General features: G+C 45.1%; 11 protein-coding genes and 1 long non-coding RNA gene across 36 annotated transcripts; 5 read left to right on the forward strand and 7 right to left on the reverse strand.

Moving 5' to 3' along the window:
* Window positions 1–31,184: 31,184 nt before the first annotated feature.
* On the reverse strand, window positions 31,185–42,335 carry AIPL1 (aryl hydrocarbon receptor interacting protein like 1). Its single transcript, XM_037809474.1, has 7 exons — window positions 42,328–42,335; window positions 41,731–41,848; window positions 40,785–40,964; window positions 34,701–34,889; window positions 33,562–33,738; window positions 33,286–33,427; window positions 31,185–32,111 (listed from the first exon to the last, which is right to left on the reverse strand). The coding sequence occupies exons 2-7, from the start codon at window positions 41,824–41,826 to the stop codon at window positions 31,909–31,911; spliced, it is 987 nt and encodes a 328-aa protein (XP_037665402.1). The 5' UTR covers window positions 41,827–41,848; window positions 42,328–42,335; the 3' UTR covers window positions 31,185–31,908.
* Window positions 42,336–47,687: 5,352 nt separating this feature from the next.
* LOC119514854 (protein PIMREG-like) lies at window positions 47,688–51,112 on the forward strand. Its single transcript, XM_037810564.1, has 4 exons — window positions 47,688–47,981; window positions 49,527–49,819; window positions 50,412–50,504; window positions 51,076–51,112. Exons 1-4 carry the CDS (start codon window positions 47,688–47,690, stop codon window positions 51,110–51,112), a joined length of 717 nt encoding a protein of 238 aa, XP_037666492.1.
* Window positions 51,113–52,128: 1,016 nt separating this feature from the next.
* PITPNM3 (PITPNM family member 3) lies at window positions 52,129–181,767 on the reverse strand. Of its 3 annotated transcripts, XM_037809585.1 has the most exons (21): window positions 181,710–181,767; window positions 178,998–179,416; window positions 146,756–146,851; window positions 136,351–136,458; window positions 108,699–108,746; window positions 90,641–90,717; window positions 89,966–90,201; window positions 86,082–86,271; window positions 85,592–85,714; window positions 84,970–85,154; window positions 82,309–82,481; window positions 80,919–81,089; window positions 79,534–79,728; window positions 78,726–78,874; window positions 76,959–77,075; window positions 67,789–67,905; window positions 67,179–67,327; window positions 66,763–66,912; window positions 63,310–63,493; window positions 59,721–59,849; window positions 52,129–56,283 (listed from the first exon to the last, which is right to left on the reverse strand). In XM_037809585.1, exons 2-21 carry the CDS (start codon window positions 179,098–179,100, stop codon window positions 55,978–55,980), a joined length of 3,006 nt encoding a protein of 1,001 aa, XP_037665513.1. In that variant the 5' UTR covers window positions 179,101–179,416; window positions 181,710–181,767; the 3' UTR covers window positions 52,129–55,977. The 3 variants fall into 3 exon arrangements, with proteins under 3 accessions (XP_037665513.1, XP_037665514.1, XP_037665515.1); XM_037809586.1 differs by lacking the exons at window positions 178,998–179,416; window positions 181,710–181,767 and adding an exon at window positions 165,042–165,144; XM_037809587.1 differs by lacking the exons at window positions 146,756–146,851; window positions 178,998–179,416; window positions 181,710–181,767 and adding an exon at window positions 165,042–165,118.
* Window positions 181,768–190,282: 8,515 nt separating this feature from the next.
* KIAA0753 (KIAA0753 ortholog) lies at window positions 190,283–263,715 on the reverse strand. Of its 12 annotated transcripts, none has more exons than XM_037809588.1 (19): window positions 263,597–263,714; window positions 258,382–258,545; window positions 251,638–252,244; window positions 249,160–249,266; window positions 247,899–247,961; window positions 247,272–247,487; window positions 241,725–241,935; window positions 229,173–229,405; window positions 227,719–227,885; window positions 226,120–226,239; window positions 223,652–223,741; window positions 223,291–223,380; window positions 217,928–218,006; window positions 216,805–216,888; window positions 209,810–209,995; window positions 208,357–208,438; window positions 204,105–204,240; window positions 203,407–203,631; window positions 190,283–191,790 (listed from the first exon to the last, which is right to left on the reverse strand). In XM_037809588.1, the coding sequence occupies exons 2-19, from the start codon at window positions 258,475–258,477 to the stop codon at window positions 191,673–191,675; spliced, it is 2,910 nt and encodes a 969-aa protein (XP_037665516.1). In that variant the 5' UTR covers window positions 258,478–258,545; window positions 263,597–263,714; the 3' UTR covers window positions 190,283–191,672. The 12 variants fall into 12 exon arrangements, with proteins under 12 accessions (XP_037665516.1, XP_037665517.1, XP_037665518.1 ...); XM_037809589.1 differs by lacking the exon at window positions 263,597–263,714 and adding an exon at window positions 259,218–259,736; XM_037809590.1 differs by lacking the exon at window positions 247,899–247,961.
* A 91-nt stretch (window positions 263,716–263,806) lies between these two features.
* On the forward strand, window positions 263,807–266,189 carry TXNDC17 (thioredoxin domain containing 17). Of its 2 annotated transcripts, none has more exons than XM_037809604.1 (4): window positions 263,807–264,128; window positions 264,753–264,834; window positions 265,231–265,306; window positions 265,958–266,189. In XM_037809604.1, exons 1-4 carry the CDS (start codon window positions 263,837–263,839, stop codon window positions 266,024–266,026), a joined length of 519 nt encoding a protein of 172 aa, XP_037665532.1. In that variant the 5' UTR covers window positions 263,807–263,836; the 3' UTR covers window positions 266,027–266,189. The 2 variants fall into 2 exon arrangements, with proteins under 2 accessions (XP_037665532.1, XP_037665531.1); XM_037809603.1 differs by having other exon boundaries at window positions 263,842–264,203.
* Window positions 266,190–267,110: 921 nt separating this feature from the next.
* Window positions 267,111–272,772, reverse strand: MED31 (mediator complex subunit 31). Its single transcript, XM_037809605.1, has 4 exons — window positions 272,629–272,772; window positions 271,692–271,769; window positions 271,299–271,395; window positions 267,111–267,552 (listed from the first exon to the last, which is right to left on the reverse strand). Exons 1-4 carry the CDS (start codon window positions 272,654–272,656, stop codon window positions 267,360–267,362), a joined length of 396 nt encoding a protein of 131 aa, XP_037665533.1. The 5' UTR covers window positions 272,657–272,772; the 3' UTR covers window positions 267,111–267,359.
* Window positions 272,773–272,865: 93 nt separating this feature from the next.
* Window positions 272,866–381,475, forward strand: C18H17orf100 (chromosome 18 C17orf100 homolog). Of its 3 annotated transcripts, none has more exons than XM_037809606.1 (3): window positions 272,866–273,843; window positions 302,687–302,799; window positions 379,851–381,475. In XM_037809606.1, the coding sequence occupies exon 1, from the start codon at window positions 273,160–273,162 to the stop codon at window positions 273,535–273,537; it is 378 nt and encodes a 125-aa protein (XP_037665534.1). In that variant the 5' UTR covers window positions 272,866–273,159; the 3' UTR covers window positions 273,538–273,843; window positions 302,687–302,799; window positions 379,851–381,475. The 3 variants fall into 3 exon arrangements, with proteins under 3 accessions (XP_037665534.1, XP_037665536.1, XP_037665535.1); XM_037809608.1 differs by lacking the exon at window positions 379,851–381,475 and adding an exon at window positions 344,381–344,564; XM_037809607.1 differs by lacking the exon at window positions 379,851–381,475 and adding an exon at window positions 307,930–308,504.
* SLC13A5 (solute carrier family 13 member 5) lies at window positions 319,349–343,243 on the reverse strand. Of its 2 annotated transcripts, XM_037809601.1 has the most exons (13): window positions 343,166–343,243; window positions 342,662–342,780; window positions 340,598–340,726; window positions 340,180–340,316; window positions 338,300–338,487; window positions 336,638–336,806; window positions 334,809–334,931; window positions 329,109–329,324; window positions 328,123–328,223; window positions 327,141–327,259; window positions 324,985–325,146; window positions 321,900–322,037; window positions 319,349–320,836 (listed from the first exon to the last, which is right to left on the reverse strand). In XM_037809601.1, exons 2-13 carry the CDS (start codon window positions 342,761–342,763, stop codon window positions 320,705–320,707), a joined length of 1,716 nt encoding a protein of 571 aa, XP_037665529.1. In that variant the 5' UTR covers window positions 342,764–342,780; window positions 343,166–343,243; the 3' UTR covers window positions 319,349–320,704. The 2 variants fall into 2 exon arrangements, with proteins under 2 accessions (XP_037665529.1, XP_037665530.1); XM_037809602.1 differs by lacking the exons at window positions 340,180–340,316; window positions 343,166–343,243 and having other exon boundaries at window positions 342,662–342,793.
* Window positions 381,476–387,122: 5,647 nt separating the features above from the next.
* LOC119513462 (F-box only protein 39) lies at window positions 387,123–405,993 on the forward strand. 3 transcript variants are annotated; one of them, XM_037808678.1, is made up of 9 exons: window positions 387,123–387,222; window positions 389,803–389,938; window positions 390,549–390,605; window positions 390,962–391,157; window positions 392,334–392,419; window positions 394,931–395,245; window positions 401,571–402,668; window positions 403,671–403,847; window positions 404,178–405,993. In XM_037808678.1, the coding sequence occupies exons 1-9, from the start codon at window positions 387,191–387,193 to the stop codon at window positions 404,304–404,306; spliced, it is 2,226 nt and encodes a 741-aa protein (XP_037664606.1). In that variant the 5' UTR covers window positions 387,123–387,190; the 3' UTR covers window positions 404,307–405,993. The 3 variants fall into 3 exon arrangements, with proteins under 3 accessions (XP_037664606.1, XP_037664608.1, XP_037664607.1); XM_037808680.1 differs by lacking the exons at window positions 401,571–402,668; window positions 403,671–403,847; window positions 404,178–405,993 and adding exons at window positions 397,490–397,562; window positions 397,717–397,888 and having other exon boundaries at window positions 387,124–387,222; XM_037808679.1 differs by lacking the exons at window positions 387,123–387,222; window positions 389,803–389,938; window positions 390,549–390,605; ... (1 more) ...; window positions 392,334–392,419; window positions 394,931–395,245 and adding an exon at window positions 397,569–398,903.
* A 1,007-nt stretch (window positions 405,994–407,000) lies between these two features.
* On the reverse strand, window positions 407,001–470,350 carry TEKT1 (tektin 1). Of its 5 annotated transcripts, none has more exons than XM_037808681.1 (9): window positions 469,861–470,344; window positions 468,362–468,568; window positions 464,924–465,089; window positions 461,646–461,774; window positions 460,923–461,066; window positions 455,309–455,531; window positions 424,524–424,720; window positions 407,714–407,791; window positions 407,004–407,448 (listed from the first exon to the last, which is right to left on the reverse strand). In XM_037808681.1, the coding sequence occupies exons 2-9, from the start codon at window positions 468,549–468,551 to the stop codon at window positions 407,304–407,306; spliced, it is 1,272 nt and encodes a 423-aa protein (XP_037664609.1). In that variant the 5' UTR covers window positions 468,552–468,568; window positions 469,861–470,344; the 3' UTR covers window positions 407,004–407,303. The 5 variants fall into 5 exon arrangements, with proteins under 5 accessions (XP_037664613.1, XP_037664609.1, XP_037664611.1 ...); XM_037808683.1 differs by having other exon boundaries at window positions 407,005–407,376; window positions 469,861–470,338; XM_037808684.1 differs by having other exon boundaries at window positions 407,157–407,169; window positions 469,861–470,331.
* Window positions 470,351–473,471: 3,121 nt separating this feature from the next.
* On the forward strand, window positions 473,472–479,400 carry LOC119514072. Its single transcript, XR_005212745.1, has 3 exons — window positions 473,472–473,608; window positions 474,454–474,518; window positions 477,286–479,400. It is a non-coding gene; the product is annotated as an uncharacterized LOC119514072 (long non-coding RNA).
* Window positions 479,401–492,990: 13,590 nt separating this feature from the next.
* SMTNL2 (smoothelin like 2) lies at window positions 492,991–513,000 on the reverse strand. 2 transcript variants are annotated; one of them, XM_037810258.1, is made up of 8 exons: window positions 512,509–513,000; window positions 504,850–504,937; window positions 504,128–504,370; window positions 503,493–503,568; window positions 502,279–502,458; window positions 501,038–501,155; window positions 500,507–500,658; window positions 492,991–493,944 (listed from the first exon to the last, which is right to left on the reverse strand). In XM_037810258.1, the coding sequence occupies exons 1-8, from the start codon at window positions 512,899–512,901 to the stop codon at window positions 493,818–493,820; spliced, it is 1,377 nt and encodes a 458-aa protein (XP_037666186.1). In that variant the 5' UTR covers window positions 512,902–513,000; the 3' UTR covers window positions 492,991–493,817. The 2 variants fall into 2 exon arrangements, 1 of the variants encoding a protein (XP_037666186.1); XR_005212830.1 differs by lacking the exons at window positions 492,991–493,944; window positions 500,507–500,658 and having other exon boundaries at window positions 501,062–501,155; window positions 501,674–502,458.
* Window positions 513,001–544,143: the final 31,143 nt, after the last annotated feature.

Here is a 544,143-nt window from a genome sequence, read left to right on the forward strand (position 1 = left end):
TAAATTCTTGTTTGATCTGTATAAGCAGAAGAATTCTAGGTCAAGTGAACAAAAGTCTACCTTGAATTACAAAAACAGAGTCATGGTCCCTTAATCAATTCCCAAACTTGAGACAGCTTACAGACCCAGATCCCCTTGAAAGAGGCGAAGGCCAGGTACCCTAGGGGAAGGACCCTATTACACTGCAAAAAATATATACTGTTAATCTTCCTCCTAGCCTTCCCCAACAGGACTTATGGCCTTTTACCAGGGTAACTGTGCATTGGGGAAAAGGAAATGATAAGATATATCAGGGATTATTAGACACTGGTTCAGAAGCGACATTAATTCCAGGAGAATGAAAACATCTTTCTCGTCCAACAGTCAGATCAGGGCTTATGAAGAACAGGTGATCAATGGAGTTTTAGTTCTGATTCATCTCATAGTGCACACAGTGGGTCTCTAGACACATTCTGTGGTTATTTCCCCATTCCAGAATATAATTGGAACAGACATACTCAGCAAAACTGGCAGAATCCTCACACTGGTTCCCTGACTTGGAGTGAAGGCCATTATTGTAGAAAAGGCCAAGTGGAATCCACTAGAACTGCTTCTGCCTAGCAAAATAGTAAACAAGAAGTGTAAGAAAGGAATAAGTTTCGTTTTCACATAGAGACAGCATGGAATAAGGGAAATGGAGGCAAAACCAGTCTAAACAAGCCCCAGACAAAGAGAAGAGAGAATCTGCCTGATGTAAAGAGACATGAGGTAGTATCAGAGGCGGGAACTCACAGCAAAAAAATAAAAATTTGGGGGGGGCATTGGCTAATCAGTTCAAAATCTCAATAATGAGCTAGTTGGCTCTCTGGGATTGGCTGTACAAATTAAAATCTCAAAAGATGAATTAGTTAGTGTTCTCGGATAGGCTGTAACCTCTGTAGTACCCAGTCAATGGGGAAACAGGGGAGGGACTTGCGAATTAGGAGTAGGAGATTTAAACATCGCCATTCTCTTCCTCTGGCGCGCCAGCCTTCCATGTGTTTGGCTGGACGCCCTATCTTGCAAGATTGTAAATAAATTCTTTTCTCCTCCAGAACCGAGAGAGCGTTTATTCCCTTACAGGTACCACTTTATTTCCGACAACTTGGGGGCTCGTCCGGGATCCAAAGCTTCGGAGGGGGACCCCCAAGGTGGACAAAGGGAAGGCGCGCCCCGCTGATTGAGCGGTCTCGGACTCCGCCATTGGGGGCCCATCTCCGGCAGCTAAAGGGCCCGAGACCAGATGCTTGGATCTGCCGGTTGTGGATGAGAAAAGGGGGAAAAGAAAAGGCCTGCCTCTGGTTAACCAGGCAACTCCGTGCACGGACCAAGGTAAGGAAAGAAATATTATATTACCTTGGTGGTTAAAGCATTCTGAAAGTCTGGGGCTGATCCTGAGGGAAAGATGCCCAAACAAGACTCAGAATGGGGACATTCTGATGAGCCTAGAGCTGATCCTAAGGGAAAGATGCTCAGGCAAGACTCAGAATGGGGAATAGAGGCAGTCAGCCGGCCGGGAATAAAGGGAAGGGGGTACCTTTAGGGTCCCCGGGGAACATTCCTCTAAATAATCCATTGGGAAACATGTTAAAACATTGGGCTAAAAGTAATTGGACCAAGGGAAAGGGTAAAAGAAAATGATCAAATATTATTGTTATGTTTAGACAAAAAAAAAAAGGCATTTTGCTGCCAAATATATTCTGGCCAAAATATAAGGCAGATAAGAGTTGGCTTTGTGCTGACCTCGTGTGTCATGTTAATAAAAATAAATCTTTTTCCAAGGCAGAATTGAACTGTGCCATGTGGTGGCTGCAGGGAAAAAAGAAACTAAAACCTGGGATAAGAATTCCCCCACCTTATGGTTTCCCCTCCCCCACTGGGGCGGGAACCATTAAAGCCTGAGGTTTTGGTGGAAGCAGTCTATGCCCCCAGGCAATTGGAGAGCCAGTTAATGCTGACTGCTCCAGTAATTACAACCCACCAAAAGTTAAAAAAAAAAATGGAGAGATTTCCAAAAGTTTCTGTTTCTAAAGGCTCTTAAAGAAAGGAAGCTAAGAATCATTAATAAAAAAGCCTAGCAAGGCTAGCTGAATAACAATTAACTTGATTCTTAAAATCTGGTTTATGTAAATATCCCTTTCTTCGGAGAAGAAAGGGAAATGGGAAAGAGGGCGGCTATGAGAGAAAGAGAGAGACTGCATCCACCTAAAATAAAATTGGCTGTACCCATATCCCCAAAGAACGATGAAAGTTGAGGTCTGAAGTCAAGTGGTCTCAGGCTGGGAGAGTGGAGTGGCCCACATGCATGAAAAGGGTGAGTTTGCCCTGGGGGTTGAGGGTGGGCCTTCCGCCTCAATGCTCTAGAAAAGTTTTGCCGCCTCAGGACCCAGAGGGTGGAGCACATTCCCAGGGGAATGGGAAAAGCCTGGCCGCCACCCCACTGTTCAGAGAAGGTAGAGCCTTTACCCCGAAGAGGCAGAGTCTGGGTGGCACCCCGATGTTTAAGAAGGGTGGGGCCAAAAAGGTAATCTCCCCAACATCACCCCAGACTTTGAAAAGAAAAGGGCTGCCACAAAAGCCTCTAAAAAGGGTTGGACTCCCACTCCCTCAAGCCCCAAGAATACAATGTCATTCTGTTAATAACTCAGACTTTAAAAGGTCAGCTATATAAAGGAATTTTAGCCTAATATTCAGAGAAGATCCAAAAATCGATGAATGGCTGAATAAGCCATTAGAGGAAATATTCAGAGAGTCAACAAGCCAGGGAGGAAACAGACAAAAGTGAGATAGAGAAGTAATTGGAGCAGTTTAAAAAAAAAAAAAAAAAGGAGGAAGGAAATTTGTAGCATGGGGTTTGTGTGATTCTCTATTCATATACTTATGTGGGGCTAAACAGGTATTAATAAATACATTTACATATTTTAGTGTGCTGTGTAATTAAGTCTAAGGCATGTGGAAGCTACATTTAAAGTCCCTTAATGTGTGTATCAGGGTATACAGAAAGTTATATGCACATTTTTTAGGACTGTATTTTGATGCATTCTGAGAGTTAAAACTTCATGAATCTAATGGGAGTTTAAGTTGTATGTTTACACAGGAATGTGGGATAGTTGTATTTGTATGTAATAAAAGCATGTATATAATTACGTAGGAGTCTTTCAAACTGTTAAAGTTTGTCAGTGTGTAATTTAAAACTTGGCAAAAATTTCCTGTGTACTCATCTATAGTAAACTGAAGCTATTTCTTTGTGTCTTTATAGCGTATACTAGTTTGTGTGTACTCTAAAGCTGGGCAATTGTGTGCAGTTTCACAATAGTGTGAAAAATGAAAAAAAGTGAGAAAAACTGTGTATAAGTTTTCTATGTATGTGTAACAGTAGTGTATTGGCTATGCATGCTTGTAAATGGGAATGTATGTCTGTTTCATATGGTTATGAGTGTGTATATAAGTTATATGTGTCTGTATTCCAGATATATGAGACTGTGTATTCTTGTAAAAAGCAGAATAATTTTTCTGATATATTTTGGGCAAAAGCAAAAGGTCCATACTCAAAGTGCAAGTAAATGTTCCTATAAAAGGTTCACTAAAGCTGAATTAAACAAACTTAGAACAGTGAATGGTTCATATCTCTTCCCAGGTCTCCATTTGGTAATGCCAGGTTGCTATCTTAACATTAAGTCTAATAGGAATAAAGACACCACATATATTGTCAAATACTACACACCAAGGCTTGTCCTCCTCTCCCTGGAGAGTGGGTTTTTACTCATCTAACAGCAAAACTTGTGTGTATGTTCAGGGTATGCATATATGTGAATCACGTATATTCAAGCATCACTAAACTAGGTGTACTAAAAACTGAATTTTAAGTTAGCATTTAAGAGTGGTAAGCCTTTTTATGTTCATTAATCTTAGGTTATTGTAAATTATTGTTGTCCTTTAGTCTAATTGTTCTAGCCTGAAATGTTGGTAAGTTCTTGCTGCTCTTCATGCACATGACTTCAGGAGTGTCTGTACCTAAAGCAGGTATTAGCAGTTTTACACTAGGGAAGTCATTAGAGGGGTGCAAGCCATGTGTAATTTAGTACTTAGGCAATTACAAGGTGTAGGCCTTTGGTTTTTGGTTTGCCTTTCCCCAGGAGGACTGGAGAGCTCCCCTCCCTAGACACAAAGGATCTTTTTCTTAAGAATTATATACTGGCCTTGTCTTCTACTTTATCATCTCTCAGGCACCATGGACTGCTGGCTCAGACCCCGCCTCTTGAATTTGCTGCCCATTGACATCAGCCTGGCAGCTTGGTTCTGATCCAGTCGTGGAAAGAATCCAAACTTCAACCGATCTGGGAAGGACCCTATCAAGTCTTGCTGACAACTGAGACGGCAGTCCGAATGGCAGAAAGAGGCTGGACTCATTACACACAAGTGAAGGGACCAGTGCCTGAACCAGACGATAAGTATCCAGCAACTCAACCTGAATCCTGGAAAGTGACTCCTACCTCAGATCCCCTAAGGATCACTTTAAATAGGCAACAGTTAAAGGAACATATTAGAAGGGAGAAAGGGCTGGATTAAACCCTATGTTTGCATTGTGCTCTGTGTATAGCTTAATGATGAAATTGCTTATGCTGATCATAATGTTCTATATACAAGGAGTAACAGGTTCTGCTAAGCTGGTTATAAGTGTAGTCAAAGGCTTAAAGTCTCAAACTGTACAATTTGATGTTTGTCAAGTAATGAGCTGTAAAAATCTAAAACATCAGCAACAACTGAGGGAGGAATATAAGCATTTATGTAAGCAGACTGTTCAAATAGAAAGCAAGATTGTTGGGGGGCGAACATTTGAGAGTATAACTTACGAGACACCTAACCCCTGTTATTCTTGGAACACTGCTTGGTGGACCACACAGTATGAGGGATGGGTCTTACCCAGGTTGGAGGAAAAACCATTAAGGGAAACTTGGCTGGAATTTAACTCTCCAGTACAAATTGACCCCAAGGTCATTAGAATACTTAAGACCAAAGACTTAAAGCAAACCACAGAAATAGAAACAGGTTATGGAAATACAAATGCCTGGGTAGAATGGGGCAAACATACCATCCAGAGTCTAAACAGAAGTGACTGTTATGCTTGTACAACCAAACAACCCACTGTTCAGATTATGCCCTTCCCCTTGGGGATGAAAAAGCATGAAAGGGAGTTTAAATGTATAACACTCCTCTTTCAAAATGCTACTCCTGGTGAAAGTTGTAGTACGTTGTCCTCCCTTTTCCCTCCAGTCCAGGAGGGAAGTGTCAAAGCCATACCAGCGTCTCACCTTGGTCCCGGAAACCACTCTGCCTGTCTCTCCAGATGGGAAGAAGGGCTCCAGGATCTTGGTACCATGGCTTTGTGTACGGTGTGGAATGTGAGCAAGGATAGTACTGGCAACTTCTCCAGCCTAACTATACCCCGAGCAGACCTCTGGTGGTACTGTGGGAAGGGCATCCTCTGGCCAACACTACCTGAAAGGTGGGGAGGAACCTGTGCTCTGGTTCAGTTGGCTATCTCATTTACCCTGGCATTTGAAAGTAATAAAGTACCAACCCAAGGCAAAGGAGAAAAGAAAAATGTACAAAGTGTACCTAGTTCCTTCAATAAAAAAATGTTTGTAGATAGTATAGGGGTTCCCCAGAAAGTTCCTAATGAGTTTAAAGCTAAAAATCAATTAGCTGCAAAATTTAAATCGTCCTTATTCTGGTGGGTCACCATCAATAAAAATGTCAATCATCAGCTAAAATTTATCAACTATACCAGGAATGTCATTAAAGAAATAGCAGAACAGTTAGATGCCACTAGCCGAACGGCATGGGAAAACAGAATGGCCCTAGACATGATGCTAGCTGAAAAAGGAGGCGTCTGTGCTATAGTTGGGGGAAATTGTCGCACATTCATCCCCAATAATACCGCACCTAATGGAACTATCACCAAAGCCCTACAAGGCTTAACAGCCTTATTTCACAAACTAGAAAAGAATTCTAGCATTAACAACCCACTCATAGAATGGTTGGAAAATTGGTTTGAGAAATGGAAAGGAATTGCAACATCTATTTTAATTTTCCTTATCATTCCAGCCAAAATGTTTATAACAGCTGGGTGCTACATAATCCCATGTGCTCAAAGGCTAGTTCAAAAAGCCATCAAAACCACTAGAATCAAAAATAAGAAAGATCCCTATGATGAGGAATGTAAAAAAGCCCTTAGCAAATTTGAGAATCTAAAATGTGAAAACTAAAAGTGTTTAAAAAAAAAAAGAGGAGGGAATCTGTAAGAAAGGAATAAGTTTCGTTTTCACATAGAGACAGCATGGAATAAGGGAAATGGAGGCAAAACCAGTCTAAACAAGCCCCAGACAAAGAGAAGAGAGAATCTGCCTGATGTAAAGAGACATGAGGTAGTATCAGAGGCGGGAACTCACAGCAAAAGAATAAAAATTTGGGGGGGGCATTGGCTAATCAGTTCAAAATCTCAATAATGAGCTAGTTGGCTCTCTGGGATTGGCTGTACAAATTAAAATCTCAAAAGATGAATTAGTTAGTGTTCTCGGATAGGCTGTAACCTCTGTAGTACCCAGTCAATGGGGAAACAGGGGAGGGACTTGCGAATTAGGAGTAGGAGATTTAAACATCGCCATTCTCTTCCTCTGGCGCGCCAGCCTTCCATGTGTTTGGCTGGACGCCCTATCTTGCAAGATTGTAAATAAATTCTTTTCTCCTCCAGAACCGAGAGAGCGTTTATTCCCTTACAGGTACCACTTTATTTCCGACAGAAGCAATATAGGATTTCTAGAGGAATTGTAGAGATTAATGTCACTCATAAGGACTTGAAGGATGCAGGGGTGATGGTTCCCACCACATCCCCACTCAACTCTCCTATTTGGCCTGTGCAGAAAACAGATGGGATTTGGAGGATGATAGTGGATTATTGTAAGCTTAACCATGTGGTGACTCCAATTGCATCTGTTTTTCAAGATGTGGTATCATTGCTTGAGAAAATCAACACATACCTGGTATCTGGTATGCAGCTACTGATCTGGCAAATACTTTTTTCTCAATAGCTGTTAGTAAGGACCACCAGAAACAGTTTCCACTCAGCTGACAAGTCCAGCAGTATACCTTCACCATTCTACCTCAGTGGTATATCAATTCTCCAGCCTTATGTCATAATATTGTCTGCAGGGCTATTGATAATTTCTCCCTCCCAGATTACATCACACTGGTCCATTATATTTATGATATGTTGATTGGACCTAGTAAGCAAGAAGTAGCAACCCTCTAGATTTATTGGTAAAGTATTTGTGTGTCAGAGGATGGGAGATAAATCCAACAAAAATACAGGGGCCTTCCACCTTAGTAAAATTTCTAGGTGTCCAGTGATGTGGGGCATGTCAAGATATCCCTTCTAAGGTGAAGGATAAGCTGCAGCATCTGGCCCCTCCTACTACCATAAAAGAAGCACAATGCCTATTTGTCTTCTTTGGATTTTGGAGACAACATATTCCTCCTTTGGGTGTGTTGCTCTGACCCATTTACCAAGTGACCAGAAAAGCTTCTAGTTTTGAGTGGGGATAAGAACAAGATGAGGCTCTGTGACAGGTCCAGACTGCTGTACAAGCTGCTCTCCCACTTAGACCATACAATCCAGCTGATCCAATAGTGCTGGAAGTGTCAATGGCAAATAGAGACGCAGTTTGGAGGCTTTGGTGGGCTGCTATAGGAGAATCACAGTGCAGGCCCTTAGGATTTTGGAGTAAAGCCTTGCCATCCTCTGCAGATAAATACTCTCCATTTGAGAAACAGCTTTTAGCCTGTTATTGGACCTTAGGAGAGACAGAAAGCTTAACCATGGGCCATCAAGTTACCATGAGACCTAAGTTACCTATCATGAGCTGGGTGTTGTCTTGACCTGCCAAGCCATAAAGTTAGGCATGCACAGCACACTCTATCATAAAATGGAAATGGTATATATGAAATAGAGCTTGAGAAAGTCCTGAAGTCACAAGTAAGTTATGTGAGGAAGTGGCCCAAATGCCCATGGCCTCCACTCCTTCCACATTACCTTTTCTTTCCCAGCCCACAGCTATGGCCTCTTGGGGAGTTTGTTACAATCAGTTGACTGAGGAAGAGAAAACTCAGTCCTGGTTTACAGATAGTTCTGCATGACATGCAGGCATCACCTGAAAGTGCAGCTACAGCACTGCAGCCCCTATCTGGGATGTCCCTGAACAACAGTAGTGAGAGGAAATCCTCCCAGTGGGCAGAACTTCAAGCAGTGCACCTGGTTGTTCATTTTGCTTGGAAGGAGAGCTGGCCAGAGGTGCATTTGTATATTGATTCATGGGCTGCTACTAATGGTTTGGCTGGATAGTCAGGGACTTGGAAGGAACATGATTGGAAAATTAGTGACAAAGAAGTCTTGGGAAGAGGTATGTGGATAGACCTTTCTGAGTGGGCAAAAAACATGAAGATATTTGTGTCCCATGTGAATGCTCACCAGAGGGTGACTTCAGCAGAGGAAGATTTTAATAATGAAGTGAATAAGATGACCCGCTCAGTGGATACCAGTCAGCCTTTTTCCCCAGCCACTCCTGTCTTTGTCCAATGGGCTCATGAACAAAGTGGTCATGGTGGTAAGGATGGAGGTTATGCATGGGCTCAACAACATGGACTATCACTCATCAAGGCCAACCTGGCCACAGCCACTGCTGAGTGCCCAGTCTACCAGTAGCAGAGGCCCACACTCAGTCCCCAATATGGCACCATTCCCCAAGGTGATCAGCCTGCTACCTGGTGGCAGGTTGATTGCATTGGGCCCCTTCCATCATGGAAGGGGCAGCAATTTGTTCCCACTGGAATAGACACATACTCTGGATATGGGTTTGCCTTCCCTGTATGCAATGTTTCTGCCAAAATTACCATCCATGGACTTATGGAATGCCTTATCCACCATTATGGTATTCCACATAGAATTGCTTCTGACAAAGGAACCCACTTAACAGCAAATGAAGTGAGGGAATGGGCACATGCCCATGGAATTCTCTGGTCTTACAATGTTCCCCATCATCCAGAGGCAGATGGGTTAATAGAACAGTGGAATGGCCTGTTGAAGTCTCAATTACAGTGCCAATTAGGTGGCAATACCTTGCAGGGCTGGGGCAGTGTTCTCTAGGAGGCTGTGTATGCTTTGAATCAGCATCCACTCTATGGCGCTGTTTCTCCCATAGCCAGGATTCATGGATCCAGAAGTCAAGGGGTGGAAATATGAGAGGCACCACTCACTATCACTCCTAGTGATTGCAAGCTGTCCCTGCAAGCTTAAGCTCTGATGGTTTACAGGTCTTATTTCCAAAAGGAGGAGTGCTTCTACCATGAGACACAACAGTAATTCCATCAAACTGTAAGTTAAGACTACCACCTGGCCACTTTGAGCTTCTCATGCCTCTGAATCAACAGGCAAGGAAGAGGATTACTGTACTGGCTGGGGTGATTGATCCTGACCTCAAGAGGAAATAGCACTACAACTACACAATGGAGGTAAAGAAGGGTTTTCCTGGAATACAGGAGATCCCCTAGGGTGTCTCTTAGTACTACCACGCCCTGTAATTAAAGTCAATGGAAAACTGTAACAACCCAATCCATGCAGGACTACCAATAGCCAAGAAACTTCAGGAATGAAAGTTTGGGTCACCCCACCAATCAAAGAACCATTGCCAGTTGAAGTGCTTTCTGAGGGTAAAGGGAACACAGAATGGGTAGTGGGAGAAGGTAGTGACAATATGAACTTTAACCATGTGCCCAATTACAGAAATGAGGACTATGATGGGATGAATATTGCCTCCTTGTTTTGTTATGAGTATGTTTGTATTCATCTGTAAAGCAAATATCTTTGTTTTCTTCTATATGTTATCCACTTATCATATCACATAATCTGCATTGTTCATTTCACAGTATTTAAATTAAAGGAAATCAAGTTTTAGGTCAATGTCACCCAAGGACTTGCACCCTACTCTGGAGAGATTTAGTGCATTTCTGGTTGTACACAGGACAGCTGAGTATTGTTAGGCAAAATATACATCTGTTACTGTTCTCTACTTAGAGATAAAGTATGGTTTAAGGTGATGTGTATAACTGCCAAGTTGACAAGGGGTGGACTGTGGTGGCTAGGTTCATGTGTCAACTTGGCCAGGTGATGGTATCCAGGTGTCAAGAAAGCACTGGCATAACATTACTGCAAGGACAATTGTGGCTGGTTAATAAACCAGAAGGCTGACTTATTAAATCATCAGTCAATTGACTACACTTGTTACTGATTACATCAACAAAGGGCATGTCTTCTGTAATGAGAGAGCTCAATCAGCTGGATTTAATCCAATCAGTTGAAGACTTTTAAGGCAGAGAGAGAGAGAGGACCTTCACTTCTTCTCCAGCTAGCCAGCAAAACATTTCCTAAAGAGGTCATCAGACAGCTTCATTGGAGTTGCTAGTTCACTGCCTGCCCTACAGAATTTGGACTCGTGCATCCTACCCTATGGAATTTGTACCCATGCATCCCCACACTTGCATGAGGCACCTTTATAAAATCTTATATTTATAGATATCTCTTGTTGGTTCTGTTTCTCTAGAGAACCCTAACTAATACACCATGTCTGCTTTGTAGCTATTGAGTACACAGGGTCTAGCCAGGGCCTGCCACAAGCTACATAAATATTCTTTCATTCACTCATTTTGTCATATAACAGAATATTGCACAACAGTGTAAAAATTTAACTAGCTTGGATGAATCTCATAGATGGAATCAACCTCATGGATGAATCTCAAAGATGTTATGCCAGATGAAAGAAGCCAAACATCAGAGACACTATTCTGTATGATTACATTTATATGACGTTCAAGAACAAATTAATCTACAATGCTTAGGGTCAAAGTAAATGGGCATGTATACTTTTTCTGGAACTGCACTGTCCACTATGATAGCTGCTGGCCATGTGCCCACTGAGCACCTGAAGTGTGGTTAGTCCAAATTGAGTTGTTCTATAAACATAAAATACATTTCAAAGACTTGTACAAAAAACAGAATGTAAAATAGCTTATTAATAATTTTTAAATTTATTACATGATGAGATGATAGATTGGATTAAAATATATTATCAAAATTAATTTGTTAATGTGGCTACTAGAAAATTTAACATGGCATTTGTGGCTTGCATTCTATTTCTTTTGGACAGCACTGCCTCTATTCTACTGACCTGACAAACCGTCTGCACTACTATCAAAGGATCTCATACACTTGGCACAGGGAGGGATCGGACATTGTCCAGAATGAACCCCTACCTTTTCCAATGACAAAGCAAGGGCTGGGAAGGGAGTAGCCTCACCCTGAGTCAGAGTTAGAGAAGATGTGTGGCCAAGCCCAGGCCCTGCCCAGCATGTGTTGCCCCGCTATGGCAGGAGACACCTCGAGGACAGGCTTGTCTCTGTCCTCGTGGAGCTGGGAGCACAGCATAACACAGAGCAAGGATCCACCAAACAAAACACAATGTATCCATTGTGTACACCCACTTCCTTCCAAAAATGATATGCAGTTGCTAAAGCATTTTTCCCTAACACACATGCCTCTGCCTGAATAACAGAAAGTGCAGAAAGTGCATTTACAGTCATGTGCTGAATGCAGCTGCATAAAGAAGCCTGTCACTGTATTTCTCACATCACCCAACTCTGTGCCTCGGAATTATCTGGAGTGGTTAATATACACTTTCCTGGATCTCACCCCAAACCTACTGAACTGAAGTTTCTGGCAGTGGTGCCCAGAAATTTGCACTTTCAGAAAATTCCTCAGGGGGTGACATCATCAACATGGTGACATAAACAGAGATTCAACAAAAAAAGGACAGTTCTGAATTGTTCAAACTTTGGAGAAGGATATCGACTAGAGAAAGACCCTGCAAATGACAAACTGAAGAAAGAGAAGAAATATCAGGTAAGAATCTTCCATCCCAGACCAGCCAGTCCTCTCCCTTCCCCCTAACTCAGTCTCAGTGTAAGAAAGACATAGAATCAGCAGATGGGACCCCTCTCACCATGGACAAAGTCTATAAAATCTCTCACAACAGTGAGACACACCCCCACTGTTTGAAGACCCAGGGGACTGGCTGGGACATTTCAAGGCCCAGATTAGTGAGAGACAAAGAGTCTGAGAAAACATGGACAGAGACTGCATTTCCAGCCCTGGGTCTGAAAGCCCTTCCCTCACTCTTGAGGAAAGCAGCTGCTGGCAGCTGTTTCCTTGCCTTGGAGGTAGCTGGAGTACTGGATCAGCTGAGAGAGTACTTTGCCACAAGTAGAACCCCACATCTAGCCTGATTGTAGCCAGCAAAGTGAGGGCATAAGAATCCTGCAATTTCAGCCCACCTTTGTAGACTCAGCCTGAGTGTGGGGGGCAAAGCAGATTCTGAGGATGATTAAGTTATCAAACAGCACCATCTTCTGGAAAGTCCAGAAGATGCAGGGAAGTAAAACAAAAAGATTCTCCAGACCCTTTCTACGGGGTGTGTAGACCAGAACAGGAGCTGGTCTACACACCCTGTATGGAAACCCAGCCTTGTTTTGGCTGAGAAACACAGAAGACCCAACTGTTAAAGCAGGGAAAACAGAGCACCACTGGAAGCCAGCAGATTTGTATTACTATGCACAGTGAACTTGCTGGGGTGTCCAATACCTACCTCCCATCCCTGTGGCAGGCCACAGTGGGTGTCTGATTTTGGGGGGAAGACTGGGGGACAGAGCCAATCTGACAACCAGGGAGAGAAACAAAGAAAAGATAGAGATCAAAGACAACGAACAAGAAAACCTTAGGAAACTCAATCTTGGGGCTTGCTCTTACGAAGCTTGTTACTGCAAAGGAGAGGCTAAGCCTACCTATAATTGTGCCTAAGAGTCACCCTCAGAGAACCTCTTTTGTTGCTCAGATGTGGTCTGTCTCTCTCTAAGCCCACTTGGCAAGTAAACCCACTGCCCCCTGCTCACACACACAAACAGGACATGACTGCCAGGAGTGTAAATCTCCCTGGCAATGTGGGACATGGACTCCCAGGGATGAGCCTGGACCTGCATCATGGGATTGAGAAAAACCTCTCTACTAAAAGGGGGAAGCAAAATCAAACAAAATAAAGTTTCAATGGCTGAGAGATTTCAAATGGAGGTGAGACATCACTCTGAAGAGTATTCTTATATGCTATATAGATATCCCTTTTTAGTCTTTAGTGTACTGGAATTGCTAGAAGGAAATACCTGAAACTGTCAAATTGCAACCCAGTAACCTTGATTCTTGAAGATGATTGTATAACTATGTAGCTTACATGGTGTGACTTGTAATTGCAAAAACCTTGTGACTCACACTTGATTTATCCAATGTATGGGCAAATGAGTAGAAAAATGGGGACAAAAAGTAAATGAATAATAGGAGGAGGAGGGGTATAGGATGTTTTGGGTGTTCCTTTTTATTTTGTTTTTATTCTCATTTTTATTTGTAGTTTTGGAGTAATGAAAATGTTCAAAAATTGATTGTGGAGATGAATAAACAACTATATGATGATGCTGTGAACAACTGTTGTACACTTTGGATAATTGTATGGTATGTGAATATATTTCAATAAAATTGCATTTTAAAAAAAAGAAACTCCCCAAGTAATTCCATGTCCAGCGCCTTCTCGCTCGGTCCCACGCGTCCTGTCCTCGGCCGGCAAGGAGAACAGAGGGAAAGAGGGAGAGACACAGACAAACTGACACTTGAGGCACACAATGGCAGTGAATGCAAGCCTTTTACTGGAGCCAGGAAGAAAACTTTCTCTGTTACATATTCCACACGAGGCCCTACACCCCGTGGGAGAACAACCTCTATGCGGCCGTCAGGCACGGCTCCCTGTGGGCTGTCTCCCCGAGGCTAGCCCGGGCAATTTCTTATATACAATAGTTACAGCCAATGTGCTGGCACTACGTAAGCGTGTACAATAGGCTAGCAGCAACCGCTGCCTCATGCGTCATATGCGGAAGCAGGATACAGGCGCCATCTTGGCTCAAACGATGGGCGGGGGCTACTCTAGAGCAGGTCGCGGCGTGTCCACCAGGCCCCAACCCGGAAAGCGGCTCCCCACATCTCCCCCTTTTTTATATATTTCAACCCAGTGTCTCCATTGATGAGTGTACTCCCGTGGGCTTGAGTGACCCACTACATGTTTTGGTGCTTTGGGGAGTCTGGACTAGGTCCCTGCCATTTTACGGCGGAACCTCTGGCACCGACCAGAATGCTTACCTCATATAGAGACCGGAGAGCCCGTGAGCTGGAAACAACGTGACTCTCCCTACAGTACTTCGCCTCGTAACTGGGGAAAGACGGTTGGGGCAGGAGAGTGGCAACCAGTGTCAAAGGCGTCACTAGGCGTCTCTGTGCAATGGCCAGAGCCCAGTCTGGCCACAACTGGGACTCCGCCTAAGAGACTCGCCTGAGACAAAAATTAAGACTGCTGGAGCTATATGTTATATCCGGGATACGGCCATGGACTTTGCCGCGAACCTGGCCCCAGAGCGCCCCACCCCGAGTGGCCGGGACGGGGATCGATCAGTATAGAAGCTGCTGTCAAAAGTACTACAGGTTGAAGACATAGCCATCATAGTGGTAACGCGCAGTTGCTGCTGTGCTTGAAACAAGCGTTCTAACAGGCATTTGACGATTACTAAACCCACCAACAACCCTATAGCGAGGAAAACCCAAGTGGTCAGATTGGGCCATGAAAACCAGGAGGTAACTCGGTTCCACAGGTCAGTTACCAAACTGGCAAGGTTGAACTTAATGGGGGTCAACTTAACGGTTCCAATCTTGTCCAGGCTGACGTCCACCTGCTGGGTAAGATTGGCAAAAGTTGGCAGATAAGTATTTTTAAGCCAGTCAGAGACTTTGTGGGTGTTAGTAGTTACATTGGCCCTGACCGGAGTGACGCAAAGTCTGAAAAGGATCCATCGGGTGTCACACAGTTGCACAACTGTTTTCCAGAGCCCATCTATCTCTTGTCCAAGTTCCTGTATTTCACTTTGCATTTTCTGGATCGCTTGCGAATTCAACTCTAACATTAGATTGTGGGCGTGCAACGCGTCCCGGGTGGCATTGGCTAAAGTGTTGACTGTTTCCATCGTCAGGGCGATCTGCTCCGTTGTCCAGGCTTGAAGCACCGCATTCCCCACTGCTGGGACGAACACTGAAGCGACGATGCCGCCGAGGTTCCACAGCCAGCTTTTGACACTTCTTGGTTTCCTGTTAAGGGAGGGATTAAAAGGCCCAGAAAACGGAAAGTTTTCCGTTGACACAACCTGGGTAACAGGGCCTACCCAATCAGTGGTATTGACCGGGACCCAAACATAGCTGGGACGGTAGGTTAGGATGGCGTAGGGAGGGAATCCGTTCCAGCATTCAGACAAGGTACAGGGGACGCTGGAACAGTTGAAGGTAGGCTCTGTAGAGAGTAGAAAGGCGAAGGGAGGGAGCACACAAACCTGCCTGTGCAAAGGGAAGGAACAATTTTTATCCGCATATGTTCCCTCTGCACCCGAAAAAGAACAATTGGGAGAGTTACCCGTCGCGTCGGTTGACGTGTTGGTAAGGGTACCATTCAATAGCATGAAATAGCGCAGGTCCAGACATGCCCCCAGGGGGTTGCAGGCCAAATGCTGAGCGAAGGTTTGGATACGGGAGGCTATGGGGTCAATTAGCGGTTCTCGACATTGGTTTACGGTACCCCACGCCGATGCCTCAGTATAGTTTCGGATCTTGCTTATTGCTGTGAAATTACGTATGTGAGGGCGCACGGACCAGAGCCACCAGTCCTCACTTAAGAGGAACGGGTGTCTCACGGGCATACAGCTGTGCCAAGAGAAATCCTCCAGGGTGGCTTTCCTGTGCAGGTCATGCGCGCAAGGAGGGAGAGAAGGCTGCGGGACATCAGGATCTCGAGAGCAGTTAAGGACTGTTGGTCTAAACCCAAAAAACTTGAGGCATCTTTTCGTCTCATTTTTGTTAAGCAACCCCTCACAGTCCTGTTGATAGCCAGCCGAGGTATTAAGAAATTCTAGCAAGACTCCAAAAGTCACCCGAGTGCAATGGGTATCACAGGCAGTACTTGTGCTGTTTGCGCAGGAACAATTAGCTATAGAGCGATTAGCAAATGAAAGGATCAGCGTATCATCGGTTAGAGGAAAGGTCTCGTTGAAGGTTATGGAGGAAGCATTGGCAGGCAAAGGTAGATGATGGAGGCTAAGAGTTAAATTAGGAGTGAAGAACTGAGGAGAGGCGGGAGACCCCGCAGAAAAGGGAGCTAGCGTCGGGGGATGGTGCCAGAGGCCCCAGAGGAACTGATCTTCTCCCTGAACCACTGCAACACTGTTGAGAAAGAGAAAACAAATCAGGAGGGTATTTATAGGGGAATAGGGGTTGGGATCACCGGTCCTCCCCCTGGACGACGGGGAGGCGGTCAGGATCATTCTCATCATCTTGTTGGTCATCTTGCTGATCGTCACCAGCGTTGAAGGTTGGGTCTCTTGTGTCATCTTGGGGTTTTCCCAATTGGTCAGGCTGCAGCTTCTCAGCGCTCTCGGGCGTTGATACGGTTCTCACCAATCTCTCCGGAACCCACACCGGTTGACGTCCTGGTTCCTGTGGGAAGACACAAACAGAGCCTCTGGCCCAGCTGAGCACAGGGTCAGGGCCTTGCCACTGTCCTGACAGGACATCCTTCCATCGGACTAGACCTCTATGTGGAGGACTCGGGGTGGTGTGTTGAAGGGCAGGTGTCATGCCCTGCGAATTTTCATTTAAGAAATTATACGTGAATAAGGCTACAGACAGTTGAGCCCTTGGGGATAGGCCGTGACCTATCCCCTCTTTCTGTTTGTTGAGCAAGTCTTTCAGAGACCTGTGTGCTCTTTCAATGATACCTTGTCCTTGAGGGTTGTAAGGGATTCCGTGCTTCAATTGTACTCCCATATTATCACAAAATTTTTGGAAAGTTTTACTGGTATAAGCAGGTCCATTATCTGTCTTTAACATTTTTGGCTTGCCCCACGCTGCCCAAGTGGCAAGGCAGTGTGCAATGACTTGGTGGACTTTCTCCCCTGTCTCAGCAGAGGCAAATAATATTTGAGAACATGTGTCTACTGACACATGCAGGTATTTGACTTTTCCGTACTCTGAATGATGAGTGACATCCATTTGCCAAATGTCTCCTGGGACGAGACCTCTAGGGTTAACTCCCACAGATGGGATATGCTGTTGAGTAACACAATTTCCACAAGCTCGGACTATGTCTCTAGCGGCCGCTCGCGGTATACCAAACCGCTTAGCCAGGGTACCTGCATTGATATGAAATTTGGCGTGGAACTCTCGGGCTTGCTGATATGGTGTCAGCACGGGGAAGATGTGTGGCTGCCGAGTGGCCACATCTACTATATGATTTCCTTGGGCCACGGGACCAGGTAGGCCTGTATGGGCCCTAATGTGAGTTGTGTAAAAAGGATGTTGCCTAGTACGAATCGTCTTTTGCAGCTCGAGAAAGAATGTGCTTACAGTGGAGGAGCATTTTATAATGCCCACAGTTTCTAGGATCTGTAGAGAATTTACGACATAAAGGGAATCAGAGACAATATTCAGGGGGCCAGGAAACTCTCTCAGGACTGTAATAGTAACCTGCAATTCAACCCACTGCGGTTTTTGTGGTTGAAAAAACACTGTTTTGGGAGTGTCCCCTTCCACACAATACGCCCCTGTACCGGAGCTGGAGCCATCCGTGTACACGGTGAGGGCGTTCGCTAGTGGCCTAGACGAAGTCACTTTGGGAAAGATTACCGGATGTTGGGTGACAAACTGTAAGAGGGGGTCTTTGGGATATTGGTTATTAATACATCCCGAAAAGGTGCATCGGAGAACAGCCCACTGATCTATGCATCCGGTAAGCACCTCAATTTGTGGGAGAGAGTAGGGTACTCTAAGGTTTTTTGGTGGTTGGCCAAGGTGTTGGATGGCCTTCTTGATGGCCTCCAGGGCCAGATCTGCAACTGCGGTAGGGTAATGCTCTAAAATCTTTTTTGGAGAAACTCTGGGGTGGATCCAGAGTAATGGCCCCTGTTGCCACAGCACCGCCGTGGGCTGTGACACCGTCGGCAGCAGGCAAGCTTCGAAAGGCTTATCAGGGTTTATTCTTTTTAATGTGGCACTACTGAGTGCCTGTTCTACTTGGCATAGTGCTTGTCTCGCTTCAGGGGTGAAGGACCGGGGCGAAGCTAAGTCCGGATCCCCTTTAAGCAAGTCAAACAAGGGTCTTAATTCGGCATTGGGTAACTTCAGGTATGGGCGAATCCAATTTATGTCTCCCATGAGCTTTTGTAGGTCATTGAGGGTGTTCAGGTTATCTAACCTGAGAGACACCTTTTGGGGGGAGACTTGAGTAGACGTAAGTTTCGCCCCCAGGAAGGTGACAATCTCGGTCATCTGGATCTTCTCCGGGGCTATTTCGAGATTGACCTCTCTAAGTGTAAGAACCAAATGTGATAGTGCAGCGTTAAGGAGATCTGGGCTTTCATGAGTCAGCAAGATATCATCCATGTAGTGAAGGATCCTTACTTTGGGGAATTGCTGCCGGGTATCGGCCAACTGTGCAGCGACATACAACTGACACATGGTAGGGCTATTGGTCATGCCCTGGGGCAGGACTGTCCACTCAAAGCGGTGACAGGGCCCCTCTTGGTTTAGAGAGGGCACAGTAAAAGCAAATTTTTGGGTATCCTCTGTGTGAAGTGGGATAGAGAAGAAACAGTCTTTGATATCTAAGATGATAACAGGCCAACGCTCTGGCAGGGCCGAAAGGAGGGGCAACCCCATCTGAACGGGCCCCAAAGGCTCCATGCAATTATTGATGGCTCTTAAATCGTGCAGCAGCCTCCACTTGTCTGATTTTTTCTTTATAACAAAAATAGGGGTGTTCCAAGGTGATGTGGAGGGAATGAGGTGGCCCTCTCTTAGCTGATCTGACACCAGAGTGTGTAATGCAGAGAGCTTTTCCCGTGATAAGGGCCACTGAGGCACCCAAACCGGAGATTTGGTCTTCCATTTTAGCTTTATGGGTGTGGGTGGGAACATTCCCTCAGTGGCCCCCAGGAAAAACCCAGGCCTTGCTTGGCAATGTTGGAGGTAGCTTGTATGGGCTCTACACGTCCCTGTAACGAGGCTCCCAAGCCTTTGCCAGGGACATATCCCATTCCTTTTAACAATCGCTTAGAGGTTGGGGAACAACCACTGGTCAAGGTAACGTCCATCTGGGTAAGAATGTCTCTTCCCCACAGGGAAACAGGCAGGGCCAATACATATGGCTGAAAACTACCTTGGTGTCCTTCTTCGTCTGCCCAATGAAGGGCAGCGGCACTCAGCATGGGTGCCGAAACCTGGCCTATTCCTCTGATGGTATCTTCCGCCTTGCACGTCGGCCAGGTGGAGGGCCAGTCCTGTTGTCTTATAATTGACCGATCGGCCCCGGTATCTAGCAAGCCTAGGAAAGATCTGCCTTGTACCTTGATAGTTAGCATGGGTCGAGACTCCAGAGACATATGGAGGCCCTCAAAAACTTCTCCTGAAGACCCAAATCCCTTATCTCCTCTCTGTCTGGGTCTACTCTGAAAGAGTGTGTGCAAGCTGGGTAGGAGCAAGAGCTGTGCCAGCTTGTCACCTTTTGCAATGACCAGCGTACCTTGCTGAGATTGTACCATAATCTGGACGTAACCTGTGAAATCTGAATCCACAACCCCTGGTATGACACTTAGTCCTTTCAGGGCTGTGGATGCTCTCCCAATTATGAGCCCAACAGTCTTTGCTGGCAAGGGCCCTTTAAAGGAGGTCCCTACCAACTGGACACCCATGGAGGGGGTCAGTACGAGTCTGGAGGTGGCACAGAGGTCCAGTCCCGCTGACCCAGGGGATGCGCGAATTTGGGCGGACTTCGTGTCGCCGGATGGCATGCAGGGGGGCCCACCGAAAGGGTGGACCCCCCCTGCCCGTTTTTTGGGTCCTGTTCAGGACGGCCAGAAAGGCGCACACCTTGCGCATCGAAGGCTGACCTACAGTCTTCTGCGCGATGAGGTCCCTTGTGGCAACGGCCACATAGCCTGGTTGCTGCATATGGTCTACCAAACTGTGGAGTGGCAGGTGGTTGACCTTTATTGGGACAGTTCCTCTTAATATGTCCCAGCTGGCCACAATGAAAACATCCTCTGGGCTTCATTTCTAGTTCTTTAGATTTCTTTGCAGACACTTGTAAGGAGTTGGCTAGCATGGCAGCTAGACCTGCATTAGTTAACGGGCTGCCAGCATCTCTGCAAAGCCGAACCCAGTCCGTCAGCTGTTTTCCTCTGTTTTGTGCTAAAATAACTTTACATTCTTTATTACACTGTTCAAATATCATTTGTTTAACTACAGTCTCTGCCACCCCTGGATCTGAGAAAATTCTCTCGGCTGCAGTCTGCATTTTGGCTACAAAGTCCACAAAAGGTTCTGTGGGGCCCTGATGAATATTACTGAGCGAGGCTTGAGCCTCTCCCTCACCTGTCAGCTTTTTCCAAGCTCCCACGAAACAACGGAAGATTTGGGCATAGACCTCTTGAGGGAACCGCGTTTGATTTTGGGCATGGGCTCCCCTTCCTAACAGCATGTCTGTATTCCACGCGCCATGTCTTCCCGCTGTGTTCTTAGCCGCTTGTTCCTCAGCTAACTCCTCAAACCACGCTTTCCAATCTATAAATCGGCCTGGTGGCAAACAAGCACGGGCTAACTGAACGATATCTGCGGGCGTATGATTTAGGGCGGAGAGGTTTTCAACCATGTTCAGTGTATAAGGGGCATTGGGGCCGTACTGATGGACGGCCTGCCTTAGCTCCTTCAAAAGTTTGTAATCATATGCTTCATATTGATTGTTGCCTTGGTGGTTAATAATAACCGGGTACATTTCCGGGGATGGTTCTGGCTTAAGTGGTTGGTACCCACCTAGTATACCGAAAGGCCTAAAGGTGAGAGAGGGGACCCATTTCCAGAAATGCCTCCGTCCACATTCTGAGGATATGGGGTCTAGGGGGCCTGAGTATTCAGGTGGGGGATACGGCTGTGAACGCCCCTCCCCTGGCCCGCCTGCAAGGGGTTCCGGGTCCCGCAAAGGCGGGCCATCGTGATTATCGGATTCGGGCACTAGTGGGAGCTCTCGGTAAGGGCCTTTGGCGGAACCGCTCAACCAGCCCACCGGAAGCCGCGGCGTTTTTTGTGACGCGGCGACAGGCGCCGGCGGGGCGGAAGGCCGCGTGGGTGGGGCGGGAGGCTCCTCCCAATCAATTAATGGAGGCGCTTCCGCTCCCTCACCGTCACCGCTATCCGATTCTGAGGCAGAGGTGTCCGAGCTACCACCACTCAACTCTGGCTGCTTGCCTTTATGGGAGCCGACCGCAGATGACACCGACTGGGTTTCTTGGAGAGCGTGCCGTACCTCTTGCAAGGCGGAGGACGGACTTAGGCCTGTAGCCGACTCCAGTTCAAGGACCGCGCGGACGGTCTCCCATATAGGGACTAGAATTGGATCCAGACAGACGCCCGTCTGACGCGCCCGGTCTATATCGTGACCAAGCTTCAGCCAAGAGGGCAGACTGAGGCTGCCGGTGGAGGGAAACCAAGGGGCAAAAGTTTCAACATCATCGAGAAACCTCTGTAGGGAGCTTTTCTTAACTGAAATACCCCTCTGCTTCAGGAGGGTTTTTAAAGGAGCCAACAAAGGTGAACTTCCAGACTGCCCCATGCTTGCAGTCGGCACTGTACTTTAACCACTCGGAGAGCTCTTCCGAGTCCCCGGGACCGCCTGAGAACCCACGGGCCCTGACTCTCACGTAAAAGAAACACTCACCTTCTCGCGCTGATCAGGCGCGGGAAGTCCGCTGCAATGAAAAAGGAGCGAGGCGAAAGGTATGTGTGTTTCCCCGTACGGGCCACCACTTGTCCAGCGCCTTCTCGCTCGGTCCCACGCGTCCTGTCCTCGGCCGGCAAGGAGAACAGAGGGAAAGAGGGAGAGACACAGACAAACTGACACTTGAGGCACACAATGGCAGTGAATGCAAGCCTTTTACTGGAGCCAGGAAGAAAACTTTCTCTGTTACATATTCCACACGAGGCCCTACACCCCGTGGGAGAACAACCTCTATGCGGCCGTCAGGCACGGCTCCCTGTGGGCTGTCTCCCCGAGGCTAGCCCGGGCAATTTCTTATATACAATAGTTACAGCCAATGTGCTGGCACTACGTAAGCGTGTACAATAGGCTAGCAGCAACCGCTGCCTCATGCGTCATATGCGGAAGCAGGATACAGGCGCCATCTTGGCTCAAACGATGGGCGGGGGCTACTCTAGAGCAGGTCGCGGCGTGTCCACCAGGCCCCAACCCGGAAAGCGGCTCCCCACAATTCCAAAACCCTAAAAATTGAGACCTAATCCCCTGACAGATTCAGACCTCAGTCCTAGAGGAAAGAAGATGCTCATGAAAAAGAAGAGATGTGAGCAAACAAGATGATCCCAAAGTCATGTGTTGTAAGAGATGAAGGGGTTAGAGAGCAAGGGAGAAGGTCTGGGAAGGTGTGAAGCTTAGGGGTTGTCCTCAATCCAGGTTTAAGTGGAACATCTTAAATTGGCTACATTGGGGGCAGACCAACATCCCCAACTCCCATTTCATCAAAGACAGGCCACCCTGACATCCAAGGCCAAAGATGACCATTTCCCCCTTCCTGACTTCAACCATCCCAAGAAACACCAGTGATCTCTAAGCTCAGACCTCCATCCCTGGCCTCTCACCTGGACTAAGTCCCTTGGACACAAACACCCATTGCTCAGCCTGCGGACAGCCCTGCTCCTCCCCCACCCATCCCCGTGGCAACCATAGGAGCTGATACAGTCCTGCCCCACAGCTGGGCAATGTGGGCATCTGAGTCCAGGGGTGGGCATCTGCACCAAGGTGGGGCAGTTAGAGTTCTTTTTCGCAGAATTTGGACTTGGTACCAGTCTCTGACTGGTGCCTGGATTTTAACATGCCAACCTAGAGTCTGTCTGTGGCCATGTTTGGCCATACAATGTAAGGGGTAGAGGATCCTGGGCTGCAGCAAACGAGAACAACAAAGCAGAGACCTGGGAGTCAAAGAGATGGGAGTGGGGAGAGTCGTGGGGGCATACAAGCCCCTGTTAATATGGAAATTTTTAAATTTGTAAATTTCCGTGTAAAATTTCCTTATCATCAATTCTTCTTCAAGCCAAAGCCAGTTTACATTGTGTTTCTGTCATTCGCTGCCCAAAAAGTCCTGTTCAATGAATCCACCTCTGCCTGATGTGCCCCAGGCATCTTACCCCCAGCTTGTCCAGAAACAAGCACATCCCTTCCCTAAGCCCACTTCTCCTCCCTGTCCCAGGGATTCTCCTCACTACATCCTCCCACCCCAGCCAGAAATCTGGGCTCCTCCCTCTCCCTCTGCCCTTCCCATGTCCAGTCACTTGCAAGGCCTATTCTGCTTCCTCCTAAAGTTCTCATGGGTCTGTCCACATCTCTTCATTCTCAGACCACGATCAGGCCACCACCCTTTCTTACAACCCCTTTCTCACCAGGCTCCCATCTTGTCTCCCTTCCACCCACAATCCATCCTACAGCCACAATGACCTCTCCATCATGTAGATCTCACCATGTCTCTACCCTGTGTAAAATCCTTCCATGGCCCCTTCTGCCCTAGGGTCAAGGCCAATCATCTTAGTCCAGTATTTGTGGACTTCTGCGGGGTCAGAAGTCACCAACCTGCCCTGCCTTATCCCACATTGCACCTCCAGCCCCGGACTCCCTGGGCTGCCTGCCAGGCCAACCCCCACAGGCAGTCTCACCCCTCATGGTAACCCCTGATTGGGGTAGGCAGGGTAATTGCCCCCAAGGGACTGTGCCAGTGTGATCAGGTAGGGAGGGATCTCAAGATGGAGAGATTATCCTCAACTATCTGGGTGGGCCCTGAGTCCTTATAAGGGAAGGAGAGAGGACAGGGTCAGAGGTGGAGATGTGAAGATGCTGCACTACCAGCTTTGAGGTGAGGAAACACATTCTCCCCTGGAGCCCCCAGGAAGACTACAGCCCTGCCAGCATCTTGATTTTGCCAAATAAGATCCATTTTGGTCTTTTGACCTCCAGAATTCCAAAAGAATAAATCTGTGTCATTTTAAGCCACTAAATTTGTGGTGCTGTTTTACAGCACCAATAGAAAATGAATATACTAGCATTCACCCCACCATCCCCATGGTCCTCACACCACCCTGGGGAACATGTTTCTCAAACTTCCACAGGCATCCCAATCCCTGGAGGGCTTGTGAAGACGCAGACTGCTGACTCCATATATTCAGGGTACAGTCTGAGAATCTGCATTTCTAGCAAGTTTCCAGGTGATGCTGAGGCTGCTTATCAGGACACACCAGAGGATGATGGCCAGAAGAGAGCAAGACACCTGTACCCATTCACCAGACCCAGGAGCCTTGGAAACTGGCCCGAGTTCACACAGTTACTAAGTGATGGGGTGAGAATGGAAACCACATCGTCCCATGCATGACTCCTCAACCAGAAGTGCCTTTATCTCTTTTTTCTGTCTATACAGACCCTTCTCACCCTCCAGGATGGCTCGTGTGTCACCACATTCCTGATGCTTTCCTGGACTCACCCAGGAAGTGTCTGTCTCTCTCTCCCCTGTGCTCTTACAGCATGAAGCTTGTGCCTTAGTTTTGGAGTCATAGTCTGTCTGCATAGGGTGGTAGTGAACTGGACATGTGTCTGGTCCCATCCAACCCTCCCTTGGGGTGGGGGGTGCAGTTAGTTACAACATTCTTATGGCTTCAACAGAAAACATGACATTATTAGGATACATGCCATCTCATATGGGGAATTGGATATTAAAAATCCTCTCTTCTCTTCTCTCTGTGCCTTTCTTCCTCTGTGTCTCTCTCATTTATATCTACACAATCTACTTCTCTCTGCACATCTCACTCATCTCTCATTACAACTGGTTTTCCCTATTTCTCAGATCACAAGGGAGAAAATATGGCTGGCACCACCCCCAGTTCACATTGCTTACACATTACTACCTGGATGGAGAAGAGCTAGCTCTGTCTCTTTCTCTGGGTGTGTCTCTCTCCTGATTCCTCAGGAAGGAGCTACCAGCCCTGACTCAGGTCTTGTCCCACCCCTGCACTAACCTGCTCAGCCAGAGCATCATCCCCTCTCTTCCTGCCTACGGAAAGGCTGGGGAGGTGAAAACAAGAGACAGCCCTGGCTGGGAGCTCGGGACCGCCAACCTATCAGTGAGAAAACTAGCAACCCAGAGGCCTCATCAGAAATATAGGAGAAGAACAGAATACAGGCAGATGATTAAAAAAAGAGGAGAAAACCTGTAATGCCACCAGAGTAGAGAAATAATCAGTGAGGCAGAAAGAAAATGCAGTGATGGAAATAGAGCCTCAAATTGTGAGTGGATTGACAGAGAAAACACTGGGCTAAGAGCCAACAGATTTCACCCCAGCCCCGGTTCTGCCAGTGACTCACGCCTACGACCTTGGGCATGTCCCTTCTCCTCCCTGGGCCTCAGTTTCTCCATCTGCAAAAGAAGCTGTTGGACTAGACAATTCCTTGAGGTGCTTGCATGTATAAGAATGTAGACATGATTTTCAGGAAGTAACAGATCCATTCAACCCATAATTCCAAGGCCCATGTATGGATGGGGCATTGTTCTAGCTACCAGGGATATGGCAGTGAACAAAACACAAAACTCTCTGCCCTCCAGGTATTGTCACACTCAGTAAAAGCTGCCAACCTCGAGACTGCTGAGGACAAACAAATGTTCCACTACATCTTCAAGTGATATTTTTATTGGTGGCAGGAGGAAAGGCGAGATTCTTTGTTCATCAAATTCTTGCGCTAATGAGAATACCTAAATTAGTGGAGCAATTGTAATTAGGTCAGGAACTCTGCAGACTCAAAACCACCATAAAAAGAACAGGGGGGTTACCTGAACTTTCCATGAAGACCACGATGGGGGAAGGGGTGGGAAAGAGGCCTGAGCAGCGAGCCACCCCCTCCCAAACAGCAGACACTTGGAGGTGTCCAAGGTGGTTCCACGCACGTGAACACTTCAGTCGGGGTGTGTGCCAGTTTGGATATATGTTCCCCATAAAAAAACCATGTTCTTTAATGCAATCTTGTGGGGGCAGATGTATTAGTGTTGATTAGGTTGGAATCCTTTGATTGAGTGTTTCCATGGAGATATGACCCACCCAACTGTAGGTGATAGTTTGATTGGATTATTTCCATGGAGATGTGAACCATGCCCATTCAGGGTGGATCTCGATTTAATTACTGGAGTACTTTAAAAGAGAGCCACACAGGCCCAGACATTTGCTGATGCTAATGCTTAGACATGCCTGGAATTGTGGACCACTGATTTTAGCTGCAGCCAACAGAGACATTTTGAAGAAGGTCATTGAAAGTAGACGTTTGCTAGTCCAGAGTTTGCCTGGGAGAAACTAAGAGAATACCTAGACGTCTAGAGAGAAACGTCCTGGGAGAAGGCCATTTTGAAATGCAACCTGGGAGCAAGCAGATGCCAGTCACGTGCCTTCCCAGCTAACAGAGGTTTTCCACACGCCATCAGTGTTCTTCAGTGAAGGCACCCTACTGTTGATGCCTTTGTTTGGACATTTTCATGGTCTTCAGACTATAAACTTTATAACCAAATAAACTTCCTTTATAAAAGCCAATCATTTCTGGTGTTTTGCAAAATGGCAGCATTAGCAAACTGGAATAGGGTGAAATTCGAGGCTGAGTCTTGGGGTACATACCTGGCAAGCCCAGGTGGGGAGAGTGGACACAAGCCACCCAGGTGTTGGCTATCATGGCCAAGTTTGCAGGGCTGCATTGTCATCATGCTCCTTGGCCTTTGTGGAGTCACTATTGGGGGGAAATCTAGGTGGCCCACCACTCCCATGTTGTCCCCATCCTACACCACTGTCGGGCTCCAAAGGGGCAATGCCCTTGCAGGAAATTGAGAAATGTCGAGTTCTGCTGTGCTTAGCATGGGGGGCCTTTCACTGTGATACTTACTGAGCGTTAGAGATGCTGTGATCAGATCATGAGCTTTGGATCCAGCCCACCTGGGCTCACGCAGCCATGTGGCCTGGGCGAGCCTTCCTGAGCCGAGCCTCCTCTGCCAAGCACAGCTGATACCCACCCTCGGGTGAAGAGACGACCCTCAAAGTGGGGCCTTGGGGACTAACCAGAGCTAATGCCAAGCCTCCCACTGCATCCATGCTGTTGAACATTGAACCATCTGCCAAATTTAATCTGGCCCTCATGGGCAGAGAAGGGCCTCACCTTTTGACAAGTATGTGCTGTCCTCCTTTACCTTGTTTTTAACCCCAGGATCCTCACCAAATCCCCAAAACCTGTGAATATGTTACCTTATAAGCAAAAGGGAATTTGTACAGATGATCAAGCTAAGGATCTTGAGATGGGGAGAGTATTCTAGATTATCCAGGTGGGCCCAATGTAGTCACAAGGAGCCATAGAAGAGGGAGGCAGGTAGGTTGGAGACACAGAAGGAGAAGTGACAACGGAAGGTGAGGAACAGAGAGACCAGAAGATTCTATGCAGCTGGCTTGGGAGACAGTAGATGAGGCCACAAGCCAAGGGAGGCAGGCGGCCTCGGAAGCTGAAAGAGGGAAGGGACGGAATCTCCCCTAGAGCCTCCAGAAGGAACATGGTCCTGCTGACCCACTTCAGGATTTTGACCTCCCGAACTATAAGAGGATAAATTTGAATTGTTTGAAACCACTAAGTTTGTAATAATTTGTCCCAGCAGCAACAGGAAACTGATACATGGCACAGTACCCAAGGGGCTGCATCTGGCCCCCCCAGCCTCCTTGGACTCTTCCAAATTACTCCCTGGTCACAGGGTCCCTGTCAACTCCAACAAGGACAAAGATCAAAAGGATGGCTCGCACCTGGGGCCAATGCTGCAGGTAACCAGGAATAATTCCCAGAGGACACTGAAAATCCTGCAGGATTTTTCACAGGCTGAAGCCACAGGCATTAAGCAGCTTAACGCCCTCCAGCTGCTCCCAACTAAAGGCTCCCACCATGCCACTGGTCTCTCCCTAATAAGAGCTGTTAGGTTTTTCCCCTTCCTCCCTCCCTCCCTCCCTTCCTCCCTTCTTTCCTTCCTCAGACCCCTGTATTAACGGTCTGATGGTGGAGGCAGAACAGTTTGGGACCAAAAGCAAAAAGCCCAAGCCCAGGGTCTGGAAACCTGGGTTGCCCCAGCTTTGAAGTGAACCAACACAGTTGCTGCCCCACTGTGACCCTCCGTTTCCCCATCTGTACAAGGGTTGTCTCTGAAGACCTAGTCTGATGGCAGCCTGAGCACCCTCCTTCCCTGCCCCAGCCCGCCTGCCCTGGTGGGCAGAAGGAAGGAGTGGTCAGGGCTCACGGTGTCTGGCGCGCAGGAGTGTTCTCCAAGGGCCAGTGCTCAGACCACCAGCAGCTTGCTCTCTGCTGCCACCTACCAGCCACTCAAAAAACAAAGGCTTACAGCTAAATCCCTTGGAAAAGGTTGAAAGGGCCCACAGGGGATGCCCCCTGCAACCCTTTGCATAGGTCTGCCCAGACCTGGACAGCCAGGACCCCCGCTTGGGACTGGTTCTCAGGGCCCAGGAGGAAACCAGTGCAGGGACCAGAGCCCTAAAGGGGGAGGCTGCCTGCTCTGGGACTCAGGGTCAGTCACCCCCATCTCTGCACTAGTACAACGGTGTGTGAGATGCAGTGGCTTCTGAAAGGTGGTTCTGTTGTCCTATTCTTTGCCTTCGGATGACAGCAACAGTAGGATGGGGGCCCTGATTCTCTGTCTCTCCGTCTTCACTCTCCCTCTCTCAGACGCACACACACACCCCAGTTCACACATGAGAAGCACATAAACAGGTAAAAGTGTGCTTGGCATGGCAGCTCTAAGGACTGTGCAAGACCATGATGGAGAAGTTGCAGAAACCTGAGGATCTGTCAAAACACATTACTCTTCGTGTCCACCATAAAAAAGACAGGCAATTAGAAATACTGGGGGCAGCTGTGACCAGGGGAAAGCTAGACAAGAAAGTCCTGGTCCAAAATGTGGTTTCACTAACAAATTGCAACCCAGGACCCTTGAATCTTGAAGACAATTCTATAACAATGTAGCTTATGAGGGGTGAGAATGTGATTGGGAAAGCCATGTGGATCACACTCCCCTTTGTCCAATGTATGGATGGATGAATAGAAAAACAGGGGGAAAAAAAAAAAGGCACCCAGTGTTCTTTTTTACTTTAATTGTTCTGTTTCACTTTAATTTTTATTCTTATTACTTTTGTGTGTGTGGTAATGAAAAGGTTCAAAAATTGATTTTGGTGATGGACACACAACTGTATGATGGTACTGTGAACAATCAATTGTACACTATGTTTGACTGCATGGTATGTGAATATATCTCAATAAAATTGAATTATAAGAAAAAAAGGAACTTTAGGAAGAGAAGCTAGAAGACCTGAAACTATTTCATGTATAATAAATAGGACTTGATTTAGCAATTGTTTCTAAACAGTTGCATTTAGCAATGAAAATTAATATAAATAAGACATAAAGAAACATTTCTTGACAGCAGGAGTGATTTATACAGGGATGTCATGAAAATTCTATTTTGAAGGGTTTTTTAAACATAAAACAAGCCATACTTTTCCTGGCTGGTTTGGTTCCATGGGGCCACACTAGTTATTCTTTTGAAAGCCCTACAATTCTGTTATATAAAATTAAATTTATGCCTGCCAAAGAGCACACAAAATTCTACCTAGATTTGTAGGGTAGGCCCCAGATGAGTAACGAGATTTACAAATCAGAACTTCGCCAGGGTCTTTTTAAAACAGAGATTCATGCTGCCCAGATCACACTGGCCTATATGAGAAACAAAGGTTTTGTTTTTCACTGGTTATTTAAAAAAAAAAAAAAAAAAAAAAAAAGTGGTTTCATTGTAAACAACTGGATGGCAGGTAAAAAGGGATCCTTTTGGCCTTTTAACAGAGATGTTCTTAACGATTGCTCCAGCTTGCAGGTGGGAGGGGTGTCTCCTGTTGTTTCGGTTCAAGGCCCCTCAAGTACTGCTGATGCCCAGGCATGTCCCATTACCGCTCCATGGATGTCCTGGCCCCACCCCTTTTTCCTTGGGTGTGCAAACATCCTGGGGCTTTGGGACAGGATAAAGCCAGAGGACCGAGTAAGGTCTTGGGACATATTCAGGTCTTGGTTCCACTAGGGGTCAGCAGGCTGTGTGGAATACAGGGATATCCTCACTGTTCCCAGGAAAAGGGAGCCGGGAGGATGCTGCATACAAAAAAAATGGACAGGACAAGAAAGGCTGGGGTGTCTTGTTGGGCCCTTTATCTTCCAAGCCACACTTGAGCCTCTGGCTGCCCAGGTGTACCTTCCAGGCCTGTCCCCCAGGGCCGGGGGAAGGACCCCTTGCTCTCTCCCAGCCCTGCTCCACCTTCTCCAGCTCAGGGGAATCTTGCGAGACATAAGTCTTGCCTTCTAGTTCCCTTCCTTTGACGTCCTCTAAAACCTCCTTCTCTTTCCTGGTCCTTTCACAACATGCCTGGATGGCCCATTTGACAGGGAGGCTGAATCAACCAGAAATTAGCTTCCCTTTCCTCCAAGACAGGGGTGGGGGCTTAAACTTCTTACCTCCTAGTGCAGCAAAGGGTGGGAAGAAGGGAAGGAAAATAAATAAAACACTCCAGCATTAAACTATACACTTCAGGATTATCTTCATTCTGGTGGCCCAGGGGTCATGAAATTGGAACCAGCAGAAAAGAAATGCAATCACAGCCTTGCACAGCCCTGCAGGGACACATCTTCACATGGCCACAATCATGTAAATGCTGTTTATTGATTTTCACATTTTAAAGCTGAGGGACAAAGCACAGAGGACTTAATTTTGGTTACAGAACAGAGCAGGGGTGTTAACAACTAGATGATGGAAAGGCAAAGGTTCAGAGGACTGAAGTCGGGGGGGAAAGGGTGGGAAGGAAAGTGCAGAGAAGCTTCAGAGCACTGCCCGTCTCTTACATGGACAGCAGCCAAGACACCCCCTAAAGTCAGTGGGATTCCAGAGTTCTAGGCAGAGCTATAAAGTTACAAAAATAACCAAGCCAAGACCCAAAAATAATCTAAAATTGGAAGGAGGGGGCAGAAGGGGTGAGGAAATGTCAAAGCATTAAATCCTCATTTTTCATTTAAGGGAGTCAAGACATGGAGTAAAACTGATGCATGGAGAAACAGTGATTTAAACATATTATTTGGAGACAGAAAACTACCAGAAGAATTCACAAGAGTCAATGGAAACAGCTACCTCCGGGCTAAGGAATGGGATTGAACATGGGAACTACCCTTTCAGTTATAAGCCCTACATTCTCTACCCTGTTGATTTTTTCATCATGGATTTTAGCAAATAATTTAAGACTTCGGAAAATGACACCAAAATCCTGGTCAGTTAAACCAGAAATGGCCAGGCCATCTCCTGCGCCCGAGGCAGCTGGACATGAGGGACGTGGAGGGGTGGGGAGGGAGTGGATAACGGAGGTGGAGCATTGAGGTCAGCGCTGGGGGTCACCTGCTTGCGTGGACAGGGGAGGTTGGGGGGTCTCTGGCCGCCCCCGCACTAGCCCAGCATGTTCCGGCAGAGCAGCCGCTCCTCCTCGCGCTTCTCCTCCATGCGGCTCTCCAGCAGCATCAGCTCCCTGCGCACCGCCTTCCGCATGGAGGGCTCCAGCTCCAGCACCTTCTGCAAGTCGGCCTTGGCCTCCGCCTCGTTCCACACCTCAGCGTGAGCAAGCGCCCGCACGTAGTAGGCCTTGGCGATGCCTATGGGGGGGGGGGGGGGATGGGACTGCACCCAGTGCCTCCGCCACCCAGCCAGGACCTAGCTTCCAGAGCAATAATCCTGGAGGGCAGAGATTCCTTAACCTCTCTGGACCTCCCGTGCCTCAGTTTCCATGACTGCCGATTGGTGATGAAGATGTTAATAATGTACCTACTCTCCTCCCTTCTACGGATCCTTCCAAGGCCCTATAACTAATTTTATATATATAATTTTGTATTAATTTCCCTACAGAAGCTCCCCAAATCCTATAAACCTTCAGGCTCTATCCCCATAGCTATTGCATTTGGTGATAGTGAGGATTAAACAAGATAATAAATTCACACCCCTTTGTGCCAGCACCTAGTAAGTGCTTGATATTTGTTGACTTGTTCAAATACCATCTTTACAAATATCACCATGTATACTTACCACATATTCACTTCTTTTTTTCTACATTGATTTCTCTGCCTTTTAAAATATATATAAGATAAGATTTGCCATTTTAACCATTTTTAAGTGTACAGTTTAGTGGCATTAATACATTCACAATGTCATGCTACCATGACGACCATACATTACTAAGACATTTTCATCACCCAAAAGACAAGCTCTGTAGGCAGTAGTTCCCCGTTCCCTCCTCCCCCAGCCCCTGGTAACCTCTGATCTTCTTTCTGTCTATAAATTTGCCTATTCTAGAAACCTCAGGTAAGTGGAATCATACGATATTTGTCCTTTTGTGTCTGGCCTATTTCACTCAGCGTAATGCCACCAAGGTTAATCCAGGTTGTAGCAGGTGTCAGAACTTCATTCCTTTTATGGCTGAATAATATTCCATTGCATACAGACGATATTCTGTTTTTCCATCCATCTGTCAGTGGACACTTGGTTTGTTTCCACTTTTTGGCTACTGTGAATATTGCTGCTACAAACACTGGTGTACAGATATCTGTTTGTGTCCCTATTTTCAGTTCTTTGGGGTGGTGATTCCCCCCTTTTAAAAAATCTGCTTACTAATCGACAAAATCACAAGTTTGGTGAGCTACTTATATATTTGTCCTGATAGACATCAAAATAGAACAGGTCCTGAAATAAGCATGGCCATTGCTACCCAGGAGGCAGGTACAGGCCTGGGAAACCCTGCTAGGGTCTGGGGCTGCCCTGCCCTGCGGCACCCACCTGGGTGGTGCCGGAGGATGTCGCTGGTGTGCTCCAGCACCAGGTAGGGCTCCTCCCTCTTCAGCAGACACTGACAGTAGTTGAGGATCAGGGTGTTGGTCATCTTTTCCAGCTTCAGCCACTGCACCTCCCAGGGCTTCTCCTGCCCAGTGGCGAAAGGTGAGCTCGGGTGGCTGCCTGATTCCCCGCATCCCGGCTGCAGGGCTGACCACCCCCACCCCACTCCCAGCCCCCCAGGCAGCTCCACGTCCCACACCCAGGCAGGCAGCCTCCAACCTTGGTCTGCAGGTTCCTGAGACAAACGATGGCCTCCTGGTACTTGGTGGAAGCCTCCTCGTAGCGGCCCAGCTTGAAGAGCCGGTTTCCTTCTCCATGGAGGATGGGCACCGCCTGCATCTTCTCGTCATTGCTCAGGTTCCAGGTCTCCCTCTGGTACTCGCTCGGAGCCTCGACCTGACCCAGGGGCTGCAGGTCAGGGAGGCAGGGACCCCAGGTGCCTGCACCCCCACCGGGACAGCGCCTTTCACCGCAGGGACCAGAGAAAGTGAACCCCAGCACATCTCACTGAGGTCAGCTCTCCATTTGCCACAGTGAGCTTCAGCCCACAGCATCATGCTTGCTGGGAACGAAGCAGCAAGGCCCTGGGGCCTGCCCTAAATCAGTGCTTTTGATCACATCAGAAAGGGCACCCTCATCTCTCAAGACACTTTACTTCCAGTATTCAGAAACGGGTCATGAATACTCATCTTGTTAGAACAAGACGCTTGATCGCCATCTGCTGGAAAACTGTCATTATGAAAATACAGACATGTGATATCTACAGTGTGAATCATCCCCTTTACAGTTGATGCCTTTGTGCAGTGCACAGACTGTACAACTTTTCATGCAGGCCCATAAAGGCCCTCTGTTGACACTGTTCTCTTAATTATTTTTATACACCAAGTAACTATCAAGTTGAGCCTCAACCTTGGCCATAAGCTGAGTCCTGATCTGGGCTTGACCCCGGCCCCAGCTGTCTCCCACCACCTTTCAGATGTGTGTGATCACTTGCTTTGGGGTCTGGATAATGGGGTGTCGATATTTCCATGCAGCTTACCCCACTGTTGAAGAACCAGATCTGATATGACAAACCACATGGGCCAGAGACAAGGATATAATTCTAAACTTTTGAAAACAAAAACACAAGTAAATGACAATAGAAGTAAAATACCTCCAAAAGGAAAATGAATTGGATTTCTAAAAATTGGCCCCAAATGGACTTGTCCCTGGGAAAAGGCAGAGAACATTCTATGTCAAGCTCCAGTTCTCCTGTGGTTTAGAAATACTTTCTTGATCTCTAAAGAGAACCCGGGCAGTGTTGGTCCCTTGCTGATGCTGGTCCCTGTACCCAGGCCCCAGGCCCCCCAGGGTCACACCTGCAGCAGCTCGATCGTGAACATCAATGGCTGTGGCTCCTTCTGCAGCTCATCCAGGTCCTCGTAGCCCAGTGTGTGGTAGGCGAACATGTTGGCCAACCCGCACGTGTGCACATGCCATGCTGTGGGGTCCTTACCCTCAGCCATCTGCCGCAGGCTCCGGGACAGGATGGGGTAGACCCCTGTGTGCTATGGGGAGACACAGACAGACAGCATCTGGGCTGCCCTCTCAGGGCTCACGGGTGACAAAGGAACCCCCTCTGGGACCCCTGACAGCAGGGGATCCTGCGGCTCCACTGCATCTGCCCCATGGCTGTTTTTTCTTACTACCACCAGTGACTCACAAATAATAGCTGCCACTAATTGTATGCTGGGCAAAGCACCCTGCATCTATTAACTCCTTACATCCCTGCACAACCCAACAAGGAAGCCACTACTATGATCCACATTTTACAGATGAGGAAACTGAAGACCAGAGAGGTTGAGTAACCTGCTCAAGGTCACACAGCTATGAAATGGCAAAGCCAGGATTCAAACCTGGCTCCAGAAGCTGTGCTCTTAGCCACAATGCCATGCTGCCTGCCACTTGCTGGCCCTTGTGGTCCATGAGAACACATCTCTCAAGGGGACTCAGAGCTCCAAGAAGGGAGCAGTGTGAAGCAGGGCTCTGGGCTCCGAGGGGTTTGGGTGGGCATCCTGACTGTGCTCTGATTAGCTATGAGCCCAATCCATTCACCTCTCTGAGCTCTGATCCCCTCACTTGCACCTGTCTGCTGTAGGGCTGTCAAAAGGATGAAATGAGATGGTGCAGACCCAGCCAGGTCCATCATGACCTCACCTGGCACTGGGAGCTGGATTACAACCCTTAGCGTGGAGGAGGGTCCACCCTGGGCCTTGGTCTCCACACCTGAGAGCTGGGAAGCCCCCCAGGATGGTCTCAGGGAGCCCCTTGCCTTTGGCTTGGTTCCACAACTGCCCTTCTCAGGATCATGCATGATTGTGGGAAAGGGACCTTTTGATGAGGCTACTTCAGTTAAGATGTGGTATACCTCAGTCAGGATGGGTCTTAATCCTATTACTGGAGTCCTTATAAGAAATGGGTTTAGATTGGCCTCAAAGTCCCAGGGACAGGAGGAAAGGTCACCACCCCCTCACCCCCACCAGCCAGGATTAGCCAAGGGAGCCCATCTGTTTGGCGAGAGAGCTGACCAGATGGCAGCTGAGCCCTGTCTGGATTGATGCTGGACTACGGAAGGGAAAAGGCCCCAGGATCAGCTTGCTGCAGGGAGGGGGCTCCCCTGGGCCCTGGCACAGCAGCCCCAGCTCTGTGCACCCCAGCAAATTAATAGCGAGCTGAGAACCTCAGGCTCCTTCCCACCAGACACTTAACCCCTGGCACTAGCAGGGCCCCTGGTCAGCACAGGATGGGCTGTGGGATGCTGTCAAGAGGGAGGACAAAAGCCTGGAGAAGGAACAGTCTTGCAGCACCTCAGAGGGAGGAAGATGAGTGTAACTCCCAGCTCCAAGCCTGCTCTTAAGGCCTAGCTTGCTGAGCTGCAGGCCACCAGGGGCAACATGGTCACCTGGGGCCTCTGAGGAGCTAGACTCCAGCCTTGGGGATCACTCAGTCCAATGGGGTTCCAACTGTGGCAGAGGAAGCCCAAGACCACTGCCCTCTCTGGAGCTTCAAGGCCAGAGCATGGCTCTCTCTGAGGGGCTCCGGCGTGCTGTAGGCCATGGTCAGCTAACCGATGGTTATGTTTGTCCCTCACATTGAGATTGTGATTTTGTTTTCCAATTAGTTGCTGATATTTAAACACTGGGAGAGTTCACATACTAATGCAGACTTCTGGTTTGTCTTGAAAACTCCGAAGACCCAGCCACACTAGACCTGCCTCATCACATGGCCACCATCAGTTGGAGCTGAGTAGCAGCCATCCACTTTGGGTGAGTAGGAGCTCTCGGTTCCCCAGGTCTCCTGGCCCCTTGTGGAATTGGAGTTTGCAACCCCTGGCCTCACAAGACTGAGTACCTGCGAAAATCACAAATACAGACCAAGCTCCTTCCTGGAAGGATAGGGAGGAAGGCATTTCAGGGCAGAAGCTCTCAGAGCCCCTGACTGACCCAGCCATTTTGGTTTAAGGGAGGAGGAGGGAGGGAGGAAGCCTGAGGATACCTAACCTTCAAGGAAACAAGGGACTGCCCAGGCAGAGGACTCTGCATGGGGTAACAAGTAGCAACTGCTGGGGTGGGGGGACAGCAGGGGGAGACAGGCCCTCCTAAGTCCAGCATCAAATACAGATAATCATCCCACTGATTACTTAGGTTCTTGAATGGAAAGATGTCCCACAGAGGAGAAGGGGCTAACTAAATCAAACATGCCAAGCCTGTTCACATTTCCTAGGTTTTGCACATGCTATTCCCTTTGCCTGGATGCCACTCCTCTCCTCCTTCTTGGCCTGGTGAACTCCTATTCATCCTTCTATACCCAACTCAGTGCCATCTCCTTGAAGAAGTCCCCCATAATGCCCTAAAGCAGTTGGTTGGCCCTATTTTGTGGCCTCAAGGCACTCTGTCCTCTTTATTTATGTCATGACACTAGCTGCCCTGTATTATGTTTGTTTACTTGTCTGCTTCTCCTCCAAAACTTAAGCTCCTTGAGGGCTGAGGTCTTTGCCTATTTAATTCCAAATACCTGGTACAGGCCCAATCAGATGCACAGCAAATGTTTCCCAATTAGATGGATGGACAGTGTGGTGGTTTGAAGCTGTATGTACCCCAGAAAAACATGTTCTTAAATTTAATCCATTCCTGTGGGTGTGAACCCATTGTAAGTAGGACCTTTTGATGAGGTCACTTCAGTTAAGGTGTGGCCTACCTCAATCAGGATGGGTCTTTATCCTATTACTGGAGTCTTTTATAAGAGAATGAAATTCAGACACAGAGAGGGAAAGCCACAGGAAGTAAGAAACTGAAATTCAGTGGAACCCGGAAGAGAAGGGAGAAACCAGGAGACATCACCATGTGTGCCTTGCCATGTGACAAGCTAAGGACCAAGAATCACCAGCAGCCAGCCCCAGAATGCCACAGGCTTTGGAGAGAAAGCATTGCCTTGATAAGGCCTTGATTTGGACTTTTTCAAAGTGTGAATGAATAAGTTCCATTGTTTAACCCAACCCATTTCATGGTATTTGCTTGAGCAGCCTAGGAAACTAAAATGGACGGACGGACAGATGGATGGATGGATGGATGGATGGATAGATAAATAGAGAGAGAGATGCTTAGTGATAGGAGATTAAATTATGAATGAATACTGGATGAAGGCAGGGAGGGATGAATGGAAGTCTGGGTAGGTGGGTGTGTAGGTGGGTAAATGGCTCTAGAAGATGTACACACATGCACACAATCGTTGCAGGCCTGAGAGGAAGAGATGTGGGGGCTTCGGGGAAAACCACCTGCCCCTAGGTATAAAAGTCCCAGCCTGTGAGGTGGGCAGTGTGCTCGTGTGACTACTGATATGGTCAAAAGAACACAGATACCACAGGAAACAAAGAGCTATGTCCACATTACACAAGCAACAGCTTGTGGTTTTGCAAACAACAAATCAACCAACCAATCAAGAGTGTATTGACAGCCTTCTATGCACTCACCTCTCCTGTGTTAGCAAATCTGCATTCTATGGAGAAGGGGTCTTGTTGACATCCAAATCTTATCTAGCATAAGGACTAAACTACAGGTATAGACGGATATAAAAGTACAAGAACTCCTCATTGTAGGCAAAGTCAATATATATAATTTTAAATGAACCGAAGAGAAGAAGAGAAGCCGATTTTCTGAAACCTTGACTTTATAACAATGAAACATTTTTTAAAGATTAAAAACACCAAAATGAAGACTAACACCAGAACTGTTATGAAGAAAAGTGCTTCAACCATCATCTGTTAAGGCAATGAAGAAACAGATAATGTGTAGGAGGGCATCACCTACTGGTGGAGGACAGTATTGCAGCCTGACTGTTGAGACACCCTGATTAAAGAGGGAGGCTGGGAGTCCACCCGATTCCACCCCGTCAATTGTTTCACCCAATTTTACATTCGTTCTCTGAGACTTAAGTTTCCTTATTATTAAAATGAGGGAGTTGGTCTTTATTCTAGCCTAAAATAATAGCTCCCATTTTCAATTGCCCTGTACTGTGATTTGCCCAAATATACTTCATGACATGTAATCCCCACAGCAGCTCCTTAATATAAGGTTTTGTTCATTTATTGATGAGGATACAGAGGGCCAGAGGGGAAAATGAACCACCTGAGAGTCACACGGCTGATAAATAACAGAGCAGAGTTCAGATCCAGATCTAGCTCTCTAAATGATCTTTCAAAAGTCAGTGACCCCTGATGAAATAATGAATCCTAGGCATCCTCCATTGGTGGCTGCTAAAACCATTAGGTTAAAGTTGAAAGGGAGCTTTGTAGTGGATGGATCAGGCTGTCAACCTCTGAACCCACCAATCAATCTCAACATCACAATAAGAGAGACAAGCAGAAATCTCCCTCTCCCTACCCCCCACCCAGTGGAAAGCACAAGCACCATCCATGATATATTTCTGTAAAAACAAGAAAAGACGAAGAACCTGAATTTTATCAAGCCTCTCTAGACCAAACTTCCAATTTAGATGATATTTGGGGAATCTTTATTCCACATTAGACAAAGCAATAAGCAAAAGCAGAATGTGGGAACTTCTATAGGACAAATGACCCCACTTCTTCAGCAAATCCATGTCAAGACAAAAAAAAAAAGAGGGAGGAGAACTCTCAGGAAAAAAAGAGACTTGACAGACATATCAACAAAGTGCTATGCATGGACTTTTTTTGGCTCCTGATTTGGACAAACCAACCACAAAGAATAAATTAGGAGCCAACAAGAGAAAGTTGAACAGTGTGGATAATAGATGGCATTAAAAATTATTAAGGTTTTATAATGATATTATAGGTAGGTTTCTAAAATATCCTGACACTCAGAGATACAGACTTTAGTATTTACAGATGAAATGACATGATGTCTAGAATCTGCTTTAACCATGTGGGATGGGAAGGGAAGTGGCTGGGGGTGGGGGGCTAGATGATGCAGGACTGGCCCTAGGTTGATGGTGGCTTGAGTTGGGCGATGAGTACTGGGGTATGGTGGCTAGGAGTTATGTACCCCTGAAAAACATATTCTTAATCCATTCCTGTGGGTGTGAACATATTATAAATAGACCTATTGATGAGGTTACTTCAGTTGTGGCTCAATTGAATCAGGATGGGTCTTAATCCTATTCCTGGATTCCTTATAGAGAGGCCACAGAGATAAACACCATGGGGGACAGCCAAAAGCCAGAAGTCAATGGAACACAGAAAAGAAAGGAAAAGATGCTGCCATATGCATTGCCATGTAGCAGAAAAGCCAAGGAACCCCAAAGATTGCCAGCCAGCCAGAAGATACAGACCCCAGGAGGAAGCAAGCCTTCTAGCCTCTGAAACTGTAAGCCAATAAATTCCTGCTGTTTAAGCCAACCAATTTGTATATTTATTTTAGCAGCTAGGAAACTAAAACATTGGATGTTCATTATACTTTTTGTCTACTTTTGTATATGTTTGAACTTTTCCAAAATAAAATGTTTGTCTAAAGGTCAGCGAGTTTTGCCATTTCTATCTGAGTCACAGAACAAGGGATGTGGAATAATAGGAAAAAAATTTTGCAGTGTCAGTAGAGGTGTGAGGAGGGCAGAAAAGTGACTAATGTACAAAAGTCTCCAGGATCTATTACACGGTGCAAAAAAAGATGGTGAGATGGGCAGGCCCCCTCCTAACAGGCATGGCCATGCCCCCAGGTGCCACCAGCCAGCCATGGCACCAATTGCCATTTGAGAGGCTGTTCTTTCAAGCGAGCCCATCTTCATATTTACAATGGCAAGGAATGGGGGTGCAGGGTTTGCCTTGACCCCCAGCTTTCCTGAACCACAGCGGCCCTGCAGAGTCCAGGATGGGGGGGGTGGGGCGGGTGGTGGTGCTGGGGCTGGTAGATTCAGGGGAAGGGCTGACTTACGATGGTGTCACACCAGAACTCGGCCACCTCGTTGACCCGCATGGACGTCAGCAGGATTTCCCAAACCTCAAGCTTGAACATATTCCCAATGATGATGTGCATGGGCTGGCCCACCCGCTTGCTGTCGTCGATCACCGTCAGCTCCTCGTTGCATTTTGTGGTACGGAAATGGAAGGTCACCTGGTCAACAAGAGAGGGCACCTTTGTCTAGACATACCCCCTAAGGTCCAGCAGAAACCCCTCCTCCCACCTCACTGTCCTCAGGGGTCAGCTCACCCAACCCTGATTAGATGCCTCAGACCCCCAGAGCATCCTCACCCTGCTTGGACTCCTCCAGGGACAAAGAACTCACACCTTCCAAAGGATCCCATGCCCACTTTCAACAGCTCTGAGTGTCAGGAAGTCCTTCCTTAAATAAGTCCTAGTTTTGAGGACACAGGCACAGCTACTCCACCAGTCCGGAGAAATCCACCAGGGATTGGTGAACAAACACCAGGACCCCTGAGGACCCTTCCTCCCAACTCAGCATTTGAGGCTCCAGAAAATTCCCAGAGGCCCCTCCCCTCATGAGACACTAAAGTTTAATATGCAAAGGACCCAAACTGCTGGGTGAAAGGGCACAACACAGAGCTCTGCAGATGCCCAGGTTGGTAAGTTCAGAAATGATCTGCCTGGCTGCTTTTTGATCAAGTTGAGAGGCTGTTTGAGGTGCCATGTGGCATGATTGCTATGGGTAAGGCTGCCATCCATGGGCACCCTATCCATCCCTGGGGGAGCCCTATCTTGTCTGGAGGAGCTCCATCCAGTCTGGGAGAGCCCCATCTGGGCTGGGGGATCTTATCCAGTCTGGAGGAGTCCTGTCTTATCTAGATGTCCAATCTGGGGGAGCCCCATTGCAATCTGGGGAAGCCCTGGTAATTCTCCCTCAGAGCATGGCCCCACTTACTCGGGATCCGGTGATGAAGGCCGGGAGCTCCCCTGTGCCCCCGTGCAGGATGGTCTTCTTGACCCCTTCCACGTTCAGGAGGAGAGCGGCAGCCATGGTTCCCAAGCCTAGCCCCAGGCTGAGATAATCCCACACAAAGGCGCTTAGGCGGCTGGGACAAGTGGGGATTTGCCCTGCCGGAAGGGGTGCGGATGAGGGGGTTGGGACTGGGGAGCTGTGCACCTCCTGGCCCCTGGGCCGCCCATCGGGACCATTAAGGGCAGCCTGGCCTCCTGCCCCATTCATCCCCTACAGGTAATATGCTTTGGTTTTGTCCCACCCTAAGAAGAAAAGAGGTCAGCGTGGACTTTCTTTAAAAAGCAAGGGGAAAGGCAGCTTGTCATCGTGAAGTCCAAATTCTTCAGCAGAAGAGCTAAGGAGACGATTAAGGGTGTGGAGGGACCCTGTGGCCAGGTGGCTTGAAGCCACATGGAGGGAGGTTCACTCAATTCTGACAAATGCTGGGATCCCTGTGGCCTCAGCACAGGGTCTCTGGTAGCACCTGCTCATCCCTCCCTGTGCAGCCAGGAGTGAGCCTCAGCAGCGTCAGGAACCCACCTGGATGGTTCTAGGGGTAAGAGTGGGGTGTTGTGCTCCCCTGCCAACTCTCCTTGGTGAAACGATGGCAGACGTAGCTCCAGAACTCAACTCGGAGGCCTTAGCCAGTGACTTAACTTCAAGCTTCTTTTCATTTGTAAAATGGGAATGAGACCTGTTGATAATACATACTTCCTAGTTGAAAAAAAAAAGTGAGGGGAAAGGGGACGGAGCAGAGGGTTACTGAAGGAGGGAAGGACCTGCCTGATCCTGGGAGCAGACCCAGATCCCACACTCGTCATCCTTTTGGACCCTGGCCCAGGACCCTGCTGCCTTCCCTCTTTCCCTGTTTCCTCCTACCCCCTCCCCAAGATCTGTGACAGGGAGGTGGGAGGGAAAAGGTTTCTGGTTTGGGAAAGTTGAGGAGCCTCCCCCAGCCACCCCTGCCTCTCCTACAAGACCTGGCTGAGGGGCAGTGGAGCTGTCCCTTTCCCTTCAGGGGGCCCTTAATCCTGGGCCTGGGACCCAAGCAGCCATTATTCTCCTGTAATCAGGACCCTCTCTCCCAGCTAAAAGTGAAACGTCCTGTGAAGACATGGTGTTTGGCGCCACCTTGTGGCGGACACAAGTTCCTCTGCTCCACTCCTCACCATGCCCAGAGAGGATTCTGAGCACCACAAAACCATTGCCCCTTTCTTCTGATCTGTTACAGAAAGAAGGCACACCGGGCCCTGCCATGGGGGAGAAGCAACGACCTTGGGCTAGAAGCCAGATACACCTGAGTTCAAAGGCTGTCCCCACTTTTTTTTACTGATTCCATGGCCTTGGCTGCCTCCCGTCCTCTCTAACTCTGTTTTCCCATTTATGAGAGAGGAAAATCTACTTCTTCCGCCGTCCCTCTCCAGCAGGTTGCAAGCCTCCCTGGGGCTGTGGGGGGGACCCCAAAACCCAGCCCCCTGAAAGTGTTGACTATCTTGAGGAGCCATTGTCATAGAGGAGGTGAAGCCAGGGCTAATTGGTTCAGCCAAACCAAGCCTCCTCCAGGAAGCCCTCCCTGAGTACTCAGACCCCCACCAGCCCAGTCTCCATGTCTGTGAGGGCAGGGCACAAGGCGGGAAGGGGGAGACCCTTCCCTCCTCTGTTCCCGCCTTTCTTCAGCCACACAGCAACCTAGAGGAATCTGCATCCATAGGAGGTAGCATGGATACATAGATAGTAAAACTACAAATTAAAATGAGTCATTACCTAAAAAGTTCCGATGGGGTTACTTTGGGCAAGGGGTTGAGACATACAGCAGGGATGGGGTGGGGGCTGCTTCTGAGGTCTGGCAATGTTCTATTTCTTGACCTGGGTGTTTGCTTTATAAGTATTCATTATACTTTGCTTTGTTTTATAAATTTTTCTGAGTGATATCATTTACAATAGAAGGAAAAAGTCTGATCACGTCTCCTACTGCTTAAAATTCTCCCACTGCTAATGAATTGCTTCCCATGGTAGAAGGGTCAAAGGGCACATACAGATCGCAGAGATATTTACCAAATGGAACCATAGGTCTGGCCCCTGGTTGGCTGGGGAGCAGCAAGGGGGGAGAGGATGTTGAAGCTGATGCAGGGGTTTCAGGCTTGATTGCTTACTAAGGGAGATGAATGAGGGTCCCCTGCTGGGTTGTACCCAGGCTCAGGCCACAACCTCCAGCCTGACCCCCACCCCCACCCCAGCATCTCCTTGGCTCCCAAACCAGTCTCCTCACAGATCTTATTAACAACCCACTCCTCTCTTAGAATTTAGCAAAGGTTTTCCACTGCTCTCAGGATAAATCCCAAACTTCTTCTGTGGTATACACAGCACTATAGACTCATCCTCTGCCTCTTGCTGCCGCATCCCAAGCCTTCAGCCCTGCCCTCACTGTTCTGCTCAGCCAGGCTCAGCTTCCCTGGGTCCCAGAATTTGGCAGGTCTCTGGACTCCCAACGCTGGACTTTGCAAATCCCTCTGTCTGAAACCCTCTCCCACCTGGCTTTGTTCCCCTTACCCCTCAGTGAGTACACCATATGCTCAGGGAAGCCTGCCCTGAATCCCCTCAGGTGAGGTTCCCTTACAACCTCTCATTGCCCCTACCATTTTTCATTCGTGGCATTTTGCATGACTGTAGTTGTTTACAATAACGTGTTTAACATCTGCCTCTTCCTTCACACTGGCTGTCCCATGGGGTCCAGGAAACTGGTGAAAGTTTTGCTGACTTGAAGGGGCCCCCAGGGGCAGGCAGGGTTGGAGATTCTACTTCTCTATCTCCCTTCCCATCAGAGGCAATGGTGAAGTTGAACCCCAGAAAAGCCTCCACTGTGAACAACTGGCTGTTTTTACCTCCTTACAAGAAGGAGCAGGAGCCTCAATGCCTACCTCTCACAAAGGAACTGCTTCTGTCAGCACATCCTCCTACCCACCCACCCCACCCACCCCCCGCTCCACGACTCCACTCAAGGCAATAGGGAAAGCCTTCTCATTCAGAAGAAAGGCTCCTTCCCCCTTCTCCAGTTTCCATGGAGATTGTTCTTCCTTCACCTGGCCTGCCAGCTGGCATGCTGAGTGAGGGAACGTGGCGGAGAGCTCTGGGCAGGATGCATGCCTCACACGGGTTCACTCATTTTGGATATTTAATGAGGCTGGTAAGCTAAGGTTAAGAATACAAGTTTCGGAATCAGACAATCCTGGGTATAAGTTCCAGCTCCCACAGGTGCTGGCTGGTCATACAGTCTTGGGCAAGACACTTTATCTGTCTGAATCTCACTATTCTCATCTGTAAAATTGGTAGGTTTCAAAAGAATGTACACTATTATTATTGAGGTCTATGCATGCAGTAGGCACCGGGGAGAGAATTGTAATAGAACAATCCAATCTGAGAGATTTTTTTTCTAAGTGTTACACCTCCATTGAGTCCTCACCACACTTTCATCTTAGTTTTCCTAGAGAGGACTGTTTCTTTCCCCTCTCCTATTCCACTGGTAAATGAAATGAATTAAATTCCCTAATTACAAATTCAACTGGCATAAAGAGGTTGGGAGCAGACATCTCTGACTCTTGGTAAACAAGTCAACTGAGGGGAGCAGCATGAAGAGGCAAACTAGAGTAGTGTTTCTCAAACCACAGATCATGATCCGCCAGTGGGCCATTGAAAAAATAAATTTAGTGAGCTGTAACCATCATTTATTTAATGAGCTAGAAAATAAAATATCAGAGCACATCACACATGATAAAGGATCATTTCATGCAGCTTTTTTTCCTATTCTACATGTGCACGTGTGCTGGGTTTCTCACCATGGGTGTTTGCCCCCTTGAACGTGCCCTTCCCTGTCCTAGGGACACCCCTGCCCCATGTCCCCCTAACACAAACACAAATACATTCTTTGCCTCAACTTTATATGAATTAACTTTTGTGTGATTCTTTTATCAATTGATTACTGGTTATTTGATTGATTAATGTCCACCTCCCCCACACACACTAGATTTTTGGCTACATCTTTTCTGTGGACCTTTGTAGCCCCAGTTCTAGCACAGCACAGTGTTGCTCATACCACAGGTGCCCTGTAGGTATTCTTTGGAAAGATGAGACAGACGGAGCATGGGGGAAGAGAAGGATGGCTAGGGGAGACCACGGCCACTTCAGTTGGGACGTGTTGGTTTAAGGTGCCTGGAGTGCCTGGGCTGGGGTGGGGGGTCAGGTATCCTGGAGGTGGTTGGTTGGACCCCAGGGGGGTCCAGGCCAGAGGTGGCCGTGTGAGGGGCTGAACAGAGGCAGTGTGGAGCACTGGTCAATCTCATAGACTCTGGTCCCAGACTGCCTGCGTTTTAATCCTTGGATCTGCCACATGTTGGCTCAGTGAAACACAGACCCAGCCTAACCTCTCTGTAAGTGTCTTATCAAGTTAAATAGATTGTAAAGAGGCAAAGATGACATAAAGGAAGCCAAGGGGGTAGATGGTGACTGCTGTGTTGAGATAATGTGAAAGCAGGAGATGAGGCAGGGAAAAGCTGTTTAAACAGATTTTTTAGCTTGTTTGGATGCTAATGGGCAGGGGCTTCAAGGCACTGCAGAGAGGGGAGAGTCAGCGGGGCAAGGCTGGAGGGGTGTATACTGGCAGGAAGAGGGGAGGGGAGTAATCGGAAGGCAGGGAGCTCCACTCTAGGTCCGTCCCCAACCCCAGGTTTTTCCAGAGTGCGGGTGGAGAGTCTGGAGAACACAGAGGGGCAGTGCCTTGTCTCAGTAAGGAAGAGGGTCTTGAGGAAAATATGAGGCAAAAAAAACCCGGGCTCTGAACCCTCAGGCCCTGGTTTTTTACTGACACACCACTGAGCTAGCAAGAAAAGAAAGCCAGACTTCTTGGGCGGGGTGGGAGGGGTCCCTAGTTGACTGGGGTTGGCAGAAGCTACCGGCTGAAGGGCCTGGAACTCGAGGTGTCCAGACCCTGGGTCTTTTCCGTGTTCGGAATCACCTCCACCCCGCCACTCCCCGCCCCACTTAGACCAGCATGAATCCCTGAACTCCTTGCAGCCCAGGGAGGGAGCCCCGGGCGTCAGAGAGCCTGGGGTGAAGAGTCCAGGAGGTGGCGCGGGGGCCCAGCCGGCCAAGGGAGGCGGTTCTGGCCGCGCAGGGTGCAGGAAGGACAGAAACAAAGCTGCGAGAACCCGGCAAGGGGGCAAGCCTGGGCGGGGTCCGGAGGGATGAAAGGGGCCGACAGGGCCAATCCGAGAGCCGAGCTCGCGACCGCAAGAGGAGGGGACCAATCGGGTGCCCGGCAGGGCCGCGGAGGCTGCCAATGAGCGGTGAGGACGGCGCTCGGGGCGGCTCCGCGCGGAGTTTCGAATCCGCGGGCGTGGGAGGGGGCCGCTGGGCGCGGCGGCAGGGCGGCGCTGCGAGCGCTAGGGTGAGTGCGCTTCGGTCCCGTGCCGGGCTTCTGCTCACAGAGCCGGGGTGGTGGAGCGTCCAGCTGGGGCAGGCCCGGCCTGTGGGGCCTCTGGATATTGCAAGCGTCCAGAAGAAATGGGGGGCGTCGGTCCGCCGGCCGGGGTTTGGGCTGGAGTGCGGCTGAGGCAGAGCGCGGGATGGACGCTGGGGTGAAAGCGCAGCCCGTTGAGAAACTTGAACAGAGGGGTTGCAGGAAATGCTCACCATCCTGGCTCAGCTTCTTCCCTCTTCTGGGTCTTGCTGGCCCCTCTTCCAAGAAGCATCTTCCTTCCCGCACCCACCCCATGGGCCTCCTTCCCGCACCCACCCCGTGGGCCTCCATTCCGTCTCTTCCCCTGTGCCCAGGGTCCCTGTGGAGCATGGGGGTGTGGGTTGCCTTGTCGACTTGAGCTTTAACCTCCCCAGACTCCGGCGGGCAGATGGCCTCTCGGTGGCAGAGCCTGGGGGCCTCCAGGCGCGGGAGATCGCTCCAGGACCAGAAGCAGCTCAGGGAGAGCAAGGTCCTGCAGCCTGCGGCCAACCATCTGGAGACCTCCTCCGGGGCCCTGGGCTCCCTGTGCAGGCGGTTCCAAAGGAGGCTGCCCCTGAGGGCCGTCAGCCTTAACCTCGGACCGGGCCCCTCCTGGAAACGCCTGGAAACCCCAGAGCCAGGGCAGCAGGGCCTGCAGGCTGCCGCTCGCTCAGCCGGGAATGCCTTGGGTGCTGTGTCCCAGGTAATGCAAACAGTGCTGACCATCCCTTAATAGGAGGGCTTCCTTAGTGCTCCCTCAGGGAACGCACAAGAATAGAGATTGCTTGAAGACAGGAGCTCAGATCTGTTCATTGCTTTATCCCCAGCATTCCAAATAGATCTTGGCACATAGTAGGTGTTCAACAAATAGTTGAATGAGTGAATGAACAGTGTCATGGAAGAGACAAATCCTCACAATACAGAGTGAAAAGAGCTGTAATGAGGAATGGCAAGGAAGTGGCTGTGGGAGCTAAAGGTGGGGGGGACAACAAATAGGCTTAGCCAGTGAAGGTTTCCCAGAGGAGGCATCTCCAAGGAGTTCCTCAGGCAAAGGAGAAGCATATTTAAGGCAGGCAAAGTAGCATGTCAGCAAGATGCTAACAAAAGCAGGCAATAATTTAGCCTGGGTATGGCCAGAGGACAGAGCAAGGTGGGCACAGAGAGAGGTATGGTGTGCCAAGAACAACTGGGAGACTGGAGAGTTGTAAGCAGGGCAGGAATCTGATGCAATTTATTAGAAACTGTTCTTTAGCTACTTGATAGGAAAGGGATCAGGGGCAGATCCTGAGGGTCCTAGGGGCCTGGACTTACAGAAGACTGAACAACCTCAAGAGCTTCTCAGAGGGTGTATTTGAGGGGATCTGGTGTCAGATGAAATTGTTTGGGCAGGAAGATATTGACTGTGTTGGGTATGAGGTGCCCAAGTGACTTCCAAGCAGACATGTCTTCAAACCTGAAGCTGGAGACATCACCTAGTAGGGACAGAAGCCACGAGAGTGAGGAGACCTCCAAGGAGAGGAGCGGGATCCCCTTGGTGCCTGGTAGGGAATCCTGAAAACACAGGGAGAAGGAAGCTGTGGTGTCTGAGCCAACTGTTAGCCTTTGTCTGGAAGAGCCCTTTGGTCCTTCTGCCTCCTCCAGGGATCAGAGAAATGAAATGAGTTCACCTGCCCAAAGTTGTATGACTCACCAATTTCAAGGTTTTGTTCTAATCTCTAGACTCTGGGCAGTTCTGCCAATGAGAAGCCCCCAGCCGTCACATGCTGCCCCCAAGCAGGTGTGAGTGATCTTGAATGCCAGTGCTGAGAGTTAGGGATTGAGCCTGTGGGTAATGAGCCATGGAAGGGCCCTGGGCACCCAGGTGTCATGGTCAGAACTGCCCTTTAGAAGGATCTCTCTGTGGACCAATGTGACTAATGGATTAGAGTGAGTGAGAACAGGGGCAGGAGGACAGGAGGACAAACCCGTCTCCTGGTGTCAGGGTCCAGGGCCTGCTCTTCTCTGGCCTGTCCCTTGGATCTCAAAAGAGGGTTTGGACTTAGACAAATGGAGGCTCTTAAGAGTCAGCAAGTCTCCTGCTCTCAGCCGGGTCCCTACAGCAGGGTCATTACACAGAGCGTCATCCTTATTCCTCACCCTGAGACTAAAAGCAGCCTGGTGGGCTAGGGGTTGGAGAAATGGCCTGGAGACCTTAGAGAAGCTCCCCCTTGGTGTTGTCTGTGCTCACCTTTCCGTATATCTGTCACAGAGAATCCAAGAGTCCTGCCAAAGTGGTACCAACTGGCTGGTGGAAACCCAGATGAAAGCCAAGAGGAAGAGAGGGGTACAGAAGGGCAGTAGCCCCCCACCCAGCAGCCGGAGCCAGAAGAGCACCCAGCTGTCTGGAGCTGCCCCTGCCCGCTCAGGCCTGGGCCCCTGGCAGAGGAAGATTCACGGCCTCTCTGCCCAGATGAACCCACGTGCCCACCCACCATGGCGGTCGAGGAGGGAGGCTGCCTTCCACAGCCCCTACTCCTTGACAGAGCCCCTGTGCTCTCCCAGGTAAGTGGGACAGCCCCTGCCCTGGGCTAGTGGGCTCCAAGTCTAGGCACGATTCTTCCAACTTGGCCCACAAAAGACTGACTGGACCCAAGGGGTTTCTGGGCACCTCCTGTGTCCATCCCAGAAACCAGGGTACCTGGAACTGAGCCATATCCATGTTCTGGCCCAGCTCTGCCCCCACTACTGGGGGACTTGGGGAAGCCCTTAGAGCCTCAGTCCCTATCTGTAAGAGAAAGAGGTGAGCTTAGCTCTAGCTGGACCACACTCACCCCAGTCTCCAAGGGGCCCCAGTGCAAGTTTTCAGCCACTGGAGGGATTTACCCTAGGCTGAAGCTCAGTCTGCAAGTAGGGAACAGCAGAGGTCACAAGCCTCACCAGCCCACGACCTTGACCTTCGGGGCTTTGAGCTCCCTGTTCTCTGCCAGGTGCTCCAAATTACTCAGGTGTTACTTCTAGAGTGTTGGTCTGGGGTGAGCATTCCCAGCCTCCACCATTCATCTCCTGGCCCTCAACCAGGCCCCAGTGCTGGGTTGAGAGGGGCTCCTGTGACAGGTTTCCAACAAGTCACTGGTGTGCTTTTCCTTTTGTTCAGCGAGTCTGACAGTGAACTAGACTCTGTGGGGGCAGGAATGCAGCATCTCCAGAGGCTGTCCCATGAGTTGGATGAGGTCATTGTGGCTGAAGAGAGGTGAGCTGGCAGCCCACACTTCAAAGCAAGAAATGGCCAAGAGGGTCCCCCTTAGCCAAACCCTCTTTTCAGGCAGGCTTCTGGTTCTGGCTCAGACCCACTGTGTGACCCTGGCCAGTTTCTATCTCTCTCTGAGCCTCAGTATCTTCATCCACAATATGAAAGGAGATGAAAGACCTAGATTGGGATGGTGGTTAAGGACCCATCCTGAATGCGTGTGGTCCTCTGGCCATGTTTGTCCACAACCTGTCCATGTGGCCGGGTACCTGGTTCCAGAAAGACCTGCCCTTCTTCCAGCTCTCTCCACGGCTGTTCCATGCCCTGCCTGCCCACAGAACTTGGGAAAGCTGCATGGTTGCCATGGAGTTCCTGGTCTCTCTGTTCAGAGCTCTGACCCTGGGACAGGACCAAGCCCCTGACTTGGGCCTGTTTCCTCTGCTGTGTAATGACCATGATGGCCTCTTGAGGAGGGCTCTGCCAGCTCGGTTGGGTGGGTTGTATTCCCAGGTCTGGTCTGTGTTTCTGACACCCAGTGGGACTGATCCCTCCCCTTCCCCTTCTCCATCTCTAATGGCAACCCAACCATTTCTCTCATCTGTGACTGAAGACCATGCCCTCAGGTAATGCCCTTGCACAGGCATCTTTCTCAAAGTCATCTTCCTCCTCGTGCTTGAGCATGTAGGTGTATGTGGAGACATGTTCTGAAAAAACCCACAGAGCTGGTGAGCACAGCCGAGCAGGAAGAATGCAAGTCTTACTACCTGCTTGGAGCCAGAGTTGCTAACCTTTCTGACCCCATTACCTCCCAGCCCACAGTTTGTGGGGATGACTATGATGTCCCCATGTTCCCCACTTTGAGCACAGTGAGGGGCACCAAGGGAGCTTTGTCTTGCAGGAAATGAGCCATATCTGACAACCGCAACTTCTAACCCGGATGTCCTGGATGAAGCCCCCCAGAGTCAACAGGACCCCCTGGACTGCTGCTAACAAAGACCAGAGCAGAGGCTGCTCTGGGCCTATCCGTGACCACAACTGGGCCCATCTGTGAGCACCCCCCGCAGCCTGAGAGTGACTCGTGGGCATCGTGGAGAGGTGGCAAGATGGTTCATCCTGCTCCTGAGCCTTGTGGTGGCCTCATCTGCAACATGAAGCATAGGCACTAGAAGACTTTTGGGAGCTCTGAGCTGTGTCCCCAGGAGGGGGTCTGTGGGAGTCACCCTCATATTCACTCATCCCCCAGTGTTTCCCATACCAAGGCTCTTGGGAACCCAGTTCCCATCCCTGCTTCCCCTACCAGAGCCCAGGAAGATGGGACAGGAGAGACTTCCGCGTTTATAGGGACCTATTTCTATGCTCAGCACAGGGCACTGTGGTGTGTGGGGAGAGCGTGGCACTGTTCAGGAGCAGTTTCTGCCCTTTGTAAGTTATTTAAGAAGTCTGCTTTGTCACTTTAGTTGAAAGACACCAGCATGACTTTCCTGGAGAATGCTTTTTCATAATAAAGACCATCTTTCTGTATCTGATGCCTCTTCCCTTCCATCCCACCCCCCAGGCCTGAGCTGGGAGAACACGAGTAGCAGGAAAGGTTTCTCAGCTTAGTTCAGACCAAAGTACATTTTAAAGGCAAATCAGGTTTTTTATTTAAGTGACAATGCTTGAGAGTTAAAAACCAGCTCACATCAAAATCAAGACCAGTTGTAAAAATCTTTTAACTACATAGTGTTTTGTTTTGTTTTTTTGTCTTGTTAGAAATCTGATATTTTACATTTTCTTTTCTAACGGATTTTGTACAAGGCATCCATAAGGAATAGAATAAACCTTTTTCGCCACAGAACCAGCCTACCACAGACGATACTGAGTTACACGCTTAGGAACGGTCAGACCACAGACAAGGCCGGGCTGGCTGCTACCACCAATTAAACAAATACAAAAGGACAGCAGAGTCCGAGGGTGGGGGTCCCGGGAGCAAGCTGCCCTCCTCTGCCCTGCCCCTCCTTGGTGTCACCTGCATCTCTTTATCCCAAAGAGGGTGAAGTCAAACTGACTTTCCTCCCAACTGCCCTGCTTGTTTCTCAGCAAGAACAGAGCCTGGACCAGGCCTCACTGCTTGGATTTAAGAAAGTTTTCCCAAGCTCCAGAAGGCAAGGAAAAGAAGGGATATTTCTTTTGGCTGAGCCAAAGATAATAGGTTTCTAGAGCACTTGGCACCCAAACCCCCAGGATCCGGCGGGAAAGTTGGTTGCTTAAGGCGGGGTCAGCTGCAGAGGCTCAGCCTGCTTTAGTAGTCCTCTCCTGCACCTTAGCTGGATGGGCTACTGTTGATGGAAAACCAGTGCCACCTCTGGACCGATTTCTATCTGCCTCAGGGTCTGGCTTCCAGGTGAAAATTGGTGCCTCTCTTTGCCTGCAGGTCACTTCCTGGGCATGGGCCTGTGGACTCCAGAGAAACCATTCAGTCCAGCCTCCCCTCTGAAAGTCCATGCCCAGAAGGCTCTGGATTACTGAGGTTCAAACAGATTTGTTTTCTGAGGCTCATTACCCAGAGGGGGCAAGTCATCCAAATGCATGAAAGGAGTCTATGTGGGTTTTTTGTTTTTTGTTTTTTGTTTTTGATATTTTGCAGAGCCTAAGGGAGAAGTCGGGCTCTTTAGAAAAATGCTGTGGTGCCAGAGGAGCAGGCCCTGGCTAAGAACACACCCTGAACCCCCAACAGGGCAAACGGTGAGAGGGAGGCAGCCTGCCAGAGCAGGGAGAACAAACATGCCACACAAGAAACAAGGAGCTTTGGTCAGGCGGGAAGCTGTTTTCCAGCTGCTGGAGAGCAGGCACACCAGGAGCTGGAAGGATTCTCTAGAAAAACAGTCGGATTGGGGTTCACAGAACTACTCAGGGAGAGGCAATAGCACCCCCTCCAGAGAACAACACGACTTGCTTCTTTTTTCTCCAACTTAACTGGACAACAAAACTGAACAAACCACTAGGATAGAAAGTGCATATTGGTTACATAGTTGCCATGAAAGCAGTACAGATACGTAAGTTGTCTGAGTTTCATTACTATACAGAAACGCACACACACATTCCCACACACCAGCTACAGCTCTGAGGGGGTTGTGTTCACAACGGCTCACTGGCCACCATCAGCATCTCCAATGTGGAATTGTCAGAGCCACAAATGGGGGCCCTGGCAAGGAAGGGGTGGTGGCCCTCCTGCCATGTCCTGCATCCCAGCTCCCACCCCCCGGAACCACGGAACCCTGCTCACTCGACTCCAAATTCTTCAGACACAGGCACAATCACTTGCTCCCCTCCTGGGGTTCTCAGGGGAGTGGAAGTTTAACTGGGGACAAAGTATCTCACGTCCATCATCATTTGAGAGTACTACATCAGCGGCTTCTGCCAAAAGGAGATGCTGGAACTTCAGAGAATCAGATTAAGTCTGCCCAAATTCAACACAGAGTATATCTGGAAGGCAGGGAGGATTAGGGTTGAGGTGGCTATGCCATACGAGCTGGTGCCTTATGGAGCACCAAGAACTATGACACATTAAAGAGGGGGTGGGCACGTGCAAGCCACCAGGAGGCAGAACCAGAGAGAAAGGCTGGGGCTGACAGCGCCCCTCCTAAGCAAACCCACCAGCAGCTCTGGGCTCAGATCTAGGATGTGGTGCTGGAAGTGGAGCAGAATTGCTGGCAGACAGCTTGGGCAAATGTGACAGGAGCTGGCAGACTACAAAAGACACATTTCTAGTGGTGAGAGCAGGGTTGGGGCTGGGAGCCCAGACCCCTCCAGGCCCAACAGGGCACCCACAACCAGCAGCCGGTGCCACAGAGGACGTTGGCTGCATGGGAGCTGCAAGAGGTAGACATTGAGCAGAAGCAACACTGAGCTAACACAGGTGCCTCCTGTGAGTACAGACATCTGGGCCCCGGAGTGCCCAGCTCCCGACAGGGTGCCCTGGCTGGCAGAGCTGGGGCAAGCCTCAATGAGAGCCCACGGGGGCTCTAAGGCAACCCTGAGCAGCTCCACATGGCAGGATATGGGCCTGGGCCAGGGAGCAGGGGAGAGATGCAGAGGCCACCAGGGGCTCAGCAGCAGAAAGGCCAGGGCAGGCCTCGAGGGACCTAGGAGAGCAGGGCCTAGCAGACCTCAGGGGACAACCCAGGAGGAGGTCAATGGCACAAACCAAGCTGAGTGACAGGAGGAAGGGAAGAGAATACAATAATTTGAGCCAAAATATCATGAACCCTCAGAACCCCAGGGTCTCGGCTCTATGCCTTCCAGGGGCCGTACAGGAGAAGTCATTTTGAGCCGAGCTGGGAGGGGGGGCCATATCATTACACTTTGGGGGTGTCTCAGTACCCTTTGGGGGTGTTTCTGTTTCTGGGACACCCAGTTCAGACATCAGTGCCAGGCACACCCACTATCCCACTGTCAACTCTCCAGGGAGGAAGTATCCCTTTAAGGTGGTGGGACAACAGCACCTCCCTCCTGGCCCACCCAAGACTCCTCTCTCAGGCTGTGTCAAAAATGTGGATCACTGGACACCCCAAGGGACCCTGAGGCCTGAAGAGCCTCAGGGGGCAGAAGTGCAAGACAGTGGGGTCTAGGAATCAAAAATCTCCCACCCATTTCAGCTGGGGAAGCCCCTCCAGTTACAGAAGGAGGGGCAGGCCTAAGAGAGTGAGCAATGGCTGGAAGCTCACAGCCAGCCCAGCTGGGCCACAGCCCCAGCTGCAGCCTCCCAGGGAGGGCACCAGGCAAGACTCCAGGAAGAGTCTGTCCTCGGGGGCCATGGGGAGATGGTGAGGACACTGAGGGCAAGAAGGGCAGACAGTGGACAGCAGGACAGTCCATCAGCACCAGGGGCCCCAGGGCCGTGGACAGAGACATGTGACCACGAGGAGGCACCCCAGGGGTGTCCTCTCACTCCCAGAAAGTGGTCACTTTGCTATAAGAGAGCCAGACCCACACTGGTATCCCAGAATGCCACAAGGAGGGTGGGCACAAATGCCACTCGCCCCTCACACAAGACAGCCCAGAAGCTGTGCCTGCAAACGGCTGCTGATCATGGATCTGGAGGCTTCTCCTTTCAGGGCCTGCCTTGGCATCCCTGCTGCAGCCTCTGGAACTCAAAGACGGTCGACCTTGCCCAAACACCGCAGTTCTGGGCAGGCCTTTCCCCCAGGATTCTCCAACACTCAGCCCTGACCTGGCCTTGCTGTCATAGGCATGGGGGAGGCAGCAGAGGCTGCACTGAGACCCTCAGATCTCGTCCCCAGGCAGCCCAGGGAGAACCCCAAGGCTGGGCAGGGTGCCCCCCACCCCTCTGGTCGGATACTGCTGGACAGACACGGGAGGGAAAAAGCAGGAAAACGCCTGCGTCGGGGAGAAGGCAGCTCCTCCCCGTTCCCGCAGACAGCCCCCTCAAGGCAGCCTGGTGCGCCCCCCCGACCTGAATACGCCTCGCCTCTCAGGGCACCGACTCGAACTTGGGGGGCCCCCGCACCCAGCTGAGCGCCGACAGGGGCCGCTCGTGGTCCTTGTCGGACTCGGGCTGGCTCTGCGCTCGCTCGGGCTTGGGGTTGGCGGCGGGCGGGTCGGGCTGCTGCACCGACAGGGTCCTGCGCAGGTGGCTGCGCTTCCGCAGGAACTCGGGCTGCGCGTGCAGGCCGAAGCTGCCCTTGCGCAGGATCAGGCGCGGGTTGTTCTTCTTCGGGCGCGAGCGGTGGCTGGCCTCCAGCGCCGCCAGGTGCGCGGCGTAGCCTTCGCTCAGGAACTGCGGAGGGGACAGGCGTCAGGCCGCTGGGGCGGGAGCGCGCTCCCTGGTCCTGCCCGCCCCCCCCCGCAGCGGCGCCGTTTCCCAGGAACCCGCCCCCTCCGGACGCCTCCAGCCTCGGCCGTGAAGCTCTGGGAAGCAAAGAGGTCATCACGGTTCCAGCCTCCCCACCCTGCTTTAGACAACAGTGTGACTTCTGTCTGCCCCTTCGGTTTCACCAGAGCTCTCTTTGATTCCTGATGGTGGTGAAGCCCAGCTGCTCCCCACCTTTGTCACTCTCTGCGAATCCCAAAATGTGTAAAAACAAAAAATCCTATCCTCGGGCACCTCTGCGGTTTTGCTGCCCTTCTCACCAGCCCGGCCGCTGTGTTCTCAGAACCTTGCTGCTCAACGTGTGGCCAATGGGCCAGCAGCATCAGCTAACTTTGTCAGCATCTCAGGCCTTGTGAATTCGCATATGCATTTAAATAACGTCCTGAGGGGACCCCAGTGCACATCCGAGTTTGAGAAGTAGACTGGAGACTACAGTAAATCAAATTCTCCCAAAATCACCCACTTCACTGAAGATTTCTTTCACTCACTTCCTTAGTTGAGACCCAACTCCTGCTATCCCCGCCTGTGAGAAGCTCCTCTAGACCATTGCTTCGCCCTCCCTCTCCTTCGCCCTCCCTCCCCTTGGAGGCCCGTGTTTTCGGTCATCCCACTCTTTCTCTGCCTTCCTGGTACCTCTCAACCTCCAGGTCATTCTCCTTCAGCCTTGGACAATTTGGCATTTGCCTCATGAATCTCTTCTCTACCCCAAATCCTGTCACCATCCCATGTGATGCCAACATCCACCAGGTGACCCCACAGCACCCCAACTTCTCACTTCCTTGACACCTCCAAGGTAACTTTTACCTCTGCTCCACTTCTTTCTTTACCTTTTCCATATGGAACTGTCCCACCTTGGAGATCTTCCAGCAAGACACATCACTCCCTGGCTGCAGCCTCCTTCCTTTCCAGCTGTCTTCCTCTCACTCTGTGTCCACCCTTGGCCACCTGCCCCTCCTCCCTCAGCCAGCCACCCTGGGACATGGCTTCAGACACTGTCTCAGCAGTGCCCTGAGACACTCCCTCTCCCTGACCAACAAAATCCCAACCTCAGATCCAACGATCCCCTTCCTCTAGGCTACACCTGGGCCTCTGAGCTCTTTTGAAAACACATACTGCACACACACCAGCAGATGATCCTTTCTAGATCTCCACAAAGTCGTCGTGTCTGGCCTGGGCTGGACCTCCAAGCCATGCCCTTCTGACCATGGCAGCTACTTCTAACCTTTACTCTCTTGAGTCTCCCACCTGTCATCCCTCCCTATTCTCAGTGGATTTTGTCACTTCTGACTTCACAGAGGGCCTAGAGGAGACCCTCTCTGCTTCCCACCACCAGACCCCAATACCTGCCTGGCCCTGTGGTATGCACACTATCTTCCTCTGAGAGCCCCTCCCCTACTCTGTCCAACAGGAACTGGGACTCCATTCCCATGTCCAGAACCTCCTGGCTAGTCCAGGCCTGCACACAGGCCTGGAGACAGGCAACCAGCCATGGCAGCCCTCGTGGCCTAGGAGAGGGCTTCGCTCTCCTGAGGGGGTGAGATCTGTGCCCCAGGTACCTGGGCAACTGCTCCTTACCTGAAGAGAGCACCTGTCTGAGAAGAAAGCCAACCCAGAGACAAGCAGAGCCCCCAGAGAAGGAGACAAAGAGACCTGACACTACAGTGGGGGCCCCTGAATTCAGGAATGACAGAAGCCATGCCACCTCTTGGTCTTCTCAAGAGAGGAGTTGATAAATTCCCTTTGATGTCTGGGCCGGTGTACTTTGGCTTTCCATTACTAGCAACTGAAGGATTCCTGAGAAATGCAGCAGCCACTACTTCACTGCCCCTTGCCCCCATTTCCCTCCTCAATCCACTTCAAACTGGCTCTGGCCCCAGCTCACTGAAATTTCTCGTCAAGGTCACCAATGATTTCCTTGTTACTGAGTCAACAGACAATTTTAGTCCTTACCTGCTGCATCTCAACTCCCCTGCAGCATCTGAACTCGACCACCCCCTCCTTCTTCAGAACCACTCCTCTCTTGGGGTCCAGGCCACTGCCCACTCCTGCTCTTCTTCCAGGACAGAGGTGGAGCCTGGACTCCAGAATCACACAGCTGTGTGACCTTGGGCAAGTCACTGACCCTGTCTGTGACTTTGTTTCCTCATATGGTAGAAGGGGATGGCAGAACCTACCTCACAGGGTGGTTCTGAGAATGTAGTGAATAAATATGATGCACTTGGAAGAGTGATTATTATACTACTGTTATCCCTGGGGACTGCTGTTCCGATGCCTCCATGCTAGGTGCTCTTTCACTTCTCCCTCTTCACACTCCCCCGGGGGGCCATATTCAGCTCCCAAGGCTTCCTGCAGCCCCCAAATACTGACGCTGCCACTGAGCTGCAGATCCACACATCCTGCCGTCTTCTGACCCTTCACCTGCACATCCCTCCCTGGCACCTCCCACTCTATGTGCCCCAAACAGAGCTCATCATTTCCTCCCCAACCTGCTTCCCAATTCCAGTGATGGTGCCACCTACCCGGGCGCCCAAGCCAGAAACGGGGCTGCCATCCTTGGCTTTCCCTCTCCGTCAACCCACACATCTGACCCTTCACCAAATCCAATCCTTTCTACCTCAGAAATTCCTCTCAGACCCACCCCCCACCCCGAATCTCCTCCACGCCCACTGCTGCCTTTCCGTTCCTTCTGATTCACCTTCCACCAGCAGCCGGAGGGGTCTTTCTGAATCACAGACCTAGTCTGGTCACCCCCGTCACTCACTTCACCTGCCTAAAGGACTGAGTCCAAACTTCACAAGGAACACAAGGCCATCCCGCTGCACCACCCCTCCAGCATCCACCCCACTCCCTCCCCACGTCACACCCAGTCAAGCTGAGTCACTGACAGTTCCCAGAATCTTCTTGTTCTCTGACCTTTGCTTTTGCTGCCGACTTTGTCACAAATGCTCCTCCCAGCCCTTTCTGAATGACTCTTTTGTATCCCGAAAACTGACCTTGCCCCCAAGTCTGATTTAGCTGCTCCTCTCAGGGATCCTGCAAGTCTCTGCCCTCTCAGGCATCGTGGCTCTTGCCTCACTGTGCTGTCAACATCTGAAATTTCTCCCATCTCCCTCACTAGACTGGCAGCCACCACACTGGACTTCACTGGGGAATGCTCCCCTGCATGCAACACAGGGCCTCACCTGGGGCAGGGGCCCAATAGCAGGGCTTGATGAAGGAAGGACAGAAGGGAGGGAGGGAGGGAGGGAGAAGGAAGGAATAAATAATTGAATGAGCACATGAACAGCCTACTGCTCCCCACTCTCCTGCCCCCCTCCCCACCCCCAAGTCGGGTCTCTACCCACCTGGCACTGGTTTTGGTACTTCTTGGTGGGCCGGCCCACAATGAAGATCTGGGAGGGTGGCAGGCCTAGCACGCTGTAGACAGAGATGTCCTTTGTGGAGCCATAGGCTGCACTGATTTTGATGAAGCACTGAAAGGCAGGGCAGCTCATGGAGAGAGGTGGAGGTCACCCAACCTCTCCCAGAAAGGCTTCCTAGACCACCCCCAGGGAGCCCCTGCTTGGGGACCGTTTATCTGCACTCTGACACTCCACCCAGACTGCATCAGGAACCAATTCCAGGGATGGCCTCCCCACCCCTGCCCAGCACCCCAAGGCCGGGCCAGGAAGCCAGTTCTGTCTGGCCCCCAACCCAGTGCCAACTGCCTGGCACAGACTGTAGTTTACCAGGTAGCAGCTTCCTGAAGCAGAGCTGGTCTGATCTCCTCCCCCAGAAGCCCCATCCCAGTTCGGAGAGCTGCCCAGGATCCAAACTTGTTCCAGTGTCACTTCCAGATCATCAATCCACCCCCCCCTGGCACAAAACCACCTCCTCTGTTGAGCTCACCATCAGCTGCCCCTCACTTTTTCCCTCCCATCAATGTCATCTTCTTTTCTGCCAATGACCTGCCCCAAATTCACTGGAGGCTTTTGATCCCAGGTCACAGCTTTCCTTCCTCCTGAGTCCCAGGACCACTGGGGTGGCTTGCTGTCCGTGTGGATAACCCTGCCACTACCTCATTCTGTTGGCTTCTTACCTTCTTTAATGTCAGAAACCATCACCTCCAGGGCTGAGCAACAACTGTCCCTCTCCAAACTCTGAATCCCCATATTCCCTCTCTGACCCTCCCTTCTTGCCTTCCAGGTCTCCTCCCCACCCCACCCCCACTCCAGCTGCTCTTCTCAACACCTGCATTTGCTGCCCCAGCCCCTCCTGCTTCCCCCCTGCCCCATCCTGCCTGGGAATCCTGGGGCCTTGCTGTGTTCTCAGGCCCCCACCTTGGACTTTCTGGCCCTTCATCCTCCTGCCTTCTGGCCAAAGCTCAGCTCTGGGATTTGTCCACTATTTGCCCTCTCCATTTATATACCCTGGCTACTGAGAGCTGTTGGAGAAACTCACAGAACCATGAGGCTCTTGCCCTACCTCTTCTGTCTGTTGCCCCCCAAAAAGTTCTCTGATTTTACCTCCTGCCTTGAGCCCCTACCCACTCCTGCAGGTGACTCTGTCAAGCCATGGTGAGGGCTTCCCTGTGCTCTTCCTCAGACTGCTGCCCCTCATCCCATGCCTTGGTTTATTCCCAACCAGCCTTTGGTCTCCAGGGAAGTAACAGTCCCTCTGATCCCATTCTTTCCTACCTCCTCATTCGCCCCAGCCCACTCCTCTAACTTCAACCTGACCTCTTAGGGACTCTGCCTCCCACCTTCACAACCCCTCCAAGCTGAGTCCCACCTTCCCCGCTCCTCACCCTCCAAGGTCATCGGCCCCCTCCTGCTCTGCCGCTGCTCCTCTTCTGGCTCCTTTTCCTGTTCCCAGGGGCCCAGCTCAGTCTCTTCTCCCCCTTCACCTTCTCCCAACCCTCCCGTGGCTTCCTTACCCACTCTTGCTCTGGCTCCCATCTCCACCTGCAGCCCAGACCTCACCCCTGAGCCCCAGGCTGGGGCTCACGTGGCTCATGTCCTGTGGCCATGTCAGTCTTGACATGTCCATGACTGAACTCATCTCCTCTAGTCTGGTCCTCCTCCTGTGTCTCCATCTCATTTCATTCATTCATTCTAGTAGCATTTATTGAATGCCTACTGTGTGCCATCACTATCCTGCCCTAAATGCTGGAGACATTGGTGAGCAAAACAGACACCGCCTTAGCCTCTGTGGAACCCATGCGCAAGTCAGTAGCACCTGGATCCTTCCGAGTCACTGACAATGGACATCTGAGATGCCCTCACTCCCTACATCACTGGGTGCTGACTATTCTATCTCCTCATTAGCTCCCCCGTCCATGCCTTTCTCTTCACCCCCTTTGCCACCACCTGGATTTTGGTCTGCCTGTCTCTCTTCTGGGCAACAGCCTCCTAACTGGTCTCCCTGCCTCCATCCTGCCAATCTCTTCTCCACACAGCAGCCAGAGGGAGCTTTATAAAACTCAGTTCAACACTGCCACTCCCCTGCTTTAAACTCTTCTATGGCTCCGCACTGCCCTCAGGAGAGAATGGATGGACTTGGCCTGATTTCCAAAGTGTTCAAGGCCTGCCGAGAATGGGTCCCTGATGACCTCTGGGGCCTCAGCTCCCACTTCTCCTGGGTCAGACCCTGCACATCATTCCATCCTGGATGCCTGCAGCTCTGAGAATGTGACAGGCTCTTTCCTTCCTCTGTGCCTTTCCACATGCTGTTTCTTTATGATGACAAACTCAAACTCATGCGCCAAGACTGGGCTCAGAAGTTGCCACCTCCTGGAAGCCTTCTCTGGTTTCCCCAGGCAAATCTAAGTCCTTTCTCTTCTGTTCACCAGGAGGGCCTTTTTTCAGTAATAGTAAAGATCACCCAATAGGAAATTGTCATTTTATATGTGTTTCTTCCTCTAGATCAGGGGTCAGCAAACATTTGCTGTAAAGGGCAAGACAGTAAATATTTTAGGGTTTGCAGGTCATAGGGTCTGTGTCCCAACTTCTCAGCTCTGCTTTTGTGACACAAAAGCAGCCAGAGATGATATATAAACAAATGAGTGTGGCTATGCTCCAGTAAAACTTTATTTATGAACACCAAATTTGAATTTTATATAATTTTTGCAGGTCAAGACATATTTTTCTTTTGATTTTTTCCCCAACCACTTAAAAGTGTAACAACCATTCTTAGCTCACAGGCCATGCAAAAATGGGATGCAGGCCAGATTTAGCTTGGGGGCCATAGCCCTACTACCCCCAGCTCTAGATCAGGGGTTCTCAGAATTTTGTATGCATCAGAATCCCTAGAGAGCTTGCTGAAACACAGATTGCTGGGCTCCCTCCCCAGAGCTTGCCAATCGGCAAGTCTGGAGTGGGGCCAGAGAATTTGCCTTTCTGAGGAGTTCTAGGTGCTGCTGCTGCTGGTCTGGGGACCACACTTTGAGGACCCCTGACCTAGACCGGAAGCATGCCCTGTGTTCTGTTTGTCTCAGGCAGTCCAAACACCAGGCAAGGGTGGGGAACACAATAGGTATTTAATAAGTGATGACTGAATAACCAAATGGAAGGACAAAAGCTCGGTCTTTAGAGTCAGAAAACTGACATTTTGGGCAATTCATGGGGCCTGGGTGAGCCTCACCTTTGTCATCCGTCAAGGGGAATAATACCTGCTTCACGGGACTGTTAAAAGGACCGAGTGAGATCGCGTGAATGTGCTTTGCAAACTGGCCATCCCCAAGCACAATCAGACGTCGTGGGAGAAATTAATGGGCCCGCCCCCCACCCAGCCCAGGGGTTGAGGCGGGTAAGAGAAAAGAGAGGCGGCCTTAAATGGCCTTAAAGGTTCGCAGGTCCAGGCCCCTCCCTCCTCTCGCCTGGCACTGGCCTGCCGCAGAGGCCCCGCCCCTGCCTGGGTGTGGCCGGGACCCCGCCTCCAGGCTCCCGCTCTCACCTCCTGCACCAGGTTGCGGAGGAAGATGGCCTTCTGCCGCAGCGGGTCGTGCACCAGCCCATCCGAGAAGAAGATCATGCCCTGTGGGAAGTTGTGCTGGGAGAGCCACGACACCACCCGCTGCTTCTGCATGTCCGGCCGCCCCGTGATGTAGAGGATCATGTAGCCCAGGTCCTGCCAGTGCCTGGCGAGACGGCATCGTAGGGTCCAGCTGGGCCGCCCCAGCCATCCACTGCCCAGCAGCCTGCCCCGCCCGCTGCCCTCCTTGAGAAGCCAGAGGGGCTGTCCCGAGGAACGTCAGGGAGAACAAGGGAACCCACCCCCACACACTCCCACCCCACCCCTGCCAACTAATCGGAGCTCCGGGTTCAGCCCTGTGCGCCCCAGACATCAATCTCTCCTGGGTAGCCCAGGGGCAACTCGAGCGCACGACCAAAGTATCCTCCCCAACTCCTGCGCCCTCTGTTCGTGTTGCCTTCTCAGTGATGTCCCACCATCACTCACGGAGCCAGAGTGGCACCCCTTTCCCTCTGTCTCCCTCCCCCCTCCTTGGATTAGTGAGTTTTCTATTCTTCCAGATAAAGCTCATTACTCCAGCCTTCTCACTTTAACCCCACTTCTTTTCCTTAGCTGGGGCCCTATTTCTTGCCTGGGCCCCTACAAGAGCCTCCTCTTTCTCTCCAGTTCCAGCATAACCTGGGCTCTGCCCAGGATCTCAGTTTCCTCATGGGGGAGGAACTGATCCCAAGCATGCTTGGCAGGTGCAGTCCATTTGGTGGGCTTCATTATTAGCCTCAGTACTATATCCATGGTGATTTTCTACATCACAAATTCAACTCAACTACTTCTTTACCTAAAACTGTCCCTGGCCCACCAATGCCCTAAGGTCCTCAAGTCCTCTCTGTGGCCCCTGCGGCCTCCCACACTCTGCCCTTGCATGTCTCCCCAATTCATCTCCCCTCACGCCCAGACACACCATAATGCAGCCACTCAGAGCTGCTTTGGTGCCCCTGGACAAGCCATGTGCTCTTCTGCTGCAGTCTTTTCCCCTAAGCAGCCTGAATGTCTCCTTCTCCTTCTACTCACATGCCCCTCTCCTTCAAGGCCGGGACAGAAGCCCCCTCCCCCAGGAAGTATTCCTGGCTTCTCAGGCAGAATCAAACTCTCCTTTCTCTGCACTCCCCATTGAGTTCACCTGCAATCCTGGCTGCTAAGGTGCCAGATGAGCCCAGACCTATTTGGGGCTTTAGCAGCACTAACCACCAGCTGATTATCATAAACTGGTGGTTTCCAAACCTGGATGATGATCTGAGAGACTGAGTTGGGGGGGGAGGGGCAGATTGTAAAAAGGCACAGGTCTAGGAGTTACCCCAAGAGATTCTGGTTAGCTCCAAGGTGGGGACCCAATGATGCATTTATAAAAAGAGCCTGTGTTGATTAGCAGGGTTTGGAGGTACCACGGTTAGTTAGCCCCAGGAGACCACATGAAGCACCAGATGGAGCCCCAGAGAGAAAGGACCAAAACCTTCCATTCACACTGTGGGAGGGAGAGGCTGACTAGGGAGGGGCTTGGAGAAGATGCTGTCATGGGAATAAACTTGGGGGAGGTTGACCCCTGAGATGAAAGGGAGCTAGTGCAGTGCCTGTTCAACAGAGCCAGGGGCAGCTTAAGGTCAGTGGTCTCCTGGGAGCCTATGAGCCAGACCAGACTTCCCTCCCCAAAGCAATCACTGCCACTAGGGTGAGGCAGGGCAGTCCCCATGATGGTGTCGCCGCCCCCCATGCCCCAACCCACAGGAACTCCCAGTGCCCTGATCTCTAATCACTTGGAGTCCTGGATTACAGTTTTCCATGCTCCTGACTTGTTTTCCCTGCTGGGCTGTGAGTGTCCTCCAACCAGGAGCTCTGTCTGAATCAGTGCCCAGCACAGAGCCCTGCCCAGAATAGGCCTCTGGAAAGAGCCGATGGATTCATGGATAGATGGAGGGACGGAGACTAAAGGGCTAGGACTTTCGACCCTTAGCAATACAATAGCAGTGCAACAGCCCTGGGAGACTGAATATCCAGCCCCCTCATTTACCTTCCAAAATCCAGCCGCTCTGAACTTGACCTGCCTGCCCCTCCCCCCCCACACACACACACATGCTCTTTTCTTCCTGGTCCCCCTGTCCTTGTCACTAAGCATCCTCCTTTTTGGCCTAGCAAAATCAGTTTTTAATTTTCTTCTTTTGCCTTTTTTGTATTTTACTAATCTTTGTACAAGGCAGGCATATACTACTTTTTTGTAAGAAAAAATATATACACCTATTTTTCATTTAAAAAAATAATTCTTCCCATCTTTTGGCGGGGGGGGGGGGCTATCTCAAATGCCTCCTCTCCCAGGAAGCCTGCCCTGCTTTCTCCAATCAGCATTAGTTCTCTGCTCTGGCTTCCATTCAGATTGCTCACATCTCCCAATCAGCACTGTGCCTTAGCTAGTCTGAAAAGATGGTCCCTCAATGAACCCCAAGTATTCACATCTTATGTGATCCCCTACCCCTGAAACTGGGCTCATCCTGTGACCTCCCCATAAATAAGAGAATGCAACAGAATGACACTGTGTGACTCCCAGGCATTGCAGTTCCACTGGGTCTCTTGGGACCAGAGGAAGCCAGTTCCCATCTAGGAAGCCAGCTCCCACAGGACTACCCTGAGGCCACCATGCTGGGAGAAGGCCCACACTAGCCATGTGAGAGGCCGTGTTGGGGGAGAAGACCCCAGCCGAGACTAAAAACATTGAGTTAAGAAGCCATCTTAGTGGTGGTAAACATTGTGAATGTAATTGAATTGTATACTTGAAAATGGTTTCAATGGGAATTTTGTTACCACAATGGAAAAAACAAAACAAAACAAACAAACAAACAAGAACAAGGAGCCATCTAGGACATCCAGCCCAATGGAGCCTCCAGATGACCCCTGCCCTGGAGTCCATCTGTCCGCAGTTGCTCAAGAGACCCTCAGTAAGAACCTCCCAGAAAAACCCAGGCAATCCACAGAACCATGAGATAGAACAATAAATTATTACTTTAAGCCACTAAGTTTTGGTTATGTCTGTTGTGCAACTATAAATAACCAGAACACAAATGACTTTATCCTGATAAGATCAGAGTGTGAGGGACCATGCCTGATTCACCACACAGAAAGCATATGCTCAGAAAAGCGTTAAAATGGATGGATGGATGGATGGATGGACAGATGGACGAATGAAGGAACAGAGATCCAGAAAGAAGAGTGGTTTTTCTAAAGACCCTCAGTAAATGACTATTGGAGGTGAAGCCTGGACGTTCCCACTCCCAGCCCTGGAGACCAGTGGAATTCCTAGAGGAAACCAGAAAATTTACTGCCCATTTCCCCCAGGGTTGTTGGCTCCAGCTTCCCAGGGAGACATGTCTCTGGCAGGGAGGTAGCACTCACCGGACAACATCCACTGCACCCGGCCGAACCTTGGGGTCACTGCCCATGATAGACACGCTGGCCGCGAAGGACCCATCAATGCTGAACACGACACACTCCATGCCCCGGGGCAGCACCGTGAGGTAGCTCATCGCACAGGTCTGGTCGCCCCTGAAAGGACCTGCCTGTGGTCATTCATGCAGTCGGACCCAGGTGTCAGCCTGTGGCTGGAGCTCAGTCTGGGGCCAGGGTCCGAGAGAATCTGGGTGGCATCTCCTGATGCCTCCACTGCTGTCCTCATCCATCTTCCTCCCTCCCAGCAGTCAGGGATGGGAGCCCCAAAGAGAGAGCCCAGAGGACCCTGCCTTCTGGATGGGCCTGGCTGGAAGGGCCATGGAATTGGGAGGCACTTGCATGAGAATGTCCGTGGGTCTCACCTGACGACCATCTTCACAGGGTAGACGCCAACTCCCAGGCGCCGGGGCCGTGGCACACTATATGTGATTCGGCCACTGCTGTTGGTGATCTCCGTGTCCAGGTGCACCCAGCGGCCTGAGGATGGCTCAGCCATCACCAGGATGTCCACCTGTGGGCAGTGGAGTGGGGCAAGGGACACGCTGAAGGCAGAGGGGCTGCAGGTTTGGCAGAGGGGCTGAGCTGGGAAGCTCTGTGCCCGGGCTTGGGTTCCTGCCTAATGCTATTTTCTGGCTCTGGGCTTCTGCCTTTCCTTTTACCCTCCTCACATCTCCCCACCCCAATATCATATCATTCCCCTGAGGGAAGCCCTTCAGTGACTTCCCAAAGCTAAACTCTGGGTAGTGTGGTCTGTGATGCCTTCCAAAGCCCCTCCCACCTCCCATCCTCCCTCTAACCAGGCTGGCTTCTTAGTCCTCACTTACTCCATACTTGCCTCCCTGACCTCCCCTGCTCTGGGCTCCCACCACCGCTGCATAACACAATGGACCCCCACCCATGGGACACATGGTACCTTGAGGCACCTGGCATAAGTGGAGCTGGCTGAGGAGGGGATGCCCCAGCCCTCCATACCTTCTCTCCAGTCAGAGCAACCATGTCGAGAGGTCCATACATGAACCGCCCCACCAGGACCTGGGGGCCGTCTTCGGCAGCAATCACATCGTTGGCCCGGTGGTTAGCAGTGACATTCTGGGAGGACAACAAGAACTGGCTCAGCCTTTGCAAGCCAGGCTTGTCTTTGCTTACCATTTGATTGTTCTTGGGTTTGGCTGGAGACATACAGCCTGACTCAATCAAATTGGCCTACTAACTTCTGCTGAGTTTCAGAGATGTGTTCCCACAGAACCCATGAGAAAATGGAATGTGAGACCCCTAATGTTGTCTTCAGGGAGAACCAGGGTTTCTCTAGATGTGTGTTCTCAGCTTTTGGTTCCTTCACATGGACCCTGAGGAAACAACCAGTCCTCAACCAGTCATCCTTCCAGTTTCCTAGGCTGGAAACTTGCCAGTCACCTTTAGTTCTTCCTTCTTTATCCCTGCTCACATCTAAAAGTCATTTGCCATATGTCTTTTTTTTTTAATGGAAAATTCCAAACACATACAAAAGTAGAAAGAACTATATAACAAAGCCTCTTGTAACCACCAGTTTCACCACTTGTAAAGTCATGGCCATTCTGGTTTTGTCTCTACCCCACCTCATCCCACTGCCCACTTCCAAATGTTGTGGAGCAATCCTGGACATCATCTTATCTGTAACTACTGTAACGTTCCCATACTTTGTCACTTCTGGCTTCAATTCCTTCCACAGCTCAAATGCCTGTGTTGGCCTGACCGCCCACCACTCCCAGCCTGCCCTTCAGACCCTTCCTTTCCATCATCACCCACATCAGTGTCTCTCCCTGCAGCTGCATTACCTCTTGCCCTGATTCTGCTAATAGCTTCCAGTTGGAGCTCCTGATTCAAAAACAGTTCCCATGACAGATAAAAGCACAAGTCTGTTTAAACCCTTCCAGGTTCCACTGGCCTTGGGATAACATCCACACCCTAAGCTCAGCATTCAAAATCTTGCCTAGGCCCCTGCTTCAGTCTTACCTCCTGCTACTCCCCTTCAATCCCCCTGGCTCCTTTCATCTCTGCAGTGGCCTCCATGCCTCTGCTCACACTGGGTCCCCAACTCAATATGCCTTCCCAGGTTCTCTGCCCACATATTCCAGACCATCCAATATGACCTGACTCAACTTCCATCTCTTACAAGAAGCACTCCTTGGACTCCCCAAAGATGTGGTCTTTACCACCTCTCAATTCCCACAGCATTTTAGTTCAATTCCACAAACATTTATAGACGCCTCATTGGTACAAGTCCCTATCTTGGGCTTTGGGGATGCAGAAATGAACCAGTCATGGGCCCTTCTCTGGACATACTCAGACAAGTGGGAAACGCAGTGGAGAGGGAACAGTTGATTCATGGGAATAAGCACATGAAAAGATGTTCAACATGACTAGTCATCAGAGAAATGCAAATTAAAACCACAACAAAGAACAGAACCCAGGAGAGATAGGAGAGGACCATATGATGAGCGTCACGGATACAAGCCAAGGAACCCCAAGGATTTCAGACAGCCAGCACTAGGATGTTGCAGACTTTGGGGAGAAAGCATTGCCTTGCTGATGCCTCGATTTTGGACCTCTCCTAACCTCAAAATTGCCATTTCAAATTGTATATTACAAGTACTCTCTGACTTCTGGTCAACCAAGATGGCAGAGTAAGATGCTCCAGGGTGCCATTCTCCCACAGAATCTAAAACTGGCAAAAAAAATACTGGTAAGAGCCATCTTCCTCAAAACTCCAGAAAATAGTTAAAGTGTTGCAATAACTGGGTGAGTGACAAATCAAGAAAATGCAGCTTTAAAAATGATAGGAGGGGAATTTCTAAGATGGCAGCATAGAGAGGAGTGGAAGCTAAGTAGTCCCCCTGGAACAACTAAAAAAAACCAGAAACAACTAGTAAAATAATCTAGAATAACTGCAGGGGGAGTAACGTGACCGTCCACTCATAATACACTAACCTGAATTGGGAGGAATGCCCGAAATCACAGCATAAAATCTGTAAGTAAAAACTGCGGATCCAAATCAGGAGACCCCTCCCCTACAGCCCAAGCTACAAAGCCTCGTGGTGCCAGAGAGAAGCTTTCTCCCAGCAAGTGAATATAGCTCAGCTGAGCTCCAACTGGGGTTTTAATTAGCGAGTGTGAACTGCTCACTACGAGGTACAAATCCCCAACAAGTAGACAGAGGCTTTGGGTGACGACTGACCTTGGAGAGCTGGAGGGTCGCCTTGGACTAGCTCTGAAGGGGACTCACTATTCCTTTTTCAACTCAGTGGAGAAAGCCCCAGCCATTTTCAGTTCCCAGTTCTGTGACCCAGGACAAGGGTATAGCACAGGCAGAGAGAGACCATTGAAATGCTAATGACCTCCCCCTAAGGTGTCTATCTTCTCTAAGAGGAAAGGGGTGGGGCCCAGCTCTACTACCTGCCTTTCATTCAGAACTTACATCAGTCAAGAATTATAGGCTAATCTTTGCATCAGGCAGAGAGTGCCCCTGCATGGCCTGGCAGCCCGGGGCTTCCCTTGAGGGACGACGCGCACTAGTGACGTAGCACAGCCTTCCCTAGGCAGAGGTCCTGGAAGATCACAGCTGAGAAGGGGGGCCCACTCGGAAAACCCAGAGACGCTACATCAATGCCAGTGGTTTGTGGGTCAGCGACAGAGAAAATCTGGAGCAAAACTGAAATGAAGGCTTAGACTCTTGGAACAGCCTTGAATCTCTGGGAACACCTGGGAGGTTGGAATATTAAAGCTGCCCTGCCTCCCTGACCACCCAGACACATGCCCCACGTTCAGGGCAGACAGCTCCAACAACAAACCCAAACTGAGTTCACCAACTGAACCCCACAAAAATCATTTCCCCACACACCACAGAGACAGAGTTGGGGAGAACTGACTTAAGGGGTATAGGTGACTCGCAGACGCCATCTGCTGGTTAGTTGGAGAAAGTGTACACCACCAACTTACATTTCTGAAAAATTAGATTGGTATTTTTTTTACAACTTGAAAGAACCCTATCAAGCAAAGCAAATGCCAAGAGGCCAAAAACAACAGAAAATCTTAATGCATATGATAAAACCAGACGATATGGAGAACCCTACCCCAAACACCCAAATCAAAATATCAGACAAGACACAGTACTTGGCACAATTAATCAAACAATTACAATCAAGGAATGAAAACATGGCACAGGATATGAAAGACATGAAGAAGACCATGGAACAGGATAAAAGGGACATAAAGAAGACCCTAGAAGAGCATAAAGAAGAAATTGCAAGATTAAATAAAAAAAAATAGGTCTTATGGAAATAAAAGAAATTGTTGGTTAAATTTAAAAGACTCTGGATACTCATAATACAAGATTAGAGGAAGTTGAACAATGACTCAGTGTCCTAGAGGTCCACAGAACAGAAAACGAAAGAACAAAACAAAGAATGGAGAAAAAAATCGAAAAGGATCTCAAGGATACGACAGATAAAATAAAATGTCCAAATGTAAGACTCATTGGTGTCCCAGAAGGGAAAGAGAAGGATAAAGGTCTAGAAAGAGTATTCAAAGAAATAGTTGGGGAAAACTTCCCACGCCTTCTACACAATATAAATACACAAAGCATAAATGCCCAGCGAACTACAAATAGAATAAATCCAAATAAACCCACTCCAAAACATATTCTGATCAGATTCTCAAATACTGAAGAGAAGGAGCAAGTTCTGAAAGCAGCAAGAGAAAAGCAATTCACCACATACAAAGGAAACAACATAAGACTAAGTTGTGACTACTCAGTGGCCACCATGGAGGCGAGAAGGCAGTGGCATGACATATTTAAAATTCTGAGAGAGAAAAATTTCCAACCAAGAATACTTTATCCAGCAAAACTCTCCTTCAAATTTGAGGGAGAGCTTAAATTTTTCACAGACAAACAAATGCTGAGAGAGTTTGCCAATAAAAGACCTGCCCTACTTTAGATACTAAAGGGAGCCCTACTGACAGAGAAACAAAGAAAGGAGAAAAAGATACAGAGAATTTTAACAGACATATATAGAACCTTACATCCCCAATCACCAGGACACTCATTTTTCTCTAGGGATCACGGATCTTTCTCCAGAATGGACCATATGCTGGGACATAAAACAAGCCTCAATAAAATTAAAAAAAAAACAAACAAGCAATTGAACATATTCAAAGCACAATCTCTGACCACAATGGAATACAAATAGAAGTCAATAATTTTTAAATTGTAACTCCACTATTTACTTCCTACATGATATAAAATACACAAACTCTAATGACAAATCAGTGGTTTTGAACTCAATGTAAAATGTGTAATTTTTGACAAGAACTATATAAAGGTGGGGGAATGGAGGAGTATAGGTACATAGTTTATGTGTCCTATTGAAATTAAGTTGGTATCAAAGAAAAACAAGATTGTTATGGATTTAAAAGTTTAATTTTAAGCCCCACAGTAAACACAAAGAAATTATCAGAGAATATGACCATAGAGATGAAAAGTAGAGTATGGGTTAAGAGAAATGGGGGAAGGGGCAATGGGGAGTTAAGAAATGAGTGTAGGGTTGCTGTTTGAGGTGAAGGGAAATTTCTAGTAATGGATGCTGGGAAGGTGATCGCATTACATAATCCCACTAATGGAATGCTAGGGAGGGGGTGGAATGGGAAGATTTAGGCTGTATATATGTTTCCACAATTGAGGAAAATAAAAAAAGACAGTCTAAATAGATGACAATTGAATGCCAAGGATGACCCTGGATGGGATCTGAGGATGAAGGACAGGAGGCTCAAAGGGACACAGCTGAGACATAAGGAAAAGGAAATATAGAATGTAAGCTTTGTATCATTGTTGAATCTCTTCTTAGCTGCACTTATTGGAATTGCATAAAAGAATGTTATTGTTCATGGGAATTGTATATGTGAATTATAGTGTTTGTTCAAGGATGTGTGCAGCTAGCACTCATATGTTCAGAAGACAGAGCAATAGATGATGGATGATAGGGAGGGAGGGAGGGAAAGAAATAGCAGTGTGACAACATGTTAAAAGTTAGTGGAGCGGGGTATCGGGGGAGGGGGGTCAGCGAATGCTGGAGTTCTGTGTATGGGGGTTGTATTGTTTTTGCGACTATTCCCATAACTTTGAATTTATTTCAAAATAAAATTTTAAAAAATGATAGGAGAAGCTCAGAGTATCCTTGTTAGCCCTACCCCTACCCCCTCCCTGGCACAGTGTGGAGCCATCCTGCATTCCCATTATGGGTCCCTGGCCCTGTACTGGAGGGGGCAGAATAATCTCTATGTGCATACTGGGATGCCTGCATATCAGTGCCAATCTAGTGGGTGACAGCATGAAAGACTAAAGCAGGAAACATGACTCTGGCTCACCCTTCCAGTACTTGCCCTGCAGGCAGAAGCAGCTTGTGGACAGGTAAAGCAGTATAAGAAACAATTTGATCAAAGCAGCCTGGGGCATAGGATTACCAGCTTTAAAACATAAAATAAAGCACCTGGGAGTGGGGTGGGGGTAGGGGGGTTTATTACATAGGGAGTAGTGGGGACATTCTGATTCCTGTAAGTGTGGAAATTCTTAAGGCCACAAATGAGCATATCCCAGGACAAGATGCAGGCTCAGAAAACTCAGAAAGGATCCTGCGTGTCACTTTTGCCTTGGGCTTCGTAGAAGGGCTAAATTCTGAAGGAGAGCACCAGCCAACAAACAGCCAATTTGCAAAGACTATGAAGCTGTTTTTTGCATTGATATGTTTCTTTTTGTTAACTCCTGATACTCAAGGAAATAGCTGGATACAAACAGAAGGAATAGACAGCTCAGGTACAAAATGTACAGTGTGCAAAAAAAAAAGATTACAAGAAAAGGAACAGGAAGTAATGGCCCATCCAAAAGAACAAGATAAAAGTCCAGAAAACCTCAACAAAGAAGACATGACTTTGGACATACCAGATAAAATGACTTTTTTAAAAATGATCTTCATTATATCCAAGGAGATAAAGAAAAACACAGAGAAAGAACTAAAGGATATCAGGAAAACAATTCATGAACACTATGAGACTCTCAAGAGACAGAAACTATAAAAAAAAAAAAAAAAAAGCCAAACAAAAATACTGGATTTGACAACCACAATCACAGATATGAAAAATTCCCTAAAGGATTTCAACAGCAAATTGCAGCTAGCAGAAGAAAGAATCAGCAGATTCGAAGAGAAGAAAATTGCAATGATTCAGGCTAAAAGGCAGAACGAAAAAAGAATGAAAAAACTGAACAGAGCCTAAGAGACCACTGGGACACCATCAGGCATGTCAGTATCTGCATTATGGGAGTCCCAGAAGGAGAAGAAAGAAAGGGGCAGAAGGAATATTCAAAGAAATAATGATAGAAAACTTCCCAAATGTAACTAAGGACATGACTATGCACATTCAAGAAGTCCAATGAACCACAAACAGGATAAACTAGAAGAGAACCATAACCAGACACATATTAGTCAAACTACTGAATGGCAAGGACAGAGGCAACATGTTATGTACAAGGGTGCCTAATATGATTGTGTCAATTTCTCATCAGAAAACATGGAGGCAAGAAGGCAATGGGATAAAATATTTAAAGTGCTGACAGAAAACCATTACCAACCAAGAATCTTATATCAGTCAAAACCATCTTTCAAAAATGAGGGAGAGATAAAGACATTACCAGATCAACAAAAGCTGAGGGAGTTCATCACAACTATACCTGCCTTACAAGCAGTGCTAAGGAAATTCTTCAGACTGAAAGGAAAAGATATTAGATAGTGGATCAAAGAAGCATAAAGAAAATAAAAACCTCCAGTAAAGGTAACCATAGGTAATTATGAATGCCAGTACTATAGTATTGTATTTTTTGGTATGCAACTCCACTTTTTACTTCTTATATGACCTACAGAGTTTACAGAGTTTCTATTTGGGGTGGTGGAAAATCCTGGGTAATGGATGATGGTGATGATAGCACAATATTGTAAATATAATTAACATACTGAATTACATATTTGAATATGGTTAAATGGGGAAATTTTAGTTTGTAAACATTTTACTAGAATAAAAATTCAAAATAAACCATAGGACTGTGCAACACAGTGAACTCTAAAGTAAACTATGGACTATAGTTAATAGTATAATTATAATAACATTGTTTCATCAGTTGTAACAATGGTACCACAATAATGCAAACTGTTAACAATAGGGAAAACTGTGTGCATGTGTTGGGGAGGGGGTATATAAGAACGCTGTATTTTAGGCATGCTTTTTCTGTAAACCTATGACAAATAAAATAAAAATAAAAATAAAATGACAGTGAGGTACCACTTCACAGCCTCTAGGATGGCTAGAATCAAAAGTTGGGCAATCCTAAGTGTTGGCGAGGATGTGGCAATATTGGAATCTTCATACAGCTGGTGGGAATGTAAAATAATGCAGCTGCTTTGGGAAAGAGTCTGAGAGTTGCTCAAATGATTAAACATAGTTACCATATGACCCAGAAATTCCACTCCTCAATATATACCCAAGAGAAATGAAATCATATGTGTATACAAAAACTGATACATGAACATTTATTATGGAATTATTTATTCATAATAGGAAAAATGAAATGTCCATCTACTGATGAATGGATCAATAAAATGGAATCCAAACAATGGAATAGTATTCAGCTATAAAAAGAAATAAACCATGTACTGAGACATGCTATAACATGGATGAACCTAGAAAACACTAAACTAAGTGAAAGAACCCAGTACAAAAAAAAAAAAAAAACAAATATTGTGTGATTCCATTTTTATGAAGTGTTCAGAATAGGCAAATCTATAGAGGCAGGAATTAGATTAGCAGCTGCTTAGGGCTCACGGGAAGGGCAATAGATAAAGGGTACAGGGTTTTGTTTTGTTTTGTTCTTTTTTTAATCTTTGAAGCACATTTTTGACTTGGATCTAAATGCAGTGGAGTAAGCTTTTTGATATCCCAGGGCATAAAACAGTAAATTCACACAATGTGGAAACAAAGGCAAAACTAATGATTCACAATTTGCTAATGTGATACATATATAACCAAAACATTTTCAGTCAGTGTAGAAATTATGCACACACCAACATTATGCATAAATGTACTGTGCAAACTGTATATTTTAATGATAAATGCATACATATATAAGCAGAATTTAATAATGAATATTATAAGCCATACTGAGTACTAAACTTTGAAAATGTTCGCTACTGCTACTGTCAGGATTTCTTTTTGAGGTGATGAAAATGTTCTACAATTGACTGTGGTGATGGCTGCACATATCTAAATATGCACTAAAATCCATTGAATTGTACACTTTAAATGGGTGAACTGTATGATACGAAAATTATATCTCAAAAAAGCTGTTTTAAAAAAGAGTTTATTCATGGAGCACTGATCTCCCTTTGCCTTTCTGGACAGTTCTTGAGGTCCAAATCGGATTTCCCCATCAGGCTGGGGCTACCTGCCACAGCAGTGGCTGAGTCAGTACATCCCATGCTCCATTCCCTAGTAGAGGACCTGGGACATGGTAGGTACCAATGATTGTTTTCCAAGTAAATAAAATAATGTATACATACCAAACTCCTATTCATCCTTCAGTACCCTACACAAAAGTACCTCTTCTTCAGGGAAACCCTGCCCAACCTGCCCTGACCATCCTTCTTTCCATCATCATCTTAATCTTTGCCTCCCTGATTCATGGCCAAAATCATACCAGGACATACTTGATGGTAAGTCAGACCATGAGCCCCATGGTCCTGCTCAGGACTCCTTCTGATTCATGTCCATGTCTACAGAGGCCTGACACTTAGCAATCGCTTCATAGATGGGCATCTTCTCACCACACCCTGTGCCCCAGCCCCCACTCTCAGGGTTCCTGTGGAGCCAGGCCATGGGGGATCAACTCACCCACCTTGCACAGCCACCTTGCTGCAGTGCCATGAGCCTCACCTGAGCAGAAGTCCTAGCAGATGGGGGCCTCCAAGGGGTAAATCAAAGCCCTGATCTGCCATGGGGATGTCCCAACCTGCAGGGCAGCCCCACTCCCCCTTAGACCACGGTATCTGACCCCAGCACGTACATACCCGCAGCTTGACCTGCGTCCTCTTACGAAGCCACTTCTCCCGGGGGTTCTCCGGACTCAGCGCAGCAGGATCCAAGCCAGTGCTCTCCTTGACACTCACACTCTCATAGCGCATCACCTGACAAAGCCGAACAGGGCACCAGTCAGGCCCTCTTGAACCTCTTCCTCCCTCCCAGGGTCAGGGCCGACCAGCTCAGAGCCTGCCAGATGCTGCCTCCGGGCCTCCCCACCTCCTTGCCTGGAACCCTCAGGAGGCTGGGGCCCCAGAACCGATCTCCCTGACCTCCTGTCCTGGCAGCTGGGGTTGGAGCCCTCCTCCCGAATGGCCTCTGCTAGAGCCTACATGGCTTCCTGGGAGCAGCCTCTGGACTTAGCAGCTGCCTGTGTCTGTGCCCATCTCTGCCGTCCCTCCTATTAGGACAGATGACCCACCTGTGGCAGCTCCCTCCTAAGACCAACTGGAGTCCTGGATCCCAGTCCCTCTCGCCCACCCCAGGGCACCGCTCCCACAACTCTCCCCTCTCAATCCTGCATCATGGATTAGTCCCTCTACCAGATCATTCTCTGTTGCACCCAAATATAGTGTCATATTGCCCGTCTTAAAAAAAAAAAATTCTCTCCCTAGACGCCCTGGTGCCCCGCCAATCACGTTCATCCTCTCCTTCACCCGCTCCACTCAGGCAGTGTCCCCATTGCTCCATGGAAACCCTGCTTGCCAAGGTCCCATGACCTCCATCCTGCCAAGCTCATAGGCCCACTCCTGCCTGCCCTCTCGGTTCTCCTCCGACTCGAGTCAGTCCCCTTTGGCGGTTCCTCCCTAGAGAGCCCCAGGACACATCCGGCAACTTCACCCATATGAACTCCCTGGCTATCGTCCCTGCTGCCACCCAGGCTCTGGTGACCCCACATTTTCACTCTGACTCTGAAACCTTCCCCGAGTTCCAGACTCACACACTCACCTTCCTACCAGGATATAATAGGATGTCACGCTGGACTCCCACTCCCCCACCCCACCTTGCTCTTCCACAAGCTGCCCCATCCTGGGAAACGACACCACCAGTTTCTCAAGCAATCATAGGCTTTGTTGGACTCCCCTGTTCCTCACCCTCTAGATGTCAGCAAGTCCTGTCACCATAACTCAAATCTAGCTGCTTCTCGGCACCTCCACCACCACCAGCATCCTGGGCCAAGAGGTCATCTGTAAGTTAGGCTCCCACTCTCACCTCATAACGGGCCTCACACTTTCTCTCTTGCAGGGGAAGGGGTGGGTTCTACTAAAAATACAAGTCAGTTGACACCTGTCCTGTGCTCAAAACCCTACAACAGCTTCTCATTGAATCCTTTTTAAAATCAAACTCCAAACCTTGACCACCGAGGCTGTACCTGATCCAACCCTTCTCCTCCCCTCCCCCACCCTCCCTAGCCTCCCCCTTTGCCACTGGCCTTTCTGCTACACTTTCCATTTTACAGATGAGGAGACCGGGACCTAGTGGGGAGCTGCTGCCCCAGTCTCCTAGTTGAAACATTCTCCTATGGAGTTTCTATCTGATTTTCCAGAAAGAACCATCCAATCACCCACACGGCAGCCAGTGTTCTTTATAAAGCACATTGTCTGACCAGGTCACCACCCTCTTGTTTAAATGCTCAAATGCCCTCCCGCTGCTCCCAGGATAGAGACCAAAATGCTCGGGAGGGCCTGCCAGAGAAGCCTCTCCTCCAGGCGTGGAAGGATGGGATCCCCCAGAGGGTGCCCTGCCGACAACTGTACCTGTCTCAGGATGAAGGCGACCACGTCCGTGGACTCCCAGTAGCTGGCATGGAAGAGGTGGGGCAGGGCTGCAGTGGGGAAGGCTGTGAGGACATCAGGGCAGTGCAGGGCATAGTCGATCCGCTTGGCACCCCACCACTTGGCTGTGACTGCAGGTCCGAGACAGAGGTGAGGACCACGTGGCCTGCCCGGGGCCTTCCCCAAGAGGCAGCGTGGGACCCCTGGGGAACTGACCCAGTGGTGGGTGCCAGAGAACCCTGCTCTCAATGAGCTCTGGGGAGCGAGCTGCTCCTCCCCCCACCTTCCCACAACCCATCAGCCCCTCCTGTAAGATGCATGCTCCAAACTGGTCCCCAGAATAAGGGACGGGACCCACGGAGATGCCTACAGTCTCATCCCAGGGCTGCTGGGCAGCAGTGATTCCCAGTGGGGAAAACTGAATGTCAGGGTTAGGATTTTGTCCAAGGTCAGAGCTTAGTGAAAGCCTGGGTTGGAGGCCAGGGCTCTCTTTGAGGTCAGAGCTCAGTCTGGGGCCAGGCTCAGGGGTCAGGGCCTTCCCTGTCCAGGGCTAGAGTTCAGGATTCTGTCCAGAGTCAGAGGTCAGAGTTTGCTCTGGGCCAGGGTGAGGACTGGTCTGAGCCAGGTCTCCCCCTGCAGACCAATAGCTCCCTACAGGCAAGCTCGCCCCCCAGGATTCCCTTCACCCTCCTCCCCAGCCGGGGCTCTGCCCTCAGCAGCACTGGGTGGAACAGCAACCACCGGGAAGGCCCCCTCCCTCCGTGCAGGGCCCCAAAAGAGCCTCACTCACTGCGGGAGGCACCCACAGGTGCCAGGCTGTCCGAGGACCCGGAGCTCTCGCTGTGGGAGCTGCCCTCACTCAGCCTCCGCCCAGGCTGCTGGGTCCTCGGGGCACGGGGGGGTGAGGCGGGGGCATCCAGAAGGGGTGGGCTGCCCCAGGAGCTGCCCTCCAGGAAGAGAGAGCTGTTGGTGTGCAGGGCATCCGCTGGAAGGTGAATTTCAAGGTCAGGGCTGAGTATGTCTCAAAGTGCCACCTGAGCTGTGCCAGCCCGGGGCTGGGCAGGAAGCTGGGTGCTCAAGGAGGGGCAAGCTGGCCCTGCACACTCACCCACCCAGGCCTGAAGGGGCTCCTGTGAGTTGTGAGCTGGGGTTCCAACCATCACCGCCACCCTTCAGTAGAGCTGCTCAGGGAGCCTTCGGGAGACTGGCCCCGGAAAGCACCAGATTAGGTCACAGGGGTGATACATGACCAGGCCCTCATTTGTCCAACTCCTCACATGAGCCTGGAAGTGGCTGGACTCTCCAGCCCAGGAACTGGCTGGGAGGGAGGGGGGGATGTCCCCCTGACCAAAGAGGGATGCATTTTGGGATAGGAGAAGGAGGTTTTTAGAGCCCCTTCTACCTTTCAAAAGGACTTTGGAAATTAAGTCTCCATTAAAAGGACAGGAGGTGGTTTTTAATCCTGCAAGAGCACATACACAGCCCCTCATTCACTTGACCCAAACCTCTGAGTACAGAGCCAAGGTTCTGCTTTCCAAGCCCTGACTGCCCCTCACAGGCCCCCCTTGACTACACCCCACTCCATGCCTGCTCACCCCTACTTGAGCCCCAAAGGCCACTAGCCCTTCCTCAAACCCACCTGCCTTTGCTCCTTCCATTCCCTCCACTTAGAAGACGCCCCTTACCCCCATCCTCCAGCTCTTCTCCATTGGTCCAAGTGCATCTCCCCTGTCCAGGCCTTGGTCACAGGCCACCTCCTCTATGAAGCCCACCAAGATGAAACACTCCCTGCCCTGCCCCTCAGTAGTCCAGGCTGGGACTTGGGAATAGCACTCGGTATGGACCTCTGGAAGTACAATCAGGTCTGACAGCTTGAGTGAACGTTATGCTGGCCCTTGCCAAATGAGCTTAGCCAGGAGCTTGTTGGGGGCAGAACCTGGGTTTCTGAGCCCCCAGTTGCCTTTTGCAGTGCAGGTGGACTGCTCTGAGGCAGGTGAGACAGCCGTTTTCCTGTTCTTCTCTTTCCCAAGAACACATGGCCCTGCTCAGTCGAGTCCACTCACTCCATGAGCCTACAGCCTGGAGGGTCTGGATTGGGGAGGGTGGCCCTGGAGTCCCCCTGGCTGGGGCCCACCCTCCTGAACAGCACACTTTCTCTCACCCCTGAGAGCCTACCGAGGAGGAGGGACTGTCCGTCACCCAGTGGGAACCTCTGGTAGCGCGGCACGCTGACAGGCGGCACCAGGTGGAACTTGGGCTCCAGCAGCGGCTCAAGTCTTGAGGCGGAAGGGTCTGCACAGTGGAAGAAACTGTACACCTGGCTGCAGGCAGGGCGCACCTGGAAACCTGGGGGTGGGGGTGGGGAGTAGGAAGGATAAACAAAGGAAGCCCCTTTATAGTACATCCTGCCCCCTTGGCCCTGGAAGCCTTCCTGGGGTGCAGCTCTGAGCAGCCTCTTTCCCTGCTCAAGAACCTCCCATGGCTCCCTGCTTCCAATAGGATCAAAGTCATTATGATCAGTGTGGTATTCGAGGCCTTGCCAGTCTGCCTCATGGAGGAGCATCTCTACAGGCACCCAGCACTGCGGCCACGGTGGACGTCTGCAATTCTCGTCAGGCTTGCTGATTTCCTCGCTCAGTGCCTTTGCTCAAGCTGCCCCTCCGAGTAGGCCCTCCCCCCTTGATTTCCCATGTTCAAACTCCTATAAATGCTTCCAACTTTTGCTTCATTCAGTCAGGATCAGTTACCCCTTCCTGACCTCCCACCCCACCCCCAGCACCTCTGGACAATCCAATCCGCAGGGAAAGTTGGGGGTTTGAGAGCGGGCTGAACACTTCCCTTATCTACCAGCAGGTGTCCCCACTGAGGCCCTCGGGGCTCAGCTCTGCCTTATCAGCCAGCCTCCCTGTCCTAGGTCTGGGGCCTGGACCGCCGGGCTTCGGAGAGCCTTCAGGTTAGAGGGCCATTAAGGGCAGCGGTGAGGCCAAGGCCAAGGGGTATGTGGGTTCTGCTTCCCTTCCCCCATTTCCCTTTCTATCTGTTCCATATTGTAGGCTGTCGTTAAACTTTGGCTAAAAAGAAAGTTAGACCACTGATCACTGAGATCAACGGTGCCCTCCAGCCTGCTGATGGTGCACGCTTGGACCCTCAGGTCACTGCTAAACTACCTGCTGGTGTAAAGCACCTCGCGTGTATTTTAGAGGGATGGGAGAAGGCATTCGAAGCTGCAGGTACTGCACGTGGGCTTGGGTCTACACTGGGTCTGCCTGGGTACTGGGAAGGAAGCGGGGATGTGATGGGGTGAATGGCTTCTCTTTCCACAGGGAATGATGACCTGACAATGGGGCCACAGGTCAGCCAGGGACAGGTGACAGGGGCAGTGAAATCAAGTACTGTCTCACCTCTGTCCCCTTTCAGAATCTTCTCTCTCTTTCCTTTCCCTCCTCCCTCCTTTCCCCTCTCTCTTATCCTCTCTCCATCTACCATAGCTCTGTGGCCTTCCCTGTCTCTGCCCCCCACCCTCAGCTCCCCCAGTTTTGAGGTCCAGACATCCAGCCACACCCACCGTCCAGCCCAGGCAGCACCGTCCTCCGCATGGCCAGGACCAGACCCAGGGGCGAGCCGAAGAGGAAGAAGTCGGACACATCGAAGTCAAAGCGCCCCAGGCTGACTTCGGGGAGCTGGGGTCCCCCAGCCACGGGGAGCTCAGCCTCGTCCTTCAGCACATTCGAGTGGATGCTGCAGACAGGAGGGAAGGACAGGGCATCTGGGAATGCTCACTTTGCAGAACAGCCTGAAGTCGGAGCTGGGACAGGGCTGAGAACCACACAGGCAAGAGAACTTGCTGGACACCACTGACACGAGCTGGTGACAATTGCAGCATTGGCCACCAAGGCCTGGCCAACACTGGGCTAACACAGAGGTCAGCAAGCTTCTTCTGTAAAGGGCCAGATAGCAAATATTTCAGACTTTGCAGACTGTACGGTCTCTGCTACATCCCCTTAACCCTGCCATTGTAGCATGAAAGCAGCCAAAGACAATGGTTGAATCACTGAGGTGGCTGGGTTTCAATAAAACTTTATGCAATAAAAACAAGGCTGTTGGCAGGATTTAGCCCTCAGGAGGTAGTTTGCCTGCCCCTGGATGAAGGAGAGGGTCCCACACACCTAAGCATCCTACCCCATCATGCTGGTTTGGGGAGACCCACCCTGCAAATTCCTGTGCTGTCTACGAGAGAAGCCTGGCCAATGCCCAGGCCACCTGGGTAATGCCAGGTCTGCCAGGATCAGGGCTTTAGTGGTAACTCATGATCCAGGTGACAGACACACAGACACAGATGCAAACTGCTTGGTCCTCCCCTCCAGCCCACAGACAAAGCAGAGCTTGAGAGAGAAACACAAGATGTGCCCAGAAATCCAAACATTCTCATTCCAGGCACTCCCCGCCCCCAAAAGAGTCTGAGTACATATTCGACCATGGACCTGGGATGGACCGATGAACTTCAGGAGGAGACACAGGGCCCTCCAGAACCTTCCAGCCACTGTTGAGACACAGCTCAGGATTTAAAACACCATAGTGGGATTGCAAGACATATGAATGAACTGAATGCACATTCAACTGAAATACTAGAGTCAGAGGAGAAAGAGAATTGTAGAGAAAATTTAAATGGAGTGGACAAAACTCCCACCTGCTTTCTGCCATCACCCCCTCTTGAGCACACCCTCTGGGGTCAGCAAGAGTCCGGAACTGTGAATGCTCAGTTCCCACATGCCCTCAGGCATCTCATGATATGAGCATCTCACAGCAAAGAGATAATCTGGTGTTTAACAATACATATTTCATGTACAGCGTGGTCCCCAAATACACGCCAACTACTTAATTGCCAAAGAAACAGCCATCTGTCCCTACCCCAGAGGGAAAGCTGGCTGGGTTGGACCAGTTGCTGAAGGCCTCCAACTTCTTTTCAATCCCCAAATTTGGGGCTTTCCTAAAGGATTTTTCAAAGATGAACCAGAAATGTTGAAAATTTTCACCTTGCAACCCTGACTTGAATGTAGCTGCTTTTCTAAAGGATAACATCGGTACGGCTTTAAATATGCAAAGATTTAAATCTGCAGAGCCTGTGACCCAGAAATTCCTCCTCCAGGAATCCCTCTGAGTGAAATAACCCTCATATACACAAAAATATCAATACACAAAGATGTTCACTGTGGTGCTATTTATAATAGCGAAGAAGTGGAAAAAGCCAAAGTGTCCAATTTCTGGAATTGACGAAGTGAGCTGCTGTCCATTCACTTAATAGAATATTATAGAGCCATTAAGGATATTACCAATATTCATCAATTTTTAATTATCTGGGGAAAAGATCATAATGTAAGCATTTTGTTTGTTGTTGTTGTTGTTGCTTTTAAGCGAAACTATATGCAAAGCATGTGAAAGGAAATACTCCAAACTATTAATGGTGGTTCCCTCTGGGTGGTGAAATATATTTTCCAAAGGTTGTGATGACCTCATACTACTGCTTGGGTAAGAAAGAAGGAGGGAGAAAGGGGAGAGGGAGCTGAGAGGAGAGGGAAGAAGGAAGGAGGTATTCCTTCCAATTTAGGTCCATGTTCAAAACCCATTTTTATCCTGAACTAATGTTCAGGTAATTCATGTAGAAAGTTCAAGGGTGGACAGGTCTGTGGGGGGCCTGCCTAGCCTAGGAATAAAAGAGAATCATGCTGAAAGCACTACACTGAGCATTGGGAGACCATAATTCTGACCCCAGCTCTTCAGTTCCTGGCTGTGGGACCCTGGGAAAGTTCCTGACCTCCTTGGGCCTCTGCTTTCTCATCTGAGAAATAAGAACACACACATGGGGTAGCTCACAAAACACACCCTCATCTGTAATTCCACTAGATTCTTAAAAAACCATCCAGTGAGGTGGACTGGGCAGTTCTTGCCCTTTTGCAGAAGATGAAGCTGGGCTTAGAGAGGTAAAACAGCTGGTTCCCCATCCCTCTGCAAGTTGGGGGAGAGCAGGGAGCAGGTGCAGGTGGGCCTGGGGTGGGGCCAGTGGGAAGTGGACTTGATCCCAGCATTTCAATACTTGGATATGGGCTCCTGTGAAAGGGCCTGAGAATTATGACTGGTCACGGGTCTCCCAGGCAACTGTGAGTCCCAGGTCCCCTGTGCCATGGCCGCTTTCCTGGTAGGAAGGTGGAGGACAGGGAGGGGGCGTTACCTCGACAGGAAGGCATGATGCTGGGTGATGGCCTCGCAGTCATAGGTGGAGGAGTCACTCTGTTTCCGTGGCAACAGCCTCTTGGGCTCCTCATCCTCCAACACGCTGGAGATGTCTATGTTGCTTTTGCTGAGACGCTTGCTGCTGGCCAGACTGCAATCTTCCTCCACCACGAGAGGGGTGTCCTTCGGGACAAGCAGAAGAGGGCAGGAGACACAGCTGTCACCAGAGACCCCAGGACTCGGCCTCCCCACCACCACCCAGGCCTCCCACTGAGAAAACAGGCACAAATAGGCCCCCTTCTCCTAAGATGTGAAAGGCCAGACATCTTCCAAAAGGAACGTGGAATCATGGTGGGACCCAGGGCCCAACACTGTCTCCTGCATCCACGGGGCTCCTGAGAGCTGTCTGGGGAGCCAGACCTCAGCGAGCCTTCTCGGGGTCTCAGTTTCCTCGCCTGTCAAAATCTCTCTGCTCTGACAGGATCAGGACAGAATTCTTTGTAACATGAATATCCCAGAGCCAGTGTGAAGCCCAACACTGCCTTCCCTGGGAAAGGCCCCTGTTCCCCTGTGCTGGGGGAGGACAGACCCCCACCCCACCCCGCCATCTGGCCCCCCACCTGGGTGCTGCTGATGCTTCCCTTCCGGCTGCTGCTGCCAGGGCTGTCACCCGAGGGACCCGCGCTGTAGCAGATGGCATCGAAGGCCAGGAGGCCCCCCACACAGTCCCCGATGAGACACACCTGGAGGAGGCATAGCTGGGCTGCTGGCCTACCCACCGCGGACCCCCACATCAGCCACCCAGCCCGAGCAGGGCGCAGTTTCCCAGGAAGGAGCTGAGAGAGCCCGGAGGTGGGGAGGGGTGCTCATCCCAGGGCCAGGGTTTAGCCCAGAGCCAGGACAGCCTGGGGAGTGGGATGAGGCTCAAACTCAGAATTCAGATGGTGGGCCTCAGTTTTCCCATCTGTAAAATGAGGACAAACTCGAAGATCTCCAAAGCCTCCTTCCATCTCAGATACTAGGATTCGGAACAAACAGGTCTGGATCCTTCCAGCAGATCTCAACCCTAAAAGGGGCCAAGGCAGGGGAGGTGAGGGCGGGCTGTCCTACCTGCCCACTGAAGCCAATCCCATCCGGAGACTTGAGGAACTCTCCATAGACCTGGTTGGTACGCTCAATGACGGTGGTGACAGCATCCTGGTACTGCGGGGAGGAGATGGCCAACAGGGGCAGGGCAGCTAGAGGGACGTGGTCCTGGCTGTTGCTGAGGCAGCCCTCGTCATGGCTGTAGGGGTTCAGGCTGTAGACAGGGGGTCCAAGGTAAGCCCAGCCAGGAGCAGGCAGGTAGGCGGGTTTGGGACTGAGGACTGGACAGAAGAGAGCAGAAGCTGGCCAGGAACTGGACCCTCCACTCCAGGGAGTCCCCGGGAGGATCCAGGCAAGAGCCAGACGAGACAAAGCACTGGCAGGGGGTGGGAGGGCAGCCCATGGTAGACAGGAGACAGCAGTGCTCCCTGCCCTCTTCTGCTTGGCCCCACAGGACACTCTGATTGTGTGCAGGGAGCCACCTGGGGAGCCACCTGGTGTGCATCAGGGTGGGGATGTATCATCAAGGCAGACTTCCTAGAGGAGGTAAAATTTGAACTAGGCTTCAAGGAAGGTTTGGGAGAAGCTAAGAAAGGAGAAGAGAGGGATTGCAGGGCATGGGGGTCAGTACTGCTGGGTGATGGGCACGTAGCTGCATGCACATTATTGTGTGTCCTTTTTTCTGGGGAGAGGAGCCAGGGCATTCATCGGCTTTGAGAAAAGTCTGAGACCACAAAAAGGACTAAGAGAGCCTTCCCTGCAGCATCCCCATGACCAGCAGGTTGTCCAGCCCTTGCATGGTGCCCCCTTCCTCCCCCACCTCCCCACCAGCAAGTTCCTCCCTCTCTGGGCAGCTCCCACCCATCTTAGGCCACCTCCCTGGGGCCTGCTTCTGTCCTCTGGGGCATCCTTCCCAGAGCCTGCCCTTCTCCCATAGCTCAGGCTCAGGCTGACCAAGAGCCCCTGGCGAATCCCACTGGGAACACGACAGAAACTAGGGCAGGTGACAGAACTCAGGGCACCCTCAGCAGGTAGCGGAGTCCTCACAGTGTGCAAGGACATCCCCGCCAGCCATTCCTCATCTCCAAAGAACACAAATGAGAGGAAACAGGCTTCGATTGCAGCCGGAGAGATTTTAATTAGCTGAGGAGGAGCTTCCTCCCAGCAGTGATTACCAGATGATTGATGGCCCTGGAAGGAGCTGCCTGGGGGAGAGGTCCCCTCAAGTGGCCGGCCATCCGTCTTTGTGGAAGGCTGGGTGACCCGGCCCTCGAGGTCAGATGTCCAGAGGATAGGGGTGGGGTGTGCTGAGATTGATTACGAACGAGCAAATGAACTCTCTAACTGTTAGCATGTAAAGGAAATAAGACCGCCGATACGAGCTCGATGGTTCCCCAAACCCGCTGCCCAGTGCAAGCTGTGAGCCACCGTCAAAGATGCAGATTCCTGGGCTCCGTCAGGGTGCAGCATGGTAAACAAGAATCCTACCAGGAGTTTGGACAATGGGCCAAGTTGGGAAACTACTGACCTAACCTCCTTCCTTCCTTCCAACTCTGAATGAGATCTGCCCTGGATATGTCCCAGGAATACAGATAAGTCAGAGAGGGCATCTGCTCTTGGTCCACGGTGGGGAAGAAACATTCCTTCCTTTCCCAAACAGAAAGGTCCAGTGAGTTCCAGAGAAGGGAAGGGACCTTCCTGCTCACCATCCCCATGATCTCCTTTCCCAGCTGGAAGCCCCCAGGGCAGGGAGACCACCTTGCTGGGACCCGGGATGGGGGTGGCTCAGCTGAGCCCCAACTCAAGGCCACATCTGACCGAGTACCAGCTCCCATTCCCTTGCGGGCTTGGGAACTCCCCCACATCCCGGCACTATGCTGGGGCTCCCTTTCTACCCTCCCCTAACTCCACAAGGCTATGCCCGGGGCTTGTCTCAAGGCTCTACCAAGCAGATGGGAGGGGGGCAGTGTGGGGCAGGAGGGGTATCCCCTGCCTCTCTCTCACCCAGAACTGCAGAATGTTCCCAGGGTTCCAGCTTCCAGTCCCAGCAATTTGTCAAATATTCCATTAAATATGGCCCTGCACTTATAATTGTGCCTAAGAGTCACCCCCAGAGAACCTCTTTTGTTGCACAGATGTGGCCTCTCTCTCTAAGCCAACTCTGCAGGTGGACTTGCTGCCCTCCCCACTACATGACACATGACTCCCAGGGGTGTGAATCTCCCTGGCAACATGGAACATAACTCTGAGGGATGAGCCTGGACCTGGCATCATGGGATTGAGAAAGCCTCCTTGACCAAAAAGGGGAAGAGAAATGAAACAGAGTCAAGTCTCAGTGGCTGAGAGATTTTAAATAGAGCCGAGAGGTCATTCTGGAGGTTATTCTTATACATTATATAGATATCCCTTTTTAGGTTTTAGTGTATTAGAATAGCTAGAAGGAAATACCTGAAACTGTTGAACGCAATGCAGTAGCCTGGATTCTTGAAGACGATTGTATAACTAAATAGCTTATACGGTATGAGCATGTGACTGTGAAAAACTTATAGCTCACACTCCCTTTATCCAGCATATGGACAGATAAGTAGAAAAATGGGAACAAAAGGTAAGTCAACAGTGGGGGGGGGGGTAGGGGATGTTTTCGGTGTCCTTCTTTACTTTTATTTTTACTTTAATTCTTTTTTTTTTTGAGTAATGATAATTTTCAAAAATCGATTTGGTGATGAATACACAACCATGTGATACTGTGAACGACTGACTTTACTTTCAATTATTGTAGGTTATGTGAATATATCTCAATAAAATTGCATTATAAAAAAATATGAACCTGCAGGTGCTTGGGGCCTTGTCCACACATATTATTTGTAAGCCACCAGGGTTCTCACTTGGCTGCAGGCTCCCAACTCCTGGACTCGGTCAGCTGGGCAGACGCCAGGCCTGGGGGGCAGCCGGAGCCCTCAGGTTCTGGAAAGTGTGTGGGATATCCCACAGGTCCTCAGGTCTTTCGGTTTATCCCCCACAGATACTGGAAAGGTTGGATGAAGAACCAAGGCCCACGGGGAGGCAGGACCTGCCTGAGTGAGCCCATGGTGAGTGTTGCCTCGATCCCGAGTGACCAGGGTCTCTACTTCTGGTGGCTCCACCTTTTCCCACCTTCCCCACCTCCAGCCAGTTTCTCTGCTGGGAGCCAGAATGTACCTCTCCCCAGCCCACTGGGAAGGCCCTCCTCACCTAAGAGGTCAATGATGCCCATCACAGCTGGCATATGCAGGCGCTGTGCGAGTTGCTTCACATTCACTGTCTCACCAAATCCTCATACCAACTCTTTGATGTAGTTATTATTATCATGCTCCCCATTTTACAGATGAGGAACCAGAGACAGTGAGAGGCTAAGTGACTTCCCCAAGGTCACACAGCCGGAATTCAAATCCAGGCTGACTTGTGAGCTCATGCACCTATCCAGGCTATGCTGCTCTCAAAGCACACCCAAAAATCACCTCCTCCAGGAAGTCTGCCCTGACCTACATGTAGAATTGCACATTTCCTCTGAGTGTCAGCACATGTTCCTACTGGACTGTAAGTGTGTGGGCCCTGGAGGAAGCCTGCCTGGTTTCCACCCTGGCTCCGCTTCATTGGCTAATCTGGGGGAAGCTGCTCAACCTCTCAACACCTCAGTTTCTTCATCTGGGCCTGTGGAGCCCAGGAAGAGACTGAGCCATCTTGAGGACCCTGGAACCACCCAGCTCCAGGCAGGGCGTATGTGCTTATAGATTCAATCTCACTGGATCTCACTGACCCCTTCCCACCGGACGAGCTCATGATCAACCAAGGGTTCCCAGGGCCACAGCAGCCCCTCCACTTAATCCCCCATCCCCAGCCACAGACCAACCCAGCAGAAATTGACTCACTGAGAGACGAGGGAGAAAGCCTCAGAGCAGATGGCAGGACAGGGGACGAACTTGATGAGGATGTGGCCCAGTGCAGCGGGGAAATGGGCACGAGTGACCTTCTCCAGCACGGAGCTAAAGGTGTGGATGTCGGCCACCTTGCACGATGGGTCCCCCGAGCCTGTGTCCAAGATGTTCCCCCCGTGCAGCACAAGCAGGAGGACGTGCGTCTTGCAGGAGCGCTGCGGACAGCCTTCCTGAGAGGGCAATCGGGGAGAGAGGATGGGCAGCAGGGATATGGGGGAAGAGACCCAGAGAAGCAGACATGTAGAGCATACGGGGGAAGAGACCCAGAGAAGCAGATGTGTGGGGCACCATGGCTGCAGACAGGGCTCTGGGCCCAATCTGCCTCCACTTCACTGTGGGGGAGCCCTCCAGCCCCCATGCATTCAGTGTGAGGGGCACAGTGTGCCAGGAGAGCAAGCCCCTCAATGTTAGGGATGGAAAGGTCATGAGAGACCCTTTGGTTCATACGGGAGTCTGAAGTCCAGAGAAGGACAGGAACCTGCCCAGGGTCACACAGCAAGTCAAATGAAGAGCTGCAGTGAAAACGAGGAAGACTGCCAGCCTAGGGTTCTTCCTAAAATCCCAATCGTAGAGGGTGTCCCCACTGACACCCTCAGAAATCCAACCCACCTCACTGTCATCGTGAATCTCGATGCTTCCCTGGGCTGGGAACCTCTGTCTTCTCAAGGAAACCCGATACAGTTCTCCTGTGGAGAGAGCAGAAGGAGAACTGAGCATCTCCAGGCTTGCCTGCAATGACTGGACATTGCCTGGGTCCCAGCTGGCCATGTGGCACAGGTGAGGCCTCAGCTTAAAGGTGAGCTGAAATTAAAGAGTCTGTCTGGAGCTAGCAAGAGTCACTCCATCCTGTCCCCTGCCTCGGAAATCAGCACAACACAAAGCTCTTTCTCTTCCTAATGAAATGGAGGCAAGTGGAGTTAGGTTCTTACTGATACGAAGGCAAAGAAGGGGGTGCCCTAGAAAGGCACTGTACTGCCTTTTTTCACCACCAAAAGCAATAATAAGAGTAGCACCCGATGACCTCCACTCTCAGTTAAGGATGGTAATTTGGGCCAACCCTCCCTCTGAAAACAACTAAAGGAGCAGGATAAAATATTTTTTTAAATATCCATTTGATCTCAAAGGATATTATCAAGAAAGTGAAAAGATAACCTGGAGAATGGAAGAAAATATTTGGAATCCATATACCTGATAAGGATTTAACATCCAGAATACAGAGAACTTCTACAATTCAACAACAAAAAGACAAACACCCAATTAAAAAATGGGCAAAGGACTTGAGTAGACATTTCTCCAAAGAAGATATGTCAAATGACCAATAAGCACATATAAAGATGCTCGACATCATTAGCCATTAGGGAAATGCAAATCAAAACCACAATGATCATTTCACATCTGCTAGAATGGCCTCTGTTAAACAAACAGGAAACTACAAGTGTTGGAGAGGATGTGGAGAAATAGGAACACTTATTCACTGCTGGTGGGAAAGCAAAATCGTATAGCCACTGTGGAAGATGGTTTGGCGATTCCTCAGGAAGCTAAATGTAGAACTGCCATATGATCTGGCAATCTCACTACTCAATATATACCCAGAAGAACTGAAAGCAGGGACACGAACAGATGTTTGCACACTGTTCATAGCAGCATTATTCACAATTACCAAAAGATGGAAATAAACCAAAATGTCCACCAACCAATGAATGGATAAACAAAATATGGTATTTACATATGATGGAATATTATTCAACAGTAAGAAGGAATGAAGTCCTGAAGTACACAACAACATGGATGAACCTTGAGGACACTATGTTGAGTGAAATAAGCCAGACACAAAAGGACAAATATTGTATGATCTCAGTAATATGAACTAATTCTAATATGTAAACTCATAGAGATAAAATCTAGAATATAGGTTACCATGAGATAGAATGAGGCTAGAGAACTGGGAGTGGTTGCTTGATATGTGCAGAATTTTTAATTAGGTTGAAATTAAATGTTAAATGGATAGTGGTGATGGTAGCACATTATGATGAGCATAATTAGTAGCACTGAATTATGTGAGCGATTGTGGTTGAAAGAAGTTTAGCATAATTAATAGCACTGAATTATTTGTGCAACTGTGGTTGGAAGAGGAAGTTTAGAGTCATGTATGTTACTAGAAGGTTAAAACATGGGACTGTATAACACAGTGAACCCTGCAGTGGACAATGACTGTGATTTACTGTACAAATACAAAAAAGTTATTTCATGAACTAGAACAAACATATGTCACTATTATAAGGAGTTAATAATAGAGTGGTATATGGTTAAAAAATGCACCTATTACAAATTATGGTTAATAGTAATATTTTAATATTCTTTCATCAACAGTAAGAAATGTACCACACCAATGCCAGGGGTCAATAATGGGGGTGGGGGTGGGGATAAGGGGTATGAAATGTTTTGGGATTTCTTTTAATCTTTTCTTCTTTTTTTGAGTAATAAAAATCTTCTAAAATCAATTGTGGTGATGAATGTACAACTATGTGATGTATACTTTGAATGGAGTGTATGGTGTGTGAATATATCTCAATAAAACTGCATTTTTTTAAAAAAAACAATGAGATACCACTTCATACCCACTAGGATGACTATTATTTTAAAAATGGAAAATAAGTGCTAGGGAGATGTGGAGAAACAGGAACCTTCATACATTGCTGGTGGGAATGTAAAATGGTGCAGCTGCTGTGGAAGACAGTTTGGCAGTTCCTCAAAAAAGTTAAACCTAGAAATACCATATGACCTGGCAATCCCACTCTTTATACCCCAAAGAACCAAAATGTCCAAAATGTGGTATATCCATACAAGGGGATGTTATTCGGCCATAAAAGGGAATGAAGTTCTGATTCATGCTACAACACAGATGAACTTTGAAAACATTATGCTAAGAGAAATAAGTCAGATGCAAAAGGACACATATTGCATGATTTCATTTATATGAAGTATCTGGAATAAAAAAGTTCACAGAGACAGAAAGAAGAGAGGTTAGCAGGGACTGGTGGGGAAAGGGGAATGGAGTTTTTGCTTAAAGCGTTTCTGTTCTGGGTGACAAAGAAGTTTTTAATAATGGAAGGTGTTGATGGTAGTACAACATTATAAGTTTAATGCCATTGAATTGTACACTTAACAGATGGTTAAAATGGCCAACTTCATGTTTATATACATATATATATAACCACAGTAAAAAAAAAAAACAATGAATATATCTGAAGTCGTCAGAGATCTAGCAAGGCAATGAAGAATTATGGGACCACAATCAAGGGGAAGGTGGGCCCTCAGAGATGGTCATCATCCATGAGCTTCTGCTGTGAAGCCGTTCACTGCCAGAAATGCCCCCTTGCTTCTCTCAGCTTCCTGGGGCCAAGCATCCTCCTCCAGGAAGCGCTGCTTGGCACCCAGCCCTTCTCGAGCCCTCGTACCTCTAACACAGGGGTTGGTAAACCATGGCAAGGGACCAAGTATGGCCTGCTGCCTGTTGTAAATAAAGTTTTATTGGAACAGCAAAGTTAAGTAGTTACCAGAACGCCTAAGATATTGATCATCTGGCCCTTTACAGAAAAGTTTGTTGACCCTTGATCTAACACCTACCTAAATGGAAATCCTATTGTCACCACACTGGGCTCCCAGGCAGGGCAAGACCTTAAAAACATCAGACCACTCCCCAAATGATGCCTGCCACCCTGAGGAATCCTTCCTTCCATCACACTGTCCTTGCCTCCTCGCCTTCCTCCACCATGAGACAAGTACTTCTTCCTCTGGGTGACTGAACCACACAGCTCAACTGGGAACCACTTGTTTGCCTTCAACCAGGGGAATTAGTATCTCTTAAAGGAGCCCATTCTGGAAAAGGATAGCCCTTTCCTTCTTCACACTTTTCCCACCCCCTGCCGTGAGCCTACTGAGCCCTACTAGGAGTCCCTCCCATCTGGGGAGGGGTCCTTCCCAGGGGCTTTGTGGGTGACCCTACAGGTGCCAGGTACATCCAGAAGCCCTTGCCAGCCTGTGTCAGAGACATTCTCCCCTCCCCAGGGGAGGGTGCATCTGCAAAGAATTCCAACTGAGAAGCTTTGCTCAACAGGGAAGTGCATTTCTGAAATATTCTGTCCCCACAGACACAGCTCTGGTCTAAGGGTAACTGCTTTATGAGCTCCGAGCTGCTGCCCACACAGACAGGAAATCGTTTCCTAAGTGACGGAGGGATTGGGCTTTTATGAGGAGGAGCAAGAACTTGTTCTGAGCCCTGGTTCCTTCCCTGCCTTATTTCCAACTTCCTGTAGACCTTGTCCTGGGCTTGGCTAGATATTCAGGGGCAGAAGGCAGAGGAGCCTGAGCCCTGCCGTCAGGACAGGATGATAATAAAAGATGACAGGAAAGGCTCAATTTTTTTGAGCACTTATTACGCCCAGGCAATAAGTCCTTTATTCTTATTATCTCTTCTAGTCGTGGCACTTAGGGTTTAAATTCTCTTGATATTAGCCGCATTTTACAGACCAAGGCTCAAATCACCAGGCCATTTGCCCCAGGCCTCACACCGTAGAAGAAAGGATGGCAGCGTTGGCCGGTGAAGGCAGCCAGGGTGACCCGCGCGCGCGCTCATAATCACAGCCACGACGCCAGCCACTCCACCGAGGACGGGGCTCGACAACGCGCGGGCCCATCCTCTCCACCCGCCTCACTTCCCAGAGAGGTGGATGGGTCTGTGGGAGAAGAAACGGAAGCATCGATGGCTAAGTGGCACCTGGAAGATGAAAGTCCAGATGTGCCCCGCGAGCTCTCTTTCCACGGCCTGTGAAACAATATTCCAGCAGGGAAAGCGTGTGTGGGAGGACAGCGGCGGGACCTTCCCGGGGATGCTGAGGCCGTGCTCCCTGCAGCTGTGGCTTCCCGCGCGGCTCTGAGGAAGGCGTCCACGAGGAGCTCAGAATGCGGGCAGGGCCTAGGCAGGGGGCGGGGCCTGTGAGACCCATCCCCGCTGGGTTTCGGGAGGGCGTGGTTGGAGGCGGGGATTTTGGAGCCAGAATGCCTGAGTTCAAACCTTGGCTCTTTCTAGCTGTGGGACCTACACCTCAGTTTCCTCATTTGGAGTATGAGCATAATAATAGCCACCTCACAGGGCTGTCTTCTGGATAAATGAGTTACTATATATAAAGAGCTCAGTACAGGACTTGGAACATAGTGAGTGCTATTTAAGTGTTAGATGCTATTCTGCTGCCTTTATTATTATTATTACCTGGGGTGCATGGGAGGGGGGCACAGAGCCGGGGACCACAGCTGACAAGATGGGGAGGAGGCCAGTGGGGACACTGCTGCCTCCACACTCGCCTGCCCTGCTGCCCAGTCCCTCCCTTAGCCCTGGATGGCTCCTGGGCCTTGCTGGGCTGGGTGCCTGCTTGCAGTGTGATTATAGGATTAAATGCTGTGATTGCCACAAATTACCATAGCGAGGCTATAAATAAGTTGCAGGGAAGACATGAGGTCCCTGCCGTCTCCTGGGCACCATGCCCTCCATTAGGTGGGGGCTGGGTCCTGCTCCCTCACTGATTGCACAGACCTAGGAGCACCCACATCCTAATCTGCCTATAGTCGGCTCCCTTGGGGCCAAATGTGGGGCTCTGGGCTTTGCATTGGTGGGCAGGTGCTGCATCCTGAATCCAAATGATGCTGAGGTAGTTCCTGGCTCCATGGGGATGGGAGCCACAGGCCAGAAACTGGACAAGGCTGTCCTTGGCATCCCTCACTCTCCCCCAGCAAAGGGAAGTCTCACCTCCCAGGCTATTTGGTGATGGAGGATCGCTTCCTTTTGTCCATCCACAAAAGCCAGAAATGCTTTGCTCTGGGAGAGCAAATGGGGAGACCTAGCCTGCCCTCAAGATTCTGGGCACCAGGGAGGTAACTGACAGAAGCAGAGTAAGCCCACATGAAGGCATGTCTCCAGTCATAGTGGAGGCCTCTGTAAACAAGCGGAAAGGCAGCCTAGAAGCCGCCTCACCCACAAGGGCTGTGCTCTTATAAAAACCAGAGACGTTCCCACCACAGTTACTGAGGCCACTGGCTCTGACTCACCCACAAGACATAACTCTTTCATTCCTCCATGCCTTTGCTCATGCTGAGCCTTCTGCCTGGAACACCCTTCCTCCCTTTACTGACTGGCAAACTCCTACTTGTCCTTCAAAACTCTGTCGAATGTCACCCTCTCTGGAAAGACTCCCCAGATCTACCCAGGCAGAAAAGGTTATTCCCTTCTCAGCATGCTGAGCTGGGCCTGGCTTACTGCTGTGGGTTACTTGTCTATTTCCCCCTTGAGAGCAGGGCTGGGGTTTATCAGTTTTCACGGCCTAGCAATAAGTTTTGTGAAAACTTATCATCAATGAAGACCCTGGGGTGCACATGGCATGTGAGACATCTCTAAGCATGAGGTCCCCAGGAGAAATCAGGTTCAGAGAAGTATCATCCACTGGGAAACACATTTCTTGAAAGTTCCCAGGGGTACTGGCATCTGGGCATCTACAGGAGTTCTAGAATAGGCTGGCATTGGCTTCATGGCCTGTGCTTTATGGCTCCACCCCAGAGGCTTCCCCAGAGCCTCTGGTGACAAGAGCTTCTGAATGGAGGTCCTGGGTGGTGGGAGCCACATGCAAGGGGCCCCAGAATCACGTCGTCAAGCTGTCTGTTTCCTCTCACTTCCTTTTTGTTTGCAAGGCCTTATTCAGGCTGGGTTCCTGCCATGCCCAGATTTGGGGTAAGGTGAGCCCATAGCTGATTTTGTGACAATATTTTTGTCTGAGGCAATCCAGCTATCACAGCATCCACTTGCAGTACCCCTGCCAGCCTCAACACTGACTTTAGAGACCAGTGGCCCTCCCAGCTCCCCACGACTCCTCCTGCCAGCTAAAGAATGGAGGCTATTTTTGCTTAATCACAGCCTTGGAAAGGCACAAATTGTGATGATTCCTTTTAATTCCTGATGCACCATGCTGCTCTTGAAACAAAAGCCAAGGTCATCGCCCACACACTCAAGGCCCAAGCAAAGCCGCACCCCAGCTTGGCTGAAGAACCCAACACTCTCCATCTGTCTTGCCACCAGTTGCTGGAACACTTCAGTGGAAGATGCTGGGAGTGTCCCTGGCTAAAGCTGACCATGCCATTTCCCCTCCATGCTACCAGCGCCTGGCAGTCACTTCCACCTCCATTATCACCCCAGGGTCAACTGAGCAGAGCTGGGCCTAGCTTGAGACCATTTGGCATGTCCTACAAAGTATCCACAGAGTATCGAATCCTCTGTAAGCACAGAGGAAGGAGTACACAAAGGCATAAACATATCAAGTTTTCTTGGATGAATCCAATGTCTTTGTTATGGCTTGTTCTGGTGTGGGATGGGGGAGATAAATATGGAAGAACTAAAGCCTCATTCAGCAATGAGCAGGGAGCTCAGACCACGGCCCCAAGCCCCCCAAGTAAACCCACATGGAAGATGACACTCACATAGGAGGAGACAGGCTGTGGAAAGAGTTATGAGTGAGAAGTGAATACCCTAGTCAGAGGATGGCCTTGGACACCCTCTCATCAGTGTTGCCAAGGCAGGCAGTTGGCTTCCATTCCCTCTTTAGAGATCCCTGAGATTCTGTGAGTCCAAGCATGAGGAGATGGGTGCCCTGTGTGAGTTCAAGTCTCCATGTCCAGCAGAATTAGACCCTAGGACTCTGAAGGGAACTGTAAGCCTAATGGCTGAGTTGCTTTGAGAGTCTATGGAGAAAGTAAGAGAAACAAAGAAACTAAAGGTGGCAAATGTCAACTGGATTTTCAAGGTTGATGCCAACCAGGGAGCTTGCTGTTAATTCCCAGGCAAATCCTTGTACAAATTAACAAGCAAATGCTTTGAGAGCATTTAGACAAGGAAGCAGTGGCCCCTAGAGCTCTGATAGGTTCACTGGGAACATATCTTGCCAATCTTCCCTCATTGGCTTGTGGAGCAGGGTCACTAGCCTGGGTGCTCAAGGGAATACAAAGGGCAGAGGACATCTGGGCAGGAGGGAGACACCAGCAGGACAACAAACCGTCAAGGAAACCCACAGCTCTCATGACGGCAGCTCTAAGACTGTGGGTTAGTGAAGTGGAAGGCAGCACAAGAAGGCTCCATGCCCTGGCCCAGCGGCTGAGCACATGGAAGGTGTAGTTAACAGATTTCTGGCTGACCCACAACCGGAAGTAGGACCAATCACCACGAGCCAGATGGGGATGGAACAGCATGAAACAGAGGAGACAACGAGCCCTCATGTGGTGGTTTTAAACCTTATTTTATTAAACAATGAGATCTTTTTAGCCAGTGAAATTTTCCTTAGAAGACCAATCTGCAAAACAGACAAAAGCAGACTAGCTCTTGCTGAAGCAGGTTGAGGGGCAGGTTGGGGGATTCAGATCCTCACTTTTCTACTACACCCTCAAAGCCTAAGGCCTTCATTGGGCACAATTTTAAAGCCACTGAATTTGGTCACCAGCCAGGCTCCATGCCACCCTGCTTTGCATGTGTCCTAGCCTCCAGCTTTGTGAAAAACAATTGGGTACGGGAAGGTGGGGAGGGCAGGGTACTAGAAGGAAACACACAAAAATGGTTGCTGTGGTTTTCTCTGGATGGTGGGACAATGGATGATTGTGTTTTTTTACTTTCTATTTTTCTCTGTTTTTCATTTTTTTCTAAGTAAGCCCATATTTCTTTTAGTTTAAAAATAATTATCAATTTATCTGTAGAATAGGCAGTACAAGCATGTGCCATGCTTACAATGGAAACATTTTTAAATAAAGCACAATCTGCTATTTTAGATGTACTCCATCCTCCTGCCCTCTGGGACCTGGCAGGCTAATGAAGGAGAGCAAAAGGAGAAGAAAAGCTTGCGGAAGGAAAGAATAAATACAAAACAGGATATGAGGGAATTAAGGTCCTGTATTTGGGTAAGAAACCAACTGGACACCATTTGCCAATTCCTTCTCTGTTGGCCTGGGTCAGGGCTGAAAACACTGAGATGAATCATATACAACACATGCCTTCAAGGATCTCTCAACCCACCAGGGTCATGTGAGCAACACCAAGCCACATGACTGAGAACCAGGTCATATGACCAATCCAGTCATGTGACCAAAGACTGCAAACAGCCTGAGTCCTGGTAATAGGCTTCCAAAGGCAGCACTGAGGCTCTGTGGCTGCTTCAACCAGCAGGGCCCATAGACCAGAATGAAGAGGAAACTCTCCTGCCCTGTCCCCTGAAGCTTAGGCCACTTTGAGGGCAAGCCTGGAGCCTGATGAGCAGGCATGAAGGCTGCAGAGAGTGGCTTAGGAGGCTGGAGGAGAGAGCTCAAGGGGACATGGTTGCCGCCTGCAGATCACTGCTGAGCAGAGTTTGGGTCACGGGAACTGACGACAGAACCAGGACTGATGACATTAGGGGCAGTTGCTGGAGAGTTGGTTCCAAGTTTCAGCACAACTTAGGAAATGTTTACAAGAATTCAAGAAGGACCTGTGCTGACCTGGAGGCAGGGAGTTCTTCTCCACTGAGGTTATACAAGCAAGTTATGTAACTGGTCACTTAGCAGGGATGCTGGGGAGGGACTTTTCATCCAGGGTTGGGAGGATCTGGAGGCCAAGGTCCCTCCTGCCACTCTTTACCCCTACCAGTGGCAGAATCCAGGCACATCAGCCTGGATATATCTAGCTATTGAGGCCAGCATTATGTTTTCAGTTCTCCGAGGGGCTGATGAGCCTCTCACAGAGACGCTAGCCCAGGCTGAGCCCTGAACCTCAGGGCTGGGCCCCAGACTTGCCTCTTAAAAACAGGTGTTGGCCACCAGGAGGCGAGTGAGCCCAGAAGTAGCTCCATGAAGTTCCTGCCCTTGGGGGAACCCCACACAGATCAGGAGTGTCTCCATCTTGAATCAGGCCCAGCAAAGGTTCCAGATATAAAACCTCAACAAAGCCCTCCTGCCACTCGCTACATGGTGATGCTAGAAGGAGTTAGCCTCTGCTATCTTGGTGAAACTTCTATAATAAACATAGCCCTCCTAAGATTTGTTTTGAGTTTCTAGCCCTCACACAATGTCTCAAGTAATCTTCCATTAATCCTAAGAGGTCAGGGGTGCTCTCCCCCTGTCACAGATGAGAAAACTGAAGCTTGGGAGGATTAAGTGATTTATCTCAGGATGTAAGTGTGGGGTGGGAATTTGAACCTCAGTCACCAGGCCAGGGCTCTTTCATCCTCCTGAAGCATCATCCCACAAAGGAGAGGAGAAAGAAAATGGAGGTCTCCTCACTCTTTCAAATGCCCCCACACCACAGCCCAGCACCCTCAGAGAAATCCCTGGAGGAAGAAGAGCAGAGAGGCTGTGACCGGGAGCAAAAGGATAAAGTAGATACAGATCCCAGCTCGCTTGGCTCCTACCCCTTAGAGACCCCCTCTAGGGTCCGCCCAGGCCCTGCCTGGAAGGGGTGCCCTCCAGGTCTCTGGGCAGTCAGCACACACACAAAGTTACACAATAGCTGGCTGCAACCCACACACTCCCGCATCCCAATCCCTTCAAAATGCATGTGGGTTCCACAGAAGGAACTGGAAATGTGCTCTTAAACACCTGAAAAGATGCTCAACTTTAGGACCCTGAAGAAGACAAATATTCATGAAATTTACCACAAACACCTTTTTTTTACCTCTCAGCTTGGCAATGAGTAAAAAGTCTAATAAACAGATACTTAGGTAGGGTATGGGAAAACAGGTCCTTTCTGTTCATTCCTGGTGGGAGTGAAAACCAATCTCTGTGGAGGGCAATTTGGCAATCTTTCAAAGTACAAAATGCACATGCCCTTTGACCCAGCAGTTCTAATTCCACATGCAAAAATGACACTGCTGCATCGCAAGACAGGAAGTAGTCCATCAGTGGGGGACTAGTTAAATCATATCACAGTAAAATGTGCACTTTTTTGACAAAGAACAATGTGCCTCTCAATGTATTGAGACAGGAATTTAATGATATATTAATATCTGAGGAAAGCAAGGTATGGAATGGAATGCACCATATGCACCCATTTGTGTGGGCTCTTATATAGAGATATATAGATATTTACGGTATGTTCATATATGCAGAAAATATCTCTGGAACGATATTCAGGAAACTAGTACTAATTGTTGCTTCAGGGGAGAAGGACTGGGTGAGCTGGGAGGCAGGGAAGGAAGAGATTCCCGTTTCCCTTTTGTTCCTTTTGAATTTTATACAATGTACATGTATTACCTATTCAAAAGAGAGTTTAAAAAAAAGGAATTTTTAGAAATGCATGTAGCAGGGTAGTTTTTTGAGAAACGAATCTGTATTTTCACCCTGCTCTGGCTTCTTTGCCTCTGGGAAAGCTTTGAGGAAAGGTCTGTGGCAGAGCTGCCAGCTTTTATTTCCAAAACCCCTTTTGTTCCCAGGAGAAAAGGACTGGAGGAGACAGAAGTCCGCGGGCTGAAAAGACATCTCCGCTCCACCCTCTCGGCTGAGGGGCTGAGAGAGGCCTGTGAGGGCTTCCCTCACAACTCCAGTCTCCTTGCTCCGGGAAGAAGGAGAACAACTTCAGAGCTGCAGGCCAGGATAAAAGAGACGGCCAGGCTGGGACCTGTGGCCCCCAGCGCTCACAGTGTGGATGGAGAGCTCCCTGCACTTGATGCACACACATCATATCCACCGAGGTGTCAGGGAAGACACCTGGGGACTTTGGGATGACACAGGGGAATGAGGAAAGGAGAAGGCCCCGGAAGCTCGGAGGGGTCTCTCTCACCCCCACAGCCAGATGGGTCTTCAAAGTCAAAATTAAGTTGGCTTATAGAAAAATAAATAAATAAGTGCTCCTCTTTCACATGTAAGTCAGGGGACTGTGCCGTAGGTTCTCCATTTGCCCCTCCGGATCCACTCCCTATTCTGGAGGCCCCGCTCTGGGCCCCAGGGGCTGAGGGTCCCTCGCCCTCTGGCTCTTGGTTAGGTCTGGCCAGTGGGAGGCACCAACAGGAGAACCTGGGAGAGGGAGGCCGCCTCCCTGCTGGGTCACCCGAGTTTGTCCCTCTAAGGAAGGCCCCAGCTGCCTACAGGGGTGGGAAGGACCTCAGGGCCCTGCGCTTCCTTGGTGTCCTTAAAACCTCATTCACTTGTAAATAAAGGCCTTTTATTTAACTCTCCTTGGATTAAGGTTTGTGGGTGCCTTCCTTTTCTTGCTGGGACCCTGACGGAATCATGGACTGGATTCTAATTGCTCTGTGCAAACCTTATTGCATCAACCCACCCCATCCTTTTCCTTGGCTTCCCACATCCTAACCAGAGCCCTGTGTGGTCTGTCCCACCCCCTACCCCTGCCACGTTTCCAGTCCCACCTGCCACCACTCGCCCCTCCTTCTCTGAGTTCAGCTACATTGGCCTTTTCAACAATTTCCAGACATACCACTTTCTCACTACAGGGACTGTGCACAGTTTGCTGTGCCTGTTCCCCCCAACCATGGCCTCTTTGCCTAGATATTTCCTACCCAGAAACTCCACTGTCCCTTCCTCCCCGAGGCCTTCCACTCTTAACCTCCTCACCCCCAAAAGCACCATGCACTGCTCTTTTCTGAGACAGATTCAATACTCTTAGTTTTGTGGCTATTTGAGTACTGTCTTCTGCTCCCCCAGCCCTCAGACCATTTTATCCCCAGAGCCTATGAAGGTGCTGGGGTGTAAAAGATGCTCATTAAATATTTGTTAAATAAATGGATGAATGAATGATTTGTTCCCATTTTGCACTCCTGTAAGTGGCAGAAGCTATACACATCCCCAGCAAAGCGCAGACACTATGCAGATAGACTCACACATGTACACATAGACACACACTGATCCTGCATGTAAATGAATGCACAAATGCATTGGCATACATGCTAACACACTCACACAAACACATGGGCACACATGCACATGAATAGGCCATGCCGAACATAGCCATACACACACACATGCAAGAAAAGTGCTCCCAAGGCGGACGTCTGCCACCCTGAGCTCATTAAAGTTGGCTAAATATAGCCCGTCTGCAGCTGTGCTCAGCAAGCTGCCCACACAGGCCAGGAAAAGACACCAGTTACCAGGCAGAGGAGTGGGGAGGCCAGCCATGGGCAAGGGGCTTCATGAGCCATGCTTGTGCACAGACTCCTCTTGGGGAGGCCATGGGGCCGAGGGTGTGCAGGAAGGGGGCCCCTTGATGGATGTCCTGGGCGTTCAGCTGCTCCTTCTGGTTGCTGACCCTGGGCAGCAAGATGTGAGGTCAAGCCGCATCCCCACAATGAGAGGAAGATGCTGATCCATCCACATCGCCTCTCTCTGTCCCTTTGGAACAACCATGCAGTTTTGTTTGAGAGACAGTTAATGGGGTCAGGATTCATTCTGCATCAAGCGCAGTCCAGGACCAGGGTTGAGACTCAATCTGGGGCTGGATTCAGCACCAGGGCTTGGCTGGTGGCAAGGTAGAGGTTCAGTGTGGGAAAGATCAAGGGTTAGTATGGAACCAGGATTGGGGTTCACTCTGGACCATTACTGGGGTCTTGGTCTGGGGATGAGCGCAGGTTTGTCTCTGTGGGCAGCTCACTCTGCAGTTCTAGAGTTCCTCTGAGCACCCACTGTAATGAGTGGGCATGGCCATGGGCAGACCCTCCCACAGCTGAGGACAGCTACCTGCTGCTCCCCACATCTTATGCCAGTCACTGTCCTGAAAGCCACTTGACAAGCAGCATGTTTGAGCCACATGGTCCGCTCACGGTTATAACCCAGACAGGGGTCAGACTCAGAGGCCATAATAGATAAATCTTCCTTCCAGGGAATCTGCCCCCTGCATGGAGACAGATCTCCAACTCACAAACCCTTTTCTGCATTGGGCACATCCTGGATCCTAAGGTTTAGTGGGGCTGGTTATTGAGGGGGTACTTGTATGATGTAAGCAACAGTGGGGCACCTCCCTGGGAACCTGGGGTGACTGTAGGAGGGAGAATCTGCAGGGGAAAGGTTGCTGAGACAAGGCATGGGCCTGAGCTCTGGAGATTAAGGGATGAAAAGAGCTAGTTTGAGCCCCTCCCTTGGAAAGTTTATTTACTCCCCCTGAGTCTTCATTTTCTCACTGTGAAATGGGTGTGATGCCTGTAGCCCACCCAGCTCCCGGGTTGTCATGAACATCAGAGAGGACAATGGCATGGACAGCACCCTGTACATCATGGAACTACTGAGAGGGGCAGGAGAGGGGACGGAGAGGGTGAGGCAGCCACGGGTCTCCTGGGAGGGCTCCAGACCCCCTCCCAGGAGCTGCACCTGCATCTGGACAGAGGGGCATGGGCAGAGGAAGGGAGTAACTGCCCCAAATTAACCAATAGCTCTTCCTCAGTCTTTTCTATGATGATGGTAGGTCACAGCAGTAAGGGGTGGGCCTGACCCAGGCTTTGGGGAATGGAGCAGGGAGAGTAGAGGCCAAGAGTGCTGGGAGCCCAAGTCCCTTCTGCCGTCTTAGGTGGAGGAGACCAGTTCCGTCCTGTCCTCTCCTCTATGATTAATGGGCTGCTCAGGCTCCCCAGTTAGTCCATGGGAACAGAGCTCCATGCACCTCCCAGAAGTGTGGAAGGGAAGGGAGATAGCTGATGAGAATGAGGCAAGTTTCATCCTTCATTGGAGGGAATTTGTGGGAGACTAATTGGAGGTGATCAGGACCAGACTGGCCTACTGAGAAGGTGGCTCAGGCCCTCTGGAGGAAGGACTGGAGTGTGAGAGCTGGAGGCAGGGAGACCAGTGAGGAAGAGCAGGCAAAGGTCCAGGAGAGAGAAGATGGTGGCTCCAACCAGAGAACGGACAGGGCGTGGACAGACATGCATGCGTCCAAGAGCTCTGCTGGAGGGCCCCAGAAGGTGATGGAGAGGGAGAGGACTAGACGGATCCTCAGGTTTCTGGCTTGGGTTTGTGGAAAACAATACCGTTCACTTTGGACAGAAGAACAGGAGTGATGTTCAACAGGCAGATGGTAAGTTCCCTGGAGTCCCTGCACCCTGGACCACGTTACAATGCAGTAAACTTCTAAGAGTGCTTACTGTGTAGATGGAGCAGAGCGAACAAGACAGAAACAGGAGAGATGCAGACAAAGGAAACCAGGAGACCAAGAGGCAGAAACAGAAGATCGGAGACCGATCTTCTCTAGAAGGACTATTTGCACAGCGCATGATGGGGGACTGAGCTGCAGAGAGGAGCCAGGGCTGCACAGCAAGCCAGAGGCAGGGGCTCCAGTCTCCTGCCTCCCAGTCCAAGTTCCCTTGTCTCCACTACCCCCAACCCCACCCCACCCCACCCCCTGCCAGGCCTCCCTAGGCTTCCTCAAGTCTGATTCCAAAATTGATCTTCATTATTCACAGATTCCATATTTGTGAATTTGTCTAGTCGCTAAAATTTATTTATAACCCAAAATCAATGCTCGCAGCACTTTTGCGGTCATCTGTGAACATGCACAGAACAGCAAAAATTTGAGTCACCGATGTACACATTCCCAGCGGAGGTCCAACAAGGCCACGCTCTGCCCTCTTGTTTCAGCTCTCACACTGTAAACAAGTGCTTTTTCATGGGATGTTTAGTGCCATGTTCTTTGCATTTTTTGTGCTTTTTGTGGGTGAAGTCACTATTTAAAATGCCCCCAAGCAAAGTGCTGAAGTGCTGTCCAGTGTTCCTAAGCTCAGGAAGGTCGCGATGCGCTTCAGACGTGAGTCATGGTGCTGGTGGCCATGAATTCAGGTTTGACAAATCAACAGTTCATATTAAATAAGGTGTCTCTAAACAGAAACACATAAAACAAGGCTATGTATTGATCAGTTGACAAAACTGTTGTGACCAGAGACTCACAGGACCAGGAACCTCACCCTGTGTTTCCCCAGGGGCAATCATTTACTAATTCAGTGTTCTCAGTGACTTTATAGAATAGAATTACAATGAATAACAAGAATTCACTGTAACAAGCACAAGCCAGTGGTGGCAGGCAGGCCATCTGTCCAACTGCAGGAGGAAGACTGGGTCTGTCTGGCAGCCACACATGAGGGAGGATCCCAGGACCTCCACCCTCACCCCAAGGCCACTGCAGACAAGACCTTGCACCCTCCTGCCTGCAAGTGAGCTGAGAGGCCGGTGCCAGCCGCAGCCCCACTCACCGCCTGAGAAGCCCAGGGCTCTCTGGCCAGCTCAGGAGGGCTCTCTGGAGACTCAGACTCATGGGGAACAAGTATGAGAAAATAACCAAGGCAGCCACAGGACCAGCAAAGGGTCTAAAAGACTGGGCTTCCTGCAATGACAAGATGTATCCCTCACATCTGCTCCAGGTGTTCCAGTTGCCAAGCCTCATCCAAACCGCCAGTAATAAAGGGGGCCCACCTGTGCCAGCTGCAGAGCTTGGCGCCATGCACAGTTTGTCCCTGAGACCCTCAGCAACCCTGGGAAGTGAACATCGTGGTTGTCTTTCCTCAACTGAGCAAACCAAGGCTCAGAGACATTCGGTAACTTGTCTGAAGTGTCACGGCTAGTAAATGAAGAAGCTGGGCTTTGGACCAGGTCTGCACACTTTTTCAGCCCAGATGCTTTAGCAGCAGTACCACCCCACAACTTGGTTTTAATGACTTTTCAAAAACTAAGAGGAAATATTAAATAAGATACTGTTTACAGCCATGCACTGTAAGTGGGAAACACATTATAAATATAAGGCATTGCTTTTATTGTTTTTTATTAGTATTCAGGGTCACGGATTTTTATCTTGCCTGTTTCAGATTAAATCTAAACAAAGCACTATCAATTATTATCATCATTTCATAAAAGAAAAAAATATTTTCAATGCCAGAAGATGTAGGTAAGACATAACTGTGGGATAAAAAGAAGTCGTCTCAATTGAATACATTCAACTTTATGGAAAAAACACATTACAGCACTGTTTTCCTCTTTGTGGAAAATGTTAGGCTTCCACTCGGGAGCCACTGGCCTAGATGAACTCTGTGCTTCCATTTCAGCTCCAACATTCTTCTGAGCACCTTCTATTATTCTTTACCAAATAAGAATCCGCTTAAGAAGCAGAATTTGATGACAGCCTTCAGCAACATAATTCTGACTAAGATCTATAGCCAACAAATTAAAAAAAAAAGAGAGACTATGCCCCTACTTAGGCACAATTTTTCCAGCCGGGTTCAGAAGGCACCAAATCTCATCAATTCAACTGGTCTGTGGGAAGCCAAGCTGTGGTTTGGCACTGTGGCGACAAGCCCCACATCACTGTGTGCTTCACGCAGAGGCTGCTGCTGTGGTTTCCTCTTCCTGAGGCCCAGAAAGAATGATCTGGGCTCTTTTCCTCTCTCAGGTTCCTGAGGAATGTGGAGACATCCTCCTGGCACCAAGCCCAGTTGCTCCCAGCCTACAAGGGCTGAGGAAGGAAAACTGGCCCCTCTCTGTCCTGCCCCACCTGTTGCCTGTGGCCTCCTGGCCCGAGCCTTGGGGGTGCTCCTTACAGAGGCACTCCTGCCTACCTGCCCCCAAGAGGCTTTGTCTATGAATTGCCCCCGAAAGTTAGATGCCTGAAAGCTTTCTGGAAGGCCTGTACACCCACCCACTCAGGGTTGGCCCCTGGGCCGGTAAAGGCTGGTGTCACAGGTGCCCTGCACTCAGGACAGCATCTGAGGAATGGAAGAGCCTGGAGCAAGGCCTCAGGCTTGAGCCTGGGGAGGTGATGGGCAGGGTGGGCTGAGGCCCCCAAAGCTGCAGCCACAGCTCCAAATAGCACAAGAAAGAAGTATAGAAATACATAAAATGTAATCCATGGTTTTCTCTTAGGGATAGGATTATAAGGGATCCCCAAATGCACAGGTAGACTCTCCTCTCCAACCCCTGGCTCTTGCGAAACTCAACACCACCAACAGCAAGCTGATTCAGCTCAGACTCTGCCCACCAAGATGTCTTGAGGTTACTAAGTCAGCAAACTGACATATCTTTACCAGGTCTCTTAGGTCCAATCCTGTGCTCATTCCCCTGAGAAAACCCAGGCAGAAGAAAACGTGGAGAATATGATGCAAAGGACAGCAAGGACTTGGGAAGCCCTGGGCTCTGCAGAAGCAGCCTCTTTACAAAAACGTTTGGCAAAGCCTCAAACAGGTGCCTCTGACCTCATTCACCAGGGTCACCACCACCATCCATGATTCCCTGGTGTTGTGTCACCCAAAGGAGACTGTCTCAAAGGCACACGAGGTCTTGCTCCCCATCCCTGTCCTTCTCTCTTTCTCTTCCCACTTGCAAATGACACCCATGAGGCTTTCCATGGGCCCATCTGTTCTGGAGGGCTCACCTTCCCCCCTCACCAGCCCCAGGTCTCTCACTCGGGTCTGAAACCAGGGCTGCCAAGTCTGGGGGATCCAAGAACCCAAGGAGCTCAGTGACACGGCAGAGAGGGGCCCAAACCCAGGCAAGTGACCCCTAGACCCTTGGATCCCGCCTACAGGCAAGGTGGTGGTGATCTGAATGGACACAGGAGGGGATTCAGGTCCAGGGAGCTCTGGCCCATCCCCAGGGAAGCAAAGACTCTCAGGGGACGACGGGCTTCACTCACGCTGCTTCTCCTGGAGGATGCTGGATGTGCAGGGTGCAGTCCCTTCTCCTGCAGAAAAAGAAAAGAAACATGAGCACAGATTCCCCACATCACTGTTGACTAAATACCCCATTTCCTAGGGAGGCTACTTGTGGCTGCCTCTTCCTCTCTTTTTGAGCTGCCCCCTCCCTGGAGCTGGGGGTGGGCAGAGCTATTTCCCACCTCTTCGTGCCTTCCCGCCTCTGCCCTACACAGCTCTTGGTTCTTTCTGCAAAGCCAAGCATGGAGCCATGATGTCAGTGCCTGGGGAAGAGGGCCTGGCTCCTCCTCCTCCAACCTTTCACCTCTGTCTTCCTCTCTATACACGTTTCTCTGTGCACTGCTCTTCTCTACACACGTTCTCTGTCCACATTGTCCATCAGCGTTGAACGTCGGGTCCACGTAGATGGATGCCAAGTCTCCATCTCCAGCCCACACCTCTCCTAAGTTCTTGACCTGCTTATCCCACTGCCTCCTGGGCACCTCCTCTGGTTATTTCACGGCTCCCTCCCCTCACTGAGGCCACAGTGAAGGTCCAGCACTGCTCCTCTTCCTGCATCCCCTGCCTCCATGGAAGGCACCTGGGGTCAACCATGACTCTTTACCCTCCCTCATTCGCGTATTCAACCAGTCAAAAAGTACTGTGGAGTCCACCTCCTTATTCCCTCCCTCTCCATGTAAATCAGGCTCCACGGTGGCGGGGATTTCTGTGTTGTTCCTGGTGTGGCCCCGGGCCTTGAACAATGCTCCTCAGTCAATATGTGTTGAATGAATAAACAAAACTCTGCCCCCCACTGCCAAATACAGAACTCCTCCTATCGCATCCCATCTCATGGAACCATTGCTTCTTTCTTTTTTAATGAAAAACACTTTTTTTCTATATTATGAAAGTAATACAAGCTCCTTACTGAAAATTTGGAAAGCACTAAGAAGTATAAGAAGGAAAAAAAGATCCCTTATAATCCCATCACTGAGAGAAAACCATGGATAACATTTTATGTATTTCTATACTCATTTTTTTTAAATCAAAGTAGCCTTTTGAGAGCCAGGGCTATGCCATTTATCGCATTATTCCCCATATCTAGCTCAATGGCTGGCTCATCAGAGGCATGTGTAAATGATAAAGAAGCACAGAATATACTTTCTGCACTTCATGTTGAAGGATAAAAAGTTCCCCAATAAAGTTACAAAACCTCCATAAACATCATTCCAATGCATATATAATATTCTATTGGGATAATATATCATGGTTTGCTTTACAATTATCCTGCTGGTGGACAGTTCCAAAATTTCACGATTATAATTACTACTGCAGTGAACATCCTTTTGGTCAAAGCTCTCTCTACTCTTTCCATAAGGATAATTTCCTTATAAACACCTATAGGAGAATTCTGGGTCGTAAGTCAGGAAACTTGTTAAGGATCCCGACGTTTATTGCCTGATGGCTTTGCAGCAAGATTGTACCTTCTAACTTACATACCATGCCCATCTGCTGCAGAAGGAAGCCCTTGTCTCAACAAATCCTCAATTCCACAGCATCTTCGTTGATCTGTCTGATTTCTCTGCCTCCCACATTGCCAGATTAATCTTTCAAAAGCTAGCTCTGTCCAGGCTACTCTTGCTTCAAACCCTCCATCAGCTCCTCGTCACCAAATTCTGAGTCTGACAGACAAAAGCATCTCCATAAAGTAGACTCTGCCTAACTCTCCAGCCTTTTCCAACCACCTTCTGTGTGCCAGTTTGGATGTATTATGTTCTCCCAAAATGCCTTGTTCTTTGATACAATCTTGTGGGGGCAGACTACTAGTGTTGATTATGTTGGAACCTTCAGATTGAGTGTTTCTACGGAGATGTGACCCACCCAACTGTGAGTGACATCTTTGATTAGGATGTGACCTCTTGATTGAATGTTTCCATGGAAATGGGGCCATACCCATTCAGAGTGGGTCTTGATTAGTTCACTGGAGTCCTATAAAAAGAGCTGCAACTTACAGAGACATTTTGAAGATGACCGTTGAAAGCAGAGTTTTGCTGATGCTTTGGAGGTACTAGCCCAGAGTTTGCCCTGAGAAGCTGACACAGAGACATTTTGGAGAAAGCCATTTTGAAAAACAACCTGGGAGCAAGCAGATGCCAGTGATGTGCCTTCCCAGCTAACAGAGGTTTTCTGGATGCCAAGGGCCTTTCTCCAGTGAAGGTACCCTATCACAGATACCTTACCTTGGACACTTTATGGCCTTAAGACTGTAACTGTGTAACCAAATAAACCCCCTTTATAAAAGCCAATCCATTTCTGGTGTTTTGCAAAATGGCAGCATTAGCAAACTGGAACATCCTGCCTCCCCTCCATCAAATCACTTTTTCTGAATCCACCCTGCACAGCCCAACTCCATACCTTCACCCACATCAGTAAAAACGTTTCTGCCTGGAGCACCTGAAGGCTTTTCCACCTCTTTTGTCAAAATGTGTTGTATCTATCCCCTGGGCTGAGTTGAGAACCAAGACCAGGTCACCTCTTCGATGAAGCCCTCCCTTGTTCCTGACGCCTCAATTCTCAGGACCCGCCCCTCTGTCTGAACCATCGAGAGTCAGCTTGGGGTCCCAAGGCCAGCACAGGGCCAGACTCAGCAAAGGCCAGTTTCCTTCCCTCTCAAACTCCTTTCTTGAGTTCACTCACACCCATCATTTCCCTCCCCAACCTGACCAAAAGCCCAAACCTAAACCCCAAAGGAGCTGGAGAAAGTCCCCCTGGCCCCCACAATGAGGCAGGAATCAGAGAATTGGGGTCCCCAGTCCTCAGCTCACCAAACCCCAGTCTCCTGAAAGCCAGTCAGTCGCTGGTTCTGTCGGAGCCCCCAACGATCTGCAGCCAGGGAGACACAGGACCTCGGCATCAGGACCCCAAGCTCTGCTGGCTCTTCTGCTCCGTAGGTTTTGGGACCAGTTACACCCCCACCTGTCTCAGCCTTGATTTTCCTCATCTGTCCAACGGGAAGTTGCACTCAATCATGCTGAAGGCTTCCTCCAGCTCTCCCTTTTCTGCTCCCAGAGCTGGGTGCCCTGGGCCTGAGGGATGGCAAGAGTGTGGCCAGGCTGGGGGACTGGGGATGTGGGGTAAGCAAGGTAGAGGCCAAATTTCCAGCCTAAAAGCTCAAGGCAGAAGCCAGATCATGCTGCCTAGGAGCAACCATGTTTTCTTCACTTAAGTGTGCTGGCAGAGCCTACCAGATATGGGGCGTGACTCCCTGAGGAATGTGTCAGCAGCTTCCCCAGGAGACGTGATGAAGGGCTCCAAGGCACAGAGAGAAGCCACCTCCAGGCCTCTCCTCCCATGTGAAACTGCCTTGGTCCCTTCCCTGCAGAACTTATGGGCAGCTCCAGCTTAGGAAACTCTACCACCTCCTCTGCCAGCAACCCAGGGCTGAAAGGCAACTCCTTTCCAAACCAGGTGCCTACCTCTCCTGTGAAGCCTCTCCAGATGCTCCCCAGAATCCAGCACACTGCTTCCTGCAGCGTTCTGCCTGCCAGGGCTGCCTTCACAGCTCACGTCACCTGAAAGCTGGTCTGTCTCCCTTCTCCACGGGATCGGGGACCCTTAGAGTACAGGGCCCACCAGCTGCCAGAATCCCATCTTCCCTTCCCACCACCTGCTGCTCCAACCCAGGGCAGACAGGCAGCCTCCAAGGGCATCTCCATCACCACACCAGAATGCACTGGGTAACTGGAAACAGCCAAGTACGAGGCTTGCTCCCACAGACTTACCTACTGAATGCTCTGTGACACTGCCAGCCCAGGACAAGGATGGCCACTGCCACACCCTACCCAAGACACCATGGGCCATGCATGCGTGACCCCAACCTTCCCTGTGCCCAGGTCCCTGCTGCGGGTGGGGGTTGGGGGGCAGCAGCTGTCACTGGGTGGGGACAGGGAGGAGGAAGCTGGGCAGGGCCCGGGGAGCCAGAGGCAGGGAAGAGGGCCCCAAGAACTTGTCCCGGGAAGCAGAGAGATGGTGGGAGGCAGGCCCACTCATCAGTGGAATCTCCAAGCCTCCAGCAAATGCTCCATTGTCCCACCTGACTTCACTTACAAATCACAAAATCGAAATTAGGATTATTTCGTACTATGAGAATTAAATCCCAAACCTGGGCCCTTTGGAATAAGGGCTCATGCATCTGCACTGGCTGCATGCCCTGACTACAGCACAAATGCCTCTGGCATTCATGGGCACCTGCCATGCTCCAGATGCAGGGGGGAAGGGGAGAGGAGTCTAGCAAGGGACAAGCCAGCACCCATTCATCGTCTCCATGTTCTCATGCCAGGCTGATACCAGCTACTACCTAGGCAGGGTCTGGTGTGCAGGAGACTCCCATTTATGCTGATGAGATGATAATTCCATTCAATGCTTTCATTACCAGAAAGTTAATCTGACTTTGAGCACGGGCAGGATTTTTTTTTAATTGAACAGGTGGATGATTTTTTAATTATTAGAGAAGTCGTAGGTTGACAGAAAAAACATGCATAAAATAGAGTTCCCATATGCTACCCTGTTATTAACACCTTGCATTTGAGTGGTACATTTGTTACAATTCATGAAAGAACATTTTTATAATCATAGTCCACGTTTTACAAAAAGCTTCACTGTTTCTGGACAGGATTTCAATAGGCAGTAATGTCTGAAGGGGAAGTGGGGCCAGGGCATGGGGGGTGGAGGGCCAGGGTGGGCAGGAGCACTGAGGTGGGGAGAGGCCAGAAGGCACATGTCATTGAAGTGTCAGTGTAGAGGGTGAATGTGGGGGAGGAGAAGGAAAACTGGGGAGCCCTCAGAGCCAACCCCATGAGTATGGACTTCAATGTATAAATGGTAAAGGCTGTTCCTGGACATGCAGAGTGCTTCCCAGTCTGCCTAGTGCTTTCCTACCACTACATCACTGAAATCTCACACCTGTGAGGGAAAGATATCAGACCCCTTTGCAGGTGAGGCGACAGAGGCTCAGAAGGATAAAGTCACTTCCCCAATATTTAGATCGGGTCCCTGACACCCCATTTCCGATGAGGGCTCCTCCCACCACCTCAGCCCTGCCTCTTATTGGGGGAGCTTTCTAGAGTAGGGCTTTCCTGGGATGGCTCAGGCACTGTGAGCAGTGCATCCTGAAGTCGGAAGCCCAGGATGCAGTGATGGCTGTTGATAAGTCAGGGGGTGAGGGACAAAGGCCAGCCTAGGCTGCGAGTGAGAGAGGGGAGGGAGAAAGGGATGTTTGTGAGGGGGGCGGAGGGGAGGTGATCAGAGGCTTGGGGACCAGTCAGTGTTTCCCCTCAGGCTCAGTCTCTTCAGTATCCAAGAACCTGCTGGTGAAGCCACTGGCCTGGAGAAGAATGAGCTTGAAGACAAGGTGAGTGGGGAACCGAGAGAGCAGGAAGCCCCTCTATTGCGCAGCCTAGGCCAGCTGCATCTTCCCTCGTGGCAAAGCAGCCAGAGAAGGGAGGCATCTGCTGCAAATACCAGCTTCCTGATTAGCAGACTCCCAGAAGGAGGGCGATTAAGCAACTGTGAAGCTGGCTTAGCCACTGCCTAAATGAGACCCCACTTGGCCTGGAGCTTCCCGGGCCCCTGGGTCCCGACAGCCTTGCCTCATCTGGAGTTTTCAAGTGCATAAGCTGCCAGAAACTCCCTGCAAATAGGGCTAGCTGAACAGAGAGGACTGGGAAGCAGGCAGTCAGGGCTTCATCCTCTCCTAGGCTCCAGCCCTGCTAATCCTGCCAGGCCCAAGCTCACAGTCCCGGGAGTCTGAGCCATATCATCTTCTCCAAGAAGGTACCTGCTAATGGCTTCCTGGGTGAGTTCATATTTCTTCTTCCCAATCTCCTTCCAACAAACCGGGAGCTCCTCCCCACCCCCATCCCCACCTCCCACCCCCACCCACGCACACCGCCAAGAACAAGGGAAGCAAAATTTGTAGCCAGGAACAGAAGCACTTTCAATAAACACCCAAAATAGGAGAGTCTTCCTGTCTCTAAGGAGAGGCCCGAGTTGCTTCTGGGGAAGCAAATCAAACAGACTGACCCTGGGGGAGAAGGAATTGGGAATTCTTCTTACAGGACAGGAAGTGTCTGGGCAGATCCCATTGAGGGAGGATCGAAGCAGCTGAAGCAAAGGATGTCCACTGGGGTGGTCCTGGTAACTCAGCTCGCCAAGCATGGCAGAGAAGGAGAAACCCACAGCCCCCTCCCTGCTCAGGGTGTTCCCCAGACACTCCTGAGCTACTGCTGAGTGGCAGTTTCAAGCAGGTTCTAAAAAACGGCTCCTAGCTCTCCTGCTTAAACCACCCCATGGATGCCCAGGACTCTCTGGAAAAGTCCCCAACTCCTCAACCCGGCATTCGAGGCCTTCCTCTGCTGTTTCTGCCTTCCTCCACCTGCCTCTTCTCTGAGATGACCCCGCCTCTCTTCACCACACCCCAGACCACCACCTTACACCCCCAGCCCAATATCTCACTCGCCAAGCTTTGTTAAGGATGAACTTTGCTTGTTTCCCCAAATTTCCCTGCCTTCCCATGCCTCTCTCCAGGTCTCTGCAGCTGCTGTTCCCTGTGCTGTGCCATCCTCGTTGCCTGTCCAGACCCCAGAAAATCTTCCTTAGTTCCTCATGTCTCTTTGGTCCCTTTCTACTTTGTTCTCATTTCTGAGTCCATTTCTGAGTCATCTGTTGTCTCCAGCATTGACCAGCACAGGGTATCAGTGCAAGTGTGCTGAGTGCACACGTGAGCAAGGGAACACCTGGGTGCATGATGAGCCCCAACTGTTTTGAGTTTAGAAAGAGGGGTAAAGCACACACCGAGAAAGGTACAGATTTAGGCAGACTGGTCAGTGCTGCAGGTGAGGGACCAACAAAGCTGGGGGGGGGGGGGGCAGGTAAGGTAAGGCCTAGAAGTCAGGAATGTCAGAACCAGAGATAACCGTGGGATCCTCAGACTTGGCAATGATGTGATAGTCCCCTTTATAATGTTCCTCATGGTAGCTATTCCAGGACCATTTGATTCCTGCAGTGATGGGGAACTCACTAATCCTGGACAATTATAATTGTTAGAACAAAGACTGGAATCAAATTGTAGATGGTCTTACATGCCAGGGTGGGGAATTTATACTTCATTCAACAGGCAGTTAAGAATAATTGCCAATTCCCAAGCCAGGCCAAAGGATAAAGGTTGAAACTGATTGTGTTTTAAAACTTCAACTTTCATATGAGACCAAGGGAATAGATATCTATTTGGTACAGGATCTAAATTTTCTAAACGGTACAACTCTACAGTCGATTTGTTCAAACACCACAATTGCATGGAACTTTGAATAGGAAATGAGATACAGTAGGTTAGTATAGGCTGGAGTGAAATAGTGACACATCCTAGAGTAATTTGGGCAGATAATAAAAAATATATTTACAGCCTCCCACTCCCCAGCCCCGAGGATCTGGGGGAAGGTGCGGATGTGTTGGACATCCTCACCTGGACTGGTGTTGATGTTGTCACAAACATTGGGACTGGCAGTTTGATATGCTGAGCCCCCAAGCATGGGACTTGCCCTTATGAAGCTCATTACCACAAAGGAGAGTCTAAAGTTGTATGTAATGGTGCCTAAGAGTCTCCCCCTGAGTACCTCTTTGTTGCTCAGATATGGCCCTCTCTCTCTCTAACTGAGCCATCTCGACAGGTGAACTCACTGCCCTCCCCCCTACGTGGGACCCGACTCCCAGGGGTGTAAATCTCCCTGGCAACGCAGAGTATGACTCCCGGGGATGAATGTGGACCCAGCATCGTGGGACTGAGAGTATCTTCTTGACCAAAAGGGGGATGCAAAATGAGACAAAATAGTTTCAGTGGCTGAGAGATTCCAAATGGAGTCAAGAGGTCACTCTGGTGGACATTCTTATGCACTATATAGATAACACCTCTTAGGCTTTAATGTATTGGAATAGCTAGAAGTAAATACCTGAAACTACCAAACTCCAACCCAGCAGTCTGGGCTCCTGAAGACAATTATATAATAATGTAGATTACAAGGGGTGACAGTGTGATTGTGAAGACCTTGTGGATCACACCCCCTTTATCTAGTGTATGGATGAGTGGAGGAATGGGGATAAAAACTAAAGGACAAATGGGGTGGGATGGGGGGATGATTTGGGTGTTCTTTTTTCACTTTTATTTTTTATTCTTGTTCTGGTTCTTTCTGATGTAAGGAAAATGTTCAGAGATAGATTGTGGTGATGAACGCATAACTATGTTATCATACTGTGACAGTGGATTGTATATCATGGATGATTGTATGGTGTGTGAATGTATTTCAATAAAACTGAATTTAATTAAAAAAAAAAAAGAATAATTGCCAATTCCATAGCAGAATATTACCAGATTTATATTTTAGTAGCATCATGCTAGGATTGAATACAGATGGTAAACTGACAGCATCATCTAGTTTTTTTTCCTCCTGCCCCAAAGCCCTAGGAAATAACACAAATATATTTATATAAATTAATCTTTAGTAGTGTTGTAAAATATGAAGGTGTGTCCTTCATAGCAGACCATGTATGAGAGGCATCCTTGAAAAGTAGAAGGCAGAGAGATCTGATTGATGGAGGCAGAAATGGCTACATAATTTGTAGGCCCCAGTGGAAAATGAAAAGGCAGGCCCTTTGTTCAAAAATTATTAAGAATTTCAAGATGACAATGGCGAGCATTAAAGTAAGTGCGTTATACTTCTAAGTAATATGCCACATTAATAGAATAGAGGACAAAACCATGTTATCTCAATCAACACAAAATTCAACACTCTTTAATGATAAAAACACTAAGCAAACTAGGAATACAGGGAATTTCCTCAACCCTATAAAGGGCTTTACAGAAAACCCACAGTTAACATCTTACTGAATGATGACAAACTGAAAACGTTCCCCATAAGATCAGGAAAAAGACAAAGATACCCTCTCTTACCCCCTCTATTAAGTATTGTACTGGAGGGTCTAAAAAAGGAAATTATACAATAAAGAGAAGTAAAAGTTATCCAGATTAAAAAGGAAGAACTACTACTATCTCTATTTGCAGATGACATGATCTAGTATATAAAAAATGCTAAGGAATAACTTTAAAAACCTACTAGAACTAATAAAAGAGTTCACAGCAGGGTTACAGGATATAAGAGCAATATACAAAGATCCATTGCATTTCTATAGGCTTGCAATGAACAATCTGAAAATTAAATTAAGAAAACAATTCAGTTACAATAGCATCAAAAAGAATAAAATACGAATAAATTTAACAAAATATATTCAAGGCTTGTATACTGAAACTATAAAACATCATTGAAAGAAATTAAATAAGACCTAAATAAATGTAAAGACATCCCATGTTCATGGATTGAAGATTTGCTATTGTTAAGATGGGAATGCTCCTAAAATTGATCTACAGATTCAACAAAAGCACTATCAAAATCCCAGCTGGCATTTTTTGCAGAAATTGACAAGTTGTCCTTAAAATTTATTGGGAAACGCAAGGAACCCACAATAATCAAAACAATCTTGCAAAAGAAGACCAAAGCTGGTAGACTCCCACTTCCTGATTTCAAAACTTACCATATATAATAATACTGTGTGGTAGGTACTGGCATAAGGATATAGATAGATAAAGATATAGATATAGATATAGATATAGATATAGATATAGATATAGATATAGATATAGATACAGATAGAATATTGTCTAGATATGGATATAGGGAGATGGGGACAGAGAGAGACAGAGAGAGAATAGAATTGAGAGTACAGAAATAAGCCCATACCTCTGTGGTTAACTGATTTTCAACAAGAGTGTGAAGACAATTCAATGGAGGAAAGAATACTCTTTTCAATAAATAATGCTGGGACAAATGGATATCTACATGCAGAAAAATGAAGTTGAAACTCTGTTTTACACCATATAAAAAACCAACTGAAAGCAGATCAAAGACCTAAAAGAAACCGTTAAAACTATAAAATTCTTAGAAGAAAACATAGGGGAAAATCTTTGTGACCTGGGATTAGGCAATGGTTTCTTAGCTATGGCACCTAAAGCACAAGCAATAAAAGAAAATATAGATAAATTGGACTTCATCAAAATTTTAAAATTTTGTTCTTCAAAAGACATCATCAAGAGAGTAAAAAGACAATCCACAAAATGAGAGAAAATATTTGGAAATCATATATATGATAAGAACCTAATGTCCAGTATATATAATGAGGGAGATCCAAGATGGCAGATTAGGAGAGATACAGCAAAATTCTCCTCCACGTAAAACACTAAATAGAAGACAGAAAGTGCTCAAGAATAGTGGTTCCAGGGTCTCACTGGCTGGACAGGAACTTATATATCCATAGTGATTTAGCACTTGGAGAAACTGAGAGATTGCATTTGGAGTTGCATAAGTGTTGGATCCAGAGAGCCACTGGGGAAACAGCAGCTGGTGGAAGCTGCAGTTGATTGCAGTAGGGAGTGCCTTCCACACCCCAGGCACCTGCCTCAGTATCTGGCATGTGTGATAGCCCTTTGCTCACTCACAGCTAAAAGCCTCCAAGCCAGGGATGAGCCACTGCAGCAGGTGGATGATCGTGGATGTAGGTAGTTTCCATTCCCAGTGCCACCATCTTTGCAGCAGGTTGGAAGACACCCCTTTGTAGCACCGCAGTGGATTGCTTCCTTAAGTGAATTTGGGATTCAGCTGGCTTCTGACGGTGCATACTCCTCTTCTGCAGAAGCCCACAGAGTGCACAGCCTAGAGGCAGGGAGCTGCACAGAAGTGCCAGGAACCCTACACCAAGCCCAGGGACTTAGGGGCCCATGGCAGAGAGGGACTGTGGGGAATCTGACCTGAAGGGTTAGACGTGTGCTGCAGCCCAAATGTATTCCAGCTGCAGCCCCAGGAATGGCTGGGAGTACTGAGTCTTCAAGCCCTATTCCCTGCCAAACTGCACAGGACACACCCCCAACCCACAGAGCTGGTGATTCCCACTGCACACAGAAAATTGGTGCACTGATTGGACATCCACATGGTTTGAACCCCACTCGCTGCATAAATGAAGTTGGGGAGAATTGGATTGAGGGTAAGAGGTGTCTTGGCGTACCATCTGCTGGTAGGTCAGGGAAAGTGCACTGCACCAAGCTGTAGCTCAGTCAAATTATAGGTAACTGTTTAAATAAGCCTGCATATCCTAAAAGAACCCTATCAATATAAGCAAATGCCAAGAGGCCAAAACAACAAAAATTATAAAGCACACGAAGAAACCAGAAGATATGGATAACCCAAACACCCAAATTAAAAAAACAGAGGAGACACAGAACTTGGAGAAATTAATCAAAGAAATAATCACAAAAACCAATACCATGGCTCAGGATATAAAGGACATCAAGAAGACCTAGAAGAGCATAAAGAAGAATTTACAAAAGTAAATAAAAAATAGAGGATGTTATGGAAATAAAAGAAACTTGATCAAATTAAAAAGATTCTTGATACACATAGCACCAGATTAGAGGAAGCAGAGGAACAAATAGGCGAACTTGAAGAAAGTATGTTGGAAAGTGAAAGCACTAAAGAATGAATTGTGAAAAAAACAAAAAATTTGAAAAGGATCTCAGGGATATGATGGACAACATGAAGCACACAAATATAAGAGTCATTGGTGTTCCAGAAGGGGAAGAGAAGGGTAAAGGACTAGGAAGAGTATTCAAAAACATTGTTTGGGAGAACTTCCCAAACCTTCTAAATGATGTAAATATGCAAATCATAGATGCCCAACAAACTCCAAACAAAACAAATCCAAATAAACCCACTCCAAGACATATTCTAATCATATTGTCAAATGCTGAAGAGAAGGAGCAAGTTCTGAAAGCAGCAAGGAAGAAGCAATTCACCACATACAAGGGAAACAACATAAGACTAAGTAGTGACTACTCAGCGGCCACCATGGAGGCAAGAAGGCAGTGGTATGATATATTTAAAATTCTGAAAGAGAAAAATTGCCAACCAAGAATTCTTTATCCAGCAAAGCTCTCCTTCAAATTTGAGGGAAGTCTTAAAATCTTCACAGACAAACAAATGCTGAGAGAATTTGCTAACAAGAGACCTGCCCTATGAGAAATACTAAAGGGAGCCCTACCGGCTGAGAAAAAAAGAAAGGAGAGAGAGGTCTAGAGAAGGGCACAGAACTAAAGAGTTTTTGTAAGGGTACATTACAGAAAATAAAGAGAGAAAAGGAAAAAATACATCTGACAAATAAAACCAAAGGATATGATGGCTGATTCAAGAACTACCTTCACAGTAATAACATTGACTGTGAATGTGTTAAACTCCCCAATTAAAAGATATAGCTTGGCAGAATGGATTAAAAAAGATGAACCATAAATATGTTGCTACAAGAGACTCATCTTAGACACAGGGACACAAAGAAATTGAAAATGAAAGGATAGAAAAAATATTCCATGCAAGCTACCACCAAAAGAAAGCAGGACTAGCAATATTAATTTCAGATAAAATAGATTTTAAATGCAAGGATGTCACAAGAGACAAAGAAGGACACTATACTAATAAAAGGGAGAATTCAACAAGAAGAAATAACAATCATAAATGTCTATGCACCAAATCAAGGTGCTCCAAAGTACATGAGACAAACACTGGCAAAGTGAAGGAAGCAATAGATGTTTTCACAATAATTGTGGGAGACTTCAATACATCACCCTCTCCTATAGGTAGATCAACCAAACAGAGGACTAATAAGGAAATTGAAAACCTAAACAATGTGATAAATGAATTCAACTTAACAGACATATATGTAACATTACATCCCAAATCACCAGGATACACATGCTTCTCTAGTGCCCACAAAACTTTCTCCAGAATAGATCATACACATGCTGAGCCATAAAACAAGCCTCAATCAATTTAAAAAGATTGAAATTATTCAAAAGCACATTGTCTGATCACAATGGACTACAACTAGAATTCAATAACCATCAAAGATTTAGAACATTCACAAATATCTGGAGGTTAAACAACACACTCCTAAACAATCAGTGGGTTAAAGAAGAAATAGCAAGAGAAATTGCTAAATATCTGGAGACAAATGAAAATGAGAGCACAGCATATCAAAACTTACAGGATGCAGCAAAGGTGGTATTGAGGGGGAAATTTATAGCTCTAAATGCATACATTAAAAAGGAAGAAAGAGCTAAAACCAAAGTACTAATGGTACAACTGAAGAAGCTAGGAAATGAACATCAAACTAATACTAAACCAAGCAGAAGAAAAGAAATAAAAAGGATTAAAGCAGAAATAAATTACATAAAGAACCAAAAAAAAAAATAGAGAATAAATAAAATCAAAAGTTTGTTCTTCAAGAAGATCAACAAGCCCTTAGCTAGACTGACAAAATCAAAGGAGAGGAGACCCAAATAAACAAGATAATAAATGAGAAAGGGGACATTACTGCAGATCCCGAAGAAATTTCAAAAATCATAAGTGGATGCTATGAACAACTGTATGCCAACAAACTAGATAATGTAGAGGAAATGGACAACTTACTGGAAACACATGAACAACCTAGAATGTCCAGAAAAGAAATAAAAAACCTCAACAAACCAATCACAAGCAAAGAGATCCAATCAGTCATCAAAAGGCTTCCCATAGATAAATGCCCAGGGCCAGATGGCTTCACAGGGGAATTCCACCAAACTTTCCAAAAAGAACTGACATTAATCTTACTTAAACTCTTTCAAAAAATTGAAGAAAATGGAACACTACCTACCTCATTTTATGAAGCTAACATCACTCTAATACAAAAACCAGGTAAAGATGCTACAAGAAAGGAAAACTACAAGCCAATCTCCCTCATGAATATAGACACAAACATTCTCAACAAAATACTTGCAAATAAAATCCAAAGACACATTAAAAAAATCACACACCATGACCAAGTGGGGTTCATTCCAGTCATGCAAGGATGGTGCAACATAAGAAAATCAATCAGTGTATTACAACACATTAACAAATCAAAAGGGAAAAATCAAATGATCTTCTCAATAGATGCTGAAAAAACATTTGACAAAATCTAGCATCCTTTTTTGATAAAAACACTTCAAAAGGTAGGAATTGAAGGAAACTTCCTCAATATGATAAAACCACAGTCAGCATAGTACTGAATGTCAAGAGAATGAAAGCCTTCCCTCTAAGATCAGGAACAAGAAAAGTATGCCTGCTATCACCACTGATATTCAACATTGTGCTAGAAGTGCTAGCCAGAGTAATCCAGCAAGACAAAGAAATAAATGGCATCCAAATTAGAAAGAAAAAAGTAAAACTGTCATTGTTTGCAGATGGTATGATCTTATATTTGGAACACCCTGAGAAACTGGCGACACAGCTACTCGAGCTAATAAACAAATTTAGCAAAGTAGTGGGATACAAGATTAATACACATAAGTCAGTAATGTTCCTATACACTAGATATGACCTAACTGAAGAGACATTCAAGAAAAAGATTCCATTCTCAATAGCAACTAAAAAAATCAAGTACCTAGGAATAAACCTAATGAAGGATATAAAAGACCTATACATAGAAAATTACATAACTTTACTAAAAGAAATAGAAGGGGACCTAAAAAGATGGAAAATTATTCCATGTTCATGGATAGGAAGACTAAATGTCATTAAGATGCCAATTCTACCCAAACTCATCTACAGATTCAATGCAATCCCAATCAAAATTCCAACAATCTACTTTGCAGTCTTGGAAAAGCTAGTTATCAAATTTATTTGTAAGGGAAAGATGCCTCAAATTGCTAAAAACATTCTAAAAAAGAAAAACAAAGCAGGAGGACTTACACTCCCTGACTTTGAAGCTTATTATAAAGACACAGTAGTCAAAACAGCATGGTACTGGCACAAAGATAGACATATTGATCAATGGAATAGAATTGAGAATTTGGAGATAGGCCCCCAAAACCTCTGAACTGGGACCTAACAGTCTATTCAACAAACGGGGCTGGGAGAGCTGGATATCCATATCCAAAAGAATGAAAGAGGACCCCTACCTCACACCCTACACAAAAATTAACTCAAAGTGGATTAAAGACCTCAATATAAGAGACAGGACCATAAAACTTCTAGGAGATAACGTAGGGAAACATCTTCAAGACCTTGTATTAGGAGGTCGCTTCTTAGACCTTACACCCAAAGCACAAGCAATGAAAGAGAAAATAGATAAATGGGAACTCCTCAAAATTAAAAGCTTCTGTACCTCAAAAGAATTTGTCAAAAAGGTGAAAAGGCAGCAAACTCAATGGGAAAAAATATTTGGAAACTATGTATCTGACAAAAGACTCATATCTTGCATATATAAAGAAATCCTATAAGTCAATGACAATAGTACAAACAGCCCAATTTTAAAATGGGCAAAAGATATGAAACAACATTTCTCTGAAGAGGAAATACAAATAGCTAAAATACACATGAAAAAATGTTCATCTTCCCTAGCTATTAGGGAGATGCAAATTTAGACCATAATGAGATATCATTTCACACCAATTTGAATGGCTTAAACAAACAGGAAACTACAAACGCTGGAGAGAAAGTGGAGACATTGGAACTCTTATTCATTGCCAATGGGACTGTACAATGGTGTAGCCACTCTGGAGGACAGTCTGGCAGTTCCTTAGAAAACTAGACATGAATGGATATTTGCACACCGAAGTTCATAGCGGCATTATTCACAATTGCCAAGAAATGGAAACAATCCAAATGTCCTGCAATAGATGACTGGATAAACAAAATGTGGTGTATACACACTATGGAATACAATGCAGCAGTAAGAAGGAACAAGGTCGTGAAACATATGACAACATGGATGAACCCTGAAGACATAATGCTGAGTGAAATAAGCTAGACACAAAGAGATGTTGTATGTTACCACTAATGTGAACTCTGTGAAAAACATAAAATAAACATTTTACACTAGAATGCAGGGGACCTAGAGATAGACAGCAATTAGTGAAGGGGGAATGATCATCTAATAAGAACAGATAAACTGTTGAGGGTAATCTCAATGTTTTGGGAATGCTCGGCAATGATACGGTTTGTAAATTTTCTTGGGTATGGTAGGAACATGTTGGAAGCAATGAAGTTATTTTAGGTTATTTGTTTTTCTTATTCCTTTGTTTTGTTAGGGTTTGTTAATTTTCTTGGGTTATACTAGGGACATGTTAGAAGCAATGCAGTTATTTTAGGTTATTTGTTTTTCTAATTCCTTTGTTTTGTTTGAATTGTTTTTTTTTAATTTTTGATAAAGTAAAAAAAGCTACTGCATTTAAAAAATAAGCTTCAATGTAGTTATTTTAGGTTATTTGGTTTTTCTTATGCCTTTGTTTGATTATGGTTTGTTAATTTTCTTAGGGTATGGTAGGAACATGTTGGAAGCAAAGTAGTTATTTAAGGTTATTTATTTTTCTAATTCTGTTGTTTTGTTTTGTTTGAAATGTTGTGTTTTTTTGTTTGTTTTTTAATTTTTTGATAAAGTTAAAATATATATAGGTATACATAATGAACTCTTACAACTCAACATTGAAAAGACAAATGATAATTTTAAAATGAGCAAAGGGTTTGAACAGACATTTCCCTAAAGAAGTTAAACAAATGACCAATAAACATAAAAATATGCTCAACACCGTTAGCCACTAGGAAAATGTAAATCAAAATCATAATGATACATCACTTCATATCCACTAAGACGGTTATAATAAGAAAAAAAAACAGACAAAAACAAGTGTTAGTGAGGATGTAGAGAAATTGAAACCCTAATGTATTGCTGGTGGGAAGGTACAGTGGTGCAGCCACTCTGGAAAACAATTTGGCAGTTCCTCAAACCTGTTTTGATCTAGCAATTCCACTCCTAGATTTATGCCCAAGAGAACAGTCCATACAAAACTTGTACACAAATGTTTATAGTAGTATTCACAATAGCCAAAAGATGAAAACAACCTAAATGTCCAAAACTGATGAATAGATAAACAAAATGTGGTAATATTATTTGGCCATATAAAGGAATGAAGTACTGATTCATACTACAACATTGATGAATTTTGAAACATTATGCTAAGTGAAAGAAGTCAGACACAAAGGGCCATGTATTGTTTGACTCCATTTACATGACATGCCCAGAATAGGAAAAACTGTAGAGACAGAAAGTAGGTTAATGGTTGCCAGGGACTTGGAGGAGAAGGGATGGGGAGTGTCTATTAGTAAATATGGGGTTTCTTTCTGGAGTGATGAAAGTGTTCTGGAATTAGTGGTGATGGTTGCACAACTTCATGAATATACTAAAAAACCACCGAGATGTATACTTTAAAAGGGTGTATTTCTTGTGTTTAAAAAAACCTTGTTGCCGACACCCCCTTTATCCAGTGTATGGTTAGATGAGTAATAAAATTAAGACATGCAAAAAAGAAAAAAAGGATATATTTCATGGCATGTGAATCACATCTCAATTAAAAATAATAATTTTGAAAGATTTAATTTACTTGGACAGTGATAGTAGCGGCTGTGTGTCCCTTTAGGTAATTAGAATCAAGATTTCTTCTGCCCTATGTAATCATTTCACTCATAATCCTTGGCTAATTAATCCAATCTTAAGTGTGGGTGTGTTCTATTCCCTCCCATCTCTAGCCTACCAGAAAACTCTGAAACTTAGCATAACAAGCAGAAAAAGTCCATGGCATCCATGAATCATTATCAACTTGTTATGAAAAGAACTAATCAGAGCACATGAAAATGAAAAGATGATTGTTTTTTTAAAAAAAATCCACTATAGAAGGGCTCAACAGCATAAAAAGTTTTGTATATCAAAGGACATTATCAATAAAGTGAACAAACAACCTACAGGATGGGAGAAAATATTTCCAAATCATATATCTGATAAGGGTTTAATATCCAGAATATATTTTTTAAAACTCCTACAACTCAATAACAAAAAGACAAATAACCCAATTTAAAAAATGGCCAAAAGACTTGAGTACACGTTTCTCCAAAGAAGATATATAAATAGCCAATAAACACATGAAAAGATGCCTAACATCATTAATCATCAGGGAAATGCAAATCAAAACCACAGTGGGGTACCACTTTACACGGATTAGGCTGGCTATTATTTAAAAAAAAAAAAGGAAAATAAGTATGGGTGAGGATGTGGAGAAACAGGAACTTTTGCGCATTCTTGGCAGGAATGTAAAATGGTGCAGCTGCTGTGGAAAACAGTTTGGTGGTTCCTCAGAAAGTTGAACACAAAATGACCACACGACCCAGCAAACCCACTTCTACACACAAAAGAATTAAAAAGAGGAACTCAAACAGATATTTGTTTGCCAATGTTCACTGCCACGTTATTCACAATAGCCAAAAGGTGGAAGCAACCCAAGTGCCCATGAACAGATGAATGGATAAGCAAAATGTGGTAGATCCACACAATGGAATATTATTCAGCTGTAAAAAGGAATGAAGTTCTGATATATACTATAGCATGGATGAACCTTGAAGACATCATGTTGAGTGAAATAAACCAGACATATAAGGACAAATATATATGATTCCACTTACATGAAATACCTAGATTACGTAAATTCATACATACAGAAAGTAGATTACAGATTATCAGGGGTGGGAGTTGGGAGAGGGACAGGAGAGTTATTGCTTAATGGGTACAGAGTTGCTGTTTGGGGGTGATGGAAAAGTTCTGGTAATGGATGATGGTGATGGTAGCACAACATTGTAATGTAATTAATACAACTAAATTGTATACTTGAAAGTGGTTAAAATGGGAAATTTTGAGTTGTAGATATGAAACCACAATAAAAAGTTAATTTTAAAAAAAAGGCTGACCAGCAGAATGGAAAGAACTGAAGATAAATATTGTTGAGCTGTAGGTTACAGTCAAGGAATACTTTCATAACCCAGCAAAGACCAAGAAATAAGAATAGGAAGGACATGCTGAGATGTGATTAGAAAAGTTTTTTTTTAACACTTAAACAGAATATTTTATTTACTTTAGGTCAGTTGGAAGTAATTACCTGCATTTATACTCTAAGATGTCTCACCTCATTGAGAAAAAAAATAAATGAATCTGTCTACTATAAGTTTTGGAAGGAGAAAAGAGAGAGAAAGAAACACTTAAAGAAGTAATAAAAAGAAAACTTTATGATAATGAAGAAGGAGTATACCAAGTGCAGGCACAATGAAGAACAACAACAAAAATCTCATGAAGAAACATTGTTTGTGATTTCAAAACACAAAGAATAAAGATGAAAAAAATTAAAGCTTCAAGAAGAGGGAAAAACAGATCACCCACAGAGGAATGTGAATCAAACTGACCTCAGATTTCTCACCAGCCACAGTGAATGCAAGAAGGCCAGGGATGAATATCTTCAAACATAGTTGGTGAGGCAGAGTTATGTACCCCAGAAAAAAACACATTCTTAATCTTAATCTCATTCCTATGGGTGTGAACTCACTGAAATAGGACAATTTGAGGAGGTTATTCCCAGTTAAGGGGTGGCCAACAGAATCAGGATGGGTTTAATCCTATTACTGGAGGACTTACAAAGAGAAAGCCACAGGGAGTAGCCGAAAGCTGGAAGTCAGCGGAACCTGGGAGAGAAAGGAGAGGACATGTCTACGTGCATTGCCACATGATGGGGAAAGCCAAACCCAAGGTTCACTGGCAGCCACCACCAGAACACCTCCGTTGTCAGGGAGAAAGCATAGCCTTGCTGATGCCTCAATTTGGGGCCTCTGCTGACCTCAAAACCATGAGCCAACAAATTCCCCCATTGTTTAAGCCAACCCACTGTGTGGTATTTGTCTTAGCAGCCTGGGAAACTAAGACAGTTGGGAAGATGCTTATGAATGCACACAAACTCACATTCAAATGAGAAAGCAAAATAAAGACATGTTTATAAATGCAAGGATTTGGGAAGTTACTACCCATTGTTCCTACCTGAAAGAATTACTAAAGAAGGTATTCCAGTGAAAAGAAAATAAATCCAAGAGGAAGTCGTGGGATTTAAGAAGTACAGTGGGAAAGGGTGAATTTTATCAAATGTAAATTATACTTTAATAAACTTAGCTAAAGAAAAGGAGGAGGAGAATGAGGAGGAGGAGAAAAGGAAGAAGGAGGAGAAAGAAAAGAGGAAGAGGATGGGGAGTGCTGCCACCATGCTGAGAACACACACACAAACACACATCCAAGAAAGCAGCAAAACTTATTATTAAATCGAAATAAGAATTGACTAACAATCTGGAACCAAATGGGCAGGGAACATGGGAGTTAGGAAGTTGGGAAGAGGAGGAAGAAAAGGCATACCAAAGTCCCTTCCTGTTCGGAGTTATGATAGAGTCCCTGATTTAATCCAGATCCTAATAGAAAACACCAGTTTTTAAATGTGTGTTAAAAACATAAATTTCTAGAAAAACAGAAAAAGAATGTACAAGCAAATTTGACTGTGTCAACAAGAGACCGGAAGACAGGGTAGAGAAAACTGTATTGATATGCTTCATCTAATAGACTGATGATGATGATAATGACAGTGATGACTGATGATAGGGATGGACAGATTGATGATGATGACAGATACATACATACATACATACATACATACATACATACATACATACATACACAGAGACAATGAGAGAGAAAAGAGGGTGGAGGAGAGGAGACTGGACACAAATAATGCTGAGAATGAGAAAGCAGACAACTACAGGAGGTAATTTTTCAACTTGATGAAGGGTATTTCCAGAATCCTGGGGCAAGGGTCATACCTCTTGGTGAAGCATTAAAAACATTTCTATTACAGTCAGTGTTAAACAAGAAAGCCTGCTGTCACTCCTGCCATCACTCCTGCTACTCAGCATTGATCTAGAGATCCTGTGCAATGTGACTTAAAAAAAAAGAAAAAGAAGTAGGCAGGTAAATATTGGCAAGGATATAACTGTTAAAATTTGTAGATAATATGACACTCTACCCAGAAAATCCAAGAGACTCAACTGACCAACTATTGGAACTAATAAGAAAACTAAGCAAGGTGGCATTCTAGAGATAAATATTTTATATACATAGAAGAATAATAATTTATATCCAGAATATATATTTTAAAAACTCTTAAAGATCAGTAAGAAAGGACAAATAGCTTAACAGAAAATGGACAAAGGTATGTCCAAGAAATTCAGTTAAAAGAAAAAGGTTAGTCAACATATTTATAAAAAGATGCTCAATGTCACTAGCAATTAAGTAAATACAATAAGAAACAATTTACCTATCAGTCAGGTAAATTCTTAAAGTTTCATAGCATCAAGTCTGGTAGCATTGTGGGTAAATAGCTTACATAATTCATGCTTGGTGTGAATATAAATTTGTACAGTCTTTTTGGAAAATGATTTGGCAGTATCCATTACAATTTTCAATGCTTACACCTTTCAACCTATAAAGCATTCTTTTAATACTGAAAATTTCTAATGTCTATCAATACATAATGCTTAAATAAATCATAGTAAATCTATTATAGGAATACTGTAGTATACGCAAAAGGAATGGTGTGGATCTATGTTTATTCATGTTGTAAAGCTCTCCAAGATCTACCGTTAACTAGTAAAAAAAAAAAAAAAAAAAAAAAAAAAAAAAAAAAAAAAAGGCAAGTTGCAGCACTAACATCTAAAATAGGTCTCTCCCTAGAGAGATACCTTCCACACTGGTAAACTAAGTGGGGTCTTCCCTTGAAGAAGCACTTATGAGAAACGGATTTTATCAGTATTGTTTGAATTGCTGCTGCTGCTTCTTTTTGTTTTTACAAAGAGAGTGTATTCAAGAAGTAAGGTGGACTCTGCTAATGCCAAAGGATCCCTTTCCATTACAATATAAATGTGCTGTGCAATATATTATCCAAAAATGCAAATATAGAACCAAGCTCAAAATAAAGAGTAGATTACACACAAGTGCCAGAGACAAAAACAAAACCTGACACAGAGGAGACCCATGGAAGAGTCCAGTGGATAAAGGTTCTAGGCTACAAGCTGAGAGCCACAATTTTTTTACCCCAGAGACTTGGCCTTAGCCTGTGGGAGGTGAGGACCTAAAGTAGAGACCCCTTTATAGTTGGAATCCTTGAAGGGCTGTGCCTCCATAAAGGAACTTAAAAAAAAAAAAAAAAAAAAAAAAAGAACTAAAAAATCTACTCCTTTGGGGATGCAGCAAAGAAACCATTCACAGAGAATGAAAAAGATAAAAGTCACACATGAGTAATTAAAACCCTAAGCCTGTGCCATACATGGGTGTAGGGTCCAAATTTACACCTAAACTATAATTCAGCATACAAAATGTTCAAGATTAGCAAAACTCTCAGGCCCAGCAGAAACAAATCCAAGACTTATCTCTGTAAAGATATTTCATATTTTCATAGGACAGCCATAGAAAAGAAACCTGGGGGGGGGGGGTGCGGCAAGATGAGTTCACAATTTTTTAAATGAAGAAAAATAACCCATAAGGTTCAGTTAGCAGACACACACAATCTCACTTGTGTGCAAATACACACACACACACACAGGGAACAGAATTAGCACCCTCAAGAAAAGAACTAGAGATAACAGAACAGCCTGAAAGTACCCAGGCAATATATGTTTTACATGATTAAGGAGATGAAAGATGGAATATAAAACATAATTAAGGTTTAGGAGGAAGAAGATCAGCATCATTTGGAAGTTGTAGTGCATGAATCACCTTCGGGACTGTGGAAGATTGAATTATGCACCCAGCATGGACATGTTGTTAATCTTACTCCATGTTCCTGTGGGTGTGAAACCATTTGTAGACAGTATCTTTGAATATGTTAAGGTGAGTCAGAGAAGGCCACACAGGAAGAGGACGGAAGTCAGTGGAAAGCAGAAGAGCAGACATGAGAGAGAGAAATCACAAGGAGGCGGAAGGCAGAGACGCAAACCAAGGAACCCAAGGAATGCAGCAAGCCAGCACCAGAACACTACAGACTCTGGGGAGAAAGCACAGCCTTGCTGACAGCTTGATTTTGGACTTCTAGCCTTCCAAAGCATGAGCCAATAAATTCCTCTTGCTAAGCCAACCCATTGTGTGGTATTTGTCATAGCAGCCTGTCAAACTAAGACATGTTTTGGTACCAGAAAGCAGGGTGCTACTATCACCAGTACCTAAAATGTGGAAATGGTTTGGAATTGGGTAATGGGTCTGAGGATAGATGAATTTTGAGGCATGTGGTACAAAAAGCCCAGACTGCTTTGAAGAGACTGTCAATAGAATTACGGATATTAGTGTTTGTGGTAAGGGCTCAGAAATAAGTGAAAGCTGTAGAGAAAGTCTCTGTCATTTTAGAGAATACATAATCCAACAGGAGCAGGATGTTGGTAGAAATATATGCGGTTAAAGGTACTTCTGATGAGGCCTTAGTAAGAAATGATTAATGTGTTACTGGAATCTGGAAGAAAGGTGATCCTTGTTATAAATAGTAGCAGAGAACTGGGCAAAATTATATTCTGATACTGGATGGAAGGCAGAACTTGTAAGCAATGGGCTTGGATAATTAGCTGAGAAGATTTGAAGTTAAGCATGGAAGGTGCAGCCTGGTTTCTCTGTGCTGCTGATAGTAAAATGAGAGAGGAAAGGGATAAACTGAGGACTGATTGGTTAAACACAAAGAAACCAGCAATTGAGGGTTTGGAAAATTCTCAGCTTATCCAAATAGACTAGGGCCAGAAGTGACTCTATCAGGGCCCTCCATGAGCTCCCAGGAGGTGAATTCCCAGAGAACAGGACTCCATGCAAGGATTTAGCTGAACCAACTTTTGCTAAGGATTTTGGCTGTATGACTCACGGATCCACTCAACCACCTCCGAGGAAGTCAGGATTCGGAATGTATTGTTTAGGAAAGATCTGTGGAAAATCCTTTTATCTGGTGGTTTGGACCCCCTTGAACTGCATGCAGAACTGACAAGGTTTTGGAGAATTTTGTACAAGTAGAAGTACTCCCAAACTGGACTAAAAGGGACAGAGATAGGACAAAATGAAGGAAAAATGACTTCAAGGACAGAACCATGGAAGCACAGGTCTGGATGAAAGAGCTCTCCTTGGGCCAAAAGAAAGAGGCTTCCACTCAAGATTTGGAAAGGGCAGGATTTCCACCCCAGCACTTGGAAGGGGTGAGATTTCTGTCCTGGTACTTGGAGGGAGCAGGCCTGACGTCTTGATGTTCAGGGAGAGTTCAGCCAATACCACAATTCTTGGAGAGGGTGGGACCCAGACCCTGGTGTTCAGCGAGAGCACAGCCACTGCCCCAGTGCATGGAAGGGGCTGCCACTCCACCAGGCCCAAAAAACAGTCCATCAATCCACAGATGACTCTCAGACCTGGAATTTAATGGAGTTTGCCCTGCTGGGTTTCAGACTTGCTGGGTACTTGTGACCCTGATTTTCCTTCCAATTTCTCCCTTCTGGAATGGGAATATCTATCCTATGATTGTCCCATTATTGTATTTGGAAGCAGATAACTTGTTTTGTAAGTTTCACAGATCCACAGAGAAAGCTTCTTGCTTCCACTGGCTTTCTATGTGTGTGTCTGAATTCCATTCCACTTATAAAGAACTCCACTAATAGGATTAAGGTGGATTGAGGTGGGCTACACAGAGAGTGAAGCTATTTTGCATGAGGGAAGAACATCTCTTTTGGTGATCCAGAGGGCAGACTGTGGTAGAATGAATTATGTACCCTAGCAAGGACATGTTCTTAATCTTAATTCACACTCCTGTGGGTGCCAAACCATTTGCAAGTAGTATCTTTGAATATGTTCAAGTAAGTAGGAGAAGGCCACCCAGGAAGGAACAGAAAATCAGCAGAAAACTGGAAGAGCAGACACAAGAGGGAGAGAAATTGCCATGAGCTGAAAGGCAGAGATGCAAGCCAAGGAACTCCAAGTATTGCAGCAAGCCAGCACCAGAACACTACAGACTGGAGAGAAAGCACAGCCTTACTGACACCTTAAGTTTGGACATCTAGCCTTCCAAATCATGAGCCAATAAATCCCCATTGTTAAGCCAACCCACTGTGTGTATTTTCCATAGCAGCCTGGCAAACCAAGACAGGGACATTCGGATGAAGGCAAGTAGGAGGCTACCGGATATACAAGTCCAGAGCCCAGGAAAGATGTCTTGGCCAGAGATAGACTTGGGAGTCACCAACAAAAAACTTGAACACACCCATAGAGGAAATATGATTGGCCAGGGCATGAACCATGGAGTGAGAGCTGTGTTTAAGGGCAGGCAAGCTGAAGGAGGCAGGAGTGTCAGCTCTATCTACACAGGGAACAGCATCAATTCTTGGACTTACGCAAGCACTGCTCCTAATTCAATCTCTCATGAACATCATGAAGCATGTGTTAGGGTTGTGCCTGTGCAAGATTTCACATGCTTCTCTTCCTCTTCAATCATTTCAATCATTATATGGATTACTGGTTATTGAATGTACCTCACAAGTATTATCTCACTTAATCCTCACAACCTTTTAACTAGCCCCACCCTACAGGTGAAGAAACTGAAGCTCAGAGAGGTGTAGTGATTTTCCCAGACCACAAAGCCATGAAGTGGCAGGACCAAGGTCCAAACCCAGACCTCCTGGACTCCAAAGCCACAGTTCCCACCTCTACCATCAGCCTCCACTGCTTCCTTCTCCCCTTCCCTCCACTGACAGCTCCCCTGCCCGTCCAGCTCACACTGCCTCTCACTCACCTCCTCCTTAGCTCACACTGGGTCTGAGTCATACATTCTTGGCAGACAAGTGGGGGGTAGGGGGTGGGAAGGGATGGCCAGATGGGTGGTGATTATAAGTTTGGGCTTGTCTTTCCATGGCTACCAAGCATGGTGTGGGGCAGCACCTGAAATCCATGACTTCTGGCCTCCCTCCAGGGTTCCTGGAGTGAAAGTAACAGCAGTTAAAGGGACCTTCTGCAAATATGTGGCTATAGAGACTGAGTAAAAGTCTCTGGACCTAGCCTTGAGGATCAGACTCAGACCCTGCTTTTCCTGTGGGTGTGATGGTGGGCTAGGGGGTGCTTTCTTTAAGACTCTGAGTTTCTTGGGCCTGACTTTGCTAGGGTCCAGAACCCTGCCTAGCTTCACTCCACTGGCCCAGGAAGGGGAAAGTTTGGAAGACAAAGCCCTGGACTGGCAGGAAACTAGGAATCTAGGCCTGATGCTCCCACCTACTTGAGGAACCTGAGCAAGATGCAGCTTCTATGAGCACCACATTCTTCATTTGTAAAATGGGATAATCATCTCAGGCCTGCCCATTTCTCAGGATGGGTGCCTTGGCATGGGGAGGGTATGAACCAAGGAGGCAGGATAGGGAGCTAAGAAAAGGAGCAGAAGCTAGGGGCAATACAGCCATCACCAAGACAGCCATTCTCTTGGGCTGGGCCAGGACTATCTCAATGAACACCTGGTGATGGGATGATCTTGCCCAGTCACCAACATTCCTAGAACATGAGGGAGGAATGACAGGGCCAAGCAAAGAAAGAGAAGAGGAGATGTAGAAGTAAGTAGGCAGAGTGGTACGTAGGGTGGGGAAGAAAGATAGAAAAAACTGGCCTCAGGGTAACAGGTACAGAGTTAACAACTTAGATGGAGTTTGAGCCCTGGTTCTGCTCCTTGCTCCAGGGTGAACTTAATCAGATACAGTCCCTCTCTGAGCCTCAGTTTCTCCATATGTCATCTCAGATTTTATGATCTCCTCAGACACATCTTCCATCCATTTGCTTTCAAAGTCTTGCTCCACAGCTTCACCGTCAGGAGCTCTTCCTTGATCCTGTCTCCTACCTCCTTCTAAAAGTCCTGCTTCTCCCCTCTGAGCCCTGACAATTCTTACCTTAATTCTGATCCTCTTATTTCCTGATTTATACAGTGTCACACATCACAAAGCAGAGTTCTCAGTTGAATCACCTTTGATCCCCCAGCCAAGAATTTAGACACAGTAGGTACTCAATGAGCATTCTGTTAGTGAGGCAAAATGGTCAGATGGACAGATGGATGGGAGTATAAAAGGGTAAACACTGAAAGCCCAAGCCACATACTTCTGCTTCAACAACTCAGCCAAAGGAAGTCCAAATCCCTACTGCTAACCTTCTCCCTCTAGACCTCAACTCTTGCTCCTTTTCAAAGGCTCCTCTAGCAGATCCTAATCCCAGCACATTCTAAACCCACAGCTCTCACAGTTCAAGAAGCTTGGACCCATACACCTTCTATTAATTGCAAATACTACTGTGGTTGTTATTCTACAGATAAAGGAAACTCTTTTGAAGTACTCTGGAGCTATTCTGCCACAGAAACCCCCACAGAAGTCCCCATGAGTGTTCCTGCAACTCAGAATTCAGGGAAACCAGTAGAGGAAGGACCCAGATCAATCACTCCTCAAAGAAGACCCAAGTTCCAGCCCTAAATTACTAGCACTTCAACCTTCCATCCCACACACATATGCACACACTCAGATCACTGGAGAAACAGAATCTCACCTTGATGCTCCTCCAGTTTCCCCATAGTCTCGATCTGCTCCACCAGGTCATTTGAATTCCACTGGCTCATCCCAATGAGGATGGCATTCTTCCCTTCAGCCATCTCCTCTATGGGGGAAGCAGAAATGTGCATAAGCATGCAGGGTTGTGTATAGATAATCCTAATGGGAGCTCATATATGAGGGAGTAGTTATTTCTTCATTTGAGTTGAGATAGACTTCAACTATTGAAAGTGTCTCTAATTATGGACAGGTAGAAACATTCAGGAGATTTTAACTGTTCTCTTGTACCCTACTGGACTTCTACAAATTGCAGTAAAAGAAAGTAGCAAGAGGGCATTCATGACAGAGGCTGCAAACCCATAGGAGGCTCCATTCCTAGAATTGAGGGCAGCATTTCTTGAAATGTGTGTTTGGGAAGAAAGAGTAAAAACTTGTCATTTACTGGAAGCTTTCCTTTGGGTAAGTTACTTGACTCCTCTGAGCCTCAGTTTTCCCATCAATAAAATGGAACTAGCAATGTGTTAATACAATAGCAGAGTTATTATGAAGATTAAATGAGAAATTGGTGTAAGGGTCTTGGTCACAGAAGGTGCTGAGAAGATGAGAGCCAATTATGGTTACTTCTTTACCTAAGAAGTAAGTAGTCACCAAGATTTGAGTGGCACAGGAGCAGCTCTGGAGTAGCCAAAAGAGTAAAAGCCTTCTCTTTCTAAGTAAGTCTTCTAATTGTGTAAAACCCTGAGCCCATATCTCAACCTTATGAACCTCTTAATGCCTCCGTCCTCTCCCACTCCGCCACGAAACCCTGTCTTTATCTTATCCTTTCCCAGCCTGAGCTTAGTGACTACTCTGAGAGAAATCAGTGGAGCAATATTCCCAACCACACTGAACACAAGCCCTTGGGTCCCACACATCCACAAGACATATTTGGTGCAGTCCCTGGTTCTGGAAAGGGACATTCCCTCCATAATAAATCTCTCGCTCCTCCCTGTGGGCCCTCCTGGAGAAGAGTTTTGTGTGCCCTGCCTTATAGCTCAGACATCAAATGGTGTTGAGGAGAATCCCAAAGCTCCATGAGAGGGGTGAGGTCCATGTCACGACCAAGGAACTTTACAGAACATTTGGAACCAATATGGTGGAGCTGAAGCTTGGGAGCTGTCCAGCGTTCTGAATCACTGTATCACTCAATAGTCCTTTCCCCATTTCTGGCTGAGACACCTCCTCTATATTTATTTGACCTATTTAACAAGACTTATCAAGCCCTTACTACAGTTATAATTACTGTACAAATATTAACTCATTTAATTCTCATAACAGCATAAAAATGTCTGATTATTATTATCTCCATTTTATAGATAGGGAAAGTAAGGTATAGAGTAGTTAAGTAATTTGCCCAAGGTCACTGGCTAGATCCAGGATTCAAACCCAGATATACTGCTTCAAGAGTCCTTAAATCCTGCCCTCCTGATGGCCTCCCCTGGACACCATATATTAGCTGCCTAACACTCTGGCCAGGCACCACATACATAATTTGTTGAGCCCGGCATGTTCCATCTGGAGTGTCACCAGGCATAGGTATGTGCATTCTGTACTGGGTTTCAGTTCAAACTCTGCTACATGCAGGCCTTTGCCTTTGTCCTTGTCCTTCAACCACTGCTCCTGTTTCCTCATCCCTTAATGCAGAATAACAAATCTGGATCAATCACTGTTCCTAAAAAGCTGATGCTTGGCCAAATGATACAGTAAATTTGAAAGAACCACATAAACCAAGATACTGTGAACACATATAAGGTAATATTATTCTTGGGAAGTAGAACTGTGAAGGAGTTAAGAGCTCAATTCTGGTGTTAGACTATTTCCAATTCTGGATCCTCCATCTGCTGGCTTTATGACCTTAGGGAAGTAATTTCAGCTTTATGAGCCTTGGCTTCCTCATCTATGAAGTAATATCGTAGTAGTGCCTACATCAAATAATTGACAAGATAATGCAGGTAAAGCTTTTACCAGACTGTCTAGCACATAGTAAGAGCACAAAGATAATATCACACGATGATGAATATCACCATCACTTCCACCAACACCACCACCACTACCACCACCATCACCTCCACCACTACCACCACCACCATCACCATTACCGTCACCACCACCACCACCACTACCAACAACATAAGCATATGTGGTGTTATGCCCCAACACTCACTCTTGGTTCCAGTCATACTATTGTCTGCTCCTATGACATTCTCATCCTAGCTCTAGAATGGGAATCAGCCAGTAGCCAACTTTGAGTGCCTTGGTTTCCTGGTTCAATTACCCGTTCATTCATTCATTACAACATTCATTCTACCATGAATGAATTCCTGAGCACATGGTCTCAATCCTGCAGGAATCCATTCTTGTGGAAAATACAATAGTAACTAACTGACATGGTGAGCTGAGAGAGCTGGGGCCCCAGCCTGGCATCGGGTATGCAGCAGGGGCTCAGCACTTCCTAGCTCCTGTTTTGTCTACAATGCAATCAACCCTCTCCTGGGTGTATGTGAGGCTATGAGACCCCTGAGGGTCCTTCTGTATGGCCCTCAGTCTCTTTCCCTCCCTTTTCCTAGTTATGTGTATGTTCCTCACTCTCTTTTCCTCTTGGTCTTTTTGTCTTTCTATTGGATATCTCTTTCTCTCTCAGACTACCACTATGTCTCTCAGACTTTATGCCTGGCCCCATTCCACTCTGATCTGGTCTCTCTAGATCCGTTTCTATTCATCTCTGTCTCTCTTGGTTCCTGCATTTCTCTTTGTCTCCCTCAGGTTCTCAGGAATTCTCTGCCCCATCTCTCTCTCCCTCTGGGTGGACCTCGTCCAAGCGCCCTTGCTCTCCCCCATCCCACTCTTTGTCTCTCCTCTCTCCACTTCTCTCATGTTCTCTGGGTCCCTTCTCCCACGCATGTCTTTCTTGCTCCCTGGGTTCTCTCCCTCTCCGTTTGGATCACTGTCTTTCTTTAAACTCTCTCTGGGTCTCTCTTGCTCCCTCTCCCTCTCTCTGCTTTCGTGTATTTACCCTGACGTTCTCCCTCTCCCTGCCCCCTACCCGCATCCCTGACTCTTAGGCTACCCCCTCTACCCATCTCTCAGATGTGCTTTCTCTCCTTGCCTCTCTCTCCCTCTGGGCCTCTCCTCTGCCCCTGCTTTCAACACTCAGCCTGCAGATTGTCCACTCTGGCGACAACGGGCTTGTTCCCTGAGTGGCAGCAGGAACATGCGCACATACAACGGAAGCAGAGGCAGAAATCGCTCCTCTCTGAATCGTTCCAGCAAACCAGGGAGCCACAGGGCTGGCCACTGCTCTCTGCTCTGCTTCCCTGCATTGTAGTGCGCACCTCCCAGCAGGGCCCCCAGAGGCCACAAAGGGCTCATCTTGGATAAATGTCTTGGTTATGGATTTTGCTTTTCATCTTCTGGTGACTGTTCCCTGCATGCTAATTCACATCGCCGGTGAACTCTGGAACCGACATAGTTTCAGCAACTACTTCATTTCTGCTGAGCCCCAGTCCCCACCCCAGAATGAGCCCATGGCTGAGACAGTAACCACAACACTGGCCTTGACTCCAGACACAGCCATGGCCGTGAACCCCAACTGACTCCAACCCAGGCCAAAGCCTGGATACACCCCTGTAAGCACAACTCCCAGAACCAATAAGGCCTTTCTTCCTACCCTGGGCCTCTGTTTCTGCTGGACCCACAGGACTCTGGAACAGGGAATCTCCTTGTCCCATGCCAGGAAGGCATCACCTCCAGCTCATGGAGCCAAGGATGTGGTCACCTTCTCCAGACAGCCTGTCCAATACCATCCATCTTTCCAAAGACCTAAATATGCACTGTCTTGGGGCCTCTGGGATACAAGCTCACTAACCTTCACTTGCATTTAACATGGCCATCACCACCACTCTCTATTCTTCATGAGGTGGAGGTCCCTGCTCAGCCCAGTCCCAGAAGCTGGTTTCTTGGCATTATCTTTTCCACTGCCTTTTCCCCAGTGGGGAGAAAAGCACAGGAAGTGGGGGGGAGGTGTCAGTGAAAACATCTGTGGTTTGCTTCTGTGATGGCTTCTTTGTTCAAGAATAAACACCCACCTTCCCACAGTGACATCCTTCTATTCCAACATGTGAGGCAAATAATTCTATCCACACCAGCCTGCAGATGAGGAGCCTGAGGCTTAGAGAGGTGACAAGACTTGCCTGAGAGCAGAAAGCCAATCAATGGTACAGCCTTGATGAAAACAACCTTGATGAAATCCCCAGAGAACATCCACTCTCCTCTCCTTCTCCCTTACTCCTCTGGGATTGCACCTGTCACTCTCCCCCTTCCTCTCCTCCCCCCACCCCACCAGAAGGCTGTGTGATCACAGCAAAAGCCCAGATATTGGAGAAGACCTGGCATGTGCCCTTATTCCCAGGAGACCTGACCCTCTCTGCCTTAGAGCACCTGTCTGTAAAATGGGATTATTTATCCCTGGACTGTCTGAACTTGCTGGGAAACCTGGAAATTCAGAGCAACAAGCAGACTCTCTGCAATGCAGGGTCCAGCTCCTCAGGCCCCTGGCCTCTTCTCAGGCAGAATCAAGGGAGCATCAGCCAGTGCTGGGCATTGAGAGAGCAAGGGAACAGAGGACACAGAAGAGAGGGGCAAAACACAGGGAGGCAGGAAGTCCGAGCTTCCAACCCAGGAGAATGCCCCACCCCTTGCCAAGGGAGGAGCACCATGCTCTGCTCTTAACCAAGCTACTTAGGGCCAAATGTGTCCTGAAAACAAACCCTGGCTCCATCACCACCACCATGCCCCCGGTCCCTGCCAGCATTTTCCTTCCTGAAACTAGGGAGGAAACCCAGGGCCTGGCTTGTTTGTGCATATTCACAGGGGGCTGCTATTTAGATGCTGGGGGGAAGTTAAAAGAAAACAAATATTTCCTATCAAAGGGAGGGAATGGACTTGGGCACTATTGGCAGCAGGGTCTTACAAGACCATTTGAGAGCTTCATGGAACTCTTGGAGCTGAAAGAGCCTTGGAGGTGAAGTCCAGCATTCTCGCTTTGCACTTGCCTAGCTGCACAACAGCATCTCAGGGTCAGGGCTGGGGCAAGAATTTAAATCTCCTGCCTGTGAGTTCAAGGCATTTCCCACTAAATCTACTGTCTAACAGTTAATGTTCATGATAGGTGCCCTCAATTTGTACGTAGATGTTTGGTGGCTTTTAACACTTCTCTAATTGGAGTATTCATTGCATCTAAATAGAAGGTTAAGGTTAAGGCTGCGCCTGATATTTTCTAAATGTTGCTGTAGAAACACATCAGAAAGTGACCCATGCTTGCCATACCCAACCACATCCTAAACATATCTGATGCCACGGTGGCTGCTCAGACCCCCATCTTGCAGCCTTAATCCTTTCAGGGATGGTGAGTTTCCTTTACTCTTTAAATGTAGCATTTCATGGCCAGGAGCCATATGAAATATGGAGTGTCCCAACAGCTCTGTCTTTCCTCCTTGTCCTACGGAGTCCTTCTTACCTACAGTATTTGGCCAGGCCACCTGTCACCCAGCAATCTTCATCACCCTCTGCTGAGGAGCTCATACACTCAATGGCCAGGCATGTTTCCATTTTGGTTGTCCATTCTCTACTAGAGATTGTGAATTCCAAATCTCTGGCCTCCTGCAGGGAAGGGACAGGGGTCCCCAGGCTCAACCTTCCACCTAGACAGGAAAGTACACCTGGAGGACACCCACTGCCTTCTGTGATGCAGGCTCCTGGGAAGGGGCTGGTCTCCTCTCCCTGCTGGGGCAGTGAACCACCAGCACCAGGCATCCTGCCCTCACCCCCTTCTCACTCCTGCCACACCAGCCTTCCTTCTGTTGCTCAAAAATGCCAAGCCCATCCATTCCTGCTGTAAAAGCTTGGCACTTGCTGTTCCCTCTGCCTGAAACACTCTCCCCACCCAGATCCACACATGGCTCATTTCATGTTATTCAGCTTTCAGCTCAAAGCCACCTCCTCTGAGTTTCTTCTCTAAATATCCAATCTACCGTCACCTGCAGTCGCTCCATCACATTCTCGTGTTTTTTCACCCCATTTTAAAAACCAGCATTACTGAGGTACAGTTGACATTCAATAAACTACAAGTATTTAAAATGTAAAATTTGGTAAGGTTTGATGTATTTATATACCCATGAAACCATCACCCCAATCAAAACAGTGAACATATCCATCATCTCCAAAGTTTTCTCATGCCCCTTTTTAATCCCTCTCTTCCACCACTCCTCATTCCCAGGGAAACACTAATCTCCTTTCTGTCACTATAGATTAGGCTGTATCTTTCTATAGTTTTATGTAAATGGAATCATAACCCTTTTTGGGAGTTCTGGCTTCTTTCACTCAGCACAATCATTTTGGGCTTCAGCCATGAATTTGTTTATCCATTCACCTGTCAGTGGACATTTGGGTTGTTTGGGGCTATAAGAAATAAATGTGAACACTCATGGACAAGTCTTTGTGTGGACATATGTTTTCTTTCCTCTTGAGTAAATGCCTAGGAGTGAAATTTCTGGCTTTTATGATAGGTGTACGTTTAACTTCTTAAGAAGCTGCAATCTATTATCCAAAATGGCTGTACCATTTTACATGCCCATGAACAATGTTGGAAAGTTCTAGCTCCTCCACTCTCTGGTCAGTCTTTTTAATTTTAGCCCATAATAATGGGTGTGTTTTAGTATCTCACTTTTGTTTTGATTTCCATTTCCCTAATGACTAATGACATGTCGCATCCTTTATGTGCTTATTTGCCATTCCTATATTTTCTTTGATGAAGTGTCTGTTCCTTTATGCTATTTTATTCATGGCAATTATCAATATAATTTCCTTGCTTGTAAATTGTCTTCCCACCCTCCACCTACCACCACCAGGGAGCCTGAACCCCAGGACTCACCCTGCATCTGTCAGGGGCACCAGCCACCCCTGGGCCTGCTGCTTTGTCCCAAGGAGTTGGCCTCCTCCCCAGGGAGTGTTATGGACCCAGAGAGCTTCATACCCCTGGGAGACTACCCCACCCCACCCCCATCCTCACACACACAACAGAACCCCCCAGAGCCTAAGAGTCTCCCCTCTGCTGCCAGACCATGAGCACTGAGGGCCTCTTGTCCCACCAAGTAAGCCTAGTCCTGGGCCAGTGGGCTGGTGCTTAAGGAAGAAAGGGAAGGAGGAAGGTTCCAACTTCAGTAACAAGTCAAAGAAAAAGGCCTGGCCTGGACCCTAAACTCCCAGGTTCCAGCCCTTCCTCTCCACCTTGGTGGTGACCCTGGGAGGTCCCATCCATGCTCTAGCCTCAGTTTCCCATCAGTGAATCAAGGAGGAGGAGATAATGTTCTGAGGGCCTGTTCAGGGCTGACACCCAGTGATGTGCCATCTTCCAGCTTAAACATCCCTTGATTTCTCATCCTTTGGTCTCTGGGTCCATAACACTCCCTGCGGAGGAGGCCAACTCCTTGGGACAAAGCAGCAGGCCCGGGGGTGGCTGGTGCCCCTGACAGATGCAGGGTGAGTCCTGGGGTTCAGGCTCCCTGGTGGTGGTAGGTGGAGAGTGGGAAGACAATTTACAAGCAAGGAAATTATATTGATAATTGCCATGAATAAAATAGCATCAGTTGGGGTGGGGGTGGGGAGTGGGAGCTCAGCACCAGAGGCATGGGCAGAGGAGAGGGTACAGACTCAGGAGCTTTCGGGGACAATGGATGACCAGGCAGGCCATTGTGGAGTCCAGGAGTTGGCTGTGGTACCCAGCTGGTCTCTTCAGGGACACCCCAAAAGGGTCTCCTCCCACAGCCTGTGGAAACCACCAAACGCAGAGGAACCACTGGAATGGACATTCACGGTGGCAAAGGAATCATCTGAGAAGTCACCGGAGACACCCAGGGAGCTGAGAAGGTGCCGGTGCTGATTCCCAAGTGGGGCTGGGAGTTAGTTAACAGGTTGACTCCACTACCACTGCAGTTGGACCTGCAGAGGCAGCAGAATGCAGGGCCTGGCCCAGGCAGAAGGCACAGCCCACACCAAAGGGCAGGGTCAGAGCTCAAACTCGGGCCAGGGTGGAGAGGCTCAGCCTAGGCTGGAGAACAGGCCAGGATGGTGGCCATTTGGGGCAGGCCCAGGAACCCGGACACCCACAGCCCGGCCCCAGACACTGAAGGAGCTGGCTGGGCTGGGTCTAGTCCAGGTTTCTGGGAGCAGAGATGGAAGCACACATCACCTCTCACTGCCTCAAGTCAAGGAAACATGCAAAGGCCTTGGTCCAGGGAGCTTGCATGTAACAGACAGGAGGTCGGACTTGGCAAATTGTAAGTAAAGAGGGTCCCAACAGCCTGTGGGCCAGTCCTGTGGCTGCAGCCAAAATGGTCTGGGAGAAGAGAGATGGGGAGGGAGAGAGCAGACACATGGGATCCTGTGAGGAGGGTCTGAGAGGTGGAAGGCAAGGGAAGGGGCAGGTCTGAGATCCCGGGACAGAGGAGAGAAGGAAAGGAAGAAGTTATCAAAAGGGGTAGGAGAGGAGACAAAGACCAGAAGAGAAGGTGGGTAACCAGTAAGAGAGAGGAGAGATGAGGCCAACTTGGGAATCACCAAAAATGTAGTGAGATCATAGGAGGGGAGGACAGAGAGCGAAGGGGGGCTGAGGAAGACAGTGGTCAGCAGGGAGGAAGCAGGGAGTGTCCACAGCTGGGCAGCTCAATAGGAAAGCAGGTGAGTGGGCCCCCCAAGGGAGGGAGCTGACCTGCGGGACACCCACAGATGCCACACGCAGCAAACCACCGTCATCTGGTAATACAGAGCTCTGATGAACTGCAAAAATATTTTAAATAATAAGTTTTATAAGCATCAAAATATTGAAGCCGTTGTTGTCATACTGTGGGTTCGTTGCTATGGAGAAACTCAGCTCCAGCAGCCACTCCAATCAGATGCCACCGGGAGACAGCAAATGGGCCCCAAAAGGCCTAGTTTAGGGCTGGAATCAGAGAGCCCAGAGTCAAGAAGGGGGAGCCTCCAGCCAGGACAGCTTCCCACCTTCTGGCCATGCTTCCCTGAAAACCACCAAAACTGGGTACTCCCCATTGTTACAGGCACTGATCTGATAGGAAAATGGAGGCCCAGAGAAGGTGAAAGACCCACCCAAGGTCACAGAGCAAATCAATGGAAAGACCTGTGCCTGGTCCAGATGTCTTCCCTGTTTGTCGGGCATTTCAAAGCTGGACCAGTCTCAGGAGTGAGTCAATACCCTACATCTGGGGAATTCCCAGAGTGGGGCCCAGCAGGCCAGGTGGGAACTGGGGACCCTTCTGGACTGGGGGGGAGGTCATGGTGCTTGTCACCCACTCCCACACAGCTGAGCACAGCTTGCCAGGGTCCTGTCTCCTAAATTCCAGATGGCCTCAGCCTCTCATTCCTGTGCCTGTCCTCCATGTGACCTCTGACCCTTTTCCTGGGCTGACCTCTCTGCCTGGAAGGCTCACCCCATTTTCTCCCCTTTTCTCCAACTCTTAAAATGCCACTTGTTCTTCAGTCCCAGCTGGAGCACCGCCCTTCCCTGCACACTGTGAGCTGGTTTTGCACCAATCCCTGGGATGCAGAACTGATTTCCTCTGCCCGCCACCGTCTCCCACCTGAACGTCTGCAACTGTCTTTCCACCAGGCCCCACTTGCACTCTGGCTCCCCACCTACCTGTGAGGTTGATCTTTAAAGCCAGGTACCAGATCAGGGGCACAGGCCCTGCAGCGTCATCTCACAGCCCCCTCCCTTTTGCTTCCTCCTTCCCTGACACACCGGCCTCCCATCAGTTCCTGGGATGCTGCCCAGTCTTTTCTACTTCAGCACCAGCGTAACTGCTGTTTCGTCTCTGAAATTTTCTTTCTCTGCTCTCCACCTAGCCAACCCCTACTCCTCAGGTCTGCAGAGAGGCTGTTAGTTACCTCCTCACCCAAACCAAACCGGGTGCCCCGTCGTCATTCTCTCACAACTCCTGATACTTGTACTCGATGGTGTTCTTCTCCATTTGAGCCTGGTTTTTCCTTTGTGTAACTGTTTAAGCTTTGCCTCTCCTGCTAGACTGTCAGCTTGTGGAAGGCAGTGACTGGGCCTGTTTGATCTACTACAGGCTACCCAGCCCCCTGCACAGCTACGGGCACATATTAGGGACTCAGCAGATATCTCATGGAGTGAATTAATGAACGCTGACTCCTGGCCCTCAGGAAACTCACAACGTGGTAAGTAAGCCCCAAGTAAGAGTAGGGAGGGACATCAGTCCCCAGGAGGGATCCCCTTCATGGGGCTTTTAGAAGGTCACCCGGCCAAGGATGTGAGGATGCAGTTCACTCACCTCTAGCATCAAAGAATTCATCATCTGAGCTCTCCACTGAGTCGCCGAGGACATTTCGAAGGTGCCAGGGGGCACCGCCGCCCGGGGGAGGGCCACCTGCCAAAGGGAACACACCCGTTACCCAAGTGACACCATGCAGGACATGTGGGAGAGGAACAGCCCTCTCTGGCAGCCTTCTGCACACCCCTGCCCCCTTCCTCTGTGGCATCAGCACCTCACAGGGCCCTCACACTGCCATGTTTCACTGAAGCCCCAAATACCTCCCTGAGAAGGCTCTGTAGGACAGGAGCCACTGTGCTCACGAGGCATGAACTAAAACTGAGGTTGGAGGTGGTTAAGGGACTTTGCCAAGGTAAAACAACAGTGGCTTAAGGGTGGTTAAGGGACTATGGCTTAAGGGTGGGTAAGGGACTCTGCCAAGGTAAAACAACTATGGCTTATTTCTCCCTCACACGCAGGTTGGAAAGAGACTCTGCTCATCGTCATCTCCCAAAGGTGATCCCAAAATGAAATCCCAAAACGAGACAATGAGGTCTGCTGCAGCAGGGGAGCAGAGCACAGAAAATCACACCCAGTCTTACACGCCTTTGCCCAGGAGTGAAACGCTTCTGGTCATACCTCACTGGCTAAGCAAGTCTCAGGGCCATGCACACCAACAGGTGGCAGAGGAGAGAACCAGACATCCTGGTGAGCACTAGTAAGGTCAACTACACATAACAAGAACAGGCCAGGCTGGGGCTAAGAAAAGGGGACCTGAGTTTGAGCTCTGCCCGTTCTCTGCCACTAGCTGCCTCAGTGACAATTCCCTTACCATCCCATAGGCTCGTTTTCCCCATCTATGTAATGGAACAACAATCAATCCCTAGCTCACAGGATCAGAAATAATGGGTGCTCAGGTAGTGGATCTCTGGAATGGCAGCCACTGTTACTATTAATATCTATAGAAGCCAGCACATGGGGCTGAGGTCCTGCAGAGCCCACAGGATCGAGGACACATGGAGAACATGACCCCTAGCTGTGAACTCCACCCCAACCCAGCTCCTGCCCCAGGGCCAGGCAGAGGGAGGCCAGAGACTGACCTAGAGGCGGAAGCCTCCCTCCCTCCTCCCCTCCCACCACCTTTCTCTGAGCCCCCAGTACTCAGGTGCTTTGGGAATGGCGTGGAACCAGCTGGTATCCAGCACACCTAGGAACCCCTCCACATGCCTCTGGGACACATGAAGTGCTAGGGGTTGCAGATGGATTAAAGTCTAATTATAGAAAATAAAGCCAAAAAAGTGTTAGGAGAAAATCGACCCAGTAATTTTCCTGAGGAAATAATCAGAGAAGTACACAAAGATGGCGATATAGAGTTGGCCATCTCAGTGTTCCAGCAATACCAAAAAAACTTGTCCATCTATAAGGGATAGGCTGCATCAGTTCATGATCAACCATACAAGGGAATTCTCTGCAACTGTTAAAAGGATGAGGTCACTCTGTGTGTATTGATTGACATGGAAAGATGCCATGGTACGTGGTTAGAATAAAAAAAAAATGCAGGTCGGTCCCATAACAGTATGTTTCTTCTAATCCCATTTTTGAAAACTATATTTATATATGTGGTACAGCATGTTAGTTTTTAGAGGTCAGGCTCTGGGGTTTAAGATGCCTGGATTCACACTCAGGTCTTGCTTCATAGAGGCTGTGTGACATTGGATGAGTCGCTTCACCTATCTGTGCCTCTGTTTCCTTACCTATAAAGTAGGGAGAGCTCATTCCTGCCTCAGGAGCTTCTTGGGAGGATTAAACAAAATGCCTCTGAATGCTTAGCCCAGTGCCTAGCATATAGCAAGCGTTAATGACAATATCTGTTATATAAAAAGGCATACAGTTGCTTAAAATGTCTGGAAGGACATACACTAGAGATTTTCTCTGTGGAGTGGAATTTGGTGAAAACAGGCAGGGGAAACTTTTAGATTTTACAAAGCACATACAATTTTATATGATCATTAATTTTATAAATTTATCTAATTTATCAATTCTAAGATGAACATTTTTCACATTTTAACATCTCTGAAATTGGAGTACAGCTTACATGATATTGTGTAATGCTTTAACTATTATTTTTATTCTTTTTCAGGGGTAAATAAAATAAAGGTGCATCTTACAATTGATTGCATCTTAGACTGTATACTTGTCAAGGAATTGCAGTAAAAGCACCCTGCACATGGGCACTTCTTCCTGGGGCTTCCCCTCCCCCAGCCGGAAAGAGTCCATCCTCTGAACACAAGTATCCAGGCCAAGAGCTTCAGCCCTGGCCACCATGTCCCCACAGAGATCTAGGTTTCTGTACCAGCAATGTTGCTGCCTCAGTTTCCTCACTGAACAATAAGAAACCTGACTGAACTGTCCCTTGGGAACTTTCAACTCTAACTAAGTCTGCTGGCATAGAGTAAATGTCAATAAACAAGTGACAGGTGGGCATCCTCTCAGCAACCACCAGGACACATCTTGAGATGCAGTCCTTGAGAACCTGGGTCAGCCCCAGCTCACCATCCACGTCCTGCCACCCTGGAGCCCAGTTCCCAGAGTGTAATGTCTTCCTGAGAGAAGCCAGCCCAGCCCAGCTCAGGAACACAGCCTGCCTTCCTGTGCCTCCTGCCCTGCCGACCACAAACTCCCAGACACACACCCAGCTTCTGCTCCATGGCCTGGAAGCAGACACAAAGCCCATTCTGAGACACAGAAAAGACAGAGGGCGCAGGGAGCACTGACCTGGGAGTCACCTCTAGATGCAAAGCCGGACCTGTCCCATGCTTCCTGTGGGAACCTTCTATCCTCTAAGCTTCTGACCCTCACCCACCAGTGTGGCAGCATGACAGACTGGCTCAGCCATTTCCCACCCACATACTCTGAACTTACTGCAAAGGAGTCTGAGGATCCAGATGCACCATAACTGCATATTTCTAACATAGATATGGGACTGTTTTTCAAATGTATGTGGAGGAAATTCTAGCTAGTGCAATAAGACAAAATAAAGAAATAAAAGTTATACAGAACAGGATGGAAGAATAAAATTATCTTTATTCTCAGATGACATAGTTGTCTATACAGAAAACAAAAACTCTAGAAAAACTACCAAAAAAACTCCTGGAACTAATAAGTAGGTATAGCAGAATTGCATGATACAAGGAAATATGTAAAAGTCAATCGCATTCCTATATACCAGCAATGAAAATTGAAACTTGAAATTTAAAAAACAATATCACTTACAATAGTGAAAAAAATGAAGAGTCTTAAGTATAAATCAAATGCATGTGGAAACTTCTATGATCCCAAAAATACAGTTACTTAAAATTCTTCCTGAATTTTTATTAATGTTATGTTTTCTCCATCAACAGATGCTAAAGTTATTTTTAAAAAAAACTACCATCCATACTATATTAATAGATATATACAAATATCTCTTGCTATGCTCTCCAAATCTATTCCAGTTCTGAGAATCAAGAGTCTGGGTAGGAAGGGAAGTCATATTATCCTCATCTACTCAGTCCCTGTGTTTTGGATTGAGCAGTAAGACTTAAATAGCGATGGAGTCATCTGAGGATTATTCTAAATCTATTTGATTCCTGAGTTTGAACGGCAGGGTTGCAGTAGTTCTGTATACAGTGGCCCCCAAACATGTACAATATTCACTCAACCCAAGAACAAAAACCTCCCACCTGCAAATCACATGTGCTGGAGCCTGAGGGAGAGAGGAGGGCTGGAGAACGTATGCCTCACCCACCATCCCCGCTGTGTCCACCCCATTTGGGCCACCATCATCCTGGGTTCCTCTGATAACATATGTGATGAGCTAGTCCTCGTGTAGATACCAGGGGCAAACTGGGGCCAGAGGGGAAGGCCACAGGGAGGTCGTTTTGGCTCCATTTGACAGAGAATGTTCTCCCAGCTAGAGATGGGGAGAGAAGAGGCTATTGGGTATCAAAGGGAGCTTCTCATCCCACACAAACATTCATTCAATAATGGGCTATTGGGTGTCCCCTCTGCACCAGGCACTGTGTTAGATGCTGGGGACACAAGTGGTGAATACGAGGGACAGGGTGGCAGAGAGGGGATCTCACAAGCTCACACTCTGCAGAGGGCTAGGAGCAGGCAGACCCAGAACAAGTAAACAGCACTGATCATTTCAGCAGTGGCAACTGCTATGAAGCAAATAAAATGTCTCACTTCCTGGTTTCCACCATGTCCACTGTCCTCAAGGGTCTCTTACAGAATAATTATAGCCCAAAGGGAAGACAGTAAAGACACGTGGATTTGAACATCCACAGAGGGAAAGGGACGAGGGGAGCTGGCCCCACTGATCAAAAGAAGTCTGTCACCTGTTTTCATTATAAATGCTGAACTCACGTTGCAAACGTGTCTCCCTCTCTCTTCAAAAGTACAGCTGACTCTCCTTTCAGATAGATCCTCTACCTTATTATTGTGACTCTCCTTTGTTGTCAAAATATAGAGTTGAATTTCTTTTCAAATGCATATTTTACCTTGTTTACTGTTATTCTCCTTGTTTTCAAGATGTGCATGTGCATTGCTTCTTAAGCGCATACTAGACATTTGTTTAAATACGATACCAGGTCCTAGCTCCCTCAGGCTGGAGCTGCCAAAAACAACTTCTGGACAGGTTGTGTGGTGTGGTTCTTTTCTTGTACAAAAAAGAACGTATGTAGCCGGATATGTTAAGAATGAAGTGCCACCATTACCTGGCTTCTGGATGAGAGATGCTCTCTTCATCTCTTCCTCCAGCATGTAGATTTTTTTTTTTAGCACATCACATTTCAAAAAAAGAAATAGTGATGGAGAGAGTGTCCTTGGAGGCATCTGCTTCTGAGGGGAAGACCTTTCTGGAAAGGCACCAGGTGAGCAGAAGCTTGAATAATGGGAAAGAGTCAGGCATGCTAAGTGTGTGCGCATGTACACACTTGCTCATGCACACACACACATGTGGGATGGACAAGGCAGGGTGCTTGGATGAGAACATTCCTGGAAGCCGGAATTGCATGGGCAAAGCGGGGCATGAGCATAGTATGTCCAATGGACAGAAAGAAGCCCATGTGGTTGGGGCCCAGAGGTAGAGGGGGAATCAGGTACTCGATGACATGGGAGAGGACACGGAGCCAGACCAGGTAGGGTATGGCATCTTGTGGGTGGGAGCATGGGACCTTCAAGGAAGAGAGGAATCCAGATGCCCAAAAGGGTCAGAAAGGCTCCTGGTGAGGGTAAAGGGTGCAATTCAGCTGTGTCAAAGGGCAAACAGTGTGCTGAGAGTCAGAGAACAAGGGCACCGGTGACCCCAGAACAGCCGGGGTGAAGGTCCTCAAGGGGGGTATGGTAGGTGATGGTCCTAGCACAGCCTGCCACCTTTCCCTGGGACCCACAAATACACACTGTGCTCAGGACCAGGTGTGTGGGTCTGGATGGATAAATCACAGTCTTCTAGTAGCTAAGGGGCTGCCAGGACATTCCTTCCCCTATGGTCCTGAGCATATGTAAGTCTTCACTGGAGGCAGGCTGACTCTCCTGGGCATGTTTTATGACATCCAGCTCACACCTCGCTGGTGTATCTGTGCGGGGCCCCACCCCTACCATGTAAAAACACAAGAGAGGGGTGCTGCGTGTAGAACATCTCTCTGTGTCAGCCTCGGATCGAGAACCTGCTGGCTATGGGAAGCCGATGCCCACTAGCAAGGCTGACTGTGCTCTGTCTCTTCTCTGTGTGAGTGAATCGTCTTTCCATCAGAGCTTGTGTGAGCCGTGCTTTTGCTGCCGACCCCGATACCTGTCATGGAAGGGGTTGACTTCTCTTCAGGTGTCTCCCCTTCTGACAGACAGCAGGTCTGGGCTTTACCCTTCTCTGCATTTTCTGAGTCCAGTACACGGCCCTAACCAGAGGAGAGTCAAGAACCCTTTGATGAATAAGTCAATAAAAACGAACCTCTGATTGCCTACAGTGTGTCAGACACTGCTAGCTGCTTAGAGACGTTATCCAAAGTCATCTTAAGGAAGCCCAGTGGAGCAGGGACAATGAAGGCCCCCTTCACAGCCAAGAAAATAAAGGCTCAGAAGTGTGATGCTGTGTGCTCAAGGTCATTCAGCTAGTAAGTGATGGAGGCAGGGTTTGCAGCCAGGTCCACCCACAGGGTGTGTGCCCTGGACCACCATGCTTGGTATAAAAATAAATCCAAGAGAGCTCAGAGTGGAGGTCTTAGGTCTCCTTCTCTCTCCATCACTTGCTTTTGGCCAATATTGAGCCTCCATCTGCTGCTGGCTAGCTGGGCAAGGGGCCAGAGGCCTTGTCCTGGCTCCTGGGTGTGTGGGGGGTAGGGGACAGCCCTGGGGGCTCAGCTCTCCCCCTACAACCATCTGCCCACCAGGTCTACAAATTAGCTTCTGGGTATCCATGGGTCTCCATGAGAATCTAAGTGTATGAAGAGGTGTCTAGTATTACACAAGCATCCATCACTGTGCACAGCTGTGTGAGTACATGAGTGTATGTGTGTGTGTCTACACTCCTCAGAGAAGGTGAGTCTCCCCAAACCTTCCTAAGATGATTTTCAAGACACACACTCTCAGGCACCACCCCCCATGATCTCTCTCTTACACACACACAAACGCACACACATAAATCCCCTCTCAGCCATTGGTGAACATTTAGCAAGGAGGTTAAGGTGTGGGCATTGGAGCAACACAAATCTGGGTTCAGTTCTGCCACTTACTAGTCTATGGCCTGAAGCAAGTTAACCTCTCTGAGCCTCGCTTTTCTCATCTGTAAAATGACTACCATAATCCTTACTCACAGTTGAGAGATTTAAGTAAGACCATCTACCAAAGTGTCCAGTCCAGTGCTTGGCACTAGGGAAACAGTGGCCCTTGGCCTTTGTCAGCTGGGATCAAGGGCTGAGCAGGGCTCTGACAGCATCCTCCCCACCTGAGCTGCCTGCCCCACCCATTCGCAGCCTGCAAAGCGGGTACTGAGTCCTCCAAGGCCCAGCCTCCCTCCTCCAGCAAGCCCTCCTTCCAGCCCACATTTACTTCCACGTTGATTGAAAACCTTATTTCCGGATAAAAGTAAAAAGAGACAATCCTGCCCCTTTTCCAGCTATGCACAGAGAGAGAGAGAGAAATGACCCTTCATATCCCACCGATATCCTGATTTTCCAGCAGAGTTCCAGCTGGGCCCTGTGATGGGAGGGGTGGCTGGGCACCATCCCCACTCTCTCTTCTGGCCCACAGAGTCCCCTGTGCACCGGGTCCAGTGGGGCCTCCCCAGCCAGGGTGCAGCCAGTGTCCCCAGCTCAGAGCATTGGCTCTGCCTACTCACCTTCCACCTCAGCCCTGGCTCCTGTGGACATGGGAACAGGCAGAGAGGCAGACAGGGGCAGCCACAGCCTGAGGACAAAATCTCACCTGCAGAGAGATGCTTCCCTGTCCTCAGGAAGCTGCATCTGAAGGAAAAGACATTTCACAGCCAGGAAAAGCCTAGCCCAGTAAAATGAGGAGCACAGGTTTTGGCCGAGTCTTCTGGGCCAGACCTTGGGCCAGATGGTGCCCGGAGGAAGGAGTGGGGGACAGCTGAACTGGAGCAGGCCCTGCCCTTGGGAGTGCCAGTCTGGGGGCAGAAACCACCTTCAGGGAGCACAGACCACAGGTGGAGTAAAGGGACGGGGGTTGGGGTGCAGCACTGCCCCCTTGGGTGAACTCCATGTATACCTGGTCGGTAGGGGCAGGGCCTCAGCAGATGTGCGCCACACCTCTCAGACAGACACCTGCAGCCCAGAGGGCCTGGGCCTTCCGCGGGGAGGGGGCCAAGCCGAGCATTAAAGGAAGGCCTGGCACCGTGGGAGGGAGACGTTCGCAGGTCACAGCGATCAAGCTATTTCCCAAAGAAGCTGGATCTAGAGCCAGCACTTCCTCAAGAGTCAGGAGCCTGGCTCCTCAGGACAAGGGAGGGACGTGGGGTGACCGCCGTGCCAACCCTGGCCCTGGTGTAACTCACACAATTCTCAGACCTCCCGGGAGGGATGAGTGCCGCCCACACCTGCTGGCCTGTTGGCCAGTGACCCCGGCCACAGCTTCTGTGCCCAGATGAGCCCGAAGCCGTATCAAACCCACGGCCTGGCAATACCTGATGGACTGTGATCTGTGCCTTGGGGGAGGAGGGGGCTTAGGAGGGGAAGCATGCACACCCCAAGGCTGCCCATTTGGACAGCCTCTTCAGCCCTCCCTGCTTCTTCCTCCCTCTCTCCCTGCCCCTCTCCCCCTGCCCCTCTCTCACACACGTACACACACACATACACACACACACACAAGAATGACAGGTGCTGCAGCACAGGCCTCTGGCTCTGACCCTGACTATGGATGTGACTAAAATAATCAGGTGTCTGGACTCCCGTGGGCATGTGGAGCCCGGAGTTCGGGGCCAGCACAGGGCAGGCACGGCCTTCCACAGGCACTTAGAACAGCCCTTCCAGGGGAGTTTACATGCAGCCTGTGGAGGGGGGATTTGGAGAGTTTGCAAGAGGTTCCCACAGGCAGAGGGGGTGACTCTCAAGGCCTGCCTCTTCTTTGCCCCCTCCTCTGCGGAGCCTTCTGAATGTGGGGCCCGCCTCAACCATCCTCCTCTCTCACGGGAATCACTGTCCCATCTCCCGCTCAGGGCTGGGTTTGAATCCCAGCTCTACCACTTGCCAACTGATGACCTCAGTGATCATCACTAAGCCACACTGTGCCTCAGTTTCCTCTTCTGGAAATGAGGATAATCATAATACTTACTTCATGGGGTTACTATGGGGATTAAATGAATGAATACTTAAAATGCTTTAGCATAGTGCCTGGCGATCATCGGTGCAATAAAGGGATTTGTTAAATAAAATGAATAAATCACAATCATCCAAGGGATTTTCTTTGTTCTTTCATAAGCAGAAGCTACCAAGATCCCACTCAGGCCCCTGGAATGGGAGCCCAGAGAGCAAAACAGGGGCCCCCTCTTCTCCCTGGGAGAGGCTGGAAGTGGCTGTCCCTCCCCACACGCTCTCAGGGCCGCCCCTGGTGCACAGCTGATCCCTCTCTCTTCTCTCCCAAGCATCATAGCCCACTGGGGTTGTCTTGTCTCCCCCAGAAAAAAGTGAGCCAGGACCCACTCCTTCTCTCCCCACCTCTCCTCCCACCAATCTGGGCTCCAGTAACAGATTACCACTGGGAAGCCCCCCACACTGGGCTGTTCTCCCCTCCTGGCCTTTGTGCCCGCAGGCCCTAATGCCTGAAATGTCCTCTACCCTGCACCCCTCGCCATTCCCCATTCCTTGAACCCTGGGCTGGGATGGGCTGGATGCCTGCCTCCTCTGTGTGTCCAAAATGTTCCATGTCTGAACCCGTCCACCCGAGTACCTTGTGGGGCTGGGTCCAGGCCTCCTCCCCCACTGAGCTGCAGGCTCCCCCTGGGCAGGGGAGCTGGTCTGATGCCTCTCCAGGCCCATAGCCTCACTTTGCTCAGGGCTGGGCACAGAGAATGTTTGTATGATGGCCCAGCACAGGGTAGATCTCAGGAGGGCCCCATGTCAGGGATGCATCCAATAGGACATGTCCTCAGAGCCCCTCCCTAGTCAGGATGAATTTGGGGACCAGGCCAATCCAGGGTCACCCAGCCCATTCTCAGCCTTGAAGGGGCTACAGGGCCACCCAGGGAGGAATGAGAAGCCCAGAGAAGCTGCTTCCAGAAAAAGGCATTATTGAAAGGAAACCAGTGCTAGTTGGGGGTTGGTTGCTATGGAAACACGTCCCAACTATCTCCCAAACTGCTGTGTGCACCGCTGAGGAGCTTGTGTGCTGGGATGTTTCAAGGGACCTGCTGGGAGCCCAGGAAGAGCCTGTCTGCTGGGGTGCTCAGCACCTGAAGCCGAGATCCTGGCAGGCCCTGGAAGGAGTCCAGCTTCCGGAGGAACCAGGCCAGTCCATGAGTCCATGGATGGAGCTCCGGAGGACTGAGGCCAAGAGTTCAGGCTGCAGAAATATCTTGAGAGCAACTCAGGTCCTGGGACTAGCCACAGCCCAAACCTTGAACTTGGCCATACATGGAGTCACAACTCTGACCACAGACCAAGCCACCAACTAAGCCTGGATCCCGTCCCAGGCCAGGCCACAAATTCAGCAAAAACTTAGCAATGACTCCAACCACAGACTGAGCTCTGACCAAGCCACCAGTCAAGCCACAGTCCCAGTCACCACCTGGCCACAGACCGAGTCACAAACCTGGTTGTAGACAAAGCTGTGAGTCTGGCTATGAAACAAGCCAAGGCTCTAGTCACAGACTGAGCCCTGACCCTGACCCTGGCCCCTGATAATACAGAGCAATGCAGGGACTTACATCAACAACCATAAGGACATTTTCACAGCTAGCACTCTAAAGACTACACAGCATTTTATACTATTTCCAGGGATGGTCACGGCCTTCACTTGCTACCTTCTTCACATCAGCCCAGTGAAGTCAGTAAGATCCCTGCTTACACAAGGCATAACTGCAGCTCAAAGAAGGAAAGTGACTTGCCTATTGACACACTCTCTGTTTCCAAGGAGTGGGATTAGAATCCAGATCTCCAAGCAGGACACAGTTGGCCAAACCAGTTGCTCTGAGAAAGATGTGCTTTTTGAAGACCTGCTGGTATCTCATAAATATGCCATTTAAATACCCATTAATTACCTTATTTAGGAGATAATTAGTGATTAATGGCCTTGGCTATCTATTGTACTTTCATTTGCTTTGCCAATTAGGCTCCCAACCGTTCTGAATTATTTGGAATAATTCTCCCAGGGCCCAGATGTCCCCCCTCTGTCCCACCAGACTCTTGCTCCATAAGGAGGAGGCGTTCTCTTCCTTCCAATGGGAGCTAGCCATAGCACCTGCCACTGGGCCACTGGTGGGATCTGCCCCCCTGCAGGATCCTCAGAAGTTGGGGGGGGGGGTGATGGAGAGAGGAAGGCGGGACAACCCATTAGGCAGGACAGAGGGACAGTTCAGGAGCTATGGTAAGGCACTCCTTCCAACCATCCCAGGAACCCTTTATGGGGAGTGGAGAACAGGAGCTCAGGGTTCAGGCACCAAAGCAGGGACCAGGGAGGCTGGGTTGGGGATCACAGACTCCTCAGAGAGGCTGGGGGGCTTTTATCAGGGACCATTGCCTCAATGACACTGCCAGCTTTTTGGTAAGGGCATCCAAGGCTACCATCAGCCTGAAGCAAATGCCAAGCGGGGAGCAGCGCCACACCAGCAAGGGCCCGGGGGACCATGTGTAGTTGTGTCATACCACATGCCTCTCTGGGATTGCTAATATTAGTGAGGATGGAGCCCAAGGCTGCCTCTGCCCTCAGGCCCTCCGTTTGGGGCCAAATCACAGGGCTAGGAACTGCCAGCCAGCATCCTGGAGGCAGGGCTGGAAAGTGCTCTCCTCACTGGCCCAGATTATACTGCACAAGAAGGAAACAAAAAGGCAGTGAGGAAGCAAGGGATAACCCCTGCCCCTCCCGCTGGGCAGTACTGGGAAGGCTGAAAATAGCTCTTTTTACCACAAGGGATGATTCCAGAGCCGCTCAGCTGGGACCAGCCTCATGGGGGTGAGGAGGTGGGGGGAGTGAAGAGAGGAGAAGAGAAGGAAGCCACAGGGGCTACAGCAGGGTCAAAGGGAGTTCTGACAAAGCAGGGCCATGACATGGGCTGACTTGGAACCATCCAGAAAAAGTCAAAGGTGTATGGGTGACAGGCAGCTGCAGATGCTCAGAACCTCAGAAAGACAGAGTCCCAGAAAAAGCTCACAATATTCCAGCTGCCAGCCTCCAGGGCTCACAGTCCCAGATTCCACACACCTAGGTCTCTTCTCAAAGAGGCCAGGAGTGCAGGACATGACGTGCTTGGCAAATACTGAGAGCCGAGCAAACATGACGGCGTCAGCCACAGGCGGCTGGACAAGAGGACTCTAGGATCCACCAGAACCCAACACCCCTCCCAGACAGAGCGCAACGTGTTTCTATTTTTGCTTTCAACCCTTGTTTGGCATCCCCAGCTAACAGACGGCTACTTCTCCTCCAGAATAATGGATTATCTGGAAGGAGGGACACCACCTCTCTGGCCTCTCATGTCCCAGCTTTGCTACTAAGCAGGCTGACCTCCCTAAGGGAAGATGAGTTTCCCATACCCCCAGGTGCCTTGCCCTCAGCACGGTGTCAGATTTGAGCCCTCTTGCTCACGAGCCCTGGGGAAGAACCTCACCAAAACACCCAGAGATAGCAGCCCTACCCACACCCAAGAACTCTGGTTTCCAGAGGCAGATTCAGCCTGCCCACTGACCGCTCTGACTGACTGCTAACCACAGTGACAGAGGGTTCCTAGGAACCCTGAATTAACCCACACGGGGCCCAACTCTGACCACAGAGAAGGCAGAGATCAAGCCCCAACAAGCCACTGCCTGCACCTCAAACCCAGCCTCTAACCCACCGGACTATGGCCACTTAGGCTCTCAGCCAGCCCGGTGTCAGCATCACAAATGCAGCCGCCAGAGGGGAAGAGGCTGCTGGTGGGGCCCTACTGCAGGGACCCACCTCTCACCCAGAGCTGACAGGCAGGAGGCTCCCCGCCCCCTGCCCACCCTCCCCATACACGTACCCCAGGGGAGCTGGTGGCCACACAGCTGTGCAGGCCTCCGCAGGCAGACGTGGGGCCTGGAGGTGGCATTTACCTCCGGAGTGACTCACTAAGGCTCCCATTCCTTTGAGAAAGGGGATGCAATTTAGCATTTTCTTTCTCTTCAGAAAACAAGAATTTTAAAGAGAGTGTAGAGAGATTTGAGGGAGTGGGTGTGGAGTTCAGCTCTCATTTGATTTCCAAACTTATTTGTTATGCATTCTCTCCTCATCACCCTGCCAACCCCCAGCCCCTCCCCTGGGACCCTTTGAGCCACCCCATTCCTTCTGCGTGGCTCGTGGCTGCATTATCTGGTGACAGGCTGGGGCCAGGACCCTCAGGAGGCAGGGGTTCTCCAGTTGCAAATCCTAAGCTTCCCACTTATCCCCCGGCCCTCGACCCCTCAACCATCCTTCTGGGAGGATTGGTGTGAGCTGGCAGCTGCTGGGAGGTGAGACCCTGTATACACAGTAAAGCCCCCAGCGAGGAAGGCCTCAAAACAGAAAGAGCAGTATGAGTGCTGGAGGAGAATTCAAGGCTCATCCCAACCCCTGAACTCTTCCCTTCCCCTGCCCCTTTTACACACGAGGAAACTGAGGCCCAGAGGGGGCAGTGAACTAGGTGAATAGTGGCAGAGCCAGGTTGGGGCTCTGTTTCATCAGACAATTAAATTCCTCGAATACTGATTCCAAGAGTAGAAGAAACCTAAATTCTAATTCCAGCCTTACCTCTTACTTTATGTGTGTTTCTAGAAGCAGAAACTTAACCCTTCTGGCCTCTGTGTTCTCATCCATAAAATGGGAATAACATTGTCCTGACCTCAAACAGATTCAAAAGCATTTTGAGGACTGCTTTTAAAAATGAGACAGACTGTGCCATTAAACCAAACCTCCCAGGATGCTAATTCCTGACCCTGTCTCTCCCTCTCCCAGGCCTGGAATCCCAGAGAATTCCTGGCAGGCAGCTAGGTCCTACTAGGAAGTCCCCCATCCCCATAGCCTTCCTGGCCTCTGGGAGTTCACACTTTTGTCTTTGAAGGGGAAGTGACAACAGAACTCAGAGAAGGACCCAGAAATGTCCCTTTGCCTTTCTGCCTCAGTGCCCCAATCGGCATAATTGGCAGGTGGGATTTGAAAGATCTCCAAGCCACTTCCAGCCATGAAATAAAACAATATACTAAGATTTATGTGAAGAAAACATCACAGCTTCTGGGCAAGCCGAACCCAGTCATGGCCCCAGCAAGCAGGCTCTAACTGTGTCCTCACTCACACTCTGTTCCCTGCCACTGGTCTCCCAAACCCAGAGAGGGGAGGGGGCTCTGGTCACATGCTTGATGGGACCTTAGCTTGAATGGCACTTGGCTCATGCAAGGACACCAGAGCCAGGGCTCGGAGGCAACAAAGGGTGTCACACTGGGGCCTGCCAGAGCCTGCAGCTCTGCTGCCAGGGACAGGACTACCACAGGGATTGGTGTCTGTACATGGGACCGTGAGATCCACCCACACTCCAGCACTTTCCCCAAAGGCAGAAAAGTCCAGGAACCTGAAGGCAGTGTTAGGAAGTCCCTGATTCTAGACTTGGCCCTACTTCCCCCCCAGGGACCTAAGAAGGGGAGTTTTTCATTTTCCTTACAGAGCCTGAATGCCCTTCCCAAGTTGCATAGCAAAGCAATCCTGGTACCCTAGGCCTGGGAGCTTCTCTGAGTCATGCCTCAAATCCCCGGGCACCTCCCCCAAGTCCTGGAAATCCCAGTGCTGGTCCCTTTCCCAAGCTTCTGAATGTTCCCTCCTCTAAGAGACCCAGCCACCGGCTCCTGCCCTGGCAGACATGCAGCCAAGGACCAGGTGAAGGTCTGGCTTTGGGATGGTGAGCGGGTGCAGGCCTGCCTTCCAGGGCACCCAGGATGAGAAGAAGGCTGACTCAGCAGAGCAAGGTTCAATCCACAACTCCAGGAACCCAGGTTCTAGGCCCATCTCTGCACCTGCCAGGGCTTTGCCCATGCATGCCTGGAAGCATCCCCTCCAGCTCTGCCATCTGTGGGATCGGTCTTTACCAACTCAAATGACAGGGTTTGATACACTCCTCCCCTCAGAGCAGAGTAGACCAAACTGGTTCCTCCAGCCTGAACGACCTGGCCTCGTCTCTCCAGACTTTCCGGCCCCAGCCTGAGAGGTTTCAAGACCCTCTCGGCTGATCGCTCTGTTCCTGCCCTGCCCAAGGACCTGCCCAAGGACCTGGCTGCTCTCCACTCTCCCAGGAGCCCTCCTGTAGCAGTCAAAGGATGTGTCTAAACACCCCAATTTTATCATGACATCCCATCTTCAAAGCTGCCCACACTCTCAGGAGTCCCCTTTAGCCCTCTGCACCCCTTTAGGAACTCCCCTCCCCACCCTACCCCCAGCCAGCCAGATACCTTCACTCCTGGGCACCTCCTGCCCCTCCACACTTACAGACACCGTCCTCATTCCAACCTCCTGGCCCTTGTTCAAGCCTTTTCCTGCACTTCGAGCCCATCCCTTGCCACCTTTCTGTCCAAGTGCTATGGCCTTGAAGGCCCGATCCTGGAGAATCCAGCCTGCATGGATTCAAGCCACTTGCCGGCCTCTTCTCTGTCTATACTGCACTGAGGCCTTCCTCTCACTCTGTACTGTAAATCATCTTCTCCTAAATAGGGCTCCTGAATGCTCCGCTCCCTCCCTCCAGCTGGTGTGTACCCCACGGAGGCCTCTCCTCCTCTGTCCCAAAGACTCAAGGGCAAGACCAAGGGCTCTCCTTCCCCCACCACTCCCCTCAAAACTGGACATAATGATTCCTGTCTGTGTCACTGAAAGCTCCCAGAGACTGGGAACTGGTAGTAACCCATTCGGGATCTGCCCTCTGAAGTTCGATCCAATCCTTTCTGGGAACTGATTACATTTTCTCTTTTACCTGGATACCCCTGGCAACGTGAAATTCCTTTCACTGTCTTCCCTCAGCTTCTGTCTGACACATCTGATGCCAAGCCTGGCTGTTCAGGCTGTGCACTGCACAACCCCAGGGGGCGCCATTTACTATGCCGCAAGGTGATGCTGCTAGACTTATGCGCCATAGGAGTCCTGGGGCCCAAACCCCTACCTCCTTCCTCAATCAGCTGGCTACTTGGCCAGTGTTTAGAGGTGATGACTCCCAGGTCACAGAACAGACCCCTCAGTCTCAGGCCGTGTTCCCACAGCCTGCACCCTTGGCCTCCAAGCCTCCCTTTGTTCTAGGGTCACCTGGCAATTTCTGCCCATCAGTCTGCCCCTCCTGGGTACATGGTCCCGAGCAGTTGCCTTTTCTGTATTACTTTCCTTCCTTGGGCCTTGTTTTCACCAACTGTAAAAAGAGGGACTTGGGATCCTGGTCTCCAAGGGCTCTCTCCATTCTAATGCTCACCAATCTCTCCCACAGTGACTTTGCCAATAGGGGAGAGGTGATTCTCATTTAGGGAGAGAGAGAAGCCTCAAGAAGAGAAGAGACATTTACAAAATGCAAAGTAGCCTGGAAGGGCTGAGAAAAGGAGTACGGGGATCTTGCCAGGGTCAGTCCCAAAAGGCTCCATGGTGTGGCAGCAGAGTGGAAGAGAGGAGCCTGACCAGTTTGAGCCACAGAGGAGAGGGGCTCTGTGTTGCCCTGAGGGATAAGGGCCAAGCATGAAATTGCAGCAGGAAAGACAGAATGTTAGAACAGCACGAGGCACCAGTGCTGCGGGCAGGGCAGTTTGTCCACCTGCCACTGGGAACAAATTCCCACAGACTCTCAGACTGGGGATGGAAGGACCAAGGCAGAGGGGTGGGACTGGCACCCCAGCTTGGTGATGGGGTGACATATAAGGGCAGTGATGCAGAAAATGACCTGAGAGTCCAACAGACTGAGATCTGAGTCCCAGCTCTGCCCAGACCCTCTGGGCCACCTTGAGTGAGCCACTTCTCTGGGACCTGTTTCCATGTGTTTTAAAATGGAGAGAGTAACATTTCCTCCTGCCCAGGATGGGAGTGTGGCAAAGTGTTGAGCACATTGCCTGGTACATAGTCAAGGCAGCAACTATTAACTGCTGTGATGCAAGTGTACTGGCAGGTGAGCTGTGCACATAGGAGGACCCACACATGCACAGGCACTCACACATGGTAGGCAGGGTGGTAGCTGGGGCACACACCCTGCCATGTGCCCTTTGGAAGAGTTGGGGGTGAGTAGGAACTCAGGCTCTGGGAGGGGGGAGGGGGGAGAGAGGAGCCTTTTCCAGCCACAATGGTGTCATCTCACGGTGCCGGTGCCTCCCTCTGCAGGGGAAAAGGGAGGGAAGTGGGAAAGGGGGGTGTTTAGATGTGTTCCACACTTGCTGTGTCTCACACAACCAGCCCAACTCCACGGGACCCCTTGGGGACAGAATGGGAGTATATTCTCAGGCACCTATATTGCACGCCCATTGCAGGCACAGGGAGATTCACACTGGGCCCAGGATTCGTGGGATGGGTGGATTTACACACAGCCCTATGGTATTCGGGCTGAATTCATGCTCATCCCATCACCGAAAGTCGCCTTTGGGTGGAGGGATGGGGTTCATGCCAGGCCATCACTGGGTCCAGGTGATGGCATCACACCTGCCAATGTCACAGGCTGGGTGTAATTTCATGGTGGAGTCACACACTCCAGCCTCATAAGCCAGCTCTGCTGAGACCCGGCTTGCAGCCACCCGCTGCGTGGCCAACCCTGTGGGCAATGGCTTTCCTCCACCAGGACCTCCCAGGTACCAGCTGGTCCCAGAGTGTACAAATAGGGGCTGATTCTCATCCATCTTTCCATCCCCAGCACCCAGCTCAGGGCCTGGCTCGGAGCAGATGTTGGTGAATGAACGTCTGGATAGATGAATGAAGGAATGACTAACGCCCACTCCCTCAAACCCCCACGGGCTACACCTCCTAAGCCTGGAGGACGGCAGAGCCCACGGGACCCAGAAGAGTCCCCACGTTCAGATCTGCGGCACCTCTGCCTCCCAGGGATGGGTATGGGGGGAGGGGGCGGGACGGTTCACTAGCGGATAAGACTCGCACCCCTCCTTCCCAAAAAGAAATCTGGGTCTCCTGACCGAGCTGGGGGTGGGGAAGTGTTGGGGGGGAGGGGTCGGTGTCGTGTCCTGGAAAGACAGAGCGACAGGACAGGGGGGCGCGTCCTGATTGGCGTTGCGGGGCGTGGGATGGAGCAGGGGCCACGGGACGTCACCTTGAGTCCCCCGCTCGGGTCTGCCCAAGGCCTCCGAGGAGGTGGTGAGAGCTCCCCAGTAGAGGGACTGTACAGAGGCGCCGCAGACCTGGTCCTTTTCAGCGGGGTGATGGCGGGGGGACGCGGTGTCCCACGAGGTGACCCGGGGCGCAGGAAGGACGTGGGGTGCACAGAGCCCCCTCTCCACCCTCCAGGGATCCGGCCGCGCCGCTGCCCCTCCCACCCACCCGGAACCTCCGCCCACCTGCACGAAGGGCTCACCTGGGCTGGCGGCCCCTCCTTGAGACGCGCGGGTCTCTTCCCCCGGGCCACCGCCCCTGCCCTCCCGGCGCCCGCCCTCACCTGCACGGCCCGCCTTGGCCATGTCCCGGGCGGCGGGCTCCGGCTGCGCTACCCGCGCTTCTCGCAGCTCCCCGGCCCGGCCGCGGCCGCCGCGGTGCCTCCGGCCCCGAGCGGACTCCGAGCGCCGCGCCCCCGCGCCCCCGCCCCGCTCAGCTGCCGCCACCGCAGCCGCCGCCGCCTCGCCGCTCCCTCCCGCTCCCTTAAAGGCGCCGAGCCGCGGCCGCGCCGCCCCCTCCCGACCGCCCCCCCCTGCCCCGCGCCGCCGGGAAGGGACTGACGAGGCAAGGCGCCCAACGCCGCCCCCGCGGGCCCGCGCCCCCGCCCCGGGCCGCTGCCGCCGCGCTCCGGCCCGCTCCGCTTCGACCCGCGCGGCCACCGCAGCGCGCTGGGGACGGCTGCCTGGGGAAAGGACGACCGGGACCGGGACCCGCGCGAGAGACACTGCGGTCCTGCAGAGATGGGGACTGGGAGACAGGGGGCACGGGGAACGGGGATGGAGACGCTGAAGCGGCGCTAGAGAGACCTCCCTGGGGCAGAGACAAATTCGGAGACGTGTATTCAGAGGAGACATAGAGACCTGGTACTGGGAAAGAGTGACAAAAAGAGAGAACCGTGAGGAGAAAGGAAGGAAGACAGGGGCACAGGGAAGCTCCCTGATCCTAAGAGAAAGGAGGCTCCAGGGGTCACAGACAAGAGAGGGACCCTCCATCAGTCCCCACCAGAAAGGTTCCGGATCATGGGCAGGTCTGACCTAGCGCCAAAGAGAAGGGATTTCTGTGCCTTTAACTCTAAGGGAACATGTGAAACATGCAAATCCCTCCTGGGTTCCTGGCTGGAGCACTGTTTGGGGAGGGCAGTGGCCCAGCGGTGAGCAGGACTCTCTTCCGCCTTCCCAAATCTGGGATGCAGACCTTCTAGTGATCAGGCCTCTCCAGGGCTGGGGAGATCTGAGTTGTGGCTTCTGCCTAGAGGTAGTCAGGGGTCCTTGGTCCAGCACCAACAGGGGGATGGCCAGTCATTTTGGAGCTGCCTGAGGCCCCAATGGGGAGTAGGCCTCTTGCTAGCCCAGGGCCAGGCCAGGCCTGTAGGCCCAACAGAGGTCTGACCAGCCCTTGACAGTACTCCACTCCCCACGCCCACAAAGTCAGCTGCCTGGATCCTGCTGCTGGAAAGGGGTGGGGGGAGCTGGTCCTCAGATGATACCCTTGCTGTCCTCTAAGGAATTGGTAAGGGCTAAAGCCCAGTTACAGTCTGCAGCCTGGCAATACCACCCTCCCCATATCACCTCCCCCTGCCACCTGGAGAAGGGTCCACCAGATAATTCCATCCCAGGGCCAGCCATGCTCCTAACTCCAGGTTCCCATTAGCCCTTCTGTGGAAACTGAGTACACACAGGGTTAGCTGGGCCTCAGGGGCACTTAGGCTAGCACCCCATCTGCAGCTTTGACTCCATCCAGAGGATCCCTACCATGTGGCCCTTCAGATCCTGGCCGATTACATACACAGACAGGGAGCCATGACCTCAAGAGAGGTTTCTTTGTCTTTGGACAGTTCTGATGGTGAGAACGTACTTCCCCACTCCAGCTGAAACCCTCATGCTGCATGACTCACCCTGGGTCCTATGCTGCCTTCTGATGCCTCAATATAACCGGGGCTTCTCAGGGTTGCCTTTCAAAGGGGCTTCACCTACAGTGACCATTCATCCTGGTTGGCCTGGGACTGGGACTGTCCTAGTTTTAGCAGTGAAAGTCTCACATCCCAGGAAACCCCTCTGTCCCAAGAGGTCTGGATCCCAGAGCCAGAGAGCAGTGCCAACACCAGGAGTCAGGATCTCAGGGGATCCGAGTTCATGAATCCAGAGCTGTCCACAAGTGTGTGCCACTGTGAGAATGTGAATGGATCCCTGCAGCCCTTCCCCACTACTGGGGTGGAGGTGGGACAGGGATGGACAGGCAGCATGCCCAGGGCTTTACCCCAATCTAATCCAATAGACTAGAGTGGTTGGGGTGGTTCCTAATCCAATAGACTAGAGTCCTTTTAAGGATATTTGAACAAAGGCACAGACAACTGATGCAGAGACAGAGACAGCCATGTGACTGAGGCAGAGATGGAGTTATGGATTGCCAGCAAGCCACTGTCAGAATCCTGCAGACTTCACAGGAGGCCCAGCTCTGCCAACACCTTGATTTCAGACTTCTAGCCTCCAGAACTGTGAGACAGTAAAGTACAGTTGTTTAAAGCCAGCCAATCGGTAACACCTTGTGACAGTGGCCTTGGCAAACCAAGACAGAGGTATATTGTATTATCCCTATTTTATGAATAAGGAAATGGAGGCTGAGAAAAGTTCAATGCTAATGGTCATGGAGGATAAGATTTCAAGCCAATATAACTGCAAAGTCTGAGCTCCATCCACTACACCTTGCTGTCCTCACCCTTCCCTGCAGGGACATATCCAGATTGGGCTGCCTGGTCTGTGGGTGTGTGAGTGGTCATAGAGGAGACCCCTGCCTGTGCAAGAAGCAATAAACCTACCACAGAGGGACACATCCAGGCCTGAGCACCTCCCGGACCCTTGGCTTACAGGGGCAACAGGGAAGGATGGGCCTTGCTAGTTTCTGGGACAGTCTCACATGTGTGTGCATGTGTGTGCACATGTGTGTGTTCATGAAAATTCACACAGACAGGGGCAAATATCTCCTGCTCACAGAAGACCTTCCCTGAGGTGGGCACTGAGACCCCTCCCCTCACCACTCAATCTAGTCACCACCACAAATCCTGAACCACTAGCCTGGGGAGGAGGGTAGGTGGAGGAATTAAGGGGAGGTGCCAAGTTGATGGGACTTTAAAGAATCATCTAGCCAGCCCTCCCTCCCCACACCCATTTCTCAGATGGGAAAACAGTGGGCCAGAGATGGAGGGATCTTACCACCTGGGAACCAAAACCTCCAGGCTCTATCCATGGCTTCCCCAATTTAAACCTGAGCTGCAGCCCAGTCCCTGTCTGAAGAACAGCCCCACTGGGTAGATGTGGAGTCCAGCAGGGAGTCTGGGGCCCCAATTCCCCCAGGTAAGCTCCTGAATGCTGCCAGTTATTACCAGCTGTCAAGGAAGTGAAGTCTCTACCTTCAGACAGAGCCAACACATCAGGACTGAAAGCCATTAGATTAACTGGTGGGAGTTAACTTCCTGTGTCAGAAGAATCATCTTTAATTGAACAAAGGAATAAATAGCAATTTAGAAATGATGCTGACCTTGGCTGCCTGGGGGAGAGAGAAGCAGGAGCCAGCAGGTGCCTCCTGGGCCTCCCAGCTTCCAGTGATGAGTTCTAGACTCCACCTTTTCTCCAGAGACCTGATGCCCAGGTCCTTTCCTCTGACCACAGTCCGTTCAGCTTCTGCCCTTACAATGGCCAGCTGCACCCAGGCTCAGGCAAGCATCAAAGCCCAGAGAACTGGAAAAACTTAAGTGCAGTTGTTAGTCCTTCCTATTGCCATGGAGGATGTGAGAACAGATGTGGACGGGCTGGAGTAAGCAGGTAGGGAGCAGGAGCTGGCCGCTGGATGACCTCTCAAAAGAACAGACCTGTGCCTGGATATTGATCCTAGACAGATGGTTTCCAAGCACGTTGAAAGGTAAGTGATGGTCACTAGGAGCCAAGATGCCCTCATGGAAAGCCAGTCATGCCAGATGAAGCTCATTTCCTTTTTGGGCAAGTTTACAATGACTGGTAGACTTAGCTATTGCCTGGGTTTGGGCACAGTTGCTGCCCGACTCTCTGATAATAACTTTTGGAATGATGGAGGGAGTCAGAAGCAAGACGGCTAGTCCAGCAACTTATCTGGACACCAGTGCAAGGAGGCCTCCAGCAGGACTTGGGCCAGAGCAAGCATTTCAGCAAAGGTGCCTATGGCAGAGAAGAAGGCAGGGTGAGGAAGATGCTGGTCTTGCAGCCTAGATGGGGAGCCATCTGGCCAGATGCATCCCTTTTCACCATGGCCTTGACAAGCTGGTACCAGGAGCCAAAGCCAAGAGGATGAAATGAACTTGGATAAACAAGCGTGTTCATCCTCCAAGACACAGCAAAACACCCTTTCTCTAGGAGTATTTCTCAATATCCCAGCTGCAAGTGTTCACTCCCACTTGTACATTCCCACCACTCCCTTTTCTTCTCTGCCAATATCACGTTGTGATCACCCACCTGAACTGCTGGAAGCTTCTCCTGGCTCAGTTCTACACCCTTCTTTGCCCTCTGCTTAATGGGTCCCAAATTCTAAAGCCCTTTGCTTGGTCTCCATTGCCATGGGGACAACTCTAAGAGCCCTCAGTCCACCTCCCATCATAACAGCAGCCCCAGAAAGAGTTCCTCTTCTTTGGAGCCTTCCAGAATAGCTCTGGAAATAGCCCCAGGCTGTTCCCCACCATCCAGCACTCTCGATGGGATGTGCCCTTCCATCCAATACTGCTTATTCTTCTCCTCCTTGCTGGTGGCTGTGATTTATCCAGTCTGTTCTTCTACCTCTGACCCCAAGAAGGCTTAGAACCCTGCCTCTCTCCCGCCACCCTGGTGGGGGCCCATTCTCAGTGACTATATTGATAACCACAAACTCATCTTCAAGGCAGATGCTGTAAAGGAGGCACTCGGTGGCCGGGGCAGGAAGATTCTCTTAAGATCAACAAGTGACCCCTTAGATGATCCCCCGGGCCCCCCAGCCATGACAGATTCCCAATCATTAGCTAAGCTGAATTTCCACTTTGCCCAAGAATCTGTTCCCATTTTATTCCCACAGGGGTAGGCTTCAAAATCTAGACCACATACGGGTGCACGTATCGTCAGCATTTTCAAACGATGTTTGGGGACATCTTGCAGAATCTATTGAATTGGACTTCATATGATTTTTACTTGAGTGGTGAGATGAATTGAGGCTCAAACCTAGATATCACCTTATAAATTGCTACTTATCTGGCATATGTCTTGCTGAGTGGGGTGTGCTGGTAGATGGGATTTGGTGAAAGGATCTGGGGACGAAAGCATAGTTGCTTACCTGGAGAGGCTGAAGGTAGGTTTTTTTGTTTTGTTTTTTTTAAAGTGGTAGTTTGGTAGAAATGGGGAGAGATGTAGCAGCTGCTATAAGGAGAGGAACTGGGGGAAAAGAGCAGATGAATAAGGATGTTCAAGAACTGTTTCTCAGTTTTGCTGGGTAATATATACTGGCCATGGGAATGGCAGCAGCAAATTACCTTACTCACTAAGCATTTGCAGTTGGAGTTGTGTTTTGTGCATGTTTGATGTGAAGACTGTTGAGGTTGGCTCCAAGCAAGCCCAGTCACCTTTGAGTTACACTTGGACCAAAGAAAATTTAAGCACTGGATAAATACCCAAAACTCACTGCAAGCAAGACTGGTTCCTTAAGTCCATGTTCCTGCCAAAACCCAGCAGTGCCAGGTACCCAGAACAAGCAAATCCAGCTGCTTTGACCTCAGCCATGTTCCCACCTGTCCCAGCCCCTCACACCATGGTGTTTGCTTGTGACAGATTCCAGAACTCCAATATTAAAACACAGTTGTGGATGATGAGGCACTAAAGAAGAAATACATCAACAGGGGAAAGTGGCCTGTGGTTCATGATCAGTAATGCAACAGCAAGTCATCGGGCAAGGGCAGAAAATCACTGAGATCATGTAAATAGGTTGTGTAATTGATGGTGGCTTTGTCTACTCCTATTATACCATCTGCATTGAGTACAGTTCCTGCACTCCTTGCCTCAAGTACGCCTTTCCTATCCAGCTTCACCACCCTGAGTGGTCCTTGTCCCCACCCCACCCCCTGCATACACACCCTACCCCTGTGGGTCCAGCTCTGGCTGCACTGGCTGCACTGGCTGAGTACCCTGGACACAGAGTGGCAGTGTTGGAAGGGTTTTAACCTCAGCTGCATGTGGTAGGATAGAGAGGATGGGTGCCACCATCCTGCTCCTCAACTCTTGGCACCTCCCCCAGACTGGAGACAGACCTTTTTTGTCTCTTTTGTTCCCAGGTCCCACCCCATTCTCCTCCCCAAGGATCCACACTGAATTTGTTGTGCACTCCTCCAATCTACCTTCAAAAGCTTTTTTCTCATATATGTGTGTGCATGAACATTGCATAATCATGTTTCCTATGTGCTTTAAAACATCTCATTGGTGGTACTGTGGCGGACAGAATGTTCTGCTCCTTTCTCTTTCCCCTAATATTGCTTTGGAGATCTCTCCACAGTGATATTTGGAGATGCAGCTTGTTCCTTTTGACTGCTGCCTGATATATTATTGTGTGAATATACCTCATTTTATTTTTCTGATTCCCTCTTAATTGCCATTTAGGTTTCACAGTTCCTTGCTGTTACAAATGACGCTGAGACAAACATCCCCTTGCACATCTGGTGTTCGTGTGGGAGATTCTCTGGGGACACGTACCCAACATTGGAATTGTTGGGCCTTAGGGAACATGTACATCCCATTTTCCTAAATACCACAGTACCAAATTGCTCTCTAGGGTGGTGGTTCTGCCAGTGCCTTCCTTTTACGGATGTTGAGACCAAGGTCCAGAATGAGGAAGTGATTTGCCCTAGATTAGGTTCTGCCTTCCTATCCAGGGGTCCTGACTTCCGTTCCCAGGCTCCACCCCCTCGGAAGAACACTGTCTCACTTCTCGTGGAGCTCCTGGCAGTCTCCCGCAAACCAGCAGAGCTGCTATGGAGTCCTGCCAACTTTGTTCAGGAGTACCCTCTGCCCTGTGATAGAAATTTCATTCCCCAAGCACAGTGGGCCCCACCACAGACCTTCCCACGGGGTGGTGAAGAAGGAGGTGGGAGATCTGAGCTAAAGTCAGCAAGGAAAGACCTCCTGTGAAATCAGAAATAACCCTTGGCAGCTCCACCACCGGTTGCCCGTGGGTGATAAAGCCTCCTGCTACAGGCCCTCCTGGGCACTGCCTCACCTTGTCGAGGTAAATTTTGTACTTGTTGATACAGATCTCAAAGTATATTAGTCTTGGCTCCCCAGAGAGAAACCCACACTTTCAGGGCTCCAGCAGCTGCTGAATAAATGCCAAGACAGGGAGTCATTGGGGGAAAGAACCCTGAAGAAAAGCTCATTCTGTCCACCACCTGCCTCCAGGTAAGACTTTGCTAAAACCTTCAGACCTCTCCTAGGGTTAAAGTTTATAGGGAAGAAATCCCTTAATTTATTAAGACCATTCCAGTTGCATAACTGTACTTGCTGGGCAGCTCTTTCTCATGTCTGCTCTATTTCTCTACTACTGTAACAACAATAATAATGGTAATAGCAACAAATATTTGCTGAGTGACTACTGTGTGCCAAGAAGTGTTTGAAGTGCTTTACATGTGTTGCCATTTAATCCTTAGGGCAACATAATGATCATTCCCATTTTACAGACAAGGGAACTGAGGCTCAGAGGGGATAGGTTTCTGTCTTTGGGTCATGGTGAAACAACTATTCAAATCCAGGCCCTCTGATGTCCATGCTCTGGCCTTAACCACTAGAGGGAAGAAGACAAGAAAAAAGGAGACAGCAGTAAGGTAAAGGAAGCCAAGAGGCTGAGGACTGTGTCCAGGCTCTGCAACAAACTCAGGATGCAACCTCAGACGAACCACAGCCCCTCCCCATTTCTGTGCTTTCCTTGCCTATACCACGAGCCCATTAGACCTGTAAGTTCCCCAGTTTCCCAGAGTCTTTCCAACTTGGCTTTGATCCTGTGATTTTCCAAATCCCATATGCGAAGTGCCCAGGCAGATAGGGGAGGGGAGGAAGGAGCTGAGTCAGCAGGATTTTCCAGGCGCAAACACACCGCTGCCTTTTTCTGGGCAGAGGAGCCTCCGGGGGCTCTCAGTGCCTCCCTCCTAGGCTGCTGCCAAACCGATATCCCGGGCCAATCTCAGCTCTGCACAAGCCGTCTACTCATATTGGAATTTGAATGCTTCTGGTCAGAATGACTAAAAGGCTGAATTTGACAAGGGTTTTGAAAGTGAATTGACTCCACTTATTAAAGATATAGTAGATTACATGCTGAGTGAAAGGACACCCTGGGGACTCCAGGCTTCCCAGCCTTTCCTAAAGACGGAAGCATCCCTTTCTGAGCCACTCCTGGTAAACCACATTGGGGAGACATTTCACAGAGCAGATGCCAATTAAATTATTGGCTGAAGGATCACAGTCCATCAAGGAAACATCTTGGCCCAGATGGGCTGACGATGAATAAAGAGGCATTTCTAAAAATCCCCTCTGGTTATTTTATGTAAATCCATTTCTAGAGGCAGGAAGGCATAGGCTAAAAGGAAAGTATTCATGGGAAGCCTTGACTTTCAGTTATGAAATTTATTAGGAAGAGACGGAGAAGGGGAAGGAGGTGTGAGGTGTGTTTAGAGCTTTGGAGAAAGTGATGGACAGGGAGTGAGGCTGGGTGGCAGCACTACAACTGCTCTGTTTCCAGATTTGGAGCATCTGGGAAGTGGATCTTAAGTGGAAAGAGGGGGTGTCCTTTATGCTGATGTGGAATCTGATATTCAGGAGGGTGTCATAGTGTCAGAGCCCACCAGAGTTGCAAGGACATTCCAGAACCAGCTCATCAGACCCAACCCTGCTCACTGGACTCAGCTCCTTGCTGTACTGAGAGGAAAGCTGCACCCCATCAAAAACTTGACTCAAAGGAGTTGGTGGCAGAGCTGGGGTTCAACAAGGCTGTCCAGGCTTCTAACTCAGAGTCCCCTCCCCCAGCCTCCCAAGGACACAGGAGCAGTCACTGGCTGTGACAAGGAGACTCTACGCTCTCTCCTTGTGTTGTCCCCAAGAGAATTGTTCCCTCCAGCCTCATTGCCAGAAGCAGTGAGGTGTTGCTATGCCCAGACTGCATTTTCTTGCAGAAATAACACAAGGTCCAGATGACGTGTATGTAACAGTTATGCTTCAGGCACAGACTTAGGCTCTCTTTAAAAGGGGGAATTTTCTGGGGGCTCCAAGGGTCCCAGAGGGTTGAGGGAGGCTTGGAAAGCAGAGAGTAACTGAGGCAGCTGGAGAGGGCCAGGAATCAGAAAGCATAACTGGCCATCTTTTGGCAGGAAGGGTTTGGTCTCGTGGCCACTCTCTTTTCCGTGGCCTGACCACTGAGTGAATCCTACAGTCCCTCATCTCTGCACCACTCACTCAAGTCGAATCCTGGTAGGCAGGTCTGATCGGCTGAGCCTGGGCATGTATGGGATCCCAGCCCAACTTCCAGGGCAGAAGAGGGGGATCAGAGGCTCTGGCCTCCCATGGTGGGAGGCATCACCCTGCATGCCTGGGACTAGAGTCCATGGGCATGGAGAAAGTATTAAACTTCTGTGGGTTGGACAATTTCCATGGGAAGCTGCCTTGTGAATTCCAGGTGACTTAAACACCGGGAGCTGTGTCATCATATGAGCCAGCAATCTCCCAAAGCTCACCCCTAAACCCTGCCAAATGCAGGGCTGCCTGTTGCTCCCGAGGTGAGGTGAGTGAGGTGCTGCTCACAGCCACCTGTGAGTGACACTCCTTCATCCCTGGGGCATCCTCTGGCAGGAAACTTCTGGGAAGGGGCTACACCCTCCCAGATCAACAGCCAGTAATTGAAGACACTTCTTGGTTGGGGCTACGGCAGGCTATAGGGTTTTAAATGTGACAGCACTGCAGTATTTCATATTTGGGAGAAACGAGCAACTACGATTTTTAGAATTGAAATTATATTTCAAACTATAGACAGTAAAGCTCAGCATAAGACAGAGTGAGCCTCAAATTGGGGAGGTAGATTCAGCTCCCCTCCCCATGGCTTACCAGTTATCAGGAATTCCTGAGGTGGGAGGAAGGAGAGTTTTTTGTGCATCAGAAAGGAGCATGGGCCAAAAAAAATTAGAGGGAGCAATGATGGAACTGCGTGAGCACCAGACTGAGAATTAGAAGACCTTAGGTCCAGTCCCAGTTTCAAGACTGATTTCCGGTGGGACCTCTCCCCACTCTGGGATTTTGTTCTCCATCTGCAGAAAAAGGGGCAATAGATCCTCCTCTGTTTACCTCAGAAGAAGAGATCTCAAAATGCTTTGTGATTGGTACAGTGCCTTGTAAACAGACACCTCATAAAGTATGAAAGGTGAAGGGGCAGCCTCAGAGCCCTTCAGTTCAGGGCTCCTTAAGCCGGGGTCCAGGTTTGCCTGCATCTAGGGATTGAGAGTCCCCAGAAATGGGGTGTGAGATCGAGTGTGTTTCAGATTTTAAAAGGGCTCTTCATCCTTCAAAATACCAAGAACTCTTGTTTCAGTCGACTCCTTTGTTCAGATGGGGAAAAGGCCCCCTCAGTCAGTGTGGTGAGCATGGGGCTCGTTCGTGATTATAGCTGTGAACAGTTGTCCGAGCTAATTAAAAGCTCTGGCGCCGTCCCCTCCCTTGGCCCAGGTGGCTTCTGTCACAAGCCGCGCAGGTCGTGGAGCTGCAGCAGTGTGCTGCATGTAGGCCCAGGGGCCCCAGGCTCAGGGCAGGATCAGCACTGACGGAAAGAGCAGTGGCCCAAAGCCCTGCCCAGACTGCCCAACAGAGACCCCACTGATCGGTCTCTCCCCTAGCTGTTTCAAACATGCCTCGGATTTCTTTTTGACACTAAAGTAAATTCATGCTGCTGAACAGCCACCTACATGGCTGACGAAGGCTGCTGGCTTCCCATTGGAGGCCTGCGAGGAGATTCTGCAGGTCTTTGAGGATTGGCAAGTCTCTTCCGTCACACTGAGTGAAACAAAATCCATTACAAAGAGCTAAGGCCCGAGAGGCAGGCCAAGGACGAAGCTGGCTGGCTGCGAGGATACACGCCCAGGCTGAGAGCCACATGGGGCTCGGCCGGCCGTCTCCCCTGTTGCAATCGCTCAGCCTTCAATATTTGCCCCTCTTGCATGCACCACCCTGGGATTCTCTTTGTTCTCAATTCAATAGTTTGGGCAGCGATTCTGTTTTTCAATGTAAAAGCCCATGCAGGCAGACCTCTCGGCACATTTATTGTGAAACTGGAGTTTATGACTGATAGGATTTCAGAGCAGGGATTGATGAAATACGGATGGAACTCTTGGCAAGGGCGTGGGGCTCCCAGTAGACTCCCCCATTTAGAAATAGAATAAAGATTAGAAAGCTTTAACAAGAGCGATCTGGGGTGAATCACGCTTTCAAGGGAAGGACAGGGTGGGGAGAAACTGCTTATTCCTGTTCAAGGGCATCTTCTTGGAGCATAATAGAAAATCTTGGTCAGGAAGAGGGATGAGCTGCCTCCCAGGCATGCAATGCTCTTCTATTCCCGTGTGGGGACTAATGACAGTGGAGTTGTCTTTGCTCTGGCTAGACTCCTTAAATAGTCTAATCGCTCTATATTCTATTCTCAAATATGCCCCCCGCCCCTGCCAAGGCTACCAGCCTTTGCCCATGTGTTCCCTCTGCCTTTCCCCCTTCTTTCATTACCAGAGTATTGATTATCCTTCAAGGTCTAATGCAAATATCATCTCCTCCATGAAGACCGCCAAATCACAGCCCCCATTCAGTAAAAATTATTCACTCCTTTCAACGCGTAACCACCGTATGCTATGTTCCTGTCTGTTTCACCTTTGTTTTCATTCCGTCTTAAAATATAGTTTCTAGAACAAGGTCTGTGCCTTAAGTATCTTTGCATTTCCGATGCATAGCATGTAGTGAGCCTTAAACGAATATTAATGCAAATTAAAATTTGTCTTATCATCTGGTCTTAAGACATGCTTGCTTTCAGTAGTGTGCATTGGTGGTTTTTGCCTGCTCAGCATCGGCTCCTCTGCCTTGGGGTAAGGGTTGTGACTTTCCTCTGGGAAGCCCCCTCCCTCTGCCATGCCCAGTCCAGGCATATGGTTGGGGCTGCTCCGTCCCTTTTTCCAGGGTGGACATGTGACTCCCACTTGCTCCATCGGTACACAGGGATTAGCCCCAAGTCGGTCAATCGGGGCCAATGACAATAACCCAGGGGCACCTCCTGGCACACTGGACATGAGGGGCTTCTTTCTGCTGTGGTTGTTTGGCTGGAAAAACGCCAGGCAAGGGCTGCTGGTACCCATTTTGTCACCACATGGGGAGAGGCGGCCTGAGAGTAAAGCCTTTCTTTATGCCCTTTGGGAGGCAGAGGAGGAAACAAAGGAGCAGTGGCTCTGCTGGGAGGCTGGCCTGGGTGGGGGGCAGAGGCCCTTGGTGGAGCAGCAAGCACAGGAACAGCTCAGGCCACGGGGATACCAGGACATCCAATGCGGCAGACGCCGCCTAGCAGCAGCAGGCTGGGACCCCAGTGATAGCACAGCACAGAGTGTAGCTGTGGCCTAACTTGAGCCTTCAGAGCAGACCTCCGGCCACCCTATTGGAAATTCTGGGAGGAGGAGCCTGGCCTGAGTTAGGCTGATGCCATGGTTCAAAGAGGGATTGGGCAGTACATTAGAGAGGACATGGCATTTGTAGTCAGACCCGGGGACAACCTCTTTCTAGCTGGGACAATCTCCACCTCACTTGGATTCAGTTTCATCTGTAACATGGGGTTAATAATCTCTATTGCAGGATTATTGTGAGAATTAAATGGAATAATGTAAGCAAAGCACCTAGTACTTATCCAGCACTCAAGCAGTGGAGTTGTTGTTACTAAGTGGGCTGGGTTCTGGCAGGCCCAGGCCTGGTGGAGCTTAGGGGATGAGGGAGGCAGATGATGGAGGGGATGGAAATTGAAGCAGCATGTTGGCCTCTGAGCTGAGCCACTGTGCAGGGCTATGTTAGGAAGGTAGGAAGTATATCATATTCATCTTTGTATGCCCAGAACTAAGCAGAGTACCTGGCAGAGAATAGGACCTGGGTAAATAATTGCTGATAAAAATAATAAATAGAAACTGCACTGAAATTGATATCTTCTAAGATTTTCTAGACCATCTAAGAATCATCTACTTGAAAGAAAAAACTGTGTGACAGAATGAAAAGGATACTGGACTTGAGGTTGAAAGATCCAGGTCAAGCTCTGGCCCTGTAGCCATGTGTTGTAGGATCCCAAGCCAGTCCCTTAATTACTGCAGTCCTCAATTTCTTTATCTGTAAAATGGGGCTATTAATACTTTGCCTGTCTACCCCAGAAGGATGTCGCTGAGTTTGGAAAGTTCCGGTAGCACTGGAAAGCCCACAGCAAAAGTGAGGAGCAGTGTCCACAGGTGCAGTTAGTCCCAGGGCTAACTTGAGCCAGAGGGAACATTTACCTGAGGTAGCAAAGGCTGACCAGCTGGACTGGGGAGCCAGGGAGGTTGCCCAGAGCTGCCAAGGTCATGGCTAGGAAAACAGTGTTTCCAAGTGTCCAGTTTGAAGGGCAAGGCAAGGCTAGACACAGGTGTGTAGCAGGTAGGACTGCAAGCAGGAAAGAATACAGTGGGAGGAGGAAGACAAGGAAAGCAGCTCAGAACAAGCTGGAAGGTTCCCTCTTCAAGGTTCTTAGTGATAAACCAAATAGGTAACATGTATTGAACACTTGCTGTGTGCCAGCTGCTCTTCTAAGTATTTTCATGGATTATTTCCCTTAATCCTCAATAACTCTGCGTGGGTACTATTTGAACCCCATTTCACAGATTAGGAAACTGAGGGTCAGAAGTCCCAGAGGATTTTAATGAGGCTGACAGTGGCTCACATTCTTAAGCACCCTGAATTACTGCTGATACACAAAGCAGGGGTGGCTACGTGACCTAAAGAGAGAAGAGAAAACTATGTTTAAAGGCATTTTGTAAATTGAAAAGTACTGGGTAGTTGTTAGATGTTGTTAAATCTAAAGTCTTGGTATAACTTCTCTTGGCCTCTTGGTAACTCCCCAAGAGTGGCACGTTGGACAATTATGGCTGAGGAGAACCATCACCATAATCATAAGGAGGACCACCTCTTACTGAGCCTTTCTCTGGAGACTGGCATCTTCCCCAGGAGGTCATCAGGAGCCAGGAAGGAAGTGTGGCAGCCTCTGCTCTGGTGACCAGCTTTAGCTCCCCACATGCTCCAAAGGAATCAGTGTCTTCCATCCTCTTCCCAGGTCATAATTAAGCTCAGGTTTAGGGGGTTCCAGGGCTGCAGGGTGGATGGCAGAGCTCACATACCTGGAATGTGAATGCTCCTGCCTCTCTTGGTCACAGCATTTCAGCGCTGGAAGACTCCCTGAATTCTCCCAGCCCTGTGCGAGTTGCCAGGCATGAAGTCAGACTCAGGGTACTGAGGACCCCTCTGCAGTGAGCTTCTCGGCTCAGGCTCAGTGGTCTTATGCTGGGCTCACAGCCCAGGGAAGGGAAGTCTCAGGCTGACCTGGCACCAAGACCTGAAGGGAAGAGGAAGGCTGTGTGGGTAAGACTCTAGGGAGCCAGGCAGAACAGAGGGCAGCACACGAATAGCCTCAGGGAGGGAGGCAGTGTGGAAGGCTGGGGGAGGAGAGGGCAGGGAGCAAAGCAAGGGGAGAGCAGAAGGGGACAAGGGGTGGAGGCTTGCACTGAAAGAAAGGGCCAGTAGTGGCTGGGAGAGAGAAGGCTGTGGGGAGGGGCATCAAGATGATACATGGAGGTAGGCTGTGTCTTGGCAACAAGACTCCCCCAGGGTGGTCTCACGGGTGGTTGCTGAGATGGAGGAGTTAAGCGAGTCTGGTGTAGAGGTGCTCCAGGAAGTATTGGGAAAGGCTTTTTAAGGTTTTCAAAAAGGAGTTTAAGGTTATTGGAATTAGGGCAGGGAGTGATAAAAACTGTAAGAAGACCCAGATGTTACAGGGACAAATGACAATGTCAGGGAGAAAAAGGATGGCATCTGCAGATGGCGTGGAATCCCCGAGGAGAGAAGCCCTCCTGCAACGAGGGTACAGCAGTAGCCAGGAAGAAACAATGGAAGTGGCAGTGGGGAGGGGACCACACTAACACCTTCTCCTGGCTCCACAAAGAGAAATGGGAAGGGAGCAGCCTCTATGGCAGAGCCCACAGAGAACCAGGGCTCAATGCAGGGTAGGAGGTGGAGGTGTCTGACTTAGTCCTGGCAGGGGAACATGGAAGGGCCATCATACGGACATACCTGCAGGGCTGGGGCAAACTTGGTGGCAGGAATGGACAGACCCAACTGCAGGCCACAGGAGAAAGCCCTGCTGGATGGATGGAAAGTCAGAGCCAGAAATGGTGAGAGGCAGCAAATTTGGTTCAAGAAGAGTCAAGAGGGTTATAGGCAGAGGGAGCAGAGGAACAGCTGAGGGGACTCCAGGAAGAGCAGCAGATAAGGAAGGTTTGATCCAGGGTAGTGGGGTGGCAGGCTCAGGGAGATCTGGCAGCAGGCTCCCCACCTCAGGCTGAGCCTCAGAAACCATACTTCAGGCCCTGCCAAGACTAGTAGAGAGCAGCACTCCAGAATTATAAGAAAAGGGGCCCTGGGCCAGCTGGCAGGAGGGGGACCTGGTCACCAGAGTTAAAGTGTAAGGGCAAGGCCTGAGCACAGGAACAAATAGTCTGGTTGTCAGACCTGTGAGCCCCCAGTCATGGTGGGACCCATATGGACTGATCAGTTGACTGAGTCCACCTGGGCCTGTCGGCCCAGGGTCCCTATCTGGGATTTCCTGGGGCCCTCATGAGGACTAATAGGAGGCCCACAAGATGCCTGGGGGAGGCCCTTCCAAACCAGGCCTAAGCTACTAGACTCAGCAAACAATAAACATGCCACTGTCAAAACAGATCAGAGAACTCTGCTGCCACACCAGAGAGCTGATATTTATGAAAATTATATAGAGACATTCCGCAGGCTTTCTTCTGCTTTTCAAGCCCAAAGAACCACAAGCTCTCTCACCACGTGCCCTCCATGGGGATGATGAGCCTGTGAGGAGGCGTATGCCCCTGATCAATCTGCAGGGTTTGCAGGGAATTTTCATCACTGTCTCAAGGTGTTAAAACTAAAAGGACTGACTTCAGCAATATGGCAGAGTAGGTGAAGTAGAATGGGCTTCTCCTCCATCAGAGTAACTAGAAAGGGGGTAGAGGACACCAGAGACCGTGGTTCTGGGATGTGACTAGCCATAGAGGGTCCCCCACAGTATGTGAAGGGGACACCCAACAAAAACAGAGGAAAGACAGTGGCTGGAGGGATGCAGTGAGTGTGTTCCCCATCTGGACTGCCCCCCATCCCCTCCCCAGGCTGGCAGCAGCAAAACCGCCACCAGGCAAGGGAGTGAGCAGCGGCTCCCCACTCCTGTCTACCTACCTTGACAGTTTACTGGGAGGCCTGATCCTCCACAGCCAGACAGCAGGGAGCTCCCTGGAGGGAACCTGACGGGCAGTGGTTGCTCTCCCCCACAGAAGTCCAGGGAGTGCAGTGGCGAGAAGCAGGGAAGGGAAAGATGCCAAACGGATCAGGAGGCCCTCCCACACCCCAGAGACTCGTGGGCGCAAGGCAGGCAGAGATCAAAAGGTAAGGCCCACGTCCCACCTGCAGGGTGCTCTTGATTAGGCTCCCTCCCTACTTGCTCGGAGCCCACATTGCAGCCCCAGGACCAGGATTCCCCAGAGCACATGGAGATCCAGTGCACTGACTGGTTCCACACCTGGTTTGGACTCTTCCCACCACACAGGAGAAGTTCAGGGAAGACCTACTTGTGAGTGCCACCTTCTGGTAGATTAGAGAAATTGCACTCCAGCAAGCTATACCTCCACAACGCCACCTGCAGGTAGGATTGGGAAACTGCATTCAGGAAAGCAAATTATATAAAAAGACTCAATTAATTCTGAATTCCCAAAATAACCCTATCAAGACAAGCAAAGGCCCCAAAGCCAACAGAAAAATTACAAAGCATTTGAAGGATATAGATGATATGGACAAGTCAAACAAACAAATTAAAAAGCCAGAAAAGACACAAAATTTGGAGCAATTAATCAAAGAAGTACACACAAACATCAATACTATGGCTCTGGATATAAAGGACATGAAGAAGAGCCTAGAAGAGCACAAAGAAGAATTTGCAAGAGTAAATAAAAAAATAGCACATCTTATGGAAATAAAAGATACCATTGATCAAATTAAAAATATTCTTGAGACATATAACACCAGATTTGAAGAAGCAGAGGAATGAATTAGCGACCTTGAGGATATGGTGATGGAAAGTGAAAGCACAAAAGACTGAATGGTAAAAGAAAATTGAAAAATTGGAAACGGAGCTCAGGGAAATGACAGGCAACATGAAGCACACAAATATAAGAATCATTAGTGTTCCAGAAGGGGAAGAGAAGAGTAAAGGAGTAGGAAGAGAATTCAAATAAATTGTTGGAGAAAATTCGCAACCCTCTAAACAACATAAATATGCAAATAAAAGATGTCCAACGAAATCCAAATAGACCAAAGCCAAATAAACCTACTCCAAGATATATACTGACTAGATTGTCAGATGCTGAAGAGGAGAAACTTCTGAAAGCAGCAAGAAAGAAGTGATTCACCACATAAAAGGAAAACACTGTAAGACTAAGTACTAACTACTCAGCAGGCACCATGGAGGCAAGAAGGCAGTGGTATGGCATATTTCAGATTCTGAAAGAGAAAAATTGCCAGCCAAGAATTCTTTATCCAGCAAAGCTCTCCTTCAAAATTGAGGGAGCATTTAAAATTTTCATTGACAAACAAATGCTGAGAGAATTTGTTAGCAAGAAGCCAGCCCTGCAGGAAATATTAAAGGAAGCTCTATCAGCTGAGAAAAAAAGAAAGAAGTGAGAGGTCTGGAGAAAAGCACAGAACTGAAGAGTAAGTGTAACTTAAAGGGAAAAAAGAGAGTGGGGTAAAATAGATCTAAATAACTAAAAACCAAAGGATAAGATGGCTGGTTCAAGAACTCCCTTCACAGTAATAACTTTGAATGTGAATGGATTAATTTCTCCAATTAAAAGATACAGACTGGTAGAATGGATTTAAAAATATGACCCAGCGATATACTGTTTACAAGAGACTCATCTTAGACCCTGTGACACAAAGAGACTGAAAGTGAAAGGATGAGGAAAAAAATATTCTGTGCAAACTGGAATCAGAAGAAAGCTGGGGTAGCTATACAAATATTGGACAAAATAGATTTTAAATGCAAAGATGTCATAAGCGATAAAGAAGGACACTATATATTAAAAGGGATAATTCACCAAGAAGAAATAACAATTGCAAATGTTTGTGCACCCAACCAAAGAGCTTCAAAATACATGAGACAAACATTGGTTAAACTGAAGGGAGCAATAGACATGCTACAATAATAGTGGGAGACTTCAATACACCACTCTCTTCTACAGCTAGAACAACTAGACAGAGGACCAATACAGAAATTGAGAACCCAAACAATATGATAAATGAATTAGACTTAGTAGACATATATAGATCATTACATCCAAAAGCACCAGGATATCCATTCTTCTCCAGTGCCCATGGAATGTTTTCCAGGACAGATCATATACTGGGGTACAAATCAAGTCAATAAATTTAAAAAGATTGAAATTATTCAAAACACATTCTCTGACCACAATGGAATGCAACTAGAAATCAACAACCACCAGATCTTTCACAAATATAGAGAGTTTTAACAACACACTCCTAAACAACCAGTGGACAAAAGAAGAAATCACAAGAGAAAAAGGTAAACATCTAGAGACAAATGAAATGAGACCCCAACATATCAAAACCTGTGGGACACAGCGAAGGCAGTGATGAGAGGGAAATTTATGACTCTAAATGCATACATCTGAAAGCAAGAAAGAACTAAAACTAAAGACCTAACTGAACAAGTGAAGAGGCTAGAGAATGATCAGCAAATTAACCCTAAAGTAAGTAGATGAAAAGAAATAACAAAGATTAAAGCAGAAATAAATGTTCTGGAGAACATAAATAAATTAATAAATCAAAATAAATAAATAAATAAATAAAACCAAAGGTTGGTTCTTTGAGAAGATCAACAAGATTGACAGACCCTTAGTTAGCTAGACTGACAAAGCGAAAAAAAGAGAAGACCCAAAGAAACAGAATCAGAAATGAGAAGGGGATAATTACCACAGATCCTGAAGAAATTAAAAAATCATAAGAGAATACTGTGAGCAACTGTATGACAAGCTAGACAATTCAGAGGACGTGGATAATTTCCTAGAAACACATGAACAACCTAGACTGACCCAAGAAGAAATAGAAGACCTCAACAAAACAATCACAAGCAAAGAGATCCAATCAGTCATCCAAAATCTACCTACAAATAAAAGTCCAGGGCCAGACAGCTTCACAGGGGAATTTTACCAAACTTTCCAAAAAGAATTGACACCATTCCTGCCCAAACTCTTTCAAAAAATTGAAGAAAAAGGAACACTACCTAGCTCATTTTATGAAACAGAATCACTCTGATACAAAAATCAGATAAAGTCACTAAAAAAAGGAAAAGTACAGGCCAATCTCCCTAATGAATATAGATGCAAAAATCCTTCCAAATCAAATCCAAAGGCACATTAAAAGGATTATACACCACAACCAAGTGGGGTTCATTCCTGACATGCAAGGGTGTTTCAACATAAGAAAATCGATTAATGTAATTCAACACACTAACAAATCAAAAGGGAAAAATCAAATGATCATCTCAATAGATGCTGAATAAGCATTTGACAAAATTTGACATCCCCTTTTGATAAAAACACTTCAAAAGGTATGAATTGAAGGAATCTTCCTCAGTATGATAAAGGGCATATATGAAAACCCCACAGCCAGCCTAGTACTCAATAGTGAGAGGCTGAAAGCCTTCTCCCTAAGATCAGGAACAAGACAAGGATGCCCACTGTCACCTCTATTATCCAACATTGTACTAGAAGTTCTAACTAGAGCAGTTTGCCAAGATAAAGATATAAAAGGTATCCAAACTGGAAAGGAAGAAGTAAAACTATTATTTGCAGATGATATGATCTTATATTTGAAAAAACCTGAGAATTCCACCATAAAGATACTTGAGCTAACAAACAAATTCAGCAGAGTGGCAGGATATAAGATTAATGCACATAAGTTGGTAATGTGCCCTAGAAATGACCTAACTGAAGAGGCAATTTTAAAAAAACTCCATTCACAATAGCAACTAAAAAAATCAAGTAGCTATGAATAAACTTAACCAGGGATGTAAAAGACCTCTACACAGAAAATTACAAAATTTTACTAAAAGAAATAAAATGGACCTAAAAAGGTGGAAAAATATTCCATGCTCATGGATAGGAAGACTAAATATTGTTAACATGTCATTTCTACCCAAACTGATCTACAGATTCAATGCAATCCCAATCCAAATTCCAACAACCTACATTGCAGAATTGGAAAAGCTAGCTATCAAAATTTATGTGGAAGGGAAAAGGGCTTCAAATTGCCAAAAAACATCCTGAAATAAAAGAAGAATGAAGTGGGAGGACTTACACTTCCAGACTTTGAAGCCTACTATAAAGCCACAGTAGTCAAAACAGCATGGTATTGGCATAAAGATAGACAATACTGATCAATGAAATCGAATTGAGAGTTCAGAAATAGACCCCCAAATATACAGTCAACTGATTTTTGATAAAGACCCCAAATCCACTGAACTGGGACAGAACAGTCTCTTCAACAAATGGGGCTAGGAGAACCGGATAGCCATAACAAAAAGAATGAAATAGGATCCCTACCTCACACCCTATACAAAAATTAACTCAAAGTGGATCAAAGACCTCAATATAAGAGACAGTACCATAACTCCTAGAAGATAATGTAGGAAAACATCTTCAAGACCTAGTATTAGGAGGTCGCTTCTTAGACCTTTCACCCAAAGCACAAGCAATGAAAGAAAAAATAAATGGGAATTCCTCAAAATCAAAAGCTTCTGTACCTCAAAGGAATTTGTCAAAAAAGGTGAAGAGGCAGCCAATGCAATGGGAAAAAATATTTGGAAACCATGTATCTGATAAGAGACTGATATCTTGCATATATAAAGAAATCCTACAACTCAAAAACAATAGTACAAACAGCCCAATTGTAAAATGGGCAAAAGATATGAAAAGACATTTCCCTGAAAAGGAAATACAAATGGCCAAAAAACACATGAGAAAATGTTCATCTTCACTAGCTATTAGGGAGGTGCAAATCAAGAACACAATGAGATATCATTTCACACCAGTAAGAATGGCTGCCATCAAATAAACAGGATATTACAAAGGCTGGAGAGGTTGTGGAGAAACTGGAACCCTTATGCATTGTTGGTGGGACTATATAATGGTATAGCCACTCTGGAAGACAGTTTGGGGGTTTCTCAGAAAACTAGACATTGAATTACCCTACAATCCAGCAATTCCACTTCTTGGTATATACCCAGATTTGAAAACAGTGACACGAACAGACATTTGTACACTGATGTTCATAGCGGCATTGTTCACAATTGCCAAGAGATGGCAACAATCCAAGTTTCCTTCAACAGACGAGTGGATAAACAAAATGTGGAATATACATACAATGGAATACCATGCAGCAGTAAGAAGCAACAAGGTCCTGAAATGTATGGCAACAGGGATGAACCTTTAAGATATAATCTGAGCGAAATAACTTAGACACAAAAGGAGAGCTATTATATGTTACCACTTTTGTGAACTATCTGAACAACTGAAAATCAATGTCTTATAAGAATATTGGGAATCTAGTGACAGACAGTAGCTAGCAAGGGGGAATGATAAACTAATATGTTCAGATATGTTAATGATGGTGAATTCAAAGGTATGGTAATGGATAGGGGTAATAATTGTTTGTTAATGGAATTGTAAGTATCAGAGCTTTATTGAAGTCAAATAGGAATGAAAGGGGTTGTTTAAAGGCATGTTTCCCACAGATCAGCACCACAAATATAGACAGGTGCTTGCATGATATACTTCTAAGGTATGACACTAGCACAGAGGGTTGACCACAGAAGGGTATATTGGAAAAATCTACATATTGCATATTAGGGACTATAATTAATAGGAATACCATACTAGTATTACAGAAATACTAGGGACAAATCATTAAGGACTGGCAAGAGCTACGAGATGTTTTTGGGTCATGAGAATTGCTTGAAATGGAGAGTAATGAGGATTGTACAACTAAGTGATGATAATGTGAGATATGGATGGATTATTGTGGATATAACATATGCTGTGTGAACCTAGGAACCCCCTACTTTATAAGTCAAGCCCTCAATACTGAGGCTTGCTCAGGTGAAACTTATGGCTGTAAAGAGGAGGGTATGCCCACCTGTAATTATGCCCAAGATTCACCTCCATAGAACCTCTTTTGTTGCTCAAATGTGAACTTTCTCTCTCTAAGCCTAACTTTGCAAATAAATTCATCACCCTCCCCCCGACATGGGGCAGGACCCCAAGATGAAATGAGCCTTTCTGGCAACGTGGGACATGATTCCAGGAATGAGCTTGACCTTGGCATCAAGGGATTAAGAATGCCTTTTTAACCAAAAGGGGGGAAAGAAAGGCAACAAAATAAGGTTTTAGTGGCTAAGATAATTCAAATAGAGTCAAGAGGTTGTCCTGGAGGTTACTCCTACCCAAGTTTCACCTAGTTATGCCAATTGACCACATTATGATAAGCCCAAGTCAAAAGAAGTCCAGAAAACCTTAAAGAATACCCAGATCCCTATCTGAGACTCTACAAGTTTCACTCACTAAGTTTATTCTTCAGAAACTTAAGTCCTTCAGAGTGTTCCTATGCCAGCTAAGTCCAAAAACCCAGAGGCAATAGCCTCTTCAAGAACATCAACTAGATGTGTCCCCTTTGCTCATAAAGTTGACACCCCTTTTCAACATGAACAGGTTAGGGTGGTCATTGCCTAGACATTCCTGAAGATCGGGAAAGTGATTAAACTAGAGGAAGGGGTAGCAACAGACAAGATGGGATTTAACAAAGGATGATGAATACTTAATCTTTATATAATTTTCTTTTCCTTAGTTGGTAGGGTATTAGAATAGCTAGAAGGAAAGAATTGAAATGGTGGAACTGTAATCCGTAACATCCTTTGAAATTTGTTCTATAGTTGCCTGTTCAATTGTAATTTGAAAGCTATATGATTTATATATATATATATGTTATATTTCACAATAAGGAAATAACTGAAACTATGGTACTATAACTCATAACAACTTTGGAAATTTCCTATATATCTACCTGTTAAATCATACTTTGAAAGTTATTACCTTTTTGTATATGTTATATTCATAAATAAGGAAACAACTGAAACTGTGGAACTGTATCCTGTAATATTCTTTGAAATTTGCACTCTACTTGTTAAATTGCACTTGGAAAGTTGTCACTTTTATGTATACATGTTATATTGTACAATAAAAGATACGTTTAAAAAAAAAAGGGCTTCTTTTCAGAAACACACGAGTGAAGGTAATCTATCCCATGCCACAGAGAAACTTTCTGCTTCAGGTATCGGAGCCCTTGGTTTCCTGTGGTCCCTGGAGGCTTCGCTCAGCCCCTTCCTCCTGCCCTTCAGACCCACTGATGCACAGTCCTACAGCTTCCACTTCCTCCCAGGCACCCCCTCTACCCCCCCTGCTCCCCACTCCACCTCCCAACACTCTCCCTTGCCTGCAGGGAAGCAGGAACTTGAGTGAAGGGAGGGAGGTGAGGGAGAAAGAAGACTCATCTCCATCTCTCCTGCCCTGGGCACCAACTGGCAGAAGGAGGAGGGCCATGTATTGAGCAGGTAAAGGAGGTGAGGCCAGTGGGGACAGGGTGGGAGTTGTCATTCCTATGGATCCCCATTCACCTTTCTGGTCCTGTCCTGCCCCAAACCCTGCTGGCCCACCCACCCAGTCTGAGAGGGCCAGGAGCAGCAGGAGGCCAAGAGGGGCTCACCTTGAGGAGGGAGGCAGGTTCCTGACATTCTCAATTGGAATTCCAATTGCCTCAAGATGGGGATCTACAGCTGCCACAGATGGCATTCAACCCCAAAGCCACAAAACGTTACCATAGATTCTTGTGGACTCTACAGAGATGCTCTATATACCCCCTCTACAAACTGACCCCACCAAAAGTGAGCCTTCCTTCTTTCACTAATTCAAAAGAATTTACTGAGCACCAACTACATGAAAGACCGAGTCAAGGAGTAGAACAGAAGTAGGTACCCAGGTTAAAAATCAAATGTGACCAGGCTGCAGCACTGGAGAGACCAGAGAGGTGAGCTCTAAAAACATGCTTAGGAATTCTGGCATCTCTGTGAGCTGGGGACAGCTTACACAGCAGAGTGATACTGAACTCAGGCATTTCTCTGTTTCTGAAAATAATACATGAACAGATCATGAGCAAACCGAGAGGACTTAGGGAATGACTTATTCATGATCAGCCTTTGTTCTTATAGAACAAATATCCTAGAGGGATTCTGGGATAGCTGCAGTGCTATAAAAAGGAGAATTTAAAGTATAAGGACTCGATTTCCACTTTCAAATGAAACTATTTCTTGCAGTTTATTTTTGTGTCTTGGAGAACACTCCAGCTGCAGAGGTTCACTGTGGTCTGGGGCTATAAAGCAGATATCCAGGCACAGGGGCAAGTGTGAGCCTCTCCTGGGTGAGTCAGGGAGGTGGTGTCCACCTGGTGGGAGGAGCAGGAGAGAAACTGGAAAGATCTTAACACAAAGGAGTCTGGGCTTGATTCTTCCGTGGTCAGGTGCAGCAGGGGTTGCTTAGGAAAGGGACTGCTCCAGACCCCCAGATCAAGAGCACATTGCATGGGGGGGCAGCAGAGGCAGAAGGAAGGCACTTCAGTGAACTCTCAAAATTGCCACAATTTTACTGGGGTAAGTGACTCCATGACCATGGCATCGCTGCTTATAGGCTTGTTTCATCAAGTTAGCTCCCCTTTCTGTGCCTCAGTTTATTCACCTACAAAATGGGAATACTAATGGCATCCACCTCACATGAACAAAACAAGGATTAAATAAATTAATCTATGGAAAGCATGTAGAACAATGCCTGCTACCTAGTAGGTGCTCAATAAATGTTAGCTCTTAGTATCATTTATTATTATTTTTGGGGGGAGGGTGGGGGTAGCGTGGCAATTAATCCACGAAGCTCACATCAAAAATATTCTCAGTGGTTTCTGTAAATCACATTTCACTTTGCCTATGGGAGAAAAAGATGAAAATTATTTCAAATAGACATGCACATACTTTAAAAGAGTTTATTTTTAAAAAATCACAGTAAAAACTGCCATACAAAATTACTTTCCGCTATTAATGACAGGCACTCCTAACAATTCAAGTATATCTATTTAACTCCCCAAATTAAAGAATTTTAAATTCCCTTGAAGCCTTTTTTACTTCTGAGGTTATATAAAAATAAGCAGGAAAACATTAACATGAAATGAAAATGAATTCTGCACAAATAAGGGTCATCAAGCAGCTTAAATTATCACCTGAAATACTTATACTTCAGAGAAAAATCCCAGATGACAACACTATATGTGTTTTTAAAAAATTCACATTATTCCATGAGGCACGCATACATCATTTGCTCTTCCCATTTTTTTCGCCCAGCCTGAGGCAAAAAATTGAGTGAAAGTTTTTCCAGGCAGTGGCCTTATTTTTATGCACATTCCTTTTCTTTTTCTGAATTCAGAGTTTCTGAAAACATCAAAGCTTTTCTCCTGATAAAACATGAATTGTAAACTGTCCAAGAACCAAGTTATTATGGTTCTCAAGTTTCTTCCTTCCTCTGGGAGACCCAAGGGTCTTCACACATCCAGACCTGTTCTCCTCTCCCACACAGGGTGCTTTGGGGGTAGGAAGTGCTGAAACATCCGGCAGCTCCAAGATACAAGCGAGCAGTCTCAGGAGAGGGCTGAGACGCTGGAATTCAGAGCAAGTCTTTTATATCAAAATATGCCAACTCACAGCAATAACAGATTTTGGAGAACTAGAAATGTGAAAACCACCTAGAAATTGAGCATTAAAGAGATGTATGTTTATTGTTGTATGCTGAAAACTGGTGGATTCCTATTTTTAATAAGCTGCAATAGAGCAGGGGGTTGGCAGTCTAACCAAACTCTGTGTCCAGTCTATAACCTAGTGGAGGCAGGTGTCCTAACAGGAGATTGCTAAAAATAGAAATACAAGCCAGTTGACAGGACCAGATAGTAGTTGCACTTTTGCTGGCATTGATGCCACCCACTGGTTCAAGTGACCTGAATCCCTGAGTGAAAGAGACTTATCTATTACCTTTCAAATCATTCTGATCAATACACAGAGCCAGAGGAAGGAACGTAATAGCTCAATAGGAAAATTATACATTCAGAAAATGTTATATTGTCATAATTGATCCACAGCATTTCCTGGGCACTGATAAATGTAACAAATTCAGTCATAAGCTACCAGAACCATTGCCACGACAATCAGAAAATGCAAAGTGAGGACGCCATCACTGGCATTTCCTTCCTTTTGGTGGGCAGCACCTTCAGGGCCTGGGATAGACAGCTGAGGATAAAGATTTCCTGTGGGCTAAAACAAGAGGTGGTGCTGTCCTTCTCCAGTGTGACATGAGGGGCCCCTCGGAGAGCCTTTATGTAGCAGACTCTAAGAATTCTGAGGTGAACACAGCTTCTGCATAATCTTCACACATATCCTGAAGTTCAGCAGCCACAGCCCCCAGAGCTTCATCTACTAGCTCTTCTGAAAAGCTGGAAGACAAACAACACAGCTAAAGGTATGTACAACCAGATATGGGAGCCATTCTTTTACTCAGCAGGAGAACTTAACACACCAATTCTAAATTTCAAAAGCCAAGAAAAGCCAAGATAATTTTAGGGGAAAAACAAGGAGAAAGGTGTTACTCTACTAGATATTAAGATTGTGGTACTTAGATCCCAAAGTCCAGGTACAGGGAGGGACCCCCAACACACCCAGAGGTAATCTCTCCCTGTCTCACACACACACCTTTATTTTTTCTGAACTGTGTTGAGAGTAAGCTACAGACTTACTTAAATACTTCAGCATATATTTCCTAAACACAAGGATATTCTCTTCCATAACGCTGATTTATAAAAATCATAAAATTAAGAATGATACAATACAATCAACTAACTTTATCTACAGACTTTATTCAGATTCTGCCAACTGTCTTAATAACATCCTTTATAGCAAAAGAAATGTTTTGTAGTCTGGGATTCAACCCAGGCTCACTTGTTGCATTAGTGGTCATGTCTCTTTGTCTACTTTAACCCAGACTAGTTCTTTAGTCTTTCTTTGTCTTTCATGACCTCAATGTTTTTTGAAGAGTATAGGCTGTTTTGTTTGAAGAAGGTCCCCTCAATTTGTGTTTGTCTGTTGTTTTCTCATGATTAGATTCAGGTTCTGCATTTTTGAAACAAATGCCACATAAGGGGTTGCATGTCCTCCTCAGTGTATCATGGTACCTATTCTGCCATATTGCTGATGACGGTTAATTCTGATCCCTTGGTGAGGGTTTTTCCCCTGTAAAGCTACTACTTTCCCTTTTTAAATAATAAGTGTACCATAGGGAGATACTTAGTGTGCCAGTCTGAATGTATTATGTCCCCCAAAATGCCATTAACTTTGATGAAATATTGTGTGGGCAGACATATTGGTGTTGATTAGATTGTAATTCTTTGAGTGTTTCCATGGAGATGTGACCCACCAAACTGAAGATGATAACTCTGATTGGATAATTTACATGGAGGTGTGGCCCTGCCCATTCAGCATGGGGCTGGATTAGTTACTAGAGCACTATATAAACTCAAACAGAAGGAGCGAGCTTGCTACAGCCAAGAAGGACACTTTAAAGAACGCACAGGAGCTCAGAGAGGAGCTGTGCAGTTTACAGACATTTTGGAGACGGCCTTTGAAAGCAGACTTTTGCTCTGGAGAAGCTAAGAGAGGACAAATGCCCCAAGAGCAACTAAGAGTGACATTTTGGAGGAGCTGCAGCCTAGAAAGGAACGTCCTGGAAAAAAGCCATTTAGAAAGCAGAACTCTGGAGCAGATGCCAGCCACATGCCTTCACAGCTAACGGAGATTTTCTGGATGCCACTGGCCATCCTTCCTTGGACACTTCATGATCTTAAGACTATAACTTTGCAATCAAATAAACCCCCTTTATAAAAGCCAATCCATTTCGGGTGTTTTGCAAAAGGGCAGCATTTGCAAACTGGAACACTGAGACTATGGAAATATTCTGATTCTCATCAAAGTTGCCTGAATCAACCATTACTATGATGTCTACCAACAGTGATTTTCTGATTATATCATTCCTTCTACATTTAATAGTTGGCATTCTACTATAATGAAGAGCTTTCCCTTCTCCCTTATTTATTTATGTATTCATTCATTCATTTATATCAGGTTGCCCTTATATAGATTATTTTATTCAATGGCTTGTAATCCATTACTATTTATTTTGATACTTAAATTGTCCCAGATTTGGCCATTAGGGGCCCCTTCAAGCTGGCTTGTGTGTCCTTTTTTTTTCTCTTTTAACATGCATTTTTTTTTTTTAATTGAGATTGTTCACATACCATACGATTATCCAAAGATCCAAAGTGTACAATCAATTGCCCACGGTACCATCACACAGCTGTGCATCCATCACCACAATTAATATTTTTCCATTTTTAGAACATTTTCATTACTCCAGAAAAGACAAAAAAAAAGGAAACGCGAATCCTCCGATACCCCTAAACACCCCCCTCTCTATTATTGATTCATAGTTTTGGTATAGTACATTTGTTACTGTTGATGAAGGAATGTTAAAATACTACTAACTGTAGTATATAGTTTGCAATAGATATATTTTTTTCCTATATGCCCTTCTATTATTAACTTCTAGTTATAGTGTCACACATTTGATCTAGTTCATGAGAGAGATTTCTAATATTTGTACAGTTAATCATGGACACTGTCCACCACAAGATTCACTATTTTACACATTCCCATATTTTAACCTCCAGCTTTCCTTCTGGTGACAGACGTGACTCTGAGCTCACCCTTTCCACCACCTTCATACACCATTCAGCACTGTAAGTTATTCTCACAATGTGCTACCATCACCTCTGTCCATTTCCAAACATTTAAGTTCACCCTAGTTGAACATTCTGCTCATAATAAGCAACCTCTCCCCATTCTTTAGCCTTGTTCTATATTCTGGTAACTTATATTTCATATCTATGAGTTTACATATTGTAATTAGTTTATATCAGTGAGACCCTGCAATATTTGTCCTTATGTGTCTCTCTTATTTCACTCAACACAGTGCCCTTCATCAACCCATTTTTTTAGTTTTGTTCACACACCATACATTCCATCCTAAGTAAACAATCAATGGTTCCCTGTATAGTCATGTATTTATGTATTCACCACCATTGCCTCTCTACATATAAGGATATCTCCATTTCTTCCACAAAGGAGGAGGAAGAGTCAAAGAAGGCAGAGAGACAAAAGAAAAAGAAAAAAGAGAGAAAAACAAAACAAAACAAAACATGGCAGCTAGGAAACAACAAAAGGAAAGATAGCATTAAACTAAAGTAGAATAAAAAGTCAGACAACATCACCAATGCCAAGAGCCCCATACCCTTCCCCTATGACCCCTCCATAATCATTTAGCTTTGATATATTGCCTTTGTTATATCAAAAGAAGCATAATACAATGTTTCTGTTAATTATAGTCTCTAGTTTGCATTGACTGCACCCTAGGTTTCACTGAGTTATAAAGTCCCAGTCTTTATCGTTCCTCTTTCCTTCTGGTGTCCCACATGCGCCTAACCTTCCTCTTTCAACCACACTCACAGTCATCTTTATTCAGTGTACTTACATTGCTGTGCTACTATCTATCAAAACTATCTTCCAAAACTCTCACTCCTGTCTTTTCCTTTCTGTCTGCAGTGCTGCCATTAGTGTTTTCTGTAGAGCAGGTATCTTGTTCACTAACTGTCATTGTCTGTTTGTCAGAGAATATTTTAAGCTCTCCCTCATATGTGAAGGACAGTTTTGCCAGATACAGGATTCTTGGTTGGTGTTTTTTCTCTTTCAGTATCTTAAATGTATCATCTCACTTCCTTCTTGCCTCCATGGTTTCTATTGAGAAATCTGCACATTGTCTTATCAAGTTTCCTTTGTATGTGATGGATCACTTCTCTCTTGCTGCTTTCAGGATCCTCTCTTTATCTTTGATGTTTGATAATCTGATTATTAAGTGTCTTGGCATAGGCCTACTCAGATCTATTCTGTTTGGGGTATACTGCACTTCTTAGATCTGCAATTTTACATCTTTCATAGGAGATGGGAAATTTTCATTGATTATTTCCTCTATTATTGCTTCCGCCCCTTTTCCCTTCTCTTCTCCTTCTGGGACACCATGGCATATATATTCACGTATTTTGTGTTGTCATTCAATTCCCTGAGACGTTGCTCATACTTATTCATTCTTTTCCCTATCTGTTCTTTTGTGTGCAGGATTTCAGGTGTTTTGTTCTCCAGTTCCTGAGTGTTTTCTTCTGCCTCTTGAGATCTGCTGTTGTATGTCTCCACTGTGTCTTTCATTTCTTGTGTTGTGCCTTTTATTTCCATAGATTCTTCCAGTTGTTTTCTCGAAGTTTCGATTTCTAACTTATATATGCCCAGTGTTTTCATTATATGCTTCATCTCTTTTGCCATATCTTCCCTAAACTTTTTGAATCGATTTAGCATTAACTGTTTAAATTCCTGTATCTCAGTTGAAGTGTAAGTTTGTTCCTTTGACTGAGCCATACCTTCATTTTTCTTAGTATAGGTTGTAGTTTTCTGTTGTCTAGGCACCTGGTTTCCTTGGTTACCCCAATCAGGTTTTGCCAGACCAGAACGGGCTCAGGTCTTGGAAGGAGGCAATAGTATCCAGTTTCCCTGAGGGTGTCTCAGAAGATTGATAAAGACTGTGAGGCCTCAGGGCACTGTGCCTTTCTGCCCAGCATGTGGCACCTGTCAGCCTGTAGCTCCAGACTGGTGTAAGGAGGTGTGGCCCATGGCTGTTTTCCCCCAGGCTCTGGAGTCTGGTTCTGAATGGAAGGGAGTAATAGAGCTGGGCCCCACTTCTTTCCTCTTAGGGAAGATACAGCCCCTGGGGAGATATCATTTGCATTTGAATAGTCTCTCTGACTGCTATCTCCAACCTTGTCTGGGTCAGAGTACTGGGAACTGAAAATGGCTGAGGCTTTCTCCACTGAGCCGAAAAAGGGACAGAAAGCCCCCCTTTAGGGCCAGTCCATGCCCCCCCCCCCAGTTTCACCTGTCAGCCAGAGATAGCACCTGGTCCTCTGGGCTCCCCCTCCCTCCCAGAGAGTCCTCCAGCTCTCCAAGGTCAGTTTTCACCAAAAGCCTCTGTCTACTTGTTGGGGACTCGTAGCTTGTATTGAGCAGCCCACATTTGTTAATCAAAACCTCAGCTGAAGCTGGGCCGAGCTACATTCGCTTGCTCAGAGAGTGCTGTTCTCTATCACAGTGAGGCTTTGCAGTTTGGGCTGCCATGGGAGGAGGGGGCTCTCAGCTTGGATCCATAGTTTTTACTTACAGATTTTACGTTGCAATCTCAGGCATTCCTAATTCAGGTTGGTGTATGATGAGTGGACAGTCATGTTTGTCCCCTCACAGTTATTCCAGATTATTTACTAGTTGTTCCTGACTGTTTGTTAGTTGTTCCAGGGGACTAACTAGCTTCCACTCCTCTCTGTGCCGCCATCTTTTTCCACCTCTTTGTGTGTGCTTTTTTTTTTAATTTTAAATTCAGTTTTATTGCAATATATTCACATACCATACAATCATCCATGGTGTACAATTAACTGTTCACAGTATTATCATATAGTTGTGCATTCATCACCCCAATCTATTTTTGAACATTTTCCTTATACCAGAAATAATCAGAATAAGAATAAAAAATAAAAATATAAAGAACATCCAAATCATCCCCCCCATCCCACCCTATTTTTCATTTAGTTTTTGTCCCCATTTATCTACTCATCTATCCATACACTGGATAAAGGGAGTGCAATCCACAAGGTTTTCACCATCACATTGTCACCTCTTGTCATCTACATTGTTACACAGTCATCTTCAAGAGTCAAGGCTACTGGGTTGGAGTTTGGTAGTTTCAGATATTTACTTCTAGCTATTCCAATACATTAAAACCTAAAAAGTCTTACCTATATAGTGCGTTAAGAATGTCCACCAGAGTGACCTCTCGACTCCATTTGAAATCTCTCAGCCACTGAAGCCTTATATCATTTCATTTTGCATCCCCCTTTTGGTCACGAAGATGTTCTCAATCCCACCATGCCGGGTCCAGATTCATCCCTGGGAGTCATATCCTGCATACCCAGGGAGATTTACACCCCTGGGAGTCAGGTCCCATGTAGTGGGGAGGGCTAGGTGGCTTAGAGAGAGAGGGCCACATCTGAGCAACAAAGAGGCACTCAGGGGGAGAATCTTAGGCACAATTATAAGCAGGTTTAGCCTCTCCTTTGAAGTAACAAGCTACAAAGGGGCAAGCCCCAAGACAGAGGGCTCAGCATGTCAAGCCGTCAGTCCCCAGTGTTTGTGAGAACATCAGCAACAATCCAGGTGAGGAAGTCCAACACCTCCGCATCCTGCCCCAGCTCCTCAGGCGGGCCCCAAATATATATATATTTTTATTCTCTGCCCAAATTCCTTTGGAATGTGTTGCTATTTCACTGTAACCTATACAGACTTGCCATATCTCACTTCCTATTCAAAGTTCCATGTAATTGTGGTGTTTGAACAAACTGACTGTAGTAGTTATATTGTTTAGAAAATATAGATCCTACACCAAATAAACATTTCTTCCCTTCGTTTTGTGTGTTCTTTTGACATGTCCCTATCATTCTTTGAGCCCTTCTTTTCTGGGACAACATGATGTTTCAGGCTTATATTACATTTTCCTGGCTGTAGCCTTAGTCGTTGAATCAGCCATTTCTCTAAGGAACCCTAGAACCTTTTCATGGAGAACAATATTTAGAAAGCAAAACCCATTGCTACTGGTGCCACTGCTCCTTTCAGCAGGCAAACTAAGATACACACACACACCACTATATCTATCAAAATCCATAAATTCATACGAATACCTCCAATTCCAACTCAACACAAAGATTCATTCTAGTCTTCCTCCAGAAACCTCGCTTTCATTATTCACAATATATTTACTTATTTGATCCTAAATGAAATCATTTTAGAATTGCTAACCCATGCCACTGTGAAAAAAAAAATCTACTAACTAGAGTTCAATATATGTTCATAGTTCTTTGTCTTTAGACAGAGACAATGTAGGGAAAATATTGTGTACAAAAGTTACTTATGGGAACCCTGTATGCATGATTGTTCTGTAAACCCACAACTTCTCTTTGAAAATAAAAAGGTTACTTGGGCTAGTTTTCATCTGTATTTACTTGAAATACAGTTAGGTTCATGTTTCTGTTTGTATTCCAATTTAAGGTCCATCCCCCCGCATCCTTGTTGACTTAGGGGGATGTATGAAAACATTAACATGTTCCCAAAGTCATAAATATACTAAAAGGTATATGCAGACCTCTTTCTCAAAGCAGTCACTTCCCCTCTCCTATCCCTTCAACCCTGTTCCCACCTCAGCTGTTTTGTCTTGTTGCGAATCTGACAATCCTTTTGTATTTTAATTGGCATGTACAGATCTTTTTCATTTCATGTAATTCTGATATATTTGGATTTAATTTTACCACATTATTTGTTATTTATCTGTTTTGTCTTCTTTCTTGCTTCCTTTTGGACTCTGTCATTTTTTTTATTATTCTTTCCTATTAACTTGGATGTTATACACTCTTTTACTATTCTTTTAGTGCTGCCCTAGATTACAACAAGCCATTCTTGATAGAGTCTAATATTAATAGATATTCTTACCATTTTCCCAGACAATGCAAAAACCTGATAATATGAACTCCATTTATCCCCTCCTGACTTAATATCATATATTTTTATTATATAAGCACATATTTATATACGTGTGTATTCCCTTAAGACATCAGTATTATTGTTTTATACAGCTAATATCTACTTACCTACACATTTATCTTTGCTTTTCTCCATGCTTTCCTATATTTCTGACCTTCCTTCTGTGACTATTTCTTTCTCCCTGAAGAATACCCTTTTAATATTTCCTATAGTGGTGTTCTACTGGTAATACATTTTCTCAGCTTTGAACCTCTCTTCACCTTTCTTATTAAATATATTTTTACTAGGCTTAGAACTTGGTTGCTGATTCTTTTCTTTTCACACTTTAAAAGTTAGGCCAGATATTCTAGCTTTCAGATTTTTATTCTTTTTTAGTTCCTTCAGCTGATTGTAAAATTTTCTTTTTGTTTTTCAGCAATATTATGGTCTGTCTAGGTACAGCTTTATTTTTATTTTTCTTGCTTGGAGTTTTTAGGGTCTCTCAAATCTGTGGCTTGATGTCTCTTGTTACTTTGGGAAAGTTATCAGCCATTATCTCCTTGAATATTGCTTCTGACTCATTCTCTCTCTCCTCTCCGTCTGAGACTCTAGTCACATATATGCAAGACCTTACTGCTTTATCCTTCATGTCTCTTACCCTCTCTTCTTTAGTCATCATCTTTTTTGCATGTTTCCATGCATCACTCTGGATATTTCCTTCTGTCCTATGTTCCAAGTGTCTAATTTTATTTTATCTAATTTGCTATTAAGACCATCCAATGAATTCCTCATTTCAGAATTGTATTTTTCAGTTTTTGAATGTCCACTTGTTTTTTCTTTTTAGTTCCCAATTCTCTGCCAAAATTCTAAATTGTCTTTTATCTCCCTAAACACCTTTCAGGATTGACAACCCAATGCCAAACAATTGGCTAGCCTCTCTGTCTTCTCCAAGGATCTCCAAAATCAGCTCTGTCTTCTCCAGGATCTTGGCCAGTTATTCTTCATTATCTAGTTAGTGTCCTAATGACTTCAAGCACAAATGTTTTGTTTTTAATCCAGCTTTTCTATTAACAGTTATCCTTAGTGGAAGAGGATAACTGTGGAAGAGGTGGTCCAAATTACTGAGTCCATTATGTCTAGAAGCAGAAGCTATTGTTTCACTTTCCACATTCTCATTATGAATTCACACCAAACTATGAAAAAAATACAAACATACACCTAACATATTCAAACATATCAGCTAGTGTAGCCATTATTTTCTTCTCTTTTTTAACCTTCCTCACATCTTGCTCTCACTCCAGGAACAATCCCTCCTGGAGTCTCTGTCCAATCTGGACTGACTGCTTTCTCCATTCAATGCAAAGTTTTCCTCCTGGAAGTTGCTTTTGCCATTATCTAGGAAGTTCCATGTTGAAGTCTAAGTTTCCTAAATCCCAAGTCTTCCTCTTTCTTAATGTACATCTTCTATCGGTGGTATACCTCCTCCAGTAGTTTCCTGAGAAACAGTGCATGATAACTAAATTTTTGGACACTTGGCATACCTAGAAATATATTCTACCCTTATATATAATTGATAATTTAGCTGAGTACAGAATTCTAGGTTAAATTTTGGAAGTATGCTCTAATGCTTCTAGCTTCTAGTTCCAATGATCAGAGGGAACAAATGATATAAACTGGCTGGAAATAAGAGTGAAAGGAAACGTATAAGATGGGGATATAAGTGGGAAAGGTGTATGGTTTTTCTGTTTCTGTTTTTTTTTTACGATAATGTCAAGTGTAATCTGTCAAATATACAAGTTGCTTTTGTGGAGTATGTTTGGCCTGGGTGCTGCACATAAATGGAGGTTTCTTGAAATGATAAATGGGAAGGGTTAAAAATGGGCCCTGGCCCTGGCCAGTAGGGTGGAAAAGAGGCAGGAAAGGATGGAGAGGAGGCCCTAGTCAGAGGAGATGCAGGAGCATGGGCCCCCTGAGGCAGCCCCTGTCATGACTGAGCACCCAGGCAACACAAACTGGGGCTGGTTGCTTTTGATGAAAGCAAACTCTTAGGAATTCCCGGTTTGAAAAACAAATCAGGAGACTTCTGATTGAAAAAGGAGAGACTGAACCTAGCATTTATCTCCTCTCTCTGTCCTCTTAATCGCACTATATGCCACTAAAGAATAACTAAAAGGTATTGTATTAGTTAGGGTTCTCTAGGGAAACAGAATCAACAAGAGATTTCTATAAATATAAGATTTATAAAAGTGTCTCATGCTACTGTGGGGATGCGCAAGTCCAAATTCCACAGGGCAGGCAGCAGACTGGCAACTCCAATGAATATGTTCGATGAACTACTCAGGCAACGAACTGGCAACTTCGATGAACTCCTCAGGAAACGCATCGCTGGTCAGCCGAAGAAAAAGTGAAGGTCCTCTCTCTGTCTTGCTTAAAAGTCTCCAACTGATTGGATTAAATCCAGCTGATTGTATTCTCTCATTGTGGAAGACACACCCTTCGCTGATGTAAACAGTCACAGCTGTAGCCAACTGACTGATGATTTAATAAACCAGCCTTCTGATTTATTAACCAGCCACAAATGTCCTTGTAGTAATGGTTAGGCCAGTGCTTGCTTGACCAGACACCTGGGTACTGTCACCTGGCCAAGTTGACACATGAACCTAACCATCACAGGTATGAAACTATAAATGACAGCAATCAAGAAGTATCAATAAAATTTTGGAAGCCACCATGCAGTTAGACAAATGGCAAATGACTTATCAGACCAGAGAAAGCCAAGTGCCTGATGAAGCTGAAGCCAAGAACCAAGTTTATTTGTGCAGAAGATGAAAGTGGGTAAGAGATGTCTAAAATTTTCAGAAGATGAAAAGCAAATGGAAGAAACGTAACTGATTTAGCAGTATAGTGGAAGTACAGAAGAAGCTAAAACCTAAGAACCCGTAGCGGAGGATGCCAAGGAAAAGCACGCTGATTTGTCCAACAAAATCAGAAAGACTCAGGAAGTAAATGTGCTGGGAACTATAACGGTAGAATGAGGTATGGGTTAGCAGAAGTGGAAACCAACTGAAAATCTGCAGAATGAGCAGTGAGGTTGGCAGGTTTCCACCCCTCCTCCTGGCAACTAAGTGACAATCCCTCCCCCCAATCCCCAAAAGAAGGGGGGTGGGGATATTCTTTGGAAAAAAATAAATCAGTAATTTTAAATCCAGTCAAATCACCAGTCAAGTATGAGGGTAGGATACAGACATTTTCAAACACAAAGTTTCAAGAAGTTTACTCCAATACACAAAGCAGGAAATGCTCCATCAAAATGAAAGTATAAACCAAGAGAGAGGAAGACAAGGGCACTAAAAAATAAGGAATCCAATATGGAAGGGAGGCAATCTACCTGTCAGTGTGATGATGACAGGAAGACCCAGGACAAAAGTCATGCAGCAGATCACAGACTGGGGAGGAGAAAAGAGGGTCCCAGAGGAAGAGTGGGGGTGGGGGCTGAGAAACAGAGATTAACTGATATTTTTGATCATGAGGAAAATTATACTGAGATTGTTGGCTAATGTGTGGGAAAAGTTAGTACACATATATAAAAGAATAAGCAAATAAAAAAGAGATCTTTATTAACTCCTGGAAATTTTTAAAAATTTGTTCAAGAAAGAAATGTAATCATAGCATACTATTTGTGTCAATGATAAAAAGTATCAAAGTATCTGCTTATTTGTAATAAAGTGACACCCAGGAGGAATTTAAATGTGGGACCTCTTTTTAAAAGAACAGATTTACACACATCTTTCACATAGTTTGTGAAACATAAAAGAAGGCTACCCATTCTTCAAATATTTAGTAAGAATAGGATCCCATTTTATAAGTCCACCAAGCTACCTTTCCAAGGGAAAGTGGCCCAGAGAAGGGCGAAAGAAAACATTTCAAAGTCAGAAGACTTGCTGCTCATAAACGCAAGCTTGTCTTGACCATGAAGATTTCATGACCATGACTGTTTCCTGCCATTGATGTTTTGTGCTCTCTGATGGGACACAGCCCTCGTTAACACCAACAGGAATCCAGCCCTGGCTTGACTCCTGAACACTGCACCTCTACCTAAGAAGGGGAGGCTGCAGAGTGCTCTTTTGGGGGTCACCACCCATGCTGTTTTAAAGTCTTCTGTATCTGAAAAAAGGCAGTTGCAGAGAACGCTGGCCTACTGGCCCAAATGCAGCCATTTGGACACCAGGACCCCTGAAGCATAGTGTGAAACCTCAGCCAGTCTTTTCTCCAGCTTTTCTGAAAGTCTAACATTCGGCACTTGGCTCCTAGACAGATGCATGTAACATTTGACTGACCTTTCAGCTATCAGCCATGGGTTGAAGGAGCCCCTGGCCTCATGAGAAATCATCCGGAGGTACTGCTCAAAGCGGCTGCAGTAGTCACCAATGCTGTGCAGCATGCTGGGGGGAACACACAGGAGCACTCTGCCCACTTTCTGCTGAGAATCTTCTGAGGGGAAGAGCAAGGGAGCCTCTTTTCTCTCTGATCTCTCTTCTGTTCTCACACTTTCATCTAGGGAACTGAGAGCAAATAAAAATGATGAAAACATTCCAAATCATCCATGAGCAAGGGCAGCCTTAATTCAACCTGATGGTTTGATATCAAAAGGCTTACCTTCATTTCTCTCTCTCACCCTGAACAAAACTCAACATCCGATCACCACTAACTGTTTCCCTTTTTCACTGGACTAACCCTCGATACTGTAGGAATTTCTGCCCTCTAAAAAGAATTCTTGAAGCAAATCTTGCAGTTATTAGTAGCACAACCCACATATACCACTGTGATGCTTTCAGCAGTAAATACCAACTAAATTTTACTGAAAACTTAAGGCTTCTTAAAATGCAATATACTCATTATTGCATCTTATAAACATGCCCTTTTACTGAGCCATCTAAGATCTTGCTCAAAACAAGAATTTCTCTCATCTTGAAGGAATTCAAAATTCAACATTAAAGGCAACCAACTACAACAAAATCAGTCTAATACCACTTACTTGCCATTGCAAGGCCTTTCTAAGACAATGTTCACATCTGGGTCTTTGCGAGCTACTGTCTTTGTGATCTGGACTGGATGTGGATGCAGGGGCTGTTCACTTATGGCTGGGAGTTTTTGGTCTAGAAGGTTTTGATCTAGAAAAGGAGATGCATAAAATGACTGCATATAATGGAGTTGATGCACAGAGCAGAGCTGTCCTAGCAGCCAATACCCTGGGAGGAAGTCACATGCATGTCTCTTAAACTTAACGGGTTCAGCTAGCAGTTCAATGAAAAAATGTTCATTTTAAGTGAAAAGGTGAATGAAAAAGTTACAAATAAGCAAAACAATAAGGAATCAGTTTTAGAAGTAACTAGAACTCCTCTAGGAAGCCCCTGCTTGCTCTGATGATGCCTCCTAAAAGAGATCTGGGCAAAGCTCCAGCTATGCAGGTTTCATTAGGACCCAGTCACCCAGTCATGGAGTCTTAAGCAGTTGGGTTTGTTTTTTAACCTTAAATGGTTTAATTATTGAAAAAGGAAAAAAACCACCCACACCTGAACACTTAATTAGCTGTTTTAATTTGTCTCTGGGCAATGCTGGAAAAATCCGCATGATGATGATCAAAACATAAATTTATTAACTGTACTGTGCAGGCTTGACAACTCTTTTGAGTTTTGGATTATTTAAAATCTTAAATTTATTTCAAGTGTAGGAAGAAAATTTGTCCTTTTCTTAGATGAAGAGCAACTATAAGTCAAATGACTTTCTCTGAATCTCATCTTCTATGCTTATGATTTTTTGCTATCAAACAGAAATACTATGTAAGTCAGTTTTTATAAAAATGTTACTGCAAGTACAATCTATTCTCAACTGATCAGAGAGAGAAGAAGAGATATAGATTAGACATTGCACAGTCCACATATCACTTTAAATTTGGTTTTGTGATACAATTGAGCTTATACTCAGAAGAGTGGAAACACAGGATTCTTACTATGATTTCATGATTCTAGAATTACTAAGTGTCCAAAATTCATTTCAGTTCTTGGTGTTCTGAAGAGCTCTTTTAAATGCATACCTAGACTGTATGCATAGTCATAGACAGTGACTAATAATTTAAATTGTCCTTGGAAAAAAAAAAAGAACACTGAGTCCTCTGTAGGACTGTCTTCTTAAGTGACAGAATACATGATTCAACCTAACTTTATGGCTAATGGCCAAACGATCAGCTAAACTCATTTTCCTTCAACGTGCCCCTGTTTCCTGCTTCCATATAAAAAGAATGCACACACAAAAGATGCCAAGATGCCCTTCAGTGCACCAAACAATGACAAGAAGGCCTGCCCTGTGACAGGCCTGTGCTGGGCACAGTGGGAAGACACAGAACCGAATAGGACAAATGCTCTGGCCTCAAAGAATCTATGGCTTAGGTGCCTTCACAAACAGCTCTAATACATGGTAGACCATGATAGAAAAGTGCTACGGGAGTTCACAGGTGAGGAGGGGAGGGAGAGAACAATGTTCCAGTAGGGACACCAGAAAAAGCTCTGCAGAAGTCAAATCACATGAGCTGGGCCTTGAAAAATTGTTCGATTTTTGTAAGGATGAAGGTGGGAACTGAAGTAGGGTTGGAGGAAAAAGGAGCACAGCATGAGTAAAAACAGAGTGCTTGAAAATGACAGAAAACGTAGAAGGAACAAGGTAGTATTTTGGTTTAGATGACTCATCATTTTGTCAAAATTTGACATGGAGAATGCTTCTTCTAGAATCTAGATGATCCCCCAAACTCATATTTAAAAATAATTATATGTGACATATGCCATTGTTGCAAACCTTCTAAACCCACAATTCTCTTTACATCTCTTGGTAACTGTAGTATTCATAGTATTCAAATTTCTTAGGAGATAATGTTTAACCACATTTTATTCCTCTCTCTCATTGAGTAAGGTGATAAATGAAAAGCAAGAAAGAGTCAAATAGAATTTGAGTAACACTTTTCAGCCAAAATTGTGATAGTAGCCTAGCAATTGCAGCCAAAATGCCTATGTATAAATTTTTAAAAGTGGGGGAGAAAAGGGAAAGCAACAAATGGATCTCTGGTAGGGGGGAAAAATGAACCTCAAAATCTACCTCAATCTATGGCAAACATTCATTCAAGATGGATCATAGACCTAAACATAAAAGCTAAAACCATAAAGCTTCTAGAAAAAACCAGGAGAATCTCTTCCAAACTTGGAGGTAGGCAAACGTTTCTTGGATCACAGAAAGCAAACACCATAAAAGAAAAAACCTGATAAATTAGACTTCTTTAAAATTAAAAATGACTGCTCATAATAAAACACCTTTGAGAAAATAAACAGGTGAGTCACAGATAGGGAGAAATTATTTGCAAACATATCTCTGAATAGATTAGTGGCTGTTGGGGCCTGGAGGGAGGACTAGGATGTGAGGGCTAATGGATAGAGTATCTTTTTATGGTGATGAAAATGTCCTGGAAGTAGTGATGATGGCTGCACAGTTATGTGACTATATCTCAAATCACTGAATTGTATCCTTTAAAAGAGTGAATTTTATATGTGAATTATATCTCAATAAAGCTATTATTTTTAAAAAACATAATTGACAAAAGACATACCCAGAATACACAAAGAACCACAACTCAAAAACAAAAGGACAAACAACATGATTTTTAAAATGGACAAAAGACTTGAACAGACTCTTCACAAAGGAAGATGTACCAACGGCCAAAAATCACTTGAAAAGATTCTGAACATCACTGAAATCATCAATGAAATTAAATTAAACCACAGTGAAATCCCACCACACCCCACCAGACTGGTTACAGTGGAAAAGACGTACAAGACGGACACCAACAAACACCGGCCAGGATGGCAGCGGCAGCAACTCCTCCATGTTGTTGGTGGGAATGTAAAATGGTACAACCACTTTGGGAAAAGGTTTGGTAGTTTCTTCAAAAGTTAAACATACACCTATCCTATGACCTGGCAAGTCTACTCTTACATATTTATCAAGAGAAATAAAAACATATGTCGAATACAGAGACTGTATATGTATGTATGTATGTATGTATATATGTAAGTATATACATTCACAGCAGATTTATTCATAACAGCCCCAAACTAGAAACAATCAACTGTATACCCACAGGTAAATGGATAAACTAGCTGTGGTATATATATACAATGGAATACTTCTTAGCAATGTAAAGAAATGAACTATTCCCTAGAATCTGTGAATCTTCCCTTATATGGTAAAAAGGATTTTGCAGATGTGATCAAATTAATGACCTTGAGATGTGGAGGCCATTCTGGATTATACAGGTAAGCCCTAAATGTAATCACAAGTGTTTTTTTAATAGGCAGGCAAAGGGAGATGTGACAATGGTGGAGGAAAAGGTAAGGTGACAACAAAAGCAGAGTAATATGGCCACAAGCTAAGGAAGGCCAGCAGCTTTAATAGCTGAAAGAGACAAGTAAGGGATTCTCCCCAGGAGCCTTCAGAAGGAAAGCCCTGCCAGCACTTTGATTTGGGTCTGTAAAACACACTTCAGACTTCTGACCTCCAGAACTGTCAGAGAATAAATGTGCGTTGTTTTAAGCCACTAAATTTGTGGTGATTTGTTTCAGTAGCAATAGGAAACTAATACAACAAGCAACATAGATGAATCTACAAAGCGTGAGGCTGAATGAAAGAAGCCTTAGAAAAAAGAGTACATACTGTATGATTGTATTTATATAAAATTCTAGAACAAGGAAAAACTAATATATAGTGGGGGAAAAAAAGCATGACAGCGGTTACCTAGGTGATGGGGCATGAGAGAATTTTCTGAGATGATGGCATGTTCTCTATCTTGTTAGGAGTTTGGGTAAAAAAGATGGATCCATTTGTCAAAACCCACCAAATGATAGAGTTAAGATATGTGCTTTTTATACATAAATTTTACCTCAAAAGAAAAACAAGATCTATAAATAAATAGTACACTCAAGGTGCAGATACACAAGCTAAAGTATTTTAGGGGTAAGGTGTACTGATATCTGCAACCTACCTTCAACTGCATCTGAAAATAAGATGCTTTGATGGAAGGATAGAGGGATGGATGGACATATGATAAAGTAAATATATCGAAATGCAAATTGCAGAATCTAGAAAGTGAGTATATGGGTATTTACTATACAATATTTTCAACTTTTCTGTATGTTTGAAATTTTTCATAACAAAGTTTGGGGGAAAAAAATGGAGGAAACACTTACCATTTTTTTCTCCCTGCATCCAAAAATGAAGATCAGCATATTCAATTTTACTATATCTTTGGCGAACTGTCTCCTGGTATTTCTTTTAAAAAAATAAAAACAAAACAACAACAACAAAAGTTTAATTTATGAGAAAAAAAATGAGTCTCATTACAAACGAAAACCAGAACGCATGTGTAAATACAATAGATTATTTTGATATGAACACTTTCTCTTCTAGTCATGATACAGAAATGGGTATCTGTCAGGCCAGAAAGTGTTCATAAGGCGAAGTCTACAATAAAATGAAGCAATTAATGCTTATCTGTAAACTAGAACAGCACTGTCCACTAGAACTTTGAGGATGGAAATGTTCCATATCTACCTCCTCCAATACAGTAGCCACTAACTATTGACCACTTGAAAGCCATTATGAAGAGACCACTTGAGTATTTGATTTTGGTTTAGCTTTGTTTTGTTTTAAAATGAATATCTAAATCTGTGTTTCCCCCTGTCCTCCCAGACTTGTATGGCTAGTTGGAAGTGTCTGGTTTGTGTTCATCTCTCCCTCATTTCTGGGGCAGGGGCTGGAGACCCTGCCACTTCTTAATGCTCTGCATTCACACCTCTTTTGGACATTAAAGGTCAACTGATGAAAACAAAAATTAATTTGCATTTAAATAGCCACACATGGTCAGTCGCTACCATTTGGACAATACAGGTCTAAAAACATATTCCCAAGAAGGGGAAAGCAGTTACAAGACTAGGATAAACTGCAGATCTTAAAATTTTCAAAAACCAACAAAAAACTGTCTTCCTTATAATGTTTCTGTTTAACAACAAAGCTGAAATAAGAGATAATCACAGTGCCATTATGAAGGAAATGCTGAAAAGGGAGTCAAGAGACCTGGATTCTCATCCAAACTCTACCAGGAATTTTTTTATGACCTTGTCCACATCACTTACTCCTTTTTGTCTCAGTTTCCTGCTGTGAACATCCAGGGGTTAGGCTGGGTGATATCTGAGGTCTAAAATTCTACTTAACAGAAGCATTCTAAAAGTAGTATCATAGAAATTAAAGAAGGTAAAATTCTCCATAATTTGATAAGATCACACTCTAGCAAGGTAGTCAACCGAATAGCACTTACAAGCTGATAAACGAGAAAACCTATGGTCCTTTTGTGGGACCAACCCCTGGTTCCAATGTTTTTTTGGAGCACATGTCAATAATATCAGGGGGGTAATAATAAATTACTTACTGAGTTATCTTTCAGGGAGTGTGTTGAATATTTTATACCTCATCTCACCCATAAGTGACTTTATCAAGGTCATACACTTATTGGCAGAGGAGCTGGGATTTAAAGCCAGGTCTGCGGGACTGTGATGCACTAAGCTACAGAAGCATGAGGATTTGCTGCACTTGGCAGCGGCCAGCTCCCAGAAACAAACCAGAGCTGGCAGCCCCATGCCTTACTTCCATTTCTTCCATTCGGAGCATCATGGTCTCCAAAGTTGAAGTGTCCTTGCTGCCCTCCAAGGTGGCTAAGGCCTCAGACTCCAAGATCTCAGAGTGAGTCATAGCCCAGAGCTCATGAGTGGTATCTTCCAAAAATCCATCCAGCAGACAAACATTGTTGGATTCAGAATCAACTGCTGTGGCCTACGAAACAAAGTGGTAGAGGCATGGGGGTAGGGATGGAAAGGTGGTACAAAGAAAACATAAGAACTCAAAGATTTTTGCTCATCTTAATAAATCAACCACATAGTGGTCCAACTAGCAGAATTTCTATGCTAATACAAACCTCTTCTAAGTCAGTAATAACATCAGTACAGTTTCTCCCACAAGCACTTAAATGGCAGCATTACCCCAGTAACACCATTTCTTGTTATATAGTCCTAAACACCACCAGGTAACGTTTCCTCCTGCAAATTGAGGACAGTAATACCAGTGGCTCTGAGAATCGAATGATGCAACATGTGAAAGTACTTCCAAAGCAGCACTGTCCACATAAATTATCATCATTACCTGCTTTGACAGTTGGTAAAGCTGAGGAGAATGCCTAATATTTTACTTATCACATACTCCAGAGTATACACCTATTCTCTTCTGGTTCAATGCTTTTGTAAAAACTTCTGTTCATAACATCACAAAGTTCATGGTTCTTTATTCTTGCCTGAGGCTTTCTATCTAAAGCTTGGGAGAACTTTTCCAGCCTTTCTTGACCTGTATTGTTTACGTTCACAAAGTATTCACTTAAAGTTTGCCAAGCATTTTTACGTGCATTGTATTTCTCTTGATTCATATATATATATATATGTGATCAGCTCTGAAAGAAGCTTTTGCAAAGAATGTCTCCTTGGAAAATGATCATATCAGGTTCCAGAATGAGATATTTTTGGGATTAAATCTTGGTTCTGCCCACTGAGAAGCCAGGAACCTTGGACAACTTTACTTAACCTCTCTGGGCAATCTTATCTGTATTAAAGAAATAATAATCTTACACATGAGAGTTGTAATGATTACACAATGGCATGCATGCTGGGACACTCAGCACAGTGCTTGGCATGAAATAAAGACTCAGTGAATGGTTACTGCTAAGTAATTTTAAAAACCGTTTAACAATTCACAGAAGAAAAGATATTAATGACTAAGAAGATACGAAGAAATGCTCAATCTCAATCATGGTTAAAGAAATCAAAATCAGTTCAATAACCAATATAATAAAACTGCAAAAGATCTAGAAATAACCGATAATGCAAGTCTAGATAATTAAGTAAGGTGTGTGTGTGTGTGCACTCGTGTGTGTGTGCAGAATACTTTGCAACTACACAGAATGGAATACCAAGAATACTATGTGCCGTTAAAAAAGAATAAGGAAGGTTTCAATGCGCCAACATGGAAAGATTACCAAAATATATTACAAAGAAAAAAACAGGTTTCAGAACAGCATATGATATCCATTTGTGGAGAGGTTTAACATTTTATATTATACTTTTTCTGAATTGTTTGAATTCTTGACCATGTGTATATATAATTTTTAATTTTAGAGAAACTCATGTATGTTGGAAAAATATCTTTCACCTGCCAGTTTAGTTAGTGACAAAAAGTAGCAGCAATGGTAAATATATTATAATGGTATCCTTGCAAAAGCTTTTTCCTGTTACTAGGGATCTTGTCTATAAGCAAAATTGAGAGTTGCAGCAAATGTCTTCTCCATTTCAGAGATAAGAATTCTGAGAAATTGTATTCAAGGTTCCACAACGCTTTTATAAGTTAATATAGCAGGCTTGAACAACACACACATTTTAACTCACATCTGGGGCTTTGGCAATACAGAAGTTAGCTTCCCTAAAGTAGAATTACATCATTTGCTGAAAGGTAGAGCAGTGAAGCTGCCCTTTATTCTAGGACTGAGGTTCACAGGTCTACCTTCTCCTTTCACCAAGAGATGGAGAATTCGCTCACCTCTGGGAAAAGGCTGTGCTCGCACCTAGAACTACCTGGTTTGGAAGTCTAGATCCTCCCAGCAGTTCCCCAAAGTCTGAGACAACCTGGGCTGTTATGGGCCGTCAATATGAGCCCCTGGCCTATGAGTTGGGTTTTTTCCCTCTCTTAATATTCAGTTGCTTATAAACATTGACTCTTTTTTCTTCTTTTTTTTTTTTTTTTTGAGATTGTTCATATACCATATAATTATCCAAAGATCCAAAGTGGACAATCAATTGTCCCAGGCACCATCATACAGCTGTGCATCATCACCACAATCAATTTTTTTCTTCAACTTTTAGAATAGTTTCATTACTCCAGAAAAGAAATAAAGACAAAAAAAGAAACTCAAAACCTCCCATACCCCTAACCATGCCCCCCTCCACTGTTGACTCATAGTATTGGTATAGTACATTGGTTACTGTTGATGAAGGAATGTTAAAATACTACTAACTGCTGTATATAGTTTGCAATAGGTATATTTTTTTCCCTATATGCCCTTCTATTATTAACTTTTAATTATAGTGTGATACATTTGTTCTAGTTCATGAAAGAGATTTCTAATATTTGTATAGTTAATCACAGACATTGCCCACCACAAGATTCACTGTTTTATACATTCCCATATTTTAACCTCCAGCTTTCCTTCTGGTGACAGACATGACTCTGAGCTTACCCTTTCTACCACCTTCACACACCATTCAGCACTGTTAGTTATTCTCACAATGTGTTACCATCACCTCCGTCCATTTCCAAACATTTAAGTTTACCCTAGTTGAACATTCTGCTCATAATAAGCAACCACTCCCCATTCTTTAGCCTCATTCTATATCCTGCTAACTTGTATTTCATGTCTATGAGTTTACATATTATAATTAGCTCATATCAGCAAGACCCTGCAATATTCTCCCTTATGTATCTGACTTATTTCACTCAATATAGTGCCCTCAAGGTTTCTTCATCAACCCATTTTTTTAACAGTTTTTTTCACACACCATACATTCCGTCCTAAGTAAACAATCAACGGTTCCCTGTATAGTCACCTATTTATGTATTCAACACCATCACCACTATCTATATAAGGACATCTCCATTTCTACCATAAAGGAGGAGGAAGAGTCAAAGAAGGTAGAGAGAGAAAAGAGAGAGAGAGAAAAAAAAAACATGACAGCTAGGAAGCAACAAAAGAAAGAAAGCATTAAACTAAAGTAGAATAGAGAGTCAGGTAACATTACCAATGCCAAGAGTCCCATACCTCTCCCTTACGTCCCCCTCTTATATGCATTTAGCTTTGGTATATTGCCTTTGTTACATTAAAGGAAGCATAATACAATGTTTCTGTTAATTATAGTCTCTAGTTTGCACTGATTGTATTTTTCCCCCCAATATCTCCCTATTTTTAACACCTTGCAAGGCTGACACTCATTTGTTCTCCGTTATGAAAAAACATATTTGTACATTTTATCACAATTGTTGAGCACTCTAGGTTTCACTGAGTTATGCAGTCCCAGCCTTTTTCCTTCCTCTTTCCTTCTGGTGTCCCACATGCTCCTAACCTTCCTCTTTCAACCATACTCACAGTCATCTTTATTCAGTATACTTACATTGCTATGCTACCATCACCCAAAATTGTGTTCCAGACCTCTCACTCCTGTCTTCTCCTATCTGTCTGTAGTGCTCCCTTTAGTATTTCCTATAGAGCAGGTATTTTGTTCACAAACTCTGTCATTGCAAGAGAATATTTTAAACTCTCCCTTATATTTGAAGGACAGTTTTGCCGGATATAGGATTCTTGGTCGGCAGTTTTTCTCTTTCAGTATCTTAAACATATCACACCACTTCCTTCTTGCCTCCATGGTTTCTGCCGAGAAATCTGCACAAGTCTTATCAAGCTTCCTTTGTATGTGATGGATCGCTTTTCTCTTACTGCTTTCAGGATTCTCCCTATCTTTGACGTTTGATAATCTGATTATTAAGTGTACTGGTGTAGGCCTATTCAGATCTACTCTGTTTGGGGTATGCTGCGCTTCTTGGATCTGTAATTTTATGTCTTTCATAAGAGATGGGAAATTTTCATTGATTATTTCCTCTATCATTCCTTCGGCCCCTTTTCCCTTCTCTTCTCCTTCTGGGACACCTATGACACGTACATTCATGCGTTTCACATTGTCATTCAGTTCCCTGAGATGCTGCTCATATTTTTCCATTCTTTTCTCTATCTGTTCTTTTGTGTGTAGGATTTCAGGTGTCTTGTTCTCCAGTTCCTGAGTGTTTTCTTCTGCCTCTTGAGATCTGTTATTGTATGTCTCCATTGTGTCTTTCATCTCTTGTGTTGTGCCTTTTATTTCCATAGATTCTGTCAGTTGTTTTTTTTGAACTTTCGATTTCTACCTTATGTATGCCCAGTGTTTTCTTTATAGCCTTCATCTCTTTTGCCATATCTTCCCTAAACTTTTTGAATTGATCTAGCATTAATTGTTTCAGTTCCTGCATTTCAGTTGAAGTGTAGGTTTGCTCCTTTGACTGGGTCATAACTTTGTTTTTCTGACTGTAGGTTGTAGTTTTCCGTTGTCTAGGCGTCTGGTTTCCTGGGTTACCCCAATAAGGTTTTCCCAGACCAGAAGGAGGAAATATTCAGTATTAGGTTTCCTGAGGGTGTGTCTTAGGGATTGACACACCCTGTGAGGCCTCAAGCCACCGTGCTTTTCCTAACCTGCCCAGCAGGTGGTGCCTGTCAGCCTGTAGCTCCTGACTAGTGTAAGGTGTTGGCCTCCTTAGTTTGTTTTGGCTATTTTCCCTAGGCTCTGGGGTCTGGTTCTGAATGGAAGTGGGTAGTAGACCTGGGCACCACCTCTTTCCTCTTAGGGAAGATACACCCATAGGGAGTTTTCATTTGCATTTAAATGAGTTCTTTGCCTCTCTGACTCTGTTATCTCCACCCTTGTCTGGGTCAGAGCACTGGGAACTGAAAATGGCTGAAACTTTCTCCACTGCAGAACAATGCAAACTGAAAATGGCTGAGGTTTTCTCCACTGAGCCGCTCAGATTGAGAGAGAAAAAAAGGGACAGAAAACCCCCTTTTAGGGCCAGTCCATGGCCCCCAGTTTCACCTGCCAGCCAGAGACAGCACCCAGTCCTCTGGGTTTCCCCTCCCAGCACAGAGAAGTCCTCTGGCTCTTCAAGATCAGTTGTCACTAAAAGCCTCTCTGCTTGTTAGGGATTTGCAGCTTGCATTGAACAGTCCACATTTGCCAATTAAAACCCCAGCTGGAGCTGGACCAAGGAGTATTTTCTTATTCAGAGAGTGCTGCTCTCTATCACAGCGAGGCTTTGCAGTTTGAGCTGTGGTGGAGGGAGGGGCTCGTGTCTGCAGTTTCTACTCACAGATTCCACACTGCGATCTCAGGCATTCCTCCCAATCCTGGTTGGTGTACGATGTGTGGACAGTCACGACTGTCCCCCAGCAGTTATTCCAGATCATTTATTAACTGTTCCTGGTTGTTTATTAGTTGCTCCAGGGGGACTAACTAACTTCCACTCCTCTCTATGATGCTATCGTCCTGTGTCTCTAAACACTGACTCTTGATGGTGCTGCCTGGGAAACCCTTTGCAATGATGCTGATATAGCAGCAGCCTGTAATTCTCAACCCTGGACCCAGTTACTTTTTCTTTTCAATAAGCTATATTAAAAACTGTTTAAGACTTATAATCCTTATATGCAAGGCTGGTCATTCCTAGTAATATTCAAAAGTGTCTACTTCACTAACAGCTTTATAATCGCTTCATTTTTCTTTCATATTAAAATGCAGTATGGAATGTTCAAAAGTTGATTCTGGTAATGAATGCACAACTATATGATGATACTGTGAACAGTTGATTGTATACTGTGGATAACTGTAGGGTATGTGAATGTATCTCAATAAAACTGTGTTTAAAAAAATGCAATATGGAATTGGCTCCCTAGGTTACTTGCTGACCTCATTATTTTGCTGGGGGAGAAAGCATCATTCGGTGGCTGTGGTGAACAAAACACCAAGCCATAGTACAGCTGCATTTCTAAAGGCCAAAAGGCTTTAAGTTTCCCGGTCTCACATAAGAGTCTGTCACAAAATATTAGTACAGTTAAATTACTATTGCACAGAACATGAAAATGCCCCGCAGCTAAAATATCGCTTAATAATTAGAATAGGGATAAATTCTTGAAATCTACTTTCTTTCTGTTCCTAAGAGCTGGTAGAGCTTCATTCCAACATCCTTCTAACTCTAAAACCTTGATGCTTGCTCTGCCCTAAGACTTTCATGGAAATAAAGCAATAAGCTTCCTTCCAACCTCTCCCGAGATCAAATGGATGCAACTTGAACGTGCCACTCCCTAGCCCTAAGCCTAGACAGGCTAGGGACAGTTCCACAAATATTAAAAACAAGCACTCCAGAGGAAGAGCACAAGGGTGGACAACAAAAAAAATATGTTTTTATGTTTCTCAAATGTTTCCATTTTTCCCAGGCCACCCTTACTCTCTGCTAGGCCAAACATGGTCACATATTAGGCACCGAGAGCATGCTTGCCTCACAGTAAATATTAGCCCTAAGTATAAAGGAAATTAGGCCAGTAATGTGGGCAATGAAGCTGAATAAGAGGACCATGGGCTGCCATCATTTTGCCTATCACTCTGCCATGGGCTGTCAGCAACCAGGGCTGCTCTGCGGACATGCTCTGTCATGAGGAGGGGAGAAAAGGAGCCACTGGCAAAAACATGTGGCTCCAGAGATCTGCGGGCTGTGTGCAAGGCTGAACTAAGTTATACCACTAAATATACACTAAGAATTAACATGCCAAATATGAAAAATAATTTCCATCTTGCTTAAGCAGGATAATCCACAGTTTGCAGAGTAATCTGTATATCATTTTCCTTACAACCAAAGACATTATCATGTATTAATACCAGTGTCAGTCCAGAATATCAACACTGCACAGCACAGACCTTCTCTGCAGGCTGGGCTATCTCTTTGTTTTCTGGTGGGCAATCCTTCAAATGAGTATTTGCTTCCAGAGAAGAATTGACTCTCTAATAAAACAGACAAATATGTTAATGGGCTAGAAACACTTACAGCCCATATTAGTACAAATGAATTGTGCTACAAGAATAACGTTAGTGTGGAACTGTTCATTAGCTTTAGCTACATTAGGCTTTTTGTAGCAATTGAAAGCACTCTGTCTTCATGAAAATGAATGCTACGTGTTGGTCTTGGCTTTCTGCCTTTTGTCTTCCCTCAACTTTGGACGCTGCCCAGAATAGCTGTGCGTTTTCATACCAGTCACTCAATTTCTCTGTTCCCCAGTTTCCTCATCAATAAAATAAGAAGGTTGGACTATTGAATCTGTATGAGTCTTCCCAGTTCTACATTCCTGAGATTTCCAAAGAAATGTGGAAATTTCTAATAAGTTCACATTTCTTAAACTAGAAATTCAGAAAGAAGTTCAGTGGTCTGTTCAGGGACCCAGAAAATCACTGCTTCCATTTGGAATTGGAATATTCTACTGTGGCCCCATCTACTTACCGGGGGACCTATTGAGTCTGGCCATAGAATTTAGCTTTCTGCTTTCAGGAGGATGGCACACCCTGCTGGTGAGGCCAACATAATTTCATCTTCAAAAAAGTACTAGTTTGTGCACAGAAGCTGTCCATACATCTCTCTCCTTTGGAAAAATGGAGCCAATCATTCTAAACCACTGAGGTGAAACAGTGTTACATGAGAGTGGAAGCACTTAATTGTGCACTAACATCATCAATCTATTTCATTAGGAATGGAAATTGCAATCTAAACTCTTCCCCCAACTAAAATCTCACCTTTCTCAAAAACAGAATTTTCTCTCTCTCATCTCTATTCCTTTCCCACAATGAAGACACACCAATGGTGTGTGGTTGTCTGGGGGTATCTGAAAGGTGCCCCAGAAGCTCTGCCCATAATCAGAACCACAGATTAACCCTGCAGTCTCCAGCTGGCAGACAGAAACTGAGACCTAAAGGGTCAGTGTAACCACTATAGCAACTCTTTTTATTCCAGAACATCCAAAAAGCAAGCAAATGAGATTAATTAGATTACCTGGGCCTTGACCAAGAGAGGCTTCAAACGCTCCAGAACCTCCTTCTCTACACTGTCCGCTAACAGGGAAGCAGAAACACTATTTAGAAATAAAATTGAAAATTAAAATTGAAATCAAGAATAGATTCTATTTTGCACATTTATTTACCACTCCAGGTGAATGGAAATCAAATGATTATAAAAACTACAGGGCTTCTCTAATCCCAATGGACAATAAATATCCAGGGGATCTTTTACACAGTTCTCATTCAGTTGGTCTGGGTGAGGCCTGAGATTCTGCATTTCTAGCAAGCTCCCACATAATGCAATACTGCAGGTCCTGGCCACACTTTGGGTAGGTTTAGACAATATCTGGAGAAGTATTTTGGGTTATGAGTACATTTTAAAAGAATAACAGCTGCCTTTAAGCAGGAGACCTCTGGGTTAGGGTGAAGACTGAACAAATGAAACTAACTTTGCTCCCGCCAAACACCCCAATAAAACAATACAGATTTTTTATTTTTTTATTTTTTTCAAGAAATAAACCTACAAGGACCAAAAGAAAAAAAAAAATTGGTGCTGGAAAACAGAAGGACAAAAGAAATAACTAACTTAGCTGGCCTCAGAAAGCTGAATTCCAGGCCACTCAGTAACGGGAAAAACTGAGAACCAACACCTTTGTAGGGCTGACTGAAATAGGTGCAGGACTGGCAGGAACAGATGACTAGACCAGGGGAAAGCTGGGAGGAGGTGGCTCAAATATGGCAGAGAGCAGTGAAATGATGTTTGAGAAATTAGGTCCCTAGATCCCTTCCCTATTTCACAAAACTAGGCAACTGCCTCTCTCTAACTCTGACAGAAGTGTGGTTGCTTATTCTCTGGAGAAGATAAACAGAGGGTCTCTTGCCTAGAGAATGCCAATCACAATCACAGTTGAGGCTGTAAGTGTCACACTGAAAAGAGGGGTTCATGTACGTACACTGAAGGTTGAATGAGAAGACCCCAACCCCCACCCCCCAGCCCCTAAGATGCTGGCATCCAGACCCTTACCCTCCAGGCAGGAGATGAGAAGACTTTTTCCCTGGGCAATCTGAGCAGCCCCAAAGGAAAGACCTGAAGACCAATATTAAGGTCCTTAAGAAAAAGTCCACCCTAGAGGATTCTAGAGAGGACTCTAAAGTTTCAAGAATCCTTTCATGAGATAGTGGTGGAATAATCAGATATCCATAAGAAAGAAAAAAAAAAAAAAAGGAACTTTGATCCACATCTCATCTCATTCACAAAAATTAATTCAAAATGGAATATAAACTCAAAATAAAAACTAAATCTACAAAGCATTTAGAAGAAAACAGAATATCTTTGAGACCTTAGTATAGGCAATGACTTCTTAGACAATTCATAGAAAATACTAACCATGAAAGAAAAAAATTGATAAACTGGTCTTACCCTAAATTTAAAACTTGTAGTTATCAAAAGACACCATTAAGAGGATTTATAGGCAAGCCACGGAACCAGGAGAAAATATTTGTTGCACATATTATCTGAAATGGGACTCGCATCCAGAAAATACATTTAAAAAACTCTTACATATCAATAAAAATAAATAAATAAAAAAACAGACAAAAGACGTGAACAGACGCTTTATAACAAGCACTAGAAAAGGTGCTCACCATCACCACTCTTCAAGGAAATGAAAAATAAAACCACAATGAGATATATGACACCTTCACCAGGACTAAAAATTAAAAGACTGACAAAAACAATGGTCAGCAAGGATATGGAACAACTAGAAAGGACTCCCAGGCATTGCTGATGGGAATAAGAAATGGGACAACTACTTCGGAAAACTTGCATGGCAGGTTTTATAATGTTAAACATCTGCCTATTCTATGACCCAGAAATTCTACCCCTAGATATTTACCCAAGAGAAAAAAAAGCAGATTTCTGCAAAAAGATTTGTGCAAGGATGTTTGTAGAACCTTTATTCATATTAATTTAAAACTGGAAACAACCCAAATCTTCATCCACAGAATGGATAAACAGATTGTAGGGTAACAATACAATGGACTGCTTCTCAGCAATAAAATGGAATGAATTATACTGATCTATGCATAGCACAGACAAATGTAACAAATATTTTGTTGAGCAAAAGAACCCAGACACAAAGGAGTAGATACTGCTGACTCTATTTATATGACATTCAAAAACAGGCAAAACTACTCTAAGGCAGTAGAAATCAGAAAGTAGTTGTACTTGTGAGGTACATGGGTGGTAGGGAATGACTGGAGAGAACGACTCTCTGGGGTGATGGAAGTGTTCTCTATCTCGACTGAGATATTGGTTACCCAGGTGTGCGCATTTGTCAAAACTCATTGAACTGTACCTTTAAAAGCTTTGCATTTTATTATACGGAAACTCTACCACAATAAATTTTGAAAATTCAGAGCATGCTCAGAGCTTTCAATCAGTAATCAGTCTTCTACTTTTAAACATCAGAAGGTTGCTGAGGATTGCTAGATATCTGAGGAAGGCAAAGAAAGGCCAAACAAACAAATAAATAAAACCTCAGAGGAAACAGAAATTATGCAGGACAAAGAAAAAAAAAAAAAAAAAAACTATTAATATAATCAGAGAGAAGGACCAAGTGAGGAGCAACTAAACACATGAAAAGATGTTCAACATCATTAGCTATTAGGGAAATGCAAATTAAAACCACCATAAGATATTACTACACGACTATCAAAACGCCTAAAATAAAAAATAGAGACAACATCAAATGCTGGTGGTGATGCAAAGAAACTGAATCCCTCATACACTGCTGGTAGGAATGTAAAACAGCACAGCCACTTTGGAAAACAGTCTGGCAGTTTCTGAAAAAATGAAACATGCCATTCATACAACATAGCAATTGTAACTGCACTCCTGGGCATTGATCCCAGAGAAGTGAAGACTTATGTTCACACAAAAACTTGGGCATCATTGATTGTATACTTTGGAAGGATTCTATGCTACGTGAATCTATCTCAATAAAATTGCATAAAAAATGTGCATGAATGTTTATAACAGTTCTATTCAGAGTAGCTAAATATTGAGAATAATCCAGATGTCTTTTAATGGATGAAGGATTAAATAAACTGTGGTCCATCCATACTTTGGACTACTACTCAGCAATAAAAAGAAATGAACTATTGATGCACGAAACAACCTGGAAGAATCTCCAGAGAACTGTGTGAAAAAGGCCAATCCCCATGAGGTACATACTGTATGACTCCACTTACACAACATTCTTGATGTGACAAAACTATATATATGGAGAACAGATTAGTGGTTGCCAGGGGTTAAGGAGGAGATGGGTGTGGCAGGGAAGCAGGCATGGCTATAAAAGGGCAACATGAAGGATCCTTGTGGTGAGGGAACTGTGCTGCATCTTGACCACGTTAATGTCAGTATCCTTGTTGTACTGCTCTAGTTTGTAAGATGCTACACTGTGGGAAACTGAGTAAAGGCTACACAGGATCTCTCTATATTATTTCTTACAATTGCATATAAAGCTATAATTATCTCACAATAAAAGTTTAATTAAAAAATTTCTAATCAAAAACAGTCTCCAACTAAGTATTCTATACCCAGTAAAATTGTCAGCAAATATGGGGGTAGAATAAAGACACTTTTAGACTTATAAGTTCCCAAAAGATTTACTTTCCATTCATCCTTTCTCAAAAGGCTACATTAGGATGTCCTCCCTCAAAATAAGTGAGTAAACTGAGAAAGATGACAACATGAGATACCAGAAATAGGAGATCCCTTAGGCTCCCACCTCTATAACCCAGGCTGTCTGCTGAGGATACTCCCCTCAAAGGCTGGCCAGAGAGAAATTACAAGCAAAACATTACAGGAGAGCCCACTTTTCCTGACCTGGTTTCTTCCAAAAGTCTAGTATACCTGGTTCACCTATGCTCAAATGTGGGAAGCCCTGGTTTCCAAGGACTTCCTGGGAAATGGTTCCCAAACACTCTCAGGGGAGCTCAAGTCAGATTATGTTCAGCCTATTTTCCCCTGGGAGTCTTCACCTAGTACCGGCTATATTGCTCTTTCCTTGTTTAGCTAGGTTTGTGTCTCTTCTCAGTTTTCAAAATAAAACAGTATGTTGTTAGAGATACATACATAGGTGGTAGATTTATGAAGAATAATGAAAAGATTAATATGGGAGTCAGGATAGTTGGCCCTGGCGGCAAAGAGGGGGATGCAACTGGGGAGAGACACACAGGGAGCTTCTGAAGTAAGGGTAGTGATTATTTCTTGGCTTGGGGTGGTGGTGCATGGGACGTTTTATATTTTAGATTGTGTATGTGCATTACATATGTTCTCTCTCTCTCTAATTATATATATACTTAATTTTTCAAATATAAAATAAAGGGAGTAATGGGGTTCAGGGAATTAAGCTTTCATTGTATGGTATCAAGGACAAGGGCATCTACTGGGAATCAAATTTCAATACAATATTAACATCACACCTTCTACCAGCTAGAGACGACCAAGCAATGGGCTGTCTCTGAAGGTAGTGACCATCCTGTCACTAGGGAGTATGCATGAATATGCTGGACAGTCACTTTGTGGAGTTAGGACACAGGGGCTAGAAGCATCAGATGGGGAAAAGATCCTTTCGATCCTAAGATTCTATGGTTATGATTCAAAATCTTAATGACAGTCAAAAAATCTTGGCCCTCTAGCGAAAGAAACCACAGCCCTTCTAATCTGACTGAAAGAATGCACAGCTGTTTCAGCGAGCATTGTTTATCTAACTTCAGGGTGATTTATTATCAGAGCTGAAAAAATGCGGCAAGTTTAGCAGCAGCAACTGCATCAACTAAATCTTTTAACAAGCTTCTTTATGCCTACAGTTAGGTAGTAAAACTCATAAGGAATGAATGGTCTAACACAACCTCATTAGAAAACCTTAGGTTGCATTCAAACCAAAATGTGAAGCACAATTATCTACATGCTCAATTATATGAGCAGAACATGTACATCACGCTAGCCTTCTGCCCTCAGAAGCACTGCATCTGGCCAGAGAAAAATACTTTTGAGGGCAGCACAAATAAATAAACTGATATGACACTGATCTTTCAGGTGGAACCTCCCCAAAACTGCAGACGTGTTTTCAGTTCTCTTTCAAACTCCACACAAAAGAAACTTTTCCTAACAGCAACAACAAAAAATGCATAACATACATGCAGACAAGCAGGTATTAATACATTCTTTCATCCATTCATTCACAAATTCATGTAGTGAAATTGGGCCTGAACCGCTCAGACTGATGGATAAAACTAGATCAATTATAAGAGGCAATTGTCCACTATTCTTCCTCAGAAGCAAACACATACCTCAGTTTTTGGAGTCTACCCACTTCTTCCGTTCTTACTTCACTCAGTTCCTTAGTTCTTCTGGATGTTTCAGCATCAAGCCAATTGAGCCTATCAGACAGTACAAAAACATCACCCCAAGGCTGCCTCAAAGCTGGCATGGTTTCAGCACCACAGAAAGGGAAGAAGAGTCTGGCTTCCCTTGGGCTCCAATCCAGGCTCCACCTCTGGCTTCTTAAATAACTTCACAGACTTTTAGGCAGGCAGATGGCCAGTAAACGTAAGAAGGGCTAAAACTAAACAATCTGGATTGGCTGTTAAAATAGCTGGACAGTTTAGAATAGGCCTGCCTACCTTTCTCTAGTCAGAAACAGATATTTACCTCAGTTTTTGTATTTTGTTCATTTCTTCAGTTTTTAATTCATCTAGTTCCTTCAATCTTTTGGAAGTTTCAGCATCAAGCCAAGCGAGCCTAGCAGGCAGTACAAAAGAGTTAAAACAAGCCTGCCTCGCAGCTGCAGAGTATCATTACTACAGAAACAGACCTCAAGTCAGTGTCCCCCATGGCACCAACCCTGGCTTCAATAAGGACTCAGTGGGTAGTGTACCCTATGGACCCCATAATGTTCTCCGCATAATGTTCCACGTAAAAAGACATCTATGTGCAAAACCACTCCTTGTCAATGTGCATGGTAACAAGAAACTGCCCACAAATGTTCTCAAGTAAACTAGCCATCACTGATTTTGGATATCTCATTCAACCAAAAGCCCTTGTGGTATCCTCAGGTTTAGACAAAGAAATGGACTCCCAGGAGAGTAGTCTAGGCATAATGAAGGCAAATAAAACAAAAGGGAAAAAGTTAATTTGGAACAGCTTTATTGTATGTGGAAGGGATTTGTTTCTTTTGGTTTAGGATATGTGAATATATATTATCAAATTATTTAACGGCCCACTTTCATTTCTGCTTTCTGATAACTGGAAAAACAATTTCAGACAAACAAATAGAGGGCACCAACAGCAGAGGAAGAATATAAAAAGCATGGGAAATTGCTTCCCAGCTGAAAACCCTTTCACTTTGAAAAAGGTAAGTACTCCAGACTTTGAGAGGAAAGGGGGGTAGCCTTCGGGGTCCCGAGATAAGCTGACAGAGAGGCTGCTATCAGCTGTGAGTCAAGAATCACACTAGATTTCCCCTGTACACAAAAGGGCCACCACCACGAGAAGTGGATATCAGCCAGTACAGCCAGGGCCAGACCAGGGGTTGCAGCAGCAGCTGTGTCCTTGTGTGGGAAGCCCCTTGCCCAATGCCCCCATCCCTGTCAAAGCACTAAGTAAGCACTTACCATAGCCTAAAGGAGGGTACACTGACCCTCAGCAGGGTTAACCACAGTATCTCTATCACCTCTGGCAGGCTTGGAGCATTTGCATTGGCCCCTCTTACAGGACTCAACTTGGCCCTCATGCTGGTCTGTGAGTGGTGCTGAGAGGGCTGTCTCTATGAAAGGGCAGTCTGAGAAAGCTGTTCGTTGCTTAAAAATCCCTAATGATAACCAAAGGAAGACGGGCGGAGGGGAAGAAATCAAAAGCCCCTTTGAATCCTTTGTCTGCTTTGCCTTTCATGTCCAACTAGTCACCATTGACATTACCTGTTCCTGCCCACTTCAAGACCCAGCCTAAATGTCAACCCTGAGAATTCTTCCCCAGTTCCTCCACACAATGGACACTTCATACCTATCTCTATTAGAGAATTAACCAATTTTATTGTCCCCACTAGGCTGTGCCTCAAGGACAGGACATGTCTTACTACTCATCTGTGAATTGTCCCAGCATCAGGGACAAGGCCTGACCTGTAGTAGGTGTTCACTAAATGTCTGCTGGATGGAAGAATAAAGGAATGAAAGTGTACAGGACTATTACAGAGTTTGTTTCTTCCTCTCCTTTCTTCTCTCTCCCTGACACTGACCCCCTTCTCTCTTCTCCTCTGCAGATCATCCCTCTGTACCCCACAGCTCTGATTTATGTCCTTATGATAATTCAGATTTTTTAAAAATAGCCTCCTGACTGGTTTTCTCTACCTTGAGTCTATGCTTTAGCCTACCCTACCCATGCCTGTCAGATTCACGTTTCCATGGCACATCCTGATCCTGTTGTGCCAGAATTCATGAGCCTTCTCAGGCAGGGGGAGCCCTCAGCATGGAGTCCAAATTTCGAGGCCCACCATGTCTTTCTCCACCTTCCAACCTTCTTGCTGATTACTTCCTTTACTTACCTCATGTTTCAGCCAAATTAAACTACTGTTGATTTCTCTGTATAAAATCCACAGGTCTGCATCCGGTTTTCACTGTTCTCTTCCCATGGAATGTTCTCACCTCATCACCCCATATTTAAATCCTGTACTGTTGTTCAAGTCCTAGTTTAATTTCCATCTCCCCTGATGAAGCCTTCCCAGACCTGTATGGCAAGAAGGAATCTCTCCTCTTCTAAACTCTCTCAGTACTTAATCCTTTAGTTCTCAGGGTACATAAATAATCTACCTTAAATAATAGTTAATTACAGGGGCTGGGATTATGTTTATTCACTATTTTCTTTTAAGTCTTTCTGGAGCTTACAAATGTGCATGTATAAAATAAGCAATTATACACATTTGATATATACACAATTTTTGAATGAATGAAATGCTAATAAAAGAAGGGCTCAATATAACCTGTATCAGTTTGACAGAAGAGTTTAGTAATCTACATTTGAAACAACCAATCTTAGACTTAGCGTACAGAGGAGATAGGATTCACTTTATATTCAATGTAAAAGGAGACCTTAAGTGTTTGAAGACTGGCAATGCCAGCACAAACCTGGCTGCTTCATGCTCAACAGCACCTAGTGGTTGACTTCCCTCTGGAGCATCTTCTTGCTGGAGAGATTGCTCCTTTGTGGCATCTTTGAGGCTGGATTTCCCCTTTATCCATGCAGCACTGCAAAAAATGGAAAATATACATTTGTTATCAACAACTTATGTCCAATGACTTCTCCCAAAATGCTACCTCAGAGAAGACAACTGTTAAATTAATGGTGTCTAGAGTACAGGGCTCTAAATTGGAAGCTGAAGAGAGAGAAGAGTGAGAGCCTCTAGGACTCAAGTTCAGTGTCAAAGGGCTCGAGAAGTTCCCTTTGTTTCAGCAAAGTAATTACATATTTAAAAGAAAGAATATCAAGTGCAGAATAATGGGTGAACTTCCAACAAAACCCTGTTAGAATACATAGATTTGGGTAACTGAAAGTACTCCTTATTACAAAGCAATTCTGTACCTTTGTTAGGCTTAATACCATACAATAAGCCTAGAGGCCTTATCCACCACTCCCCTACCACCGATGTATACACTCTAGAAAACATTCCATTGTGTATTTCGTTTGCAGTATAATTAACTCCAACCAACTGATGCTATTTATCGGCTTATTAGTTCACACATATAAAAATACAGATGCTAGAACAGAGTAATAAAACAAAACAAAAAAAAGCACATTATGAAATAACATCTAATTTTTAGTCCCAGTTCTGCTACATGAGCAAGAAATTAAATTTTCTAAGCTTTGTTTCTTCACCTTAAAATGAGGGCTGAGTGATGATCTAGTCATTCACTTGGAATCATTCAGAAACTTCTAGTGAATCGATTCCACCAGGCTGTCTTCTGAAAACCTCCCAAAAGGCAGTCACCAAGCTTCTCACTCATTCTCCTTCCCACCCCTTGCTGCCTCCTTCCTTTTACTCTCCTACCTCCTAGTCCTTTCTACTGTGTTTTCAAAAACAACTGCCACATGGTAAATAAACTCCCCTTCAACTTCAACCAAGTTTCCAAAGACCATTTACACGTACATGGAACCTGGCTCCCCCAGGTTCTCTATTCTCTATTCTTCTCTATTCTTTCAGAATAGCAGCTTCTCATTCTCCATATGCTATGAATGAAGGTGACAAGATAGATGGTAATGTCAGCATTATCCTAATTATCCACTGAAATTTGTATGGTTTTCTAATTCATAATTATCTTGACTTGGAACAGGAATTATTTTTAAGTATGCATTCACTCAGCACACCAAGTGCCAGGTGCCAGGCTAGACACAGGACACACAGATATAAGAAAGGCACAGCCCCTGCCCTCAAGTAGCTAGTCTACAGGGGAAGGCACAAGTGAAGGGAAGCCTTCTTCCTTCTTCATCGTATGGAAGATCTTCTTCCATATGATGGCACGTGTCTACAGGGTGATGGCGTGGCCCATAAGAGGGAAAAAGGAACCAAAGGCTCTGGACAAAAACTTCCCATGTATTACTCAGCCAAATAAGCTTATCTTCTTAATGGGAACTAGGGCTGCTGCTTTATTTGCTCTAATAAGTCACCTTTGACGAGTAGAGGAAAAATAAAACGACACACCCAAACAGTCCCTTGAAATTTTATGTACCATTTAGGGGAGGCTGGCGGAGATGTAGGGTTTGGAGGTATCCAGGGAGACCTATGGTCCTTCACAGGCTGTTGTTTCATTTTTAATCTGGATGAGACTGTCGTCTGTTGCAGTCTGCTTTTGCTGGGAGGTTGGGTTGGTCTATGTCTTTCAGCTTTGTGGGGTCCCTGTAAGAGATAAGTATGAATTATAAAACCAAAAATATTAAAAGAAACTCTGATTTCAACCTTTGGCTTACTGAAGCTCCAAGTGTCCCTATGCATTCATTCAGCAAAAACCCAATGAAAAGCACTGGGGTAGAAATTTGAGGAAAAGTGTATGTGACACTGAAACACCCTGGTGGACAAATAGGGGCATGGAGATGTAGGATTCTATTTATTTATTCATTTTTATTCTCACGGTTCCTAATTAAGCCAAAAAAAAAGAGATTAATTTGTATTGTTTAGAGGTAAGCTACCAATCATTCTTGGTTAAACTATTTAATATCCCTGAGCCTTAACCTCTCATCTATAAAATGGGGATAATAATTTCTTCACACATTAAGAATGACTGGGCTAATGCCGGGGGGAGTATGAAAGCAATGAAGGTAGAAAAACATATGCCATCTAAATAGAATGACTCAGGCTATTTTAAAACACTATAGAGAATGAGGCTCTGCCTCTGGAGAAGAACACCAAGCTGAATTCCTAAAAGCTCAATTGTGACTTCCCAATGATCCCCAAAAGAATCTGTTTGGAAAGGAGTAAAGACTTGATTCTAATCCACGTTCTTTCAGTAAGTGGTCATAATGGCTAAACACCCTAAATACTGCCATGGGCCAGAAGCCTTTGGACACCACCATCAAATGGCAGAAACTACAATAGAAATATTTAGACTAGGAGGTAGCCTCTGCCCAGTTCTCCCCTGGTAGGGCTTGATGTGAGTTTTAAATAGAAGCTTAAAATATTATGTAGTTTTAAACCAAGTTATAATAACCCAGCTGGCTCCCAAAGTCATATTAGAAAGTACTCACCCTCGATGTCTTCTAATGTTGAGTGATTATTATTTATCAATATTTATCCTAATCTGGAACCAAGCTGTAATCCCCTCAAATTTCACACATCCACAGCAAAAGCAAAAGAACCTGAAGTTAAAATAGCCTGCCCGTTTAGGACCTTGGAATCAAATTAGTTAGGATCCTATTGAACCAGGACAACAGAGAACGCTCTATCCTAGTAACAATACTAGAAATTGTTATTTTCTTGTTGCTGTTGTTGTTAAAAAGAAAGAAAGAAAGAAAGAAAAAACAATCTGGAGTTAAGCTAAATCAGCTTAGCTTAGATAGGTGGACTCAATGGCTCTGGCATCCAAATGCTTGACAGCTCAAATCCTGACTCCACCATTTACTAGCTTGTGTGACCTTGAACAACTTCAGATGAATATAAATGGGCCACAAGAAAGTAAAGATTTCATACTTGCCACAGTCGTGCAGGTGCCAGAGCATCTTTCTTCCTAAAAGGCAAATTCTCAGGCACAGATTTCTTTTTCACTGCTCCTGCTTTTGCCAGAGCTGATGCTTCTTCTCTGAAGCTTACATTTTGGTCTAGAATAGACAGAGCTTCTTCTGGAATGTTATCTGCATCTAATACTTCAAGCTCATTCTCCAACCTCTGGGTCACTGGAAGCTCTGTATCAGGTTGGTATTTATCTATATGGATATTTCAGAAGCACAGAAGGAAAATGCTATTCAGTCAAGTCAGTGAGAATGATAATTTATAGACAGATATACTCCAAATATTTACCTTCAGCCCTGTTACAAAACTGGACATGTTGGCTTTCTGTCAAACTTGCTCCCTCTCCTATGAATACTACTGCAGTTCCATAAGCAGAAACCAAGGTATCATGTTTGACTCCCTGAATCCTACCCCCACATTTACACACCCAGTCCCTTTCATCCTAATTCCAAAATATCATCCTAATTCCAAAATATCTCCGCCCTTCTTTCACTTCTGCCACTACCCAAGCTTAGGCTTCCAATATCTTGTGACTGTAATAATACAACCTCCCAGCTGGTTTCTTATTTATCTTCCAACACATCTTTGCCTGGCTACCAAAATTGTTTTTTTTAAATATAAATATTTAAATATCCCTCCTCTACTTGAAACTTTAATGGCTCCTAATTTGATATAGAATAATAAAGTCTGAACTCCATACATGACATTCAACCCCCAATAGGAAAGGAAATAAAGCTGTCTTTATTGAAGATGAGACAGTGATCTGCAGGAAAAATCCAAGAGAATCTGCGGACAAAATCTTACAACGACAAAGAGAGTTCAGCAAGATTCCTGGATATAATATAAACATACAAAAATCAATATCATCCCTTTATTAAAATAACTAATTAGAAAATATAAGAGAAAAAAATCCTACTAACATTAGCAACAAGATACCCACAAATAAATCTAACAAAAGATAACACAAGATTTTTAAAGAGAAAATTAAAAGATATGTTTAAAGGTCATGAAAGAAAACCTGAGTAGTCTTCACAAATGAAAGACATAATATTAGTGGAGTGTTTAAGAGGTAACAGATCTACAGTACCACATATAAAGCCTTCATTAGAAATCTATAATAATTAAGGCAATATAGTGATGCAGGACTAGAAACCAATGTAACAGAATGAAAGTGACAGCAGTAGCATTACACATCAGTGAGCATAAGCTTGATTGTTCAATAAATAGCTCAGTTTACTGGTATTCATAAGTAAAAAAAAATAATAAAATTGAATTCTTGACACACGCTGAACAAAAAGTCAATTTTAAAAGGAATGAGGGAGAAACTAAGATGGCGAGTAGGAGAGACAGGGGAAAGAAACAGCTCTGTGACAAATACTAGATAGAGGCCAGAAAGTGACCCAGAACACCAGTTCCAGCGATGCAACAGCTGGACAAGGGCTGCTAAATCCACAGGGACCATGCACTTGGTGAAACCGGGAGTCTGCAATCTGAAACGAGTGACTAAGTCGGCTGAATGTCCGGCAGCCACACTGCGGTGTGGGGAAATCCTGGGTTGGTGTCTGGAGGCGGACTAGTTCTTTTTTAAAAAAACCCAAAAGCAGCTGCAGACACGGCAGCAAGAACCACACAGTGAAGCACAGCAGGAAAGGGCTGTGCGAATGCCTCAATATCTGGTGTGGAAGACAGCCTTTCATACACCCACTGCTAGATGTCTCAGAGCGAGGAGGGCAGAGGAGAGCCAAAAGCGGAAAGAAACCACGCCCCTTGCAGCCATTTTCCCAGCGGGCAGGGAACGCTCCTGCCTGGCTCTGGAGCCACAGCCCAGAGCTGCGCCAAGGGACCCAGTGTGATGGGAAGTGTTTCCAGCAACACGCACACACACCACAATATCAGGCATGGACAATAGCCTTTCGTGCACCCACAGCTAATTGTCCCAGAGCTGGGAAGGCGGAGCAGTGGGAAAAGGCGGAAATTAACATGCCCCATTCAGCCATCTTTACAGCAGGCTGGAACGCCCCTGCACGGCCTGGTGACTCAGGGCTTCTCTTGAGGGACGGTGCACACTTGTGACATAGCACAGCCTTCCCTCAGCAAAGGCCCTAGAAGGGCATGGCTGCGAAGAGGAACGCAACTGGAAAACCCAGGGACTTACACCAATACCAAGGACTTGTGGGTCAGTGGCAGAGACAATCTGTGGCCAGACTGAAATGAAGGTTTAGACTTTTGCAACAGCCTTAAATCTCCTGGAACACCTGGGAGGTTTGATTATTAAAGCTACCCTGCTTCCCTAACTGCTCAGACACATGTCCCACATTCAGGGCGGACAGCACCAACAACACACCCAAACTTGGTGCACCAATTGGACCCCACAAGAACCAGACCCCCACACACCACAAAGTTGGGGAGAAATGACTTGAGGGGAATAGGTGACTTGCAGTAGCCATCTGCTGGTTAGTTAGAGAAAGTGTACGCCACCAAGCTGTAGATCTGACAAATTAGAAATTGGTATCTGAGTAATCCTTCATATCCTAAAAGAACTCTATCAAGTAAAGCAAATGCCAAGGGCCCAAAAACAACAGAAAATTTTAAAGCACGTGAAAAAACCAGACGATATGGATAACCCAAACCCAAATACCCAAATCAGCAGATCAGAAGAGACACAATACTTGGAGCAACTGATCAAAGAACTAAAGACAAACGAGAGCATGGCACAGGATATAAAGGACATGAAGAAGACCCTAGAAGAGCATAAAGAAGACACCGCAAGAGTAAATAAAAAAATAGATGATCTTATGGAAATAAAAGAAACTGCTGACCAAATTAAAAAGATTCTGGATACTCATAGTACAAGACTAGAGGAAGCTGAACAATGACACGCGACCTCAAGAACCACAGAAGAGAAAATGAAAGAACAAAAGAAAGAATGGGGAAAAAAATCGAAAAAATCGAAATGGATCTCAGGGATACGACAGATAAAATAAAATGTCCAAATATAACACTCATTGGTGTCCCAGAAGGGGAAGAGAAGGGTAAAAGTCTAGAAACAGTATTCAAAGAAATTGTTGGGGAAAACTTCCCAAACCTTCTACACAATATTAATACACAAAGCATAAATGCCCAGCGAACTCCAAATAGAACAAATCCAAATAAACCGACACCAACACATATTCTGATCAGACTGTCAAATACTGAAGAGAAGGAGCAAGTTCTGAAAGCAGCAAGAGAAAAGCAATTCACCACATACAAAGGAAACAATATAAGACAAAGTAGTAACTACTCAGCAGCCACCATGGAGGCAAGAAGGCAGTGACATGACATATTTAAAATTCTGAGAGAGAAAAATTTCCAACCAAGAATACTTTATCCAGCAAAACTACAGCTTAAAGTTTTCACAAACAAACAAATGCTGAGAGATTTTGCTAATAAAAAAAACCCGCCCTACTTTAGATACTAAGGAGAGCCCTACCAACAGAGAAACAAAGAAAGGAGAGAGAGAGAGAGAGAAATTTAACAGACATATATGGAACATTACATCCCAAATCACCAGGATACGCATTCTTCTCTAGTGATCACAGAATTTCCTCCAGAATAGACCATAGGCTGGGACATAAAACAAGCCTCAATAAATTTAAAAAAATTGAAATTATTCAAAGCACATTCTCTGACCACAATGGAATACAAATAGAAGTCAATAATCATCAGAGACTTAGATAATTCACAAACACCTGGAGGTTAAAAATGAGGGGGAGATGAAAACATTCCTGGATAATCAAAAGCTGAGGGACTTCATCACCAGCAGATCAGTCCTACAAGAAATGTTAAATGGAATTGTGCAGGCTGAAAGGAAGGGACACTAAACAACTGACTGAAACCACACGAAGAAATAAAGATTTCCAGTAAAGATCACATGGTAAATATAAATACCAATACTACTGTATTTTTGATTTGTAACTCCACTATTTACTTCCTACAGGATCTAAAATTCATTAAGTGTAATGATAAATCAGTGGTTTTGGACTCAATGTAAAATACGTAATTTTTGACAAGAACTACATAAAGTTGGAGGAATGGAGGAGTAAAGGAGCATAGTTTATGTGTCCTATTGAAGTTAAGTTGGTATCAAAGAAAACAAGATTGTTACAGACTTAAGATGTTAAATTTAAGCCCCACGGTAAACACAAAGAAAGTATCAGAGAATATGATCATAGAGATGAAAAGTAGAGTATGGGTTACAAGAAGTGAGGGAAGGGGCAATGGGGAGTTAATAAGAAATGAGTGTAGGTTTTCTGTTTGGGGTGACGGGAAATTTCTAGTAACGGATGGCGGGAACGTGATGGCACTGCAACATTGTGAATGTGATTAATCCCACTAAATGGAATCCTTGGGAGGGGGTGGAATGGGAAGATTTATGCTGTATATATGTTTCCACAATTGAAAAAAAAAAGACAGTCTAAATAGATAATGACAATTAAATGCCATAGATGATCCTGGATGAGATCTAAGAATAGAGGAGAAAAGGCTCAAAAAGACACAATTGGGACATAAAAAAAAAAATGAAATATAGAATGTAAGCTTTATATCAATGTTAAATTTCTTGACCTTAACTATACTTAATGTGATTACATAAATGAATACTCTTGTTCACATGAAATGTATATGTGGAATATATTATTTGTTCAAGGATGTGTGCAACTTGCTCTCATGTTCAGAAGACACAGCAATAGATGATGGATGATAGACAGGGAGGGAAAGAAAGAAATGGTAAAGTGATAAAATATTAAAGTTGATAGATTGGGGTATCAGTGAAGGGGGGTTGGGGTATGCTGGAGTTCTGTGTATGGGGTTTGTATTATTTTTGCAACTGTTACTGTAAGTTTGAATTTATTTCAAAATAAAAAATAAAAAAAAATAAAAAATAAAAAAATAAAAGGAATGAAGACCTAAAAGTGAAAATAAAACTTTGAAGCTTTTATAAGAAAATATAGGAGAACGTCATTAAGACATCAGCACAGAAATGGCTTTCTTAAAATGTCTTTTCTGTATTTACAATATAGAAAAATATTGATTCATTTAAATTTAGTCACACTGAACCACAACTTCCTTTCAACAAAAAGATACCATAAAATTAACATACAAGCCAGAATCTGGAATTTGATTTCTATAAGGTATATAATTAACATAAGATTAATACCCAGAATATATAAAGAATTTCTACAAAACTACAAGACAAATAATCCAATAGAGAAAGAGACAAAGGATAAAAAGTAGCAATTCAGAGAGAAAACCTGAATTGTCCATAAAAGTAGGAAAAGATGATTAATTTCACTGGTAATCAGAAAAATTCAAATTAAAATGATGAGATACAATTTCACATTCACCAGATTGGCCAAAAAAAAAAGTTTAAGTATGACAATACCAAGTATAGCACAGATGTGGAGAAACAAGAACTCTCCCAGATTACCGGGGAGGAGGGTGTAAACTGTGTCCAAAGTAGATCAACTTGACTGCTCTAGGAAGTTGAAGATCACACATACTGCAACCCAGCAATTTCACTCCTAGGTATACACTTGACATAAAGGAATTCTCCCACATGCACCCAGGGAGGCATAAGCACAGATATTCATTTCATCGGTTTATAAAAGCAAAAAATTGGAACCAACCCAAATGTCTGTCAATAAGAAATGAAAAATAAACCAGGCTATTTTCATAAAAGTGAAATCTATATGGCAGTTAATAAATTAGAAACCATGTATCAATATGAATAACTCTTGCAAACACAAGTGGGGAAAAAGCACACTGCAGAATGATGGGTACTGTAAGATATAAAAAGACATGCAAAGCATATGAAACTAAACTTTATATTGTTTTTGGATACATAGACAGTGAAAGGGTAAAAACAAAACAGGTACATATTACAGTAATAACAGTATCCTCTGCTGAGGGAGGGAGGGGAATGTAATATGGAAATATAAAAAGGGACCTCAAATCTACCTGTCATATTTTATTTCTAAAAAAAATTTCTGAAACAAATGAAGCAAAAACTTAAGATTTGTTAAATCTGGGTAGTGGGTATATGGGTGCCATTATTTTCATTCCTTTCTGCATGTTTCAAATATTACATGATAAAAACAAAACTATATTCAGACTATGCTGACAGCAGTACATCAAAGGTCAGCTTCCCCTGCATCACTTCTTCATCAATCTGTGCTTTTCAAGGCCATCAAAGTTACACAGCAAGAGAATATAAATCAGAAGAAAAGAAAATTAAGACTGAATTCTCAGTATGTAATTTAACTCCCAAGTTTACACATAGGTCCTAACACCTTTTCAGTTACAATTTGTATAAATCAACATGCACATCCAGTACAAGCTCCATGAGTAGCTGAGTTTGAGAACATTGCTGGTGGGAAGAAGGGAGCTTATCCTTGTATCTGACCAATTATACCAGTGCAATCAACCCTTACAAGAAAATTTCTGAAGCCACTGAAGAACTATACCACCCAACAATTATGTAAATCACCAGAGAGCTGATCTTCCACTCAAATCAAATTCACACAAATTTTCCAACTGAAGAAAGCAGAGAGAGGGTTTTCCACCCAAGTGGCACTCTATAACTTGTTTGTGAGGGGTTGGGAGGGGAAAAGGAGACCTTAGGAAGTAGGAAAGGAAGAATTAGGTAGAGTGAGTGATTAAAAAAAAAAAAAACTACTCAAATAGAGAAAGGGAAATTTGACCTGTTGAAATTCAGATCATAAGGCCAAGAAAAAACAACAAAAATAAAAGGAATACCACTTCCTTCCTCACAAGAAAATGTATTAAACTTGCTAACAAGTGGCTAACTGTAACCATGCCTCAATTTGTAATAATGGAAACAATCATCATAATGATCAACATCCCTTACATTTTCCCAGCACTTTACAGTTCATGTATTTCATAATCCACATTCATTGCCTCATGTGAGCCTTACCATAACATCACAAGAGCAAGCCAGAAAATGATTAGCACAATTTTTCAGATGGGAAAACAAGTTTGTGTTTTACTCAAGGTGGTGAGGAGAGTGACACACTTTAGTCCAGTCTGAGGTCCCCAAAAATGCTGTCCTACCAGATAATGAGGTTCACTTCTTTGTGACCACGTAGCCTTATTATTTGAAAAACTGAAAAAACTAATTTTAAAATGGACCCCAAGGTTTTTCTTTTCTTAGTAAAATATGCATAACATAACCTAACCTTTTCTTTAAAAACTTGAGGTCATTACTATAAATTAAAAACAGTATCTTATGTTTTTATAGCACTTGGCAATTATCTCATTGCATACTTACAACAACCATGTCAGCTATATACGGCAGACTGTTATCCCCATTTTACAGATGAAAAAATTAAGCTTCAGAAAGATTAAGACATCAGCCCAGGGTCACAACTGACACAGTGGGATTAGAAACTAAGTCTCCTTAGTCTAAGTTTTTTCCATTTGTCTACCTGCTTTCCTACATTTGTTCCTATAATGATTTTTTGACAAGGAGATTTTCCAACTTTTCTCTCTGAACTGGTTCTCATCTTTCACTGTCCAGCTGATGGGCACCTCTAATCTCCTAACATCTCTGTTTACAGGCCTGGAGTGTTCTCCACATTTCCTCCAGAGTATCATAAGTGAGTCCCCAAAAATCCAGAACTCAAATTACCGTGATCTGCTGCTCAAAGACCTTTTCTTATTCAGCTGTACTTCTTTATAGAGTCTTTAAACAAGCGCTTATTACGTGCCTCACTATATGCCAGACACTAGGCTAGTCATAGAAGGCATAAAGACAAATAAGATACGATACTTGTCCTCAAGGAGAAAGCTGGCAAAGGCAGACTTCTGGTTCAAAAGAAGATATTTTATTAGTTCTACCTGAATACCAATCCAGGAGAGAGAATATTCCATTATAGGGAATAAATATCTAATAATATTTGAGTAAATAAGATTTATTACTTTCATGTTAAAGGTGGTACACTGAGCTATCAAGGTTCCAAAGAACTAGTGGCAGATTAAGAAATAAATCCACTGGAAATGGGACTGATATATAACCTTCAAATCTACAGAGGAAAAAAATGGAACAAGAAAACCCTGATTAACATAGTAAACTATAAGAAAGAAAAAAAAAAACTTTGGAAAATGAAAAACATAAAATATGGTAGAAAGAAATTCAAACACATCATTAATCTCAGTAGAGGTAACTAGGGTAAATTCAGAGCTCAACAACAGGGTTAGAAACACCAACAATAAATGGCAAAAGATCCTCAAAACAAAACTGCAAAGACTGAACATAAAGAGATGGAAAACATTATTGCAGGCAAATGCCAAACAAATTAAGTAGATGAAGCAATATTAATATCAGTGAAAACAAAATTTAAAGTGAATGACATTAAAGGAGGCAAAGATATTTAAAAATATAAAATCCACCAAGAACTCTTACACACCTAACAGCACAACTTCAAAATATACAAAGCAAAAATTAACAGAAAACAAGGAGAAATTAAGAAAGTTTTAAGTATCGTGAGAGACTTTAACAGATCTTTACATCAATTAAATAAAAAGGAGAGAGAGAGAAAGAGGGAGAAATAGAGGGAGGCATGGGTAGGCAAAACACTTGAACTAGCACGTCACAAAAGACGACACGTAAATGGCTTATAAATATATGAAAAAGTCTCACACCATCAGTCATCCAGAAGATGCAACTTAAAACCACAGTGATATCCTTACACACCAACCAGGAGGCTAACATTAAAAAACACTAATACCAAGTGTTTACAAGGATTGTGCAGCAACTGTTCTCATCACTGCTGGTGGGAGTATAAAATGATAAACTACTTTGAAGAAAAACACTTTATCTAGTACAATTGAACAAACACATACATACCTACCCTAGGCTCCAACAAATATACTCCTGAGAACATACCCAACAGAAATACATGCACACATGAACTGAAGACATATATATATATTCCTATATATATATATATGAATAATCATAATTTTCTTTATACTTGCCAAAGACTGGAAAACACCCAATGACTAAAACAACAGAATGGATACATAAATTGTGATATATTCATCAATGGAAAAAAAACAAAAATCACAGCCACACAACAAAAGGAAATGAATCACAAAACATGTTGAGTGAAAGAAGCCAGTTCCAAAAAGAACATCTATTATGTAATTCCATTTTTATACAGTTCCAAATCAGATAAAACTAAAGTATGGCATCAGAAATCAGAATAATGGTTAATTTGGGACAGAAGAGAAGGGATAAAGATTAGCAGGGGAGAGCACAGGGGTAGTTCTTGGGTGCCAGTAATGTTCTATTTCTTGACCCAGATGTTGGTTATACAGTTGTCTGCTTTCTGGTAATTAATTGATCTGTAAGTTTATATTTTGTTGACTTTTCTAAATGTATTTTTATTTCAATTAAGAAAGGAAAAACAGCTTACTGGATTTGTCCACACTTAAATATAAATGGCCCATATACACAAAAAAAATCAGTATTAAAATTTTAGACTTAGTTTTTTAAATTATGCATATCTTTGTATTACCAGTTTAGTTTTAAAAAAAAGAAGAAGAAAGGAAAGGAAAGAAGAAAATCTCTTAGCTCAATAGTAACAGAAGAAATTTCCTCAATTTCTTATGAGGATCTGCCAAAATCCAATAGTAAGCACCAAATATAAAGCAGCATTCCCATTAAATTATGGGGAAGAAGGATGCCCACCATTACAGCTATTATTTAGTAACACATTGAGTTAAAACTCATTCAATAAAGCAGAAGGAGAAAATAAAGCAGGAGAAAATAAAGTTTTTTTAATTTTTTTATTTATATAAATAAATTTTAAATATTTATATTTATATAAATATATTTATAAATATATGTATATTTACTTTTTTAAATTTTTTTTATTTTTCATACAGTTGATTTAAAAAAAAAAGTTTAAAAAAAAAAAAAACAAGGGAAAAAAATATGCAGAGCCCCCTTGAGGAGCTGGTGGAGAATGCAGGGGTATTGGCCTGCCCCACCTCGATGGTTGCTAACATGCCCAAAGATATAGGGGATTGGTGGTTTGATGGTTTGAGCCCTCTACCACAAGATTTGCCCTTGGCAAGACTGTTGCTGCAAAGGAGAGGCTAGGCCTCCCTATAATTGTGCCTAAGAGCCTCCTCCCGAATGCCTCTTTGTTGCTCAGATATGGCCCTCTCTCTCGAGCTAAGCCAACTTGAAAAGTGAAATCACTGCCCTCCCCCCCTACGTGGGATCAGACACCCAGGGGAGTGAATCTCCCTGGCAACATGGAATATGACTCCCGGGGAGGAATGTAGACCCAGCATCATGGGATGGAGAACATCTTCTTTACCAAAAGGGGGATGTGAATGGAAATGAAATAAGCTTCAGTGGCAGAGAGATTCCAAAAGGAGCTGAGAGGTCACTCTGGTGGGCACTCTTACTCACAATATAGACAATCCTTTTTAGGTTCTAATGAATTGGGGTAGCTGGTGGTAGATACCTGAATCTATTCAAACTACAACCCAGAACCCATGAATCTTGAAGACGATTGTATAAAAATGTAGCTTATGAGGGGTGACAATGGGATTGGGAAAGCCATAAGGATCACACTCCCCTTTGTCTAGTTTATGGATGGATGAGTAGAAAAATGGGGGAAGGAAACAAATGAACAGACAAAGGCACCCAGTGTTCTTTTTTACTTTAATTGCTCTTTTTCATTTCATTATTCTTGTTATTTTTGTGTGTGTGGTAATGAAGGTGTCAGGGATTGATTTTGGTGATGAATGTACAACTATGTAATGGTACTGTGAACAATCGAATGTATGATTTGTTTTGTATGACTGTGTGGTATGTGTATATATCTCAATAAAATGAATATTAAAAAAAATTAAAAAAAAAAAAAGAAAAGGTATAAAAATTGCAAAGGAAGAGGCAAAATTGTCCTTAGCTATAGTTGATCTCATCCACCTGGAAAAATATAAAAGAATTAACCAACAAAATAACATATTTCATCACAAATAAAACATCGCTAGTAAGACACATCATCATTTTTGCATTAGTAGGAAATTTTTAAATGTTGCAAATTATTTGTAGATGTTACCAATTTTAAGAACACATTCCAATTTCAGAAATGTTCGATTGTGTACCTTAGCACCAATGAAATACAGCATCATAACAAATAAAGATTTCAACAAGGTGCCAGATATAAGAGCAATGTACAAATCCATAACTTTCTCATAATCATAATTAGCAATATAACCAAATTAAAATTTAATAAAAAGAAGGTCCCATTCACAATAGCAATAAAAAATATAAAATATAAAAACTAGAAATAAATCTAACAATTTATAAGACCTATATGCAGAAAAAGCATATGCAGATCTATATAAAATTCAACTAAAGAAACAAGCACATAAATAAATGGATGAGAAGATTCTATACTGTGAAGATGTCATTTCTCCTCTAACTGATCTCAAAGTAATCAATCAAATCCCAACTGTTTTTTATGGAACTTGGTAAATTCATTTTAAATTCCTCTGAAAGATAAAAAAGGACCATTAGCAAAATCTTGAAAAAGCAGATCAATGAGGAGAGAATTGCCTTATCAAATATTAAAATATGTAGGAAAGACTGATGAATTTGTCCCCAAAATTAAAATTTTCTGTACCAGAAAAGACATCATAAACAAATTTCAAAGACAAGTGACTGAGGAGAAAATATTTACAATATTTATAAACTGAAAAAGGATTAAGATCCAGAATATATAAAAAAAACTATATATCCGTAAGGAAAAGACATTCAATCCAACAGAGATGGCAAAGGCTATGAACAAACATGGCCACATCAAAGAAACAAAAATTCTCACCAGGAACAGGGAAAGGTAATACAAAACAGTAAGATACCATTTTTTCATAGATTAGAAAATTTTCTAAATATGATAATACAAAGTACTTCGTGAGGATGAGGGAACACACATGCTGATGACCACTGCTAATCAAAGTATGTTCACTTTAAGGGCAATTTAGCAGCATGTAAAGTTAAAATGTGTACAACACATATCTTAGCAATTTCACTTCTCGGAATAATAAGAATTTATTTATCTACTACTAAGTAAAAAAAAAACAAACACATGTACTTCAAATGCATGTGTGTGCGTGTGCACACACATGCATTTCATCCAAACAAACTAAAAAGTAGTAGGGGTCTAACTTCCAGCTCTACAGGAATTTACTTTGTGTAGCCAAAATGCTATGATGTAGGAAAAGAGAATTTTACTTTCTCCAAATGGCTCTACGGAAGAATACCATGCCCCCCAGCCTAAGGAAGCATCTTGACTTCTATTTACTTATCCTGGTTAAAGTGCATCTATTGTGGACTAGGTCCTAGATCCTGATTTTCTCTTCAATGTATTAACTGTCAGCAGTCCAGACAATTATGAAGAATAAAATCTCCTGCAAGTAACACTGTAAGACACATACCAGCAAGAAGCTTCCTTGCTACTGATGGTCGTCTTATTTCCTGAGGAAACATCTCCTTTGCTACAAAGAGTCTCCTCTCACTCTTTGGTGATGTACTTGGCCATCTCTCTAATAGCTTTTGGCTACCAACAGGAAATCTGCTTTGAATTTCAGAGACACATTTCTTCACCTTTTTTGGTGACAGTTTCTTTTCCAGGAGGGAATCCAAATCCTGCCATAAAACAGTCAATTTTTCTCTTAGTATATCTCATACACACACAAAAAAGTATGCTTTTTAATAACAAAACTGAAAAGAACTCCAGAGAAATCTGTTAATAAACTGTTATCTCTAATGGTCAGCAAGATGTTTAATTAAATGTTTTTTAAAATTTTCTTGAGATTGTTCACATACCATAGAATTATCCAAAGATCCAAAGTGCACAATCAATTGCCCATGGTACCATCATACAGCTGTGCATCTATCAGCACAATTAATTTTTTCCAATTTTTAGAACATTTTCATTACTTCAGAAAAGACAAAAAAGAAAACTCAGTTCCTCCCCTACCCCTAAACACACCCCCTCCATAACTGACTCATAGTATTGGTACAATACACTTGTTACTGTTGATGAAAGTATGTTAAAATACTGCTAACTGCAGTACATAGTTTGCAATAGGTACATTTTTACCCTGTATACTCCTCTAATATTAGCTTCTAGTTATAGTGTCATACATTTGCTCTAGTTCATGAAAGAGATTTCTAATATTTGTACAGTTAATCATGGACATTGTCCACCAAAAGATTCACTGTTTTATACATTTCCCTCTTTTAACCTCCAACTTTTCTTCTGGTGACATACGTGACTCTAAGTTTCCCCTTTCCACCATATTCACACACCATTCAGCACTGTTAGTCATTCTCATAATAACATGCTACCGTCACCTCGGTCCACTTCCAAACACTTAGGTTCAACCTCGTTGAATGTTCTGCTCATAATAAGCAACTGCTCCCCATTCTTTAGTTTCATTCTATATCCCGTTAACTTATATTTCATGTCTATGTGTTTACATATTATAATTAGTTCATATCAGTGAGACCATGAAGTATTTGTCCTTATGTGTCTGACTTATTTCACTCAATGTAGTGCCTTCAAGGTTTCTTCATCAACTCGTTTTTTTAAGACAGTTTTGTTCACCCACCATACTTTCTGTCCTAAGTAAACCATTGATGGTTCCCTGTATAGTTACATATTTATGTACTCATCACCATCACTACTATCTATTTAAGGACATCTCCATTTCTTCCACAAAGAAGGAAGAGTCAAAGAAGGTAGAGAGAAAAATGAAAAAGAAAGAAAATAAAAGAACAAAAAAACATGACTGCTAAAAACCAACAAAAAGGAAAGATAGAATTAAACTAAAGTAGAATAAAAGAGTCAGACAACATCACCAATGCCAAGAGTCCCATATCCCTCCCTTATGTCCCCCTCTTAAAGGCATTTAGCTTTGGTATATTGCCTTCATTACATCAAAGTAAGCATAATACAAAGTTTCTGTTAACTATAGTCTCTAGTTTGCATCGATTGTACTTTTTTCCCAATACCACCCTATTTTTAAAACCTTATAAGGTTGACATTCATTTGTTCTCCCTCACGTAAAAACGTATTTGTACACTTTATCACAATTGTTGAGCACTCTAGGTTTCACTGAGTTATACACTCCCAGTCTTTATCTTTCCTCTTTCTGTCTGGTGTCCCACATGCTCCTAACCTTCCTCTTTCAACCATACTCACAGTCATCTTTGTTCAATGTACTTACATTGCTGTGCTACCATCACCCAAAATTGTGTTCCAAACCTCTCATTCCTGTCTTTTCCTATCAGTCTGTAGTGCTCCCTTTAGTATTTCCCGTAGCACAGGTATCTTGTTCACAAATTCTCTCACTGTCTGTCAGAGAATATTTTGAACTCTCCCTCATATTTGAAGGACAGTTTTGCCGGATATAGGATTCTTGGTTGGTGGTTTTTCTCTTTTATTATCTTAACTATATCACACCACTTCCTTCTTGCCTCCATGTTTTCTGCTGAGAAATCCACCCATAGTCTTATCAAGTTTCCTTTGTATGTGATGGATCGCTTTTCTCTTGCTGCTTTCAGGATTCTCTCTTTGTCTTTGACGCTTGATAACCTGATTATCAAGTATCTTGGCATACGTCTATTCATATCTATTCTGTTTGGGGTATGCTGTGCTTCTTGGATCTGTAATTTTATGTCTTTCATAAGAGATGGGAAATTTTCATTGATTATTTCCTCTATTATTCCTTCTGCCCCTTTTCCCTTCTCTCCTCCTTCTGGGACATCCGTGACACATATATATTCACGAGTTTCGTGTTGTCATTCAATTCCCCGAGACGTTGCTCATACTTATCCATTCTTTTCTCTATCTGTTCTTTTGTGTGCAGGATTTCAGGTGTCTTGTTCGCCAGTTCCTGAGTGTTTTCTTCTGCCTCTTGAGACCTGCTGTTGTATGTCTCCATTGTGTTTTTCATCTCTTGTGTTGTGCCTTTCATTTCCATAGATTCTGCTACTTGTTTTTACAAACTGTTGATTCCTACCTTAGTTCGCCCAGTGTTTTCTTCATAGCCTTCGTCTCTTGTTATATATTCCCTGAACTCACTGATTTAGTTTAGCGCATTTCTTTGAAAATCTTTAATAGATTGTTTCATTAAAGTGAAACAATATCTCAACTGTATCTTGATTGAGGTGTAAGTTTGTTCCTTTGACTAGGCCGTATCTTCGTTTTTCTTAGTGTAGGCTGTAGTTTTCTGTTGTCTGGGCATCTAATTTCCTTGGTTACCCCAGTCAGACTTTCCCAGACCAGAACAGGTTCAGGTCTCAAAATGGGGTTATATTCAGGGTATATCTTAGAATAATGACAGACTTTTTTCTGTGAGGTTTCCAGTCACTGTGCTTTTCCTAACCTGCCCAGCAGGTGGCACCTGTCAGCCTGTCGCTTCCGAATGGTGTTAAGGAGGTGTGGTCCCTTCAGTTCCTGTTTGGCTGTTTTCCCCAAGGCTCTAGGATCTGGTTCTGAAGGGAAAGCTGGGCCCCACCTCCTTACACTTAGGGAAGATACATCCCCTAGGGAGTTATCATCTGTATCTGAATACTCTGTCTCGGTTATCTCCACCCCTGTCTGGATCAGAGTTTTGGGAACTGAAAATGGCTGTGGCTCTCTCCTCTGAGCCCCTCAAGCTGAGAGAGAAAGAGGGACAGAAAGCCCTCTTTTGGAGCTAGTACATGGCCCCCCAATTTCACTCATTGGCCAGAGGTAACACCCTGTCTTCTGGGTTCCCTCTCCCAATACAGATGAGTCTTTTGGTTCTGTAAGGTAAGTCATCCCTAAAAGCCTCTGTCTGCTTGTTGGGGGTTTGTAGCTTGTATTCAGCAGTCTATATTTGTTAAATAAAACCCCAGTTGGAGCTCAGCTGAGCTATATTCGCTCATTCTACTCGCTCAGAGGGTGCTGCTAGTTTCTAGCACAGCAAGGCTTTGCAGTAAAGCCTGCCGTAGGGGGAGGGGGCTCTCGGCGCAGGTCCACAACTTTTACTTACAGATTCTATGCTGCAATCTCAGGCATTCCTCCCAGTACAGGTTGGTATACGATGTGTGGACAGTCACAGTTGTCCCCCAGCAGTTATTCCAGATTATTTACTAGTTGTTCCTGGTTGTTTATTAGTAGTTCCAGGGGACTGACTAAATTCCACTCCTCTCTATGCTGCCATCTTGCCCCTCCTCCTAATTTAATTTTAAAACTTTGTAATTTGGGACATCCAATTAATTAATAAAAGGAATTTCCGCATGTTCTTTTATGTGTTTAGCTCATTAAAAACAATAACAAAGAAATAAAGAATCCGACTGCTTTTAAGGCATCCAAATCCTAAAATAAAGGATCACTATTTTAGAAATTAACTAGTCTTCAGGATATAATCATATAGGCTTTAAAAGCCTTTAAATTTCCAACAGAAACCTCATAAACTCAAGTGTTATTTTAAGTAAGCAAGCATACTGTATTAATGTAAATTTTCATTAACTAAAGAGAACTTAGCTTTGATAACTCATCACCACAATACTGATAGGAAATCTGTGTTCCCCCTTTCTTAAAGATGCAGATCCTCTAAAAGGTACCTACACATTCATTACTGGGAAGAGTGAGAGCCTATTCTCTATCTGATCAATACAAAATAAGGACAACTGAACATAGCTATTTCAGATGGTAATAAGGTAATTCCTTAGAAAAGGTGTTGATAAATTGTTTATCAACAGAAAGGATAAAAATTCCTTGCACTGAACATTTTCAAAAGGGAGATAAACATTATGTTCAGAAAATTTATTCAAGGGTATTCTTGCTCAAAATTTGGGAAAGGGACTAGAAAATTTCCTGAAAATGAAGATATGTTTTCAAAATGAAATCATTTTGGACAATAAATGTTTCTTATGGATAAGTTTAAAATGCATTATATGACTTGATCTGCTGATTAAAGTTCTGAGATCTGCATTTAACAAAGATATTCCTGATAGTGAGCTCTATATAAATAAATGTAGCCTGTGCAAATCAAGAACATATTTACTATCCAATGGAATTCTAAAGCCAGAAGGGCCCTTGAAGACAAAGAATTAGTTACTGGTAGAACTGGCATTCCAGAATTCTCCCCTCTACACACCACCTCTGCTCTATAGCTAACAGTTCATACTATGCCACACTAACATAAAGTGTCCTTTTATTTGTGGTGTAAAATGTACGGTGTAGTGGAAATAATACTGGAATGGGAGTCAGAAAATGGGAACTTGATTCCCAGCTTTCAAGAGAAGTAATTGTGTGATGCCTCTGACCTTTGCTTTTTTTTCTTTTTAATCTGTAAAACAGTAGTAATATAGCCTATTGCAAAGCACATTGTTGCAGTAAGAACCAAATGGCATAGTTGTGTGGTAGGACTCTGCAAACTTCAGAAACTATGAAGATTTAAGGGAATATTGTTCTTGTCATCATTGTCACACATTAGAACTAAAAACACTATGTATTCCTGACTAGTACATGCCAGTTATGATTTCTAGAAGCCTTAGCCAGATCACAGGATTTGAGGCTCTGCTTCCATTTATCTTTGTATTTCTTCTTTTCTAAAATCCATCTAGCTTAAATACTGATATTCTAATCAAGCACTAATCTAAGAGTGCTTTCTTGTTTTCCTTTTCTATGCTAATAAATTCTTTATTAAGTGGCATGGTCAGGGAATGGAATATTCTGTTTCATTAAAGGACCTGGCTAAGAGTTGTTGTATGTTCTATACCCAAGTCACCAATTCTCAAAGAAGTAAAATATAATAATATAGACCAGACTGAAAACAACAATAAAATAAAAATAAAGTGCTTCTTCCACCCTCTGTAAAGCTTTAATTTACTAGGGAGCATCTTTGTATTCTCCATAAATCATAATGAAACTGGGCACCAAATGCATTACTTCCCTGCTTAGAAAAAGGCACTTTTAACATAAATTGAAGTCAACACCATACCTCAATTTGTTGCAGGATATCTATAACCACATCAGAAACAGAAGGATCAGCATCCAGCTTGGCAGAACAAAGTGAAAGCTGGCGAATAAGACTGCCCAGTTCCCTATACCGAGCAGAAACTGGATGTTCCCCTCGGTCGGTAAACTGAGTGATAAACATCTGTAAGGCCCGAATGGCTCCTCGATGGGCAGCTGCCAGCCTAGACACTGCCCATGACTGGAAATAAATGAGACACGAGAAGTTACTGAAATATTCAGAACTGCCTAACATGAACCCAACCCTTAAGAATATTTACAGTCTATCTTTCCCCTATATAGTGCTATTGTGGAAACACTTCCAATAGAAAAGGGAATTGTAACTTTTAAAGGTTTTCTAATGACAAATAAAAGTCTTTTTCTTCCTAGTCTCAATTTCTTAGACCAGCAGCAACAACAAAAACCTATTTTTCAGTACCTGTTCCTTGGAAGGTAACCCCATGTTTGGAACACTTAGGGGTTTTCTCCCTCACTAAGAGGTTTCTACAAGCACTGAAGATAATATTAATGCAGAAAACCCACATGCAATACTAACAAAACACTGAAAATATATCTTATAATAATTATTCATCACAATTTAACTGCATCATACCTTCTTAGTGTGTTTAATTTTATGTGGACTCAATTTATCCAACTCTTCCTGGATTTCTTTTATCTGTTTTGTAAAGGGGGAAAAGCAATAAAATTCTTATCTTTCCACTTTTCTTTTTTTGTAGAAAAGGATACATCTTATCTTCTCCAAACTTAACCATTACTTCCAAAATGAGAAAAGACTCTTCATTCATGCACCCCAAAAAATAGTTTCAGGTTTCCAGTTCAAGAGGGTGGATAAAGTACAGACAGGGTTCACCTTCTATCCCTTGGTCCCCACTATAACAGGAATTTAATGTGAAGGAGTCAAGGTGGAGGTGACTCTGGAAAGGAAAAAGGGCCAGATTATGAAGTCTCAAGTGCCATGCTAAAGAATTTGGCCTTTATCTTGAAAGTTACAAAGAGCCACACTAAAGTCTTGTAGCAGAGGTCTGACATGGTAAAATTCATGTTTTAGAACAATCTCCCAGAATAAGGACTGAAATAGAACCTGAAAAGAATACAGAACAAACTTCAACTCAGGAATTTTCTTTTAAACAAAAAAGTTCAAGTTTTGGGTTCAAGCAATAAAGCTAATATGTGACTTCAGTGACCAGAAATGAGTAAGAGGCTTAATAATGAATAAGGCATGAAAGCTAAAACAAACATTTTAAAAAGTGTACCCACAGTGTAAAGAATGTAAACACCTGTTTATCGGTCATTAAATATGTCCTGAAAGACACTTGAACACTTCATGTTTTTCCTATTATCAGAATGTAGATGTACTACTGCTTAATAAAGGAATAATCAAATTATTTACTATCTTAGTTACTAAGCCTCTAGTACATTATAAACACTAGACCCATGGGAAACCAACAAGGTCCTTTTCTTCTATAGTTCTAGGGTTCATTTACTGGGGATCCTGGATTTCAGGGTAACTGACCCCACCTAATTTTGTATGCAAAAATACATGTTGTATAACGTAACAGCATTTTTCTGGAGAAAGGGCTCATAGCTGTTAATAAATTCTTAAAAGAATCTATGACCCACAAAAGTCTAGGGAGTTTGGCCATACTCATACAATATACAAACACACAAAGGCAAATGATAAAAAGAAAAGGAAAAGAATTAATTGTCCATATGTTCAGGATATTTAGCCTCATGGACTCAAAAGGATTCACAAATGATACTTTAGTATTAACATTTCTGAGACAAAAAGAAAACTGAAACTAAGAATGCAGTGTGCACAGCCGAATGCCCCCTTCTCCCTGGGCCCTCCATACCTGCTGTTGGAGGACATAGAGCATTCGGGCAGAACGGACAGCTTGCTCCTGTCTCCTGACAAGGATTCGCCGTTCTTCATCTGGATCCAAAGCCTCTTCTAGTCTATCTGAAAATATCCCCCCCCCCCCAAAAATGGATGATAAACCATATATAAGAACTTACTGAAATTTAAATTACTCTCTTATGAGAGATCAATTTGGAAAATCTGTTTTTAATTAAAAAAAATTGAGGCAATCTTAGCAGAAACATTTTCATTATTCCTTAGTCAAGAAACCAAGAATGAGTGGGTCGATGACTGACTCAGAGATGGAAGGAACATGAAGTCATTAACCAGATCAAGTTCCCCTCCAGGCAGGAATTCCCTGAACCAAATCCCATTCCACTGTGAAGCATGTGTTACTATTTTAAAACTCTTTATATTGAGCCAAAATCAGCAGCGCTTTTAACTTTTTTCCAAAAATTTTTATGACCTATTTTTATGTTTATCAAGATTACTTTTACACTTTCTTATCTTGAATTCAAAAGAGAAGTCCTTTCTCTGACACATTGTGATAGCAAGTGCTAAAATTATTTGAATGTCTACTGTTCTTATATATTTGTCAGGCAGTAAACCCTTGAATACCCTAATGTTCTACATTTTCACAAGGAGTGCCTGAGGGAGATGTAGTCTGCTCATTCCTTCCAGTCAATGGTTTTCAAATAGGTTGATCCCAACAAATTCTTATGCAAAACCCCAATATACAAATCAGATAAAAGAATATTTTATAAGGATATTTTGTAAGTTCAAATTTAATATTTACTCATTAAAAAGACAAACAATGAAAACAGTAAGGCTATTCTCAAAGAAAGCAAAAATTTGAAATCCGGAGTTGTAGGTACAGATGTGGTCTCAAAGGAGGCCATACAGCCAATTTCTCCTCGTTTGAACAGCACAATACGGAGAAATTACAGATTCACACACTTATATGGATACAAAACGTACCTGGTTCTGACCAGGTTTTTTTAACTGTTCACTTTACAGATGATTCTGATGCAATCAGAGCACTGGGCCTCATGGCTTTGTCCCTCCAACAGCATGGCTTCTACTAAAGTGTGCTGTTGGTCTTACCGACACCAAGTAACGTCATGAGGAACAAGCCACAACACTTCCATTATTTTTATGTAAGAATCTTTTTGAATTGTTCATGATATTACATAACTTTCTTTATGAAGACCCATAGGAGTATGACGTATTAAGATAGCAAGAGTTAAAATCATTTGAATGTCCCAGGTTGTGGAATACTGTTTTCCTCACACAATTGTTTTGTTTCTTCTAGACTGTGTGACTTCTGCATTGGATCATACCTCCCCCTTGAGCTGGCTGCTAGAGAGCTCATAGACAAATTTGTAACTCATCTCTAGTAAATCTTATTTTCCTTTCCTTATTTTTTCCTGGGTCACAATAGCCTCATTTATCTATTTTTATTTCATTGTGTTCAATCATGGGTATTTTGGAAAGGCATCTTCAATTCCTTATATAACATGACAGGGTACATATGCATATATGAATCAAATTTAAAATGCAAAAGAAAATTCTAGAATATGCACTATCCTAGCACAATAGTTCCTTTTCATGTTCATCCTCACACTAGGAAAGCAAGGCTTGATTCTCCTACTACCAGGGAAACATAAGGGTACTGAGAACAATGAATTGTGGATAACGTATAGGATGATTCCACCCCTTCCTTTCTATCTTGTGATCAGATATTTTACACATAGCATATCCACAACTTCCCTGTCACTGGTGTGTGTGTACTCATCTATCCATTAGAAGTTAGATTTGGTTTTATGTATAGCACATATACACTATGTTCTTTTTTTGTGTGCAAATTAAAAATCATTTTGCCATAACATTTTTTTAAATTACCTATATAACTGCTTGTTGAGTTGTACTTTGAAAGTTAACACCTTTTGCATATATATTTTACAATGGAAATAACTGAAATTGTGGAACTGTAATCCATAACATTCTTTGAAATTTGCTAACTACTTATTAAATTGTACTTTGAAAGTTATCACTGTTATGTATACATGTTAAAGTTCACAATAAAAAAAAAGGCACAAAAAAAATCATTTTATCAGAAGGACTTTTGGATAAAGTAGGAAAACATTACAGAATAATGTGCAATCAATGCCAGAAGACCTAAGGTTAGGACAGCAGGAACCCCAAATCCTAGGCTGGGCTCTTCATCAGTCTACTTACAAAGTGCAGCCTACACACAGGAAGGAGCTACTGGAAAGAGGGATCGGGACAGAGTAAACTCTCCAGAGAAAAAGATGTTGGTCAAACTCAAAGTCCAACAGCCTTGCCATGAATATTTACACTCTAGTGAACCAACACACTAAAGGAGGGAGGGGCATTTTGGGGAGTTGCAGGAAGAATGCATTTGAACTCTCCCACACTCATGATACCGCTTCAAAAGATTGAATTTTCTTACCTTTTTTAGTTATTTCTTCAATTTTATGGATACAACTGCTCAATTCTTTCTGGAGTCGCTGAACTTCTAGCAGGCTTTTATGTTCATCTATCTTGGGATGCAGCTGAAGTCCTGGATCACGGGTTGGTGGTGAATTTGGCACAGTAAAATCTAACTTTCCTGGATGACATGTATACAGGGATACCTTGGCACCTGAGCTGGCAATTTCCACTTTGGAGGGCTGGCGGCTGCATTGCAAGCCTTCCTGAATTTTTGCTTCCTTCCTTTCTACCCTGTGGTCAGATATTTTATACTTAGTATGTCCACATTTCTGAGAGATCTGGGGATGATTTCTGAGATGATATTCTTTCACATGTTCTTCAAATTGTCTACGTTTCACATCTCTTTTGGCTAGGTGGACAGCATAGCTAAGTTTCTCTTCTGATATGACAGAAAATGAAACAGAACTGCTTAGGTCAGGACCATCTCTAAAATCCGAATCTTTACAATGGTATGATTCACTGTATGAATGCTTCAGTTTTTCAATTCTAATTGCATGTGGGCAAGAATATCGGATTGCCAAGTTGCTTGAATGTGTAGGAACATTTCTATTAAACTGCAGCTGGTTCTTTTGAAAACAAACAAAAGTAAGCAAACATTAGAAAAATGACATATTGCATGGCTGGTATATGTCTATCATTAAGTTTCTAAAATTTCGCCCCAAGATTATTAGTGCTAACAGGCATTTCTGTGTTGTACTGATAGAATCAGCTACTTTCATATACCCCTGGAGTCATCACCTGCCCCTGCATCTATCCCACAATCACCAGTCCCACAGTTTTATCCTTCTGTTTACTCTAAAAGTCAAACCAGAAAGCTTCAAGTACAACCAGTTAGTTCCTCAATTCCCTAGTTATGCACTTCTGTTCTGTTTCAAAATGACAGACTCTAGCAAGTGATCAATATAATCCATTAAGAGCTTTCCTGAAAACTGTTCCACAGACATAAAACATAGCCACACTGGACCTAAGCTATTTCTTCAGGTCTTCCTATGATTTTTTACCCCATGGCTATACTACATCCTGCACCTAAGCGCATCTTGCCACAAACATTCCACTTGCATCTTCTTGTGCAGGCTTAAGTTTTTGCCAACATTAATCATAACAGATACAAGCTTTGTTTTGTTTTGTTTTTTAACTAACAAATAAAGGCATGTTTCCATATTCCTATAGTTTTCATTATTTTTCATGGTTGCTTTTTCCAAAATCCAACGACTGGCTTTTTTCATGTTTAACTATAATCCTACTATTAAATAATTAGATAGTTTCAGCTTTTCCACTAACAGAAATTTTACTTCAATTAATATCTTCACAGATTTAGGCTCTATTTTTTTTTAAATCTTTTTATATTATTTCCTTAGGACAAATTCCCTGTCCCAGGATTACTGGATCAAAGGGAACAAACAATTTTATGGCTTGGGCCTTCCTGAATGGACCTATCAAGGACAGAAAAGCAGCCCTATGAGAATCCACACCTACAAACTTAACAAACCCAGTCCTGTGATGCTTTATAAAGGAGAGGGCCTCCCCAACTGTCATAGTAAAGTAGACTGTATGTAAAAGCAAGTGTATGAAGCACTAGTTTCTTAAAATGCACTGTAATAAAGCTTCAGAAAAATACTTTGGAAAACAATAGTAACAGTTAAAAACATCACTAGAGAAAAAGAAAGGTTACCATCTGAAAGGTACAGAGACTAATGAACAGTACTTGAAACTTACTACTTTTTTGGGGGTGAGACTTTCCCCCAAAAGGTAAAAATAAAGTTAAGATATCTAGGGGTTTTGCTGTTAAGTACTAGAAAAAAACGTGGGTGCATTCCTCTTCAATGGGCCTAGTGAAGGACTTTCTAGTTAGGACTCAAAATCCAGACACGGTAGAAGAAAAGATTGATAGATTTGACTACACAAAACAAAAACAAAAACAAAAACAAAAAATGATTGTGTAGCAAAAAATACCATAAACAAACTCAAAAGAAGAACTGATAAACCGGGAGAAAATATTTGCAATATAAATCAAACATAAAGGGTTAGGATCCCTAAATATATAATGAACTCTTAAAAATTAGGCACATACTCTCTCTAAGCCCACTTGGCAAGTGGACTCACTGCCCTCCCCCTGCCCCCATGTGGGGTACATGACTCCCCATGGGACATGACTCCTGGGGATGAAACTGGACCTGGCATCGTGGGATTGAGAAAGCCTTCTTGACCAGGAGGGGGAAGAGAAATGAAACAAAGTAAAATTTCAGGGGCTGAGAGATTTCAAATGGAGTCAAGAGTTCATTCTGGAGGTTATTCTTATACATTATATAGATATCCCTTTTTAGTTTTTAGTGTAGAACAGCTAGAAGGAAAGACCTGAAACTGCTGGAAGGAAAGACCTGAAACTGCTGAACTGCAATCCAGTAGCCTTGTTTCTTGAAGACAAGTGTATAACTGTATAGCTTATATGGTGTGACCATGTGATTGTAGAAAACCTTGTGGCTCACATTCCCTTCATCCAGTGTATGGACAGATGAGTAGAAAAATGGGGACAAAAAAATAAATGAACAATAAATAGGTGGGTATGGGGAGGATGGGTTGTTTGGGGTGTACTTTTTAACTTTTATTTTTATTTAAAAAAATTTTTTTTGGAGTAATGAAAATGTTAAAAAATTTACAGCGGTGATGAATGCACAACTATATGATGATACTGTGAACAACTGATTGTACACTTGGATAATTATATAGTATGTGGCTATATCTCAATAAAATTGCAAGGAAAAAAACTAAAGCACAAAAAAGATCAAAATACAATAGAAAATGAGAAATAGACATGAACAATTTATAGGAAAAATATATGTTCAATCTCTTGATAAGGAAATTTATAAATTAAAACTACACTGAAATGCCACCTCTCATCTGTCATATTAGCAAAACTTAAAAAGTGTAACACATTGCGTTGGTGAGGCTATGGGGAAACAGGCACTCTGAAAGTGCAAATTGGTACAACCCTTATGGAGGGGACTTGGGCAATATCTAACAAAATTACATATGCATTTACCTTTTGACCCAGGTATCTCACTTTAGGGATATTCCCTAAAGGTATACCCCCAACAATACATATACATGTGGTTATTTACTGTTGTATTATTGGTAATTGCAACCTAAATGCCCACATAGGAGAATGGCTGAATAAACTATGGTACATTCACACAACAGAACATCATGCAGATGAGAAAAATAATGAGGAAGATCTTTATGATCTGATGTGCAGAGATTTCTAGGACATATTGTTCAGTGAAAAGAATAAAGCACACAAAAAAGTATAATATATTGCCCTTCCCATAAGAAAAAAGGGAGCATGAGAAAATATACATGCACCTGATCATTTGTGCAAAAAGAAACACTAGAAACAAAAATCAGAAACTGAAATTATTTATCTAGAGGGTGTGGGTAGGAATTGAATAGAAAGGATAGAGGGAATGGGTGGATGGGGAGGAGTAACACTTCTCCGAACATACCCTTTTGTACAGGTATATCTGGAACCATGTTAATGTTTCATATATACATGAAAGAAAGAACGTGAAAAGGGGAGGGAGGGAGGGAGAGGGAAAATAAATAAAATCTGCGAAGAAGGGGAACAGAAACAAAGGAACCAAACTGAATTTTCAATGAATAACATAACCACACTAAAAGGGGAAGGTGAAAAAATTTAACTCAAGTAACCTTTAAACAGAATATTTGGACTATATGCCCTTAGACAAACAAATATACTCTAAACATACATTAAACTCTAATTAGTAGGCTTCTTTTCTTGCAGGGGCATGGGTTGTAATTCTGAAACTACTTTTTGTACATTCTAGGATTGAGCAAATAAATAAATATGTTATGGATAACGGGAGTTGCACACTATTGGAAAAGGGAGTTACAGATTTGGAAAGTATTAGATTGGAATTGGAATTGGATACATCTATGTGAACACACGGATTTTAATACAGACAGACACATACACAGATAGACATACAGGAAGAAAGAAATGGATACAGATGTATGTGTGGATCTGCATATGAATAAGTGTGTATGTGTGTGTATATGCACATAAATATATACATCTATTTCCCAGCTCTGTCTTCAGAGACAGCCTAGAAACAATGAAAACCCAGTAACAATGAATATATTTAGTACCCAGAAACTGAGTTTTAAATATCAATCTCCTAGAGTTCATTGGATAAACGGCTGATTCCAGGGCTAGGACAGAGAACGAACAGGCTGAGCCTGGAATTTCTTTATGTGCCAAAGTGCGGTAAAGATTGATGGGCTCATATCAAAGGGACACAGGAGTCGGCTTGAAGTTGTTCTCATAAGGCAAATCACAGACCATTTAAACATCAAAATAAATATATGAACATCAAAATAAGTAATGACAGTAAAGGATCATAACCTATTGCATAAAATAAGAATCTTTGATGAAAAGGGAAAGCTCCTCCTAGAGCAGAAAACCAATTAATGAATGCAGAAGGCAGTGTAAAAATAGACAATCATTATTTGCCAATCGCAATCATAAAAAAATGATTCAGAAAGAATCACTGATGAATGTTAAAACCAGCAGATGAACATTTGAGGAGGAAAAGCATATTTATATGGCCTTAAACAGAGATTCTTTTTAATCATAAAAGGTAAAAGAGTAGCTTTATAGTGGTCAATCAGAAGATGAAAGTTAATGCTGCCAGTAGTAGACTAATGGACAGCACAGGCCTCTTGATATGATATACTAAGAGGTCAGCATTGCTTCATGGTTTTACTGCCGAAAGTGTGTAACCTGAATCTAACTATGAGAAAACAACAAACAAACTCAAATTGAAAGAAAATCCTCAAATAACTGGTCTATATGCTTCAAAAATGTCAATATCATGATATACAAAGAAAGACAGAAACTGTTCAGATTAGAGACTAAAGAGACATGACAACTTACTGCAATTCATGATCTTGGATTTTCTTTTGCTATGAAGGACATTATTGGGACAACTGACAAAATCTCATTAAAGTCTGTAGACTACATGATAGTACCATTTCAATGTTAATTTCCTGGTTTTGGCAATTATACTATAATTATTTAAGAGAATTCCTTATTTTTAGGAAATACACTCACACATACGTAGGGGTAAAAGGGCATCATGTCAGCAATGTACTCTTAAAAGGTCCAGAAAATAATATATATTTGTATGGGGAGGGGGCACGCATGTGTGTAAAGAGATAGGAAAAAAGTGAGGGAAGGAGAGAAAGAATGAAAGAAAATGTAGTAAAATGTTAACATTTGGGAAATCTGATAGAAGGGTATCCAAGAATTCTGTGTACTATCCTTGCAACTTTTCTATCAGTCCAAAATTATATAAATCTATTTTTTTTAGATTCTTAAACCACAATGAGATATTACTACACATCTACCAGAATGGCTAAAATTTAAAAAACCACACCAAATGATGGCAAAGATGTGACACAACTGGAGCTCCCATATACTGATGGTAGCAATGTAAAATGGTACAACTGCTTTGTAAAAAATTCTGACAGTTTCTTAAAAAACTAAATACACCCCTATTCTGTGATCCAGCAATCTAACTCTCAGATATTTACCCAAGAGAAATGAAAACATATTCACAAAAAGATCTGTAAAAGAATGTTCATAGCAGCTTTATGTATAATAGCCCGAACCAGAAACAGCCCAGGTGTCCATCAATTTGGAAAATGGATAAACAAACTGCAGTATAATTAAACCATGGAATACAACACAGTACTAAAAAGGAACAAACTACAAGGACAAACTACAAGGACATTATACTAAGTGAAAGAAGGCTTACACAAATGAATACATACTATATGACCACATTTCTATTAAGTTCTAGATCAGGCAAAACTAATCTATGATGGGAAAAAAATCAGGATCGTGGTTGCCTTTTGGGAAGGAGCAAAAGAGAACTTCCTGGGATAATGGAAATGATCTGCATCTCGATAGAGGTATGGGTTACACACATGTATGTATTTGTCAAAACACAGTAAATGTGTGCCTTTCATTGTATGCAAATTTTACATCAAAAGAAAAGAAACTATAAGCAAAGATGGAACTCTGGTTAATTAGATGCATGCAAGAAAAGTTGCAAGAAAAGTTGCAAGAAGTAGTTAGGGTACTGATGGCTGCAATTTTCCTTGAAATGTGTCAAAAAAAAATAAGACAGATTGATGGATGGATCTCTAGAGGGATGAACTGAAGAAGTATGCAAGGAAAAAATTGAAATATTAGTGGATTCCAGGTGTTCACTGTAAAATTCTACCAACTTTGCTGGATATTTGAAATTTTTCACAATAATCATGTTGGGAGAAAAGACATTTTGGGAACAAATAGGTGAAGTTGACTAAAGACTGGTTATTAGATAATATAAGGGAATCATTTTTTGCCATTTTCTTAGGTATTATAGTTAAGCAAGAGAGTTTATCTTTAGAAGTTTTCTAAAATATTTAAAGTGAAGTGTCATTATGTCTGCAACTTACTTTGAAATAGTTCTGCAAAAAATTTGGATGGATGGATGAATGGATGGATGGATGAACGGATGGAAAACAGGGCAAAATGTTAATTGCTGAATCTAAAAGGTGGAGTAAAAGTTTCCCTTCAACTTTAATGACTGAAATGTTTCATAATAAAAAATTGAAAAAGAAAAAACCACAGAACCACCTCGGTCTGAAGTTCCCCGGGGTAAATCCTCCCATCCAGTTGGGCACCAGATGCCAGGTGCACACAGGTTGAAGCTGGTCTGCCTGGCTCCATCATGTCAGATAGTGCAGAACAAAAGTGATAAAACCTAGTCGCCAGTCAACAGTTCTTCCCTAAGATCATGCCTAAAATGAAAGAGAGCTATTTTCAGACCAAGAGTCTTAAGGCAAAGGAAAAGAATAAACAAAACACAACGGCATGCTCATAGAACAATATTCTAAGAAGTAGCATATAACTTTATACTAAAGAGTTAACGTTCAAGGAGAAGTGTAAGATAATTTCTTCCATTTACAAAAGCAACCACACTTCTGGAATTCTTGTTTCCAAAAGAACAAGGGACACCAACTGCTTTAATGACAATCTCTTGGGTCCTTTTCATTCCCAATTTCAAATCTCAAGGGTCTTCAGTAGGGCATTATTCCTAAAACAACTCTGCTATGGTAAACTATCACTTTCCAGCAGGGTGGTTTTATGGACATATAGTTTACATTAGTAAATCCTAACCACTAGTCAAATCACAGTATGCCTCTCTCTAATGTACCACAAATGGACATAACTCTGAACAGCTCTAATTAAACCTGCTGGTTTAAATCCTGGATCCTCCACTAACTAGCTGAATGGTCTCTCTAAATCTTCAGTTTCCCCATTCTTCCCCCACCCTATACACACACAAAAAGAGATAATAGATATGAAAGTGGTCTGTAAGCAGTAAAGAGCTATTATACACATCGGATTACCTCTCTCTGTTCTAAACATGATGCTCACCACACATTGGGTTGTCTCGTATTGTTATTTACCTTATTTCACAGGCATATGTCTCATCTTCCCAACTAGACAAAGTTCCTTGAGGGCAAAGGCCTTGTCTTTCTTTTCTATTTCTCATAACACAGTGCTTTGAGCATGGTGGACAATAAACACTTGTTGAGTTAAGCTGAATTTCTGTCAACTGACTAGTTTTAATTGCCTTAGAGGCTTTACACTTTATTTCCTCAAGAAATCGTGCAGTAAATCATCTGGGAAATTCAAGGTTTAAAAAAAAATCCCAAATTTAAGCTTTTTTAATAAATCCAAGATTTGTAGACTGGATTTGCTTAAAGACAGGTATGCCTGTAGAAATAGAAAAGCAGCTGTCCAAGATTCCTTATTTTTAAGGCTGTTGAGACATTATCAGAAATAAAAGATGGGAGAGGCACATGAGCGAGGCAGTCCCAACTGGCTTGACCCCATCAGAGTTCAGGCGCAGGAGCCGCAGAATGGAGCCTGCAGAATTGGGGCCAGGGCCTCTGCAACTTTTCTGTGGTCAGCACTTTCCCCCTGGATGCTTCCATGTGTCAAAGACCAAGTAATCCATTCTCCACCGCTAAAGATCAGGTGGTCCCCATGGTTCCAGGAAATCTTGAGTGATGCTACACATATACATACACATACACACTCACACACACAGACACTCACAAAGCCCAGGGACAACCACCCCCACACGTTTCCCCTATACAAAATCCTGGGACACCCCTCTCCTTGCAACCCGTCCTTTCCCCAATGCTCCAGGAAACCTCTCAATGTGTTACCCTACATACCCTTGGACACAAACTCTCTCTCTCCTCCATCCTGAAACACACCTACAGTTTGTGCCTTCATCCAAAACCCCAGGACAAACCTCCCCAACCTGATCCCTCCCACAGAGTCCTAAGACCCACCCCCCACAAGTTGTTCACTACAATCTGTCCTCCCCCACATAATTCTCTCCCAAACTGTTCCCCCTCACTCTGACTCCAGACACTCCTGTAGCCGGTCTCCTCCCCCTCTGTTGTGAGTGATCTCTGAAATGGCCAAGACCCATTTCCTCCCTTGCAACTGGGGACATCTCCACGGCTTCAGGTATTCCCATGGACAGACTTGTCCCTGACATTCCTGGAACATTTCCATAGTCTAATGCTTCTCCCGCAGACCTGGGACAGCCCCATAACCTGGTTCCCCTACTACAGGTATGAAACACCCCCACAGCCTGTCTCCTCCCTACCAGTCCCAGGATGCTTCTACTTCCTGACTCCTCCCCTACAGGCCCAGGTTCCTCTGTGGACTGTCCCCTCACTACTGTCAGGCCTGACACAGCCCCATTAGTTTCTTCTGGAGACCCCGTCACCCACACTGCAGCAGGCCTCTGCCCAGCCACAGGTACTCCCACAGCGGCGAGCACTCCCCAAGACTGAGGCACCCTAAGGGCCTCAGGGACTGTTCCATGGTTCAGCCTTCTCCACAGGCCTGAGACACCTTCAGAGCCAGTCTCTCTCTCCACAGGCACAGGGAGCCTAGCAGCAATGGGCACCTCAGTAGTCTGGCTCCTTCCCCAAATGCTTGAGACCTCCCCAGAGGTAGTAGCCCTTACGATTGCCCCAGGAACTCCAGCAGCTCTTGGGATGCCCACAGCCATAGACATCCTAGCAGCCATGGGAATCCTGGCAGCCTGTCTTCTTCCCCACAAGCCCAAGAGACCCTCAGAGTGTGGCTCCTCCCCCACAGGCTCTGACACACCCGTGGCTGTGCAGAGACCCCCAGCCATAAGTACCCCTGCAGTCTGTCTCCCATCCAACAAGCCTGAGAAACTACCAGAGCCAGTCTCCATGCCCAGAGGATCAGACACCCTAGAAGCAGTGGGCACCTCCACAGCCACAGGGACCCTGGCAGTCTGCCTCCTTCCCCAGGATCTTGGGACACCCCCAGAGGCAGATTCCTCCCCCACAAGCCCAGGCACCTCAGAAGCCACAGGAATCTCAACAGCCTGTCTCTTCTCCCATGACCCTGGACAAGTCCCTGAACCAGAATCTTCCCCAACAGACCACAGCTCCTTGGAAGCTGGGGGCACCCCTAAAGCTGTGGGTATCCTGGCAGAACAAACCGTTTCCCATAGGTTCAAGACATTTCTAGGATTGGTTTCCTGGCCTGTAGAACCAGACACCCACAAGGTGAAAGGTACCCTTCCAGACCTGGGTATACCCACAGCTGTGGGTACCCCTGGCAGGGCACACCTGTGTTTGGGTTCACCAGCTGTCCCCAAGAATAAAATGTCCCCATAGCTGATCTCTTTACCCACAGACCCAGACATCCCTAAAGCTGTAGGCACCAGAGCCTCTTGCTCCCCCACAGCCTGCCTTTCCCACAGGGTCTGTACACTCCCACAGCATGTCTCCTCCCCAGCAGTATCTGGCGCTGCGTCAGCCGCAGGCACCCCCAGAGCCTGCTGCCTATCCCAGAGGCCCAAGGCACTATCATAGCACATCTCTTCTCTCATGGCCCCTGGTTCTGCCACAGCCTGGGACACCCACACAGGCCGTTCTGTTCCCCAAAGACCTGTGAGACTCCCACAGCCTGTCTCCTCTTCCAAAGTCTTAGGTATTCCCATAGCCTGTTCTATTCCCCACAGGCCTGGGGAACCCCCAGAACCCATCTCCTCCTCATCAGGACCAGATACCTCTGTGGTATGTGCAGCACCCCATGACCTTGGGTCACCTCCAGAGCCTGTCTCTACCCACATAGCCTGACCCCTTTCCCTGAATCCTAGGTCATCCCCACATCTGGTTTGCTCTTCAATAGCACAAGGCATCCCTCCAGGATGTCCTGTGCCCCACAGACCAGGGATAGCCCCAGGGCCTATCTCTTCCACAATTTGTCCCCTCCGCCACAGGCCCAAGGCACCTGCAGACCTTTTCTCCTCCTCCACAGCTCTGGGTACACCCATGGCATGAGGTACACCCACAGCCTGTCCCCTTCCCCGTAAGCCTGGAGTATCCCCACAGACTGCCTCTTCTGCCAGAGCCCCAGGTCCCTGCACTGGCTGCACTCTCCCCCACAGACATGGAACACCACCACAACCTCTCTCTCCCTCCACAGCTCTGGGCACCCCCACAGCCTCGGGCCACACCATGGCCCGAGGCACCCCCATATTCTGTCCTTTTCCCCAAGAGCCTGGGGAAACTCCACAGCCTAAATCCTCCACAGTCCCAGGCACCTGTACAGCTCGTCCCCTCCACCAAAGATGTGGAACGACAGGGGGAACCCTCACAAGCTGCAAACCCACGACAGGGGGAACCCTCACAAGCTGCCCCTGCCCACACAAGTCAGAGGCCATCTCAGAGCCTGCCTCTAACCCCAATGCTGTTGGTAGCCCAGTGGCCTGGGGGGTTGTCCTAGCCTGTCCTTTCATCCAAGGTCCTGTGAGACCACTATGACTTGTTTCTACCCATGAAGCCTGGCCAGGGATGCCCCTTTCAACTGGCTGTTCTCCTACGGGCAGAGGATAGAGCTCAATTCTACTTCCTTGCCCACATCCTGAAGCTGCCTTCATTGCCTGCACCTTCAACCAAAGTTCTAGAATGCTCTCGTGGCCTAGAGATCCGGGACGACCTTTTCCGTCACAGCCCTGGGGACTCCAAGAGTCTGTCTTGTCCTCCTCCCCAATCCCAGTCACCCACACAGACCCAACAGGCCCCACCACCTCGGGTTCCCCCACAGCGCCATTCACCCACACCACCGCTGAGTCCCTAACAGCCTCAACAGACCCTACAGTCCCAGGTGTCCCCAAACACTGATTCGCCCCGGCAGCCTCGACTGCTTCCGCAGCTTGTCTCCTCCCCCATGGCCGCCGACACTCCTGCTGCCTTTCTTTACACACAGAGAGAGTCTCCCACACCGACGACCTCGCCCGGCGTCTTGCTCCAAGGCCTCCGGACGCCCCTGCAGACCACCTCCTCCCCCACGGCCTCCGAATTCCCCGCCACGACCTGCGGGGCTCCACACAGCGAGAGGGCATCGCGGCCGCTGGCTCGCCCTCGCGCAGCCTGGGCAAGGCCCCACGGCCAGTCGCCCGGCTCATAGCTCCAGGACACTTTTCTTCCCCAACGCAGACTCAGAGCACTCTTTCTAACACTTCGCTCCCAAGGCTGCTCCCCAACACGCACACACACACTCAGCTCCGCAGTCTTCCTCTCTCCCACCCCCATTCTCACCCCCGCCCAATCCCGGACCCCCGCCCCTCAGTCCCAGGCCCCCTAAAGTGTGGGCGAGAAAAGGTAATTGGAGTGAAGGACGGCGGAGCAGCAAGGCGCTGAAGGCCTCCTCTCCCCCAGGCCCGTGACTCCTAACAAAGCTTCCCAGAATCCTCCCAGCTCCGGTCCGAGCCCACCTGGCCTGGGGCGCGACGCGGCCACCGATAGACAAGGGTCCCGACTAGGCCTCGCTTCCGGCGGCTCGCCCAGTCGCCATAGCAATAGGCGCAGGGCGGCTTGGGAGCCGTTAAAGCTCCGGCGCCACCTAAAGGTCCAGGTGTTGCAGAGCGGCAGATTTTGGAGCCAGTGTACTTGGAGTCGGGGCCGGGATTAGATTTATGCGGAAATTCGGTTTGGGAGAAACTAAAGAGTGGGGAATGGAATTACAGGGAACTAGCTCCGAAGGACCCGAGAAGGCAGAGGATAAAGACGATGCAGAAGAGGTATGGCCATTGGAGGCTCCCGTACCTCAAAGCCCTGCAGGCGTTAAGCACCGCCCCTGCCCTTCCCGAAAAGGATTGTCCCCGCCCCACGTGGAGCCCGGGACCGCTGCAGCCGATCCCAAGGACTCCCCTCGCAATCCACAACAAGGTCCCGAGATGGCTCCGTACGAGGAAGTGCGCGTGTCCGGCTTCGAAGAGTTCAACCGGGCCGTGGAGCAACATAATGGCAAGACCATTTTCGCCTACTTTACAGGTTCTAAGGACGCTGGAGGGAAAAGCTGGTGCCCGGACTGTGTGCAGGGTGAGGCTGGGACTCGGGGACTGCTCCAGAGGATGTGAGGCCAACGTCCAGAGAGAATGGAGTTGGAAAGAGGGAGAAAAGGGAGTCTTGGTCCCAGAGAACCGCGGAGCGATCTGAGGTGTCATTTTGGCTCCTCTCCCGTTGCCTTCTCTCAAGCCCTTCCCTGCCCCGCCAGAGCGCTCTTTTCTTTACTTAATCAGTTCATTCCGACCCACATAATGTTGGAATCCAGTTCTTCACAACACTTATTTCACTTCCCCAATGATTAGCGTCTTACGAGACACGTGAGTTGGCAGTCCTTCCTAAGTTAGCAAGTATTTGTGCCCTTCATTGTTCTGAGCGCTGTGGGGTGGAAGCTATCAGAGTACTTGGGCTTGACCCTTACTCCTATGAGTCTAAGACCAGGAGGGAGCACCTGACTCCTTAGTTAGCTTCAGGTTCAAGTCTCATTACTTACCAAGACTTGGGGGGGGGGGGGGATCTTTATCAGTGCTTAACTGGTGATAGAGTTGATGTGTAATTATTTTATATCAACTTTTTTTTTTTAAGCTGAACCAGTTGTACGAGAGGGGCTGAAGCATGTTAGTGAAGGATGTGTGTTCATCTACTGCCAAGTCGGAGAAAGACCTTAGTAAGTGACCATGTAATGCCGTATTTCACAAACATGCGCTAGACTCTTGAAAACTTAGGTGGGAAGGGCTCTGATTCAGGTTCTGTGTTTTAAGGTAATGCTGGGTAAGTTAAACAGGAGTGGCAAAATTCCAGCTACTTGTATTAAATAAGGTAATTAAATGAATTTGACCTGGTTCAGATCTTAAATGACTTTATATTTGTTTTCTACTTTAAATGAGAACTTTGCACAAGATAATAGGTAAGTCATAGTCTTCAAGATTTTTTTTAATGTTTATAAAAATGATTGCTAAAAGAAAAATGATTGCTAAAAGACTAAATATAAGGATATATCAGATATTAAGCAAACTGTAAGGAACTAAGTAAAATATTTCCATGATATTTCTTTTTGGAATAGTTGGAAAGATCCAAATAATGACTTCAGAAAGAACCTGAAAGTAACTGCAGTGCCTACACTACTAAAATATGGGACAGTGAGTATTTTTGTTTAAATATTTTGGAGCTATAATTGTTCCCTACACCCTGTCAAAACTGTCTTTTAACTTGTTCTGGATTCTGTTCTGGATTCAAATTTGAAAAGATCTTGCCATTTCATCCCAAATATCGCAGTGCTGTTCAGAATTCATTAAGAACCTACAAACTGGCTGCCATCCCTATGGCCACTTCCAGTAAACTATTAATAATGCAGAATATCTAAATATTAGGACTTTTCCGTGCTTTTTTTTTTTAAGCCACTCTTCTTTTAAAAAACTTTCTTTTTAAAAAAGAAAGTTGGTTGACTCATAATTGCTTAGAACACTAGCATCAATGGTTATTTCTCTTAATCTATAATTCTGGTTGAACAGAGACGGTATCTCTAGTTTAGTCATGCTCCTGGTATTCTGAATTAAGGAGATGATGGGAAGAGGATGGCATAGGGCATACTGTCTCCTGTTTCAGTGTAGGGATTCATCTTGAGACAAATATTGTAACTATTTCATAAAACTTGCTACAACCAGTTCATAGTTTCTGAAGGGATGGGGTAACTTCTGTTCAAAGATTTGTGCCATTCAAGGTAGAAAAACCCACTCTGCTCTCAACATTTTGTAGCAGTGGGGTAAGATTTAACTGTTCTTCTCTTACAGCCTCAAAAACTGGTAGAATCTGAGTGTCTTCAGGCCAGCCTCGTGGAGATGCTGTTCTCTGAAGATTAAGATTTGATGATGGCAATTGTACCTTGATTTCCTGACCTTGCTATAGTATAAACAAAACTGCATAACTGCTTTGAATTTGTGTTAGCAATAAATAATTATGGTGTCTAAAAACAAAAACTAACATGTCTAAACAAGAGTGCTATTAAAATGCTCATGAACCCTGTTTCCTTGTAATTAAATATCTTTAAGATGTGGATAAAATAAGTCTTCAGGAATAGCAGCAATAACTAAAAGGAATGTATACTGGAGGTGACAGAAATATGTAAAAGCCCCTAATATCGCAGTAGACAGCATCCAACTCTCAGGGGGATTAAGACTTTTTACCTTAAATTCTATGACTGTAAAGAAACTGATATTCCTAAACTCTTTCTTTGGCTTTAAAATGTAGAACTTAACCTCACCACTGAAGGAAAGCATAGCACATCTAATCCAGCCTCTGCTTTTAATCCAGGCAGTTTGTTCTGCAGCTGTTTGAACGGGCTTCACTTGGGATGAAGTGGGTGGCAGAGAGGGGACTAAAAAGAATATATAACCTAGTGATGTGAAGAACTCCAGCCCTTGAGTCAGTCCCACCGATTCCAACTTACTAGCCATGTAACTATAGGAAAGTTCTTTAACCTGTCTAAACTTCAGTTTCCTTCTCTATAAACACGGATTGTTATGAGCAATATGTCAGCTTTCCCAAGATTGAGCACAAGTGCTTGAGGCTCCACATCTTTACTGTAGCCTGAAGTCAAGTCTAATTAGTTCAGTCTTCTCCCTGCTACCACTACCTCAGTGACTTATCAGTGAATCTTCCTTAAAGCTATCCTGCAAAGCAAGTGTGGGAACAGGTATCTCCTCCTTTCTTTCAGAATTTAGAACCTTTAAGCAATTCTTACTCTACAATTCAAGTAAGTCATATTCTATTCTTTTCATTCTGTAGATAAGAGGGGTGCAATAGCTGATCCAGAGACAATGTGGTTCCAGGAGATGGATTTGTCCAAGACACCTTGTTCATTCTAGGCTTACAGTGCCATTATATGTGGTAGCCCTGCCCTAACCCCCCATCCTCCACTGTCTCCTTAAATTGGTCTAAAGCATCTAACATTTCAGTTTTTAATCAGCTGATCAAATACTAGTAAAAATTTACAAAACCCACAGGGAAATCAAAGTAGAACAATTCCAGTTTAACAGAAATAATCTATTAACAATAAAAGTTAGTTGGATTAAATAGCACACTAAAGGCTCTAGGTGCTATCACAATAAAGGCAGGTAGAAAGAGTCTTTTTTGTCTTCATTGGTACAAAAGAAATATATACATGTCTTAAGAGCCTGGTCTGTATCCAGCTTGTCATTTTCCTGATGTGTTATTTTGCTGTTGCTGCTCTGCCAGGGCTTGTTGAAGGCGCATCCGCTTCCGGGAATAGTGCTGCCAGTGCAGAATTTGCTGTTCATCGATAAATTTCGCACACTGAGCATTCACCAACTCCTTGCGGAAGTGTTCATATTGGAGCAATTCTAACATGTGTAAGCACTGAGGGTACCTGGGTTCAAGTTATACATTAATGATCGACATAATTTAAATCAATAAGATCAAGCTTTAATTCATTTACTCAGTTAAATATGATATTGTAGCCTACCATTTCTATAAATTAACAGCACACTTTGGTGATATCAGGGTGTTGTTTTGTTTTGTTTTTTTCCCTGCTTATGCAGAGAAGCTACTTATCAAAATATTCAAAAGTGAGAAAATTTAAGTTTAGAAAAATTAAATGACTTGCCAAAGGCCATAAGTAACTGGTGAATGGAGTCCATATTTGGAGCCAAATGGTGCTATTCTAGGTTTCCAAGGTGAGAAACAAGAAAAAACATTATTTTAGTAATTAAGTATTTAATAAATATTGGTTTTCCATCAACAGTGATATAAAAACAACTTTTATTTAAAAGTGAGTAATTTTAAGAACTATGCGCAAATACAGTACTCTAGTTTTCCAGAGGGATATAGCAATTCTAAACTTTGTGTATACTGTAAGCTTGAGCAAATAAGTAAGGATATTACAGATAAAGAAAGCCAGATTTCTGGCTTCAGAAAAGGACTTACAGATAAGGAACGGGGGTTAGGTTAGAATGAACCCAGTGTTGAGCTGGAATCAGTGTGAATTCATGGTAAAATTAGAGGGCAAAAGTATGATATAAACATTTGAGACATTTACATAGTCTCAAAATATCTCCCCACAAGATATTTACTAAATACAATGGGAAAAATAGTAACCTGACAATTGAAAAAAGCTGGCAGCTGAAACTCTATATTCAAGTGATCAAAGTTAGGAACATCAGTAGTGGGACAAATCAACTTCATGGCACTCCTGATATGCTATATCAAGAAAGATATATCCCTTCTGCGTCAAGATCATGAAAGCCAAAAAGACTGAGGAACTCAAAGAAGACTAGGAAAACACGACAACTAAATGTAATATCCTAGACTGGATACTGTATCAGGTATCAGGACATTAGCGAGACAACTGGAAAAGTTTAAATGAGATCTGTAAATTAAATAAAAACATCCTATAATGTTAATGTCCTGATATTGGTAACTTTGCTGTGGTTACATAATTGTTAACATCTGGAGAATGTAGGTGAAGAATAAGCAGGAATTCTCTATTTAAACTTTTTTGTAAGTGAATGAAAAGTTAAATAAAATTTAAGTGAGTAATTAAAAATAAGTTGAGCAAATAAACAATATAGGGAGCATAGAGATAAAGCAAAAATCGTGCAAGTGCTATGCAAATAACTCAAGTATGGGAAACAGTATACTAAGGGCAGGGCTTCTCAAAACCTAATGTGCATATGAACATCATCTTAAAATGCAGATTCTGATTCCATAGGTCTGGGGTGGGGTCTGAGCTTTGCATTTCTAAATAAACTCCCAAGAGATGCCAATGCTGCTGATCTGAGGACCACATTTAAGTAGCAAGGTCCAATACCATGCTGTCTTCCCAAGGTATTAAAGGTTTGCTCTCTACACTTCGAAGATACAAAGTTGCTTATAATTGCTGTTAGCTTAGCCTAGAATGTTCTACTCACACCTGCCCAGTCTAATTCCTTTTTTTGAGGGCATCAATGGTTAAAAAGACCTGAGTTTGAGTTCCACCTCTGCCATTACAAGCTGAGTCACCTTGAACAAGATACATAACCTCTGTTAAATTCAGTTTCTTCATCTGCATAATGAGTTGTGACAACTAGGAGAATATGATCTCAAGTAGCACTGAGTCAGCAACTGGCATTTAGATATGCAGTGATCACTGATATCAAATTTGTAAAAGACAGAATGCTAAGAACATATTAGATGGCAAAGTAAGGAATTATAAATATTGTCCTATGGGCTACAATTACAACAAATCAACAAGATGAAACAGAAGAGTTATGAAAGGAAAGTTCTGCATTCAATTTTAAAACAATAAAGAAAATATGAATGGAGAACTCAATTAACAGCACTGAAGAAAATAAGTACTGAAAAGTTTTAGTTGAAAGCACCCAGCAAGTTAACCATATGCCCACCACACACACACACACACACACACACACACACACAGAGGGACCTGTACTTGTGAGAAGTCTGGACACACACACACACACACACAGAGAGAGGGACCTGTACTTGTGAGAAGTCTGGGAGCCATGGCACTTGAGAAATGGCTGAAGGTAACTGAGAAAAACATGTAAGAGAGACAGTATATTTGCAGGTAGTGGCTATTAGTGAAGCCGGCCAAGTGACAGAAAGTGTCTAGAAGAGGCAGCTGCTCCTCAGCTCCAACCAGTTATTGTCTTGGGAAAATGAAGACCTGGGGTTAAAGGGTAGCTGGAAACCGGAATTGTTATATGAAGCCTCCAATTTTAAGTGCTGACAACTACTTAAAAGGTTAATACCTTGTGCAGACTGAATGAAATGTTCAACAAGAGTCAATTTACAACCTGTCCTGAATTTAAATACCTGACGGGCTGGTCTCAAGAGGGCTTAGACTGGGTTCAGGAATAATCGAGGCACAAAATTGGGAATAATGACTTGAAGCTACATTTAGATATATTTTATCTCAATATAAGGAAGAACTTTCTAACGATTTGTATCTGGCCAAAAGAAAACTGGCTGCCTCTTAATGGAGGAACACTGGAAATCTCCAGAGTATAGATGATCTTTCAGTAATGCTGCAGGTGAGACTCAACTTGATGGCGCGTAAGGCTTCTCCCAACACTGAGTCTGTAAATCGACATGCATACAACATGTTGCAATCTAATTAAAAACTATTTTCTTTGAAGTATCAAATAAACAGTTATTTATGAAGCATGAGTAAGGTGCAAAAAGTCCCACAGACGTGTGCTCCATCAATCAGCTGTTATTGGGCACACATCAGAAAAAGTGACTTGGGGATAAAGAGTAAGTTTGATGCATTTTCAACTTTCAAACTTATGTTTATTTAAAAAAGAAAAAAAGACTAATTTTTCACTATTGCTTTTTGGTTACCTGGTTAAGAAAAAGCAGAGATGTGAATTCAAGGTTTATGTTTTACCATTGAAAGGGAACAGGTCTGTGATTTATATGCCAAAAGTGTCCATTGCACAACCTGAATACTCAATAAATCAGTCAAATATATGTATATTTAAATGAGATAGTGGGCATGAAGCACTTAACACATAGCAGGCCCTAAGAAAGAGAGGACAATACGACTCAGGTAAGGTTACCTCTTCCAGAAAACTCCCACAAGTACCCCTTTCTGTTTTCTTTAATTTTCAGCCTATGGCTATATCACTGCATTTAAAGACTGTGTGTTCTTGGGGTCAGAAACCCAGGGATATTAGCGATGACTATTCCAAGATAAGGTTAGACAAGATGAGGCCAAATCCTACAAGACCTTAAACCAGGAAAAGAGAATTAATTTTATTCTGCAAGCAATGGAAAGCCATTGAAAGGTTCTAAGCAAGAAAACAACATATTCTGTTTTACATTTTTAAGAAATCAAGTTGGCTTCTGTGTTAAAAAATACTGTTTTCCTTTGATTTGGGGTAGAAGTAAGAACAGAAGCAGGGATAATTGGAAAGTAATGGGATAACTGGAAAGTAATCCAAGTTTTAGAGATGAGGATGTCTTGTATTAAGATGACTGCAACTAAAAGAAGTGGAAAAATGCAAAAAATATTTTTCCCAATGTGAAACTAAGAAGTCTGTTAAATTTCAGTGTTTTGGAGTATAATGAAATATATACACACTTATTTAGGATTATAAAAATTAAACTTACTTTAGATACTTGGCATACTCTGGTTCTTTCCAGTAAAGCAAGTACTTAAGATAATTAACAAAAGCTTTGTCTTTGAAGTAACCTCTTTGGGCAAGAACTGAAAGGCATAAAAAAAAAAAAAAAAAAAAAATCTGTAGGTCAAACCAATTCTTGGACCACTGGTTTGTGACCCCTAATATAAAGAATCTTTTACACAACATCTCCACCAACGCATACCGAATTCAAAACACAAGTTCCAGTTTGCTCAATTACATCTGTATACCAGTATAAGTATAGTAGTAATTCTACTCAATTAAGTTGAGAAAGTGTAAAAATAAAATTATGAATTGCAACTTTTTTGTCAGAAATCATTAATATCAGCTACTCAATTTAATGAGGTGCTCAACAACTTACAATTAAGGTAATTTGGGTTGGCTAAACACTGCACAAATTCCAACTCCAGCTGAAACCGAAGTCGATTTCCAGCATCATCTAGGAGAGAAGACAGCAAGAATCACCCCCCAAAACTCAATATATATAATATTGATCTGTAGGGAAAAAACACAGTGAAGAAACCTAATGCTTAGATACATTTCTGTATAAAGAAAAAGGGCATGTGATGGTTTTCTCAAATTGAATGTTGGAGGAGATACATCTTCCTTAGAAGTCTAAGAAAAGTAGAACCCTGATTAAAAGAAGTTAGGAATTTTTCCAAAGTAAAAGTAAGTCAACAAAACAAAGAATACACAAAGGGCAGAATACCTACCATTTGAGGGCCACTATGGAGGGATTTTAACAGGGATCATCGGGGTAGGTTGTAGAACTGTACCTTTTCCTATTTTAATAATACAATTTTGACAAAAACAATTGTTAATAGTGATTAAGTTAAGCAAAACCTAAATTAATCAGCAAAAATTCAGGGTGCAAGCTGAAAAAGAGACTACGAAGAATGTGAAAGATCACAGAGCATGTGCATATGTGAGAAGCATCAACAGCAGCATAATACCCGTGTGTCGACGATATTTCAAACTTATGCAAGCTCATATGACACTCAGAAAACCAAGGAGATTAAGATCCAAGCCCTCTCCCTTAGTTTCGCCCAGGCCGGGGAGGCTGTGGGGTCGATGCTTGAATAGCAAGAGAGGAGAAAAGATTTGCGAACAAACGAAACTCTGAAGAGGCAGTATCGCCTTGGCCATCCTAGACGCTACAAGGACCACTGCCCCTCCTGGTCGGAACTTTAATTCTGCCGGGGATTAGCCTGGGGAAGGAGGCCCACGGGAACAGGAGCAGGTGTCTGGACAAGTATGTTCTATTTGCGCGAAAACTCGCGACTCAGAGTGCCACTTACCAGTCTCCATAGCGACGGCAGCGGCCATAACAACCAAAGACACTAAACAGCCACGAATCAGACAAAGAAACAGCCCACATCAGCCGGTGAGATTCCGGAAGCCACAAGCTTCACCTTCCTGTCCCGGAGCAGTGTGGGATACGGAGGCGGGCGGAGCCTTGCTCGGAGGCGGGCGACTCCGCCCACCCCAGCCCAGCCCCAGCCCCGCCCTCTCAGACTCTCAAATAGCGAGGAGGACGTGCGGGAGCCAGGCCAAGCGAGCCAGGTGTTCCTCTGAGGGAACTTCTGAGGGGGAGGGCCCAGTGTTTTGAAGGGAAATCTCAGACTCCCACAGGGTCATCGTGCTTCTGCGTCATCATGTCGTGGTATTCTCGCCTGTGACAACATCGTAGTCTTTCACCACTGTGCCTGCGATGATGTAACGTCATTATGACGCCATTCCTTACCAAGTGACCCTGTGACGTAGATAACACGTAATTGAGGGAGACCATTGGGCTGGGGGGCTTCATTAGTCCCCTGTACAACCCCCGAATGGCCTCACCCCTTCGTGGAAAGCCCTCTTCGGCCCGAGTGGAGACGTCCCGCTACAAGGAGACGTCGACGGTCCGCGTGGAGACATCGTCCCACCGCCTGGAGACATCCTCCCGGCAGGTTCGAACGTCGTCGCGTCAGGTGGAGACCTCCCAGCACCTCAGCGAGGAGCCCTCTGTTTCCTGCTCTGGGAAACGGCTCCCTCACTTCATCGAGGTGTCCTCCCAGCATGTGGAAACCACTTCGCAGCGCACGGAAACGTCCTCCCGCCAGGTCAGGGTCTCGTCTCTGCGGGTGGAGACGTCTCTGCACCGCGGGGAGAGCCCGCCCCGGCGGGACAAGCCAGCAGCCCGCCAGAATGTAAAAATGACGCGATGAAATGCTTCCGAAAGGCTACACGAAGAGGCCATGGACCCTAGCCAGGGCAGAATTGCCTCCGGTTTCTAGCCAGTCAGCTGCCAGGTGGGCAGTCATCCTTGTTTTCACAGAAACAGCCATAAATCAATGTCAGCAATAGGCAGGCTGCGGTTTCTGGACTTGGCCAGCATTTATTGACCATGGACCATTCTGCTTTTGATCCAGTGAGCTATTTTAACTTGAAGCCAGCACAAAAAGTTGTCTGGGGTATGATTCTGTATAAATTGGGCTGGATGGACAAAGAGGCTGTTTGAGCTATGAAGCCAGGTGAGTTTTGCATTCCTACTTACTGATAATGACCTTCACAGCTTCAAATATGGAACAGGGACCAAATTGAAATTATGACCAGTGGAAAGATTATATGCCTGCTAAAAACCTGAAGGGTGAGAAACAGACTTGCATGAATTAATTAATTGGCCTTTGTTTGTTTCAAAATACTGCAAGTGGTTAATTATTTTCTTTATACTAACTTCTTGTGCATGGTATCCTACCTAAATACTTTTTGTTGTAGGTCAAAATGTAGTTAAAAATGAAAAATGAAGGTGAACACCAACAAAAATCAAGAATGATCTTAGAAGGGAAAGTGAGAAGAGGTCATTGGAACCTGACCAGAGGTCCAAGAAAGGTGAAGGGGAGGAACATTTATTGAGTACCTGGGTGCTGGGCACTATTCTAAGCATTTGGATGGTAGCAGTGAACTAGGCAGACAAAATTCCTGCTCTCATGGAGTTTATATGCTGGTGAAGGGTCAGACAACAAACAAATGACTAAACAAAACAGTTTTCTGTTGTGAGTACCACTAGGAAGGAAATAAATGGGTGATGGGATAGAGAATGGGAGTAAAAGCGTCCTTTAAGTAGGATGGTCAGGGAGGGCCTTACCGAAGAGGCAACATTTGACTTTCGACTTGTATGGATGAATAGTGAGCCCTGCAGAGACTTGGGGAAAGTGCTTTCTAGGCAGAGGGAACAGCAAGTGCAAAGAGCTGGGTGGAAACAAGCTTGGAATGTTTAAAGAACAGAAAGAATACTGTGGCTGGAGCTTAGCTTAGTAAGCAAGGAAAAGGGTGGCATGGAAGAGATGAGGTTAGAGAAGTAGGCAGGGACTGGATCATAAAGGGTTTTGTGAGCCATGGATTTTATTCCAAGGTTAATGGGAAGACATCGAAGGGTTTTCAGCAGGAGAGTGACATAATGCAATTTACATTATTAAAAGATCCTTCTGGCTTCTGTGTTTAGACTGGATATAGAGCAGTGGTTCTCAGCCAGGAGTGGTTTTGCTTTTCAGGAGACATTTGTCAATGTCTAGAAACATTTTTGTTTGTCACAACTAAAAGGTGGAGTGCCTCTGGTGGGTTAGGGATGCTACTGAACATCCTACAAGGCACAGGACAGCCCCCCCCCCCATAACAAAGAATTATTACTTGGCTCCAAATGTCAATAGCGCCAAGGTTGAGAAACCCTGATGTAGGGGACAAGAGAGGAAGCAGGGAAACTAGTTAGAAGACTAATACCATAGACCAGCAAAAGATGAAAATGGCTCCTACTAGGGTGGCAGAAGTGGAGCTAGAGAGAAATGAACAGATTAGGGATGTGATTTAGAAGCAAAGCTGTTGTGACTGATGAATGGGATGTGGAAGGTGATGGTAAGAGGAATAGAAGAATCAAGGATGACTTCTAAGTTTTGACTTGAGCAGTCTGGTGTATGGTGGTGCCACTTACTGAGAGAATTCTGGGGGAGGAGCAGATTTAGGAGGGAAAATCAGTTTGGGAAATGTTGAGTTTGAGTTTCCTACATGATATCCAAGTGGAAACATTGAGTGGCGGTTGGTACAAGAGGCTGGTACTGTGAGAGTTGGGATTGGAAATATAAGATGTGGGGTTATCAGTACATAAATGGTATTTAAAGGCATGGGATTCTATGACATCTGTCCATTGCTCACCTGCCAGTGTCTGTCCTCATTTTATGCTGTTTGAATGAAGTTGAGACCTTGTTCTTTGGCAGCGAATGCTGCCAGAATGCAAAACACCAGAAATGGATTGGCTTTTGTATAGGGGGTTTATTTTGTTACACAGTTACAGTCTTAAGGCCATAAAGTGTCCAAGGTAACACATCAACAATCAGATGCCTTCACTGGAGGATGGCCAATGGCATCCAGAAAACCTCTGTTATTTGGGAAGGCACGTGGCTGGAGTCTGCTCCAAGTCCTGGTTTCAAAATGGCTTTCTCCCAGGACGTTCCTCTCTAGTATGCAGCTCCTCTTCAGAATGTCACTCTCAGTTGCTCTTGGGGTATTTGTCCTCTCTTAGCTTCTCTGGAGCAAGAGTCTGCTTTCAAAGGCCATCTTCAAACTGTCTCTCGTGCAGCTACTCTCTCAGCTTTTGTGCATTCTTCAGAGTGTTCCTCTTGGCTGTAGAAAGCTCTCTCTTTCTGTCTGAGCTTACATAGTGTTCTAGTGAACTAATCAAGGCCCATGCTGAGTGGGTGGGGCTACATCTCCATGGAAATTATCCAATGAAAGATCTTGCCCTCAATTGAGTGATCACATCTCCACAGAAACATCCAATCAAAAGTCTCCAACCCAATCAACACCAATATGTTTCCTGCCCACACAAGACTGTATCAAAGATAATGGCGTTTTGGGGGACGTAATACATCCAAACCAGCACAGGGGGCATCAGCTAACTGAAGCACCTCTTCCCTCTTTCTCACTCCCACTGAGCCTGGCTTGACCTACCTCATCTTTCCTTGCCTGTAGTCCATTAGCAGCCACTAATGAGGGAAGACGTTTGTACTGAAATGTTATTAGGCAAATGGATCACAAAAATTGACTTTCAAAGGTAATGTTATTACACTGCTATTGGGAAGAAGGTCTTAAAACAGTTTCTAGTGTTCAAGGTTGTATTTTTCTTTCTTGTTTTGAATGGATATTAATATATAATCCTAGTCCCAGGTCCTCATGGGATGGCTGAAGAACTACTGTAATTCTAAAACAGAGGCAATTTTGTCCTATTGCGGAACTTGACAATGTCTGAAGATATTTTTGTCACAACTTGGGAGTGGGGAGAGACAGGCATGCTACTAGCATCTGGTAGGTAGAGGCCAGGAAGGCCACTAAACACCCAACAATGCACACATCAGCCCCCCACAACAAAGATTTACTCACCCTCAAATGTCAATAGTGCCAAGGTTGAAAAACCATGAAGATTCTAGGAGCTTTGGAAAGCAGCAGCATGGTCCTTTGGGGACCACCCCACCTTCTCAGAGCAGAATTGTGATGCAGCCCAAGAAACACTAAGGGGAAAGGGTTGGAGGTGGTGACCTCTGGTGAATAGCAGGGCAGGAGTGCTCGGAGGAGAGAGATGTATTGCTCTTTAAGGAGTAATTCCTGTGATATTTGTCCGAGGAGGCCAGAAAGTAGGTGACCTTGGTAATGTGGAACCAGCATAGTGAGGTGAGTACATGCTAAGTCATTGTACATGTTCCCTCATTTAATTTTGTGGGAGGGCACATGACTGTCCTATAGTAGAGGGCCTCAGTTTAGGAGAAATGTTTATAAAACCCCTGAAGCTAACCTACTGCTTCTATCTCATAAAACTTCTGCTATAAAATAATAATTAGTCTTTGGAATTTTAGTCTTTGACGAGCTTACTAATTCTTTTTAACGTGACAGACCATTTATGTTATATAAACACTGTGTGAATCAGTGCTTTTTAAATTAAGTACTTGCCTCTCTTTAAAATGTTATTTATTAATATTTTTATTACAAAAGTGGATACATGCTTACTGTAACAAATGAAATAGTTCAAAGATGTGTAAAGAAAAATGCAGTGATTGTGGTCAAGACGGCGGCATAGAGAGGAGTGGAAGCTAAGTAGTCCCCCTGGAACAACTACAAAAAACCAGAAACAACTAGTAAATAATCCAGAATAACTGCGGGGGAACAAACAAGACCATCCACTCATCATACACCAACCTGAATTGGGAGGAATGCCCGAGAACACAGCATAAAATCTGTAAGTAAAACCTGCAGATCCAAGTCATGAGACCCCCTTCCACATAGCCCGAGCTGCAAAGCCTCGTGGTGCCAGAGAGAAGCTCTCTCCCAGCAAGCGAATATAACTCAGCTGAGCTCCAACTGGGGTTTTAAGTAGCGAGTGTGAACTGCTCACTACAGGTACGAATCCCCAAAGAACAGACAGAGGCTTTGGGTGACAACTGACCTTGGAGAACCGGAGGGTCGCCTTGGACTGGGTCTGAAGGGGACTATCTGTTTCTTTTTTGGCTCAGTGGAGAAAGCCCCAGTCATTTTCAGTTTCCAGGGCTGTGACTCAGGGAAGGGTGGAGACAGCACAAGCAGAGAGAGAGACCATTGAAATGCTAATGACTTCCACCTGGGGGGTCTGTCTTCTCTAGGAGGAAAGGGGTGGGGCCCTTTCCATTCAGAACCAGACCCCAGAGCCTGGGGGAACACGGCCATACCTCCTCACACCAGTCAAGAAGTATAGGCTAACAGGCATCACCTGCTGGGCAGAAAAGCACAGTGACCTGAGGCATCACAGGGTGGAGCAATTTTCTAAGACACACCCACAGGGAAACCAGATACTGAATATTTCTTCCCTCTGGGACCTGAGCCTGTTCTGGTCTGGGAAAACCTGATTTGGATAACCAAGGTAACCATGCCTAGACAACAGAAAATTACAACCTACACTAAGAAAAACAAAGTTATGGCCCAGTCAGAGGAACAAACATACACTTCAACTGAGATACAGGAATTTAAACAACTAATGCTAAATCAATTCAAAAAGTTTAGAGAAGATATTGCAAAAGAGATAGAGGCTGTAAAGGAAACACTGGGCATATATAAGGCAGAAATCGAAAGTTCAAGAAAACAACTAGTAGAATCTATGGAAATGAAAGGCACAACACAAGAGATGAAAGACACAATGGAAACATACAACAGCAGATCTCAAGAGGCAGAAGAAAACACTCAGGAACTGGAGAACAAAACACCTGAAAGCCTACATGCAAAGGAGCAGATGGAGAAAAGAATGAAAAAATATGAGCAACGTCTCCGGGAACTTAAGGATGAAACAAAGTACAATAATATACGTATCATTGGTGTCCCAGAAGGAGAAGAGAAGGGAAAAGGGGAAGAAGCAATAATAGAGGAAATAATTAATGAAAATTTCCCATCTCTTATGAAAGATATAAAATTACAGATCCAAGAAGCGCAGCGTACTCCAAACAGAAGAGATCTGAATAGGCCTATGCCAAGACACTTAATAATCAGATCATCAAATGTCAAAGACAAAGAGAGAATCCTGAAAGCAGCAAGAGAGTACAAAGGAAGCTTAATAAAACTATGTGCAGATCTCTCAGCAGAAACCATGGAGGCAAGAAGGAAGTGGTGTGATATATTTAAGATACTGAAAGAGAAAAGCCACCAACGAAGAATCCTATATCCAGCAAAGCTGTCCTTCAAATATGAGGGAGAGCTCAAAATATTTTCTGACAAACAGACAATGAGAGACTTTGTGAACAAGACACCCGCCCTACAGGAAATACTAAAGGGAGCACTACAGAGTGATAGAAGACAGGAGTGCGTGGTTTGGAACACAATTTTGGGAGATGGTAGCACAACAATGTAAGTACACTGAATAAAGATAACTATGAATACAGTTGAGAGAGGAAGGTGGGGAGCATGTGAGACACCACAAGAAAGGAGGAAAGATAAAGACTGGGACTGTGTAACTTGGTGAAATCTAGAGTATTCAACAATTGTGATAAAATATACAAATATGTTCTTTTACGAGGGAGAACAAGCAAATGTCAACCCTGCAAGGTGTTAAAAATGGGGAGGCATTGAGGGAGGGATGCAATCAGCATAAACTAGAGACTGTAACTAAAAAAAAAGTTTAAGGGCTTTTGCCAAAAAAAAAAAAAAAAAAATCTATGATCCAGCTCTACACAAGTTCTAATAAATCTGCAAAGAGGGAATTTAAAAAAAAAAAATGCAGTAACTTGTCACCCCTTTCTGTTCCCATCCTGTGGAAATAAGTAATGTTAGCAACCTGGTGTGTATCATTCCAGGCCTTTCTCCAGTAACTCACTGCTTCTATCTCCTTTTTTTTTTTTTTTCCTTTTCTTTTTTTTTTTAATTCAGTTTTATTGAAATATATTCACAAACCATACAGTCATCCATGATATACAATCAACTGTTCACAGTATGATCATAGTTATGCGTTCATCACCACAATCTATTTCTGAACATTTTCCTTACATCAGAAAGAATCAGAATAAGAATAAAAAATAAAAGTGAAAAGAGAATACCCAAACCATCCCCCCATCCCACCCTATTTGTCATTTAGTTTTTACTCCCATTTTTCTACTGATTTTTTTTCAATTTTTTAACTTTGTTTATCAAAAAATTAAAAACAAACAGGCAAACAACAACCAAAAAAACCCCACAACATTTCAAACAAAGCAATGGATTAAGGAAAACAAATAACCTAAAATAACTACTTTGCTTCCAATATGTTCCTACCATACCCCAAGAAAATTAATAAACCATGTCCAAACAGAGGAGTAAGAAAAACAAATAATCTAAAATAACTACATTGCTTCCAACATGTTCCTACCATACCCCAAGAAAATTAACAACCCCTAAGAAAACAAAGGAATAAGAGAAAAAAAAAACCTAAAATAACTCTATTGCTTCCAACATGATCTTCCTATATCCAAGAAAGTTTACAAACCATAATCATTCCTGAGCATTCCCATAACATTGAGATTACCCTCCATAGTTTATCTGTTCTTATTAGATTATCATTCCCCCTCCACTAATTGGTATCTCTAGGTCCCCTACATTCTACAGTATAAAACATTGTACATTTTTCACACAATTCACATTAGTGGTAACATACAATATCTCTCTTTTTGTGCCTGGCTTATTTTGCTCAGCATTATGTCTTTTTTTTTTTTTTTTTTTTTAATCTTCATTTTATTGAGATATATTCACATACCACGCAGTCATACAAAACAAATCGTACTTTCGATTGTTCACAGTACCATTACATAGTTGTACATTCATCACCCAAATCGATCCCTGACACCTTCATTAGCACACATACAAGAATAACAAGAATAATAATTAGAGTGAAAAAGAGCAATTGAAGTAAAAAAGAACACTGGGTACCTTTGTCTGTTTGTTTCCTTCCCCTATTTTTCTACTCATCCATCCATAAACTAGACAAAGTGGAGTGTGGTCCTTATGGCTTTCCCAATCCCCTTGTCACCCCTCATAAGCTACATTATTATACAACTGTCTTCGAGATTCATGGGTTCTGGGTTGTAGTTTGATAGTTTCAGGTATCCACCACCAGCTACCCCAATTCTTTAGAACCTAAAAAGGGTTGTCTAAAGTGTGCGTAAGAGTGCCCACCAGAGTGACCTCTCGGCTCCTTTTGGATTCTCTCTGCCACTGAAGCTTATTTCATTTCCTTTCACATCCCCCTTCCGGCCAAGAAGATGTTCTCCGTCCCACGATGCCAGGTCTACATTCCTCCCCGGGAGTCATATTCCACACTGCCAGGGAGATTCACTCCCCTGGGTGTCTGATCCCACGTAGGGGGGAGGGCAGTGATTTCACATTTCAAGTTGGCTTAGCTAGAGAGACAGGGCCACATCTGAGCAACAAAGAGGCATTCGGGAGGAGGCTCTTAGGCACAACCATAGGGAGGCCTAGACTCTCCTTTGCAGCAACCGTCTTCCCAAGGGTAAAACCTGTGGTAGAGGGCTCAACCCATCAAACCACCAGTCTCCTATGTCTGTGGTCATGTTAGCAACCATGGAGGTGGGGTAGGCGAATACCCCTGCATTCTCCACAGGCTCCTCAAGGGAGCACTACATCTTTTTTTTTTTCCTTGTTTTTCTTTTTTTCTTTTTTTTTTTTTAACTTTCCTTTCTTTTTTAAATCAACTGTATGAAAAAAAAGTTAAAAAGAAAACAAACATACAATAAAAGAACATTTCAAGAAGACCATAACGAGGGAGTAAGAAAAAGACAACTAACCTAAGATAACTGCTTAAGTTCCAACATGTTCCTACTTTACCCCAAGAAAGTTACCTATTATAGCAACATTTCTGTGAACTTGCTCCTACTATATCCATCAGAAATTAACAGACCATAGTCATTCCTGGGCATCCCCAGAACGTTAAATAGCTTATCTGTTCTTCTTGGATTATTGTTCCCCTTCCTTAATTGCTCTCTATTGCTAGTTCCCCTACATTCTACATTATAAACCATTTGTTTTACATTTTTCAAAGTTCACATTAGTGGTAGCATATGATATTTCTCTTTTTGTGCCTGGCTTATTTTGCTCAGCATTATGTCTTCAAGGTTCATCCATGTTGTCATGTGTTTCACGAGATCGTTCCGTCTTACTGCCGTGTAGTATTCCATCGTGTGTATATACCACATTTTATTTATCCACTCATCTGTTGAAGGACATTTGGGTTGTTTCCATCTTTTGGCAATTGTGAATAATGCTGCTATGAACATTGGCGTGCAGATATCTGTTCGTGTCACTGCTTTCCGATCTTCCGGGTATATACCGAGAAGTGCAATCGCTGGATCGAATGGTAACTCTATATCTAGTTTTCTAAGGAACTGCCAGACTGACTTCCAGAGTGGCTGAACCATTATACAGTCCCACCAACAGTGAATAAGAGTTCCAATTTCTCCACATCCCCTCCAGCATTTGTAGTTTCCTGTTTGTTTAATGGCAGCCACTTCTAATCGGTGTTAGATGGTATCTCATTGTGGTCTTAATTTGCATCTCTCTAATAGCTAGTGAAGCTGAACATTTTTTCATGTGTTTCTTGGCCATTTGTATTTCCTCTTCAGAGAACTGTCTTTTCATATCTTTTGCCCATTTTATAATTGGGCCGACTGTACTATTGTCATTGAGTTGTAGGATTTCTTTATATATGCAAGATATCAGTCTTTTGTCAGATACATGGTTTCCAAAAATTTTTTCCCATTGAGTTGGCTGCCTCTTTACCTTTTTGAGAAATTCCTTTGAGGTGCAGAAACTTCTAAGCTTGAGGAGTTCCCATTTATCTATTTTCTCTTTTGTTGCTTGTGCTTTGGGTGTAAAGTCTAGGAAGTGGCCGCCTAATACAAGGTCTTGAAGATGTTTTCCTACATTATCTTCTAGGAGTTTTATGGTACTTTCTTTTATATTGAGATCTTTGGTCCATTTTGAGTTAATTTTTGTGTAGGGGGTGAGGTAGGGGTCCTCTTTCATTCTTTTGGATATGGATATCCAACTCTCCCAGCCCGATTTGTTGAAAAGACCATTATGACTCAGTTCAGTGACTTTGGGGGCCTTATCAAAGATCAGTCGGCCATAGATCTGAGGGTCTGTCTCCGAATTCTCAATTCGATTCCATTGATCTATATGTCTATCTTTGTGCCAGTACCATGCTGTTTTGGCAACTGTGGCTTTATAATAAGCTTCAAAGTCAGGGAGTGTAAGTCCTCCCACTTCGTTTTTCCTTTTTAGAGTGTCTTTAGCAATTCAAGGCATCTTCCCTTTCCAAATAAATTTGATAACTAGCTTTTCCAAGTCTGCAAAGTAGGTTGTTGGAATTTTGATTGGGATTGCATTGAATCTGTAGATGAGTTTGGGTAGAATTGACATCTTAATGACATTTAGTCTTCCTATCCATGAACATGGAATATTTTTCCATCTTTTAAGGTCCCCTTCTATTTCTTTTAGTAGAGTTATGTAGTTTTCTTTGTATAGGTCTTTTACATCTTTGGTTAAGTTGATTCCTAGGTACTTGATTTTTTTAGTTGCTATTGAAAATGGTATCTTTTTCTTGAGTGTCTCTTCAGTTTGTTCATTTCTAGCATATAGAAACATTACTGACTTATGTGCATTAACCTTGTATCCCGCTACTTTGCTAAATTTGTTTATTAGCTCTAGTAGCTGTATCGTCGATTTCTCAGGGTTTTCTAGATATAAGATCATATCATCTGCAGACAATGACAGTTTTACTTCTTCTTTTCCAATTTGGATGCCTTTTATTTCTTTGTCTTGCCAGATTGCCCTGGCTAGCACTTCCAGCACAATGTTGAATAACAGTGGTGATAGCGGGCATCCTTGTCTTGTTCCTGATCTTAGAGGGAAGGCTTTCAGTCTCTCACCATTGAGTACTATGCTGGCTGTGGGTTTTTCATATATGCTCTTTATCATGTTGAGGAAGTTTCCTTCAATTCCTACCTTTTGAAATGTTTTTATCAAAAAGGGATGTTGTATTTTGTCAAATGCTTTTTCAGCATCTATTGAGATGATCAATTGATTTTTCCCTTTTGACTTGTTAATGTGTTGTAATACATTGATTGATTTTCTTATGTTGAACCATCCTTGCATGCCTGGAATGAACCCCACTTGGTCATGGTGTATGATTTTTTTAATGTGTCTTTGGATTCGATTTGCAAGTATTTTGTTGAGGATTTTTGCATCTATATTCATTAGGGAGATTGGCCGGTAGTTTTCCTTTTTTGTAGCATCTTTGCCTGGTTTGGGTATTAGATTGATGTTAGCTTCATAAAATGAGTTAGGTAGTGTTCCATTTTCTTCAATGTTTTGAAAGAGTTTGAGTAAGATTGGTGTCAGTTCTTTCTGGAAAGTTTGGTAGAATTCCCCTGTGAAGCCATCTGGCCCTGGGCATTTATTTGTGGGAAGATTTTTGATGACTGATTGGATCTCTTTGCTTGTGATGGGTTGGTTGAGGTCTTCTATTTCTTCTCTGGTCAGTCTAGGTTGTTCATATGTTTCCAGGAAATTGTCCATTTCCTCTACATTATCCAGTTTGTTGCCATACAGTTGTTCATAGTATCCTCTTATAATTTTTTTAATTTCTTCAGGATCTGCAGTTATGTCACCTTTTTCAGTCATGATTTTGTTTATATGGGTCTTCTCTCTTTATGATTTTGTCAGTCTAGCTAGGGGCTTGTCAATCTTGTTGATCTTCTCAAAGAACCAACTTTTGGTGATATTTATCCTCTCTATTGTTTTTTTGTTCTCTATGTCATTTATTTCTGCTTTAATCCTTGTTATTTCTTTTCTTCTACTTGGTTTAGGATTAGTTTGCTGTTCATTTTCTAGCTTCTTCAGTTGATCCATTAGTTCTTTGATTTTGGCTCTTTCTTCCTTTTTAATATATGCGTTTAGTGCTATAAATTTCCCCCTTAGCACTGCTTTTGCTGCATCCCATAGGTTTTGGTATGTTGTGTTCTCATTTTCATTCGTCTCTATATATTTAGCAATTTCTCTTGCTATTTCTTCGTTAACCCACTGATTGTTTAGGAGTGTGTTGTTTAACCTCCAGGTATTTGTGAATTTTCTAAGTCTCTGATGGTTATTGACTTCTAATTGTATTCCGTTGTGGTCAGAGAATGTGCTTTGAATAATTTCAATCTTTTTAAATTTATAAAGGCTTGTTTTATGTCCCAGCATATGATCTATTCTGGAGAAAGTTCCGTGAGCACTAGAAAAGTATGTGTATCCTGGTGATTTGGGATGTAATGTCCTGTATATGTCTGTTAAATCTAATTCATTTATCAGATTGTTTAGGTTTTCAGTTTCCTTATTGGTCTTCTGTCTGGTTGATCTATCTATAGGAGAGAGTGATGTGTTGAAGTCTCCCACAATTATTGTGGAAACATCAATTGCTTCCTTTAGTTTTCCCAGTGTTTCTCTCATGTATTTTGTGGCACCTTGGTTGGGTGCATAGACATTTACGATTGTTATTTCTTCTTGCTGAATTGCCCCTTTTATTAGTACGTAGTGGCCTTCTTTGTCTCTCAAAACATCCCTGCATTTGAAGTCTATTTTATCTGAGATTAATATTGCTACACCTGCTTTCTTTTGGCTGTAGCTTGCATGAAATATTTTTTTCCATCCTTTCACTTTCAGTTTCTTTGTGTCCCTGTGTCTAAGATGAGTCTCTTGTATGCAACATATTGATGGTTCATTTTTTTTGATCCATTCTGCGAATCTATATCTTTTAATTGGGGAGTTTAATCCATTTACATTCAACGTTATAACCGTGAAGGCATTTCTTGAATCAGCCATCTTATCCTTTGGTTTATGTTTGTCATATTTTTCCCCTCTGTCTATTAATATCCTTTATTGTACCCATAACAAATCTCTTTAGTACTGAACCTTTCTCCAAGTCTCTCTGTCCTTTCTTTGTTTCTCTGTCTGTAGGGCTCCCTTGAGTATCTCCAGTAGGGCAGGTCTCTTGTTAGCAAATTCTCTCAGCATTTGTTTGTCTGTGAAAAATTTAAGCTCTCCCTCAAATTTGAAGGAGAGCTTTGCTGGATAAAGTATTCTTGGCTGGAAATTTTTCTCACTCAGAATTTTAAATATATCGTGCCACTGCCTTCTCGCCTCCATGGTGGCTGCTGAGTAGTCACTACTTAGTCTTATGCTGTTTCCTTTGTATGTGGTGAATTGCTTTTCTCTTGCTGCTTTCAGAACTTGCTCCTTCTCTTCTGTGTTTGACAGTGTGATCAGTATATGTCTCGGAGTGGGTTTATTTGGATTTATTCTATTTGGAGTTCGCTGATCATTTATGATTTGTGTATTTATGTTGTTTAGAAGATTTGGGAAGTTTTCCCCAACAATTTCTTTGAATACTCTTCCTAGACCTTTACCCTTTTCTTCCCCTTCTGGGACACCAATGAGTCTTATATTTGGACGTTTCATATTATCTATCATATTCCTGAGGTCCATTTCGATTTTTTCAATTTTTTTCCCCATTCTTTCTTTTATGCTTTCATTTTCCATTCTGTCATCTTCGAGGTCACTGATTCGTTGTTCAACTTCCTCTAGTCTTGTACTATGAGTGTCCAGAATCTTTTTAATTTGGTCAACAGTTTCTTTAATTTCCATAAGATCATCCATTTTTTTATTTAGTCTTGCAATGTCTTCTTTATGCTCTTCTAGGGTCTTCTTGATTTCCTTTATCTCCCGTACTATGGTCTCATTGTTCATCTTTAGTTCTTTGAGTAGCTGCTCTAGGTGCTGTGTCTCTTCTGGTCTTTTGATTTGGGTGCTTGGGCTTGGGTTATCCATATCGTCTGGTTTTTTCATATGCTTTATAATTTTCTGTTGTTTTTGGCCTCGTGGCATTTGCTGAACTTGATAGGGTTCTTTTAGGATTTGTAGACCAATTGAAGTCCTTATCTCTAATTTATCAGATCTACAGCTTCGTGGAGTACACTTTCTCTAACTAACCAGCAGGTGGCATCCACGAGCCACCTGTTCTCCACAAGCCAGTTCTCCCCTGCTTAGCCTTTTTGGTGAGTGAGGGAGTGAGTCTTGTAGGGTCCAATTGGTGTACCAAGCTTGCGTGTGTAGTTGGTGTTGCCTGCCCTGTATATGGGGCGTGTTTCTGGGCAGTCAGGGAGGGGGGGGGGTGGCTCTAAGAATCAAATCTCCCTGGTGATCCTAGAGTTTTAAAGCTGCTGCAATAGTCTAATCCTTCAGTTCAGTCCTGCCACAGTTTGTCTCTGCCGCTGACCCACAAGTCCTTGGTATTGGCGTATGGCTCCTGAGACTTGCAAGTGGGCCGCTCTTCCAGGCCATGCACCCCGGGTCCTCTGTTGAGGGATGACTGTGCTATGTCACAGGTGAGTGCCGTCCCCCCAGGGCAGTTCTGGGCTGCTGGGCTGTGTAGGGAGGCTCCCAGTCTGCTGAAATGATGGCTGAATGGGGCTTTAATTCACACTGCTCTACCTTCCCAACTCTGGGACAATCAGCTGAGGTTGCAGGGAAGGCTAATGTCCACGCCCAGTTTTGTGGTGTGTGCCTGTTATTTGAAGCACTTCCGTCACACTGGGTTGTCTGGGGCAGTTCTGGGCTATGGGGCTGGCGATGGGCAGGAGTGTTTCCTGTCCACCAGGATGATGGCTGTGAGCGGACACCCCCCTTTTCTTGGGAAGTTGTGGTGTTTAGTGAATTTTCTCAGCCACTAGATTATTGCGTTTTGTCTCAGAGCTCTCCTAGTTCTGCTCTTGACTTGACCTGCCCAAATAGTAAGTCTTTGAAGCTTTCTGTATTGGGCTTCTTAGAGTAATTGTTTTAGAAAAAGAAAAAAGGATTAAAAAAAAAAAAAAAATGGGCCCTCCTCAGAGATCTAATGGGTTATTGAAATGCTAAGAGACAAAGCAACCAGGGCCATTAAGGAAAGGTCCACAGGGCAGAGAGATCAGCTTTTCTTCGGGATTTGCATATGCGCCTCAGGGCCCTTCCCCTTTCTATGTTCACTAGAACTCCAAAAATCCTCCGCTTTTATTTTGGAGTTTTTCGTGTTGTTTTTTTTCTATGCCTGTCTCCTCTCTGCTGGGCTGGCTGCTCTCAGATTCTCTAGTGTCTGGTCTCAGTCTATCTGTGTTTGGAGTTTGGATCAGTAGAATGAGTTTCCGATAAGGGCTGCCACTGCAGTTCTCCCTTCTCCTTCCCGGAGCTGACAGCCCCTCCTCCCCCGGGACTGAGCCTGGCAGGGAGGGGCGCGGGTCCCCTGGCCGCAAAAACTTACAGATTTCGCTGATCTCAGCAGTTCCACGTTTTCATGAGTGTTGTATGAAGTATGCCCAAAGTCAGATTGCTCTGTGGTGTCCAGTCCACGCAGTTCCTGGCTTTCTACCTACTTTCCTGGAGGAGTAACTAAAACATACAGCTCACCAGTCTGCCATCTTGCCCCGCCTCTCTATCTCCTTTCATACTAGTACCTATAAGACTGGTTTGAAGGTTGCTGTGAAAAAGCCAGATTTCTGGTTACTAGATGATTGATTTTCTTGGTAGGAAGCAGGATCCCAATAGCTTCTTTCTTTTTGCTACCCTTGTTTCATAAGGGTTTCTTCTAAGTTTCTTTCTCCCAGTTTCATTTATGCGTATTTCAAAGCTGAACTCCAGAGAGGCACACTGGGCAGACAGTGCCAAAAAAGACAAGAGACATGAAGGATGTAACAATATATTTGCCATACATACTGTTCTGTACATCAAGTTCCACAGCTTTAAAGTGATCCTGTAAGTTAAAGAAGTATATGTCTATCTGTGATGATTTTTAATGTACCTGCTGTATATTTTAAGTGTTACCCATACTGTATGTCATCCTCCTCACATTATTGCCTTTTGGAAGCTCCAAAGGAACAAGGATGCTGTTGTATTTGTGATGTGGCGTAAATGTAGGTATAATAAAAAGCAAGGAGCAATTCTGTCCCTCCATTCCCAGCCAAGAAAGTGTTTAATGGCCTGATCTAATAATCCTTTGAATTTATTGTAGAAGGTAATAACTGTGACTTCCCTTAGTTATTGCCAACCAGACTCGTTGGAAAAACTAAATAAGTACAAATCCATCTAAGGAAGGAGTCAGCCCTTCCCGTTCTCCTCAGAATTTTCTCATTTGTTTATAAGCCAAGCGCAGCTTGCAAAATTCAGCTTATGTCTTTGCTATGAATTGTGTTGAAAATACTTGAAATGAAAAAATGCCATTGATCAAATACTTTTTCCCCAGACCACAGGAGCCATGGGAAGAATCAAGAGTCCAACCAGCAGGGAATTTGACTGAAGTCCTCATTTAGGTTTCCCAGGATTCTTGTTCTTCTTTCTATTCCCCACCTCAGTTTGACTAGCACAGGTTTCCAGGACCTGGATACTTGACCCAGCCGCTATACTACCACCACCTCAGTCTTTAAAGTGAGCAACCTTTTCATCTGCTTCTCCCACCAACAGCCTTACCAAGCACTTTCTACCCTCAGTATCTGTATCTGTTAGAAGCATATGGCTGTAAATAACAAAAAAAAACCTGCCCCAAAGTGGCTGAAATAAGTAGGGGTTCATTTATCTCACACAAATAAGAAGCCTGGATGTAGACAACCTAGGGCTGTTGTTTTATACCTACAGTGCCTTCAGGGATCCAACCTGTTTCTGTTTTTCAGCTTTACCATCCTTAGTGCATTAGCTTTTGCCTTAAGATTTACTGCCTTATGGTTAGAAGACACTTCTGTATACCTCTAGTTCTCACATCTGCACTCCTGGTAGAAAGAAGGGATAAGGGAAGGAGCAAAGCGTTTTTTTTTAGCATAGCTTCGCCTGATTTACTTTTTACATCTCATTGGCTAGAACTGGATCATAAGACTGTCCTTAGCTGCAAGGGAGGCTGGGAAAATCAAGCTTTCTAGCCTCTATGGGAAGGAAGGTAATTAGAATGGTGCTGAGTAAGCCAAGCTATAGTGTTTGCCACACCTTCCTTCCAAGTATGACACTTGATTCCGATGATCTTCTGTGGTTCTTTCAGACCTCCCACATGTAACCTTCATCTTTAGCACATCATTGATCACAGGACTTAGAGTGTGTCCCTGAAGGCTGAGTCAGAAAGTACTACTTATAGCATTTCTCTCATATCAGTGCTATGGAGCAGAACATCTGATCACTGATCCTATGATTTTTAGAATCACTCTTTTGCTTCTCAGGGCAGCATCTTAGTCTCATTTGTCATTTCCTCTCAAGGTTAGAGAAATGTTTGCCAAAGGGCTTCTGTTGGTTGGCCATGAAATCCCAGCCATCCTAAAGCATCTGTGGAGTGAGTTGCTACATGGCGTGTCATGGGGAACACAGACTCAGGCACAATAGAAACTGCCAGAAAATGACAGCTTTATTACTTACACAGCACAAAGGGTCCAAGAGAGCAGGAAAAGATATCCCATTGTGGCTGGTCTCCTGGAAAGGCCAAACTGCTTAGATCAGGGTCAGTGGATGGCAGTTCCACACACCCCACTTTGCATCGGAGACAAGAGACAAGTTTGTGCTGCCCAAGGCAGGTATTTATCCACCCCAGGAGGAGCGGGCCCTGCCACTGAGAGTTTCTTGCCCTGATAAGCATCTGGGCTTCTTGTTCTAGTTTCTGGGTTTAAGGTCTGGTCAGCTGTTTTATTAGACCTAACATCTTCCCTGGGTTGTAGAATGGAAACAGACTGAAACATCATCACACAGTAAAAGAGGAAGCAGTGGGTAGGTGAGGGCTGGGAAATGGGCACTGATCATGGGTCCATGACTTCCCCAGCAGCAGATATTTAGATTAGATCATTTTCCATTGATTGATGTTTTCTCCTCTATTTGTAGTTTTTTGCCTCTTTACATTCCTGATGATTTTTTGTTTGCATACCAGACATTGTGAAATTGTACCTTGTTGAATGTGTTGGATATTTTTATATTCTGATAAATATCCTTGAGCTTTGTTCTAGGACACCTTAAGTTACATGGAAATTGTTTGGTCCTCTTCAGGTCTTGCTTTAAGCTTTATTTGGTGGGTCCAGAGTAATGTTAAAACATGGGCTAATTTTTTCCCACATCTGAGTCCTTTATCTGATGTACCCTGAATTATGAGCTTTTCCACATGGATGATAATAACAGACACTGTTCTGTTATGTGAACTGCAGGAGTTGTTCTGTCTCCTTTCAGGTGGTTCTTTCCCTGCCCTTGGATATTTTCCTCACATTCATGTGATGATGAGTACTCAACTGAATACTTCAGGAGTACCTGTGCTTATCTCCAAAATTCCCTCTCTGCATTTCTCTCATATTTGGTATGTAAGCTGCCTCAGCCTCCCCGGACTCCCAACTCTAACCCCTCACATCTGGGAGACTAGTGGGTTCCCCTTCCCTGCACTATAATCTGAAAGCTTTCTCTGGGCCGTAAAAGGCAACCTCATTTGTTTTGTCTGTAAGGGATCACTGTCCTTCATTGTCTGAGGTCCAGTTGTTTCATATGTTTTGTCTTTGGTTTTGTTTGTTTTGTTTTTGTTTTTTGTTATTTCAGGCAGAAGAATAAATCCAATCCCTGTTACTCTTTTCTGGTCCTTCTCCTTATTGTTTTATATATTTTGTTGGAGATTAGTTTTACAATTTAGTCTTTAGGTAACAGAATATTCAGATAGGTCTGTGACTGAATTTATGGAGTAGTTATCATATCCCAGAGATGGATACAGTGATTGTTAGAACTTTGTGTCTTTCCTTTTCGGGGAGAGGGTAATAGCATCTTTATTTGTCTGAGAAATAATTGCACGATGTTAGGTAGAAACAACATTTTTTTGTGTGTGGAAGCTCAAGTGTAAATGCTGATCATCCAGTAGTATGGACTATAATAGTTACATTATTGTCCCTCAGCTCCAAGCCCACACTTCTATATTCAGCAGCTAGTACTTTGCAAGCCACGTCCCTGCTTTGCCAGCGATTCCATGTTGAGCTTTGCCAATAGGGAACACTAGAGAGAGCTTCCTTTGGGCTTCCTGCCTCCTTGTGGTTCCTGTAAGCACCACACCAGCAACACTTTTTCACCCTGGCAGCAGTTCCTTCCCTTAGCAGCAGCTGAATCCATTTCACAGTTTTCTAATATTTGAAGAACCAGCTTTATTGCGCCCCACCACAGAAACACCAGCACTAGCTGGCCAGTGCCCCTCCTCATAGGTCTAGATCCCAGGCCCTCGGGCCCCCTTCTCCAAGCGCAGAGACGTCAACACCGCCTGAGAAGCTCCTCTGCAGAGGGCTGAGTTTTAATTCATCAGGTCCCTCATCCAAGTTTCCCAGCTTTAATAATTCCAATTTCTTCCTTTCCTGCCAACTAATAAGGTAGAGCATCTTTCCATATGCTTGTTACCTATGCAGATTTCCTTTTCTGTGACGCCCATCTATATCCTTTGCTTTTGTTGTTTATTTTCTTATCTTTCTCGTATTGATTTTTATAAATTCTTTAAATATTCTAAATGAAAATTATTTCTCATTTATTTATATTTCAATTAGAATTGAAGTTTTTGTCTTGCCTCCTCCTCTTAATTTTTAATTTTTATTTTTTTTAAGTTTCAAAAGACAGTTCCTAACATGACCACAGACATAGGGAACCGGTGGTTTGATGGGTTGAGCCCTCTACCGTAGGTTTTACCCTTGGGAAGACGGTTGCTGCAAAGGAGAGGCTAGGCCTCCCTATAATTGTGCCTAAGAGCCTCCTCCCGAATGCCTCTTTGTTGCTCAGATGTGGCCCTCTCTCTCGAGCTAAGCCAACTTGAAAGGTGAAATCACTGCCCTCCTCCCTACGTGGGATCAGACACCCAGGGGAGTGAATCTCCCTGGCAACGTGGAATATGACTCCTGGGGAGGAATGTAGAGCTGGCATCGTGGGACGGAGAACATCTTCTTGACCAAAAGGGGGATGTGAAAGGAAATGAGATAAGCTTCAGTAGCAGAGAGATTCCAAAAGGAGCCAAGAGGTCTCTCTGGTGGGCACTCTTACGCACAATTTAGACAACCCTCTTTAGGTTCTAAAGAATTGGGGTAGCTGGTGGATACCTGAAACTATCAAACTACAACCCAGAACCCATGAATCTCGAAGACAATTGTATAAAAATGTAGCTTATGAGGGGTGACAATGGGATTGGGAAAACCATAAGGACCACACTCCACTTTGTCTAGTTTATGGATGGATGAGTAGAAAAATAGGGGAAGGAAACAAACAAACAAACATACAAAGGTACCCAGTGTTCTTTTTTACTTCAATTGCTCTTTTTCACTTTAATTATTATTCTTATTATTTTTGTGTGTGTGCTAATGAAGGTGTCAGGGATTGATTTAGGTGATGAATGTACAACTATGTAATGGTACTGTGAACAATCAAATGTACGATTTGTTTTGTATGACTGCGTGGTATGTGAATATATCTCAATAAAATGAAGATAAAAAAAAAAGGCAGTTCCTCAACTCTTGCTATGTGTCAGAGATGGAGTACAGGGAATTAATTCTTTGGCCTTCGTCTTACCTAGTTTCCTTCTCTCATCTCATTTCATAATGGCAGCAACATATTTCTGTCTTAATAGACAGAAATAGTCTTAATAGACTGACCCATCAGGAATGCTATCCCAGTGGTTTTTAAGTTTCCAGTCAAAACCATTAAAGGGTTGTATAATCAGTTTAGTGGGTCACAATCAGCATTTTAAAATGTATCACACTTAAAAAGAAGGAAGGTGCGGTCGCAGTTGACTCGTCTGGGGGGGGGGTGGCGGCCGGTTGCTAAATCCTAGGCTCTCAGGATTGCTTGGAGGGTACCGGCGGCGGGGGCTCTTTCCCGGAGGCGAGGGCGAGGCGGGGGACTTGGCCAGGTCCCCGGCGGAGGCGTGCAAAGTATGGAGGGCGGCGAGAAAGGAACAGGCGGGACACGATTCTTTTAGGGTGAAGAAACCAAGAGAGCTTATTAGGGGAGAGTACAAGCTTATATCGGGCGTTTAGAGGGCGGGGTAGCTGTAGAGGTTAAAGGCTTGGATTGGTTCTGAGAGGGCGCGGAGGTTGATTGAAAAGGGGCGAGAGTTGCTCCGGTAACGGTGTCTGGCAACAATGTATGCGCACTGGTGGTAATGGCAGTTGCACTGGCAACGGGGAGTGTCCGGGCAAGATAAGGGGGTGGGGAAAAGGCGGTTCCCTCCGGCAAGCCTCCCCTAACAGTGTTATTTTGGGTGAGGAAATGGGGCCTGCCTCCAGCCTCACTTTCCCAGGCCCGGGGGGCTGCGGAGGGCGCTGTCGCCCGTGCCCACCACCCTCCCCAGGGGCTGATCAGGTCCCCCAGCCCAGGCCCGCCAAGTTGAAGCACGTAATCAGTGTCCCGCATTTCCCCCTTCTTTTCTAATTAAAGGAAGAAGCTTACCAGAGAGGCCCGCTAAGGGATGAGGGAAGGGGGAGGCCGGGGAGGGGAAAAAGGGGTTGACGGTGGCTCAGCGAGGCTGGAGCTCGGCGTTGGTGTGGCGCCCGGGCGCTCGACAGGGGCCTTGCTGCTTGCGGGATGGACGAGGGTGGGGGGTTTAAAGTTGGAGGTTCAGAGAAGCTGGAGCTCGAGGTTGGTGCGATGTTCAGGCGATCGAGAAGGGCCTCGCGGTCGGCGGGTTGACCGGTGGCGGTGAGGTCGCGGAGGGTTGGTTGTCATCTCGGAGTAGGGAGCGTCAGAGGTGGCGAGTCGCTGGTACTGGACTTGCACGAACGAGGAGAAAATAGCATCCGTTTGTTTCCTTACAAGCTGGACAATTCTGCGGATAATGCAGGGTCCTAAGGTGAGAGCTAGAATAATCATTAGAAGGGGGCCGAGGAGAGGGAGGAGGTAAGGGAGGAGGGGGGTAAAGATGTGGGACCAATAGCTGGTGGCTTCACGGTTTCTTTTGCGTTGTTCCAGTCCCTCTCGGACCTTCTTTAGGCTGTCCTCGGCGAGACCTGTGGAATTGGCATATACACAGCACTCTTCTCCTAGGGCGGCGCAAAGGCCTCCTTCTTTGAGGAGGAGAAGGTTGAGACCTCGGCGGTTTTGGAGCACTACCTCAGAGAGGGAATTGACAGAATTTTTAAGATGGGAAATAGCGTCTTGTAGGTGACGAATGTCCTCGTCAACAGCCGCCCGGAGGTGAGTTAGGGCGGAGCCTTGACTGGCTAATGCAGCGATTCCGGTGCCAGCGCCTGCAAGACTTAGGAGGGAGGCAATTGTGAGGACGGTGATGGGCTCTCGCTTTTGCAGTGGGGCAGAAGCTGCAGTTGTTTCCAGGCGGAGGAAGAAGTTTTCCTCGCTATGGTATAGGACCCTAGGGATGAGGACAATTAGGAGGCAAGTTTCATTAGTTGTATTGAGGGTTTGCACGTTAAGGCAGGGGGTAAGCCCTGTAGAGGAGCAGAGCCATTGGGAGGAGTTATGAGGGATGAGAAATTTGGCAGAGCTGCTGGGAGATGAGTAGTTGGCACAAGCTGTGAGGTTGGGAGAGTTACTTGAGCGAGGGCGGATGCACTTTCCTGTAAAGGAGACTGAATGAAAGGTTAGGGGGACGGCAGAGGTATTCCAGTTGCATTCCGAGGGGCTGTCCTCTGTGTTTTCTGAAAAGGAGAGGTTGGAGGCAACTGGCTCATACAGGGGGGAGGAAGTGGAGAGGCAAAGCCAACAAGAGGAGGTAAGATTGGGGTTGGAGGAATTCACTGAGGTGAAGGCCGCTTGGATAAGGCCGAGGAGGGGAGAAGAGTAGCGAGAGGAGTAGCGAGAGGGGGGTAGAGGAGGTCGGGGTGGTGGGGTTGGCGATGCGTTGTTTGCAGCCGAGGTACGGTTTTCGGGTGTGCTGCTTGTACTCGAGGTGCGGCTGGGGGGCTGTGGAAAAAGGGGGTTAATGACTTGGTTGGGACTTATGCCAGAGGGTGTTTTTAATGCAGTATTTTGGCCTGGTTGGTTTGCAGCCTCTTTTTTTATGAGAATATGCGTGGGAAGGGGCCACTGCTCCACCCATATAGGTTCCTCAGTATCCCACTGCAGAGGAACGGGCGCTGGAGGTGTTAAACGAGCAGTGGCACACATTATTGGGGGGGCTGCGTGGTAAGCACTGCCCCAGAGGCAGCGAGGATGTCACGGCCCCATAAAATTTGGTCTATGGTGTGTAGAAATAACGGGCGGAAGGTGCCTGAGTGGCCCTCCTCATCTTCCCACTTAATGGGCCCTATGGCCTGAAGAGAGGTGGAGGTACCAGTGGCTCCCACTACCGAGGGACCATCGAGAACCATGCACATGGTGGCATACTGAGCGGGCATGCAAGAGACTTCTGCCCCTGAATCGAGCGTGCCCGTGTACCATTGCCCGCCTATTCTTAACTTACGAGTAGGCTTCTCTGGAGTGATAGGGACTGTCCAGAGAAGCGTTTTACTGCCGGTGAAGTGATTAGTTTTATTAGAACCAGTCGGCACGCTGCCTCTTAGGGGCGGGGCTGAGGCTTGCCCCGCTTGGAGTTTAAAGCTTGCTCAGTGCCCTGGCGCTGACTGCCGTCAGGGCACCAGGGATAGCAGAGGTTTTTTAAGCTATCCTTGCTAATATCTCTGGGGCTGCTCTTGCAATCGCGCGCCCAGTGATAGCCACGCTGGCAGCGTGGGCAGGGAGTGGGAGGGGGGCGCCCATTGCGTTGCCTGAAAGGCGGGCGGTTGACCTCTGCATTGGGGCACTCCCGGGCAAAATGACCGCTCTGCCCGCACTTAAAACAACCGGTGGTGGCGGCTAAGGCGGCAGTGACAGCGCCAGAGACAGCCTGGGCTAGGGACGCGGCAGCTGGGTCAAAGGCGCTGCAGGCGAGAACCCAGTCATCTAGACTTTTTTCCCGCAAGGGGAGAATGGCTTGCTTACAGGGGGGGTTAGCCCCTTCTAGAATGAGTTCCCGGGTGAGAGCTAGCTGGGCTTGGGGGTTGCTAACTTTTCTAGCGCAGGTTTCTTCGACCCTGGATACGAAGGTGGCGAAAGGTTCGTTTGGCTCCTGGAGGAGCTTGGTAAAGTTGTCAGGTCGACGGGCAGAGCAGTTGGCAAACGCGCGTAAGGCGATGCCTCTGAGGATAGTCCAGAAGGTGGCAGGGACATTAATATAAGCAGACGCATCTAGAAACACTCCCGTGCCTAGATAGGCTTCGGGGTGATGATAGACTCCAGTGGCTGCGTCTTGCTCACTTTGCTTAGCTGCTTCCGCCTGGAAGTGAGCACGCCAATCAACAAACTGGCCGGGGTTAAGAATGGAACGGGCAAGCGAGGCCCAGTCTTGGGGGATGCAAAAGTCCATGCCGAGATCCTGCAGTATTTGGGAAGCGTATGGGCTACCTAACCCGTCCTCTTTGACGGCCCTGCGAAGCTGCTTGATAGTATCAGAGTCAATGGGATACCAGTTATACGGTTTCTGTGGTGTGGGGGTAAGGTTAAGAGGAAAGCAGCGAAAAGCACGAGAGAAAGGAGGACGCGCTTGCAGAGGGCTTGGCGCGGGAGTGGGGGTAGGGGGAGCGTTGCCCCAAGGGTTGCCTTGAGGTGTAGAAGGCAGCCAGGGGTTGTTAGTCGGCAGGGTGGGAGGAGCGGCGGCAGCTGCCGGTAGCGGCTCCGAGGGGGAGCTCGCCGGAGGGGGAGGCGGAAGTGGGAGGCCCCAAGCGTCACAAGACGGTGGCGCGGTGGGAGTGGCTAAGGCATAAGATGGTGGACTAGCTCCGCCCTATGAAAGGGCGGGGTAAAGCGCTTGCGGTTTCCGGCCCAGCTTAGGGCTGACGTCATCGCCGGAGCACTTCCTCCCCTCGATGGAAGAAGGAGGAGGAGGAAGTTCGCCATCTTGGCGAGGCTCAGTGTTATTTTGTTTTTTGGGAGTCACTTCGAGTGCGTTGTTAATCTGCTCGACTAAGGACTCTGTGTCCAAATCGTGGTCTACATTAGTATCGCTGTCTGAATCTGTTGACTGGGTTGATAGGGCCTCCTTGGATTTAATGGGGCCTCAGTCAGGGGGGAGGGAGCCTTGAAGGCAGGAGCGGACGGTTATTAAGGTGGGGAGCAAGCCGGGAGGGTAGCGCTTGCTCTCATGTTCCATGGCGTTGGTGACCCGATCAATAAGGCGATCATAAGTAACAGGGTCCCAAAGATGGCAAGTGGTGAGCCATGGGTTAAAGGGCAGCAGGAGGTCCCAGTATACTTGCAGCTGCCGGACAGACACCTTACAGCGATGTGTGTCTAGGAGACCAGCCAGAGCACGAACTTGGGGTGCTTGGCGTGCAGATAGACGATTACCCATAGCAGAGTGAGAAAAGAAAAAGGGGGGTTGATTATTGAGTAAAGAAAATGAGGTAAACCGAGGAAACGGCGAGAATAGAAGGCAGGAGCCTCTAGTAGCGAGAGCAGTTTGGGGGGGGGCGGTCGCAAAGAGGCACACCGCGCGAAACAAAGAAACAAAGACACAAAGGACCACAGCAAAGTAATGGAGGGGAAGAGGGAAAGCTACTGGAGGAAGAGTGTTAGGAGGAATGGGGGGACATAGGAAGAGAAGACGAAAGGTAGTCGGGGTTAAGAGTTAGGTTAACGCGGGAAAGGAAGAGCGGCCCGGGCGCGGAGCGGCGTGGGAGAGGCAGCTCCGGACGTGGAGCGGCGAGGGAGAGGCGGCTCCGCGGGGTGGCGAGGGAGAGGCGGCCCTTACTTTGCAGGCGAGGAGAAGGGGAGCTGGAGAGGCGTCCGGGCGAGCGGGTGGTTTTACTGGACCGCTGCGTGGAGAGGACTTTTAATTCCAGGGGCCCCACGTTGGGCGCCAGTTGCGGTCGCAGTTGACTCGTCTGGGGGGGGGGTGGCGGCCGGTTGCTAAATCCTAGGCTCTCAGGATTGCTTGGAGGGTACCGGCGGCGGGGGCTCTTTCCCGGAGGCGAGGGCGAGGCGGGGGACTTGGCCTTTTTTTTTTTTTTTTTTTTTTTTTTTTTTTAGGGTGAAGAAGCCAAGAGAGCTTATTAGGGGAGAGTACAAGCTTATATCGGGCGTTTAGAGGGCGGGGTAGCTGTAGAGGTTAAAGGCTTGGATTGGTTCTGAGAGGGCGCGGAGGTTGATTGAAAAGGGGCGAGAGTTGCTCCGGTAACGGTGTCTGGCAACAATGTATGCGCACTGGTGGTAATGGGAGTTGCACTGGCAACGGGAGCTTGTACTCTCCCCTAATAAGCTCTCTTGGTTTCTTCACCCTAAAAGAATCGTGTCCCGCCTGTTCCTTTCTCGCCGCCCTCCATACTTTGCACGCCTCCGCCGGGGACCTGGCCAAGTCCCCCGCCTCGCCCTCGCCTCCGGGAAAGAGCCCCCGCCGCCGGTACCCTCCAAGCAATCCTGAGAGCCTAGGATTTGGTAACCGGCCGCCACCTCCCCCCGCCCCAGACGAGTCAACTGCGACCGCAGGAAGGGAGAGTGGAAAGGAGGGAGGGAGGGGAGATGGAAGAAGGAAATAAGGGAGGAAAGAAAAGCTTGACAATTTATTTATGACCCAGATATCAAAGTTTTTATTCTAATCTTGCTGCAAGGGAATAGACTCTACTAGGCCAATTCAACAAATGTCTCTTGGTAAGTACATTTTATAGGAAAAGAAAATGGTTAGATAATCAGTATTAAAACAGATACTGAAAAAAAAATTTTCTGGTTAAGGATTATAAGACTTATTAAAAGACTTGTTAAAGGCCATTCATTCCCTCCCAAGGCTGACATTAGCAGAGTGTATAGGCAGCTAGTTTCTCAGGAAAGGTCTTAATCCCGTTAAAACCCATCAGAAAAATTGCTTAAGCGTTGTGCCAGTTAGGATGTATTATGTCCCCAAAAATGCCATGTTCTTTAATGCAGTCTTGTGGGGGCAGACCTGTTAGTGTTGATTAGGTTGGAATCTTTCAATTGAGTGTTTCCATGGAGAGATGACTCAATCAAGTATGGGCTAAATGTTTGACTGAATTATTTTCATGAAGATATGGAGCCCGCCCATTCAGGGTGGGTCTTGATTTAATCACAGGAGTCCTATAAAAGAGATCACAAACAGAAGGACCTCAGAGCAGATGAGAGTGACATTTTGGAGAGTGCTGCTGAACACAGACTTTTGTTTTGCTCCAGAGAAGCTAAGAGAGGACAAAATGCCCCAACAGCGACGTTTTGAAGAAAGCACAGGAGCTGAGAGAGGAGCTGGAAAACAACCCAGGATCAGCAGATGCCAGCATCATGCCTTCCCACCTAACAGAGGTTTTCCAGACGTCATTGGCTTTCTTTCAGTGAAGATATACTTGTGTTGATGCCTTAATTTGGACATTTTCATGGCCTTCAGACTGTAAATTTGTAACCAAATAAATCCCCTTCATAAAAGCCAATCCATTTCTGGTATTTTGCATAACGGCAGCATTAGTAAACCGGAACAAACCTATTATCAGAAACAGAATTGCTTCCCACAAAGAAGTTTGTGGCTTATATTCCAGAAATGTTCCTGACACAGCCAGATGTGGGATAATTTCTTTTTTTTTTTCCAGGGAAAAGTATATTTATACTTTTGTTTCAGTATGTGTGTACAGAATCTTGATGTAAACTGTAGTTCTTACTGCACATCACTATCAAAGGTATCTGAAAAAGCACAGTGCTGTTCAGGAGATCTGATCAAGGCCTCATGAATTCCAGGGATCACTAAATTGGACCTTGTCTGCAGGAAACCCCTCTATCTTTGCAAGCACCTAGGGAAGATTCTCCAGGATGTCTTCACAAACTTAACCTCTATATCTTTTAGACTCAAAGGTCTGATCATAGTTTTTGTACATCCTAGAGCAGATCTGCTTTTTGTCTTGTAAGATTTTGTTTACAAAAGAGTCCAGATGCTAACATAAAATCTTTGAAAATCTCAATCTAGTCTAATCCCTTTGTTTTACTCATGAGGACACTGAGGCCCAGAGTGAAAGCACCTTGCCACTCACACGGCATTCTGCCCACCTGCAATGGCATGTCCTACCAGTCCACCAGAACAGCAAAGATTTCCCCAGTGGGATTCCTATGTCTAGTTGTCTGTGGCCTGTCCATGTTCTCCTTTAAAAAGGCCAGGAGTGAGGCTTAAGTAATTAATTTACTCTTTGGTGTATATTAATTTAGCAGATTTTTTTGTCAGGTTCAGAGCCACTTTGTCCATTGGGCACAGTAGGCTAACTCCTAGGGTCCATGAGTCTTTCAAGGGCCTGCAAAAGTGTTTGAAGCCTGAAAAATTAATTGACCCCAAAATACAAAAAGAAAACAACAAAATTGAAATTTATAAGTCCTGTTGTGGATAAATTTTAATATGCGTGATATGATATGGATCAGGACCTCCAAAAATAAGAATATATAGGACCTAAAAAGGTCTTAAAACAGCTCTGCCAAGGTGGATATGAACTGATTTCTGATTCTGATGAGATTTTAGGGTAGGACTTCTCTCCAAATGAGACAAGGCCAATAAACTTAGCACAGCATTTGGCCCAGATGGCCTAGAGATAAGTTTTCTTTGTTTTCTTCTTTCCATCCTGTGACCAGACAACACATTTCTCCCCATCAGCTGAGAAACAAGGACAGCGATGATCTTTTGGATAGCCTTAAGTTAGTGACTTCAGCTCTCTAGGTCTCATTTCCCCACTATAAAATGAGGTGTTTGAACGAATCTCTTGATCAGCGATTCCCAAAGGAATTCAGATCACTGCCGGTGTGCAGGGTGATCTTAGGAACTAAGGAAACAAACTTCTTTTTAAATTTTAATAGTTACATCTTTATTTCATTGTGTTTTAGGAAATATGTATATAAATAACCTTTAAAATTTGTAATTTCACCAATATTATTACAGCTGTCGGGAGCATTTAAAACAATTTTTAGTGAATTGATTTAAAGAAAAATAATCTAATTCCATAAACAATTGGCCTTGGATGTGGCTAAAGGTTTGAAAGGGGTGTGGTACACAATGACTGAAGTTTGAAAAATGTTCTGGTTTGCTAGAGCTGCCTCTATGCAAAATACCAGAAATGGATTGGCTTTTATAAAGGGGATTTATTAGGATTACAAATTTACAGTTCTAAGGCCATAAAAATATCCAAAGTAAGGCATCAACAAAAGGATTCTGGAGGCCGATGGCATCCAGAACACCTCTGTCAGCTGGGAAGGCACGTGGCTGGCATCTGCTAGTCCTTTGCTTCTGGGTTCTGGTTTCAAAATGGCTTTTTCCAAAATGTCTCTGGGCTTCTGTCTCTCTTAGCTTCCCTCTCTTATCACCTGTGTATCCGTGCTTGATCTCCCAGGCATTTCTCTCTAAACATCTGGGGTCCTCTCTTAGCTTCTCTGGGGCAGACTCTGGGCTTCTTCTCTTAGCTTAGCATCTCCAAAGGTCTTTCTGTCTGCATCTCTAAGCATCTCCAAGTGTCTGAGTCTGTGTCAGCTCTTAGCTTCTCCCAGGGGCAAACACTGGATTAAATATCTTAGCTCCTCTCCAAAATGTCTCTCTCAGCTTCTCTGAACTCCTTCTCTCTGTGAGCTCTCTTAAAGGACTCCAGTGAACTAATTAAGAACCACCCTGAATAAGTGGGGTACATCTCCATGGAAATATTCAATCAAAAGGTCCAACCCCACAAGATTGTATTAAAAGATCATGGCTCTTCTGGGGCCCATAACAGCTTCAAACCAGCACAAGAAACTAGTATACTGATTTGCTACACTAAATTAATGTTTTCTGAATTTCAGAGGAAAACCTGGGGATGTGACATCGATTTAATGGATTGCAACCAGCATTTTTCTTATTACTGAAATAAAATTGGAAAATATGGAAAATCTCAGAATGCTCACACAAAATAAAGGTAAGACTTGTTTTGTGAAACTTCTTTGTACAGATTCACAATGTAAAATGTATTTCCTACTGGGAGTCACTGTCAAAAAAAGTAGGAGAAACTGTGCATCTCTGAAGTGTCTTCCACTACAGTGCCCATTGAGGCTGTGACAATCTTTAAGTTTGTGTCATAACAGAAAGTGGACAGCAGAGGTCAGACGATCCCTGTACCTAGCCAAACTTCTGGGGAATGCTAAGCAGGACAGAGAGGAGACCAGGCCTGAGATAACAGTTGTTAACCAAAAATCCAACCCTTTTGCCATCAGGGGCGACAGCTTCTGAGACAGAAAAGGCAATTGCCAGCACCCTGTTCCCCACAGGCATTTTGGCACTCTCCAAGGGGCAATTCTGCAGCCTCTTTCCATTCTCTGTCCCCAGATTGGATTCTCATGTCTCTAAATTTTCTAAACACTATAGGGTTGCTTCCGGCATCTAGTTTGGGTTGTTTTTTTTTTTCCACATCCCATAATGCAAGATTGGGCCCTAGCCATGTTCATCTTGGAACAAAGCATCTTTATTTGACATGCTTATGTTGACTCGGGGAGAACTCTCCTGTCCTCTCCACAGTTCTGAAGGGAAGTTCCAATACCTTTCCAAAAGGAGATTTGGTATATAAAAAGAGCAGTGAACATATAATGAGCACTTGCTCTCCTTCAGGCACTGTTCTAAGCACTTTGTGTGGATCACCTCGTGTATTCCTCACATCTTGATGAGGTAGCTCAGGATGCTGAGGTATAGAGCAGTTAAACAACTTACCCAAGGTTACACACTAGCAAGAAGCAGAGCTGCCTGAGATTCAAACCAGGCAGGCTGGCTCCAGAGCTTGTGTTCTTAACCACTAGCACTTCTGCTGGTTTAAGAGGAATAAATACCTATTCCTTATTGTATCCAGTTGAAAGAGTAGTGAGGATGCAGTGTGTACAGGAAAAATCCTAGAACTCAACAGAAGAGCAGAGGATATCCAAGCCCCAGACAGGAAGACCATGGGCACCACCTCACTCCGCTGATGAAGGGTTGTCTTTGTCAGAGGCAGCCTCAAGATCGGAACTAGAATCAAGGGGTGAAAAACTACAAGTAGATGCATTTGGGCTGAGTCAAAGGGAGAATTCTAAAAACTTACGTATTGTAAAATCTTAAATCTGTAGAAAAACATGGAAAGCATTACCCAACAGCCAGCCCCATTGAAATCCCAATACTATATTGTATCTGCTTCACATTTCTAAAGGAAACTTTTCTACCAATGGAGCCAGAACAACCAGAGGCTAGGCTGCCCATCTGCCACACAATGGTGAGGACTCTGACTCCTTGAACAAGAGCAGATAGGCTGATCAACCACTTAGGAAGAGATGTTACAGAAGGAATTTAGGTTAAACTGGACAGGAGGGCCTGGAAGATCCCAGGCAGCCTGAGATTGGAGAAGGTAGAAGAAAAGGTCCATGGGTCACCTCTCTCTCTCCTTCTGGCCCCTTGCCTAAGGCAACAAAAATGTTTCATCTCCCCCTTCCCAAACTGGCCTCCCTCTTCCCTGTCTCCTCCTCGCCGCACCTCACCCCATGCCACCCCTGTCTGCATTCACTGCTTAGATTTGCCCATCATGATAGTCTTTCAGACTATCCTTGCAGGCTCACTTCACCGAACCTGCACTTCCCAAAGTCTCTTCCTGCTACTCTCAGGTGTCAAATCCAGCAGCCGCTTCTTAGTGTCCATCCTCCCTGTAGCATTTGATGCTAAGGACCATCACCTCTCCATGAAGTTTTCTCTTCCCTTGATTTCCATGACCCTGCACTCAGTCTCCTTTCATTATGTCCTCACCCCTCACCACAAACCTCATAAATGTCGGTGGTCCCCAAAATTCTTTCCCCAGCTTTATTTTCTCAATTTACATGCTCCATACCAGCACTCACAGTCCCAACCACTGCCTGAATGCCGATGCCCCTCCAGCCCAGATCTCTCTCCTGAGCACCAGACTTTTGTAACCTGGATGTCTTATCCTCAATGAACTAATTTCTTTTTGTATTCAAAGTATCTTCTTGCCCACTGACTCCATCTTCTCACACTCCTCTGCCTACTTTTCCTCAGTGAATAACATACTAGTCCCCTGTAGGAAACCTGCATTATCTTTGACTTCTCTCTCACAGTGCCCCCACCACCACCACCACTACAAGTCAGTACAATGGGTTTACCTCATCTGCATTGTCTCTTGAAACCAGCCCCATAGCCATTGCCCTAATTCAGGGTTTCAGCATCTCTTGGTCTGGTCTCTCTTTCTTCTGATCCATCCTCAAAATGCCACCAAAATTGTGTTTTTAAAGCACATTTCACCCCCTTCCTCACACACCTTAAGTGCTTCTCCACCTCCTGCACTATGCTAGCCTGGCCTTGAATTCTCTGGCATCATCTGCCATTCTCCAACCACACCTTGCTAGAGCTCACTCCTGGGTAACACACTTTCTGTGACTTGATTTCAAGTCATGCTGGAGCTTCAACAGTGCTCTCTTGTAGGAGCAGGAAGAGGAGGCCACAGGGATAGGAGTTGGTAAAGCCAAAAATATTGCAGAAGTTGGTATCCTATGGTGGTGGCACACTAGGTATGGCTTGTCAGTTGTCCTTGTCTGGTCCAGTGGGCACTTCTGGATAAGAGTGTGGCCATGTACCAGGACCTGTCAAGCACATTAGTGTGCAGGGCCTAGATCCAATCCCAACTGACACCTTGAGCTCAAGGCAGGAGCCTAAGGGATGCAGGAGACATAATTCCTCATAGCCCAGGAGCAATGCCATGATCAAGGCCTGGCACCCCAATGCTGCTCCATTCGTGTCTCCTACCACTCCCCCTCACTCCTTTTCCACCTCACTGTCCTTCATGCTATTCCTTAAACATGCTGAGTTTATTCCTACCTCAGGGCCTTTGCACTTGCTATGACCACTGCCTAGAATGCTTGTCCCCAGACTTATTAATGATTTGCCTGAGGTTTTTCCTGATAAAACAACTCTCTCCTGCTCCCCCACTTCATCACTCTTATCCTCTAACCCCTATTTTATACTTCTCCATAGTACTTACTATAACAAGAATTTATATTATTTACTTTATTGTCTGTATCCCCCACTGGAGGGCAAGGACTTGTCTGTTTTCCGCTACATTCGCGGTCACCTACAATGGTAACAAACGAGTGAATGAGTGAATGGTCAAGATGAATTTCAGGGCCCTCAGCAGTTTGGACTCAGGCTGAGACTGCTTCTGAGCTCTCTGCTTCGATCTGAGTAGGACTGGCTAGCACTGAGGCCAGGCCACTGGCAGGGTCACACATGAAGAGTGGTAGAAGTCTGAGGCAGACTGGCTCGCATGCCTCTGGACCTGCCAGTCAAAATCCTGCCTATCCTCAAGGCCCTGCACTATTTCCACCTCCCCCATTGAGCCTTCCTCGGTGCTCTTACTTCGCATGGCCACTACCTCTTTTTTGGCACTCATGAAATTGTTCCTTAAAATATTCTTCCTTGTTTACCCATCTCGCCAATGAGATTGAAAGCACATCAAGGGCAGGGACTGTCTTAAAGCCTTTTTGTTTTTGGTGACTCTGCATAGATGAATGAACAAGGTTAGACTTGTCAGGACACAGGCATGGTCTCTGAGTGTTAGGGCGGGGTGTCCTCTGCCAGTAAGCAGCGCAGGCACAAGGGCTAGCGTCTCTGGCGCATGATTAACGACAGATTTGGAAAGCTAGGCAGGCTTTGAATAAAGACAGAATTGTTTGGTCACACATGCTCATTCATATACTATGTGGTCTTTTCCTCCCCTCCTTTTCATTCCTCCAAGATTTACTGAGTTCCCACTGGTGCCAGCTTCTGTGCTGGGTACCAGGGGCTGAGGGAGGATGTAGAACTGAATGATTCCAGTTCAGAATCAGACCTGTGCCTGCCATTGGGGCAGGCTAGGAGAAGTAACCCCAGCATTCCTCCTTCCTTTGCCTTCAATCTGCTCCAAATTTCCTTCACCCCATGACGCATCCAGCTGTAGAAATCCAGATTTTAGCTGCTTAATGGATTGCTGTGCTTTCAAGTAGCAGGACCCTTGCAGAGTCTGCACAACCACTTGATCCCTTTCCTTAAACGAGGACCAAACTTCACCATTCCAGGGGGCTGCTCTTCTGGTTTGATTCCTTGAGGTGTGACCTTAGAGTGGCTCAGTGGGTACCACTCAGTGTCCTCTCAGAGGGAGCTGGCCAGGTGCGCAGGCTTGGCCAAGGCTGTCTCCCTAGCATTCTAAGGTCTGTGGATTAGGCTTCGTGGCTGGGACAGCTCCAGACAGGGAGGGGCAGGCAGATCACTTGGTGGGAAGACCAGAGCGTCTGTGCGGCCGGCCAGGAGCCAACGTCTGTTCACTGTTCACCAGCAAGGGTGGAGCCACCGAGTATCTAAGCAGTCATTTCTGTGTAGTTATTAATTTCAGTATACAGATCATTTTATTTTCTCCTTATTTTCACAGATCACAGGGATCCTTAAATGTTATGATATTTGTAAAAGTATTTAAAAAAATAAAGTATTCAGGTGGCCATACCTTAGCAATTTGATCGTTAAAGGATAGCACTGCACTGATCACCTTTATGTAGAAACCTTTTATTTTTCTATTGAATTATTTCCTTGCAACACAGTCCCAGGAGTGCAATTACCATGTAAAAAGGTATGAGCATTTTAATAACTTTAGAACTGTGTTGCCCAGTTTCTTCCCTAAAAAGCTTTTCTGATTTATACTGCCATCAGCAGTGTGTTTAACCTAGTTTTACCACCACCTCAACAGCATGAGACAGTATAATTTCATTAATGTTTGCTAATTTAGCAGGTATAAAATGACACATTGGGGTTACTCTAATTTGCGTCTCTCTGATCATAGTGAGGATGAGCATGTTCATCAGTGTTGATTTACTCTTTGTAGTTCTCTCTTGGTGATGGGCCTCCCTGCCACTTCTCAGGTTCTGCCTGTTTCTTGGTCTGTGTCTGTCCACCTCTCTGCCTCTGGCTGTTCTTCTTGCTGACTCTCTAAGCCTGTCTGTCTCTCTCAGTCTCTTAGCTCTGAATCCTGTGTCTTTCTCTGTTTCCGACTGAACAGGCAGGCAGCTGGCTCATGGAAGTTCTGGCCAAGCCCTGTCAAGCTGCTGACTGGACTCTGGGCACTGGCCTCCAGGGCCTCCCTCTTGGGGAGGTGCCCCTCCGAATTCCAAATGGGCTGCTCTGAACTCGTCAAGGACTCCTTCCATCTGGCCTGACCTGGACTGATCTGTCAGTTCTGGGTACCAAGGAAAAGCTGAGAGTGACCAGACTGTCCCACAGTGACCCCCTCCATTGATGTGTTCCAGCCGCCCCACCCTCAGAACAATTTGCCAGACAGGGCTGCATGGCCTGCCAAGTTGGGGATGTGTGGTCTGTAAGAGCAGTGAGTGGGGTCCCCAAGTCCAGGTGTGTAGTCATCAGAGGGGCCCACGGTACCGACAGGGTCTCTGCCTGCCAGCCTTCTCCATCGAGCCCCTTGCCCAAAGTGGCAGAAAGAGCTCACCTCTCAGGCAGAAAACCCATTTGGTCCCATGGGAACAAGGGGCCACCAGTGTTCCATGGTGTAGCAGAGACAGCTGGGCTCTCTCACTGCCCCACTTCCAACACTACTTAAGATTTTTCAGCCCTTGAGATGATTTCAGAAAGAGTTTATTTAGCAGACAGCTGACCTCAAGAGAAGTCTGTGCAGGTGCATTTTCTGAATCTCCTGGTTGGTGAACTGCTGACTGGGCCCTGGACCTGCCCTGACGCCACTTGTAACTAAGGCAGGTGGGTCTTGAGAGTTAGGGTCTTTGTAGTCCTCTCTCAGAATCTTTGGTTAACCCCAGCACATTAGAAGTGTAGACTGTTAGAAGCCAGAACCGACTTCAAATATCATGTTCTACCTTCTCACTTTATTTAACATTTTAACATTCAGCTCTTTCAAAACTTATTACTATGCAAGTAACACATACCCATTCTAGAATATTTAGAAAATACTGAAAACTATAAAGAAGGAAGTATCAATCACCTATCATTTACCAAAATAACTGCTGTTAAATATCCATCTCATTGTTTTTCCTGTATACACATTTTTATATCTCTGAGATCATGTAGTATGTACAATTTTGTCTTTGCTTTATTCACTTTAAGTTAGATTATAAGTTTTTTAACATAATTGAATTTTCTTCATAAACACTTTTCTGATAGCATAGTAATCTTTTGAGTGGACATTCCTTCAATACTTACTTTTACTCTCATGTTGGGCATTTGTGCTTTTAGTTTTTCAAGAGTATAAAAACACGTTAACATAAACACCCTTATCATAAATCTTTGTCCAAAATTTGATTTTTTCTCTTAGATTAGATTCCTACTCATAGGGTAAAAGCATGTTTTACGACTTTACATATGTATTTTGATTTTACATCCCTGAAAGGTTGAGCTAACTCCTGCCCAGTGTACCATCAACTACTAAGAAATATCATTTTTTTTAAATTTACTGATTTGGGAGGCATTAAATCTTTTATGTCCTTTTAACATAGGTAAATTGAGGCTTGGGGAGGAAACAGGCATGCCTAGGCTCACTTTAGAAGTGTGTTGTCTCATTCTATCTTCATAAAAACCTCATGACAGTAGAGAGAGGTACAAGCATTACTTCCAGGAGGGAAGGAGCTTAAGCTAAAGGTTAAGTATTTGCCCAGATTCACACCAAATAAGAAGAGGTAGAGCCCAATTTGATCCCTCACAGTCCAACTCCAGGGCCCTTATACTTCATCTCTACTCTATAGCTGCTACTTCCCACATACTATGCTGGAAGAGGGGTTCGGGCCAAGTCATGAAGGAACATGAGAGTTTGGATTTACCTTATAGACAGAGGGGGTGGAGTGCCATTAATGGGTTTTTAAGCATCAAGGCCATGATTTACAAAGATGTTTCTGGTGGGCTGGCACCTCCCTGGGGATAGGAAGACCAGGTGGGGTGATGCAACATACAGATAATGTGGTCACCATGAGGATTTGCAATGATGCATGCACACATATGGACTGGGGGCAGTCGGGAACCATAGGGGTCTGGGGAGAGGCCTCCAAGAGCCATTTTTGGCTGCTACACGTCAGGCAAAACCTGTGCCAACTGCTGAATCCTCCACCTCAAATCTAGTAAATAAGAGAGAAGACAGTATGGATTACGTTATACTTAAAACAAGCTCACACAATGCCTGTAATTTTTTATTCTGACTCTGTAATTATAGCTCAAGACCAGTCAGATCATAGTTATCCCCACATCGACCTGCTATTGGGACATATTGAATTAAAGGCTTTGCTGCTGCTCGGGATTCTATTTTGGATGGCAAGCACTGGCAGGTAACAAACCTCCTACAAGGCCCGTTTTGCTCGAGCCCCTCCCAGGGCAGCCTGCACAAAGGCTAAGTCAACATCAGGTTTTTGAGAAGATCACTGATGGCTTACTAGCAATTTGGGATGCTAAAGCTTTGCCAGGGGGCAGGTGAGCTGAAGCGAGCACCATCCTTGGTGCAGACCAGCTTCCCTTGATCCTCTGCACTCTGGGAGAGCCCTGAATGCCACTCTCCCCAGCACGGACCAAGGTCCCAGAGTCAGATGGGCCAAGCCCTGTGTCTTAGTTTCCTAGGGCTATTGTAAGAAAGTACCACAAACTAAATGGCTTAAGCAACAGAAATGTATTGTTTCATAGTTCTGGAGGCTAGAAGTCCAAAATCAAGGTGTCATCAGGACCATGCTCCCTCTGAAGCCTCTTGGGAAGAATCCTTCCTTGCCTCTTCAAGTCCTGGTGGTGGCTAGTAACCCGTGGTGTTCCTTAGCTAATAGATGCATCTCTGCCTCTTTCTCCACATGGGCTTCTTTCTTGTCTCCATCTTCACATGGCATTCTCCCCTATTTCTCTATGTGCCCAATTCTCCCTTTCTTATGAGGACACCGGTCATATTGGATTAGGGCCCACCTAAATCCAAATTGACCTCATCTTAACTAATTGCCTCTTCAAGGATCCTGTTTCCAAATAGGGTCACATGCATGGGACCAGGGTTAAGACCTGAACACATCTTTTTTAGGGATACAATTCAAACTATCACACCCTGGCTCTTTGGCACAGTTGTCACAGACAGGCTGGCATTGCCCAAAGAGGCCTACTTCAGAAATGAGAAACTAAAGTGGAAATCAAAGGAGCAAGAAGCAGCCAGGTTTACATGGACAACCCATGTGACTAACCAGGCCTGGGCCAGTTAAGGCCTCCTTCCCAGTGGACTGCCTCCCACTCCTGGCTTCACCAGAGAACATCACCTCAAAATGACACCCCAGAAAGAAGAGAGGTTGGGATGGGACCCCAACTCACAGACCTAGAGCACCACTGAGCATCAAGAGAGCCAACTCCCCTGTCCTCCATCCATGTAGCCCTTCCCACACGCAGTCCTGCCACAGTAGCTGTGTGGGGCTGTAGAACAGCTTCCCTTTATTGAGAAGCTGCAGGACCAGCCTCTGCAAGGTCCTTTATGTGCATTATCTTACTTTACTCCTCAAAACACCCCTGTCAAGTAAGTGTGTCTGGTGTTGTCACAATGTCCACTTTATACCTGAGGAAATGGAGCTTAGAGAGGTGAAATGTGTGGCTTAAGGCACCCCCAGCTTGTAAGTGCAGGAGTGGGAGCTGAAACTTAGTTCTCCAGATGCTCCCAGGCCACACAGCTAGTCTATAAGGCATCTGGCCTGGAAACACCAGTTCTTGCTCCCCAGTTGTCCCTCCCTGGTCTCACAGCCTTGGGCCTAAGGAAGCCCAATCCCAGTAACTGTTTCCTAATGCAATTCTCCTTAATGAGACATAGCTGCCCCAGCCAAGCCCACAGGACAAGCCAACTCCTACCCTGCAGAGGCCCTTGTTCTCATGTCCCCATGTGGAGTGGATGCTTCCCAACTTGGACCTCCAATGCATTTTGCGCATAATTTTAACACTTGTTACTATTCATGACTGTCTCCTATGAGACATCTCAAGGGCATGAGCCATGTCCTGTTTCTTTGTAGCCCCTTTGCTAGTTTGATACCTGGAATGGATTAGGTGCTCAGTAATTGTTGAGTCTGAACAACTTCTATTCATCCTTCAAAATTCTGCTTAGAATAGATCTTGTGAAGCCTTGCCTGCTTCATACAAACTGAGTTAACCCTGTCCTCTCCTATACAATCTGTGGGGTGATTGTCTTTTTACTCAGGTATACCCTTGAGAGCAGGGAACAAGTCTGATTCCTTTCTGTGACCCCAGCTTTCAGCATGACCGGTTATCTAACAGGGCTCAGCAAACCTTTGTAGAGGCTTTGAACCAATTTTCCCTTTGCAATTAAAATTGCATGCACACAAACACATGTACACACCACATGTTGCTTCAGAACTAAGGGCAGCATGACCTGAAACAGCCAGCTGCTCCCATTACTGGGCCAAAACCACCATGGCTGGCACACCAGGGATGTTTGCTGAGGAGGGGAACACTGAGCCTGAAATAAATCCTAACTTTAAAAAGAGAAACACACCCAGTAGGTATTCTATTTATATGAAATCAGCCCGGTTTTCAGGTAGCACCCTCCTGTCTCACTTCTCCAAGATGGGTTCTTTCCTCCCATGGGTTCCTTCCATACCCCACCTGGTAATCATGGCCTCACCTGCCCCACCATTCCTCCTCTGTTTGCTTTCTTGGGCTCCCTTCGATTACAGGGTATGAGATTTCAGACACCGCAGAGGCCTGTCCCATGCCTTGTCCCAGACTCCCTCCCTCCCTTTCCTACCCTGGCCCTTCTCATCTGAGTTAATGAGAAAGAAGTCAGAGTCAGGGCCAATGGGCCCCAGGGCTGGGGTGGGGGACAAGAAGGGCAAAGAGTCAGTCTATGACCAGGTCAGCCCCTTAACTGACCAGAGTCAGGCATATTCAGGGCTGGGTTCACAGAAGGAGCCAGACCCTGCTTCTTCCATGTGTCTCTCAAACCATCAGGCCCCTACTTCCTAGTTCAGACAAAATGGTGCAGTGAAAAGGGGTTTGGGAATCACAGTTATACAATCCTAACTCCACTGCAGCTGCCAACCTTTAGACAACTCACCTTACTCCTTAAATCTCTCTGAGCTTCAGCCTCTTCCCTGGTGTGAAGCAGAGACATCTACCCTCTACAGAGAGGTCTGAGTCACATGAAAGGCAGGCAAAGCACACGGCCTGGCCACGCCGTCAGTGAGGTTGTTTGTGCAGCCCGACAGGACAAGAAACTCAGTTCTGAGAGCAACTTCAGGAGGTTAAAAGTAATCTTGATGCTTCCTATGCAGCCCATAGAAGCTCAAGCTCCGGATAACCCAGCCCTGGTTCTGTGAGCAGCCAGATGGATCCACCAGCAAGAGAGAAGCTAGTTCTGTTGGCTCATGGTGGCTCTAAAAAGGACACTGGTTATGGCACTTCAGTGGCCAAGAGGCCCTTTGTCATTGTCTCCTGCCTCCTTCTCAAGTCTTACCTCCTCTTACCCTCACCCTCCTCCATCTGCTTCCTGCCTTCCAGAAGTCCCACTGGGGCCCAAAGGGGTACCCCGACTCTCTGGCAGAGCTTCCTGCTCCCCATGGAACACTAGGTCAGGAAAGGGATGTCAGTGATCCCTGATCTTCAATATGCTGACACTCCCTCCTACCTTGAACCAGGTTTTAGAAAGAAACTGGGGGTTGGGGGCTGGGCCTCACTGTCCCTGGAAATTTCTGAGCCTCCCTCACAGCTCAGCACTCAGGCAGGCACCCAGCAACCACAACTGTGGTTTCCAGAGAGCCAGGCCTCCCACTGCAGGGACAGTAAACTGAGAAACACTGTAGCTGTAAATGTGAAGTGGTGAACCGTGGGACACTGCCGCAGCCCACCAGTGGGCAGGAGTTGCCTCCTCAGTCTCCTGCAGACCACAGGGCCAGCTCACCAAGCCTCAGCAACAGCCCAGTCCTACCCACTGGAAGCCCTCTGGAGGAGCTGCAAAGCCCATTGTAAGGCCACATATGGGCAGGCAGGACACTACACAGCATCTCAGAGTACCTTGTGCACCCAGCAATCAGTGCTGCTGGTCTCTCCTCACAAGCATAATCACACTTTATATTGTGGAGGCATCATAATCTTTTTGGTGCTTAGTGCTTCTAAAGGTCTTATTCCTACCCTGGTGCCACCAAGTCACAGCTTCAGACCCATCTGGAGGGTGCCTTGGGCACAGTCAGGATTACCTTGGGGTGGAGAATGGGGGGAGTTTGGCCTCTTGTGGTCCTGAAGGGCATCTCATAGGCACCATAGAGAAGGAGACCCAAGCAGTGAGTGACATGAGGATAAGAACAGCTCTCCTTTGCCAAGTGCCTGCTGTATGCCCAGCTCAGAGCCCTCAGATCCTTGGGAGGGCTGTTGTGCCCATTTCACAGGCAGAGGTTCACACACAGCAGAGCCCAGAGCTCAGTTGTGCCTCCAGGTCTCCGGACCACTCCTATGCTCAGGCCTAGGCAGGAATGCAGTGTGAGGTGGGGAGCAGAGGCCCATCTGGAAGGATCTAGGGAAACAGAGGAAAGGAAGGAAGACCCTTTTCCTCTGTCCTCTCAGAGCCTGCAGAGGAAAGAGCTAGGTCACTCCTCAACACCCCTCCACTGGACAGTCGAGGGAAGTGTGAGGAGTCGCCTGCGCAGGCCCCTCCCATTAGGCTAGGGAACTGGCCAGGAAAGGCAAGGTTATCCTTACCCTATCCATTGCCTGCCCCACAGGAGAACTCAGAGCAAACATGGCCATCTTCTTTGTATGGAAGAGGTATTTCTGAGGAGTCCCTTCCCAGAGGCTGACCCTCTGGGGTTGACACCCTTTGGTCACTGGAGTGGATCCACTGAGTGGGATCACCCTACACAGTGTCTCTTCTGAGCACTTGGCTGGAGCTCCCTGAGTGGGAGAGAAGAATGGGGGTGCTTCTATGACTGTGCCAATAGCCACAGCCGAGGCCTCCCAAGAAGCTGTGAATGAGAAGTCCAGTCTAGGTGATGGGGAAGAGACAACCAGGGGACTCCAGGCATCATACCAGGCCTAAGGGTCACCCCTGCTAGGGAGATCATGGCAGCATCCCATTCCCACCCATCACAAGTCCACTAATATGAAAAATTAAAAACAGGCTGGGAAAATGTTCATTACATAAACATTTGAAACTTCTTATTTGTAAGAAACTTAAACTTTACAAAAGGATGTAAAAGGAAGCTTTAATATATTTTGGTGTAGGGAGAACCAACATTGTGGAGATGTCATTTCTCATCTAACTTCATTTAGGAATCTATCTGATTCGTTCATTCATCCAACATTTATTGAGCACCTATGATATGCCATGTGTGTTCTAGGCACCAGGAATACAGGAGTGAACAAAACAGACAAAAATCCCTGCCCTCATGGGGCTTTCATTCTTGAGTGAAGGCAGAGGAAGACAGACAAAGAAGTAAATTATACACTATAACTTTAGACGATGAAAAATGCAATAAATAAAAATAAATCAAGGACAGGGTATAGTGAGGGCGGGGTAGGTGGAAGGCAGATTGTAATTTAAAATAGGCTGAAAAGCAACATTTGAGCAAAGATTTAAAGGAGATGAGGGAATAAGCTAGGAGGGTTTCTGGGGGAGAGAACAAGTACAAGGGCCCTGAAGCAGGATTGTACTTTGCCTACTCTAGGAATAGCAAGGAGGCCAGTGCAGCCAGATAGGAGCAAGCCAGAGGCTCACAACTGGGGATGGGGGTGGGGGTTGCTCTTTTGCTATTGGCATCTAGTGAATAGAGTGCAGGGTGCTGCTAAACATCCTTTAGTGCACAGAACAGCCCCCCACAACAAAGAATTATCCAGTCCAAAAGATCGTTAGTGCTGAAGTTGAGAAAACCTGGAATGAGTGAGGGGGCGAGTAGTAGGAGAGAGAGCCAGAGGGGTAAATGCCAACCAGATTTTTTTAGAACTAAAGAAGCTGACTAGAAATTCTTATAGAAAAATATGAGAGAATAGTGAGGGAAAAAAACGAAAAAGGAAAATAAACAGAATAGCCTCACTAGATCGTAATATAAATATTCCTATGACAGACAAATGGTTGATTTTCTTAATACATAAAAAGTTCTTACAAATGAATTAGAAAAGACCTTTAAAAAATTGGAAGAATGGACAAAAGACAGGGAGTTCAGAGAAAAAGATAAGCACATGGATTATAGATATGTGAAAAATGATCACCTTACAATTTAAAGAAATCAAAATGAAAATCAGGAGATAGCAATTTTTACCTATCAGATTAGCAAAGATTGAAAACTTTGATTACACACGTAGTTGCTAAAGGTGTGTGAGAGTAAGGTCTTATGCAAGTTGTTGAGGATGTATATTGGCACAGCCTCTTTGGAAAGAATTTGGTAATATCTGTCCCAGATTTAAATACACAGCAAGTCATTCTAAGAAAGTATTCTACTCACATACCTGCACAAAGGTTTATGTAGATGTGTTTACTATGGCATTAGCAAAAGACTGGGGAAAAAAATGCCCATCAAAAGGAAACTTGTTTATTGTATAGTACATACTTCACTGAAATACCATACAGCTTTTTAAATGACTGAGGCTCACTTCTAGGCACACATCCAAGAGAAGTGAACACATCTGTCCACAAAAAGACCTAACACAGAAATGATAACAGTTTTATTCATGTTCCAGTTTGCTAACACTGCCGAAATGCAGTATTCCAGAAATGGATTGGCTTTTACAATGGTGGTTTATTAGTTCACATTTACAGTTGTAAGGCCATGAAAATGTCCCAATTAAGGCATCAACAGGACAATAACTTCTCTGAAGAAAGGCCAATGGCATCTGGGGTTCCTCTGCCACATGGGAAGGCACATCGCTGGAGTCTGCTGGTCCTCTCCTACGTTTAGCTTCTGGTTTCCATGGCTTTCTCCAAAATGTCTCTGGGCTTTTATCTTAGCTTCTCTTGGCTTTCTGCTTGTTTCTCCCGGGGTGTTTCTATCTAAGCTTCTCTCTGCTCCTGTGGGTCCTCTTTGCTTCTCCCAGGGGAAACTGTGGATTACATATCTTAGCTTCTCTGAGCTCCCTCTCCATGAGCTCTCTTAAAGAACTCCAATAAAGTATTAAGACCCACCTTGACTTGGGCGAGTCACATCTCCATGGAATCAACCAAATCAAAAGGTCCCACCCACAATAGGTCTTCCTCCACAAGATTGGATTTAAAGAACATAGTCTTTTCTGTGGTACGTAATAGATTCAAACCAGCACAATTCATAATAGCCCCAAACTGGAACAACCCTAATGTCCATCAACAAGAGAATAAACAAATTGTGACATATTCATACAATTCATACAAACTCAGCAACAATAAGAAATGAACTGATACATGCAACAGAAAGGAATTCCAAAAGCAGTTTGTTAAGCACAATAAATCAGACACAAAGGAGTACATGCTGAATGACTCCATTTACATGAAGTTCAACAGGCAGACTAATCTATGGTGACAGAAATCATAATGTTGGTTACCTATATGGGTTGTGGATTACTGGAAGGGGCCAGGGGAACATTCTGGGGGGTGACAGGAATAGGGTGTTTCTTTTATTTGTCAAAATCATTGAATTGTACACTTAAGATCTGTGTAATTCACTGCATTTAATTTTGCCTCAATTTAAAAACAAAATTAACTACTGAATGAAAAAAATTAGTCAAACTTACGTGTCCTAAAATGGAATGATCTCCAAATAAATTGTTAAGGGAAGGTGGGGTTGGGAGGAGAGGAGAGACCAAACAACATCTATGGTCTGCTCCTGTATGTAATAAAGGGAATATATACCTATTACATAAGCTTATATATGTCATATTTCTGGAAACATGTAAGAAACTGTTGAGATGGTTGCCTTTGTGGAAGGGGAAGGGGACTCAAGGTCTAAGGTGGGAGGGACATTTCTCACTTAATACCTTTTTGTACTGTTCAAATTTCTTTTACTGTGTTCAGATTTAATTTTAAATAAGTAAACTAGTTAAATTCTGGATTGGATAAAAGGGTTTTCAGAGATTCAATTTTAACTTTGTTCTAATCTTCATAGCTGGAAGCAGCAACATAAATGCTGTTCTAAAACTGCCAGCAGTGGGCTGCCTGTGGCTCTATAAGGATGGAAGCAAATCAGGGAAGTACCTGAAGAGATTCCTTGAACAGGGAAGTGGTATACCTGAGACCTGGCTCAGTACACCAAGTGAATAAACTGGATATCTGATAGTAAGGATTTTTTTTTAAAATAAGCTGAAATGATAAGCTTTCTGTTTAAAATATAAACACCCAGTTCATGGTGTGGAAGATTTATCTTGAAGGAATTTTTTTTAATGTTAATAGATAAGAAGCTTCCCTGGTGGATTGGGAGACAAGTCTTTTAAGGAGCTCTAAGACTAGGAAGAATGAGTACCTGGATGAAAGAATTCTGAGCTAAGAATAAGACTGTCAGGTATAGTTTCTAACCAGACAATTCAACACTTGGTGTTTATTTCCACAAACAAGAACATGCCATCAAGGATCTTACCCAAGAATTTCAAGGATTGAACTCTGTGCTAGTGGGCTTTGGAGCAGAAGTCTCTCTATCCATTATTTTTGCTAGTATACAAGAAATGGTGGGAAGGAAAGAAGACTCCACCTGTGCCAGGGAGCTACCCTGCCCACTGACTTTGTCAGAGTTGGCCCAGGTTCTTCCCTAAGGAAGCTCTTAAGTTAGGATAGACAGGGAAGACTTGGGGCTTGCCCTTGGGAGTTCCCAGTTCAGGATTAGAGGATAAGGAGACCTGGGCCCTGACTTTTAGAATACACAGAATCCTTTTAGAGTCATAATCCTCTGGCAAAAAAGTTGAGCGCAGTCCTGGTCAGAATGATGTGTTCCATTAACTTTGGGCCCAGATATCTGATTCAGATACTAAGAATAAATAACTCAAAGTAGCCATTTTCATACTCCTTTCCCCATCCAAACTCTTCTTTTTAGGGCAAGAACCAACCCTATCTGAGTCAAAACACTGTCCTTAGCCCATCTCAGAGTAAGCAACAGAAAGGGACTCTTCTTTGGTGCTCTTCCCTGAGCAAACTGGGGCTTGGGGCAGACTTGTTCTTGGCCACCCAACTTTCCCTACAAGCCTGTAATGGCTAAAGGGAGGAGCAATGAATGTGAGGCAGGAAGTCTGAGATGGAACCCTGTCACTAACTTGATGTATGACTTTGGACACATCAGTTGACCTCTCTGAGCCTCAGTTTACTCATAAGACAAATGATAATAACACCTGCCTAACCCACAGGGTTGCTGAAAAGAGCAAATGAGATAACCAGGGGATGTACTAGACAAAGGAAGTCCTGGCACACGGGAGGTGGGCAGTGAGTAATTGTCATCCTTCCATCCCCCACTCCCCCACCCCATGTATGGCAGAAAACCAGAGATGACTCAACACAGTGCAACTTTCCATGTAAGACAGAGCATTTAATGAGGGCATGACCTTGACAGTCAAGGAAAGTAGGTACACACTTAGTCTTTGGTGGGGTTTCTTTGTATTCCCACACTTTCCTGCCCTGAAAAATGCTATCAGTGGACCTCGTGTAAATCTATCATAAGAGAGAAAATGAGGTTGGAACAGGAGGGTGATCATCCTGTCTCTCTCCCACAAGGAGTTCTGAGGCTCATCTTCCCACAGCCACTCAGGAGTCTTTGCCCCAGTAATTTCAGGTAGATTCATTCATGGCCTGGGGCTATCTGCATAGGAACTGCCAACCCCTGCTTACTCTCAGGGAGACTCTTTTGCCATGAGGCATGGCTGTGAAGGCCAGTTGGCCAAGGGAAGGCTTTCTCCAGAGGAGCCCAAACTCTCAGGGTCTGCAGCTGAGGGAGGACCTAGATACCTCACTGTGGCCCTCTGGATACCCAGCCATGGCCCATACATGGAGTATGATCCCATCTGCATGACAGTGGCAGAAAAAGCATCTCCCAGAAAAGCTAAACTGACCTGCTAGAGGGCCCCTGCCAGGGCTTTCAGCAAATGTTGACCCAGACAACAAAAGGACCTAGGGCTGAAGGTGTCTGGGGCCTCTAATCAGGAAGGGTTCCAAATTATTGATTAAAATGAAATAAAGTAAGGAGGGGAGCAGGTTGGTCAGTGGTGCACTGTGGGCAGGAAGGCAGGTGTCATCCTGAAGTTAACAACTCAAACTCCTCATCCTTTGGTGGTGATTCCATAGGAGCTCCAGAGTCTCCAGGACTGGCTCTGATTCCCACCCTCACTCCAGCAGTGGGAAGCTGCCCATGACCAGATGTTCTGTCCCTGAGCTGGACTGGCCCCTTTAGAGTGACAGAGATGATCTAAGGCAGTCCAAGGTGAGCTGGAAGAAACATGGGCACCATGTTTTCTCACCTCCAATCTCCCAATCTGGGGTCTGATTCCCTAGAACTAAGCAAAAGGAAATCAGGGCCCCACATAGAGCTAGTGTGATGGCTGCTCTAGGCTGAATGGATACAGGAGACTGAGTCCCAGTCTGTCTGCAGCCTGCCTGTCCCAAGAAAGGCCAATAGAGACCCTAGGAAAGAAAGGCCCTGGCAGCCATTTCAGGGGCTTTCTTTGACTTCCAAGCCTGCCCTCCTGCTGCCCATCCCTATGGCTGAATCTGGGCTTGGAAGGAGGTGGTCTTTTGGCTGGGTCTTGGTGGGGTGTGGGCATTACTGGGTCAGCTCAGGCTTGGCCCTAAAGCTCTGCTACAGGGTGTTCCAGGAGATTCGGGAGTCTTCAAGATGCAGAGGCTGGGTCCTTGTGTCTTGCAGCTCTTCCTAAGATTTAATGTGAGTTGCATTAGCCCAGTCAGGGAACTGATCCAAGTCAAATATGGCCCGTCCCCAGGTGTTGACCGCCAAGAACACGCAGAGGATTCCAATTATGTTCAGCATTAGTCCCGCTTTCATCTGGACAAAAACAGGATCAGAGTCAGCACTCTCAAGTCTGCCTGGGCTGTCAGAGCAAGACAAATAGCAAACAGGACACTAGTCCTCTCTGCTTTCTGGTCCTCACCTTCCCTGTGCTACACTCTTAGGCTCACTCATCCCCATACAAAGCCACCCCAGATCTATTAAGTGCTATCAGTCCTTGAAGCAACCCTGGGAAATAGTCAGAACAGCCCACTTGAGCCTCAGGTCAGTGAAGGAAGGTGACAACCCCAGGCCACTCAGAGAGTTAGTGGCAAACCTGGCAGTCTGACTCAGGTCAGTGCTCACCCCACTGCCTTAACTTTCCCACAAAGACCTCCTAGGTTCCTTGTGAGCCTTCTCTGGCTCATTCTGATGCATGCTTTATGTTCTCTCTTAATGTTTGTTAACCATTGCTTTAAAAATCTATTGTAGATTTTTTATTGAGGATTGGAATCAAGTTTGCAGTTCAAGGTTTCTGGAATCCACAATATATCCCCCTTTGTTAAAATCCTCCGTGGAGTCCCAAAGACACCCAGAGGAGGCCCTGTGATAATTAACAGCAATTGGCCTCCCAGGGTCACATCCCCACCCAAAGCTGCACAGCAGCCTTCTCCCTTCTGTAGAAGTGATAGGGCCAGGCCAGGCATGAAGAGTCCTTCCTTTAGCTGCATCTGTTTCCAAGGCCCATCTGGTCCCAGGTGATAAATCTCTCCCCTTCCCTGCGGTAGCTCTCTAGACACCTCTAGTCTTCAAAAGTCGTTGGCATTTCCCCCCATCTAAGCTTTGCCCCGCCTGGTTCTTGCTAGTTTGTAAAATCTATCCTTGGCCATGTTGGGGATCTGTGAGCCACTTCTGTGGCTGGGGAGACAACCTATGCTAGGAGATGAAGCTGGAGATCAGTTCAAGAAAAGAAGAGAAATGGTATTATAAATGCAAAGAACGACTGTAGGTTTGGCCAGTCAATGGTATTCCAAATCATATGACATCATTTTGAAACGGGTCATCTCTTATGACAAAAACATCCTAGTCTGATAGGAGTAAATCAAAGCAGCTGTGTTACCATGTCTGTAACCTTGAGGTGTCCATAGGTAAACACAATGGCGTTAGGTGGGGTGGCCACAGGCAACATGAAGGCAAAAGATGCACTCAGAGTACCAGGCAGCATGACACACAGCGGATTGATGCCTGTGGAACGTGCCTGGGGAGAAACACAACACCGCAATGTTTACAGATACAGAAAATGAAAGCTCATGAGGAACCACAGTTCTGAAAAGTACTCCCTGAGCACACCATGTGCATATCCACCTCTGGGCGTTTTTCCTGCTGGCTCCTCAACCCCGCACCATGTCTCTGGCTGATAACCTACTAAACAGTGAGCCCAAATTCTAGAGGCTACCTTTTCTGGGAAGCCTTTCTAAACCCCCTCAATCCATTCAACTTATATTTCTTGGGCACCTATTGCAACCATGTTGGATGTTTTACCTGCACAGAGTAGCACTGTGTTCCCACAGCCCATAGTGTGCTCTGCCTCATTTTACTGGCCATGTGCATGTGTCTGTCTGTCTTGTCCCAGTCTTGCCTGGCAGAGAAGAACCACAGCTTCTCACATGCCTCTATGTGTGCATGTGTTTTTTTATGCACATTTGGGATCATTTGCATATGGAATTTTCTATCCACCTTCTTTATTCTGCATTTTAAAATCCAGCCACATCTAACAGTGTCTAATACAGTGTAGGGACTCATTAAATATTTGTTGAATGAATGATGAATGATATGATGTCACTCATAATATCTATCAAGATTAGTAATAATTTATGAAGATTTATGGCACATGAGTGCAGACATATAAACAAAGATGTCCATTGCAACATTTTATAGCAAAACACAGGAAGCAGACTCGAAGGTCATCAGAAACAAGATATTAATAAAAATGTGGTATATCCAAACAATGAAATAGCATAAAGAATTAGGTCTATTTTCTGTGTTAATGTGAAAAGATCTCCAAGTCTATGGTTAGATTTTTTTTTTAAATTAAAGTGCAGAACAGGATCATAGAATGATACCATTTGCTTAAAATGAATCATCTGTGTGTTTAATACTTCCAGAAAGTTACCTAAGAAATCAGTAACAGAGATTGTCTCTAGGGAGAAAACTAGGGTACTCGGGCCTATATAATACTCTTTTGTATTATTACACATTTTTTAGCTATGTGTATGTATTACATTTTCAACTCTAAAAAATTAGACCATAAGCATGTTCCCATTTTATTAAATATTCTTCAAAAGTTTTCTTTTTATTGGCTCAATAGTATTACATTGTATGAATATATGATAATTTTATTTCACCAATCTCCTATTATTATGGATATATTTTTTACACAAAATGTACATCATTTTAATATATCCTTGTGGGCATCTCCGATTACTTCCTTAAGATGTTCCCAGACATGAAATTGCTGCATCAAAGGGTATGAGCAGGTTTAAGGTTTTTGGTTCCTGTTGCTCGCTAGCCCTCTGAAAGGCTGTAGCACATTACATTCCCACTGGGAGTAACTGAGAGGTCTCAGGCAGATGCCCAGTCTGTTTCCTGATTCCCTCACCCCCTTGCCCACCCCCTGATCATGGGTACCATGTGGTACATGTGCCCCACGTTCCTCTGTGACATTCCTCTGTGACCCAGCTGAATGACCACTGCCTTTCCCTTTCTCAGTAGTGGGTGCTGAGGCAGGAGTGTGAGGGGCCTTAGAGGTAGCTGTGGGGAAATCTTACTTGGGGTTCCTGGTTCCAGAAAATGTTGTTTTCAAAGGGCCTAACCATCCCCTTGGGATAAAGGCCTGCATGTGTCAGGCCTTGGGTCCTCCATGCTCACTGCTGGGGATGGAGGAGACCAGGTCTTTGCTAGGGGAGAAGAGCATCACCACCACATGTCCAGCATTGAAAGATGCTCCTTGGCATCTGTCTGGACAGCATGCTTAGAAGAGGAGGAAACAAGCCACTTACTATGTTTAACACTTTTATTTTCCCTTGCTATGGAAGCAGAAAACCACTTAGGTTTGCTTTCAGTTTGCTTTGTATACAAATAGACAGCCAGGCAGCTGAATGGAAATTTACTATCTTAAATCCTGCATTCAGGACCTTTGTAAGTCAGTTCCAAACTTCAGAATAATGATAACAATCTCTCCCAGGCTTATTTTGCAGTCTACAAAGGATATTCAGAGCTATTATCTCGCTTGACCCTCAGCACAACTCTTATGAAGAGTCCCTCTTAAAAGTGGTGGGAGATTTTATAAATCACCTCTCAGCCTGACTATCCTCACTGGTTCTTGCTAGTTTGTCACCTAAGTGACATGTTCAAGGAGTCAGGCCTCTAATTTCAAACCCAGTGCTATTTTCTATACCACCTGGAGGTTAGTATTGCTATGGGATGAATGACAGAAGGAAATGCAAGAAAAGATCACAACCAATTCTAATAGGCTCTGCTTTCTTCTCAATCCAAACTCAAACGTATGCTTGCCTATAGAATAAGTCTCTTTAGCATCCCCTCCTCTACCATCAGCTACCTCCCTGGCCTCAGCTCCTGCTGACCCCTTATCCCCACACTCATCAAGCAGGGTTTCTGGAATCCTCCACCTTGTGCTCCATTTCCTTTAGTTGAGCTGTTCTATCCTCCCAGAATACCCTCTGCCTTCCCACCCATGTTCAAGCCCCACCTCCCCCAAGACCCTTTCCAGGGGGTGCCAGCCAATGGTGCTCCCCCTCCTCTGCAGTCTTCCCATGTGCCTGTGTTCGCATCCTCAGAGACCCACTCTATCATTTCTCCATGTCATTGGCTTACTCCTCCTTGGCACAAGTCCTATATCCCCAACTTGAAAAAAAATCCAATTAAATTTATAACAAATTTTGAGCACCTGGTCCATGCTTGGCACTTTGGTCAGCATTGGCGATTCAAAGAAGAACTTTGAGGGCAGGGCAAATGTTATCAAGAGCACACAAGTCCATTTCAGAAGCAGGGCCAGAACCAGGTCTCCAAAGCCTGCTCAGACCCCAGTCTCTGATGCCACTGCTTCTCTAAGTTTTCACTGGTTGAGCACTTTCTGTGAAATGATGCTGAAGAGTACTCCCCAAACCCCCAGAAGGGTTACTTACCATGGAGGCAAAGATAGGCAGGAACAGGGTGGCGGTGGCCACGTTGCTTGTGAACTCAGTGAACCCAGCAACAATAGAAGACAAGATCAAGGTGAGGGCTGCCATAGGCACTGTATGCAAGGGCTCCATTTGCTTCCCCATCCAGTCGGACAGCCCCGAGGCCTGGGAAGCACCGGGAGGGGAGTTACCTTAGGGCTGCTGGCTTACAGTTCCTCCAGGACAGGAGGCGCACCCTCATCTATCTCGAGAGAACCCAGCCCATCTCCACTCCTGATTCTCTGTTTATACATTCCATAGGTGATTCATCCATTCCTACAATCTCAATATTCATCCTCACTGTGCTGTCTCATAAATCTGTGTTTCCAGTCTACCTAGTCTGCTCTCCAGATTTAAACATCCATATGTCTTCTAGAAATTTCCACCAAGATGTCCCATGAGCACATCGGGCTTAGTGTGCTCCAATCTGTATTCATCCTCTCCAGCCCCAAATTTGCTTCTCTTCCTTTGTTCCTCAGCTTGGTGAATAGGCTCAACATCCACCTGCCCTCCAAGCCAGAAGGCTGGGAGTCATGCTGGGAGGTCTCTGTTTCCCTTATTCCTTATACCCAATCTGTTACTAAGTCAACCAAAACAGCTCGTGTTCATCTCTTCCCCTCAGTACCCTTTAGTTCCTGAAGCTCAGGAGAGTGTCCTGAAATTTGGGTAAATTTGAGTTGTTAGGCCAAGAAGAGATTGTCCAGGGAGAGAATGAAAGGTGAACAGAGAAGAGGCCAAGAACAGAGCCGCATTTTCAAGGAGGACTCTCAGAAGAAAGTCAGCAAAAGAGGCTGAGCAGGAACAGAGTTAGAAAGAAACCAGGATAAAGTGGTGTCTTGGGAGCCAAAGGAAGAGGAGTTTCAAGGAGATTATGATCTATGGAGTCAAATGTTCTGAGATTGACTTAGATAAAGACTACAAAGTGACTGGTTCTCCTCCACGCCCTTCCCTGCCTAGACCTCTCCTTCAGCCATCAGAGTGATTTTTCTCAAGTACAGATCTGACCAAGTCACTCCCAGGCCTCAACCCTTCCATGGCTTCCCATTGCTTTCAGAATAGAGTCCATGCTCCCTATCTTGAATTCAAACACCTCAATTAAGTGGCTTCTGCTTGCTTCACCAGCTTCATCTTCTGCTGTTCCCCAGCTGTACAACTCACACATTGTCTTTTGCTCATATGCCATCTCTTCCTGAAAGGCCCATCTAGATACATCCGCCTCCCTAGGCTATGAAGTCCTACCAAACAGAGATCACTTCTCAGTCATCTCTGTAATCCCTGTGCCTGGCCTAACATTAGGGACTTAATAAGAATGTTTGTTGAATGGATGCATAGATGCATGGATGAATGGATGAATGGATGCATAGATGCATGTATGAATGGATGGAGAGGTTGGCTAAATGATGGATTTATTCATCTAAAAATTATTTATGCACCCATTATACACCAGGCTCTCTCCTACATGCTGAGGAAGCAGCAGTAACAATATAGACCAAGTCTATTACATTCCATTTCTGGATGGATGGGTGAATGAATGGATGGGTAGATGAAAGATAGCAGCACCAAGCTGGCTCATCCCTACCCCAGGAGTGATGTGGGAAGAGGAGAGTAGAGAAAGTTAACATGTTTGGGCTTTTCTCCACAAATGCTGTTCCTCTTCTCCTATGCTGCTACTTACTTAGCTAGAGCAAAATTTAAAAATGGTAACCATGTCAACAAAGAATTCAGCAAGTAAAGATCAAAAGGTGATGGTTAAAGGATTCACAAGAACTTGAAAGAAAGTCTTTTCCTGGGATAAATCAAGGCAGAGATCATTACTGCCATACCCCAGAGAGAGCAGTTCTTCGCTAACCCCCAGGTTCACTTAATCACTTATTTCTGCAGTCATTCAATGAACATTTTCTAAGTACTTTCTCTATTCCAGGCACTGTTTTTGGTACTAGGTTTCCAGATGACAAGAAAGAACCCCTGTCCTCCAGGAATGTGTAGTTATGCGGAAGAGACAGATGCAGAAACACACAAGAATGGCCTAGGGATGGAAAAATGGAGGGATGGAGCGGCTCTCTGGCTACCCTTTTGGTGAAAGAAAAGGGCCTTGAGCAGCCCATGGCTGGAGAAGTTACCTCGCATCCTTTAGCCAGAGCAAATCCACCCCCCAGGAGCAACACAATGCCCCAGGGCACTTTCTGCTGGGTTTCCTTCCAATTCAGCAGTGGTGGGGGATAAAATGGAATTTTCTTTTCTGAGAAGAAAAAATAAAAACACACACATACACAATCCAGAGCAGCATTAGAAAGCAAAAGAGATACAATCAAAAGGGAAAACACCAGTAAGGACAATGAATACCATCTCATTACCACCTGTAAATTAGATAAAATTTGCAATATTTGCAATAATTATACTTATTGCTGGTAAGGATGAGGTAAAAATATTTACACACACTGCTGACAGCACTATAAATTGGTACAACTCTTGAAAAGCAATTTGGCAATACATTTTAAGAGCCATTAAAACATTTATTCTCTTCTACCTAACAACATCCCTACTAGATTAATCTTAAAGAAATACCCCCAAAGAAAAGCTATTGGAAGAAAACATTAATTTATTATAATGAAAAATTCAAAACAGCCAAAATGTTCCATAGCAAGAGAATGACTGCAGTCCATCAAGGGAATATAATACAGTTACTGGAAAAAATAAATGTGAAGACTGTAGCAATAGTGGCAAATGTTTATAGTATAATCCCAAGCAAAAACATAAACAAAGAAACAAGATTCAAATTCTGTGTATTCTTTGATTATAACCATATAACATACGCATATAAACAAAGAATAGGAGGAAAGGGAAAACAAAAAAAATTAATAAAATTATGGGAAATTTGAAGCATTTTGCCATTCCTGTTGTAATACTAAGATTTCAAATTTTAAAAAAGCAAGAGAAGAGATTTGCATTAAACATTCTCCCCAGGCTTTTGCCATCTAGCCAGCCCTCTTCAATAGAATGGAATCTTCTGCCTCCTGGGCCCAGGGCCCAGGGAATCCATGGAGATCCTTTGCTGCTAGGTCCCCAACCCTGATGACTAGGAGGCTGGGACAGGAGCCTTACCTTCCTCAGTCTGGCTGCAGATATTGAACTTGGGCTTCTGCGAAGGCACAATGAATAGCAAGAGGGCCACAAAGATGGCCACAGTGGCATCAGAGATATACCTAGATGGGGAAGAGCACATGGGATTTTAGCCTAGCTCAGCTGCTGACGGTCATTCAGGAAATCGGTTCTAACTCCAGTGGTTCCATGTCTAAATGCTCATACATGAAGTAACAGTTGAGTATAGAAATTAGACCCCCAAAGCCATATCAGTAGTGGAGTAGGAGACTGAGTGGAGTGGGATACCTTGGGTGCTCAATTCCCTCTCAGCCTTTATTGCTCCTTGGGCAAACTTTGTGACCTCTTCTTTACCAGGTTTTCTAGAATTCTGGGTTCACCAGGGTGACCACAAGGACTTTGGTACTCACCCAAGCAGACCTTCAAAATGAAACACCCAGTAACAGACATCTCCCAACCATATCTTCTGCCTTTTCTAGTACGTGCATGTTTCGCAACCTGTCTTCCATTCAAATAACATAACATGCTTAGCCAGAAGAGAAACTACAGGTACCCCACTCTGCCAAGTCTCTATCTAAAGAAGCTTCTGGCCCCCCAGATGTGTGTCCTGGGAGGGACTTGCTTGGATCTAAAGAAAGTAAGGAAGGATGGCAGGGCAGAGTTGAAAACCAGACCTTTGCAAGCCCCACTGCTAACCCCAGCAACTCTCTCTACATCACAGCCCTGGCCACCGTGCTTGGCCAGGCAATTCTCTGCTCAGCCTACTGGGGGAGAAGGAGATGCCCCAGGAACACATCTGTTTTATCATGAAGGATGGTAAGAAAAACATTACTCCTAAAACCAACAGAACATTCTCTGAAACCCAACTCCAAAAGAAAGAAGTGCTACAGCCAATCTCTGATGCCTAGCCCTGGACGTTTCTCTTAACCTAAGGGCACCACACAGACCCCACTGTATTAAGTCAGAGGGTTCCACAGAACATGCCTTACTCTGTATCACTGTCTTTCCAGGCTATTGACAACCAGCCAGAAATGAAGCCAGGCTCACGGGAGAACCACAGGGCAACCAGCAGGGTGAAGCAGATCATGACATTGAGCTCAGCAAATGAGACGGGCCCCAGCTTCCGGTATTCCTCCTGCAGCACATTGTAGGCAGCCTTCTCATTTTCACTCTTTTCAGCCCCGCAGATACAGTCTTTTTTAAAACTAGAGAATGAAAAGATGAGAGAACAGCAAGTATATAATGGCAGGGCAGGGCAGGGCAGGTTGGCCAACTTGGAGGCTGGCTGGCTAATGCTCGAACATTGTGCAGAAAGGTATGCAGTGCTGCCTCTCTCCTGCTATGGGGCCTGGAGACCCTTCGTTGCTCTTGCTGCCAGTTTCGTCTACTAAACAATCTCACAGGATGCAGCAGGGAAATGTCTATTGAGAAATAGAGCTATGTGTGCCCAGTGCATGTCCCAAGGGTGCTCCCTGAGCTGGCAGGTGTTCCCAAGGGGAGGCTAAGGTGGCACCAATCTAAGAGACAGCAGGAAAGGAGAGGATGGTCAAGAAGATTGGAGGCTAGACAGAATCAAGGGAGCAGAGAGGAGGATAGGAGGCAGAAATAACCAGAAGGTAAGCCATAGCTGGCCAGAGAAATCTGGCAGGTGCCTAGTCACCTGGAGTTTGACTGGCCTGAGTTCTCCAAGGGAAGGCCAAGAAAAGTTCTGGGACCTGTTGAGGTGGGACCAGGGCTCCCTGACATGCTCCCCAAGTCTTCCTTCCCCCACTGCAGCCTGGAGCTTCCTTTGATGGTGCTGGGATGCCAGCCTCCATCACTGAGGGGGCTCAAGAGTTCAACAGGAGCAGGATCAGGCCCAGGCAGACAGGCAAGGCAAGCGTTGGTGGGTCCTTGTGTTCTAAGGAGCTGGGGTGTAGGATTAGGGACCCAGGAGAGGCTGGGGTTAGTAGCAGGGGTGGTTGTGGCAGGAAGGAAGCCAGGCCATGCCTTGCTCTTGGATGTGCTCCCCAAGGACCAGTGCCTATTGGCAGAAAGGGCCCATCTAGGGCCAGGAAAGAGGGATTCTTGGAGGAGGTATGGAGGATATCCTGGGAGTTCCAAGCAGTGGGGAGAAGGTAATAGGGGCCACTGGTGTGTAGGATACAGTTTCCTGAGGTATTCCCTGAGAATTCCATTCACACATTCCATCTGCTGTCAGTCTAAAGATGATGTGCAAGACCCAGAGAATTATCCTTAGAGAGCTCTCCAAAGGGTGTTTCCTGGGACTCAAAGATAAAATTAATAGGAGGGAACGGGTTGATGGAATAGGTGATGATTCTAAAAGCCAGTGTTGGATACAAACTGTCTTTGAGAGGGTATGGGCCATGCTGGTGATGGTGGCATGGCCTGGAGCACAGGGGCATGAAGACATCAAGACATGGTCTCCCAGTGTGCTCAAGATCTAGGAAAAGAAGCAGCAGTGATTGAATCCCAGGTCAGCATGTACATGACTCTGCTAGTGTGGGAGAGGCCTTTCCGCCCTCATTTCCCGCCACCCCACCCCCAGCAGTCTCTGATCTACCAAGCACCCATCTGTTGCCACCTGTCATTCCAGAGACTCTTGGGCTGGACCAGGGCTTCAGATTTCCATGATAAGGGATGACCTTGGCATTTCTAGCTGCCCAACTGAGGACAACAGGGAGCCTGAGCCCAGATGCCAGTTCCATGCATCTGATGTGCACAGGGCTCCAGGCTATGGAGGCTGCCTGCACAGGCCATTGTTCATACTGGTCACCTCACTGGCCTTCAGGGCCCTCTTCTGCTAAGTAGTTTCACTCTCATCTCTAGGTCACTTCTTGTGGTGATCATCAGCAGGAGATGCAGGCACATAGATCCAGTTTGCCCATGGGAGTCCCAGGAATGGCCTTCACCACATTGCTGGTTAACCTGGACTCAATCTGTTGCAGAGCAAAGGAGATAGAAAGGGGTCTGTGAAACCCAAAGTGCCTTTGGCGTAGCAGGGATCAGAAAAACCCTCTTCCCTATTTTAAGGGGTTGGTCTGGATAGGAAAGTTGAGTATAAGCCAGCAGTAGGGTTCCATGAGGTCCTTGGTGGTCTTGGGAGATATGTGGCCCCTTGGGCTGATGTGGCTTCAGATGCTGGCCATAAACTCAGTAAGAGGCAGTTTTTCTGGATTTGGCTAGAGGCAGTGACCCTGACATTTCTCTCCATGACCGTCCAGATGAGGGACCCAAATAAGGGCAAGATGAGACAGTGGAGTCGCTTTGCCTCAGGGGCAGTGGTTCAAGCAGCCACAGAGATGGGGGTCACTAGGTCCTGATGTGTGGCAGGACTTGGCCTGGGCCAGAGGACAGTCCCTTGCCATTCCCATCGTTCAAGCTGACTGTGAAGAGCTGCCCTCCACCTTCCCAATCTGAGATCTAAACAGGAGTACCTATGAGCCTCCCCACCCTGCACCCCTGCCTGCCATGCTCCACATCTGCTTGATGAGGCCCCTGAGCTAGAGGAGCTGTTAGGCAGAGGTGGGGCTGGTTGGTCAACCCTGTACCTGCATCATGAGCAGGCTCCGGAAGCCCCTTTGTAGCAGATGGTCTCCAGACTTCTTGCCATTCAAGCAGAGCTAATGGGGGGATGCACCAGGCCAGATGAACTGCAGCTTCAGGTTCTTAACTGGGAGCTCCCAGAGACCTGCCATCTCCATCAGGCTGGATAGGAGGTGATGGTGCCCTTTGTGGTCGTGGTGCCAGGTTCCTCTGCCTCTTGCGGTGCGATGAAACTCAGTGGGCCTCAGGGCTTTGGGGCAGCCCCCATGCTGAAGCCATAACTAGTGCTCCTGACACCTGGCCATGCCTCGGCCTTGAGGCATCAGGGGCAGCAACCCTGGCATCCCCAAGAGGGGACAGAGAGTTGTGGTTTAATGATATAGTCTCTGCAGACCACCTGGGCTCTACTACTTCCTATTTAAACAACCTTGCATGGGTAGATCACTTAACTTCTCTACACCTTTCCTACTATTATTGTCTGTAAATCAGATAATAGTACCTACCTCACAGATTGTTGCAAATATTAATATATGTAAACTGTTTAAAATGGTGTCTGGCACTTAAGCACTCTGTATATGTTGGTCATTATTATGACTATTGACCCATGGGGTAGCATGGACACCACCTGCAGCCTGCAGCAGGTTTGGGGCAGGTCTACTGATAGGCCTGCTGGATGGACATGAGCAAGTGAGCAGGACAGTCAGTGAGCAGGTGGGAGAAGCCAGTAGAGAAAGCCGCCATCAAAACCAAGTTGTGTGGGCATTTGCCCCCAGAAGCAGCTCCCTGTCCCCTGGGGCCTGTACACAAGGCAGGGTGGGGCAGCAAAGCAGGGATGCCTAGCACTAGTATTATCATTCTTATGACTTTTTAAATTATTTGTAACACTTTTTTAAGATTTTTTAAATTTTATTTTATTTTTTTAGGGCAGTTATAGGTTTACAGAAAAACCATGCAGAAAGTACAGAGTTCCTATATTACTCCCTACCCCCCCAACCCCCCCCACAACACACACACACTTTTCCCTATTAACATTCTGCATCAGTGTGCTACATTTGTTACAACTGAATATTATATAACTATAATTTTATTATAGTTACATTAATTATTAACTAGTTAACTGTAGTCCATAGTTTACATTGGGGTTCACTCTTTGTGTTGTACAGTTCCATGGTTATTTTGTTATTTTTAAAATGTTTTATTGTGGTAACATATGTACAACATAAAATTTCCCTTTTTAACCACTTTCAAGTATACAATTCAGTGGTCTTAAATACATTCACAATGCTGTGCTATCATCTCCACCGTCCATTACCAAAACTTTCCATCACCCAAAACAGAAACTCTGTACCCATTAAGCAATAACTCCCCATTCCCCATCCTCATCCTGCCCCTGGTAACCTGTATTCTACTTTCTATCTCTGTGGATTTGCATATTTATTTCACATGTGAGATCATACAATATTTGTCCTTTTGGGTCTGGTTTATTTCACTCAACATGAGGTCTTAAAGGTTCATCCATGGAATAAGAATGTTTTAATGGCAGTCTTTCAAAACAATTACTCCTTCAGAAGAAAACCTAGAAAAATGCCTCATTTTTCCCATTAAATCATGGGTTCTCATGGGCACTTTTGCCTCCTAACTCGGAGGTCTCCTCCCCCTAGTTGCATAGTCACCTGTTGTTTAGCTGGCTCTCAAGCTCCCTGTGACTGAAGGAACAGAGAAGAGCATGTGGCTCACAGCAAGGTACTTTCTATTCCAGTATGAGAAGACCACCTTTGCACTATAAATAAAACCCATGTCTTTTAAAATAACAACTTGACTTGTATTTGAATGTTCATAGCAGCATTATTGTCAATAGCCAAAAGGTGTAAACAACCCAAGTGTCCATCAATGTATGATGTGTTATATCCATATAATGCAATATTATTCAGCCATAAAAAGGAATGGTGTTCTGATGCATGCTATGACACAGACAAACCTTGAAAACATTATGTTTCGTTTAAGAAAACATTACACTAAGTGAAAGAAGTCAGTCACAAAAAGGACAAATATTTTCTGATTCCACTTATATGAAGTATCTAGAATAGGGAAACCCATAGAAACAGAAAGTAAATTAGTGGTTGCTTATGGGGAGATTGGAGGAGTGTAGCTAGTGTAGCTAAATAGTACAGGGTTTCTCTATGAGGTGATGAAAATGTTCTAAATATATTATATAATTATGGTGATGATCACACAACTGTTAATATACTAAAAACTGCTGCATTGTGTACTTTAAATGGGTGAATTGTATGGTATGTGAATATATCTCAATAAAGCTATTTTTAAAATAAGAAACCACTCTTTTTAGGTGTTTGTCAGCCACACATCATGGTTTCTGTCCAAAGTCTAGATACTGTCAAGATTGACTCCTGGTGAACTTTCCAGTGTGCCGGGAACAGGAAGTAAACATTCCAGAACCTGGCATGCTTCTGGGATCAGTAAAGATCTGGGTCTGTATTGACTTGGACATTATCAGGAGATTTGCTATGACCTGGTCTAATGGACACATTCAGCCAAGTGGAAACTTGTCCTGCAGTGTAGATTTGGCTCACAGGAACAAGCTTCTCTTTAATTGCTTTTACCCACACTGATGGCACACCTGCTCATTCTCCCTGGTCCAGGAGTTGTGCTGAGTGCTGGGGTCAGAGAGGACTTACTGCAGCCCTGTCCTTGAGGAGCTCATGGTCAAGGGGAAGAGGCGGCACTGGAACATGAATAGAGGCACCAAGTGATAGGGCTAGGATAGGTCCAGGGACAGCCTAGAGTGAGCTGTCTTCTGATATGAAATGGAGATGGAGAAGAAGTCAGGGAAGGTGTTGCTGAGGAAGCAGCCATTGAATGCTTAAAGGCTGAGGAGACGTTTACCAGGCAGAGAAGATAGGAAGACAGGAAATGGCATTCCAGGAAGAGGGAACAGCATGAGCAAAGGCTCAATGAGCAGACCGAGGTGACCCAAATGGGAGGGCAGAGTAGTGGGAGATGAGGCTGGAGAGACAGGCCAGGGCCAGACCTGAAGAACTTTGTAGACCCACTTATTGAATCTGAAAGTTTTCGGCAGGGGTGTGGTGTGATTAGACTCTATTCTGTAAGCAGCTCAAACTTACTTGCATCTCATAAACAAATACTGGAGCCATAACCAGGAAAGCAGCAGCATTATCACCATATTGGGGAAGGCAAATCCAAACCAAGAGGCGAAGTTCACGGTGTTTTTACTCTCAGGAAACAATCTGAAAAGAGAAACACTGGTCCACACCTCAAGCCAGAAGCTGAACTGTAGAGAGCTGAGGCTACCACTCAGGGCAGGGCAGGCCCTGTGGGTGGGGGCTGAGCAGCAGCTGGACCCTGAGAGTTCAGATGGTCCAGAGTTGGGGGGAAAGTACATCCTATTTAGGTACAGAAACCCAGGGTTCATGCCACACACAGACAAATCTCTCCCCCAGCACTGATCCCTAAATCAAATTGTGGTCAGACAGCATGGCCACAGCACAGGAGAAGCCTGAAGAATGACCAGATGACCCTTTTGTGGGTCCAGACCCTGCTGGGCATCTCAGGAAATCTATGGCTCTTGCCTCCAGAAAATACACCTATATACACTCAGGCACATAATTTGGCTGACAGTTTCAGGTGTTTCCCAGATGCCTCACTCTGGGTTTCTGCAAGGGAAGAGCCCTCCTTAGGAAAGAAAATCTCAAAAGCATCCCAGGGTGAGGCCAGGATACACTATGTGGGGACTGCAGGAAGGTCCTCCAATTCCAGCATCTCCTCCCAACTCCAGTGCCTCTGCTAATCCAGAGCCGCTCCCCTCAGCTCAAGGGACCAAAAGCGGTCACAGACCTTTCCTCGCTCAACTGAGACAGGCTACTTTTCCCCAGGGAACTTGAGAACAGTAAGATTATCAGTATAGAAAATATTCCCAGTATCCAAAACAGTCTAGTTGTTGAATCTCAAGTTTCTGCCTGATCAGGGTCTGGGCCTGTCCCTTCCAGCTCCTAAATCTTGTGCCAGCCGTCCTTCCCACGTCTGTCCAGAGCTCTTGTCTGCACAGCACAGGCACCATCTTATTTTTGTTTCTACCCACTACAGTTGGTACGTACCTCCACTACTGTATTGACCATGTCCTAGTGGAACCCTCTAGGCCTCTGCCACCCTCAGCAGACCATGAGTTCCCCACAGGCAGGGTCCAGGTTTCTCTCACTTCCGAGATCCCAACCCCACCCAACACAAGACCAGGCCCAGAACGGGGGTCTTCATGGCTTGTGTCCCTTTGTGGCCACGGCTGGAATATTCCAAACCATCCCCTCTTTGGTCTACTTGGGGCCTCACAAGGGCTAATTGCCCTTGAGGAACATACCATCTCAAGAACAATTAGTGGGGCTATAGTGAATGAGAAGGAAAGGAAATGAGCAACCTAACACCCAACGTCTGTTTTATCTATAAATCCCTGATATCGTAAGGCCATCAGCATTGACCTCCAAAGGAAGTAAGCAAAGGGAGTGGGGGGAGGTATCTTTTATGGGTGTCTCTATTTGGCAAGTTTTAACCTAGGACCCAGGGATCTGGGAACATGTAGTCATCTCCCATGGCTTTAGCTCAGAGTTCAATCCACATTTCCTCTCTGAGCAAGAATTCTCAGCTCATGGTGAGAAGGTAGAACTCACTCCAGGGCGTGAAGCAAATTTGGCCTGAATTTAACCCACCCCTGGACATTAGCTCTAGTAGGTCTGTGAAGTACATCAGCTCCCACTTTCCTCTGAGGGTTCACGGGTGGGTACGGGGGTGCCAGAGCATGGAAGTAGGATGGGGGAACATCTGCACTCCTGCTAGGCTCCCCAGGACTCCACAGGGTTCAGCTGTGGAGGAGGGAGAGGTGGGTAGGTCCCTCCAGGCTTATGGCCCACTTTATTGTCCCCAGAAGGTGTGGCCAGTGACTCACTCATGCATCTGGCCCAGGAGTACCACATTGGGTCCCGTCCCCGTCAAGGTGGCAGTGCCTCCAATGCTGGCTGCATAGCACACACAGAGTGTCAAGCCCTTGGCCACATTCTTCTTGATTTTTTCCTCCTGCTGCACCATGGCAGGGTCTTCAAAAATTTCTTGGTTCCCTGTGGTGCAAAAACCAGATGTTAGCTGAGGGCATATAGGTCTGAGCCAGTCATGGGGGCCACCCACCTATCCCCAGCTCCTGACTCTACTGCTAACCTGAGGATTGGGGTATCCCAGCTCTTCTGCATCCTTTCTTATGCCGCCCTCAGCCTACTGCCAAAATTTGTATTCTTGTCCCATCTGCCTTGCCAAAGTCACTTCCCATGGCTGCCCAAAGGATCCTTGATACTTCATCCAAATTCAGCTGCACATGCCCCATCCTTCCTCGCTGTTTGTGCTCCAGCTCATCACCACCATCTCTACTGGGTGCCCAAATCCATCTCAAACCTCTTCTCCTCCTAGCAGGGTCTATTTTCTGGGGTCCCTCAGTGGCTGGCTTATGGCATTCACGTAGCTTCCCCCAACTCAGAGCATTTTGTATGAGGATCCTATTTATTTTGCCCCACTGGGGACTCCATAGAATCTGCATTATAAATGTGACTGATTCATATCTGTATCCCCAGGACCACGGCCAGGGAGGGTCTGGCAATCAGGTGATCAGCCCTGGGCCCTCAGAGTTGGCCCTTAGGATAGAGTAGTGAACAAGGCAGACACTATCCTTGCCTTCCCCGAGCTTGATGCCTAGCAGGGAAGCAAACATTGGATAACCAACCCAAATACCTGTAGGACCAGAGAGCAGAGGAGTTTGACCTGTTCAAGGAGAAAGCCTCCCTGAGGTTGAATAAGAGTAGCAAAGGGGGGAGGGGCATCCAGTAGGTGCTCAAAAGATATATGGTGATGCCTGAATGAATAATCAAATGAACACTTGTGGACCACTGTGATTGATGGGAACTTAGGTGGGACCTTGTTATAAATTCTACAAAAGGAACTGTAACTAAGATCTAACTTACATGCAATAATCACATTCATAAAATTTATGAAAATAGCATTTTCTAAATATTTTTACATATGCCCGTGTTGGAAATTGAATCATGTCCTCCACAAAAGGCATGTTCGGGTCCCAACCCCTGGTCCTGTGGGTGTGAACATGAGTAAATAGGACCTTTGGAGATGTTTTTAGTTAAAGTGTGCCCACACTGAATGAGGGTGGGCCTTAATGGCCAAAGTCCTTAGAAGCAAAGGAAGTTGGATTCAGAGAAGGGAAGCCACAGGGAGCAGCCAGATGCTGGAAGTCAATAGAACCCAGAAGAGAAAAGAGAAGATGTTGCCATGTGACAGAAAAGCCAAGGAACCCCAAAGATTGCCAGCCAGCCAGAAGATACCAACCCCTGGAAGAAGCAATCCTTCTAGCTTCTGAAACCATGAGCAATAAGTTCCTGTTGTTAAAGCAACCCACTGAACAGCATTTGTTTTAGCAGCCAGGAAACTAAAACAGTCTATTTAAATGAGGAGTCCAGGAAACAGGGAGGGAGAAGGAGGTGCCCAAAGCTTTTGGCAACATAGGGGACTACTGCCATTGTGGACTCCCACAACTCCTTGGCCAGGGGCTTACCTGCCACCTCACTGATCCTGTCCTTTTCCTTGAGCTCCACAGCCTCCAGGTGAGACTGATGGACTGTCCTTGTCATATTTAACTGCTGCAGCATGGCCTCCACAATGGGCACCATCATGGCCGTGGTGGCTGTGTTGCTAATCCACATGGACAGGAAGGCCGTGATGCACATAAAGCCCAGCATCAGCCTGCAGAAGAGGAACAGGGAGGGAAGCCTGAGAATCTGCCACCCCCACCACCTTCAACCCCCAGGAGCAAGTGGGTGCTAGGTCTGCCTTGCAGGGATACAAGGGGCCAGGAGCAAGGTCTGCGGCTAATTCCATTCAACGACTGGATATTCTAATAGGTGGTTACAGTTTTAGTGTTCCCTCTTCCTCTCTCCTTCCTTCCTTCTTTTCTTCCTTTCTTTCTCCCTCCTATCTTTCTCCCACAACCATGTCTACTCTGCTGGCTGCTGGGGTCACCAAGAAGCCTCAGTCACAGTCATGGTTCTAAGGAGCTCTCAGTCTAGATGGGGAAGCACAGGCATCCAGATGGACAGGACACTGGGGGACTCAGAGAAGCAGGGTACTGAAGCAGCCCTACATGCAGGCAGCCCAACTTCCCACTCTATATAAAAATCCCCACCCACCCCAGACCCTGCTTCTCCTCTAAGTTCAGAAGGGCGACATCAAGTCAGCCTTCAGGGTTAGGGCAAGCCAGAGAGGGAGTTTTTGGAAGTATAAATTCCCTCATGGCTGACCCCCCGTCTACCCTCCCCATCCACACACACACTTTGCACCATCCATTCTGCAATGGACCAGATCAAACAGACAATATTCAGAAAATATGCTCTTTGCTTACAACACCCTTTTCCCACTTCTGCCATCTGCCTAGAAACTCATGGTCCCTCAAAACATGCCCAGACAACTGTCCCTTCTCACCTCTGTCCCAATGCACAAGAGACAGGCCTGACCACACCCTTCTAGATCCTTCATCGTACGCTCCTCATGGTGCTAGAGTCTGAGGACCCGTTGCCACGTCTGCTCTCTCCCTATACTATGAGTTCATCAAGTTCAGGGGCAGGGTCTGATTCCTTTCCTTGGTTTCCATACACAAGGCCAGGAACAGAAGGCATCAGAAGGGCTGGCTGAATTGAATTCAACTGCAGTCTGCCTCCCTGCCCATCTCTCTGCCTCAAATTCCTTGTTTATAAAATGTGTGTGTGATGGAAGGGAATAATATCCAACTCTCAGAGCTGTGGTGAGAATTGAATGAGATAATACAAATAAAGCTCCCTATATCATTCCTAGCACATTGTCGAGACTCATTATGCACAGGTATAATTGTTTAGTTGGAAATGGCCCGTGTGCTGACTGGTGGGGGAGAACTTGGGGAAGTTGTGAGGAGCTGAGATACTGAGTGATGTGGGGGAAGATGAAGTAAAGTATTCTTTGCAGGAGGAACAGACATCCCAGCTTTGGAAGTATAGTTTTTCTCCCTCTTAACTGGATAGATGGGCCGCCTCTGGCCTGCTTTGCCCATAACTCCCCTATCAGACATGACTTGATCCAGCCACCATCCATCTTGTTCCCTATAGAACTTGCAGCTCCCTCCCCCAGGAAGCCTTCCTAACATGCAAGGACCCTCACTAACTTGCTTCCTCTGGATTCAGAGAACCCTGACCCACTGTGGCTCACCATGCACCCATCACCACTGCCCATGCAGCTAGTCTTCCCAGCCAAGATTGTAACATGCCCCACCCAGAGCCAGCCTGCCAAGACCAGGTAGGTAGGCCCTTGGCTGGCCCTTGCTTGTAGTGGTCTAGTCTGAGCCACACACCCCTCCCTGGCCCTGGGGCCCACAGAGAGCCACATGGAAGAGAGAGAAGGCATAATTACTGTGGGGGCTTGGGCCCCACAATGAGGAGCATGCGTAGGGCGATCCTCCTGTGCAGGTTCCAGCGCTCCACGGCCACAGCCACGATGAGGCCACCTAGGAACAGCATGTTGGTGTCCTTCATGTACTGCACACATACCTGGAGAGTGGATGGAGGCCCTGTCAGGGCTACCCCTCTAGCCACACACTGCTTGGGCCCAGGACAACCCAAGACCCCAGAAACAGGTGAGCAGGCCGGATGCTGCCTTCAAAGACAGCCTGGAATGGAGATGGGGGTTCCAATGATATGTCCCCATGCCAGGGAGAACCCACAAAGGCAGCTTCCCTGGTCAACCACAGGCCAAGGCATCTTGGAGAGAGAGCTCTGGAGAAAGTCAGTGGGAGAACCAGGAAGCCACCAGTCTCCCTGGGTTTGCTCACCTTCTTGGAATCCAGAATCTTGAAGAGTGGGAAAAGGCAGGCAGGCATGAGGGAGGTGACAGCCAGGGGGAGGACTTCTGTGCACCAGTAGATGGCCATGAGGATGACAACATATGCACACCTGACAAACTGAAGAGACAGTCCTAAGGTCTTGGCATGCTGCCACCATCCCCACATCCCTACCCCCTGATCACTCAGGATGGCAGCAGGCAGGGACTGCCCAAACCATGGGATGTCATCAGCTTCCCCACCCCTGGTCACCACAGCTTTCTAGATTTAGGACAATGCGGAGGGCACAGGATCAAAAGACTCTTGACTTTTGCTTTCCAGGCACCTGCTCCTCTTGATCTGCACATCAAGGCAGCCTGCAGAACTTTCACAGGTGTTACCTCTTCATCTTCTGATCCCCATTCCCAGGACAGATAAATCACACACACACCCCAAGTTAGGGTCCCAGCTCAGGGCCCACCCATGCGTGTGTGTAGAGAGGTGTGTGTAGAGGTATGCATGTGTAAAGATGTGTAGAGGGGTGTGTGGGTATGGGTGTGTGTCAGGGTGGGAATGGGGTCTCAGTCACACTCTCCTGGGACAGGAAAGTCAGCCAAGTTGCTATAATTATTCCAGGAAACAATATTCCCCCACCAGCCAAAAGAAAATCACAGCTCTCTAGCCTAGCTTTCTCCCATAGACAACACTCCCGAATCTCTTTGTACAGAGGAAATAAGGTGGCTCACATTTGGCCCAGGAACTGAAGAGCCACCACAGTTGTACCTGCTGTCCTGGACCCATACAGGGTCTGTGCCCACCCAAAGGGCTCCTCCTTGCCTCCCCCTCCACCAGCCTAGGAATCAGCATAACCCCTTTTAGCACCCAAAGCCTTAAAGTGTCAGAACCTAACCACTCTGCCCCATTGTACAGATGAACACACCAAAGCCCAGAGAGCACCATGACTTGGTTAAAATCACATAACTTCATGAATGGCAGAAGTCCAGTCTTCTTGCAGGTTGGCTTCCTGTCACCCTGTGCACCCATCTCTCCGGGACTGCCCCACTCCCCCAACAACCCTGAAGAGCTCCTCTGTTTCACAAACCTGCCTGAGACAGGGAAGGGGAGGAGCCGGAGGTTTCCTGTCAGGGTGGAGAGTGAAAGGACTGAAAGAGGGAATGAGGAGGAAGGAGCAGCCAGGGAGCCACAAAAGGCTTCAGAGGGCTTGGGCCTCTGCCAAACAGCCGGCATACAGCCCAGCAGAGCCTGGGGGCCAGGGCACCCGTCCTGCCCCCACCTTGGAGCCAAGGCCATTCATTTTCTCTCTCCCTCCCAGAAGCACCAGGAGTCCAGGGAATGAAAAGGAGCTTTCCTGCAACCCAGGATCCTACCACCCAAGGCGTGGGCCCTGGGAACAGCTCCCACCTCTTGTCACAGCCACAGCAGGCAGCCAGCAAAGCAGACCAACCCGGATCTGCCTTTCAGCCTAAAGCAGAATTTTGGCTCAGATTTGACTTCCAGGTTTTAGAGCTGGGAAGAAACTTGGATCAAAGATAGGGAAACCAAGACCCAAAGGAAGGCCAGAGAGCGGCAAAGACAGCACTCAGGATCCACTTAGGTGATAATCTTTTCACATAGATCCCTGACCTGGGAAGTCACTTAGAGCTGATCAGTCCCCGCCGGCTAAGGAAAGACAGGAGGGGCTAAAGGGGGAAGAAAGAGCGCCCAGGCACCCCGTCGGCCCAAAGGGCACTTTTCTGGGGAGATTCTGTGCTGGAACCTGAGCCCCATTCTGCGTGCCCAAGATCTGTGCGTACTTGGAGGTTTCTGTGCTTGCCCGGACGGTTCTTGCACCCTGAGATCAGTGAACCCCGAGGTCGGCGTGTCCCGGAACCTGCGTGCCCCTCGGGATTCCCGGCACCCCCGACCCGGCACTTCGAGCTCCCAAGTGGGCGAGCCACAGGTGCGCTGTACCCTCCTGGGAATTCGCGCGCACCAGTTCGGTGCTCCCGTGTTTGGTCCCTACTGCTAGGCAACTGGTACCCAGGGTCCGCGGGGCTGCCTGGAGGCGCAACTGACCTTTGCGGGGTTCACAATGATGAGTGGTAGCAGCAGTAGCGGAGTGAAGAACAAAATCACGAAGTTCTTGAACTTGTTTATATAGATCAGCACCGAGGCCATCGTGCGCGCGAGACCAGCTGGAGAAGCGAGTGAGAGGCGACTGGAGGCTTTTCGGCCTTAAGAAGGGTCTGGCAGTCCCGGGGATGGGGGGCGGGGGCGGAGGTCAGTGACAACTCCGCCCCCACCGCGGGGCCTCCCTGTAGTCCCGTGGGAAGGCAAATCCGCAGGGGTGGGGGATGGGGGGTGGGGAGCGCCCGGCCCCAACTCCCACACCCGTGTCTGCAACTCTAACACTTCCAACGAGCCCTCTAGGGGTGACTTCGGTCCCAGCACCTCACGATTCTCCAACCCTTCCCTGCACTGCCCTCGGCGTCGGCGCGCCCCGGGGCTGCGGAGCAGTGTGAGGTCCCTCATTCTTCCTGTCAGCTTAGGTGTAGGAGTTCTCCCCTCCCGCGTCCGCACCTACTCTTCCTGGACTCTGAAGGGATCCCAGACGAAATTCTCCACTGGCCTCCGGATGTCTCGGTTGAAAATCTCCAATCTCTCCCTCCTTTTTGTCTTACCTTCTTCGTCCCTCCCATCCCAATCCCTGCACTCCCTGCCGAGATTCCGTCTTCCCGCAGTCTCCCCTGGCTTCCCCCGCTGTGTCTCCGCTGCTCTCGACCCCGGATGCTGTCCGGCGATCGACAGGAGGGCGAGACCTCTGCGCACCGCAGCCTGGGCGGTTTTCGCCCTCCAACGGACTCGCGCGGAGGCCCCGCCGAGCAGGGCGCGCGCCGTTCGGAAGCCCTAGCTGAGCCCCAGCAATTCCGCCGCCCGCTGGCCGCGATGGCTTTTTAACAAGGAAACCAGAATCTAGAGCGGAAGGGCTTGATCCAGGCTACACGAAGAGAATTGTTCTTTCTTTCGGCCCGCCGGCATCAACATGTTAGGCGCCTATTAGGCGCTAAGCTGTGACTTTGGTGGAGAAAGACACCACCACCTCTATTGCTTTCTTCCTTCCTCCCTTCTTCTGTTCTGTCCTCCTGTCTTCTTATTCTGCAGTTTTCTTTGGAGGAATCTTATCCATGATTGTGGTTGAACCACAGCGGACTCTAACCACAGTCTAGCCACGTGCCTGTCCTCCGTTATCTCCCTGTTTCCAACCCTTCACAGCGTGGATGCGTCTCAGCCTCCACCACTCAACATGGCCTGAATCACAGTCACTCTCGTTCACCATGGCTTCCATCCAAGGACACATATTCTCCCCTCTCCGACTTCTCCACCGTTTGCCTTCCTCATACCCATTAATGGAGCCTCCATCCTCCCAGTTGCCCAGTTCACATTTTGAGAAGCTCATGGCCCCACCCTGTGTTGTTCCTCCGCCCCAAACCACTTCCCCCACTTCTGTGGGGCTTATCCCAATGCCTCCTCACTCTCGGGATCTGTTTAAATGTCACTTCCTCTTACTCCACCCCTGATCTTAACTAGGTTTTTCCCTTTGTAACTCTCACCTACCCACCCTTTTTTTTTTTTCAGGGCACTTAGTGCAATTGCAATTTATAGCCATTTATCTATTGGTGTGATTTTTATTCCTGTGATGGATCTTTTACCCCCATGTGAATAATTTAGTAGAATTTTAATCTTAAATCTTTTTTTAAGTTTTTTAGTTTTGTTTTACATACATTGTTTCCTTAGTCAGGTAGATGTCTTGGAAGATCAAGGAAGATCACTTAGTTCAACTTGATGAGGCTTATATCCTTCGCATTTTGACAAAAACATTGGCGGCACATATTGAGGCTGTATTTCCAGATCAGACCATGCCTGTTTGAGCACACATGGCAAGAGCCAGAACTCTGGCAGAATTTTCCTGGATGGCTCCAATAAAGGTAGCAAAATTCTCCTTTTTTTGCAAAAAGTTATTTTAAAAACCTTTTTTAAAAGAGCTTTATTGAGAGATAAATCTCATACAATTCACCTAAAGAGTACACTTCAATGGCTTTTAGTGTATTCACAGAGTTGTAAATCCATCACCTGTGTTTTAGAACATTTTCATTACTCCAAAAAGGAAAAACTCACACCTCTTAGCCATCACCCTAAGTACCCACAACTGCCCAGGCCTAGGCGTTTTATCCAAATGAATCATACAATACATAGCCATTTGTGTCTGGCTTCTTTCACTTAGCATAATGTTTTCAAGTTTCATCAATGTTGTAGCATGTATCAGTACTTCATTCCTTTTAATGGCTGAATAATATTCCATTTTATGGATATACCATATTGTGTTTATCCATTCATCCATTGATGGATAATGTAGTTTGTTTCTACCTTTGACTGTTATGAATTATGTGCTGTGAACATTCATGTACAAGTTTTTTTGTAGACTTATGTTTACATTTCTCTTGGAGTATAAACCTAGGAATGGAATATACTGGGTCATATGGTAATTCTATGTTTAACCCTTTGAGGAACTACCAGATTGTTTTCCAAACAGCTGCACCATTTTACACTCCCACCAGCAGTGTATCAGGGTTCCAATTTCTCCACATCCTTGTCAACACTTGTTATTATCTATCTTTTTCATTATAGGGATCCTAGTGGGTATAAAGTAGTATCTCTTTGTGGCACTGATTTTCCTGATGGCTAATGATGTTGAGCATCTTTTCAGGTGCTTTTGGCCATTTGTATATCTTCTTTGGAAAAATGCACATTCAAGTCCTTTTCCCATTTCTTAATGGGTTGCTTTTTTATTGTTAAATTGTAAGAGTTCTTTATATTTTCTAGATACAAGTCCCTTATCAGATATATGATATCTTAGTTTTCCAGGGCTGCTATGAAAAACAACTTCACAATGATTGGCTTAAGCAACAAGAATTTATTGACTCATGGTTTTGAAGGCTAGAAGTCCAATATCAATGTATTGGCAGTACTTATGTTCTCCAGGAGTCTGTAGCTTTCTGGGGCAGTCCTCCATCATATGGCAGTCTCGCTCTCCTTGTATATGCTCCTCTGATTTCTTCTGACTGCTGGTTTCTGCTTCCATGTCCAATTTCCTTTGCTTTTAAGGACTTCAGCCACATTGGATTAAGGCCCGCCCTCATTCAGTTTGGCCACACCATAACTAATAATAACATCTTCAAAGGCCGTAGTTACAAACAGGTTCACACCCACAGGATCCAGGGTTAGGACTTGAACATGTCTTTTGTGGTGGACATGATTGAATCCCCAATATATGATTTGCAAAAATTTTATCCCATTTTATGGGTTGTCTTTTCTCTTTCTAGACAGTGTCCTTTGATATACTGAAGGTTTTAATTTTGATGATGTCAGTTTATCTATTTTTTCTTTTGTTGCTTGTGGTTCTGGTGTCATAGCTAAGAAACCATTGCCTACTCCAAAGACATGAAGTTTTTCACCTCTGCTTTCTACTAAGAGTTTTATATTTTAATTTTTATTTTTAGGTCTTTCATACATTTTTAATTTATTTTATTTGGTGTGAGGTAGGGGTCCAATTTCATTCTTTTGCATGTGGCTATCCAGTTGTCCCACTGCCATTTGTAGAAAAGACTATTCTTTCTCTATTGAATTTTCTTGGAACCTTTGTCAAAAATCTTTTGATCCCAAATGTGAAGGTTCCCTTAGAATCAATGTCTGTGCTTATATATGTCTATGCAAGGTTGGTAAGTAGTCTGTATATATGCAGTTCTCACCTTCAAAGGGAATGTCAACAGTTTTGAGTATCCTTAGATCTTTTTCAGTGAGGAAACTGACACTTGAAACTGATGCTCTCCTTTTAAAGAAATGGCTCCAGATCTTACAGCTAACTGTTGTAGCTTAGGTATATACCTCTTTACCCCACCCCCATCTGCCCTCCCCCGTGGCAGGTAACAATGATAATCCGTCATTAATTACCATACCCACTTAATTATGAAACCCATAATTTGAGTTAATGTAAATATATTGTGGCACATCACATTGTCATCTTTAGGGTTGTCTGGGAATTAGTCAAATTTAAGACTAATTAAAGCTACAAATGGGTCCATGAACATTGGAAGTGATATAAGCAGCTAGGATTATCCTATAGATTGAGAGTCTATTGAGCTATTTCATTCTCTATAATTTGTTCTACTAACTTACTGGGCAAAATATATGAAATAACTCTTCTCAGATATTAGACAACAGATAATGCAGGGGGATAATCCCTGAGGAAAAGGACATTAACAAACCTTTATAGCCAGAGGAATGTTGCAGACCACATCAAAGGGAGAGAGGATCTGAGAAGAGCACAGCCATAATCCTGAGCTGAAGAGACAGAAATCAGAGTTTATGGAGACTGGGATTATTGGAATTTTCAGGGCAAGTAGTGGAGTTTTATAAGTCAGGATGGGGTCTCCCTGAGTCTTTTCTGAATATTAAGAGGAACATAAGTAGGGTGAGGAAAAGAACAACCAAGGAAAGAACAACTACCAGAGAACTATAAACAGAACTATAAACTGGAGTTTGCTCAGAGCCAGGAGATATTAAAGTTCCAAACATCCAGAGCAGAGAGACCTCAAAGAACAACTGTGACCTTCAGTAGATACCCAAGAAAAGTCATGCCTTAAGAGTAATGTTAATTTTTCCCTAAAGTAAAAACAACTTTATCCCTGCCCTAAAAAAATCTTCAAAAAAAGCTTCCTAAGGGTCAAGCTGATCTGTAAGTAAATTAATAGCCTAGCAAAAAAAGCCCAACCTTCTTAAAAGAAGACAATAAAATGCATACCTCAATAATATAACATTCAAAATGTGCAACATCTAATAAAAAAATTACTAGATATGTGAAACAGGAAAATATAACCCATAACAGAAGAAAAGTCAGTCAAGAATTGACAAAGATAAGGGAATTAACAAGCAAGAGCTTTAAAATGGCTATTATAAATATGGTATGGAAACATGAACACAATGAGGAGAGAAATGAAATTGTATTAAAAAGAAACAAATGGAACTTCTAGAGCTAAAATGTACAATATCTAAATGAAAAATTCGCTAAATGGGTTTAATAGAAGATTAAATACAATAGAAGAAAGATCAATGAGCTTGAAAACTGAACAATAGAAACTAAGTTCTAAGCTGAACCACAGAGAGGAAAGAAGGCTGAAAAAGTGAAAAGACCCTCAGTGACACATGGGATAATACCAAGTGGTCTAACAAGTGTAACTGGAGTCCCAGAAAGACATGGGAGCATAAAAATATTTGAAAATATAATAGTCAAAAATTTTTTTAGATTTGAGAAAAATATCAACTTATGGGTCCAAATGCTCACCCTAAGCAAAAATAACACAAAGAAAACCATGCCAAGGCACATCAAAATCAAACTGCTAAAAACCAATGATAATGAGAAAATTTTGAAAACAGGAAAAGGTACATTACATACAGGGGAACAAAAAAAGAACACTGATGACTTTTCATAAGAAATAGTGCAAGATGGAATATAATGGACCATATCTCTAAATTGATAAAAGAAAATTAAGAGACGGCAAAAATAAAAAAGGCAAATGCAAAGGAAAAGCATGAATGGCAAGATATTATCAGTTGACATGGAATTCAAGGAAAAAGCATTAAGCAAGATAAAGAACACAATGAGGGGGGAAAGTATAATCATGAAGAAGCTATGTACAAGTTATAAACCTGAGTGCAACAAACAATTTTGCAGCCAAATACGAAAAGTAAATCAAACCTAGAAATGCAAGGAGATATTGATTAAGATGTTTTAAAAAACAATTCGATCATTCAGGATAGGCTAGGATATACTGTAATAGCAAGTGAACCTCAACTTTTCAATGGCTTAATACTACAAAGGTATATTTCTTCCCCAGGCAAAGTCTGATGTGCGTTAGGTAGACCTCCTCTATTTCATAGCTACATAATCTAGAATACATAGACTGCAAGGTTAGAGAGAGCTGTAAGGAAGAGAGAGCTGGAAAGTCAAACGGAGAGTTTTTAAAAGCCAGGCCTGCATTTGGGTCAAAGTTTGACCATCTACATTCTATTACTAACCAAATCGTAGTCACATGCCCCCATCTAACAATGAGTGAGTCTGGGAGACATAGTCTTCCCATGATCATCTAAGAGGAAACAGTGCAGTGAACACTTCATATTTTCTTCACCAAACTACTTTTTAAAAAGTCTAATAGGAGAACCTAAGATGGCCGCTTGGTGAGACAGCGCAAAAAAACTCCTCCATGAAAAATACTAGATAAAAACCAGAAAGTGACCCAGAACACCACTGCCAGCGATGCACCAGCCGGACAAGGTCTGCTAAATCCACAGGGAATGTGCATGTGGTGAAACCAGGAGCCTGCATTCTGAAATGAGTGAGTGAGTCGGCTGAAAGTCCCGGTGCCACGCTGCAGTGTGGGGAAATGGTGGTCTGGCATTTAGAGATGGACTAGTTCTTTAAAAAGAAGCCCAGGAGTGGCTGCAGATATGACAGGGAGAGCAGCACAGTGAAGCATGAAGGGAGCGGGCTGGCCTAACGCCTCGGTGTCTGGCATGGAGGATACCCCTTCCCACACCCACTGCTGATTGTCTGGAGACCAGAGGAGCAGAGGGGAGCCAAAAGGAGGAAAAAAACTGCATTCCTTGCAGCCATCTCCCCAGTGGGCAGGGGACGCTCCTGCCCGGGTTCAGACCCACAGCCCAGAGCCGCGCCAAGAAACCCAGTGTGAAGGGGAATCTTTCCCACAGCACTACACACAAGCCACAGTATCGGCCATGGACAGTGGCCTTTAATACACCCAGGGCTGGTTGTCCGGGAGCTGGGAGGGAGAGCTGTGCAAAAGGGGAGAAGTTAATGCGTCCCATTCAACCATCTTTGAAGCGGGCTGGGAGCGCCCCTGCACGGCCCAGCGACCCAGGGCTTCCCTGGTGGGCTGGCGCACACTAGTGACATAGTGGCCCTCCCTCAGCAGAGGTCCTACAAGAGCACAGCTGGGAAGGGGAACCGCTTGGAAATCCCAGGGACTCTATGTGAATGCCAAGGACTTGTGGGTCAGCGGCACAGACAATCGGTGGAAAGACTGAAATGAACGCTTAGGCTCCTGCAACAGCCTTAAATCTCTGGGAACACCTGGGAGGTTCATTAAAGCTGCCCTGCCTGCCTAACCACCCAGACACACACCCCACATTCAGGGTGGACAGCACCAGCAACACACCCAAACCTGGTGCACCAATTGGACCCCACAAGAATCAGACCCCCACACACCACAAAGACAAAGTAGGGGAGAACTGACTTGAGGGGAATAAGTGACTCACAGACACCATCTGCTGGTTAGTTAGAGGAAGTATATGCCACCAAGCTGCAGTTCTGTCAAATTAGGGACCAAGTAAAGCAAATGCCAAGAGGCTAAAAACAAAAGAAAATCTTAAAGCATATGATAAAACCAGACGATATGGAGAACCCAAACCAAAACACCCAAATCAAAAGATCAGAAGACACACAGTACTTGGCACAATTAATCAAAGAATTACAGACAGGCAACAAGAGCATGGCTCAGGATATAAAGGACATGAAGAAGAGCATGGCACAGGATGTAAAGGACAGAAAGAAGACCCTAGAAGAGCATAAAGAAGAAATTGCAAGAGTAAATAAAAAAATAGAAGATCTTATGGAAATAAAAGAAACTGTTGGCCAAATTAAAAAGACTCTGGATACTCGTAATACAAGATTAGAAGAAGCTGAACAACATCTGAGCCCCCTCGAGGACCACAGAAAAGAAAATGAAAGAACAAAAGAAAGAATGGGGGAAAAATTGAAAAAATCAAAATGGATCTCAGGGATATGATAAATAAAATAAAACATCCAAATTTAAGACTCATTGGTGTCCCAGAAGGGGAAGAGAAGGGTAAAGGTCTAGAAAGACTATTCAAAGAAATGGTTGGGGAAAACTTCCCAAACCTTCTACACAATATAAATACACAAAGCATAAATGCCCAGTGAACTCCAAAGATAATAAATCCAAATAAACCCACTCCAAGACATATTCTGATCAGACTGTCAAATACCGAAGAAAAGGAGCAAGTTCTGAAAGCAGCAAGAGAAAAGCAATTCACCACATACAAAGGAAATAACATAAGACTAAGTAGTGACTACTCAGCAGCCACCATGGAGGCAAGAAGGCAGTGGCATGACATATTTAAAACTCTGAGAGAGAAAAATTTCCAACCAAGAATACTTTATCCAGCAAAACTCTCCTTCAAATTTGAGGGAGAGCTTAAATTTTTCACAGACAAACAAATGCTGAGAGATTTTGCTAATAAAAGACCTGCCCTACTTCAGATACTAAAGAGAGCTCTACCGACAGAGAAAAAAGCTGAGGGACTTCACCACCAGTAGATCAGTCCTATAAGAAATGCTAAAGGGAATTGAGCAGGCTGAAAGGAAGGGACGCTAAACAATTGACTGAAACTACATGAAGAAATAAAGGGTACCACTAAAGATCACATGGTAAATATAAATACCAATACTACTGTATTTTTGATTTATAACTATTTACTTCCTACAGGATCTAAAATACTTAAACTGTAATGATAAATCAGTGGTTTTGGACTCAATGTAAAATATATAATTTTTGACAAGAACTACATAAAAGTGGGGGAATGAGGGAGTATAGGAACATAGTTTGTCTGTCATATTGAAATTAAGTTGGTACCAAAGAAAAACAAGATTTTATAGATTTAAGATGTTAAATTTAAGCCCCAAGGTAAACACAAAGAAAGTATCAGAGAATATGACCATAGAGATGAAAAGTAGAGTAGGGGTTCTGAGAAGTGGGGAAGGGGCCATGGGGAGTTAAGAAATGAGTGTAGGGTTTCTGTTTGGGGTGAAGGGAAACTTCTAGTAAGGGATGGTGGGAAGGTGATAGCATTGCAACATTCTAAATGTGATTAATCACACTAATGGAATCCTAGGGAGGGATGGAATGGGAAGATTTAGGCTGTATATATGTTTCCACAATTGAAAAAAAAAATTCTAAATAGATGACAATTAAATGCCAAGGATGATCCTGGATGGGATCTGAGGATGGAGGAGAGGAGGCTCAAAGGGACACAGATGGGACTTAAGGGGAAAGAAAAAAAAAGGAAATATAGAATGTAAGCTTTGTGTCAAGGTTGACTTTCTTGAACTTCTTAGCTGCATTTAATGGGATTGCATAAAAGAATGTTCTTGTTCATGGGAAACGTATATGTGAATTATATTGTTTTTTCAAGGATGTGTGTAGCTTGCTCTCATATGTTCAGAAAACAGAGCAATAGATGATGGATGATAGGGAGGGAGAGAGGGAGGGAGGGAGGGAGGGAAAGAAAGAAAGAAATGGTGGTGTGACAGGATGTTAAAGGTGGTGGATCAGGGTATCAGGAGAGGGGTGTTGGGGAATGCTGGAATTCTATGTATGGGGTTTGTACTGTTTTTGCAACTGTTCCTGTAAGTTTGAATTTATCTCAAAATAAAATTTCTTATTAAAAAAAAAAAAAAGAAAGAAGGGTGTGCTGGTTTGAAACTGTTATGTACCCAGAAAAGGCCATGTTCTTTTAATGTAGTCTTGTGGATGCAGATATATTATGGGTGGGACCTTTTGATTAGGTTGTTTCCATGGAGATGTAACCCACCCAACTGTGGGTGAAACCTTTTGATTAGATTATTTCCATGGAGGTGTGACACCCACCCATTCAGGGTGGGTCATAATTAGATCACTGGAGTCCTTAAGAGAGCTGAGAGCCCACATAGACCCAGACACTTGAAGATGCTTGGAGATGCAGGTGGAAAGATGTTTGGAGCTGCTAAGCTATGACAGGAATCATGGAGTTTATCCCAGAAAAGCTAAGAGAGGACCCCCAGCTTAGAGAGGAATGCCATGGGAGAACAAGCAAGGATGCACAGGAGCTGAAAGGGAGAAGCTAAGAGAGACAGAAGCCCCAAGACATTTTGAAAAAAGCCATTTTGAAACCAGAACCCAGGAGCAAAAGACTAGCAGATGCCAGCTAGCTGACAGAGTTATTCCGGACACCATTGGCCTTTCTTCAGTGGAGGTATCGTCTTGTTGATGCCTTAGTTTGGACACTTTTATGGCCTTAGAAATGTAAATTTGTAACCTAACAAATCTCCTTTGTTAAAAAAAAAAAAAGTCTAATAAAATCACTCTAGCTCTGGAAAGACTGATCAAGATAAAAAGAGAAAATATATAAGTAAAGAAAAATCAAAGTTAGAGGATATCGGGAATGAAAAGGGATACATCAGATATCGTAGAGACATGAAAACAAGAAATACAATGAGCAACTTTATGCCACTGAATTTTAAAATATGGAATGAAAGGACAATTTTAGAACTGTATACCATCCTGAAACTCACTCAAGAATCGACCCATAACCATTAAAGGCATTGAAGCAGTTGTTGATAATTTACCCACAACACTCCCCCACACCCACCAGATCCAGATAGTTTACTATTTCCTATATAAAATATTCAAGGAATATATAAACCCAATCTTTTATATCCTATTTCTGAAAATAGAAAAATACCAACCAATTTTATGAGGTTGACATAAATCTCAACACCAAAACCAGACAAGGGCTGTTCGACAAAAGGAAATCTTTAAGCCTGTCTCACAAACATAGATGCAAATTCCTAACAGAGACTTCCTGGAAGATGGTGGAGTTAGTGAGGCAGAAACGGGCTTCTACTCCATAATAACTAGAAAGGGGCTCGAGGACACCAGGGACCATGGCTTTGGGGTGTGACCAGCCATAGTGGGTCCCCCAAAGTGCATGGAGTGGACACCAACAAAAATGGAGGAGAGACGGTAGCTGGAGGGAGGTAGTGAGTGTGTTCCCCTCAGACCGCCCTCTGGCCAGCAGCAAAAAAACCACTGCCAGGCATGGGAGTGAGCAATGATTCTCCACTCCCGTGCACCTACCTTGACAGTTCACTGGGGGCTGATCCTCCACAATCAGACAGCAGGGAGCTCCCATGAGGCAACCTCGCAGACAACATTTGGTGTCACCCCACGGAAGTCGGGGGTGGGGGAGGGTGCAATGGCGAGAAACAGGAAACGGAGAGACACCATATCGGTGATCAATAGCCCCTCCCAAGCCACAGAGACTTGTGAACACAGGGCAGACAGGGAATGGGCAGGGAGGGCCCATGTTCTATCTGTGGGGTGCCCTTGATCAGACTCCCTGCCTGCCTGCTCAGGGCCCACAATGCAGCACCAGGACAGGCATTCCCCAGTGCAAAGAGAGAATGGGTGCACTGATTGGTTCTCCACCAGTTTGGACTCTGCCCACTGCAGAGAAGTTAGGAGAAGACCTTCTTGAAAGCACCACCTCCTGGTAGCTTAGGGAAACTGCACTCCAGCAAGCTGTGCCTCAAGAGTGCCACCCACTGGTAGGATTGGGAAACTGCACTCCAGCAAACCAAATTATATATAAATGCTAATTCTGCACTTCCCAAAATAACCCTATCAAGACAAGCAAATGACCTAAGCCAACAGAAAATTACAAAGCACTTGAAGGCTCTAGAAGATACAGACAAGCCAAACAAGGAAATTAAAAAGCCACAAGAGACACAGAATTTGGAGCAATTAATTAAAGAAGTACAAACAAATCTCCAAAACAACTTCAATGAGATGGCTAAAGATATAAAGAAAAATCAAGAAGACTCTACAAGACCATAAAGAACTATTTGGAAGAGTAAATTTAAAAAATAGCAGATTTGAAGAGGCAGAAGTGAACTTGAGGACAGAGTAAATAAATGTGGGCACAGAAAAGAACAAATGGGGAAAAAATCTAAAAATTTGAAATGGATCTCAGAGAAATGATGGACAACTTGAAGTGAACAAATATAAGAATCTTTGTTGTCCCAGAAGGAGAAGAGAAGGGTAAAGGGCTAGGAAGACTGTTTCAAGACATAGTTGAGGAAAACTTCCAAAACTTTCTAAATGACATAAATATGCAAATCAAAGATGCCCAATGAAGTCCAATAGAATAAATCCAAGTAAACCTACTCTGAGATATATAGTGATTAGATTGTCAAATGCTGAAGAGAAGGAGAAACTTCTGAAAGCAGCAAGAGAGAAGTGATTCAACCACATACAAGGGAAGCAACATGAGACTTGGTACTGACTACTGAGCAGGCACCATGGAGGTGAGAAGGCATATTTAAGACTCTAAAAGAGAAAACTTGCCAGCCAAAACTTCTTTATCCAGCAAAGCTCTCCTTCAAAATTGAGGGAGCATTTAAAATTTTCACAGACAAGCAAATGCTGAGAGAATTCATTAACAAGAGACCTGCCCTGCAAGAAATATTAAAGGGAGCTCTACCAGCTGAGAATAAAAGAAATGAGAGAGAGGTCTGGAAAAGAGCACAGACCTGAAGAGTTGTTAGTAAGGGTAACTTAAAGGAAAAAAAGAGAAAGGGGAAAAAATAGATCTAGCAACTAAAAACCAAAGGATAAGATGGCTGATTCAAGAACTCCCTTCACAATAATAACTTTGAATGTGAATGGATCAAACTCTCCAATTAAAAGATACGAACTAGTAGAATGGATTTAAAAATATGACCCATCAATATGCTGTTTATAAGGGACTCATCATAGACCCTGCAACACAAAGAGACTGAAAGTGAAAGGATGGAAAAAAATATTCTACTCAAACTGCAATCAAAAGAAAGCTGGGGTAGCTATACTAATTTCGGACAAAATAGATGTTAAATGCAAAGATGTCATAAGAGACAAAGAAGGACACTATATGTAATAAATGGGATAATTCACCAAGAAGAAATAACAATTATAAATATTTATGCACTCAATCAGAGCTCCAAAATACATGGGACAAACATCGGCTAAACTGAAGGGAGCAATAGACATGTCTACAATAATAATGGGAGACTTTGATACACCACTGTCTTCTATAGATAGAACAACTAGATAGAAGATCAGTAAGGAAATTGAGAACCTAAACATATAATAAATCAAGTAGACTTAACAGACATATAAAGATCATTATATCCCAAAGTACCAAGATGTACATTCTTCTCTAGTGCCCATGAAAGGTTTTCTAGGATAGATCATATGCATGGGCACAAAACAAGTCTTAATGCATTTAAAAATACTGAAATTATTCAAAGCACATTCTCTGATCACTATGGAATGCAACCAGAGATCAACAACCACCAAAGGACCACATCTTTCACAAATATATGGAGGTTAAACAACACACTCATAAACAACCAGTGGGTCAAAGAAGAAATTGCAAGTGAAATAGGTTAATATTTAGAGACAAATGAAAATGAGAACAAAGGCAGTGCTGATAGGGAAATTTATAACTCTAAAGGCATACATCAAAAAGCAAGAAAGATACAAAAAGTATCCAAATTGGAAAGGAAGAAGTAAAACTGTCATTATTTGCAGATGATAGGATCTTATACTTGAAAAATCCTGAGAATTGGACCACAAAGCTCCTTGAGCTAATAAACAAATTCAGCAGAGTGGTGGAATATAAGGTTAATGCACACAAGTCAGTAATATTCCTATACACTACTAATGACCTAACTGAAAAGGCAATCAAAAAAAAAAAGTCCATTCACAATAGCAACTAAAAAAATCAAGTACCTAGGAATAAACTTAACCAAGGACATAAAAGGCCTCTGCACAGAAAATTACAAAATTTTACTAAAATAAATTAAAAAGGACATAAATAGGTGGAAAAATAGTCCATGCTCATGGATAGGAAGACCAAACATTGTTAAGATGTCAGTTCTACCCAAACTGATCTAAAGGCTCAATGCAATTCCAACCAAAATTCCCAAAACCTACTTTGCAGACTTGGAAAAGCTAGTTATCAAATTTATTTGGAAGGGAAAGGGGCCTCAAATTGCCAAAAACATCCTTAAAAAAGAAGAATGAAGTGGGAGGACTTTCACTTCCAGAAGTTGAAGCCTTCTATAACGCTACAGTGGTCAAAACAGCTTGGTATTGACATAAAGATAGACATCTTAATCAATGGAATTGAATTGAGAGTTCAGAATTAGACCCCCGGATATACAGTCAACTGATTTTTGATAAGGCTCTCAAGTCCACTGAAGCAGGACAGAACAGTCTCTTCAACAAATGGAGCTGGGAGAACTGGATAGCCATAACAAAAAGAATGAAGAGCAACCCTACCTCACACCCTATACAAATATTAACTCAAAGTGGATCAAAGACCTCAATATAAGAGACAGTACCATAAAACTCCTAGAAGATAATGTAGGGAAACATCTTCAAGACCTGGTATTAGGAGATCACTTCTTAGACCTTACACCCAAAGCACAAGCAATGAAAGAAAAATTAGATTAGTGGGAACTCCTCAAAATCAAAAGCTTCTGTACCTCAAAGGACTTTACAAAAGGTGAAATGGCAGCCAATACAATGGGAGAAAATATTTGGAAACCATGTATCTGAGACTGTTACCTTGCATATATAAAGAAATCCTACAACTCAACAGTAGTACAAACAGCCCAATTATAAAATGGGCAAAAGATATGAAAAGACATTTCTCTAAAGAGAAAATACAAATGGCTAAAAAACACTTGAAAAAAATGTTCATCTTCACTAGCTATTAGGGAGATGCAAATCAAGACCACAATGACATATCATCTCACACCAATAAGAATGGCTGCCATCAAATAAACAGGAAACTACAAATGCTGGAGAGGATGTGGAGAAATTGGGACTCTTATTCGTTGCTGGTGGGACTGTATAATGGTACAGCCACTCTGGAAGACAGTTTGGTGGTTTCTCAGAAAACTAGATATAGAATTACCCTATCATCCAGCAATTCCACTTCTCGGTATATACCCAGAATATCTGAAAGCGGTGACACAAACAAACATTTGTACACCAATGTTCATAGCAGCATTGTTCACAATTGCCGAGAGATGGAAACAATCCAGATGTCCTTCAGCACATGAGTGGATAAACAAAATGTGGAATATACGTCCAATGGAATACTATGCAGCAGTAAGAAGCAACAATGTCCTGAAACATATAGCAACATGGAGGAAACTTGAAGATATAATTCTGAGTGAAATAAGTCAGACCCAAAAGGAGAAATATTGTATGTTACCACTTCTGTGAATTATCTGAACAATGTAAAATCAATGTCTTATAATAAAGAATATTGGAGACCTACTGATAGACAGTAGCTAGTGAGGGGGAATGATTATCTAATACATTTAGATGCATTATTGATGGTGAATTCAAAGGTATGGTAATGGATAGAGGTGACAATTGTTAATAGGACTTTAAGTATCAGAGCTGTTTGGAAGGCAAATAGGATTGAAAGGGTTGCTTAAAGGCATGTTTCCCACAGATCAGCACCACAAATATAGATAGGTGCTTGCTTGATATACTTCTAAGGTATGACACTAGCACAGAGAGTTGACAACAGAAGCGTATATGCGGAAAATTTACATTTTGCATACTAGGAACTATAATTAGTAGGAATACCATACTTTACCTCTATTACACAAATACTAGGGACAAATAACTAAGGACTGACAAGAGCTACAAGAGGTTTTGAGTCAAGAGAATTGTTTAAAATGAAGAGTGATGAGGATTGTACAAGTAAGTGATGATAATGTGAGATATGGATAGATTATCATGGACATAATATATGCTGTGTGAACTTAGGAATCCCCTACTTTATAAGTCAAGCCCTCAATGTTGAGGCTTGCTCTCATGAAACTTATGGTTTTAAAGGGGAGGCTAAGCCCACCTGTAATTATGCCTAGGAGTCACCTCCAGAAAACCTATTTTGTTGCTCTCATGTGGACCTTCTCTCTCTAAGCCTAACTTTGCAAATAAATTCATCACCTTCCCCTTGACTAGGACCAGACCCCCAAGATGAATGAGCCTTCCTGGTGATGTGAGATTTGGATTCCAGAAATGAGCCTGACCTTGGCATCAAGGGATTGAGAAGCCTTTTTGACCAAAAAAAGGAAAAGAAAGGCAGCAAAATAAGCAAAATAGTGGCTAAGAGAATTCAAATAGAATCAAGAGGCTGTCCTGGAGGTTACTCCTATGCAAGCTTCACCTAGATATGCGAAATTACCACAAAATGATAAGCCCAAGTCAACAGTAGTCCCCCAAACCTTAAAGACTACCTGGATCCTTATCTGAGACTCTATAAAAATTTCACTCACTGAGTTTATTCTTAAGAAACTTAAATCCTTCAGAGTGCTCCTATGCCAGCTAAGTCCCAAACCCCAGAGGCAATAGCTTCTTCAAAAACATCAAATAGATGTGTCCCCTTTGCTCATAAATTTGATACCCTGTATTAGTTAGGCTTCTCTAGGGAAACAGAATCAATAAGAGATATCTAAATAAAACATTTTATGAAAGTGTCTCACACAACTGTGGGGATGCACAATTCCAAATTCCATAGGGCAGGCAGCAAACTGGCAACTCTAATGAAGGTGTTTGATGTACTTCTCAGGCAATGAACTGGCAACTTCAATAAAGGGTGTTCGATGAACTCCTCAGGAAACGCTTCACTGGCTAGCTGAAGAAGTGAAGGTCCTCTATCTGTCTTGCTTGAAAGTCTTCAACTGATTGAATTCTCTCATTGTGGAAGACACACCCTTCATTGAGGTAATCGGCCACAGCTGCAGCCAATTGACTGATAATTTAATAAACCAGCCCTCTGGTTTATTAACCAGCCACAAATGTCCTTGCAGTAAGCTTAGGCTAGTGCTTGCTTGACCAGACACCTGGGCACCATCACATGGCCAAGTTGACACATTAACCTAACTATCACATACCCCTTTTCAACATGACAGGCTAGGTGGTCACTGCCTAGACATCTCTGAGGATCGGGAAAGTGATTAAACTAGAGGAAGGGGTAGTAACAGACAAGATAGAATTTAACAAAGGATTATGACTACCGAATCTTTATATAATTTTCTTTTTCTTAGTTGCTAGGATATTAGAATAGCTAGAAGGAAAGAATTGAAATTGTAGAACTGTAACCCGTAGCATCCTTTGAAATTTGTTCTCTAGCTACTTGTTAAATTGTAATTTGAAATCTATACCTTTTGTATACGTGTTATATTTTCCAATAAGGAAATAACTGAAACTGTGGTACTATAATTCATGACAACTATGGAAATTTCCTATATATCTACTGGTTAAATCATACTTTGAAAGATGCTACCTTTTTGTATATATGTTTTATTTCATAATTAGGAAATAATTGAAACTGTGGAACCAACCTATAATATTCTTTGAAATTTGCTCTCTAACCATACTTGTTAAATTGCACTTGGAATATTATTATTTCTATGTATGTATGTTATATTTTACAATAAAAAATGTGATTTAAAAATGTCCTAATAAGTTACTAGCAAATTCAGTCCAGCAAAACATTGAAAATTCCTTTATTCTACACTTACCTTAATTAACAGTTTGGTTGAATATAGAATCCTATGCTGGAAATCGCTTTCCTTCAGTATTTTAAAGGCATTTCTCCATTGCCTTTTAACTTCCAGTGTTGTTATATTAAGAACTCCAAATCCACTGTTACTCTTGGTATTTTATAAAACCTGCTCTATTTTTCCTCCCTAGAAATTCATGGGATCTTCTTGAGATGAGTTAGTTCCCATCTTGAGATGGTTATGTGTGAAACTAGGTATGGTGTCCAGTTGTTCAGTCAAACTCTGGCCTAGATGTTACATGGAGGCATTTTTTAGAAGTCGTTACCATCCACAATCAGTTGACTTGTAGATTACTCTCATCCAATCAGTGGGAAACCTTAAGACAAAAAACTGAGGTTTCTAGGAAAAGAAATTCTGTCACAAGACTGTATCTTTTACTCCTCTCTGAGTTTCCAGCCTGCTGGCCTCCCCTACAGATTTCAGACTCAAGGCTTCAACATCAACTCCTACCAGATTTCCAACCTGCTGAGAAATTCAGGCTCAAGACTGCGTCAGCCTTGAAAACAGAATTTCCAGCCTCTGGCCTGTGCCACAGATAATTGGACTTGCCAGCTCTCCATAATCACATAAACCAATTCCCTAAAATGAATCCATATATTTACACATACACACATATATCCTGTTGGTTCTGTCTCTTTGGAGAGCCCTGACTAATACAGCAGTGTTCTGAATTTCATATTAAATACCTTATTGTCAGCCTTTTCACTTTTCTTGCACTGGGCACTTAAAGAGCTCTGCAAACTCATGTCCTTTAGCTCTGGAAAATTCATTAAATTATTTCTTTGATTATTTCTTCCTCTTGATTTTTTTCTATTCTTGCTGGAATTCCTATTATTTGAACTATTACTCTAATTTTCTTATAATTTCTCTCTTATCTTTCCTTTCTGTTTGTGTTTTTCTTTTATTTTTCAGAAGTTTTCTCAACTTTATCTTCCAAGATTCCTGTTGAGTTTTCTTTTAAATTTCTTCTACTACATTTTTAGTTTCCAAGAGTGTTTTGTTCTCGAATTCACTTCTTTTATAGCATTCTCTTCAGAAAAAAAAATTTTTTTAATCTGTCTCAGTATATCAATGCCAGTTCTTTTGAAGACTTTTCATTATGATATTGTTTCTATTGACAACGAAAGTGGAAAAACCTAAATTTTAACTCACAGGAGAATGGATTAACAACTTGGGGCATAGTGATACAGATGAATCCTTACAGCAATTAAAAATAATAAATTAGAGCTACATGATTTTATGTGGATAAATCTCAAATTATAGGGCTAAGGGAAAAAAGCAAATGGTAGAAAGATATATAAATTTTGACTCCATTTACACAAGGTTTAACAACAATCTTTAATGACAAGGTGCATATATTTGTTTGAAAACTAGGCAAGGGAATGAACAACTCCAAATTCAGGAAATTAGTTACATCTGTGGAGGAAGAGACACAAAATTGAAGTACACAGTAGATTTCAACTGCTATTTTTAATATTTCATTTCTTGAGCTGAGTAGTGGATACACAGATATTATTAAATTTTTAGTTTTGATATTTTAAAATATTCACAGTGTTTTTAATTCATATGAAGAAGTGAGGGAATTAAAAAATAAAGTTTATAAAAAGATCAAGTTGTATTCAAAATAGAAAAGAGGGCCTGTGAAAGTCAGGTCTCTGCTTCAAGAAGTTAGCATAAAAAATCAAAAATTTAAAAATTTAAAAACTTAAAAAAAAAAAAAAGAATTTAGTATAAAAATGCAAAGATGGCAGAGAAGATAGCAGCAAAATCCCAGCTGTCATTTACAGGATGTGAGTAAGTAAATTATCTAGTTTTGGCTTCATTTTAACTAAAAAGGAACAGTGACCTGAATGTGATTGTACAAAAAACAATCAAGATGGGATTGCAACAGAAGGGAAATTGTGCAAGCAGAGGGAAAGGTTTTCTAGCTTGCTCAAATTACTCCCCTTACTGTTAATTCCAAAAGGGTGGATATATCGACCTAACATGGGAATTGATGTAGGCCTTATTTTTCATCTCTTCTGGGAATTGTACAGATGGCCCTGGGGGTATGGGTGGAGGCAGGTGGGGAGACACAGAGATGGCCATTTGCATTGTGCATAAATCTGAGCTATCCCAACTGCGTGCCCTAGAATTTCTCGATTACCCTGAACACCTGGTGTTTCCTCCCACCAACTAGGCTTCTGTGGAGGTCCAGTAAGCCAGTGTGACCTGATCTGCATTGCTGCACTTGCTTTTCCTGTCAGCATCCCTACATGGAAGTGTCCCTGGAATGAGTGGTGACAGGACTCATTCTCCTATCTCCAATCTGGCTGGTAATGGTCAGCCTGGCAGCCTGTTATCTTTTCAGCTCGTGCTACCCCCTCTTTCCACCAGAGAGGCTTGAAAAGACCCCAAGAAGCAACTTAAGTGAGATGTTCACAGCACCAAACAGGTCATTTCAACAACAATAACAAATTAACTCTTCTCCCTATCCCATCTCTTCCCATTTCCCAGAAACAAACACTTGCAATAGCACTTTGGGCACTTTTTTCCATTATTAGCCTCCCTGTTTCTAAATAAAATAAATTATTTCACCACTTCCAATTTTAGAAATATTTATTGATTTCCTGTCATAAAAAATAAGTAATATTGAGGACTGATGGCTTGGTATGCCGAGCCCTCTATCTTGGGGCTTGCCCTTATGAAGTTCATTACTGCAATTATAACCTGCTTATAATTGTGCCTGAGAGTCTTCCCTTGAGTGCCTCTTTGTTGCTCCGATGTGGCCCTCTCTCTCTCTGTCTCTCTCTAGTTAAGCCATCTCGGCAGGTGATCTCACTACCCTTCCCACTACACGGGACCTGACTCCCAGGGGTGTAAATCTCCCTGGAAACACAGGCTATGACTCCCGGGGCTGAATCTGGACCCAGTACCATGGTTTTGAGAACATCTTGACAAAAGGGGGGTGCAAAATGAAATAAAAATAAAGTGTCAGTGGCTGAGAGATTTCAAATATAGTCGAGAGGTCACTCTGGTGGACATTCTTACACACTATATAGATAACACTTTTTAGGTTTTAATGTATTGGAATAGCTAGAAGGAAATACCTGAAACTATTAAACTCCAACCCAGTCACCATGACTCTTGAAGACGATTGTGAAACAATGTAGCTTGTAAGGGATGATAGTGTGATTGTGAAAGCCTTGTGGATCACACTCCCTTTATCCAGTGTATGGATGGATGAGTAGAAAAATGGCGACAACAATTAAATGAAAAATAGGGTGGGGGGGATGATTTGGGTGTTCTTTTTTACTTTTATTTTTTATTCTGATTCTGATTCTGGTGTAAAGAAAATGTTCAAAAATAGTTTGGGGTGATGAATGCAAAACTATAAGATGGTATGTGAACAGTTGATTGTACACCATGGATGATTGTATGATATGTGAATATATCCCAATAAAATGGAATTTAATTTTTTTAAAAAAAAGATGAGTATTTAGCTCTCTCGCACCAATACTATTCATTGTCCCCACCCATTTCTCCTTTTCTTCCTGATAGCTTCTTAAGATAGCATATGGAATCCCGTTCCATCCAGTTCTCCCAGCGCCCCCACCGCTGGTCCCAGCAGCAGGGACGGCGGGAGGAGGGGCAGCCGCCAGCGGCCCCGCTTCTTGAGGGCTCTCGGCACGCCTGGGTTCGCAGCACCCGGCACGTGCCCGCTCCGCTACCAAGACGCCCAAGAGGAAGGTCAGCCTGGCCGAAGGGTGGGGAAGGAGGAGCCCAAGAGGAGGTCGGCGAGGCTGTCAGCTAAGCCTGCTCCTGGGAAAAGAGAAATGAAGCCAAAAAAGGCAGCGGGAAAGGATAAGTCTTCAGACAAAAAAAAAGTGCCACCAAAAGGGAAAACAAGCTGAAGTGGCTAACAAAGAAACGAAAGAAGATTTACCTGCAGAAAATGGAGAAACTAAAAATGAAGAGAGTCCACCCGCTGATGAAGCAGAAGAGAAAGAAGCCAAATCTGATCAATGTTGTATACTATGTCTCTTCAGTGGTCCCTGTTTCTCCCTTCTTGTACAATCCAGAGGAATATTTTTATCAACTATTTTGTAAATGCAAGTTTTTTAGTAGCTCTAGAGAAAACATTTTTAAGAAGGAGATTGAAATCCCACCTCATCCCATTTTTTAGGGTAAAAGCTTTTTTTTAAGGGGAGAAATCTTTGCTGTTTATTTTTTGGTACAACCAGAAAATAGTGGGATATTGAATTATGGGAGGCTTTGACTGTCTTGGTTGTCAACTTTAACATTCCATGGAGGGGCGGCAGTTTTTATACCCTATAATACAGCGATATTAAATGATGATTTGTAGTCACAGTCTTGCATTTACTATGTCTTGAACATTTTAAATTACTTCTATTCCTGTTTTTTAGTAGAATTGTTTCTTAAAACTACCCCCTGATCTTGGCTCTTCCTATCAAAACTGTGTGTACTCTGTAACATCCTTGGTCATAGTCATCCAGTTTTCCTAATAACTTTGTTACATGCTGTGAAAGATTGGAAATGTAAGTACGTAGTGCGTATGATATTAAATTGTGAATTAGTGGGACTTAAGATGTAACAGCTTATCAACATTTGAAGATATTGGTAATTGATATCTTCTTAGGGAAAACTTGCCTCCAAATTTTAAACTGGAAAATCACTGGGAATAACTTTTAAAAAGAATTACAACTATATGGCTTTTTAGATTTTTGGTACATACACTAATTGTGTACAAATTGCTCATAATGTCTGTGTGCTGATCTTCAGAATAACCAATAAAATCTCAATTATGAAAAACATTTTTTGAAATCCATGGGTTAAATTCTGGTTTAAGTTTTATTTAGAGTATTTCCACATCTAGTCTTCCAAAGTTACTTTTAAATTTGAAAGAGTGAAAGGTTTAATTTGTCTAATGTTTGAACATCTATAGTGTACTTTGAAGAGGTTTATATGACTGTATTGGTTTAGTAATGGAAGAGTCTCGTGTCTTCTGAAGTGAAGTAAATAGCTTTTCTTTCATGTGAGGTAAGCTTACAATACAGAATAAGATACAACTACATCTAGCATGACTTGTATTTCATATGGTGTTCTGGTTTGCTAATGCTGCCAGAATGCAAAACACCAGAGATGGATTGGCTTTTATAAAAGGGGTTTATTTGGTTACACAGTTATAGTCTTAAAGCCATACAGTGTCCAAGGTAACACATCAGCAATCGAGTACCTTCACTGGAAGATGGCCAATGGTGTCTGGAAAACCTCTGTTATCTGGGAAGGCGCGTGGCTGACATCTGCTCCAAAGCTCTGGTTTCAAAATGGCTTTCTCCCAGGACATTCCTCTCTAGGCTGCAGTTCCTCAAAAATGTCACTCTTAGTTGCTCTTGGAATATTTGTCCTCTCTCAGCTTCTCCAGAGCAAGAGTCTGTTTTCAATGGCTGTCTTCAAACTCTCTGCAATCTGCAGCTCCTATGCTTTCTTCAGTGTCCCTCTTGGCTGTAGCTCCTCTTCAAAGCATCACTCACAGCTGCACTGGGTTCACTCTGTTTTTCAGCTCATTTGTATGGCTCCAGTGACTCAACTTAGACTCACCTCAAATGGGTGGGGCAACACCTCCATGGAAATTATCCAATCAGAGTCATCACCCACAGTTGGGTGGGGCACATCTCCACGGAAACACTCAAAGAATTACAATCTAATCAACACTGATAACATCTGCCCACACAAAATTACATCAAAGATAATGGCATTTGGGGGGCATAATACATTCAAACCAGCACATATGGTATTTTTGAAAATTGTTTACATGTATATTGTACATTCATTTTAGTTTCTTAATAGTCTGCAGAGGTGGTGTAGGCCAACTGCACTGATTTGGCAAATGTGAAACTGGGCCAATTTTCCATACAGATCCCAAGGATATATCTCTGTATCACAATCCCCAGTTATTCCATGAGTTTGCAATAAAAATACTTACTTGAAAATATATATATATATAGCATATGGACATTTTGGTTAAATCAATATTTAAATTATTGTAACAATGAAAATACTGTATACTGTTGAGCTATACTGAGTTTCATTTCTTTTGTAACTTTACACTCTCTTAGAGATAGCACTTGTTTTCCATTTGCTTAATTTTTTTTAAGTATCTACCAGCCATTCTTCTGCTTCCTGCATTCTTAAGCTGCCTTTCAATATAATTTTCCACATGGTCAGAGATATAAGATAATATACATTAGTTCCTTCTCTAACTAAAAATCTCCTGCTTCAGGCTGCACCTGCTTCATGCATGGCTGTCATCCTGGAAATTCTCTTTGCTTTTCTCCTCTGTTGAATCCCTTAATTCCTATACTCCATGTCATAATTTTTCTTGGATTATTCACTCATCTTGATAAACTATATCCTGCAATAGCATCCCAGAAGGAGAGTTTATGAAGGTAATGTCAATGGCCTGATAGATTGGCTAGGTATAGAATTCTAGGTTGAAAATCATTTTCATTCAGAAAATGAAATTCTGAATTTAAAAAAAAATCATTTTCATTCAGAATTGCTCTGTTTTCTTCTAGTGCCAGTGTGGCTATTGATAAATCCAATGACATTCTGATTCCTGATCCTTTGTTTGTGACCTGATTTTTCTCTCTGGAAGTTTTGGATTTTTTTGTTTTTTGTTTTTTAATCATTGGTTTTCCGGAATTAGTGCCTTGATGTCAGCCTTTTTCATTCATTATGCTGACCAGTGGGTGGGCCCTTCAGTTTGGAGACTCAAGTCTTTCAGTTCTGAGAAATTTTACGAATAATTTCTTTATTTCATCATCTTCAGTTTGTCTTTTCAAAGACTTCTACTGGATAGATGTTGAACCTCCTGCATTGATATTATAATTTTCTCTTCTCTGTCATTGCCATCTCTTTGACTTTTTGTTCTGGATTTCCTCAACCTTATTTTCTACCCCTCCCACTGATGTCTTTTATTTTAGTGATCCTATTTTAATTTCCCAAAGTTCTTTTTTGTTTCTGTTCATTTTATACAGCATCTTCTTTTTCTTTTATTGATGCAATACCTTCTATCTTTGAGGGTAAGCCCTTTGGTGGTTTCCCATTGCTATGGATCAAGTTAAAATTCCTTATCCTTTGCAATCCTCCTTCAAGACTGAGCCTCTTCCCTCAGCATACTATTCCTTCTGGAGATCTCTCTAACCTTTACCTCTCATACTTGATCATTAGAATTTACTTGACTCCTGATTTTGTATTCAATGTTTACCCTCCTGTATTCCCTGTAGACTTCAGGCCAACTTCCTTCCCAGCCCCTGCTTGTGGAGACCTCAAGATGGAAGTTCTAATAAGAGCATACACTAACTGCCATGCAATTCTGACTCTACCTAGAGTTAGGACAGACACCACAGGTTAATGGAACTCGTCTGCAAGATTGCCCTTCAGACACCAGCCACAAGTTTATGGGCCCAGAATCACCCTCACTTCTGACCAAGTGGCTATAGACTTGGGGTTTCCCACCACCCATTCAGGTTCAATAGTTCACTAGAATGATTCACAGAACTCAGGAAAGCACTATGCTTATGGTTATAGTTTTACTATAGCAAAAAGTATACAAATTAGAAGAAACCAAAAGAAGAGACACATAGGGCAGGGTCTGGAAGACCTCAGAACATCACCTTCCTGGCACATTGATGTGCATTATCAATCATGGAAGCACTCTTGAGCTTTGAAGTCCAGAGATTTTTATGGGGTTTCATTACGCAGGATGATTGTCTGAATCAAAGCCCACATGGTTGAACTCAATCTCAAGCCCCATTCCCTATCCCTCCCTGGATGTCAGGCTGATATGATGTGGCTCAAAGACCCAATACTTAATCACGTGATTGGTCTTTCTGGTGTGATCAGCCCCCCATCATAAGACTACCAATGTTGCTGGCCCCATCCTGACTCATCTCATTAGCATAAAATGCAAGGTGTAACTAGGGCCCACCATGAATAGTAAAAGACACTCCTAGCATGAGAAATTCCCAGATGTATAGGTTAACCACCAGGACTGGGGATGAAGCCCAGCCAAGTTTTTTATTGTACTACTGAAGTAGAGGAAGTTCCACTTCCAACATGGCCAACTAAGGTCCTATAGGACTGACATTCCCATAGATAATAACTATGAAGTCTGGACAAAAATACAAATAACAAACAAATAATAGGCACTGGAAGGAGTAGACACATAAAAAGTGGGGAGGGGAATAGCACTACCCAGTCATTGGGAAACCCAAATACTAGCTGACACTTGGAAGAAGGGAAAGGCTCTGGGTCAGTTCCATTTTCACAGCTTCTAATCTAAGGGCAGGCCATACAGGCCACCTAACACTCCAACTGAAAATCCACCCTCTTCCTGGAATAAAGAACCAAAAGACAAGTTCAGGCAACCACAGCATCTGGAAAGTGATGGAGGAATCTCAGAAAGGAGAGTGGCAAGGATAGCCTTAACATCTGCACATAAATGCTACCTAAATCCCCAGCTAACCACTGAACCACATGCACATCACAGATTCCAAGCACCTGGCAAAGGATAAAAAACTGAACTGAGATTTGAAACTCAAAGTTTGAATTTGTGTCAAGTTATTGCCAGCTAAAATTTGAAAACTCAATGCTTTTCAGAAGAATATAACAGAACCTGCAGTTCTTACAACAGAATATTCACAGTGTCTAGGATTCAATCCCAAATTACTCCATGCTCAATAGAAAATGCAATCAACAGAGCCCAACCCCAAGATGACCCATATGTTGGATTTAGCAGACAAGGATTTTAAAACAGCTGTTGTAATTATATTCAATGGCACAATGAAAAAATGCTTGTAATGAGAGAAAAATTAATGAAATCCCAGCAGATAAATAAAAGCTATAAAAATAAACCAAGTGGGACTTCTGGGAAGATGGCAGAGTAGGTGAGGCAGAACAGGCTTCTCCACTATGAACGTAAGAAAGGGACCAGAGGACACCAGGGACTGCAGTTTCAGGATGTGATGAGCCATAAAAGGTCCCCCACAGTACATGGAGGGGACACTGACAGTTAGGAGGAGACATGGTGGCTGAAAGGATGTAGTGAGTGTGTTCCCATCAGGAGGCCTCCCAGCTGGCAGCAGAAAACTCAATGTGAGCAGCAGCTCCTGTGCATCTACCTTGACAGTTCGCTGGGGGGTGATCCTCCACGGTCAGACAGCGGGAAGCTCCCACAAGGGAACCCAGCAGGCAGCATTTGCTCTGCCCCATGGAAGTCCAGGAGGGTGCGAAGGCAAGAAAAGGGGAAAGGAGAGGAGCCATACCGGCGATCAGGAGCCCCTCCCACACCCCAGAGACTCACAGGCACAAGGCAGGCAGAGAACCAGCAGGCAGGACCAACATTCCATCTGTGGGGTGCCCTTGATCAGACTCCCTGCCTACTTGCTCAGGGCCTGCATCGCAGCCCAAGGACAAGCATTCCCCAGTGCACACAGAGAATGGATGCACTGCTTGGTTCCCAACCCAGTTTGGACTCACCCACTGCACAGGAGAATTTCAGGGAAAATCTACTAGAAAGTGCCACTTACTGGTAGGTTAGAAAAACTGCACTCCAGAAAGCTGTACCTCAAGAGCGTTACATGCTGGTAGGATTGGGAAACTGCATTCCACCAAACCAAATTATATACAAATGCTCAAATAATTCTGCACTTCCCAAAATAACCCTATGAGACAAGAAAATGCCCCAAAAAACCAACAGAATATTACAAAGCACTTGAAGGATCTAGAAGATATGGACAAAACAAATGAACAAATTAAAAAACCTCAAAAGATAAAAAATTTGGAGCAATTAATTAAAGAAGTACAAACAAATCTCCAAAACAACTCCAATGAGATGGCTAAAGACAAAAGGAAATCAAGAAGACTCTACAGATGATAAAGAAGAAGAATTTGAAAGAGTAGATTAAAAAAATAGCAGACCTTATGGAAATAAAAGACAGCATTGCTCAAATTAAAAATGTACTAGAGATACACAATAGCAGATTTGAAGAGGCAGAAGAAATGATAAGTGACCTTGAGGACAGAGTGAATGAATGTGAGTACACAAAAGAACAAATGGGAAAAAGAATCAAAAAAATTGAAAAGGATCTCAGAGAAATGATGGACAACATGAAGCAGACAAATACAAGAATCATTGGTGTCCCAGAAGGAGAAGAAAAGGGTAAAGGGCTAGAAAGAGAGTTTCAAGACATAGTTGAGGAAAACTTCCCAAACCTTCTAAATGACATAAATATGCAAATCAAAGATGCCCAATGAACTCCAATAGAATAAATAAAAATAAATATACTCCAAGACATATACTGATTAGATTGTCAAGTGCTGAAGAGAAGGAGAAACTACTGAAAGCAGCAAGAGAGAAGCAATTCACCACATACAAAGGAAATAACGTAAGACTAAGTATACTAACTACTCAGCAAGCACCATGGAGGCAAGAAGGCAGTGATGTGACATATTTAAGATTCTGAAAGAGAAAACTTGCCAGCCAAAACTTCTTTATCCAGCAAAGCTCTCCTTCAAAATTGAAGGAGAGTTTAAAATTTTCACAGACAAACAAATGCTGAGAGAATTTAACAAGAGACCTGCCCTGCAAGAAATATTAAAGGGAGCTCTACCAGCTGAGAAAAAAAGAAATGAGAGAGAGGTCTGGAAAAGAGCACAGAACTGAAGAGTTGTTAGTAAGGGTAAATTAAAGGGAAAAAAGAGAAAGGGAAAAAATAGATCTAACAACTAAAAGCCAAAGGATAAGATGGCTGGTTCAAGAACTCCTTTCAGAGTAATAACTTTGAATGTGAATGGATTCAACTCTCCAATTAAAAGATACAGACTGGTAGAATGGATTTAAAAATATGACCCATTAATATGCTGTTTAGACCCTGTGACACAAAGAGACTGAAAATGAAAGGATGGGAAAAAAACATTCTATGCAAACTGCAATCAAAAGAAAGCTGGGGTATGATTGGTCTCTGGAACAATGCATATCTCTGAGACACCTGAAACTCAGAGCTAGAGCTTGGCATGTCAGTGTTAGTGCATACAGCCACTGTCAAAAAAAAAAGAAAGCTGAAAAAGAGCCCAGACTTCAATTAGTGATATGAATGAAGCAGGTCTGGTTAAGACCAGGGCAAGCCAGGCCAAAGGGTAAAGGTTGAAACTGATTGTGTTTTAAAACTTCAACTTCCATATGAGACCAAGGGAAGAGATGTCTATTTGGTACAGGATCTAAATTTTCTAAACGGTACAACTCTACAGTCGATTTGTTCAAACACCACAATTTCATGGAACATTGAATAGGAAGTGAGATACAGAAGGTTAGTATAGGCTGGAGTGAAATAGTGACACATCCCAGAGTAATTTGGGCAGATAATAAAAAATATATTTACAGCCTCCCCCTCCCCAGCCCTGAGGATCTGGGGGAAGGTGCGGATGTGTTGGGCATCCTCACCTGGACTGGTGCTGATGTTGTCACAAACATTGGGACTGGCAGTTTGATGTGCTGAGCCCTCGATCATGGGACTTGCCCTTATGAAGCCTGTTACTGCAAAGGAGAGTCTAAACTTGCATGTAATTGTGCCTAAGAGTCTCCCCCTGAGTACCTCTTTGTTGCTCAGATGTGGCCCTCTCTCTCTCTAACTGAGCCACCTCAACAGGTGAACTCGCTGCCCTCCCCCCTACATGGGACCCGACTCCCAGGGTTGTAAATCTCCCTGGCAATGCAGAATATGACTCCCAGGGATGAATGTGGACCTGGCATCGCGGGACTGAGAGTATCTTCTTGACCAAAAGGGGGATGCAAAATGAGACGAAATAGTTTCAGTGGCTGAGAGATTCCAAATGGAGTCGAGAGGTCACTCTGGTGGACATTCTTATGCACTATATAGATAACACCTCTTAGGTTTTGTGTATTGGAATAGCTAGAAGTAAATACCTGAAACTACCAAACTCCAACCCAGCAGTCTGGACTCCTGAAGACAATTATATAATAATGTAGATTACAAGGGGTGACAGTGTGATTGTGAAGACCTTGTGGATCACACCCCCTTTATCTAGTGTATGGATGAGTGGAGGAATGGGGATAAAAACTCAAGGACAAATGGGGTGGGATGGGGGGATGATTTGGGTGTTCTTTTTTCACTTTTATTTTTTAATCTTGTTCTGGTTCTTTCTGATGTAAGGAAAATGTTCAGAGATAGATTGTGGTGATGGACGCATATCTATGTTATCATACTGTGGACAGTGGATTGTATACCATGGATGATTGTATGGTGTGTGAATGATTTTCAATAAAACTGAATTTAATTAAAAAAAAAAGAATAAAAAAGAAAGCTGGGGTAGCTATACTAATCTCAGACAAAATAGTCTTTAAATGCAAAGATGTCATTAAGCAACAAAGAAGGACACTGTATATTAATAAAAAAAGATAATTCACCAAGAAGAGATAATGATTATAAATGTTTATGCACCCAATCAAGGAGCTCCAAAATACATGAGACAAACATTGGCTAAACTGAAAGGAGCAATAGACACATCTACAGTAACAGTGGGAGACTTCAATACACCACTCTCTTCTATAGATAGAACAACTAGACAGAGGACCAATAAGTAAATTGAGAACCTAAACAATAAGATAAATGAATTAGACTTAACAGACATATATAGATCGTTACATCCCAAAGTACCAGGATGTACATTCTTCTCTAGTGCCCATGGAACATTTTCCAAGATAGATCATATTTTGGGGCACAAAACAAGTCTTAATAAATATTAAAAGATTGAAATTATTCAAAGCACATTCTCTGACCACAATGGAATGCAACTAGATATCAACAAACACCAAAGAACCAGATCTTTCACAAATATGTGGAGGTTAAACAACACATTCCTAAACAACCAGTGAGTCAAAGAAGAAATTGCAAGTGAAATATGTAAATATATAGAGATGAATGAAAATGAGAACACAACATATCAAAACCTATGGGATGCAGTGAAGGCAGTGCTGAGAGGAAAATTTACAGCTCTAAATGCATATATCAAAAGCAAGAAAGAGCTAAAACAAAAGACCTAACTGAACTACTGAAGAGGCCAGAGAATGATCAGCAAACTAAACCTAAAGCAAGTAGACAAAAAGAAATAACAAAGATTAAAGCAGAAATAAATGAGCTGAAGAAAACAAAAACAATAGAGAGAATAAATAAAACCAAAAGTTGGTTCTTTGAGATCAACAAGATTGACAGACCCTTAGCTAGACTGACAAAGTCAAAAAGAGAGAAGACCCAAATAAACAGAATCAGAAATGAGAATGGGGATAGTTACTACAGATCCTGAAGAAATAAAAAAAAAAAAATCATAAGAGGATACTATGAGCAACTGTATGCCAACAAGCTAGACAATTTAGAGGAAATAGACAATTTCCTGGAAACACATGAACAACATAGACTCACCCAAGAAGAAATAGAAAACCTCAACAAACCACTCATAAGCAAAGAGATCTAATCAGTCATCAAAAATCTACCTACCCAGGGCCAGATAGCTTCACAGGGGAATTTTACCAAACTTTCAAAAAGAAATGACACCATTCCTGCTCAAATTCTTTCAAAAAATTGAAGAAAAAGGAACACTATCTAACTCATTTTATGAAGCTAATATCACTCTGGTACCAAAACCAGATAAAGACACTACAAAAAACGAAAACTAGGGACCAATCTCCCTAATGACTATAGATGCAAAAATCCTAAACAAAATACTTGCAAATTGAATCCAAAGGCACATTAAAAAATTGTACACCACAACCAATTGGGAATCATTCCTGGCGTACAAGGTGGTTCAACATAAGAAAATCAATTAATGTAATGCAACACATTAACAAATCAAAAGGGAAAATTCAAAAGATCATCTCAATAGAAGCTGAAAACGCATTTGACAAAATTCAATATCCCTTTCTGATAAAAAACACTTCAAAATGTGGGAATTGAAGGACGCTTCCTCGATATGATAAAGGACGTATATGAAAAACCCACAGCCAGCATGGTACTCAATGGAGAGAGGCTGAAAACCTTCCCCCTAAGATCAGGATTGAGACAAGGATACCTACTGTCATCTCTTATTCAACATTGTGCTGGAAGTTCTAGCCAGAACAATTCATCAAGACAAAAAAAAGGTATCCAAATTGGAAAGGAAGAAGTAAAACTGTCATTATTTGCAGATGATATGATCTTATATTTGAAATATCCTGAAAATTCACCCACAGAGCTACTTGAGCTAATAAACAAATTCAGCAGAGTGGCGGGATATAAGATTAATACACATAAGTTGGTTGTGTTCCTATACACTAGTAATGACCTAACTAACTGAAGAGACAATTTAAAAAAAATTCCATTCACAATAGCAATTTAAAAAATCAAGTACCTAGGAATAAACTTAACCAAGGATGTAAAAAACCTCTACACAGAAAATTACAAAATTTTATTAAAAGAAATTAAAAGGGACCTAAATAGATGGAAAAATATTCAATGCTCATGGATAGGAAGACTAAATATTGTTAAGATGTCAATTCTACCCAAACCGATCTACAGATTCAATTCAATTCCAATCAAAATTCCAACAACCCACTTTGCAGACTTGGAAAAACTAGTTATCAAATTCATTTGGAAGTGAAAGGGGCCTCGAATTGCCAAAAACATCCTTAAAAAGAAGAACGAAACAGGGAAACTCACACTTCCAGACTTTGAAGACTACTATGAAGCTACAGTGGTCAAAACAGCATGGTATTGTCATAAAGATAAACATTTTGATCAATGGAATTGAATTGATGGTTTGGAAATAGACCCCCAGATATATGGCCACTGATATTTGATAAGGCTCCTGTTCTGGTTTGCTAATGCTGCTATTATGCAAAATACCAGAAATGGACTGGCTTTTAAAAAGGGGATTTATTTGGTTACAAATTTACAGTCTAAAAGCCATGAAAATATCCAAATTAAAGCTTCAACACAAGTATACATTCACCAAAGGAAGGCCGATGGCGTCCAGAAAACCTCTGTTAGCTGGGCAGGCACATGGCTGTTGTCTGCTGATCCCAGGTTGTGTTACAGCTCCTGTGCATTCTTCAAATTGTTGTCCTCTCTTAGTTTATCTGGAGCAGACTCTGGGCTAGCATTTCCAAAGTGTCAGCAAAAGTCTGCTTTCAGTGGCCTTCTCCAAAATGTCTCTCTTAGCTGCTCTGAGGTCCTTCTATTGGTGAACTCTTTTATAGGACTCCAGTGATTAAATCAAGACCCACCCTGAATGGGTGGGGTCCATATCTCCATGGAAGTAATTTAATCAAAGGTATTACCCACAGTTGGCCGGGGTCACATCTCCATGGAAACCATTTAATCCAAAGATTCCAACCTAATCAATACTAATATGTTTGCCCCTCAAAATTTCATTAAAGAATATGGTATTTTGTGGGATATAATACATCCAAACTGGCACAGCCCCCAAATCCACTGAACTGGGACAGAACAGTCTCTTCAACAAATGGGGCTGGGAAAACTGGATAGCCATAACAAAAAGAATGAAGAGGAACCCTACCTCACACCCTATACAAAAATTAACTCAAAGTGGATCAAGGACCTCAATATAAGAGACAGTATCATAAAACTCCTAGAAGACAATGTAGGGAAATGTCTTTCAAGACCTAGTATTAGGAGGTCGCTTCTTAGACCTTACACACAAAGCACAAGCAACAAAAGAAAAAATAGATAAACAGGAATTCCTCAAAATCAAAAGCTTCTGTTCCTCAAGGAATTTGTAAAACAGGTGAAGAGGCAGCCAATGCAATGGGAGAATATATTTGGAAACCACGTATCTGATAAAAGACTGATATCTTGCATATATAAAGAAATCCTACAACTCAACAACAATAGTACAAACAGCCCAATTATAAAATGGGCAAAAGATATGAAAAGACATTTCTCCAAAGAGGAAATACAAATGGCTGAAAAACACTTGAAAAAATGTTCATCTTCACTAGCTATTAGGGAGATGTAAATCAAGACCACAATGAGATATCATCTCACACCAATAAGAATGGCTGCCATCAAACAAACAGGAAACTACAAATGCTGGAGAGGATGTGGAGAAATTGGAATTCTTATTGTATAATGATACAGCCACACTGGAACATAGTTTGGTGGTTTCTCAGAAAACTAGATATTGAATTACCCTATGATCCGGCAATTCCACTTCTCGGTATATACTCAGAAGACTGAAAGCAATGGCAAGAACAGACATTTGCACACTGATGTTCCAAGCAGCATTGTTCACAACTGCCAAGAGATGGAAACAATCCAAATTTCCTTCAACGGATGAGTGGATAAACAAAATGTGGTATATACATACAATGGGATACTATGCAGCAAGAAGCAACAAGTTCCTGAAACATATAGCAACATGGATGAACCTTGAAGATACAATGCTGAGCGAAATAAGTCAGACACAAAAGGAGAGATATTGTATGTTACCACTTCTATGAGCTACCTGAATAATGTAAAATCGATGTCTTATAATATAGAGTATTGAGGAACTAGTGATAGACAGTAGCTAGTGAGGGGGAATGAATCTAACATGTTCAGATATGTTAAACTAGATGAAGGGGTAGCAACAGACAAGATGGTATTTAACAAAGTATTATGAATACTGAATCTTTATATAATTTTCTTTCACTTAGATTCTAGGGTATTAGAATAGCTAGAAGGAAAGAACTGAAATGTGGAACTGTAATACATAGTATCCTTTGAAATTTGTTCTATAGCTACTTGTTAAATCATAATTTCAAAGCTATACCTTTTTGTATGTTATATTTCACAATAAGGAAATAACTGAAACTGTAGAACTATAACCTATAATATTCTTTGAAATTTGCCCTCTAACTACTTGTTGAATTGCACTTGGAAAGTTATCATTTCTATGCATATATGTTATATTCTAAAATAAAAATACGGTAAAAAATAAACCAAGTGGATATTCTAGGACTGAAAAAATGAAATAACTAAAATAAAAAATTCACTGGATAGGCATACAGCAGATGGAAGGTGACAGAGCAAAGGGTCAGTGAACATGAAGCTAGACAAAAAAAAAAAATTATCCAATCTGAAGAACAGAAAAAAATGGAACAACAACAACAACAAAAAATCAGGGTTCTTCAAAATCAAAATGTCTCATATTCAATTAATCAGAGTCCCAGAAGGAGAAGAGACAAAGAATGGGACAAAATATATATATTTTCAAAAACCTGGCTAAAATTTTCCTAAATTTGACATAAGATATAAATGTATAGACGCAAGAAGCTCAGCAAACTCCAAGCAGGATAAATATGAAGAAAACTGCACGTAGGCCAATCATTGTGAAACTGCCAAAAATCAAAGATAAGAAAAAATCTTGATAACAGCCAGAGAGAAATAACTTATTACATACAGGGAAACAGCAATTCAAATGACTGTGGATTTCTCATCAGATGCAATAGACACCAGACAACATTTTCAATTTACTGAAAGAAAAAAATTTTGTCAACCCAGAATTCTAGATACAATGAAAATATTGTTCAAGAATTGAAAAATAAATACATTTTCAGATAAAAGAAAATGAAGAGAATTCATTGCCAGCGGAGGTACGCTAAAAAAAGTTAAATTGCTTTAGGCTGAAGAGAAATTTTCAGGATGGAAACATGGATTTTCAGGAAGCAATGAAAGCATCAAAAATAGCAAATGTATAGGTAAATATAAAAGACTATTATTTTTTCTCTTGATCTCTTTAGATTTCAAATGACTGGTTAAAACAAAAGTTAGAACATTGTCTGGTGGAGTTTATAACGTATGTAGATATAATACTACGACAATTCTAATAAAAAGAATGGCGAGGAGTGGGCCTTAAATGACCCTATAATTGCAATGTCTCTACATTTTACGTGAAGTGATGCAATATTAACTCTAAATAGACCAAGAAAAAGTTAAGGATATATGTAATTTGTGTAAAAATACCACAAATTTAGTAGCTTAAAACAACACATATTTATTATCTTACAGTTCAGAGGTCAGAAGTCCACATTTAGTTTCACTGAGTGGAAGCCAAGGTGTTGGCTGGGCTGCAGTACCTAGGAGAGAAAGAGGCTCTTTTCCTTTACCAGCTTCCAGAACTGCGTTCCTTGCATTCCTTGGCCCATGGCCCTTTCCTCCATCATCAAAGTCACAGTGTATCATCTTCAGATCTCTCTGCTTTGTCCTCACATCACCTTCTCCTCTTCTGCTCTCTGATGCAATTTCCTTCTGCCTCCCTTTTATAAGGACACTTGGGATTACATTTAGGGCCCACCTAAATAATCCAGGATATTCTCCCCATCTCAGGAGCCTAAACTTATTCAAAACTGCAAATTTTCCTATATAAGGTAACATTTTTGTAGGTTCCAAAGATTAAGACCTGGATGCTTTGGAGACCATTATTCAGCCCACCATAGTAACATCTAAAGTAACCACTTTAAAATAATGCAAAGAGATACAGCTAAAAACCAAGGATAAACTGAAATGGGGTTCATAAAGTATTCAACAATCCAAAAGAGGGTAAGAAATGAGTAACAAAGGAACAAAAAACAAGAGGACATACAGAAAAAAGTAATAATTATAAGGTAGACCTAAATTCAATGACATCAATAATTATATTAAGTGTTAATGTACTATTATAAGCACTTCACTTAGAAGATGGAAGCAGAACACTCCCCAACTTCTTGCTTTCTAGTGAAAAAGAGATAGATCATCCCTTTCCATTGTTTGCTATACCCATATGAAACGATCAGTGTGTATTTTCCCAAATGCAATGTGTTGTGGCACTTCCATATACCCTACCTTTAGCCTAGAACATCCCTCCAATCTCACCCTATCCTCACCCACTATATATGAGCACACATGTCTGTGCACATAAACACACACACATGCATGCACACATACATGCCCAAACTCCTGCACCTTCAAGTCTCGTCTTGCCATGAAGGTACTCTGATTTGACCACCCCTGCCACTCCAGTTGGAATGGAGCATATCCCCCCACCCACCTGCATGGACTTACACCCCGGCATTTATAAAATTTAACTGCATTTATTTCTTTTCAGGCCAGCTTTACTTCTCTAGTCTGTGAGCTCTCTACAAGCAGAAACTAGATTTTACTTGTGACTGTAGCCCCTGAGCCAGGTATTTATGGTCCATTTGATTGTCAGATGAGTGAATTAATTAATAAACAAAGCAGAATGGAGAATAAGAGTAGGATATATCTTATCTACTACATCTTATAAGAAACTCGATGTAGGGGATTAATTCAACCCAGACTATGCCCTTTGCTTTGTAAGATACTACTCTGTCAAGTTGGCATGGTGTCTATTTTTTTCCTGACCAATATTGACATATTTGCTCAAAAAAATTAACATTCCTTTCTTGTTTCACTTTTTTGAAGCAAATAAGTGCACATTTCACTGCAAAAACTGACTCCTATAACCTCCACTTCAGGTAAATTTTTACATCTTCATGATAAAATATTAGAGAACAATAAACTTTTGTCTTTTTTCTTTTTTCAGTGAACTTCTATAAGGATTGCAAAACCTTCGGCAACTTCCGCCAGCTTTTGACACCAACTGCAAATACTGCAGTAACTCAATTCAATTCTGACTCTACCCAGAATTAGACCACACTCCACAGATTAAGGGAAATCCTCTACAAGGTTGCCCTTCAGACATGAGTTGCAAGTTCAGACTACCTGTACTTCAACCAACCTGCTACACAAACTTGGAAGTACCCACCACCCCCTCGGGTCTGATAACTCACTAGAAGGACTCCGTGAAAGTGTTATTATTATCATTTTATTATAGTAAAAGGATGCATATAAGAATCATGGAGAAGAGACACAGGGCGAGGTCTGGGAGGGTCCCAGATGCAGGCTTCCAGGTCCTCTCCACGTGGAGTCAGGACATGTCACACTCCCAGCACAGAGATGTATCTTCTCAATGGTGGGAGCTCACTGGCGCTTCAAGTGTCCCAAATTTAGATGGAGTTTCACTGTGTAGGTGTGACTGGCAGAATCCATGCCCACATGGTTGAGATCAGTCTCCATGCTTGGTCTTTCTGCTGTGGCCATCTCCCACTCCAAAGACTACAGGTGTGGCCCTGGGCACATCATCAATAACAAAAGACACTCCCATCATCGGAAGGGCCAAAGATGTAGAGGTTACCTCCCAGGAACTGGGAACAAAGACCAGCCAAGTTTTCCTTTATACTACAGTCCTTTGACCTAGCCCTGTCGTTCAGCACAGGGCCCATGTCGCTGAGTTAGAAAAGCAGTAATGTGTTGGTAAATGTTTAACAACCAGCTCTCTGAGGTGAAAAGGCTCTGATTTGTTGGGTTTGCCATTTTCCGTGGTATAAAAACTACCACTGGTGAGAACCTAAGACAGTGGCTAGGTGAGACAGGGCAAAAAAACACCTCCATGAAAAATACTGGATAAAAACCAGAAAGTGACCCAAAACACCAATTTCAGTGATGCACCAGCTGGACAAGGTCTGCTAAAACCACAGGGACCATGCACTTGGTGAAACCAGGAGTCTGCATTCTGAAACGAGTGAGTAAGCCGGCTGAAAGCCCCACGGCCATGCTGTGGTACGGGGAAACCAGGGGTTGGCATTTGGAGACGGATCAGTTCTTTTAAGAAAAAAAAAAAAAAAAAACCAGGAGCGGCTGCAGTTACGATGGTGAGAACCGTGCAGTGAACATGACAGGAGCAGGCTGTGCCAACCTCTCAGTGTCTGGCGTGAAGGATAGACCACTGCTGATTCCTTCAGGGCTGGCGGGCAAAGGGGAGAGCCAAAAGGAGAAAGAAACCACACTGCTTGCAGCCATCTCCCCAGCGGACTGGAGACACTCCTCCCCAGGGCCATACCCACAGCCCAGAGCCGCGCCAGGAAACCCAGTGTGACTGGGAGTATATCCCATGTCACCGCACACGCGCCACAATATTGGCCATGGACAGTGGCCTTGTGTGCATACACAGCTAGTTGTCCTGAAGCTGGGAAGGCGGAGCTGTGCAAAAAGGGGTGGGGGGGTTGAGATGGCCCGGGGCCCAGGGCCTCCCTTGAGGGATGGCGCGCACTTGTGACATAGCACAGCCTTTCCTCAGCAGAGGTCCTGGAAGATCACAGCTGAGAAGGAGGTCCACTCGGAAAACCCAGGGAGGCTACATCAATGCCAGCGACTTGTGGGTCAGCAACAGAGAAAATCTGGGGCAAAACTGAAATGAAGGCTTAGACTCTTGCAACAGCCTTGAATCTCTAGGAATACCTGGGAGGTTTGATTATTAAAGCTGCCCTGCCTCCCTAACCACCCAGACACACGCCCCACAAGTTGTATTTTTTACAACTTGAAAGAACCCTATCAAGCAAAGCATATGCCAAGAGGCCAAAAACAACTGAAAATCTTAGAGCATATGATAAAACCAGACGATATGGAGAACCCAATCCCAAACACCCAAATCAAAATATCAGAAGAGACACAGTACTTGGCGCAATTAATCAAAGGACTACAATCAAAGAACGAGAGTATGGCACAGGATATAAAGGACATGAAGAAGAACATGGCACAGGATATAAAGGACATAAAGAAGACCCTAGAAGAGCATAAAGAAGAAATTGCAAGAGTAAATAAAAAAATAGAAGATCCTATGGAAATAAAAGAAACTGTTGGCCAAATTAAAAAGACTCTGGATACTCATAATACAAGATTAGAGGAAGTTGAACAACAACTCAGAGTCCTAGAGGACCACAGAACAGAAAATGAAAGAACAAAAGAAAGAATGGAGAAAAAAATTGAAAAAATCGAAATGGATCTCAGGGATATGATAAATAAAATAAAACGTCCAAATTTAAGACTCATTGGTGTCCCAGAAGAGGAAGAGAAGGGTAAAGGTCTAGAAAGAGTATTCAAAGAAATTGTTGGGGAAAACTTCCCAAACCTTCTACACAATATAAATACACAAAGCATAAATGCCCAGCAAACTCCAAATAGAATAAATCCAAATAAACCCACTCCAAGACATATTCTGATCAGACTGTCAAATACTGAAGAGAAGGAGCAAGTTCTGAAAGCAGCAAGAGAAAAGCAATTCCCACATACAAAGGAAACAACATAAGACTAAGTAGTGACTACTCAACGGCCACCATGGAGGCAAGAAGGCAGTGGCATGACGTATTTAAAACTCTGAGAGAGAAAAATTTCCAACCAAGAATACTTTATCCAGCAAAACTCTCCTTCAAATTTGAGGGAGAGCTTAAATTTTTCACAGACTAACAAATGCTGAGAGATTTTGCCAATAAAAGACCTGCCCTACTTCAGATACTAAAGGGAGCCCTACAGGCAGAGAAACAAAGAAAGGAGAGAGAGAGAGAGAGAGAGAGAGAGAGAGAATTTTAACAGACATATATAGAACCTTACATCCCAAATCACCAGGACACACATTTTTCTCTAGGGATCATGGATCTTTTTCCGGAATAGACCATATGCTGGGACATAAAACAAGCCTCAATAAATTAAAAAAAAAAAAACAAAAAACAATTGAATATATTCAAAGCACATTCTCTGACCACAATGGAATACAAATAGAAGTCAATAATTTTTGATTTGTAACTCCACTATTTACTTCCTACATGATATGAAATACACAAACTCTAACGACAAATCAGTGGTTTTGGACTCAATGTAAAATATGTAGTTTTTGACAAGAACTATATAAAGGTGGGGGAATGGAGGAGTATAGGAACATAGTTTACATGTCCTATTGAAGTTAAGTTGGTATCAAAGAAAAACAAGATTGTTGTGAATTTAAGAGGTTAAATTTAAGTCCCATAGTAACAAAGAAATTACCAGAGAATATGAACATAGAGATGAAAAGTAGAGTATGGGTTATGAGAAGTGGGGGAAGGGGCAATGGGGAGTTAAGAAATGAGTGTAGGGTTGCTGTCTGAGGTGAAAGGAAATTTCTAACGGAAGGTGGGAAGGTGATTGCATTACAACATTCTAAATGTGATTAATTCCACAAATGAAATGCTAGGGAGGGTGTGGAATGGGAAGATTTAGGCTGTATATATGTTTCCACAATTGGAAAAAAAAAAAAGTCTAAATAGACGACAGTTGAATGCCAAGGATGATCCTGGATGGGATCTGAGGATGGAGGAGAGGAGGCTCAAAGGGATACAGATGGGACACACACACACACACACAAAGGAAATATAGAATGTAAGCTTTGTATCAAGGTTGAATTTCTTGAACTTCTTAGCTGCGCTTAATAGGATTGCATAAAAGAATGTTCTTGTTCATGGGAATTGTGTATGTGAATTATAGTGTTTGTTCAAGGATGTGTGCAGCTAGCTCTCATATGTTCAGAAGACAGAGCAATAGATGATGGATGATAGGGAGGGAGGGAGGGAAAGAAAGAAAGAAATGGTGTGACAGGATGTTAAAGGTGGTGGATCGGGGTATTGGGGGAGAGGGGTCAGGGTATGCTGGAGTTTTGTGTATGGGGTTTGTATTGTTTTTGCAACTGTTCCTATAACTTTGAATTTATTTCAAAATAAAATTAAAAAAAAAAAACTACCACCGTGGCCAGTTTCAAGCTGCCAACATGACCTCACTGAATGGGAAGTTGGGAAGACATGGCCCCAATCAGATGTCAGAGCCGATGCCAGCCAGCAACAGCACTTCATTCTAGAAAAGAACACGACACCAAGGACAGAGTAGAAGGAGACATTCATAGAGAAAGGGAGTGGAAGAGGATGCTGTGATCCATCAAGTCACAAGTATAAGTCTCCTTTTTAAAAATCCAAAGAGGCTAATATTCTCTAATAAGAGACTCTGAGTGGCTGCTCATAACCATGACTTAGATGCACAGTAAGTTGGCTCCAATTTCTGATAGCAAAATGGAAAAAAATCTTCAGGGTATGAACTTTTTTTCTCCTTCATGCCCAAAGAAAGTGATAAAAGATTCAATGCACATGGTCATTTGTCCTGTGTCCCAGGAGATTTGGCAATAATCAAGGTGGCCATACCATAAATGACACCTAAAAAAGTCAGCTGGGGGAGTGGGAAAAGGCCCCTGGACACTGACCCTGAAATGTCCTTTGACATTTGGGGACAAAGATGGTCTGAGGGGAGCTGTGATTGCCAATTGGGGTGTGAGGAGAAGGGGTGGTGGTGGTGGGTCTGGGGTAAGATGTTGATGTGGGAACACGATGTGGATGTTGCTTACATTCTCTCCCTGGCTGGAGAGACCCACTCTAAAGGGTATTCCCCCTGGTGTCCTTAGAGCTTTTCCAGACCCCTGAAACAGCTGTGCTAACAGAAGGGCTTCAAACCATGCATTGAGCAATGATACAATCAGGCTGAGAGAAATCTCGTAAAGCTCTGCAAATGGGCTGGGGCAGCCTGCCTGAGGATAATGGGATTAAAGAAAATGCCTAGATGTGGGCTCTGGCCTCCAGTCAGGCTCTGAAATTTAGGTATCAAATGGGAGTGCTGTGCAGTAGTAATAATGACCAAAATGACAGGAGCTAATGGTGAGTGAATGTGTAAAAATTTTCTATGTTCCAGGCATTATACTAACCATTTTACAGGCTACCCCGAGCTAGATCACATGAAGAGTTTGCAGTGTGGCTTAGATGGGGCTTTCCTGTGAGCTCACCCACATGGAGCTTGCTCTGCCCTGGGTGACATGAAGGCTGTGGTCAACCCATCCTAGACCCTCACTCCTGGGGCTGGGCTCCCTCCATCCCTAACAGGTTCATCCAGGGACAGGGTAGCTCAACCGGCAGGAGCCCAGTGCCTCCTGGGAGTTTCACCCATCAACTCATCTCTCCTCTGCAGAAACACAGGCCTAGCCTTTCTTCCACAAACACCAAGGGCAAGCCCACCTCCTCCCATCCCCTTATTCTGTAGATGGGAAAGCCAAGATCCAAGGGCCTTGAATGACAATACTCACCTTGGTACTAAGAACACCCGACTTCCAAACCAACATTTCCCTCTATACCAGTGACTCCCAACTGCTCTGCATATTAGAATCACCTGGGGATCTTTTTAAAATTTCAAAGCCCATGCCACATGTCAGACCAGTTAAATCATACATGAGTGTGCTTTTTTAAGTTCCCAAAGGGATTGATTGCAACATGCAGACAAGTTGGGGTTTGGAAGATACTGATCCACATCAAATCTCCATTTAAAAGGCCAGCCCCTCTTTACTTAATATCAATCTTCGCCACAGTAATCCCAAAACTCTGAGCCTACAGTTCAATGTGTATAAGCAGTAGAGTGCCAAATATTGATCAGGTATTGTGAAGCTAGGTATACAGTGTGCTTATTATGTTGAAATAAATCAAAATGCCTAGACAAATGTGTAAAACCAAGTGCATGCTAATATCGTAGTCGTGTTCCTAAACAATAAAGGTGAATCTTGAAGTTGACTCAAGTTGGGCTTGATTTTTTATGAATAAAACTTTGGGAAACAGACACATTAAATCTCCTAAAATAGTCAACATGAAGTTAAATAATAAGCACATGTCTCTTATGGGGTTGTAATTACTTTTAAATTGTTTCAATTCCACTGAGTTATTAAATGTACTATTTCATCATGTTTAGGTAACTAACTGCAACCCTGTGGAAAGAACAAACACAAATAGACAAACATACAAATATTCTCTAGTAACTCAATGCAATTATGCATATGTAATTTTGGACATGTGTTATCTTTATCAGAACTTGGTTTCTTTGAATCTCAAACCATTAGGTCAACTGGTCCAGTAGTTCAACACTGTCTACAGGCCATGTACCTCTTTCAGAGCCTGATGAAAACGTCAGAACCTCCCCTGGAAAAAGCACAAACATACCTGAAGACAATTTGCACACAATTTCTAGGAGCATCCAAGACTCCTAAGGTCCTACAGGTCCCCAGTTTCATCCAATAAACGAGGAAACAAAGACCAGAAAGGCTGAAGTGACAAAGGCTGCCAATTAGTTACCCTACCAGGATTCAAACTCAGACTTCCTGACTCTGGCCTTTCCAGGAGGGACAAGTCTAGGGCTGCACTACCTGGTACAAATTAGATTCTGCTCCTATTGGCTGTGTGATTTGTGCAACTTACTTAGCCCCTCGGTGCCTTGTTTCCTCAACTATAAAATGGAAATGATTACAAAACCTTCCTCACAATGCCTGTCACCTAGCTAGCATTATATTAAAGGGGGCTATAATTATTTTTCAAAAGGAGACAGAGACCCTCAGGGAGACAGGCAGTTGCCCTAAGTCACCAAACTGCTAAGTCACAGAGCCAGGGTCTGACTCCAAAGCCTGTAGTTGGGGTACACACCGCCTTACATCCCCAGTTCTTCCCCAGACCCCGTTTACAAAGTCATCACTAACTAGGACCACAGCATGGTGCAGAAGGTCCAGGAGCTAGTTTTAGGGAGCAGCCCTCAAGTTCAGCACAAGCCACATCCTTCCTGCGGAGGAAGGACCTAGTGAGAAGAGCAGGAGAGAGGGCGAAGGGATGGGAAGCCAGTGGCTGCTGGAGGGGATGGAGAGAGATGGAGTGACGCCAGGCTGGGTGGGTGAGCAGCTGCTGTCGGCGGGGAGACCTGACCCCTGGCTCCTGCCCTCAGGGTCTTAGAAAAAGCTTTTGACAGCAGTGGGCACAAGCTGGGCTAGCCAGGCTAAAGGGGGGTTCCTGGGCGTGTCCCACCACAGGAAACGTGGAGCAAGCTGGCAGCTGAGAATTCGGAAGCTCCCCTTCCTCCCGGGGGCTGTGGGCTGGGCTGCGGAAACACTTTCAGTTTTGTTTCTTCCGCAAAGGAAACGAAACCAAAAAGAAAGACTCTAGAGACCAGAGCATGGAGGAAGACTTCTCCGTGTGCAGGAACTGGTAAGAAGGCACCTTCTCTAATCCCCTGCTCCAATCACTGGCTGACCGGAGGTGGCTAGAGAGAGGGGCAGGCATGACAAGGCTATTTCTGAAGTTAGGAGGAAAGGGTCCCTGCGTAAAGATGCCTGGGTGGGGAAGGGTGGAAGCTTTCATCTCAGAAAATCTCTGGGTAAGGAGTGGTTACCATTACACTAACTTCACTGCAAATCCCCCACCCCTCTCCAATATTTTAGACTTTCTGGGACAGTCCTGAAGTCCTGAAGACAAATAGCCAGGCTCGTGATCCCCACTGCACTACTCATGCCTGTCAGACCCTTGGTCCTAATTTGAGGCTCTGATAACATAGTCTCCACACCAGTCATTGAAAGGAAGGAGCCGTCAGAGATCGAACAGGTCCATTCCTGACCCCACCTGGAGAGAGCCAGTGGGGAGGGGGTGAGGAGGGAGCGGGGTCCAGGACCACAGCTCTAATTGAGGGGATCGAAGAGCCCCACCCTTGATGCTCCCACCTGTGCCAGGAACCAGGGAGGGTCCTTCCCAGAGAGCTTTGCTCCCAGCAGACCCTCTGACTCCCTGGTCACTGAGGGGATGGGGCAGGGAGAGCAGGTGGTGAGAACACCCAGCCAGGCATGGAGGAGAGAACAGAGAAAGGAAGGCACAGCAGACTTGATGCTGTCTGCCTGAGCAGCGCAGGAGCAAGAGGAGGGGGGCTGCGAGGGCTTCTCTCTGGTCAGGTCCCATGTGCCAGGGGCTGGGGCTGGCTGCGTTCACAGTCACCCAGGCTTGCAGGGCCATGGCCACTGAGTCTCCCAAACAATCACAGCGAGAGTTTATTGAAATGAAAAGAGGCATTTCTTGGTTGTGAGATTGTTAGAGAAATGCCCTGCCCAGGAACTGGGAGGCTCAGAAGTCTTTGCTCCTTGGGGTTTCCAAGAAGGGACTTAGGGCCTCTCTGGGTGGCCACAGTTGAGCCCGTAGGCAGGCAACAGGGGTCACTGACCTCTTGGAGATGTGGAAAGCTCTACATTTGGAAAGTTAGCATTGCCCTTGCAGGACGCGTGTGGCTGGGCTAAATGGGTGCCAGCTGAGAAGGGGCACCAAAACACAAGAAAAAATATTTGTATTTGATATTTGATATTTCATTTTAAGAACAGCTTTATGGAGGTATAATTGACATAAAATAAACCGCACGTTCTTTAAAGTGCACCGTTTGACACTTCGTGATGCATGAATACAACCATGAAACCGTCACAAGCAAGACAGTGAACAGATCCATCAAGACAGAAGCTTCCTCCTGCCCCTTTGTCCTCCCTCCCTCCTGCTCCTTACCACCCACCACAGGCAATACGAGAACTTATAAAAGATCCTTACACTTATTTCATGATTTCCAATTGTTCTGACTTTAGACCAATGTGGAGAAGCGGACAGGTGGCGTCAGCATCACAGTTTCAGGGCTGAAGGCCCCTAAAGGTCTTGCTGGCGATGAGTTGCGTCCCACATGTTCAAATGCTCGCTGCACCCCCTCCTGTGGGTATGATCTCATTTGTAAACGGGATCTTCAAAGATCCTATTAAGATGAGGCCAAACTGCAATGCAGAATATGACTCCCGGGGATGAATGTGGACCCAGCATCGTGGGACTGAGAGTATCTTCTTGACCAAAAGGGGGATGCAAAATGAAACGAAATAGTTTCAGTGGCTGAGAGATTCCAAATGGAGTCGAGAGGTCACTCTGGTGGACATTCTTATGCACTATATAGATAACACCTCTTAGGCTTTAATGTATTAGAATAGCTAGAAGTAAATACCTGAAACTACCAACTCCAACCCAGCAGTCTGGACTCCTGAAGACAATTATATAATAATGTAGATTACAGGGGGTGACAGTGTGATTGTGAAGACCTTGTGGATCACACCCCCTTTATCTAGTGTATGGATGAGTGGAGGAATGGGGATAAAAACTAAAGGACAAATGGGGTGGGATGGGGGGATGATTTGGGCGTTCTTTTTTCACTTATATTTTTTATTCTTGTTCTGGTTCTTTCTGATGTAAGGAAAATGTTCAGAGACAGATTGTGGTGATGAACACATAACTATGTTATCATACTGTGGACAGTGGATTATATATCATGGATGATTGTATGGTGTGTGAATGTATTTCAATAAAACTGAATTTAATAAAAAAAAAAGAAATTAACAAAAAAAAAAAAAAAAAGATGAGGCCAAACTGAATCAGCGTGGGCCTTACCCCTATAGACTAGCTAACAAGCAAAAGCAATTAGACACGGAGGTGGACGGAAGGAGACAGACGGCCTCATGATGCAGGCTGAGATGGTGTTATGGATTGCTGGCAAGCCACCACCCAGAACGCATGGCCTGCCAATACCTTAATTTTGGACTTCCAGCCTCCAGAGCTGTGAAACAATAAGTTCCTGTGTTTAAACCAACCAGTCTGTGGTATTTTATTATAGCAGCCCTGGAAAACTAAGGCAGATCTTGATCCAGCCCTGTGTGTGCAACATTGTTCCTTGTTTTTATACTATAAAATAAGCCTGTTTTTCCTTCATCCTTGAACCCATAGCAAAAGAAGTGTGACCTCTGCCCACTTAGCCCTCCATGAGGTCCACTGCCTGCGGTTCCTGGTCCTCTGCCCGGAATGCAAGGAGCCCATCCTAAAGGAGAAGATGGAGGAGCACCAGGAGAAGGGGCACAAGCAGGTGAGGAGGTGGAACGAGGCACAGAGTCTGGGAGCACCAGGCAGGGATCAGGGACGAGAGTCCAGTCCTGACCGCCAGGCCCCATGCAGCTGCCCTGGGCAAGGCAGTAACCCCCACACCCCTTGGCCTCAGACCCCCGACTGAAATAGAAATGGCAGTTCTGCCTTTTTCATACTCAGCCAAGTCTACCCCCAGTTTTCCCATTTCCAATCCTTTTCCTACAAGCTTATGGGTTTGGGCAAGGCAAGGGGGTCCCTAATTCAGGAAAGGTTGAATGTTCTATTGAGATTGGTGAAGAGTGGAAGCAGGGAAGGAGAGCCTGAGAAGGCAGTTAGGCCCAGATGATGTTTCTTTACTGCTTTTGCATGTAATCCCCCCCGGGACCCTGTGTCTGCCTTTCTAGAGATCCTCAAGCTCAGGGATCCATTTCAACTCAACTTGTCCCACAAACACTTCTTGAGCACTGGGCTGGGTACTACATGGAAACTGAGATAACCACGCCTGAGCCCTATGTTCTAGGAGCTCCAACCTAAAATGCCATGAGCCAAGGCAGAAGTGGAAAAAGGCCATAGGTGCTGGGTGGAACCCACATTTCTCTATCTGTGCTTAGGTTGGCTGTGCTATGTGTCAGCTGCACATGCAGAAGCATTTGCTGGAGTTTCATGAGGTGAGTCGTATGTAATTTCTTCTTTACAGCCAAGAGGAGAGAAGGTGAGGGAGAGGGGCGGAGAAGCCAATAATAAAGATTTCCATCTGACTTCTCTCTTCTCACCCAAGCATGCTCTGAGAGCAATGGAGAGCTAGCCTACCATGGGGACACAGGTCCCTCCCTGTCCCACAGATGCTGGGCAGAAGGGCCTGCCACAGTCCATGGGTCCAAGAAAGCTTATACTCCCTGAGAACCATCCCCTGCTCTGGACCTTCCCATCTGCTTTCTTCTATAGGCTTCGGTTCCCTAAGGGCTCGCGTTCCTGACCAGTCAATGGAACTAGTGATCATGCCCTTCCTGCCTGCCTTCCACAGGCCAATGAATGTCCTGAGCGCCCTGTCAAGTGTAAGTTCTGTATGCTGGCCATGCGCTTCAGCAAGCTGAGAGTCCATGAGGACTGCTGTGGCAGCCGGACAGAGCTCTGCACAAATTGTAACCAGTATGTCACACGCCAAGAGCTGACCCACCACAAAGATGTCTGTCAGGGCCAAGAGGCCCAGCTTGGGGAAGGTGAGGAGCACAGGCTGGGGAGGCAAAGGGAAGATTCTGGGGCCAGAGCCTCTCCTGCATGGGTTTGAAGGGGTGTAAGTTCTCAACAGGACAGATGGCAAGGATATTTGCTGTAAATCTCAAATTCACCTAGTGGACATGCTGGCTATTTTAGTTCTAGATCATGCACTAAAGTGGCCTGCTTGTATGCCTGCTGTGGTCTTTAAATGACTGCCCCAGGGAGACCAAGAGGCCAGAGGGTGGGGGCCTGGGAGCCACACAGATGAACACATAGGCAATGGGGAGCCCTAGAAAATGGGAGGCTTCCTCTGGACTCCTCCAGCACATTCCTAGCCTGGCAGAGATCTTCCTGCCCACCTGCACTCTTTTACAGATGAGAAACTGATGCACAGAATGAAGCAGGGCTTTGCTAGGGACAGAAATAAGACCGGGCACCCAAGTTTCCCAATACCAAAGCTGGAGCTTTTTCACCATCAGTAATGGACAGAAGGGAGCTCGCTGCAGCACCTGACCTTTGGTTCTGTGTGTTGGCTCCCTGGTACCATTTCATGCTCACCTGACTGAATCACCTCTTTATAAGGTGTGTTCACCAAGGCCACAAGCCATCAAGGGCACAGATAGTCTTTTGACTTCACTGGTTGTTTTGGTCACATGATAGAGCATGAAGAGAGCCTTGGACAGTAAATCTCTCTTATCAAACAATCTAGCTATGGACAAAATTGGCAAATGAAAAACTGGAAAGCATGAGATCCATGTATGTGTCCTTCATTCCAGCAAGGGGATACAATCAACAAAGATGTGTACAGTCGACACCTGGTTTGATCACAGACCTTGGAAATGGTGGAATGAACCAGCAGTCAGATGGGATAGGGGTGGCATCTGTGGCTAAGGCTTCCTTCCTCTCCTTAGAAACCAGTCCTCCGGGAAATTGTCCCTTCATCAGTGCTGAGTGCTGCCCTGAGCACGCATCAATGGCCATAAATGAAACGATGTGGGTGCTTTGGCCATGGGTTACTTGTGTGACTGAGGATGCTGGGAGTGAAGGAAGCTCATTTCTGGGCAGGCCCGGGGGCAGTTCATTCTCATAAGCGCAGGCCATGTATGCAGTCATGGGAGAGCTGGGCGAGCCGTCGTCAAGGGCAAATCGTTTGTGGTGTTGTTTCTGTGCTTATTCAGGGAAGAAAATCTCAGCTCCTGTAAAGAAAATCCACTGTCATTCTTGCAACCAAATGATTCCAGGAAATAAGTACTTCTACCATCTGGTGAGTAGCAATTAGTAATTGTCTAATGGAGTCAATTGTGAGTCCTGATTCCAGAAAGTGTGAAATGAAAGGCAGATTCTGGGTCCAATTTTACATAGCACAGATATTAGAGGTCTACATAAAATATACATATAAATTTTAAAAATATATTCTTGCCTTGTTCAAAAAAGGGATTTTTAATGAATTGCTTTAGGCTAATTCAGCATACATTTTTCATCATTCAACATACATAATTCAGCATACATTTTTCAATTGTGCCCAGTCCTTCAAAGAGCCTCCCTGACAACTCCAGCTATGTTTGATCACTTCTCACTGTCTCCAACCTCCTGGGCCTGGATATTGCATTTTGGGCCTCGAAAGGACTTCCCTTTTATTGTCTCTGTCCCAGGTGGGAGTCTTCTCTCCTAGTGCACTGTGAGCTCCTTGGCAAAACTTAATGACTTTCTCCTTCTTACCTCCATCAAGCTGACACAGGGCTCAGTACCAAAAGGGGACTCTGTAGAGGTGCGATGATATGATATGATTGACAGGTTCATTGATTAATTTTGCCTTGGAATACTCACAGCCTCTTCTCTCCAGAGCTCTAAGCCCTAAGCACCTTTTAGTGGAGTACCTGTGCCCAGTGACTCCCTCTTTTGCACAAAATGGAGCATTTTCCCTTTGGGGAAGCTAACCAAGGCTTCTCTCCAAGGAACTCATCACCTCCTCCTTGGGCAGAGAACTGTTATCCTTTCTTACCCCCTTCAATTCATGGAACTATAAAATATCATAGCTAAAGAGATCTTAGGCTGATCCAGCACCTTTGTGGTTTTTTTTTTTTTAATTGCAGTAATACACATATAAACATAAAATTTACCATTAGTGACATTTAGTACATTCACAATATTATGCAACCATTACAATTATCTAGTTACAGAACCTTTTCATCACCCCCAAAAGGAAACCCAATACCCATTAAGCAGTCACGCCCATTTCCCCCATTCCCCAGCTCCTGGCAAGCATTAATCTTTCTCTCTATGGATTTGCCCCTGGATATTTCATATAAATGGAATCATCTAATATGTAACTGTCTTCTTTCACTGTGTATAATGTTTTCAAGGTTCATCCATGTATCATGTATCAGTACTACATTCCTTTTTATGGCTAAATAATATTCCACTGTACGTTATATACCACATTTTGTGTATCCGTTTATCAGTCGGTGGACATTTGAGCTGTTTTCCACCCTTCAGTTGCTTGCTTTTTTAAGTCTGGTCCATGGACCCTCAGTCTCACTGCATCTGTGGCACCTGGGAGCTTCCTGGAATTGCAGACTCTCAGGACCTCAACCTAGAAACGCTGAATCAAAATATCTAATTTCGTAAGATCCCCAGGGGGGTTGAGTGGGAGAAGCATCATCCAGACCAATGAATTTCAGCCTTCGGCGGTACACAGAAATCACCTACATATTTGTTCTTAATACCGATGCCTGGATCCCACCCCCCAACGAAGTCTTTCTGATTTAATTGTTCTGGAGTAGGTTCTGGGCATCTTTTATAAAAAGTTTTTATTTTGAAATAATTTCAGGCATAGATAAAAGTTGCAAAAATAGTACAAAGAATTCCTGTATGTTATTCACCCAGATTCCCCAAATGTTAACATTTTGTCACATTTGCCTATGTTTCTCCCCACCCACATCTCTTTCTCCCTTTACACGTGTGTGTGTATTTCGGAATGATCTGAGAGTAAGTTGCACACGTGTGGACAGCTATTTTCTAAAACGCTTCCTAAGTAGTTCTAATGTGCCGCCAGAGTTAAGAACCACTGATCCAGTCTAATGCCCTCATTTCCCAGACTGAGTGAAGCCCAAAGAAAGGAAGGAACTTCCCCCTCAAGAGACTCCTGACTCCAAAAGTGGTGTCCTTTCCATTATGCCACTCTGCATCTCTATGTAGGGTACTTTTTTAAATTTACATTTATATTTGTATAATTTGTGGCTTAAAACAAACACAAACTTATGGAAAAGTTGTAAGCACAGTGCAATCAGTTATGGGCCTGCGATTTTGGATTTTCAAGGGTACGAGTTTTTCTTCCCCACACTCAAATTCCAGGCCAAGATAAACAAGCTTCCTTGCCGCTTTCCTTCTGCGATCAATTGGCTCTTTTCTCTAAGCCACCACAGTTTAGTCTTCAAGGGTCCAAGCTTCATGCAAGGGAAGGGGAGTCTTAGTGCCAATTTCCCACCTTGCATGGATGGGACTTTCCTCTCATCCAAGCCCTTAGTTACAAGGTTGACCCCAAATCTCCTCCTGTAACCAGAATGACAGCCCATGTGCCTAACTGGTCAGACCTTCATTCCTGGAACATGGGGGTTTCCCTTTCTTGCAGAGTCAGGTATGCATTTAAGTGAATGTTTGCCATATTTTATCCAGTGTTTCCAGAGGAAAGTTTTCCAGCTATCTAGCCTACTGTATTGTCAGACCATTAAGGCTAAAGTCATTTTTTAATTTGATGTATTTCCCCTAACTGCAGGAAGAATGTCGTCCAGTCTGCAAGCCAGAAATTCCTCCTCCAACCCTTCCAAGTCAGCCTGCTGAAGATCAAACTTCCAGAACAGAGAAAGTTGTTCGTCTGAAGACAAAAAACACAAACAGATTTCCTCCTCGTTCTGAAAAGTCAAAAAAACAAGAACCAAGATGCAGCAGCAAAACCCTGGATGTTCCTTTGAGGTCTGAGCTCAACCCCAGGACCACCTTTCCTCTGGGAGATGAGGCAGCCTATGACATTCTGAGGAGGTGTTCTCAGTGTGGAATCCTACTTCCCCTGCCGACCCTAAAGCAGCATCAGGTACCCCACCTCTCTTCTCTACCTTACCTGGCTGTGCACCATCTGCAGAATTTCTTAAGGAAACCCGTGACCTGCAGAATGTTGGCTAGTGTTGCAGCTGCAAAGCCCTTCGTCTCTCCCCATGATCTGGGAGCCCCGATGGCCCAGGCATACTGTCACAGCTCTCATCACCCAGCTTCTTTGTGCTATCTCCCCCACACCGGGCCCCCATTGGAGGCAGAGCCACATCTTTCATATCGCTGTCTCTGGCTCCCAGCCCAGGGATTGACACATAGCGAGTGCTCCAAACTGTTGGGTAGATGAACAATGCAGAGGTTCTCTCTGTTTCTCTCTTTCCCTCCCTCTCTCTCTCTCTCTCTCTCTCACATGTTCATAGATGAAGCAGCTGAGGCCCAGAGATCAGAAGTGTTTCAGTCAAACCCTAAGTCAGCTGGTGGCTTGCTCAGAACTTTTGCCTCAAGCAGATCAAAGTTTACATTTCCCTCAATACCCTGATTTTTATGTCCTGGATTATTGTCTAGTAATAGTAAGAATGAAGTAGTTAACCATTATGTCCCTGTTACAATGCTAAGTGCTTTACAAATGGTTACACTTTGTTATAAGCAATAGATGGGGATTTTGTCCCCATTTTACAGATGAGAAACTGGATGAAAAGGTGGAGTAGTTTCCTCGGGGTCACATAACCCAGCCTGGACCCCACGTGTATCTGGTTTCAGTGCCCGTAAGCTCTTAGGCTGTGTCGTGGCCCAGGAGGACTTTCGTAGCCAAAGGACTAAAGAAAGCACCAGACACACTCTGAGACAAGAGCTTTTATTATAGGGCTTACCTACTGGGTGGGGAAGTTGAGCCACGTTGCCCTGAAATAGGCGCTTCTCTGGATGGATTCAGGAGCTGCTCTGAATGGCGGCCAGTTCAGAGCGCAATGTGGAAATAGTCCACCCTTTGGGGGGCTGAATAAGCTGGGTATAAGGGCTCAACACTCCAATGGGTATGAGAGCGTAAGGCAGGGAGTGGGGTCCTGCAACATAGGGAGGGATTGATTGTCAACATGGAGGATTATAGAGATGACAGTATTTCAGGGAGTCTCAGGGAGGAGGTAGTTTTGGGTATAGATTACAGTTAGCATCTGCTATTACAAGGATAATAGGTCAAACCTCAGCTGTCCTAGGTCAAGCAAAATGTTGTGTGCAGTTCTCAAGACACTTAGGGGCCAGGGGCTCCCACAGGCTGGATGCCTCACATTTTTAAAAAAATTTTCATTTTTTGATGTTTTGCAAAATACCAAAGTGCTAGACTTTGTTGTAACCAGTGATATATCACCAAGCAAAGACGTATAGAAGCAAAGCTAACCACCCCCACCCACCTCCCCAATCCACCTGCAGAGACACCAGTTTCACCAGCCTGATAGGTGTCCTCTCACCACTTCATTTCTGCTCACACAAAAGTAAATAAGCACATACACAAATTTGAGTAGTTTCTTTTACCCAAATATTCTGGTGTACTCATTACTCTGCCACTTGCCTTATATGATTGCACTTCTTACAAAAAGGTAGGTCTAAATCTTTTATTTTTCTAACTTCTTTATGCATCTGTGTATGCATATACACATATAATTTTACAGATATGGGCTAATTTTGTACTTTCTGGAGGTGCAATTTTTTCTTTGCTGCCACAATTAGATGTTTCCTTCCATACTGTTCTCCAGCCTTAAACTCGAATTTCAGATAAACAAAGAATCACTTTTTTAGCATAAGTATGAATCTGAATTTCAAATTTAACTGGTTGTCCTGTGTTTTATCTGGCAACCCTATTATGTAACCATGTACAAACAGATGCATTTGGAGGCCTGTGTATATACACTTCTTTGCATGTGGTGTCTGAGCAATACCTAAGGAAAAGCCCTCCAAGTCAAATGATGCAGCTCAAATTCTTTTTTTTTTTTCAATGCTGATTAAGAGTCCATGGTGTGGGTGCTCCCTAATCTGTCCAGTCACACCCCCACCCCCACCCCCACCCCTCACCGCTGATGACAGGCCTCTCTTAAACGTTGTACCCAGTGTCAGGGAGTCCCTTTCAGGGTGGGTGGGCTCCATGCCATCACACCCCAGTCATGGTCACCTGCAGCTCAGAGCAGGTGCTCAGGGAAGTGGAGGTGGGGTCGTGGGCAGCAACACCTAGAGAGATTCCAGGAATTAGTACTTCCGCCTTGAAACACAGCAGCCTTTTTTATATCCATTTCCTTAGGAGAAATGCTGGTGGTTAGCTTCATCGAAAGGAAAACAAGTGAGAAAGTCCAGCTAAATTTGGAAAAGAAAAGGTACTGCCAAATTAGAAGATTTCTCTTTTTACAGTGGTTTTTCTGCTTATTTTCTATGATACTGTCGTGAAAAAGAGAAGGGTTTAATTTTTGGGTTTCCTTCTTTTAAAAAAGAAAAGCCTTGTTGTTTAACTACTGACCTTCTTTTGAACAGATGTTAGTCTGCCCCAGGGCTACAGATAAATCAGGAAAAAACAAAACAAACAAAACCGGTCTCCAGTTCTTCTGCTGGAGAATTGTGATGCAGCCTGAAGGCCCCGGAGCGGGAACCCCTTGGGGAAGCCACCTTTGTCCCTGAAGAATAAAGACCCCCTCCCTGAAAGCTACTTCACCTTTCTTTGGATTCGTTACTTTTAATTTGGGGGGGGGGGCAGGCAAGGGACTGCAGGGTGGGCTAGCTGCACCCTTCCTACGGGTGATTGGACATCCCTAGGTGTCCTTCCTGGTACACAGGGAAAGGGGGAGCCGCAGAAAAGAAGACTTGGAGGGAGGGGAGAGAACTGAGTCTGGAGTGGTGAGCAAGAGCCAGGTGAATGCCACACGGGTGTCTCTGAAGGCCTTCCCACAGGGAGAGCAGCTGCGAGAAGCCTAAACATGCATCCTACCTCCAAGCAAAGCAGACACCCCTACTTTTCTGCCAGGGCTTTGGGGCGACCCTTTAGGGCCTAGCCCTTGCTAGGGAAGGAAAGGTCCAAAGAAAATGGGTGGGTTAGGTGCTTCCCACCCTCCGGAAACTGGAAAAGTGGGGCTGTTCTCAAGCTTTGTCATGTCCCGGTAAGTCAGCTTTGCTCATGGCTGGTCTTTGGGGTCCCTGTCTAAATAGAGGAAAGTGGACCCCCGGCCAGAGCGCGCAGCCGCCGGCTTCGGAAGGGGAGGCGCACAGGCCGGGGCTCCTGGGGCTCCACAGGATCCCCAGGTGAGCCAGGAAAGGCAATGGACTGAGAGGGCCCCGAGCCCCGGGGTCCACGCAGAACTTCTTCCTTGCATGAAGCGGGAAGGGTAAGGGGCTTGCCCGTCCTCACCCCGCGAGCGGGCCGAGCCTGCAGCCCCCGGCCCGGGCTCCTGCCTGGCCAGTCTGCGTGGGGGCCCGTCTTGCCATCCACGCACGCGGTCGACTGATTTGACAACTTCAGGTTTGGGCCCCTGTGCCCGGTGGCGGCGCGTCATAAAGGCGGCCCGGTGCCCGGCCCGTAGCCCCCGCGAGGGCAGGACGCGGACCCCCGGCCCTCGCGGAGTCAGCGTCCGAGCAGCAGCGGCGCGGGCGGAGCAGGCAAGCGCGCTCGCCTTCCCTGCAGCCCAAGCGGGGCTCAGCCCAAGCGGGGAGCAGCGAGCCGGTAACAGGTGGGTGCCGGCAGCCCGGGCAAGGGTGCGGGGCGGGCTCAAGCTGGGCTGACCGCCGGACGCGCTCCGACGCCCGCGTGGCCAGCCCCACCGCACTGGCCTCCCCTCGGAAGTGTCTTGGGCCGCCTCCCCTTCCTAGCGATTATCGGACATCCCTAGGTTTCCTTACTGACTGGCAGCTGTGCGATTTGGTGGACTGAGCCTAGATTGGGGAGGCTGGCTGTGTTCAAACCCCACCTCCCCACTTACGACGTGATCTCGCTAGGAAACTTACTTTACCTTCCAACATCTGTTTCTCCATTTGCAAAACGGGGGCATTATACGCTCCTTACAGGGATGTTGCAGGACTCTGGCCCCAACTTACTAATGGCAGGGAATACCTATATCGCATTTATTATGTGCCAGGCCCTCTTCTGGTTCTTTCCATAAATGGGCTTATTCAATCATCCCAACACTAGGAGAAAGGTATTACTGTACCTCTATTTTACAGATGTGGAACTTGCCCAAGGTCACACAATTAGCAATTCACAGAGTCAGGATTCAACCCACTAAGCACCACTGCCTCTCCTTGGTGAGGGGTTCTGGGGAGTCCCAAGAATTACCTATAACTGTAGGGCTACTTGCAACAACTCTCCCAGCCCACCAATGACATCCTTCCAATCCCATCCTATGGCTTAGCTTGTCTGATCATCTGACCTCTCACTGTCAGCTCTTGAACTGGTTTAGCTTTTCTTGAGCATCTTTTGGGTACTTCGCTGGGTGCTGAGTGCTGTGGAGGCCCCTAGCTTCCCGCGGTTTACCTGTGATTGAAGAGCCAACCCTGTTTGTTCATTTTAAATGTTTATGTACCTACTCAAAAAAAGCATGAGGCTGTCCCTAGCCTCAAGGAGTTTGCAGATCCCATGGGAGAGAAAGGTGTGGGCACAGATTATACAAGGGGATGGGGACTGGCCAGCAGGGAGAGAGGAAGGAGAACGGGTAGGAGAAAGGCAGGGGTACCCACATGGGTTCTCTGCAGCTCATAGAAGCAACAGTATGATGTGCACAGAGCAACATGAATTAGCCTTACAGACAAACTACACATTGGGCAGGCACACAGACAAACAAAAAGATGCTCACAAACACACCAGAATAGTTGCCTGTGGTGTGTGGCAATGGAGTGGGACACAGGGATAAAGGGGAATAAATGAATCAGTGAAACCAGAGAGAGGTCTTGCACAGACAAATAATGTTAATCTGTCCCGAACTGAGAAGTATGATTAACTTGTTGCTCTGCACCCGAGGCCCAAGAAAAGATGTGTGAGAGTCAGAAAGGCTAGTGTTTAGCCTGGGCCCTGTTACTCCCTTGCTATATGAATCATGGGCAAGTTCCTTCTCCTCTCTTGGCCCCCATTTCTGTCTGTAAAGAGATGAATTCCCAGGTCTCCTCCAGCCCTGAGGTTTTTTTGAGTCATGATCAATAATCTTGGCCACTTGGCAAGGTAGCCAATAAAAGCTTTATGGCGAGGTGGGGCTGGAATCTTAACGAATGGGAGGTTTTGGAGAAGTAGAGAAAAGGAGGGGTGTTTCCAGGCAGGGGGAACACTGAAAGCAAAAAAGTCATGAGCATTTAAGCAGATTGCTCTAAAGAGTCTGACGGATGGCTCAGTGCTGGGCAGGCCTTAGTCCAGCTCCCGTGGGACATCCTAACCAGCCCACGTCAGAAACCATTCAGTCCTCCTCCACCTTACATTCACCAATGACCAAATCATGGCCTCACAATAACTCACAAACCCATGCCCATTCCGACTACAATGCTGCCCTTGAACCTGGACTTTGTCGGGCCTTTCACCCTCACTCCTCTGCAGTGTCCTTCCTCACCTAAGACTGACCACGTCACTTCCAGACACATAACCCTTCGACCTTCCAGGGCTCTCCATGACCTCAGCCGGGTCTCTTCACCCTGGTTCTCCTGCTGTATCTTTTGAATATAAACACAACCACCAGCCACGCATCTCACCACACATAGTGATTCTCATGCAGGGAAGGTGCAAGCCAGGTCACAATTCCAAAATCTCAAGGTGAGAGGAAGTTGTAATCATTTGTCTCCAGGTTGAGTCTTTATCATATCATTCCAAGCCCTCTTGAATTCAGCACCCGCCCACTTCTCCAGCTCCAGTTCCATCACTACCCACTCACCCTCCCCTTACGAGTTAAGCTCTCGACATCCGAATCATTTTAATTCCCATGAATGTGGATACGTCATGAGAACTCACAATTCTGTGTCTATGTACATATTGTTTCCCCTGCCTGGAATGCGTCACTTCTTCCTCCACCACCTCTAGGCTGCCATGGTCTGCCTCGCAAATCCCACTTATCCTTCAAAATCCAGCTCAGATGTCACCTCCTCTAAGCAGCCCTCTCTACTTCCTCCTTACCCAGACAGAATCACCACTACTGCAATGCCACAAACATACCCAGAACTTCCACTTCTCTCACCATTTTGTCACTAAATATTGGTCTCTTTCCCATGAAGTTCTTGATGGTGTGGTCAGTTTCATGAATTTATTATTGAACCACCTGCACCTGGCACAGTGCCTGATATGCATAGGACCACAACAAAAATTTGCTCAATTGCATTTAATTTCTGTTTGACAGGTAATGGCTCTTCCTTTTTACCCCCCACAGCGATTGCTCTTCTTTCCTCATTTCTGGAAGCCCTGCCTACCACACAGCTGCACCGTACATCCCAGTTCCTTGATGGACGAAGAAAGTGAACTGATCCAGCCCCAAGAGCAGAGCTGCTGGGCCACTCTGCCCGATGTGTGCCTGCGTCGTGTTTTCTGGTGGTTGGGAGACAGGGACAGGTCCAGGGCAGCCCTTGTCTGCAAAAAGTGGAACCAGATGATGTATTCGGCTGAACTCTGGCGATACAGGACCATCACCTTCAGTGGGAGACCTTCCAGGGTGCACGCATCCGAATTTGAGTCAGCTCTTTGGTATGTTAAGAAATTTGGTCGTTATCTAGAGCACCTGGAGATCAAATTCCTGAACCCCTACAATGCAGTGTTGACCAAGAAGTTCCAGGTCACCATGCGAGGCCTTCTCTCATGCTTGGGCAAGACTAACAACCGTCTGAAATCACTTTCCATACAGCATCTGGAACTGGACCGCCTGGTTTGGAGGAACAGCATCAGGAGCTCGTTCATCAAGAGCTTGAGCTTCTTCTTAAAGAAGATGGGCAAACACTTGGACTATCTCAACCTGAAAGGGGCCAGGCTGACTGTGGAGCAAGGCTGCCATGTTCTCAACTCCCTGAGCTACTTAAGAAATGAGAACAAGGTATCAGAGCTCAACATCGAGGACTTCTTCAGCCATCACCTCTCTGTCTACAGCAGCCCCCAGTTCAACAAGACCATGACCACATTCTGCAGCCTGATGTCCCTGACCCTCAACTATAACTGTATCTCCGATGAGCTGCTGGAGAACTTGTGTGAGAACAATGCTGGTACCCTCCGAAACATAAACATCAAATGCCACATCCATGACCCCCATGGGCAGGTCATCTGGGGCATGTCGTGGGCCAAGCTGACGAAGCAGGCCATCAGCCTGAAGGTGAACTTCTTCTTCGAGCGGGTCATGAAGTATGAGCGCCTGGCCCGGATCCTCTTGCAGGAAATCCCAGTCAGGAGCATCAGTCTGAGAAGCTGCTATTTCAGTGACCCGGACTGGTCCATGAGACCCACGCTGATGGAGCTCCTGCCCATGTTCCGGAACACTCTGCAGGTAGGTATGAAGTCAGGAGAGGGAGGCTTGCAAGGAGTGACTTGATCCCCCAGGGGGAAGCCCATGCTGCCTGCTCTCGGCTGGGCTTATGCAAACACACTCATGCCCATTGCCTTTTGAACTCAAATTTAGGTTCTGGGAAATATTACCAAACTAAGTCTCTCACACCCCCTAAGACCACAGCAGACTCCAAAAGCTGCTACTCATTTCCTACACATAAAATACAAGGAATTTTCCTTTTTTGGCTGTCCTCCAAGAAAAATCCCCATGTCCCAGGCTCAGAGCTCTGAGGCAAGAAGATGCCTCTACAGGTGAGAAGTAGATTGGCAGCCTCTTCATACCTTCCCAGCGGGTCACAACAGTGAGCAGAAGAGAGCGTGGCAACTCTGCTCTGCTCTAAGCATGGGACCTGGCTGGTTAGGGCAGAGCCCGGTGATTGGAAAGATAGAATGGAGAGAAGCAAACCAAACAAAAAGTCATATTTGATTTAGATCATAAAAGAGGTCAGAGCTTCTATGCTTGTTTTCTAACCTGGCAGCTTCCCCTCCCTATAAAATTGGATACTTTTTTCCCTTCTAAAGACCTCACAGAAAGTTGTGATCAAGGATATTAACAAGAATAAATACTGCAACTCACTCTGATAGACTACAAAGTGCTAATTGCTCATTTTGATACCCATGTAGCCCTGAGCTGAGCAGGCCAGACATCATTATTATCCTTTTGTGCTGCAGAAGAATTTGAGGTTTGGTGATTTACTCACAGTCACACAGCAAGGCCATCCCAGGGCTGGACTCCAAATTCCCAGTTTTGCAAACTTAGACGAGATCACCCCCATTCTGTACTCTCTCCCTCTGAGAAACACATGACAGGTGCCCCTCATCTAAAGCCCCACAAACCACCATGGCTGTCAGCCCAAAGCTGAGTCATGGAAGTGTGACAGAATGACCCGCCAGTACCCAGCATCTTGGCCCACACCCATCTTCCCTTTTGGTGGTTTTCCAGAAATTAACTTTTGAATTCAACAACAACCATGAGTCGCTCGATGAGGAGCTGCACATCCTCATCTTATCCTGCAGGAAGTTGTTTTACTTCAAAATCTGGGCTTTCCTGGATGTCAAGTTTGTGGAACGGATCCTGAAGAGTCAGGAAGAGGGACAGTGTGCCCTGCGCACACTCAAGGTAAGAGCTCCCTGGGTGGTTCCATGGGGCAAAGCCAGGGTGTCCAGAGCCCAGTGCCCGGGCCCCACAGTTAGACACGAAGCAGGGAGGAGTAGGCATTCAGTTCACCTGAAGCTGTCCTCCGAAATGGACAATTTCACGGAAGGGAATTTGGAGAACCCTTCCTTAGTGGTTGGTTTGGGTTTTTTCACCTCCACCAATAATTGTACTTGCAGATTATTCGATCATTTTCAGTGCCCAGATGATGTAGTTACTCTGTGTGTGTGTGTCTGTGTGTGTGTGTGTGTGTGTACGCACACACACATGCGGCTGTGTTCTCTGTTGGCACAGGTGAGAATTTATACAAACAGATATGAGACAAATGAAGAGGACAGGACGCTGCGGGAAATTTACAGGAAGTACAGAAAACTGATCAATTCAGAACTTAACTATTTTGTCATCGCTTACCCCATGATGTAATGAGTGTTATCCAGAGGAAGAAAGCAAGGAGCACTTTGAACTTAAAAATCCGGTTGTGGCAGAACTTCACTTGGGGTATCCCCAGCCCCCACCCCTTTTTCTCCTCCCTCCATTTTGCCAGTTCCACACCAACATAAGTGCCCTGGCCAAGGCTGGGACTCCTGGTGTTGCAAAGTCCCTGGGTGATTTTAAAGTGCTATCTTTACCAACTATCCAGGGGTGGTTTCTTTTTTTGTCATTTGGTTTTGCTTTTTCACACTGTCACTCAGCCATAGAACTAAAAACCCAAAGCTACTAGGACCAGTTTCTTACCTGGTAACCTCGGTTCCTGTTAACCTGTGCACCTGAGAGAGGGTGCGTGAACAGCATTTTCCACTGACTGATATTATCAGTTCAGAAATGCTTTCTTCCCTGGCGGCCCTTCATGTCAGAGCCTCCTGACACTGACCTTGGCCCTGGCTGATCTCGGATGAGTGAAAATCTGCCAGCATGTCCCTGAACGAAGCAGAGGAATTCCCACTTAGAAGGAGACTTCTCAGAGCTGGAACTCCCTTCCACAGAAGTAGCTTATGCCCTAATTTATCTCTTTGGTGGACGCAGATCTTCTGCATTTATTTTTCCATCCAGGCAGCATCGTGCCAACCTGCTGTGAATGCCGAGTCCTCATGAGGGGGCCAAACCAGAGGTGGCCATTACATTCATATTTATGAAGAACTTGGAATGTCATGGAAAATGCTCCTAATGTAATGTTAGCCGAAGAAAGCAGGACACAAAACTCGATATTTAGTATAATATTAATTACATAAAGCACTTAAAAGAATTTTTTCTTAAGTCTAGATGAGATACACCAAAAATGGTTATAGTAGTTATCTCTGGGTAATGGAATTATATGTGGGTTTTATCTTTCTTTTTTGTACTATTCCATATTTCTCAATTTTATCCCATGTGTTATTTTTATAATCAGGGAAAGTATTTTTTTTTTTAAATAGGGAGTTTGAGCCCTAGATATGTATTGCTTCTGGTCTTTTGAGATATTTGTGCATATAGTTGCATGTAAGTTTTTCTTTTGATAGATATAAATTATCAAAATCCCCAAATAATTTGACAAGTGACTTTTCAGATTTTGTTTTGCTTTTGGTATGTTGTATCCATGTTTATGCTTAGTTTTGCTAAAATTTATATTTGTCCAGTGCAGTCAATATTCAAAGCTTTTTCACATTCATTCTCTCATTTGAATCTCCTGCAATACTGTTTCAGTAGATATTATTTCCATCTCACTAATGTTCAGAAAAGATCAATACTGGCCAGGAGAATGGGGCCCCCACCTGTGGGAGCTCCCAGGTCTGATACACAGTGAAGCGGGAAGAGCCCTTGGGAACAATCTAATGCCAGTGGACCAGAGAGGAGGTGACCTGCCTAGAATTGGATTTAAGAACTGCTGGAACTGGGAGTCAAATTGAATCTAGTTCCAGAGCTGTGCTCTGGATGACTATGTATTACCTCCCATGGCAGGAAGATTTGGAGTCAGTTATACTGTATTCCCAGCAAGCAACAGTGTTTGGAAGAGAGGATCAATTAAAACTTCTGTTTTATTATATTTAGCTTAGAAATGCTGGGTAAGATGAAACTCTTAAGAACAAAATATTCTGAGTAAAATAAAAAGATATGAATTAATCTTTATAATGTTTTTAGTGTTGAATGCCATTTTTGGGGGGAGGGGGATGTCACCAACTTGAAAGATATCAACTTGAAGGAAGCAATCTCTTATAAACACAAAATGCCCCTCTTCTTTAATGGATATTTATTCCTTTGGCCCAACTGGAAATTTTTTTAAAAGGGAACCCACAACAAGAAATTTTGATTTGCAATCTGGAGCCACAAAATTTTTGCTGAATATCACACAGAGAGAGAAATCACAGGGAGAAGGTCAGAGTGTATGGCATCCTGGGTGCTACTTAGAAAATTCATCTGATTCCTATCCTTCTCATGCGCAAAAACTTAGATTTTAAAAAACATAATCCTGAACATACAAACACACCATACCATCTTAAATGCTCACGTGAAAGGTAAGTTCCTTGAGGGCATGAATTTTGCTTTGTCCATTGCTACAGCTCTAATGCTAGAACTCTACCTGGCATAGAGGAGACACTATTTATTGGATGAATTAAAATAAGATATTCAGCCATGAATCCACCTTTGTTTACAGTAAACAATTGTTTCAAAGTCATTTATTTGTTTTGACCCATCTTCCTGAGTAATAAGACAAATATTTCTTTTTTTAAGCAGTCAGAAGGCAATGTTCCTGACCCTGATCCAACAGTGCAACTCCTCCAGCCAACTGTATTGTGTACTTTGGGTAACAGAAGGCATAGGTCACCATTTTAAGCAGGAAAGCACCTCACAAATCACCTTACAAGCTCCTCTCACCAACACCTCATGAATGTTTAAAAAGTACATGAGGTAAAGTGGTGGAGTCAGGACTAAATGAGTTAATATACATAAAGCGCTCAGAACAATGCCTGGTACATAGTAAACAAGACATGACATTGTTATCATCGTCATCATTACACTGCATGGAAGGTCTAGAAAGATACACTCCTACAGTTCAAACTGATATAGTGTTGTCAAAGAAAAAACTGCACGAGACGATGTAAAGCAGGCAAGGATGAATTTATTGGGGGGCGGGGGGGGGGGCTACTATGTCTGAGACAGTAGAACTCATAGAACTCAACTCTGTCAAAAAGCCCTGGAAGATAAGGGGATAATCAATGGGGTGGGTGGGGGATTTACTGAGGTTGTGATTAGGCTGGCTTGGTCTGGAATGTTTCCCTTTGCAGTAGTTAGGCCGCCTGGATTCTAAGGGCTGGGAGAGAGGAGGAGGGAGATAAGGAACAGCCTCCTTAGGAGCCTCTCAGGCACCTGGGTAGCCCAAAGGCTGGGGTGAGGTGAGAGGGAAAGGGGCAGGGGAGGTCCAGGCAAGACTGATGTTTAGAATAATTAGCGTCTGAAGTTGTCTTTTTGCCTTTCTTCCCCCTGCAGTCCAGAGTTGTTTTTCTCTGCAGTCCTACAGCTGCAAAATTGGTTCAGGGTAGTCAGGACCAGGGAGAGACAAATAGAGGCCCCCAAGGAGTGAGGCTGGCAGCTTGGTCAAAAGGAAGAAAACCAGTCTCTTGTCAGTGACATGGGAATGGGCCAGGTAGTTGTCAAGAGAGACTAGCTTTTATACATTATACACAAAACAAGAATGCAATCATGCATTACTTGCATAATTTAAAAATTTAAGGGATAAAGTTCAAATTTCTTAGCCTGATGTTACCAGACTTCCAAAACCTGACACCCTATCCCCTCCATCCATCTGACCTCTTACACAATGGGCCCAGTTCTCTGATCCACGCTCGATTCTTTACCTTTGCTCCTCCGGTTTCCCCTGCCCCAAAATGGTTTTCGCCATCCATCTCTGCCTACTGACATCCACTGTTTGTTTTCTGAAACAGAAATCAGTTACAATGCAGAGAGACTCTAGATGACAATGATTTAATTAATGACAATACAGTGATGTATGCCATAATGGAGCTCCTCCTGTACAAATCACTAAAGATGTCAAATTCTTCTTTCCTTAAGTTTCTCAATTCCTTCCCCAAAATTCGGTACCTCCTCTAGACTACCATGGGAACCGCCCTCCTTCTTCCTTAACCCGGGGACACCTCTCACTGTGGAGTAATGGTCTCCGCGAGCACCACCAGCCTGTGAGCAACTCTTCGGAAGGACCGGTGTTGCTGATGATGCAGCTACAATTTATTCAGCAATTCATTCAGCCAGTGAATTGGCAAACTTTTAGGGAGATACCATTATTCCCAAGGCAGAGATCCTCGGAGGTCTGCCTCTCCCAACTCCATACATTATTCAGAGATTCAGAATATTCGTGAGGTCAGGGTTCACCGAGTACTGGTCGGACTTGACCTTCTCCGCAGAGCCAGCCTTGGCTCCCAAGGCCAAGGATCCCTTAGGCCTCTGGGACTCGCCACACTCCTACCAGGTTCTCCCAGCCGCTGCCTCGGCCCCCACCCAAACCAAGATCACCTATCCAGAGAAAGCAATCCTGACAAGTAGGCACCAGTTTCCGCTCCCGGGAGCGCGTGCAAAGCAAGATCGCCCGCTGATTGGTTGCTCCGCACCCTCTCCCTCGACCATAGGCTGGGTGTGGGCGAGGGGGCGGGACATTGGAAGACCAGGGTTCCTTTCGCGTTGTCACAGAAACTGGGAAGCGCAGATCTCAGTTGGGAGGTGGGAGGTGGGTTGAATGGATAAGGAGATGGGGGCCCTGCCCCCGCCCCCAGCCTCTAATTGACTACAGCATAGACCCTCTGCCTTCGGAGGAGCTCAACAGTGGGCTCAAGGCCTGGCTCTCACGCTACCTCCTCTGCCTGGAGAGCCCCCAGGTCACCCCTGCCCGTTTACGTGCCCTTTTTTTTTTTTGAAGAACTGGTTTAAACTTTAGTGTGGGCTACAAGGCCTTACATGATTTCACCCCAGTCCGCCTCTCCGATGTCAGCTTGTACCACAATTTCCTTTTCTACAGCAACACTGGCTTTCTCATGAAAAAGGCCAAATAAGATGGTTTTCCCCAGATACAGGACGCCGCCTTCTCGTCCGCGATTTGTCTCAGCCCGCTCGTCAGCTCCTCCGAAAGCCTTCTCAACACCCAGTCTAAAGTGGCCACCCATCCTGTCCCTCACTATCACACTGTCCTGTCTACTTCCATCATGGCACTTTCCATCCTGACTTTGTTGTTTAGGTTGACTGTTGGCCTCCTTAAATAAGACAAGGATCTCTGTCTTATTCACCTCTAAACTCCAGCGCCTAGCACAGTCCTTGACTTTGTATACAGGTGCCCAGTAAATATTTGTTGAGTGAAGGAATAAATAAATGGTCCCCCCAACCTTCTCCATACACACACACACCCAATGCCACAGGCCTGACATGCAATAAAAATGAGTGTATCTTTGACGACTGACAGAAGAATTTAATGGTTTCTCATGCGCAGTCATCATTGCTGGAGTCATTGAGGTCTGTATTAGCTTCCCTACAGAGAAGGTAAAAACCTAGATGCAGTTGGATAAACAAGCAAATCCTCCTCGATACAAGGGTTTCTGTGAGTTTCTTCCTAATTTTTACATTTTTTTAAAGACTTGCCAAATGAATTTTCGGGGAAAAGTGCTTTGAGGCAACAGATCTTGGTTTCAGGATCTGAAAGCCTGAGCTGCCATGAAGCATAGGTAATTCATTAACCCTGTGACCTCAGGCAAGTCATCTTAGCATTCTGAGCCCATTTCCTTGTTTGAGATCCTGTTTGTGAAATGCGTTTGCCATTTGCTGGTCCCCTGCTGCTTTTCAGGCTTCAGTTTTCCCTCCTTCCATGAGGAGGTTGGAAAAAAATTGGTGTGTTTTGAAGTACGTTCCCTGGAGCCCCCTGGGGAATGCTGCTGTAGGAAAATATGAATGGGGTTTTATTCCCCAACTTCCTGCTTTGGCAAAAGCAGCAATCAAAAAAAAAAAAAAAAAAAAAAAATCCCTCTAATTTTTACTTACTCACATTTCTCCTATAAGAGTTTGTTTGACATGGGGTTCTGGTGGTAGAAAGCATTTAAAAAGTGTGATGGGTAGTGGGCTTCTGGGCTAGGTGTTCAGTCTCTGCGATGGAGTTATCAGTCAGAATACGGTCCCATCTAAATGTCAGAGGACCGAACAATGGCTTAAACAAATAGGGGCTTATTTTTCTCACTAATGGGAAGTCTGGAGGTAAGTGGCTGCTGCTTTTATTTTGGGGCTGCTCAGGGTCATGTCCAGCATCTCTGTGCTTCTTTTGGCCTTTCCTCATAGTCTCTAGAGGCTGCCACAGCTCCAAACACATCACCATTTTCAAGGCAGAAAAAAAGGGAGTAATGGACAGCACCAGTGAGTATACAAAAGCTTTCCCAGAAGCTCCCCCATTCCCAAGCAAACTTCTGATTTTGCATCCTTAGCCGGACCTGAGTCACATAGCCACCTGCTAGCTGCAAGGGAGGCTGGGAAAGTATTTTACTCTAGCCTCCATAATGGAGGTGGGCAAAGGAGATCTGGAGGGTGGGCATGGCTTAGGTTAGGCAGCCAACAGTGGAACACTGTCTCCTCCTCAGGTCACTGTGTATGGCTGACCATCCCAAAACATGGAGCCAGGGGCTATACAGGGGCCTCAGCCCTTTGCTGACAGGATGTATCCCCAAAGGTGCAAGGAGGTACAAGAAGTACCTCAGTTGCAGGGTGCATAGGAAACCCAGAAGCCAGGTCAGCTCAGCATTGATTTCATAACTTCCCTTAGCTCTTCTCTTTTACACACGAGAAGCCAAGTTCCTGATTGTGCTTCCTCAGTATGAAAGACCCCATTCAATATCTGCTTAGGACCTGAGGTTACCAAATGGCTTCCAAATGCAGAGGCAAAGAGTAGAGTTTAGATCAATTTCTAAATCTGACATCAAATCACTGTGAGCAAGTTATTAACTCTGCCCTGGTTCCTCCATCTAAAAATTCCTCCTTGCTACTAAACAGTAGCAAGGATTTAGGATGGAAGCTCTGGAGTCAGCCTGCTTAGGTCTGAATCCTATCTGTGTGACCTCCACCAAGTCTCAGTTTCCCCATCTGTCAAATAGGAGTGTCACCAGTGTCTAACTCATTGTAAGCACTCAGAACATGTTAGTGGTTATAATTATTGAAATTATCAACATTATACTTGTCACGGCCCAAGAGGTCTTTCGTAGCCAAAGGACTAAAGAAAGCACCGGACACACTCTGAGACATGAGCTTTTATTATAGGGCTCATCTACAGGGTGGGGAAGTCAAGCCATGTTGCCCTGAAATCAGGAGCTTCCCTGGATGGATTCAGGAGCTGCTCTGAATGGCGGCCAGTTCGGAGCACAATGTGGAAATAGTCTGCCCTTTGAGGGGCTGAATAAGCTGGTTATAAGGACTCAACATTCCAGTGAGTATGAGAGCATAAAGCAGGGAGCAGGGTCATGCAATGTAGGGAGGAATTGATTGTAATCAACAGGGAGGAGGGGAGGATTATAGAGATAATAGTATCTCAGGGAGTCTCAGGGAGGAGGTATTTTTGGGTATAGATTACAGTTAACATCTGATATTACAAGGAGAATAGGTCCTAGGTCAAACAAACAGCTGTGTGCAGTTTTTTGTTGTTGTTGTTGTTGTTTTAATTTTTATTTTGAAATAAATTCAAACTTAGAGTAACAGTTGCAAAAATAATACAAACCCCATACACAGAACTCCAGCATACCCCAAACCTCTTCCACCGATACCCCGATCTACCAACTTTAATATTTTGTCACTTTACCGTTTCTTTCTTTCCATCCCTCCCTCCCTGTCTATCATACATCATCTATTGCTCTGCCTTCTGAACATATGAGAGCAAGTTGCACATATCCTTGAACAAATAATATAATTCACATATACATTTCCTATGAACAAGAATATTCATTTATGTAATCACATTAAGTGTAGTTAAGTTCAAGAAATTTAACACTGATATAAAGCTTACATTCTATATTTCATTTTTTTATGTCCCAATTGTGTCCTTTTGAGCCATTTCTCCTCTATTCTTAGATCTCATCCATGATCATCTATGGCATTTAATTGTCATTATCTATTTAGACTGTCTTTTTTTTCATTTGTGGAAACATACATACAGCATAAATCTTCCCATTCCAACCCCTCCCAAGCATTCCATTTAGTGGGATTAATCACATTCACAATGTTGCAATGCCATCACCTTTCTACTATCCATTACTAGAAATTTCTCTTCACCCCAAACAGAAAACCTACACTCATTTCTTATTAACTCCCCATTGCCTCTTCCCCCACTTCTCGTAACCCATACTCTACTTTTCAGCTCTATGATCATATTCTCTGATACTTTCTTTGTGTTTACAGTGGGGCTTAAATTTAACATCTTAACTCTGTAACAACCTTGTTTTCTTTGATACCAACTTAACTTCAATAGGACACATAAACTATGTTCCTATACTCCTCCATTCCCCCACCTTTATGTAGTTCTTGCAAAAATTACATATTTTACATTGAGTCCAAAGCCACTGATTTATCATTACAGTTTATGTATTTTAGATCTTGTAGGAAGTAAATAGTGGTGTTACAAATAAAAAATACAGTAGTATTGGTATTTATATTTACCATGTGACCTTAATGGAAATCTTTATTTCTTCGTGTAGTTTCAGTCAATTGTTTAGTGTCCCTTCCTTTCACCCTGCACAGTTCCCTTTAGCATTTCTTATAGGACTGATCTACTGGTGATGAAGTCCCTCAACTTTTGATTATCCAGGAATGTTTTCATCTCCCCCTCATTTTTAACCTCCAGGCGTTTGTGAATTTTCTAAGTCTCTGCTGGTTATTGACTTCTATTTGTATTCCATTGTGGTCAGAGAATGTGCTTTGAATAATTTCATTTTTTTTTTAATTTATTGAGGCTTGTTTTATGTCCCAGCCTATGGTCTATTCTGGAGAAAGATCCATGATCACTAGAGAAGAATGTGTATCCTGGTGATTTGGGATGTAATGTTCTATATATGTCTATTAAATTTCTCTGTATCTCTCTCTTCTTTCTTTGTTTCTCTGTTGGTAGGGCTCCCTTTAGTATCTGAAGTAGGGCAGGTCTTTTATTAGCAAAATCTCTCAGCATTTGTTTGTCTGTGAAAAATTTAAGCTCTCTCTCAAATTTGAAGGAGAGTTTTGCTGGATAAAGTATTCTTGGTTGGAAATTTTTCTCTCAGAATTTTAAATATGTCATGCCACTGCCTTCTCACCTCCGTGGTGGCCGCTAAATAGTCACTACTTGGTCTTATATTGTTTTCTTTGTATGTGATGAATTGCTTTTCTCTTGCTGCCTTCAGAATTTGCTTCTTCTCTTCAGTATTTGACAGTCTGATCAGAATATGTCTTGGAGTGGGTTTATTTGGATTTATTCTATTTGGAGTTCGCTGGGCATTTATGCTTTCTGTATTTATATTGTGTAGAAAGTTTGGGAAGTTTTCCCCAACAATTTCTTTAAATACTCTTTCTAGACCTTTACCCTTCTCTTCCCTTTCTGGGACACCAATGAGTCTTATATTTGGACATTTTATTTTATCTATCATATCCCTGAGATCCATTTCGATTTTTTCAAAATTTTCCCCATTCTTTCTTTTGTTCTTTCGTTTTCCATTCTGTGGTTCTTGAGGTCACTGAGTCATTGTTCAGCTTCTTCTAGTCTTGTACTATGAGTATCCAGAATCTTTTTAATTTGGTCAACAGTTTCTTTTTTTCCATAAGATCATCTATTTTTTTATTTACTCTTGCAATTTCTTCTTTATGTCTTTCTAGGGTCCATTATATCCTGTGCCATGCTCTTCTTCATGTCCTTTATATCCTGTGCCATGCTCTCATTGTTTATCTTTAGTTCTTTGATTAATTGCTCCAAGTTCTGTGTCTCCTCTGATCTTTTGATTTGAGTATTTGGGTTTGGGTTATCCATATCGTCTGGTTTCTTCATATGCTTTAAAATTTTCTGTTGTTTTTGGGCTCTTGGCATTTGCTTTACTTGACAGGGTTCCTTTAGGATATGAAGGATTATTCAGACACCAATCTCTAATTTGTCAGATCTACAACTTGGTGGCATACACTTTCTCTAACTAACCAGCAGATGGCATCTGCAAGCCACCTATTCCCCTCAAGTCAGTTCTCCCCAACTTTGTCTTTGTGGTGTGTGGGTGTCTGGTTCTTGTGGGGTCCAATTGGTGTACCAAGTTTGGGTGTGTTGTTGGTGCTGTCCGCCCTGAATGTGGGGTGTGTGTCTGAGCAGTTAGGAAGGCAGGGCAACTTTAATAATCAAACCTCCCAGGTGTTGCTGGGGATTTAAGGCTGTTGCAAGAGTAAACCTTCATTTCAGTTTCGCCACAGATTGTCTCTGCTGCTGACCCACAAGTCCTTGGTATTGGCGTATGGTCCCTGGGATTTCCAAGTGGGTCCCTCTTCCAAGCTGTGCCCTTCTAGGGCCTCTGCTGAGGGAAGGCTGTGCTACATCACAAGTACATGCCATCCCTCAAGGGAAGCCCTGGGCCAACGGGCCGTGTGGGGGTGTTCCAAGCCTGCTATAAAGATGGCTGAATGGGGCATGTTAATTTCCCCCTTTTGGTACAGCTCCGCCTTCCCAGCTCCAGGACAATTAGCTGTGGGTGCACAAAAGGCTATTATCCTCGCCCAATATTGTGGTGTGTGCACAGTGTTGCCGAAACACTTCCCATCACACTGGGTCCCTTGGCGCGGCTCTGGGCTGTGGCTCTGGTACCGGGCTGGAGCATTCCCAGCCCACCGGGAAGATGGCTACAAGGGGCATGGTTTTTTCCCCTTTTGGCTCACCTCTGCCCTCCTCACTCCAAGACAACTAGCAGTGGATGCGTGAAAGGCTATCTTCCATGCCAGATATTGAAGTGTTTGCACAGCCCTTTCCTGCTGCGCTTCACTGTGTGGTTCTCTCTGCTGTATTTGCAGCTGCTTTTGGGTTTTTTTTAAAAAAGAACTAGTCCGCCTCCAAACGCCAACCCACGGCTTCCCCACACCACAGCATGGCTGCCAGACATTCAGCAGGCCCACTCACTTGTTTCAGAACACAGACTCCTGGTTTCACCAAGTGCACAGTCCCTGTGGATTTAGCAGACCTTGTCCAGCTGGTGCATCACTGGAACTGGTGTTCTGGGTCATTTTCTGGCCTCTATCTAGTATTTTTCACAGAGGTGTTTTTTTGCCCTGTCTCTCCTAGCCGCCATCTTAGGTCTGTGTGCAGTTTTCAAGACACTTGGGGGCCAAGGGTTCACACAATACTTGTCTTCCTCAGTTTTGGTTTGGGGTGGTAATGTCCTTTATAAGGATCCACAACCAATTCCTCACTGTCTTGAATCCCCTTGCCTTGGTGTATTCTGAGTCACTGCTTGGAATGCCCTACCCCTACCCCTTCTACCCAGCAGACCTCTCCTTCTCCATCAGTATCCCACTCCAGGGTAGCCTTCCTGCTCCTGTCCCATGCTGGCCACCAGCTCCCTTGGGCTCACAAGAGCGCTCTGCCCAACTGGCTCACCCACTCGTTGGGTCAAGCAGTCATGTTAGTGAGTTATGACTCTTCTGGATGGCAGCCACAGCAAACCACTGGGAGTCATTTAGCAGAAAGGAGAATGCAGTATAAGGATGCTTGAGTGTCTCGCAAACCCAGGACCTCAGAAACCACCTGGAGCTGAAGGACCAAGAGCTGCAGGGTATGCTCACTGTTCTCCTTTCTTTTAGTGCATTGCCTTCATTTTTTTCTGCAAACTGGCTTTCTGCTTCTAGTCCATATAACAGAAAATGGCTGTCATCCACTGCTCCCCCTCTATTCAAGAGAGCAGCTAGGTGGAACTGAAATCACTTCATCCCAATTCCAGATTCCTCTGGAGAACAGCCTGTTGACTCAACTTCCATCAGCTGCTCATCCCCCAGACAGTTGTGGGAAGGAGCAGGACCAAACTGTGTGAAGATGGTGGGTCCCACTGAGGCATGCAGATGGAGAGGGACACAGGAATATGTGAGAATCACGGCTCAACCCAGTTGGTGTCCACAGGCTCACTCTTTGGTCTCTGTTGCCAAGAAGTGAGTTTCTCCAGGGCTGAGAGCTCGTCTCACTCTTCACTGAATTTGCCCCAGTATGGTTCCTCCAAGGGACAGCAGTCACCAAATGTACTGAATGCATAGATTCTTTCCACATTTTTTAAAAGCACTTATTTTAAAAAGTCAAATTCTGGCACTTCAAATTGTGATCCCTACCTATCAGTGGTCCTGAAGTCATTTTGGTGAGTTGATTGACCAGCATTTAGTTTAACGATATAGAAGAATTAGAATTCATCCATGTATTTCATTCAACCAACACTAGGTGGCACTTACTATTTGGTAGGCACTGTTGTGCTTTACAAATGTTAATTCATTTAATTTTCATAACTTCCCTGCAAGGCAGGTACTACTAGAAATGGAAGCTCAAAGAGGTTAAAATAACTTGCTTAAGTTGGTAAGTTGCAGAGTCAGGATGTGAACCCAGGCAGTCTGGTTCCATGCTGCCTCTCTTACGTGTAATAAGGTTCAATATTATTTCAAGAAACTTTGGTTTCAGCCACAGATATGCACACATCACTTATGTGTGTGTGTGTGTGTGTGTGTGTGTGTGTGTCCTTATGACTGAAGCCATGTCATAAGACATATTCTCGTTGTAGCTCATGGTCAAAAATGTTTGAAAGCCATTGCCTCAGGGCCCATAGGAATGAGCCTGGAAGCCCAGGGAAGGGAGGCAGGGAGAGGGGAGGTGGCTCACTGGCTGTGATCTCTGCCACATTTGAGTTCCTCAGCATTTATGCAAAGGATCCCAGCAACAAATCAGGCAACACCCTGAGCTTTCTCGGGTCTGGGGGCCGGAGCAGCAGAGGTGGCCCTGTGGTCTGTCCAATGGAGACTGTAAAGGGAGGTGGACAAACACTGAGCACCTGGAGAAGGTCTACCACTGCCAGTGCCTCTTCTCAAGACCCTTGAAAATGGATGTTGGAAAAATCATGTCGGTGTAAATACCAGCCCCGAACTGGCATTCACCAGCCAGAGCTGTGGCAGAGGGTGACTTCTGTCACTTAATCATGAACATGGTCTGTCTTGGAATTCTGGATCCGGGCCCTTCTGGATGTGACTAACAGACCTTCTAGAATGAACTTAAGTAAGAAGGGGTGATTTACAGTGGGTCAGGGGAGAGTGGGACACTGCATGGAAACCAAGGGCCAGGCAGGCGGAGGAATGTTGGGAACAAGGGGCTACAGGGCCTGGATTGTGGCCAGGAGCCAAGGTGGTTCCTCCCTCTCTGGGATCCCCATTTCTGGGGAGTCTCTTCCCTCCATTTCCCTCTCTCTCCTGACCTGCATTCTCTGCCCATCTGGGCACATGGCCATTGATGGCCATCCTATCTCAGCTGCCTAGTTTACCTTCCTCCACCCAAGGAATGACTAGAGACTAAACAGTAGCTCTGAATCTCAGTCTCAAATTCCCAGGAAAGAAAATCTGATTAGCTCAGCTCAGTGCTCAGATGTAGTTAGGGACCTGAGGAAACATCGTACTAACAGACCTCTGGGGGGTTACTCTTGGAGAGGGTGTAGGGGGGTGTTGAAGAAGAAGAAGCATGTCATGGGCTGGGAAGACATCCCAAAGCATCTACTGCAGCTCTACTGGAAGCAGCATGTGCTAGGATGGCTCTTAGTAAGCACAGTTGAATTCAAGAGTTTGAATATCAGCAAGAAGTTACCCTGTTGTCTCCTTCACATTCAGAAGCAATGCCCCCTGAAATTTCTGGTTCCAGCAGAGCCACTCATCTTTTCTTCAACATATATTAGTTAAGGTTTTTCTGGGAGCAAGCATCAGAAACAAACTTTGGTGACCTCAAGCCAAAAATGAGAATATACTGGGCATCTCATAGAAAGAGTTGAACCACCAAATCTCAGCCTGAAAGGACCCAGGTCCACTATAAAGGCACAGCTTCTGGAGTCTGTGGTCTTCCTCTCCAAAGGGGGAATGGGCATGGCTCACACTGGTCACCCCCAGTCTCTGTGTGTTTTGCAAGAGGCAGACTCCAAATGGCCCAGCTTGGGTCAATCAGCGATGGCAAGGGAGGGCAAGTCATGTCACACAGAAATGCATGTGGAGTCCCGGTGTGCTGGGGTGTGGGTCTCAAAAAAGAATTTATCTGGGGGGCTGAGAAGTTAGCTCAAACCAGGGTGGGAAGATCCCTGAGTGTGGGGCCAGGAGTCCAGCTTTATCAGTACCTCCAGGTGACACTGGGCAAGTGGCTTTTCCCCATTCTTCTGTGTGAGCCTCTGTCTCCTCATCTATAATTTGGGACAGTTGGAATGAATGACCTCCATGATCCCAAGCAGCCCTCTTAGTAATGACATTCTCTTTCTCTAGCACCCGCCATCCAGTATCTAAACCATTTAGATTTTCCCAGAAGGTTCTGAGATGTTCAGAAATGAGAAATACAACTCAAGGACCAGATTCTCAGGAATGTTCTGCAGCTGTCCTAGACGTCAACCCCTTCCACATATTGCTCACAGGTAAAATTTATTCCAGGACTCCAAAATACCAAGGCTTTTTTTTTTTTAGAAAGAATTAAAACATTTGTTGGGCATAAATATATTACGTATACACTACAGATGCAGTTGGGTATTGTGCCGGTTTGAATGTATTGTATCCCCCAAATGCCATTATCTTTGTGGTCTTCTGGGACAGACATTTTGGTGCTGGTTAGATTTGCTTGGAATGTGCCCCACCCAGCTGTGGGTGTTGACTTTGGTGGGATACTCCCATGGAGGCGTGACCCCACCCATTCAGGGTGGGCCTTGATCAGTGGAGCCATATAAAACATGCTGACACAAAGAGACTGAATGGAGTGCAGCTGTGAATGACGTTTTGAAGAAGAGCAAGCTTGCTAGAGAGGAATGTCCTGGGAGAAAGCCATTTTGAAACCAGAACTTTGAGCAGACGCCAGCCACGTGCCTTCCCAGCTAACAGAGGTTTTCCGGATGCCATCGGCCATCCTCCAGTGAAGGTACCCGATTACTGATGTGTTACTTTGGATACTTTATGGCCTTAAGACTGTAACTGTATAGCCAAATAAACCCTCATTTTATAAAAGCCTATCCATCTCTGGTGGCTTGCATTCTGCAGCATTAGCAAACTAAAACAGGTATTATGTATGACATAGTATTTGCAAAATCTATATATTAAAATTGATACGGCAGTTTTAATACATTGTATATGAAATAGTCTAAAGTTCATAATACAGAAAAACTGATTTTTTTTTCTTCTAAAGTTGAACAGCTTGGAATGTATATCCAACAGTGAGGTAAAACATTTGTCTTTCAATTTAATGAACTGTGCAAGGATAACATTCAAACACATTGAAATAGGGCACTTTTCAATTTTGACATGAATACTGAATTACGTAGCCAATAAAAAAAGATTAGAAAATGCCAACATTTCAAGTTGATAAGAACAAGGCAAATAATATGGGGGAAAAATCTTTTTAAAAAGTTTTCTTTTTAAATAATTTCTTTGAGGACAAGTGGCAATTTGCTTCACATGACTGGAATTTCTTGTGCTAGGGATGAGAATACCGAGTTTTCGTCACTGGTACTTGGGAGACTGTGAGAGAACAGGGGGCATTCCAGCTTGAGAAATAGGCAGCCTTTGACCTGGTTTGTAACTGACGTGTTAATCTTTCTGTTAGCATAAAGCCATCCTTTCCTTCATTTTAATTGTCTCAATAAATTTAAGAGATGATAACTTCCCCCATTAAAGAGTCTTCGTACCTAACTAAGATCTTCCTTTTAAATGCTGTTTATTATCTAAAGAATGCAATGGAAAATATTTTATAAAGAAATTGTCTTCAAGGATTTCAAGGAACATGCCAAGGGCTGACAGCCACAGTTCTCAAACAAGGCTCAAACCAAGCTATCCGGTTCCTCATGGTGACTTCCTTATGTGATTGGTATAAAGGTACAAACAACAATAAAGATATTGACGAGATTTTGTTATTTGGAAGGCATACAGGTTCTAGCATTCTGACTGCCACTTCCCTTTCTGGGCTTCAGTTTTCCCCACCGTGCAATGACTGAGATGGACGAGAAATTTTTCAGAGTCTGTGTTCACAGCTTTACAGTTTATGCCTTCTAAGACACACTTATTTTTCAATGCCATAGGCTGATCTGAAAGAAATCAACTTGGGAACTCACAATGTCTACTGTGGGCACTCGTAATAAACGGAGAGATTTTTCACTATTTCTGCTCTGTGCTCTCAGTTTTTTAGTCCTTGGGGCAGAGTGTGTACCATCAGAAAGCAGAGAATATTTTTCTTTTCAATGAATAGCTTAATAGAAGCTGAGCTCCTTTAAAATTAAGGTAACACTTCTTGACTTCTCCCAGTACTCTATCAAAACTGCTTTTGGCAAAGTGTCACTGGTGGTTTCCTAACTGCTGAATCTAATGAATGCTTTTCCGTTCTTACCTGATTCTCTGGAGCATTTGACTACCGACTGCCTGTCAAATGCTCTTCCACCTCCGCATCTGTGACCCCATGCTTTCCCGGCTCCCCTCCGGCCTCTTCAATGCTTCCTTCCTAGTCTGCTTGTGTGACTCTGCTCGGACATGTCGAGCCTGGACTTGTTGGTGTTCCCCACAGCTCTGGCCCAGCCCCTCTTCTCCATACACTCCAAACTCCCGTGCTCTTCCCTGGCTCCAACCACCGCCCACTTCTCTGCTGATGGCTCCCAGCTCTCTGGCTACAGCCAGACCTTCCTCCACAGGCCCCTCACACTCCACAGGTGAGCTTATTGCCCCCACTCCCACCCCTGCCATCCCCGCCCTCATTTTAGAAGCCCTTCTCCTCCTATATTCATCTCGGCAAATGGCACCACCCTTCGCCCTGTTACCCCAGCCAGAAACCTGGCAGTGTCCTGGATATCAGTCCCTCACCCTGTGTCTCTTAATCAGTCTCCTAGCAACATAACTCCTGCTGTTTCAAGTTTCTGGTTTTTTGCACAGGCCATTCCACCATCTGGACGTCCTTCCCACCCCTCCTCCACCATGCTGATTCCTACTCGTCATCCCCATCCTTCCAGGCTCAGCTCGGGAGGCCTCCTCTCCAGGTGTCCCCGATTCCCCAGTGCTGTTCTCGCCTCCATCACAGCACAGCGACCCTGGCCTGTAGCTCCGCCTGCCCATCTCCCTACAGTGCCTGCTACATGATAGGTGCCCAAAAACTGGGGTGAATTATTTTGAAATCTGTACTTTTTAAAAGAGCTGGTGCTACTTTTCAATGTTTTCTTTTTGTTCAAAACTAGTTTGTTGTTTTTTTTAAGCTTCTAAGCCAGATCTTAAACACCTTTGGTTTATTATGAAAACACCTGAAGTGCCAATGATTAATAAGGTTGCCTACCCAATTTAATTCAGATGTAGTCTCAGTTTTCAGACTTAAAGATTAGCTCATCCTTATCAAGTATTCATAACTCTTGGAGCAGAGCAACCTTTGGTAGCTAAAATTCTGGGGAATGCCAGGAACCTGCCCTGGATCACACCCCAGGGGGATGAGGAGCTGACTTGAACTGAGGCTGATTGCTGAGCCTGTGACCGTAACTGACCACAGAGCCTGGTTGCTTCTCAGAGCAGTATTCACAGGGAAGGCTTTCTCCAAAAAGGCTTCACACCCCATTCTCCCATCCTTTGGGAGAGTCCTCAACTGTGTTTCCACAAACTCTTAGGCCTTCCCCCTAAGCTAGGGAAGGGTATTACACTTGATCCCTTCAAGCCAGAGCAGAACACCCAGAGATTTCCCCATGGGCAGAGGGGCGGCTCCCACTTGCTTGGGAGGTGGGGTAGGCCTGCATATTTGCCCAGTGCTCTAAGAGGTGATGCCAACTAACTGCTTAATCAGTTCTGGGCACAGACCGGCATTAAGCCAATGGGGCTTCACAGAGGGTTTCTCCACCCCAGATTAGGAGCACCCCTGGCAACAGCAGATTCTCTCGTCCAAGGAGCACTTAGATTGTAAACCTCCTGGGGGTCAGCCCACATTCTATGCTGTCTTTGTGCTCTTGTGCCCCAAGGATTTGAGGAACACCAGAAATGGGAAGGGCTCTGAACCATCTAGCCCATTGTCATTCTTTACAGATGAAGAGACTGACGTCTAAGATGGGGAGGGTCTTTCCTGGCAGAGTCAGAACTAGGATCCAGCTCTCCTAACCTCCTCACCCCCGCCCTACCCCACCAGGTGTGCAATAAGCATTAGGAAACTGGATGTTAGCTCAGAGCGGCAGAAACATCTTTTGGGAAACAGCTCAGTATGTGAAAGGGCAAGAGATGGTAAGGCTGGCACTTTAGTGTTAGCAGAATGAATGAATGAATGAATGAGTAGTTTCCCAATGCAAAGTTCTTCCTTTGACAGTCACCCAGGTGTATTTCTGAGCTGCTGTGACTCAGTAGAAAGCAGCCAGCCATAAGCAGAGCTTATTTCTTTGGATAAGAAATAGTAACTACATGGAACCGGTTTTGGTGAAACCTTTTAAAGGGGTATGCAACCATTACACTAACTATAAAGATGACATAGCAACATGGAAAAGTGCTTACAATATAAAAGGAAGGAAATAATTACCCAAAGTTGAATCTATACCATGAGTTCAACTGTGTGGAAGTTATTCTTGTGTAGGGGTGGGAACTATTAAAAACGGCTCGTGTTTATTGAGCACTCACTTCCCCATGGGACAGGCTCTGTATGAAGCTCTTTACATGAGTTATCTCATTCGATCCCCCAATAAACCTAGGAGGTAGGTATTTTTGGAGAACCCGTGCTCAGGTGTATCTGGCTCCACAGCTCTTAACCACTGATTTGAATCTGGCAGAGGAATGGGAATATTTTTAAAAGTTTTTTTCCTTTACTGTTGCTTGAGTATTAAAAAAAAAAAAAGTCTCAATGATTATTAATTGGACCGGAAAGCAACCCCAAACTCACACTCTGTTTATATTAAGGAAAAATAAAAATCTGAAAGTCCTTACCACATGATGGCACTAAAGACTGTGCTCAACTGAGAGCCCAGGAACGCCTGCTGTCTTTTTCCCCAAGCTGGCAATTCTGAGACTCGCTACTGGGGCCTGAATACATAACAGACCCCTCCCTGCCCTTGCCACAGCAGTGCTGCCTGCTCCAGCCTCCCTAGCACGTGGTTCATAACTTCTGCCAGAGCCGCCAAACCTCCAGCTGACACAATGCCCACTGGTGCCCTCCTCCAACCAGAGAACCAGAGATGGCCCCACATGACAGCCTCAGAACCCCAAATGACAGGAACCCAGCTTGCCCTCTCCTCCACTACTACCACTCTGTTGAACTTTTAGGAGCTGGGAGGCCCCTTTGGCCCTAGGCTACCCCCTTCATTTCGCATGGAGAAAGTGAGGCACAGAGGCACCTGCAGGTGTCTGGAAAGGTCTTCAGGGGACCCCTGATCCAGGGCTATGACTTGAACAGGTTTAGGAAACTGGGCCAGCAGCCACCACATTGTTTGCCGGGGAAAAGGCATTTTCAGAGTTAAGAGGAATGTTTGCATCTCATTGCATGAGTAAGACGGGGACCCTGCACATCTACGGAATTGAAATGGATCTGAACTAAAGCTCCTCGACCCTCTCCCCCAAAGCCCCAAGCCCTGTGATATAAGAGCATCCTGAGCTAACACCTAGAATTTAACTGTGTAAACAATGCCCACACCGGCTGCAGCAACAGGATAGAACCTTGCTCCTAAATCTTCACCCCTGAGCCTGCTTGGGATCACGGCCAAGAGGCTGAGCGGAAGGTTATGCCTACCTGGAATGACAGCTCCGCACTACTGTTTTACGGTATGGTTTAATGAGAATCTGCACTATCCTCCACCATTAGCACACAGCTTCTGGGCGGAGGCCACCCTCCCAGTCCCCGTGCTCGTCCCCGTCCCTGGGCGGAATAGACTTCCTCATCTGCATGCACAGCACTTCGTCGATGTAGATGGTGTTCTCTTTGACCTGGATCTCCTCCTGCAGGGCAAGCTGCCTGCAGTTCAGCCCTTTCAGCTCTACCTGAGCCTGGGCTAAAGTTTCCTTTAATCTAGGAGAAGGGGAAGAACATTAGGGAATAATTTCTCTTCTCTGCATCTCTTTGTTAGGGGAAAAAGATCTCTCCATGTGTTCAGTGAAGAAGCCAAACTGCTATGTCCTTGCCCTCTTTCCTCCTTAAGACAGCAATTTCAAGTTGGTGCCCATGGGCCAGTTTCATGGGACCAACAGTCCCTGTGAATTTCAGCACTTAAAAATTGCAAATTTTACCTAAATATCTGGACTTTTGGCTTCTTTAGAAAAATTAAAACACTGGAACCAAAGTCCAGCATGGTAGCCACTGGCCAAAGTAGAGACAGTCCCTAGACATGAACAGGTATAAATGTATACACACACGCCCAGCCGCCCCCACTCACTGTCCACTGGCCTGTCCCCCTCTGGCAAACAGGTTCAAGTGGAGCCCCAGGGAGCCTCTGTCCATGGCTGCCAGCCTACCTTGAAACATTGTGGGTGATCTCTTGAACCTCCTTGATCAGCCTATACTGAGCCACGTCCCGACACAGCTCCACATTAGGCCGGTGTGTCCTGGTCTCAAGGCGGGTGTGAGCCACCTTGGCTGGCCCTTCTTGGTCAAGGATGGCTTTTTGAAGAGTGGTGATGTTTTTCTCCTGTGAAGCAATCTCTTCCATGACCTTACAAGAAGGATTAGAGTAGATGAGGCCAGGTTGTGGTCTCAGGGTCGTCTTAACAGCAGACACTCTTAGAGGTCAGTTTGCTTGTTGTGACCATGTGGGTTAGGAAGAGAGGCCTCAGCTGTCTCACTAGTGGAGCCCCAAAATGAGTCTAAGCTCTCTTCCTTAAAGGTGCCATTGTTGGTGGGCAAGGGAACTCATCGAACCTTAGAATCCCCACATGGAATGGAGGTGACCAACCATTGTCAGCTCATCTCCTACCCATATAATGTGAATTCCCTCCATGATAACCTCAGCAAAGGCTTGGCCAGGACAGGATCTCACTGTCCTTTGTATCACCAGCAGAGAACTGCCTCCTTCCTTATAAATCCCACCCATGAGCACCAGTTCTGCCCTCTGGAAGCCTGGAGAAAAAAATGTGAGCAGCTCAGTCTGATTTTGGTTGGTGTTCCAGTTTGCTAATGCTGCCGGAATGCAAAATACCACAAATGGATTGGCTTTTTTTTTTTTTTTTCCTTGTTTGTCTTTATTCTTTTTTTTTTTTTTTAACTTTCCCTTCTTTTTTAAATCAACTGTATGAAAAAAAAAGTTAAAAAGAAAACAAACATACAATAAAAGAACATTTCAAAGAGACCATAACAAGGGAGTAAGAAAAAGACAACTAACCTATGGTAACTGCTTAACTTCCAACATGTTCCTACTTTACCCCAAGAAAGTTACATAATATAGCAACATTTCAGTGAACTTGTTCCTACCACATCCATCAGAAATTAACAGACCATAGTCATTTCTGGGCATCCCCAGAACGTTAAATAGCTTATCTGTTCTTCTTGGATTATTGTTCCCCCTTCCTTAATTGCTCTCTACTGCTAGTTCCCCTACATTCTACATTATAACCCATTTGTTTTACATTTTTCAAAGTTCACATTAGTGGTAGCATATAATATTTCTCTTTTTGTGCCTGGCTTATTTCGCTCAGCATTATGTCTTCAAGGTTCATCCATGTTGTCATATGTTTCACCACATCGTTCCTTCTTACTGCCGCGTAGTATTCCATTGTGTGTATATACCACATTTTATTTATCCACTCATCTGTTGAAGGACATTTGGGTTGTTTCCATCTCTTGGCAATTGTGAATAATGCTGCTATGAACATTGGCGTGCAGATATCTGTTCGTGTCACTGCTTTCCGATCTTCCGGGTATATACCGAGAAGTGCAATCGCTGGATCGAATGGTAGCTCTATATCTAGTTTTCTAAGGAACTGCCAGACTGACTTCCAGAGTGGCTGAACCATTATACAGTCCCACCAACAATGAATAAGTGTTCCAATTTCTCCACATCCCCTCCAGCATTTGTAGTTTCCTGTTTGTTTAATGGCAGCCATTCTAACCGGTGTTAGATGGTATCTCATTGTGGTCTTAATTTGCATCTCTCTAATAGCCAGTGAAGCTGAACATTTTTTCATGTGTTTCTTGGCCATCCGTATTTCCTCTTCAGAGAACTGTCTTTTCATATCTTTTGCCCATTTTATAATTGGGCTGTCTGTACTATTGTCATTGAGTTGTAGGATTTCTTTGTATATGCAAGATATCAGTCTTTTGTCAGATACATGGTTTCCAAAAATTTTTTCCCATTGAGTTGGCTGCCTCTTTACCTTTTTGAGAAATTCCTTTGAGGTGCAGAAACTTCTAAGCTTGAGGAATTCCCATTTATCTATTTTCTCTTTTGTTGCTTGTGCTTTGGGTGTAAAGTCTAGGAAGTGGCCGCCTAATACAAGGTCTTGAAGATGTTTTCCTACATTATCTTCTAGGAGTTTTATGGTACTTTCTTTTATATTGAGATCTTTGGTCCATTTTGAGTTAATTTTTGTGAAGGGGGTGAGGTAGGGGTCCTCTTTCATTCTTTTGGATATGGATATCCAACTCTCCCAGCCCCATTTGTTGAAAAGACCATTATGGCTCAGTTCGGTGACTTTGGGGGCCTTATCAAAGATCAGTCGGCCATAGATCTGAGGGTCTATCTCTGAATTCTCAATTCGATTCCATTGATCTATATGTCTATCTTTGTGCCAGTACCATGCTGTTTTGGCAACTGTGGCTTTATAATAAGCTTCAAAGTCAGGGAGTGTAAGTCCTCCCACTTTGTTTTTCTTTTTTAGAGTGTCTTTAGCAATTCGAGGCATCTTCCCTTTCCAAATAAATTTGATAACTAGTTTTTCCAAGTCTGCAAAGTAGGTTGTTGGAATTTTGATTGGGATTGCATTGAATCTGTAGATGAGTTTGGGTAGAATTGACATCTTAATGACATTTAGCCTTCCTATCCATGAACATGGAATATTTTTCCATCTTTTAAGGTCCCCTTCTATTTCTTTTAGTAGAGTTATGTAGTTTTCTTTGTATAGGTCTTTTACATCTTTGGTTAAGTTTATTCCTAGGTACTTGATTTTTTTAGTTGCTATTGAAAATGGTATCTTTTTCTTGAGTGTCACTTCAGTTTGTTCATTTCTAGCATATAGAAACATTACTGACTTATGTGCATTAATCTTGTATCCCGCTACTTTGCTAAATTTGTTTATTAGCTCTAGTAGCTGTATTGTTGATTTCTCAGGGTTTTCTAGATATAAGATCATATCATCTGCAAACAATGACAGTTTTACTTCTTCTTTTCCAATTTGGATGCCTTTTATTTCTTTGTCTTGCCGGATTGCCCTGGCTAGCACTTCCAGCACAATGTTGAATAACAGTGGTGACAGCAGGCATCCTTGTCTTGTTCCTGATCTTAGAGGGAAGGCTTTCAGTCTCTCACCATTGAGTACTATGCTGGCAGTGGGTTTTTCATATATGCTCTTTATCATGTTGAGGAAGTTTCCTTCAATTCCTACCTTTTGAAGTGTTTTTATCAAAAAGGGATGTTGGATTTTGTCAAATGCTTTTTCAGCATCTATTGAGATGATCAATTGATTTTTCCCTTTTGACTTGTTAATGTGTTGTAATACATTGATTGTTTTTCTTATGTTGAACCATCCTTGCATGCCTGGAATGAACCCCACTTGGTCATGGTGTATGATTTTTTTAATGTGTCTTTGGATTCGATTTGCAAGTATTTTGTTGAGGATTTTTGCATCTATATTCATTAGGGAGATTGGCCGGTAGTTTTCCTTTTTTGTAGCATCTTTGCCTGGTTTTGGTATTAGATTGATGTTAGCTTCATAAAATGAGTTAGGTAGTGTTCCATTTTTTTCAATGTTTTGAAAGAGTTTGAGTAAGATTGGTGTCAGTTCTTTCTGGAAAGTTTGGTAGAATTCCCCTGTGAAGCCATCTGGCCCTGGGCATTTATTTGTGGGAAGATTTTTGATGACTGATTGGATCTCTTTGCTTGTGATGGGTTGGTTGAGGTCTTCTATTTCTTCTCTGGTCAGTCTAGGTTGTTCATATGTTTCCAGGAAATTGTCCATTTCTTCTACGTTATCCAGTTTGTTGCCATACAGTTGTTCATAATATCCTCTTATAATTTTTTAATTTCTTCAGGATCTGCAGTTATGTCACCTTTTTCATTCATTATTTTGTTTATATGGGTCTTCTCTCTTTTTGATTTTGTCAGTCTAGCTAGGGGCTTGTCAATCTTGTTGATCTTCTCAAAGAACCAACTTTTGGTGATATTTATCCTCTCTATTGTTTTTTTGTTCTCTATGTCATTTATTTCTGCTTTAATCCTTGTTATTTCTTTTCTTGTACTTGGTTTGGGATTGGTTTGCTGTTCATTTTCTAGCTTCTTCAGTTGATCCTCTTTGATTTTGGCTCTTTCTTCCTTTTTAATATATGCGTTTAGTGCTATAAATTTCCCCCTTAGCACTGCTTTTGCTGCATCCCATAGGTTTTGGTATGTTGTGTTCTCATTTTCATTCGTCTCTATATATTTAGCAATTTCTCTTGCTATTTCTTCTTTAACCCACTGATTGTTTAGGAGTGTGTTGTTTAACCTCCAGGTATTTGTGAATTTTCTAAGTCTCTGATGGTTATTGACTTCTAATTGTATTCCATTGTGGTCAGAGAATGTGCTTTGAATAATTTCAATCTTTTTAAATGTATTGAGGCTTGTTTTATGTCCCAGCATATGATCTATTCTGGAGAAAGTTCCGTGAGCACTAGAAAAGTATGTGTATCCTGGTGATTTGGGATGTAATGTCCTGTAGATGTCTGTTAAATCTAATTCATTTATCAGATTGTTTAGGTTTTCAATTTCCTTATTGGTCTTCTGTCTGGTTGATCTATCTATAGGAGAGAGTGATGTGTTGAAGTCTCCCACAATTATTGTGGAAACATCAATTGCTTCCTTTAGTTTTGCCAGTGTTTCTCTCATGTATTTTGTGGCACCTTGATTGGGTGCATAGACATTTACGATTGTTATTTCTTCTTGCTGAATTGCCCCTTTTATTAGTATGTAGTGGCCTTCTTTGTCTCTCAAAACATCCCTGCATTTGAAGTCTATTTTATCTGAGATTAATATTGCTACACCTGCTTTCTTTTGGCTGTAGCTTGCATGAAATATTTTTTTCCATCCTTTCACTTTCAGTTTCTTTGTGTCCCTGTGTCTAAGATGAGTCTCTTGTATGCAACATATTGATGGTTCATTTTTTTTGATCCATTCTGCTAATCTATATCTTTTAATTGGGGAGTTTAATCCATTTACATTCAACGTTAAAACCGTGAAGGCATTTCTTGAATCGGCCATCTTATCCTTTGGTTTATGTTTGCCATATTTTTCCCTCTCTCTATTAATATCCTTTATTGTACCCATACCGAATCTCTTTAGTACTGAACCTTTCTCCAAGTCTCTCTGTCCTGTCTTTGTTTCTCTGTCTGTAGGGCTCCCTTGAGTATCTCCAGTAGGGCAGGTCTCTTGTTAGCAAATTCTCTCAGCATTTCTTTGTCTGTGAAAAATTTAAGCTCTCCCTCAAATTTGAAGGAGAGCTTTGCTGGATAAAGTATTCTTGGCTGGAAATTCCTCTCACTCAGAATTTTAAATATATCGTGCCACTGCCTTCTTGCCTCCATGGTGGCTGCTGAGTAGTCACTACTTAGTCTTATGCTGTTTCCTTTGTATGTGGTGAATTGCTTTTCTCTTGCTGCTTTCAGAACTTGCTCCTTCTCTTCTATGTTTGACAGTGTGATCAGTATATGTCTCGGAGTGGGTTTTTTTGGATTTATTCTATTTGGAGTTCGCTGAGCATTTATGATTTGTGTATTTATGTTGTTTAGAAGATTTGGGAAGTTTTCCCCAACAATTTCTTTGAATACTCTTCCTAGACCTTTACCCTTTTCTTCCCCTTCTGGGACACCAATGAGTCTTAAATTTGGACGTTTCATATTATCTATCATATCCCTGAGGTCCATTTCGATTTTTTCAATTTTTTTCCCCATTCTTTCTTTTATGCTTTCATTTTCCATTCTGTCATCTTCCAGGTCACTGATTCGTTGTTCAATTTCCTCTAGTCTTGTACTATGAGTGTCCAGAATCTTTTTAATTTGGTCAACAGTTTCTTTAATTTCCATAAGATCATCCATTTTTTTATTTAGTCTTGCAATGTCTTCTTTATGCTCTTCTAGGGTCTTCTTGATTTCCTTCATATCACGTACTATGGTCTCATTGTTCATCTTTAGTTCTTTGAGTAGCTGCTCTAGGTGCTGTGTCTCTTCTGGTCTTTTGATTTGGGTGCTTGGGCTTGGGTTATCCATATCGTCTGGTTTTTTCATATGCTTTATAATTTTCTGTTGTTTTTGGCCTCGTGGCATTTGCTGAACTTGATAGGGTTCTTTTAGGGTTTGTGGACCTACTGAAGTCCTTATCTCTAATTTATCAGATCTACAGCTTCGTGGGGTACACTTTCTCTAACTAACCAGCAGGTGGCGTCCACGAGCCACCTGTTCTCCACAAGCCAGTTCTCCCCTGCTTAGCCTTTTTGGTGAGTGGGGGAGTGAGTCTTGTGGGGCCCAATTGGTGTACCAAGCTTGCGTGTGTAGTTGGTGTTGCCTGCCCTGTATGTGGGGCGTGTTTCTGGGCAGTCGGGGAGGGGGGGTGGCCCTAACAATCAAATCTCCCTGATGATCCTAGAGTTTTAAAGCTGCTGCAATAGTCTAATCCTTCAGTTCAGTCCTGCCACAGTTTGTCTCTGCCACTGACCCACAAGTCTTTGGTATTGGCGTATGGCTCCTGAGACTTGCAAGTGGGCCCCTCTTCCAGGCTGTGCACCCCGGGTCCTCTGTTGAGGGATGACTGTGCTATGTCACAGGTGAGTGCCGTCCCCCCAGGGCAGTTCTGGGCTGCTGGGCTGTGTAGGGAGGCTCCCAGTCTGCTCAAATGATGGCTGAATGGGGCTCTGTTAATTCCCACTGCTCCACCTTCCCAGCTTTGGGACATTCAGCTGAGGTTGCAGGGAAGGCTAATGTCCACGCCCAGTTTTGTGGTGTGTGCCTGTTATTTGAAGCACTTCCGTCACACTGGGTTGTCTGGGGCAGCTCTGGGCTATGGGGCTGGCGATGGGCAGGAGTGTTTCCTGTCCACCAGGATGGTGGCTGTGAGCGGACACCCCCCTTTTCTTGGGAAGTTGTGTTGTTTATTGAATTTTCTCAGCCACTGGATTATTGCCTTTTGTCTCAGAGCTCTCTTAGTTCTGCTCTTGACTTGACGTGCCCAAATTGCAATTCTTTGAAGCTTTCTGTATTGGGCTTCTTAGAGTAATTGTTTTAGAAAAAGAAAAAAGGATTTAAAAAAAAAAAAAAAAAAAAAAAAAGGGCCCTCCTCAGAGATCTAATGGGTTATTGAAATGCTAATAGACAAAGCAACCTGGATTGGCTTTTATAAAAGGGGTTTATTTGGTTACACAGTTACAGTCTTAAGGCCATAAAGTGTCCAAGGTAACACACCAGTAATCGGGTACCTTCATTGAAGGATGGCCAGTGGTGTCCAGAAAACCTCTGTTAGCTGGGAAGGCACATGGCTGATGTCTGCTCCATAGTTCTGGTTTCAAAATGGCTTTCTCCCAGGATGCTCCTCTCTAGCCTGCAGTTCCTCAAAAATATCACTCTTAGTTGCATGTGGGTATTTGTCCTCTCTCAGCTTCTCCTGAGCAAGAGTCTGCTTCCAACGACCATCTTCAAAATGTCTCTCATCTGCAGCTCCTGTGCTTTCTTCAAAGTGTCCCTTTTGGCTGTAGCTCCTCTTCAAAATGTTCACTCTCAGCTGCACTGAGTTCCCTCTGTCCGTCAGCTCATTTATATGGCTCCAGCGACTCAACTTAGACCCACCCTGAATGGGCAGAGCAACACCTCCGTGGAAATTATCCAATCAGAGTCATCACCCACAGCTGGGTGGGGCACATCTCCAAAGAAACACTCAAAGAAATCTAATCAACACTGATAACATCTGCCCACACAAGATTACATCAAAGATAATGGCATTTGGGTGACACAATATAGTCAAACTGGCAAAGTTGGTATTTCTGAGGGTGGCTTTTGTGTGCAGAAAAGGTTACTTATAGGTTACTTGGTCTTTCATATTAATATTTAACTAGTTAAAGTGTAGTTCATTCTTAAGCTTTGTTCTTGACATCGCATAAGTGAAATTTTGAAACATACACAAAAGTAAATTGATTAAGCCTCCATGTACTCATCATCGAATTAAGCAGTGATCAATATATGGCCAATCTTGTTTTACCTATACACCTTTCTCCCGACCCCTGCCCATCAGCTGAATTATTTTAAAGCAAATCCCAGATATTACATTGTTTCAGTCTTAAATACTTGAGTATTCATCTCTAAGACATAAGGACTCTTTTTCTTTTAACATAACCACAATATCTTTATCACACACACACACACACACACACACACACACACACACAAAGAAGGATTCTTTAATATCATCAAATATCTCCATTTGTCCCATATATTTTTTAATAGTTGGTCATTCAAATCAGAATCCAAAGAAGGTCCACATATTTCATTTGGTTTTCTCAAGCTTTTTCTTGAGTTTTCTAAGTTTTCCTTAAGTTAAATTTATAGATATTATATGATTTTTCAATTAAGCAAATGATAAACACTTTAGAGTGATTTTGATTAGCAGTTGGTTTCACTTCAAACTTAAACTCCTTTGAACACTTAAAGCAGAATTTATAAGTTTAATGTATAACATTTCATCTTTTAAGTACTAGAATTGTCTTAAAAAAGACCATCTGGAGTTCTTGAAAAGATCTTGTCATTTTAATAAATTAAACTACTAAAAATGATAAATCTTAAGTTCTCTTAAATGTTTTAATATTGTCTTTAAACAATAAATTCAGCTTAAAATTATAAGGCTAAATTGATTATTCAGTTGAATATTTTAAGTCATAATAAAAAAAAAAAGGCCAAATTCCCTTAAATTTTACAAATACTCAAATTATCAGAAATACACTGATTCTTTAACATGTTATTACTAATACTACAGGTTAGATCAGGAATCAGCAAGCTATCACCAGTGGGCCAAATCCAGTCCCACGCCGGTTTTAGTTCAGACTGCAAGATAAGAATGGTTTTTACATTTTTTAATGGCTGGGAAAAAAACTGAAAGAGTAATATTTCATGGCATGTGAAAATTATGTAACATTCCAATTCTGTTGTGCATAAATAAAGTTTTATTGGAACAGAGCCATGCTCATTTATTTTGACAAGCTGAGTAGTTGCAATAGACTCAACATGATATTCTCATTCCTTTGTGCTGCTGCTCAAAGCACTACAGATTGCAGGGATGCAGTTGTAACTTGACAGCTTTCTGAGTGCTGCGTGTATTATCACTCAGTGACATCTCATTTTTATTATTAGCAGTGTGTACCCATCATGTTAAAACAAGAAAAATGAACTTAAGTGTTGCACTCCAACACTTAATGGAGTATAGATTATTTTGTTATTGAATTAAATGAAAAAGCATTGCATTTATTATGCAGTGACACCCTAACTGTGCTAAAATAATACAACAAACATCAACCTTTCCAGACTAAGCACTCATCACAATATTCCCAACTCAGAGAAAGCAATGATCAGAAAACAAGATATTTTAAAAAAGGAATAGCATGTCACAGCAGAATTTCTTCACAACAATAAAAAATGGAAGAGGCTACAATCCAAGTAGTTTTCCAAGTGGCTCATTTGTTAGTCAAGCAAAGAAAGCCAGCTACCAATGGTGACTTAATTAAATCATGTTTGATTACCCAGCTGAAGTATGTCCAGAGAATATAAACTTGTCTGAGACTATCAGCCTTTCTGCCAAAACAGTTGCTCAGAAAGTTGAGGGCACTGGGAGCAACATAAGTAGTCAATCAAAAGAAAAGATAAATGATTTCAAGTGGTTTTCCTTGGCTCTTGAAGACTTGACAGATGTCCCAATACTGTTCAAATGTTGTTTGAGTTGTCAATACTGAATTTGAAGTGCCTGAAGAATTAACATCTATGAATGGTCTGCACGAAACTATGGGTGAAAATATTTTCAGAAAGTTGATAAAACGAAGTAGAATGTGCTAAGAAGCATTATAATTGATGGTGGTAAAAATATGTGTGGAGAAAGATGACTTCCGGGAAGATGGCAGAGTGGGTAAGGCAGAGCAGGCTTCTGCTCCGTGAAGGAAACTAGACAGGGGCTAGAGAACACCCAGGACCACGGTTTCAGGGTGTGAGTGGCCACAGAGGGACTCCTATAGTACGTAGTGGGGATGTGGCTGGAAAGGTGGAGAGACTGTACCTTGAGGGATGGGGTGACTTTGTTCAGCTGTCACTGCCTCCTGGGCCAACAGTGGTGAGACAGCCACCAGGCAAGGGAATGAGCAGTGGTCTCAACTCCCATGCACCCACCATAACAATTAACTGGGGAGAAAATCCTCCACAGCCACATGGCCAAGAGCTCCCATGAGGAAACCCAGGAGCCAGCGGACAAGTATTGACCACATTTACTCTCCCCCCATGGAAGTCCGGGGGATGCACAGGCAAGAAGCAGGGATAAGAAAGGGTAACACACGGAAACACCAGAGTCCTCCTACACCCCAGAGGATCATGAGAAAATGGCAAGCAGGGAGGGGGGCACATTTGAGCTGGAGGGTGCCTTTGAGTGGATTCCCTACCAAACTACACAGGGCCCAGATCACATGCCCAGGGCAGGCAGTTCCCAGTGCACATGGAGAACTGGTGCACTGATTGGATTCCTACCCAGTTTGGATCCCACCCAGCACATAGGTGAAGTTGGGGGAAAACTGGCTTGAGACTAAGAGGTGGCTCAAAAGCACCATCAGCTGGTAAGACAGGGAAAGTGCACTCCAACAAGCTGTAGCTCTGCCAAGTTATATATACATGTTCAAATAATCCTGCATTTCCCAAAATAATCTTTCCAAGATAAGCAAATGCCATGAAGCCAACAGAAAATCATGAAGCACCTGAAGAATCAAGAAAACATGGACAAGCCAAATGAACAATTTAAAAAGTTGGAAGAGACACAATATTTAGAGCAGTTAATTAGAGAAGTACACACAGATCTCCAAAACAACTTAAACGAGATGGCTGAAGACATAAAGGACATCAGGAATACTCTAGAAGAGCCTAAAGAAGAATTCGAAGAGTAAATTTAAAAATAGCAGATCTTATGGAAATAAAAGATACTGTTGATCAAATTAAAAAATATATTAGAGACAAACAACAGCAGATTTGAAGAGGCAGAAGAAAGGGTAAGTAAACTAGAGGATAGACCAATTGAATGTGAACACACAAAAGAACAAATGGTGAAAAATTTTAAAAAAAAATTGAAAAGGCTCTCAGGGAAATGATGGACAACATGAAGTGCACAAATACAAGAGTGACTAGTGTCCAAGAAGGAGAAGGGTAAAGGGCTAGGAAGAGTATTTCAAGACATAGTTGAGGAAAACTTCCCAACCCTTCTAAATGACATAAATATGCAAATAAATGATGCCCAATGAACTCCAAATATAATAAATCAAAATAAACCCACTCCAAGATATACACTGATCAGATTGTCAAATGCTAAAGAGAAGGAGAATGTTCTGAAAGCAGCAAGAGAGAAGCGATTCACCAAATACAAGGGAAACAACATAAGACTAAGTACTAACAACTCAGCATGCACCATGGAAGCAAGAAGGCAAGAAGGCATATTTAAGATTCTGAAAGAAAAATTGGCAGATAAGAATTCTTTATCCAGCAAAGCTCTCCTTCAAAATTGAGGGAGAGTTTAAAAGTTTCAAAGACAAACAAATGCTGAGAGAATTTGTTACCAAGAGATCTACCCTGCAAGAAATACAAAAGGGAGATTTACCAGCTGAGAAAAAAAAGGAAAGAGAGGTCTGGAAAAGGGCACATAACTAAATAGTATTAGTAAGGGTAGCTTAAAGAAAAAAAGAGAGAGGGAAAAATAGATCTAACAACCAAAAACCAAAGGATAAGATGACTGGTTTAAGAACTCCCTTCACAGTAACAATGTTGAATGTGAATGGATTAAACTCTCCAATTAAAAGATACAAACTGGTAGGATAGATTAAAAACTATGACCCATCGATATGCTATTTACAAGAGACTCATCTTAGACCCTGCAACACAAAAAGACTAAAAGTGAAAGGAAGGAAAAATATTCTATGCAAGCTGCAACCAAAAGAAAGCAGCAGTAGCTATACAAAATATATATCAGACAAAATAGACTTTAAATGCAAAGATGTCAAAAGAGACAAAGAAGGACACTATATATTAATAAAAGGGACAGTTCACCAAGAAGAAATAATAATCACAAATATTTATGCAACCAATCAAGGAGCTCCAAAGTACATGAGACAACCATTGGCTAAGCTGAAGGTAGCAATAGACATTTCTACAGTAATAGCAGGAACCTTCAATACACCACTCTCTTCTATAGATAGAGCAACTAGACAGAGGACCAATAAGGAAATTGAGAACCTAAACAATATATCAATTAGACATAACAGATATATATAGACAGATAGATCATTACATCCCAAAATACCAGGATATACATTCATTCTCTAGGACTCATGGAACATTTTTGTTTATGCTGGGGCACAAAACAAGTCTTAATAAATTGAAAAAGATTGGAATTATTCAAAGTACATTCTCTGACCACAATGGAATGCAACTAGAAATCAACAACCACCAAAGAATATATATGGAGGTTAAACAACACACTCCTAAACAACCAGTGGGTCAAAGAAGAAATTGCAAGAGAAATAGGTAAATATCTAGAGACAAATGGAAATGAGAACACAAGAAATACAAAACCTGTGGGATGCAGAGAAGGCACTGCTGAGAGGGAAATTTATAGCCCTAAATGCATACATCAAAAAGCAAGAAAGAGCTAAAACTAAAGACCTAAATGAACAACTGAAGACACTAGGGAATGATCAGCAAACTAACCCTAATGCAAGTAGAAGAAAATAAATAACAAGGATTAAAGCAGAAATAAATGAGCTGGAGAAAAAAAGAAACAATAGAGAGATAAATAAAACCAAAAGTTGGTTGTTTGAGAAGATCAACAAGATTGATAGACCCTTAGCTAGAATGACAAAGTCAAAAGGAGAGAAGACCCAAATAAACAGAATCAGAAATGAGAGTGGGGTAATTACTATGGATCCCAAAGAAATAAAAAAAATCATAAGAGGATACTATGAACAACTGTACACCAAGAAGCTAGACAACCTAGAGGATATGGACAATTTCCTGGAAACACGTGAACAATCTAGACTGACCCAGGAAGAAATAGAAGACCTCAACAAACCAATCACAAGCAAAGACATCTAGTCAAAATCAAAATCATCAAAAATCTGCCTACAAATAAAAGCTCAATGCAAGATGGCTTCACAGGGGAATTTTACCAAACTTTCCAAAAAGAATTGACACCATTCCTGCTCAAAGTCTTTCAAAAAATTGAAGAAAAGGGAACACCACCCAACTCATTTTATGAAGCTAACATCACTCTAAAACCAAAACCAGATAAAGATACTACAAAAAAGGAAAACTATAGGCCAATCTCCCTACGGATATTCTCAACAAAGTAGTTGCAAATCGAATCCAAAGGCACATTAAAAGAATTATAAATCATGACCAAGTGGGGTTCATTCCTGGCATGCAAGGGTGATTCAACATAAGAAAACCAATTAACATATTACAAAACATTAACAAATCAAAAGGGAAAAATCAAATGATCATCTTGATAGTTGCTGAAAAAGCATCTGACAAAATTCAGCATCCCTTTTTGATAAAAACACTTCAAAAGGTAGGAATTGAAGGAAACTTACTCAATATGATAAAGGACATATATGAAAAATCCACAGCCAGCATAGTACTCAATGGCAAGAGACTGAAAGCCTTTCCCATAAGATCGGGAACGAGACGAGGATGTCAACCATCACCACTATTATTCAACATTGTGCTAGAAGTTTTAGCCAGAACAATTCGCCAAGATAAAGAAATAAAAGACATCCAAATTGGAAATGAAGAAGTAAAACTGTCATTGTTTGCAGGTGATATGATCTTATATTTGGAAAATTCTGAGAAATCAATAATCTTGAGATAATAAACAAATTCAGCAGAGTGGGAGGATACAAGATTAATGCCCGTAAGTCAGTAATGTTCCTATACAGTAGTAATGACCTAACCGAAGAGGCAATTAAAAAAATTCCATTCACAATAGGAACTAAAAAAATCAGGTACCTAGGAATAAATTTAACCAAGGATGTAAAAGGCCTCTAACAGAAAATTACAAATTGTTACTAAAAGAAATCAAAGGGGACCTAAAGAGGTGGAAAGATATCCCATGTTCATGGCTAGAAAAGCTAAACGTCATTAAGATGTCAATTCTGCCGAAACTGATCTACAGATTCAACACAATTACAATCAAGATTCCAAAAACCTACTTTGCAGACTTGGAAAAGCTACTTATCAAATTTATTTGGAAGGGAAAGGGGCCTCAAATTGCCAAAAACATATTAATAAAGAAGAATGAAGTGGGAGGACTTACACTTCCAGAATTGGAAGCCTACTATAAAGCCACAGTGGTCAAAACAGCATGGTTTTGGCACAAAGACAGACATATTGATCAATGGAGATTTGAGAGTTCAGAAACAGACCCCTGGATATATGGTCAACTGATTTTTGATAAGGCCCCCAAGTCCACTGAACTGAGACAGAACAGTCTCTTCAACAAATGGGGCTGGGAGAAATGGGTAGCCATAGCAAAAAGAATGAAAGAAGACCTCACACCTTATACAAAAAATTAACTCAAAGTGGATCAAAAACCTCAATATAAGAGACAGTACCATAAAACTCCTAGAAGATCATATAGGGAAACACCTTCAAGACCTAGTAATAGGAGGTTGCTTCTTAGACCTTACATCCAAAGCACAAGCAACAAAAGAAAAAAGGGATAAATGGGAACTCCTCAAAATCAAAAGCTTCTGTGCCTCAAAAGACTTTGTCAAAAAGGTGAAGAGGCAACCAACTCAATGGGTGAAAATATTTGGAAACCATATATCTGATAAGAGACTGATATCTTGCATATGTAAAGAAATCCTACAACTCAACAACAATAGTACAAACAGCCCAATTGTAAAATGGGCAAAAGATATGAAAAGGCATTTTTCTGAAGAGGAAATACAAATGACTAAAAAAACACATGAAAAAATGTTCTTCTTCACTAGCTATTAGGGAAATTCAAATCAAAACCACAATGAGATACCGATAAGAATGGCTGCCATTTAAACAAACAGGAAACAACAAATGCTGGAGAGGATGTGGAGAAATTGGAACTCTTATTCATTGCTGGTGGGAATATATAATGGTACAGCCACTGTAGAAGATAGTTTGGTGGTTTCTCAGAACACTAGATATCGAATTACCCTACTATCTAGCAATTTCACTTCTCCATATATACCCAGAAGCTCTGAAAGCAGTGACACAGACATTTGTACATTGATGTTCTTGGTGGCATTGTTCACAATTGCCAAGAGATGGAAACAATCCAGGTGTCCTTCAACAGATGAGTGGATAAACAAAATGTAGTATACACACATGATGAAATACTATGCAGCAGTAAGAAGGAACGAGGTCATGAAACATATGACAACATGGATGAAACTTGAAGACATAATTCTGAGTGAATAAGTCAGACACAAAAGGAGAGCTATTGTATGTTACCACTACTTTGAACTCCCTGAACAATGTAAAATCAATGTCTTATAATATAGAATATTGGAGACCTAGGGATAGACAGAAGCTAGTGAAGGGGGAATGATAACCTAATACGTTCAGACACATTAATAAGAAGGAACTTAAAGGTATGGGAATGGATCAGGGTGGTGATTGTTTGTTAATGGTATTATAAGTATCAGCGCTGCATTGAAGGTGAATAGGATTGAAAGGGGTTGTTTAAAGGCATGTATTCCACAGATCAGCACTACAAATACAGATAGGTGCTTGTGTGATATACTTCTAAGGTATGACATGGTACAGAGAGTTGACAACAGAGTGCTTGTGCTGGTTCGGAAATATTACGTTCCCTCAAAAGCCATATTCTTTAATGCAATCTTGTGGGAGCAGGCTTATTAATCTTTTTGATTAGGGTGTGACCTCTTGATTGAATGTTTCCATGGAGATTTGACCCTGCCCCATTCAAGGTAGGGCTTGATTAGTTCACTGGAGTATTTAAGAGAGCTAAGAGAGACCCCAATGCTTGCTGACACTTAGAGATGCTCAGAGATGCTTGGAGTTGTGGACAGAAGGACACTTGGAGATGCTAAGCTAAGGATGCACAGGAGTTGCTAGAGGAGCTGAAACACAACCCAGAAGTCAGCAGACACCAGACACATGCCTTCCCAGATGACAGAGGTGTTCCAGATGCCATCAGCTATTCTTCAATGAAGGTATCTGTATTAGTTAGAGTTCTCTAGGGAAACAAAGCCAACAAGAGATATCTGTAAATATAAGATTTTATAAAAGTGTCTCATGCAACTGTAGGGATGCATAAGTCCAAATTCCATAGGGCAGGCAGCAAACTGGCAACTCCAATGAAGGTGTTTGATGAACTTCTCAGGCAGCGAACTGGCAGCTTCAATGAAGGGTGTTTGATGAACTCCTCAGGAAACACTTCGCTGGCGAGCTGAAGAAGTGAAGGTCCTCTATCTGTCTTGCTTGGAAGTCTTCAACTGATTGAATTCTCTCATTATGGAAGACACACCCTTCACTGAGGGAATCAGCCACAGCTGCAGCCAATTGACTGATAATTTAATAAACCAGCCCTCTGGTTTATTAACCAGCCACAAATGTCCTTGCAGTAACGTTAGGCTAGTGCTTGCTTGACCAAACACCTGGACATCATCACATGGCCAAGTTGACACATGAACCTAACCATCACATACCCCTTTTCAACATGACAGGCTGGTGGTCACTGCCTAGACATCTCTGAGGATCAGGAAAGTGATTAAACTAGAGGAAGGGGTAGCAACAGACAAGATAGAATTTAACAAAGACTATGACTACCGAATCTTTATATAATTTTCTTTTTCTTAGCTGCTAGGGTATTAGAATAGCTAGAAGGAAAGAATTGACATGGTGGACTGTAACCCATAGCATCCTTTGAAATTTGTTCTCTAGCTACTTGTTAAATCTATACCTTTTTGTATACATCTTATATTTCCCAATAAGGAAATAACTGAAACTGTGGTACTATAACTCATAACAACTTTGGAAATTTCCTATATATCTACTGGTTAAATCATACTTTGAAAGATGCTACCTTTTTGTATATATGTTTTATTTCATAATTAGGAAATAATTGAAACTTTGGAACTGTAACCTATAATATTCTTTGAAATTTGCTCTCTAACCATACTTGTTAAATTGCATTTGGAAAATTATCACTTCTATGTATGGATGTTATATTCTACAATCAAAAATATGATTTAAAAATGTCCTAACAAATTACTACCAAATTCAATCCAGCAAAGCATTGAAAATTCCTTTATTCTACACTTACCTTAATTAACAGTTTGGTTGAATATAGAATCCTATGCTGGAAATCGCTTTCCTTCAGTATTTTAAAGGCATTTCTCCATTGTCTTTTAACTTCCAGTGTTGTTATATTAAGAACTCCAAATCCACTGTTACTCTTGGTATTTTATAAAACCTGCTCTATTTTTCCTCTCTAGAAATTCATGGGATCTTCTTGTTCCCAGTTGAGATGGTTAGTTTTGTGTGTGAAACTAGGTATGGTGTCCAGTTGTTCAGTCAAACTCTGGCCTAGATGTTACATGGAGGCATTTTTTAGATGTCGTTACCATCCACAATCAGTTGACTTGTAGATTACTCTCATCCAATCAGTGGGAAACCTTAAGACAAAAAACTGAGGTTTCTAGGAAAAGAAATTCTGTCACAAGACTGTATCTTTTACTCCTCTCTGAGTTTCCAGCCTGCTGGCCTCCCCTACAGATTTCAGACTCAAGGCTTCAACATCAACTCCTACCGGATTTCCAACCTGCTGAGAAATTCAGACTCAAGACTGCATCAGCCTTGAAAACAGAATTTCCAGCCTCTGGCCTGCACCACAGATAATTGGACTTGCCAGCTCTCCATAATCACATAAACCAATTCCTTAAAATAAATCCATGTATTTACACATACACACATATATCCTGTTGGTTCTGTCTCTTTGGAGAGCCCTGACTAATACAGCAGTGTTCTGAATTTCATATTAAATACCTTATTGTCAGCCTTTTCACTTTTCTTGCACTGGGCACTTAAAGAGCTCTGCAAACTCATGTCCTTTAGCTCTGGAAAATTCATTAAATTATTTCTTTGATTATTTCTTCCTCTTGATTTTTTTCTATTCTTGCTGGAATTCCTATTATTTGAACTATTACTCTAATTTTCTTATAATTTCTCTCGTATCTTTCCTTTCTGTTTTTTTGTTTTATTTTTGAGTTTTCTCAACTTTTATCTTCCAAGATTTTTGTTTTTTTTTTATTTCTTCTACTACATTTTTAGTTTCCAAGAGTGTTTTGTTCTCTGAATTCACTTCTTTTATAGCATTCTCTTCAGAAAAAAAAATTTTTTTTAATCTGTCTCAGTATATCAATGCCAGTTCTTTTGAAGACTTTTCATTATGATATTGTTTCTATTGACAACGAAAGTGGAAAAACCTAAATTTTAACTCACAGGAGAATGGATTAACAACTTGGGGCATAGTGATACAGATGAATTCTTACAGCAATTAAAATTAATAAATTAGAGCTACATGATTTTATGTGGGTAAATCTCAAATTATAGGGCTAAGGGAAGAAAGCAAATTGTAGAAAGTTATATAAATTTTGACTCCATTTACACAAGGTTTAATAACAATGTTTAATAACAAGGTGCATATATTTGAAACCAGGCAAGGGAATGAACAACTCCAAATTCAGGAAATTAGTTACATCTATGAAGGAAGAGACACAAAACTGAAGTACACAGTAGATTTCATTTCTTAAGCTGAGTAGTGGATACACAGATATTATTAAATTTTTACTTTTTGATATTTTAAAATATTCACAATGTTTTTAATTTATATTAAAAAGTGAGGGAAAAGAGGGCCTGTGAAAGTCAGGTCTCTGCTTCAAGAAGTTAGCATAAAAAATCCAAAATTTAAAAATTTAAAAACTTAAAAAAAAAAAAAAGAAGTTAATATAAAAATGCAAAGATGGCAGAGAAGATAGGCAGCAAAATCCTAGCTGTCATTTACAGGATGTGAGTAAGTAAATTATCTAGTTTTGGCTTCATTTTAACTAAAAAGGAACAGTGACCTGAATGTGATGGTACAAAAAACAATCAAGATGGGATTGCAACAGAAGGGAAATTGTGCAAGCAGAGGGAAAGGTTTTCTAACTTGCTCAAATTACTCCCCTTACTGTTAATTCCAAAAGGGTGGATATATCGACCTAACATGGGAATTGATGTAGGCCTTATTTTTCATCTCTTCTGGGAATTGTACAGATGGCCCTGGGGGTATGGGTGGAGGCAGGTGGGGAGACAGAGAGGTGGCCGTTTGCATTGTGCATAAATCTGAGCTATCCCAACTGCGTGCCCTAGAATTTCTCGATTACCCTGAACACCTGGTGTTTCCTCCCACCAACTAGGCTTCTGTGGAGGTCCAGTAAGCCAGTGTGACCTGATCTGCATTGCTGCACTTGCTTTTCCTGTCAGCATCCCTACATGAAGTGTCCCTGGAATGAGTGGTGACAGGACTCATTCTCCTATCTCCAATCTGGCTGGTAATGGTCAGCCTGGCAGCCTGTTATCTTTTCAGCTCGTGCTACCCCCTCTTTCCACCAGAGAGGCTTGAAAAGACCCCAAGAAGCAACTTAAGTGAGATGTTCACAGCACCAAACAGGTCATTTCAACAACAATAACAAATTAACTCTTCTCCCTATCCCATCTCTTCCCATTTCCCAGAAACAAACACTTGCAATAGCACTTTGGGCACTTTTTTCCATTATTAGCCTCCCTGTTTCTAAATAAAATAAATTATTTCACCACTTCCAATTTTAGAAATATTTATTGATTTCCTGTCATAAAAAATAAGTAATATTGAGGACTGATGGCTTGGTATGCCGAGCCCTCTATCTTGGGGCTTGCCCTTATGAAGTTCATTACTGCAAAGGAGAGGCTAAACCTGCTTTTAATTGTGCCTGAGAGTCTCCCCCTGAGTGCCTCTTTGTTGCTCAGATGTGGCCCTCTCTCTCTCTTTCTAGTTAAGCCAGCTCAGCAGGTGAACTCACTGCCCTCCCCACTACATGGGACCTGACTCCCAGGGGTGTAAATCTCCCTGACAACGCAGGATATGACTCCAGGGGATGAATCTGGACCCGGCATCATGGGATTGAGAACATCCTGACAAAAGGGGAGTGCAAAATGAAATGAAATAAAGTTTCAGTGGCTGAGAGATTTCAAATAGAGTCAAGAGGTCCCTCTGGTGGACATTCTTATGCACTATATAGATAACACTTTTTAGGTTTTAATGTATTGGAATAGCTAGAAGGAAATACCCGAAACTATCAAACTCCAATCCAGTAGCCTTGACTCTTGAACACTGTAGCTTGTAAGGGATGATAGTGTGATTGTGAAAGCCTTATGGATTGCACTCCCTTTATCCAGTGTTTGAATGGATGAGTAGAAAAATGAGGACAACAATTAAATGAAAAATAGGATGGGGGGGGTGATTTGGGTGTTTTTTTTTTTTTTACTTTTATTTTTTATTCTTATTCTGATTCTTTCTGGTGTAAAGAAAATGTTCAAAAATAGATTGGGGTGATGAATGCACAACTATATGATGGTACTGTGAACAGCTGATTGTACACCATGGATGACTGTATGGTATGTGAATATATCCCAATAAAAAGGAATTTAATTTAGCTCCCTTGCACCAATACTATTCATTGTCCCCACCCATTTCTTCTTTTCTTCCTGATGGCTTCTTTTTTTTTTTTAATAAGAAATTTTGTTTTGAGATAAATTCAAACTTCCAGGAACAGTTGCAAAAACAGTACAAACCCCATACACAGAACTCCAGCATTCCCCGACCCCCACTCCCCCAATCCTCCGATCCACCACCTTTAACATCCTGTCACACCATTTCTTTCTTTCTTTCCCTCCCTCCCTCCCTCTCTCTATCATCCATCATCTATTGCTCTGTCTTCTGAAAATATGAGAGCAAGCTGCACACATCCTTGAAAAAACAAGATAATTCACCTATACATTTCCCATGAACAACATTCTTTTATGTAATCCTATTAAACGCAGCTAAGAAGTTCAAGAAAGTCAACCTTGATAAAAAGCTTACATTTTATATTTCCTTTTTTTTTACCCCTCTTTAAGTCCCATCCGTGTCCCTTTCAGCCTCCTCTCCTCCATCCTCAGATCCCATCCAGGATCATCCTTGGCATTTAATTGTCACCTATTTAGACTTTTTTTTTTTTTTTTCAATTGTGGAAACATATGTATAGCCTAAATCTTCCCATTCCACCCCCTCCCTAGCATTCCATTAGTGGGATTAATCACATTTAGAAAGTTGCAATGCTAACTTTCTAGAAGTTTCCCTTCACCCCAAACAGAAACCCTACACTCATTTCTTAACTCCCCATTGCCCCTTCCCTCACTTCTCAGAACCCCTACTCTACTTTTCATCTCTGTGGTCATATTCTCTGATACTTTCTTTGTGTTTACCATGGGGCTCAAATTTAACATCTTAAATCTGTAACAATCTTATTTTTCTTTGATACCAACTTAATTTCAATATGACACATAAACTATGTTCCTATACTCCCTCATTCCCCCACTTTTATGTAGTTCTTGTCAAAAATTACAAATTTTACATTGAGTCCAAAACCACTGATTTATCATTACAGTTTATGTATTTTAGATCCTGTAGGAAGTAAATAGTGGAGTTAAAAATAAAAAATACAGTAGTACTGGTATTTATATTTACCATGTGATCTTTAGTGGTACCCTTTATTTCTTCATGTAGTTTTAGTCAATTGTTTAGTGTCCCTTCCTTTCAGCCTGCTCAACTCTCTTTTTTTTTTATCTTCATTTTATTGAGATATATTCACATACCACGCAGTCATACAAAACAAATCGTACTTTCGATTGTTCACAGTACCATTACACAGTTGTACATTCATCACCTAAATCAATTCCTGACACCTTCATTAGCACACACACAAAAATAACAAGAATAATAATTAGAGTGAAAAAGAGCAATTGAAGTAAAAAAGAACACTGGGTACCTTTGTCTGTTTGTTTCCTTCCCCTATTTTTCTACTCATCCATCCATAAACTAGACAAAGTGGAGTGTGGTCCTTATGGCTTTCCCAATCCCATTGTCATCCCTCATAAGCTACATTTTTATACAACTGTCTTCAAGATTCATGGGTTCTGGGTTGTAGTTTGATAGTTTCAGGTATCCACCACCAGCTACCCCAATTCTTTAGAACCTAAAAAGGGTTGTCTAAAGTGTGCGTAAGAGTGCCCACCAGAGTGACCTCTCCGCTCCTTTTGGAATCTCTCTGCCACTGAAGCTTATTTCATTTCCTTTCACATCCCCCTTTTTTTTTTTTTTTTTTTTTTTTTTTTTTAAATCATCATTTTATTGAGATATATTCACATACCACGCAGTCATACAAAACAAATTGTACTTTCGATTGTTTACAGTACCATTACATAGTTGTACATTCATCACCTAAATCAATCCCTGACACCTTCATTAGCACACACACAAAAATAACAAGAATAATAATTAGAGTGAAAAAGAGCAATTGAAGTAAAAAAGAACACTGGGTACCTTTGTCTGTCTGTTTCCCTCCCCTACTTTTCTACACATCCATCCATAAACTAGACAAAGTGGTGTTTGGTCCTTATGGCTTTCCCAATCCCATTGTCACCCCTCATAAGCTACATTTTTATACAACTGTCTTCGAGATTCATGGGTTCTGGGTTGTAGTTTGATAGTTTCAGGTATCCACCACCAGCTACCCCAATTCTTTAGAACCTAAAAAGGGTTGTCTAAAGTGTGCATAAGAGTGCCCACCAGAGTGACCTCTCGGCTCCTTTTGGAATCTCTCTGCCACTGAAGCTTATTTCATTTCCTTTCACATCCCCCTTTTGGTCAAGAAGATGTTCTCCGTCCCACGATGCCAGGTCTACATTCCTCCCCGGGAGTCATATTCCACGTTGCCAGGGAGATTCACTCCCCTGGGTGTCTGATCCCACGTAGGAGGGAGGGCAGTGATTTCACCTTTCAAGTTGGCTTAGCTCGAGAGAGAGGGCCACATCTGAGCAACAAAGAGGCATTCGGGAGGAGGCTCTTAGGCACAATTATAGGGAGGCCTAGCCTCTCCTTTGCAGCAACCGTCTTCCCAAGGGTAAAACCAATGGTAGAGGGCTCAACCCATCAAACCACCAGTCCCCTATATCTGTGGTCATGTTAGCAACCATCGAGGTGGGATAGGCAAATACCCCTGCATTCTCCACAGGCTCCTCAAGGGGGCACTACATCTTTTTTTCCTTGTTTTTCTTTTTTTTTTTTTAACTTTCCCTTCTTTTTTAAATCAACTGTATGAAAAAAAAGTTAAAAAGAAAACAAACATACAATAAAAGAACATTTCAAAGAGACCATAACAAGGAAGTAAGAAAAAGACAACTAACCTAAGATAACTGCTTAATAATAATAATGTATTGTGTCCCCCAAATGCCATTATCTTTGTGGTCTTGTGTGGGGCAGACGTTTTGGTGATGGTTGGATTTGCTTGGAATGTGCCCCACCCAGCTGTGGGCAATGATTCTGATGAGATGTTCTCATGGAGGCGTGGCCCCGCCCATTCAGGGTGGGCCCTTATCGGTGGAGCTATATAAATGAGCTGACTCGGGGGGAAGAAAGAGAGTGCAGCTGGGAGTGATGTTCTGAAGAGGAGCAAGCTTGCTAGAGAGGAACGTCCTGGGAGAAAGCTGTTTTGAGGCTGGAGCTTTGGAGCAGATGCCAGCTGCCTTCCTAGCTAACAGAGGTTTTCCGGAGGCCATTGGCCATCCTCCGGTGAGGGTACCCGATTGCTGATGTGTTACCTTGGATGCTTTGTGGCCTTAAGACTGTACTTGTGTAGTGAAATAAACCCCCATTTTATAAAAGCCTATCCATCTCTGGTGTTTTGCATTCTGCAGCATTAGCAAACTAGGACAGATTTTGTGCCAAATACTATGTGTCTTCTGATCTTTTGATTTGGGTGTTTTGGTTTGGGTTCTCCATATCGTCTGGTTTTATCACATACTTTAAGATTTTCTGTTGTTTTTAGCCTTTTGGCATTTGCTTTACTTGATCCCTAATTTGACAGAACTGCAGCTTGGCGGCATACACTTTCTCTAACTAACCAGCAGATGGTGTCTGTGAGTCACCTATTCCCCTCAAGTCAGTTCTCCCCCACTTTGCCTTTGTGGTGTGTGGGGGTCTGATTCTTGTGGGGTCCAATTGGTGCACCAAGTTTGGGTGTGTTGCTGGTGCTGTCCACCCTGAATGTGGGGTGTGTGTCTGGGTGGTTAGGCAGGCAGGGCAGCTTTAATAAACCTCCCAGGTGTTCCCGGAGATTTAAGGCTGTTGCAGGAGCCTAAGCCTTCATTTCAGTCTTTCCACCGATTGTCTGCCACTGACCCACAAGTCCTTGGTATTCACATAGGGTCCCTGGGATTTCCGAGCGGTTCCCCCTTCCCATCTGTGCTCTTCCAGGACCTCTGCTGAGGGAGGGCCATGCCACGTCACTAGTGCGCACCAGCCTGCCAAGGAAGCCCTGGGTTGCTGGGCTGTGCAGGGGCACTCGCAGCCCGCTTCACAGATGGTTGAATGGGACACATTAACTTCCCCCTTTTCACACAGCTCTGACCTCCCAGGTCTGGGACAATCAGTCATGCGTGTATTAAAGGCCACTGTCCACGGCTGACATTGTGGCTTGCGTGGAGTGCTGCGGGAAAGATTCCCTGTCACATTGGGTTTCTTGGCGCGGCTCTGGACTGTGGGTCTGGCCCCGGGCAGAAGCGTCCCCCACCCGCTGGGGAGATGGCTGCAAGGAATGCGGGTTTTTTTCTCCTTTTGGCTCCCCTCTGCTCCTCTGATCTCAAGATGATCAGCAGCGGGTGTGGGAAGGGGTATCCTCCATGCCAGACACCGAGGCGTTAGCCCAGCCCGCTCCTGCTGTGCTTCACTAAGCAGCTCTCCCCGTCGTATCTGCAGCCACTCCTGGGCTTTTTTTTTAAAGAACTAGTCCATCTCCAAACACCAGCCAACCATTTCCCCACACCACAGAGCGGCCGTGGGACTTTCAGCCATCTCACTCACTCATTTCAGAATGCAGGCTCCTGGTTTCACCAAATGCACATTCCCGGTGGATTTAGCAGACCTTGTCCAGCTGGTGCATCGCTGGCAGTGGTGTTCTGGGTCACTTTCTGGTTTTTATCTAGCATTTTTCACAGAGGTGTTTTTTTGCCCTGTCTCACCTAGCCGCCATCTTAGGTTCTCCCCTGATGGCTTCCTAAGATAGCATATGGAATCCCGTTCCATCCAGTTCTCCCAGCACCCCCACTGCTGGTCCCAGCAGCAGGGACGGCGGGAGGAGTGGCAGCCGCCAGCGGCCCCACTTCGTGAGGGCTCTCGGCACGCCTGGGTTCGCAGCACCCAGCACGTGCCCGCTCCGCTACCAAGATGCCCAAGAGGAAGGTCAGCCCGGTGGAAGGGTGGGGAAGGAGGAGCCCAAGAGGAGGTCGGCGAGGCTGTCAGCTAAGCCTGCTCCTGGGAAAGGAGAAATGAAGCCAAAAAAGGCAGCGGGAAAGGGTAAGTCTTCAGACAAAAAAAAAGTGCCACCAAAAGGGAAAGGGGGAGCAAAGGGAAAACAAGCTGAAGTGGCTAACAAAGAAATGAAAGAAGATTTACCTGCAGAAAATGGAGAAACTAAAAATGAAGAGAGTCCACCCGCTGATGAAGCAGAAGAGAAAGAAGCCAAATCTGATCAATGTTGTGTACTACGTCTCTTCAGTGGTCCGTTTCTCCCTTCTTGTACAATCCAGAGGAATATTTTTATCAACTGTTTTGTAAATGCAAGTTTTTTAGTAGCTCTAGAGAAAACATTTTTAAGAAGGAGATTGAAATCCCACCTCATCCCATTTTTTAGGGTAAATGTTTTTTTTAAGGGGATAAATCTTTGCTGTTTATTTTTTGGTACAACCAGAAAATAGTGGGATATTGAATTATGGGAGGCTTTGACTGTCTTGGTTGTCAACTTTAACACTCCACGGGGGGGGGGCGGCAGTTTTTATACCCTACAATACAGTGATACTAAATGATGATTTGTAGTCACAGTCTTGCATTTACTATGTCTTGAACATTTTAAATTACTTCTATTCCTGTTTTTTAGTAGAACTGTTTCTTAAAACTACTCCTTGACCTTGGCTCTCCCTATCAGAACTGTGTGTACTCTGTAACTTCCTTGGTCGTGGTCATCCAATTTTCCTAATAACTTTGTTATATGCTGTGAAAGATTGGAAATGTAAGTACATAGTGTGTATGATATTAAATTGCGAATTAGTGGGACTTAAGATGTAACAGCTTATCAACATTTGAAGATATTGGTACTTGATATCCTCTTAGGGAAAACTTGCCTCCAAATTTTAAGCTGGAAAGTCACTGGAATAACTTTAGAAAAGAATTACAACTATATGGCTTTTTAGATTTTCAGTACATACACTAATTGTATACAAATTGTTCATAATGTCTGTGTGCTGATCTTCAGAATAACCAATAAAATCTCAATTATGAAAGAATTCTTTTGAAATCCATGGGTTAAATTCTGGTTTAAGTTTTATTTAGAGTATTTCCACATCTAGTCTTCCAGAGTTACTTTTAAATTTGAAAGCGTGAAAAGTTTAATTTGTTTAATATTTGAATATCTACAGTGTACCTTGAAGAGGTTTGTATGACTGTATTGGTTTACTAATGGAAGAGTCTAGTGTCTTCTGAAGTGAAGTAAATAGCTTTTCTTTCATTTAAGGTAACCTTATGATACAGAATAAGATACAACTACATCTAGCATGATTTGTATTTCATATGGTATTTCTGAAAATTGTTTACATGTATATTGTACATTCATTTTGCTTTCTTAATAGTCTGCAGAGGTGGTGTAGGCCAACTGCACTGATTTGGCAAATGTGAAACTGGGCCAATTTTCCATACAGATCCCAAGGACATATCTCTATATCACAATCCCCAGTTATTCCATGAGTTTGCAATAAAAATACTTAATGGGAAAAATATATATATACAGCATATGGACATTTTGGTTAAATCAATATTTAAATTATTATAACAATGAAAATATTGTTTACTGTTGAGCTAAGTAGTATGGCTGAGTTTATTTCTTTTATAACTTTATAGTTTCTTAGAGATAGTACTTGTTTTCCATTTGCTTAATTTTTTTTAAGTACCTACCAGCCATTCTCTTGCTTCCTACATTCTTAAGCTGCCTTTCAATATAATTTTCCACATGGTCAAAGATATAAGATAATATACATTAGTTCCTTCTCTAACTAAAAATCTCCTGCTCCAGTCTGTACCTGCTTCATGCATGGCTGTCATCCTGGAAATTCTCTTTGCTTTTCTTCTCTGTTGAATTCCTTAATGCCTATACTCCATGTCATAATCTTTCTTAGATCATTCCCTCATCTTAATAAAATATATCCTGCAACAGCATCCCAGAAGGAGAGTTTATGAAGGTAATGTCAATGGCCTGATTGGCTAGGTATAGAATTCTAGGTTGAAAATCATTTTCATTCAGAAAATGAAATTCTGAATTTTAAAAAAAATCATTTTCATTCAGAATTGCTCTGTTTTCTTCTAGTGCCAGTGTAGCTATTGATAAATCCAATGACATTCTGATTCCTGATCCTTTGTGACCTGATTTTTCTCTCTGGAAGTTTTGGATTTTTTTGTTTTTTGTTTTTTAATCATTGGTTTTCTGGAATTAGTGCCTTGATGTCAGCCTTTTTCATTCATTGTGCTGAGCACTGGGTGGGCCCTTCAATTTGGAGACTCAAGTCTTTCAGTTCTGAGATATTTTGTTGAATAATTTCTTTATTTCATCATCTTCAGTTTGTCTTTTCAAAGACTTCTACTGGATAGATGTTGACACTCCTGCATTGATATTATAATTTTCTCTTCTCTTTCATTGCTATCTCTTTGACTTTTTGTTCTGGATTTCTTCAACCTTATTTTCTACCTCTCCCACTGATGTCTTTTATTTTAGTGATCCTATTTTAATTTCCCAAACTTCTCTTCTGTTTCTGTTCAGGAAATGCTTCGCTGCCTAGCTGAGGATGAAGTAAAGGTCATCTCTCTTCCTCCCTTAACAGTCTTCAACTGATTGGATTAAATCCAGCTGATTGAATTCTCTCATTGTGGAAGTTATGCCCTTTGTTGATGTAATCAGTCACAGCTGCAGCCAATTGACTGATGGTTTAATAAACCAGCCTTCTGGTTTATTAACCAGCCACAAATGTCCTTGCAGTAACGGTTAGTCCAGTGCTTGCTTGACCAGACACCTGGACACCATCACATGGCCAAGCTGACACATGAACTTAACCATCACAGATTTTATAAAGGGGGTTTATTTGGTTACAAATTTACAGTTCTACAGCCATAAAAGTGTGCAAACCAAGGCATAAACATGAGTATACCTTCACTGGAAAAAGGCCATTTGCATCCAGGAAAACCTCTGTGGGCTCGGAAGGCAGGTGGCTGGCATCGGCTTGCTCCCAGGTTGCATTTCAAACTGGAATTCTCCAAAATGTCTCTAGGCTTAGCTTCTCCAGGCAAACTCTGGGCTAGTATCTCCAAAGTATCAGTAAAAGTCTGATTTCAATAGCCATCTCCAAAATGTCGCTCTCAGCTGCAGCAGTCTGGGCCTGTGATGGCTTTTTTTACAGGACTCTAGTAAACTAATCAAGACCCACACTGAATGGGTGGGGCCACACCTCCATGGATATAGTCTAATCAAAATTATCCCCTACAGTTGGGTGAGTCACATCTCCATGGAAACAACCTAATCCAAATATCCCACAAGATTGGATTAAAACATGTCTTTTGGAGGGACATAATATATCCAAACTAGCACAGTATCCTCTTCTGTGGAAACCCTAATGAATAGCCGGGTCCCTATCTGAGACTCTATAAAAGTTTCACTCACTAAGTTTATTCTTCAGAAACTTAAATCCTCCAGAGAGCTCCTGTGCCAGCTAAGTCCCAAAACCCAGAGGCAATAGCCTCTTCAAGAACATCAACCAGTTGCATCCCCTTTTCCCAAATGTTAACACCCCTTTTGAAGTTACAGTAGTCACTGCCTGGATATCCCTGAAGATCTGGAAAGTGATAAACTAGAGGAACGGGTAGCAACAGACAATATAGAATTTAACAAAGGATTATGAATACTAAATATATAATTTTATTTTTCTTAGTTGCTAGGGTATTAGAATAGCTAGAAGGAAAGAACTGAAATGGTGGAACTATAACTTATAACATTCTTTGAAATTTGCTATATAGCTACCTGCTAAATTGTAATTTGAAAGTTATCATCTTTTTATATAGATGTTATATTTCACAATAAGGAAATAACTGGACCTATGGTACCGTATCCCATAACATTCTTTGAAATTTCCTATATAACTACTTGTTAAATCATACTTTGAAAGTTATCACCTTTTTGCATTTATGTTATATTTCACAATAAGGAAATAACTTAAACTGTGAAACTATAACCTATAACATTCTTTGAAATTTTCTCTCTAACTACTTGTTAAGTTCCACTTGGAGAAGCTATCAAACTTCAACCCAATAGCCTGGACTCTTGAAGACAATTGTGTAACAATGTAGCTTACAAGGGGTGACAGCATGATTGTGAGAACCTTGTGGATCTCACTCCCTTTATCCAATGTATGGATGGATGAGTAGAAAAATGGGGACAAAAACTCAATGAAAAATAGGGTGGGATTGGGGGGATGATTTGGGTATTCTTTTTCATTTTTATTTTTTTATTCTGATTCTGATTCTTTCTAGTGTAAGGAAAATGTTCAAAAATAGATTGGGGTGATGAATGCATAACTATATGATGGTACTGTGAACAGCTGATTGTACACCATGGATGATTGTAGGGTATGTGAATATATTTCAATAAAACTGAATTTAATTTAAAAAAATTGCACTTGGAAAGTTATCACTTCTATGTAAATATGTTATATTCCACAATAAAAAGAAAAGAAATTTTAAAAAATATGTGTGGAGAAAAGGCTTGGTTGAACAAATTTATATATGTAGACACACATATAGTATATATATGTGTACAATACACACACACACACACACACATATATACAAACATATAATTTATATGTGCCAGGCACTGTTCTAAATATTTTATATGGGTTGTCTAATTTAACCCTTACCAACCCTGGGAGGCAATCACTATTTTTGTCCTCTTGCTATCAATGAGGAAACTAAGAAACAGGGAGCTTAAGGAACCGCGCTACGATCACACAGCAAAAGTTAAAGCCAAAATTTAAACCCAGGCTGTCTCCACCAGAGTCTACACACTTAACCACTAGCCTCTCCTACCATCTCATTTTGCTGAATATTGCAGTTTAACCTTTGATTATGTTCTGGTTTGTCCTGAGCATCACATAAATAAATCTTGTCTCACAACTAGACTCTGAGTTCCAGGAGGGCAGGACTATGCCTGCTTAAGGCAGGACAGGAATAGGAGTTCAAAAGACTCAGGAAGCTGGGCCTCCAGGGTGGGACAAAGTCCTACTCCAGCCCCCAGCTTTCCACAGAAGTCCAAAGCCTACTGCGATGATGGAGAGAGGCGAATGGCCCTTATTTCATTAGTTACCAGACCAGAACCTCCTGAAGGTGCTCCTCTTGATCCCCCTGGGACCTCACCTTGGCCAGATGATCAGCCAGCTTGTCCCTGGCATCCTTGGTCTCCTTCAGTCCCCTCATGAACGCCGTGTTTACCACGTCACATTGCGTGCGCAGGTCGCTGGCCGTCTGGGACAGGACTTGGTCCACCAGGGCCTTCAGGGTCAGGGAGTTGTTCCGCTGCTTGTCAGCCTTCTCCACGTTGGTGTTGGAGAAGTCCAGCCAGTCTTCTAGACTCACGGAGCTGCAAGAGAACCCTCACATTCACTCTCAGCATGTTAGGGCTGGAGAGGAATCTAAGCCTACCTCCACCTTCAGAGGCACTTAGGACATTTCCCCATCTCGAGGCAGTGAACAGTGGCCTGTCAATGGCGATAGCTGTCCTTTTGGGAGGCACTTACCTACTCTGTGCAGGTTGCCTGACTAGCATTATCCCATTTAATCATGATGGCTTAGAGAGACAGCTATTAGAACCCAAAATTAACAGAGGAGGAAAATGGAGCCTCAGAAAAATGAAGCAACTTGGTCAAAATCACACAGCTAGGAACAACAGGGGCATCAAAACCAATACGAATGGTAACATTACAACACACTGAATAAAATAGGAAACCATGAGTCTATATTGATTTAAAGAAATTACCAGTTTGATGAAGATGGAGATATTTGCATAGTTTCAAATTATAGCCTCACAAAATATGTATTAATTACAAAGGGGAAAAGGAGCTACTGCACAGTGGAGAAACCTGGCAGACACCAAGTTAATCAAGCGATAAACGGGAAAACTACCACCAGTGGGACAAACCGAAACCATGTGCCACCTGCTTGGAGGTAATTAGGAGAACACAGCATCATTTCTGGGATATTCCCACCAGAAACACATAAACTGATTCTATTCAGACCACAGAAGAAGGCAGAATGCCTCCTTAACTCATTTTATGAAACTAACATAACTGTAACATTGAAAGTTGACATTGTACAAAAGAAAACTACAGACCAGCTTAATTTATGAATGTTATGCAAAAACTATAAAATATTAGCAATCACAACCAAATAGGGTTAATTTTAGAAATGCTAAGACAGTTCAACATTTGGAAGTCTATCAACATAATTCATTCCATCAACATATTAAGGGGGAAAATCATATAGTTAGAGCAATAGGTGCTGAAAAGGTATTTTACAAAATTCAGCAAACATGGATTAGATAATAGAATTATAGCCCTGTCAACTTTTCTAATTTTGATCATTGTATTGTGGTTATATCAGAGAATGCCCTTGTTCTCAAAAAAAAAAAAAAAAAAAAATATATATATATATATATATATATATATATACACACACACAGAGGTAAAGGGGAACAATATGAAACTTTCACTCTCAAAATGGTACAGGAAAAAAAGTATATATGCATATAGAGAGAGCAAGTTTTCTTAACCAGGGTTCTGTGGAAACCTAGGGTTCCCTGAAATATAGCTAGCGATTCCACAAGAGATTGCGATTGAAAAAAAATAAAGATAGCTTTTTGAACTGTATGATGGATGGTGACTGAGCTGTCCCATTAGCGATTGCCCGAGTTGTATTCATTTATCACTTTGTGACACAGAAGAGGGAAGGCTTTGATAACTGATGAGCACTGGGTCGCCTCCTGAACTTCCTCCCCCAGCCTCCCCTTACACAGCGCCACTCGACTTAGGGGAGTGAACAGGCTCTCACAGTTTAATAGAAAATGGAGGGAAATTTTCATTTGAATGAAGGATGTTTAAGGGCTGCTGCAAGCTGGCCCCTTCCACTTTGCTGTTGTAATGTTGCAAAACAGGGATTGTGTAGAAGTGGACTGTATTATGATGTTTTCACACTTTTGCAATTTTTTTATTATGCGTTATGTCTTTCTGTTTTATAATGTATTAGTATTTCTGTTTTGCAAACATGCTTCATGGTCAACTGTGGCACTTTTTGAAGATGAAGTGTGAGATGGAAGAATAAGGTTCTAGGACTAGGCCTGAGGACAATGCTGATAAGGTTAGTGACGAAGAATTACAATCTTCCGAGTAATTTCACTGCACTGGTGAAACAATGAACACCCCTCCACCACTACCACCAACACACAAAAAAAATCTGTCTTTACAATGAAAGATAGTTATCAGTTGGTTTTAATGGGCAGGTAATCCAAGCAATCCTATTCCATTGTGTGTCATTTGTGGCAAAAAAAGAAACAAAAATAAAAAAAAGAACTTACAGACGCAGCACTGGCTGCAGCAATATTGAAAAGACATTCCACTACAATTCACAGCCATTTGACAAGTAAATGTGCTAATTATTTTAAGTGGCTATTGGAATCTCAAAGCAGAGTAAAGCTGTTATATTCACTTATAGTCTGTGAAAAACTTGGGAAGCAAGTTATTTAATAGTTATTAAATAGCTTATTAGTTATTTGTTATTATATAACTTATTTATTTGTTATTTATTTAATAGTTATTTACTAGTGATTAACTATTAAATAAGTTACTTAATAGCAGAACTTATTGTCTAGAACAAGAAGAGTCACATAGTTGGTGAGATCCTAATAATGCCAGCACTGGTGAGTAAATGCCAGGACCAAATGCAGTGTGCGAGTCTGACTTCTCGCATGATGGTGTGACGGGTTCTGCTGACCCACAAACCAGGGAAACTGATGAAAATTAAAACAAAAAAAATTAAAGCTCTAGAAATGGTCCTAAGGGCAAACAATGAAGTACGGAATATCTATTCAAGAAAATCTATGAAAACTTGCTAAGAAAGGCAAGAGTTTGTAATACTTGAACCAAGACCTCTCCTTCTCTCCCCACTCCCAGCTCAGTGAGTTGGAGACTCAACTGCAGCTGGGAGGAGGTCAGAAAAAATACCAAACACAGGCCTCAGAAGCTATCCCTTCAAAACAACCGCATTTGACTGGATTAGTTTGTAGGGGAATTTATGCATCAGGATATAGTTGAAAACACAAGAACAATCAGCCATCAATTAGTGGAGTTTAACAGTTGGATGTGGTCAGGGAAAAAGAAAAGAGAGAGTCCCAGGACCTCTGTCACCCCGGTGATTGGACATATCCAAAGTTACACCTCCGCGAAGGGAACATCAAAGGCTTAACACTGTGTGGGTGTGAGGAAGCAGACGTCACTAAAAAACAAGCAAGAAAATAACAATAGTGAGCCCTGGAGGTGGGGATGCCACCAATACCCAGAATTGCTACAATATATTATCTAAAATGTCCAGTTTCCAAAAAAAATTTTTGAGATACACAAAACACAGGAAAGCATGGCCCATACTCATGAAAAATAAATCAAAAGCAGATGATGCAAACTACCTGTAAGAGTGACCAGATGTCCAATTTAATTTTTAAAAGACTTCAAAAAAGCCATTATAATTATTTACTCAGAACTAAAGGAAAGCATGATTGAAGAAATAAAGGAAGCTATGATTATGATGACACGTCAAATAGAGAATAGCAATAAGGAGATAGGAATCATATTTTTTTCTTTTTTTTTTTAAACAAAGGGAAATTCTGGAGTTGAAAAGTACAATTACTAAAATAAAAAAACTCACTAGAGAGGCTCAACAGTAGACTTGGACTGGCAGAGAAAGAATTAGTGAACTTGAAGATTGATCGCTAGAGATTATACAAACTGAAGTACAGAGAATAAAGAGAATAAAAATGAACAGAGCCTCAAAGAAATGTGGATACAATCAAGTACACTAACATATGTGCAATGGGAGTACCAGAAGGAGTAGAGCAAGAGAAAGGAGGAAATTAAAAAAAAACTTCCCAGATTTATTGAGAAACAATAACCTACAGATCCAGGAAGTTCAGCTAACTCCAAGTAGGATAAATACAAAGAGATTCACAAACATAGTAAAAATGATGAAAGTCAAATTCAAGGAGAAATCTCAAAAGCAGCAAGAGAAAAACAATTCATCGGTTACTAAGGAAATCTAAATAACCTCACCTTTCACACCCTGCTGGCAGGGGTAGAAATGGGTACAGCCACTTTGGAAAACTACTAAAGGTGAACAAATGCATACCCTGTGACCCAGCAACTTCACTCCTAGGTATATACTCAGTAGAAATGAATGCACTTACGTACCACAAGATATAGCAACAATGATCATAACATTATTTGTAGCAGGCAAAAACCAGAACCAATCCAAGAGCACATCAACAGTACAGTGCACAAACAAACATTATTACATAATGTAATACAGCAGTGAAAATGAATAAGCAACTACTTTATGAATCTCAAAATAATGTTGATTGGAAGAAACAAGACAAACACATACAATAGATGTTATATGATGCTACTTAAATAAAGTACAAAAACAGGCTAAACAAATCTATTAGAAACCAGGAAAGTGGTTACCTTTGATGGGGAAAGAGGGTGTAGTGACTGAAAGAGGGTGGGGTGGGCATTTCTGTGGCAGTGGCAATGTTTTATTTCTCGACCTGACAGTTACATGGGGGTTGTTCAGTTTATAATTGTCTGGGCAGCCTCTCGGATGGCCTCCCACCATCCCTGCCTCCTGAGATCCACACCTCGTGTAATCCCCTTCCCTTGACTTGGGATGATCTCACTCATTCACATTTAGCAAACAGAATGTGATAGGAGTGAATGGGATATCACTTCTGATGTTAAGTGATAAAAAGACTGCTGCTTCTGTCTTCGGCACAATATGTCTCACTCTGGGAGAAGCCAGCTGTCAACTATGAGATGGCCCTGTGGAGAATCCCACAAGGAAAGGGACCGAAGTCTGCCACAGCCACATGAGTGAGCTTGGAATTGGATTCTCCCACACCTGAGCTGAGCATTCTGATGAGACTGCAGCCCCAGCAGACATCTTGGGCAGCTTGACTGCAATCCCTTGGGGGACTCTGAGCCAGAGACACCCAGCTAAGCCATCAGATTCCTGACCCAAAGAAACTGAGATAAAATATTTTTATTGCTTTCAACTGTTAAATGTGGGGGTAATTTTTTATGCAGCAGCAGATTACTGATACGATGATAATCCACTGAACTATATATCTATTATTTGTGCACTTTTTTAAATGTATGTTTTACATCAAAAAGAAGGTTAAAATCAGAATGAGTTAGGTCTGTAATGTAATGTTAATTGAAAAAAGCAGTTTGGTGGTTCAGAAAAAGGTACACAGTATGATTCCATTTTTAAAGAAACAAAGTTTGTATTTGCATGAGTGTGTGTATATATCTATGTTTGTATGAACGTACAGATAACATTGTTTATCTCAGGGGGTCTAAAAATGAAGAGGTACAGATGAAGGAAATTATTGACTTGCCTTTTTTATATGTTTCTAGGTTACTCTACTTGTTGAAAGGGTGAATAGATAAAAGATAAAATTTAAAATATTTAAGGCTTTTATATCAGACTTTCTTAAAGTGGGACATAACCTTGAGGACCCAGGAACCCCAAGCCCCTGTCTCCAAGGGGTCACCATTTAGCACCAGCCTTTGTCTCTTGAGCCTCCTTCTCCCCAGTTCCTGGCCAGCTGTAAGGACAGACGCATTAGGCCCTGCCTGTCCACGAAGCGACGGGATGTTACAGGAAAGGGAGAAGACAGCAAGGCCATGCCAGCAGTCAGCGCCCCACTCACTTTGGTTCAACCCTCACGACATTCTCAGAATATCTGATGTTTGGCGAGTTGTTGTTCAGTGAGAAGCAGATATCGTCAATGGTCAGGGCCACAAACTTGTCCTTCAAGTCCTTTTCGAGGTTATACTTGGCAGAGCGGTTCAGCCTGAGAGGGGAGAAGGTATGCTGTGTGTCTCCCACTGGAATGCCCAGGTGGCAAGAACCTGTAGGTTCTTGGGAGACCTTGGAAAATGAAACTAAAGCTAGATCTGATGCAGGATGGTGGCATTTCCTTCCCCACCTTCCCATCACCCCAGTACAAACACACACACACACACACACACACACACACACACACACACATATACACACATACAGTTAGTTGTTGGATGGTTACAAATTAATGTAATTAAACCTGGACTCTCAGATTCTCCGTACAACTGTGGCTTTCACATATCACCATGGTGTCATCTGAAGGGCAGCCCAGACAGGAAATGGCTCCAATGTCCTGCAGGTTGTTGAATTCTTGCCCCATCACACCCACCACTAGAGGGTGACTGACATGTATGAAGGGTATGCCAGTTCTCATGCCGAGTGCCCCCAGGCCATCTGTGGGATCTGACAGTGTCTGTGGGAGGCCTGGAGCCTGTCCCTTCTGTACCCTGGAGCTCAGCCTTTGGGGGCCCCGCCTTTTCTAGAAATCCCAAGTGGAAATCTTGAGGGCAGGTCCCCCCCACAACCATACCTGATCTGCTCAGATACCTCCTCCAAGGTGCGGGTGAGCAAGGCCGTCACCCCGCGAATGATCTCCATCTCCTTCACCAGCTCCTGATCCGTTTCGTCATGCACCAAGTCCACCCCGACTCGCTTCTCCCTGGCCAAGAGAGAGGCAGCAGCACTCCAACATGGGCAGGGGCAACAAATGGACATTTAAAAATATCTGGACAACCTCGGCAGGTGATCTCGCTGCCCTCCCCACTACATGGGACCTGCCTCCCAGGGGTGTAAATCTCCCCGGCAACGCAGGATATGATTCCCGGGGATGAACCTGGACCGGCATCGTGGGATTGAGAACATCTTCTTGACCAAAAGGGGGATGTGAAATGAAATGAAATAAAGCTTCAGTGGCTGAGAGATTTCAAATGGAGTCGAGAGGTCACTCTGGTGGACATTCTTATACACTATATAGATAACACTTTTTAGGTTTTAATATATTGGAATAGCTAGAAGTAAATACCTGAAACTACCAAACTCCAACCCAGTAGCCTCAACTCTTGAACACGATTGTATAACAGTGTAGCTTACCAGGGGTGACAGCGTGATTATGAAAACCTTGTGGATCGCACTCCCTTTATCCAGTGTATGGATGGATGAGTAGAAGAATGCGGACAAAGACTGAATGAAAGATAGGGTGGGATGGGGGGGATGGTTTGGGTGTTCTTTTTTATTTTTATTTCTTATTCTGATTCTGATTCTTTCTGGTGCAAGGAAAGTGGTCAAAAATAGATTGGGGTAATGAAGGCATAGCTATATGACAGCTGATTGTATACCATAGATGATTGTATGGTATGTGAATATATCTGAATAAAACTGAATTTAATTGAAAAAAAGTAAATCAACATGGAGGGAAACAGAATTTTTGGATGTTCTTTTTTATTTTAATTTTTATTTTATCTTTTGGAGTAATGAAAATGTTCAAAGATTGTGGTGATGAAAGCACAACTATATGATGATACTCTGAACAACTGATTGTACACTTTGAAGGATTGTATGTTACGTGAATATATCTCAATAAAATTGCATTTAAAAAAAAAAAGTAAAAAAAAAAAAATCTGGACAATTGATCTGAGTTTAACCCGATCCATCTAGGTGATGTGGTGGAGGCTGAATACCAGTGAGTGTCTATGTGACCTCAAAATACGCCAAACACGATGAAGGAAAATCGATTGACCGGTTCCTGTGTCTGAAAAATGCAAAGCGGGCTAAATTTTCTCACTCAAATTTGGCCATCAGTTCTGAAGCCTATTCCTTCTTAACTATTTTTGGAAACATAGTCCTTTTACTTAGAATCTCAAAGAAATATGTTTCCTTCCTTGAGCCTAGTCCTGCTTTTTTACAGGGACTTGAATCCAAAAAGGGGTTTTATAATAATAATAACTAATTATTATTAATTTTATTTTATAACTAGTTTATAATTTTCGATTTATATAATTTTATATAAATTATATAAAATTTAAAATTTTAATTTTGTTATAATAATACTGCTAGGTAACAGGCATTTTGCTCAGCACTTTATATACATGTCCTCATATAACCCTTTCAATTACTCTGTGGTAAGTATAGAAGAGGATGAAGAATGTTACCCAATGTTATAGAACTAGGCATTATACATGCTTTTAACAATGATGCCATTCTGCTCCCCAAACTGATCCTGCTGCCTGATATTTTGGTCTTTTCTAGTATGCATGGTAGAGTTAGAGAGGAAGGTTCCACCGTTCACTAGGTGTGTGGCCTTAGGCACATTATATAATTTATCTGTGCTTTGGTTTCCTCTTCTGTAAAATGAGGGTAAGTAGCATTACTTCTTAAGGTTGTGGCGAAGAACAAATGAGTTGTGAAAACATGCAGCAGAGTGCCTGGCCCTGGTACATATACGCAATGCAATACATTGAGCAACCTCTACAACTCCTGTTATTACAGTTAGCCTGAGGCTAGAGACTTGAGACAACTGGTTGTTGACCCCCTTGATCGCCTGCCACTTCCCTTTGTTTCACCAACTCTGTAAATTTGGTTGTGGAGACTGCCACCCAGTAGCTGCAGGGTCCTGGCTGAGCTCGAGAGAATAGGCTTTCCAGGAGGAGGGAACCATATGGACAGAGGCATGGTGCATTTGGGAAACTGCAAGGGGAACACTTTGGGGAATGAGCAATGGGCATGGTTAGGTCATCAGGGGTGCACTCTTGCTAAGTTTGAACTTTGTCCTGAAGCAACTGGGGCATCCAGTTGCAATTAAAGTGTTTTGAGCATGAGTGTGAACAGGTTAAATCTGTATTTGGAAAGGATGGACTGGATTGGAGGAGGACTCTGCTGGCAACAAGATGACCCGGCAAGGGGCTTCCAGCTAGGGCTGTGACAGGGGTCAGGTCTGGATATCAGCATCACCCCAGGGTAGAGAGGACTGTCCTACTGATGGAACTTGCAGGGGGCAGAAATAATAATAATGCTCCCAGGTTTATAAAGTGCTTCTGCATAGCTTGTTGTGTTGGAGCCTACTTATTGACCCCCAGTAGCTGTAGTGTCTGTTCTCGCATTCTTACTTGGTAATAGAACCCCTGACTTTCTGGCTGGGCACTGGCTGCCCAAAATAAAGACTACCGTTTCCCAGCTTCTAGTGGTATGGCAGTGTGACTAAGTTCCGGTCAATGGGATGCAAGCAGAAATGGTGAATGCCAAACCCTTCTTCTTCCTACTGGGTGGAATGCACATCTAATGACTGGAGCTCCAGCTGCCTTTATGAATCATGAATGAAAGCTACATTCAGGGGAGCAACGAGAGAAGCCTGGACCTCCGAAACTCTGGGATCCCACACCAACTCTGCAGTGACTACCTCCGGGCTGCTTAAATGTGAGAAAGAAGCTTCTACCTTATTTAAATTTAATGTTATTTGGGGTTTTCTCGTAGTCATAGCCAAAACTAGTCCTAACTTATATAGCCGACATCTGTGATTGTGTTTGAACCTCTCAACAGCCTGTAGAGAGAAGGAGATCAGATATAATTGCTTCCATTGAGAGATAGGAGATGAAGATGCAAACAAGTGAAGTTAGTTAAGAGTATAGAGTTTAGACATGAACCAAGTCCAATGCTCCAACCACTGCCCAGAAGCATAAGCATGCTGGGATAATATCAGACTCTACAAGAACACATGCCCATTTGCCTCATTCCAACCCACCACCTAACAGTTTTTACTACCCAGCTCTTTATTCTTCGCAACAGATAATTCATTCAAGGAACCTTTCCTCCTACCTGTATGCCAGGCACATCTGAGAGATGTGCAAAGGCTCTTTTAAGCTCTCCAGGGCTTTTTCCAATCTGGTCCTAAATGTCACTAGATCCTCAGTTTCATACACAAGCTGCTCAAGTTTGTCATCTAACTCCTTCTTCCAGAACCTGATTTCCTCAAGTCTCTGTTCTGAAGCACACAAAAAAGATACACCAGGATTAATCTACTTCCAGTGTAGCCAACTTTCAAATTAGAAACGAGGACAATTGTAAAACTGCCTGAGATATGTTCTTTTCTTCTTAGAGCTGTGCTACTTGGGCTTCTTTTCCTCTTTATAAATGTTTATTAGCAACAGAGAAGAAAGGAAGGAAGGCAGGGAGGTAGGGAGGAAGGGATGGGAGAGCCATTTCTTCTTACTTTCAACATCAAATTTATCAAAAGGTCATTTTACACTCACTGATTCTAATTCCTCAATGCCCACTTTTAAAAATAACAACTTTATCAAAGATATAAATGTATACTTTTTGAAAAGTCAAAATATTAAAATTCTCTGACCTACCCCTACCCACTACCACTTTCAGGGAAGAACTACTTTAAACACATTTAGTGCTTCTTCTGTTTGCTTACACCGCTATTTATTCACTGGGATTGTTTCCACTTTTTGGCTATTGTGAATAATGCTGCTGTAAGATTGGTGTACAAGTATCTTTCAGACCCTGTTTTCACTTTCTCTGGGTATACACCTAGGAGTGGAATTGCTGGGTCATATGGTAATTCTTTATTTAACTTTTTGAGGAATCACCATATTGCTTTCCAAAGTGGCTACCGCATTTTACGTTTCTGTTAACGATGAACTAGAGTTCCCATTTTTCCTCTCTATACTATACTTCAAAAAATATATAGCCATCTTCGCAAGTGTGAATTTTTTTATCTTTCCCATTTAAATATGCACTCCATATATGATTTTTCAGTATATGTAAGATGCAAGGTAGGGGTCAGGATTTAATTTTTCCCATAAGAATATCCAATTGGCCAATTTATTGGAAAAGCCATCCTTTCCCACTGCACAGCAGTATTGCTTTTGTCATAAGATGAACATATACATCTGGGTTTGTTTCTGGACTCTATTATGTTCCACTGGCCAATTTGTCTATCCCTGCCAATATATAATTTTTATAATATATCTTGGAATCTAAAGGGAAAGTCTTCCAGCTTTGTTCTTTGAGATAGCTTTGTTTATTCTTGACCCTTTGCACTTTCCTGTGAATTTTAAAAGCAGTTTGTCAATTGCACCAGAAAGGGAGGGGGGCGGGGGGCTGGGATTTTCATTGGCATTGCATGAATCCATAGATTAACTGGGGGAGAATTAACATCTTTAAAATTTTGCATCTCTCGATCCATTAGCTGGTATTCCTCTGCATTTAGAGCTTCTTTAACATCTTTCAATAAGGCAGTGCAGTTTTCAATGTAGAATTCTTGCACATATTTTGTTAGATTTAGTCCTGGGTAAGTATCAACCCATCAGGAGAAGCCTAACATCTATGATTGTTAGCCTAAATGAAGCTTTGATTTATTGGAGGTCAAAAACTAGCAACCCTCAGAAGAGATTTTATCCACAGATGTGTTTATTCTGCCTGCTCAATGTCATACATTTTAAATCATTTGTCAACATATATAATGTGGGAGATTTCACATAAAATTCCAGCTTTCCAGATTTTCTTGAAAAAATCAGAAGATCAGGCAACACTGGGTTCCTATTCCTTCTTGGCAGCAATGGGTTGAAACTGAGCAGCTGCTGCCTCCTTAGAAAGGGGGTGTTTTCTCCAGGTCCCCACAGTCTCCAGCACTCCCTATTGTCTTACATTCAACCCCCTGTGTTACCTGTTTGGACTTTATAGGCATTTGGGTTTATGGCCCCTGGTTTATCACTTTTTAGAGTTTAGGAGGTTTTGTTTGTTTTTGTTTTGCTCCCTTAAGGGCACCGCCTTTTTTTTTTTTTTTTTTTTTTTTTTTTTTTGCAAAGTTAACATTTTTATTAAACTGAAGTTGGTGTAGAACAACAGGGGGCACCATGGCTGCTGATCTCAGTAGCAACTGATAAACCCCTGTGACATTTTACCTTTGAGAGTCCTAACATGGTTTGGATGGAACAACTGAGAAACAGCATAGATTTTTTTTAACACTTGAAAATATTTAGAAATGAGCCTCACAGCCTTGTTCAGTTTTCAGGTTACAAAGAACATTGATAATATCATCTATTGCCTTCCTTTAGTAGTGTCAGTTAATAGCCTCCCCCAAAACGTTCCCATCTGGTACACATAAGAAAAGGATTTAGTAACACTTAGGCAAGTAATAAATTGTAAGAACTTTAAAAGTAGTACAGGCAATATGCCAAGCATACATGACTCCACACTTACACTGCTAGAAAGACAATGAACTGGCTAACGAGTTTCCATCAAGTTCTAGAAGCAAAGAATGCATTAATGGGGAGGGTAAGGCAACCAAGTAGAGTATGAACAGATGGATCATTTTTGTCTAAACCTCATTTCAAAACCTTGCTATGCAAGTAGGCATTTGTTTTACACAATAAGGTGAAACACTTTAAGGGAAAAGAGAACTCCTATAAAGGTTACAAGATCAACCAGAGATGAAGGAAAATTAATACTGAATTTATATAGTCAATGCATGTAGCAATGATATAACTGACCACACCAATTACTTTTGAGAGAGCAAGTACTGAACATCTACCATTACTTAAACAGTTGAACGTTAACCCATCTACTAAATTATTCCAAGGGAAACACATAACTAACAAGATAGGAAATGAAATTGTCACTTAAAAACCAAAACCATATCTAGTTAATGTTATTCTAGTTTGTTTAAAATCAGCTGAATAAAATTATGGGTGTTGGTAAAACTCTTCAAGAGTGCTTCAATTTATTTAAATGAAATGTGAGTGCACCGCCTTTTAAATTCAGATTTTAAGTATGCAATTGTCAAGAGAAAACCCCTCTTCCTGTAAGAACCACTTAAAATATTCTATTCTAGGAAAACTTTCCAACTTCCCCAGGGCCTATCCCACTCCTGATTTTGCATCCTTACTCCAGCACCTCTCTGCTTATATTCTGATTATTAATATACAAATCTTTCACCTCCTTCAGCCAGGAGGCTCTAAAAAGCAGAGACTACATCATCTCTGTGATATCCCAGTGCTTGCCCCACACATGCTCTTAGATTCTCAATGTGTATCACATCAATAAAGGAATGAATGGTGGATGGCTGACAACCAGACTGGGTAAACATCTCTCTTAGGGCAGCGAACCTAAACAAGGAACCTGGAGAATACACAGGTTTTGTCCAAATATCGTCCCTCTTGAACATCAAATGTAAATGACAGTATAGCTAAACCTCCATGGTCTCAACCAAACATGCTCACAAATGCATCCAGCACATTGTGTTACCTAGTTTCTTGTTCACATCACTTTGAGATTTCCTTGTGGTCTTTTCAATTTCATCCACAAGCCTCTGGCTCTCAGCCACCAGGCGTTCAGATCGGGACCTTTGGGACTCCGCACTGTGGTACTGGTTCTTGTTAGCGATGTGCCACTCTGAGGGCAGGAACTTAGGGGGAGGTTGCAGTAGTTTGGCCATTTGATGTTTCCAAAGTCCTGATCAAAGGCAGACTTCTTTTAGAATAATTCCAACCAATGAGACCTTTTCTATGGCAATTTTTATTAAAATGTAACATATATACAGAAAAGGGTATAAATCATCATCTGCATATAGAATGAACACATCTCTATAGCCAGCACCTATATCAAGAAACAGAGCATTGCTAGGACCCATACTCCCCCATGTCCCTCTCCAATCACTCCTCATCACCACCACCCCCATGGGGGTAACCTCTACCCTGACTTCTAACTCTGACCTTAACTTTTGCTGTTTTAGAACTTAATATAAATGGAATCGTACAGTATGTACTCTTTTTTTTCTGACTTCTTTTGCTCAGCATTAAATTTGTAGGATTTGTTTCTTGAATTCATCTGTTGTTCATATGGTGTAGTTTAGTTTGTTCACTCTCACTGTGTATGATTCCATTGTATGACTATACCACAACTTATTTGTCTCTTCTACTGGTTGCTGAACATTTGGGCTTCCAATTCGGGGCTAAAATGGAAAGCTACGGCTATTCTCATACATGTCTTTGGGTGAACACATGTAGGGGACTTTTATGACTCAGTAGAATTGCTGGGTCATGTGGTAGGGTAGGTGTTCAGTTTTAGTAGATACTGCAGATGAATCCAGACACGCTTTCTACAAAGTGAACAAACATGACATCTGTAAACTGGCAACTGGGTATTGACCCTATTCAGCAGATTGAAAAAAAACAAAAAAAAACAAAAAACTAAACTAGACTAAACTAAAATCTTCCCAGGACAAGGGAGGAGAGAGAGAACAGGGAAGGGAACTCATGAGAATAGACTCAGGCAGAGGCCGGGAGCATCGCCGGGAGCATCGGAAAAACTAAAGTTTTCCCACCTCTATTCACTGACTGACTGTGAAACTATTTTCCTCAGACACTGTTGAAATCTGCCTCCAGCCTTACCCTGCCCTGAGGGGTCTCTGGACCTCTGAAGTCCTTCAGACTAGCAATGAGGGGACCCGAGTCGTCTCTTGACAAGGCTGAGCATCCCAGCCCACCCCCCGGCTCAGACAACATGGGGTCGCCCCAATTCTTCCTAGTCCAGTCCCTGATATGGCCTTTCTCAGGTTTGTCCGAGTGTGGGGCCCAAAATTTAACCCAAGACTCCTAAGAAGAGTCTTTTCACAGGACCTAGGAGGTTTCTTTTCACAGGACCTAAAATAGGGCTGATCCCAACAGAGCCTGGGACGCGAGGCTTTGGGTGGGGTCGAGGGCGGAGGTTAAGGGTTGGGGGATTGGGGGCGGTGGCTTTCTTACCTCAGCGCTGCAAAGAACTTCAACTGAGGCTCAGGATGGGAGCCTCCTCACCGCTGCCAAAGCGCACGGCTCTCCCGGAACAGAAAACAACGCAGTCTCCATGGCAACCGATGACGCGTCACTAGGGCAAAGGGGACCCGCGCCGCCGCAAAGCAGCCTCGCCGGAGGGCTCTGCGCAGCCGCGTATTCTGCGAGCCCCGCGCAGGCAAAAGGCTGCTATGGCCCGGATGTTGTATGGCCACCAATGCTCGGCGGTCTCAATCTATCACGCAGACGCGGGACAACCAGCAGGAGACGGCGGCCAAAACCCCGGGCTGGGGTTTGGAGACGTGCGTCTAGCCCGAGCTCCGCCGCTGTCCGGGGCCCCGGGCTCCCCAGAGGTGCAGTGAGGTGGAGCCGGAGCTTCCCCGGGCCTCGCAGCCGCAGGCAGGCCCGGGACCACTTAGCCGCAGCCCCCGCGCGGCAGGTAGAGGAGGGGCGAGAGATTCCTGGAGCTGTCGCGACCAGGAGAGGATGGGAAGAGAGAAGCTGCAGAGGTGGGAGGGGGCGCCGGGACCCCGGGTCTCTCTGAGCCTGGCGCGAGGGGAACCGCGGATGTGAGGTGCGCGGGGAGGGCCCTGAAGCCGGCGTCCCAAGCCCGCCCCTTGGCGGATGGCCGTCTCCAACACAGGGCGATAGGCGAGCGCCGAGCTGGGAGTGAGGAACTGGCTTCAAGTCCTTCCTGCTCTGGCCCTCAGTGTCCCCATCTATAAAATGAGCGGATTGGGGTTCCCCCCAACTAGAGAAAAGTGCTTGGAGTAGGTTCCTTATGATTGGAGTATTGGTAAAGCACCAATATGTAGAAAATAAGGGAATTACACGGGGGGAGTGGGGGAGGTGCGGGAGGAAGAGGATTGGAAAAGCTGACTTGGCCCTCATCTACACTGCCTGAAACATTGGGTGTGGGTATTCAAATCTCCCGCCTTTTAAAATCGCTCCTCTACACGGGCCAATTGGAGGCAACCCTTCTGAGAGCAACCAATCAGAGGAGGCTTGTGCCCTCTGAAGCCCTCCCCCCATGTATTGCGAGCCATTGGACAGGACCTGGAAAATCATGGAGTGTCATGAATATTGAACAGGCCGCCTGTGAGAACACCAAGGGGCAGAGCTCGGAAACATGATAGGACTGGCAAAAGTATTTGAAATTACTATATGAATTACGATCACAAATCCCCATTTTACTTTACACCAGTATGCAAATCTCATCTTTCCTTCCTCCCCACGTGCTGGAGAGAGAGAGAAAAACCATGAGCCCCCCAACTTAATAACTGATACTTATTTTGAGATTTTTTTGTTGGGATAAAAATGTGTTTCCCAAACTTCAGTCATTCTAGGTCATTCTAGTACAAACTTCTTGATTTTTTGACATACCCATGCAGCACCTGTAAAAATATTTTGATGCTTTTCTTAAAATCCATTTTTACATGTAAACATATTCATTTTAAAAGGAAACTTTTTATCAATACCATAAATGGAAAACTAGTATCACTTGTCATGATCGAACTTAACCATAAATATAAGTTAAATTAAACAATATTATACAGTTTAATTTTGATTAAAAACCACAAAAGAAAAATAACGATAAATCTAACCTACGGTTTAAAAAATTCACATCTGAAAGCAAGTTCCTCGGTAAGAAGACTGGAACTATTTATAATAAATAGATATTTGGCTCTATGTTGTTAGTTTAGGATCATTAGTTTTTTAGTTTGATGTTTATCAACACTAGGAATCCCACTCAGTAGTTAGCATAGAAAAGTAAGATATAGTTACTTCCCAAAATTGGTTACTTTTGTCCAATAACCTTTTGCCTCAAGAAGCTGTCTGACATGATCTTCAGAATCCACTCTGTTTATGTGTGTGACTATTTGGAAATATCCTAAAACTTGCCCCATCTAGTTTGGGGAAAATATTAATGATGACCTTTTATCAAGTCTTTCAAGTGGCTTCATACTGTTCAAAATATTTTTCAGGGAGTTCTTTAGGAAGTTAGTAATCAGATCATTCAGACAAGGAAATTTTTTTCTTTTCAATATTTATTAGTTGGTTGAATGGATAAATGAGGTTAAAGAACTCATACCCAGGCCAGGGTACTATGTCTGATACACAGAAATAACTATCAATTTGAAGCCCCCACTATGTGCCAGGCACTGTGCTTAAGTGCTTTAATATAAAGTATCTTGTATAATTCTGAAAACAACTATGTATCTATTATTATCACTGTGTTTTACAGTTGAAGAAAGAGGCTCAGGCACATGACATGATTATCTAGCTAGTGAGTAGCAGAGCAAAGGCTCAAACCCAGATTCATCTGATTCAAGAACTTATTTCTAAGTGCCCATGCCCTGCTGCTTCAGTAAGACTTGAACTGGGATCATCAGTCTTCCCAGAACACACAGCCTTAGCTTTGGGTGGGCCCTCCTTAAATACTTAGGTCTGAACAGGGTCTCCATCCTTCTGGCCCCACCATGCCTCTGCAAAAGTGTACATGCAAAAGTGGAGCATACATATGACTGCTACTCTCTGAAGCAACTGTGCCAATTCCAAGGCTTTGTGTGCTTCTGCATTCTTTTCTGGATGATGAGAAAAGTAGCCTCATCACCCGCAATGCCCCAGCTGACAATCAGCCAACCACCAAACATGGGTGAGGCTATCCTGGACCAGCCAGCCCCCAAGGGATTGCCAGATGACCACACACATAGAGAGCCAAGCCAAGATTATCAGAACTACTCAACCAACCTGCAGACGTATAAGCTAAATAAATGCTTGTTATTTTAAGCCACCAAGTTTTGGGGTAGTTGGTTATACAGTAATAGTTAACTGATACAGTCCAATACTCAAAACCACCCCCTGTGCCATTAGTGGTACATGTACCATTCTTTGATACTTAGTAGAATATAGCATTATAAATAAGATAATCATACATCCCAATTTACCTGGGACAGTCTTTGTTAATACCTGTTGGCTCAGCAAAATCATTAACAGCACCCCATTTCATTCTCAGAAGTGTCTCCACTTGAATGATGTAGGTTAACCTAAGTTTAAATGATGAAGCATTCATTGGTGGAGAAGAGTCTTACACAGCAGTGTGCTGGTAAACTGACTCTCTGGGAAAAAGAAAGGAAAAAAAAAGAGCCCTGATTTGAGCATGTGTCCATTTCCGTGTGTTACTCCACCATGGCAGACGTTGGGGATTGACTCATACCTCCCTACAAAAGGCATTTTCAGGTCCCAACCCTGGTCCTGTGGGTGTGAACCCATTTGTAAATAGGACTTTTGAAGATGTTATTAAGGTGCACCCAAACTGAATGAGGATGAATCTTTAATCCAATGTGGCTAAAGTCTTTATAAGCAAAGGAAATTGGTCACAAAAGCTCTTGGGAAGCCACAGGGAGCAGCCAGAAGCTGGAAGTCAATGGAACCTGGAAGAGGAAGGGGAAGATGCCACCATATGCATTGCCATGTGATGGAAAAGCCAAGGAACCCCAAAGATTACCAGCCAGCCAGAAGATACCGACCTCGGAAGGAAGTAAGCCTTTTTTTTTTTTTTTTTTTTGTTTCCTGAGCCTTCACCACCACCTAACAGGTCCTGGACCTGTAGATCCCTTCCACAGCACAGTGACGAATCTACCACCCACCCAAGCTGTGTGTCTTGGAACTGTCGCTGTACCTCCCTGAGCCTCAGTATGCTCCTCTGGAAAGTGGGATGGTAAGCGGACAAACCTTTTAGGGTTATTAGAAGGACTCAGTGGGATAAGCCATGGAAAGTGCTTCCCTGGTGCCTGGTTCTGCAAAAAGGGCTATGAGAGAGGCCCTGGTTGTTTGTATGTGTTCTTTTCCTCTCCCCCATGAAGATGCTCTCTGCATCCCCCTTCACTGACCCCGTGGCCTTCGGCAAACCTATTTTCCCATTTAGAAAGGAGGTTTGACATTCCATCTAGGGGGTCCCTGTCCTTGGAGTAGCCAGAGCAGGGATCCCTGGGGGCTAGCAGAGGGGCCCCAGGCATACTCCGATAACTGGGAAAGTGCTGGTTAGAGCTCATTCATCCATCAAATAAATATTAAGTGCCTACTATGTTTAGGCACTTAGCATAATTCAATAAACAAAGCACACAAAAATCCCTGTCCTCCTGGGCTTCCATTCCAGTTGGGGAGTCAGAGAGTAAAACTAGACATCATAAGCAGGTAGTTCACCCCATACATTACATGTGACGCCCTCACCATCTCTAGATATGGATGTAACCTCTTTTATTGTGCTCGGGAGAGTCGAGCCCAGGACCAACTAAAAAAGTGAGTGAACTTTGGGTCAAGGAGGAGGGGCCCCTGTCTTCACAGACCAGTGAAGAGAGTGTGGAGGTCTGTGGCGGGGGAGAGTTGGGCAGAAGCCTGAGTCCCTTGCATCTTATGACCTCCGCTAGAGGAAGGTGTGCCCCCTGGGGACACCATGGCCCTCTGTCTCATTCAGGAGAAGGGGTGTCAGCTGAGGGGGACTGAAGCTGGAGCAGGGGGGAGCCCCAGTTTCCCTCTCACGGCTCATTCTTTTTCCTCCCCCAGGAGTGCCAAATCCTCAAGAACTTCTCACCACTTCATGTTATCATCTCTGCTTTGCACATTTCCAGGTGAGCAGTTCTCTCTCCATAGGAGGAACAGGGTGGACCGGAGACCCCACCTACAGAGTTGGACATTGTCCCCTCAGTGTGCCTGGGACCAGCTGGTGGAGCAGCAAATCCTGGGGCCAGGACTGGGTGGGGATGGGGCTGTAAGTACCCATACGACCTTAGGCCAGCCTCAGAACCTGGTTTCCTTAGCTGTCAGACACAGAGTTGTGCCAAATTGGAGATTTCCCAGTGTGTACTTCACAGCAACACAACTCCTTGCCCAATTGAAATAAAAACTGGTAAAAAGAGCTGTTTGGTTGAAAGGGGGATGCAAGCCCCAATTACACCGACAGGAGAGCTGACCACCTCAGTCTCGTGGAGCCCCTTAGGGCTCAGAGGAACCAGGTTTCAAAACCACTCATCTAAGCAGTTTGGATCTTTTGAGTTCTGAAATAAAATAGATCCTCACTCACCTCCCTCCCCACCATTCCCAAGTTTCTCCTTCCTTCTTTCCCCTCCCCACAGGGACAGCTTCTGTGTTTTTCAACACTTTCTGATAGCAAATATTCAATGAGCAGGGACCAGCTAGTCAGAGTACAGTGGAGGCTGGGGTCCAGGGCAGGGTGAGGTTTTGTTGTTTTCTTTGAAAAATCCTATTCTCTTGTTTGGACTAAGAGGAAAAGGGATCTGTTTGGTCCCTGGACAGGTGGGAGGCCGTTTGGGGGACTGGAGGCCCGTGACAATTGGGTGCAATGGCTGCGCTGTTCCAGACTGGGTTGATGAGCCAGTGGAATTAGCAGAGGGATGTTTATAACTTTAAATTTAAAAAAAGAAGAAAGATCTCAAATCAATAACCTAAGTTCACACCTTGAGGAACTAGAAAAAGCCACTAGGGCTAGAGAAAGTATCTCTCCTCTGCGTTAGAGGATTCCTCTGCGTTAGAGGAAAACACATTTCCTTTGTCTGAGGGAAGAGGAAGCAGAACTTATGCTAAAATGATGCCTAAGAAAATAATTCCCTTTGAAATTAACTACTCAATCTTCTATCAGTCATAGGAAAGTATATAATAAAAGTATATAATATATCATTACTATATATTATATTCACTAAAGATCATTTTAAAGATGGAGTTAGGCCAAAACTGAGAAGAGTGAACATTAAATGAATGTAAAAAATTTAAAAATATATAAATACATGGTTAAAATGGATTGAATTTCTTAATAAAAATACCAGAATTTTCCAAGAAAAGTAAAGTTCAGGTTTTTTTTTTTTTTTCCCCTGAAGGGTATTTTTCTTCATATATATTTTGTATTTAACAAAATTAAAAGGAGCAACTCCATATTATGGCAGAGTATGTCTGGATATAGCAATTGTCTTTGTTCCTGATGAAATTATCAAACACCTCAACAAGATCTAAATACCCAGTTTCCAAGAGAGGAACATGGTAATAGATGCAGATGCAGGTCAGGACTTCTATAAAAAGGTTTAATAACTGCCTGATCCTGTGATTTGTGAAAGATAATTTTAAAGAGCATTGCATGGTAAAAATTGTGTGTTAGCCCAGGGGAGTGAATCTCCCTGGCAACGTGGAATATGACTCCCGGGGAGGAATGTAGACCTGGCATCGTGGGACGGAGAACATCTTCTTGACCAAAAGGGGGATGTGAAAGGAAATGAAATAAGCTTCAGTGGCAGAGAGAATCCAAAAGGAGCCGAGGTCACTCTGGTGGGCACTCTTATGCACACTTTAGACAACCCTTTTTAGGTTCTGAAGAATTGGGGTAGCTGGTGGTGGATACCTGAAACTATCAAACTACAACCCAGAACCCATGAATCTCGAAGACAGTTGTATTAAAATGTAGCTTAAGAGGGGTGACAATGGGATTGGGAAAGCCATAAGGACCACACTCCACTTTGTCTAGTTTATGGATGGATGAGTAGAAAAATAGGGGAAGGAAACAAACAGACAAAGGTACCCAGTGTTCTATTTTACTTCAATTGCTCTTTTTCACTCTAATTATTATTCTTGTTATTTTTGTGTGTGTGCTAATGAAGGTGTCAGGGATTGATTTGGGTGATGAATGTACCACTATGTAATGGTACTATAAACAATCGAAAGTACGATTTGTTTTGTATGACTGCGTGGTATGTGAATATATCTCAATAAAATGAAGATTATAAAAAAAAAAAAAAATTGTGTGTTAGTAGTCATGCCCACTACAGACTTGCTAGCTGCATAAATCATTACTATTTTGTAATGTTCTATTTAAAAGTTCAGTTCAGGATGCTAAGCATATGTTTATTGTTTGTAAACACCCATGTGTTGACACTTTTATGGGTCAAGCAAAGTCTGATTGGGCCAAACCCTGGAAAATGTAAATGTATTTATTCTTCTTTTACTGTATCGTTTGAGTTGTGGTCTGTCTCCTAAGAGTTTTAATAGTGTCTGCTGTTGAATCTTGACATACACCATCAGTGATTCTCAGAAGTGGGGGCCGCCCAACAATCTCCCTCGGAACCCCCCAGGGGATGCTGGTTAAAACATGGATTCTTGGGCCCCACCAGAAACCTACTGAATCAGAACTTAAGTTTAAGAAACGCTGCCCTTTCGGGGGCGGCTGCCCAGCCTTGCCAGTGATCTTCTCTTGGGTTTCACTTCACCGCAGGAAACAGAACATAAATCTAAAATCGCCTTTGCACTTGGACAGGTTCCCCTGGCTGATCTGATCTAAGAATAGTTTTTTGTACCACGATGGCAAGTTTGTTGAATAGATCCCTTGTATTTCAGGAGAAGAAATGCAGTGCCTCATTGCTCATCATCACCACTGGCCCTGGTTGCTCTGGGGATAAACCAGCTTGGATTTCACCCTCGAGGACCAGCATTCCACAGACCACATAAAGCCACTTGCAAGTCAAGATGAAGCAGGGCAAACTTGAACATGAAGCCTTTTGTGTGGCTGGTTTCTTATCTTTTGCCCTTTGTTAGAGGCTGAGGCACTGGGTGAGGGAATTACATTCACAAGCAAACCAACTGCAAGATGCTCCCCTGGAAGGAGGAGCAAACGCTGCTGCCCCCTCCTGCCCTCTCATGATCACTTCCACAGCTGGGATCGTCGGCAGATCAGCTGGAGAGAAGCTGGGCAGGGGCTGGTACCAAGAAAAGGATGATTTCAGGCACTTTCTTTCAATTCTAAGAGCAACCCCTGTATAGAGCGCTTGGCACGTGTCCCCCTGAAAGCTGCTCACCCCACTGCACCGGAAGTGCTAAGGACTAACTTGCAAGCAGTTCTCTGAAGCGGGAGGAAACTATAGGATCAAAGTGCCCACCAGATAGGACTGCTCTGCAGAAAGATGGAATCTTAGATGGTGGACACCAAGCCCCATTGTTCAAATGATCAGAAATGAAATAACTGATTTTTAAAAGAGACTTGTGGATTGTGTGAATAAACCATATCTGCAGAGGAGCCTAATATTCTGAATAATACATAACAGTTGGGATCCTATTTAAAATCTAACCTAAACTCAAGGAAATCATTATTCTCCACTAGAGGGCAGTCTGGTAACAAGCTCATAACCAGTTTGTAAAACAAGGCTAGAAAGGGAGGAAGAATTTGTGGTCTGATTTTAAGCTTGCGATGAGAACTGCTGTGAGCAGAAACAAAAAATCAAAGAACATTTTTACCACTAAGAGTTTTTCAATGTGGCATGAAAACTACTCAAGGAAGGGTTTTGTTTGTTTGTTTAATTCTGAATGACATTTTTAAAAAAAGCAAGCTGATGGACTTGAACAAAACTGAAACCGCTTTCAAACAGTTGCTATGTTGTTCTGTTGCTATGTGATCTAGTATCGGCTACAAACAAAATCAAGGAGATCACATTTCCTCTGCCTCAGCCATTTGGAAAGCTTCAGACCTCTAGGAGTCCCAGTCTCCAGTTGTGCCTGGAGCTTCAAACTTTGCGGGAGAGTTTTAACTGGGAAAAATAGCAACCATGACAGCTAGCTTTTTTTGAACTCTGAGTGCCAGGCTGGGTGTTTCACGTGGATTCTCTCTCTAATCCCCACAATTGTTCTATGAGTTAGGAACTATTATTAACATCTTCATTTTACAAATGCAGAAACATAGGACCATAGAACATGGAGCACTTACCTGTGGGACATAGCTAATCAAAGGCAGCAGAGATTCAAACCCAGGCAGACTGACAACAGATCCCAGGTTCAAGCTATTTCTGGACAATTAATGGTGATGATGGAACTAGAACCCAGGTCTCTTTGTTACAAATTAAAGAGTGACTTTAATGTTGAAAAAGATATGTGTGGCCAGGCCTGGGTAGAAAAGGACTTCAGAAAAAGGCAGAGGGAAGCAACACAAAATGACTGTGTTTGCAAAGAGAAGGGTTCATGCCAAGAAACAGGAAAATTCCAGGCTGAGCTGGGATGCTCCATATAGGCCAATTATTCACAGTTTCAGAGTGGCCAGCACTGGAGGGATTTCCCCACTGCCTCCCCCAAATCCAGAGAGTCCCAAGATCCATGGACCAGTGGACTTCCCAGAAGCATCCCACAGAAGACTGCTTCTTGCCTCAGAATAGGATCAATAGAAGTTCACCTAAAATCGCCAATGGCCCTCAGTCAAGTACATCCCAATATCATAAGACCAATTATAATTGCCACCATTTGAGTGCTCACCACGTGTCGGGCCCTGCACTAAGCATTTTACTTGAGTGAGCTCATTTAATCCTTATACAATTCTATGAGATGGGCACCACGCCCCCCATCAGGGAATTTGGTGTGCTGGCCCCTTTCACGGGGACTTTGTCATGTGTGTGTGGATTGTGGATGCAGATGTCTGAGAGAGAGTGTACATCCGGCACACAAGTTGGCTTCCCCACTCCCACCCCCATCTTTGAGCAGTGTGACCAATTATGATTCTAAAATGCCACCCTCTTCTGAGTACGCATAGCAGATCACTCATTTCTCATTCCCCAAATCCCATGAAAATGGCAATCAAGGAATTAAAAATATATAAACCAATAGGGTGAATTTAAAAAGAAGAGAGAAGAGACAAACATGGATAAGAAAGTTCCGCAAATATTCGGAAGGTAGGGAGGAAAGTAAGGGATTTGGCAGGGCTAGGAATCGCTACCTGGGTTCCTGCAGACAAGGAGACTGATAAGAAGTGAGAGAATCAGCCTTGCAGGACTCTCTAAATTCTGAGGACTTGGAGGTACATGCTACTACAGAAGGTGGGAATGAGGCTTGGGACTGAAAACGGGGAGCAAGGGGGTTGCTAAATGGCCTGTAGAGGGAGTGGGTGGACCCCCTTCCTCCTCCTGCTTTTGAAAGTGAGAGGGCATAACAGGCTTACTCCCCACCCTCTCCATACTCCCTCCTGCCCCTCCCACCCCCAGTGTCCAGCAGGAGATTTGAGTTCTCTCGGGAAAACTGACTCCAGAGAAAAGAGCTCCAAATTCTGACATTTGAGAGTCCCTCCCCAACTAAAACACCAGTTTGCTGCCCAATCACCACATGTTAAGTCCTTCCCATCAAAAATGCTCCATTCACTCCCTTGGCACCTCCATTCAAATTTTTAGCGAATCGTGCTTAGGCTTGAGTGGACAGCCATGGATCACCAAGTATTTAAGGAAAGTATTCAGCTTGAAAGATGGACTCAAATGGGAAAAGGGAATCCAGAGAAAACAAGATGATGCAGGGAGCAGAAGCAAATGTCAAATTAAAAACCCTATTAATAATTTCTTCTGCCAGGTAAAATAAGATGTCATATCCATGAAAAAAGAATGGATGCTATTTTAAAAGGGGTTAACAAAAAAACATGAATGAGATTTTGGAAATTTTTTAAAAGGAGAGTAAGAATAAACTAGTTAAAAGAAAGTTTGGAAGAGAACGAAGAACAAAAAGACAGAGATTTAAAATAATAATTACCAAGAAAAGAGAAGAAAGAGGACCAGTCCAGGAGGTCCAAATTCCAATTAATAGGCATTCTATAAAGAGAAAACGGGAAGAAAGAAAAGTGGAAGGAAGGGAACTAGACCAAAAACATGGCAATTTCCTAGAACTGAAGGACATGAGTCTCCAGATTAAAAAATCCCACCAAGTGCCTGACACAATAAAGACCTACTCCAAGAGGCATCATTGCAAATTTTAGAATAAAAGATTTTCAAGTCTCCCAGAAAGAAAAAAAAACATGCACTAGATCAGGTACAAAAACCAGCATTGGATTTCTAAACAGCCACACTAGAAGTTAGAAAATAATGGAGCAATAAGGCCTTGAAACTTCTGTGTGAAAATGATTTTCAGTCTAGAATACTTGTAACCAGACCATCAATGAAGTATGAAGGTGAAATAAAGACATTTCAGACATGCAATGACTCAAATTTTACCTCACATATATATCCTCTTTTAAATAGCTACTGTAGGATGCACTCCAATAAAATGTGAACGTAAGCTCAGAAAAAAATGTGGAATTCATTGACACAGGATTCAATACAGAAGAGCAGAGAAGAGAAATGCCAGGGCAACAGCTGATAGAGAACAACCTGTCCAGAGGGAAGCCGGAGAATGGCAGGCTCCATGAGGGACACACCCAAGGAATAAAAGAAATTGACATGTTTGAGCATATAGAGAACAGTATCCATAGGCAGAAATGATGAAGGACATGGGGGAAATACTAGTTATTGGTACGTAAAATACTAGGCAAATAAAAAACAAAAAGCAATTATTAATTCCAGGAAATAAAGGAGGAGAATGACCCATGCCAGGGGCCTAATGGTAGAATGAGCTGCATTCAAGGAATAGCAAGGCAAGTGGGGCTGGAGCAGAACTGTGGAGGGGGGAGTAGATGATTGTCAGAGGACATGAAGGTCCTTGTAAACCAATGTAAGGACTCCGATTTTCACTCAGAGTGAGATGGGAGCAGCTGGCTTGCAGTTTAGCAGGATAATTTTGCCTGATGCACTGCAACTCTATGAGGGAATGGATAGAAGCGGTATGCTATTGCAGCTAGAAAGATATTGCAGGGGCCCAAGAGGATGATGATGGCTTGGACCAGGGTGCTGTCAGAGGAGGTGGTGAAAAGTAGTGTGTTAGTTTGGAGCTATTATGTACTCTAGAAAAGGCCACGTTTTTTTAATCCATGCTTGTGGGTGCAGACCTATTGTAGATGGGACCTTCTGATTAGATTATTTCAATTGACATGTGACCGCTTCATTCAAGGTGGGTCTTAATCCTCTTAATGGGGCCTTCAAAACACCTACAGAAGCTAAGAGATGAAGAGAAACACCCATAGAAATTTAGAGAAAACTCCACAGATGGAGAAGCCAGAAGCTGAAGCAAAGAAAGCTGGGAGAGAAGGAGCAGCGGACATTGCCATGTGCCTTGCTATATGACAGAGGAGCCCAAGTGCACCAGTAACTGGTCTTCAGAGGAGGTATCATCCTGTTGATGCTTTAATTGGGACATTTTCATGGCCTTAGAACTGTTAATTTGTATTCCCTATTGTTAAAGCCAGTCCGTTTCTGGTAAATTGCATTTTTGTCAGCTTTAACAAACCAAAACAGATTTTGGTACCAGAAGAGTGGGGTGCTATGATTTGCAAATATCAAAAACACTAGAATGGCTTTATAAATGGATAAGAGGAAGATTCTGGAAGAATTGTGAGGCGCTTGATAGAAAAGGCCAAGATTGCTTTGAAGAGACTGTTGGTAGAAATATGGACGCTAAAGATACTTCTGATGAGACCTTAGACAGAAATGTTGAATGTGTCATTGCAAACTGGAAGAAAAGGTGATCTGAAACAGTAGTCAAATTTGGAGCCCAGGGGGATTACTGTTGGAACAATGTTCTCATTATCTATTGCTGTGTAACCACCCAAACTAGGTGGCACAAAACAACAACAGTCATTTTTTATTATTAGTTCTCATGGTTCTGGCAGCTGGTGTGGCTCAAGCCAGGCAGTTCTCACTTGGCAGTTGGGCTCGAGTCATCCCAAAGGTTTCCTCACTCACACATCTGTTGCCTGCACTAGGAGATTCAGAACCAGCGGGGGCTCCTTGGACATCTCTCACTGCCTTTCCATGGTCTTTCCACATGATCTCTCCAGCAGGGTGACTTCAGAACGCTGGGACTTCTTACACAATGGCTCAGGGCCCCAAAAAGGGATGTCCCAAGAGGGAGAGGGAAGTGGCATGGCCTTTTCTGACCTGGCATCAGGAGTAATGCAGGGTGAATTCTATCCCTTAGAAGTGAGTCACCACCGTCAACGGGCGGGTGGGGATTCAATTCCCCCTCTCGATGGGAGGAATGCCAAAAAATGTGTGGACCTGTTTTAAAACCACAACTGTAGGTTTGAGGGAGAAGATAAGAATTCAGTTAGGGGACATTTCGAGTTGAATGCTATTTGCATAGTCATAATGAAGTAAACACTGGCTATCGAGTTAACCAAAAATTGTGTGATATGACCACATGATGGGGGGGGGCAGTTGGGGGGGGGAGGAAGTAATGGGAGCACAGTAGAAGAACTAACTTCCCACCCTCTAAGATGGGAAATCTCCTGACACCTACAAAGGAAAAATCAAGAAATAATGGTAAAATAATATCCGTTAGAAATATGGGGGTAAACACAAAGACAAACAGAGCAGAGGTAAGGATGGCTCCTTCTAGGGAGCAAGACGGGGTAGAGATGAGAGGGGGAAGGGGACAAGAGTTTTACATATATCTTTTAGTATTGACTTTTAAAGCCATGTACAGGTATCACTTTGATAGAAATAATTGATTTTAAAAGGATATAAATTATATTTCAGTAAAATTGATTTTTAAGATTTATAGGGGGAAAAATCCAATCCACACATCAAGTGTAATTTTAGGAAAGGCCCCAACCCAAGACCCTTCCACTCCAACACCTTATCCTTCTTCTCTCTGGCCTGGAAGGGCACTTAGATCTGCAGGCACACCCCCAGGCACAACCCAGGGCTACCATTCATGTTGTGTTCTTTGCACATGGACCACTGCAGATTCAAAAGTCTCAAATGGTATCACGAGTCCCCTCCCCAATCCTTCAAGGCAGGCAGGGCAGGGATGATGCCTGTTTTAAAGAGGAGAAAACTCGGGCTTGGTAAGTGAGTTCACATACTTGATAAGTGACAGAGACCTAGAACCCAGTTTCCTGGCTTACGGTTTAATGATCTCTCCACACTAAAAGGGTGATTGCCAACCACAGCAGATTATTCCGGGGAGGGGGGAGGCAGGGCATTCTTGGAAGGGGAGTCCATCCCTCTAAATTAAGTGCATTATTTTTCCTGAATAAAAACACACCTGTCATGAAATCCACTGCCCCAGAAAGATACTTGATACAGCAACTGTGTTGGCCCCTGGCTGAAAATACTCCATTTCCCCTTAGTCACTCTCCTGCAAGTCAACTTAAGCCTGCAGGATAAAGTAACAGAAAGAAACAAACAGATCACCTTTGGAGTGAAATTCCTTGGCTGAGGAGAAAACACAGGGGGTGAAGTTCTGGGCAGAACCTAGAATTTTTTTCTTATTCTAAGGCAGGTTGAGGGTGGGACAGGAATCAGGAGTCTAGAAGATTAGTCTGCTATCAGGGGGCTCGTCTGGGGTGCCTAGAGACCAACCTTGCCTTAGGAGCAGAAGGGAAACCTGACTCAGGTTATTATAAATCATTTAACCCTCTGCAGACCAGGAAATGCCAGCAGAGCTAGCTAACCAACTGATTTGTGATTAATTATGCAAAACACCCTGCTCTTGCCTGTCAAAGCCCTAATGAAAGTGATTTTAGTGGTCTGGCAAATGGCATCCCCCCTCCCCACCCCCTCAATTTGCCAACATGCCCAGCAACGGTAACCATGATGGTGGAACAGTTTTAATGGTGGGCAAAATGACCATTCTGCATCCAGGTCCAAAGAAACCCACTGAGCTCCTACTCTGTCTGAGAGAGCACTGTAGAGGGACAGGAGTGGGAACAGACATGAACTAGTTGACTTGACAAACTCTGAGTAGCTTGGGATGGGTTCATTTTTTTTCAGCAGCAGTGTGGATTGTTTGCCACATGATTCTGGCATGGTTGGCATAGCTATGCTAGAAGAGGATCTGATCGTGTTTATGGCTGTGGGTAGTGTTTTATTCATTGGAAAGTGCTGCCCTGTTGATGGTTCTGTGGGTTCTGAAGCAACTAGAGAGGGAAATGTGGTCTGATTCTCCCTCATGGTCTGCTTCTCCCTTGTTGCCCAGGACTACCTCAACTCAGCTAGAACTCAGCGTTGTTTCTTAGCTACGCACAGCAGATTCTCTGTGTGTAGCCTTCTGGCCCACCTTGTCAGCACTTCCCCTGTTCTAACCTGAACCTAATTTTCTTTCCACCCTTGTGATAATGATTAGAGGGAATGAGACTGGTGGCTTCCCTTGGGACACTAATGAGTATCCTTCGTGCTCTATCAAGTCCAAGGCAGAGACCCTGCTCTTCAGGGACTGAAATCTGAAGCCTTTAGCCAAAGATGGCTCTTGTCAAGGCTGGAGAAGCTGTTACAGCTTGTTACCTGCGGCTTCATTTTATTAACATCTGAATAAACAAATGCTGAACAGAGCATGATCGGTTCCCCAAGAGCCTCCTCCCACTGGCTTTCAAGACTCTGGTGACTGGAACTAAAGCAACCTTGAATAAGATTGTCCCGCTGGAATGAGAGTCAACAGCACCTGATTAATTCTGAAAGTAAGCATTTTAATTTCAGGGACTTGGGCTGGATTCACAGGGCCCAGAACAAATGATTCGTTCAGCCAGTCCTTCCTGTATTTATCTGGCCCCGAGCAACCTGATAGGTGAACTTGGGAGCACCATTCATCCATTCGAAAATTACCAATGGAGCATCCACTGCGTGCCAGGGAACCAGACCCACTCTACGCCCTCAGGGAGCATACAGTCCAGTGATAAAATAAGAGTGGTGAATGATAGGATGAAGTTCAAGGTGCCCCAGGAACAGAGATAGTGGAGGGTATCACTGAAGGCCTCCCTGAGGAAAGGACATTTCCACTGAGCTGTGCAAGTTAAGTAGGAGGGAGTCAGCTGGAAGGAGGCAGAGGGAAAAGCGGAGGACAAGGATAACAGTGAGAGTTGAGGCTGGAGACGCTTGGCCAGGTTAGGTGGTCTTGAATGCCCTGTTAGGGAATTACTTATCCTAAGGGCAATGGGAATCCGTTCAATGGACGAGGTAGCATGTTCAGATTTGCATTTTAGGAAGACTTCTCTAATTGCAATACAGAGAATGGATCAGAGAAGGACAAGTGTGGAGACCTGGAAACCAGTTCTGGGAGACAGGCTTCCTAGTAGCAGTGAGAAGTGACAGTGAATAGATAAGGCTGTGGGCAAAGTGGATGGAGAGAACTGGGGTCAAGAGATCTTCCCCATATATAAAGAGCTCTTCAAAAATTAAAAAAAGAATAGAAAAATGGACAAAGGACATGAACAGAGTTCATAGAAAAAGATACACAAATGGCCCAAAACCTATGAAAATATACTCATCTTCATAAGAGAAATACAAACCAAACCTACATTGGTACCATCTGTCATGTATCAACTCAACAAAAATTCAGTAATCTGACAACACTGTTGGAGAAACAGTTTGGCCCTCCTCACACATTACAGGTGGGAGTTCACAAAGGTACAACCCCTACCATGGGGAGGGAGGGCTGGATTTGGCAATATCTAACAAAATCTGTACCTACCCACCCAGTAATCTCACTTCCGTGAATTAACCCTGAAGATACACCCTCACAAATACAAAACAGCATTTGCTCAAGGTTGTTCACTGCAGCACTGTTCATAGTAGCAAAATACGGGAAACAACCGAGATGCCCTTTCGTAAGAGACTGGTTGAATGAACTCTGGAAGAGCCCCCCAGTGGAGGACTATGCAGCCATTTTTTAAAATGAGGTTCTTTATGAAGCAGTTCACTTGTTAAGTGAAAATCAAGAGGCAAAGGACCCAAAAGAGCATATGCTATGCTGTCTCTTATGTAAGTAAAAAAGGAAGATAAAAACATAGATATGTATTTGCTTATTAATGTCCAACAAAAAGAAGGAATAAAGAGAAAACCGAACCGAGGAGGGATAAACCAGAGACCAAAGGAAAGGATGGGAACAGGTGAAGGGGTATGAATACGTGGGAGTATACCATTTCACACAGTTTTGACTTTTGGACTAGATACATGATTTACACAGTCAAAAACTAAAATGAAGTGAAAATAATGGAAAAACCCCTCAATTAAATACGAACAGAAACAAATGAACCAAATTATCTATCTAATTATTAACATGACTTCACAGAGGCAAGAATTAATACAAGTAACTTTCAAACCCAGTACTTTGTGAGTCCTTAGGGGATGGGTGCTAAGGGGAAAAAAAGAGCTGCAAAGAAATCCCAAACCTGACTTAGTGGGATTTGTTGTTGACAGTGATGTCAGTTTATAAATTCTGAAACTTCTGTCTGTATATTACAGTAGAGAGGACATTCGTAAAAATACTGAAATTGTTGGGAATCAGGGTCATTAAAGAAAAGGAAATACAAATATGTACTAGCAGAAAGTACACATGACTCCAGTGGTACTGGATTTAAGTAGAAGGCTTCAGTATAGCTGGAGGCTCTGTTCACCAAAAGGGCTTAAAAGCAAGGCACCCCACTAGTAACGAGAATACCTAGTTTCCAGATCTTGATTGGTAAACACGATTCCCCACTCAAAGAAACCAAGATTTCCTGGAGAAATGGCTGAGTCCAGCATCAGGGCAAGGACAGTAGGTCAGCCTGGAACATCTTGTGCCAGAAAGCAAGGAAGGGCTCAAAGACATATTAAAAGGCCATAAGAGCTGTCTCAGAGATTCTCCTACCAGACACATTTTGGGCAACGTAAGCATCGAAATGAATAATGACAGTAAGGGACTGTAACACACCAATTTTTTTTTTTAAATCACCACTGATTTATTCATGAAGTTCACATTGTCAGAACTCAACTGCATGGTCCAGATGGCAAATGGTGGTTTCTTTCATTTCCAACCACTGGACACTCAGAAATTAAATGGTCTTAACTTTTGAGGAACAGAGCAATCATTTTGTAGACCTAAAGCCTCAAGTTCAGAAGAGATTCACAGTATTCCATGTTCACACATCTGAGGATATGTCTGAATTATGAAACATCTAACACATTGAATTTTAAAGATAGAATCCATGAGTCCACAGTGATATTCAAAAAATGAAGTATGGGGAAGGAAAGCCCTTCTTTACAGAAGAATGCCTGCTAATAAATAGAAGAAATGATAGAATTTAAAAGTCACCATTTTCTAACCTCCAGTATAACAACAGATTCAAACAAAAACCGTCAACTGAAAATAGTAAATCTGTAGAGTAAAAGGTTGTTCAGGAACAGGATATTCACATGGCCTCACCTCAAGAGTATATCACCCCACGTATTTCTAACTAATTGCAAAGGAAAAAGGTGCCATGGAGAGCTCTCCAGACATCTCCTGCCCCAAGCAATCAAACTTGTCATCACCAATAATGGGCAAACTTACAGGAGTGCCTCCTGATGGGCTGCAATGGAAATTTACATCACCTGTGCAGCATGACTGCCAAAATGTTTCACCTGAGTCTAATCAGAAGGCAATAGACAAATGCAGGACATGGGTCAGTCTACAAGGCACTCGGCCTGAGCCCTTCAAAAGAGTCAAATGAAAAATAGTCAAGAAACAAAATGGGGAGGGAGCTGTTCTAGATTAAAAGAAACTAAAGAGACATAACCAAATGCACTGTGTGGACTTTGATTGGATCCTGAGTTCTTTTTTTTAATAGCCATAAAAAGCATGTGAGAAACAATCAGAGAAAATTGAGACTAGACATACTTTAGATGAATTAATGTTCGATTTCTTAAGTATGATAATATATTGTGCTTATATAGAAGGATGTTCTTATTCTTGGGAGATATCTTGCTGAAGCATTTAGAGGTGAGTATCATTTTATCTTTATCTTCCAAATGGATCAGGAAAAGAAAAAAGCTATATAGAGGAGAGACAGAACACAAACATGGCAGAATGACAGCAATGAAGGCAAAGAAATTCACATGTCCATTGTGCTATTCTTTCAACTTTTCCACGAATTTGAAAAATTCCAAAAACAAACTTTGGGAAAAGCTAGCATCTTTGATGCTTCAGGACAATTGAAGAGAAATCTTGACACACACACACACACACACACACACACACACACACACACACACCATGGCAAGGGTTTTGCAGGTGCTTAGTTCACAATGTATGGAGGGAATGGCTTCTGCAGTGGGTCCACAATGCTCAGTGAAAGGGCGAATCCCAGGGTTCCTGCATGGGCGACAAGTGAGATAGCAAACACTGGAGATGTTCAAGAGGGGAAAATAAGAGGGGAGGTAAAATATTCATTTCAGACAGATTCTCCCAAGTCCATGCACACCGTGAGTTAGCTTAAGATACAGCAAAGAGAAGGGACGGGTAGAGGAACAGGAGGCTCTAACAGAGATGGAGAGAAATAGGTGGGGGGTGCTGGGGGTGGGGTCATAGATGCCAAGGGGAGGGTCCAACAGTGCAAGTGCCACCAGACTTCACACAAGACAAGGATCCTTGTTACTGCAAGTGACTAAAAATTGGATTTGTAAAAAATATATTTTTTGATCCCTGTCTACACAGCAGCAACAAGCAGCAACAAGCTAGATCAACTCAAAGGATGAGGCTGGGAAATCAAGATGCACTGAAACGCTGGTTGGTGTCTCTCAGGTGCCAGAGCCAGTGCATCCTCCACCCCAACTACATCACCTCCCTCAGATGCTTGGGCACCCCCTCCCGGCTCTTTATTCCAGATGGCCTGGATACCTTGGCTTCATTTTTCCTGGGTGCTTTTTCTTGTTTGGTGCTCTCTAGGGAGGAAACAGACCCAGGGATTTTTAATGTGCTCCTTCAAAGAAGACTGAGGGCTGTTTGGTGTCAAAGCAAGTCCAAGCACTAGGAGATAAGAGATCAAAGGCTCTAAAAGCAAGCCCAAAGCAAACTTTAAAAGGCAAGGAGATAAGATGGCTCAGAAATAACCATACTGAGCAAATTTATCATTCAGCAGAAGCCAATCGTGCAGATGGAAGAGCATAGTTAAGAGGGAAAAATGGGAATCAAATGTGCTATCTCAAGAGGCACCATCAATTCATCAGAAAAGGTGGGTCACCTGTCACCAGCTGGAGAAGCAGCCCAAACCAGAGTTGGTTCTGCCCAGTTGGGAAGATGACCCACCCCAAACTGACCAATGGAATCAACATTTTTAGTCTTCCATCCAATTGCTTTAATGACCATAATGGCATAAAACATTCTCTCATGCTGGCCTCCAGTTACAGAATACTGACCACTGCAACCGGGAAATCCGAGAACTTTTCCTCGTCTAACACATTTGTGAAACTCATTGGCTTTAACAGACCGTTCCCCAAACACCTGGCCTGTACGTTCTCCTCTAAATGGCATGTGCTGTATCATATTCCAAAAGTGCCTACAGGCTCTCGCTTGCCTTGAAAAATATCCATCTGCTGTCAGGAAAGCTAAAGCCCATCTTGGCTCTGGTCAAACATTCACTTTGCGGGGGTGGGGGTGGGGCACGACACACAAACCAATTTAGTCAGACTTAATAAGTTTTAACAAAATCCAGGTGGCAGAATCGATCTGGTAAAGTAAAGCAGAAAATCTTAGCGCAGCTCTGAGAAATAACAAAGATGTGAAACCATCCGTGACACGGTAGAGGGCAACTTGCAGTGGAGTTTCATCAACGCGAGGACTTTCAGGTAGCCCTGTCCTGAAACTGTGGTTTCTGTAGGTTTGGGACCCTGAGGCCTGCTTGTATTTTTTTCCTATGCCTTGGGACCCTCAGGGTTCATCCTAAAGGTAATCAAGTTTAAAACCCAGTAAATCTTATGATCTCTCATTTCCCACCACTCTGCCCGACAAAGACCACAGACAAGGACATCAGAGTTTAAAAACACCTAAGCTATGAAATCACTGCCCTCCCCCCTACGTGGGATCAGACACCCAGGGGAGTGAATCTCCCTGGCAACGTGGAATATGACTCCCGGGGAGGAATGTAGACCTGGCATCGTGGGACGGAGAACATCTTCTTGACCAAAAGGGGGATGTGAAAGGAAATGAAATAAGCTTCAGTGGCAGAGAGATTCCAAAACGAGCCGAGAGGTCACTCTGGTGGGCACTCTTATGCACACTTTAGACAACCCTTTTTAGGTTCTAAAGAATTGGGGTAGCTGGTGGTGGATACCTGAAACTATCAAACTACAACCCAGAACCCATGAATCTCGAAGACAGTTGTATAAAAATGTAGCTTATGAGGGGTGACAATGGGATTGGGAAAGCCATAAGGACCACACTCCACTTTGTCTAGTTTATGGATGGATGAGTAGAAAAATAGGGGAAGGAAACAAACAGACAAAGGTACCCAGTGTTCTTTTTTACTTCAATTGCTCTTTTTCACTCTAATTATTATTCTTGTTATTTTTGTGTGTGTGCTAATGAAGGTGTCAGGGATTGATTTGGGTGATGAATGTAACACTATGTAATGGTACTGTAAACAATCGAAAGTACGATTTGTTTTGTATGACTGCGTGGTATGTGAATATATCTCAATAAAATGAAGATTAAAAAAAAAAAAAAAAAAACACCTAGGCTATAAGAGTCTCCCCCGAGGGCCTCTTTGTTGCTCAGATGTGGCCCTCTCTCTCTCTCTAACTAAGCCACCTTGGCAGGTGAACTCACTGCCCTCCCCTCTACGTGGGACCCGACTCCCAGGGGTGTAAATCTCCCCGGCAACGCAGGATATGACTCCCAGGGATGAATCTGGACCCAGCATCATGGGATTGAGAATATCTTCTTGACCAAAAGGGGGATGCAAAATGAGACAAAATACTTTCAGTGGCTGAGAGATTTCAAATGGAGTCCAGAGGTCACTCTGGTGGAGATTCTTATGCACTATATAGATAAAACCTCTTAGGTTTATTGGACTAGCTAGAAGTAAATACCTGAAACTATCAAACTCCAACCCAGTAGTCTGGACTCCTGAAGACAATTGTATAACAATGTAGCCTACAAGGGGTGACAGTGTGATTGTGTAAACCTTGTGGATCACACTCCTTTTATCTAGTGTATGGATGGATGAGTAGAAAAATGGGGACAAAAACTAAATGAAAAATATGGTGGGATGGTGGGGGGGACGGTTTGGGTGTTCTTTTTTACTTTCATTTTTTATTCTTATTCTGATTCTTTCTGATGTAAGGAAAATGTTCAGAAATAGATTATGGTGATGAATGCATAACTAGATGATCGTACTGTGAACAGTTGATTGTACACCATGGATGATTGTATGGTATGTGAATATATTTCAATAAAACCGAATTTAATTTAAAAAAAAACACCTAGGCTATATTATTCTGAACATTTGACATCAAGGAACACCATTCCTAAGGCTTAAGAGAAACTGTTCCTTATTCTTACAGTTTATGTGCAGAGGTGTCAAAGTACAATTCGGGAGAACTCCGTTTAAGCAGGTTTGAGTACTGAGTAACACACAGGCATGCTTTTTATAGAGCCTTGGTGTTCCCAGATCAGCCTTAGGTTTGAAACTCTAAGCTTCAGTATGAAAATAGACCCAGGCGCTGGGTTTCTGCTAATAATAGGACTCACCTCCCCAAGCCTAGAAGACACAAGAGAGCCGGCATCCGAGTGGTTCGAACGATGGGAGACTCCATACAATCGAGCAGGACTACGGCTGGAACAAACAAATCTGCCAAGATGGCCACTCACCCACCTGACAAACTCTGCCATGACCCCCTCAAGGCCTTTCTGCCATCCCCCCAACACCCACACACAAGGGACACTCATGTGACTCCAAGAAGGCACACAGGGGATGGTGGTTAAGGCCCAGTGCATGAGAGGAAGACATCTTAGCTCCCTGAAGGGAAATTTTAGAAGTGCATGGCTGAAATCCAGCCCAACTTTAAAATGATTCTTGAATAAGAATAAGCTCATGGCTGTGGCTTTATAGAATCTGATATTTTCTATTAAGATCTTCCCACCGAACCTCCATGAAAGTAAACCAGCGCTCCTTCATGGGCTTCCCGCAAGCACGGACCTCCCCAAAACCTGCCGCCTTGGGCCACCATTTATCATGACAACATCCAGGGGACAGAGCCACAAGGGGGAACTTTCTGTTCATGCTCTTTCGCCAACATGGAGATTGGGCACTTGAGAGGCAAAGGCTAAGACGGCAAATGTAATTTTCAACTTTCTAGGCACGTGACTTAAGCACAGAAACAGTTAAGGGGGGATTTCAGTAGATTTTCATTTGGAATGCGTGTAAAATCCCTTATTCACTGGCTCCGTCTCTCCCAAAGAGAAACAACAAATCTCAAGTGAAGTTTGGCACATCTTTTTATGTACAAACGGTCACCGGTACAGAAGAAGTTACTTGTCTTTTTATAAATATCCGCAGCAAATCCTCTAAAAAAAAGACATGAGTTAAAACTACCTCTCAGCACAAAGAGCCTGTCCTTCCCCAAAAGTGTTAACTTCCCGAGAGCCTATTCTTAGCTGAACACTTGTGGGGCCTCCCTGGGAAGTCCGGGGGGATCCGGGACCAAGAGCCTGCCCATCTCCCCAGAGAGCAGAGGTGACTTGAAGGTCATCTCTTGCCCAAGACCTGGGAGTGATTAAACCGTTTCTTCCCAAGACTTCGGTCTTCTTTGTCGGGCTGCTGATTAAGCAGTCTGTTTCCTGGCGGTGGCCCAGAGGGAGGGAGGAAAAAAACCTACAATAGTGTGAGGAAGTAAAAAACCCTGGGTATTTTGATAAAAAACACTTGGTAATCAGCATAACCCTGCGAAGCCAATGGATCATATTCACTAGAGGGAGAACTGTAATTTAGCATCCCGGAATCTACAAAGACAAGCATTTTTTAAGAAGGTAATTACTTAGCACCAAACTCTCTCTCTCTCCGGGAATTTCTCCTTTTCCTTCAAGCCCTTGGCTGTGAGCAGCACTGTCGGAGCCCAGCTCTGCAGCACGTTTCATCAGAAACACAGCTGGGCACGCAGCGGGGCCCAGTGACACGCCACAGAACAAACAGCTCTCTAACACCCCAATGCAGCTCTCCCCTAGGTTCGTCCTGACTCGGGAGAGAACATGCAGCCCCCACAGTCTCTTTCTGGGGCTGTGTGTTGGCTATCCAGGTCCACCAGGCTTTATTCGAAGCGACGCAGGTGGTTGTACAGTGACTGGACGTAGGTAAAGACACACATGGGGTCTGGCTTGCGGCCCATCACCATCATATCCTCCACTTCGATGAGGCGCTCACAGTTGGCCAGATTCCTGAAACACAGAAGCCCCCATCAGAACGATGCTCCCAGACATCAGCCAGCCCCAGGGCCCCCCCCAGGGCTGCCTCCCACCATCCCCAAAACAGAACTCAGCCTGGAGGCTGGGGGTCCCCACCCAAGCACCAACCAGCAGGAACTTAGGTCTTCCAAGCTATATGGGATTCAAATAAACCTGGTAGGACCCCCCCCAAGACCCTCAGGCTAACGCAGCATTTCCCAAACATCCGTATCCACGAATCACCTGTACAAGTCATATTTTTATTTAAACGTGCTTTATTTAAATTTTAAATGAAATTAAATTTAAGTAAAAAAAATAAAGCAAAATGCTTTTCACTAGTATATGGAAATCAGCATGAACCATAAAAATAAATGTGAAACTAACAAAATGAAAAAAATGCACTCATACGCTTCCTAAAACAGCACTTTGTAAAATTCTTTTTGTCATGATCTACTGTAAGAAAGATTTTTCATCATGATTCAGCACACAGATGTACAAACGGTCACCGGTACAGAAGAAGTTACTTGTCTTTTTATAAATATCCGCAGCAACACTTACCCTTACCACTGATGGTATTTTCTCTATATTATTTCATTTTTTAAATATATGAACCACTATATTGGTTTTACAATCTACTAATCAGTTACAGTTTGAAAAAGTATCCAAAGGTGTCTTGTTAACCCCCAGGGTCCTGGGCCCCAAGCTCTGGGAAACACGGATTTAACTTGGCACCCACTGGGTGCAGACACACAGCCTTCTGCTGGGGCTGGAGAGAAAGCTGTTCCCTCCACCCTTCCAGCCCAAGGCCACGAGGCTTCCAGGCCACAGGGAGGCAGCAGGCTGGGCACAGTCAAGATACACCGTCCCGAGCACCCCAGCCTCGAGTCTTGAAAGAATGGCACACGCTTTCTGGAATTTCAAGCAACACTCTCCAACCTCTCTGACCCCATGCTCCCACCATGCCTGGTTTCCCTAGGCGCTCTACATAGCTAGTCTGACATTACCAGGCAGAACCAAAAGGGCAAAAGTGATTGTACTGGGCCAAAGTCTCAGTGTCCATAGCCAGGACACGGAGCTGTGGGTACTTCTGTAGTTCCAGGGGACCCCAGTCTTTTTGTCTTTTCCCCCCCTTATCACTTAGTGCATGACTGTCAAAGCGGATCACAGGGAAAAGAGGACCGGATCTGGAATCTAAGTAGCTGGGCATAAATCCCAGCCCTGCCAATCACTTCGAAGACCTTTCTGTGCCCATTTCCTCATCAAAAATTTGGAATTCTGCCTCTGCTCTACCTGCCATCAGGCTTGTTGGGAGGGTGTGCCTTGCAAGGCATGCCTGCACCCCAAGAGCCCAGCCGGGGTGGGGGTCTCTGTGAGCAGTCCACGGGCTCCTCTGACCCACCCTGAGCCGGGAGCCAGCTGAGTGTGATTGAAGCAGCACTTTCTACCAGGACGCGGCATGGGGCAGCCCGTGTCCCGGCGGCTCCCTGGCCAGTGGGCAGCAGAGGCCAAGATGGTGGCATTACTCCAGGTCCTAGCTAGTGGAGCTAGCCAGGCACCAGGCCTCCTACCAGAAACCAAATGTCACGGCCACATGGAGACATCTGTCTTCCATCCTATCACCACCTACCCTGTGGGGCCGGCACGTACTGCCTTAGGGAATCTCCAGTGGGGGAATGAGCAGGCTTGGCCCAGTGAGCCTGCACCCTCTCCCCCCAGGCCAGGGCAGGGCAGGGCTCCGAGTCAGCAAAACGGGTGCTCTGACAAGGGCAGGTGAGCAAAAGGACCATGTTGATGGTAAAGGGTTCTTACCAGAAGCCAGGGACCTGAGCTCACCTTCCTGAGCTATCGCTCAGCACCAGGTGCCCCACCCCGCACCTGCAGCATGGGGAGAACAGCTCCCCTCTCCCCCCTCCCCCCTCTCAGGCCTCTGTGGGTTAATGAGCCATGCCCAGCTTATCACCACTGACAGCAAATGACAGAAAAATGAGGACAGCATCGGAATCCTAGAACTTCAACCTTGAGAGAGAACGTAAATGTCACCCAGTCCAAATGCCCCCATCAGAAGAACCAGTCACCTCTCTTAGGTCTACCTCGGCTTGCTCACCTCCAAGAACAGTTCAAATCCCTCTGCAGATGGACCTGGCCATGAGAAAGTTTCCCTTTATGTTTCTTATGCAATTTTGCCTATCTGTGCCTTCTATCTATTGGTCCAGAAGGCTATTTTCATTTTAGTATTTTCTCCACAAAAGAGTCCTTCAAATGTTTGAAGAGAACCTTCACACCCACGTCTTTCCCAGAAGCTAAATATCTCTGGTTCCTTAACTGGCGGCCCAAAGGCTACCTGAGGTCTCCTCTGAACTAGTTCTCACTTCTTTCCAGCCCTCTGCATGGGAGAAGGAGAGGGGAACACAAGAATTTCTGGCATTTTCCAGGCATCGTCCAACCTATGCAGAAGAGAGGGAGCTGACTCCCTGCTTCATTCTAAAGGCTGGGTTTACCCTTCAATAAATGCTATCCTTGCCCCTGCCCAACAGCAAGTCGTCGAGATCAGGGTAGCGGTCAGAATGGGAGCTATGGACCTACACTTGCATCACCTTCTACCCAGACAGGAAGCTTCAGGCAGGCACTGGCTTCCCCAGCAAACAACCTAGGGACTGAGCTGCACCCCTCCCAGCTCTAGTTTCCTGGGGTTGGACATCCCACTGCCCCCCTATTATGTTTAAGTTGAGCAGATTAGAGAGTGCAGGTTGCTGAGGAGGGGGTGTCCCAGCCTGCAGCAAGCAGCTGCCCACCATCTTCCAGCTCCCTCTCTCCTGTCCCAGCCCTGCCCCACACCCACTTCTTCCCCCCACAGGTAGAAGAACTTCCTTCTCTTTGAGACCGTGGCACCCCCGACCCAGGGGTGCTCCCTCCATTCCCAACATCTCAGAGCATTTTTCCTGCAGAGCGTGCCCTCCCTCGTATATGCTGTGCCAGCTGTGATGGCCGTGACAAGACTCCTGGAAGGTGCAGACAGGCTGAACTAAACTTGGGAGACAGGACGTGAGAGAAAGAAAATGATGATGACCACTGACTCTTACAGAAATATTTACATCTCAAACTATTAAGCGGTGCCAATTGGTTGTTTTTTTTTTTTAAACTGCTTTTGTGAAAATGATACAAACTTGTTTTAAATAATTCAAACATGGAAAGGTCCAAAGAAGAAAGTGCAAATCACTTTGCCACCACACAGCAAGAACTGGGGTTAATATTTGCCTACTACTGTCTTCAAATGAAATTACTTAAGTCCCATCTTGTTTGGGAGGGGGCGGTAATCCAAAGGTTTTCCATATTGTGATCTTCAGCTACCCCAGGGTTGGCCCGTAAGGGAGATGGAAGAGGTGTTTGGGGTGGGAGTGAGAGGAGGATTTTCACTTGTTTAAGCCTTCGTTAAAGGCAGACCAGGACTCCAGGTCCTGGAATCCTGCCTCCCGTCTGGTTTTAGACAGAGACACATGGGCACTACAAATAGCCTGGAAGCCCACTTCCATCAGCTCGGCCGTAACCCGAGAGCAGGACACATTCTCTTTAGGGCAAGCAGGGCCTCCGAGTCCCTCGCCCGCTGCAGGAGGAAGGGGGAGTTACGGTGCATTCCATTAAAGGGGCTGGTCCTCTGCCGTCCAGCCCTGAACACCTGTCAGTTTGCTGTCAACACGGCATCACTCACACAGATTAGGCCAAAGGGAATCTGTGGGGCCACAAATTACTGGGGGCGGGGGCAGGACACACCACTCTTACTACACAGGTTCCTGATGCATCTTTGTGCTTTACCAGCCCTTGTCCGCGGAAGGGTCTGGAAACGTTTCCTTCCTGATGCAAGCTGGACTACAGTTTGGGGTTCTGAGCTCCGTCTTTCCTTTCCAAAGGCCATGCCTTAATCGGACCCAGGGCTCCAGGCACCCTACCACGACAGCAGCCTGCCTGCCCCCCAAACTACCTTTCTTGGCCCTGTCCAGCCAACCACGGGGCTCCTGGTGGCTCGCAACAGCCCCCGCGTGGCTGCTCTGCTTTCACTGGCAAGCAGAGGAAATATGTGTCAGACGCTAATGACGCTCAAGCAGGTGCCCTGGGCTTTCTTTTGAGCTTACTGTCCAAGAAGCCAGGCGATCCGAGCTGCTGTGCTCCACCCCACCCCCACCCCCAAGAGGCCCCGGCAGGCCAGCCCATCTTCTCGGCCCTCTCCCTCTCTAACCTTTGAGATAATCTCATGCCTGACTCATAGGGGGTGGCACCTTCCCAGACTCTGAGCGAGCTCCCCACACAGGCCTGCTGCGCACTCTCCCCCTCCCACCCCCTCGAGTCAGCAGAAAAGCAAGAACTCATCTCAGCAGCCCCAACAGACAGGGCTCCCTCCCCACCGGGAGCAGGCTCAGGCCACAGGGAGCCTGCTCTGGGGAGGAGGGAGGCAAAACCTGGTCCTGTCCCTACCCCCCCACCCCCCACCCTACCCAGGTTGGGAATAGAAGAAACATCTGTTTGGAGTCTGGAAGCTCCATGATCTCAAACCTTGTGCCGGGAAAGCGCAGCCTTGAATCACTCGGCTGCTGGCTGCCAAGGGAAACTGTGTGCCCTGTGAGCTGGGTGCAGGGCCACCCCTGTGGCCCTGGGCTGAGGGTGACCAGGGCTGCCTGGGCAGGAGCTGGCCCCACTGGACGTACAGAGGGAAGGGCTCTTAGAGTGAAGTGTGGCCTCGCCCCACTGGAGTGGGTCTTGGGGTGCCCATGTCAGAGCCCCGGCCCCACTTTCTTTCTCTCATGGTCTGGTTTCTGCCATCACCATTTCTGTGCTTCTAGCAGCTGGGCCTCCTCTGGGGGCCACCCCCGCCCCAACATCGTGTTGTTCGCCTTGGCTCTGCTTCACCAGCACCGGGATCCAGTTGTGTAACACACTCTGTTCAAAGCTGTTTCTGCAATTAGGATGACAGCTAATCCCCAGCAGCCAAGAAAGAGAAGGCTTTTTAAAAGTATACAAGGAGTTCTTATGACCCCACAGGGGCTGAGAACTGGGGCATGTCATCCGAGACAACGCGACAGGGGCAATACTGATATTCCAAAAACCCAGGCCAAGAGTTCAGAGCCAGAGTCTCAAGTCTGTCCCCAGAGCTGGAGGAGCTGCTCTAGAAAGGGGGGCGGTGGGGCACCTTGGCTCAGGTCAAGCCTTAGAACTTGAAGCATGGATCCAGTAACCTGCTGGCTCAGATAGGCTCAGGGTCTTGCACGGGGGGCTGGGGTTAGGGTGGAGTTGGAGGGAGGGCTCCTTTGACTCAACCGGCCTGTGGGGATCGATGCAGGCACTGAGAACCCAGGCAAGAAATGAGCCAGTCAGTCAGAGACAGCTCCCCAGGGGCTTATGCCAAGGCTCAGGCAGGAGGGAGGAGGAGAATGAGATGTTCCCTCCAGGAAACTTAGCCTGGGGGAAGGCCTTTCTGCTCCCTAACCTCTTTCCCTTTAACTCCATGAAGCTCAGCATCAGGCAGCCCTCAACACCGCCCGTCTCTGCCCTGCTCTCTGCTCCTGGAGGCCATGGGCCATGGGGCTGGGCCTCTGTGCTCTCTGTCTTCTAACCGAATCCAGCCAACGGGAAGCGCTGGCAGGACGGCAAGAGGAGAGGGAGGTTGGGGTACCTTGCCCGCAGCTCCCTCCCCTGCCAAGTTGCTGTGAGCCCTCAAAGCACAACTCTCGTTAGGAAACTCTCCACACAGCTCTTCTCCCCAGTTCTGGGGACTTCCGGCTGCAGCTGGAAACAGCTCCCCACTGTCGCCAGCCCGGGGTATTTTGCTACCCTCACTGGTTTCAAATGTGGGCTCTCACCCAGGCCTTTATGAGATTCTCCTCAATTACCCAGTCTGAATGTGCCACCTGCTCCCTGCCAGAGCCTGACTGCTGGACCCCGCTCTGCCAAGTCTCCTCTGAACACGAACGATCTGCTCTGGGGGTTGCCCTCTGCCAAGAGCAGAATCCCAAAGTGGCTTCCCCAGCACACCCTGATCCTAGAACTGCCCTCCCCGCCTCCACTCTTCTTCTCCCTAGGAGTAGGACTTTAAAAAGCAGGCCATTTCATATTAGACGCTAGAACAGTATTTAAGGAAGCAAGATCTACTTATTACAGAATTTTTTTTAAATGTTCCCCAACCAGATATTACCCCATTTTCTGCTGCCGAGCAGCTGTAGCTCATCTAGGCAACTGCATCTCTCCAACGGTACAGGGACGACAGACTTGGTGTTCTGGACAAGCTGACCCCAGCACCCCTCACACCCTGTCTGTGGCTGGTCTCGCGGACTGCACGCCAGAGGCTGAGCCACCAGCAGAGGATGGGTACCCCAGGAATGGAACCCCTGCTCCCCCAGTGGGCAAGCCCTATCCCCCTTCTAGGCCTCAGTCTTCCCATCTGTGCAGGAGGCAGGTAGAACACATGGCCCCAAGGCCTCTCAGCTCCATGGATGGCTGCCCCACTGGAGGCAGAAGGCAAGCTCAGGACTGGGCTGGGGCAGGGTCTCCCAGGACCCCCCAGACTCACTCAGCCATGGTGAAGGCCAGCTCGAAGTTCTTCTGCCGCTGCGTGGGGCTCAGGGCACTGTAGTCGAAGGCATCAGGGAAGAAGGAGTGCACCAGGGCACAGAAGGCCATCCCGTCGCTCCAGCTGGAGGAGAAGTTCTGCAGGTCCACGTGCTGCGGGCAAGGCTCCGTCAGAGGGGTGGGCGCCGGGACGAGCCCCAAACCCAGCATCTCAACCCCACAAGAGACCCGTCCACGCCCTCCCCAAGGCCCACCACCCACCCACCTCCGCAAAAAGCTGCCGCTATCGCTCACCCTACAAGGTGCATAGACCAGTCTGCTCGGGTCTAGATAAAGGGATCCGAGAACTCCTAAGCAAATGTTGCAGACACCTAGGTGCCAGCTCAGAAGGCACCCTCCCTCTAGCACCTACCCCCCTCTCCCAGCCTCTGAGGTGCTTGCCCTGGCCAGAGGAGTAAGGGCAGGGGGCGAAGCTCGCCCAAGCCCCTGCCTGGGAGTCCCAGCAGCCACGTGGCAGGATCCTGAGGCCCACCTGGTAGCCAAGCGTCTTGCTGCGGCACCATTCGAGCAGGATCTGCTTGATGCTGCTGGCACTGGCTACCCCGAAGCTCTGCGACCGCCTCAGCTTTCCCCGGGCCTCGCCTTTCCCCCTGTGGGCAGAAGGCAGGCCTGCTGGGGGCGCTGCAGGGGCTGCTCTGTTTCCAAGAGGTGGGGGAACCCCCGGACTGGCTGAAGTGGGGGAAAGAGAGCCCCCACCCACCCAGCTTGGTTCACCCAGTTACACAGTTGGCACACAGCCTCCATGGCCCCGCATGGGCCCCCCACGCCCATAGCACAAGCCCCCACACCAGCCACACAGCCGCCTTTAGTGATACGTGGCAGGACCATCCACTCCCTCCGGCCCTCTGGGTCCCCTGTTTATTTTTCACGCCAGGGATCAGGAATCACTTGGAAATTCTGGGGCAGAGGACCTGAGCTTGCATGGCTGTATGACCCCGCTCAAGCTGCGCTGTCTGCTTGAACACCCTTCCCTTCATCCAGCCTGCCTTCCCTGGTTGCTCTTTTCTAGCCAGAAGGGGTAGTTTTCTCCCTGGGCCTCACGGACATCCCTGATGGCCGAGAAAGGTTGGTTGGGGTGGGTGAGGTCATCTGGGTCTGTCCCCCTCACCAGTCAGGGCAATCGGGAGCAGGGGCCGGCAGATCATCCACACGCCAAGAGCAGGCCTGGAGAAATGTGCAAAGGCAGGTGGGAGCCCGAGGATCCCAGTCTCTAAGGGGATCTGAGGTGGGGCAGGGGGCCAGAGGTGCTGGAGGCCAGCTGCTGCCCAGGCAGCACAGGGACGCTCACCTCTGCAGTCCACGGGCTGGTCCAAGGCCATGGCTGGGCCTTCCCAGCCACGAATCCTAATTGACCACTCTTCTGGTCTCCCTAGTCAGGCCAGAAACTAAAGGAGCTCCAATTCATGAGGAGTGTGGGCGGGAGAGTGGACGGAGGACATCCAGCTGCAGAAGACTGGGGTGCCCCGGGTATGGTGGCAGAATAGAAGGGCTCTCCTCAGGCCCTGCCTGGCTCCCTGACCCACAGTGGGCCACTTGGGCCCCTGACTCACCCTTGGCCCCACCCTAGCCTTGTGTCTTGCCCTCAAAGTTACATCTCGGGAAATGGGCCCCTGGGAAGTGAAAGTGGACAGGCCTAGCCTCGCTATGCCAGTCTGGGTCAGGGCCTGCTCTGGAAGTGGGGGTGGGGGCAGGTTTGGGGGTAAGCATCCATACTTGCCAGCTGTATCCTGCTCCCACTTCTCAAACAAAGCCTTCCGGGCCTGCGCCTCTGACGTGCGGGGCAGCGTCTGCGACCTCACCAGCTCCCTGCGGCGCTCCCCTTGGCGATGAGCCTGAGTCGTGGATGGTGGCTGCGGGGACGGGGACGACTGGGGTGGCATCACCAGAGGTGGGCTGAGGAAGGACCGCATTGTCAGGAACACAGACCAAGACATCACCAGCTCACAGAGGCCCAAGGGTCTCCCTCCCACAGCACTGGCCCAGGCTCCAGAGTCACCCCCATTAAGCACCAAGTGTGAATGAGGCACATGGAAAGGGCTGCAGTGGCAGGCAGAAAGGAAGCACCACCAGGCCCAGCCCCAACCAGTTAGGCAGGTTTTCTGAACTGAGCTCTCCTAGGAAAGAGCAGGGCTCAGCTCAGGGATGGGGGAGTAGGCCCCCTCTCTGGGCGTATCCCCCCTTGGCAGGTGTCAATGCCTGGGGCGGGCAGGGCACCTTGCTCTCTGGGGCAGGCAGTGTCTCCAAGGCCAGTCCCACAGGGCCAGGCCTCCCCCCTCCACCACCGCTAAATAAGACCCTTTTTGTTCTCACCCCTCTCCCTACCACCACCACCCCCACCCCCACCCCATGGAAAAGTTGGTCACAAAGTCACAATTCTTTCATTAAAAGAAATTAAAAGCCACTCTCATCCCCCAAAGCACAGACTGGCCAGTAGGAGGCTCATACTGCAGGGAAACCGCTGCTGACCTGCCCCAGGCGAGGGTGTTTCCAGCTACTTCCTCAGCCCACGGGCAGGAAGGACGGGGCCTCTGAGGGGCCCCAGCTGGCCCAGATGGAGGAAGAGGAGAGTGGAAGACCCTCTTCTCCTCCTTCCTCCCACGGCCGAGACACTCCCTCTGATCTTTTGACAGACTTGCTTTGAAAGGTTCATAGAGAAACTAGCCATCTTTTTCCAAACAAAGCTCTCCACCAGTCCTCGCTGCCTCATTTCTCCTGCCCAAAGCCCGCCCACCAACCCTGCTGCCTTACTTCTCTGCAGATCCAACCCCCGGCCCTAGGAGGGGGCCTCCCCCGGGAAGCAGCCCAAGGAGCTCCCCTGCAGCCGGCCTGGGCAGCCCGGCCCGAGGCAAAGCAAACAGGCCACCCGGGAGCAGCAACTTCCTAGGGGGCCCGGTCTAGAGGCCAGGCCCTGGGGGGCCGTGACTCACCTGTCCTTCCTCCTGCCGGCCATCACTGCCCCACAGCCAGAGCCGGACAAAGACCGCGTGAAAGAGGAATTCTTCTCTGCAGGACAAAGGGAGGGGAGAGAAAACAAACCCTGGCCTCAGAGAGGGCCGGCCCCAGCCTCCGTTCCTCTGAGCGGGCCCTGCTCCACTGGACTCAGCCTCACTCCCACAAGCAGCACCCCTGGGCTAAGCTGGCCCCGCCTCAGCAAGCAGATGAGGAGAAAGGAAGGTGGGAGCAGACAGCAGTGGCCTAAAGAGGTCTTAGAGCATTCCCACTCTGCTCTCCAGAGCACTGAGCCCACCCCTTCCAAAGCCTCCTCACTTTGGAAGTCCATGGACCATACCCCAGGACACACCCCTGAGGCCTGAGCACAGTGCAGGGGAGGGGGTGTGTGTGCAAGGAGGGGGCTGTGCCAAGTGTGCAGCATAAGAGGTACTGTAATGACAGCCACATCTGGGAGAGGAGTCCAGCAGGGATCGGCCCCCCAGCTAGGCAAACAGGCTAAGCAAGCGACTTGCCCCAGGTCACGACACAGTCAGGGGTGGGGCCAACCCCCACCCAGCCCCTGCCCTCCCTCTCACACCCCAAGGTGAGGTCGCCTTGGTCCTGCTCATACCACTGGGGCTGGGAGTCCAGGGAGTGATAGCTTCACTGGGGCTTGGGCTGAGGCTCCCCAGGATGGCAGCAGATGTGGGTGACAGAGCCGTGGCTGAGGTCTCCCCAGAGAACCTCTCGGAGACTCGGGTGACGGCCGTGACCGGCTGGTGGGGCAGCCGCAAGGAGAGGCTCACAGGGCGAGGCTTGGGGGGCTCTGGTGCCGGGAAGGTTTGGATGGTCTCGGGGGGTCCATCACCTGGGCCTGGAACATGTGACCAGGGGGGAGGGGGTTTAACCATGGCAGCTACCAGAGCCTCAGCCCACCCCAGGAAGGCTCCAGCCTCTCCGACCCCTCTTCCACCTCCTCCAGGGAGGCCTTCCTGACCTCCCCTGTGGGATCATTTTGCTGCTCCAATAGAAGTGATGTCTTCTCCACCTTCACATGAGAACTGGCCTTAATAAATATTAGTTGGTTTGTCAGTCTGTGCTGCACCCTTTTCAGTGCTTGGACAATTCCCTGGCCTTTGCTTGCATTCCTCCAGAAATGGGGAAGCTCACCCCCTTCTGAAGTCTCCCATTTCCCTCTGTGTTTAAAAAAAGGTCTCCTTCACACTGTCTGAGGCCTCTCTGCCCTCTGGGGTTCAAGTTCAAGTTGTCCATCCCTCCAGACAGGGGATGGCCTGGCACAGATGTATGGCCCCTCGAGGCTACCCAGCCACCCTCCTCATCCCTTGGCCCTACCTGCCCCGGGCTGGTGCCCATTCTCAAGGATGCCCAAGTTTGAGGTTCTTCTCATCTCCAGCTCACTGGATTCATCGTGATCCACACTCTGCAGAGACACAAACACCTCTGAGGCCCAGGTCAGCAAAGGCCCACTCCCCAGCACCACCACCCCCCCGCCCCAAAGCCCCTCCTGCTTCTTGCAGGGTGAACATCACTCACTTTCAAGAGATAAGAAAATAGCCCCAGCAAGGTGCAGTGATGGGCCAGGCTCTCCCAGCAAGCTGGGATGGACCCAGCCCCAGCAGCTGAGCCCCTGCCATCCTGCGGGCAAACACCTCCACTGGCTCATTCCCGAGCCCCAGAAAGCTGGGGACAAATGTCAAGACTGAGGGCTCCAAAGGGTTGCAGCAGAGTGCGCCAGGCTGCCCCACCCCTACCCCCAGGCTGGACCAGGTGACTGAGGACCAAAGATTGGGAGAGCCTGGCACCCTGCCCATCTCAGCTGGGCCAGGCTGGTGTGGCTTCCCACGCGGGAGTCACAGGAACCCAAGGTCCTTCTAAGCCAATGAGGCCTCTTCAGTGGATGAGGGGGCACAAGATTTACCCAGAGGTCCAGCATGCAGGGGCCTGGCTGGCTCCATGCAACCCCTTGTTCCCCAGGTTGCAGCAGGGCTTGGGGTGGGCAGGGGGCAGAGAGAACCAAGACCACAAGCCAGCAGGGAGACCTGGTACCTCTGCCCGCCGTGTGACCTGGGTCAGGTCATGCCCCCTCTGGGCCTCAGTTTCCCGACTTGAGAAACGGGAACAGGCTATGCAAGTGCCATCTGAGCAGCTACCAAGACTCGGGTCCTTTTCCTGGACATGCCATGTATACCACCTTGCCGTCCTGGGGAGGTGCCACCAGCCCTGTTTTACAGATGGGACCCCTGTGCTGCTCATGGGAGAGGGGTTGGGGCACTCAGAGGGTCTGGAGGGAGGCTGCCTCACTGATAGCCAGCCCATGATGAGAGGCCCTGTCTCCAGGCTGCGGCCCTTGTCCACGAGGTTCCCAGACACACAACAGCCCATCTTTGCCCCAGAAGGCTCAGTGTCCCTTGCAACCAGTGCAGGATGTGGCCACCCTGCCATGGAGGGAATTAGTCTAGGTAGGGGGTGGACTTCCTCCAGCCAGGGAGGCTCAGGGAGGCCTTCCAGAAGCAGGGGTGCCTGAGCCAAGTCCAGAGCCAGCCAGGGGGATGAGGAGGGGCGGCTCTCCCCGGCAGAGTGCCTCATGTCTGCAGAGGCAGAGAGACACCACGGCACAAGGCATTCTGAGGAAGCACGACTGGGGCATGGGTGCCTGGTGGGAGAAGCGCCACGTGGCAGCCCAGGGTGCCAGCTCCATGGGCTTGGGCCTGATTTCTTGGACAAGAAAGAGCTGAAGGTCTTCAGCTCTGTGTCTTAGAAATATCCTTCAGATGGCAGTGAGAGAGTAGCCTGGAAGGGGGAGGCCAGGGGATGAGGCACCTCGCCATCCTGGGACAGGGGAGTGGGGAATGAAGATAGGGCAGGGCAAGAGCAAGAGGGATCCAAAAGCTTTGGAATAGAAAGGAATCCGGCGGGGAGAGTAAGTGGATGTAATGGAAGAAAGGAGGGCAAACCTCTTCCAAACCTAGGCTTTGGAGGATGGGATGGCAGGGCAAAGGCAGGTTTGGGGGAAAAACATGGATTTCTGTTTTGGACATGATATATGCAAGCTGCCCCTGGCTCATCCAAGAGGTGAGGTCAGGAAGCAGGTGCATAAATGAATCTGAGGTTTAGGAGAAAGGAGATGACCCGGGAGCCCAGCGTCCAGACGCCTTCTGGAAGCACAGCAGGTGGAGAGCTGGGGGGCTTACGGGAGGCCCGGGATGGAGTGGTGGGGAGAGACCAGGAGCAGAAGAGGCATCTGCAAGGAGACCGAGAAGGGGCAGCCAGGGAGGTAGAAGAAGGTTAAGAACATCAGGGAAGGGAGTCTATCAAGAAGGCAGATGTTAGGCATTTCCCCATGGCATGTGGCTACGTATCTGACAGCTGGTAATGGCTGCTACCAACACGCTGCTCTGTGCTGCGACCTATAGACCAGAACGACATCAATAATTGGACCTTCCACAGATGGTCTGAAAGGAGCTATTACAAATAGCCCAGGAAATAATGCATTTCATGGAAAGACTGTAGTGATATTGTTCCTTATAAAAAATATATACTTTTTATTTTTATTTTTTTTTTTTGGCTTTTTCAATGGGGATTTATTAGGCTGCAAATTTACTGTTCTGAGGCCATGAAAATGTCCAAGTTAAGGCATCAAGAGATAGATACCTTCTCTGAGGAAAGGCCGATGGCATCCAGGGCACATGGCGACGTCTGCTGGCCCTTCTCCTGGTTCTGAATACATACTTTTTAAAGTCCACAATTATGCCTAAGTTAATACAATATAATCACTAGATTCTTTTTTTTTATTTTCCTCATGTGTACACAGGTTTTTGTTTAGCAGCCTTCTTTGGATCCCCCTATTAAATCCCAAAAGGAAAAAAAAGAAGGTAGGTATGTCAGCAGTGTCCAATGTGGCCAGAGGTCAAGAAAAGGTCCAGATAAGATCTAAAAGGTGACCATTGGGTTTAGCCAAAAAAGTCACTGGTGATGGTTGTAGGACTAAATCAGAGGCAGGGTGTGGGCAGGAGATGGCCTGGGGTAGAATTCAGAGGGAAAGGAAGATGGCACCGGATCTGACAGGTCTGAGCCAGCGACTTTAGCCATGAGGGGAGAGGAGATGGGAAAGAGGGGTGAAGAGACCACTGACAGGTGGGGTCCCTGGGGAGGCCAGAGAGGAGCAGCTCCCTCAACTTCTAGTTCAGGAGGATGGAGGAGGGAGGGGCCAGACCCACCTGCAGGAACACGGGAGAAGAGCATGAGGGGCAAGGGGCCCCTGGAGCAACACCGTGGCTAACCTGTAAGCCAACTCAGCTGGGGGAGGAGAACAGACCCGTCCGTCCCGAATCCCCAGCCCCCACCTGTCTCCAGGACCGGCTCTGCTCCGGGGTCTCCCATGTCCCCCCATCCATCCCGCTCCAGTCCAACAAGTTCCACGGGTCCAGGCAGGGGCCTGAAGGGACAGACTGATGGCGAAACCATTTTCCCAAGAATGTGGGATTATGGGGGCCCCCACTGACACCTGTCCCTGCACGTTGCACGTCCCCCATCCCCCATGACACCCCAGGGGACCAGATGCCACAACTAGACGGGAAGTTGGTTCTGGACCAGCCAGACTCTTGCCAAGGGGTCTCCAGCAAAGGGAGGAGGGGAAGGGGCTGGGGCCGACTCAGGCTGGGAAGCAAGACTGCAGCTGGGATGTGGGGCTGAACCCCAACTCCCAGGCTCCCCTGCTCCACCCTCCACCAGCCCCTGAGACTGGAAACCCTCCTCCATCAAGCAAAGGGCTCAGGGCCCCCCACCCTGGCAAAGGCTGTTCAGAGACCACCTTCCAACCCACCATCACACGGATGAGGAAATCAAGCCCCACTCCGGGGAAGGATGGTGCCCCTGGAGTCACATCATGGCTAAAAGCAGGGGTAGTCAAGGCTTGGGCTTGGGTCTCCTCTCCTGACCCTGGGCTCTGTCTGCAAAGTGCTCTGGCCTCACAGAGGGCAGGGAGAACTCACACCACCTTGACCCCCAGAACCTGTCTCAGCCAGGTGAGTGGGAGAAGTGGGGCAGCCACCCCAACTAGACTTTCCAGAACACACAGTTCTTAAATCAAGGAGCAGTCCTGGGATAGAATGGAGCCAAGGACTTCTCCCGGTCCCCAAGCCTACCCGTGAGGGCCTCTGGTATGCTCTCCCAATGGGCTACAGACCTCCAGTGGGGGCTGGGGCGGGGGGGGGGGGGCAGCCTGCCTCAGCTATGGGGACGGGAACAGGGAGGGCCCTCTGTGGGCTGGGGTGGGGTAGAAATCATTGGAGAGCCCAGAAAAGGGACAGAACTTTTCTTGAGTTGGCTCTGACACCTCTGAGAGTCCCTGGAATTCTCTGGGTTTTGTTTTAAGTGGAGACTTCCCACAAGGGAGCCCAGGCCTGAGAACGTTAGTGGGAGAGGCGGGGGGTGAGACAAGCCTGATTTCAGGAATTCTAGAAACGAGACCCTGAGACCCTCTCTGGGAAACTTTTTAATCATTTGGCGGGGGCGAGGGGGGCAGGGGACACGACTTCTCAGTACTGCCTGCGTGGGAACCACACATGTGCCCGGCACAGCCCACGCGTGATCGGAACCCAAACCCTAAGATGTGTGCCACGGCTGCCCAGCCCTCCTCCACTCACACCTCGGTCTTAAAGCATTCAACTCTCTTATCACCCAGTGTGTCTGGAAAAGGAAGGCAGATAAGGGCGAGTCTGGTTTCTTTCATGGTCAGCCCTGACACAGCTCTCCTGGCCCATGTTCCTGAGGGAATCGACTGCCTGGGCCAGGGTGACCTGGCTCAGCCAAGGACGGTGTTTCCAGGGAACAACTCGGGCTCCCGCCTCCTGGCCTCAGGGCCACCGCCTCCCACCACCAGCCCCCTGCCAGCTCCCCTCTCCCGGCCTTGGCTGCAGGGACGCCTTGGCTGCAGGGACGCTTTGTGAGCCCATCACCACTGATTATAACTACCAGAGGGCTCAGCGCGAGGGGCCCGACAGTGCTAGGCCAGTCCTCTCCGTGGAGATACACGGAAACCGAGGCCCAGCTGAGAGGATATGCACCCAAGTCCTCGCAGCATGCTCCAAAAGCAGCTCCAACTGCACCAGGGTCTACCTCCTGCAGAGAGACCTTCCCAACTGCCCCTGCCTCACTGCTGCCCTGGCTTCTCCCTCCGCTCTCCACCCAAGTCTCCCCGTGACCTACCGGGGTCAAGGTTTGTGCACTCAGAAGGGGAGGACCTGATCCACCCTTTCTAGATTGAGTCCAGGGCACATTTATGTGCTGAGTACAACCAACCCCTGCCGTCCCCAGTTTGAAACATCAGAAACAAAAGGGTCTAAACAACTCTAATTCCCACTGCCTAAAACAGCCTCAATGATGCCTGACCACAAGTTGGGCAGCATGGCCACCACAGGCTCACCCCCACTGCAACACAGATGTGGGAGTATGAGGCCGGGAAGCAGCAGCCCCAACCCCATCTGTGATTCTGTCCCTCGTCCAGGTTCCAGTCTTGCCTCTCAGCCCTGATTCCTTATATTTGACCGAGATCCCAATCTCAGGCTGTGGAGCACGAGCCAGAAAGGGTGGATGACTCCACAAAGTCTCCCTTTCTACACCAGCACCCTGGGGAGGGTGAGCCATGGGGACCAGTGCTTTCAAAGTCGGGGGTGGGGTGGGGGTGGAGGCAGGACCCGGGGCTCAGGGGGCTGCAGCACCTCTGACCCAACTGGAGACCCTGGCCCTCCTCCACCCCCAATCTTCAACTATACTTCCTGGATCAACACTTCTCAGGTCCCACACCTACAACCTGCTCCCCAACTGTGTGTCTCCATCCTCACCCCCCACCAGCTTCTGCATCCCTGCTGAACCCAACCTCTTCTACCAGGAGGGCTCCAAAAGCAGCTTCAACTGCACCAGGGTCTACCTCCTGCAGAGAGGCCTTCCCAACTGTCCCCACCTCACTACTGCCCTGGCTTCTAAGAGCAGGCACTCTGGGTCCTCCCTGCTCTCTGGCAGGTCCTTGGCCTGTTTTTGGTTTCCTTCAGATGCCTCTGCCTCTACTCAGAGCTCCTGACTCACCCTCTCCTTCAGCACTGTTGCCCCAAAGCCCTCACCCACTCTACAACCTCTGGACCACCCTCTGGAGCACCAAATCCAGGGGTCCATCCAGTCTGGGACATCTCCACCTAGATTTCCCCCAGGCCTGTCATGCTCAACATGACCCAAACCAAACCCAGCATCTCCCCCAGCATCCACACCATGGTTCCTCTCTGCTTCCCTTCCCGCGTCCTACCCTATCCTGCTGACCACCACCCCCTCAAACCTCTCTCCACTGCAGCCCTGCTCTCCATCCGCTCACCACTGTCCCAGCTCAGACCCATGCCCTCTCCCAGCCAGCACAGTTAAGTCACCCAGTCTCCAACCCATCAGCCCTGAGGGATTTTGCCAAATACAAGGAGGACCCTGTGCCTCTCCTGCCATTGAAAAAAGTTCTGTGACTGGAGAAAATCCTCCCACGTATGTGTCTATGTATATATAAATATATCTGTGTATGTATGTGCATTTATGTATGTATATATGTGATTTAGATTATTTTTCTTAAAACTTGGGCAACTATTTCCAAGAGCAAGTGAGTGTTAAAATCTCAGAAATAACCAATGACACCTAGTTTATGAAGCACATGTTGAGTCCTCAGTGGTGATTTTATTCCATGCACATAAAACAGAATTAAGTGCATCCATATTTCCAGACACTTCATCAGGATTACTGGGACAAGTTTAAGACCCTCTCACCCCAGGACAATGCCCAGCTCCTCTGCCCAATGTTCAGGGGCCTTCTGACCATGAGTCCTCTTAGCCTTTCGGAGGCTGCATACATAGCCCCCCCACCCACCTGCACCCCAATCTCCACCAGCACAAAACCTTCCTTGGATACCCACTGGGAATGCAATGCCCACTTTTGGGTACATTCGCAATCTAGAGCCAGGGCCACCCATTCAGTCAGTACAGCTCAGTGGGGTCTCTCCCCCATGCAGGCTGGGCCCTCCAGGGGAAGGCCCAAACTGATGCCCCTAGTACTGACCACCTAGGGTGCAACCCAGCCCACAGCATATCCGAATGCCTGATGTTTCAGACCAAGGAGAAGCAGCAGGTGCAGGCTACTAGGATCCTGATCCTGGAAACCCAACCCCAGAGCACACGCCCCGTGAGTGGAAAATCCCACGGAAGGGCCACTGCACACACCCTGGAAACATTCTAACCCGACCTGCCACACCGGGTCATGATCAGGGCAGCGGCTGGTCTAAGCCTGCCTCTGCCCCACTCCCAGCCCCCTCCGGGTGGGCCTCTGGCCAGTCACTGATCCCAGGAATCTAGAGACTGCCCAAGGCTGCATTCTCCCTCCTTCCCTTCACGCCCTCCAACGCAGGGTTCCTAGACTCCGCTGGGCTACGCCCCTACCAGATTGCGCTTCCCACGCCCCACAACCCCCTTGCGCACAGGGGCTCCAGTTCCCTCTTTGGGTTAATTAATAATCCGAGCAGTCAGGCTTCAGTGAAGCGGCAACGTGGGGGGCGCGTGAGGGCAGGTGAGGGGGTGGTGCTGACCCCTCCAACACCCCGGCGGAACCCAGGCGGTGCTGAACCGTCAGGGACCGCACCTCAGCGCTCAAGCCCCTAGTGTCATAGGGCAGAAAGCAAAGGGCGACAGAACTCGGGGCAAACAGGGCCCGGCTCCAAAGACAAGAGGGTCTGAAACAGGTGCAGCGAGAAGGGTAAGACAGTGCTTCCCGGTCCCCTCCAACTCCGGAAAGGTGGCCGAACACCCAGCACCAATTCCTAAGGGCCCGATCCAGCGCTGTCCCCAAGTCAACAGACGCGCTCCGGCGCACGCACTCTAGGTGGAGAGGCGGCGCTTTGGTGCCGACCCCCACTAGTCCGGCGCACGCGCACATGCACACTCGCCATGCACCACGCTGGGTGAGGCTCACCTGGCCGCGGCCGGACAGCGAGACGGTGGCGTGGCTGGCGAAGCGTGCGGTGCCCAGGCGGGGCGCGCGCTCCCGGGCCGTGGGCGGGGGACTAGGCGTGCCAGGCGTGCTGGCAGCGGGGGACAGCCCGGTCGCCAAGCCCAGCGCCTCCACCTGGTGCGTCAAGCGCTCGAGCTGCGCTTGCAGCCGCTGGTTGTCGCGCTGCAGATCTGCCACAGTATGTGCCAGCGGGCCTGCCAGACGCAACGCATCGGCCACGCGCCGCTCCACGCCGCGCTGCAGCCCCTGCATGTCCTCGTGCAGCGCACGCACCGCGCCCTCAAGCGCCGCCTCGTAGCGGCCCAGCGCCTCGCGCACCGTGCGCGCCTCCTCCGCATCGGGGGCCGGCTCCATGGCCGAGCGGGGCGCCCTGAGCTGAGAGCAGGCGGGACCAGAAAGATATTCTGAGCTCTGCAGCTCTGTACCGCAACTGGCCGCTTCCTGGCCGCCCGGGCTGAGTTCGCCTGCGGAGCGGCAGGAGGGGCGGGAGGAGGGCGTGGCGGGCCCCGTGCGCCCAGTGATTGGGCGCCGCGCGGAGGGCGGGGCCTCGGGGGCGGGGCCGGGGCTGTCTCCGGGGTCTGCTCCGGGACACCTCTGCCCCCAGAAAGCCGCGGGATGGCGCGGGTTGGGGGTCCCGGTGGCAACGAGGGAGACGAGCTCGCCCCATCTCTCCTTTCCTGGGATGCGGAGCCACGGGGGAAGGGCGGAGCCCGAGGCTCCTCAGACCCGGGAGGAGTGGCGTGCGGCCCGGAGGAGGGGCTGCGGACCCACCGGAAGAACGCCCCGGTCCCCAAGTAGACTTTACTTCGAAGGCCAAACCCGAGGGTTGTGTGTTCCCACGGGGCTCTCACCAGCACGGCCCTGGTCCTAGGAGACTGGGAGCAGCAGTAGCAACTCCCGGAACTGCCGCCCTTCCCATCACCCTGTCTCGTCACAGCCTTCCCTACGCTGCTGGCGCGGAGTAGGGGGTGCGGGGCTCACACGCACATGCTGCTACCTACAGGACCTTTTCCTGGAACTTCTTGCAACTGTTGTAAGACCTGAGGGGGAGGGAGGCAGGTAATTGTCCCTGCAATTATGTGCTCACCCTTGCTGGGCCCACTTTGTGTAACAAGATCTTTTTGCTCTTCTGGCCAATGGTCAGTGGGGCTCCCGGCTCGCCCAGGGAGGCTGAGGACAAAGAGGAAGGAGAGAGTGTGCCTGAGGGAGAATCTCCAAATTCTGGGGTGGCTGACTTTGGGACTAATCACCCTCCTGCCTGCACAGGCCAGAGAGTCCACCTTCTTTCCTTCTCAACACTCCTTTCATGCCTGATCCCAGATATTTTCCCTTTCCAACTGCACCCCACCGTCACAAGAAAAGGGAGGATGGAAACAGTTGTTACTTTAGAGTAGTAAGATGATGGGCAAAGGTTTCTATTCCTTAGATGTTGTAAACTGGTTTAAAATAAAAATGGGAACATCCCATCCTTCTTTGTGCAAAAACCTTTGCAGATTAACCTTCTTCCCAGGCCTGGCCCCCTGGAAGGAGGCCCCGTGGCTGGGCAGGCACAGCCGGATGACCGGCAAGAATGATAAGTCTGAGAGGCTTGTTCCCATTGCATTTGGTTTTCCAAGGATATTTGAAGCCACAGACCCTTCTGTACTGGCCAGCACTGCCCCACAGGCGCTGGATCAGCCTGGCAGATGCTGAGCGCTGAGTCCCTCCGCCATGGAGACAGGAAGGAATGCTGGGTTACCTAATCCAAGGAGCCTTCCAGCAATTATTTCATGAGAAAGTCAAATGCCAAAGGCATGCATATGTGCGTGTGTGTGTGTGTGTGTGTGTGTGTGTGTGTGTGTGTGTGAGTGTGTGTTCCAAGGAGCCGTCTGGACAGGGTGAGCCAAACCGCTCCCGCATTCTTTCTCTAGGTGGAATCTGATAGAGACCATGAGATGCTGCAGCAGCAGCTGCTGCCCCAGACAGCACTCTTAGCCCCTACAGGTCTGAGCACAGGAACTTGGAGTTCAGAGACCGTAGTTTCATCCAGAGAAGCCCAGTCCCTTCCATTGCAGGACCCAAGAAAGGAGCATGTAGGAAAGTCTTGACCCCTGGCCTCATAGCTGTCATGCACCTGGGCATGTGTCTGGGCAGGCAGCATAGATAGGGGGTGGAGAGTGGGCAGGGGTCAGGCCTTCTCCATCTTTCAGGAAAATGACTAGCTGGGTCACTGGGACATGAACCCTAATGGGGTGGCAGAGGCAATTGACAGTAGAGACTGGCTGCCCAGGACCCATCCACTCTTCAATCTCAGGTGAGTTGTCTAGTTCCTCCCAGTCAACCAAGAGAGTATCTGAGAGGGGTTCCTTGCAGCTCCTGGGCTGAAGTAGGGACTCTGTCAAAAGCAGAGATCGGGGTTTACTGGGAAGGCAGATGGTACAAAAGAATCAAACCATCCCCGTTAGCTCCTTTCCCTCTGTTGTCAGGGTCACAGGGCCACTGAGTCCGTAGCTGGAGATGAGCCTAGGAGAGAGAGAGAGAGACGAACCAGGAGCTTGAGGGGCAGGGTCAGAGGGCCAGAGAAGGAGAGAGGGAGGAAGAGGGAGGGAGGAGGGGGTGGGACCAAGACTGAGGATCAGCATCACCCCAGGAGCTGACTCCATGACAAGTGGGGTGAGGTTGCAGCTCTGCCCCCAGGTCCAGGGGTGCCCCACAGCCTCTCCCTCTGGGCTGTTTCCATGCATCCCCCTCCTACTCGGGTCCTGCCTGGTGCCAGGCTGCGAAGGAGGTGTGGGCTGATGAACCCCGCTGAACTCCCTCCACATTCACCAGCCCTGATGTCAGCGAGCAAGTCAACAGAGGCAGACCTCCCACCGAGGCTGGGGGCTGTGGTGTCTGGCGCCCCTGCCCCTCCAGCTCCCCCTCACCTGGCTCTGACCCCTCCACTGCCTGCTCTGCTCTGGTTCTAGGACACATCTTCCCCAGTCCCTCTGCCAGTCACCTCACAAAAAATCAAATCCTCACCAGGCCAAGACTGTGGAGTCAGGGAAGACACGGGCCTGGGAGGGGGAAATTGGGGCCCTGAGAGGGGCGGGGACTGGCTCATGGCCACACAGCAAAGCATGCAATGATAGGACTGGAACCAGGGTCCTGCCCCCAGATTCAAGGTCTTCCTTTTTCCTGCCTTCTAGACCATGCACACCTCCCCGGGCAACAGTCATATTCAGCCGAGTCAGCAGCGCCTCCCTGGCCCACAGGTTGGCTGGAGGCCCCAACCCTGGCACGGCTCTCAGGGGTCTCCACTGACCTCCCACACACACATACATGGCCCTCGGACACTACCCCCTTCCCCTGAAGCCCACTCCCTCTTCCTCCTCAGTCTCCTCACTTCCCTCCCACCTCCCTGCCCTTTCCTCTGCAGCAACCTTCCAGAGTGAGTCCATTTTCACTCATCCCTTAGCCCTGGTGGTCCCAGGGTTCTAAGCTGGGCTCCTCCACCTTCACCCGCACACCCTCCCTGGGTGGCCTCACCCACTCCCACACTCAGGGAGTGCTCCCACCTCCCTCTGCTGCTCCCACTTCTCTGCCCTCAGTGCAGCCCCTCTCCTGAGCCCCTCTCCGAATATCAGCCTGCCTCTAGGACCTCTCCCCTGCAGGCCTCATGCACGCCTCAGACTCCTCGGTTCCCGAGTAAGCTCACGATGGGCTTACAGGATGGGGAAAGAGCAGAAGAAGTGGTGTGGTTCAGCACTTGGTACAAGGCAGGAGCCCCTGGACTCCTGTAAGGTACCCTCCTCTGCCCCCTCCGCGCATGGGCACACCGTCCGCAGTGAGCAGGCACCCCAGCCTTCGCCCGTCTGTCCCCACACTGATGTGGCTTTCCCAAGTGTTCAGTAAACACTTAGTAAGTGTTGCAGTGATTGAAAGCCTGGGTAGGGGAGACCGATTGGAGATCCGTGGGACCAGCAGGACTGCTGGATGGGTGGACATGGGAAATGAGGAAGGGGAGAGAGGCAAAGACCCCTCCCAAATCGGATTGGGCACCTGAGGACACGGGGGATGCCCTTCACTAAGATGGGTCACAGCGAGAGGGCATTGGAAGGAACTGTGAGCCATGTGGGGCTCACAAAGGCCTATCTCCAAGGTTACATCTGGGTCAAAAGCAGCCATTGGTTTCACGGGGGAGCCCTCCAAGCCTCTCCACCGGGAAGGGCTCCTGATGGGGCCTGGCCATCAGGCTTCATAACCGGGAAGAGGCACAAAACCAGCTATGCTCCCCTCCTTGTGGTCCACAGCCACAGGTCCCAGAAGGAGAGAGCTAAACAAGGATTCAAAGGGGAGGCACACTCCAGGACTGAACCCCAGCAGACCTGGCCAACAGACAATCCCCTGCACCCCCTCCCAAGCCCTGAAATCAAGCTTCAGCCCCTGGAAACATTTGCTTTGTTATGAGATCCACAGGGGTGGGGACGTGGGGCTTATATTTATCTTTTCCTGCCAGGTTGCAGGGTTCAGGAGCCAAGAAAAGTGATAGGGAGTGAGGTGAAAGCTGTGGTGGAGACTGTGCAGGGGCAGAAGGTCCCAGGCTGGGCAGGTCTCAGAGTCCCCAGCCTCACTTCCAGGCAGGACTCAGGACCCTGCCCAGAAGAGGGGCACATGGGTCTGTGCCCACCTCCCCACAGCTCTGCCTGTCTGGAGCTCATGGGCGGACACTCCCGCTTGTGTATAGTCCTTGGTCCTTGTCCTCGTCCTTGTCCTGCCCAACCCAACCCCCACTCCCCCCAGTCCCTACTGGCCGCTGATATCCTTGGGACCCTGGGAGGTCGGGAGGAGATTCCTCCTGGATAACTCCAACTCCACGTCCACCGAACCCTCCTCTGAGCTCCATCCCTCCCTCCAGTGGACACTCAGCTGGCCACACACTTATAGTTTTTTTGTTTTGTTTTGTTTTGTTTAATTTTGAAATGCAATTTTATTGAGATATAATCATATAACATACAATCATCCAAAGTGTACGATCAGTTGTTCACAGTATTACCATATAGTTGTGCATTCATCACCAAAATCAATTTTTGAATTTTCATGACTCCAAAAACTAAGAATAGAATGAAAATGAAAGTATAAAAGAACACCCAAAACATCTCATACCCCTCTTCCCCCCCCACCCCCCATTATTCATTAACTTTTTGTCCCCATTTTTCTACTCATCTGTCCATATACTGGATAAAGGGAGTGTGAGCCACATGGTTTTCACAATCACACATTCACACTGTGAAAGCTATATAGTTATACAATCATCTTCAAGAATCAAGGATACTGGATTGTACTTCAGCAGTTTCAGGTATTTCCTTCTAGCTATTCTAATACATTAAAAACTAAAAAGGAATATCTGTGTAATGTCTAAGAGTAACCTCCAGAATGACTCTCCATTCCATTTGAAATCTCTCATCCACTGAAACTTTATTTTGGTCAAGAAGCCTTTCTCAATCCTATAACGCCATGTCCAGGTTCATCTCCCGGGAGTCAGGTCCCACATTGCCAGGGAGATTTACACCCCTGGGAGTCATGTCCCTTGTAGGGGGGAGGCAGTGAGTTTACCTGCGGAGTTGGCTTAGAGACAGAGGCCACATTTGAACAACAAAAGAGGTTCTCTGGGAGTTATTCTTATGCACAATTATAAGTAGGCTTAGCCTCTCCTTTGCAGTAACAAGCTTCATAAGGGCAAGCCCCAAGATCTGAGGGTTCCGGCCTACTAAACTGGTAATATCCAATGCTTGCGAGAATATCAGGAATTCCGCAGGTGGGGAAGTTTAATATTTCCACATTTTCCCCCAATCCTTCAAGGGGGCTTTGCAAATACTTTTTATTCTCTGCCCAAATTACTCTGGGATGTATTGGGGCTTCACACTAACCTGTACCTACAGTTTTAATGTTCACCTTTCCCCATGTTTCGGAGGGTGTGTCATGCTTACACACGCACATGTGGGTGGTGTGCCAGCACTGTCTGTGGAGGTGAATGATGTGGGAATTATGGAGTCTGTACATGTCTATGCACATACTTGCACTGTATGTGGCATGTAGGGTATGTGTACATTTGCAAGTACCTGTGTTTATAGGATGGCTCATATATGCATTTGCCCATGAGTGTTGAGCGTGTGTTTGTATGCACAGGTAAGTATGTACTTAGGTCACGAGAGACAGCTCAAATGTGAGCGCATGCTTGTGTGTATATATCATGTGTATGTGCTTGCATACATTAAATGTTTATTTGTGTAACGTGTATAGGCACAAATACATGCATGAGTTTGAACATTTATGTCATGGACTCCATTTCTGGTTAGCTCTTTAACCAGGTCTTAGAAGGGGGTTTCTGGAAGATACAGATGATGGGTGTTTTAGGGTCTGCTCTGCAGAGACTCTTGCATACAAAATACCAAGGGCAGTCCTGATTTGGGGAAGGGGCAATAAAGAACAGGACTTCCTGCTCTCATGGACCAATTTTGGGCCCTCTGGGTCTTGGTGGAGGAGGACTTTCCCTTGGGCCTCCCCCGAAGCCCAAACAGCACCCATCCCTGAGTGGAGGGGCTCACGGCATGCTGTCCTAGCCCCAGAGGCAGGGGCTGGGAGGGTGTGGGGTGGAGACAGCTGCTTCCAGCCCAGATAAGGCTGTTGGGCTCACATTTTCCATTTCCAGGATCCTCCCCATCAGGTCCCAGCCCCAAAGCCCTGACCCCACGGCCTGGACGAGGTCTTTACACCAACTCACCCCGGATACCCCCAGCCCCCACCCTAGGAACCACAGAGCCAGGAGGGAAGACTGAGGTCTAGGAAGAGCAGACACTTGCCCAAGGCCTCGAGCAAGCAGGGGCAGGGCAGAAGCCCTCCCAGGACCCTGTCCCAGGCCACTGGGGACCGGGAAAGGGGTATCTGGGGAAGGGCAAGTCCAGCCCAGGAGGGAGGGAGGGGTGGGGGCTCACAGCTCATATCCGGACTCTCTGGCCTCCGGAAACCGCCCAGAGATGAGAGGAAGGAGGACCGGCCTCTCCTCTTAGAACAACAGTCCCCTGCACGTGCACTCCCCTGCCCTCCGGAGACCAGAGGGGCAAGCCAGCATTGTTCCGGCCAGATCTGGGCTTCAAAACTCTGGGCGCCTTCTCTCCTGAGTATCTTATCCCCTCTGCAACCCCCCACCTCAGGGGCTGGTCCCTCCAGCCCTGCCTGGGCCTGCTTCCCCTCCCCCTTCCTGGAGAAGGGGCCTGGGGAAGGGGCTATTTATAGGACCTGGCTCAGCAGCCTCCAGGACTAGAGGAGCCAGAGCTCCAGGGCTACAGCTCACCCAGCCTTCCCCGGGGGCCGGGCAGTGTCTGCTTTCAGCCCAGCAAAAGGCTGTGTCAGTCAGAGTGGGCAGTGGGGAGGGGGAGGCCCAGCTGAGGTCGGGGGCGGGGACCCACAAAAGAGCTGGGTTTCCTCAGAAGCACCTTGGAGACTAACTGGGCGGGGGCTTGTAGGGGTGGCCTCAGGGGGGCACTAGCTCCTCCTTGGGGAGGTCTGGAGGGTGAAGACCAGCATCAGTGCCCACCAGGCTACCAGCTCCCCTACAGATCCCCAGCGGAATCTTGCTAAGACAAAACTGTCCTGGCTGGGACCCCTCCACCCCCCACCCATGGATCCCCTCCACCAATGAGATGGAGCCCACACTCCTTAGCCCAGCATTCAAGACCCTTCCAGACCAGGCCGGCCTCACCCACTTCCCCATCCTCCCTCTCTCAGCTGCCCAACACCCAGCAAATGCACAGTACTCTTGCAGACTCCTAGGACTGTATCTGGGCTGGTCCCTCTGCCATCCTGTCTGATGAACTCCTACTCATTCTTCAGATCTTTAAAGCCAGCTTCAAGGCCACCTCCTCTGGGAAGCGTCCTCTGATGAAGCTTCCTTACCTCCACTACCCCCCACACCCATTGAAATAAATTCCTCCTTCCCTGTGTCCCTCCTCCGCAAGCAGGGCTTGGGTCTCTCTTAAGTAGTGATCTGTTTGGGGTGTTTCTGTGTGACTCCCTATCCCCTCAGTCTAGGGACTCCCAAAAGGGCAGGAACCCATTTCACTCATCGCTCGGTACCCATCGTCCAGCAGAAGTTTCAGCAAATGCTTGTTGAATGACTAAGCATTGGAGGAGGGGTACTGAATGAATGAGTGCATGAATTAGTGAATGAACAGTGAATGGATGACAGAGAGCACAAAGGAGGGAAGGAAAGCAAGAAAGACCCCCTATGCTTTGTCTGCCAAGCCCCAGGGTGTCCTGGTGGGTGGGAAGATGGCAAAGGCAGCCCAGTCCGGGTCTCGGCCACTCAGTCACTCATTCTTTCCAGATCAAAGTTCTCCCAGGGAGCAGCCCGGAACATGACACCGACACTGGGGGCTTGGGCCAGCTGGCCCCATGCAGGGAGAAGATACCAAGAGGCAGGGCACCTGTCCCCAGCTCCAGGGAGGGGGCTGGACACACACACAATCACCTACTCCCTCCCCCAGTTGCACCCCTACCCTCCAATGGAGGGTCACACATTGGGATTGGGGAAGACCCCAGCCCTAGGCCCCCCTGCCCCAGACTCCAAAACCTGGGTCCCAAGGGCTCAGCTCCTTGCACTGCCACCCTCCTGCAGCTGCTTTGATACCTGGGCCTTGACCTCATGCTCCCCACCCCTCCATGGCCCTCCCTATCCTGCTCAACCCACCCCATTTCTCAGGTGCCTCACTCTCAGACGCCCTCTCTCTCTGACTCCCAGTCTTGTGTCTTTGTGTCTGTGTCTTTGCTCTTTTCTGTCTCAGCTCTCTGTATTTCTATATTTTTCTGTCCTCTGTCTTTGTATCCTTGCCTCTCTGTCTCTGTCTGCATCTCTCTGTGTCTGTGCGGAGAGAGGCATGTTAGCCCTTTCTTCTAAGGAAAAAGCTCTTTTCACATTTCTCCCCCCACCCCCACCAGCCCCCAGTCCCTACAGTCTGCAGTACACAGACTTTTCCACATGGTGAGGTGGGGATGGGAGAGGAGGGGAGAGGGCAGAGCCCACTGCCCCTGCTGCAGCCAGGCCTCCTTTGTACCCTCAGCCATCATGGGAGCAGGCAGGGAGGTCATGGGCAGAGCTGGTCACAGCTGGAGGCCCGGTGCAATTGGGCCAGGTCCCTGAGTCTGTCCTTCTTCTGTCCTGCCTCTTTATTCCACTCCCAGCTGTGGAAAGTCACACCACAGTCAGCTGCCACTCACACATGAGTACACACACACACACACACACACACAGCATAGACTAGTGGTCAAGAGCACAGGACTCTGGGTCCCAGTCATGGCTCTGCCACTCTTTGTGCCTTAATTTTCTTACCAATAAAATGGGCATCATAATAATACTACCTAGGGTTGTCATGTGGACTAAATAAGTTAATGTTTGTAAAGCCCTTAGAACAATGTCTGGCACAGAGTAAGCACTACATATACGTGTTAGTTAAATGAAATTAATAAATATAGATACCTGCTTAAAACTTGGCTCTTAATAGAAAATAGAAGTTGCTTTCACATTTATCCTATTGCCCCAGTGAGCCAGATCCTGGTCACCAACAAGTCCAAAGAGGCCTAATCTGAGTGATTGTAATTCAAGGTGAGGACTATCACACAGCTCGAGGTTAGCAGTGGTTGTATCACATGTAGAGAAGTCACAGTGCTTCTAGTTAGAGGTGACTGAAACTGTCTCCTTTGGTACCACATAAACCTGAGAACATGAAATAATTAATCATGCAAAGGTGGTCAAAAAGAAATGGAGACTTCTCCTTAAAAGAAAGGAGATAGGCACCTGCAGGGGAGAGAATGGGCTGAAGCTGGCAATCCTGGGGTCTGGGAAGAGAGCAGGGCTGAATGTGCTGTGTGTGGGTGCAGTATAGATACTCAGCAGGATCCGGGCTTCTGGAGCTCAGCTGCCAGTTGGTGGACACACACAGAACAGCTATATTCACCCTTCAAGGTTGTGGCCAAAACCAAGCCATGTGCCTCGGCAGAGCCAGCAGGCTCACAGGGACTGAGGCAGAAAAGTGTCACTTACATGAGATGGAGGCTCACAGGAGAAACTTGAGAAAGCCCTGGTCTAGAGCCAGGCCCAATACAGACCAAGCTGAGGCCACTAGCATATGGTCTTGGATTTTATGGAATCTCCAGAAAACCTTCCAATCTGGAATCACATTGAGGAAGATCAGCACTGTGAAAGTAAATAAACTTAGCACACAAAAGGAATTATGGCTGAGAAAGTAAAGTTTTAGAGCAATTTGGAAAGCACTTAAAAGTAGGTATCTTTAAAGTCCTCAAAGAAGAAAAAAGGGGAATAGCAACCATGAAACAAGAAAAGGAGGTCAAGAGATAAGAACAGGACAAATGACCAAGATCATTTTAGAAGTCTGGGAAATTAAAATTATAGTTGAGGCCATTAAAAAGATTAGGGGAAAGAAGACGGTGGCATAGAGAGGAGTAGAAGTTAGTTAGTCCCCCTGGAACAACTAATAAACAGCCAGCGACAACTAAAAAATAATCTGGAATAACTGCAGGGGGACAAACGTGACAGTCCACTCATCGTACACCAACCTGAATTGGGAGGAATGCCTGGGATCGCAGCATAAAACCTGTAAGTAAAAACTGCATACCCGAGCAGGGAGCCCCCTCCCTCCATGGCCCGAAGTGCAAAGCCTCCTGGTGCTAGAGAGCAACACTCTCCCAAACTGCAAAGCCTCACTGTGCTAGAGAGCAGCACTCACCAAGCAGGTGAATATAGCTCAGCTGAGCTCCGATTGGGGTTTTAATTTGCACACATGTACTGCTCAATACAAGCTATGAATCCCCAACAAGCAAACAGAGGCTTTTGGTGACAACTGACCTTGGAGAGCTGGAGGAACTCTCTGGAAGGGAGGGGGAGCCCAGAGGACCTGGTGCTGTATCTGGCTGATGGGTGAAACTGAGGGGGGCTGCAGACTGACCCTGAAGGGGGTCTTTCTGTCCCTTTTTCAGCTTAGTGGAGAAAGCCTCATCCATTTTCAATCCCACTGCTCTGACCCAGACAAGGGTGGAGACAGCAGAGTCAGAGTCTATTCAAATGCTAATGACCTCGCCCCAGGGGGTTTATCTTCCCTAAGAGGAAAGAGGCACTGCCAAGCTCTACTACCTGCCTTCCATTCAGAACCAGGCCCCAGAGCCTGGGGGAAAACAGCCATGGCCACACTTTCTTACACCAGTCTGGAGCTATAGGCTGACAGGTACCACCTGCTGGGCAGAAAAGCTCAGTGACTTGAGCCCTCACAGGGTGCATCAATCTTCTAAGACACCCTTAGGGACACCTGAAACTGTTGCCTCCTTCCAAGACCTCAGCCCATTGCGGTCTAGGAAAACTTGATTGGGGTAACCAAGGAGGCCAGATGCCTAGACAACAGAAAACTGCAACCTACACTAGGAGGGGTGAAGTTATGGCCCAGTCAAAGGAGCAGACTTACACTTCAACTGAGATACAGGAATTTAAACAACTAGTGCTGGATCAATTCAGAAAGTTTAGGGAAGATATGGCAAAAGAGATGAAGAATATAATGAAAACACTGGGTGTACATAAGGTAGAAATCAAAAGTTCAAGAAAACAACTGACAGAATCTATGGAAATGAAAGGCACAGCACACAAGATGAAGGACACAATGGAGACATACAACAGCAGATCTCAAGAGGCAGAGGAAAACACTCAGGAGCTGGAGAACAAGACACCTGAAAGCCTACACACAAAAGGACAGTTAGAGAAAAGAACAGAAAAATAGGAGCAATGTCTCCAGGAACTTAAGGACAAAAGGAAATGCAAGAATGTACATGTCATTGGTGTCCCAGAAGGAGAAGAGGAGGGAAAAGGGACAGAAGCGATAATAGAGGAAATAATCAATGAAAATTTCCCATCGCTTATGAAAGACGTAGAATTACAGATCCAAGAAGCGCAACATACCCCAAACAGAATAGATCCAAATAGGCCTACACCAAGACACTTAATAATCAGATTATCAAACATCAAAGCTAAAAAGAGAATCCTGAAAGCAGCAAGAGAAAAGTGATCCATCACATACAAAGGAAAGACTATGTGCAGATTTCTCAACAGAAACCATGAAGGCAAGAAGGACATGGGGTGATATATTTAAGATACTAAAAGAGAAAAACCACCAACCAAGAATCCTATATCTGGCAAAAGTGTCCTTCAAACATGAGGGAGAGCTTAAAATATTCTCTGACAGACAATGAGAGAGTTTGTGATCAAGATAGCTGCTCTACAGGAAACACTAAAGGGAGCACTACAGACAGAAAAGACAAGACAGGAGTAAGAGATCTGGAACACAATTTTGGGAGATAGTAGCACAGCAATGTAAGTACACTGAACAAAGATGACTGTGAGTATGGTAGAAAGAGGAAGGTTAGCAGCATGTGGGACACCAGAAGGAAAGAGGAAAGATAAAGACTGGGAATGTATAACTCAGTGAAACCTAGGGTGCTCAATGATTCTGATAAAAGGTACAAATATTTTTACACGAGGTAGAACAAATGAATGTCAACATTGTAAGGTGTTAAAAATGGGGTGGAATTGGGGAAAAAATACAATCAATGCAAACTAGAGACTGTAATTAATGGAAATGTTGTATTATGCTTCCTTTAATGTAACAAAGGCAATATACCAAAGCTAAATGCATATAAGAGGGGAACATAAGGGAGGGGTATGGGACTCTTCGCATTAGTGATGCTGCCTGACTCTTTATTCTACTTTAGTTTAATGCTATCTTTCCTTTTGTTGCTTCCTAGATGTCATGTTTTGTTTTGTTCTTTTTTCCCTCTCTTTCTTTTTTTCTTTTTCTCCTGTCTCCCTACCTTCTTTGACTCTTCCTCCTCCTTTGTGGAAGAAATGGAAATGTCCTTATATGGATAGTGGCAATGGCAGTGAATACATAAATATGTGACTATACAGGGAACCATCAATTGTTTACTTAGGACGGAATGTATGGTGTATGAACAAAACCATCTTAAAAAAATGGGTTGATAAAGAAACCTTTAGGGCACTATATTGAGTGAAATAAAACACACAAAAGGACAAATATTGCAGGGTCTCACTGATATGAACTAATTACAATATTTAAACTCATAGACATGAAATGTAAGTTATCAGGATATAGAATAAGGCTAAAGAATAGGGAGCAGTTGCTTATTATGAGCAGAATGTTCAACTAGGGTGAACTGAAACAGTTGGAAATGGACAGAGGTGATGGTAGCACATTGTAAGAATAACTAACAGTGCTGAATGTTGTGTGAAGGTGGTGGAAAGGGGAAGCTCGGAGTCATGTATGTCACCAGAAGGAAAGTTGGAGGTTAAAAGATGGGAATGTATAAAACAGTGAATCTTGTGGTGGACAATGTCCATGATTAACTGTACAAATATTAAATATTAGAAAACTCTCTCATGAACTAGAACAAATGTATGACACTATAACTAGAAGTTAATAATAGAGGGGCATATAGGAAAAATATATATATCTATTGCAAACTATATACTACAGTTAGTAGTATTTTAACATTCTTTCATCAACAGTAACAAATGTACTATACCAACACTATGAATCAATAATGGAGGGGGGGTGGTTAGGGGTATGGGAGGATTTGAATTTCTTTGTGTGTGTGTGTCTTTATTTCTTTTCTGGATTAATGAAAATGTTCTAAAAATTGAAAAAAAGAATTAACTGTGGTGATGGATGCACAGCTGTATGATGGTACCATGGGCAAGTGATTGTACACTTTGGATCTTTGGATAATTGTACGGTATGTGAACAATCTCAATTTTAAAAAATGGAAAAATATTATAGTTGAAAAAATTCAAAAGATGGGCTGAATATCTGACTAAATACAGCTGGAGAGAGACATAAAGAACTAGAAGATTGGACTGAGATAATCACCAAGAACACAACACTAAGGGATCAAGAGACGAAAATAGGAGAGAAAAAATTAGACATAAGTAAACAGATAGAAAGAGTGGTGAAGAGAAATTGCTAAAGAGAATGAACATATTTGCCAGAAATGAAAATAAATAAATCCTTCAGTTAGGAAAAATCTCCCCATTTACTGAAATCACCAACAATGTTCCAGTTTGCTAGAGCTGCCATTATGCACAATATCAGAAATGGATTGGCTTTTATAAAGGGGGGTTATTTGGTTACAAATTTGCAGGCCTAAGGCCATAAAATTGTCCAAACTAAGGCATCAACAAGAGGATACCTTCACTGAAGATCGGCTGATGGCATCTGGAACATCTCTATCAGCTGGGAAGGCATGTGGCTGGCATTTGTTGGTCCTTTGCTCCTGGATTGTGTTTCAAAATTATATTCTCTCAAAGGTCTCTGGGCTTCCATAACCTGGGGTATTTTTGTCCTAGCTCCTCTCTCTCTATGTGAGCTCCCTTTAAAGGACTCCAGTGAATTAATCAAAACCTTCCCTGAATGGGCAGGGTCAAATCTCCATGGAAACGTTCAATCAAGAGGTCACATCCTAATCAAAAAGATTAATGGTCTGCGCAGACCCACAAGATTGCATTAAAGAATATGGCTTTTGTGGGGGACATAATATATCCAAATTGGTACAAACAATAACAGCAAAAATCCATACCTAGTTTTACCTTAATGAAACTTCAGAACATTGAGGATCAGGATACAAAAATCCTAGTACCAAAAAAAAAAAAACAAAAAAAAAAACAGGTTGACAAAAAATAAGGAAGAAGAATCTGATGACAGAGTTCTCATCAGCAATCCTGGAAGCCAGAAGGCAATCAAATAAGGATAAAGGAAAATAAATTTAAACCTAGAATTGTGTACATAGCTATCCTATCCTTGAAGAATAATGGCAGATTTAAATATATTTTTGACTATCACTTAAAAGAAAAAAAGAACCTAGAAAGAAGCAGTTGGTTGAAATAACAAACAAATAACTCAGTTAAACATATTGGTAAAGCTAAGTAGCTCTCAACTGTAATCATTAATTTTTTGATGTTTAGTTGTGGTGCTAAAATTTCAGACTCCAGTAACATGGAAGTTGGGAGCGAAGAGTGCAGAGCAGGGTCAGGCACACTGTGTTTCAGATACTGCTGTTATCACCTCCGATTTCAGCCAACCATCCTTTGAGGGCTTCCAATAGCAGGCTCTCACCTTAACTGTTTTCACTTTCTGCTCCAGGATTTCTGGAGTCAGTGTCTCCAGAGGCAGCCCTCAACCAACAGTGGATGTTTGCTGATGGAGAAGTGGGTAGACAATCCTGAGAGGTTGCGTCAGTTTGGCTATATTATGTCCCCCAGAAAAATCCATGTTCTTTGATGCAATCCTGTGGGAGCAGATGTATTAGTGTTGATTAGGTTGGAACCTTTGGATTAGGTTGTTTCCATGGAGATGGGACCCACCCAACTGTGTTACACTGTTGGTTAGGGTGTGACCTCTGATTGAATTTTTCCATGGAGGTGTGGCCCCCCCATTCAGCGTGGGCCTTAATTAGTTCACTGGAGTCTTATAAAGGGGCTTACAAACAGAAGAACTTCGGAGAGCTGCAGTTAAGGGACACATCTTGAAGACGGCCATTGGAAGCTGACATTTTGGAGAATGCCATTTTGAAACGCAACCTGGGAGGAGGCAGACACCAGCCACATGCCTTCCCAATTAACAGAGGTTTTCTGGACACCAATGATCTTTCTCCTGTGAAGGTATTTTCATGTTTATGCCTTGTTTTAGACACCTTATGGCCTTAAGACTGTAAATTTGTAACCAAATAAACCCCCTTTATAAAAGCCAATCCATTTCTGGTGTTTTGCAAAACGGCAGCATTAGCAAACTGGAACAGAGGTGTTCTAGAATTGAGCCTGAATTGCCCACAGAAGAGACCTCAATAAAGGACTCATGCGTCTTCTTCTCCAGTTCCCTGCAATTACCTCCCATACACTTTCTGCACACAAGTGCTTATCTCAGGCTTTTTCAAGAGAACTCTAAGCTAATAAGACACTAGGATTCTTGTCTTTCAGGAGGATCAAACAAACACTGACATTTTTTATTGTGATATAATTTACATACCATAAAATTCACCCTTTTAGAGGATACAAGTCAGTGGTTTTCAGTATATTTCCAAGGTTATGCACTCATCACCACTATCTAATTCCTTACAACCACTAATCTACTCTCTGTTTCTGTGGATTTGCCTATTCTGGATATTTCATGTAAGTGGAATCATACAATATGTGGTCTTTGTGGCTGGCTTCTTTCAGTCAGCAAAGTGTTTGTCAGAGTTCATCCATGTTGTAGCATATATCAATATTTCATTCTTTTTATGACTGAATGATATTCCATTGTATGGATATGTCATATTTTTTTTATCCATTCATCACTTGATGGATATTTAGATTGTTTTCCCTTCAAAGCTATTATGAATAATGCTGCTATAAATAGTTGCCTGTGAGTTTTCATGTGAACCTCTGTTTATAGGTCTCTTGGGTATTTACCTACAACTGGAGTTGCAGGTTCACATGGTAACTCTATGTTCAACTGTTTGAGGAACTGCCAAACTGTTTCCAGAGCAGGGTTCCGTTTCTCTGTATCTTCCCTACCACTAGTTACTGTCTGTCTTTTTATTGTAGCCATCCTAAAGGGTAAGTGTACTTTCAGTATAATTTTGATTTGCAATACTCTGATAGCTAATAATGTTGAGCATCTTTCCAGGTGCTTATTGGCTATTTGCATATCTTCTTGGGAGTAATGTCTATTCAAATGTCTATCCAAAAATTGTCTGTTTGAAAAATTGGATTATTTTTGTCTTTTCACCATCTGGGTTAAAACAGTTTTTCATATGCTTTGGATGTTATACCCTTATCAGGTATATGATTTGCAAATATTTTCTCTCATTCTGTGGATTGTCTTTTCATTTTCTTGCTAGTGTCTTTTGAAGTAGAATTTTTTTTTATTTTGATTAAGTCCAGTTTTTCTATTTTTTCTTTGGTTGCTTGTCCACTGACTCATTCTAGAAAAAATAATGTTAAGTAAGTGCATTAAATATCTAAAAAAATTTGAGGTAGACTGTAAAATTTCCAAACAAAGAGAACTCATTGACTAGCAAAAACTGAAAAAAAAACAGGAAACTAGAAATGGATGGGTTCCCGGGACATTAAACACAAGGACCCATTTTTTATTCTTAACAGAAAACTCACTAAAACAACAATAAAAAAGATTTTGTTTTTAGCATAAACCAACAGGGCCAGAAATAACAGAAGAGTACACAATGGCAGCACAATTTCAAAAGAGGAAAAGCAGTTGAAATAATGGCCAAGTTTTAACATATCAGAGAAAACAACCCAAATGGGCAGTGAGAAAAGCCAACAGCCAATGTGATTTTATACCACAGAATCCCCCAAATGCTCAGAAATCGGTGCTACCACATGCCTCTGTAAGAGGGGCTGAAGGGACAGATGGGAAATAATGAGACTGGGTTGAAATCTATTCTTAAAAGTATTATCCCCAGATCCCCTCCCCTGACCGCCCGTGCCAGTGAAAATACTGAAAGCTCAACTCCAGTACTACACTCTGCAATGTGGTCGTCTCTGGCCACACGTGGCTACTGAGCACTTGAAATGTGGTTCATCTGAACTGAGACATGATGTAAGTGTAAAATACACATCGGATTTCAAAGACAGTACACAAGAAAAGAATGTAAAAATATATCTTTAATAATTTTATATTGATTACATGTGGAAGTAGTAAAATTTTGGATATATTAGACTAAATAAAATACATCTTTGAAATTAATTTCACCAGTTTCTTTTTAATTATTTAAATGTGGCTACTAGAAAATGTTAAATTACATAAGTAGCTCATATTTCTGTTGGACAGTCCTGCCCTAGAAAGTATAACAAGGCTAATGCTTACTAAGGACTTACACATGTCATGCACTGCTCTAAACCCTTCATAGGAGTGACTCATTCAATCCTCCCAACTACTCTAGGAAATCATCCCTATTTTATAGACGAAGAAACTAAAGCACAGTCACCATCTGTGCTGGGTTGTATTGGGTTCTCCCGGTACCTATGAATGTAATGTTTTTTGGAAACAGGGTCTTTGCAGATGTGATCTGGTTAAAATGAGGACACACTGGATTAGGGTGGGCCCTAAACCCAATGATCAGGGTCTATATAAAAGAAAGGAGAAGAAGAGTTGGACACAGAGACATGGAAGAGATGCATACAGGAAACAAGTACCCATGAAGACAGAGCTGGAGATCGGAGTGCTGCTTCTGTGGGCATCCACCAGAAGCCAGAAGAGTCAAGACTCCTTCCCTGGAGCCTTCAGGGAGATCGTGGCCCTGTCGACACCGTGATGTCGGGCTGCCGGCCTCCACAACTGTGAGAGAACGAATTACCGTTGCTCCAAGCCACCCAGTTGGTGTAATTTGTCAGAGCAGCCCTAGAAAGCTAGGACACAAGCCCAAGGTCGTACAATAAGTGGCAGAGCAGGGAATAAAATCCAGGCAGTGGCACCAGAGCCCACACCCTTAACCGCTGTGGGAACCTGACCAGTCCAAGAAGAAAGGCTTGACAAGCCTGATTTTAGAGATCGCCCTGCTGAACGGCCAGCGAGACCAACCCACAGTGCAACTTGGTCTCACGGGTCTGCTCACAGGCTCATCAGCTGAGCTCCACCCCTGTTGTGGTTTCCAGGGTCTGGCTCCAACATCACAGAGCAAAATATAGGAGTATGGATTTAGCGGCAAGATCATAGTTTGATAATTAGCACAATACCTAAAACGAAAATATCAGAAAGTAGCGACACAAGCATGTTATCTAGAGACATAACAGTAAATATTTTTTAAATCAGCCAAAAAAAAAAAAAAAAAAGAGAGAGAGCGAGAAAGTGCTTGCCTTTGGGGAAGAGGAAATAGGAGGAAAGGAACAACATAAAGCTGTTTCTCTAAACAAGCTCTGAAGGAAGCTATCTGATTCTTTGAACTAGGTGCACATATAACTGATAAAAATAAAAAGTAAAATCAGAAAAAATTAGGAAGAAAGCATGATAAATAGAAAATACAAAATAAGACGGCAAAATAAATCCAAATATATCAGTAGTCACAATACATTTAAATGGCTTAAATTTGTCTATTGAAAAAACTGAACCTTTCAAGTTGGATAAAATCCAACCATATTCTTTTAAGAGACACACCTGAAAAAACAACTACAGCATAGAAAGTCTGTAATTTAAAGGGATGGAAAAAAATATATATCCTAGGCAATTACTAAAAAAGGAAATCCAATGTGACAATGTTGATATAAGACAAAATAGAATTCAAGGTGTGCTGGTTTGGATATATTATGTCCCCCCCCCAAAAAAAAAGACATGTTCTTTAATGCAATCTTCTGGGGGCAGATTTATTAGTCTTTTGATTAGGGTGGAAAACTTTGATTGAGTGTTTCCATGGAGATGTGCTTCATCCACCTGAAGGTGATACTTTTTGATTAGATTATTTCGAAACATGGAGGTGTGGCCCACCTATTCAGGGTGGGTCTTGACTAGTCCATTGGCACATTTAAGAGAGAAGTTAAGAGCCAACACAGACCCAGATGCTTGCTGACACTTAGAGATGGATGGAGATGCAAACAGAAGGACGTTTGGAGATGCTAAGCTAAGAGATGAAGTCCAGAGTTTGCCCTGGAGAAGCTGAGAGAGACCCAGAGACATTTGGGAGAAAGCCTTTTGAAATGCAACCTGGCAGCAAAGGACCCACAGACGCCAGCCTTCCCAGCTGACAGAGGCATTCCAGACACCATCATCCTTTCTTCACTGGTCGAACCACAAGGAGGGTTTGAAGAATCCATTCATCACTGGGGGGGGGGGGGGGGGATGTGTGTGGGTGGGGGTGGTTTAACTTCTAGATAAAGCAGAGTCTTTCTCAGCCCCTCCCATTATCCTCGTGTTGATGCCTTAGTTTGGACACTTTTATGGCCTTAGAACTCTAAATTTGTGACCAAATAAATCCCCTTTATAAAAGCCAATCCATTTCTGGTATGTTGCAAAATGGCAGCATTAGCAAACCAGAACACAGGGCAAACAGTGTTAAGATGGACATTTCATACTAGTAAAATGAACAATCCACCAATAAAAATCATCAGTTATGAATGTATCAATCGATAGTTGGTCAACACTTATTTATTGGACACATCCCATGTTGTAGGCGCTCACTCTTCCAGGGACTGGGAATACAGCAGGGAACAAGTCAGAGACCCGGCCCTCGAGGAGCTTATATTCTAATAAGAGGCAATAAATTTGCACAGGAAAGACTAAGTCACAGGACTGCTGGTGAAAAGTGCCAGGAGGGAGTTGAGGCCAGGTGGTTGAGAGCCCCGGGGAGGTGGAGGGCTCCTCCATCCAGGGAGATGACGTTTTAGTTGAGCCCTGAAGGGTAAGAAGAAGGCAGCCAAAGAAGATCTATGCGAAAGAGCATTCCAGGCAGAAGCTCCAGCAAGAGCTAAAGCCTGAGACTGGAAGGTTAAGGAGCTGAGAGAATGAGGATGAGGCTGGAGGGTAGTTAGGAGGGGGGCACAGGCAATAAGGTCACAGGTCGAGGCAGGAACCATGTAAGAGGTGGTCTTGAGGGATGTGGAAGAACGTGGGTGCTTTGGAGGGTTTTGAGCAAGGGGAGGATGTGATTCTGTTAGATGCCGTGTGGAGGGTGGATTTTAATGGGGCCAGAGTGGAGACAAGGAATCCAGTGAGGTGTACACCTAACTCAGCCATGAGAGGGGGTACACCCAAACTGGTCGAACCACAAGGAGGGTTTGAAGAATCCATTCATCACTGGGGGGGGGGGGGGGATGTGTGTGGGTGGGGGTGGTTTAACTTCTAGATAAAGCAGAGTCTTTCTCAGCCCCTCCCATGTTTCCGATGGCTCCCACCTTTCCTGAACCCTCCCTAGCCATCCCTCCCACCCCCTTTCTTCCTGGCATGTCACCCATTCTGGGCCCCAACATCCCCTCAATACCTTCCAGCCCTCCCAGTCTCTTCCAGCCTCTCCTGGTTCCCCTCTTTCCTTCTTTTCCCCCACTCTATCCCACTTCCACCCCCAGTTAGAATCTCAGTTCTCCCATCTCTCTAGGTTCCTTCCATTCCCGGTCCCACTCTGTGCCAGTTTGAATGTATTATGTCCCCCCAAACACCATTATCTTTGATGTAATCTTGTGTGGGCAGACCTATCACTGTTAATTAGATTGTAATTCTCTGAGTGTTTCCATGGAGATGTGCCCCATCCAACTGTGGGTGATGACTTTGATTGGATAATTTCCATGGAGGTGTTGGCCCGCCCATTCAGGGTGGGTCTGAATTAAATTACTGGAGCCATATAAATGAGCTGACAAACAGAAGGAACTCAGTGCAGCTGAGAGTGACATTTTGAAGAGGAGCCACAGCCAAGAGGGACACTTTGGAGAAAGCACAGGAGCTGCCGATGAGAGACAGTTTGAAGCCGGCCATTGAAAGCAGACTCTTGATCTAGAGAAGCTAAGAGAGGACAAACACCCCAAGAGCAACTGAGAGTGACATTGTTGAGGAACTGCAGCCTATAGAGGAACGCCCTGGGAGAAAGTCATTTTGAACCCAGAACTTTGGAGCAGACACCAGCCATGTGCCTTCCCAGCTAACAGGTTTTCAGACACCATTGGCCATCCTCCAGTGAAGGTACCCAATTGTTAATGCATTACCTTGGACACTTTATGGCCTTAGGACTGTAACTGTGTAACCAAATAAACCCCCTTTTATAAAAGCCAATCCATTTCTGGTGTTTTGCATCTGAGCAGCATTAGCAAACTAGAACACACTCTATCAACTCCAATCCCCAAATTATTCCCAGATCTATTTCACCACCACCACCCCCAGTTCCTCCCTAACCTTTCAGATACCTAGTCCTCTTATACCCCCAACTCTCCAGGACCAGTCCCTTCCTGCCATTTCCTGCTATCTCTCCAGCACACCCCACCCCTCTAGTCTGGTTAGAGACTCATTTTCCTCATTTTCTATTTCCTGATGTTCCTTTCTAGTTCCTTATTCCCACTCCTCAGATAGGCCGTTACATAGAGATCCCCAATTTGCTTCCAGCCACCCCTAGACCCAGTGAGAAGGAAACACAGAGTCCCCCAGGCCCGCTTTTACTTCCTACCCTAGGCAGGATGGAGAGCACGGTGCCCATAGGGTATGGGGAAGGCCCATCCTGGCTGCTAGTAACCCAGCCCAGCTCAGAGCAGGGGGGGGGGCCTGTTGCAGCAGGAGGTTCTGGGAGGGGGCTGGAGGACCCTGCCTTTGGAGGGGCTAACTGAATGGAATCATGCCTCATTGAGATGGCGAGTCCTGGGTCACCCCCTTCCCAGCCACCTATCATCACCCAGGTTCTCCAAACTCCTCTCAGTCCAGCCAGGTCCTCCCAGGCCTTCGCAGCTCACCCATCATCCTGGTCCCTCCAATTCTCCCCCAAGCTTCCCAGTCTCCTCAATTCCCCAGGACCCCTCCCAGTTCTCCATACTTCTCCTAGTGACAAGACAGGAAGAGGACATCATGGCTTTACATCTTCTCCATAAAAGACACAGCTATGGTCCCTCCCAGTCCTCTCCAGTTTGCCCCAACTTCTCCCCAGTCACCTGTTGCCATGTTGGTCCATCTCTCTTCCACATCTGCCCTGCCCCAACCCATCTCAGTCCCCTGCGTTCTCCCAGTCCTCCCAGCCTCCCCATCCCTCCACTCCTCCCCATTCCTCCTGTGCCTCCCAGCCCCTCTGAGCCCTCTCAGTCCCCCAAAAGTCCCTCCAAGTGCACTCCATCCCTCATCCCCATTATATCCACCCCCTATCATCCAACAAAATCTCTCTGCCACTCCCCTACCCCAGTCCCACTCAATTGCCCCAATTTGGTCACAATTATCTACCTGTCCCAGAAGCTATTTTTCTTCTCTGAGTTTGCATGAATTAGGAATTGTGATAGAAACCCTCCCGCAGTGGTTTGAACAAGAATGACAGGATATGAGAAAGGGATTTGTCTCCTCTCAGTTTTGGCTAGGACCCCAAAACAATAGGTGCCACTGGCTCCAGCGTTCCACAGTGAGGAATGACCTCCAAAGCAGGGCTTGCAAGGAGAACGCTGAGAACCTGTTTGTGATCCTGAGTTGATCACCCCCCTCTCACTCACAAGAGAGGCTGGAGAGGTTCAGAGGGGTTAAAAAATATTAGAGACAAGATTTCCATGGAAAGAACTATATAGTGTTCCCACTACCAAACCCCCTGAAACAATGAGGAAGGGGGTGTGTGTTTGTTTCTCACCTCAGGTCTAGGGAAAGGGGCTTTAATAGGATTATTGGGAAAGCTCAATGTGTATCATTCAGTCACTCAATGAACTTTGAACACCTACCATCTGCCAGACACTGTTCCAGGAACTAGAGGTAAAACTGAGGGTGAAATAGAGGTCTTCAGTAACAGAGAACATTGTAGACTGGTCTCTGACTCATGCTCCAAAAATCTACTAAATGATTTAGCAAGGTCTCAGGTACAAGATCCATACAAAAGTCAATTGCTTTTATTTATACTAACGACAATTGGACATTGAAAAATTTTAAAACACCAATTGATAATAGCATCAAAAAACTTGACACACTTAAGGAAATATGTGCCAGACTAGTACATGGAAAACTACAAATATTGCTAAGACAAATTAAAGAGGAACTAAATAAATGTTACGGAGCATGAGACCCAATAGTGTTGTCAATTCTCTCTAAATTGATACCTAGATTATCGCGATCCCAATCAAAATCCCCATATACTTTCATTTATAGAAACTGACAGTTTCCAGAATTTAGCCAAAACAATTTTTAAAAAGAAGAAACATGTTGGAGGACTCAAACTACCTGATTTTGAGTCTCATAAAGCTGCAGTAATCAATAATCAAGATAGTGTTCTCCTGGTGTAAAGATAGACATAGATATCAATGGAACAGAATAGAGAGTCCAGAAATAAATTCACACATTTATGGTCTGCTGATTTTCAACAAAGGCGCCAAGGTAACTCAAGGGGGGAAAGAACAGTCTTTTCTACAAACGGCGCTGGAGTAATTAGATACTTGCAAAACCAAAAAGAAACTTGACCTTTTCCTCACAGTAGCCCAAATAGTAATTCTAAATAAATCATAGACCTAGATATAAGGGCTAAAATTATAACACTTTTAGTTTTATAAATCTTTGTGACTTTGGACTTAAACAGGAACCAAAAGCAAAATGATATACTAAATGGAAGAAGCCAGGTACGAATGGCTGTACATATTGTACAATTTCATCCACATAATATTGGGATAGATGTAAAGGTATAGGAATAGAGAGTAGATCAGTGGCTGCTAGCAGTGGGAATTAAGGGGGAAAAGGGACAAGGCGGCACTGGGAAGCTTCTGTTATCTTGACTGTGGGGTTGTAAATGGCTGTATCCTTTAAAACTGGTGAATTTTACTTGATGTAAATTATACCTCAATAAATCTGATTTTTAAAATCGAATGTGTGAGAGACTGGCTGGATAACAGTGGTTTGATGATAAAGTGAAGAAAGTTTGCTGCTTTGGAAACTGGTACCCCTAAAGTCTACCGGGGAGAAAAAAAATCCGTTTCCCACAGATCAGACGCAGGCGGTGGGAGAGGGCCAGGCGACCAGCCTTCTTCAGACCTGCCCCACAGCGCCACCTGGAGGGATGATGGGACTCAGCCCCAAGAAGCCGAAGGTCCAGCCGGAGCAGCGGACTGGCCCAGGTGTCAGCTACCTGCCACACCAAGGGAATTGTGGATGGGAGACCCCATAATGGTATGAATAGAGGGTCTTGGGAAAACTTGCAAACGTTCCCACTATATGAAGAGTGGCTTTTGTGCCAGCTGACAATAGCACTAGTCAAAAGAAGACCTTCCCATGAAACTTGAAGACATCACGTTCAGTGACACAAGCCAGACACAAAATGACAAATTTTGTATGATCTCACTTCCATGAAATAATCAGAATATGCAAATGCATAGAGACAGAAAGTAGAGGATAGGGCACCAGAGGCAGCAGTGGGAGTGGGGAATGGGGAGCTAATGCTTAATGGGTACAGGGTTTCTGTGTGGGGTGATGGAAAGCTTTGGTAATGGGTGGTGGTGATGGTGCACAGCATTGTGAATGTATTTAACATCCCTGAACTGTATACTCGAAAGTGGTGAAAATGATTAATTTTAGATTGTATATACTATTACCAGAATACAATACAGAGTGAATCCCAATGTAAATATGGACTATTTTTAATAGCATAATTATAATAATATTGTTTCATCCATTGTAACATAGGTATTGCACTAATGCAAAATGTTAATAATAGGGAAAACTATAGGGGGGCGTGCCAGTTTGTATATTTATGTCCCCCAGAAAAAGCCATATTATTTAATGCATTCTTGTGGGGACAGATGTATTAGTGTGGTTTGGGTTGGAACCTATTGGTTCAGTGTCGATGTGACCCACTCAACTGTAGGTGATAACTCTGATTGGATAATTCCCATGGAGGCATGGCCCCACCCATTCAGCGTGGGCCTTGTTTCATTTACTGGAGCACTATATAAGCTCAGACAGAAGGAGCTCATAGGGAGCTGGAGCTGAGACAGACATTTTGAAGACGGCCATTGGAAGCTGATGCAGACATTTTGGAGAACACCATTTTGAAACACCACCTGGGAGCAAGCAGACACCAGCCACATGCCTTCCCAGCTAACAGAGGTTTTCCAGATACCAATGGCCTTTCTCCAGTGAAGGTACCTGTTGTTGATGGACACTTTATGGCCTCGAGACTGTAACCTTGTAACCAAATAAACCCCCTTCTATAAAAGCCAATCCATTTCTGGTGTTTTGGATTCCAGCAGCACTAGCAAACTAGAACAGGGGGTATGTGAGAACTCTGTACTTTCTTCATGATTTTTCTGTAAACCTTCAATTGCTCTAATAAAATTTTTTCATAAAAAATGAAATAAAATAAGAACTTTCCCACCCCTTACCTCATCTTCCTCCTGCACTTCAACCCTAGAGGAACTGAAGGCAGCCTAGTAACTGAGGAGGAGAATCCCAGGGTGTGTGGACAGGTGGAGGGAGGAGATACAGAGATGAAGTTAATTGGATACACACACACACGTACTCATACACACCCTTTCCCATCACATGCTATGTGCCTAAAACAGGCTGCGGAGAGTGCAAGGAAGAAGTTTTTAAACTTAAATGAAGTTTTCAGTTTATTATGGTTTTTAAAATCATATTTATTGAACTGAGACTTTTATAACTTGAAGTGACCCAGGGACTATTTGCCAGAGAAGTCCAGAAAAGACAGGGGGCCTGCCCTATATTTAACCTACAAGGGTAAAGAGGAACCATCTCCACAGAACAAGTTCAAGTGGATATTGGGAGATAAAAATAAAATCACCTTACAATGCCCCCTGGGAGTCCTATTTATACAATCTCACAGCTACATCAATAAGGGATTTATTTTTCTCATGTAACAAGCAATCTAAGGTATCTAGTCCAGGGCAATGCTGGCTGAGAAGTCAGCAACGCCCAAGGCTACTTCCAGCTTCTGGCTTTACCACCCCCACCGTCTGGGTCTAGAGACTGAGCTCTAGGCAGAAGAAAGCAAAATGTCAAAGGCTTTGGGGAGAATTGGAGGAAGGGTCACTCGAATCATTTTCTGTGTTGCATGGTTCGATGAGTAACCTGGTTGATGAAACCAGCTCTAGAGGATCAAGAAGCAAGAAACTTGGCAGTGTCCCTTGGGAAGGGCCAGACAGGTGGACAATTGTCATCTCCAAGCATTAAACTTACTCAGATTAAAAGACCTGTGGGCCCACTTACCTAATTGAGTTTAGGCAACACTCACAGCCCTGAGCTAGGATCTGCTCACCTAGCTTCTACGCTGGGAGAAGGTAGTGGGAGGCAGGCACTTGATATTGTCAGCCTCTCACCAGGACTCCATGTGATAAGGGTGGACTAATTCCCCATTAGAAAATCTGGATGCTTTTAGGGAGGGAAATAGGCAGCCGAAAACCCAACCAACGTGCCCTACACTAAGAAATGTCTAAGATAAACAAGACTCCAGCACAAGGAGTGAGTAGAGCGCAAATGGCCTCCTTGCCTTCTTACAGTTACAGTTTCCCGGGCCTTTGAGCTAGGGTCAAATGTGCTTCGGTGCTGCTTCTATTTGGATATCCCTCTGCCTTTCTACCCTCCACTTCAAGCTGCATATGGTGTTTGCTGCCCTCCAGGCACTCCTAGAAGTATGTGAATCAGTCATTACTAGCTGTAAGAAAAAGACATGCTTCTGACTGAATTAAACAGAAAATAAATTAAAGATCTGTGGTCACAGAAAGCAGATTGTGGGGGTGAGGCACTGCTGCAAAAGTGGCTCCAAGGTTAGGCGCTCAGGACCAGTTCTCAAAATCTTGCTGCAGAAATGTCTGCTGAGGGTCCCACTGTCTCCACCTCATCCAGGCTCCAGGGGCCACAGCCCGCATCCCTGATACTGAACTTTAGATGCTGAAGCCAGATTGTAAAGGTGCACTGCCATCCCCAACAGGTAAAAACAAATGGCTCCGGGATTCTCTGCTTATTAGGATAAAGAACAAAGCATTTGCCAGAGGCTGAGCTGATTTGGCCCAGTAAAGAAACACCTGGAATAGCAGCTGCAATATGAGTTACCTCTTATTATGATATCTTCTGTCACTGTCCAAGGCCCATCTTCTTCTGCACTAGAGAAACCACTAAATTAAGCTGAAATAGGGTAGGAATTGGTACCTCTTTATCTTTCAGGACTTCAATGGTGGCATTCATCTTTGCAGTCTTCCAAGAATGCACTACTGATTTTTATTTACTATTCTACTTACGGAGAAGGCACTCCAGAGACCTCCACTTGGCCTTAAACTAAAACGATAACTCTTATTCCATGAGTCTATGAAATAATGTAAAGATTATGATAGTTGCTGAGTATATTTATTCCAACTGTATCTTTAGGAAGTGTGTAACTAGCCACAGGATGAGTTAAGAATTCCACCAGACCCACCATGAGCTCTGCATGGGTAAGAGCCTCTTTATCGCCCAACCAGCCCCATTCTGAATAGGGGACCACAGTGGCATTAAGAAACTCACATTAGCTCAGAGCCAATAATCTCTGACAGGTGGGGGTGTTTCCCTTCCCTTGCACACAATCACCCTAGCAGATAGCAATGCACGTTCTATTACCATCTCCTCCATCTGGTGAGTTGTTCATGACTTGCTCAAAAACATTGTCCAGTGGTTTCTGCAACTAGAATCACCTGGAGTGATATATATATATAGATATATATATATAAACATTCTTGTCACATCACACAGAGTCACCTTGCAAGGAAAAGCCAATTCTTCTAACCCTCATCCACAATTCATTGTCTCCAAATCTATAATTAGAGTCAAATCCCAGCCTGTCTCATGAGGCCAATTATAAAGCCAACCTTGGAAAAGGCTTGCACACACACACAGCAGATCAGAGCCACAGGACTGACGGGTAGGAATGTCCTTTCTAGGGCTTACAGGGATTTTAGAAATGCTGGCTGCTGGGCGCACGTCCCTACTTGCCTCTGGGATCCCTTTCTGGTTGGAAGGAGCAGCCAGGGCTGCCAGAGGACAAGCTCTATGGACAGAGGGACAACCAACTTTGGCCTGTTCCCCAGGCTCATCGCAGTCCTCCCCAGCACACCTCAGAAGAGGTGTTCAGCAGATACCTGTTAATTGCAGCTGCCAGGATATTATTATTAGCAACAGTTTTCAAATCTGGCCACACATGAGAATCACTTAGAGTATTTTCTTAAAAAAATCATGATGACTGGGGTGCACTTCCAGAGATGCTAATTCAATTGGTGGTGTGGGGTTGGGGGGCGGAGAAGGGACCACAATAATGATTTTTTTAAAAAATCACTCCAAGTGATTCCAGTTGCAGAAGTCACTGGCCTAAGGGAACAAATAAGGCAGCAGTTCCCCGCCTTGGCTGCACATTGAAATCATCTGGGATGCTTTAGAAACTACTGATAACCTGGGTCCAACCCCAGAGATTCTGATTTAATTGGTCTGCATGGGTATTAGGAGTTTTTAAAGCTCACCAAGTGATTCTAACAAACAGCCAAGGCTGAGAACCATTAAGATAAGAGAATGAATGGATAAGGGAAGGAAGGAAGGAAGGAAGGAAGGAAGGAAGCAAGCAAGCAAGCAAGGAAGGAAGGAAGGAAGCAAGCAAGCAAGGAAGGAAGGAATCATAGTTGTGATGGTTAGGTTCAAGTGTCAACTTGGCCAGGTGATGGTGCCCAGTTGTCTGGTCAAGTAAGCACTGGCCTAACCGTTACTGCAAGGACATTTGTGGCTGGTTAATAAATCAGAAGGCTGGTTTATTAAATCACAGTCAATTGATTGCAACTGTGGCTAATTACATCAACAAAGGGAGGGTCTTCCACAATGAGAGAATTCAATCAGCTGGATTTAATACAATCAGTTGAAGACTTTTAAGGGAGAAGAGGGAGAACTTTCACTTCTTCAGCCAGCCAGCCTCTCCTGGGGAGTTCATTGAAGACCTTCATTGGAGTTGCCAGCTCACTGCCTGCCCTATGGAATTTGGAGTTGCACATCCTGCCCTACAGAATTTGGACTTGTGCATCTCCACAGTTGTGAGATACTTCTACAAATCTCATATTTACAGATATCTCCTGTTGGTTCTCTTTACCTAGACAAACATAATACAGTAGTCTTTCACTTCAGACTTAGAGCTACTCAGTGTGTGCATGCAGGTGTGTACAGTTGCAGAGCTGGGGATTATCCACATGGACTCAGGAAGGAACTCATGGTTTTCTGGAAGGCCTGCTGGCCTAGATGCTTTAAATGCATTTTGTGTATCTGTTTAATTCTCACAACAGCCCTGGAAGGACAGATATTGTTCTCCCCATTTTACAGAAGTGGAGCCAAGACTCAGAGAGGTTAAGAGACTTGCCTACACTCACATAACAGATAGGTGGCAGACCCAGACTGAACCTGTCTCCCGAAGCCAGTGCCCCCTCCACTACCCTCGCCTCCACTGACGTTGCTGCCTGGGTTGAGCCTGTCAGACTTCTCACTTCGAACTGGAGCTCAGCTAATGGGCATCTCTGGGTGTGGGGTGGGGAATGGGGGACAGGGAAGTCCAGGCCCAAAGCTGTAGGAGTGAGAAAGACCATGTGGGAAGAGGCCCCCGGGACCCAACCTGTGGAGGTCTTGGTCCCACAGAGCTTGCAAATGCAGAGCTCCAAGGGCAAAGGAACCTTGTCTGGGCAGGGCAGGGGCCAAAGAATTCTGTCTGCTGGACAAAGGGACTGGGAGCACTGGGAATGAGAGGCCGGGCTGAAGTTGGGGCAGGAGGTGGGACAGCCTAGACACACAAGGTCACCAACTATCTCTTCTTAGGAAGGAAGGACTGGCCTCCATTCTGAGCTACATTGTGTTAACATGAAGTGAAAGCCAAGTATTTGATGAAATGAGAGCAGATGGTAATTGGCACCCCCCATCCTTGGCGAAATAAAAATATGGCAACCCTATGCTGGTATCTCCTTTTGCTTGGTTGGTTGGTTTGCTTGCTTATTTTTTTTTATTGATCAAAGAAATCCCAAAGCCTGGAAACCAAAAGTTTCTCTGGGGCTTAGGGAGAAAAAGCCATCTTACAGTGGGCCGAGGGAAAGATGGGAGACCAGGAAATGGAGACAGTGGGTGTGTGTGCTTTTTTGTAGAATAGTGGTCCTCAAAGTGTGTTCAAGGTTGGCAGCATCGGCGTTACCCGGGAGCTTTTTAGGAAAGCAAATTCATGGTACCCACTCCAGACCCACAGAGTCAAAATCTCCCGGCGTGAGGACCAGCTAATCTGATTTAACAAGCTCCCTAGGAGATTCTGATACACACCAAAGCTAGAAAACCACTGTCCTTGCTTGTGAAGAGGCCAAGAGACAGGAAGTAGCTGGGGATGTTGTAGAATTAAAGGACACTTTTTGTGGTCATTGTTTTAATGTAGAAAATTCTTTGAGGTTTTTTTTTTTTTTCATTGAAATACAATATACCTACAAAAAAGTGCATGTCATAATGCACAGCTTGACTTTTCATGTTGATTTTGCCGCACAACAGGTCCTTGATATGACTCCCAGAGTGAAGGAACTTGGGGACTATGGGATCCCAAAAGCAGTCTGTGGCACCACCTGCTGGAGAAGAAGCCATATGACAGGCCTTGGTCCACCCAAAAATAGCTCCCTAGAAAGAACTCAGGCTGAACCTTGATCCCAGGCCAAGCCCAGAAACACACCCCAACCTGAACCTGGTCACGTGGTGTGCCACAAAGAAACTGAAGCCCTATCTCAAGCACCACTGTCCCCACACCAGAGTCCTGGGCTGGTGTGGGGGCTCCAGGGGCTACATCCTCCAAGGGGACCGGGCCAGCAGGCGTCCTGGGCAGGACTCCTCC

Source organism: Choloepus didactylus, chromosome 18 (assembly GCF_015220235.1).
Source record: "Choloepus didactylus isolate mChoDid1 chromosome 18, mChoDid1.pri, whole genome shotgun sequence".
NCBI classification, from domain to species: Eukaryota; Metazoa; Chordata; class Mammalia; order Pilosa; family Megalonychidae; genus Choloepus; species Choloepus didactylus.

Coding starts and splice junctions, on each gene's coding strand:
- AIPL1 (XM_037809474.1), bottom strand. CDS start 41,826: ATGGCTGCCGCTCTCCTCCTGAACGTGGAAGGGGTCAAGAAGACCATC. Junction 40,965..41,730: donor CCTTCATCACCGGATCCCGA/GTAAGTGGGGCC, acceptor CTTGTTGACCAG/GTGACCTTCCATTTCCGTAC. Junction 33,428..33,561: donor TCAGGAACCTGCAGACCAAG/GTTGGAGGCTGC, acceptor GCCACTGGGCAG/GAGAAGCCCTGGGAGGTGCA.
- LOC119514854 (XM_037810564.1), top strand. CDS start 47,688: ATGGCCTCTCGGTGGCAGAGCCTGGGGGCCTCCAGGCGCGGGAGATCG. Junction 49,820..50,411: donor GAGCCCCTGTGCTCTCCCAG/GTAAGTGGGACA, acceptor CCTTTTGTTCAG/CGAGTCTGACAGTGAACTAG. Junction 50,505..51,075: donor GAGGTCATTGTGGCTGAAGA/GAGGTGAGCTGG, acceptor CTTCTCCATCTC/TAATGGCAACCCAACCATTT.
- PITPNM3 (XM_037809585.1), bottom strand. CDS start 179,100: ATGTGGGGAGCTAAAGCTGGTCACCAGAGCAGAGGCTGCCACACTTCC. Junction 85,715..86,081: donor GGATTGGCTTCAGTGGGCAG/GTAGGACAGCCC, acceptor TGCCTCCTCCAG/GTGTGTCTCATCGGGGACTG. Junction 81,090..82,308: donor GGTGCTGCCTGGGCTGGACG/GTGGGTGTGGCT, acceptor CCCCACCCCCAG/GTTTCCAGGTGCGCCCTGCC.
- KIAA0753 (XM_037809588.1), bottom strand. CDS start 258,477: ATGATGGAGCCAGGCAGACCAGCTTCAACCTGTGTGCACCTGGCATCT. Junction 247,962..249,159: donor TCTATGTCCTCCAACAGCAG/GTATGGAGGGCC, acceptor TTTACAAAACAG/ATAAAAGAAATCCAGGAAGA. Junction 223,742..226,119: donor GTTGAGCATGAAGCAGCCAG/GTTTGTGCTGGC, acceptor ACTGCCTGCTAG/GCTCGCTTGGCTTGATGCTG.
- TXNDC17 (XM_037809604.1), top strand. CDS start 263,837: ATGGAATTACAGGGAACTAGCTCCGAAGGACCCGAGAAGGCAGAGGAT. Junction 264,835..265,230: donor CAAGTCGGAGAAAGACCTTA/GTAAGTGACCAT, acceptor TTTTTGGAATAG/TTGGAAAGATCCAAATAATG. Junction 265,307..265,957: donor CACTACTAAAATATGGGACA/GTGAGTATTTTT, acceptor CTTCTCTTACAG/CCTCAAAAACTGGTAGAATC.
- MED31 (XM_037809605.1), bottom strand. CDS start 272,656: ATGGCCGCTGCCGTCGCTATGGAGACTG. Junction 271,770..272,628: donor TGCCGTCGCTATGGAGACTG/GTAAGTGGCACT, acceptor CTTCTCTCCTAG/ATGATGCTGGAAATCGACTT. Junction 271,396..271,691: donor CAACCCAAATTACCTTAATT/GTAAGTTGTTGA, acceptor TATGCCTTTCAG/TTCTTGCCCAAAGAGGTTAC.
- C18H17orf100 (XM_037809606.1), top strand. CDS start 273,160: ATGGCCTCACCCCTTCGTGGAAAGCCCTCTTCGGCCCGAGTGGAGACG.
- SLC13A5 (XM_037809601.1), bottom strand. CDS start 342,763: ATGGCCTCGGTGCTGATCTATATAAACAAGTTCAAGAACTTCGTGATT. Junction 336,807..338,299: donor CAGGATCAGTGAGGTGGCAG/GTAAGCCCCTGG, acceptor TTTGCACCACAG/GGAACCAAGAAATTTTTGAA. Junction 328,224..329,108: donor TGGAAAGACAGTGATACAGA/GTAAGGCATGTT, acceptor TTCCCCATCTAG/GTATATCTCTGATGCCACTG.
- LOC119513462 (XM_037808678.1), top strand. CDS start 387,191: ATGGAGGAAGACTTCTCCGTGTGCAGGAACTG. Junction 389,939..390,548: donor AGGAGAAGGGGCACAAGCAG/GTGAGGAGGTGG, acceptor ATCTGTGCTTAG/GTTGGCTGTGCTATGTGTCA. Junction 391,158..392,333: donor AGAGGCCCAGCTTGGGGAAG/GTGAGGAGCACA, acceptor GTGCTTATTCAG/GGAAGAAAATCTCAGCTCCT.
- TEKT1 (XM_037808681.1), bottom strand. CDS start 468,551: ATGGCCAAACTACTGCAACCTCCCCCTAAGTTCCTGCCCTCAGAGTGG. Junction 465,090..468,361: donor TGATGTGAACAAGAAACTAG/GTAACACAATGT, acceptor TGTGTGCTTCAG/AACAGAGACTTGAGGAAATC. Junction 461,067..461,645: donor GAGGTATCTGAGCAGATCAG/GTATGGTTGTGG, acceptor CTCCCCTCTCAG/GCTGAACCGCTCTGCCAAGT.
- SMTNL2 (XM_037810258.1), bottom strand. CDS start 512,901: ATGGAGCCGGCCCCCGATGCGGAGGAGGCGCGCACGGTGCGCGAGGCG. Junction 504,938..512,508: donor CGCTGTCCGGCCGCGGCCAG/GTGAGCCTCACC, acceptor GTGTCTCTGCAG/AGTGTGGATCACGATGAATC. Junction 502,459..503,492: donor GCCGGCAGGAGGAAGGACAG/GTGAGTCACGGC, acceptor GTCCTTCCTCAG/CCCACCTCTGGTGATGCCAC.